This window comes from Triplophysa dalaica, chromosome 21, assembly GCF_015846415.1.
Source record: "Triplophysa dalaica isolate WHDGS20190420 chromosome 21, ASM1584641v1, whole genome shotgun sequence".
NCBI classification, from domain to species: Eukaryota; Metazoa; Chordata; class Actinopteri; order Cypriniformes; family Nemacheilidae; genus Triplophysa; species Triplophysa dalaica.
This window is the reverse complement of record NC_079562.1, coordinates 2,540,990-3,116,913: the sequence shown is the minus strand read 5'-3', so window position 1 is coordinate 3,116,913 and position 575,924 is coordinate 2,540,990. Positions and strand designations below refer to the sequence as shown.

At 39.1% G+C, this 575,924-nt stretch overlaps 27 protein-coding genes across 58 annotated transcripts; 16 read left to right on the top strand and 11 right to left on the bottom strand.

The window, feature by feature from the left end:
• Positions 1 to 19,144: 19,144 nt before the first annotated feature.
• On the top strand, positions 19,145 to 23,083 carry LOC130410470 (mucin-12). 3 transcript variants are annotated; one of them, XM_056735161.1, is made up of 8 exons: positions 19,145 to 19,274; positions 21,213 to 21,277; positions 21,415 to 21,617; positions 21,758 to 21,923; positions 22,028 to 22,186; positions 22,275 to 22,339; positions 22,438 to 22,528; positions 22,722 to 23,083. In XM_056735161.1, the coding sequence occupies exons 1-8, from the start codon at positions 19,200 to 19,202 to the stop codon at positions 22,756 to 22,758; spliced, it is 861 nt and encodes a 286-aa protein (XP_056591139.1). In that variant the 5' UTR covers positions 19,145 to 19,199; the 3' UTR covers positions 22,759 to 23,083. The 3 variants fall into 3 exon arrangements, with proteins under 3 accessions (XP_056591139.1, XP_056591138.1, XP_056591140.1); XM_056735160.1 differs by having other exon boundaries at positions 19,147 to 19,274; positions 22,272 to 22,339; XM_056735162.1 differs by lacking the exon at positions 19,145 to 19,274 and adding an exon at positions 20,867 to 21,085 and having other exon boundaries at positions 22,272 to 22,339.
• Positions 23,084 to 31,241: 8,158 nt separating this feature from the next.
• On the bottom strand, positions 31,242 to 38,716 carry errfi1a (ERBB receptor feedback inhibitor 1a). Its single transcript, XM_056735189.1, has 4 exons — positions 38,558 to 38,716; positions 34,990 to 35,187; positions 34,716 to 34,789; positions 31,242 to 34,072 (listed from the first exon to the last, which is right to left on the bottom strand). Exons 2-4 carry the CDS (start codon positions 35,136 to 35,138, stop codon positions 32,934 to 32,936), a joined length of 1,362 nt encoding a protein of 453 aa, XP_056591167.1. The 5' UTR covers positions 35,139 to 35,187; positions 38,558 to 38,716; the 3' UTR covers positions 31,242 to 32,933.
• Positions 38,717 to 76,679: 37,963 nt separating this feature from the next.
• On the top strand, positions 76,680 to 83,267 carry LOC130409915 (taste receptor type 1 member 3). Of its 2 annotated transcripts, none has more exons than XM_056734126.1 (9): positions 76,680 to 77,539; positions 77,626 to 77,826; positions 78,088 to 78,388; positions 78,564 to 78,920; positions 79,962 to 80,372; positions 80,453 to 80,656; positions 81,089 to 81,209; positions 81,582 to 81,952; positions 82,068 to 83,267. In XM_056734126.1, exons 1-9 carry the CDS (start codon positions 77,535 to 77,537, stop codon positions 82,707 to 82,709), a joined length of 2,613 nt encoding a protein of 870 aa, XP_056590104.1. In that variant the 5' UTR covers positions 76,680 to 77,534; the 3' UTR covers positions 82,710 to 83,267. The 2 variants fall into 2 exon arrangements, with proteins under 2 accessions (XP_056590104.1, XP_056590103.1); XM_056734125.1 differs by having other exon boundaries at positions 77,623 to 77,826.
• A 273-nt stretch (positions 83,268 to 83,540) lies between these two features.
• On the top strand, positions 83,541 to 90,264 carry odad1 (outer dynein arm docking complex subunit 1). Of its 4 annotated transcripts, none has more exons than XM_056734131.1 (16): positions 83,545 to 83,583; positions 84,687 to 84,829; positions 85,386 to 85,466; positions 85,545 to 85,644; positions 85,783 to 85,972; positions 86,242 to 86,364; positions 86,718 to 86,831; positions 86,913 to 86,959; positions 87,087 to 87,262; positions 87,520 to 87,648; positions 88,242 to 88,324; positions 88,462 to 88,630; positions 88,840 to 89,003; positions 89,154 to 89,257; positions 89,656 to 89,746; positions 89,827 to 90,264. In XM_056734131.1, the coding sequence occupies exons 3-16, from the start codon at positions 85,403 to 85,405 to the stop codon at positions 89,920 to 89,922; spliced, it is 1,650 nt and encodes a 549-aa protein (XP_056590109.1). In that variant the 5' UTR covers positions 83,545 to 83,583; positions 84,687 to 84,829; positions 85,386 to 85,402; the 3' UTR covers positions 89,923 to 90,264. The 4 variants fall into 4 exon arrangements, with proteins under 4 accessions (XP_056590105.1, XP_056590107.1, XP_056590109.1 ...); XM_056734130.1 differs by having other exon boundaries at positions 85,374 to 85,466; XM_056734127.1 differs by lacking the exon at positions 84,687 to 84,829 and having other exon boundaries at positions 83,541 to 83,583.
• Positions 90,265 to 98,944: 8,680 nt separating this feature from the next.
• On the top strand, positions 98,945 to 102,068 carry si:ch211-222l21.1 (prothymosin alpha). 2 transcript variants are annotated; one of them, XM_056734885.1, is made up of 5 exons: positions 98,945 to 99,137; positions 100,378 to 100,470; positions 100,810 to 100,873; positions 100,970 to 101,058; positions 101,173 to 102,068. In XM_056734885.1, the coding sequence occupies exons 1-5, from the start codon at positions 99,087 to 99,089 to the stop codon at positions 101,242 to 101,244; spliced, it is 369 nt and encodes a 122-aa protein (XP_056590863.1). In that variant the 5' UTR covers positions 98,945 to 99,086; the 3' UTR covers positions 101,245 to 102,068. The 2 variants fall into 2 exon arrangements, with proteins under 2 accessions (XP_056590863.1, XP_056590864.1); XM_056734886.1 differs by having other exon boundaries at positions 98,949 to 99,137; positions 100,973 to 101,058.
• Positions 102,069 to 102,472: 404 nt separating this feature from the next.
• Positions 102,473 to 111,451, bottom strand: slc45a1 (solute carrier family 45 member 1). 2 transcript variants are annotated; one of them, XM_056734191.1, is made up of 10 exons: positions 111,211 to 111,451; positions 110,144 to 110,595; positions 109,882 to 109,974; positions 108,388 to 108,612; positions 107,339 to 108,231; positions 105,955 to 106,108; positions 105,258 to 105,434; positions 104,963 to 105,168; positions 103,978 to 104,203; positions 102,473 to 102,772 (listed from the first exon to the last, which is right to left on the bottom strand). In XM_056734191.1, exons 2-10 carry the CDS (start codon positions 110,565 to 110,567, stop codon positions 102,744 to 102,746), a joined length of 2,427 nt encoding a protein of 808 aa, XP_056590169.1. In that variant the 5' UTR covers positions 110,568 to 110,595; positions 111,211 to 111,451; the 3' UTR covers positions 102,473 to 102,743. The 2 variants fall into 2 exon arrangements, with proteins under 2 accessions (XP_056590169.1, XP_056590168.1); XM_056734190.1 differs by lacking the exon at positions 102,473 to 102,772 and having other exon boundaries at positions 103,162 to 104,203.
• Positions 111,452 to 113,585: 2,134 nt separating this feature from the next.
• On the top strand, positions 113,586 to 119,320 carry prxl2b (peroxiredoxin like 2B). Its single transcript, XM_056734090.1, has 7 exons — positions 113,586 to 113,704; positions 114,116 to 114,320; positions 114,635 to 114,686; positions 114,892 to 114,955; positions 115,106 to 115,181; positions 115,618 to 115,736; positions 118,768 to 119,320. Exons 1-7 carry the CDS (start codon positions 113,642 to 113,644, stop codon positions 118,792 to 118,794), a joined length of 606 nt encoding a protein of 201 aa, XP_056590068.1. The 5' UTR covers positions 113,586 to 113,641; the 3' UTR covers positions 118,795 to 119,320.
• A 2,771-nt stretch (positions 119,321 to 122,091) lies between these two features.
• Positions 122,092 to 136,938, bottom strand: mmel1 (membrane metallo-endopeptidase-like 1). The gene is made up of 24 exons (XM_056735056.1): positions 136,663 to 136,938; positions 134,270 to 134,434; positions 134,083 to 134,112; positions 133,760 to 133,822; positions 133,485 to 133,646; positions 132,760 to 132,840; positions 132,457 to 132,552; positions 130,734 to 130,852; positions 130,528 to 130,593; positions 130,308 to 130,442; positions 129,551 to 129,640; positions 129,050 to 129,186; positions 128,713 to 128,806; positions 128,310 to 128,438; positions 127,736 to 127,834; positions 127,413 to 127,496; positions 127,191 to 127,294; positions 127,051 to 127,109; positions 125,503 to 125,622; positions 125,171 to 125,304; positions 124,390 to 124,455; positions 124,063 to 124,158; positions 123,549 to 123,625; positions 122,092 to 123,160 (listed from the first exon to the last, which is right to left on the bottom strand). Exons 2-24 carry the CDS (start codon positions 134,424 to 134,426, stop codon positions 123,061 to 123,063), a joined length of 2,298 nt encoding a protein of 765 aa, XP_056591034.1. The 5' UTR covers positions 134,427 to 134,434; positions 136,663 to 136,938; the 3' UTR covers positions 122,092 to 123,060.
• A 5,953-nt stretch (positions 136,939 to 142,891) lies between these two features.
• Positions 142,892 to 147,575, top strand: miip (migration and invasion inhibitory protein). Its single transcript, XM_056735149.1, has 9 exons — positions 142,892 to 143,814; positions 144,731 to 144,915; positions 145,187 to 145,289; positions 145,414 to 145,525; positions 145,697 to 145,773; positions 146,110 to 146,236; positions 146,446 to 146,542; positions 146,762 to 146,887; positions 147,242 to 147,575. Exons 1-9 carry the CDS (start codon positions 143,535 to 143,537, stop codon positions 147,383 to 147,385), a joined length of 1,251 nt encoding a protein of 416 aa, XP_056591127.1. The 5' UTR covers positions 142,892 to 143,534; the 3' UTR covers positions 147,386 to 147,575.
• A 190-nt stretch (positions 147,576 to 147,765) lies between these two features.
• si:dkeyp-61b2.1 (tumor necrosis factor receptor superfamily member 21) lies at positions 147,766 to 155,607 on the top strand. The gene is made up of 9 exons (XM_056735234.1): positions 147,766 to 147,869; positions 149,536 to 149,572; positions 150,567 to 150,653; positions 150,995 to 151,181; positions 151,550 to 152,040; positions 152,309 to 152,455; positions 152,836 to 152,855; positions 153,277 to 153,430; positions 154,757 to 155,607. Exons 1-9 carry the CDS (start codon positions 147,819 to 147,821, stop codon positions 154,966 to 154,968), a joined length of 1,386 nt encoding a protein of 461 aa, XP_056591212.1. The 5' UTR covers positions 147,766 to 147,818; the 3' UTR covers positions 154,969 to 155,607.
• Positions 155,608 to 156,133: 526 nt separating this feature from the next.
• On the top strand, positions 156,134 to 162,454 carry tnfrsf1b (tumor necrosis factor receptor superfamily, member 1B). Its single transcript, XM_056735235.1, has 9 exons — positions 156,134 to 156,325; positions 158,353 to 158,443; positions 158,600 to 158,725; positions 158,950 to 159,114; positions 159,203 to 159,293; positions 159,382 to 159,659; positions 159,848 to 159,925; positions 160,071 to 160,105; positions 160,721 to 162,454. The coding sequence occupies exons 1-9, from the start codon at positions 156,266 to 156,268 to the stop codon at positions 161,129 to 161,131; spliced, it is 1,335 nt and encodes a 444-aa protein (XP_056591213.1). The 5' UTR covers positions 156,134 to 156,265; the 3' UTR covers positions 161,132 to 162,454.
• Positions 162,455 to 165,628: 3,174 nt separating this feature from the next.
• On the top strand, positions 165,629 to 190,875 carry trim62.1 (tripartite motif containing 62, tandem duplicate 1). 3 transcript variants are annotated; one of them, XM_056734841.1, is made up of 7 exons: positions 165,629 to 165,776; positions 166,608 to 167,044; positions 182,155 to 182,250; positions 184,926 to 185,182; positions 185,307 to 185,351; positions 185,879 to 185,994; positions 188,633 to 190,875. In XM_056734841.1, exons 2-7 carry the CDS (start codon positions 166,637 to 166,639, stop codon positions 189,181 to 189,183), a joined length of 1,473 nt encoding a protein of 490 aa, XP_056590819.1. In that variant the 5' UTR covers positions 165,629 to 165,776; positions 166,608 to 166,636; the 3' UTR covers positions 189,184 to 190,875. The 3 variants fall into 3 exon arrangements, with proteins under 3 accessions (XP_056590819.1, XP_056590822.1, XP_056590821.1); XM_056734843.1 differs by having other exon boundaries at positions 165,636 to 165,683; XM_056734844.1 differs by lacking the exon at positions 185,307 to 185,351.
• Positions 190,874 to 195,731, bottom strand: LOC130410260 (uncharacterized). Its single transcript, XM_056734845.1, has 3 exons — positions 195,593 to 195,731; positions 194,056 to 194,213; positions 190,874 to 193,961 (listed from the first exon to the last, which is right to left on the bottom strand). The coding sequence occupies exons 2-3, from the start codon at positions 194,204 to 194,206 to the stop codon at positions 192,904 to 192,906; spliced, it is 1,209 nt and encodes a 402-aa protein (XP_056590823.1). The 5' UTR covers positions 194,207 to 194,213; positions 195,593 to 195,731; the 3' UTR covers positions 190,874 to 192,903.
• Positions 195,732 to 196,914: 1,183 nt separating this feature from the next.
• On the top strand, positions 196,915 to 204,591 carry znf362a (zinc finger protein 362a). 2 transcript variants are annotated; one of them, XM_056735620.1, is made up of 9 exons: positions 196,915 to 197,035; positions 199,531 to 199,594; positions 199,678 to 199,924; positions 200,003 to 200,128; positions 200,512 to 200,851; positions 201,117 to 201,341; positions 202,289 to 202,367; positions 202,473 to 202,631; positions 202,788 to 204,591. In XM_056735620.1, exons 2-9 carry the CDS (start codon positions 199,532 to 199,534, stop codon positions 202,902 to 202,904), a joined length of 1,356 nt encoding a protein of 451 aa, XP_056591598.1. In that variant the 5' UTR covers positions 196,915 to 197,035; position 199,531; the 3' UTR covers positions 202,905 to 204,591. The 2 variants fall into 2 exon arrangements, with proteins under 2 accessions (XP_056591598.1, XP_056591600.1); XM_056735622.1 differs by lacking the exon at positions 196,915 to 197,035 and adding an exon at positions 197,208 to 197,731.
• Positions 204,592 to 205,024: 433 nt separating this feature from the next.
• Positions 205,025 to 210,261, bottom strand: si:dkey-264d12.5 (coiled-coil domain-containing protein 30). Its single transcript, XM_056735155.1, has 18 exons — positions 210,031 to 210,261; positions 209,573 to 209,737; positions 209,304 to 209,424; positions 209,009 to 209,226; positions 208,822 to 208,890; positions 208,374 to 208,533; positions 208,228 to 208,299; positions 208,026 to 208,135; positions 207,807 to 207,877; positions 207,358 to 207,592; positions 207,204 to 207,281; positions 207,012 to 207,116; positions 206,781 to 206,921; positions 206,525 to 206,637; positions 206,297 to 206,438; positions 206,077 to 206,213; positions 205,861 to 205,963; positions 205,025 to 205,780 (listed from the first exon to the last, which is right to left on the bottom strand). Exons 1-18 carry the CDS (start codon positions 210,043 to 210,045, stop codon positions 205,721 to 205,723), a joined length of 2,115 nt encoding a protein of 704 aa, XP_056591133.1. The 5' UTR covers positions 210,046 to 210,261; the 3' UTR covers positions 205,025 to 205,720.
• Positions 210,262 to 210,877: 616 nt separating this feature from the next.
• Positions 210,878 to 214,639, top strand: emp3a (epithelial membrane protein 3a). Its single transcript, XM_056735079.1, has 5 exons — positions 210,878 to 211,019; positions 212,378 to 212,466; positions 212,798 to 212,900; positions 213,007 to 213,147; positions 214,045 to 214,639. The coding sequence occupies exons 2-5, from the start codon at positions 212,389 to 212,391 to the stop codon at positions 214,218 to 214,220; spliced, it is 498 nt and encodes a 165-aa protein (XP_056591057.1). The 5' UTR covers positions 210,878 to 211,019; positions 212,378 to 212,388; the 3' UTR covers positions 214,221 to 214,639.
• A 708-nt stretch (positions 214,640 to 215,347) lies between these two features.
• fam83e (family with sequence similarity 83 member E) lies at positions 215,348 to 221,801 on the top strand. The gene is made up of 9 exons (XM_056734194.1): positions 215,348 to 216,528; positions 216,844 to 216,990; positions 218,724 to 218,848; positions 219,168 to 219,602; positions 220,186 to 220,239; positions 220,329 to 220,385; positions 220,498 to 220,720; positions 221,196 to 221,372; positions 221,605 to 221,801. The coding sequence occupies exons 1-9, from the start codon at positions 216,061 to 216,063 to the stop codon at positions 221,791 to 221,793; spliced, it is 1,875 nt and encodes a 624-aa protein (XP_056590172.1). The 5' UTR covers positions 215,348 to 216,060; the 3' UTR covers positions 221,794 to 221,801.
• A 686-nt stretch (positions 221,802 to 222,487) lies between these two features.
• On the top strand, positions 222,488 to 225,457 carry tnfrsf9b (tumor necrosis factor receptor superfamily, member 9b). 2 transcript variants are annotated; one of them, XM_056734197.1, is made up of 7 exons: positions 222,488 to 222,623; positions 222,986 to 223,105; positions 223,801 to 223,935; positions 224,017 to 224,086; positions 224,176 to 224,354; positions 224,566 to 224,691; positions 224,781 to 225,457. In XM_056734197.1, the coding sequence occupies exons 1-7, from the start codon at positions 222,488 to 222,490 to the stop codon at positions 224,906 to 224,908; spliced, it is 894 nt and encodes a 297-aa protein (XP_056590175.1). In that variant the 3' UTR covers positions 224,909 to 225,457. The 2 variants fall into 2 exon arrangements, with proteins under 2 accessions (XP_056590175.1, XP_056590174.1); XM_056734196.1 differs by having other exon boundaries at positions 224,778 to 225,455.
• An 868-nt stretch (positions 225,458 to 226,325) lies between these two features.
• ccdc50b (coiled-coil domain containing 50b) lies at positions 226,326 to 238,245 on the bottom strand. 3 transcript variants are annotated; one of them, XM_056734907.1, is made up of 12 exons: positions 238,162 to 238,245; positions 237,168 to 237,278; positions 234,151 to 234,213; positions 233,940 to 234,063; positions 231,612 to 231,702; positions 227,869 to 227,971; positions 227,707 to 227,792; positions 227,489 to 227,548; positions 227,183 to 227,299; positions 226,991 to 227,097; positions 226,820 to 226,914; positions 226,326 to 226,745 (listed from the first exon to the last, which is right to left on the bottom strand). In XM_056734907.1, exons 2-12 carry the CDS (start codon positions 237,214 to 237,216, stop codon positions 226,597 to 226,599), a joined length of 1,044 nt encoding a protein of 347 aa, XP_056590885.1. In that variant the 5' UTR covers positions 237,217 to 237,278; positions 238,162 to 238,245; the 3' UTR covers positions 226,326 to 226,596. The 3 variants fall into 3 exon arrangements, with proteins under 3 accessions (XP_056590885.1, XP_056590886.1, XP_056590887.1); XM_056734908.1 differs by having other exon boundaries at positions 226,326 to 226,742; XM_056734909.1 differs by having other exon boundaries at positions 227,183 to 227,296.
• A 1,890-nt stretch (positions 238,246 to 240,135) lies between these two features.
• On the top strand, positions 240,136 to 241,966 carry uts2b (urotensin 2, beta). The gene is made up of 4 exons (XM_056735603.1): positions 240,136 to 240,241; positions 240,559 to 240,684; positions 241,718 to 241,761; positions 241,856 to 241,966. The coding sequence occupies exons 1-4, from the start codon at positions 240,136 to 240,138 to the stop codon at positions 241,964 to 241,966; spliced, it is 387 nt and encodes a 128-aa protein (XP_056591581.1).
• Positions 241,967 to 242,777: 811 nt separating this feature from the next.
• Positions 242,778 to 259,275, bottom strand: per3 (period circadian clock 3). 3 transcript variants are annotated; one of them, XM_056734260.1, is made up of 23 exons: positions 259,035 to 259,275; positions 255,783 to 256,282; positions 255,579 to 255,641; positions 255,001 to 255,158; positions 253,895 to 254,013; positions 253,524 to 253,725; positions 253,372 to 253,426; positions 253,068 to 253,207; positions 252,710 to 252,788; positions 252,486 to 252,592; positions 252,004 to 252,160; positions 251,798 to 251,906; positions 251,584 to 251,712; positions 251,396 to 251,504; positions 250,688 to 250,829; positions 249,565 to 249,701; positions 249,271 to 249,456; positions 248,899 to 249,159; positions 248,106 to 248,821; positions 247,597 to 247,771; positions 247,050 to 247,239; positions 244,365 to 244,515; positions 242,778 to 244,280 (listed from the first exon to the last, which is right to left on the bottom strand). In XM_056734260.1, exons 2-23 carry the CDS (start codon positions 256,088 to 256,090, stop codon positions 244,152 to 244,154), a joined length of 3,822 nt encoding a protein of 1,273 aa, XP_056590238.1. In that variant the 5' UTR covers positions 256,091 to 256,282; positions 259,035 to 259,275; the 3' UTR covers positions 242,778 to 244,151. The 3 variants fall into 3 exon arrangements, with proteins under 3 accessions (XP_056590238.1, XP_056590239.1, XP_056590240.1); XM_056734261.1 differs by having other exon boundaries at positions 250,688 to 250,826; XM_056734262.1 differs by lacking the exons at positions 255,001 to 255,158; positions 259,035 to 259,275 and having other exon boundaries at positions 255,783 to 256,006.
• A 1,269-nt stretch (positions 259,276 to 260,544) lies between these two features.
• Positions 260,545 to 265,930, bottom strand: vamp3 (vesicle-associated membrane protein 3 (cellubrevin)). Its single transcript, XM_056734263.1, has 5 exons — positions 265,823 to 265,930; positions 263,816 to 263,897; positions 261,704 to 261,862; positions 261,550 to 261,601; positions 260,545 to 261,355 (listed from the first exon to the last, which is right to left on the bottom strand). Coding segments are annotated over exons 1-5 (318 nt in total). The 5' UTR covers positions 265,825 to 265,930; the 3' UTR covers positions 260,545 to 261,332.
• A 468-nt stretch (positions 265,931 to 266,398) lies between these two features.
• Positions 266,399 to 508,274, bottom strand: camta1b (calmodulin binding transcription activator 1b). Of its 12 annotated transcripts, none has more exons than XM_056734472.1 (24): positions 508,209 to 508,274; positions 505,059 to 505,160; positions 490,815 to 490,918; positions 384,135 to 384,202; positions 345,512 to 345,647; positions 305,982 to 306,053; positions 295,505 to 295,658; positions 291,548 to 291,688; positions 288,034 to 290,270; positions 286,009 to 286,135; positions 285,536 to 285,670; positions 279,136 to 279,299; positions 278,817 to 279,031; positions 278,647 to 278,725; positions 278,232 to 278,559; positions 277,731 to 278,140; positions 277,098 to 277,243; positions 276,771 to 277,011; positions 276,165 to 276,236; positions 276,044 to 276,064; positions 275,625 to 275,824; positions 273,631 to 273,705; positions 273,320 to 273,350; positions 266,399 to 270,866 (listed from the first exon to the last, which is right to left on the bottom strand). In XM_056734472.1, exons 1-24 carry the CDS (start codon positions 508,231 to 508,233, stop codon positions 270,834 to 270,836), a joined length of 5,316 nt encoding a protein of 1,771 aa, XP_056590450.1. In that variant the 5' UTR covers positions 508,234 to 508,274; the 3' UTR covers positions 266,399 to 270,833. The 12 variants fall into 12 exon arrangements, with proteins under 12 accessions (XP_056590450.1, XP_056590453.1, XP_056590455.1 ...); XM_056734475.1 differs by having other exon boundaries at positions 273,631 to 273,702; XM_056734477.1 differs by lacking the exon at positions 508,209 to 508,274 and adding an exon at positions 507,401 to 507,443.
• Positions 508,275 to 510,044: 1,770 nt separating this feature from the next.
• On the top strand, positions 510,045 to 517,823 carry LOC130409894 (dnaJ homolog subfamily C member 11). Of its 3 annotated transcripts, none has more exons than XR_008904941.1 (17): positions 510,046 to 510,129; positions 510,863 to 510,992; positions 512,145 to 512,218; positions 512,323 to 512,424; positions 512,675 to 512,803; positions 512,889 to 513,011; positions 513,108 to 513,181; positions 513,301 to 513,490; positions 513,578 to 513,663; positions 514,415 to 514,531; positions 514,631 to 514,786; positions 514,888 to 514,957; positions 515,067 to 515,124; positions 515,385 to 515,527; positions 515,797 to 515,926; positions 516,015 to 516,197; positions 517,066 to 517,823. XR_008904941.1 is itself a non-coding variant. In XM_056734092.1 (16 exons), the coding sequence occupies exons 1-16, from the start codon at positions 510,055 to 510,057 to the stop codon at positions 516,038 to 516,040; spliced, it is 1,683 nt and encodes a 560-aa protein (XP_056590070.1). In that variant the 5' UTR covers positions 510,045 to 510,054; the 3' UTR covers positions 516,041 to 517,823. The 3 variants fall into 3 exon arrangements, 1 of the variants encoding a protein (XP_056590070.1); XR_008904940.1 differs by having other exon boundaries at positions 516,015 to 517,175; positions 517,406 to 517,823; XM_056734092.1 differs by having other exon boundaries at positions 510,045 to 510,129; positions 516,015 to 517,823.
• Positions 517,824 to 518,178: 355 nt separating this feature from the next.
• Positions 518,179 to 524,773, bottom strand: phf13 (PHD finger protein 13). Its single transcript, XM_056735383.1, has 5 exons — positions 524,614 to 524,773; positions 523,951 to 523,991; positions 522,963 to 523,064; positions 520,659 to 521,322; positions 518,179 to 520,567 (listed from the first exon to the last, which is right to left on the bottom strand). Exons 2-5 carry the CDS (start codon positions 523,987 to 523,989, stop codon positions 520,341 to 520,343), a joined length of 1,032 nt encoding a protein of 343 aa, XP_056591361.1. The 5' UTR covers positions 523,990 to 523,991; positions 524,614 to 524,773; the 3' UTR covers positions 518,179 to 520,340.
• A 986-nt stretch (positions 524,774 to 525,759) lies between these two features.
• fbxo2 (F-box protein 2) lies at positions 525,760 to 529,424 on the top strand. Its single transcript, XM_056735628.1, has 6 exons — positions 525,760 to 525,870; positions 527,025 to 527,087; positions 527,981 to 528,107; positions 528,258 to 528,353; positions 528,466 to 528,604; positions 528,920 to 529,424. The coding sequence occupies exons 2-6, from the start codon at positions 527,051 to 527,053 to the stop codon at positions 529,052 to 529,054; spliced, it is 534 nt and encodes a 177-aa protein (XP_056591606.1). The 5' UTR covers positions 525,760 to 525,870; positions 527,025 to 527,050; the 3' UTR covers positions 529,055 to 529,424.
• A 173-nt stretch (positions 529,425 to 529,597) lies between these two features.
• On the bottom strand, positions 529,598 to 531,202 carry svbp (small vasohibin binding protein). Of its 3 annotated transcripts, none has more exons than XM_056735629.1 (4): positions 531,127 to 531,202; positions 530,856 to 530,996; positions 530,234 to 530,316; positions 529,598 to 530,130 (listed from the first exon to the last, which is right to left on the bottom strand). In XM_056735629.1, the coding sequence occupies exons 1-4, from the start codon at positions 531,151 to 531,153 to the stop codon at positions 530,103 to 530,105; spliced, it is 279 nt and encodes a 92-aa protein (XP_056591607.1). In that variant the 5' UTR covers positions 531,154 to 531,202; the 3' UTR covers positions 529,598 to 530,102. The 3 variants fall into 3 exon arrangements, with proteins under 3 accessions (XP_056591607.1, XP_056591608.1, XP_056591609.1); XM_056735630.1 differs by having other exon boundaries at positions 531,111 to 531,181; XM_056735631.1 differs by having other exon boundaries at positions 529,598 to 530,316.
• Between the last annotated feature and the right edge of the window lie 44,722 nt (positions 531,203 to 575,924).

The following is a 575,924-nucleotide window of genomic DNA, read 5'->3' as shown; positions in this document are numbered from 1 at the left end:
CAGAGTTCATATCAACTACAACACAAATATCATTTAGTACAGTGGGAGAATCAACAAGTGAGCAAACCCAAACCATAGCTTCCTCTGAATCTTCACCCTCCTCTGAAACAACATTAATGACAACTTCAGGGTTAAACTCAACCACAGAAGAGTTGTATTCAACCGCAGCAGAAGAATCAACAAGCCAGGAGACACAAAACACAATGCCCCCTGCATCATCACCATCTTCTACTACATCAGAAAGTAGTACATCAGAGTTCATATCAACTACAACACAAATATCACCAAGTACATTGGGAGAGTCAACAATTGGGCAAACCCAAACCACAGCTTCCTCTGAACCTTCACCCTCCTCTGAAACAACATTAAGGACAACTTCAGGGTTAAACTCAACCACAGAAGAGTTGTATTCAACTGAAGCAGGAGAATCAACAAGCCAGGAGACACAACACACAATGCCCCCTGCATCATCAACATTGTCTACTACAACAGAAAACAGTACATCAGAGTTCATATCAACTACAACACAAATATCATTTAGTACAGTGGGAGAATCAACAAGTGAGCAAACCCAAACCATAGCTTCCTCTGAATCTTCACCCTCCTCTGAAACAACATTAATGACTACTTCAGGGATAAACTCAACCACAGAAGAGTTGTCTTCAACTGCAGCAGAAGTATCAACAAGCCAGGATACACAACACACAATGCCCCATGCATCATCACCATCTTCTACTACATCAGAAAGTAGTACAGAGTTCATATCAACTACAACACAAATATCACCAAGTACATTGGGAGAGTCAACAAGTGGGCAAACCCAAACCACAGCTTCCTCTGAACCTTCACCCTCCTCTGAAACAACATTAAGGACAACTTCAGGGTTAAACTCAACCACAGAAGAGTTGTGCTCAACTACAGCAGAAGTATCAACAAGACAGGAGACACAACACACAATGCCCCCTGCATCATCACCATCTACTACCGCAGCAGAAAGAAGTACATCAGAATTAATTGCATCTACTAGAGAAGTGTCTTCGACTGCAGCAGAAGAATCAACAAGCCAGGAGACACAAAACACAATGCCGCCTGCATCATCACCATCTTCTACTACTTCAGAAAGTAGTACATCAGACTTCATATCAACTACAACACAAATATCACCAAGTACATTGGTAGAGTCAACAAGTGGGCAAACCCAAACCATAGCTTCATCTGAACCTTCACCCTCCTCTGAAACAACATTAAGGACAACTTCAGAGTTAAACTCAACCACAGAAGAGTTGTCCTCAACTACAGCAGATGTATCAACAAGACAGGAGACACAACACACAATGCCCCCTGCATCATCACCATCTACTACCGCAGCAGAAAGAAGTACATCAGAATTAATTGCATCTACTAGAGCAGTGTCTTCGACTGCAGCAGAAGAATCAACAAGCCAGGAGACACAACACACAATGCCCCCTGCATCATCAACATTGTCTACTACAACAGAAAACAGTACATCAGAGTTCAAATCAACTACAACACAAATATCATTTAGTACAGTGGGAGAATCAACCAGTCAGCAAACCAAAACCATAGCTTCCTCTGAACCTTCACCCTCCTCTGAAACAACATTAAGGACAACTTCAGGGTTAAACTCAACCACAGAAGAGTTGTATTCAACTGCAGCAGGAGAATCAACAAGCCAGGAGACACAACACACAATGCCCCCTGCATCATCAACATTGTCTACTACAACAGAAAACAGTACATCAGAGTTCATATCAACTACAACACAAATATCATTTAGTACAGTGGGAGAATCAACAAGTGAGCAAACCCAAACCATAGCTTCCTCTGAATCTTCACCCTCCTCTGAAACAACATTAATGACTACTTCAGGGATAAACTCAACCACAGAAGAGTTGTCTTCAACTGCAGCAGGAGAATCAACAAGCCAGGAGACACAACACACAATGCCCCCTGCATCATCACCATCTTCTACTACATCAGAAAGTAGTACAGAGTTCATATCAACTACAACACAAATATCACCAAGTACATTGGGAGAGTCAACAAGTGGGCAAACCCAAACCACAGCTTCCTCTGAACCTTCACCCTCCTCTGAAACAACATTAAGGACAACTTCAGGGTTAAACTCAACCACAGAAGAGTTGTCCTCAACTACAGCAGAAGTATCAACAAGACAGGATACACAACACACAATGCCCCATGCATCATCACCATCTTCTACTACATCAGAAAGAAGTACATCAGAATTAATTGCATCTACTAGAGAAGTGTCTTCGACTGCAGCAGAAGAATCAACAAGCCAGGAGACACAACACACAATGCCCCCTGCATCATCAACATTGTCTACTACAACAGAAAACAGTACATCAGAGTTCAAATCAACTACAACACAAATATCATTTAGTACAGTGGGAGAGTCAACCAGTCAGCAAACCCAAACCATAGCTTCCTCTGAACCTTCACCCTCCTCTGAAACAACATTTAGGACTACTTCAGGGTTAAACTCAACCACAGAAGAGTTGTCTTCAACCGCAGCAGGAGAATCAACAAGCCAGGAGACACAACACACAATGGCCCCTGCTTCATCACCATTGTCTACTACATCAGAAAATAGTACATCAGAGTTCATATCAACTACAACACAAATATCATTTAGTACAGTGGGAGAATCAACAAGTGAGCAAACCCAAACCATAGCTTCCTCTGAACCTTCACCCTCCTCTGAAACAACATTAATGACAACTTCAGGGTTAAACTCAACCACAGAAGAGTTGTATTCAACTGCAGCAGAAGTATCAACAAGCCAGGATACACAACACACAATGCCCCATGCATCATCACCATCTTCTACTACATCAGAAAGTAGTACAGAGTTCATATCAACTACAACACAAATATCACCAAGTACATTGGGAGAGTCAACAAGTGGGCAAACCCAAACCACAGCTTCCTCTGAACCTTCACCCTCCTCTGAAACAACATTAAGGACAACTTCAGGGTTAAACTCAACCACAGAAGAGTTGTCCTCAACTACAGCAGAAGTATCAACAAGACAGGATACACAACACACAATGCCCCATGCATCATCACCATCTTCTACTACATCAGAAAGAAGTACATCAGAATTAATTGCATCTACTAGAGAAGTGTCTTCGACTGCAGCAGAAGAATCAACAAGCCAGGAGACACAAAACACAATGCCCCCTGCATCATCACCATCTTCTACTACATCAGAAAGTAGTACATCAGAGTTCATATCAACTACAACACAAATATCACCAAGTACATTGGGAGAGTCAACAATTGGGCAAACCCAAACCACAGCTTCCTCTGAACCTTCACCCTCCTCTGAAACAACATTAAGGACAACTTCAGGGTTAAACTCAACCACAGAAGAGTTGTATTCAACTGCAGCAGGAGAATCAACAAGCCAGGAGACACAACACACAATGCCCCCTGCATCGTCAACATTGTCTACTACAACAGAAAACAGTACATCAGAGTTCATATCAACTACAACACAAATATCATTTAGTACAGTGGGAGAATCAACAAGTGAGCAAACCCAAACCATAGCTTCCTCTGAATCTTCACCCTCCTCTGAAACAACATTAATGACTACTTCAGGGATAAACTCAACCACAGAAGAGTTGTCTTCAACTGCAGCAGGAGAATCAACAAGCCAGGAGACACAACACACAATGCCCCCTGCATCATCAACATTGTCTACTACAACAGAAAACATTACATCAGAGTTCATATCAACTACAACACAGATATCATTAAGTACAGAGGGAAAATCAACAAGTGAGGAAACCCAAACCATAGCTTCCTCTGAACCTTCACCCTCCTTTGAAACAACATTAAGGACAACTTCAGGGTTAAACTCAACCACAGAAGAGTTGTCCTCAACTACAGCAGAAGAATCAACAAGACAGGATACACAACACACAATGCCCCCTGCATCATCACCATCTACTACCGCAGCAGAAAGAAGTACATCAGAATTAATTGCATCTACTAGAGAAGTGTCTTCGACTGCAGCAGAAGAATCAACAAGCCAGGAGACACAACACACAATGCCCCCTGCATCATCACCATCTTCTACTACATCAGAAAGTAGTACATCAGAGTTCATATCAACTACAACACAAATATCACCAAGTACATTGGGAGAGTCAACAAGTGGGCAAACCCAAACCACAGCTTCCTCTGAACCTTCACCCTCCTCTGAAACAACATTAAGGACAACTTCAGGGTTAAACTCAACCACAGAAGAGTTGTCCTCAACTACAGCAGAAGTATCAACAAGACAGGATACACAACACACAATGCCCCATGCATCATCACCATCTTCTACTACATCAGAAAGTAGTACAGAGTTCATATCAACTAGAACACAAATATCACCAAGTACATTGGGAGAGTCAACAAGTGGGCAAACCCAAACCACAGCTTCTTCTGAACCTTCACCCTCCTCTGAAACAACATTAAGGACAACTTCAGGGTTAAACTCAACCACAGAAGAGTTGTCCTCAACTACAGCAGAAGTATCAACAAGACAGGAGACACAACACACAATGCCCCCTGCATCATCATCATCTACTACCGCAGCAGAAAGAAGTACATCAGAATTAATTGCATCTACTAGAGAAGTGTCTTCGACTGCAGCAGAAGAATCAACAAGCCAGGAGACACAACACACAATGCCCCCTGCACCATCAACATTGTCTACTACAACAGAAAACAGTACATCAGAGTTCATATCAACTACAACACAAATATCACCAAGTACATTGGGAGAGTCAACAAGTGGGCAAACCCAAACCATAGCTTCCTCTGAATCTTCACCCTCCTCTGAAACAACATTAATGACTACTTCAGGTATAAACTCAACCACAGAAGAGTTGTCTTCAACTGCAGCAGGAGAATCAACAAGCCAGGAGACACAACACACAATGCCCCCTGCATCATCACCATCTTCTACTACATCAGAAAGTGGTACAGAGTTCATATCAACTACAACACAAATATCACCAAGTACATTGGGAGAGTCAACAAGTGGGCAAACCCAAACCACAGCTTCCTCTGAACCTTCACCCTCCTCTGAAACAACATTAAGGACAACTTCAGGGTTAAACTCAACCACAGAAGAGTTGTCTTCGACTGCAGCAGAAGAATCAACAAGCCAGGAGACACAAAACACAATGCCCCCTGCATCATCACCATCTTCTACTACATCAGAAAGTAGTACATCAGAGTTCATATCAACTACAACACAAATATCACCAAGTACATTGGGAGAGTCAACAATTGGGCAAACCCAAACCACAGCTTCCTCTGAACCTTCACCCTCCTCTGAAACAACATTAAGGACAACTTCAGGGTTAAACTCAACCACAGAAGAGTTGTATTCAACTGCAGCAGGAGAATCAACAAGCCAGGAGACACAACACACAATGCCCCCTGCATCGTCAACATTGTCTACTACAACAGAAAACAGTACATCAGAGTTCATATCAACTACAACACAAATATCATTTAGTACAGTGGGAGAATCAACAAGTGAGCAAACCCAAACCATAGCTTCCTCTGAATCTTCACCCTCCTCTGAAACAACATTAATGACTACTTCAGGGATAAACTCAACCACAGAAGAGTTGTCTTCAACTGCAGCAGGAGAATCAACAAGCCAGGAGACACAACACACAATGCCCCCTGCATCATCAACATTGTCTACTACAACAGAAAACATTACATCAGAGTTCATATCAACTACAACACAGATATCATTAAGTACAGAGGGAAAATCAACAAGTGAGGAAACCCAAACCATAGCTTCCTCTGAACCTTCACCCTCCTTTGAAACAACATTAAGGACAACTTCAGGGTTAAACTCAACCACAGAAGAGTTGTCCTCAACTACAGCAGAAGAATCAACAAGACAGGATACACAACACACAATGCCCCCTGCATCATCACCATCTACTACCGCAGCAGAAAGAAGTACATCAGAATTAATTGCATCTACTAGAGAAGTGTCTTCGACTGCAGCAGAAGAATCAACAAGCCAGGAGACACAACACACAATGCCCCCTGCATCATCACCATCTTCTACTACATCAGAAAGTAGTACATCAGAGTTCATATCAACTACAACACAAATATCACCAAGTACATTGGGAGAGTCAACAAGTGGGCAAACCCAAACCACAGCTTCCTCTGAACCTTCACCCTCCTCTGAAACAACATTAAGGACAACTTCAGGGTTAAACTCAACCACAGAAGAGTTGTCCTCAACTACAGCAGAAGTATCAACAAGACAGGATACACAACACACAATGCCCCATGCATCATCACCATCTTCTACTACATCAGAAAGTAGTACAGAGTTCATATCAACTAGAACACAAATATCACCAAGTACATTGGGAGAGTCAACAAGTGGGCAAACCCAAACCACAGCTTCTTCTGAACCTTCACCCTCCTCTGAAACAACATTAAGGACAACTTCAGGGTTAAACTCAACCACAGAAGAGTTGTCCTCAACTACAGCAGAAGTATCAACAAGACAGGAGACACAACACACAATGCCCCCTGCATCATCATCATCTACTACCGCAGCAGAAAGAAGTACATCAGAATTAATTGCATCTACTAGAGAAGTGTCTTCGACTGCAGCAGAAGAATCAACAAGCCAGGAGACACAACACACAATGCCCCCTGCACCATCAACATTGTCTACTACAACAGAAAACAGTACATCAGAGTTCATATCAACTACAACACAAATATCACCAAGTACATTGGGAGAGTCAACAAGTGGGCAAACCCAAACCATAGCTTCCTCTGAATCTTCACCCTCCTCTGAAACAACATTAATGACTACTTCAGGTATAAACTCAACCACAGAAGAGTTGTCTTCAACTGCAGCAGAGAATCAACAAGCCAGGAGACACAACACACAATGCCCCCTGCATCATCACCATCTTCTACTACATCAGAAAGTGGTACAGAGTTCATATCAACTACAACACAAATATCACCAAGTACATTGGGAGAGTCAACAAGTGGGCAAACCCAAACCATAGCTTCCTCTGAACCTTCACCCTCCTCTGAAACAACATTAAGGACTACTTCAGGGATAAACTCAACCACAGAAGAGTTGTCTTCAACTGCAGCAGGAGAATCAACAAGCCAGGAGACACAACACACAATGCCCCCTGCTTCATCACCATTGTCTACTACATCAGAAAATAGTACATCAGAGTTCATATCAACTACAACACAAATATCATTTAGTACAGTGGGAGAATCAACAAGTGAGCAAACCCAAACCATAGCTTCCTCTGAATCTTCACCCTCCTCTGAAACAACATTAATGACTACTTCAGGGATAAACTCAACCACAGAAGAGTTGTCTTCAACTGCAGCAGGAGAATCAACAAGCCAGGAGACACAACACACAATGCTCCCTGCATCATCAACATTGTCTACTACAACAGAAAACTGTACATCAGAGTTCATATCAACTACAACACAGATATCATTAAGTACAGAGGGAGAATCAACAAGTGAGGAAACCCAAACCATAGCTTCCTCTGAACCTTCACCCTCCTCTGAAACAACATTAAGGACAACTTCAGGGTTAAACTCAACCACAGAAGAGTTGTATTCAACTGCAACAGAAGATTCAACAAGCCAGGATACACAACACACAATGCCTCCTGCATCATCACCATCTTCTACTACATCAGAAAGTAGTACATCAGAGTTCATATCAACTACAACACAAATATCACCAAGTACATTGGGAAGGTCAACAAGTGGGCAAACACCAACTATAGCTTCCTCTGAACCTTCACCCTCCTCTGAAACAACATTAAGGACTACTTCAGAGTTAAACTCAACCACAGAAGAGTTGTCCTCAACTACAGCAGAAGTATCAACAAGACAGGATACACAACACACAATGCCCCCTGCATCATCACCATCTACTACCGCAGCAGAAAGAAGTACATCAGAATTAATTGCATCTACTAGAGAAGTGTCTTCAACTGCAGCAGAAGAATCAACAAGCCAGGAGACACAACACACAATGCCCCCTGCATCATCAACATTGTCTACTACAACACAAAACAGTACATCAGAGTTCATATCAACTACAACACAAATATCATTTAGTACAGTGGGAGAATCAACAAGTGAGCAAACCCAAACCATAGCTTCCTCTGAATCTTCACCCTCCTCTGAAACAACATTAATGACTACTTCAGGGATAAACTCAACAACAGAAGAGTTGTCTTCAACTGCAGCAGGAGAATCAACAAGCCAGGAGACACAACACACAATGCCCCCTGCATCATCAACATTGTCTACTACAACAGAAAACAGTACATCAGAGTTCATATCAACTACAACAAAGATATCATTAAGTACAGAGGGAGAATCAACAAGTCAGCAAACCCAAACCATAGCTTCCTCTGAGCCTTCACCCTCCTCTGAAACAACATTAAGGACAACTTCAGGGTTAAACTCAACCACAGAAGAGTTGTATTCAACTGCAGCAGAAGTATCAACAAGCCAGGAGACACAACACACAATGCCCCCTGCATCATCACCATCTTCTACTACATCAGAAAGTAGTACATCAGAGTTCATATCAACTACAACACAAATATCACCAAGTACATCGGGAGAGTCAACAAGTGGGCAAACCCAAACCATAGCTTCCTCTGAACCTTCACCCTCCTCTGAAACAACATTAAGGACAACTTCAGAGTTAAACTCAACCACAGAAGAGTTGTCCTCAACTACAGCAGAAGTATCAACAAGACAGGAGACACAACACACAATGCCCCCTGCATCATCACCATCTACTACCGCAGCAGAAAGAAGTACATCAGAATTAATTGCATCTACTAGAGAAGTGTCTTCGACTGCAGCAGAAGAATCAACAAGCCAGGAGACACAACACACAATGCCCCCTGTATCATCAACATTGTCTACTACAACAGAAAACAGTACATCAGAGTTCAAATCAACTACAACACAAATATCATTTAGTACAGTGGGAGAATCAACAAGTCAGCAAACCCAAACCATAGCTTCCTCTGAACCTTCACCCTCCTCTGAAACAACATTTAGGACTACTTCAGGGTTAAACTCAACCACAGAAGAGTTGTCTTCAACCGCAGCAGGAGAATCAACAAGCCAGGAGACACAACACACACTGGCCCCTGCTTCATCACCATTGTCTACTACATCAGAAAATAGTACATCAGAGTTCATATCAACTACAACACAAATATCATTTAGTACAGTGGGAGAATCAACAAGTGAGCAAACCCAAACCATAGCTTCCTCTGAATCTTCACTCTCCTCTGAAACAACATTAAGGACAACTTCAGGGTTAAACTCAACCACAGAAGAGTTGTCCTCAACTACAGCAGAAGTATCAACAAGACAGGATACACAACACACAATGCCCCATGCATCATCACCATCTTCTACTACATCAGAAAGTAGTACAGAGTTCATATCAACTACAACACAAATATCACCAAGTACATTGGGAGAGTCAACAAGTGGGCAGACCCAAACCACAGCTTCCTCTGAACCTTCACCCTCCTCTGAAACAACATTAAGGACAACTTCAGGGTTAAACTCAACCACAGAAGAGTTGTATTCAACTGCAGCAGGAGAATCAACAAGCCAGGAGACACAACACACAATGCCCCCTGCATCATCAACAGTGTCTACTACAACAGAAAATAGTACATCAGAGTTCATATCAACTACAACACAGATATCATTAAGTACAGTGGTAGAATCAACAAGTCAGCAAACCCAAACCATAGCTTCCTCTGAATCTTCACCCTCCTCTGAAACAACATTAATGACTACTTCAGGGATAAACTCAACCACAGAAGAGTTGTCTTCAACTGCAGCGGAGAATCAACAAGCCAGGAGACACAACACACAATGCCCCCTGCATCATCAACATTGTCTACTACAACAGAAAACAGTACATCAGAGTTCATATCAACTACAACAAAGATATCATTAAGTACAGAGGGAGAATCAACAAGTCAGCAAACCCAAACCATAGCTTCCTCTGAGCCTTCACCCTCCTCTGAAACAACATTAAAGACAACTTCAGGGTTAAACTCAACCACAGAAGAGTTGTATTCAACTGCAGCAGAAGTATCAACAAGCCAGGATACACAACACACAATGCCCCCTGCATCATCACCATCTTCTACTACATCAGAAAGTAGTACATCAGAGTTCATATCAACTACAACACAAATATCACCAAGTACATCGGGAGAGTCAACAAGTGGGCAAACCCAAACCATAGCTTCCTCTGAACCTTCACCCTTCTCTGAAACAACATTAAGGACTACTTCAGAGTTAAACTCAACCACAGAAGAGTTGTCCTCAACTACAGCAGAAGTATCAACAAGACAGGAGACACAACACACAATGCCCCCTGCATCATCATCATCTACTACCGCAGCAGAAAGAAGTACATCAGAATTAATTGCATCTACTAGAGAAGTGTCTTCGACTGCAGCAGAAGAATCAACAAGCCAGGAGACACAACACACAATGCCCCCTGCACCATCAACATTGTCTACTACAACAGAAAACAGTACATCAGAGTTCATATCAACTACAACACAAATATCACCAAGTACATTGGGAGAGTCAACAAGTGGGCAAACCCAAACCATAGCTTCCTCTGAACCTTCACCCTCCTCTGAAACAACATTTAGGACTACTTTAGGGTTAAACTCAACCACAGAAGAGTTGTATTCAACTGCAGCAGAAGTATCAACAAGCCAGGATACACAACACACAATGCCCCATGCATCATCACCATCTTCTACTACATCAGAAAGTAGTACAGAGTTCATATCAACTACAACACAAATATCACCAAGTACATTGGGAGAGTCAACAAGTGGGCAAACCCAAACCATAGCTTCCTCTGAACCTTCACCCTTCTCTGAAACAACATTAAGGACTACTTCAGAGTTAAACTCAACCACAGAAGAGTTGTCCTCAACTACAGCAGAAGTATCAACAAGACAGGAGACACAACACACAATGCCCCCGGCATCATCACCATCTACTACCGCAGCAGAAAAAAGTACATCAGAATTAATTGCATCTACTAGAGAAGTGTCTTCGACTGCAGCAGAAGAATCAACAAGCCAGGAGACACAACACACAATGCCCCCTGCACCATCAACATTGTCTACTACAACAGAAAACAGTACATCAGAGTTCATATCAACTACAACACAAATATCACCAAGTACATTGGTAGAGTCAACAAGTGGGCAAACCCAAACCATAGCTTCCTCTGAACCTTCACCCTCCTCTGAAACAACATTTAGGACTACTTTAGGGTTAAACTCAACCACAGAAGAGTTGTATTCAACTGCAGCAGAAGTATCAACAAGCCAGGATACACAACACACAATGCCCCATGCATCATCACCATCTTCTACTACATCAGAAAGTAGTACAGAGTTCATATCAACTACAACACAAATATCACCAAGTACATCGGGAGAGTCAACAAGTGGGCAAACCCAAACCATAGCTTCCTCTGAGCCTTCACCCTTCTCTGAAACAACATTAAGGACTACTTCAGAGTTAAACTCAACCACAGAAGAGTTGTCCTCAACTACAGCAGAAGTATCAACAAGACAGGAGACACAACACACAATGCCCCCTGCATCATCATCATCTACTACCGCAGCAGAAAGAAGTACATCAGAATTAATTGCATCTACTAGAGAAGTGTCTTCGACTGCAGCAGAAGAATCAACAAGCCAGGAGACACAACACACAATGCCCCCTGCACCATCAACATTGTCTACTACAACAGAAAACAGTACATCAGAGTTCATATCAACTACAACACAAAAATCACCAAGTACATTGGGAGAGACAACAAGTGGGCAAACCCAAACCATAGCTTCCTCTGAACCTTCACCCTCCTCTGAAACAACATTTAGGACTACTTTAGTGTTAAACTCAACCACAGAAGAGTTGTATTCAACTGCAGCAGAAGTATCAACAAGCCAGGATACACAACACACAATGCCCCATGCATCATCACCATCTTCTACTACATCAGAAAGTAGTACAGAGTTCATATCAACTACAACACAAATATCACCAAGTACATTGGGAGAGTCAACAAGTGGGCAAACCCAAACCATAGCTTCCTCTGAACCTTCACCCTCCTCTGAAACAACATTAAGGACTACTTCAGGGATAAACTCAACCACAGAAGAGTTGTCTTCAACTGCAGCAGGAGAATCAACAAGCCAGGAGACACAACACACAATGCCCCCTGCTTCATCACCATTGTCTACTACATCAGAAAATAGTACATCAGAGTTCATATCAACTACAACACAAATATCATTTAGTACAGAGGGAGAATCAACAAGTCAGCAAACCCAAACCATAGCTTCCTCTGAGCCTTCACCCTCCTCTGAAACAACATTAAAGACAACTTCAGGGTTAAACTCAACCACAGAAGAGTTGTATTCAACTGCAGCAGAAGTATCAACAAGACAGGAGACACAACACACAATGCCCCCTGCATCATCATCATCTACTACCGCAGCAGAAAGAAGTACATCAGAATTAATTGCATCTACTAGAGAAGTGTCTTCGACTGCAGCAGAAGAATCAACAAGCCAGGAGACACAACACACAATGCCCCCTGCACCATCAACATTGTCTACTACAACAGAAAACAGTACATCAGAGTTCATATCAACTACAACACAAATATCACCAAGTACAGTGGTAGAGTCAACAAGTGGGCAAACCCAAACCATAGCTTCCTCTGAACCTTCACCCTCCTCTGAAACAACATTTAGGACTACTTTAGGGTTAAACTCAACCACAGAAGAGTTGTATTCAACTGCAGCAGAAGTATCAACAAGCCAGGATACACAACACACAATGCCCCATGCATCATCACCATCTTCTACTACATCAGAAAGTAGTACATCAGAGTTCATATCAACTACAACACAAATATCACCAAGTACATTGGGAGAGTCAACAAGTGGGCAGACCCAAACCACAGCTTCCTCTGAACCTTCACCCTCCTCTGAAACAACATTAAGGACAACTTCAGGGTTAAACTCAACCACAGAAGAGTTGTATTCAACTGCAGCAGGAGAATCAACAAGCCAGGAGACACAACACACAATGCCCCCTGCATCATCAACAGTGTCTACTACAACAGAAAATAGTACATCAGAGTTCATATCAACTACAACACAGATATCATTAAGTACAGTGGTAGAATCAACAAGTCAGCAAACCCAAACCATAGCTTCCTCTGAATCTTCACCCTCCTCTGAAACAACATTAATGACTACTTCAGGGATAAACTCAACCACAGAAGAGTTGTCTTCAACTGCAGCGGAGAATCAACAAGCCAGGAGACACAACACACAATGCCCCCTGCATCATCAACATTGTCTACTACAACAGAAAACAGTACATCAGAGTTCATATCAACTACAACAAAGATATCATTAAGTACAGAGGGAGAATCAACAAGTCAGCAAACCCAAACCATAGCTTCCTCTGAGCCTTCACCCTCCTCTGAAACAACATTAAAGACAACTTCAGGGTTAAACTCAACCACAGAAGAGTTGTATTCAACTGCAGCAGAAGTATCAACAAGCCAGGATACACAACACACAATGCCCCCTGCATCATCACCATCTTCTACTACATCAGAAAGTAGTACATCAGAGTTCATATCAACTACAACACAAATATCACCAAGTACATCGGGAGAGTCAACAAGTGGGCAAACCCAAACCATAGCTTCCTCTGAACCTTCACCCTTCTCTGAAACAACATTAAGGACTACTTCAGAGTTAAACTCAACCACAGAAGAGTTGTCCTCAACTACAGCAGAAGTATCAACAAGACAGGAGACACAACACACAATGCCCCCTGCATCATCATCATCTACTACCGCAGCAGAAAGAAGTACATCAGAATTAATTGCATCTACTAGAGAAGTGTCTTCGACTGCAGCAGAAGAATCAACAAGCCAGGAGACACAACACACAATGCCCCCTGCACCATCAACATTGTCTACTACAACAGAAAACAGTACATCAGAGTTCATATCAACTACAACACAAATATCACCAAGTACATTGGGAGAGTCAACAAGTGGGCAAACCCAAACCATAGCTTCCTCTGAACCTTCACCCTCCTCTGAAACAACATTTAGGACTACTTTAGGGTTAAACTCAACCACAGAAGAGTTGTATTCAACTGCAGCAGAAGTATCAACAAGCCAGGATACACAACACACAATGCCCCATGCATCATCACCATCTTCTACTACATCAGAAAGTAGTACAGAGTTCATATCAACTACAACACAAATATCACCAAGTACATTGGGAGAGTCAACAAGTGGGCAAACCCAAACCATAGCTTCCTCTGAACCTTCACCCTTCTCTGAAACAACATTAAGGACTACTTCAGAGTTAAACTCAACCACAGAAGAGTTGTCCTCAACTACAGCAGAAGTATCAACAAGACAGGAGACACAACACACAATGCCCCCGGCATCATCACCATCTACTACCGCAGCAGAAAAAAGTACATCAGAATTAATTGCATCTACTAGAGAAGTGTCTTCGACTGCAGCAGAAGAATCAACAAGCCAGGAGACACAACACACAATGCCCCCTGCACCATCAACATTGTCTACTACAACAGAAAACAGTACATCAGAGTTCATATCAACTACAACACAAATATCACCAAGTACATTGGTAGAGTCAACAAGTGGGCAAACCCAAACCATAGCTTCCTCTGAACCTTCACCCTCCTCTGAAACAACATTTAGGACTACTTTAGGGTTAAACTCAACCACAGAAGAGTTGTATTCAACTGCAGCAGAAGTATCAACAAGCCAGGATACACAACACACAATGCCCCATGCATCATCACCATCTTCTACTACATCAGAAAGTAGTACAGAGTTCATATCAACTACAACACAAATATCACCAAGTACATCGGGAGAGTCAACAAGTGGGCAAACCCAAACCATAGCTTCCTCTGAGCCTTCACCCTTCTCTGAAACAACATTAAGGACTACTTCAGAGTTAAACTCAACCACAGAAGAGTTGTCCTCAACTACAGCAGAAGTATCAACAAGACAGGAGACACAACACACAATGCCCCCTGCATCATCATCATCTACTACCGCAGCAGAAAGAAGTACATCAGAATTAATTGCATCTACTAGAGAAGTGTCTTCGACTGCAGCAGAAGAATCAACAAGCCAGGAGACACAACACACAATGCCCCCTGCACCATCAACATTGTCTACTACAACAGAAAACAGTACATCAGAGTTCATATCAACTACAACACAAAAATCACCAAGTACATTGGGAGAGACAACAAGTGGGCAAACCCAAACCATAGCTTCCTCTGAACCTTCACCCTCCTCTGAAACAACATTTAGGACTACTTTAGTGTTAAACTCAACCACAGAAGAGTTGTATTCAACTGCAGCAGAAGTATCAACAAGCCAGGATACACAACACACAATGCCCCATGCATCATCACCATCTTCTACTACATCAGAAAGTAGTACAGAGTTCATATCAACTACAACACAAATATCACCAAGTACATTGGGAGAGTCAACAAGTGGGCAAACCCAAACCATAGCTTCCTCTGAACCTTCACCCTCCTCTGAAACAACATTAAGGACTACTTCAGGGATAAACTCAACCACAGAAGAGTTGTCTTCAACTGCAGCAGGAGAATCAACAAGCCAGGAGACACAACACACAATGCCCCCTGCTTCATCACCATTGTCTACTACATCAGAAAATAGTACATCAGAGTTCATATCAACTACAACACAAATATCATTTAGTACAGAGGGAGAATCAACAAGTCAGCAAACCCAAACCATAGCTTCCTCTGAGCCTTCACCCTCCTCTGAAACAACATTAAAGACAACTTCAGGGTTAAACTCAACCACAGAAGAGTTGTATTCAACTGCAGCAGAAGTATCAACAAGACAGGAGACACAACACACAATGCCCCCTGCATCATCATCATCTACTACCGCAGCAGAAAGAAGTACATCAGAATTAATTGCATCTACTAGAGAAGTGTCTTCGACTGCAGCAGAAGAATCAACAAGCCAGGAGACACAACACACAATGCCCCCTGCACCATCAACATTGTCTACTACAACAGAAAACAGTACATCAGAGTTCATATCAACTACAACACAAATATCACCAAGTACATTGGTAGAGTCAACAAGTGGGCAAACCCAAACCATAGCTTCCTCTGAACCTTCACCCTCCTCTGAAACAACATTTAGGACTACTTTAGGGTTAAACTCAACCACAGAAGAGTTGTATTCAACTGCAGCAGAAGTATCAACAAGCCAGGATACACAACACACAATGCCCCATGCATCATCACCATCTTCTACTACATCAGAAAGTAGTACATCAGAGTTCATATCAACTACAACACAAATATCACCAAGTACATTGGTAGGGTCAACAAGTGGGCAAACCCAAACCATAGCTTCCTCTGAACCTTCACCCTCCTCTGAAACAACATTTAGGACTACTTTAGGGTTAAACTCAACCACAGAAGAGTTGTCTTCAACTGCAGCAGGAGAATCAACAAGCCAGGAGACACAACACACAATGCCCCCTGCATCATCAACATTGTCTACTACAACAGAAAACAGTACATCAGAGTTCATATCAACTACAACACAGATATCATTAAGTACAGAGGTAGAATCAACAAGTCAGCAAACCCAAACCATAGCTTCCTCTGAACCTTCACCCTCCTCTGAAACAACATTAAGGACAACTTCAGGGTTAAACTCCACCACAGAAGAGTTGTATTCAACTGCAGCAGAAGTATCAACAAGCCAGGATACACAACACACAATGCCCCCTGCATCATCACCATCTTCTACTACATCAGAAAGTAGTACATCAGAGTTCATATCAACTACAACACAAATATCACCAAGTACATTGGGAGGGTCAACAAGTGGGCAAACCCAAACCATAGCTTCCTCTGAGCCTTCACCCTTCTCTGAAACAACATTAAGGACTACTTCAGAGTTAAACTCAACCACGGAAGAGTTGTCCTCAACTGCAGCAGAAGTATCAACGAGACAGGAGACACAACACACAATGCCCCCTGCATCATCACCATCTACTACCGCAGTAGAAAGAAGTACATCAGAATTAATTGCATCTACTAGAGAAGTATCTTCAACTGCAGCAGAAGATTTAACAAGCCAGGAGACACAACACACAATGCCCCCTACATCATCAACATTGTCTACTACAACAGAAAACAGTACACCAGAGTTCATATCAACTAAAACACCAATATCATTAAGTACAGTGGGAGAATCAACAAGTCAGCAAACCCAAACCATAGCTTCCTCCGAACCTTCACCCTCCTCTGAAACAACATTTAGGACTACTTCAGAGTTAAACTCAACCACAGAAGAGTTGTCCTCAACTATAGCAGAAGTAACAACAAGACAGGAGACACAACACACAATGCCCCCTTCATCATCACCATCTACTACCGCAGCAGAAAGAAGTACATCAGAATTAATTGCATCTACTAGAGAAGTGTCTTCAACTGCAGCAGAAGAATCAACAAGCCAGGAGACACAACACACAATGGCCCCTGCTTCATCACCATTGTCTACTACATCAGAAAATAGTACATCAGAGTTCATATCAACTACAACACAAATATCATTTAGTACAGTGGGAGAATCAACAAGTGAGCAAACCCAAACCATAGCTTCCTCTGAATCTTCACCCTCCTCTGAAACAACATTAAGGACTACTTCAGGGTTAAACTCAACCACAGAAGAGTTGTCTTCAACTGCAGCAGGAGAATCAACAAGCCAGGAGACACAACATACAATGGCCCCTGCTTCATCACCATTATCTACTACATCAGAAAATAGTACATCAGAGTTCATATCAACTACAACACAAATATCACCAAGTACATTTCGAGAGTCAACAAGTGGGCAAACCCAAACCATAGGTTCCTCTGAACCTTCACCCTCCTCTGAAACAACATTAATGACTACTTCAGGGTTAAACTCAACCACAGAAGAGTTGTCCTCAACTGCAGCAGAAGTATCAACAAGCCAGGAGACACAACACACAATGCCCCCTGCATCATCACCATATACTACTGCAGCAGAAAGAAGTACATCAGAATTAATTGGATCTACTAGAGAAGTGTCTTCAACTACAGCAGGTGAATCAACAAGTCAACCATCACAAACCATAGCTATCTCTAGACCTTCACCCTCATTTACCACAGCAGAAAGAAGAACATCAGAACTCACGTCATCCACAGTTGAAATATCATCAACTGTAACAGGAGAATCAACAAGCCAGCAGACGCAAACCACAGCTACCTCTGTTTCTTCATCCCAATCTACAACAACAGAAATAAGTATATCAGCATTCACTCCACTCACAGCAGAAATGTCTTCAACTACAGTAGGAGAATCAACAAGTCAGCAGACACAAACCACAGCTACTTCTTCACCTTTGCCTTCATCTACCACAGCAGAAAAGAGTACATCAGAATTAATTTTACCAACAACAGTAATACCCTTAACTACAGTAAAGGAATCAACAAATCACCAGACAAACACCACTCTTTTGAAGTCAACCACAGCAATACAATCCCCATCAACTCAATTAACATTAACAACATCCATGTTAAGTTCATCCGGCACAGAAATGTCTTCAATTCTCACTTCAATTTCAACAACTCAAAACTGTGTGCAATGTAACTGTAACGGGTCCCCATGCATCTTCAATCCGATATCTGAAAAATGTCAATGTCAATGCAAAGCATTCACTTTTGGGGAATTCTGCAATTTTGTAAATGGTTCTTCTGTTAACTTCTGTGAGTGTTCCCCTCAATTTAAAATAATACATTTCATTCAATACAAATTTGTTGAAATATTTATACATGTATAACATCTATATTTATATTGCAGCCGAGAAATACCCACAAGGAGGGCAAATATCTCTTTAAGAATTATAATGGAATATCTTCAAGACTACGAAGATTTAAACTCTCAAAAATCAAAAAATCTAATTGCAATTTTAAAACGTGAGGTATGTCATATCACTTTTCTTAAAAAGCTTTACCCGCATGCTTTAGCTCTGATGTCTTTCACACTGTGGATTGATATTTTTTTTAATGACATTGCATTTGAATTTATTACTGTCTACAATAGGGGTGTCAAACTCAGTTCTTGGAGGGCCGCAGCTCTGCACAGTTTAGCACCATCCAAACACACCTGATTCAGCTAATCAAGATCTTCAGGATTAAGGGCCGGTCACACCAGTCTTTTTGATCAATTGACTTCTGTTCATACGCATGCGAATGTGATAGACCGGAAACGCAAGCATCTGCTGCAAAGTTGCGCATGCTCCTGCATACCGAAGTTCAACTTTGGTGATTTCTGATCTGCGAATTCGCATCACGTGAAGAGATGCGACCAGATGGATTCGTCGTGGCGTGACCTGTCTCCCTCTTTCATTCTTGCACTATCCTGCTCTCCGTCCATATTCACAGCTGCATACAACAAATATTTGCGTGCTCAAACTTCAATCTGACCGAGCTTTACTAGAACGTTTCATGCAGGTGTGGTTTGGAGCTGGTTGGAGCTAAACTGAGCCGAGCTGCGCCCCTCCAGGAAGTGAGTTTGACACCCCCGAGGGCTGTTTCATAAAAGTCGCTGTGAAACCCGGGAATGAAGGTCTAAAACCTGACTTTAAGGAATTGAACTAATCAGTCAGGCTTAAATGGGTTTCATAGAGCTTCATGAAATGTCTGGGACATATTTTGCTTAAAAACACTCAATGGCTGTGTAAACAAAACCCTTCTTGCCTCGTCAAAAACAGGTCTGCTCACAGCAACCCGTTTTGGTGCATGTCTCTTTAAATGATAATGAGTTACAGCGCACCCATACGCAGTGATTCGCGCAAACCAGCAGGTTTTTACTTATGGTTTCTGACGGATTTCCACTAAAAATTAAATAAATCCACTCCTCTCTCTTCCTAGTCTGGACTCTGTGCAGCGACTTTATTGCATGTTGTCCACGAACTTTAGCCATGGCGTCACTCACGTATCAAAATACATATTTTGTTCCGACACTTAAACTTTTGCAATTTCACGTGTCTAATACATGTATGGGCAACTCATAACACCCAGAAAAACACGTAGGCATACTTCCGGCAAATGACTCCTTTAAGGGCTCTCTCATTCGCAATACCCTCCAGTGTACTGAAACATTCGTTCCCCTAAAAAAATCCCACAATTCACCGCAAAAACTACGGAGCGTCGATGCTCCCTATGTTCCCTTACCGTAAATCACGTGACAAGATTTGAAGACGTTTAACCAAAATTGCAGGAGCTCAATGAACTTCATGAAAACGCTTAATTTGATGTTATGTATAAACACTCGTTGTTATACAGGCAGGCAACACAACCTACTTAACAGTTAGATTTAATAATCAACCAAATGTGTGCACTGATATGTACTCACTGATATGTAGGCCTACTCATTTGTACAAGTATTTAGATGTCGGTTTTGCCCGTTGTTGATAATGTGTACTGAACCAGGGTCCTCACCAGTGCCCGAAACCGTGTACACTGTACACGATACCGATTCACTACCTCAGGAACAAGGGAGCTGATCGAGACACCTTGTGAGAGGTTCTGACCACACGATCGCTGAGTTTATTAGAGTATGTGAAAACAATTACGCTAAATGAGAATTGGGGAATATCGGAATCGTTAGCATTTTAAAAATAAATCTCAGATTGCTTGCCGATTTTACCGATTTTTTTATTGCTTTGAATGTGAATGCGAATTTACATGCCACTACGTCACGGAATCCGTGGAGCAGCCAAAAAAACATGTAATATTTTATTTTTATCTTCGAAAAGCTTTGACTGAGAAACCTTTAATCTAGTAATGTATGAGTCTTTTTCAAACGTGTAGCTTTGTTCTTATTTGCTTGTTTGGTTTGTTTATTATTTTGACAGATTTCAGATCTCTGCAGGCGAGCAGACTCACAAAACTTCAAAGGTGTAAACATTTTAAAGCTAAAGTAAGCTAGTCTATAAAATAACATGTTATTACATATTTACTTAAACCAGTATTTGTAAGTTTTAAGACCTGTATGTGTAACTTTTAAGACTCTCTCTCTCTCTCTCTCTCTCTCTCTCTCTCTCTCTCTTTCTCTAGGAAAGGAAGTGTCATGGCTGAAAGCATTGCAGAATATAGCTATCCCAACAATAACTCGCAAATGATCTTCCTAAATCAAGAACTGGGACCCGCACTGGAAAGAATCTTTAATGACTCAAATTCTTTGGGAAACCTCAGTGTAGCTCTTGGCAATGTTTCCATTCAGAACACAGAAATTATTATGCAGGCGGTGGAAATATCAAGTAAGTTATCTTTTATTTCTGGGAATATGGATCCCTTATTTCAAAAGGTAATATCTTTATATAAAAATCGTATAAAATTTTGGATTATTGACATGTTTTCCGTTTGAATTGTTGAATTGTTCCCTTTTGTCTGCGAGTAGATATTTCAGATCTCCAATCATTTGTGAGATGCTCTGTGGATTTTGCAAACTTCACAAAGGTGATTGTGAACGGAAAATGGGTTTGTGTGGGACCGTGTCAAACAAATGTCAACTTCTGCAGTGAACATGGCAAATGCTTTAATGAGATAAATGGACCAAACTGCCAGTAAGTTCTGCAATGCAAATCGTTATCATGTCCAATATAAGTTAATCAATTCTCACCTTTGTATTGATGATTTATTTTCTCCTGATCTTTCTTTCGCTGACCAGATGTGATCGTTCTAACTTTGAGGAGTTCTATGGATCACAGTGTGAGCTCTACCGCAGAAGAGCCGGTTTCTATGGCGTTCTGTTTGGAAGTTTGGCAGCTTTTGTTCTGCTTCTCATTGTTGTGATTGTAATATTCGTGGTCCTGTATCGAGGCAGGAGGTGAGTATAACTGCTTTCTTTATCTGAACGTTCAAAGACAAAAAAAAATCATAGAATTATTTCATTTCTGTCGTGTCACTTGCAGCAGGACGTCATCCAAAAGAAAGTTATCATCGATTTTTGGCGATGTCTTCTTTGATTTTACAGCAAGAGGTATGTTTGGTTTTTATTACAGTGAGGATGATTGTGATTATTCCTCAGGTTTAGAAATTGTTTGACAACAAGATCAAATCATGACCATTTATTTGCAGGAGACAACTATAATCTGCATAAGAATGTTTCTCTCTCCGAAGAGACAGTCAGTGGTATTTATAGACCTTATCAGGAAAATGCACCTGTAAGGTGAGTTGTGCAGTTGTGCATTAATAGTGTGTTTAAATATTTTGACAATGCCTGAATAAATTGTGAAAATTGAATTTGATATGAAGACCTTAGTATCATAATGTAGAGTAAGATATGAACTCTTGCTCCTGTTAAGTTTACGTGTTTTATTTGGTTATTTAATCACAATGTTTTTGTGTCCCCACATGTATAGACCAGAGCCACAGGATGTACGGATGTCCAATGAATAGAGATGAAGAATGTTTATTTCATATTTTGGAGATAATTAAAGCTCAGGAATACATAATGAGTCCTTTAATTGATTCTGGTTTTGATTTGATAATAATTTAGTTTGGAAAATAAATGTTTTAATAAAGTGATTTTGATTGCATTAGTGTTGAAATGTGCTTTACGATGACATATTTATGGTTAGATAAACAAATGACTGTTATATTGGGTAAAACCGGGTGGTATGTCGGCGTTTGCCATTAAGTTTTCTGTTTAGTTTCTGATCTATTTATATTCATCTGTAATCCTGCATTATAATTTATGAATTATGCAATGTTTGTATTTAACCTCATAAAAGTTGATAAAAAGATTTACATAAATATATATGCAAGGAGAATGGTGTTGTCATCGAATTTAGGTGACCAATGTTCTGCCTTTTTGCTACTGAAAGATCTCTTTGTCTCATTATAAAAAATCTTGTGTTTGGTTTAAAGGGATAGGTCATCCCAAAATGTAAATACTCTCATAATTTACTCACCTTTGAGTTTTTCCCAAATCTGTATACATTTCTTTGTTCTGATGAACACAGAGAAAGATAGTTTGAAGAGTGCTTATAGATTTTGCCCCTCATCAGTGGTTAAAGTTAATGTTTTCTTCATCTTCATTATTAGTGGATCTCAACCTTTTGACTTCAAGGACACCCATTGTCCACAACAATATTTAAAGGCCCGCCTCACTCCTCAATCCTCACTCATTTCTCACCCACTCATTGAAAGTCTTGCAGCTCCCTTTGAGTTTCTCTGAAGGTCCGATCCCTCATTTAGAAACCCTTTAAGGGTGAGCAGCGCCCTCTTCTGGTTATATCAAGCCATTGTAATCTTCACATTCAGGTGATGTATTTTTGTTCAGTGTTGTTGTGTTTTGTGTCAATGTGGGCCTCATGGCACAGTAATACAGAGCAGAGTCTGATAGAGAAACAGAGGAGATCTCCAGATACACATGTTGTTTTTCTTTTAGTTTAGTAGTGAATCTGGGATCTATTTCAGATGTCCTGTTCACTTTCACTCCTTCAGAAATGAGCACAAGAAATGCAGGAGCTCTTCTGGGATACTGACGGTACCATTGAAGATAATCTGCAGAGTGCAGTTTGTACATATACGGTAAAATAAAACAAATGTCTTACAACGGATGTGGATTCACTGTAGATTGAGAGATGAGGTGTGTAGTGTTTTATTGAGGTGAGTAAAGATATGTAGGTGGGTGTGGTTAATGAAATGTTCACTCAACACTTTAAACTGATGTCATTAACATGTTTTGTATAATATACAACTTCATAAGACGTAAACAACTCAGATCCAGAAGAACACAAGATTTGTGAAAATTAAAAAAATAGAAAACCTCAAATACGTTTTGAGGAGATTCAAGAGTAAAAATTTAAAAAATAATTTCAGACATGCTGACATGATTCTGGATCATTTATATTTGGGCTGCATTAACGTTTTCATTTCATGCAATTTTTCCAACTCAATTTAGATAGGAATTTAACCTTCCCTTATACATTGCACGGTCGCCCACTATTAGCAGAACCTTTGCAATGAGTTCAAATGAACAGCAGAAGCCTTTAATCACATGAATATGTGACTTATATTGTGATTATTAACATAGCAGGTTTGTTTTTATGTTCTTTGTATTTCATGCATGCTGTTTACGGTAAACTTGTAACATTACAATGTTTTATCTCAGCAAGCCTTCTAGGATTATAATGTGTTGAGGTGATTATTTAAACGAAGAAGAAAAGCTCAGTTTACAAAAAATCAGATACATTTTGCCAGCAGGCGTGAGGAGAGAAAAGTTATTACTTTTGTGTATTTGCAGAATGTGAAACAAACTTTCTTGCACATTTTCTCTGTTTTACTCTTGATTTTCATTCATTTTTTCACTGCTGAGTTTATATCTGTAATTTCTCTAAAATGCACTTTATCTGTCTTTGAATGTAGTTTGAAGTGTATTTTGAAATGTCATAATATCAGAGCATATTTAAGAAACAATCGTTGAGATTGTTTTTTGTTAAAAAACAGGGAAGTTGCAAGTTAGATATGTGTTTTTCTCAAATCTGTGTGCTTATCAATTATATATCAAGGTATGAAGTTGTGTGCATTATATGCAGTCTTACAATACAGCAAAAAATAAACAGACGTTTCCCCCTAGTGGTAGATATGTGTAATGTGTTGTTTTTTCTTGAGAGAGTTTAATTATTTGCAATATTTAAATATTAAGAAACAAAGTACATTTTATTTTAAAGAGGATGATTAAAAATCTAACTAAGCTTAAACATAATCAGCTTGCTCAATATAATTTAAAATAGTTGAGAAAACGGATGAGTTGACGGGGTGAGAAAATGTTGGGACTGGATTTTAATAGCAGTTTTAATTCAGTAAAAACAGAAAATACAGGTTGACATGTACTTTTGATTAATTCAGGGCATTATGTGTTAAATGTTTTAAGAATACATTACTTTTAGATCAAGTTAGTTCACAAGGTTTTTGTATGAGTGTTGAGTGTGTTTCAGTGACTGTGAGCCTCAGAGCGCAGTAATACACAGCAGAGTCACTCACATCTACATCCTGAATTATCAGAGGAAATGATTTTGAAATTGTGTTGAGGTCTGCGTTAAATCTCTCCTTGAACTCTTTGTCTGTGTCATATCTGTTCAGCATGTATTTTGGGAATTCATTCACTCTTTGTTGATACCAGAAGAGAGTCGGGGATGTATCAGTGCTTTAATATGTACAAGTGATTGTTGTAGTTTGTCCTTCAAAAGCAGTTTGAACTGTTTCACTTTGATCAACACTGTCCTGAGAGTTACAACCTGAGATAAAACATGAAACAACATTCAAAAGGATCTTTGTTCATAGAGTTAAAGCAGAAGTTTATTAACCGCAGAAATATTTGTGCATGTTTAAGAGATACTTAAATGTAAATGATGAATGTTCATACCAAAGTCATGAGACGTGAAGAAAAGAGCAATAATCATCCACTTTGTCATTGTGGATGTGAGTTAAAGAGAGAGAATATCTGATGTGATGTGTGTCTTTAATCATTTGTCTTGATATTCTCATGTCTCAGTCTCAAAATGTGTCTCAAAATTGAAGAGATGTTTCCCTCTAGTGGTGGAGATGTGTAATGTAACATTTGAAATCATTTGTGATATTTGGTGATTTAAAGCACAGAGGACCATTCCTTTGACAGATCATCCATGACATTACTGTGTAACATAGTTACTGTATATTCATCTACATCCTCAATGTAACAAAACGTATTTAATTTATTTGAATATAAATGAGATGACAGATGAGTTTACATGTGATCTTTAGTTAAAGTTAAAACTTTAACTTTAAAATGATTGTATAGTAAAAGTTTAAGTGAGTAAACTAACATAAAAAACTTTAGGTTCTTTCTGTTTGGTATATAAGATGCTTTACATGTTTCCAGACTTGTAATATTCACACAGTGTTTTTGTATGAGTGTTGATGTGTTTCAGTGACTGTAGGCCTCAGAGCGCAGTAATACACAGCAGAGTCACTCACATCTACATCCTGAATTATCAATGGAACAGTTTCTGAGTTTATTGTTGCATTAAATCTCTTCTGATATTCAGGCTCAGTTGTTTCTTTACCAACTGTAAATTCACTCAGAATGAATGTTGGTGATGTGTTCGGCAGCTGTTTGTACCAGAAAAGATATGCGTTTGTTGCAGTTGTAGAATAACTGCAGTTTAGAGTAACCTGATGTCCTTCATTTGCAGTCATTTCTCCTGGAGTCTGTTCAACACTGTCCTTTCCCTCACATGCTGAAAAAAAACATTTATACATTAATCAATTAAATATATCGAAAATCTCAAACAGATCCTGTATATTGTCAATAATAAAATAATATCCTTACCAAAATAATGTGCTGTGAAGATAAGAGTTATAATCACTAGTTTTACCATCATCACTGACACTTCACTGATCAACATTAAAACTGTTTTCTTCTAGTGAGACTCTGTGTGTTTAATAATTATTCTCTTTGTGTTGTCAGATGCACACATCTATATATGAGGAATGATGCCCCCTCCTGGTCAAAACCTTTAAACAGTTTTTGCTGAATATGAACAGTCTACATTAGTCTTCATCAAGGGCGTAGATTTGGTTTGAACATTGAGGGGGTTGAACGTCCCAGATAGCCCACAAACATCACGGAGACGTCTATTTGATGTGTGTGTTTACATCTGGAAGACATATTTTTTAGAGTGTTTGCTCATCTGCAATATGTCTATAGTACGTTTCCTTTTAGAAGATGTCTTTAAGATGTAATGATTTAGAATGTATGTGTAGTGCAGTAGGCAGGGCGAGACCGTGGTTCGAGACCGGTGAGTAATTGTGAATGAGCAGCAGACCGGGCTTGAATCACATGGAGATTGGGAGTATATAAGAGAACGAGGACCGGGCCGGAACATGTTTTACGTTTGTAGTTATGTTCTTGTGTTTTGTATTTATGTTTTAAATATGTTAAACTGACATAAATTCTTAATGAGTGAGCCACTTAAATTATTCATTCATCCACTTCGTTCAAAAGTCAGATTATTTTAGAAAGAAAACAAACATCAATGTGAATGCTTTGGTCATGGATAATTACAGACAATATTGAAAAATGAACTAGCAAAACAGATGGCTGCTTTGGTAACTTGTTATACTAGTTATAGCTAAATACATTGCAATGGATTAGCTAGCTAACATATATGGTGTGTACTTAGCTATTATTACACAATATTCTCATACCTCACTTCAGTACATGCTTTATTTTTTTTGCATCCTTCGCTGACCAACAGTTAAATATAGTCCGCTGTGCAGCACTTCTCTTCATTTTTGGCGTACGTTAAGTTACCCGTGTGCTCTCCCATTCAAACACCGCGTTGTTTTGGTGAAAGTGCGACTCATTGGTTGTGCGTTACCAATCGGTTCAATGGAGGGGGAGTATTTTTGTCTAATTTATTATTTGATTAGGAACAAAGTTATTGTCACAAAATAAAGTAATTCTACATATTTTTCATTTGATCTACTGTGATTTTCATGTTGAAATATTGGAGGGGTTGTAACTGATGGCTTTGAATATTGGGGGGGTTACCACCCCCACCCCCCACCCCCCCATAAACTATGCCCCTGGTCTTCATCATCAACATGCATTAAGAAAATCCTGTGAAAAGGGTAATTTTGTGGCAGTTGGGGTGCCAGAAAATTTCTGTAAAGATACTGAAGAAATCTGGAAACAACTCTGTAGCTTAAACCTTCATGGCAAAGTGATTTTCCACAATTCTTAGCTGTGTGTGAAATCACTTCATTCCACTTATATAAATATTTCTGTAAATTTAAGTTTTGAACTGTAAACCGTTTTTTTTCCGTATTTTTACAGAATTTCAGCTAATTTCACAGTTGCCGGTTGTTCTTTTTTCCATACTTCAGAATTTCACAGTTTTTTACAGTCTGAAATCAGAATCGTATACTTTATTCATCTTAAATTTTTTGCCTGTTTATTTGATTTATGTAAAGATTTTTTTATATTGTATGATTAATTTGTTTGTCTTATATGTTCACATGTGTCTCTCTGTGTCAGTGTGTAGCTACAGGTCATGAACCGTATGAATCTCATAAATCAGGTGATCTGTCATTACACGTCAATATATATATATAAAGGAGTGAATGTATTATTACTGATGTCTACTGTACTTGATTGAGTTGAATTTCATACACAACCACACAGAGATGTTATTTATCATTATTATGTGTTATAGATTGTGGGTTTGATGTGGTTTGAGATCAAAGTGGAAAACGAATTTTAGTTTTTGTACAGCGTCACATAGACTTTGTATCACTGGGCTCCAACTCTCAGAGCACAGTAATATAGAGCTGAATCTGACAGAGTCACAGTGTTAATAGTGAGTTCAGTAGTTGTGTATGTTGTAGTCGAACTAAACCGACGATCAGAAGGGTTCCCACCACCACCAGCCGATCGAGCAGGTTTATATAATAAATACTGAAGTTCTCTGTTTGGATATTGTCTGAACCAGTAAAGTGCCCTCATTGACTACCATAGTAGGAAAAAACACAATGGTAATCAAAAGTGCCCCAGAACTATGTCCTCTCCTACATTCTTCATAATGTCTTCTTTTGTGTTCAACAGAACAAACATAACAAAACAAACATTAGAACGAAGACATTTTTACAGATTTGGGACAACTCGAAGTTGAGTAATATAAAGCAATCTTTTTTATTCCTAATTTCTTTTTGCTATTTTAGTATTATTATTAAGAATATAGCAGGATGGAAGATGACGTTTACAATTCCTAAAATAAATTACATACACACAAAACTTACTCATCGAAGTTTAAGAAGACATGCAGTAACAGTTTATTTTCACTAGAGGGCACCAATGACGTATTTATTTACACGTTAGTCCTCACCATTCCCTTCTCAGAGGTTTACCAATGCTTCGGTCACTTTTGTCATGCACACAGACTTTATTTGTATTCACATATTTAACTAGAAATGCCAACAGTATTGTACTGATCGAGTTTCCAAATAATGAATAGAAAATGTCTTTATATGTATTTATGTATATTAACTCTCTTCATTTCCATCTAAAAACACATCACATAAATACATGTACTACAGACCGAGACTACTAGAGCTTACCTGAAGAAACCTGAGGTTAAGGGTCTTGCTCAATGTGTGCTGACCATTTATCGATCAACCATTGCAGGATTTGAGCCTACAACCTTCCGGTTATCAGCCTAGATCTTTAGATCTTTAACTGCCCCATTTCAGGATTGCTGTGTGCAAATGTGTAATTTACTCTCAGGGCCACACCTGTTGTGTGTCTGTGTGTGTAGTCGCAGAAGAAAAAGCACACAGACTAATAGATGCTTGTTTGCTGTGGATGTTTATACGGACCAAAGCGATTAGAGCAATTTGTATGTATTGTAAACACACATCGAACCAGCTTTACCATACCAAAGCTTTGGGTAAAGATAAATAAATCATAAAGCGCCCCAACACAACATGGAGAGTATGATGTAATTCAAACCATGTAGTAGGACTAAATAAGAATTTACAAGAAAAGGACATTAATCACTTTTAAAACAATTTTAGCATTTAATGATTATGATAATCAATATGGTATACAAAAGTTACACTATTTAGGCCGTTATGTAATGTGCTTAACTGTTTTGTCGACAGTGTCATTATTTAAACAGAAATATTTAGGAGAACAAATGGTTTGACTGGCCATTTCATGTCGATAAAATAATGCAAAGAAACATCCTTAACTGATGATTCACATATTAAAAAAGGTTCTTTTCAAATTGGAAAAATGCTAGGTTATCTTTCAGAGGTAGGGTTAGGGTGTGGGTTAGGGCTAGTCTTCAGTAATTATAAGTGGTTTTATATAGAACAATAGATGTCATGGTATGTCCTAATTTAAAGTAACACGTGTGTTTTTCCATAAGGCTGACAGATAATGAGTCCTTATTTGCACCAGATTTAAGTTTCATGTAAACTAGTTTGGACCTGGATGTATGCGGTTCAACCTTCGTCATTTCCTCCCTTTTGTCTATCGATTGGCCCGTGATTAATCAGGAAGTTTATCTTTAAGAGTTGCATTACTGGTTTGCAAAGAGTCATTTCCATTTCACAGAATCAGGCGAGAAAATATCTCTGACATAACTATTCTGTGTCACTGCTATTATTTCACAAATGCCTCCAGACCAAGAATAACTTGGAAAGAGGAAAAAAAAAACGTATTGAAGAATTGGATTTCGGGAACAAAGTAAAGATTGCCCTGTTTATCTTTTCAGATTATAGTGTCTACCAAATGAATTTCTCTTACAAATCGAGCTTTATTTCATTTTATAAAGTTTTGATTTCACATAGCAATGTTTGTCCCTGATACAGACAAAGCATTACTGTGGTCGGAAATTGTTAATGAATAGTTATTAGGTGGACCATATATTTATGTAAACATACAATTTAGGATAACTTTCATACGTTTCTGTCATTTAAATGACAGTACGGGTTTTTTAAGACATGCTCATTTCCATCGCTTATTGTTTCACCCAAGCCAAACTTGTAATAGAGACCAGAGAAACAGCATTTTCTCAAATCAGCGGGGCAGAAAATACCCGACTGTGTAATTCTCACGTTCAGTAGACGTGTCTGTAACCCTGTTCTGAGACAAGCGTCCCTCACTCACAAACTCATCAATCACATGCGTAGTGACGACCGCAGAACTGATCATAGATCAGTTTTAGCGAGTTAAACTACGGTTCACCTTCCTCCTGTCTGGAGCCAGGCCAAAAGTAATGAGGCAGAGCACAGGGGCGTGGATGTGATAAAACAGGCAAAACAGCTATATCTCTGTGTTCCGGAGAGATAGGACACACAATACAACAGAACATCAGATAAAGACCAACTTGATTCATAAATAAGTATATTTATTTTTTATTACTGTAGAGGATACAATACACTAAGCATTATCAGTTTTGGGTAGGAGGACAAATGTTAAATACTTTTACACATCACAACATACTGTTTTCTCAGTGCACTTTGCTTTATAGATTTATATAGTCATATGTATAGCACATCAGCAGAGATGTCTATTTCTTCCTTCATTTTCTTCCAGGTAAGACATGGTGATGGATTAAATTAAACGTACAATGTAAACATTTCCTGATACACAAACCAGTCGAGTAAAAGAACAAAACGCGGCATGGGTTGCATTCAAATCCCTTCGTGAGGTGGAGAGTTAAACTTGACCTCAAGGCTGCCAAACAGCATATCTTTTTTTTCTCCTCGGTTAGAATTTCACAGCACTTGCTACATTAACAGAGTTATCACGATGGTTCGGGAAACAATACAGAATAATAAAACCCATCTCATTCAGCAGCTGCCAGCAGCCAAAGTCTCTGGTGCCCACACCCACTGTAATCACGTCTGACAGGAATGCACGTACAGTAACAAGGAGATCAGCGTGCGTGAGCTCGGCCGACACATGGACTTTAACTCTACGCTGCGCCGCGCTTCAAATCGGTCAAAGATCTGCTTTCGAGGAAGTGTTTTGAAAAACGTTATTCAAGAAACATGAATCTGGATAGTTGCTTCCTCGTACGGTTGAATACAGTGTCGAAGTAGATTGTATTTGGCGAGTCTTTGTAATCCACAGACGGGTATTTAAAGAGAACTAGTAGGGAGGTAGTACTTGAGAAAATCCTATTCCAGACAATGGCTCACAGCTTCACGTGGAGACAGCAGTAAAAAGGAGGACAGAAACACATTCACAGGTTTTTAAAGTATTGCCTTTTTGTGCAACAAAAGAACTCTACACCTCGGATTGGAAATACACCGCTCATTCAGAGGGGAAACTTTCAGCTGCCGTCTTAAGCAGCTTACAAAAGCTTAGTAGTGCCAAAAATTGGCCAATGTAACACATTCAGCTCTCTCGTATCAATCGCACACCATTCAGAACAGAAAAGCAATACTCGGCCCATGTAACACGCGCTCGACAAGATGTACAGACAGGACACAAAACAAACAACAAAGCACACATACACGAATCGGTCTGACAAAAGCTGAAAGCATGAGTCCATCAGAAGAACAGCTAAAAAGTGTGCACGTGTCAAATTCCATGCTTGCATGCAATGCATATGCGACACGTCAAGATGGAAAACCCTTCACTTAAAATGTTGGCCTCGAAAGGCCATTTTATACTTCATATATGGGAGACAACAGAAACGCATAGATGCATTACTGACCCGAAGTCCCTGTGATCAGACAAACATACTCAGACACAGAACTAATATTCAATGCAATATAAAACGAAAACTGCATTTACAACACTGAAGTATAACGGTATCAGACCAGCTAATACCGAACAACTGCACCACATTATTTCAACACTTGCGTTTCACATAACAACGAAATCAAACATAAAAATAGATTCCAAGCTCGGTCTATGTAGCTCGAACTGTCAGAACGGTTTCCGTTTTGAGAGCAAAAAAGAAATCCCAGTAACTGCAATTTGTAACTCTAATGACTGCAAAAAAGCAGCAAAAGTCCTCGGGGTCATCAGACGACACGTCCCAAGTAACGGCTCGCTCATCAAGCCTTCATACCAAGTCTATCTGGTGTGTCGTTTTCTTTCTGCTGTGACAGTCCCAGTCTGAATTTGTATCCGAGGGATCGGTGCCTCGGCCCGTCGAGCTGTCCGTGAAATACTTCTCGTGTTTGTCCAGATACGCAGGGCGTTGTGGCAAAAGGAAGTAATGTGTGGAGCTGGCTTGCCGACCGTTCTCCATCACGGGCAGAATGCACGGGGAACCTTCGCTATTCTGACGCTGCAGCCCGCGACTGACGTATTTGGGATCCGGGGCAAAACTTTGGGTAGGGGGCATGATCCCATTGAGATACATGGGGAGGCTCTTTGGGCTGGGGGTACGGGAATTACCTCCCGATAGAGGTTCTCTGGGGGGGACTTTGGGAGGTCTGTCCTCGTCGCTGTTAGCCCCTGACGAAACTTCAGCTGACCAGCGGCGATAGTCTCCCATTTTAAACGGTCGTGGGGGAATTGGGACCCTGGGAGGAACTTCTGGTTTGTCTAGGATGTGAGTGTTCCGATGGTGAGCGGACAAACGGAGGGATGCAGATTTGTTAAAGCAGCCAGCGGGGCCGGAATGTGACCGCCGCAGCTTTCGTTGCGTACGTTCCTGCTGTCGAAAGCAGTTTTGCTGTTGCTGGAGCTCATTTTCCCTCGGTTGGGTTTCCCGCTCCGATCTCGGCTTTTGCGGTTGTACCTGTGGCTGAGGCTGATGCACCTGCGGCTGAGTCTGCTGTGTCTGCTGGGGTACTGGACCTTCATAGTAGGCATAATTAATCTGTCCACAGCCCCTTAAACTCTGCCGGCTGGGTATTCCGTAGCGGAACGGCGAAGGTTTGGAGCAAGATTCGGAAACTAGGCAGCGATGGTCATCTCCGTTGAAGAACTCGACCTCACTGTCCATAGTGTGATCTGGGGAAAGCTTGGCAGAGCCGGGAATTGGGGGAAGGGGCTTGGTGACTCGGCTGGGCGTCTGAGGTGGGCTGTTGCGGTCAGATACCGTAAGACGTTGAAAGGAGGGAACCACTTGGTCATCCTCGACAGGGATGGATGTGATAGGCGCTTTAGACAATGGGAGCTGGGTTGGTCTGGTCTTTTTGGGCAGCAAAGGTTGACCTCCTGGGTTGTTTGATGATTTAAGTCGAGCTTGTTCTGTTTAAAAAGAAGAAAGCAAAACATCTTTAGTGGAACAAATTCTATTTTGAATTAAAGCAAACAACCCCAGTCATCAGTAATAGCAGTTGATGAGTGTCTTTTTCTATGCCAGTTTATAAGTAACCCAGTCACAGGTTGACTGCTGAGGAACGCAAACAATATTTCTTTCAATATTTCTTCTGTTTGATCAGCCTGACATGGCAGCATTGACTCAACCAATGGCGTGAGAGTCTGGAGCAGAACTACTCCTTTGTCCAACCAATGGGCAAGATGCTCAAGATGACGGACTCATTCTTTGCTATTCTGCTGGGTGAGACTAGTTTAACATTTCACCTTTAAATGTATGATTCCAACAGTATTTCTTTACAGTGCATACATATTAAACTTTTCATCTCTCCTAATACATCCAATGTTTTCCATTCCTGCCTCTTCCCATTAATCAGCTAAATCTAAATTTGATTATAATAATAACTATTAACTATTAATAATAAAAAACTATTTTCTGTAGTGACTTTAAAAGTTGCATCTTAAAGTACTTTACAAAAATAGAAATATAAAATATGATGCATCAAAATACAATAATCAGAAAAAAAACAAAATCTACCCTAAAAAGGGAATAAGGTGCTGTTCCTGTTCCCACCTGAGAAAGATGCCAGTGCTTGTTTCTGAGACTGAAGGTTGTAATCCACAGAGGAGTCGAGAGTGAAGTACAACCTGAAGGTTAAAAAACAAAACGCCACTGAGTTTCTTCAACAAGACTGACACAATCCAAATCATGTTTCTTATCATCATCTAAATACGAAACATGTTGCATACAGATCACTTCTTGTTTTCTCATTCAGTCATGCAACGGATGTTCTGGGTCTTATAAAACTAATTAATTTTCAGCATTTGTGTTACGTTGCTGCACTCACTTGTGTAGGTCATGGTATTTCCAAGAGGGCTTAGATCCGGCCATGCTATGCCAGTGGCTGCCCCGCAGGAAAAAGCTTTGTGCGGGTAAACAGATCTCCTGGGCAGTCAAGCCTGCAGTGGACATGCTCCAGCTGCAGTCGGTTCGCATCCAGGCCAGGAAATTCTCCTCCCACCAAGCTGGCAGCTGCTGGCCGTACCTGAAACACAGCCACAGGAAGAAAAGCGTAAATCTCACGCGAATAAAAACCACAAGGACGGCTCATTGACATATCATGCGTTTCTTCTAAACAGCAATGGGACGAGAGAGCAGACCCAACACATGTATGTTTTAGAAGCTATCTCCGTTATGCAAATGTATTTTTAACATCAAGTTCTTAAATTCTAACCTAAATTTCTTTCCAAAACCAAAACACCGGTGCGATGCTGCACACATTCATTTAACTCCACAACTATGCACCCATTTCGTCAACTTCTTAAACTTTTTTACACAGATCTGAGACACAACCAAGAACTCCTCAAAGCATTCTAGAAGAGCAACCTCAGAGAAATGCATGTTTTTGTACATGCAAACGCTATGGAGAAACACTGAAAGCATCTTAAGAGTATCTCACCGAGCATCTCAGTGTTGTAGTATAAAACTGACATTTTGACAAGTTGATGATCAACCCGTGTGCCCCGGGCTATCACCACACCGCCAACACACCCCTTTCCACTTCTGCTCATTTACAATGCAGTCAGTCAACCCTGCAGTTACTGCGACCAAGTGCATTAGACTCCAGTCGAGCTCTTGCAGTGAGAACATTGAGCAACGTTCTGCTCAACTTGACTGCCGGTGGTAGGACAAGCGCTCAGTTTGACTGCAATAAACTACACTTATGCCCCAAAGCCTGAGGACAAATAGATTGTTCTCGTAGCGGTCACACACATTCACAAAATTACAAACTTCATTTCTTCAGACACATGTTATTTCGTTGATCGAAAACAATCCATCTTGTGTAGGATGTATACACACCACATGTTTATTAGAGGAGATGTTTCACTGTAATTTTGTTTGCAAGCACAAAGATCCTGGTGTAAACACTACCCATTCAGAAGAAGTAATATAATATCAAATGATAGCCTAAGCAAACAAATCTTGAATTTCCTGCCTCAGGAACACAGGATTGAAACATTGTGTTTGAAGGAAATTGCTGGAGCGTTTGGTGTAACACAAGAGATCGTCAAACGCGGAGTAGACGTTTGTAAACCGCTCTGAAAAACCAGATTTACACCCCTGGGAACCTAAAGAGTGATGGAGCTGGAGGCAAGGTTCAACATGGTGTTTGCTTACAAACACATATCACGCGCTATCAAATTGCAACATTATGACAGTCTGCCAGCGATACAAACAGCACACGTACCCTACACCAGCAATTAACATCTTTATAGATCAATTTATTGCAGGGCTGTAAGTTACGTGCACGCTGCAAGATATTTCTGCAGGAATTAGGGTGATGCATAGATGCGTTAACAGGTTAGTTGAATTCGATCAATGTCATACTACATGACAATCATTATCAGTATAAAATATACATAACTTAATGTCTAGTCAAAGTGCCCAAACATTGCCTGCGACAATGGACCGGCAAGACAGTTTGCCGTGCTGGCTCAACAGGGGCGTGCATTTCCGCTGACCATCCTGATCCGGTTAAATGCAACCAGTCATGCATCCTGAAGGCTTTGGACCTTGGAAACAGTCACTATGAGCACACAATGCAACCTGATCTGTATTAAAGAACCTCACGGGACAAGAGCTTCCTCTCACAACAGGTGCAAGATGGACAGACCTCCTAGTGTCCGGCTCAGACATTTCTCGGAGCGTTTGGAAGACAATGCATGTGTTGCACAGACACTGGGTAAACAAAGCACGGCAAATGTGTTCAGTCCGGTGTAAACTGAATTAGACATGCTTTCAAACACAGTTAAACTGATTTTTTCAACAAAGGCAATATGTGATTGTGTACCACAACAACAAATAAACAAATCTGGCATGATATCTAACACATTTTACACAAAAGTCAAGCATTCATATAGTGATATTGCCTATCTGTATTGTTGCAAAGCAGCATTAAAGCAAACATACCTACACACACACAAAGAAAAACTAATTTAATAAAAGATTTTTGCACTCTGACATTTGCATTACACATTCTACCTCAAAATTATTATATTAGTTAAAGGGACAGTTCACCCAAAAATGAAAAATGTGTAGCCTTCGGGTTTTTTCAAACCTGCATACATTTTATAATGTATATATATATATATATAGGAAGATATTTGGAATATGTTAGCAACTTTCAGATCTGGAACATCATTGACCACCATAGTAGGAAAAAAAGAAATGGTAGTTAAAGGTGTCCCCGAACTGTTTGTTTTCCTAAATTCTGCTGAACAGAACAAAATATATGTAATGCGTTTTCTTATATGGTAGTGCAGCATGTCTCAGTATGTTTTTAACAGAACAAAGTAAATTTTACAGGTTTGAAACAACCCCAGGTCGAGTAAATAATGCCACATTTTTCATTTTTGGGTGAACTATCCCTTTAATTCCCGTTAGTTAAAGTAATAGCTCGAATCATTAACAATGAACAGATATACCAATACAGTATTTTTTAAGAGTTCTGGGCAAAATCTGCCTCAGCGAAAACACTTGAGTGGATCTGAGCTGATCATTTTCTTGACAGCGGAGATTTACCCGCATGCAACAATCTGAAATACTGCAAACGAGCTCGTGGACACTGACAACTGCACATTATCGCTCCAATTCCAAGTCCGTAAAGTCACTGTACAGGGCCACGAAATTACGAAATACCTGCGTCTTGACAATGTACTGACAAGCACTGATATGACATTGTTAGAAGGTATGAAGGAGAGACAGTCGCGCGTTCACGCCCCGCTCGTGACACCTCTGCCGCGGTTTCCCAGCAACCAGACCCGATCTACCTGTCCGCTTCCGCAACCTGGTGGGATGAGTCACTAAACTCTATCGCACCTGACGAAATGAACCTCCTGCGTATAATGTTTCCCTAATGTTTCCCTTGATGAAGCAATATATATGCCACCGTCATATATTATGAAATTGCATGCGTGCTTATTAACATGGACTCAAAAGATCCAAAATGATCATTATTCCGGAGAAAATTTACACGCAAAGAAAAACAGAGCGCAAAAGAACGAATTGATTTGTTTAAACGTACCCATGATGCATTTACACATTTGAAAAGTTACAAATGTTACACATTATGTTACAAATCTCACAAGACAGAATGTAACTGCTACATTGTTACATTCTTAACGGAGGCTGCGATTCCCTCCTAATTGAACTGACTGACACAGACACACACACGCGCGCGCGCACGCACACACAATCCTAATCAGATGTCCTGTCACAGAATGTGATATTATCGTCACACACGTCAATGTCTCATCACACACACACTCAATCACACACACACACACACTCAATCACACACACACACACTCAATCACACACACACACGCACAATATGAAGAACATATTAAACTCACCCTAATCTCCTGGTGATAGGCGCACAGTCTCGGGTCCGGGATTAAAAGTACATACTGCTGTAATGCTCCGTCTTCCCCGTTTAAAAGCTTTTGTTTAAATCTTGTTCTGCTCTATCTCTGAGCGACATTCATCACAGCGCTGAAAGACTCTCGTTAACAAACGAGCTCTGTGTGTGCGCTTTGCTTTAAATGCGTTCACTGCGGTCAGAGGACACGCAAGCTCCGCCCCTTCGGAAGCGTTTTAAAGCGGCAGTGCGCACATTTCTGCTTGTTTGTGGCTGCGCACGTTTTGAGTTTGCGAACCCAAAATATAGTAAAACCAAGTTTTAAATGTGACCATGTGCAATTGCAAATGTGTAATTAATGAGACGTCTCTGTAAGGGCAGACAAATATATTGTATCAAAATTATAAATATAATCAGTAAAAGTCAAATTAATTCACTAAAGGTAGTCATACATGTTTTCGGCATTGAGATCTTTTTAATCCACTTTTTAACCTACAGCAAACAAATGAACCGGGTGTTATAAAAACAACATGTAGGCTCCTTTATTTGTTTTGTCCCAAATAAATATTTTTTCTCTTGATTCCTAAATCATTATAATTAAGATAGAAATACTGGTTATTTTGGACTAATTCATCTGATGGGGTATGAATTGTGCACCTTGTGCATTATGATCATAAATATATTATATTGACATATATTGACATTCATTTTTTGCAGATCTTCCATGTGCTCCAGTGCATTAACAGAAAGAACGTGCACGTTGAGGGACTCAAGGCACAGCAACAGCCAAAAACAACATAAGTTACCTGAAGCTAGAAAGGTTAAGAAAACATTAGTCCCGTGCACCCGGAGTGAGGAAGGACTCGAACAGACAGACAAGACCATACAAGGATAAAGAACTTTAGTGAGAACCACAGAGACAGAGGGCCTTGCACTGAATAACCAGCATAAGGGTCTAGGGCCCCTGTGAATCCACATAGACAGTGAGACAGACAGCTGGTGGCTCCAGGGCTGATAAGAAAGCATACACAGCAAACACTGTGATGTTTTATTATTACTTTATTTTTACAAGCCTGCCATGCTGGAGCCCATATTATCTGCTAGATGGATGTGGGTGATGTCGCTTTATTATGGCCTGAAGGGGATGATAATGGCTGTCGTATATCATATACCATATAATCCCTCTGATTTGATTTTATCCAGATAAATGGATGTCATCCTCATTTTCACACGTTTAACAGCTTGCCTTTTCATGTAAAAGTCTTTCAAGCAGTCTATTATGAGAATGCTAGAAAAGTGTTTTTCAACGGGACGTGATCTAGAAATGGGTCACAGATGTTTCTGATTTTGGAGAGCAGGGGAAGAAACCAATTCTTCATGCATAAATGTGTATGGTGAAAATGGCAACTATTTGCATTAAATCAAGCTCTTGTATTTTGTTGACAAGTTATCAACAGTTTGGTAAAAGGAAAATATGTTTTGAATAAAAGAAACATGGACACGGGCACTCTGTAAATCATGTAAATTTCAGATTAAGTCAGATTTATATTCATTGATAGAAGCTATTTCAATTCAAGTTTAAATTCAAGTTTATTTATATTGCGCTTTTCACAATGTGTATTGTTTCAAAGCAGCTTTACAGGGGCAAACAGGAAAAACAGAAAAGGTAAAACACAGCACAGTGCATGGTATTTATACAACGAGTAAGATCATTCTAATAAATAATATCTAATTTCTAAATAAATAATATTTAAAACATGCTTACAATTATTTAAACAATAGTGTAACAATGTAGTACATCAAACTTTTGAGTCATATACAGGTTCATGGCTTGTGCCAGAATGTGTTTTGTGTGGTAAATTATTGGCTAGATTAACATCATAATGTACATTTTATTGGTCTTTAAAGCTTTATTGGTCTTGATTTAAGGTGAGCTACATTGATCATTTAAAATGCTTCAAGTCAACCAACAATAAGCCAGCATGTGTGCACCGTGTTGTGTACAGCCTCAGCCCTAAAGCAAAAGCAGAACATTGCGCTCTTTTGTCCAATTGTTAGACGTTCTGTAGAACTACCTGCATTGTGTACATGAATGAACCAACAAACCGCTATATGAAAGACTCAGATTGAAAATGTTACATAAACGCGGCAGCACACTCCATGCCATAATACTATTGTAAGTTTCTTACTGTGGCTGAAGCTCTGTATAAGGTCAAGCACAATGCCCAATGAGCAAACTCCAAGTGCTAAACAAACACAGCAGGAATTCAGCGGGAACAAAATGTGCCTGTGTTACAATGTTGCAAATCTCTGTCTGGCCGTGGCCCCCGAACCCAACAGGCTTATCACCTGATATCTGGCCGTTGATGAGCCCACTCGCTCTAATCCTCTTTAATAATTTCAAAAACATTCCACACATTCCAGCGGACCAGTAGGAGAACACACAAACTGTTGATCTTTGATGTGTAGCTAAGAGAAAGGTAAACCTGCATGCGTGAACTGATAAGTGTGCACTCTGTTTATGAGCGCAGACGAGAAGTACTGTAGGGTGGTTTGTGCAGGCATGTGTTTCATGCAACTGTGCACATTTGTTTTTGCATTTGTTTATACATTGCGACCAGGTAAGAAGACCGAACTAAACTGATCTGTGCACAGATTGCTTTGTGTTGATAGAAACACGGCCATGAACTTTCCTCCATTGGCAGATCCCTCCCCACTCCCGCCTCTCTTACACACACAAACATACACATGCACACAAACACACACACAATCACACACACACACACACACACACACACACACACGCACACACACACACACACACACATAGAGGTTAAAGCTCTCTTCTGTTGGTATGATGTCATTGTATGCACACATATAGGAAGTGCCTTATAAAGTCAGCCCAACAGGCACCTTTTGAGCAGAAAGGGTCACTTAACCAACACAGATGTAACACTGGAATATTCAAAGAGTTTGTTGAAAAAACAGCATATGCTGGCTAGGTAGGGTTTGAAGCACCAGGTAGCTGGTTTAAACTGGTCATGTGCTGGTTTAAGATGGTCATGTGCTGGTTTAAGATGGTCATGAGCTGGTTTAAACTGGTCATGAGCTGGTTTAAGATGGTCATGTGCTGGTTTAAGATGGTCATGTGCTGGTTTAAGATGGTCATGAGCTGGTTTTAGATGGTCATATGCTGGTTTAAGATGGTCATGTGCTGGTTTAAACTGGTCATGAGCTGGTTTAAGATGGTGATGTGCTGGTTTAAGATGGTCATGTGCTGGTTTAAGATGGTCATGTGCTGGTTTAAACTGGTCATGAGCTGATTTAAGATGGTGATGTGCTCGTGTAAGATGGTCATGTGCTGGTTTAAGATGGTCATGTGCTAGTTTAAGCTGGTCATGAGCTGGTTTAAGACGGTCATGTTCTGGTTTAACATGGTCATGTGCTGGTTTAAACTGGTCAGGAGCTGGTTTAAGCTGGTCAGGAGCTGGTTTTAGATGGTCATGTGCTGGTTTAAGATGGTCATATGCTGGTTTAAGATGGTCATATGCTGGTTTAAGCTGGTCATGTGCTGTTTTAGCTGGTCGTGTGCTGGTTTAAGATGGTCATGTGCTGGTTTGGCTGGTAATGTGCTGGTTTAGGTTGGTCATGTGCTTGTTTAAAATGGTCATGTGCTGGTTTATGCTGGTCATGAGCTGGTTTAAGATACTCATTTGCTGGTTTAAAATGGCCCTTAAATCAGCACATGACCGGGTTAGGACCAGCCCATGACCAGTTTAAAGCAGTAAATTACCGTCTTAAACCAGCACAAACCAGCTACCATGCTTCAAAACCTCCCTAACCAACATATGCTGTTTTTTCAACAGAGATAACATTCACACATATGAAGAAAAGGCTGGTTTTTATTTAAAGTGAATTTATGACTCAACAATGTCATCTTAAATCATGGTTTTGAAATATTTTTAGTTAGATTATAATTAGAGATTTTTTCACTTTTCTTCTGTAAACTATAGTTTTCTATAAACTTTTAATGTGGACTATATCTGATTCAGTATATTCACCAATAAAGGCTCTTTAATCCCTCAGTATTTTCTCCCAAAGAGCTGTGAGATTTAATGAGGATGAAACAGTTTCCAGAGCCTCCACCTCGAGTTACCTGACGTCTTCACAACTAATAAGTAACCAGTGAGAATATTGTTGACATTTTCATTTGTTTCTATTTTTCCCCTAAAGAATTTTAAGAGAAAAGTATATGACATATGTATCAAAGTGATTTAAAAATATAATCCTCACAGCGACCACCCTCACACACATACAAGATTTTACACCTGGTGGGCATTTTCTGTCCCATTGTCTCTCTTTACAAAGCCACATGTGTGTGACATGCTGATGTACCGTCATGGAGCTCCAGTGGGAAAGGGTGTGCCGGTAATGATGGAAAGGGTTGAATCATCATTCACGGAGGTCACCAGGTTACAGACCTGCACCTGTTGATGTAATCTCACTCTGCACATTCCCAACTATATGATCAAAGTTCAACCTGGTGATAAGAAGAAAAGTCAATGACTGCATCTCCTCATGTGAGGCGAAAGAAAACGGTAAAAGCTCTTTTAGAAGGGTTTCGTAAAAGATAAATATGAGCTCAGGTCAGTGACCCGCTTGCAGTTCTAGTCATCAGTAGTAATTTTGAAATGACTTTTGCTTAAGATGAATAGACTCATATTGAGACAAATGAAAGTGTAATTGTTGAAACACATGAAGAGTTTGGAGGTGTGAAATGAATTAAGATTGAATAGAGGTAAAATAATCTGGATTTGGGTCAATTTGATGAGAAATTTTGAGTTCATAATGAGATCTTCAATAATATTGAGTTTTGATTACAGACTTTGAAACATTGCTGACATCTCTTCTGAAACACTAATGGAGACATATGTGAGATTTCTAACACTTTTTCTCAGGAGAAACATCTGAGACAGTAATAAGATGCAGACATTTACACTCCATTTAAGCTCATTGATGTCAGGGACAAATCATAGTGATATGAGGTCTCATCTGTGATTTTTATTAAGAGTCTGAAGGAATCAACCATGTTTTGTTTTATTTGAACCAATGCAAATATCTCTTTGATTATGGATGAATGAATGTGTAAACCAAATGTGTTGAAGAAGTTGTAACATGTGGGATGGTTTACAGTGTCCAGCTTTAACAAATGATCAGTTATCATCTTTTGGCTTTATAATGGTAAATATGCTTACCAGCCGGACTATTTCATAATAATTTAGTCTATATAATCCGTGAGCCAGACATATGCTCTTGCACAATATGCAAAATCTTTGGAGCCAGTCTAGATCAGCAAGCTTGTCATTGCTCATAAAAATGTAAACATGTCCATCTTACAACACCAGGGGATGATTATAGACACAAGCTTTTCTTCCACCCACGACAAATATTAATCACGCTTCCATTTAATAGCATCATCTCAAGGAAATTATCTGTCAGGACGCGCATTTCTAGCCTGAGGATGTGGCGTGGGTTTATTTTCTTTTTTATTTGCCATGATGCGTTTGTTCACAGTACATTTACAATTACTCTTTACAAGAGACATTTTACAAGAGACACTTTAATGTTAAAGCAGGAAAATGACACGTTTGGAAAATGCACTATATCGTGTATGGTTGCTCAAGCATTTTAATGCTTTTGCTATGGTATTCTGAATTGTTGGCTAGGTAGTTACTATGGTGTTGTGGATGGTTGATTAAAGTGAGTAGCATGGTGTCAAGCCGTTGGTGGGATGTATGAGCAATATTCCCAGTAATGGTAGCCTTAAGGGAAAAACGGGAGCAAAGGCAGAAATGCAACTCATGGTAACTAAATATTTGAATAGTACAATTCTATCATCTTTAATGAGTGTGACATCATCACTTTATGATAATGACACATATGTAGTGAGATTATGTGAACCAGTTTCCTCTTTTCTGGACAGTCTAAAGGAAGGATGGAAATGCCTGACGGTTGACAGAAAACTTCCATATCACACTGGGAAAACCTATAAAACCCGATCCATGTGGTCTGATCAGGAATGTCTTTACACATCAACCTGGAGTTTACAGCCAAATAAAAAACAAACAGCAGATGCTATTAAAGTGTTTGTTAAAAAGTATCATAGTTACTATCAATCATAAATAGGTTTATCTTCATATACAGTATATACAAAATAACCTTATTTTGGATTATTTGACTTTGAAGTTCTTCAAGAAAATGTTATGATCTAAAGACACGCATCTGTATGTTTGTCAGAGAGAAGATCATAAGAACCGACAAAAATGTCTTTCATTTCGAAAAAAGTGTTTTTTAATCATGACACGTGCCAATAAATAGTGCAAAAATCAAAAAATAATGCAATCTTGCTCGGTAGTGTTTGAAAAGAGTGAGACCTCAAAAATCTGCCTGATAAAAAGAGAACATTTTGGCTACACTGAAAAGGATAAAATATAACAGTTTATTTAAATTTTTATCATAACATAATTCCCATAGTTACATTCGTTTTGATGATTTCTATAGAGGTATATATATATATATATACAGTAAATATACTGTAGAGAGGGAGATACATGTATATATGGACAATGTTTTTATGGAAAAATCCATGCACCAGACATTTGAAAGTCTATCAAACGATGAGAAACTCCCGTTAGGAGAACACAATGACAGCCTGTGTGTAAGCGGCACAATATGTGTCTGCCTGCCACAACAAAAGAGAAAACAATTAATCTGCCATGATGTTTCCAATATATGTACATAACATTATAATACTGTATATTTCATTATTCTTTTATTCTGCTACCTAAATGTATATTTTGCTTCTGTTTTCTGTTTTTAAATATTTTCATATATTACAAACCACAAAATACGAATGTACATTTTGTCATACCTATAAAGCACATTTAAATTGGAAAAAAAAGTGAGAACCTGCCATCGTATTTTAAATATACTAAATAATGCTGAAAATGTACATTTTACATTTACGCATTTGGCAGACACTTTTATCCAAAGCAATTTACATTGCATTATCCTATACATTTATACTTAGGTATCTGCAATCCCCCGGGCTTGAACCCACAACCTTGCGTCGTTAACGCAATGCCCTTACCACTGAGCTACAGGAAATGTAGAAATGTGTTTTTGTTAGAGTTTGGTTTAGGGATAAGATGAGGGTCATGGGATGGATAATACAGTTCATACATTATAAGAGTCCTCATTTCTTTGGAAAGTCCCCACAGAACACACACCCTAACATTTGTCTACATTTATTTGTAATGTTCACCAACCGGCATTAAAGCGTTTTAACTGCAGCATCCTGGCACACGGGCAATGAAGGTTCCAGGTTTATAACTGCATTTCCTGCAGCGTTGTACAGAAGCCAAGGTCACGACTTCATTAACATAGCGATCAATTTGAGTAACGTGAGAGTTGACAGATGAGGGAGTCACTTCTGCTCTCTTACTTTCCTCTTCCACGGGGCTTTAGGGACACACTACTGCCCCATACATACCGCTAATAAAGATTTCAGATGTGCTGCCTGGAGGGAAAAAAGAGCGGCGATGGTTTAGCTGTAGTCTCATGTAGCCAGACCTTTGACTGCAGAACCGCCTACTTACACAGGAAGAGTCTTTCGAGTGACATGTAAGGAAATCAATCATAAGCGTTTTTGTGTTTATATGTTTATATAATTATAGAAAGCAAAACATTTGTGGTGACATGAGGGTGAATGCACAAAAAAGTAAACTAGTGGAAAATTTCACAGATATTGATAAGAATACACACAGCACAATATGAACCTGTGTGCTCTTTCTTGTGCAAGTTGCATTTAGTCATCATATTGAATAGAGAATGTCTTTTACGGTTTTCCTTTGAATATGCATCAGGTGGACAGTCAATGGCCGTTCTGTCTGAAGATGACACCAGATGCAAGACAATAGGAAACCAGAGTCCTTAAGCCTTGATTCACTGGGAGTAAACACTGTTTAACCCCTAGACATCTTTTGGAAATGTGTCACTTGAAATGTAGCCTTATAAGGAATTCGCCCAATAAGGAATTCACAACACAATATACACAGTAGAGGTGTGACTCAGCGGTGATGCAATAGACTTTTAACCAAGTGCAACACACTAATATGGTATTGTTCCAAACATACAGTACTGTGCAAACTGTATATGAATGAGCGAAGAAATGTATCGACCGGTAAAATGGTTGACTTCTTCAACTTAACAGAGCACGCATAAAACCCAGGAGGTTGTTAGCTGCATCCCTTAAAAAACAATTATCCAGAACAGAAGATTATTACCCACACTGTGATCCGAGAAATGAGGCTCGGTGCCATGCCCGGGGCAGAAAATCATCACTTTTTCCATCTTCTAACACGAGGTGTCCATGCGAACGCATTTAAAGCGGTCTTAATGCATGCGAATTTAAATGCACGGCCTTGAATGCAGTCCTATCATCGGGACAGGTTGAACTAAAAGCTACTGAACTACTGAACGAACACCCACAATGGCCTTTGTGTTTCTTTACCAAACCGCCTTTAAACTGAGAACTATGCTACAGAAGTATGTCAGCGGCGTCACACCCACCTTCAAAATGAGTTTTTTAAAACAGCTATGTTTAACATCGTCTGCAATATGCAGACATGACCAAATGTTACCAAATAAACCCACTTTTGAATAATTTTAGATTGTGTGTTTGAATACGAAACTTTTAAAGGCTACAGAAAGTAAAACTTGCGCGTACCGTGTGGTAACACTGCTTTCTCATTCAGAGTTAATGGCGTGAGACAATGGTCTTACTCAAACACGATTCGGTTCTGCACATTCTCAAAAGAGAATCTGAGGTAATGCGGTTACTGTTTTACTAACTCCATTAAAAAAACCCGAAGCATGAAATGTGTTCTGGGTTAGAGGGGAAAACAGCCTATAGTCCGAATTCTGTCATGTTCTTCTATTATGTAACACTGACCTTAATGAGGCCTGTTATAAAACCCGCTGTGCAATGCAGCCATCAGCTCAGATGCAGCAGCGCATGCAGCGCATTTCAGAAATGTGATTTAGTCTGTTTATGATCTAGCACTCTCAACAAACAAACTTTAACCACTTATTCATTTGACCAGCTAAGCAACCCTGTTTGCAAGAACATATGTTTTGCTGCCAAGCACTGATAATGGAGTTATAAAAGTGCACTAGTGAGGGTGGATGTTTTACTGAGCAAGCCTTCGCTGTCGCATGCAAACCAGGGAGACAAAAGCAAACACATTTAAACTCAAAAACTGTTTACAGTTGCTAGTTACTAATAACGTGCTTTTGTTTTGTATTTATTACATCTTCACTGAAGCCATTCAGACCTAAAGCAAACTATATTTGAACCTTTTCTGAAGAAAATGAGTTTTGTGGTGTTCTAAATGGTTGCCAAGGCGGTTGCAAGGTCCAGAATCCTGTAGCTTATGCCTCATTCATCCAGTAAACAAGAGGGGGTCGATGTGACCTCACACTTTTCTCTTTCTGGCAGAGCGAACAAAAGAGTGCAGCTGTGATTTCATGTGATGACAGCATTAGTGCATGTACACACAGCACACACATCTCATACATCTCACACGCACACACACACACCATGTCTGGATTATTATCTTCGTGGGGACAGTCCATAATGACTTTTATACTGTACAAACTGTACACTTTATCCCCTACGCCTAAACCTTAAGATCATAGAAAATGTTTAGCATTTTAATGAATATTTTTCTGCAAGAATTATACGATTTTTTGCCCACGGGGACCTCAATTTTGTTCCCCCCCGTGACACAAGTCCTTGTGTGTTGGTGTGCACTCAGGTTTAGGTCCCCACCGGGATATAAAAACAAGGCTACCTATACAAACACAGCTAACTCTCTCGCACACCAAGATATTTAGCTATCACATGAGGACATATAGACTTACATATTAGTTAGAAAGCAAAATATAACTACAACATATTTAAGGTTTGCAAAATATGCATTTTCAGAGTTATTTAGAAATATCTTATTTCTGGGACTATTATGCACCAAATTATACAGCTAAACCCAAATAGACTATCAAACTCTTAAAATGATTAAGGTGCTCTGTCCAAACATTACACCGAGGATCATTTACCTATAGTTTCAGTGGTAACAACATAAACAAACCTTATGTTGCCCAAACTTTACATCATATAATAAATACAATGAATTAGACATAAGATAAAATGGCACTAAGCCTTTATAAATAAAGATATGCAGCTGATTACAAGAAATCCCCTTAGAAGACTTTCTGCAGAACACAATGATATTTTGAAGAACGTTGATAACCAAACAACACTGAACTCCATTGACTTTCATTGTTTGGACACAAAACCACTGAGACATTTCTCAAAATATCTTCTTTTGTGTTTTACAGAAGAAAGAGTCACATACAGGTTTTGAATGACATTAGGGTAAATCAATTATTTTTATTAAGAAAATTAAGTAAACTCTCAATGGAAATGGCAACTCTTATGATTACAATCGGTTTCGTTGCAACTGAGCTGTGAATCTTGTACATCCTTGTATCTCCTGCTTTTCTCATCTGGTGTATTTTTTAAGATAACACAGTCTCTCTCTCGGAATGCTGTTTGTTTCAAACTCTGTCTGTACTTTCAGACGTTGATTGCTCATGAACTCTAAACCTTCTAATTATTAAAAGGAGAAAATACTACCTTTAATGCACTACTCGGGTACATGCTAAAACATCTGGATATCTGAGGATGTGTGCTGATCATGGATGTGTTCTTGTCATTATAACCGGGTATGTGTGTAAATGTGTAAACGCATACACAAACCAACACATAAATGCCTTTGACACATGGAGTGGGTGGGTTGTGGAAGACGTGAGTCCCGGTGCTGGAGTTAAACCTGCCATGTGTGCCTCCAGCGTTCTGACATTCCAACAAAAACACTGTGACACCTCATCATTCCAAACAACACAGACCCGGAGGTGAGCATCAGCTCTCCCCCTCAGGAGCGCACGGTTCACAGACCCACCGACCCCTACAACCCACTCACATGAACATCAAACCTGTGTTTAACACGAACAGATGTTTGTGGAAGCTTGTCATCTTACATAAACTGGACTGGGGCTGGTCTGTATTTTGATTTTGAAAAAAATGTGATGACTTATGTCTACTTCATCATGACATTCACTTAAACATCTGTCCTATTTAACACACACACAGGACAGTCGAAGCGGCAAAAAAAGTGGCCGACGCCATTTACATTATTCCAGTCTAAACAGAGTTTTCTTTGTTTCAGAAACAACTATTTCCAATTATTTTATTTGTCCCGTGAGCTCTGCAATCACAGCCGTTAAACAAAGTCTGCTGTTGGGACAGAATCGAACATTTCCCCTCAATAAACGGACAGGGCGCTCCTCTGTTTTCATTATATTTTATACTACAGTGAGCCAAAGAATTGATGTGACGGCCAAGAACAACATATGTGGGAAGCCATGTATAAAAGTATAAAAGAGGGATGATTTCAGCGAAAGCGTCTAGACATTTCAAGGGAGGAGAATAGAGACGATGCTAAAAGAAGACCTGCACATACAGATGATGGTTAGAGAAGAGTAATAATTAAAATGTTCTCGCTCCTTCAAAGCCCTCTGCGCTCATTCTCTTTTCATTATTTGCTCTCTATTCATTTCCGTGTGAATATTAAGTGGTGCAGTGTAAGTTCTTCCACTTTACATTTGCTTTATTGTCTGCAGGTACAGACTGTCCTACTGTTAAAGAATAAGGCACAAAGAGAGTCGAGAGAGTACACAGTGTACAAATAATTCTGAATTATGCAGAACTTTAGCACATACTGTAATTGAAGGGATAGTTAAAAACTGGATGCTGGATGAAAAATAACCCCAGAAGTATATTGGACCCATAACAAATCTTATATCAAGTTCTTGACATCAAATCAGAAAATTGATCATCACATCGGTGCCGATAGCCTTGTAGTAAGTGCGCCAACCTATAGCTCAAGGCGACCCAAGCTCGAATCCCGTCTCGACGGTACTTTACCAGTCCTGCTCCCCAATCTCCACCCCCGACCATTCTGTCACCTCTCCACTGTACCAATAAAGACTCAAAAAATAAAACTTGCTCATCGCAGCTCAAAGAGATCTTTTCTGAATCTTCAAAGGAAACACATTTGAGACATCTTTACAAAATATTTTATTCCGTCCTCATTTACTCGTCTTTTCAAAACTATTGACAAAAGTGAAATTCTGAAGATTGCTGGAGTGACCACACAAATAAAACAAATTCTGGTCTGTTCCTCACAAATATCGCATGATTTTAAAAGAGCAGGAAAAAAGCAACTGAGTCGCATTTTTATGGCACTGTTGTGTTCTTTTAAGAGCAAGACAACATGTGGCCACCATATGCTTTTAATTGTATGAAGAAGAACATTGTTGCTGTGAACATGTACTTTACATTTATGCGTTTGGCTTTTATACAAAGCGACTAACATTGCATTATGCTATACATTTATACTTAGGTATAATCCCCTGGGATCAAACCAACAAGCCTGCTTTGTTAATGCAATGCTCTTACCACTGAGCTAAAGGAAAGCTTTTAAACATATGGCAGACACTTTTACAGAGCGCTGACAGCGTTGCCGAGTTATACTCTATGAGTATACGATACTGGTTGCTCTTTTATCGCTCAGAAGATTTAATGAAGTTCTCAGTCGTGTTTCATCGTTCAAGTATAAACTTAGTCTCAGATGTTTGTCTTAAAATTACTTGGAAGAAATGAAATGTAAACAAATGAACCAGTTGTTCAAATCCATGGAGAGTAGGGAGGTTCCAAACTTAATGTAGATTGTAAAGGTAAAATAATCTGGATTCGAGTAAATGTGATGAGAAATGTTTGAGATCGCCGATAATATTGACTTTTGATTGCAGACTTGACAAATCAGTGCTCAGCTTAAAACACTCCAATAGACTTTTTTTGAGATTTCCTACTCTTTTTCTCAGAAGAAACAACTTTAACACAGATGAGACTTGTCTGGAACAAATAAAATACCCATGACCTTTTTCAAAACTACTGCTTTAAACAGAAGTCATCATTTGCACATTGGATCCCATGGCCGTCTAAGAGACACAGCTGGGACACTAAAAAGATGGAAGCACATGGGGTTTCAAGTTCCGTTTCACACATTCTGCTGTGTCCTGGTGGACACATTCCAAACAGTGGCCTGATTAGATTGGAAGAACAGCCCACTACTTACACCATCCCACCCAGTGGAGAGTTGTCCATACAGGGCTATCTGTCCAGTTCCTGAATCAGTTCGGGAAGACCCCTGCCCTGTCTACAGGCCTCACCGTCCTGCCCCAACCCTTCCCTTGATGCACGGAAAACTGGTTACACCTATTGCATCGATGGGAAAAGAGGGGACCTCTGCTTAGACCGATGTGTGGGAAAAGAGAGGGTGGTGAGAACGGGAGAAAAGTAGATGTCATGAGTGTTGACAGAGTGGTCAATCTTACGCCATTGTTTATGCAGTGACTTATAAAAACTCAGTTGGCATCTGACGATGAACAGCTACACGCCTGCTGGGTTCATGTGAAATCGTTTCCTCAGACATGGAGCTCAACATCACCGCTTGACAGTATTACGCTTGGCATGACCGTTAATGCAGAACGGTGGGGTTCTGGAAATAAAAGTCACTTTCATTTCGTATGTAAAACATGAACAGAAAATGTAATGTTTTATACCAATCGATATCATTAATGAATACGAAGCCCAGTGGGATATGGTATTGCTTAGATGTTGTTCTTTTGGAGATTGAATGGAGTTTCAGTCTCAGATGTTTCTCCTAATGTTGCTTAGGAAATGACAGAAAAAAATATGTTGCAATTGTTGAAATTCGGGATGACTGTGGAGGTGGAACGTAATCTGGATTTGGTACAATTTGATGAGAAATATTGAGATTGATTTTGATTGCAGAGTTGACAAATCTGAGTTTAGTTTGAGACATTGCTTCTGAAAGACATTTGAGATTTACGACTCTTTCACTCTCAGTAAAAAAAGTACTTTTAAATCTCAAAAAGCATATGAAAAACGTTTCCATTTTTTCTCCGATGAATCTCATTGATATCTAGTAGAAATAAATAAGATATTAATAAGATCTTATCTGTGATTGTTCATTCTTAGGGGAGCTCAATTGTACACATTGGCATCACGATGTTAAGGTTCTTGTCATATTTTTGCTTCAAAACAAGATTTATAATATTTTGATTTATTAGAGCTGGTTGGTTTATTTGATGGTTATGATTCAATCCCAAAAGAGAATTAGGTCATTTTTGGGGGTGCTAAAAACGTCATCATCAAAAGGAGTTAAAACGCCCAACTGTCAGAACTGCGTGAGTTGCATTTGGAACATTCTAGTTGGCATTGCATCAACACATGCGTTACAGCAAACTGACCAAACAAAAACATGTCTATCTCTCTATAATGTCCCACCTGGTGCCAACATGTCTAATGGTGCCGACTTCATTTATGTTGACCCAGTGTGCTCACCCACAGGACTTGTGTGGGATGTATTTTCCTGTCAACCAGCTTCGTTCTCATGACTCACATGTTGTACCGTGGTCAGTGTAGGTGTCTCTTTACCCTCCGTCGCTACGACAACCGTGAGTTCAGTTAACGCCAGACTGTCCCACGTGAATCACAAAAGATGATGGTGCCACAAAGAATAAACATCAGTTGAATGTTGCTTTTACAAAGGGTTACGCTAAGCCTCATAAGAACTGATAACACCCGTGTTTTAGTTATTGTGTCCAAAGGGTGTTTGAAGACGTGAGATGTCAAGCAAGCGCAACAATGACCATCGCACTGTGTAAATATCCCTATATTTTATTTCCAATTTGTCTATTTATGCGATATCTATCTCATACAGTATCAAACTTTAAATACACCACTTTATTCTCTAATATTTGTAACATTTTAGAAAAATGATATCAGTATGGGACTTATACAAATGTAACATTACAAGCGTGTTGTATTTCTACTTATTATTGTATTTTACTTTCTTTAAAGTTGTTTAAATAAAACCAACAAAGAAAAAAGGGCTGAGGGATCTCTTCTTATAATTATTCCTCCTAGACCTCAGTGAGATTAAATGAGAAGGAGAATTTGAATCTCTGTATTGCAGACATTTCTCCAGAGAAAAAGTTAGAAATCTGACAACGGTCTTTGTCTTTTAATGTGATCTCTTTTGAGATCTCATGAGATCAAGTTTTGAGTTTCAGAAGACATCTCAACAATGTCTCAAACTGATCTCAGATCTGTCAAACAGGCAATCAAATGTCAATATGATAGAAATCCATAACCCAAAGCCAAATCCAGATTTTTTCCCTCTACAAAATACATTCGTTTTACACCTACATCCTCCTCAATGGTTTTAATATTACTTGTTTGATGTCCTAAGAAATTTTTGGAGAAACATCCGAGACTGAGATAATTCTTAAATGAAACACAACTGAGAACTCCATCAAATCTCTGGACCCATGAAGTAGCCACATCTGACCAATAATATTTTTCTCTTGTAAGGTTTTCGACTATATCTGAAAGCAATAATATCATAAGAAATGTTTTGTTATTAACTTCTCTCATGTTTTCACCGTGTTGCAGCAGTAACTCTGTTAAAAACTGACCGCTGAACTGTACTGTCGTTCACTGAACCGCACGAGTGGAAACTGAACAATGAAAGTATTATTGCCAGTGTTCTGGGATGTACGCTGACAGCCTCACTGAATCTGGTACAATGTGCGTTTGTTGCCAAGGTTTGGTCTTTGAGGCTCATCCACACCATTCATATTATACAACACAGTCTGTTCCGTTCTCAGAAATCTGCAAACCCATTCAGTTACTTGAATCCAAAGTGACAGTACTGTATATTTAACACAACAGCATACAGTACATTCCCTGAACAGAGAAAGAACTTCATCCTCACGAAATCTGTCGCTTGAATAATTATATAGCAGGTACATTTGAGGTCTTAATGGTCTTATTCAGTGTTTAGAAAGCGCACAGCTCCTGTTCACCATGCATTTGTTACATCCATCATGCGTTTGAGTCTCTCTGGTTCATGTGTTATCTCTGAAGCAGTGGGAACCGTAATACTGCACAATATCATGTTTCTCACATCTGTCTTATTAATGTTTACATTAATGCTGAGCCTCTGTTTTTCCTTGCTATCCTGGTTACTGTATGTTTACTTTTTCTCCTGTCGCTGAATATTCCCAGGACATCCATGTCAGATTCCTTCTACTTAGAGTTCTGATAAATCCCAGCGCCGGCTGAACACACACCAGACCCTTAGCATCAAGATGATCTCAGACACCACAATGAATGTCTCATCGTCATTTTCTAAAGAAATACTACATAACAAATAAACTGTAAACAGTATAGAATATGATGAAATATCATCTACTTTAGCTTTGCCGTTTGGGTTCTCTGATTCAACCAAGAGGAATATGTGTTTTTTTAAAGTCGTTTTCCTACAAAACTGAACTTAGTATATGTGTTTCTCTTAGTAAACATTGAGATAAAATAGAAATAGAGTGTGTTTGCCCCCAAAAACTGTTTTAAAAGCCAATCTCAGCAGTGTTTTAAACTGCCTTTAGACTCCCAAATATACCAAAATCAAAAAAATCTTGAATGGAAATTTCACAGTTATTTCTTATCAATATTTACTTCTTTCAAAAACAAAATAGAAAAGTTTTACTGTCAACATCCATGTTGTAGTTCTCTACTTGTATTGCCTTTACATTTTACATTTATGCATTTGGCAGACGCTTTTATCCAAAGGAACTTACATTGCACTGTAGTATACATTTTGTTTCTGACTATGTGCAATCCCTCATTGTTAATGCCACGCTCTGACCACTGAGCCACAGGAAAAGTATTATTGTGCTTACAATGTTGCTTTTTTCAAGAATTTTTCAAGAAACGTCCAAAGTTGAAAATAAATAATAGAACATAACAGCGATGGATCTTTTTCACGTTTCCGGGTTTCTCAGCAGCGGAAGCCGTCATAGTTGGCTAAACTTCAATAGGGGTGAATGGGAGACTACAACAACATTTTTTTTTGCATTCTCATCTGCTCAAACAGCAAAAGAAAAACTCTAAAGTATTGGTATAGTGTTATACTACTTTCAACAGAATATTTTTTTTACAAAGTGTGATGCGGCAGTCAAAAGAGAGTATGATGTCAAATTTACTGTGACTTCCATAGACGCTTTAAGAAACACCCTTGCATTAGCGTTAACAATTTTTTTGTAATTGGATGCAAAGTATAGTATCATAAATGTATTTATTAAATATGAAAATATAAAAACTTTTGAGGATTTACAATGCTGATGACCATTGAACGTGTCAGCAAGCTTGTGAAAAAGGTCCATAAAAGCACAAAAATATACGTATAAACATAAACATTATTTTTTAAATAATACATTTATAGAGAGATGTTTTCTCTGAATTAAAGCTCAAGATTATTATTTTTTTAAATCTCAGAAAATCTAACTCATGACTTTTGCACTTTTTCGCTGTACTCCACCAACTGACCTACAAGACCTTAAGGAGGATCATGTTTTTATCGCTTACACAGATAAATTGAATTAAAATGCACGGACTAAAAATGTAACCTACATCAACACATGCACAAAACAAAAACACATGCGTGTCTGTTTTCTTATTTGCCTGAGGGTGGGTCAGCTGCGGGCTGTCTGACAGCGCTAACAGACAAATAACAGGCCTGCTTATACTGTATGAATGAAAGTAAACTGAGAACGGGGGGCGGGGGGGGATTCACTGCTAATATGTCGAGCAGCGAGATGTGGAATCTGTCAAACGTGGTGGTTGGTCTAGCCTGCAGCCAAGAAGTGACCGTGTCCTTCTAGTGAAACCAAACATTTGATTTAATTGAAAAGAATGGCTTGCCAAATGAAAAATTATGACTCATGTTAGAAAATCCGGCATTCATGAAGTCAGTTATAGTTCACCATGTTCGCTATTGTATACACAGCAGATTCTACAGATAACTTTTTCTCTTTCAAGTCTTTTACTAACCAGAAATCTTTAAGTCCCGCAACATACTACTGAATATATTCTTCAAACCTTCACTTTGTTAATCTCTGTATCATCATATCTGTTTGAAACATAAAATGGCAGGTTATATGACATTATTTTCTTTATGTGGGTTTAAGTAGTTAAGTGACGTTAAACTAACATCTCCAGAGAAATCGTGCCCTTATTTTAATATCCATTTGCTCAACAACACATTTTACTTCATTTTATCTGAATAAAGTTACATATGACAGCTTCAAGGAAGCTGCTATACTTCGGGCAACACAACTGTGAATGGCAATTGTGCGTCTAATGTTTCATCGCTGTGCAAAACCCACGCACTGTTTGTTTTACCTGTTGCCATAGCGATGTTGTCATCCATTCGCGGCTGAACTCAATAGCATAGGCTGAGCTGAGATAATAGTCTTGGAAGCGTTTGTGTCTGCTGGATTCTTGAAATGGTTTGAATTGTTCAACAACCGCGATGAGACCAGCCTTACTCACTGACCCCTTTTCCTGTGTATCAGAGGAAACGGCATGACTCAGATGGTTCGCTTTATCCCCGTCTCGGTCAGGCCACCGCGCTCATTTACTTTGCAGATGTTAACGTGACTCCCGACAGCTTTCAAGGAAAAGCCTCTTGAAATGTGATCTCCCAGTCGGGCCGGTCGAACACAGTCTATATTGGGAGAAAAGTCCCAATTTAGACTTCATTCTGCGTTTAGAACGTCCAAGCCTGACCTTGAGGCTTTTTATATTAAACTGCTGGAATAGGAGTTTTCTTAAAGGGACAGTTCCCTAAAAAATGACACTTTCAACATTTACTCACCCTCATGTCAAACCTGATATTTTGAAGAACGTTGGTAACCAAACTGACTTCCATTATATGGACACAAAAACGCTGAGACATTTCTCACAATATCTTCTTTTGTGTTCCACAGAATTAAATGAGGATGAATCGGTGACAAAAAGTTAATATTTGGGTGAACTATCCCTTTAATGCATCATGTCAAACGGGGACATGTATGACACATACAACACTGTGTTATCCAATCAAAAAGGAATGACTACTTCTTCCTGATTGGTTTATGGCCCACTGGCACCAGTCTGTCTGTCCCACATACGATTAAGACCTATAGTTAAAGAGACCGTCATAAAACACCCAAGTCTCACCGCAGGAGATAATCCTGGCCCCCGGATCGAGCACATCTTCATTCCCTGCAAGATATGATTACGACATTAGCCAAAACACAAATTCGTGGGCCGCTTCTCAATTAAGATGTATTGTGACAACATTCAAAAATAAGGGCTTTGGGCGTCTGTGTCAAATGGCACGCTAACAAGACACACAAACCTGAAGACTCGGAAGCTAAGGGCAATTCTAGAGGCTCGTCCTTATGGCACTTGCAGAACCAGCTTTGTCGGATGTGTCTGCGTCTTTTCCCCTGTCGCTGTGGGTGAGGTTTGAGTCGTTTGACTGAATCTTGGCTGCTGTTGCAAGAATGGTTTTCGCTGCAGGAAACATGCCCAACGCAATGCACCTGCATTATGTCTCGCTTTACATAATCGTTGCATTTGAGCCGCGTTCATTCACTATAAATCATCCAGCACTGATCGGCGGATAATTTATGACCGAGTTGATTAGCGTAAAAACTTAATGTTCCCCAATAAGTATGTGCTTGGATGGGTTTTTCGTCCTTTAATATTTGCGGAGCTGTTAATATTTAGCTCTTGCACCCGGTTACACTTTGCAAGCGTTTATTCTGCAAATGTGTGTGTGTTAGTGTACATGCACGTCTCTCTGGGTGGGTGTGTTTGCATGTGCCTTCTGAGCATATGTGTGCGTGCTCTGTTACCCAGTCCTGTCAAAACAGATTAAAACTTTCAAATCCAGATAAGTTCTCTACATATGTCAGATTCAAGAGATCGTGAGCTCAACATGAATGTGAACGGATATGAGAGTGTGTGTGTGTGTGAGTGAGTGAGTGAGTGAGTGAGTGAGTGAGTGAGTGAGTGAGTGAGTGAGAGAGAGAGAGAGAGAGAGAGAGAGAAGAAAGAGAAATGGTCAAACTGGAAAGTCAGGACTTATGAAAGCAAAAATGTATGACTGCAAGGATCTGATGAGAAATGAACAGGACGTACCCTTCCTGCAATCTAAAACTAGAGATGGTGTCGCTTCTCAGTGTATCGAAGACTATTCTTCAAAAGTCTCCTGTTACTGTGTTATTGATCTATCACCCGTCATGACTGTCCAGTCTCATTGTGGACCTATCCGGACAGACTTCAATTGTCAACAGGTCACATTCCTGGAAACTCGTAGCATTCTTCCACGGGGATGTGTTGTGTGTGTACGGCAGGGCTGTATGTGCAATCGATGCGTGGCCGTGTGCGTTGCGTGCATATGCGCTAATGTCAACACGTGGTAAAAGTGCTGTTTTTGGGGAACAACATTCCTGCAGAGAGGCAAAAGAAAGCAGCGCATGTAGTCACAGAGCATGCAGCACGGTTCAGACGCTTCATGAATCATTCCAGTTTTCTTTGCACGTTAAACAGACTAATCCTAGCTATACTTGCTTATGTGGCGGACTGGGAAATTCGGTCTTTAGTACAATGCAGCAGTGTAAAGTGTCTTAACTAGGGCTTTCACACCAACTGAACAATGAATTTCGATGACTTTTTCTGTCATTCGAGATTTATAGATTTTGAAACAGACTGTCCACTTGAAATCCACTCAGAGGCAAGCAAAAAAAAACTAGATTCACTAGTTGGATCTCAACCCCTCCAATGTTCAAATAATATTTTAAGGCCCCCAACTCACAATTTCTACCCAATAAGATATTCTGGAGCTAGAAAGGTGTATCTTTATTATATAAAAAGAGAAAAAAAATTGGAGTTGTTTTACTTTATTTGTGCTTGTTTTGTCTTAACTTGGGAGATTGATAATGCCACCGGTTGAGACTATTCATTTCTGGAAATGAGGTCAGGGTTCCAGGGTTTCTATGACAACAGGAACCCAACCTTACACATCAAGTGTTTGAATAGGTTGCATACTGTACATACTGTAACAAAACATGCAACATCGGTCAGTAAAAGACCAATCCAATCGAATTAAAGTGACATCACTGAAACACCTTGGCCTGTTTCACAGACAAGGTATAAGGCTAGTCCCAGTCTAAAATGAATGTTTGACCTGTCTTATCTGAATTGAACTTGCCCGGAAATATCTTAAAATATATCAAGGCCTTTTTTTATCTCGAATATGCACATCAGTAATGTATTCCTCTAGGCATTTGTATAAAAACAACATAAATAGCTTTATTTAAGGCATAGTCCTGGCTTAACCTGCCGTGTCTGTAAAACCGAGCCTTTAAGTACCCATTTAAAACATCTCCTCTGTCATTCTGACATCTCCCCAAATCAAAACATACAATGAGATATCCTTTAGTCATTTCTTGTGCGTTTGTCACACAGGTGTAGCCATCACGCTGGGGCGGCGCTGTCATAGTTTTCAGCGGTGCAATCTTGAATTACAATGTGACAAGGAGGAGCTCTCTAATGGGCTCGATCCTTAGAGATAAAGGGTTTCCCCGGCAAGTAGCAGACGAGCCGGTTCTGAGATTTTTAAGGTGGAGCGCAGAGCCGGCGAAGCCCCGGCCGGGCCAGGGAGGAGAAGGTTGACGGCCGGTGCTTTTGTTTAGACAACAGAGCAGGCGAGCCCAGGTAATCCAGACTTGAGCACGCGAACACATGGAAGCACAGAGAGAGAGCCGGTTTGGAAACTGTGTGCGGCTGTGGCCGACGTTTCAGACATGCGAGGGTGTGGCGTTGTACAGCTTGTCTCTTTCAATGGGCCACTTGGGCAACGCTTATGTCATTTCCAGTCTTTGCCACCCTCAAAAAAATAAACAATGACAAAACAGAAAGGTTGATTTTAAGATAAACATAATGGGGAGGGTGCTTGACCGAACACGCCACGTGATGACTCATGTTTAGACTGATGCTCAAATTCAGCACGGGGTTAAAGAGCCCTTTCCAGAAAACAGCGGACAGTTACGGGAAATCTAACACACGGTATTAAAAGTCCTCCATTAGAGGAAGGAGTTTATGTGTGTGGATCTACATATGGTGACAGACAAACTGAATCAGCAGCGGTCACATTCCATAAGAGTCCAGCTGATATTTTGACCACCGTGATACAGTTGATAGTCACACGCTGCTGTAAACACAAGCTTCGCCAAGATTATTTCTCACAGTCCTGTGTACAACTTAATACAATGTTTGTGCGTTAGACTTTTGATAACCAAGAAAAAAAATCTCTTTTCTTGGACCACCTTACACGTATCAGTACACACCTTAGCAATGCATAGCAACACTGCACATAAGAAATATTATATTTAATATAAAATAATATACTGTATATCCTCATAATTGTTATTTTCTAAAGAAAACATGAAAACCTAGTTTGTTCATTTTTAGGTCCTAGGTCCTGTAAAAACATATCAAATAGCAAATACACATCCATGCCATTCTGAAACTATATTAAATCATAAACAACATCAACATAATGCTTTTGTACAAGACCAAAATACAAAAAAAAAATGTTAGTAAGTTTTAAGAGTTTCTCCTGATCTGTCACCATCTTGTGACTTCATTATTCCTGTTAATCCTCTAAGTGGAGTGAAAGAGGAATTCATAGAGAAACACTAGAAGAAGTGTCCATCACCACCACTGCTGGGAATGCCCTTCCTCCATGTTTTAAAGCCCCCATTCAAACACCTTCAAGTCTGGATTAGAGGGAACCGATTGTGACACACTAAGGCAAATGGAATCCACTTGAGTCACATCCATACATGCAAGTGTCAGGATGTGCGGGAAGTGACGCAGAAAATTGTGGTACTCAAATCTGAAACGCTTGATCTACGTGAGTGCATCTCAGGACAAGAGGCTTCTGGTAAGGTTTCCAAACTGATCATCAACAGACCAGAGAGGAAAGTGGCCCAGTCCCAGGGGCTGTAATACCAAACATATGCACCCAAGAATGTGCTTGTTTGCCCCTCAACTCCAAATTTCTATCTTTTACTGGTGAGGTTTCTTCAATGTTTTTTTAAAGGCTTCGCTCCGTCTCATTCGTTTCCCCTAAAGATTTTCAAAAGAAGCTCTATAAAATGACTGCGGATAGTATAGCTCAGATCGTTTGGTTTTACTTTATATTGCAGACTTTGGTAGCTTTTCTTTCAGAATCGAAGCAGTTTTACATTGTTAACTTCTGTAACTCTAGAGGACACATGATACTTCAACATCTCAATAGTTTCTCCTAGACAGCAATAAATGGAGGGCGAAAGGTAACTTTTCCTTCTCTGAGCCTGAGAAAGACTCAGAAGACATAAATAAAAGACATTTCCACTAGAGTTTCAGAAAAGATCTCAACAATTTCACAAAAATGAGGTCTGGAAAGTCTGAGATATCACTGAAGATTTTAACATGAACTATAAATATGAACATTTCTCCACAGATTCAGATTTCCAGATTATTTTAGATAAACTTTCAATAGACAGTTTAATCAGACGCACAAGACTTAAAATTTACTTCTGGTCTGGATTTGTTTCAACAATCTATTTAACACTAATTTATGTTCATATTCATTTATATTTATAATTTGTTGCATATTAATTGAAACCTCTCATGTGCTATTGATTCTTTGCAGAGAATCACGACTCAACCCAAAGTTAAGTTTGGGCCGCATAACATTTGTTGTTCCGTTGAAACGGTCTACATTTTATATCTCTTAATATTGATAAAAAATTGCTTAATTTATGTCTATTTCTATTTTTCCTACACTCTAAAAATGGTGCTAAATAACATTAAAAGTGGTTCTTTGCTCCTAATCATGGGGAACCGCTTTTAGTGCTACAGTGTATATCACTATATCTTGGTGGTTCAGTGGTTCTTTAGAGGTTCTTTGGGGTGGCCGAGGTGTTATACAGCCCCGTTTCCGTATAAAGAACCTGTTAAACCCCTGTATGGTTCTTCAGCGGTTCTATATAGTATCCCAGTCTTCCCAAAGAACCGATGATGATCCCCTGAAGCACCCAAAAAATATGGTTCTAAATAGCATTAAAAGTGCTTCCCCAAGAGTGGAGTCAAGAACTACTTTTTGTGATAAAGCAATATTTTTTTTATGTATAGGAAAAACACATGCTAATACTTAAATGAAAGTACAAATGAGATCTCCATCAAACCAAGAGCTAAAAAGAGTAATCTGAAGTAAATCACATCACTCCGTCATCTGTTTGAAACCCAAAAAATGATTCAGACAATGCCTTTCCAAAATTTCGAACCAACAGAGCTTAGAAAAACAGATTCCCTTGGCCGGATCAGCCTATATCATCATTGATCATTCATAAATGACAAGCTTTCCTGGCATGCGATGAATCAAGCTTTCCCTCGCAACATATTTCAAAGACACAGACTGTTTACTCATTGACTCTCAGCTGTAGTATTTACTAAAACACTTTCTGTGCTTTCAGGCGGTTGAGCTCAATCTGAAAGTTTACAAATCTGGCCAATTCATCGCAATTGCATGCACATGTGCCAGCACATACACAACTAACACTGAGTCAACCTCGTGACAAACTCCCATGCGATTTTAATACGATCGAACTGTGCTGAACTGCAAATGACAACATCGTGATTTTTATTAACTCCTTAATGCCCACAATTACATAGGCTACTTTTTGTCCCCTATATGTAACTTTTCTTCTATCTGCTGATCTTGAGCGTGTGTGTGTGTGTGTACGTTGTTTTGTGAAGTGTGTGTGTGTGTGTGCGGTTTGTGAGTGTGTGTGCTTAAAGTCTGTCTGTCTCCTTGACATTGCTCCGGGCAGTGGGCGTGGCTTTGGCAGAGGTGTGATTAGCTCTGACTGACTCAGGTACAGGTGTTTTGAAAGTAGAGGGACGCACCTGTAACATCTTCCTGCTTATTTTAGCTTCAGAGTGCCAGTCAGCTTAATCCTTCACACGCAAACCTCTAACGTGACCTAAACACACACACGCACACATGTACAAACACATACGTACAATAGTGAATGGAGTGGACAATAAGACCAAAATATCGTATACTGATACAATACATTTTGGTCACACATTTTTTTATAGTACGTTTACCTATACCTAAGAATGTACTTGCTAGTGAAAGGTAACTATGGTATAAGTTCATGTTTAGGGATAGGTTCAGAGTTAGTACTTAGTTATTACCCAGTTATTATATTTACTGTAATAAGTACACCCCATGTACAAAGGATGGACATGTAATTTTAAATTATGGTTATGATTTGGTTATGATAAAAAATCATATACATAAACGATTACCATTTATATTATAAAATCTATATAATCTCTAAATTCAGATTGTATTAGCCAAAATAATACTATCAGTTGAATTCTACATTAAAGGTGATGGGTTTTAATGCTATTACTTGTTTAGGCAAACACAAATGTTTACGTCTATTTTTTTTTAAGTTCTCATTTTGGTTTATCTGGGGCACGTTCTGCTCTGTAAGTTTATTTATCATTTACACACATAAAAAATTATAGATGCACGGATATATCTGCTGTCATATAAAAATTGGCTCTGGTACTGTTCATCAACACAAACACATCTGTGCTGAGATATCTTAGCTTAACGACAGCTCATTTCAATGTTTAAGCTGCGGTTAAAGCCGTCGACTCGCTGGCAGAATGACACTTGTATCATTTTGGCACAGACAACCTGTGAAGTGACATTGAGTGCTATTGTGATCGGCACACAAGTCATGCGGAATTTCCTGTAAGATGGCCATTGTGACGTAAAATGCCTGGAGAGTCAAAAGAACCTGATTGAGTCATCTGGAACTACAAAGTGAAGGGAGGTAAACCGGAGGAGAGACTATTGTTTGAGAAGCGTGCCCGGCTAGTTTGTTTGAAATGGTTGCTGATATTTATCTGAAGTCAGACTAATCATTCATTCACGTTCAGACGTGCATACACATTCATATTCTTAACACTTGTTTCATGTTAAATAGGAGAATTTGAAGGTCTTTAATGATATTTGTTGGCATGAAAACAGAAGTGTTTATGTTCCTATAGGATTAAAATAATAAAGGTTTAAATTACCTTTTTTGTGAAATGACTCATTTAAAGTTCCTGGATTTCTCTAAACAGTTTTTGTTTCTAATTAAAAAGACAATCTTTGAATTATCTTTTCAAAGCAACCCAAGTAGTCCTTCATCTCTGTCTGCTTTCCTCAATCCTCTCATCCGACTTCAGCTCTACGCGGCTAAAAATAATACAAGCGGATGAAGATGTGATCACTGCTGCAGTCGATGGCCTCTTAATTACAGGGTTTTGTGTGCAATAAAGTGAACTAGATTTTCATAAATCTGAAAACAGTCCAATTTACAACATTCAGCCTTGACCAAGAAGCTGCTCTCAGTAATCGTAAAGGGACAGTTCCTACGATTTTTTGGAATTATACTTACTTTAAAATGAATTTTTTATTAAATTAAAACTTTTTTTCTTCAGAACACAAAATATTTTGATGAACATTGATAATAAACAACAATCAACCCCATTGAGTTACATTCTATGAACACAAAACCACAGAGACATTTCTCAAAATATCTTCTTTTGTCTTCCACATAGGAACGAGTCACATAAAGGTTTTGAACAACATGCGGGTGATTTTTTGGGGCATGAACTATCACTTTAAAATGATACTTCAAGTGTTTAATAATAAAATTTGCCTCAGAGGTTCTTCTGAAGAACCTTAGGAGAAACAAAACAGACATACATGAGACAGAAATAAAGTTATAAAATAAGTAAAGCTTTAACAATCTGGTTTATGTTGTATTTTAAATTAAGGATTACTCAAGGAAAACAAAAGAAGATATTTTGAAGAAAGCGGGTACCCGTACAGCACCGGCACCCATTCACTGTATTGACACAAAACCAATGCAAGTGAATGGGGGTCATACAGGTTTGAAATGACAAGAGAGTGAATAAATGATGACAGAATTTTCATTTTTGGGTGAACCTTTAAGCTTATAAGAAATCCACAAATTCAATGAATGTGTCATTTCTAAACGACCTAAAAGCGGGATTTCGTGTCATCAGTTTTTGAGTCAAATAAAATCAGACAGAAGCAAGAAATCACGCCCACTCTTATGCTACAATTATTCTTTCCAGTAAAATGAGAATATTATTTCACCATCCATCATGAAGGATGCGCCCACACATATGACATGTGAGTAATCGCTCACCTGGAGACGGTTTTATTAAAATCTATTGAATGCATCTGAGTGGGTATGAGCCATAGAGGGTCTCGTGAGTCAGGACCGGTCACAAATTATCCGGAATGAATGGAAGAGTGGAGGAATCAAATCCAGACATGTTCTGTTCCGGAATGATTGTTGCTAAAAAAAGCAACACATTACATATCCTGTCTCAACGGTGCAGGTGAGAACCTGGAGAAAGAGATGTTGTGAGTCACAGAGGGTGAGAATGTCTTTCTTCAGGTGGAAATTGGACTTTAAAAATCAACTTAATAAAAGCAGAATATTTAGGAAGTGAAGGCCCACTTTTTCAGGTCCAGAGTGGTTAAGCATGTTTTATTTTTCGTTTATTTTCTGAATTTATTTGACATGAACCAAACTAACCAGCGAGTAAAATTAATCACACAATATCAAGGCAGAACAATATTGAAGAAAAATGCAATACACAAAACTTCCTAAAAATGCAATACGTGATATGATAAAGCCTAAAGGTTGATCATAATCCTACGTACATTTACATTATTTCTGGAGCATACACATATTCTTCACATTTGCAGTGTTTTCATATATTTTGGAACCCTGTAGTTACATGTATGAAAACATAAATTTCATTTATAAGAATGTGTGTCATATTTTTGTATATATTTGTACCACCTATAATTTTAAATGACAAATAATCTGATTATATTTTTATTTCTTCACCAAAAACTAAACACTAAATCACTCTGTCTTAACTCCATCTTTCCACTAAAAGGAAACTTTTGACTATTGCTATTCTTTCTCTTCTTTTACTCTGTATGCTGGCTTATATGATCTTAATATTTCGGCCAAAACTTTATATTACTGACACATCTTGTGTATATTGCCTTACGTTGACAAATAGTTCGATTTTTTTCTCAAATGTAAGTCGCTTTGGATAAAAGCGTCTGCCAAATGAATAAATGTAAATGTCTTCACTTCATCTCACAGCTTACTGTAGATCTGTCCTAAAAGCTCTTTATTTTACTGCTAAAAATCGACTTTTCTATGGAGAAAAATGTACTTTGGGACCCTGACCGTCACACTTAATATGCCACTAAAGAAAATGAAAGAGAAAGTAATGCTTTAATATCCTAGGTAGATAGATAACTAATGTAGAAAAAAGTATAAAACCTGAACGCTTCCGATTCCCTTAAATTCTTACATAACCCCTAATTACCCTCATACACACACACACAAACGCGCATTTCATATATCCTTTGGCTTCACTTGTGGTTAGTACAGTTCTGAATATAATTTCTTCTTCCATCATAAAAGATGCGCCCACTCATATGACAAATTGCTCATCTGGAGACGGTATAATTAAAATCTATTGAATGCATCTGAGTGGGTATGAGCCATAGAGGGTCTCATGACTCACTACCGGTCACAAATTATACAGAATGAATGGAAGAGTGGAGGAATCAATTCCAGACCTGTGCTGGCAAGCTCACACAGCCCGGGGTGAACGATGTTCCGGAATGATTGTTGCTAAAAAAAGCAACACATTAGATATCCAGTCTCAACGGTGCAGGTGAGAACCTGGAGGAAGAGATGTTGTGAGTCACAGAGGGTGAGAAGCATTTCATATATCCCTTGGCTTCACTTGTGGTTAGTACAGTTGTGAATTCACCTAGAATGTTTTTAACCGGTTTACCCAAAGGCTGCTCCAGTTTACTTCCGCTGAATGAAGTGGTGTTGTCAGCATTACACATTTTCTAGAATAACTATGTGGGTCCATGCAATATCTTTCTTATCTCCTGTTTTTTATCCTTGGTTCGAGAATCAGTACTTATATAATATAGTAGATGATAGGCAGATTACTCATTGTGTCTTCTTAGGGAAAATATTACTAAAAAGATAGCATATACTTACAATCAGAGATTTTTACTCCCTAAAAATTAAACTTGATTTGTACAGTTAAGGTAAATGCAGTCCGAGTCTGAAAATTGCGTCCGAAATTTTAGTGTGTACTGATTTTCTAGCCAAGTCCCAAAAGCAAGAAGACTCCATCATTTGAAATTTAGGCGACCCTCGGGGTTCCCAGGGCCGTTCGCGGTTTCCGGTTGAAAAAGGGAGTGTAGACAGGTAACGTTAACATTATGCAAGAAAGTGCAGGCAGAGAGAGAGGACATCCTACCTAGGGGGGTACTGTCAATGAGAAGCAAGGGATGAAAGAGTTAAGGAGAGAGGCAGAGCGACAGCATCGTCAGGTTGTATTGGCGAACAGAAATATACTGCAAAATATGTTTTCTTGTAAAATTATAGTATATAAAGATATATATCAAATAGTTTTCCCAGTTTTCTTGTAAAATTGTTGTCTTTTTCTGTAATTTTATAGTTTATTTCAAAAATAAACTGTAAAAGAAAGAAATCTTGTTAAAAAAAACGGCGTGCCAGTAATAAACTGTAAATTAACGGCTCTTCCCCGTAAAAACATCCCTCTCTTTAACTTGTAAATTCTCTGTAATTTTACCTTTAAGATTTTTTTTTAAAAAACATAATTCTTTTTTTTTTCACAAAATTTTGTTGTGTTTTACAAACACCCTAGCAACAATATAGCAACCTCAAAGAACACCCTAGCAAGTGGCAACATGCTCAAAACAACATGAAAACCACCCCATCACCTGAGCATCATGGTTTCAGCTTTTCATGAAACTGTAAATAACATTTTTCTCAATAGAATTTAAAGGTATCCTCATCGAAACACCAAACATCAGAGTTTACAATTCTATCTACTGTAACTTAAAATAATGCATTAGAAACAATCACAGCATTAAAATCTATATGTGGTCGATTCCCACATGGTAATCTGTAACTATAACCGAGCCTGCTGGAGGTCTCTAATGGTCAGCTAAGACACGAAGGAAACTAATGATTTACTATTTTACATTAGGAAGCGGATGAATTATGTTACAGCCGCTTATCATTTATGCTTCATTACGTCTGAAAACAATATCAAATGAACAATGCAGAATTCATTCATGTGTGAGGGCACAATTGTAAGCTCAGTGCAGTTTCTATGTATACTGTATGTGCTCGGGTGTTTTTGATCGTGTGACTGGCATCAGCACAGATTCTTGTTGCAGGCTTAAAATGAGCATCTCCATTTCTATTTTTGTAGGCGACAATTGGGTGTTTAACTCTGAGCTCTACTGGAAACGCTGTATAATTATAACAGGGTGAACCTGGTTCAAACCTCCAGAAAAATAACACACGCTTCACATGTTCCCTATTTCTTTCTCTCTGACACAAAGTCTCTTTTTTTAAAACACTTTTAGGCTGAATGTACAGATCGCCCCTGCTGGCTTCTGTCTGGTGTTGCATTACTAAATTTTGCCGTGTTGCAGCTGTATGTTGATTTATACTTTGCACAACTGCAATAGTCCAACAATAATGTTTTTTTCCATTTTTAAAATCAATATGACTCATGTTCTTGCACTAATCTGTCAAAAAACAACAACATCTACAAATCACAACAGAGCTGAAATGAAGTTACACGGTTGGCATGGTCCAAGAGGGGGACCGACTCGCAGGTTATTCACTTTACATTGTAAACAAAATTTGTTCCTGCACTTTGGGTTTAATGACGTGCCACAGGCTCGCTGTTTCTAGGTATCTGTTAATTTTTTATTTCATTTACGTTGTTCCTCTTGTGGGTTTTCATCTGTGTGTGTAGGAGGACTTATACAAAAGATGTCTGATATTGGTAGACAAAACATGATATATATTGTTAAACTTTAATATGTCTTATCATAAGTAAATGTATTGTTTGTATGTTTCTTTTATGTATTTATTGTATCAGGTCGGTGTCAAAACACATGTTTTAGCTACTGAAGTCCACTGCAAATTCCCTTACTAAGGACAATAAAGTATATTTCATTTCAAATATGTGGTGTGTGTCACGAATGAGCATGTTAATGTTTAATTATGTTTGTGCCAATGATTATCCATGTGTGCATATGAGCACATTCACAATGTGCATACAGTTACATACAGCTCATGTGAACCAGAAGAACAGGTCGGACAGCTGTAGATAAAGGGGGAGAACAGGAAGAGAGGATGAGTTGTGTGTGTTTAACCACAGCCCGCAAAAAGTCATCATTAACACACACTGTCATGACGTCCCCTGCAATAACAAACACACACAAAATCATAATTGACACACATCTTTAGGAGTTCTGCAACGCGCACACACACACACATAGGAGTTATCTTGCAATAACACGCATAAATTCAAAAACAAAATTAACATACACCGTCATTAATTCTCCTGCAACACAGACACAAACTCAACCATCATGAGCACATTGTTATTTACATTTTCATTTATTATCTTAAAATAACACAGACACACACACAAACAAACACTATTAACACACTCGTATGGGTTCTTTTAACACACACGCACGCCAACACAAGCATCGTTAACACCCAATTTCTTGGGTTTTCTTGCAATATCACACGCACACACACAGTCATGGGCTCTAACACACACAAGCATCATTAACACACACCTTTATGGATTCTTTGACAATCTCTCACACACACACACAAGTTACACAACCCTCGTGAACAGGCTCTGTCATGGCCTCTTTCACAATCACGTGCACACACACACACCTTTAATTACAGATTAAATGCAACGTGGACTAATGCAGGTGTCAAATAATCACTGCAAAGTTCCTGACACATAACAAATGAATGTCATGAACTACTTGAGTTTGAACAGACACATATCCTGAAACCCCCCTTTATCAAATAGAACCCACTCATTTCGCATGCATTCATATTTGCAATCTCAAACCTCGCAGGTGATGCAGCAGGGGAACTTGCTCCTCAAAGGAACGTCTCACCCAAAAACTCGTGACTTACTTTCATGTTACAACCCCACAGGACTTTCATTCAACGTTGGAACAAAAAAGTGAACCACCGTAGCATGGTAATGAAGTCATGGTGGATACTTTCATATAACGAAAGTGAAAGAGAACCGGGGCTGTCAAACTCTAGAAGAAGATAAAAGAAACAATAGCAGTACCATACTGTCACGGTATCATAGAAGAGGTCTTGTGTTCTGAAGCCATACAATAGCTTTGTGTTCGGCGGCGGGAATGATTGTCAATGAAAATTGAGGACAATTTCACTCAAAGCTTACGTGTTGCTCGGAACGGATATGCAATGAGAGTGATGGAAGAAAAGGGGAGTGTTCAGGGAAACCTGTTTGTAAAGTCTCAAAAGACACGCCCACAAGCTGCCCACAGACTGGCCACCTGACCCATTCAAAAACCTCTCATCTGATTGGCTGACAACATGATGTACGCATTTTTGTTTTAAAAACCCGTTGTGGAAACTTTCAGTCAAAAATCGTGATTTTCAGTCAAAAATCTTCTGACCGGTTCACATATAAAACATACCCTTGCTTCACTTCAGTGACAAAAACTTATTTATATACAAATACTGCCGAGTCCAGTTGTTCTTATGTAGCCTAAAGGAGGAGCAGATTTAGGGAGAGAAAAGCTTTCAGCAAAGCATGAAGTTAAGTGGCGAGCGAAAGAGTCTAGTTAATCATTTGTCACTGGCTGTGGTGGATCTAGCCAGCGTGTTGACAACGGGCCCAGTGTTCTCTGAGTATACTGATGGAGATTAGAGCCGGACCAATCCAACCATTCACGGGGGGAGACAGAGAGAGTGAGCCAGCGAGAATGAGAGGGAGAGCACAAAATATTAACGATTTGGTGAAAGGGGGGTTACCTATAACAAATGAAGGCTTAACAAAACAAGACATCAAGATGTAAGATCTTTCGTCAGGAGACACATCAGGATTCCCCAAAAGTTCACATACAGTTTCCGATATTGCATCCGTGCACCTTATCTAACATCTTAAAATGATGCTGTCGCGATGCTTTTTGTGATCTACAAACACAAAACAAGCTGCAGACCCAAGCAGGACATTCTTACACAAGCAGTGAAATCTCAGTCACAGTGGAACAAACCCAACGCGCATGTTGACAGAGTAATGGTCTGCTGATAGCACAAGCAGTCTCGTAACCGCTTACATCTCTGTTCTCTGAAAACAGGTACATTTATACATGACATCAGCTGTCCAAACACGCTTTGGCTACAGTGTGTACCCATCCACGGAGTCGAGGTCATCCGTGTCCACCCACACACATCCTCTCGGTGAGTGTCGCTGTACATGTGTGGATCTGTCCCAAATGCCCGGAATCGGGTTACAACAATGAACTTACAATGACCTCATTAAACTTTGTTACTTTGTGTGTTTTGTTGTCTGGAGCTGAATGTATCAGTATGCTGTTAACCGGTTGTTTCATTATGCAAACAGGGCACATCAGGACACACCTGCATTGAAGCATCCTCTGCCCACATTCTCTGCATGCTGATTTGTAGGCACATTCCTGACACCTAGTGGCCCTCTCTAGGAAAATAAAGTAAAACGTGTTACTGATGTGACATGTTGTGGATAATAAAAAAACATGATCAAATATTATTAATAAACAACTTGGAGAAACAAAGAATGTGCAAAAATGTGTGGATATCAATTCTGTGTGAATACGACAAATCTTCCTAAATAAGGTTTTATTCTTTAAAGGGATAATTCCCAAAAAATGACATTTCTGTGATCTTTTCCTTACCCTAAACCTGTATGACTTACTTTCATCTGCAGTACACAAAAGAAGATATTTTAAAGAAAGCTGGTCACCAAACATTTCACCAATCACTTATATTGTATGGACAACTTTCTTCAAAATATCTTCTTTTGTGTTCTGTTGGAGAAAGAAAGTTGCAGGTTTGAAATGACAAAAGGGTGAGTGAATGAAAAACTATTCCTTTTACATAAGTAGTTGCTTTAGCTTATATAAACAAGTTTTTAGCATTTTATATTAATTGTTAATAGAAGTCAATGCCATTACAATTGTTCGCGTTTGATCACAACATTAACAGATAGAACTTGTATTTCTAAAAACGCAATGCTGAAATCGACATGATTTAAGATTAATAAATGCTGTAAAAGTATTGTTTGTTTTTAGCTAATGCATTAATTAATAATAAATTAGTTTATGTGTATTTAATATCATGTTTACACCAACGAAGATCTCTGTTGATAAAATATATAAAGTGTAATAAATGCAGAAGTGTTTTGTATGCGGTGGCGCTGTGATGCATAATGATGAAACATCTGGGCTGGTAAGTGGTAACTAAAAGGCTGTGGACAAATGGGAAAAGCATGACCTGGTTTCGCAGACCCAATGAAATGATTAAATAAACATTCTTTCCTGTCCTTTGTTTATGGTTTTCCATAAAGGAAGGCAAGCGGGATTAAAAAGTCACTTTTATTTATATAAACCAGGCAAAATAGCAATAAATCGGTGGTAAGCGGGATAAAAGGGAAGGAAATTCTCATGCAATAATTTTTTGTGGTTATTTTTTATTGTATGTGTTTTGTCTTATATATAAAGCACTTTGGTCAACGCCTGGTGTTTTTAATTGTGCTATATAAATAAATGAAGTGAAATATGAAATGAATAAACACTAAAAAACCTACGTGCTTGCGCATACACTGTTTTAATCGAAAGCGCTTTTAATACATGGCGTGTATGTGTGTTTATGGTAGTGTGTATATAAATACAATTGCTGTGTCTCGTTTTCAAAGGCTGCGTCCTTGTGTCCTCCAGAGGTATCATCCTCTCTAAATGATGAAGTAACGAGACATCCTTCGTAGGACACACTGGCAGAAAAGGAAACAGGAAACATGTTACTATGACAACACGTTGCACTGTAACCTGTCAAATAAATTAAAATGATTTCTACATGATTTATGAGGTAAAAGTTGGTTACTTTCTACCCTAAACAATACCCCAAAAATGTGCCTTTGCCGTTTTAAAACGTATAAAAATCACTAAACACTTGTAAACAGCCTCGACCTAACAGGCTTCAAATGAGACCTCCGGAGGACGCAGCCTTCCGAAACCAGACACAGTCTCCGCTGGTTGTAGTAGTGTGTAACGGCCCGGACACACATGCTCCGTGTTTAGTACGTATGCGGTGCGTAGAGCAACACGTATGCAGAACAGATCCGGTTGAATCGGATAAATTGTTTTTACAACTCCTGGTAACTGTTTTGGGTTTATTGCTTAATTAAACAATTATCATAAATTACAAAGGCAGTAAATTTCAATTATATGCATTTATGGTGAATTAACTGCATTTATTTGTCAATTTCTGTTCGTATTGAGTATGATACGTGTGCTATCACGTCCGTGCTGTACAGCAAAAATAGACTCGATGCGTAAACGATCGCTGCACTGACGCAACGCATCTGCAACGCACGTGCCGCACAGCAGCATGGAGGCCGCCATTTTTGTTTGGGGATTACTCGTGCATGCCTACAGACTATTATAGTTTTTGGAAAACGCTGCTTTCAGAGTTTACACGGAAACGATACTGCCATCGTTTACAACTTGCACTTTGACAACCATTTTCAAAAGAAAATGCAATTTTCGTGTACATGAACAGCCAAAACGCCAAAAAGTTGGAAACGTCAAGATACCGTCCTCACTGAGCGAACAGAAACCGTTCAGTCCAAAGTGCCGTTCACATTATATAACCATAACAATAAAAAAAGTGTTTTGAAAGTCACACCATAACTATAACGGCGAGGATACAGAGAATGATATCGTTGGGATCACTTTCAGAACGATTTTTTTCCAGCTGATGAACGACTAAACATACTGTCAGACAGTTTCTGGCAGATAACGTTTGACTTTTGGTCATCGCAATGCAGGTTTTATGTCAGAATTAAAGACTGTTGTGGTCCGAAAGCGATGTGTTTACAGCGGTATATTAAATGTAACGCTTGAGTCAACAAGCGAAATATATGCTTTACATCCCGGACACGAGCACATCTTCAAGCATCCTGCCTTTGCTGTCATATTTTGGAGAAAAGACGTTCGGTAATGGAAATGAAAGCATCAGTAGCATGTCATCTAAATTACTTTTAGTGGCTGGGACCACAGAGCCGAGGGTTAAAATAAACAAAACATTATTTTTATAGTCCGCTGGTGTGGACGCAAATGTAGTTATTTACAGTGAACGGGCCTTTACTACTTTGCCATTTCATAAAAAACGTTCAATACACAGAACAAAGCAGACTGTAAACATGCAGAACTGTCATATCATGGATGTCCTCACTTTCACATACCCACACCTACGCACACCTGCACGTCCACTCCTACGCATGCAGGCAGAATGATCCACCTACATGCTCAAAACACACACACACTTCAAAGGAAGACATGCTGCTTCCTCTCCAAGCGTGCGGCGTAAATCCCCATACAGACAATGAACCTCTATGTTGACATTCACATCTGAACATCACAGCCAAAGCAATGATGTGTGTTAAATATATGCTCTTGTGAGTATAGTCCAACAAAAGCAACAAGTCGATTAAAATATTCCCAATTTAGGCAGCTAATAAATGTTTATTGTGATTGGAACAAATAATATTTATTTATGATATTTTACTGAAGTCTGGATGGTGGGTCATTCAATCCTTACACTTTGGGAACCTTGACTGCTTCTACCAACCATGTTGAAAAAACAGCATACGCTATGTTGCTTTGATTCTGATTTGACCAATTTAAACCAGCACATGACCAGCTTAAACCGGCACAAACCAGCAAACCAGCAAACCAGCATCAAAACATACCAAACCAGCTTATGCTGTTTTTTTCAACAGGGAAGTTCAGTCTTTGACGTAATCGACAAAAAACACAGGGAGTGCCGCCGCCTCCCCTTTAAAACTTTTCTTTGCCATCCAGACCATGCATGATTACATGGTAAGTTGCTTATTATTATTTACATATAACTATATTTTTTTTCACGAGCCCCACAAGACCCTCAGACCTGCGACACATTTCTACGTTAATAACTGCTGCTGTAGTCACACTCCTTTCTCTTTAGAAAACAAATGATAAAGTGAGCAAAAAGCAAACAGAAGACAAGAAAAAAGTTCTTTACCATTTGACATCAATATCTCCAGGCAGATATAAGAACTTGTTCTTTTTTTCCAGTCCATTGTGGAAGACGATGTTCTTCATTTAAAACGTTGTTTTGACCTGCTGGTTACAGATATAGTTATTACAATCAAGCAGTTGAATGTAATATTTCTAAAACAGATGGAAATCATAATTGCTAACGCCTTCTAAAACCGAGCTTTGCTTTATTTTATTTATTCACATAAGTACATTTTTATATCCAGCAGAACCCTCAAATGTTTCTGAATTTACAGTGAAATAACAACAAATGCATTTTGATTTGATTGGTTTTAGTCATTCTATTAAATGACAACAATCCTGAGAAAACAACGACACGAAACAAAACGACAGATCAACAAAAATGAAATATGTTTCTCTGGGTGTCACTCCCAATGTATGCAAAGCACTTGTAAACATGCGGTAAGGACTGAAGTTCATCTTACGTTCAAATTAAAGACAGTCAAAATTCAATGCAAATATTTGACCAACAGTTTTGACATTTTACATCTGATGTTACACTTATGCAAAGTAAACTTAACCCCATATTATAGGCTATGTAGATGACTCCAAGTGTCAACCTGCAACACAAACACATACAGTAAAACATTTGATCAAAATACAAGTATTAAATAAGTATATACAGTAATATAAATTAAATAATACAAATATAAAAGGTGTAAAGAAAAAAAAACGTTTTATTAATTTATTCATTTATTTATTAATGTGGGTTGGTCACATATAACTAATTGAAATCAGGTAATCATAGCATAACTTTATGCTGTGTATATTTGGGCCCTGATGGTTTTCTTTTGCAATTCTCTATCTCCCAAAGCTAGACCAAAGTTCATCATGGGACACTTGGATTTGAAGCCATAAACAAATCCTATGAAAATTAAACATGGTCTTTATAAATGCATTACGCAATCTGCCAAATATCCATTGCACATCTTGTTCAACTTATAATTCTTGAGCATACACCATGTGTTCAATTCATGTGTTTAAATGGGAAAATAACATTCTGATGGAGGCCAACTAAAAATAAAACACTTGGACGCTGGTTGATTGCACAAATAATACATTTCTAATTAATGCATCCATCAAACTGTTCAAAGATTCCACAAGAATTACGTACGGTACTACTTTTTAAAAGTTTTACGCTGTGAATTATCAAACTACACAATTCAAGACGTGCATGAGCATTGAGGTGAAGCCAGAACATTTTCATGAGTAGCCTGAATGGAACTTACTGAACACCCATAATTTACATGGCTGGTACATGAAAGTTAATCTCACAAGGGTAGGGTTGGGTTTTGATTCACGTACATGTGGCGAATGGTGACCGTCGAACCATTCTTCTCACTATCGGCTTCGAGAATCACACTGAAAAACGACACGTCAAAACAGACACGCTAATATTTCAACTGGAATTACATGAGGTGAGTCTAACTCTTTCACTTTCGTTTGTTAAATATCAAACATTAAATATAAATGACTTATCTATCATTTGATGGTCGTTCAGCAGGATGGCTATAGAGGGGACGCTCATGGTGCTCTGTGTAATTCTGGGATCTGGCATCAGTGTAAATCCACCATGGTTCGAGAACATCACAACAGGTCTTTTCAGATCTCCTGGGGATATTCTCATCGGAGGAATTTTCCCAATTAATGAACTCACCAGCAACTTGAGCGAACGGGTGAAGCCAGATGATATTCACTGCAACAGGTAAAATGCCTAAAGAATCAAATGATGCATTCATGCCATGTCGTCGTCACAGTAACTACAACCCCTGATGTTCCACTTGGACTAGGAATGATCCTTTTCGATGACAACACAAATAACATTACATATGCATTAAGATTTATAATGTAATTATAAAATGCAGCGGTCAGGTGGAACAAGTCGGAGCTTTTAGAAAATTCTGAGTTTACAAGTTTTCTCCACTTGCCTTTCGTTGTAAATCAGCATGTATCTCCCCTTTTGCAGGATCAACTCTTACGGTCTTTCAATTTCATTGGTGATGAAGTACTGCGTGGACGAGATCAATGCTAACCAGCATCTTCTCCCCGGAATCAAACTTGGCTTTGAGAGCTTCGACTCCTGTCAGCAACCATCTGTCGTCATATGGCCCGTGCTACAGTTTCTCACAAAGGAAGCAACAGAGGAAATGGATATCACCTGTAACTACACTGACTACAAGCCTCGAGTTACAGCTATCATAGGCCCCAACAACTCGGAGCTGGTGCCAGTCATTGGCAAGCTGATTGGATTTTTCTTAATGCCACTAGTAAGTCGCCAAGGTTTAATTTGGAGTTTGACATGGTAATTTTAATAGCAAAAAGTGTCAAACAATGCTAGCGGAATTTATAAACTAGAAAGTAGTTCAATTCGATATAAATAAATACAAAGAAAGTATCTTCCCAACAGAGCAATTCTTGAAGTAATATTATGTCCCATGGCAGGTTAGTTATGGAGCCACCAGCGACGTGTTCAGCGACAAAGAGACGTTTCCATCCTTCATGCGCACGGTGCCCAGCGATCGCTGGCAGGCTCTGGCCATGGTGAAGCTTCTCAAAGAGTTCGGGTGGAACTGGGTGTCGGTGGTAGGCAGTGATGATGAGTATGGTCAGAAGGGTCAGCGGCAGTTCTCCAGCATGGCCAATGAGGAATCCATCTGTGTGGCCTATCAAGGTTTGATTCCTGTCTACAGCAACCCAGAGGAAACGATAAAGGAGATACTTGATCGCATTGTGGAGGCCAAAGTAGGAGTAGTGGTGGTCTTCTCCCTTCCCAAACCAGCCAGAGACTTCTTCACAGAGGTGAAAAGCTTTTTTGATTCAACATACAGTGAAAATATAACCTTGATATCTATTGACTGAGTAAAGCCATGTCAAAGATTGGAATTATAGTGAAATTTATTCTGAAAACGAAGGTTTTTAAAGACTGGGCACATACTGAAATGGATTAAGGGCTGTCAAACGATTAATTGGGATTAATTGCATACAGAATAAAAGTTTATGTGTCTGTGTACTATGCATATTAATTTTATATTTATAAAAATGCAAATACATGCATATCCTTAAGGAAAATATGAAACATAAAATGAATAAATGTTCATTTATAATTTCAATTGGTCAATTATATTATATAATATCTAATATTTCCTAAATATATCTACATGTATGTGTATGTTATTGTGTTAATAAATACAAAATTAACAAGCACAAATATTATGTAAACACAAACCTTTATTATGGATCCGATTAACCGCGATTCATCGTTTAATAGCCCCATAATAGATGAACAAGTATATGGCAATACCTGCTGGTCAGAGGTTATCAACTATAAAAAAAGTATAATTCTAAAGGTGATCGCTTGAGGATTAAAAGATCATTTGGTCCATATTTGCCATATTTAAGTCTTTTTTTGGAAACACTTTCTAACATCATCAATAACAAAATAGGTGGACAGTTGCAAAGTATTCTTACTCTCTTCAGTACATTTTTAAGTATCTGTTCTCTATTTTACTTTGCTATTATTAAGCATATTTAGCTGATGTCCTTCTGGAACCCGTAGTGATTATTATTTTTTGCCACAAAATCCTTATTATTACTCACCCTTTATTTCTTTATGTTTTGCAAATATCTAACCATTGAGTCTTAAAAGGTGCTTGTCAACTTTCTGTCATCATTTACTCACCTTCGAGTTGTTCCAAACTGTATAAATGTTTTTGCTCTGATGAACACTGAAAAATGCTTATAACCAGACAGATCTTGACTCTCATAGTACGAAAATGTACATTACTCTATACAGTATATGACATTTCTACAAAGTGATTCTTGTGATCTTCACCTTTCCAGGTTATCAAACGTAACATGACAGGAGTCTGGGTGGCGAGCACAGCGTGGGCTCTGAACGATGGTGTATCCAGCCTGCCCGGAATCAACACTATAGGCACAGTCTTGGCATTCGCAGACATCACTAGACCTCTCGACCTCTTCACGCCTTACGTCCGTGAGCTCTTCACAAAAATCGAGAAGGAGGAAACAAGCCTTCCACTTTCCGTCTCCCCTTTGGACAACCCTTGCCCCGCGTGCAGCCAAGTCACCCAAGCCAACGTGAGCATGGTGGAGATAAATCTAGTCCAACGATCAGCGTTCAGCGTCTACACTGCTGTCTACTGTGTGGCACATGCGCTGCATGACCTGCTTGGATGCAATTCCAGCAATTGTGCGGTGGACCCCAAAACAAAAAAAATCTATCCATGGCAGGTAATCTCGCTGTAAACCTGTTCATTTGAGCGTTGTCAAGTGCTGACAGGAAAGTATATTAATTCGTATCTTTCCTACAGTTGTTACAGAAGCTCCGAAATGTTTCCATGAATATTTCAGGGATCCCGTTTAAGTTTGATAGTGAAGGTAATCCAAACTTTGGCTACGATATACTGCAATGGAACTTTAATGGCAGCACTGTCGACTTTAAGGTGCTTGGATACTTTTATCAGACCCTCACGATTCAGACACAGCTCATAAAATGGCACACTGCAAATTCCAAGGTACGAACCGCACATTAAATACAACATACATTACAAACTGTAACAACCAAAATATTTCTATATTAAAAATGCTGTAAACAATGCAAGTTGTTTTACAATTTCTGACATTAGAATTCAAAAGAGGTGCACACTGAAAGATGCTATGCTATGCTATACGGTTGAAATCAGCAATGAAACTGGAAAAAGGCCTACAAGACAAAAAAAAAAACGCACACGCTGTCCCAGAAACGCAAACAATAAGACAGATGGAAAGTCACCAAAGAAACAGCAAACAGACATATATGATAATTTGGGACATTTTAGTAATTTTTGTCCGGTAAAAGACATTTATTGCATGCTTACAGCACCTTCATGCTTCACATTTCCTGTTAAATGCCACAGAACCAGCATATCATATAACTGTCATTTACTGATGGACGGTTTCTGGAACAGGTGCCAGCATCCACTTGCTCCTCAAACTGTGAGGTAGGACAGGTGCGCAGGGTCAAAGGTTTTCACTCCTGCTGTTTTGACTGCATTGACTGCAAAGAAGGAACTTATCTCAACAGAACAGGTGCGTGAACACAGCGCACTAACTCTAAAACACACATGAGTAAACTATGACTCTTGTTTTTCAATCCAAAAAAATCGGCACGTCTTTAAGATAAGTAGCAAAGGACAAAAGATGATCCAACTCTTAAAGTGATAGTTCAACCAAAAATGAAAATTCTTGAAAAGAGTGTGTTCTTTTGTGGAACAAAAAAGAAGATATTTTGAAGGATGTTGATAACCATAACACTGAACCCCTGTTGACTTCCATTGCATTATCACAAAATCTATTTCACGGCAGCAACACAAATGAAATATGTGTATATGTGTATGTATTTAAGTGTTCCCTGCGGTATGATGCCGACTGACCTTATCTGGCTCTTCTTCTCACTGGCAGATGACATCCAGTGTACTTTATGTCCGGTTGGCAAGTGGTCCACCTTCCGAAGCACATATTGCGTCTTTCCCGTTTATACATACCTGGACTGGGCCCACTTTGAGTCGATAGGAATCATGTTTGGAGGAATTTTGTTACTCGCATCACACGCATGGGTAGGGTTTCATTTTTTCAGGAACAGAGGAACTTCAATGGTGAAAATCGCTGGTGGACCGCTAAGCGGCATTACATTGTTGTGCCTAACAGCACAATGTGCCAGTCTGGTGCTGTTCCTGGGTCAGCCGAACGATATTGCGTGCCGCCTACAGCAGCCCCTGAACACCTTCTTTCCCTCAGTGGCCCTCTCTGTCATCCTCAGCAGTTCCATTCAGGTAATCTGAGAAGAACAGTCAAGCCTCAATACATGTTAATTACTCGCTCCTGAAAACACTTAATGAGAGATTTATGTTTCATAAAGTCTATCCATTGTCTTCTTTTACTTGCCAGATTGTCTGCGTCACAGAATTCCCAGAAAAATGTCCAGATCACCTGTCAAACCTGCGTGAGCGAGTTAGCTGGTTTGTAGTTCTGGGTTGCAGCGGGGTCCAAGCGGGGCTGTGCGGTTGGTACGTCCAGGATGGTCCGACCTTAACCCAATATGTCGCCAGTTTGGAGGTGAACTACGTGACAAGATTTCTGCGATGTCCAGTGGAGCCCTTGTTGAACTTTGGCTTGATGATTGGTTTCAACGTGGTGCTGGCACTGCTATCATTCATGTCCACCTTCATGGCTCTTAAGCCACCTGGTCAATACAACCTGGCCAGAGACATCACCATCTCCTCCTTGATTTATTGTGTAACGTGGGTGATGTTCATCCCCACATACACAAGTCTTAATGATAAGTATAAATCCGTAGCTCAAGCTGTAGTCAGTTTAGGGAGTAATTTTGGCTTGATAGCAACCTATTTTTTCCCTAAATGCCAACTGTTAGTCAAACAGCCTGAACTCAACATAGATGATCATTTTCGTACATTTTTAGAAGGGCCCCCTCCACCTGAAAATTCACCTGAAAATCCACCTGAAAATCCACCTGAAACGCCATCTGAAACGCCATCTGAAACAACAACAGAACAAACAACAACAGAGTGAATAAAGCACAAAAAGATTGCTTATTTTATATTACTATCATACAGCTTTGCTTTGTGTTCCATATAACAAAGCCCCCTCATACTTTATTGCTGAAAAAAACGTATATATATAATATATTTAATATATATTTCAAAAAAGGGAAATAAACATGCTGTGACAAAAAAAGGATGCCTTTTTTTGGGAGACGATAAACTTTGTAGGATTTCTTTAAAATAAAATGCACAATCCTGAAGTAATAACACCCAATGAATGGAGAAGGGATGCCTCTTTATAGAACACAAAATAGTTACTTTATATTCATTTTCATGTGTCCATTTATAAGAAATATGTAGCGTTATGGATGTGACGATCCTGAAAATGGCCCTTACCTGACTATGAAAAATCATGCACTAAAAATAAAACAAATGTTTAACAAATTTGAAGAGAGATCTCACATGGGTATTTGAACCACCAAATGTTAAAATGTGTGTGTTACCATAGTAAAAACCTTTTTTTTTACTTTTTTTGGGTATGGTTGACATTTTCAGAGAATTGCCCAGTAGTACTAATATTTGTATATTAATTAAGAAGAATCTTTACTATACAGTAAAGATCTATAGTGGTACAAAATGTGAATGAGAATTAATGCAAATAATTAAATGATTGCAAGACATTCAATAATCTTGATAGTTATAAATGTCTAATGTTTCGTTATAAAACTGTTAAGTGTTTCATTTTATATCCAAATAATGAAATAAAGGTGAATTAAAAAGTCAATCTCTTGCATTCTTGTTTTGTGAAATGGCGCCCTCTATAGATTGTTCAGCAGTATTTGCTTAGAAACCGTTGCTAACAACACACAGCCACCTGGAGAGTGAAAAAAGCAGCGTTAAGGGTAAGATAACACAAGTGAAAATGATTTATTTATCTAACAATATCTAACTTTTAACAAAAATAAAGTGCATGAAAGTTTATTATCTATATCCAGGTCTTAACTAAAATTTGTTCATAGTGTTGACTAGTGATATGTTATTGATGTGTCATTTATACATATAACGTATTCATAATTTTTATACCATTAGATTGTACTAACATTGTGTTTTGACGTATTACATATTTAGCATTGCATTAACATAGTTCTCCAAAATACTCGAAAGAATGCCCATGTACCAGGTATTACCGTGGTAAGCTCAAGTAGTTAACGTTACTTGTCAAAACGACCACTGACAAGTGAGCGAACGCCACGGCCCCAGGTGGATTGTGGGATAGATTAAATTGAAAATATGTTGCATTGGTTTTATAGAAATACAACCAGGAGTTACGTGGGAAAAATATGAATAAATAAATAAATACTTAATAAAATAAATAATAACCGGCGCCAGGTGGAGCGTACGTAATCACGTGACAGAAGACAGTGCGCATGTGCCAAAGCGCTTTTGCAAGCTTTGAAACGCTTCCGGGAGGGTCATAAAGGAATGCATATTAAAGTTAATATACAGCAGGCATTTATATACATAAATGACATGAATTTGCCATTTGGATTACTTTATATAATGTATAAAAAATAGTATTATTGTCTTCGGAACTTTACACACGTGGAATGGTCAAACAATAACTTAGGCCCCTATTTTTGCTGTAGCTCTTGGGCAAACCAGTAACATCTACACGAGCCATACTGTTTAAATTGGATATAGATGCCATTTTCATTCAATATGCTGTTACACATTTTTATTCAAATATGTATAAATGACAGTTTTGATGTATAGAGTATGATATAAAGGGGCGCTTTCCCGGACTGGGCTTAAAGTCACCATGAAACGGGAGTAACGATTGACTTCTTTTCCATATCGTGACGTGTTCCCGAGTGAAGCGGCTTCTGAAATTAGAAAAAATGTAGGGCGGGACTTTATTTGCCCTTCCCTTTTTGATTAGGTTGTTGTAAATTGGGCCTGTTGTAAGTTGGGCCCCTGTGTTTTTTTGGCCTTTTGCATCTTTTAGAGTGAGACAGCAAATTATTGGATGAGAGAGAGGGAATCGGAAGCCAGGAAAGAACCACGAGCCGGGATTCAAATTCGGGTCGCCGGAAGTGCTGCTGCACAACATTTAGGCGCACAGTCCACTGGACCACTTGGCGCCGACAAGTTGGGCCTTTTGTTGCAGTATCGAAGAGTTGCTGTTGAGATTGGGAGAGGAGTTTAACGTTTTTGATTAAAGATTACACATGCAAATTAATTTAAAAGAAATATTGGTGTGCACGGATAAATCATTTATAAAAATCACTGCAACACTGTTTAAAACACTTAGAATTGTCCTGTTTGATTGTATGGTGACTTTAAGACTAGTCCCAGACTTACTTAAATGTTGGAGGTGTCTTGATCGAAAACATCTTTAAAATTATTAGTGCAGTTGTTTAGTCTCGAGATGCACACCCGTAATGTTTTTTGTAAGGTATGTTTTTTTAAATTACTTAAATATGCTAATTTAACTAAACCCTTGTCCTAAAATAATCCCTGTCCGGGAAACCGCCCCTTAGAGTTTAAAGGAAAAAACAAGTTCACTGAAAATCTCTAAAACATTTTGTCCGCATTTAATAAATGTATATGCTAATTCATACATCTAATTGAAATATTGTTTTTTAACTACATATATCATTTTCTGATTTTAAAAGCTTGTATGATATGTTAGGTTTGTTTTCAGTTACTGCATAAATCATCATGCCTCGAGGCAGAGCCAACAGTGCACTCTCTGACAGCAATGACATGGACTTTGATCGGATTGGTAGGCAAACGATAACAGCATCAATATCAACTTTAGAGGAATGAGCAGCGTATCTGACCTCTGTTTGTTTTCATTCAGCTGAGACAGAGTTGGCAAAGCTGCAGAGACAGTATCGTATGATGGAGTCTGATCATCAGGCCCACAAAATGCAGTCGGAACATATTATCCGCAAGCAGAGGTCAGACCCAAATACACCCATGGCCCACACTGCCCTTTTTGTTTATCACTAAAGTCTACTGCTTTAAAAAAGTATAGTGTATATGTATTTTAGAAAATGGGTGTTTGGGTGTAATTTTGTTTCCTCTTGTGTGCACAGGGAGGAGATTTCGAAGCTGCGTGAGGAACAGGAGGAGCTGCTGCGCAGTCTGCGTGTGTCCGAGTGTCAGGCACGCAGACAGAGCGACAGTCAAGACACTCAGAGTCTGAGGACATTGCTGGAGCGGAGTGACGTGCTGGACGAGCAACTGGAGAGCGAGAGACAGACTCAATCACAGCTGAAGCAGGAGGTGCAGATTAAAGGGACACTATGCTATATGTTGTGTTTTGGTTGCTTGTGTTCAGTAAGCCGGTGTTCTAGTATACCAATAAAGATTCTTTACTAATTTAACCAGGAATAAAGTTTTGATCAATCCATTCGTCTGGATCTGCCTAAATATGTCTAGTTTCAAACCCGCACTAACAAGCATAAACCTGCCTGAACCAGCATGAGAATTCTTGAAGGTCTGAGCTGACTTTTTTTAGCATCGTTGCCTTAATTTGTGTGGATTTTGTTCAGATCATGAATATGGAGAAAAGGCTGCAAGAACTGAGGAGAGGAGAGGTCTCGGAGCCACGTCTCACGTCTCAGAGCCGTCACGCTCAGAAAGCCTCTCGCACCCTCGAGAACAAACTGAACCTGGTAAACACAGAATCATACATTTACAGCATGCCGCTTTAGATGCAAGTTTCTCTCAGACTCTGTGCCAATATCACCATAAGGGAGTTCTGGTTTAAGTCTGTGACCCAAACGTTATGCAGTATAAATGCAAACACATCTATATAAAGACTATATAAAGAAAAGTTCAACAAAACAAAAAAAGCTAAACAAAAGTGCTTTGAGAACGCAGAGCAGCTTCTGAAACCTTAACCTGAACAAACAAAGTTATTCCTGAAATAACAATTGCCTGTGAGAAAACTATGTTAGTATGCTGGTGTGTTTGTTTATGATCTAGATGCACACAGGAAGTAAACTGCGTGATTCTGTTTCTGCAGGCTCTTGTGCGCTTTAATGAGCTGATGACCAAGAACAGCCAGCTCAGAGAAGATATCGAAACCCTTCGCATGGAACGTGTCCGATTTCAGCAGCTGCATCGCAAACTGGAGAAGGTTTGAGAATTCTGATCATCTTAGGTTTAATGCATGACTTTGGTTAAAACGATCTGAACACAAATCTTGTTGTTCCATCAGAAACTGCAGGATATTCGTAAGGAGATAAGAACAGCTTATGATGTAAGGTGAGTGATACACTGAGAGCTGAAGATGCTTTACTAATACTGAAGATCAGGTGTGTCCCATCAGCCGTGTATTCGGATGAAATGTTATTGCATTTATTCATTAATTCATGATTGTGTGTGTGTCCAGAGCGGAGGCTCAGGCTGAAATGAGCATGATGAAGGAGATGTCCGGGAAGGATCTCGTACAGTACTTGTCTGAGACGAAGGAGCTGGAAAGAGTCATCGCTCACGAAAGGCGACTCAAAGAGTTCATGAATGTCAAATGTCATGAGCGAACCACATTAGAAGATGATCGCAGAACTGGTGAGAAGAAAGAATCAGAGATGTTCTTGTTGCTCAGTCTGTAAAGTATTGTGTTAGCAGCGCAGAGGTCATGGGTTAGATTCCTTGAAAAAACACATATTGCTAAAAAGTTGTGTAGCTTTGGATAAAATTATCTGCAAAATGCATAAATATAAGTATTAAAATGGATTTTCAATGACGTGACTATAAGATTTACGCTTCAAATCAAAGCAAAACAATAAACAGCTTGACTAAACATCTGACTGTGATGCTGGCAGAGATGAAGGAGCAGAGGAAAACTGATACAGGTGAAGAGACACCGGATACTCTGGAGGAGGTTTTCCAGAAGATTCAGGAAATGACTGGAGAGAACGATCTGGAGATGTTGGTTACAAACTTCATTCAAGGTGAGTTTGTTTGGAGTTTTGTGCAGATTTAATCTCAGTTAGTTTGCTCGTCTACCAAGACAGAACAAACATTTTCATTGGCTGGTCAGTGTGTTATCATTGTCACTCATTCAGTTTCTGTAGCTCTCATGTGTGACCGTGGACCTCAAAATCAGTCTTATGTAGCACAAGGACATTTTTAGTAAAAGCAAAATTACATTGTATGGGTCAAAATTATAGATTTTCCTTTTATCCCCAAAATATTTAGAAAAAATAAAAGTAAAGATCATGTTCCATCAAGATATTTTGTGAATGTACAACCGTACATATATCAGAACTTTATTTTTGTGAGTAATATGCAATGCTAAGGACTTCATTAGGACAACTTTAAAGACGATTTTGCTAAATTTTTTGACACACTCAGATTCCAGATTTTCTGTAATTGTATCACGGCCAAATCGTCATGTCCTAACAAGTCATACATAAATGGAAAGCTTATTTATTAAGATGATGTTGAAATCAAAATTTTGAAAAGTTGACACGTAAGATTCATAAGCGTCAGATCAGTTATGGTATGTTATAGTGATACAGCTGATAATGTGTTTTTTTAACAGTTGAGGACAGAAAATTTGCTCTCTTCAACTATGTGAATGATCAAAACACGAAGGCTGAGATACTTAGAGAACAAATATACAAGGTCAGTTTACACCCAAAAGTATTATCCTACTTCATGGTCATGGTCCCTCCTCCAAAGTACGACCGTAGAGGTTTTTAAACCCATTTATTTTCTTTTACCTGAATAACTTCAAAAATGAAAGTTACAATATATTTCAGATTCGGGAAGAGATGGAGCAGTTCCGCTTAGAGGGTGTCAAGCGGGAACAGGAATATAAATTGGCTTTAGAGCAGGTGAAGGATCAACAGATTGAGTGCGAGACACAAGCTCAACAGTATGAAGCCCAGGCGGATGATATAAGCAAGACCCTCGGTCAGATTAAAGCAGGTACAAACTTATGTTACATTGTTGGTAGTACTATTGAACGCAAAGCCTTGACACCCACAGTCTTCCCAAAACTGAAAGCTCCAGTCTGGTGGATTTATAAAATTTCATGGATTTAGCATATAACAGTAATGTTTATCATATTTAATCCATGCAAAAAGATGCCAGAAGTGAGCCAAACCTGAGGTTTGAATGTGTTGGTGTAATTCTAGGGGTGGAGTGTGTGTTTAGTAAAACTGACTGTGACCGAACTCTGGTGGAAGATACGGTGGGTTCCTCCACTGGGATCAGAGACAGTAACATCATGAGTTACCTCGCTCTGCTGGAGCAGAAAGCCACCGAACTGCTCGCTATGCAAGCTTTCATAAACTCTAAGGTACAGAAAGACTCTCGGCACTATCACGATTTTTTTCTGGGACACAATATATGAACAGGGAATTTATAAAGTGTCTAGATTTGTTTAGGGTCAAAAGTGTCAAGATATAGGTGCAGGTTAGACCAACAGATAAATCATATGCCTGAACAGGACCTGGAAAAGAATTACGACCCGGAGATGACGGCTCAGTTCCTTCTGGGTCAGAACCCAGGGATAGAGAGACAGGTGGCTGTCGTTCAGCCTTCCATTAACAGGTAAAATTAATCAATTAAAAAAGAGTAGTTCACCTTCAAAATGAAAATTCTGTCATCTTTACACGCCCACTTTGCATTTCAAATCTGTATGGCATTCCTTGTTCTGCAGAACACAAAAGAAGATATTTTGAAAAATGTTGGTAACAGAACAGCACAGCCCCTCGTTCCCATCTATTGTAACCAATGCAAGTGAATGGGAGGCAACATTCTTCAAAATATCTTCGTTTGTGTTCTTCGCAAGAAAGAAAGTCATACAAGTTTGAAATGACAAGCGGGTGATTAAATCATCCCAGAATTTTCTGAAGGTGAACTTACTCCTTTAAAGAAGCCCAAACAGCACTGTTGATTATTATTGTTAAGCCGATCGTAATCGTTTCTCATATTTATTTGACGTACAGGGACAATAGTGAGGTTGAGGATTCTTCACTCACAGATGAGGAGGATCGACCTTTGAGTCAGGGAGAGCTCCTCCAGCACATCAGGAGACATGTAAGCTAAACACTTTCCTGTTGTGATTTACTCATTGTGACGGCAATTGCTCACCAATATTTTCCTGCGGTCTGTTTCAGGTCTCGCACAAAAAGGATTCAGTGCTTATAGGACGTGGAGATGCTAAAACCCCCAAAATCAGCACAATGTCTAGCAGCAGACAGCGCTCCCTCTAATATTAAAAAACATCCAGCTTTTTTTAAGTTAAACATATTTTTTTAGTTCTCATACATGTCTGTATATGAGTTAAATTTGGGATTGAGTGAAGGTCAAACGCATTCAGATGTTTAGCCTCACAGTAACAGAAGGGGGCAGCATGAAGCCATGCTAGATGATGCTAGATTTCCCACAAGACTTTTGGATGTTAAATATGTCTGGCCATATAAACAAAACGTATTTCCTTGTCTTTTAGTTCTTCATTTGGTTTAATACTCAGTCAAGTCGTCACTAGCTATTATTTCATGTTCCTATTTAAGGTAGATCTGCATTCAAGTGACAGAAATAAAAGTTTGACATGACGCACAGTTTCCATGTAATGTTTTCCAGAGGTCCGATTGTTTTAGTCCATATTTAGACACAGCATGTACACACAGATTATTGCTTTTGAACATTCTTGCACATTATAATTATTTGCTACATTTTATATAGCGTTTTTATTAACATTAATGTTTATTTTATTATCCGTTTGTTTTTCTGTGCAAAAATTCTAAATATTCTGTTTTTGTAGCCCCTTGAGGATCAGTGTCTTTTTATGTCAGTCATGCTTAAAATATTCCCATCTCAATTTCATGCTGCGAACACAAACTCACACAGATAATGCATTTGACGCAACTCAAGATGGAAGTTAAGATGCTTTGAAATATGACCCCTTTATAACCCCCTCCATTTGCGGCTAAAGGTTTTTTGCACACGGCCCGCCTTGTTACCGTAGCAACGCTCTCCTTTTTTTCATTTCCTCATACTGAAAACGGCTTCATCTCACCCACTCAAAAGGACCGCCCACACTGCAGAGCAAGTGGCCAATCAGAGCTCATGCTGACACAAAGAAAAACAGGCAGACTACTAGAACTCATATTTACTATCATTGTCTTATCTCATCCATACGTGGGGTTTCTTCCCACAATGCCTTGGGAGTTCCTTCCGTTTTGTCTTTCAGTTCCTGTGTGTATTTTGGTTTATTACAAAAATACATTTCATTAGTGGAGCATCATTTTTGTTTCCTCACACATGTAGTTAGAGAGCTAAAGTTATAGAGATGTGCTATTCGTTTTTTAAAGGATCAGATCAGAAAACGTTTATTGGTTCCTCTTATACTTTTTCTCCAGACGTGTGTTTGTCCAATGTAACTGAAGTAGTAATCAATCAGATGTTACCAACAAGAAACGGCTGTGACTGACCCAACAGGAAGTGTTTACCAGGCCTGGTGAGCGTGCTGTTAAGATAGGCCGAGAAAAAATGAACAGGATATGGGGTTAGTTTGGGTGGATGAGATAAGGTGTGGAACATATGTGATGTTTGTGTGCCTTCTGTTCGTCTGTGAAAGTTATTTTATTGTTCTGAAACAAAACTGAAAAGTCAAATAACCAAACAAATTAAAAGCAATTTTTATTTTGTGTGGAAAATGAAATTGAGGGGGTTGCTTAATGGTTTTTAAAGGCATAGTTTATCTTAAAATAAAAATCTTTCATCATGCACCCTCTTAACATTCAAACCTATGGCTTTCTGTCTTCTGCAGAACGCAAAATAAGATGTTTTGAAGAACGTTGGGAGCCAAACAACACTGACACTCGTTGACTTGTTTGAACACAAAACCACTGCAGTTCACAAATCCTTTCGCAGAATAGAGGAAAAGTTGTGTACGGGTTTTAAATGACATAAGGGTGAATAAAGGATGACCGAATTTTCATTGGTGGTTAAACTTTTCCTTTAATGTGTTATAATGCATTTCCACCATAAGACTGGGTGGTTACTTGGGAGCTGCTAGGTTAGTGAAAAAAAGAGTGCAAGTATGATATTCTGAATCCTATAAGTCTATCTGTAGATTTGGACACCATTAATGTATGTAACACAAGTTTTCCAGTTGCTTTTATACCATATTTTATTCCCATGTATTTTGTTCATAACTAATGCAATTTTGCTAATAAATATTGCTTTGACTACATTAAAGTTGTTGAGTAAGGTTGTATTACAAGGGTGTATTTGTAGGGTTGTTCCTTAAGGCAAAGGCACTTTTCTCCTGTCAGATCTTATGATTGATAATGCTCTGTGCTCTATTTACACCTTTATAAGGTCTTCTCTCTCTCTCTCTCTCTCTCTCTCTCTCTCTCTCGCTCTATGTGTGTAATCTCTTCCTCTCTTTGTTTATTTTCTTTGGCAAAATTCCAGGTATTTTCTTCTCTCCATCCATAAACTGCCTCCCAAAAGCCCTCCCCCGATTCTGATTGCGTTGTTAGGCAACCTGAGACCCTGTGCTGGCCTGACCAATCAGAGCCTGTGTTTGTGTTTGAATGTGAGTTTTTTCATTCAACCTGTAGCTTAGATTCATTGTCATGCATTCCCTAGATGTTGCCGCGGACAAATCCACAGTTGTTCTCTTTATTTGCATGTGCTTGTATGAGATAATAACTATGAATGCATAGGTTTAAATGTCAGTGTAGCTACCAGTTTAGCCTTCGTTTATGAGCAAGTAACATCTGTAAGATCATCTACACAAGCCACTATGAAGCTACTGGTGGATAATCCATTCATCCACACCTGTTTGTTCATCATTAACTCACGTATACACTACGGTAATAACCGGTAATAAATATATATTCATAAATGATTTCAACTGGGATTATTGTGTGGTGGGTTATTGCAATGTTTGCGTATTGAAACGTGCATGTACAAAATATATCTTGTGTTCAAAAGCATCTCAGATGCTCAAAAGCTAGAAGAATTCCCACGAAATTCTCATCACCATAAAGTAAAAAAATATTATCCTATCGGCTTGCTATATTCTCTCTCCAGTCTGCGTCTTTGTTTATTTTGTCTTTTCTCTTTTTTTTGGCCAATGAAAATACAAGTGTAGCAGAGAGAGTTTGTGTCTCAAAAGCAAGGTAATGAATTATTTACTACATTATCATGCCTGCAGAATAATTGCGATATTGGTAGCCGTGGCAATTTTATATTGCAGTTATTGACAATACCGATGAAGTGTGACACCCCTTCTCCCAACACGATTGCATCAATTCGACCTTCTTGATTTTCTCTTTAAAGCAAATAAAAGTGCCCAGATCTAGTTCTCTGTCATCACTTTGCATTGCAAATTTACTTTCAGGAGCGGTTGATAAATGTTTTATGAGCACAGTTATTGCATAAAGCAGAATGTTTCTCAGATTTTTCCTTTAGTTTGCCTGCCACGTCTGATCCCAAATGTTATTAAAACCAGTCACGAAAGGGTTAACTAAGTCTGAGAGCTCTAATTACCTTCATCCAGTCGTGTTCAGGAAGTGTGCTTGTGAAAGATTACAGCAGCCCTCCATTTTCTTGACCGTGTGCAGGCTTTCGTTCTCTACCCTCCTTCGAGAAAGCCAAAGTTGGTTTACCCTTAACCACAAAATTACCTCAACATACATATTTAGAGACTTAAAGGCGTAGTTCACGCCAAAATGAAAACTCTTTCATAATTTACTCATCCTCATGAGTCTTTCCAAACCTGACTATCTGCTGAACACAAAAGAAGATATTCTAAAGGACATCCTTTCCAAAACCATTTGACATTTTTCTAAATATCTTCTTTTGTGCATTGCAGACCAAATAGTCATATTTAGGTTTTGAATGACGTTAAAGTGAATAAACTATGACAGAATTGCTATTTTAGGTTGAATTATGCCACCAATCCTCTTCCTGTCTCTCGTCTGTCTTTGTTCTGTTTCTAACTCTTTCCAGAACTGCTGTCCCTCCCCCGAGCAGTCGTCCATGTTTCTCGTCTCCGCTGCGTGTCGTGCAGATGGCTCTTTGTTGGCGCTTCACAAAGAAGCTGAGGTCAGTGTGGCCTAACACATAAACTCAATCACATCAGCTTTCTGGTGGCAAAGTTCAACAGAACTCGCTCCGTTAGACGTGTTTGATGAGATGAGCATCACTGTTGCCTTATGAGGGTTAGAGATTAAAATAAATCTCAGAAAACAGAAACAGACAGAAAAGTTTAAAAGACCGTCTTGGCAGATGGTAACTTGACACAAAAACTATATCAGAAACCAAATCAGATAGAGACCAGCCTTGGGATGCATGGGCTTGTTTGTCTTGGGCATGTTTTCCACTCCTTTCTATTTTAACCGTTAACCTTGCAGCATTTTTCTCATGGTATGTAACACGGAGTGGTATTTTAAATAATTCCACTGGTTAAAAAATAAGTCTCAAATCAAATCCAGCTGGAAAACCATCATTTGCAACTTGAAAAGAAAAATGCTAATTCACCATCTGGATTATTAGGCATTCGTTTAATTCCCTCGTGCCGCCGTCTGCTGCAAAGTGCAAACCAACACTATACGGGTCTAGTAAGACAAAACCTCATTCGTCACTTTTCAGACTTTGACATCCAATAGCGTTGCGGCATGCGGCACGTAATGAGTTTGAGAGAGTTTGTGACATTTAAACATTTGGCGACCGCATGTAGAAACATGAGGAGTTTTATTTGGACTACGCTCATTTTGGTTACAACCTGCTAAGACCTGCAGACTTCTGAAAAAACTGTCCTCTGAGGAATTGCTTTGATGGTGAGATCATTCTCCTTCTGCGTATAGGTGAAGCACAGCTGCATCTCAGCGTTCACAGGTACGCAGGGATCAGGTGGGAGGGGACTGCTTAGAAGACCCTCCTTGTGGTGAAAGGATGGAAATTTCCACCAGAAAGCAATTAGAGATGCAAGCACATAATCAAGTCTCTTACTGTATGACAGAACAGCAGTAATAAAACCAGACGGGAGAGAGAGAGAGAAAGTTAACTCATGTCACCAACTCCTCACTTCTTTCATACTGGCCAAAACTGATGTGCAACTTTGGAAAGTTGACGTAGTTGCGAATGTATTCTTGAAGAAGTATTAAAACGTTTTTTCATGTGTTTGGGGTGTATGCTGGAGTTCGTTTTTGAGAAGAATTTAAGGAGGTTGGGGCAAAAAGTTACATGATACAGTGCACAAAGTTTATTAAGTCAAGACCCAGAAGAATTAGAAGTATTACTAAAAGAGAGGATCAACAAATTTTAATGACTTAATAAAACAGTCAATGTTTGCTTGCAATATGTTTCTTGCTTTCTACTGTGCAAAAAACAACTAGTAAGATTTACTTAATTGTTTGTGTTATTTGTGCAAGTTTTTGCATACAGCTTTTTCTAATATTTTATGTTTTATATGTGGATTTTATGATGTACAATTCACTACAGATTGTGGAGGACGAATGTTAATTTTGTTAAAAAATAGTTTAAATAGGTAAAAGAAATTTAAGTGAATCATATACAGGTAGTTGTTTTTTACAGTGTGTGCATGCCTCATATAATTTTAGAAAACCCCATAAATAGACATGCAGGTTGCATTATTTCCGAAGAATTTTGTCCAACAAAATTAAACGTTTAATGTTTTTATCCCTACACCACATATTTTCTCATTAGAATCAAATAACGCAGAAATATGCCGGCTGGACATCACTTTTGGCCACTTCTGTATTTCACACACAGAGTTACTAATCTTATGGTAATTGCAAAATGAAAATCTTACATATGCTCATATGGAAGCGTGTGTGTTTGTATTAAAGTTTACATGAGTTTACTTTAACTGCCATTCCTCTGTTTTCATTCATCTACACCTTGTTGTCAGTTTTGGTTACCCATCATGCCTCAGTGAGCACGATTAATCATTGGCTACATTCCAAAGCATCACACTCAATAAAAAGTGTGTGCTTGGATTGAGGACACAAAGGATCGATCCTGGAGTCTGACAGTGTGCACACACGCTGAATGAGAGACACAAATAAAGGTTCTTAGGGCACGGGTGTAGGTTAAATGGGACCGGGTCTGATTACAAGTGATTTGTAGATTGATTTGATTGAACACATTTTGTGTTACAAAAATGAAAATTTGTTTAGCTTTTTGCTGACATCAATATCCACCAGCAAGTGACTTTGAAAAGCTGATTATAATTTCTGATAAACAAAATTGTGTTTTTGTAAGAAAACCCATCTGATGCATCTGATGCGTCCCATCTTTTTTGGCAGGTATGTATAAATCCATGAGAAAGCAGTGATGGGAGTAAAGTTTACTGCTGTTCTGAGACAAAAGCACACAGTTGGACCACTGAGCCCTCCCTCTGATTTTCCCAATTACTGTGACCTATTCCCTCCCTGATCCTGACCCGTGATCTTTTGGCAAACTTGCCTAAAGCACTAAAATTCCGGGGGTCAGGTTGCAGCTTTTTTGTCTTGAAATTGAGGTGCAACTGCAAATTACTTCCCAACTACGAAATGTATAGACTGGCCAAAGGGAAAGTCACAAACTCAACTTTTAAATAAGCTGACTCGATGTACAGTATGAGGTTATGTAAAGTTACTAAAGAAGCATGGAGTTCATTTGGTTTTAAATGATTGAAAGATTTGACCTGATAGTCCTGTCCTAATCAGAAAAGCAGCACTACACCAATAAATGAATAACAAACTGTCTTGTTTGTCTGTTGTTAGAAAGTTACTTTGTGATTACTAAAAATAAAGCAACCACACTTTGCATCACCTGCATGAAAGAGAGAGAGAGAGAGAGAGAGAGAGAGAGAGAGAGAGAACATTGTAACCGAATGCAGCACATGAAAGAAATTTTGAGGATTAGAGGAACATGTTGGCCCATTCTCTTCCTCACATCTCTGGTTATTCTGAGGCTTTCCATCATCAAAGAGTAAACGAAAAACCAGCAGGCAATCGTTGGAATTGTTCCAGTATCCATGGAGACAAATCTAGCTTTGGGCAGGCTGAGAGGAAAAAAACAACAGGAAATGACCTAACAAAGACTCCCTCCTCTCCGATTGCTCCCATTTTCCAGTGGCAGGGAATGAGTAATGCTTGGACAAGAAACCCGAAAAACGGAAAAAAAACGTCTGCTACTTGTCTGGATTTGTACGGCAGAAACATTTTGGGCGGCTGTTTCTGTGCGCTGCATATGGTCTTCGTTTCCCCAATGAAAGAGCCTCTATGTGCCGTGTTCCACTGATTTGACGTCCAAGCACTTTATGAAGATGAATTAATTTGGTAGCACAGCTCTTCACGTCTCCACCTTTTCTGACAACCTGCCAATCTCCAGACAAAAAAGTTATTGAGCCGGTACAATAAAGGCAGTCCAACACTTACATATAATAATGATTTATAATTTGAGCTGTCGGATCAGATTTTGTGGGAAATGTTGGTTTGACATCATTTGACTTAAAAACAAGTATCTAAAGAGAGCCACAATCTGTGTTTTAAAGTGTGTGCGTACGTACATGCGTGTGAAGCATTGGTGTGATGTCATTTAATGTGCTGCTTCTGGTGAGATTCGAAAGGTCATGTCCTCTTAATGTGAACTTTTTTTTCATTAAAATAAATACTATGCTAATACAATATTATTTTCGTTGTTAGTGTAATTCTGTTAAAATATTTTCTCACCTTACAAGTCCTCGAGTTTTTCAAAATATAAGTTCATTTGTTACTGAGATTGTTTAAAAACTCAATGCAAAATTGACTCAAATAGGCCTAAACGACATGTTTTAGTCCCATCCAAATAGGGCTTTATTCAACTTCTCATTGACATTTAAATCAAACTGGAGGGTTTAAATCAGTGGTCTAGTCCTGCATGCACTCCATCTGATAAAACAAAGACTGCATGCTGACCCCTCACAACGCACACCGTATAGGTCCTCACCATCTGTGACCACCAAGTGGGCTTTGTTACCACAGTATGACAGATCTGATGAGGTTCAGATGGGGGGGGTCTTTATCTCAAAGCACAAAGAGAACAAACCTGATAAACCCTGATGTATGGACATTTCAAAGTAAAACATGAATCCTTAATCCATTTTGATGAAAATTAGTCCTAGACTTGTTTATGTTCTACATAAAGGGTACATAAGTGCACGTATTACGTAAGTTTTGACTCATTTCAGCCCCTGAAAAGGGGAACTAGGGTTAAATGTTAACTGCATTTCCTAGTGCAACAGGTAGGCTACTTTCCCTGTGACAGATAGGGGAACGGCTGGGTGGCTTATCTTTTAAACCATAAATCTGTTGGTTATCTGTGCTTATATGTTTGATGGTACGGAATAGACATGTTAGCATCTAAGTGTGACTTCTCATTGTGAATGAAACAGCTGCCTGGTGCGTCTCCATCTGGGACACAATGGCCTCAGAATACAACATGCTAATTAAAACCGGGCTGTAAACAAAGCCTCCTAAGAAGATTGAATTCATCTATGCAGGCAGGCTTGGAGGAAGGTACATAGCAGATACTTGGAGAAATGAGGTCAAAAGAAAGTTTAAGGCAAACGGTTAAAAATGTTATAACTCTGCTCTACAGCTTCTCTACAATATTATTTTTCAAAACCTTGATGTTTGCCATTGTAACAATACCGGTGGAAGTTGTTTTTTTATTCATGGATAAAATACAAAAGACAAGTTTGAACAAAAGCATGTAATACATTATTCAATGTAAATGAATGAGTCGAACAATTTCCAAACAAAACAAACATGCGCACTGTTAATCAATTATTCTGAGTGAAAACAAGACCAAAGGTGGTGAGAATAAAAGGGAAGATACATATAGAAACATAATATTCGCATTTTCATTATCGTATTGTATTGATGTGCAGATTAGTTTACTCGTAACAAATATAATATAGATTTCTTTATTAATTTACATTCATCTTCCAACGACGAAAAGCCCTAAAACAAGTCTCCAACACAAGACTAGCGTAAAGAAATTAAATCGGGGTCACCAGATCCTCCATATAACATTATTTTAAAAGGCCGGGTGAAAGGTAAACGAACGACCCCGCCAATCAGACAGCAAGAGCGCATTATAGGTGGGACGGGCGAAAGGCGGAACTTCGGAAACAATTGGCATTCTCTCCTCCAATCAAATCAAAGGACGGGTTTACGTTCTTGCGCGCACGTCCAATCAGATGTCAGTAAGGTTGCTGCTGCGGTCGACGCGCCTTTCAGTTCTCAGGTTCAGTCGGATTTGATTCACTCTTCCTCCTCACGTCCGACCGTCTCCTACCTCACCTTTGCCCGTACACTTACCACACTTTATTTGGACATTTTTCTTTAAAGTCCCTCTATAAATTACCATGGCTGATACCGCTGTCGACACAACCACCGTCCCCGAAGTCACCGCAAAGGTAAGTTTAATTGACGTTTTACATTTGAGTAGCGTTAAATTGCTTTGTCTGAAAACGCGAAATGCGTCCAGTCAATGAGACACTTTTTGAACTGAAAACGTTATATTTTCCTCACGAATGTATATATGAAGTGCTCAAGAAACCGTTAAATCGCTTTTGTCCTAATGTGGTGATATTCGTCTAAATACCATACCGCTATTGTCTGTTGGTGGCTCGCGCCGTGTCTCGTGCAAAATTACGGATAATTATACAGTAATTAACTTGTTCAAAATAAATGAAATGCAATGATTTGAACGTATTGTGATGTTTGAATGTGACTTGTGTATTCAGCATCGTTCCTCTCAGGGTGACGGGGTGAGTAAAATCGTGAACAGTGTCCCTTTCTTTCTCGTTTTCAATTCTTCTTGGCTCGAGTCGAGGCTCTTGATCTTCGCCGCGCGAATAGGCGGGAACATCTTCCGCCGCGTGCTTAACGGTGTTCGCGCCACCCGCCCCCAGTCTCCTCCGAGCACGTTACACCGGCGCGCGCTCCCGCTTCCTCCCTCCTTTTGTTTCCAGCTCGTCTTGTGAGCGCGCATGCGCGTGTACGATCTCCTCGGGAGAAGAAAGGGGGGCGGACGAGGAGGCGCGAAATAACCCGAAGTGACCCCGACATGTGCGCGCGTACAATAGGTTAAATTGAGAAAGCGTGGAAATGATGGGGGTTGTGGGAAATTTTTACGCGGATTAAGACAGCATGTGTGGTGTCGTGGAAAATAATCGGCCGTTTTATTATAATTAAAGTGAATTAATCGTGATTTGGCGATTAAAAAAAAAACTGAATTACCCTGCTACAAAAATCACTGTTAAAATAGGGCAGCTGTAATGGGGCAGTGGTACATTTGCGGTTACTATGGTTTTACTATAAATACCATAGTTGCACTAAGGTTGCTGTAGTGATACTACGGTAATTTTCACAAAACACAATCTTTTCAAAACTAAGTTATTTAAAACCTGACCTATATATGCTCTTTTTTTACACATCTGCCCTTGGTGTTCCTTTGCCATTTAATGTATTTTAATAGGCATCAAGCCAGCTGGTGTGTGTGGTCTGTGGTTCATCTGTATGTGTGGGTGTAGAAGACGCTCTAGAAAGCAAACTTTCCCCTATAACATGAAAATTCTCCAACGGTGTGCAGTCAACTGCGTCACGATGTCATGAGGTTTATTTATTAACCGACAAACCTTCGCTTCGTTTCAGGAACTGAAAGAAAAGAAGGAGGTGGTTGAAGAGACCAAGGAGGCTGCAAAGGAAAATGGCAGCGAAGAGGCACCTGCCAATGGAAATGGAACAGTGAGTAAGCGTTGAGTATTTCCCAGCAGGCCTTGTGGCTTTTGTCCTGCAGCACTCGCTCGTTGCGCAGGTGTTGGAGGGCCCCTTCCCCCTGCTGCTCTTTGTTTGGGGTTCGAGAACTGACACAGATGCATCTTGCGTGGAGACAGCTTTGGGGCTGCGCATTTTGATGTGTTTTCTCACGAGCTGAGCTGCACGTGGCTTCAATAGTCATTAACATAACTGTCTGGGAAATTATCTGTGATTATGATGACTCTACAGATTATCACAAATCTCCACCTCATCCGGTGAACTTACAGACTTTGTATCGGTTTCACTCATGTTGTTTTCTTTCTGTAGACTAATGGCGCTTCACATGAGAAAGAAGCTCAGGAAGACGAAGAGGGCGGCGAGGATGAGGAAGGTTAGTTTTTATTTAATTTTTTTGCTTTTATCTTCTAATATTTGTGCAAATCCTCCTTAAGAATCTCTAATAAATAATATTTGTGTTTTTGTTAAGCAGCACCAGAAGGAGAGGTAGAGGAGGAGGAGAACGATGCTAAGGAAGAGGCAGACGCACCACCCGTGAAGCGTCCGGCAGAAGAGGAGGTAGGTTTGGGTTAAACTTTCCATACTTAATGTTTTCATACTATTCAGCATCACGGAAGCAGACATGGCCGTTTCCAGCATTCTGACACTCTTATGTTTGCTTGCTTTTTGAAGGAGGTAGTCGAAACAAAGAAACAGAAGACAGAGGAGAACGGAGACTCCAAAAAGGCCGAAGTCAAAGCTTAAGAGTTCCGCCTGCCCTTCAGTAGCTCTGTCTGTATGGTCAATCCGACCTAGTAGAGTTTGTGCTTTCTGTATATTTCACAGACATTCTTTTGCCGCTACAAGACCTTTTTATTGCACTGAGGCCCATAACATCGCAACCTTGTCCCTTTTTGTACGACCTTATTTATTGGTGTAGGACCAACATGTTAGAACCCTGTATCAAAAGAAACGTTTAAGGTTAAGAGTTTACGTTGGCATGAGTTTAACAAGCACACATTCTACTCTGTTATTTGACCAGCGGACACACACACACACAAGCAACTGAAAGCCGAAGGTTCTGTCATTTCCATGAGTAATGTTTCAGATTCATTAAAGACCAAAGATAAGTTTTAAGCTGGGGCTAATATACAATGTTTAACCTGGTTGTGCTGCTAGAAAGTAATCCCACGATTTGGCAGATCAGTTAACATAACAGATGGCTCGTTTATATGAGAAGGTTTCATCGGACAACACCGATCGCCCGTCCCCTTTTCTGACTGGCCTCTAACATGTTAATTAACCCCTTTTTAAATCTTAAACAATTTTGGTCTTTTGTTCCATATGCATTTAAAAGGATTGTATCTTTTCTATCCTTATGTACAGTTTTAGGATTTTTGTTTTATCATTGTGTTTTATATGGGAAGTGCAGAATGCATCTATAACAGAAAACAGTATGGTGGTACTGGTGTTCCTTCAGTCCTTCAAGCAAATCTTTTTTTATGATTGTGTTTTTGGTTGCTTTTTGACCACTGCTTTGTATAGTTTGGTTCAGGATTATAAATAAAATCAGTCTCGTCTTTTTCAAACGACTGCCTCCTGTGTTTTCTTGGTTCTTGAATCTTCTTGAGTTGAAATGAGACTGAACAAGTGCTCGTCTATGGCTTCTTTGCAAATGCATTTGTAGGATTGACCTTGTAACTGGTGTTCAAATGTTTCACGTTGAATGTAAAACCACAATAGCTTTTTGTTATTTTGACTTCCAACAGTTTATATTGCCACTACGCCCTCTGGTGGTCGGGACCGTGTCATTACATTCTAACAAAGTAGTGTACTACTACCCATAGAATACAATCTCGGCCCTTGAACAAATATTAAACGTTTAAAATTCAATGCAACTTTATATTTTCTCACTTTTTTAAGCAAATACCCTCGTTCACTATCTGTTTATGTAGACACGACGGAGGAAGAGAAAGTGATGATTGTTGATTCAGTTCTTTATTAGCTTGAGGTTCCTACCTGGTGAACACGAGTTATTATAAGTTTGATGTTTTCTGCGGCGTGTATTGCACAGCTTCAACGTCACCCCTGACAGGTGTACAGACAGAACAAACAAACAAAAATGATGCATGGCAATACAAGCGCACAGTTAAAAGTGCTCTGATGAAGGGTCCGCATTTGTTGTCCAGAAATGTTGCTCGTCACCAAACAACACGTTTGGCTTGTTCGTCCACATGCGGCCTCTGTTTCCATATTGCAGTCACTCATACAGCAGCCTCAACGTCCGTTCTGCCTGATGATGACAAGAACGACTGTCATTACAACCATTCTGCCAGACCACAGGGAAGCAGGCATGACAGCGTGCGGTCCATGACATGGCTCAGTAAGGCATAAATGTGGCATTTATGGTTTTCTTATATGTCATTGCAGCATCCAACGGTGTCAAGCTACGAGCCATGTTGCGTTATGGCAAACATGCGGAGATCTTCGTATTCATAGTGTGGCTGGGTTTGTGCGTGTATGTAGTATTCTGTAAGAAGAATAAATACAAACCGAGGAACCAATAGACACACACATGTTCTCTGTTTTACTGTCATCCAGTTTGAAACAGAGGCCTGCATAAGGCTTTCCATGCAAACAAACATCGTAAACATTTGGACAAGAACAGAGCGTAGATTTGGGTTGGATATGTGAGAGGGGTTCACTTTTATTAAAAGCATTGAAATTTAACAAGTAGCTGACCAAAAAGACATGTTGAGTGCTAAAAACTGTTTTAGATTCCTCCGTTACGAGGAAGTGACAGTAAAAAACATATCACATATGTACAAGCCGGATGAAATTATTCAGGTGTCACGCGTCTCTGTCGGTACGCCACAAGCTCGCAGTCATGCAGTCGTTGTTGCAGCATGCTAACATTGAGACTGGGATGCATCGTCGCAGATTGCAGCTGTTTTAGCCTCTCTCACATCTCCAGTACTGCATACGTGTGTCGAGTAAGAAGGGGAAATTTGAAGCAAGCGCGAAATCTCTGAACTGTTTGTTTGTGCACAGGGTCCAAAATTGACTTTGAAACACCAGCAAACGGGTGGTTATGAGAGAAAGGCTTTGACAGGTTTCTTTTCAAATATGCCTGTCGGGGAAAACGACAAAATGTCATTGTTTTGCTGTCTTATATTTGTGTCAAAACACATCATGTCTCATTTGAGTGAGTCTGGCCTAACGTCATCCAAAAATGTGATTTAACCTATAAAGACATTTCCTACTGAAGTCCAAGTTGTTTAAAGATGCATGATAGTGGTTGATCTTTAATTTAGACTACCAAAGTCTCGATTTTAATTATTTATTTATTGAACCCTTGCCATGTTTAACTCCTAAAAAAGTTGTGTTTAATTTAATTTTACTTGCCGTGTGTTCATTTTGGACCCTACGTGTACAGTGTGAGAAAACCAATCTAAATGTGCACCAGTAGCGGTTGGGTCTCGCTCAGGGGAGGCTCACCCTCGGGCGGCGGCAAGTGGTACACCACACACAGTGAGGAATACAGGCAGCCCACAAACGACATCAGACTCGAAAAGTACATCACGCCCTGGGCCCCTCCCACCAGCGATGTCAACGGGCCCATCGCCACGGAAACCAAGATCTGTGCCAGGAAGTACTGGCAGCTGAGCAGGGAGATGTCCACCCCCATGCCGCGACGGGTCCCATTCTCGGATGAACCACAGAACTGCAGAGAAGCACACGTGGAGGTCAATGGTACATAAAGCCACATTTAAGAAAGGCCAGAAATGAATCGCATTAGTTTCAATGAAGACGTTAGTGATAATTTGACCCAACCTTGGGTTGAACACAATCCAGAATTATTTTTAATGTGCGTAAAGCACCTCCGCATCAAGTTTTGCTATTGGGACAGGCCCTAACAGGATAAAATGACTAACCATTATAAGAACTTTATCAGTTAACGAGTTTTGTGAAATCTTTATGGGAGTTTCATAAACTGCAAAATATGAATTTCTTAGTATTTTGTTTTTTCAAGTACAAATATCTAAACATTCTTATATAAGATAAGTGTTGTTTCCTGAAAAAATCTCAAAATTACATGAGTTTATGTTTAAAAAAAGTTTTCCTTTCAATCAAGTTTGTTTTTTACTACCCCATTGGTAGACATTTCTCTTCATTTAAGCCCAAACTAACTTAATTTTGAACAATTATTCAAAAAACAAGACTTATGTTGTGATCAGTTGATCAATTGAAACAAGAATGACTTGGGCCCTGTGGCTTCTCAAGAAAGTACATCTCGATTTACGAATGTTTCAATATTTTTACTGGAATTTTTTTTTTGCTGTGTAGCTATTAGTCATCATCTGTTGTTTGTAAGAAAATCAAACTAGTCATTTTATTAACATTTTGTGTTCAACACCATTTTTTAAATGACATCCAAGCTGGTTCATAATGACAGATTTTTTGAGGCTGTTCTTGTTCTCACCTGAGGGCTCTGGTAGTATTCACAGAGCAGAGAGTAAGGCAGCGTGCACAGAGAAGAGAAGAGGACTCCGTACGTCACACACAGAGACAGCACCACGTAAAGGTTGGTGGAGAGCGTGGCCAGTCCTGTGCCCAATCCAAACGCCAGGTAGGCGAAAAAGTACAAAGAACGCAGAGAGAACCTCTCCTCCAGCTTCTCAAGAATGGCTGCAAGATGAAGAAAAGCGTATAAATAAATACTGATGGCAACATTTCTCAATAGATCTCGCAGGTTTCATGTTCACACGTGTGCAGACCTGAATAAAACGCAGCACTGAATGCATAGATGCACATGCCCCAGCAGCCCATACTGACGCCTGCATTGTAGCGCTCGTACGCCTCAGAATCGTGGGGGGCCTTCGGATCGCCACCAAATACCACTTCACCCATGAAGTCAGTGTAGAAGAGCAACATCCCCTCGAATGATAACCAACCTAAAACACACATGGAGCAGATCAAACTAGTGTATTTGTGTGAGGTATAGTTAGCTATTACAGCCTTTTCAGTCTTGTAGCATTTAACTATAAACTAACAAAATACTCATTCCTTTTTATATTCTTTTTCACATTTGAGAAATGACAGTAAACACATCCAAACTACTGAATACAATAAATGTAATCTCTCCTCCAGCTTCTCAAATGTTCATGTCTAAAATTTGCAGAAATGTTTTATAGTCATTTTCTCAAGCACTTGAGGTCTGCGGTTTCCCTCATCGGTACAAAAATACTTTTGAAGAATACAACTTTAGTTTCATAATGAAACAAACCTAAAATGTCGCGCAATTATTATATATTTTACTACAGAACTCATTTCTAACAGGTGATTTTCAGTGAAACACTTCACTGACCCTAAACTTAGTATAGAAAAAACATGCACAAAAGAAAAAAAGGACACTGACATTAGCTTCAGACATTTTGTGTACCAGAAGCTAATGAAATTTCAAACATGTATTACCCAGAAAATGGTTGGTGCACAGGCTTCGTAAACACGGAGGCATCCTGTAGATGGCAGTACAGAGCAGCTTTATTGACATCTGATTGTCTGCTCTCTCTGTAATGCCACTGAGATCACTGTCATATCTCAACCCATTCAGCAATATATTTGCCACCTAAAAATATATACAAACACATGATATGTATTTAAAAAGACTATAACATTAATTTGAATATGTTTCAGAAGATTTATATAGCAATGCACTTTCAAAAAAATGAACCTTTTCTTTCAAAGAATTGCTTGAATATCAATGCCTCATCATGCACTCAATGAATGCATTCTCCAATACATCCTGCTTTTGACCACCATTAGCTAACAGCAGATAATGGAAAGCTAAAGGCTTTTCTGAATATTAAAACCATCCGTTTCAAAAGGAAGTATGTCAGCACTGGAAAGACAACTGCATTCATTTTAAGGTAATAATGATATTGTGAAACAAAAATGCTGATATGTTTTGTAAAGCTATGTTGATTTGTATTTTCAATTCTATACGTTGAGCGGCCAACACGTGATCTCCATCAACATTTATGTCTTAAAGTCCCTGTGAACCGGATGTTGCGATCATCTTAACTTCCGTTTTCAGACACATTTCCGAGTAAAAAAAGTGATTTTAAAGGAGAAAATTAGCGGGCGTGGCTTGCGTGTTTCACTGCGAATTGATTGGATGAGTAAAAACAGCTTTTGTATTGATTTTGAAACGAAACCAGCAGCAGACTGACAGTTGAAGGGGAGGAGTTAACGGATGCTCCTCCAAGCCGTCTCATTTACGTCAGATGGATGATCATTTCAGGGCAGAATTGCATTTTCAGATTTTAACTGAAGATTATGAGGGTACATGAATTTTAATAAGAAAATGGCCGACATTGATTTTACTATAAACGCTGCAATATTTTCATGAAATGATAAGAACCTGTATGACTTTCTTCTACAGAGCACAAAAGAAGATCCCACTAACATCTGTTGTATGAACCCAAAATCACTGATATTTTTCTAAATATCTTTTGTGTTAAAAAAGAGTCATACAAGTTCTTAAATGTAAACTGTTCCTTTAACCACATTATGGTGAATACTTGATGAAGGAATTTTTATTTTTGGGTGAACTGTCTCTTTAAGAAGCTCTCTCTTACTGTTTAGCTAGATTTTTGTTCAAATTAATTTGGATTTTTCTCCCCTTTTTCATTATTAATATACATACAGATTAATTTAAACAAACACTTTTAGTTATTAATTTAAAACTGTTTTTAAAAATAAACATATTATTGAATTTATGCATTATAAGTATCAAGTATTGTGCCAAATTGTGCACACAACTTAAATATGTTTTTTTTTACATGATAAGACAAACCTGTTGACTGAAGGTGACAGTGCGTCTTCGACCGTTCTCCAGCTCATCGCTCGGGTCGATAAGCGGGTCTTCCACTAAGGCCAGACTCTGGGGGCGTTTCAGTATCCCTGAAGTACTTCCTCGATGTGACCCCGAGGCACCCTGCAGGGCTTCATTACACTGCTCTGCAGGTTCAATGGCTTGTTTCTGCTCATTAACTTGCAACTCCTCTATTGCAAACAACTCTCCATTAGCCTGTGAGAGTTTGTTTTGCTGAACTGGTTCATTCGTGCCAAGCCATTGGCTTGATTGGGGGCCTTGAGGTGGAGGCGTTTCCCCTGGCGGCAGAGGCAGAGCCATTACGTCCGATTCTAAAGGCAGCGGAGTCTGCTGTCCAGTGTAGCATTCAATCAATACTCTGTCTATATAAGAGGTGCCAAAGCTGGAAGCGAACTCATTGATCCCCGTAAGCGAGTTGTCTCGGCTGATGAAACTGCCGTATTTGGGGGTGAGAGGACTCAGGGGGGAGATGGGGCTGGTGAGGCCGGCATAGAGCCGTGCGTTGGCGCTGCTTGAATGGCCTAATGGATCCTGGTAGCGGCGACTGGAGAACCGGCTGCTGTATACTGCATCTTCTTCTTCATTGTCCATGTTTGTAGCTGCTCCGGGAGGCGGGGGCGGAGACGGTGGCAGGTGAAGGTTGGGGCTCTTGAGGTTTCGATTGATTCTCGTTTGAGGCTGAAATTGCGGTAGAGGTCGCTCAGGAATACTTGAGAGGGTCATAGCCGTGGCGGCGACGAGGGTGACGCTGGTGAACAGGTATATGACGCGGAGCTGACCGCCCATTGACTTTCCGAACTGGGTTTGGTCCCAGTTAATGCCGCCCACGATGTAGCCGAACCCGCCTCCGAGACCTGCATTACAGAGGCGACAGTCATTTTATTATCTAGACGTATATAGACGTTGAGGTATCACACAGCATGAGAAAAAAAACATTCAAAGTCAGAAGCAACATGGTTCAAAACTTAAATCCGTTGTTGGTAAGTAATAGGCATCTGTTTTACTCGAACCTGCCAGAAGGGCGTGTATGTTCAGTCCTCTGTCCTGGTCCTCCGGGCTACACACATCCATCATGTACGCATGACTGGGGTTATCAGCCGAGTCGGCACTGAAGTCCATCAAAACCACACCACACACCGTCAGCACGATGCCCCACTTATGATCAATGGCGGTGTCCGCCACAGCTGATCCGATATCCCGACCGTTCAGTACCAGTGTGAGACCCATAAGAGCTCCTGGAGACACAACAGATGTAATACAGGTTACATGGAAACACCCCTACAAAAAATAAGCATACTTTAAGATAATTTTATTGAGTTTACCTAAGTACAGTTCAAGAATGTTTTTAAGAATACTTTATGTACTAAGCCAATAGCAGTATACTAGCAATGTACTTGTAAGTGTATTATTTCAACACTATTTGCAACTAAACAGTGGCCTCTTGGTTACTGTTATAAACATAAACTTTTAAGTAAACTTTAAGTTCACAACTAAATTTTATTTTAAACTGAAAGTGAACTTAAGTTTACTGGTACTGAAGTTCACTAGTTTAATACTTTTTAGTTAACAAAAGTCCACTTTGAAGTATATGCTAAATAAACTATCAGTTTAGTAGTTTCTATACTTATTTTCTCTTTGAAATACACTTATAATTGATATATTATTTCTGCATGTAAGTATACTATATACTGTATATTCCCATTTATGTATTAATTTTCATACATGAAATATACATTAAGTGTACTTCAAGTAAATTTAAAGTAAACTTCTATTTTCACTCTATACAAAGAAGATCAGCTTCAGTTTCACGCATAATTTATTTACTATAAGCTATTTCACCCCAAAATGGACTTGCTACTATAAACTGTACATTCATAAGACAGTATGTAAAACTATGTGAAATCTATGTGAATCTAAAAAGTAAACACAACTACAAGCCAAGTATACTTATAATACTTCACTATACTGTACATGCCCATCAAAAGAGTGAAGTAGACTGAAAAAAGTATACTTATTTTTTTTCTTACAGCAGTTCGGACAGAGTTCAGACGGCCATCGACAGTCAAGCAAAACAAATTCATTTTAATGGAGAGCCAAAGCCTTCCGACGATAGTGACCATTGGCGACAGGAAGTGGGCCTGTCTAGCGACATGACAAAGTTGAGATTTGCTCAACTTTATGCAAATGATGAGCGACTTTCGGGAGCGCCTACCAACGGAGCTCACGTTATCCGTCTCTCGTCAGTTAATGCAGGGTTTGTTAATAAACGTTACTAGAGCAACCAAAGCTAGAAACGCCTTTTAACAACCTCGTAGCGGAGACTAGCGAGAGACAAATCTCAACATTGCCGCGTCTCTAGACACGCCCACTTCCTGTCACTCATATCGCCTGCACTCCATTGAAATTAATGGCCTGGCCTAACTGGGTGTTGCTGGCGGTCAAAATGGGGCGATAAAACTTGGAACAGTAGTTGCAACTTTCTCACTTTGTTTGAAATTGCTCACCTATCGCCAAAGCGAAAATAAAAGGTCTCCTGCGACCAAAACGAGATGTACATCGATCGCTCCAGGCTCCAAGGAAAGGCTGCACCAAAAATCCTGAGAAATACGAAAGAAAACAGAACAAAAAACACATTTCGGATCATACGGTACCTTCTACTGTAGGATGAGGAAAGCAGAGTGATTTAATAATGGGGTTCTTTTTTCACCTCAATCTAACTGGTTAACTGCTGGCTTAACAAATGTAAAAAAATATATAGTCGCTTACCTAAAATTGGACTGATAAACCATACAAGACTGTAGAACTGATCGGGCAGCCCCATCTGTAGAAGTACAGGTGTGACGTACGCCGTCTCCATAGCGTAACTGAACTCAATACCAAACAGAACGCATCCATTGAAGAGAAGCTCATTGAACGTGCGTCTCGGAGGCAGCTCGCTCAAGTCCAGCTGTTCCAGAGGGCACGGGGTGTTCGGAGGTGGAGGCGGAGACGGTCCAATCAGTTTCCTTCGTTTGGGGTGCCTCTGGAAGTTGTTTGCTCTGTGACTGAGGTGCCGCGTTGTGGATGATGGGAAACTAGACGTCTTGGACAGCGTTGGTCTCCATGTGCCGTCCTGGGCGGTCCCAAACTTCCCCCCTGGAGGACTGGACAACAAGGGGTCGCTCGGGGTGCCCATTCCGGGAGATGACATTGCACTAAGCCCTTAGTTCCAACTCACACTGAGAAATCCAGAGGGGGGAAAGAGTCAATGAAAAATTCAAGGAAAGCAATCGATCACCTCTTAAGCACACGGGCAGCCCAGAGAACACTTGGGTCGTGATGACATTGCCTTTTTGTTGGGCAAATAAACAAGACAATCATGTGTGGAGCCATGCAAAGTGTCAGAAAGGAGGTTTCAAAATTAAATTAGCAAAGCAGTTACAAAAACGGCATTGAGGTCAGTTATATGACACTTCCCCTCGTGCACACGATGTACTGCAACCCATGCGCAGCTCTCCTGTCATGATGCGCATTGCACATGTGGTCTGCCCATAGCTGAGAAGGCAAAACGAACAACTGCTGTTTTTTCTTCACACTTCTGAGAAATATACCATGTTTCTGGTGACCTCTATCGCTTTTTTAACGCATGCATGAACAAAATCCTTTATTCATAACAGTGTTTAATAATAGATGAAATGCTTGGAGAGGTAAACGTGTTTACGTTTTTTTCTCGGACCAAACTGTGCAGTTCGGTGGAAACATAATTTTAAAATAATTTGCATACAGGGTGAAGATTATACGACGGATACTCATTGTTCTTTGTGAAGGCATGCAAAGGCAAACACAAATAGTACCTTTGTCGGGAATGCTTTTCATGTGTTACTGCACGAGGTAGGGTCGACGTGAAAACGGCACACTGAACGACACATCATGTGGACGCTGCTTGTTAAGGTTTCATATTTTTGTGCCTTTTTTGGCGCAGTCATCTCTCAGTTGTTATCACTCGTCTCTGGTCTTCCCCGGTTCTTGAATCTTTCCACCTCCCGTCCGTCGGCTATCCCTTGTGACGTCACGGTATGGCCCCGCCCGTGCATCGATCTGCAGCATCAGCAACACTCGGACTTATGAATACATGTCTTTAAAACTCATATAGTATCTTGTATATTAAATGTTAAACATTTTTAAAAAGTGTATTATGTTTATTTATTTGATTGATTCACAATAACCACATGATACAAATCGATTCAATATTATAGGAAAAGGTACACAGATATACATATATATACAAATTTTATTTCAATTTTAGAGATTTTATATTAGTATAGGGTAGCTGAAATGAAAGCCCATTTTATTGTTTAATTAAATTATTTTTACCTTTTTACTTTCTACAAAAGAATATTCAAAAGAAGTAAAGAACAATAATACTATTTTCTAAACAAAAATACTATATTGATAATTTTGTGTACATTTTTGGATGGAAATTAATACCGAGTCTGAAATGATTAACCTTTAAAGATAAACCACACCCTAATCGATGGATTGTGTGTGGACCTTGAGTCTAAATCAAAGCCAAAAGGAAAGCCTGCAACCTTCAGTCAAAAACGCGTAACGTCCAATGCTAACCCCGTTACGCAAAAGGAGACCAGAGACAGTTTATTTTAATGGATGTCAATGGAAGAGAAGCCTCACTACACTGAATAAATCGCTTTTGGAGAAAACAGCTGTTCATTTAAGGAATCGAGTGTCTGTCCGTTAATATTCAACATGCTTTGGTTGGTTGGTAACGATATGTAGATGTTGAATGTTGCGACAGGCAGGACTCACTTACGCCATTATTATCATAGATTGAACGATGGATTTCAGGTGTCAGCTGTTATGAGAAAACTTGACCTGCAATAACTAAAACTGCAAATTGTATGAAAAAAAGACACGAGGAATGTAAAATATTATATTTTTTGTTAAATGAAAATTAAACGTTTCAACAAATACATTTGACATGTGATGGCTTGACTGTTGCGTTGATCATAACAATGCAATTTAATGTAAAATTAACAAAATGAACAAATATATAAATATAAAGGTATGGTTTCTCTGACTTCTAGATTTAAACAAATAAATTACATCTACAGTTACGGGCCTGTGATCTATTTTAAACGATATCAGTATAACAAACAAAATCTATTTTCTTTTATCATTTGTTGACAATGGCTGCGTCCGAAATCGCCTACTTCCATACTATACACACTACACACACACACACACACACACATATATATATATATATATATATATATATATATATAATGTCTATGATGAATAGTATGTCCGAAACCTCAGCGTGCAAAAAACAGTAGGCGGAGAATACCCGGATCGTATACTACTTCCGCCGAGAGCCGTGAGTGTGGATCGAAAGGACACTTATCTATCCCATGATGCCACGGCAGCTGAGCAACATTCAAAATGTTATCAAATCATTGATTCAAATAAACATATGTATTGTTTATGTATATCTGACATCCACGACACTCCTCCCATCCTCGCTGTATTAGGTTGCTCGCAAGGATTTCTGGGTAGGTAACTTCAGCTGAGCCTCCTGAGGCTACGGCGTACGGTACGCGGCTTTGCGTAGGTCACGCTAGGTCCTACGCACAAGTATAACTTGGCCTGAAGACCGCACTGAGGGCACATAGGAGGCACTCACGAGAACCCCTATGAGTACTAAAAGGACTAATAAGACACCATACGGACTCGTAGACTTGTCGAGCACGCGCAATTTAAATCCACGAGACCGGAAATCCACATGAAGTGCGTAATTTGGGACAGGGCCTAACATAGATTACAGGAAGGAAGTGAATTTTTGACTAAAGATGATGAGAGAACACTATTTAAAAGAGAATGACCCACAATGATAAACTATTTACAATAAACGGTGCGATTTGTCATGAAGAAATATTGTAATTTTTAATTTTACTGGGATTTAAGGCTCGAGAAAAACTCACAATGCATATGTGCACCTATAACATTAACAAATATTTTTTGGTAAATTGTTCAAAACATTCAGGATGTTCATTCAATAAATTACGAATAAAGCGTATTGGTGTATATGTCACCACACAGAACTGCCATTGTCACATTTATATAATACGTCCCGCCTCCCGACCGCATGGTTTGGATTCCCGAGTCCGTGATTGGCCGTAACGCGTGTTACTCACACCAAGTCTTACACAAGTGGGCGTGTCGTGTGCACATAACTTCATCGTGTGTGTAAACGAGAAACACAGAAACATGTCGTCCGTCGATTTGACCAAGTTAGGAGCCAACCAGCTAAAAAACGCCACGTCTGGAGAGGTAATTTACCATGTTTATGCAGGTGATGGTTAACAAAGTAAATGCTGAAATGTATATTGTGAAATGTATAGTGTGCTTTCATTTTATGACTTCCTGTCGGCACATATGTTGGCAGGTGTCTGTACTGTATTATCAGATCTGTATTAGGAATACCATCACAAATAATCTGAGTTTATTTTGTGTTTACTGTGTTCAATATAAGATATCTGCATTAAAATGTGTTTTCAACATACCTTAAGTTGGTTGGTCACATGCACATGTGTATCTGTTTATATGAAAACAAGCAAAGTTATTCACCCAAATAATAAATGAATGAATTCCACATTATCTGTGTTGGTCTTTAAATTAATATTTTTTGACAAAGCACATTATAAGATGATGTTTGATGTTTTGTTTCTGTGTTCTCTTCAGATGGTGGAGGTGGGCTCTCTTTGGCGGGAACAGACGGTGGTCCTCTTCTTCCTCCGGAGGTTTGGATGTCAGGTGTGCCGGTGGATGGCCGCTGAGGTCAGTAAACTAGAGAAGGACCTGAAAGCGAACGGTGTTGCTCTGATTGGTATTGGACCCGAAGACTTGGGATTGAAGGAGTTTACGGATGGAGGATTTTTGAAGGGTGGTGAGTATTAACAAGAGCGTACCGTTATTATAGACATAGAGGGACATAACACTTGCGTGAATAAAAAATTCAAATAATTTAAAAGGTTTATGGTCAATTTGGACTTTCTTACATTTGGATTTAGGCTTTAAACCCTAGTAGAATTGAATTTGCATTCATCTCTTATATACGTTTAGTATGGATGTGTGCCTTTTGCTGTCAGTTAATCTGTTACTTTGTTACCCATGCTTGTGTTTACTTCGGGTTTGCCACTGATAACAAGGTGTCACAGGTTTCTTCCTGCTGCTGTGAATCTTTAACTTTCTTTGTTTCAGAAATTTACATCGATGAGAAGAAACAATGCTACAAAGATTTAGGCTTTAAAAGGTATGGGAGCCACTGTACAGTGTCATAACAGAAGTGTTTATAGTTTATTTATTCATTTATTTATTTATATATTATTATTATTATTACAACTAAGAAAACAATCTAAACACATCAGTCAATCAATATTTGAGTAAAGTTTTAAAATGAATTGCATGTAATTAAGATGTCAAGAATAACATATTAATTAATACTTCTGCTAATTCAGGTACAATGCCATTAATATAGTTCCCGCTGCAATGGGAAAGAAAGTACGAGAAATTGCCTCAAAGGTATTTACAATACGGATCTTATTTTTGGTCTCATCTATTATAAATGGGTGATTTGTTTGTATTGTTTTGATGGCTCACTTGCCTACAACAACCACAAAAGACTTATTTTAGAAAAATCATGTGATCCCAGTTTCTCCTTCTTTTTTGAAGGCAAGTGCAGAAGGAATTCAAGGAAACTTTAGCGGGGATCTTTTGCAGAGCGGGGGCATGCTTGTAGTCGCTAAAGGTAACTTTAAACATTCCTTATCGCCTGTGTAGTAAGATTCATAAAGTTTCACAACTTGTTTTCATAACTCTGAATGGGCCTCCTGTTGTAGTTATGCAAGTCACATGATTATGGGTTTTTATGGGTTTCCCAGCCCTCTGTGTGCTTGTAAAACTGCCATAGCAGGAAATCAAGTTTATCACTAGAGGGCAGCATAACTTCACATTTCAAAAATCAATCCCATGCAAACCTGCTGCTGAGAAAAACTTTCCGAAAACAAATGTGATGATGAAATGTGACTGTTGCAAAGATGACCTCTTGTGATACCTGTTTTTGGGTTGATACACGTTTTCAAAACATCTCATTTGAATTAATTTAACTACTGTAGATTATATTTCATTTCCATGAGTTTGATCCCTATCTTACTGAGAATAAATGACCTCTTTTGTCTGTTCAGGTGGAGAGAAGGTTCTGATGCATTTTGTCCAGAATACGCCAGGAGACAATGCATCACTTGAAGACATCGCCAAAGCTCTCGGGATTTCGGTCAGTGTTCAGGCTGGTGAGAGACCACAGGTAAGAGAGCACAACAAGACGTCATATTCTGTGAGGGCTTCCTATACTTTGTTTCCGTGGTTATAGGAAAATAATTGCGCCATATTGTCATATGTTTTGGCTGTAGGAATTATTCTCCTGATCCATTTTGAATGGATCTATTTAAGCAAACTTATACTTTGCTTTATAAATCTCATGCTCATGCTTTTTCTTTTGTTCACAAATAATAAATCGTCTAAGAAATCCAGTATCACGCTTTTACAACAAATAAAACAAAAAAACATGTATACTATAAACCAGGGTTTCTCAAATCTTACCCTGGAGGTCCGGAGCACTGCAGAGTTTAGCTCCAACCCTGATCAAACACACCTGAGCAAGCTAATCAAGTTGTTCAGTATCACTAGAAAATCACAGGTATGCAAGTTTGATCAGGGTTGGAGCTAAACTCTGCAGTGCTTCGGACCTCCAGGGTAAGATTTGAGAAACCCTGCTATAAACCATGGCCTTGCTACAGTAACCATAATTCAATCATAGTATTTGAAGTAAAACTGTGGTCATACCAATGGTGATCAATCTACAAAAACACAGTTTCTACACTTACTATAATAAAACCATGGTTCTTTCTGTAAGGGAGCTTATAGACGGTTTCAAAGTAACAACGTAAACAAACGTTACTGTGCTTTTGCACGTTCGTGGACAGCCCTTAACTTCCGGTACACATTCACAAACAAAAGTGCCTGTAAATTATTTCTGATAACAAGCAACTTTACTTTGCTAAACTTGTCTCTCCAATATTTAGAATTCAGACTGCGATACCATTCACAACCGCTAGATGTCAATGAACCATACAATTTCTTTAAATTCGACCAAACTACATGACACATAGAAATTGTTCATTTGAAACATGCAACAAAATTCAGCAAATCGTTTATTTAATATTTTTTATACAATATAATAATAACGTAAATAAATATGAACTTAAATTAAATATAAATAGTTAAATTTTATTAGACACTAGCCAAACGCAGACTGGAAGTTAACTGCAGTCCTGACGCGCACGTCCGATGAAAAATGTCTATGCTTGCATACTATCTATGTCATTTTAAATAAATGTAATAAAAATGTAAACACAGTAATATCTTCGGACAAAATGATTTTGTGTTGCAATTATCAGCGCAAAAAACTAGAACATTTAATCGCATCTATCTTGATCAATGGGACTCCAGAAAAGTGTATCATTATATGAAGTTCTGTTGAAACGATATGTAATAATCCGAAATAAGTTAAAGAGATCATAATAAAATGTTAAAAAGGGAGAAATGTAACATCAAGACTTAAGCCTTGCTTTCTGTTGACCTAGTTGTAATATAAAGTTGTGTGACGCTGTGCTGACCAGTGTCACACAACGCTGTGTTGTTGTTGTGTTTGTTGTTGAATGAATTCAACTATATACAGCACGTGTAGATGCTGAACAAGTGAAGTGATTGTGTGGGGTAGAACAGGAGTCAGTTTCCTCCAGTGAGGATAACATCTCCTGGTTTAGTGTAATGAGGCTCCATGATGCACTTGCCGGTGAGTTTTCTGCCGACCAAACCGACCACTGTGCCTCCCCCAGGCTGCTATTTTTGTTACTGGGGATTTTACGCAGACGTTTGGTTCTTAATGTCACGGGCGGTCTGATGTAAGGGTATTACGCCGATGTCCTGCAGGAAATGGCACTGTTTTCTTTCTCTTGTGAAGTTCAAGACAGAATGACCATGTTATTGTGGGCACATGTGTCTTCAATTTAAAGAAGAAAGCATATTGAACTTTCTCTAAAAATCCCCTGAGAAGAAATGACATTCAAGTAGGAGTTTAAATGTATTGCTGGTTAACAGTTTTAGCCCCCGTACAGGCTTTAGCCAATACTTCCTCAGATGCTTTTTATCTATTGTAGCTTTATTGATGTTAAAAAACTTTCTCATAAACCAACTTATTCCACAACAGTTGGAGACTTAAAGTGCCATAAATTGCAAGGTTAATACATAGCCTGTGTATAAAAATGAAGAGATTTCATTTTCATTCTTGCGTGCCCTTTCCCATCAAAGTAAATGGCTTCGTGAATATTTTTTGTTAGTACCTGGCTCAAGCATACGCTCATGTGGAGTTTAGTTCGCCGATTCATTTCTGGTCAAGTTTCTAACTCATTTATTTTTAGATCTTGAAAATATTTTCGTGCTGCGAGTAGAGATTTGGTTTGCAGAAAGACATATTTGTCAAAAACTTAAAATGTTTCTTCAAACGATGTGGCAGGTCTTCGTGAAAGAGTGTGTTTTATCATACGTTTAGTTTCATCAGTGCTGCAGTAAAACCTTGTTCAGAAACATTCATTGTGTGGCACCACACCCCGACAACTTCCATCAGATCCAGAGAATAAACATGGTGTCAGTCAACATGAAATCTCAAAGCAGATCGGCCCCAAGAGTCCTCTTATGTGGGTCATTGTTGTACCACCTCAGGAAGGAAAGAGCCCAACAGACATGACGACGTCACTCAAGTCAAAAAGTTTCTCGGATGAAAAGCTCATGAACTTTGATATTTACAGAAATTATCGAATTGTAAATAATCAATTCTATATGCGAGCAGGATGCTGAGCGGGTTTGTATTCATGTTGTGAATAATTCGAAACAAGAAGCTCGAAATTCTTGATGTACTTTTAGAGAAGACCTTAATAGCTTTGAAGTTGAATAACAGGACATGTCGCAGGTCTGTAGATCTTCATCTTTGATGCCACCTCCCGACTGCTGGTTTTAGACTGGGCGGGAGTGCAAAGGTCATACAGACATAAATGTATTAACACACCCACCCATGAACGCTTTTCCGGTTCAGAATCCAGGACCTGATGGACAGTAGATAGCATGAACTTCTCATTAGTTTCATAAATGAGACTGAACAAACCCTTTTTTATTTTGAGAAGAAAATCTTCTGGTTGTAATTTTGTGTGATGTATACAATGTTAGTGGACACGCCATCAGCTACTTTTGTTTTTTAACAGTTTTTATGTCATTTTCAGTGTAATGAAGATGTTTGCACAAGATAAAAGAATCCGTGATCTTCAGGTGATGACAGAAGAACTCGACATTATGATGGATCAAGATGAAGATTAATGCATTCTTTTAAATCTGATACTTATCTACTTTAAATTTTTGAATGTATTGATTATGAATTAATGTTTGTTAGAAATGAATCTCTCACGCTCGCTGTGTTATGTTGTGATTTAACACTGATCTGTCTTGAACTTCAAACTCCTGACAAATGTACTGAAACTGCTTTAATATGTCAATAATCACTGAAACAGGTTTACATGTGTGTGTTTTGTCATAAACTGTGTATGTACCGGAGTTTATAAAACTCTGTTTTAATACCATCTTTTTTCATTATGACTTTCTAATCCTTTCTAAACTAAAGATGTGACATTTTGACGTATTTGTGATTTTAAAAAAAAACATATCTCTATGGTTTGTTTTTCTGCATGAATGTCTTAACATTTAATATAACACATAACAGACTTCCCTCATCAGGGAAAATGATAAAGTGGATGTTGATCACTAGAGAATGTGTGAAGTGTCATCTGCTGTCTGAAGTGTGGCATACACGTCTCGCCTAATTCAACATCTAATAGGGATTGTATCCTTGACACAAAATGTTTTATTATATTTAAACATCATTGACGTAAAATGTATTATTATATGCAAACATTTACAATGTCGCGAAAGGGACCAATTCCTTCCCACAAAAAAAGAACAAACGCTTAAAATAGCTTTGTTGCTTTACATAAGTTTATTTATTTAGCGTACATAGTTTCTCTTAAATATGACAACTATAGTTTCATGAGGTTAAAGAAGCCTATAGCTAAATATTATTATAAAGCCTGAACAATATGTATTGGCAGACAATATAATTACAAAGCATTCACTTAGAAAGTATTTAATATAACATATATATCAATAGCATATTTAATCTTTCAACAGTCAACAAGTCTATGTACAGAATGAGCAGCATCTGTGAGCATGTGACATCTTAACAAGAATCTGTTTTTCTTTCAAATGAAGCCAATTTTCATTATAATTCAGCACATCTTTACCTCCAATTCTCATTACTGTAATGCAAAATAAATCGTATAAGATCATAAACTAAGAATTTAAACTATTCATGCAGTATTTGTTACTGTCTTTATGCAGATTTTCATAAATCATTGTATTACAGTAATGAGATTCTAATGTGTATCGCCTTAGAGAACATTTAAACAACAAACTTTAAACTGCATAATGATATAGAGAATTTGAAGGGGCAAATGTGCTTAATGGTCATGAAAGTAACGCAACAAATCTCGTTGTCACATAAATAGGCTTCATTATTCACACCGAATATATTTTCTTGATTTTTCCTTCAATTGTGTGACATGTTAAACAGGGAAATCACAGAATCTGTCAAACTCAGTTGTGGATTATTCATGTTTCTGGTACAGTTGATAAGTATTTCATAAAGTCCTGTAAGTCCTGCACTGAAGAAAGAAACATTAAAACATCAACGAAGAATCACTAAATGCACACAAATGTTATTTTACAATTCACACGTGGCAAAAGTGTTTCACAGGCTCCTTTTTCTTGGCAGTTGTAGAAATCACAGACGAGGATTTCATTAAATTCACAATATACAAAATATCAATTTTTCTCAAAAGCACATTTTCAATCCTTGGCACAGATATATAGATATATATATCTCATTGAAGTCAACATGAAATTAGCAAATGAAACGTTTTTGATTCCTCTTATTTATGTTTGATCTAATGGTTAAAGTGATGAAAGCTTTTATTATGTAGATAAATTAGTTTGGATTTCATGTTGACTTAAATTTTGTATAAAGAGCAGGTAGTTCATATATTATTTGTTCTAAAAAGTCAAACTATTTACAGCCTTGATAACGTTTATGCAAGCAAACATGGACTTGTTTTGCCAAAGCTGAGCCTTCCCTTCCAATTAAAATCTAGATAAAGAAAAAACAACATTTTTCATTTTCAAGCCACTAACAATACTGCAATGCTTGTTTGATCAACTTTCAAATGAACAACTATAGAGAATAACAGGTGTTCAGTATAGGTTCATCGTTTTAAAGCAATTGATATTAAATGGAAAAAGGATTTTGCAAGTGCCAGTATCTGCTTAAAGCATAAATCCACCAAATAGATTTTTCTGAGGCATGGCTGCAGTTCTCGTCTTAAAAATATTGGCATTTCATTTCTGTAAAACCTATAATGCTGTTATATAAGTATCTAGTATATAATGTGTATGTTGCCTACATCAATACATCACTCCTTGTCCCGTGCATGAAACAGTACGTGCCATTACAGAGGTGTCGAGGTTTAGATTGGCGAGCAATGAGGCTTCAAAGGCAAATATGAAAATTCTCATGATCAAAGTCTCTGCTGTTAGAGATAACAGTCATAATCAATATCCCAACCCAACCCATACTCTTCCTTATTGACTCCGCTAAGCTTTCAGAGAACTTCGCAATCCATTTCTCTCTCTGCGGTGGCAATCTGACGTTTGTTTGATCTTGATCATATGTTCCTCCCTCCTTCACTTCTGCTGTCATTACGGCTTAATCAAGATGGAAAATAACAGTCAGCAGCCTTGACCACATCTCAAATGAGAAGACCGCTTCCACAACAACTGTCCCCCGCCGCCCCGTCAGTCCCCGTGATCTCAGCGCCCGACCGATCAATTTACCAAATCAGGAGATACGACTTCACTTAACACTTAAATCCTTTCACCTAACAAATCCTTCTGTTGGTTAATGGTACAGTGAAGTACAAAAATACAAAGTCCTTCCTGGAATCAAAGCTGAAAACCATAAACCAGTCTTGGTTGCACGACAAATCAGCTCCCATGTTTCACGAACCAACTCGAACTTTGCGCAACTGCAGTTGTAAAATTTATAGTACAATTTTTTTTAAAAAATATATGTATATGAAGAGTTTTTTTTCCAAAATGAGTTTGGCCGAAGTCAAAAAAAAAAATCATGCTTTTAACATGTTTTTATTGTGTTAGTTGGCTGTATTTTTATGGGTTATGGCTTAAATCATAACAAACCAGCTGCAGTTTGATTGATAATCGGAATGCACAATAAAAAACATGATTTTTGCAAAGAAAGAATTCTCATTTTGTACATAAACTCTTCATATAGGCCTAAACAGTATATATATATATATATATATATATATATATATATATATATATATTCTTTCTTTGCAAAAATCATGTTTTTTATTGTGCATTCCGATTATCAATCAAACTGCAGCTGGTTTGTTATGATTTAAGCCATAACCCATAAAAATACAGCCAACTAACACAATAAAAACAGGCCTATGCAAACAATTTCAAAGCGCACACTGCAGTGACATCTTTGAAACGGAAAACAAGTGACCAGGCGCATCTGTTTCAAGATCTTTAACCCGCTTGTTAAAGCACAAAAAGTCTTGTCAAACAATAAGACAATAGACTGCAACCTGTTATTTTGTTTCTGAATTGCGGCGTCTTCCTGCCATTATCTGCTGGCGTACAAGAGTCTGTGTCACAAAGCCAGGCATCGATAATCTAATCTATTTAAGGACAAAAACATGAAGCTCGAAGCCTTTTTTTAACAGTCTTAAAGTTGTCAGGTAATAGTTACAGATGCACGTGACGTTAAGGCCTCATACTTAACCAAATAAAAATAGAGGGTCAGCACATGCATTAGCAAAAGTAGGAAAACTGCAATCAATAAGACTCTGTTTCTCACCGCTCCATGCTTTAAACCAAATATATACATATATAACATCTCAAGGATGTCTATTGAGAAAGGAAAGATGCCAAGACACAATGTACGTGGGCTTCCGAGCCTCATCTTGAAATCTCTGCGGAGAGGCGACAAACGAATGCCAGCCGAGGGATTTATCTGTTAACATAATCTGAAAAAGGTTTTTGCTCCATGTCAGTAAACCTCGGCACAATAAAACCGTTTGGCATCATTTAATGTCATTATTAATAATGCGTGAGAAGCCTGCAAACAGGCACACAAGATGAAATCTAAAAGTCAAGCGTCTCGTCAACGTTTGGTGAGAAAGCATGCCTAAAAACAACACCCTTCACTACATCTGCACATCTGTTGGTTATGCGTGTGCTTTTGAAAGTTCACAGTAAACATCTATGTAGTCACGTATGTTGGCGTCTAACACACATCAGACCGACAGGCAGGTGCCACTGTGGAATAACACCACAACAGCTGCCGTGTTGGTGGAATATACACAGACTCGGGATATTAACGGTTACCACACTCGACATTTCTCTTTTGGGTTCATGGGGGTTCCTTGTTCACAATGGAAGGCCTCGGAGAACGCTTCAAAGTTCTGGAGGGATCCGAGGACCCTGTTAAAAGAAGCACAGCTCTCAGTATTTCATTAAGAAGCTTATATACATTCGGTGGCCCTGGAGAGTAACTCATTAGACAGATGAAAAGCAGAACGAATCATTTGAGAGTCCGTCAAGAAGTAAGGTAAGAATAACTGCCTATTATTATGAAATAAAAGTGTTTTTACACCCATGTACACAAACTTGTTGCTGGACACTCCATAAACCAAAGTAGGACCTTAAAAATCTCTAGTTATGTACTCTTTAAGCAATTACAGTCTCACTTGTTTCTTTTTTATTTCTCCTAACCAATTTTAGGAGAAACATCTGAGACTAAGTTGATGCTTAAATCAAAGTAACCATTAATATTGAATTCACAAATACTGTACTGTGGAAAGGGTCTTGCCTGTACTCCAAAGGGCTGTGTGGATCTGTCTTTATAGACTGTATGGCGTATTCAGGACGGCAAGCGCCACACCAGACCTATTGAAAACAAGAAATTTAAACATAATAATAATAATATGTATCTGTCAGATATAAAGACAAATGGTTATTTTATTATGGACAGACTACCACATTTACATGAGCATTTAATGAGTTGTACAACTTACTATCAAAAGCACAATATCTGCCGACATGGAAATATTTTTGTACCTCAACCTCCAGAAATACTTTTAAAGTTAGTAATTTGCCATCAATACTCAACTCATTGGACAGCCTGTGATTCGATTATCAATTTCACGCTTGGAGGATTATATTAGAGGGCTTATAGTCATTTATTTTCAGAAGGTTAAGCATCATCTGCACCTTTAATAAAATGTCAGTTTAATTTGATTCGGCCGTTGAGAGACTGACCAGAATCACCTTGCACAGGCATCAGGGTGAACACATTAAACCCAAAGTGATTCACGATCACATACCTGGGCAAAGTTTAGAAAGAAGAGCTGTTTATGATCCATGTCCAATCCGGGAAGACGGGGCTCCTCGCCCTCCCTCTCCATCCACTTTATATATGCCTAACATCACACACAAGATTAATACATTATCTGAAGTGAATGTGTCATGTTTGCTCATAAAAAAATTGATGGTTCACTTAAACAACCCACCGCCGTCTCTATATGATGCTTTGCTTTAAATATATGGCTTAGGTTTTTCTGTCCGTCGTCATAATTCAGGAGGAGTTACGTGTCAAAAATTCAAACTAAGGCTGAATCTACCTTTAATAAAGTAAAGGAATCACTTTAAACCTTATAGGCTTGGCGAACTCCACCGTTGTCTGCAATATTCTCTCCTAATGTTGTGATGCCACTGACCTGCGACAAAGTTCATGAAACAAATGTCAACAATATTTGAATATTGACGATGTAATGAATGAAAATCAGATGTTGTTCTCAATTCCCAATTGTGCAATTCTCCAGAAACTCTTTAGGAGAAAATACAACAGACGTAAATCAGGCAATTTCGTGGTCAATGATTAATGTGGAAGGCAAAAAGCACATCATTTGTTTGAGAGAAAACTTTGTGGGAAAAATATGTGATCTCTCGGGTCCAGCAAGCAGCGTTCACTTACAAGTGTGCTTTTAGTATACTTATTTTAAACTAACATATTGCAAGTATACTAGTCTTTTTCTGCGAAATATCCAACCTACAAGGACACGAGTACTAAAATAAGTATACTTTTGTCTTTATTTCAGTAAATTTTTATTGTAAAATAAAAATTCTAAAAGTAAATGTTATTTTGTAAATTTTGCGTACATTATATTGTAGATGGCTTTAGATCACCTGGGGCTAAATGCAAGCATTTATAAGGTACATTTTGGCACTGACATCTGCACAGATAAGAAATAAACGTATTTATTCACTATACTAAATAAATTGACAAAGTACTTCTTTTTCTAGGAGTTGTCGACTGCTGCCTTTGTAGGGAGCGACTTGGAAGCAACCAGACTGAATATGATCTTATAGATCTCAGATTTGGAACATTCCCCATAGAAATACATTCCATCATACTAAACCCAGTAAACTTACATTCTGGCCTCCTGCGAGTTTCCAGTTGAATTTTCCATACTGTTCCACCATGCATTTAGATTGATCTTCAAAGTGTTCGGCAGAATAGTTACTCCACCAGTTATTCATATTCCCGTCTTTATCAAAGTTCCGGCCTGCAAATATAAATGATGAATTTTACGGTCGGAGCTATATTTTAAAATACAATGAGAATTAATTTATCAGTGATATTTACAAGCTCTACTTTAACTTTGCTTTTAATACATCACAGAGAAATTAAATTATTAAAGATTACAAAAGTTTTTGGAAACTGAATATAATTGGTACGATCAATCGGATGGGATGTACATTACCGTGGTCATCAAATCCGTGAGTTATTTCGTGCCCTATAACCATCCCAATTCCTCCAAAGTTCAGAGCCTGAAGTTGTTTCTCGCTGAAGAACGGCGGCTGTAAGATGCCAGCGGGAAAGACTGAAACAGAGGAGAAAACATCTTATTCAATAATAATAAGAGTTACTTTTACAAGCCAGTTTTTGTTATAAAAAATTTAATTATATAAATATAATATTTATAGAATATTTTTTATATATGGATGTCAGACTAAAAATTTCCCAATGAAAAATGTACAATATAAAATGTCATACTTTTTTCAAATGTCCCTTGTATAGAAATTTGTTTTACTTTAAATATAAAAATCCATCAGAAAATATAAATTATTTTTACACAGTTAATGAAAATTCAGAACTATTTTATAGGGTGGCTAATTTGCCATCACTACAGTGGCTGTTAGGTTTAGGGGCAGAGTAAGGGGTGGGGCACCATTATCGATCATATGTTTTTCATTCAAATTCATATGAAATTTATACAACAAAAAAATGTATATGAAATATACAGGTGTTGATGTTTGATCTCATTTTTTTTTTACACAACCTGCTTTTGCGTTAGGTTAAGGGCTTCATTATTGCCTTGTCAAATAATGCTTTTCATGCAGTCCATTGTGTATGAATTCATACAAAATAGCCTTTGACATTGTAAAACGAATTCACACACAACCAGTAAAAGAATAAAAAAAGTGTTTTAAAGGAGTTTATCGTCTTAAAGTCCACAGGGTCAGTATCACCCAGTAATATGATGATAATATTACTGGACAGTTAAACCCATATTAAAACTGGAACACAAACATCACAGCCACGCACGCTCTGTCCTCCAGCTATAGTTCACAATCCCGTACAGCTGCCTCTCGTCTCGCAAATAGCAATTGAGAGTGAAGTGTTTCCCAGATTGTCCGAGAGCATTAAAATGTGCAATCTAAGAGTAATTATGTGGAAATTTCTCCCACAGAAAATCTGCATAATCACCCGGCTTTTGTAATCTCTGTATTAACCCGAGCTGAATAACAACGTTCTGTGCCTGAAGCTCTGTTATATCTGAAGCGCAAGCTTTGTGGCCAACGGAGCCTGAAACTAGCTTTGTTTTATCTATAGAAAAATGCACAATGGGCATAAGAGGCATTATGGCAATGGACTGAGAAAACATTTCTACCAGGAGCCGAGTATTCAAGCATAGCTGCTGAAATGACCAGAACAAAATGAAGAGTTTGCATCCAAAATGAGATAATTTCCCCCCCCCAAAATCATTTTTGTTTTGTGCATTCCAATTAATATTAATCAAACTGCAGTTGGTTTGTTTGGATTTAAGCAATAACTCAAATACAGCTAACTAACACAAAAACATGATGATTTAATAAAAAGCATGACTTTTTTGGAACCAAACTCTTCAAATATACTTCAACATAGGACCGGTGTGAAATCATTTTTTAGACTATCGTCTATAGATCATTTGAGGTTTATCAATGACAAGAAAGCAGTTTGGTATTAATAAATGGTAGTTTGAAATTACCAATCTGGTTTCTGTTGTGCGAATAGAAAGCGTTGACCACCGCAGCACCAATAATCCACCTAAAAACATTCAGAGAAAAAGAAAAACTTCAGGGTTGACGGAGGAAACAGTCTTCATTTGTTTATTTGGTGGTTTCGTACATGTGGGGATCCATTGCCTCTCTCAGCTTCTTGTGACCTTTCTGAGCGGATGCTGCCAAGTTCTCCAGAATATTCTCAAAGTAGTTCTCCTGACTGAAATTCAACTGTGTGGAGAGAGAGGGAGATTTTCAGTTAAACATATGTTCTTATAAATCACATTTCTGTGAATGAGACATTATACTGGTTTGAATGATGTTGAAGGTCACAGTGAGCGGTTCATACGTGTGTATATTCCTCGTCCAGCTTCTCGTTTTCCTCCTCCAGGATGTGGTCCGGATAACCGATCTGTTCTGATACAGCCATTGCCTGAAATATTAACACCGTAGGAGTGGAAGGTGAACTTTTGTGGGGTATTACATTGCCTACCGAAGTAGATCTAGTCTCTTCACTCAAAACAAAGTTTAGATCTCACATAATAGACAATGCAGCTAAACAAAACATCTGTTATTCGCTCATTTCCAAAGTTTTATTTTATAAGCCTACAGCTATAAAAGCTCTTCCTGTGCAAAGCATCTGCTAAAGAAAAGACGTAAATGTAACGTTACCTTCTGTCTGGCCTTTTCTTTGGACTGCTCATCCATCCAGCTCAACTCTTCCAGGGTCTCCACATAAGCTTCTTGGATCTTTTTGATCAGATCTCCCACCTGGTCAACACATTTCAAACATGTGAGATCAAACTACGGCCACGGAAAAATAATGAAGAGACCCCTTTTCAGTTAGTTTCAGTTTATAGGTATGTGTTTAGTTAAAATGATCTTTTTTGTTTAATTTTGTGAACTATTAACAACATTGCTCCCGAATTTCAAACGCATTTATTTGCAGACAATGAAAACTGGAGATTTTTTCCAGAACTCAAATACTGCAAAGAATACAAGTGTATGCTCACTTTTAGGCAATACAACTGTTATATTTGTACATGTATTTAGGAAAAGTTTATGTGATTTTCATCGCAATTTCATGCGTCTTGTCAAATTGATGTTGGATGACTTTATATCCATCCTGTGGTTTGATTTAATTGAAATTCAACAGACACTGGACTGAAATGACCACGACATCTAGAAACGATGATTAAATGAACATTTGGAATCTGGTGTGTTTTGGCTAATGTTTTGGTCTTACCATACGTTTACTGTTTCCAGAGAAGGTTTCCCGGACATAAAGGGCGCCCACGGCGTTCTCCATGTTACCCTGAACATATCGGACACAATCTCTCCACCTCGCCTCTTCTACCGTCGTGCCATGCAAAGCCTGTTATAAAGTGACTGTTTTGTTAATAAATGCATGCTTAAACTACAACAATGTACAAGGCATATAATAAGAAACATTGTTCAACTCAGGATTAATGAGGGAACAAACTCATATAGTTTGACCACTCATTTATATAGTGTACTAATGTGCATTAGTAGAATATAATAGATTAAAAGAGTCTGTATCTGATGCACTCTTTTAACAGGTGATAGGAACGGGCAAAGCTAAATGTCACGCGGGCTCTCCTATGTTCTTCTCTCTCAGCGTAACTGACCTTTCTGTAATGCGCCCTGACATCTTTGAAGCGTCGACTGAGGCTGCTGACTCGGTCCATTAGGAGCGTCCAGCCCAGATAGTTCTGTAGAGTCCTGCAGTCATCACCAGATACAATGTTAAACCAATTATATTGTGTGGTTTCGGGTGATAATATTAATTCTTCATTATTACACATCAAACGGAGTTCACTGCGCCTTGCATATCTGTGCAGTGCCCTTCAGAAGAATTCAACAGCTTTGTACCTTCTAACTGCTTCATTGGTGTCGTTCTCTTTTTTCCTGACAAATCTCTCAAAACCAGTTGGCATGCGTCCGACATGTCCTTTAGAAACTCACCTGTGGCTGTATTTAGACAGAACATCGGTGAGTTTCTCCAGGTAAGGTGAGCAGTACACAACAATGGCTTCCTCTGGGTGCACCGTGATGGAAACGCTGGACATGATGCCTTGAATGTAGCGCGTCCAGTTAAACCCCTGCAAGACCAAAAAGAAGCAAATGGAACAAAAACGAACACATCACTGGTCCTGGTGACGTCTTGCTGGTCATGAAACCCAATCGGAGATAGAAATTAGTTTTTGGGGTTAATGGGAAAATTCACCCAAATAGGTCTTCAAAACTATATGGAACACAAATGAAGATATTTTGAGAAACGTCTCAGTGGTTCTGTGTTTATACAATAAAAGTCAATGGAGTTCAGTGTTGTTTGCTTACCAACATTCTTCAAAATATCTTCCTATGTGTTCTTTGTAAACGGTATGAAGAGTTTATACCGCTTTGTAATGCCATGAGGGTGAGTAAATGTAGAAAGATGACAGACCTTTACTCTCCTGCACTTACATTGAGATTGAAGGTTTGCTGCAGCTCTACAAGCGTCATTTTGTTGTATAGCACAGTGATGTCATTGCGTTCTTCTGCCGGTGAGGAAGCCTGTCGAGACATAACAATATCACATATCAATCATGTTAACATCATGTTGTTTTTGCCTCGATTTGTACAGAACAGTGAGAGGAAGTGACAGGGAGCGAAGTGGGAGGGATCGGAAAAGGACCACGAGATGGGAATCGAACCCAAGTCGCCCAAAGTTGTTTGTAAACTTTAAAGTCTTGCACATTGATGTTGGACAAATTGATGGGAACAATGAATTCTGTGACACGTCAGAGGGGACCTGGTGCTCCCGACTGAGACTGGTTTCTCCAGAGGGTTTTTTTCTCCATTTATTTATCATTGGAGTTAAGGGTTGCTCGCCACAGGGCCGATGCTCACATGGAGACTGCTTTTATTAGATATTATCAATTAGAATGATCTTGCTTGTTCTATAAGCACCATGCACTGTGTTTGACCTTTTCTGTGTTTTTCTGCTTTTCTTACTTTCTCCTGTAAAGCTGCTTTGGAACAATGCGCATTGTGAAAACAAAATTGAATTAAAATTGAATAAATTAAAACGTGCAATTTCTTCTCCAGCACCAAAAAGAAATACGACGTGATTGTTGGTCTGGGTTGAACAGAACAATTTTAGCTGAACCAATGGAATGAATTTGGCGCATTGTATGTGTATTTTCGTGCATGCTTTCTGTGTTTCTCTGGTTTAATTCACATTAGCAATGTCTGTCTCAAGCTCCAACACTTGAGTCATGTCCTCCCACACATGCTCTTCATCCTGGGTCAGGTTCCGGTCTTCTCGTGCTATCCTCGCCATGGAAACCATGAACTCCAGGTAGGCCTTGCGCACCTGCCCACAAACAACGGGGGAGTCGTTGATTCATGTAATTACAACCCGAGCAATAGAATGTCTCTCACAAAAACTCACAAAGTACCTTCTTATAATTCCCATCGCTGAGGTAATAATCTCTTGATGGCATTCCTAAAACCGGCTGGTCAACCTGTGATAGCAGAACAATGCATTTGATGACTGGATCATTCAGTAGGATTTTTTTTGACATACAAACATTATATTATAGCAGATGTCCTTTTACAACTTATTTTTGTTTGTGATGCATAATACAGTGCATTTGCATCTTACATGAATAATATGTTGACTGGAGTCACGATCGTCCGGCCAGACGAACATCTCCAGCACTGCTTTCTTGTTGTACCGTGCATTCAGGACAGCCAATGTGTCCTCTAAACTCCAGGATTCCTCTGTTAATACATACAGATGTAAACAGGAGAGGAAATCTTTTTATTAATTTAAAACTAAATAACTTTCAGACTTCACGCACGCCTTACTCTAAATAAGCAAGCCTCATATAATTTTTTTTATTATTTTGTAAAAGCCCCTGTTTTTGAAACAGTGTTACTTTTGTACAAAGTTTTGTAAAAAAAAGTGTGTTGTATGATTTTTCTTTTATTGAATAATTATTAATATAAAATAGGAGTGGGTGGTTCTGAATGAATGTACCACAACAGATTCTTCTATTCTGTCCATTCATTGATATGTAATTACATGACTAACAGTCACCCCTACTATGAATGATATAAATAATAATGTACGTCACCCCTACTATGAATGATATAAATAATAATGTACATTGTATCATGTATTAATATCATAAAACAGAAATGAACTTTGATTTTTTTAATGTTGACTATAATATTGAAGCAGATGTTAATGCATTCATATACCATAGTATTTGTTGTGCTGAATTTTGTGAAAATAAATTGTGTAAACTTTGTCAAAAATGACCCAGTTATAAAAAAAAAATCCCAATCTTTACATTAATTATGTTTAATTGCACAATGCATATTCAAGGCAGATTCAGTGATTCAAATGTTTTCACTTAAAGGAGTAGTTCACTATCAAAATAAATTCTCATGATAATTCACTCACCCCCATGTTATCCATGATGTTTATGTATTTGTTTCGTTAGTCGAAAAGAAATTAAGGTTTTTGATGAAAACATTCCAGGATTTTTCTCCATATAGTGGACTTGAAGGTCAAAATTACTGTTTCAGTGCAGCTTCAAAGGGCTTTAAACAGTACTAGACGATGAATAAAGGCCTTATCTAGTGAAATGAATGATCATAAAAAAGAAGTATATACTTTATATACACAAATGCTCGCCTTGCTCTTTTCTGAGATGTCATGAATGCGCATCGCAGAACAGAGCAAGGAGAGGATTTGTGTTTATAAAGCATATACATTTATATATATATATATTTTAGAAAATGACAGTTGTTTCGACCTTTATTCATAGGTATCTTTTAAAGTCCTTTGAAGCTGCACTGAAACTGTAATTTTGACCTTCAACCGTTTGGAGTCCTCTATATGGAGAAAAATCCTGGAATGTTTTCATCAAAAACCTTAATTTCTTTTCGACTAAAGAAAAAAAAAGATCTTGAATGACATGGTGGTGAGTAAATGATCATGAAAATATATTTTTTCATATTTTGAAAGTGAACTACTCCTTTAAATTAAAACCTACATTAATAAATCAATATTATTTAAATATATATAAATTATCAATCAATAATCAATGTTTTTTTTGTTCTAGATGATGTAGCATCTTAAAGTGGCAGTGGTAGTCATCTCATCCTCCTCTTCATGGCTCTATCTCTGTCCACACAAAACAGATGAGAGTGGTGGCCGTGGCTCCTTCTATCAGTCTAGCGCACAGGTCTAGCACCTTATCAAGCTCCAGTAACAGCACGGCTGGTGCGATTGTATTTATCCCATTTAGATAAGCTCAAGATGCTGCTATTCTCTGTGAGAGTGAATTAGAGAGGACTGCCGCTATCTGCAGTACCTGATGTGCCGTTCCAGACCTCAGAGGCCACGGGCCAGTCGCCGATGCTGTCGATGAGCCCGAGGAGAGGCTGAGAGTCCCGCTGCTCGATCAAAACTACAGAGGGCGGCAGAGAGACAGGAGAGGCTCCACAAACACATAAAGTAGCCTGGGCTTCTTTTCTCATTTGAAAGACAATGTTCAGTAGGCCATAGTTTTAATCCATAAATGGAAAATTCTCTTCCTATTGATTCATTGTATGGACACACAATGTAGAGTATATCAGCAAGGAAGGTAAAGATTGTTGTGTACCGTGGTACTTACTTTCATTCATGCAGGAGTTGTAAAGGGTTTTAGCTTTCTTAAAGGCTTCTCGGTCTTTCTCATTCTCCATCTCAAGAACTCCTACAAGATAAAGCAAAATATCTCAACACGAACAAACAGACGAGACAAAAAAAGAATAATAAAAAAGGGATGTCTTGGCAAAACAGAAAAAATCATGAAACCCTGAAATCGCAATTATTTTAGATTAGAATAAATAGAGAACAAATGGAAACTTGCTTGAGTTTTAGATGTTACTCCTGAAGAACAGACCCATAAATCTCATAGGCCTACACTCTTAAAAATAAAGTTGCTAAAAAGGCAGCAATGCCATAGAAGAACCATTTAGACAAAGGTTCTTTGAAGAACCATCTCTTTTCTACTTTTTTATAATCAGATAATTCAGATGTTAAAGGTTCTTTATAGAACAAAAAGGTTCTTCTATGGCATCGAAGAACCTATTGAAGCACTTTTTTTAAGAGTTTATTTGTCTTAACTAGTTTTTCAGAAGAGATCTCAACAATGTCATAAACCAAGATCAGATTTGTTGAGACTAAGATTATCTTTTGATAAATCGGGGCTTCAATATACACTCATGAAGTCATTCAAAACCAAGTTTTAGGATAAACATCTGATGCTTAAATCATATTTGAGAGCTCCATTTAGTCTCCCGCAAACTCCGAGCAATACCATGTTGCTTGAAGCAGCATTATTCTGACGAAACAAACCCTTGAGTACAATCTCCAGCTCGTCTCTCAGGATATTAAAGACGCTGTGAAGTGAGCTCGTCTCGGGAATGACGTGACGCTCGATCCAGCCTCCACAGGCGTACTGATAGAAGTTCTGGCATGGTTCCACACTGGGGTCCATGTTCTGGAGCAGTCGGGCCGCTGTATCAGAGCAAAACAAGGACGTGAGCCAAGAAATCACTTCAGCTCTAGAAAAACATTGGCATCTCAAATTCAAGGCATAAATGCAGAAGTCTGAGTTAATGTGCTCGTACCAGCAGTGACGCACTCTGGCGTTGTACAAACGTTACTGTCAGTGTTTGATCGATATTCAAGCCCTGTGGAGAGATAAACGACACAAATGGGAGGTTCATTTCTGTCTAAAATATATATGGGATGACACACGTGACATTCCCTTTAAAATTAGCCAGTAGACATGATGTCTGACGATCTCTAGCCAAAACTCAAGATGCACAGTTCTAAAAAATTAACAAAATCTTTCTCTCATTAGCATCAGGAATAAGAAAACTATACCCTAAAAGATGACAAAACTTGGTCTAACTAATCTTACTTTAATATTGTACATCATATACTGTACCTTTTGAAGATCCATTTCTGATAAAACGGTCTAAAACAAAGACAAATATGTTAGATCTCAAAGAATCAGACAGATTGATAAACTCAATAGTTAAACTAAGAGATAATAAATAAATCGATATGTCTAGAAGTAAATAATATTTCAATATTCATTATTTTGCATCACTACGGCCATGATCATAGGTCACCTCTCAGTGCTGAAGTGTAGAGCACTATAAGTCCAGCCAGCGCGCAGCTCATCAGAAGCACAATGATGGACAATCCAATCTCCATGACGGTCCACCGGTGCTTTCTGGGTTTGGTGGTTTTCTCCATGATGTCCATTTGGCTCTCTGATTTTCCCATTCTTGGAGCTGTTGAATAAAGTACTGAAGTGTTGGTGGAGAGCGTGTATGTCTGAGCACAGGTTAGGCATCTAAAGCAGTGGTCACCAACCCTGCTCCTTGAGATTGACCGTCCTGAAGATTTCAGATCTTGCCCCAATCAAACACACCTGAACTATGTAATCAAGGTGTTCAGGTTTGCTTGATAATTACAGAGACAGGTGTACTGAAGCAGGGTTGGAGCTACAGTCTGCAGGACGGTCGATCTCCAGGAGCAGGGTTGGTGACCAATGATCTAAAGCATTCTGTGTTTTTTGTTTGTTCCTTTTCTTAAGTCAGAGTGGTTTTAAATGAATGAATGAATGAATGAATGAATTGATGATGCGACGGCAGCTCACCACACACCAGCTATAGGTAGAGAGGAGAGAGACATAGAGCCAATTCAGCGGGTGAGAATTTTTTTATGGAGGCCGTGATTGACAAGGGCCAGTGGAGGGAATCTGGCCAGGATACCAGGGTTACATCCCTACTCTTTACGAGAAGTGCCATGGGATCTTTAATGACCGCAGGGAGTCAGGACCTCCGTTTAATGTCTTAACCGAAGGACGGTGCTTTTTTACACTTCTTAAGTGTCCGCATCACTATACTGGGGAATTAGAACCCATACAGACCACAGGGTGAGCGCCTCCTGCTGGTCTCACTAACACCTCTTCCAAATGTGGACACATCTGAGTCATGTGTTTATAACATGAGGTTCGTTAGGACTTTGGGATTAAGAGCGAGACCTTGAAATGTTCAACTGAGTAATGAATAAATATTCCAGTCATGCATAATATTTTTTTTTTGTGAGACTTTTTAATTCCCATGTCTTACAGGAACTGACAGGATTGGGACAGCCATGGTCATCATTGACATTCATTGCATGGAAAAGAGTATAGAGCCTGAATTTTCTTCTTGGAATCTATATTCGGTCTCCATACAAGAATAAAATGCACACAGGTTTAGAACGACAGGGGATGAGAATTTCATGACATAATATATTTTTGGGTGAGCTTTCCCTTCAATAGCAGTGGTTGCATATTGCAAGTTGAATGCAAATTTAAAATTCACAATCTTATTATGTCTCCTACCTCACCATGACATTCATTTAGCTTATAAAATCCCAAAGTGATCTTTTGAAATTGCTTGTTTACAGCATCATCATTTTCTCTCTCTTGCAAGCTGGAAACTGCTGATAAATGTCTTAAGTTTTTAATTTCCTGACTCACTTGATTTATGAAAATCTTGAACGGCATTTTCATCAAGAAATGACTTGATAGAAATGAGGATATTTTGTAACATTAGTATTAAGACTTAGCTAGCGCAAGAAAGGATGTTTGTGTGCTGTTGCCTTCCAATAATGCATATTAACAAATACACATAGACACATGTCAGCGGAAAATCTTATTAATGTGTTTACATATTCAAAACTGCTTGGTTAACAACATCTCATCGGACCCAAACTGCTTATTACAATCCAGATTTTAGATAATACTACATATGTTTTGATGAAAACCACATAGTAAAACAAATTAAATCCAAATGTCATTACTTAGAATAAAAAGTAAATTTTTGTCCCAAACCGTATGTATCTGTACATCTCCTATATTGAAACTTGTAACTGACCATTCATACACACTAAGCAATGCAATACAAAAAAAATTTGATAAGTTAATAAGACTCACAGCTTCTGAACAGTCATCCATGAAACATGCACATAAAGCTATATATGCCATCACGTGCCACTGACAACTACATCTCTTCCTTTAAATTCTCAGCTTGAATAACTATTTCAACTAAATCCAAAGCTGAGTCTTAATAAAATAGTCAGCTTGATTCAGTCACATTAAATAATATGGTTGATTGAAGAAAAAGCAGGCAGCAGATGACAAAATATTGTTTTACAGTGTAAAAAAGGGACAGAATTAAATGTTCAATTCATGTGCAATCATACTTCAATGGTTTTGCAAGGGAAATCATGAATCACATGCGACGGCTCCATCGATCAGCACATTTACAGCCAATCAAAAATCTAAAAGAAGCTATTTTGGTTTAAAAGAAGAATAAATCACTTCTATGAAGAATAAAATTCCTTTAACCGATCACAAACAGCAGGGTCCATTTTTAAAAGAGACTGTGCATAACTCTATACAGATAAACTATAACATGACTTTTCAACACGAACACTCTCATATTCCAGAATATATAATCGTTCCTACCTCTGTTTGATGATGGAATCCTTTTTGGCCCTTTTAGGACGCCTTTCAATTTCCCAAACACCCCTTCTGAGTTTGCACCCAGAGCTGATGTGTGGTGAAATGAATCAGCGTCCGGAGAGCTGGATGTCAGAGGGACTGTCTGTTCAGATGTCACTCTCAGTAAGTGAGTGTGGAGCAGAAAAGAGAAAGAGTGAGAGAGCGAGAGAGAAAGAGAGAGAGATAGAGAGAGATGGAGGGATGTCGGAGAGGAGGAGCAATGAAGAGCAGCTTAATGCGGATGGTTAGAGGGTTCAGATAGACACTATCTTCTGAGATTCAACAATTAATATTATTATTTTATAAATTAAAAATAACAATTATACATCATGCAAACATATATTTGATGAAACAATTATAAAATCAACAAACAGCCACCAAATGGGTTAAATGAATGAACAAATCAGAAAAAAAGAACTAAATTTGCACGGGCGAATGATGCATGTCAGTGCAAAATGATGCAAGGGTGGTAACCAGGGTGATGCTAGGTGGTTGCTAAGGTGATGCTTTCTTGCCCAAGAGTACCATTCACTTTACCGTAGTAATTTTATTCCTACAATTTTTGGGGTGAACTATTCCTTTAAGTAATGACGTTTGTTTAAACCCATATCCCTCAATACAAGAAATAGTTTTAAAACAAATAGAAGGGCTTAATTGGTTTATCAGATGGCTTCATCTCACCTCACAAACGGAGGCAGTCATGCACAAGGACACAGGTTAATGTCTGCCGGCCTCTCATCATTCACAGACCAGGTGGACTGAAGATTGCACAACAGTCGGAGAGCTGGCAGGAACTGACATCAGCTTGGCGGGGAAGTGAGCTTCCCTCCCACCAGTGTCAGATTGAAATGGCACAATGCCCATACTCATTACCAAGCTGATTAACCACTGTAATTAACTGATATTAGAGAGAGCGAGAGGCACGGGTGCAAGCCATCAGCGCTGGTGCAGAACTGCCCAGCTGTCCATATCAGTTAGCCCATCATAACACAAGTCCAGGGATAAATGCTAGAGACCAGAATAGAAGCAGAGCAACCTTTCTCTCACAATGGGGAACACGGATGACGACTGATAATCACCGGCGTCTATAAAAGATTTGCAGACTGATGTCTGTTCACGTTCAGAAACGAGATGAGAGATTGGACTGGGAACGAGATGAGGTTTGACAAGAAGTAGAAAATGTAAAAAACATACATTTAAGCTGATATTTTAATAACTTGAGTGTAAATAGTCAGCATCCACCTAGCAATGCCCTAGCAACCATCCAAGCATCTCAATGCCTGCATTTACTAACAGATCTGTAATTGCTGCCAGATTTGTATTGTATTTTCTCATTCAAATAAAACCTTTTGCTCATAGGTTGTGCATATACGTTTTCAAGGATACACGTCGGTCTCAGATGTCTGGTTAGGCTTATTATGGGCTTCATGGCTCGTCATTTGAATGCTGAGGCACCTGGGCACAGTCTAAAGACTTAGCTCTTCACAGCAAAACGTGTCTAATTGTGTACCAGCGCACGGAGAACAAAACTAGTCATTATAAATGTATTTGTCGTGACCAGGGACCGGGTACGCAAGTAAATGCTGCACTCATTGATTACAAACAAGCTTTAAAAGCTTTTTAATTACAGCTGTTAAGAGGAAACTCGTACGGTTAAATAAAACCGTATGCTTATAAAGGAGGCTGGTAGACATTTGCTAAAAGCTCATTCTGTTCTAATAGTTAATCAAATATAGTTTTTAATGAACCAGTCTTTACTTCAGTGATATTGTGTTCCTTTAGAATAGGATTTGTTATAGGCTTATTATTATAAGGCAACTGTTGTTTACCTGTGACATTCTTAAAGTTAAATCAATTTCTCCAATCTAAATAGTAGCCATTTTATGAGCAATTCAGTTCATTACTATCATATCGCACATAGTATAAGCTTATTTTAATATACTTCAAAACTTGGTAAGTGATAATGAAGCGCATAGCAGCATCTTAACAGAAAATGTAAAAACTTGTGATTTAAAATGTTTGAGATAAATATTTATTGCAAAATCTGAATAAATAAATATATACATATATTTCGCAATTTATTAAAAGATTAACATTAACAGGAAATGTCCAAATGGACAGATCAATGCGAGCCGTTGTATCACAGCTTGAGTAAAAGCTGAGGAGCCGGTGTTGTGGGTGTGGAAGATGCATGCTGGACGTGTCCATCTTTCTTTCCAACAGCTCATGGCAGATTCATGGGCCGTGGTCACGGTGCGGTGACCTGCCCTTCATCACCCAATCATTGCATTCCTGATTGACTGCTATGGTCCCTTCGGGAGATTTACAGCTTGAATCAGATAAGGAACAAAAGGTACAAAACCGAGACACAAGAGGTCATCAATCACGGCCCCCCCTGCAATCCAAGCACAACTTTTTGTTCCCCCCTTTAGCTCATGAATAACCCAGAACTACTAGAACCGGTTTAAAATGTAATCTTTTGGTTAAGCTCTTTAATATGCTTAGTGGTCAACCAAAGGAATCCACTATATTTGAGGAATACATATGTATATACAGACACTAACATCAACCAGAGGAGCATCAGTAATGATCACTCTAACATCTTGTCAATGTAAACCTTGCATGTAAATAAATTATAATAAGGTTCTAGACATATTATCGTCGTCCAGACTTAAAATAAACCCACAACTCTTGGGTTATTAGCCAAATTCTTCAAGCACTAAGCAGCATTAGCCCAAAGTGTCTTGCGGTAGGACTGTTAATCACATGCGCAACAAAATAATGATGCCGTACTTCAGGCGCTAACCCATTATTACTGTCTATGTTGCCAAGGAGATGCGGGGAAGTGCATTAATCCTCTTGTTTAGGGGTCGACCTCTTCGACAAAATGTATCTTTCATTACAGTCTTTGGTGTTGTTTTTTCATAGTTTGAAACGATGGCGGTCGAGGCCCTGAGCTGCTCGTGCGGTGTGGTCTTGCTACATTCTGTGCCGTTCCTCTCTGGACTTTACATCCAACTAACTAATCTGTCTTATCTTAATAACATCTGCTGCATAGCTGAAACAATCGACCCAAAAGTCTTCTTATATCTGTCTTTCTGTCCACAGAGTGTTCAATATCGGGCTACCTGTTCTCGAGCCACGGTACCTCTCCGGATCTTATCAGTGTTTACTGACATATATTCTTGATGTATTTTAGGATAAAGCCTATGTGGATATTTCTCTCTGTCATGCTAAACTCAAGTTTAACATTTGTCAATAATAAATAGAATTTTATGACGTCACTTATTCTTAAAGAGACTGTACGCACAAAAATAAAAATTCTGTCATCATTAACCTACCCTCGTGTCATTCAAAATTTCTTCTGTGGAACACAAAGGGCGATATTTTAAGAAATGTCTTAATGTTTTTTTTCCCATACAATGAAAGCGTAAATATATGTGACCCTGGACAACAAAACCAGTCTTATGGGTCAATTTTTCGAAATTGAGTTTTTTACATAATCTGAAAGCTGAATAAATAAGATTTCTGTTGATGTATGAGTTGTTAGAATAGGACTATAATTAACTGATCCACAACCGTTTAAAACTCTGGAATCTGAGAGTGAAAAAAATATAAATAGTTTATATATTTAAGGTAGGAAATGTACAAAATATCTTCATGGAACATGATCTTTCCTTCAAATAGTAATGATTTTTAGCATTAAAAAAATTGATAATTTTGACTTATACAATGTATTTTTGTCTTTTACAAAAAAGTTCCCGTGCTACTTAAGATTGGTGTTATGATCCAGGGTCACATATCTTCTTTGTTTTCTGCAGATGAGTCAAACAGGTTAACATGGGGGTAAGTAAATGATGAAAGAATGATGAATTTTAAAAACCCTCTGCTTAAGGCTGACATGTTTATTGAGTCAGGTGTTAAATGCTGCTATGTGTCCCACTATATTAAATCCAACAACTATAAAATGTTTGACATGTTGTCATTTGATAAGGCAACATACATCCTCCTCAACAAATTTGCCAAACACTGCCCTCTATTGTACACTAAACAACAAGCAACTCCAGTAGACACATGGATGTGAATCATACATGGTCAAATACAAATCCTCCGAAAATTACTGTAAAACAACCCCTGTTCCTAACACACAACTCATAGACCCTCAGTTCTCGACTCATATTTCAGAACCTGTTTGGGTACCATTCCAGTATTTACATTTCATCCACCTGTTTTTCTTCCTGAAGCCAGAGGGACTGATCCCTCATTAATGTGCTATAAAGTATTCAAGCAGCAGGCTTTAATCGTCCACGGCACAACTGGTGAGAGAGAAATTATAGGGTCGTTATAGGGGGCTTGATTTTATGACTAGCAATGGGATGCGACGCAACAGTGCAGTGGTCAGTCTAATGACATCGCATTTGCTGGAACATCACAGAATGCATTAGATACGTGCTCTGAATACGGACAGATAATGCGCCTGCATGGGCCTCATCTGAGCTGCAGGGGAGCGTCCATATTATTACTGACCACCCAAGCTGTCACATGCTGTGCTTTGATTACAGCCATTATGTCTGGACAGCACTAAGTGAGAGTGAAGCACAACACTTGCGGATCAAAACAGAGCGTGAATGAATCCATGTACAAGTAAATATGAGATCACAGCCAATATGAGAGATTTGTTTTGAGTTAAAGCGAGGATGAAATACCATAATAAGTAGAACATTGGTAATACTGTAGGTGGAGACTTTATCATTTTTTTATTGTGGTCAACAAATTGTATAATTTAGCAGAATTTAAATATATATGGGTAGTTGACTAATAAAACCTATTCTATGATGTGACAGCAATTGTTACAGTATTTCTCAGTCGCTTTTGTGCATTTCTCACATCACTATTAACATTTGCACAACATTTAGTTTAACCTCCACAACATTAAGTCATGTGTGCACATCATAGTAGCAGTTTCTCATTCCTTCAAACAAATTGCAAATGCTTTTGGACATGCATCAATTGCTTTCATACAACTCTCTGCTGTTTTATAACATTATCATTTGCTTATGTCATGTCAGTCAAAATTAACTAAACTTTTGAATGCTGAATAGTCATTCCATATAAAACTAATAGTCCTCATTTCATTGCTTGAGTCATTACATACAAAAATGTTGAACTAGTTGTCAAAATATGTCAAGCAAATTTTATTAAAAAAAAATATATTTTTTCTGAAAATGTCCCCTAAATTGAACAATTTCTCTCAGGTTCTCAGGTTCTCATTGCAAGAGATGATATTCGCTGTGATGGCCAGACAGAGAGGAACGCCTGGATGTGCATGAATGATTTACAGTACTATGTATGTTGTATGTTCAGTTCCAATATGTACTGCAATATTGTTTACAGTTGTGCACAGCTCTACCCAAAGGGAGTTTATGTTTGTTGTAAATAAGGGTGTATTTATTCTTTTGCACAATGCTGTGAACAAATTATAATTGCAAAGAGCATATGCAGTAAAAATGTGAAACATACATATTCAGTGTCAACTGGTGTCAGGACTTTTCATCTTGATGACACTGACACTTTCATTGACATGAATACTTGCTTTTGTGGAATGAGCTATCCATTTTGAGCAAGTGACACGCTTTTGCAGGTTATCAACTAGGTATTGCAGTTTGTACTAATTGTTTTGAGAAATGCATTAACTGTTGTGCAAATGTAAATAGTGATGTGAGAAATGCACCAAAGCGACTGAGAAAAACTGTAACAATGAAGATAAATCTCTATTGTAAGTATAAATATTACGTAATAATATAAAACGATAGTATTAACCGTTTGATATGCCACACGGTAGGACACATGTACACTATATTTGTCAACCAAACATATTTGTCCACCATAGTCACACTAGGAGATAAAATACACAGATGGATGGATGGATGGATGGATGGATGGATGGATGGATGGATGGATGGATGGATGGATGGATAGATAGATAGATAGATAGATAGATAGATAGATAGATAGATAGATAGATAGATAGATAGATAGATAGATAGATAGATAGATAGATAGATAGATAGATAGATAGATAGATAGATAGATAGATAGATAGATAGATAGATAGATAGATAGATAGATAGATAGATAGATAGATAGATAGATAGATAGATAGATTTAGACAGACAGACAGACAGACAGACAGATAGACAGATATAGACAGACAGACAGATATAGACATACAGACAGACAGATATAGATAGACATACAGACAGACAGACAGACATACAGATATAGACAGACAGACAGACAGACATACAGATATAGACAGATAGATATAGACAGACAGACTGACAGACAGATATAGACAGACAGACAGACAGACAGATATAGACAGACAGATATAGACAGACAGACAGACAGACAGATATAGACAGACAGATATAGACAGACAGATATAGACAGACAGACTGACAGACAGATATAGACAGACAGATATAGACAGACAGACAGACAGACAGACAGATATAGACAGACAGATACAGACAGACAGACAGACAGACAGATGTGCATGTCCCTTTAAATGAGCGCAACAGCAGCACAGAGGCATTGTGGGGGAACTCTTGAGCCAATCATATTTCTCCGTGGACGGTTTAACTTTGCCTATAGAAGTTGAAAGATACCTATTGTTTGTTTGTTTTGTTGTTGTTATCAATAACATTAAATGAAAGAATCTTTAGTTACCTAAAATGCGAACATAGCAGGTTTTATACGAGACTGTGCGGTGCGTTTACTGTAGTTTATTCTCGTTTGAAGAGCTCTTGGGAACGCGTTGCTATGACGACGCCATGGCCGATCTCAAGCAGCTAGAAGATCTGCGGAGACAGAACAAACGTTTACTGGAAAAACTCACGAAACAAGCCGCAAAGCTTCATGAATCGAAGCTGTCGCGCCCGGATGAGGGGATCGCGGGTCAAAGCTCCGTGTGTGAAGCGTTTACCGGATGCAGCGGCCAATGCCGAGCGCCTTTAGCGGAGAGAAATCGAGATCCGACGGTGACGGGACGCGCGAGCGAGGCGCGAGCTTCATATAAACCAAAAACAAAGCTAGAAACCTTTAAAACACCCGGTAAGAAAGTTTATAAACTGACCTTATAAAGCTATAGTGCTGTAAGAAATATCTGTGTAACATGTGAACATGCTAAGAGGATCTGCTGGAATTGATAATATTAAGGAAAGGCCCTTTCAGAGCAAACGAATGTTGAATAAAAAACAAAATTGTACAATAAAATAACGTCGAAAACAGCTTGAAACCTCAACAATTCCACAATTACAGCTTGTACGGTTAAATAATATCAGATAAAACTGATTTAGGATATACTTCTATTTATTGTAGTAAACTGTATACAAATTCCTAAATAAGATATATTATTTTTGAACCTTTGTGTAGTATAACAAATCAAGTATACCACAGTATTTAATATTTACTACTGTTTATGAATTCATATATATGTAATATATATCTTCTTTTAAAGTGGTCATTACTATGTATAATATACTAATGATTATTACAGATTTTGTTAATGCAGAAATCACATAACAAATAAAAGTCTGCGATTAAGACGTAATGGTTGTTTAGAAGACCTGTCTGTCTTTTTTGTAAATGCTGTATATTGCTATATAATAAAGGTTCCTAAAAGGCTCTGTGTTTGGCTGTATGGCTCTATGAAGATCATTTAAAGGCGGGGTGTCCGATTTCCGAATTACGCTTGTTTATACCTAAACAACCTTGTAGCCAATCAGCAGTAAGGTCCACAGTAGACAGAACGGACATTAGTCGAGCCAAGTGCTGACCAAAGCAAAGATGGGGATAGGGGTGTGTCCATTTTGGTGATTTGAATATCAACAATAGGCAAGAGAAATCGGACACTCCGCCTTTAATATCCACATAATCTTTTGCTGAAAAAAAGACAGAAACACCGTGTATGTTATGCTGGGTCTATAATAAGGACGGTTAAAATGATCCCGAGTCCTTGTTTTCTCAGGTGAGCGGTTTGATGGAGATGGTAAAGTCCCCATGTCAGATCAACATAAACACAACCACACTTCAGCCCTGACCGCCTACAGCAAACTGCTACAGGACACGGGGAACAGCCGCTTGCAGGGCCACAGGAGAACCATGAGACCGATACTGCCCAAAACAGCACCTCTTACACAGGATAAAATGCAGGTCTATAGATCTTCCTGCAATAAAATTTCACATCACAGTCAACTAACTGAGAGACTGGCTATATGGCACCACGTTGACAGCAGGGAGTAAAAAGGAACCAGTTTCTAATCTTATGGAAATCAAATAGTGTTTGCTGATTTTTTTTCTGTGTAATTACCCATGTGACTTGCCTTGTGTTCAGTTGCATACGAAGAAATCCCCAGCTTGTACAGTTTAACCAGAGAGTTTCATTTTAAATGAGTGTTTTTTTTATCTTTTATGTGGACTACAGAGAGATCTGGAAAGTACAACGTCTTTGTCCCCTGAGCAGGAGAATCACACTTCATCAGATAGACAACGCATACAGCCTTTACTGGGCTATGATTGGATAGCAGGTATGTCATTTTGAATAATATGTAGTTAAATAAACTCATTTACGTTTCATTTGCATAGTTGGAACACACCATGATTTCCATGCTAGGTATGCATCGATGAAGCTAATGGTAGGATTCTTTATAGGCTTGGTTGATATAGAGAGTTCCCTTTCTGAACGCCCTGAGCACTTCTTCAGTGAACTGCAAAGCTTCCGACAGGTCAACCGAGACGAGTGTGTCCACAGCTTACTGTCAGGGTCAGTCTTTTACTGTAATGTAACACTGCAGATTGTGTAAGCTGTTTCACATATATTTACGCCTGTTAGATTGAAACTTATTTTTTTGGGCTGATGTTTCATATTTAAAACATGTTTCATTTTATTAAGGTCTTTTCTAATTGTGGTCATATAAATGTTCTCTTTCCACAGACCTCCACTTGCTGCTGATCTTGCGTCTTCTACAGTTAAAGGCGAAGAGCATCAAGAGCCTGCAGATATGCATCAGTGTAGGAGATCTGCTGATTTTTCACTTAATCTGCTGATTTACACAACATTGGTTTAGCACACTTTTTTTAAATCATGAAGATAACAGCAATTTGACATGTTCAGTATTTTTTTTTCTCACCCTCATGTCATTGCAAACCTGTACAACTTTCTTCTGCAGAAGATATTTTAGTTAACGTTGGTAACCAAACAATGTTGTCCCTGTTAATTTCATAGTGCATGGATACAAAACCTCTAAATAATTTCTCGGGAAGCTTCAGGGTGACACGAGGGTGAATAAATGATGACGGAATTTTTACTTTTGGGTGAAAGTTCTTTAATTTATCTCTGATCTTTAGGTACATTTTGCTACAGAATTAACAGTCGCTTATTTGCAACCCCACTAAACCCACAAGCTGCATGTCCAGTGTGCAAGATGCCCAAATCAAATCACCCCTGTACTGATGCAGAGCCAGCTATCATCAGGTGAACACAACACCTGTAAAATCTAATCTCTTGTTCACTTTTTGGAATTATGTCACCATATTTCATCATATTTCAAATCAGTGCAATTTTGAATATATTGTGAATACAGTTTCTTTAGACCTACTTGATTTCCTGGTGCTGTTTATTTTAGTAATTTAATTATGTTTGAGGCACATTATACAGTAAATATCTGTCTTTGTTTGCAACAGGGTCAGTATTCCTCGCTCCACTCTGTTGCCGTCATACAAATACAATGCCCATCGTCGCAGCAGTTTTGACCCCTCTGACAGTCTGGGTTTACCCTCAGTAAGTTTCTGCACTCTTACTCAAGTCACGAGTTTTCATAAACACGTGAACATATATAAATCTGATCGACGTAGCTTTCTTCAAAAAGCCTTTTATGAGAATGCTGCTTTTGTATGATACTTGGAAAATGCTAGTGCTCTAGGGAAATACTTGTTTTATTGCATCATTCATTGATTATTAAATAGATGAAAAGCTAATAAACACTCAATGTTTTGGCAGCACTGTTTGTCTGGGTGGTCTAATTCAACCCTGAACTCTGGCTCTCTGATGAGCAGTCTAGATCTACGGGGTTCCCTGGCAAAACCAGCAGCCGGGTCAACCCAGTCCTTTTCAAACAATAAACTGGTGAGATGCAGTTATAACAAAGCAATTGTTAACTCATTTCCCCTTCGACATCGTCAACTTGTGGATTATTACTCTTAGCATATAAGAGCTGGAGTCTTCGTAAAGTTTGATTTGGTAACATTCATTTAAAAGAGTAGATGTTGTCATTTTTTCCCCCTTGGTGTTGTTCAAAACGTTTTATTCTGTGTAACTTGGAATATATTTCATGTCACTTGTGACAGATGTGGTCACCATCAACAGATTCGGTCACATACCTTGTGTGTATCTGTTTGTCAATAAGGGCATTTTTTATATATATATGACTAATATAAGACCAGTACATTTAGTAACAAAAAAATCACCTTCACATTTTAGGACTCATCTTTGTTCATGCAGTCAAGACACCAGCGTTCAAATCAGCACTTTAAGGTGTCACGTTTACCACTGTATCACTTTCAGCATTTGGACACAGAGATGCAAGAGAGCCACTGCAGTCCTGATACATCAACAAATCATTAAATGCGTTAAAAAAGTCAAAACTGTGCCACACATGAATTGTTGAAATGAGTGTGAATATTAAATATGTATATGTAATAATGAACAGGCATATGAACCATTTTGTAACACATGATATTCAGCTTGTTTTGTTATATTTAACACGACCCTTAAAACAGAACATTGTTTATAAAAATAAACTAATAAAACATCATACATGAAGTTGTTTTTCTCTCCATCCGTCAATATATGAAATATGTTACAATTTGCGTTTTTCCACTGATATATTAATGCAAAGTTACATGGAATTATAACTCCACCTTTTTAGTGTTATTTTCTTGATGTAAAAGCAAACTATATGCGTAATCAATAGGCGTGATCTTGTCACCCACGCGCTAAAATATAAATGCGCTAAACTCGAACTGAGAGTCACTCAGAAGTGCACAACGCATGCATCATGAAAACATCTACCTCATCCAGCAAGACTGCCATCCTGCTCTTCTATCTGGTGAGTTTAAATCACCTTTTAAAGATTTGTTTTGTATGAAAGTGATTAGGCCAATGTTATCGTTAAAATATTTAATATTAAGCTGGAAAGCATGAGCGCGTTTTCTAAATGCGCGTAGCCGACATTTCATTCACTTACATTAGTAGCCATTTATATGAATACAAGCAGTGAAAGCGTATTAATATTTTGAGTACATTAACACCAATATATATATACATTAATGAAACACAATTTGAAGTGACCCTTGTAACGATTTGATTCCGTCTAGTTATCATAGTTCGTCCGTGTCTATTAACTGATCCGATGTATGGTCGGGTCTAAAATACTAGTTAATTCATTCATAAATATAAATACATTTTGGAGCGATGCAATTTTTCTTTTTCAAAGAACATTTAAGTCAAACGTTCTTTAAGGAACGTGTTTCTTTTATTTTAATAGTCTGAAAGGTTCTGTGAAAGTTAAAGGTTCCTAATAGAACCACACAGCTTGAGAAGGACCGTTCCATATAAAATCCTCCACTCAAGTTAAATGACCTCAGTGTACTTCAAAGTTTAGTCACAAAAAAGTTTCTAGTCATTTTTGTAGAAGGACAACAAAGCCGGTTTTGTACCAGTAGTCACTCATTTCACTCCTCAGACACGGGACAGCTCATTCTTCTTTAGTTAAACCTCAATATGAGCCCACCCATTTAAGATAACAGTCTATAAATAGCTGAGCTTTCAAAACAGATCAATGAAGTTAGACTTAGCTGCGAGGAATGGACATGAAATCGAATGTTTTTTATAAGGAGGGTTCCCTGAAGCTTGTTCAAGAAGATCCCACCTGCCCACTCACAACGCGGATCTCTCGAGTTGTCATTGTGACATTACTCTCTGTACATTTTCTGTGGTTCATCTGTTGACCAGGCCACAGAAACGTAATTGATAAGTTTCTTCACTGTGGGTGTTGTTGAAGAAATGGCCTTGAGATCTGTTTGTTTTGTGGAGACACACCATGGACAACCTCAAATGTGTCAATCTTGTGGTTAATCAAGTGACACGAAAACATTAGTTTCTCAATCCAGTGGTTCTTTTTCCAGGAGATGGACGTGAGTTTTAAATGATTAAATGAGATGATAAGCACTGATGCAATGTTATTGCTTTCATCTAACTTACAAGGCACTCAAGTAAAATCTATTTGTTTTAAAGCATTAAAGATCATCCAACAGGTTCACTGACCTTAAAACCCCATGATTTACTCGTCTTCTAATTACAGTGGTTAGACAGATTTAAAAGCTGTCCACACCCTTTCTAAAAAAATTACAGTTAATTATAGTGAAAGATTATAACTAGGCCGTTTTTGGGCACTCCAATAGTACGACAGAAAATTGTTTTGGGAGTCAATGGTGACCCAAAACCGGTCAGTTACAAACTTTCAACGAAATATCTTTATTTGTGTTCAGCAAAGCAAAGAAATGTTGACAGGTTTGTAACATCTGGAGGGTGAGCAAATTATTAAATTCATCTCTTTGTCACAAGCCATGTAACTGTTTTGTAGTTTGTTGAAGGTCAAAACAATACAAGTGGGCATTTAGGCGTTTTGAGTCAATCCATTTCCAAAATAAGAGTTTTGATTCATGTCAAAACCTGATTTCTTTGTATGTTCACTGTTCTGCTTCCCTTCACAGCTTTTACAAGGCAGCTGCCCCAGTAACTGTGCCAATAGTAAGTTCACCCCACTTCCTCCATAGAGTCGTATTAGGCTATACAGGTCAGCGCTTGACTTTTTCTATATCAGTTATTGTATCTGTGTCTGCTTTAGAGATATCATCTCATTTCTGACTCACTTGGGGTTTTTTTGCCTTGATATTATCTCGATTTCACATTAAGTCGGACTTGTGTGTCATAACTGATCATGTGTTTATTAAGATTACCCAGGTTTGAGAAAAGTTCCCAAGAAATCTATTAGATGAACGTGCAAACTTTGACTAATTGTCTGATTCTCAGACATAATTTACACATAGATTTATACTATATTGCGGTACTTGTGGCCACTGACCTGTTTGCAAACTCTGTGGTTTAGGTTTGTGATGTGGACATTTCACCAGAAAATGAACTAAGCACTGTGTAACCGTTTACAGACTATTTCCGTACATTAACGTTAATCTCTAAAGGAAATTACTAATTTCAGACACGTCCTTATAAGGTACACATGACCTAATGTCCTTGTATACATCAAAACAGTGTTACACTTATGTGCGATATTTGGGTTCACGGTTACCTCATGCGTTTAGTGTTGTATTATAATTAGTGACATTTGCACCTGGTGATGTATTTTTAACATCCTAAACATTTCTTAGAGGATCTTAGATTAGCAAATCCTGCGACCGCCTCAATTAATAGCACTGCGTTTTGCATGTAGGCCTGAAGTGAGAGATGATCCAAACGTGTCTGTCCCTTTTAGTACTTAACTGACACATCCAGCACATATCAGCACATCGCAAACTTACACCGTCAGAGAGATTTTACTCAGCTGTTAACTGAACTTTTTCCCGTGAGTTTCAGAATGTCTGTGTATCTTGGTTTTGTTTGAAAGCGTTTGGCTAGTCAAATCAAAACCTATTTGAAAGATGCTGCAAAATCTACTTTTACATTTGCACCGGCAGTCTAGCTGTCGAGATGTGAGGTTTCTTCTAATATCTGATGTTTGGGTTTGTAGGTGGTGCCGAAGGATGCTCCGACGAGAGGTACATGTACTTTCGACAGGGACGCAGGGTCTGTGAACGCTGCACACAAAGATGCTCCGGTCAGTTTCCCAGCATTCACAGCTTTTTCACTTTGGAAATTGATAAGACAAGGTAGTCTTCAATCCCAGGTTGATATAATCCTTGCTAGTCAATTTTCGAGATTTCAGACTACCTACATTTGTAAATTATGGCTTAAAAAGGATGAAAGCCTTTATGTAAGAAAAAGCAGAGGGCTAAAAGTGGCCGTAGTACCATGCAAGTTATGAAAAACAAACTCAAGATTAAGACTCAAGAAGTTTGCTTATATAAAGACATTTTTGTGCACATAATGAATATATTTTTCCGTGTATTTTTTCATTGACGGTTCTGTATGTTTTTTTTTTTTGGTGTGAAAACAAAGAGGTAGAAGAGGTAGAAGTAACTTCATGCACTTCGGCACAGAATCGTGTGTGCCACTGCAAACCAGGTTTCTTCTGTAAAAACGGGAACAATTATGGCACGTTTTGCCATAAAAAATGTGTACCATGTGTGCCCGGCACGTTCTCCAATGTGGCCTCTTTGAACTCATCCTGCACACCTTATACAGAGTGAGTATTTTGATGCCATGCCGATGGAAAGCTTACAGTATACATTTACAGTACATACTTTAACATACAGATCAACATAGAGGAAAAGAAACATGCAGGGACATACACTGAGCAGTCATCTAGTTTCACTGTGCTTCATTTCAAACTCTCTCCTTCTGATTTTCCATCTCTCAACATGTATTTTTAAGAGCTACTTTTACCATTCTGTCTGGCATAATACACTCCAGGCCTCAATTAAATGTAATGCAAATTGGACAAAAAAGTCATCTTTGCAAGCATTGTAAATATACCCAATAGTAATGTTTTCTAAACCTGCTTATGTCTCTTATGTCTCTAAACCTGTGCTTATGTTATCTTCTCTGCCTCAGTTGTGCCAAATCTGGAAAGATAGTGCTGAAAGAGGGTACAAAGACACAGGACAGAGAGTGCGGGCTTACCCTAACCACACGCACAATACTACCCACCCCATCCAAAATTATGATGTATCATGAAGTTTCCCGAACTACAGCCACAACCCCCAGCCCTACCAATACAGAATTCACAACCATCAATGCCATAACGATCCCCTTCATCCAAACCAGCAAACAGGACAGAGAGTCCGGGCATGCCATGACCACGCCCACAACGACGACTACACCCACAATACCAGAAACCCCATCCAAAATCATCATAGCCCTTTCTCTCACTACAGCCACAACCCCCAGCCCCAGGAATACAGACTTCACAACCATCGACGCCATGAAGGTCCCCTTCATCCAAACTAGCAACTCCCTCCCACTGTCACATCCCAGTCAAGAGGCATCACCAACACATCGAATGCGTTCACGGTCTGCGACTGGGACTACTTCTGCAAGTAGAGGTAGAACCACTTACAATGTTGAATTTGTTGCATTTTTAATGTGGAATACACACAGTTGCTGTGCTCACGGTATATCTAGAATTATGAAGGAATTTATCAGATTTAGCCCTGGAGAAGTTAAATTAAATTTGAAACATTAGAGAAAATCTAGCGAACGCTCATTTACATGGTTAAGTTTTGTTCTAAAATATATAATTGAAGAATGAATAAAAACGGAGAACAGAGAATTCTGTTTTAAACATATTGTATTACCTTTTTTCAACACCAGGGGGCAAACACCAAATCAAGGATTCAGACACAATGTCAAAAGACGGTCAGATACTATTGATGTTAACGATGATACTGATTCTGCTGGTGGCTGCATTCTGCATACTGAGAAAAAGCACTGCTCTCAAATCCTTTTACAAATGGACAGGTATGATATCAAGACTGAAAGGCTTTGCAAAGAATTATCCACTTTTTGAAACGGTTAAAGACGAAAGATAACTCTGGGAAACTTTGAAGTGCATGTCTGAAGTGCATTGCAACCACCTATAAATGAGGCTGGAATCCACCCAGGTCACTTTTTACAGTAAAACAAATCATCTCACGTGCTCCGATTCCCATAAGGCCGTGCTCAACATAAACATTTAATGTGTTTCAGTATGACATTCCTTTAACACTTGCAGCCCGAGAAACCACAAAACGCCCAAGCATGCGACATGCAGCTCACAGTCAGCATGCGCTTATTTGAGCTGTCTGTCACACAAATGAGGTTACACAAGCAATAAATTAATTTCATTTTTTGTATTTTAGGTTTCATTTCTGGAAAGCATGTGAGTACTTTTCTGTGATTGTTCATCACTAAAAGTGAAATTTCCTGTGTCTGCATATTAAATTTATAATATTGTTCATGTTGTAGATTAACCAAAAATGAAAGTTTTGTCAACCCGTGCACATCTTTGAGATATTATTATATTTTGACCGAGTCCTCAACCCCCACAATGTTAGCTATCCAAAAAAGTATCCACATTACTTGTACACTAAATACCAAGTCTTAGTATCACAGTAAAGCCATACAATAGCGCTGGACCAACATTTAAGTCATTAGTCTTGAGTTGATGGAGAAAACGGCAAAGTTTTATTTTTAGGTTTGCTGTCCCTTAAACGTGTAGCATTTAACGCTCATTGCAGGAGGATCCAGATTGGAGCAAATGTCAAGATGCTCACCATATTTCATCTTATTCCCAATTCCAGACCATAGCACAAATAAGTCGTAGCGTGGAGACTGAGTTACCTCACTGCAAAGAGGTCATAGGGCAGAACACAGGGGTGACATCCAATTCTGGGGGTGGACAGAGGGTCAGCATGGAGCAAAATGTGAAAGGAGAGAATGTCAGCAATACTGTAGGTGAGTACTGTACACCCCTTTTTCAGTATATAGATATAGAGCTTATGATGATGAATGCCTTCCGCAAAGAACTGGTGATTCACTCTAGCAGCTTTAAACATGTGCTGTTAACATTGTGACTAGATATATAAACGTCTGAGTTTTGTCATTTGAGCCTTGACTCCACTAATGTCTTAATTCCCATTTTCACTTCCTGTTCTTCAGGGGGTTCTGTCCATTGCAACATTAATTTCCTTTTAAAGGTCGTTGCCAACACTAACGCCCCAAACAGGAAGTCAGGCACATAACAGAATGAAGACAGATAAAAGCACAAATCAGCATAAAATCTAGCGAAGAAACAAAGCTTTCACAAAGCTGACACTGCTGGAGTTGGCAGGGAACTAAATGAAAGGCAGTAAAATTTGAACTTTCTGTGCATCTGCAATGCATTCTGGGATTGCTATATCTGCAAAGGATATAGTTTAGTTCACCACAACATGTCATTCCAAACCCGTATGACATTCGTTTTACTCTAGACGGCTTCCATTGTATTAACACAAAACCACTGAGACAATTCTCAAAATATCTTCTTTTGTGTTCCACACTAGAAGTGTCATAAACAGGTTTGGAAAAATAAATAGTGAATAAATGAAATTTTGGTGAAGGTATTAAGAAAGCAGTTTAAAGGGGTCATGTGACACGACTAAAACGAATATTAATGTTTGCTTTAGATGTTATTTAATGTGTAAACATGATTTATGGTTATAAAAACGCTGTATTTTCCACATACCGTGCATGTTTGTATCTCCTCTTTGCTCCGCCTCTCAGAAACGTGATGATATTTTACAAAGCTCATCGCTCTGAAAAGCGAGGTGTGCTACGATTGGCCAGGTCACTAGTGCGTAGTGATTGGTTGAATACTCCACGGAAATGTAACGCCTCTTACAATATTCAGAACATCAGGCTGCGACGGTACACTGAGATTTACAAGACCGCCCACCTTACTTGCATATACATTTGTGCGGTCCTAGTCAAATCATACCACAAAGTGATGTAGATTTGTGGGGGTGTGGTTACACGAGGCATTTCAGGCAGGTCTAGGTTTGCATTTGCTTTTAGATAGAATGCATATTTTGTTCCGACACTTACATTTTTGCAATTTTACATATCTAATACATGCATGGGCAACTTATAACACACCAAAGACACAGAAAAACACGTATTTCCGCCATATGACACTTTAAGCATTCTTTCTGGCATTTGGAAAAGTCTTTGAATTGTCATGAGTGAAAACTATTCTTATACAGAACAATAATCTGTTTGTCTCTGATCCAATGTTCATTATAGGGTCCATTTACATCTACTCTCCTGGCACGGTGATTGTGGGCTCCAACACCGGTGATAAAAAGGAAGATGCAGGAGACACCAAGGAAAGTGATCCTCTCATCACTCGACCTCAGCAGGAGTCGACTCCTCCGTCGCAGGAGGTTAAGATACGAATGAGCACACAGGAAGAGGAAGCGACTTTGAGTTTTCCTGTGCCTGCTACTGAAAAGTGAAAACTCAATTTATCTAGAAGGTCTTGAGTCAGTTTTTAAATGGACCACAATGCTGTGAACTCTTGGGCACTCTAGTCAGCGACCATGAACTTACAAGCTGAAGGATGAAAGATACTCGTAGGCTAGCCCAACTACGATTGTGTTGTTAACAGCGTAAAGGGTCGGTTAAGGGTTGTGGGTCAATTTCCACTGTAAGCCAAATGTACAAAGTGTGTTAATGCACAAGATTGAAAGCGTGAAGTAGGCCTAATGGATTGTAAAGCAACCATTTTACACATTGATAAGGATATTAATACTTACAGTTTTTAAACGTTTGTTGAAAATGTAATGTGTCCCTGAAATTGCTGCTGTGGAAAAGTACAATATGTTCAGTATTCATACACTGTTTGCATCTCAAAACCAGTTTGTCCTCTTTGCAAAGTTTTTCGTCTGCACGCCCTCTACAATAAGGGCGAGAAAAACAAGCACAATAGTGATTTGCAATTTAACGTAAATGGTAGAAAACATCTGTTGTAAATATATTGTTTAAAGTGTAAATAAACTGAGATGTTACTGTATGAGTTTGTGTTATATTGTGAGTGTGTGGGTGATTAATATGCATGTCTAAAAATATCTCACCCTTGGAAAGGTCTGATTTTGCTTGTGTGGGAGGTCAAGGCAACTTTTACCACACATCTTGAATAAAACTTTTTCTTTAATCGTTGGTAAAAGTGAATATCTTCTTAACAGAAATGCATCCATTTCAAATGTATTTATTTGAGTTGTTTTCGCAAGGCAGTATAAAGTTTTTTTTTTAAATATTAACTTAATGTGTGTTTATTGTTTTTTTCTTAAAGTAAACAATGTCTATTCATATAACTCGTAAAAATACCTGTTAAGTCTGACGTATTCTGAGTTGTTCCATATCATAGGTTTGCTTACATTTATTGCCTAAATAGTTCATATTCATACCTCGAAGTTAATTTCAAGGTATAAATTCGGTTTTAAATCCATTAGCATGCCTGACCCAGATAAAACCAAACACTGAACCATCAGATACATTTTCATTCTTGTCTACATGTAATGTTTTTGTAACCAGTTAATGATTCATACTGATATTTATAAAGGTCATGAATCACGTGTGCACAGGGGCATCGCTTTTTTTCTGCGGAGGTCTCTGTTCAAGCGCACAAACACGTACACACACTTCCTGATCATGCACGCGGACTTCTGCTCGTGCCGAAACATTTCCTGCGCACGAGCGCTTCTGTGATGGTCATCGCAACTTGGCTCGCGCCTGCTCTCGAAGCACCGAAACATGCTTTTATACTTACGGCTCTTATTTCTCGCGGCTGTGTGTCGCGTGACGGTCATGAAGGTAAGGAACGTCTTTGATACGCAACGCAATGATTCATTCTTAAAGTTTTGTGACTTTCATAAGTTGGCTTCGGTTGATAGAATACAAATCTTAAGGCAAACAACGAAATTGTGGGTTTCAAATGAATTAGATCGCTATTTACGTTTATGTTCGTCTCTTTTGTATACTGGGAATTTCTAACGTAGGTTGTGTGCGTATTGACTGTGTCGTCACAAACCCTGGCCATCCATACGTTTCTGTGCATCATTGGTGAAACAAATCTGTTGGGTTTGTTGGGCATAGGCAAAGTCACAATTTTCTATACAACTTTGGGCGTCTTACGCATCATTGAACTCGAAAAGCTGCAAGCCGGCATTCCAAAGCTAAATGTCATGCTTTTCTATAAGGAGAAAACTAGGAAGCTGTCAATCTTGACTTTTGGGGGGCATTGCGGGCGCCTTATGTGTATTGCCCAAAGGTGGTGTCTGTTACACAATTTTGAGATGCGTTCTTCCACTCTACTGTCTCAGCAGTACATATGGATGTTGTGGTTTAGATTGAGAAGGTGGGGGAGTTCACAGATATCACAGTTATACCATAACTCTTATGAGGGCAGCGTACTTTACCAGATACCAGGGAACCAATGCAATATGGTAATTTTGTTACTGTCAGCCTGTGGCTGTTTTTCTAGCAGAGGAAAGTCCTAAATAATGAGGTAACGTTGCAGGTTACACTTGCTGTACTTGTTGAACATCAAGAGCTAAACAGAAGTGGGAAGGAAAACACAAAGATAAGATTAACTTGAGCATTAGATCCACTGACAGACAGCCAGACATTTTACTGTAAATGGTTGTTACTTTGGCTGATATGCAAGGACGATGAAAGATCAAGTCAAATTCTTAGTCATTGTTCTCAAGTGAAATGTACTGCTGTATAGAGGAAGTCTGCTGGTCTGTACATGTGGGTCGTTTCCCAGTAACACACCTCAGCAATTTCCTCTCAACAACATCTTCAAGGTTCGCCGTCTGTCTAAGAACGTCAGCGGTTGAAGCGATGATGCAGTCATTGTCATCTCATTGATTATCTGATATCGTTTGCTGCAGACCACATTTGCTAACGTTTTTTTTGTTCGATTTACACTTTTGTAGAGGAGGCATGTTTTGGATACAAATGACTAATGTGTCAGGACCGTCGCATGAATCATAAAAGTGTGACACAAGATTTCAACATCTTTTGTCGTTATGTCAGTCTGGTGGAAAACGTAGACCAATAGCTTCCTTGTTTAAGATGCACGGAACAGTCTCGGCACATTTTATTGGCTGAATCTCACTTAACTTGTCCGAAGAAAATATCCGTATTCAAGCCTTGAGAAGTGATTATTTGCCATGTCATTTATGGTCATGTAAATAAAAAAGAACCACGAAAAGTTCCAGATGTAAAGTCCCTTTTTATTTACTCTAAAAATAAAGTCTAGATTCCCGATCTGAGTTTTCCCGGTCACACAGCTATTTCTCTATTTCATTTTGCACTATGGTATTGCACAAGTTATTAAAAGGTCCTTTCCCTCTTAATTCACTTCTGCTTTTTTAACCTCATCTCCTCCACATTCCTCATCTTGGTTAATGTGTCACGTTTACTGTACTTAATAAATTTCAGAGTGAGTAGACAAACAGCTTGCAAGTAGCAACAGCTTCATCTTCATTTATGAAATCATCAGTCAAGTCATCTCTTTCTATATAACCAAACTTTTAAATGCCCAGTGTATACTCCATGCCTGGCCCTCACTAGTAATTTTGACTTACTTTGAGCTTTTGCATCAGCTCATAGCAGTTACCACCACTGGTTTTCGGTTTTCTCTGCATGCGTATAGAAAACCAAGTCCACTTCTCTCTACATTAGAATTTTTACATGTCAATGTGAACATTTGTGTTTGTGACAAGACAAGAACTAAAACATGATAATTTGGCACGTTGAGAAGTCACATGCGCTCATGTCACAGTTTCAGTTCCAGATGTTCCATAATGATGTGTTTTTGTCAACGTTCACAGATTGCTCCTACATCATCAGATGTACAATGTAACAAGTTTTCTGAGTTTTACAACAAAGATGCACGCATATGCTGCAATAGATGCAAACCGGGTAAGATTCTGAATACAAACATGATTACAAAATATATATAATGTCTAATTTTGCTATAATATAAAATATAAGTGCATTCTTTTTCATCGCTCATTTTTGCCGGACAGAATGAGCACAACTTACCTTGTCGTCATTTTTTTTGTGGATTTTTTTCAGGGACCCGCTTGGAGAGACCGTGCACGAGTGTTCAAGACACAGTCTGTTTGCCTTGCCCTGATGGACAGTACTCTCAAAACGTGAACCATTTTCACAACTGTCATTCGTGTCAAAAATGTTCAAGCTGTAAGTTGATACATTAAGGTTAAAATGTAGTGGCTTGAAAGAAACAATAGGTTAAACCTGTAAATAAAACTTCTGCACTTCATTTAAACAATTATTGTTGTTTTTGTCTATATTTTTTTATTTTTTGTATGCACTATGCACTATGCATTATTGTTATTATTTAATTCTCATTTCTCAAGCTCCTTATGGTTCTGAAATCTTATTTTTTTACATTTCTTTTTTAGCAAAACAACTGATGTATGCACAAAACTGCTCCGCTATTAAAAATGCAGTTTGTAGTTGCAAACCTGGACACTTCTGTCCTAATAGTGTATCTACAACTACAACTGCATGTATGGAATGTAAACGGCATAAATCCTGCAAACCTGGTGAAGGAGTCATTATAAAGGGTAAGGAGCATCTATTGAAACGCACATCATTTTTTTTTTCAGTGCAAGAGATATTTTTCATCATTGTATTCTGTATTCATGAATGCAGGAACACCTACAGCTAATTCCCAGTGTGGCCCCTGCCGCGAAGGAACATTTTCAAGCCAGTCTGACACCGAGCCCTGCAAACCACACACACAGTAAGTCACAAATTTAAGCGAGCACGTGACGCGCTGTATTCTTGCACATACTAACACAAAGATGTATAATTTGTCTTTGTCATGTTAGATGTGATGGAGGTTTGGTTCTGCTTCCTGGCAACTCCACAGCCGACACACGGTGTGGGATGAAGCCATCAACGACAATGTCTCCGCACCGGGCAACAACTTCAGAAATGCTAAAGAATCGACCTCCGAACCAAATCCGGGGCGTGACACAGACAGCAGTGTACATCACAACATATCTGCCTACATTCGCAGGTGTGAAGTCCAGCACAGCTGAAATTCGAAAGGTCATTGAAGAAAAGTCCACCTCTGACCTGTTTCCTGTGCCTTTCATTTACACCGGTAAATATGAGCTCATTTTGTTAAAACATTAAGCACTTGCAGTTTTTTGTTAGTAAAGTAGCTCAAGAAATGGTGTTCATGTGCAGTAGGTAAAAGTTAGACAATTGTTTAGGAATTCATTCTGCATCCCTTTACCCTATTAACCTTCATTCTTCTTGTCTGTGTCTCTTCTCTCCTTGTCATGCTAGGCATTGTTGTTGGTTTTTTGCTGGTTGTCCTGACACTGATAGTAATAGCGATAATCTGCAAATTGCGAAACAGAAGAGGTATTGTGGGTAATCGTACTTTTATCATAACAGACCATACTTAGATTTAGTTCCGATTTTTTTCTTTTCTTTAACACCATGTTCTTTGGTGTCAACATAAATCAGAAAGTTGTTGGTGACGTGTTTCTGTAACATCTGCTTGCAGGTTTAGTAAAGGATGCAATGACAGACAGCAAGGAGGTAAGAGTGTGTACATCATCACATCCAGACTGATAAATCAGCAACACTTGAACTTAGACTTTATGTTAAACTAATGCATTTTGGCATGGAGTAAGTTTGAAAAAAAGCTTGTTGTTGTATTTACTCTTTTGATTGAGTATCATATTAAATGCTTTACAATACTTTTATGAACTAAAAAATGTGCTCAAGTATAGAAGAAGTATACTATAATTTAAGTTCACCTGCAATATAGTTGCAGGAAAAATGGAAAACGCAGTTATTTACTCTTGAAAGTTTTCTTTTATAAATGAAAGAATTGGCCGATTTGGTTCCAAATTAGTTTAGTTACTACTAACACATCGATATTAGTATACTGTATATTTTACATAAAGAATACTTGAAATACACTTGAACTTGTTGTTTGTAGAATTATTAATAAAGTTAACATAAAGTATGCTTATTTTTTAAGGCTAGCAGTGCTGTTAAATAATATCCAAAGAAAATCATGCTTGATATTGCTTTCGGTCCTTTTTTCACATAGAAGGTCAAGTCAGTTGCATTGCATCATGGGATGTTGTAGATCTCTGAATCAATAAGGCCCAGACATGACTGTTCCTTTATTTGTGTCCTCTTCAGACGGTTCCGAGTCCCCCAGCAAGCGTTGAACCTGAACAACAGTTTCTGTTACCCAGCGACAGTTGTCAAAAAGAGCCCTCCATGACATCATCGGACAGCCTGAGTCAGCCAGACTCAAGCCAGAGTCACAGCAGTGGTGACTGGTTGGAACGCAACAGCCAGGAGGAGTCTCTACATGAGCAGCTTTCTGTCTCCAGCCCTTTGGTCAACCTTAGCATCACGGCCACGATAAACTGCCACTTGAACCCAGCAATGGCTTCCTGTTCCATCCCGGTCAGCCCATCTATGCTAGCGCCTCAAGCTGATATTTCAGTGCCACTGTCTCAGGAGGAGGTCTCTATCTTCTGCCAGCAAGAGGATGGTAAAGAAGCCCTTCAGTCAGTTCAGGAGAGCGGTTTTCGTCTGTTCTGATTGGTAGATTTGTCATTTTGCTTCAAGTCTCAGTAAGTGACCATGTAAACATTTATTGTGATATTGTTATTTAAACTGACAGTAATGCTCATATGGTGTTAGTGGTCAACCTATATGGGTTTCTCTGTGGATGATGATGATGGTGACCAATGTAAACATGCTATATTCGATCGTACATAGTTTGTGTTAACATTAACAATAGTAAATTACATTCATGTATACAAAAAATGCTTAAAAAAAAAACATTTGTTTATTATATGCCATACTCAAAAATAAAAGTTTAGTGTGTTGGTCACATTATGTTAACATGTATTACGGGGAACTTGGCTAAAAATATAGACTCAGTCCAGACTGCATGCATTCTGGTTTGCAACACTAGTTGGCCCTATGGAAAATAAAGTAAGAAAATTTAGTACTGAAAGTAATTAAAATATTGGCAAATTTTGCCAACCTTATCGACATATCGACTGACCACAATCGCTGAACTTTGCTGACAGTGATTCTTTACTCAAAAGTGATCATGTACTCTTCCTCGTTCACAGAACACAAAATAAGATATTTTGAAGATAGTTGGAAACTGAACGATACTGGACCGGTGGACCCCATTCACTTCTATTGTATGGCCACAAAACCAATGTAAGGGAATGGGGTCCAGTTAACAACATCTTCCTAAATATCTTCTTTTGTGTTCTGCGGAAAGAAGAAAGTCATACAGGTTTGAAATGACAAGAGGACCGTAAATGATTACAGATTTTTTTTTGCATGAACAACGCTTTAATGATTCCTTGCATCTTCTAACTGTTTATGTTTTATAGATTTTATATTTTATTATATATTGTTGACATATTTGTTGCCAATAGCAGCTGGTGAGGTTATGAGGAATGGAACAGATATGAAGCTAGTGCCACCGAGTGGTTGGTTTGGTATTCAAACACTTTTAGTCACAAGTTAGTATTCTTGAGCTATAAAGGAGACAAGTGAATGTGGTCAAGATTTGTCATTTGATAAAGAGATAAAGGCAGACTAACAATAAGCTGGGACTGATTTCAGGGTTATCCTAAACTTTCAGAAAAGAAGTAACATGTTCATGTAAGTTTAACGTGATTCTGATTGTCAAAAATATTGTATATAGTGGATTATATTGTATTCCATTGATTATAACAGACATACTTTTTTACATTTGTATATTACTCAGTTGTATAGGAATCTTATTATTGTAATATTTTGTACATATAGATATTAATTCAAAAGTGATTTGCATATTATTTTTGTAGTCACCCATGATATTTTTTTATTTTTAAATAAACTCTGTGTAAGAAAGTTTGATGTGCTCGTCATTCCGTACTATTTTCACAATGGAAATGAATAATACCTGAACTCATGCAGCTTGTCTTTTTTAAGTAGACAGTTATTTTAAGTTTTTAACACATACAGAAATGTCCCATACACTTACAATAACTGAGGGAATGAAGCCTTGCAGGGAACAGTATAAAGACCTTTCACAGAAGTCATTAAACAACCTTCCGCAAAGCAATACCTTGGAAAAGTTCCAGCAAGTTACACATGTCCAGTCACTCACAAACCAAAAGCCTTATTATATTTTATAAGCTCTCTCCTTGACTCCACTTAATATATTTCCATTACATGAGTCTCTGTGGATTGAGGCCAAACTGCGGCCTCTCGTACAAGCACATCCATTATAAACAGTAACTGCTTTTGGTAGACCACCAGCACAAGAAGCACTGTCAGATGAAAGTATCTTTAATGTGAGGCTGAGACAGGACTGGAGTTCACCCTCCAGCGATGGATCAATACAGGTGTTAACAGACTTCAAGGAATCACAGAGACTCATCTCCTTAGGAGCTGATTAAATATTGATCAGACCCTCCACGAGTGTTTTTATGCTTCTGTTCTCCCACATCGATACTGTGCTGCTCATTTCAACTGTGGGGCGTGCGGCTTTCTTTTCTGAGCATTGAACAAAGTGAAAGAAACCCAGGCTGATTGTTGTGGGATCCGTTCAGGAAACCTGTATGACTAATCACATTTATTCAGGTTTAGAGTATGCATGTATGAGAATACTCAAGCAATTTCTGAAAAATGACACTATGAAAAAAAATAAAAAAAATAGGACTTTCTATTTTGTATGCAAAACATACTTTAGATTTGAGAGTGAAAAATATGAGTAGAAAAATGTATAAAATATGTTATTTCCTATGTTTTATTCCTATTTATTTTCTTATGTTTCTTATGTTTCATGTTTTATTTCTATTTATTTTTTTCACAATTCTGCTTTTTCAAACGCATCTTTTTATTTCCAAGTTTAAATTTGACTCCAAAACACAGATCTTGAATGTGCACATTGCATGAAAAGTGTGTGTTCTAAAGCCGAAGGTGTGACTCATTTTAGTACAACATCCTTGCAATTTTCAGTCTGGTTCATCTCTGTTGTGAAACCACAGCTATGTGTAAGAAGCATTACAGGTGTTGATTATGATTATGATTAAGCAAAAAACCGGAGATGGAGTTCGGTTTGTGGGAAAGAACTTGTTTGCTCTTTTAATCACACACCCTGTGACAGGAAATCCAGAGATCAATGGTATTGTTATTAAGGAATGGAAGTTACAAACAAACTTTACACACTAACCTAAAAGCATTCCCACTTCACTGGTGCAATGTTTGCAAGTGATGAATGAATTGTGAGTGTGTTTTGCTGAACTATTTCATAATGAACGCATTGTGCCGGAAACATAGATTGCATTGCAACTGAGAGATGCAGATAAGAATCTTTAACCAAAATATCCAAGCACGGACGTTGCTGAATGTATCTAAGAGACCAAAACCATTTATGAATCAGCACTTTTCTCTGTGCTTTTCCTGTAAAGTGTGCACAGGTGCACAAGTATCCTTTTCTTCCCTTTGGGTGTACTAATATGACATTGGTGCCAGTAAGTTGTGAATTTCATATAGGCCTACTGTTGAATGTGTCTTGACTAACCGTAAGAATCAGAATAACTCAGTGTGAGACTGAAGGTCAAACGTCAGTTTCAGAGATGAAGTATGAGGTCAGTGTCAGGAAATGTGGGTGCATGTGAGTGAAAATGCTGTGCCAAGTAGATTGTGCCAAAAAACTCTTGTTATGCAGTTGACACTTTATGCTGCAGGTATGGATGTAAGCAACATTTCCACATGGGTCACTTGCTAACCTGCTCAATGTAACAATGTGATACAAGCAGTCAGAATGGAAATGAACTTGTGACTTGATCATCAAACGCCAACTGCTGCAGACATATTGTAAATATGACTCAAGTGTTACAGTTCTCTATTTCAGAACATCTGTAAATGTATTTTCCTGCACTGAAATAAAATATTTTCTTAACCAGTAGCTTTGACTACTGTTCAGTAAAATAAGGAACATCCTTAAATTAAGATAAATGAATTTGACACAAGATTTTAGTGTGTATTTTAAGTGCCTATTCCACCTCAATTTTGAAAGAAAAAAGAAAAAGTCATGTTTTGCATAAGAGCATATTTCGCATGATGAAACAGACCATCCTTAACTGACCAATCGTTAATATGTTTATTACATCAATCTTATTATATGTTTTTTACTTGTGGCTGCAAATATGATCAGTCTTTATAAATTATTGTTCCTTCATCAATTACTTTATGTCCCCATAAAACCAGGAAGATGAACAGATCTCAGTTTAATACCTCAATTATTTCTGAGATTAAATGGGGAGCAAGTAGCCTACAGGTATATTTCTCCTAAGAAAAAGAAAGAATATCACAAAAGAAGAGATCTCAACAATATCACAAACAGAGTTCAGATGTTTCAAGTTTGCATAAAAAAATCATTATAGAAGACATGATCTCAATCATTTCTCTTTAAATTTTCACCAAATCCAGATTACTCTAAAATCTTCATTCATTTTACACCTCCATACATGTATGTTTAAATGATAACAGGCCTAACGTTACAAAAGATAATAAATTCACTAAAACTGTGGATTATTTATTTTCTGTATTATTTTGAAATATGACAACCATGTTCTTGACAACCCTTTGTGAGAGGCAGATCAAAAATGCCCCAATAATTTTCAAATATACTTGGATTATAATCATTTTGGTGCCTGTGATGCTTTTTTGAAGACTTCATAAATATGCCAAATACTTAAAAATCCAAACTCGACATACAATCCTCCGCCAGCAGAGTGCGGGCCATCATTCTAATATGATAACGCTCGTTTCTGCCTACTGAGGAAACCAGGACTGTACCAACAAAACAGTGGGGGGATCGTCCTTGATCCTGATTAAAAATTATTAATCCATTCCAATTAACAAACAGAAATAAACATTATACACTTAAATAATATATATGGCGTGTGTAGAGTCCAGATAGACTTGCTGTGTTTCGTCATATACATTGTCGCCCCTGTTCCTTGCGTGGTGATGGATCGCTCCGTTGCTGTGCTGCTGGATTGAGTCGCGCGCATTGGGATTGTGAGGATCCGAGCGCGAGGACGGTCACCTCAGCTTTGAAGAATCTGAGGTGATTAAAATGTCTAATTAAACCATCTTCCTCGGTTCTAAATTAGGTGACAAGTCGCTCGTTCTGGTCTTAAACGCGCCGTGAACGTTTGAGGTAAGCGAATGGAGTGAAAATGTCATTTTTGATGCGATTAAATTAGATGGAATATCTGTTTACACGTTCAGCTAACGTTAGCTGGCTAATTATTTAGCAGCCGGCTTTGATAAACAGCATAACCAAAGTAGTATAAAAAAGGCAGGGAACATGGTTAAAAGATGCTTTTTAGAACAAAGCAGTGATGGGCATAACTTTTGTGGGATTGTCAAAGTGCAAATGTTACATCCGCTTTGTATTTTAATATCACGGATTTAAACTGGCTTCATTAGATCTCTCTGAATTGTGTCAGGCTATGAATGTCTATGACTGTCTGTGTAATAACTTGGTTTACATCGTAAACGCAATAAATAACCAGGGAATTAAAACATGAAAGGTCTTTAAAACCCTATTTAAATTGAAGATTTGTTAAGGTCCTATTGAATTAAGTGGTAGTCAATGATGAATGTAGTCTTTAGTCCGTCTGTGTGCATAACAATCCGAGATAGCCCTTTATTTAATTTTCTTTGGAACACAATTTTGGAAATTTTAATACAAATCTAAAGTCAATTTTCTATCTCTGAACCTTTATGCATTTATATTGTTTGACATGCTTGAATACTTTTACTATTGTTTTGATGCGGTGAATAAATATTCTGCATCAATACTTGGTGTTCAGGTTGCAGTGTTCCACAATCATCTGATGTTATTTTTGTTGCTCCTTTTTCCAGAACATGTATTGAAGTACATTGAAAAGAGATTTTCAAACCTGACTGTCAAATAATCAGCCTGACTGTGTAAATAATCTAGAAATTCATCATACGTTGTTTGTGTTTTCTACCACCTGCACAGTGCATGATCTGAGTCCTCCGGAGATTCAAATGGCTTGCTGTCTGAAGGACGAGCTCGTGTGTTCCATTTGTTTGAGCATTTATCAAGACCCGGTGAGTTTTGGCTGCGAGCACTACTTCTGTCGTAAGTGCATCACTGAGCACTGGAGCAGGCAGGAACATCACGTGGCGCGGGACTGTCCTGAGTGCAGAAGGACCTTCGCGGATCCCCTGCTGTCCCCGAGTCTGAAGCTCTCCAACATTGTGGAGAGGTACGCAGCGTTCCCGCTGGATGCCATCCTGAACGCACAGAGAAACTCGTACCCGTGCAAGGATCATGAAAAGGTCAAGCTCTTCTGTCTGAGCGACAAGAGCCTGGTGTGTTTCTTCTGCGATGAGCCTGCTTTGCACGAACAGCACCAAGTGACGACCGTTGACGATGCCTATGAGGAAATACAGGTCTGTTTTCTTCGGGTTGTTAAATGTTCCCTTGCCATCCTTGTTGTAATATTTGACAAACAAGCTCTTTCTGTTTGCATTGATTGCCATTGTTTCATAAGGTTCCACAAAGGTCTGTAACAGGTAATGAAAAGCAATTATTACAGACACAAGGTGTCAGCCCTTAAGGAATGTCAGACCTTTGCATTCATATAAGTGATAAAGATACAGGGAAATAATAAAATGATGCCACTGATTCACATAGAAAAATGTCCCGAATCTCAAAATTCTAGTAACGTCTATTTTAATAAGATGTTTGATTATTCAAGAGCTCTCAAAGCTTTGTGATGCTCTTTGTTAGGTTCTCTTTATTTAAAATACTTCCTGGTCAGTAGAGCTAGTCATAGCTTGTATGTAAACAGTGCTGTAAAAGTGGAAAGCCTGTCAAAACCTGATATAGACTATAGGTTTGCTTGTATGATCTGTTGCAGTGTGCACACAGGCCTTCAAGACATTTGTCTTAAAGGTTTTTGAGATCTTATTTCAAAATGTGCTCCTAAAGTAAATGTGCTTTCTAATGTTGGCTGCAGCGTGTGCAAAGCTGACTATTCCTTATACTCAATGAATTTTGTGGTTACACATATGCAGCATTACACAAAAGTAAACTTCACAGAAGTTCTGCTTATTGTGTACCCGTTTTCACCTTGAATTTCTGTAATTTTAGTATGCACTCAAAATTGCCCATCCGGGTTTTATTACTGACCTCAAGATTATAGTCAGCTTCTAAAAAAGCTATGCAACCAGTCTTCCAAATAAAATATTTTCATGTTTCTATTTATGAATCGGTGTAGTAGTAGACCTGCTCTTTATCTTAACAGATACTAAAGTTTGACATATTGGTCATTCAGCACCTTCATCGAAGTCTTGATAACACGCATCAGAGGCGCTTAACGAGGATGCTTGTGTCTAGTGCAATATCATAGCCTTATCTGTACAACTCCTGTTGATGGAAAGTGAGAAGGTACTTGAGGCAGATAGAAAACAGTGGTGATAGGATGCTATTAAGACAAGCAAATGCAGGGGAATGTTTGAATTAAAAGATGTTTAATTTAGGTCGACGAGTTTGACCTTGAAACACAGACACAGTGATGCAATGTGTTATATATGTGTTTTATGATCATTTACTTGGCTTGTAATTATAACAGCACCACTTTCTTTAGCTTTTTTAAATTACAGAAACTCTGCTAAATGTGTGTAATACTGTTGGCGAATTAACTGGAGCAAGTTGCTGCGGTTGTCGGACAATTAGCAGCCGTATTCAGAGACGCTCTCCAGTGACAGATTTATAGAGCTCTTAATTCCTTTCCATGTCTTTAGAGACACACGGAACGGGGGACGTGTATCCTCCACAATACTTCCAAAGTTTTAAAGGTGCACAGCACACTGAAAGCCTCTATCAAGAGCAAATGCTCCCCATGAGAAACTGTGGTCTCTTATGCCAAGTGTGTACTTGATAAACACACTTTGTCGCAATTTGGTTTCACACAACAAAGAGCAAATTGCAAGGGAGTTCCTTAGCAGCTCTTGGGTGCTAATGAAACTGTTTATCCTCGACAAAGCCCTTTTGGCTAAATGAGGTAATGTGTTTGAGTCTGGATCTGAGCGTTGATGTGGTTTTATAAGATTTGGAATAGCATGGGAATTGATGAAGCACTCCATAAGGTTTATTCAATAAGCAGGAGAGAACCTTGCTTTGGTTTCTTTTTAACTTTGAAAGTTGTTAGTTATTAAACCTCTTTTCTAATCCAACTGTACATTTTTATGTACATTAATGCTTTTTATTTATTTTATAATTTAAAGGTTAGTTGTAAATCAATACATTATAGTAATGTTTTTAACTCTTCCTCCTTGTTTGTTCTCTTTAGCTCTCACAACCATGTTGTGTTATAATTTATTTTACTCACTTGATTCTTCAATTTCATCTGAGCTCCTCCGTCTATTGCTCTCCCTCTCTTTTTCTTATTTCTCTTCTCATTTATTCCCATCACTCTAGTTGTAATGACACCTATAGAGGCCAGACACCTTTGTTTCAGCGGAGATTGAGTAGAGACTGAGAGGATCGTGCTGCTGGGAGGGAAAATAAAAATTCTGTGCGGGTGTTCCATCACCTCCACAGAAGCAGGGAGCCTTGATTTAGTAGGAATGACAGCGGCACTTGACTGGTTCTCATTTCATGTGACGCAGGTCTGCTTCTTATGGCACTTTTAAAAAGAAGTGTTTTGTTTTATAAAGCCAGAGGGACTGAAATGTTGCTGTTATTGAAACATGTGTTAGTTAGTTAAGACCAATTAGCTCAAGTACTAAAAGAATCTTTAGTGAATTCAGTAAGGCATCATATAAATCATTTTGATTCGCATCTCATGGGTTCTCTCATTTGTAGTCTGTGCAGTGTGGTCTCAGTGGGCTTATACGTTTGTTTTGTACGTGATATTTACGTTCCACTGAGGTTTGTACAATGTATGCATGCTGGAATTCTGATGCAGGCAGATCACAGCAGAGTTGTGTTCTAGCTGCCCAGCTTGCTCTTGTTGAGCGATAAACATATGTTGTCTCTGTTTGCCATGTCCCACAACGCTGTGAGATTTGGATTCCGCCTGTTGCTGTATACGCTCGCAGTTGGCTCTTTGCGTAAGCTCCTTTACATGGCATGTCTCACCCCTATGACCTATCAGACTTGCGGGATGCGGCAACAGCATCTGCTGACCGGCATTTGCTCATATTTGCTTTCTGTCTGGTTCTCTTTCCCAGGTGCTTATGTTACGTTTCTAATGCATCTGAACATTATCCATCCCGATAGCATGTAACGGTGCTCTCAGTGTGTTTAATGTAGATGCTAAAGAGGATAGGAATGGATTTGTATGGTGCTATGATGTTTGCTTCAGGGGAGAGTGGGTTTTGACTTCAAACTAATGGACTTTTAGTCCTAAGGGGGCAGGGCTTTTGGTCCTTGGTGCAAGCCTTCGACAAATGCCAGCACTTACATGCTTGTGTGCGCTATGATGAAGTCTGTTTTAGTCCTGTTTTACGTGGCAGGCAGGGCTTTTGGTCCTTGGTACAAGCCCTCGACAAATGCCAGCACTTACCTACTTGTGTGCGCTATGATAAAGTCTGTTTTAGTCCTGGTTTACATTGCAGGCAGGGCCTTTGGTCCTTGGTGAAAGCCCTCAACAAATGTCAGCACTAGCATACTTGTCTGCGCGATGATGATGTTTTAGTCCTGTTTTACATTGCAAACAGTTTATAATAAATGGGGTCTAAAAGGAGGATCTAAAAACATATGAAGCTTGTGTTCTTGTTAATGTATTGTTTGTTGTACTTCAATAAAAATGATGTGTAGTTAGTAATATTTTTATAATGTTTGCCATGCTGCATTCTCAGCTGTTAGGTTGTTAGCTGAGGGACATTGGCGAAACAAAATCTAAGCTGTGAATATGTGTGGCATGAAAATGTTTGATCCGAGGGAGCTTAATGGTTTTGGTGGAGGCCTCAAGTGTACCCCAGAGAGTCTTTTTGCGGTGGGTTTAGCTGTGGTACTGCTGGCAGATAGTTCTGCTTTTAACCCAAAGGCCCATTCTGCTTCATACAGTGTGTGTTTGTGGTGTTGGAGGAGGACTGATTCTAAAAGAAGATTTTGTGAGTCATCTTATGGAAATCATGTCCATGTCTCAACTAACTGAGCAGTTGCTTCATGATCAGAAATCTTTGCTTTCAGCAGACACTAAATTCAGGAATTTAAGATAAGAGACATTAACTGTCTTGACTGGTGGTGTTTGCCGTGTCTTCAGATTTCAAAACTAAGAATTTTCTTCTGTAGTTTATGCTTTGTCTGTGAGCGTCTTTTTACTTCTGTCTATATCCTTGGTCCTGAAGTGTGGTACTGAAGAGCTGCCAGATTTAAGATCCCTTATGACCAATTCTACACCTCTACTTCCCTTTTACCCTACCTGTTTTATCTTTTTTTCTTTCCCAGACAACTTGCTTTAAAGGAACCTCATCTCTTCAAGTCACTTAGAGTTTTTAGGACTCCGAGAGATTGTTACTAAGGGATGTGATTTCCCTCAGGTAGGCTAACAAAAGAAAAATTAGCGGGTGGTCCGGCAAGTTGTCACGTTCATGCAGAATCATAGCCGCGGGGAAAGGCAGAACGGTCATGTTGCATTAGACGGATTACAGCCTGTACATGCTTGGCGGAATGACAAAGCATGCAGCTAACATTTTCTGTTGCAGGATGCTTTTTACTCCGACGGAGTGGAACCTGTGCAGCCTTGAATGAGCTGGGGGTTGTTTTGATTCCTTTATAGGGGTAACACAGATGACTGAATTCCTTCTTATAGATGTGGAAATAGTAAGATTTGTCAAAAAAAACATAATTTTTTCATAATTTGTTCTGTATGCTGTATAAACTGAAGATGTGCTTGGGGATAGTTTACCCTAAATGGGCTGACATTATTATTGTGCTTTTTTAACGTTCATTCAATGTTTAACGACATGATACAGTCTAATCCTAGTTGACTGTATAGTTTATACTTTATGAACAACATTTCCCATATATTTTCTTACACAAATACATAATTAAGATAGCATACTTGCCCATTTTATTTTTTAAAGAATTCCCAATATGGCTGTTGCATTAAACATTTAATCATTTCATCGCCTTAAGCGATTCACATGTTTATGTTTTCACTCGGATGCATGTTTTTGAGTTTGTAGTTCATTGGAAGTGTCTAAGGGTTTAGCGGCTGAGAACATTTCTTTGTTTACAGCGGCATTGGATTGTCAGGTCAGTTCCTCCACAAGACTGCATTTGGGAAAAACGGATTTTCATGTCATCTCGGGGAAGTGAGTGTGAAAGTGGTCCGCTAAACCGAAGTCTTGAAAAGCTGCCTTGTACTGATCTTTAAATGAGATTGTGAGGGTAGTTGGACAGTCTAGAGTTCAGAGCAGATAAGGCTTATACATTGTCATACATTTGACATTTTTTTCTGATTTATCAGATTTTATCTCTTTATAAAATGAGGATTTAAGGCACATGCTCTAATAACAGTAGGTTCAGAAGTTTACCCTTGATCAATATTGTGAAAAGCTGCAGTTGTGAATAACATAAAATACCATTTAGCTAGAATACAGTTGATCCTCGTGCAAAAATGTAGTTTTCTTAATAAATGGAGTGAGTATTGATATGAAAGCCCAGTCTTGGTCTATACAAGATGTAAGTCTTTTTCATATACAAGATTTTTCATTGAGCTGTGTTTTTGTTCAAACTAGGCATCGCATCATGCTTTCAGGCTCTCGTTGATGACAGCAGGCGTAGATCTCTTCTTCGTAACAGCCCCATTAGGTTTGGGAATTAGCACAGATTACTTGACCATTGTTCTGTGGCCAGCACTGGACTAGGATGTAATCTCCTCTAATTCCTTTCTGTGATTAGCTCCAGATGACTCAATTAGACAGTGTTTGATGGGTAGGATAGTGCCTCACATTAAACCATTTTGTACGTTTGCTAATCATCCCTTACCGAGATTTTGTCAAGCAGATGGGTGGCAGAATAAAGTGACATCTTTTGCCCTCAGTACCGTACCTTTACTCTGCCGTTTTGTTGTGTTGATGTGTTCCGGGCCGTAGGGAAATCACGCTTAAACTAGCCAGACCGCCTGCGGCAAGCTACAGGGTCTGGATGCATCTCTGTGTTTTATCTGTGCCCCAGCTGCCCCTTTACCGTTCCACACTGTACTTTGCCGGCAATCCGTCTGGCGCCCAAAGCAAATGTTTTACCCTAGATCAGTGCAGTTTGTTCAATATAAATGTCCCACCTGGTAAACAAACCCGATATTGTTCTTTGGAAATGTCCTATCTGATATCACACCATTTGCTTTTTAGGAATGTTTTAAGAGGCGGGAACCAGCAGGGATTTGGTGATATGATGCACAATATTGTGATTATTTGTTTAGTATTCAAAGTATAGCATTAGTGTTTGTTTACCTAACATTATAGTATTTTCAACTTTTCAACATTATAGTATTTTCAACTTTTCACAATCTTGCTCTGAAGAGAACTTTACCTAAAAATATTGTGGAGAATGGTGGCAATATTGTCAAAAAAAGATGTGTATTAAATCTGAAATCACCAAAAGTCTTCATCCTTAACTTCAGATCCAAATGTTAAATGATTTGCATATTTATACTTGCGATAAATGTATAAAAATTGGTTTGATGAAGTAAGGATGTATTGTCTTTTAGTTCAGATATTAGAATGAGCTCACTGTCATTTCCGCTTCATTACTTCTTTATTCCCCTCTTGCCCGGCACTCGAGTGTTGAATGTGGTTTATTGACCTCTGTCCTTCATGGCATGCTGATACAAGGACACTCTTTTTAGCACGTTCTCTACATAACACTTGATGTGGAGCAGATTAAATCTGCAGCACTCTCCGTCTGCTGGACACAAGATTTGTTTAGAGGTTTGTTTTTGTGGTTTAGCTCTTAAATTCAGTTCCAGATTTACCTTTCCAAAAGCAATGTTTTGGATTTCAACACTACATGATTCTTACATTACCATCCAGCTTGTATTTTTCTTTATATTCTAAAGTGTTTTCTCATATCCCTGGTTACTGTGAACACACAATCGGAGTAAGGGCATTTAAAACTAGGTCACCAACTCTTGTAACATGCATTTCGTGACCTTATAATTCCTGGCTAACAGTTTGTTTTTTTAGGAAAACCAATTCTTGGAAATGTTTTTGCAATTTTCTTTGTCGCTGCTTAAAGGTCCAATATGTAATTTTTTGGAGGATCTATTGACAGAAATGAAATATACTATACATAACTATATCTTAAGAGGTATATAAAGAGCTTACACAATGGAACGTTATGTTTTATGACCTTAGAATGAGCTATTTGTATCTACAAACACCCTTGCGTGTTTTTCGCCAAGAATGGATTTAAGGCATTGTTGGAAGATTCAGCTTGAATGTGTATCCAGTCTCTCAGATGGAGCTGTTAGTGACCACTGCAAGGGTCACTGGACAGATTACACTCTTCAGCGAGTCGGGAAATGGAGGCTGCCTGTCTGGTTTGATGTCTCCATTTCAGCTGCTGTTTGGTTCTGTTCAAACATCTTTGTTGTCCAATGACTAACACCATATATTGTGAAACAGCTGTTGAAACCAGCACTTTATCCCCTGCAGGGCAGGAAAAAGAGTACTTTGTAACAGAGGTTGCTTAAAAAAAAAGATGTTGGTCACTAGAACACGCTGAGTGTGAAAAAACGTAGAGCGTCGCCCCTAAGCCTCGGGAAAAGAACGGATACCAGATGATAATTGATAATAATGGAAAATATACGTTATAACATTATCATGCGATTAGTTCACTATAAAAATAAAATTTTCTTGATAATTCACCCACATGTCATACAAGCCTTTCGTGGGTTTATTTCTTCCGTCGAAATCAAATTGAAGCTTAACTGTTTCATAAAAGTTTAATTTAACTGGGGTGAAAAATAAGCTTGTATTGTGGTACAGAGTCCCAATGAATGGAGGTAACGGAGCTCTCTTCAATCTCAGTTAGTCATGAAATGGTTTTGAGATTCCATAATTTACCTCCTCCGCGATGTCTGTTTCTCAATCTGAATCTTCTCATTGCCACTGTAAATGATTTTCACGCCATCTCCGGTCTGTAGGATGGCGTGGATATCTCTTCCCGATCACAATGAGTGTCAGGATATACGTGTTACAGTAAAAGCTAATTACGCTGGATGATCCAATAAAGATTATATTCGGCTTGGAATGTTAAGTTGAATTTGACAGCATGTCAAGCGTTGATGATGTGCGCTGAAGCGTTTGAGCAGCCTGGACCCTTAGGATCCTGTTTGTTTATATTTTCCTGAGTTTCAGTAACGCTTGATAGCTACTGTATCAGGGTCTTTCTCTGTTTGTTCAAAAATGATCTCTCATCCAAGACTAGTAAACTTCACTTGTATTACGAGTTTAATAGTTTGTCATAAAAGGAAAGTTGCATCCTATAGTTAATCATCCTTATTTTCAATTTAGTTTTGCTTTGTTTCATAGCTCTTCTTACAACCCCATATAAAAAACGTCATTGTGCAGACAATCTGCATTTCTTTAGAAATTGGCTTGCTGCTTTGTTCCTTAGAAACAATAACAAATAATTCATACAGGTTTAAAATGGTCAACTGATATGTCAGTTCTGCTTAATTTTCTGTTTTATTCCTTGTGTAGCAAGTTTAAGCTGTTTGCAGCTCTTTGTTATTTTCTGGTTCATAAAGAGCCATTCGCGACTCCAACAAGTCCTCTTGGCAGCTTTCAGCAGAAGCAGCAGGCGACACATGCGCTGCCTGCCAAAACCGTGGGTTCTCTAATGTGACAAATCAACAAAACACCCCTCATACCCTCCATGTTTAGTACCTTTTTGTTAATCGACAAATCTGTGTCTATGGTCTATATTCTGGGAGCCTTTCCAACCACAAATTTCTGAAAAGCTCCCATTATTAGGTTGCTGTTATGTATTTACTTAGTCATATTAGTAGAAGTCATGAGTTTGCTGGAGACTGTTTGCAGGAAGATTCTTTGTCCTGAACTGCATACATTATAACCTCTAGAGGAAACACTTTTCTCTTTCGAATTTACCTTGCATCATATATTTCAGTAATGGCTTCCACAGCGTCATCCACTGTCAGCTATAGTGACAAGAAAATGGGGAATAACGTGTAATTTCTGTCAAGAGACGAGTCACTCTTAACCACAAGGGAAATGAGGTAGATATGAAATGGCAGAATAGGGTGAGACAAGAATGACAGCTTTCTCTGACATCCCTTATGATTATATTTCATGAAATCTTCAATTTGTTTTGAAATTCAACCCTTATTATAGTGTGTATAATGTAATGGCATTTCTGATCCATATTAGAGTGCGGAAGCCATTTTCACTCCATTACCTTGTTTAAATCTTGTTACAGGAACGATCATCTGTACCACAACCTTTCCCGGTGGTCACTTCTTTGATGCGTCCAATCACAGTTCTCTGTCAGTTAGAAACCTGCAGGCATCCATCTTCCTCTGTGAGAGGAAGGGCTAGAACAGAAACAATAAAGGCCGGATTTGTCCGTTTGCGAGCTGAAGGTTTATTTATCATTGGCATGTAACATTCAGCCTGGACTTTCAGGCTGTCAGACACGACAGTGATTGACATCATCTGTAAGTCTGGGTTTGTAGAACTGCCGCTTGTCTCCAAACAAGGTCACTTCATATTTATAGTTCTGGCAGTTATTTTATTTTTCCCCCTCAGACTTTTGTGCATGCCAGAGCGGTAACGTGAACGCAATTGAGATGAATCCTTTCATGGCAGCCCCATCTGCGACCAAACAGCACACACTTGCCAATGGTGCATTGAACTCTGTTTTGATATGGCAGTTGACTGCATGCAAATCACGGAGACACATTCAACGGTGTCCGGGCAATCCAATCAGTGTTTGGTGTATGAAATCTACGAAGTACAGGCTTTAGATTGTGTCGCAACTGTATGCCGTGTCAGTTTGTTCTGAAATGATGACGTGCATGGACTGCAGGAAGCAGCTCTCTCTCTCTCTCTCTCTCTCTCTCTCTCTCTCTCTACCAACACGCTGCAGGCTCTGCTGATAGCATTAGGCATGAGAAAAGCAGCCATAAGCTTTTGTGGTGCTGCTTGAGCACATTTTCATATGTGGAAAAGGAGACTGGAGCTGTGAGGTTTCTAGCCAGACTTGGCTGTTGTGGTTTTTGTCTCGCATTTCCTCGTCCTCATTTTTTATTCGGGTTGTGTTTAATAAATAATAAAGAAGGGTGCTGCTCATTATAGGAGTCAGAAGATTTTTTTCCCTTGTGCATCTCCAGGTGAACACAGCAGGGCGTCCTTTGCTGACATCTCACAGTTAGCACACTAATGGACTGTGTAGATTGCAGATACAGCAGAATCATCCAACTCATTTTAAGTTTGTTATACAGTGAGGTACAACACGTTTGTTAACTGCCAAGCGGATGAAGACAAAAGTTTATCTGATTGTCCATGTGTAAAGTGTTGACTATTGAATTGAAATTAAACGTTTTATTTATATTCAAAGCAGCCAATTTGCATTGTTTATAGAATGATAGTTTGGCAGCCTAAGGGGACGATCACAAAGACACGCTTTTCATGTTGAAGGCACGCTGCGCTTCTCTGTTGATTGATTCTTTTTTAAAGTTGATATTATTGTCAGAGCGCTCCGCCAAAAAGCAGGGTGCAGGAGGTGTCAAAAATGCGACGCGCACATTAGCAGCCAACAAAACGTTTTTAATGATTTCATATTCAAATAAATGATTTGTTTATTGTTATTTTTAAAAAGTTAGTCAGAGTTAACAACAACCGTTTAACTTAGTTAATTTATTGAGATAGCCTACCTTGTTGATCATGGGAATTTGTAACTATTTTACGAGGTTGTTAATTCGTAAGAATTTGTATGATGTAAATCGTGCAAAAACGTATTTATTAGAATATTAGGAAAACGCAATACTGAATACCTTCCCCTAATCCTTACTGTCACTGGCACTAAATTTTCCAAAAACGTACTTAGAAAATCATACGAATAAGCTACTTTGTAAAATAGTTACCAATTCCCTTGGGATTGTGTTGAAAAGATCTCAATGTTCTCAAGTTACGATGTTTTAGATGGTTAGTGATTATCAGTGCACAATTTGATATAGTTTGGCATGTGTTGTATACAAGGACAAATCTCAGATTTGATAGAAATACAGTATAAATCTAAAATGTGTTTTATTAAAGTATTCAGGAATCTTTGTCTTGTAAGGGATTTCCAAGTCTAGAGTTGTTTATGATAAGATATTAAGATATTTTCAGAAATAGCTTTAAGGGATGTCTAGCCAAAAGACATGCTGTGTCTTGTCAAGTCATTCACGGCGATGCCTAAATGATTCACACGTGGCTACTGCCCTTATGATTCACGTTTGTTCTATGTGCTTGAGTTGGTTTGATTGGGCCGTATTCTGGAAGGAGCGCAGATGACACATTTGCTGTCTGCTTCAGATGTGAATTACATGCTAGTCATAAAGGGGTACAGCTGAACCGGCCTTGCGTACCCAGGCTGTTTATTGCTTTGAATCTTGCTGCCTTGCAGAATTATGACATGGACGCGCACAAGGTTATGCCAAAATGTCCTTGATCGTCCTCCCTTCAGGCTTTGCGCTGATGAGAATCATGTTGGATGACTTTAAAAAAAAAAGATTTTCGTTATGGCAACAACAAACTGTTAGACAATAGTTTGCAAGTAAGCGTTCTGTATTTGACGTTGTCTAGAAAGTGTTTTTCAGGAATAGAATTGAGCAAAATGATGTTCATCATCACAGCGAGCAACATCTGATGGTTTTATGGACGATCTGTAATTCACACTCCAGATTCATCAATAATGACAGAACACAACTCTCCACGCAGTGTACTTGATCTCTGGGGTTGAAGTAGCGTGCACAGATCTTTGAGCGTGCCTGGTGCTTTTCATTATTTATGCACCCTTGATTATCTCCTTCACTCTCATCATCTCCAGCAGTTGGAACGCATCTTTAGCTCCCAGGCAAGTGCTTGTTTAATGAACCTTTCAGAAGGTTTATGGAAAGTAGCGGAGTTCAGCAGTAGGGTTCTTGAAGTTAAAAGGCTATTTAAACTCTCCATTGTGAAATTGAATTTTAGCATCTCTGTATAAACCTTTCAAGACAGACCTCCCTAGAGCCTCAGGGTTGTTATGTGATGGTATATCCTCCCGTAAAAGATTGTGTAAAAGTGATTTCAACTACTTCATTTATAAACATTATATTTTTAAGTGCCAAATTCTCAGTGAATCAATGCACATAATCCTGAATCCAAATCCACCAATCATAGAAGATTCTAGGAAACAGGTTTGCACGCATGTTTGTGGGGAGTTTTTGCTAGCTAGACGGATAAAGTTTGCCGAACAATCTATTATGTGGCTGGTTATTATGGGATGTATTGCATCAGAGCGTAAAAAAGACAGAAGTTGTGCCTTAAAAAGGGAAAATCAGATCGATTAATTTAGAACATGCAGAATCTTTGATGTGATGAGTATTTTTTATAAAATGTTCAAATGATTAGTTTTAGAGCTGTTGGTTTGGTTCAAGGCTTAAGAAGAGCTTTTTGAAGTGCTTGGGTAGAAAATAAATCGTAAAAATGCTTTAGAAACCCAGCTCAGTTTGACAATATAGAAAGATTTTTTTGGAAAACTCAGCGTTCTTTCTCAAAGCCAAGTTAAGTAAAGCAATGAATACAACGAAGAAAGAACTTTTAGTCTTACGATTGGCCTTCAATGACCCTCTTCCCCTGCCCTGTGAGATCCCGTCGAAATAGTCACGTAAGACTTCCCCTAGATTGTTCATAATGATAGAAACGTTGGCTCTTTCTGACCTCCAGTGCTCTCCATGCATCTAAATCCAGCACACACTCTGTCCTTTGTTCGGACATTTTGAGCATTTTGAAATGTGAATAACTGTAGGAATGATTCATTTCACAAAGGTGTGCTGTAAAATAAATCGCACATAAATTATAGGTTTAGGAAAATGTGAGTTCTCTGGATACACTTTGAACGGTTGAGGGACAGCTTCTGTGTAAATGGCACATTAAAAATGTATGCGGTTATGCGGTATAGTAATCTAATAACTGTTTGTGTTCACAGTGAAGTGCACTGGCTGGTTCTATTGCTTTTTTGCTCGTGATGCATTTAAGAAAAGTTCTCATCTGTCAGGTATACACACAGAAACCAGGAGGTTTTGATGCAGTGAATGGTTATTTAGGTATGTTTAAAGCGACAAAGAAACACATTTATGAAAGTAATTGTTTTCTCTGGTTCTCATCCTTGAGAGAGATACAATTTGAATTAGAGATGCACCGATTACAGATTTGTTTGCTGATTCCAATTTCTGATTTTATCATAAGTGAAACCTGCCGATTAAATTACAGAATCTTCTCTTGTCCAAACAACTCTTAAATTGAAGAAATCTGTGACTGAAAGTAAGCATAAATAATAAAATATAACTAAACATGAAACTTAATCGCGGGAAACATAAGATCGGCTTGGAATCGGCAAGACGTGAGACTGACTGGCCACCGGTCATGGCCGATCATGCAAAAACCTGCCCATTCCGGTCTCTGGCTGGTCAATCAGTGCACCGCTAATTTGAATGATAGTCTTGCATTAGAGTGCTAACAGTTCTGTGGGTCAGATAATGACTATTGTGCTTCGTAATTTTAAGTGTTTATGAACGGACGGGTATAAGTACAGCGCTCTCTTCCTGAGAAATGGGCAGAACCCCGCAGGTATTTTATTGCCTCATTCATTTTCTATGAATCTCTAGATGCCTCTTGATGCTGGAATGTTGAATGGATTTGTTATACAGGCACATCTTGTTTATAAAATATGTCACTGGCTTCCTTGGAGTTTCACTCTATCTGGAGCAATAAGGCAGACGTCATCATTACTTTTGTTTTGTGTGTAGGGCATGATGCTAGGTTAAGGTGCTAGCAGTGCCATGGTCTTAGGTTTGATATCTAGGAAATGCATTTACAAAAAATGTATCTGAAATGTACTTAAAGTGGCACATTGGGCCTTTTTGAGTTGGACTATTTAGAAGTCACCATAGAACCCCATAGCAACCAGCTAGCAATGCCTTAGTAATCACCCAAAATACTTAAGCAACCACCCACAACAAGTGGGACTAGTTGTTTAGCAAGGGCAGGCACCAGATAAAAAATATAACATAAAGAGAAATCTAGTTATTATTAATAAACTTGTCATTGTAATGCTAACATGTGTTCATGTTCAGTATAAAGATTAATGTTTGCATGTAAATTATACAAATAGGCTTAGGCTTGGGTTGGGAACCGATTCCGATTCTGCGAATTGATTTAGATTCTTATCGATTCCACAGTTGAAGTAAATCATTTAGATATCAACCTGGATGGTCATTTAACCTGCTTCTGGACTTGTTGCAAACAATATATATATATATGTATGAGCACCGTTTTGTGTATATATACAACCGTGAATTTTCAGATTTCTTACAATTTGTATTACCATAGCTCAACTGGTTTAACTGCAGTAAGTAAAATAAAACTATGGTCAATTTGTGGTTCCTGTGTTTTTTAATGCAAATACTATAGTTAAACGATGCGTACTATAGTAAAAATATAGTTCATTTTCATAAGGGCTTTTATTGAGATATCAGCAGATCACGCAACGCTGTAGTTTTCTGAAAATATGCACACAGGAATTGATAAGAGGAATTAAAATTTTAATCTCAAGTATCTGATTCCTATTCCTTTGTTTCCGATTCCAATTCCAAATTGATTTGATTTTCCCAACCTTAGCTCTAGTATGTGCTAAAGTGACCAGTACTGTTTGCCAGTTCTTATTCTGCCTCTGGGCATGGAAACATGGTCCTGTCGTCCTGATTCTGCCACGTCCACTGCTGCAGAGACCCACTTTACCAACACCAACCTCTCTTGAGACCTGCGTTATTTTTTTCATTTCTGCCTTTTTGCTTGCAAAAGTACAAAACTACCTTGCAACGTTTTCTCTTTCGGTCTGGATTAAAGCCATACATAATGGAATTGAATTATCATACAGCCTGTTCCAATCCTAAAAGGGATCTCTTGGGATATTATTATCATCTGGGGAAGGTAAAAACAGTTGCTCTGTGACATTGAATCAAACTTCAGAAGAAATGAAATGGAAATGATTGCAATGGTTCTTAAAACTCTTGCATTATTAGGGAACTATTTCTGAAATCATTTATGTCGTAAACACAGAAGATAACAATCCTGTTTTAGGCAATCAGACAATGTTTTCTATTGTGTTGTTGTTGTATTGCACAAAAGGATTATTGCTTCACAGTTTTGGTGCGTCTGTAAGAAGAGAGATTGCTGAATGGCTTGGCAAACTTGCAGACCAATTACATTGAGTTCAGAGGTTGCCAGATGAATGGCTAATGAATGACGTTTTGTGTTGTGCTGTGGTTTTCTTACAGAGAGAGATGAAGGAGCAGCTGGCAACGCTTCAGGACAGCGAGAAGGGTCACACGGAAGCTCTTCAGCTACTGCAGAGACAGCTCACAGAAACCAAGGTGATGTTAAAACCTACAACATTTACCCCTTATATCATTGGCCACGCAGCAGACGTGATTTTTTTTTTTTATTCCTTTTTGGTCATTCTTTGTCTCTTAAATGAGTGTGGTTTTGTAATGATGTCACCAGGGCCGCATGAATGGGGAAATTTCAACTTGTTTTCATTCTTGGTACATGTGTGAATTCTACCACAAATCTTGTGGCTTGTTATGGATAGCTGAGCTGTTTCTTTTCCAAGCAATTGGACGTATGAAAGAAATTGGTCTTTAAATAATGTCTCGCTCCCTTGTAATCAGCTTCACGCTATTAGTTATAGCAGCGTTTAGTGGGGTTTTCGTTTTATTGGGAGCAGAGGATCAATTCTAGATTGATTGGCCAGCAGTGATTTATTAAGCAGACATCTAAACAGTTTGCGGACTGATCTGAATCACTGCAACTTAATATTGAAACCGCATGCACGCTTCACCTCTGATGGGACTCTATTAAAGCAGACCTGGAATCAGGCCTTGTGGATATTGAAATGCAGCTGACAAACGGCTCAAACTGCCCAATGGGGCCATTAGAGATTCATGGCACCTTTCTCGCTCTGTCCCCAGCTTATTTTCTCACTCTATATCTCTCGTGCACTCTCTTTTCAGATGACATTGAATTTCCAACAAGCAAATTGGTTTATTGAGCAGCTCTTTAATCTTGACACCTTGTTTTAGTCATGGGAGCGGGACGCCACAGTCAACGCCACAACTTTATCTCCCAACACCCCACAAAATTCCAACCTTGGACTTCTGTGGTGGAAGCTTTTTCAGATGCTCTGAGCTATTGCTGCTCATCTCATTTGTTATTTGCTAGCGGTACTAATTTAATGTGTATACATTCAGGGTCTCAATTTAACTTGAAAATAAATGAATGCATCATCATTGTCAAATATAAAAAGTAAATTGACTTGAATTTTTCAGGCCAGTCTGATCTCACAGGACGTCACTCATACGTCAGTATTGTACAAGGTGGATTTTTTTTGTATAAATTAGTATGAAACGAATTTAAAAAAGCAAAAACTTTGACCAGGCAATCGTATCCTGTCTGACGTTATTGATGCAGTGCTGCTAGATGCTTACCGAGAGGCAGACGCTTGACATTGACATTCAGAACCATCGATGCGAAATGCCTTCTACAGCCCAGAGCCTCCAGCAGAGATAAGGGGACTGACAGTTATTTTAGTTTCGCTGTCTCAAGAGAGCTGTCACAGCCCGACCTTTCGTGAGGCGGATTTAAGGAGTAAACTGAATACAGCCGATTCACCTTTAACTCTGCAACGACAATAAGTGAACTTGTTTTAACTTCTGCGTTTCAATTTTAAAGTAGTTTTATCATAGAATCATTATTCCCGTCGTTATTAAGATTAAATATTGCTCATGAGTGTTGTGCCGTCTTGTTTGTCAAGTGATCTGATTTCATTTTTACGTGGCCTGTGATTTGCTTGAAAGACTTTTGACCGGGGGGAGCATAGTTTGTCTATCATGTTTGATTACATTTGTTGCATCCTTCCTGTTAAAATGCTCTAGATTTACCTGAGTGGTGGGCCTGTTGACAGACCCTCTCATACGAAGTGGGAGACCCTTAGGAGAGATGTGTATGATTATCAGATGTTGTAGTGAGCAGGCTGCTGCTGGGATGCAAGCCTCATGGGATGTGTTTACAGACTTAAAATAGACCCATCCTAGATGGCACAGCCAACGGGGAGAGCACTTTCAAGAGACCAACATAATTTCAGCGTCACTAAGTCGTGAAAATCCATCAGTCGCCACCAGGTGGGCTGACTCAGCCTATGTAAATGATGCCAGTCGTCCTACTGCAAAGACATGATCTTAATACGATTTTATTCTCCCAGTGGCAAGAAAATCACATTTCCCTTAGGAACGACAGAAGTAGAACAAGATCTTATTTGATTTGTTAATAAGATCACTCTTACACCGATTGTTCTACCGGGTTTTGAATTTCTGCTCTGAATTCATTGTTTGTATGGATGGCCATCGGAGAAGCAACTTCCCTTCTCTGTCAGTTTGACCTTGATGTTTCACATCTTTGATGTGTCTACTATACACTTTATATGTAGACGATCGGCTCCTTATACAACATCTACTTTCATCTCTTTGAATTCTCTTTTCTGGTCATTTCAGTTTTTTTTGATAGGAAACGCAAAACATTAAGAAACATTAAAAAACTAAGAATCTAGCTTTTATCTTTGTGCTCATCTCCCGGTCTGAATGTTCTATCATGTCCTTATGAAGGCTGTCCTACACTCACTCCAAAATGTGTGGGAGGGGCGACCTAATGCCTTACTGATGACTCTTACACAGCGTTCGTGTCCACAGCGCTGCCTCTCTAATGATGTGTTATTTTCAGTTTGTTTCAACTGGAAATTAGTTTGTCACAAATGCTTTAACACCAATTTGTCTTTTAAAATGATGTTGCAATAAACAGACATAAATATGGATATAAAAATACAGCCAAATATAGTTTTAGTGTAAAATTAACCGTAATGATGATTGTTTTTTATTGGACATATTTCAATAGTTATAAAGAAAAAGCTTTTTAGATTTTAATGTCTACTCTAGCAAACATCTGTTTTAGCCAAGTTTCCCTTCATAAATAAAGTTTCTACTTTTCTCATTTATAGTCATCAGCAAAGAGCCTCCGCGCCACAATCAGTGACGCCTTCGAGCGGCTGCATCGCTTCCTGCGGGAGCGACAGAAGAGCATGCTGGAAGAACTGGAGGCAGACACGGCTCGCACGCTTTCCGACATCGAGCACAAGATCCAACGGTACAGCCAGCAGCTCCATGACGTCAAGGAAGGAATACAGATCCTCCAGGAGCGACTGAGCGAGACCAGCCGCCATGAGTTCCTGGAAGGAATCGCTCTCACCTCTGACAGGTACTAAGGAGGGCGTGTGGTCTTTAGGGGGATGGATGAGCGTATGATTAGGGTGATTTTTAATGGCAGATTGAGATTCTGTGGTCTAAACCGTTTTGTCTTTTCTTCTGTAAATGCTGGTCAGGGAGCAAGTCATTCGTGGAGGGTATTGCTGGTGGAAGCTAACAAGGCAAGTCAGGTCACTTGACTTACAAAGCATTGTGTCAGTATGTGACGTGCGCTCGGTCATGATGTGATGTTTCGCAGACCGTAGACGTAGGTTAGTCAGAGGCTAGAAAGATTAACAGGGATAAATCTGTGTAAATATTTGACGTTTGGCTTAAGCCATCAGTCTGAGAAACACGAGATCTGAACGCAATAGATGTGAAGCAATGAAATAGCATTTGCTAACCCCTTTGCCCTTTTTCATTTGGGAATTTCGGAGAGATGAGAGAGGAATGAGTTAGCGTCGTACAAAGACCATATGGGATGTGAACGGAGTGATTAATGTCAGTACTGAACCAATGAAAGTGATCCACGGTGGTGCCCAGATTGACCTCGCAAATTTGAGCTCTTTGACTTTGCAGGGGCAAACGCTTTCTGTATAAAAACAGTAGGATCTAAAGAGGAATCTGCTCTGTGGGGAAGACAAGGATAGCTGGGGTTTGGTGGCATGTTGAATTGAAATAATGCTGTGCTTGTCTTGTGTCTCTGCAGGATCAAAGGGAAAATCCATGAAACGAATCTGACGTATGAAGACTTTCCCACATCCAAATATATGGGGCCGCTGCAGTACACTATTTGGAAATCTCTTTTTCAGGATATCTCACCAGGTAATGCTGTAGAAGATGAACCACACCGCATGACATTTCTAAGAAAACAATACAACAAAATAAAAATAACCCTTTTTTCAACCAGATTTTTCTGCAGTTTCTGAATCCAGTGTGTTACATTTAGCTCTGTTCAGCAAAACACAGTGTGCTGTTATTGACATAGATATGTATACATAGATGCCACACATAGATACAGCTTTGACTGTTCCAATGTGGCGGACTCCTAAAGTATATCTCATATAGCATCTATGTATAGACATCTATAAGATAAGCCCACGGGTGCATTGTCCTTAGCCGACTAGTGGCATGTCTTGCACAGGCACTACCCGCATTGTTTGAAGGCGGTGCAAAAAGTGGTTCTCATTGATCTGAAGTAATTATCGGTTTTCAAAGATCCAGTGCTAATCGGTTTGCATCTACTATTGAATCCATCTAAAAAGGATCCAATCAACATAAACACACCCTGCATGTTTGCAGTCCTGTGAATGAGATAATACGCGTTTGATTGAGTCGCGCACAAGGTGCCCATATTAATGTCAGCGCAGCAGCGAGGGACAGCGACGGCGGTCTCCATCTGTATTCCCCCCCCGTAACCACCTGAGGCAGAGCATTATTTAAACTAAGGCAGCAGGGAATATCACGCTCTTTCAGTCAACTCTCCAATTTACCAGCGTCCTGTACACAGACAGAAATAAGCAAGAGGAGTCTCTCTCTCCCTGACTGAGTGTCAAATGAAACAACAATATTCCGCCCTGACTCCACGCTCGCTTTTATTATGACACTGAGATTTGAATTATTTTCGAAAGCCGTAATTTTTCGAATATTTCGCATCTTTTATATCCAGAATGTATTATTGATGCTTGTTTTTGTGTGATTCTGTGCAAAATAGAGAGCAAGAGACGGATCGAAATAAAGGCGACTGAGGTTAAATTATTTATAGGTTACCTGAAGCAAAGAGTGGAAATGTCGACATCCTATCCTGCCGGCTTCTTACTCTGCCATTCGTGGCAGAGGTTTTAAATAGAAAAGATGAAAATATTTCGCCAATTTCACCTGCCCGGTCCCCTGACAAGCATATGGAGCACGGGAAGACAAGCCAGCATTGTTTCACTCTTAATGTTCCATCAAAACTCCGAACAGGGAGGAAAATAGACACATAGAGACTCTGATTTCATAAGACACCCTGCAAATTGAGTGCAGTCCATTATAGACAAACTTCTTTAGACAAACAAAAAGTTTTTAATGGTATATTATGTGTTGTGCTGTTCTTCCTATATGTAATCTGTGTCTTTGCGCTGTATAAAACACAGGTTTTACGGAAAAATTGTCCTCTGTCCAGGGTTTGCCTCTGCTCTGGGTCCGTTCCATTGGCATGGTTGCACACCGCTGAACCCACAGCATGCTGGCACCATAATGGGCACTGCGGATTGTGCTGTAGGCATTGCCGGCCAGGCAGCGGTTGATGGATGTTGTTTTATTTATCCTTTTTTGGCTAAGTGCTCAATACTGGTCTGCAGCACTAAAACACAATGATCAGGACTCCACAGACATCAGATCATTCCAACTGTTTGCCTGATAGGCTTAGTCTTGTTCTTAGATTCTCTTAAAGGGCCAATGTACTCAAAAATGAAATTCACACTTACTGTGTGACGGTCCACACCCATATTGAAACAGAATAGGAGAGCTTAAGAACAGTGTTGAAGCTATTTGCATAGAGTGAAAGTAAGCAGGACAAATGGAGGTATAAAAGTAGTCTATGCAACTTTGTTCTAATGAGTCGTGTTTTGTATCTGTTGGCACAAACAATTAAAGCAAAGTAGCACAATACCTCTTTTGTCTGCACAAATCATCTCACACACAGTATGTCACTGCATGATGAAGGGAGTATGTTTGTTCATGTAGGATGAGTTGCCATAAAGCTGCAGCACTAAATTATATGCTACAGAGGAGTGTTAAAGCAGCAGGTCTGGTAGAAACTGTGTCAGCACCTGCGATTGACGTCACCTTACCCGCCCTTCTGCTGCTCGTGTGTTCACTCTTTCTGACAATTTTCTTATTGGTGGAGATTGTAGAAAAAGAATAGGAAATAATGGAGAAGAGGAACAAATGACACATGATGGATTTAAGGGTCTCCTTTTGACATGGTTGAGGAAGGAATGTGGTCATGATGTAAAAAAACCTTCACAAAGTTTAGAATGAAAAGAAGTGGCTCGCCAAATTGGCTTATAACTTGTGTCTCTATGAAAAACCAAATTGTCAAATTTTGTCAAACAAGTTAAAGGACGTCAAATGATAAATTCTTGTAAAATCCAACCTGTACACTCACGTTATATTTTGATCAAATGTCTGTGTAGTGAAACAGGTCATTCTTCTGGACCTGCTTTTAAAACAGCATTGATCACGCCATCCGAAGTGGTCTATATTATTATTTATTTGTAATTTTTATTTAATTTCCATGACCATTGTCTCTCTCTTGCTTTAGTTTGTGTGCATTGTGTCTCTTTGAAGTTAATTAGAAATTTGCTTTGTCTCCCTTTGAAGTTAATTTGAAATGTAACCGGATGTAAACATTCACCTGCAGTATAGAATATTAACCAATTCAATAATAATTGTAATTCATCTGCTGTTATGTTTCCAGTGCCTGCTGCATTAACCATGGACCCCATCACAGCTCATCAAAGGCTCATACTATCAGATGACTGCACCATAGTTGCGTACGGAAACCTGCATCCACAGCCGCTACAGGATTCGCCGCGTCGTTTCGATGTTGAGGTGTCCGTCCTGGGGGCTGAGGGCTTCTCCGGAGGCGTCCACTATTGGGAAGTCATGGTGTCTGAGAAAACCCAGTGGATGATCGGCGTGGCCAACGAGACTGTAAATCGCAAGGGAAGCATTCAGATCCAACCCAGCCGAGGCTTCTACTGCATTGTAATGCACGACGGTAATCAGTACAGCGCTTGCACCGAGCCCTGGACACGCCTCAATGTAAAGAGCAAGCTGGAGAAAGTGGGGGTCTACTTGGACTACCCTAAAGGTTTGCTGGTTTTCTACAACGCTGACGACATGTCCTGGCTCTACACGTACCGCGAGAAGTTTCAAGCGAAACTTTTTCCATACTTCAGCCCCGGTCAAAGTCACGCCAATGGAAAGAATGTGCAGCCCTTGCGAATCAACACCGTTCGTTTATAGGAACCGAGTCAGCACAAGTTTTGTGGGGGAAAATAAAATGGAAAAACTGTAATAAACTTTATTCTCCCAGCTTACTTAAAGGCATTTGCGAGAACGTGGGAAGTTATCAGGCTGATGGATGTGCCGTGAGGCTCTGTGAATGCCTGGAGTGGGAACTTGAAGAGTAAATAAAATCGAGGGCCTTGCACTTTTCTGAGAGAGCTGCCTATGGGTGTTTTGTACATTTTAGTGTTGCCGGTCATTTGTAATCTTGCCATAGCCTTCTTGCTTGACCAAGATTTCCCAGCTGCTTGCACACAATACCCCGGCTTATATCCCCCCCGAGCTCCTGCCGGGTTCAAACGCTCCTATTTTCATTGCTCTGGTCTGGGAAAGAGCTTATCTGTTGTGCAGACAGAAATATAAAATGTGTCACCCCTTTCACTTTGCTCAAATGGCTTTGCCGTTTTTGTGGATCGTGTCCAGCGTTGTACTGACACAGGTTAACTCCTTAAACCAGCGAGGTGGTACAGTACGATCACTTACGATTCCTGTTAGCTGCATGAACGGTAATGGGGATATTTTGTTCCTCATGTCACGTTTATCCACAGCGTGATGTGTTTGACTTTGCAGATGTCCTGCAGTATGTTAAGAGTGAGTTGCGTGTTTTTGTGTGCTTGTGTGCTGTTAGGTTTGTCGACATTGATGACACTGTGGTTTTATTTGTTTCCCTCCTTGATTCAGAGCTGTGCTAAAGGGCCTCGTATGCCACTAATGTATCCGCTGCTATGATAAAGGGTCATGACTTTGCGCATTTGTACATATGGCACTATATTGGTAATAAGTGCATCCTCTCCGTTTTTCTCAAGCATGATATTTCTTTTATTTATTCAATCTGATCTTACTTTCTAGAACATTCCAGTATTCAGGGTCTTCTGCCACTACTGGGACGTCTCGAATCTGGGTTGAGGTGATAGCCCATCCATCAACTTTAACACATCTGGTGATAATTGTGTTAGATGGCGACATTTCCTTCGGAAGAGACCGCATTTTTCTTTGGCAATCAATTAAATATCCCTTGTAAATAATGAGCGCAGTAAATATCAGGAAGAATTTAAAAAAATAAATGATATATTACATTTTTACAGTGCACATATATATAGTTTTAAATGGAGATGCTTTATTAATGTCTCAGAATGCAATTGGTTCTCAATTGCAGGGATGGCGACACTATGAACTTTGGGTTGGTTGTATATCCTGGCCCAACTGTGGTAACACCCAACACGCTTTTACTAAATACACGCTTTTACTTTATCACTTTGTTCCCGGTTTCTGACTGAGCAATACATCCTGATGGGAAAAACCTTTTGAAATAGGCTTTAAATCCATCCATATTTTAGTCTGTACATGAACTTTTCCACTTCTGTTGGGTTATGATGCACTTGTCGTTCGTGGTGTTAAAGGGTAAAGGCAGATTTTTTGGTTGGGACATTTATTATTAATATTATTGTGAGGTGGTGGGTTCTTTAAGGTATATAGTTACACATAACTGAAGATTGTTGATGTTGTTCATGGTGAAAATGATGATTTGTGTGTTTGGATGAAAGCTGCTTTGTCTCATCGTTGTGTAAATGCGCTCTGGTAAGCTCTTGCCACTAGAGCTTCATGGACAAAATGTTTAAATGTTCAATTAAAAAATTGTTCAACCGAAAACATTTCCGAGTCTTTATTTTATTTAATACAGTGTCCAAAATCAACACATTTTTGTTTTCATAAAGCTTAAAAAAACAAATCAAAGAGCTCCTTAAGGAAGCATTTCAGCAAGTTATACCTGCTTTGTAGAAATTGTACATTCAATGATTTAACAAGAAGCCCAAGTTGTTTTCTTCCAGAACTCTGAAGGCACATCCCTGCCATTAAACAACAGTAAGTGTACATTTTGTCCATTCGCAAGTTATTCTTGTTCAATATGAACAGTTTGTCAATTAAATTACATGATGGCTATTACGTATATGCTTGGATTTCAGATGTTTTTCTCTTTGCAATCTTTAGCTCAGTTTTCTCCTTTTGAAACGGCTTCTAAAGATGACGCGTCAGGAGACACAGTTGGTGACAAATCGTTCTCTCTGTCTGAAAACAATGTGTTGCAATTTGTCATTGGCACCCGGTCCTCCAGACTGCAGAAAAATGACTTGCTTGCCAGGGGAAGAATTGATTTTTCTTGCATTTTTAATGAAATCATTGCATCAACCTGTGTTGAACATAGCTCAATGAACCACCAGGGAGCTGTACATTTATACTTTTGTATAGAGTAATTTTGTTTATCAATGACACTGTAATGCTGCCAACATCTTTGGATTCTGTCATTAAAGATCTCATATTCTTCCTTAAAGCACTTTATCATGTAATGTAGACCTGTAGTGCCCTATACATTTTGTACCTTGATATCTGTGGAAAAGCGATGCTGTCGTGTCCCCCTCCCTGACCGAGCTGGTGTGGAGTTTCAGCTCAGAGAATAGTTTTTGTAAAGGAGACAAAAGATTGAAAGAATGCTGTTTCACTGTCTTGGAGACGTTGTTGTTATATGTTCATCACTGTCACACACTTTCATATGATCTACTGTAGCTTGACAGCATTTTTGGTTTTAATTTGAAAAAGCACCAGGTGATGCTGAAAAATGTTTCTGATTCATGGCACTATATATAGTTTAATCTTCGGGAAGGTTTGTGTAACGATCAAACTATGTAAGTGTTTTCCCCTCTCCTTTGTTATTTGTTGTACAAATCATAGATAGGAAATTGTGTGACTTGCCCATGCAAGTCATAATTCTTTCGAAGTTGATGCTGTCAATTCAGCATTTGCCCTCTGGTATTCTTTGAAAGACCTGAACTGCTTCTTCAGAAGAGCTGAAACGAAACGACTGAAATAAAGATCCTGTTTCAGATCACCTCAAGACACAGCGCAGGGAGACCTCTGGTGTCGAAAGGCTATACTTTCAAAAGTCGAAACCTCACCCGACCGGTTACATTCCCTTACACTGAGATCAGCCATCATCGTGATCGATCTCATTTCAGCTTGTTTGGTCATGAACGCATCTCCTTACAAATCCTGTGCATTCCATTGTACTGATTCCAACTCCATGACAGGTCGGAGAAGATGGTTGATGAAGCTCCATTGCCTTGAAGCTTCTCTGCAGGCGATTTTTTTTTTTTGCATATTATTGTTTTTCAGTGCCACTTCTTGTGTGTCACTGTTGTTTCGGTGCCCCAAGCCTTAAACCGATTTTGGGTTTAAAAATAACAATCTGACATGAAACCAGCTGGCACTCTCAAAACGGACAGTTTTTTGTTTCCTTGTTGAAACCAAGACTAAACGCACCTTATGAATTTTTAACATCTCTTCTTAATATATCAGATTTTCCTCGTGTCCCTCCTGCAGTGCCTCGAATGTGTTTGTATTATATTACAGGTACATTGATGGATCGACCGTTTACTTTTTCGTAGTTTTCAATTGACCTCCTTACACCTTTTAGCACAAGCACAAGAGCTTAAACTAGTGATAGACACAAACTAGTTTGTAGGTAATGCGGTTTTAGTATTTGCATGCCATTTTTTTTTTTCTTTTACCCTGTAATTTCTGGACTAGTCAGCTTGTAAAATTCTGTGTTTGTACGAGCACCAATTCATACATTTACATCACATTTTGGCGTTTCGCTTAAAGAACGGGGACTCCATGGGTTTACTAAGATAACAGTTTCATAGTGTGCACCACCAGGGTCTCCAAATTTAAAATAAGGAGAACGTTACCACTTAAAATTGTGGGAAATGCACAAACCAGAACGGCACACACAAGTCCTCTGAACATTTCTTCCCCCAGGCAAGGATTTTCCCTCTCCGACTGTTTTCTTTGACACTCCAGTGTTTCGTTCACAACCGGTTCTGTCATTTTTCTATCACAATGCTCCATTTCACAGTCCTCTGGTGATGTAATCTCCACTAAAGGTTTAGTTTTGGACGGCAAAAGGGGTGCACGGCTGGTTGAGAACTCTTGTTGCCACACAAAACTGTCCGCCAAACCTGTTTGGTAAGAACACAGGGCGACATTCCCCAGACAGAAGCATCGTTCCTCATTGTAAACAAACCCAGCCCTGTAAACTGCAATGCTGTCGGGTGTTTTTTTTGACTGTGTTCCACAACCTGCTAACACATACAGATTGGCAGTTTTGTCATGCACGGGCCACCGTATTGGCATGAGTTTGAGGCCAACCGGGTTCTTTCTCCCGCTCCTCTGTGTCTGTGTGTTTTCAGGTGAATGAGTGAATCTACGAGCTGATTTTGTCTTGAGGAGACCCAGTCCTCCGGTCAGACTCAACAGAACCACCGAACCGGGAAGAATCCAGCTAAGTTCCTCCATACCGGGAGTGGGGGTCATGAAAAAGCCTGGAAGACAGTTTACAAGGCAGGAGCCTCTATCCAGACAGGTTTCTGTCGAAATCTGTCCCAACTTCCAATTGTAACTGCTATAAATCCCGCTCACGATCCACACAAGAAGACAACCGAGGAAGCCCATCGTTCTTGAGAGTGTATTTTCATCCTTCTTATCGAGCTCTGTGTCCTCCGTGTTCTCCTGAGAGCGCAGCAGATGAACCATCAGTTCAACAGCGATCAGAGGTGGGGTCAACAACAGCACCACGCCATAGACCTGAGACAGAAAGAGGAGGAATCGAAGTGCGATCACGTCCGAGGACACTTGGAAAAGGATTAACCAGGACTCGGTGATCCAGACGAACAACAGGAACACTGAAGGGACAGAACGTTTTTAATGGATGAATAAGGGTGCCGTTAATGAGGACAGAAGTATGATTAGAGTCTCAGAGATATTAGCTCAGCTTACGGGTGACAGCGAGGTCGGTGAATAACAGCAGGCACATGCAGCAGAGACTGACGGCGGAGACGGAGCGTATGAGGGCAGGCAGGAACACAAGAGAGCTACACAACACTTTAAACCCACACAGAAAGAGTGCAGCCTCCAGAACACCCTCCATCTTCACACTTCAAAGAGGAACAAACACAGTGCATGTTAATGTATATCTTGAGTTAACGCACACTCTCTAAATGGACGTTTAAATGCAACTGACAGAAAAAAGAAATGAACTTAAAATTTGCAACAAGTAGCAAGTTCCAAACACAAATGTGATAGTTTATCTAAAAATAAAAAAATGTTTTGACTCTCCTGTCATTTCAAATCTTAATGACTTTCTTGTGGTAACCAACAACACTGACCTTCATTCACTTCCATTGTATGAACACAAAACCACTGAGATATTCCTCAAAATATTTCCTGTGTCATGACATGAGGGTGTACGCAATTCATCAGCGCACAAAAAGGAAAAAGACAAACAACTTTGTCTGCTTTCATCAAGGTACAATAACACCTTCCTATGAAATAGCTTTGTTTTGTCCGGCTCTCTTACTTGTGATTCGCACTACATTTAAATTCCATTGATTTCAGATCTGGCTTTATTTGTGTATCCAATGGGCAGTAAACAAAGCATATTTGGACACGTGTACAGTTGTGCCCGCTACTGATGTGCGGAGAGGATAGTTGTACACTATTTGCTTTTTAATTTTCCCTCAGGTTAAACCATTGTGACGTGTATGGTACAAAATAAACAAAACACTCCCCTCAAAGGTTTTTATTTGATCTAAATGATTGGCTTAGAAATTAGGGAATTAGGGAATATGGGTTTATTTTAATACAAAACTGCACAGGGAAACAAAAAGCTTTCAGGAAATAAAGTATATTAAATACAATTTTATTAATTATTGACACTTTGTTCATCCTCTCTTGTTGTCATATTTTGTAAATATTATCTCGGGCATTGAATTCCAATCAGATTATGTATATTTGAAGAAAAAGCCAAGATGTCAGTTTTGGCCACAACTGTATACATTCTGAAAATGAATAAATATATGCAAATAGCTTTGGTCAAATTGTTCCTGTAAGATATCGCAATCTGACATACTGAACCAATACTAGTCCATCAGCACTCCTGGTGCTCCACACCATTGTTGTCAATCAAGTTCTCCATATTGGTTATGGACTGAGTGACTCTCGCCCTGGCATTGCACTGAAACATTTGCATTTCTCTGTAGTTCAATATGATGTAATTTTAGCTTCAACTGTCAGCTCAGACACTTTAAACACAACATCCACACCGACATATGAAAAGCAGAACAGCATTTGGTTACTATCAGAGCAAAGCTTTTTATAACAGGGACCGATACAGAATACAAAGATGCAAATGCCTTTACAAGTTACTTAAAAAGAAAGAAACTGCAAATGCCTCCACAAGTTGCCTAAATGATGGAAAGCAGAAAGCTACAGGTTGTCCAGCTGAGGCGCTGGCAGAGATGATCCGGTTCCTTACCTTCTCACACCACTGCAGTTTGTAGGTCAGAGTGACTTGACAGTTGTTGTTATTGTCAAAGAATGTGTGCTTTTCTCTTCTCCCTCCCGCAGCGAGACGTGTCTAAACATTTGTGCTCTACCTGGACTCTATAAAGGCACAAGCACTTGTCAGTGTAGAGGGAGTGTCAGAGCTTGACTGCATCTAACACACACAAACCAGTCCAACTGCTCCCTCAGGGTGAAAAGCACACGTGTATTCACTTGTGTGCAGTGCTGCTGTTCAATGCCTTTAGACTGACCTGGTGTAAAGTTTTGACTGACACAGCGGAAAACCATAAGACGCTTATCAAAGAAGGATTTGAAGGATGTTATGGATCTATGCACTGATCCTGGAATTGGCTAGTGCTGCCATCTATTGTCCATTTTGGAGAAAATATAAAACCGAGAGGCCTGAAAAGAAAAACCATATTGAAGCAATAAGCCCCAAGCGACGTGCGTAAAACCTCCTTAGCTGTTATAAAATGCCCTGTAACCCACTGCTCCGCGGGGCTTATTGCTTTTATTAAACGGCTATTCCATATGCTTAGCAAGGTTTCATAAAATAAAGTAAATAAAATGATATTTAGGCTATGTTATAGCCGTTATAAATCGTCTCAGCCAATCAGACCTAAGGACCAGATCTAAACGCTCTATAAAATTCTTTGAATCACCCCAATTACCAAGTGCAATATTGTACAATAACTTATATTAATATGATTTTATGAACTGACGTGTTGTTTTGTCAATTAGATGTCACATTTTTCATCCCGAAACAAATTTCAAGGCTTAAAGTAGCACAAAATACACACATTAACTACTGACAATAGAGATTGCGAATATAAAGAATATAGCCTTCGTATATCTGAAATACTTTAATATAAATGAACCAAAAGTTCTAGATTGTTATAAAATATAATAAAATAGAAAGTGGTAAGTATTTGCGTTTAGTTCACATTTCTATTGTATTTTCTATATTATATTAAATCTTGTCGTGTAATGTTTATGCATAGTATATAGATTTGAACATTACACAGAATATTCACAGAGAATTTGCTTTTTCACACACTTTTGTATTAGGTTCCATAATGTACGATTTTAATACCAGTGTGTACGTGTGTATGTTTCATTAGATATAAAGAATTGTAGCTGTTCTTCGTTGCTGTTTACTTCTTGCTATTACAGTTTCTGCTGTTTTGAAATGTCGACTCTATAAAAAGACGAAGAGAAGTGTTAAGACTTTTTCACGAGGAGGCTGTATTTTGTGGTTTGGGTGGTATGGTTTCTCTATTAAAACATTCAGCCTGCAGCACCCAGAAGTGAACGGCAGGCGACCCGGAAGGTCTGCACTCCCCCTGCATGCAAAGCCGAAAGATCATCTGAACCTTTCATAAAATCTAATAACTGTACAGTCGAGGTGTGTGAGGTATGTATATCACTCTATTGTCATCTTTATCATTGCAAATACATTTTCGGGGACGTTTAAACGATGTGTGTAAATGATGCGAGCAGTTAACGCAGCCCATCGATCGAGTGGGCAAAAAAGTTCAAATAAAAGAAAAAATCCAAAGCAGACTTAATGTAACAATGTTGCATCCGGACGCTCGCGCATCAGTGCGTCATGGTGGAAATGTTACATTTTCGCGGGAGGAATGCGCGTGATGTTCGCATCGCTGTAACGTTGCACGACATCTATTGTAGGAAGTGTCGTTTTTTCCTCTCTTTTTTTCTCCTGCAGCCGGGCTATTCAAACCTGCCGATCTAAGTAAACAATCATTCGCTCCCTTAATGCAAATAATGCGGCATTTTTCACGTCGCGCAATTGGTGCGCATCAAAGCGCTTATTTTTGTCGCTACAATTCTGGGTTCTGCAGAATATGGCGCCCTGTCCTTATAAAAATAAGACAGGCTGCCATTTTTGTTTTCCTTTTGTCTGAAATTTTTAATAAAACTGTCTGAGAATGTGGGAGAGGCAGACGCAGGGGAACTGGACATCTACACGCCACGACAGGCGTCTAAGCGCGTTATTTTTAAAGACTTTTCATTTGATTTGCCATCAAAGACGACGTGCTTTTGTTTGGGAATCATTTCAATGATGCCAATAGATTAGAAGAAAAGTTAAGTAAGTTTGATTTCGGTTTATATCAAAGATTTAGAAACGTGTCAGTCTTTGCCAGCCTGATAATTTGATGTTGTTTAAACGTGCTTGTCGTTTAATTTGTCGATAAATTGGTTGGATCGCTGTCTGTTATATAAACATGAATAATTGTGATCATAAAATACAAATAAACGAATGCGTAACCTTGATAAGTAACATCCTATGTTTTTCCCCCTGTTAGCGTAGTAATAATAAACAATAATTAAGTCATTATTGTCAATATTTGTATAAATGTTGTGAAAAATTCTGATACAGTTGCAATTTGATGGAGAGCTCATATTAATCTTTGTATGTTTAACCAAACACTAATTAAAAAGGAATGCATTACATATTTTAATACTGTATATGTGTCAAAAGAATCTCACTCTCACTCAACATTTTTGTGCTGCCTTCTTCGTCATCTTATAACGTTGCGTAGTTAGTTCACACAGTTGTGTTGTACTTGGGTAAATATTTATCAAGAATGCAGCAGATCAATATAAGATGATGAGATTCCTCTTCTACTGTTCACCTCCTAGATTTTGCCTTTAAAAATCTTAGCACACTATATAATTACTTTAGGTATCATTTTCATATATTATGTCTGTGACACTGCTCTAGGAATATTTTGGGAGTGCTGGTGGGTCTTGACTGAGTTTGACTGAGGGGCCTTGTGGAGAAATTCATTTACTGCAGCCAAAAATAACAAAAGTGATATGTCCAAATATATGAGGCCCGAATATTTCCTTAATGATGCGGAGGGAGTGACTGTTTCACGTCCTGCTCCAACTCGGGCCTTGAGTTTTGCCATACGACCTACCTATTCATTTATAAATACATTTTAGGGCCATATTAAGTTTTATTTTGGTCATTAAAACTTGTCATTTCACTTTTTCTTTTTGAATGCATTTGTTGCTTGTAAATAACTCTTCACAGCAGTCACATCTTTCTTTCAGGAGTACTTTGGGTAGAAATGTGCTCGAGAATCGCCAAACGCGATTTGACGTCCTCCAACTGGATTGAATCATAGTCCGAAAACAAAAATTTGAAGGGTATACGGTTATAAGCAATTTTATCTACAATTCTCAAGGCCAACTACCCAAATTCTGCAAACTGCCACAAACTGAGACACCTGTCTAGACTGCAAATTGGGTCCCGTAGTTTATTCTGAGATTCCTGAGAAAATCTATTTACCTTAATAGTATACACAATAAAAAGGTTCCTTCATTCATGTTGAATATCTTGTTTCACCAGGGGATGTCACATTTCGGACCTAAAATTTGTTGTAAACGCCTTTTGGGGTTGTTTTTAAGTAGCGTCTCATTGCAGTATAAGGGTTGATTCAGGTAATCTATTTACACCCGAATCTGCATTTCCAATCAATAAATAATCAAGGTAGATTAAATCCAATCCATACCGTCTGCGTCTGCCGTTTATCTCAGCGGCCTCCCTCCATTCAAATAAAATGAGCAGAGAGTCTCCAGTGAGAAAACTCCTATTTCTGTGAGCTACCCAGTGCTCATAATGTGATTTCAGAGGCTGTTACTGTAGATCTGGCTGTGACTGTCTCTGCCGTAGCCAAACACTGTGACCTACAAATTTCTCTTTGATAGCATCCTGCATCATTTCCCTCCCGAATACAAAATCTCATTTTTGTGCTGTCTGCAGCATTGACCCTCTCAACGGTGTTCAAATAAAAAAAGGACAAAATGGATCCATTGAAAAGACAAATAACTGTGTATTGCAATTATAGTCAATCAAGCATTTGACTTTGTGTGTTGCAGAATGGCAGAACCTCGATTTAATAATCCGTATTTCTGGCCACCCCCGCCGTCTATTCCTGGTCAGGTAAAAACGAGCAACACAGCACTTTTCCCGTCATCCCAACAAATCCTACTGTATGTACATGGATTGTTTTGCACTCTTTTCAGTTGGATAACCTCGTCCTGATCAACAAGATCAAGGAACAGCTTATGGCGGAGAAAATCAGACCCCCACACCTGCCACCCACTTCTATCCCTTCCCAGCAGCCTTTGCTGGTGCAGCCCACGGCCACAGAAAGCGGGCAACACAATATGTCCACGCCCAAACTTCAGCAGATGTCCGGACTCCACGTTCACAGCAGCTCGCAGCCAGACATCGCTCTGCACGCCAGACCCGCCTCCAGCACGGTAGCAGGTATCTTCTTCTCCTGGATACGTAGTCGGAAATATTTGACTTCACAGCGTAATGTTAAGTGTTGGCCTATCTGTGCAGGTCGTATCCTCGGCGACGTAAACTTGAATTTGGATGACAAGACTGCTATTAAAGCAAGGGGGTTGTGGGAAGACTGGCATTTGCGCCAAATCATCGACCAGCCATCCAGAGCCAATCATCTGTCAGGTATATACTGTACACTATTATATATGTGATTTACAAGTGATATTTCACCCCAAAATAAAACTTCCGTCATCATTTATTCATCCTCATGTGGTTCAAAACCTGTATTTGACTCTTCTATGGAACACAAAAAAAGATATTTTGAAAAATGTCTCAAATGTGTGTTTGTACAATGGAAGTCAATGGGGTTCAATTTAGTTTGTTCACCAACGTTTTTTCAAAATATCTTCTTTTGTGTTCTGCAGAAAAAAGCAATTCATACGGGTTTATAAAACGACCTACAATTTTCACTTTAGGATAGACTTCTACAGTCTAATATCAACACAGAACTTTCCTGCATGACATCAAGCTCGCCATTTTTGGGATTTATTTATTTTATTCATCAGGGCTGTCACTGACTTCTCGAACTGCCAATCACAACACATCCGAATCCACGACGCCGACCACACCGACCACCCCGACCAGCAGCAGTCAAACCCGGCAGGCGGCTCCTTCCCCGAACCTCATCTCATGTCTGTCCGGCGGGATGGGGATGGACATCCTCAAAAACAGCAGCGGGCTGGCGGGACTTCTGGGTCCTCCCCCGAAAAGCATAGGAAGGGGTCGCAAAAAGATCAAAGCCGAGAGTCCATCCGGTCCCTTGTTAGTCGTTCCGTATCCGATCCTGGCCTCTGGAGCCGACCAATCACCTGTCAGCATCACTGCCAAAGAGGGGAAAACCTACAGGTACAAGTGCATTGCATTTTCGGTTCTTCTATCAAATTCTGTCTTGCCCTGATGTTATTCTTAACATCATATTATGTACATGTAAAATGTACATTTTGACAAAGCTCTTAATAAAAACATTTTTGAATGTGAAAAAATAACATTATTATGAAGTGATTACCACATTTCAATGTCAATGACAGAGTTTGATTTTCACATACTGATCTAAAGCTTGAATCCACTTAAAGCCAAATGCATTAATGATGACTTGCGTTTCCTCCTGCAGATGTAAAGTTTGCCCGCTGACGTTCTTCTCAAAGTCAGACATGCAGATCCACTCCAAGTCCCACACGGAAGCAAAGCCACACAAGTGTCCTCACTGCACCAAGTCCTTCGCCAACGCATCTTACCTGTCGCAGCACCTGCGCATTCACCTGGGAGTGAAGCCGTATCACTGCTCCTACTGCGAGAAATCCTTCCGCCAGCTCTCTCACTTACAACAACACACCAGGTACTTCCGCATCCACCTCTTAAAACTGCGGTCTGCAATATCGTCATCTGTTTTTAAAAATACAAAACCGTACCTGAAAGCTCCAATTATGCATTTTTTATTTGATTGAAAATTTGATTTAATTTGATTTTAATTATAAACTTGGAAAGTGTTTTGGAGGATGTATTTTTTATTTACTACAGATATTTAGTTTTGTAACGAAAAAAAGCAGCTTCATGGAATGTATTTACATGTGTTACACACGGTTGGGTGACTTTCTGTCATTCCTGAGGTTTGATTCGGTTGAAATTTTAACAGAAAAACTGAGGTGGTCTCTTCATTTTTTTACAGCGTATACTTTTATTGATTTGCCAGATGTTTTTTATGCAAAGAAACAAAACGATATATTTAATGACTTTGTGCATTTTATGGGAATCAAACACAAGAGCTTGCAGTCAAGCAGACCAAAATCACGCACTTTTGCACTTTTCCCATTTTGTAGACTAGTGTGTTCACGTTCAAATTAAAAAAAAAATGAAGTGCACTTTAAGTACCCGGATGATGCACTCCTGCAACCCAAAACATAAAGTGTGGAACTCTGGACACTTCACGCACTCAACAGTCGCAGTTTCGCTTGCGTAGCAGAAGGGAGGCGGAGCTTTCAGACGCAAAGTTCAATGCTTCAATTTAATGAAGCGTCATGCTGAACAAAATGGATTAAAATGACATTAAATGTACAAATAGATTTAATTGACATGCACGGTGTCGTGAGGTTGACGTCATTTGCCCTCGTCTGCAAAACTGCACACACTTCCGGTTAGTATAAAACCGTTTTGTGTTCCATTTGTTGCGATACTACTCTTCTTAAATTCATACACAAGATGGTTGAGTGCGAAGTCTTTGGTGCATGGTATGTAATTTGGGCCACAACTTTATAAATCAATCGTATAATCTTTTCCATAATGTAGAATCCACACTGGTGATCGACCCTATAAATGTCTTCATCCAGGCTGTGAAAAAGCTTTCACGCAACTCTCTAATCTGCAAGTAAGACCAAAAGACTCTTCCTATAGATCAAGTTTAAAGAATCAAGTCTGTGTTTCTGTGTGAGCGTGTTGGTGTATAACAGAGATCTGTGTTTCCTCACCGCAGTCTCACCAGAGGTCGCACAATAAAGACAAGCCTTACAAGTGCTCCAACTGTTACCGTGCGTACTCGGACTCCGCCTCCCTCCAAATCCACCTGTCCGCTCATGCCATCAAGAACGCCAAGGCGTACTGCTGTAGTATGTGTGGGAGAGCGTATACTTCAGTAAGTACATTCACATTCTATCTGATATCTATCTCCTTGTCATACCCGTAAAGTTTATTTGACTTCAATTCAGCTTTACTTTTGGAGAATCTTCCATAGGACTTTTCTTTATTTGATTCATGAATACACAACCCAAAATGTTTTATCATCTCTCAGGAGACGTACCTTATGAAACACATGGCCAAGCACACCACGGTAGAACACATGGTGAGTCAACACTCTCCTCAACAGACCGAATCGACCAACGTTCCCATCCGCATCTCTCTCATTTGATCACGCCGATCCCGCGTCCGTCTGCGGTCAGTCGTCCCCCAACTTTGGCATAAGCAAAACCGCCTGTTCTTGGCGGTTTGACCTTTTGTGTGTGTGCGTGTTTATTTTTCTTTTAAGAACATTCCTAATGGTATGGGACTGTGTGGATGAAGCAGTGTTATTTTGGGAAGGGTTTTATTCCTCTCGTTGAGTTGAGGGGGAATCATTGGGTATCCAAAGATGGTTTAGCAGCACTTTCAGGCCACACAGTTTTGGCTTTAAACATTTCCGGTCGGTTATGACAATAAAGGCATTGCTCTTGGCAGCTAAACGTTGGGACTGTAGGTATTATGCGTTTTAAAATCAAAAGCTTGGACCAAGTCCAGTACCTCCTGTCATATTTTTCTATGCTGTCTGGGAATATTCCCCTTCTTTCGGGCAACTCAAAGTTGGATTGGAGACCAGTGGTCTCGTGTTTTGATAATGTCAATCATAACATGTTTTCATTCGTATTAAATTCCCCGGCTTCCTGGGGAAATTGTAATGAAAATAGCTTTAGCATTAATGTTCAGTTTTTATCAAGAGGACTGTAATGAAACTGCAGTGGACTTGATAGACAACTCAGCACATTTGGATGTTTTGCAATAACAATTCCTTATTGCTTCTGAGATCTTTTTTTCATGTGCAAAATGGCATACGATTCTGACGTTCCTAGCACTGAACAGAATGGGCAGATACATAATATAGATCTGAAACTTTTCAGTCTTCGAGCTTAACCTGCAACGCCTCGAAGCATCTGCTTTGTGTTACGAGTGTCTGCATTTGATATGGAAGATGTGTGAATCCCACAAACAAAACTAAACCAGTCCAGTTGTTATTTTACCCCAAAAGAAATGCATTGTGACATATTAAAGCACCTCCTCCCACATTGTATTTACTGTAATGAAAAAAAATACTGGTGATACTTTATTGTAAAGTAAATTGTAAAGTACATTTGTAAAGAGTACTTCCAACTGCACAAAACTTTGAACATAATAAATATTTATGTTAAAAAAAGAAATAATCGTCGCCAGACTGGGGAGGCATGAAAATAATGTCACAATACAAGAAGTCTGAATTAAACGGGCTTAATTTTATATGCAAAAGAATTCTGGCTCTTTTTGTGGCGAAATATTTTCAAGTCTTTGTGAGATTCACACAGATAAAGTAGCACAAACACCCGTCTGAATATCACACACATGAGAAATAAAGCTGGATTACAGAGATGCCCTTGAGGTTTGTGTAGCTGTATCTATGTCTAGAATACCTCTGCGGCTTATTATACACATTTATACTTATTATCATGTTTAAATATAACGACTAACATGTTAATTTTACACATTTTAAGCCTTAACCGTTTTATCACTAGTTGTTTACCATCACATTTTATATATTTTATACCATATTGGTGTTTACTTGTGTACTCTTGTACTTTTATGTAATTTTATTTCCTAGCATGGACATGCTGTAAATAAACGATACAGTACTTAAGTGTTAACCAGTTTATATAAAAATGACTACATGTCTAGTTATATAAAAATATACCTTTTTATTTGTCTTAAATTGTGGTACTATAAGGTTTGACTTGGCTGCTACATGCAAAGTCAAGAGTTTGAGAGGGGTGGACTTTGTAAAAGTACTCGAATAAATACATGAGAAAATCCTCGAACGGTGTGTGTGTGTGCTTAATCGTACATGATCGTCTCAGCTTTTCCTGATGGTAAAGTTACAATTCACTTTTTTGATAAGATTTGGTTTTTAACAGATTGATGTTATTGAGGTGCACTGTATGTCCTTGAAAGTAAAAAAACGTGGCTTCATGGATGATAACTTTTTATGGCTGACAGCAGGTTTCTATCTGAATGTACCAGTATGCTCCTGAACAAACAAACCAGAAGTCCATGTTGGAAATTGGCCTTCATGTCACGTTGGATGAAACCGTCGATAATGATAACAAGGAAAGGCGAGAATTGCTGCACAAAGTTTAGGTAAATCTATCATCTTGTTTTTTCCAGAGTGTTGTGTTGAACTCACAGTTTTAGTACTAAACTAAAAGGAAATACAGTTAGTTTTTGTATTTCAAAAGACAAGATGCATGCAGATTTACCTTTTTATTGTCTTGTTCTCTGGTTGTAAAATCGTGTTCTTGCATGAGAAAAAGGTTGTGTTTATTTGGATGGGGAAGACAAGCTTGCATTTTTTTCACATTAGTATACGCAGTAAATATCAGGACAAACAATAAACTATACAATTGTACAGCATTTAATCATCTTTGTGAATGTCAAGCACAGCTTTTGATTTAAAAAAAATATTTTTAGATGAATAAATACTGTAGAAGGATTTTTTTGGTTTGTTAAAGGGATAGTTCACCGAAAATGAAATTTCTGTCACCATTACTCGCCTTCAGATTGTTCCAACCCGTATGGATTTTTTTGTTCTGCTGAGAACAAAGGAAAATTACATTTACTTCCATAATAGGGAACATATAACCTATGGGAGTTAATGGGAATGAGATCTGTTTAGTTACTGACATTCTTCTAAATATCTTCCTTGGTATTTAGCATAACAAAAAATGTATGCAGGTTCGGAACAATCTGAGGGTGAGTAAATGACAGAATTTTCATTTTTGGGTGAACTGTCCCTTTAATGAATTTACTAATGCAAGTACAACCTTATTGTTACTCTTAGGTACTGTAAAATATGTTAAGGGAATTTGTCTATTTAAAAAATAAATAATATTTAATCAAACAATTTTACAAAAGAAACAAATGTAAAAAACAAAAAATAAATGTATGTTTTCATATTGGGAGCGTGGTTTGGTCTTGGCCCTCTATCACACGAATCTCAGCGGTGACTTCCTGTGTGATGATGTGAACAGATCATTGCCATGTACTTTGCAATCCAGAAGAAGTTTGAGAAGTTTAAGTCTTATACTTACGCTGCAGTCCGTCTCCGACAGTGTTGTCAAGCTTTCAATGTGATCACACATTTGTGCTGCTGTTTCCTGTAGTCGAGTATTTTCTTCCTCAAGCAAATTCATTCTGTGTACGTTATAAGAACGAACTGTCGTTTATAGATAATCATGGATAAACAGACTACACGTGATATTTTTCAGTTTCATACAGTAAATGAGTTTAGTTGAGCATATAAGTACCTCATCTGCATGCTAGAAACTACATCCAAAGCGTTCTTCCGTGTTTCTGCCAAATCATGCAGCTGAGACAGAAGATCTGTTTTGTTCTGAAGCAAAGCCTCATTTTCAGATGAAACAATATTCATCCTGTGTGTCGTCTGAGGGACACGCATCAAAGGGCAGGCATTTCAAAATCACACAATTTTTCAGCTCTCTTTACATTGTTGTGTTATAATGTCACCTTTTCTTCCCGCTTCTTCACGATGCAAATGTCTTTCTCCAGATCTTTTATTTTCTCACTGCGCCACGCAGTTTCTCTCAGGTACAGCCCTTTAGCTCGGCTCAGCTTATTTTTGTAGTGAATTTGTTTGTTGTTGTATTTACTGAAAAATAAAGCGAAGGGACAACGTTGGTCTAACAGCACCGCACAGTTCTCTTCAAGAACACGCTTTGAATTCGTCTGTTTTACCTTCTCTGGCTGTCTATGGTAATAAGAGCGAGCTGAAGTTCTGTCTTGAGAGATTCTGTCTTCTTTTCACCTGTAGTCCGTCTGTTTTCTAGATCTTCTATGTTTTCTTGAAGCTTCTCATTTGGGAAACAGAAATAAGGTTGTAATTACATTGTTACTTTCCGTTTTAGTAAAACATCACAAAACACTGCGTTGTCATAATCTTAAGCAATAGCTAAAATAATAGCTGATGAAATATCAGATCTGTATGAAGTGCCTTGAGTTGTTCCTGCTCCAGGTCTGAGATGTTCTTCTGAAGCTGTGTGACTGTGTTCATCTTCAAGAGCAGTTCACGTTTGGTGCTCTTGAGTTCTTCGGTCAGTCTCATCTGTCCTTCAGCATCCTGGACATCCCGGGACTGTCGTCACAGCAGGGGGAGCTCAGTCAGGTGTGTTTTAAATGTCTTACCAGAGAATGAAGATTTTCTAACCTGGATCAAAGCTCTGACCTGGTTCGTTTCTACCTGCATGGTTGTGGACTGCTGTCTGGTCTTCTCCTGCTCGTCCCGGAGGGCAGACTTCAGCTGGAAGACTTCATCTTCCAGAGATGTGATCTGAAACAGCCGGTGAAACACTCTTTTAGTATGCACGCCGAGCAACTCTACTTTAAAATCAAAGGAAACTTTGAAGGTCCGCTTGACCTGCTGCAGATGTTCCTCACAGTGTCTTTCCTCTTCATGTGTCTCTAACTTTTTTAACTTCATCACCAGATTTCTGATCTGTAAATGAAGAAGTAAAATGAACAACTAGAAGTCGTTAAAAACGACTTTGTATTCGTAAGTTTTCAGTTCTGACCTCCACCTGCATGCTGCCGACGGTGCTCCTGTAATCTTCTGCTTGTTTCTCACAGAGGTTCTGGAAGTTTTGAGCCAGCCGCTCTGCCTCCGTCCTCTTCTTCTTGTGTTCTTCACACTCCTCCTCCGTCCTCCTCCTCAGGTCCGCTTCCATCTCAAACTCCAGCCGGAGCTTCAGCGTGACCTGCGTCAGATCTCTGAGCATGTTCAAACGCTCCTGCATCTCTTCAACACACCTGTCAGGACAACTGAAGTTTGTTCATTTTGTCTTTGAACACTCGATTCTTGAAAATCTATTCTGTTTTGGTTACAGTGTTATAGACGTTTGAGTTAGAAATATTTGATTTTTCAAAAACGATTTTGATTTCGTGGAATTTAATATCTGAATATGTGTTTTTAAGCCTGTGTTTGTTGGTTTGATGCAGTGAATGACATAACAGAAAACTCAACTGTTCATGGATGACCTCTTCACTTGGATTTTTGTGTTTTTGTGTAATGGCAGCACAGTCAGATGTGTCTCGCTGTCAAAGTAAAATAAGATCAATTATGATTATGTTGCGTCTTTAAACATATTCGGTCTAAATATCCCTGCGTAAGTCTGTCACTTTTAAATATAACATTCATGATCCATCAGTATGAAAGTGAATTGAATGCGATTATTTTGATCACCTCCAGGAATCGTAGACGCTCCGCCTGTAACCTTTTTGTCTCCCCCAAAAGGCACAACTCTTCCTCCAGTTTCTCATTTCTTTCTTTAGTCTTTCGCAGTTCAGCCAATTCTAAAATCAATAAAAACACGCAAAAAACTGTGTAGTTCTTAAGTCCGATCCATTTAAGCAAAATCACCAGAATGAGAAAGCCGGAATGATACCACATCGCTTCAGTTTCTCCACTTCCCGCCGGAGATGTTCCACCTCCAGCTGAGCTTCCTGCAGCTCTGGTTCTAATACATAAACATGATTGTGATGTTGATGTCTTCACGTGTCACTTTTATCCAGCAAGTGACCTATGATTTACCGTAAGCCTTTTGGGTCAGTTGAGCAGACTCGAGCTCATCCGTCAGTCTGCGGATCTCCTTGTGGGCCATGGAAAGCCGGACGGATGCTTCCTCCACGTCTCTTTCGAGTTCTTGTACTGTCCGACCCTTGATGTCATCAGTGTACCGTAGCTCAATTGCCTGAAGTGAAGAAAACATCTAGGGCCATCCAACACGTGACTTCTTTTCATTTTATGAGCACATGCATTGCAGGCAACGATCATGACATATTGCGTGTTTGGAAAAAGTTGTGATTACAGGGAAAGAAAACTTGAAGGTTAGTGGGGCCTAGGGGGTCAAAAAGGGTATAGAATCCAGTTTTAAGTCCATCAAAAGCAATTCATACTTAAAATCTCACCTCATGCGTTTTATCACATGCAAGTGGGTGTTGTATAGACAAACTGTATATAACAGCACATGTCGACATACGGGCATCAGTTTATGTTTACACTGAGATGCTTTTCTGAATCCCAGAAGCTTCTTCCAGGGGCTTTGAAGCTGTAGGGGCGCCACCATGTGGAAAGATGTGAAATAACATTTTTATTTTCATAAACAAACATCAGATAAGAGGAATGATGTGAGGAACACAATGCAAGTAAGAGACAGATTTTCTGACCTTGAGCACATCTTCTCCAAACCCCTGTGCCACTGACTCCTCGCAGCCATCAGGATGCCCGTTGAACTTTGTATCGCCATCAGTCCGGTTCTGTATTCTCTCCAGCAGGGAGCCTCGGTCTGCGAGGAGATAGGCCACTTGTTCGCTGGGGCTGATGGGAATTATATCAGCTAGACCTTCCTGAAGCAACATCTCGGTGATCTCGCTCCTCTGTGTCTCTGTAAAAACAGACTCATCCGTGTGAAGTGAAGGCTCAGTGTGACGTAACAGATGACAGACAGTAGTGATGGTGCACCTTGCTGCAGGTGGGCGTCATTCAGAGTCACACGGAGTGTTTGGTTCTCCTGCTCAAGATCTAAAGCCACAGAATCTCGTGTCTTTGTGAGACTCTTAATGTCTTTAACGTATTGTTGAACCTGAAAAATAAACAAGGTGACAACAAAAATATATTTCTATATATCTATTCCTTGATCCACCCTATCCATTATTTCTTTCACTCATGTATTCCTATATAGATCATGTCTGTCTATCCATCTCTCTGTCTTGTTTTATTCGTCCTCTTACCTTTTCAATCTCAGTGTTGTGTTGTTTGTGCAGATCTCGGATCTGTTGTTTGAGAGCTCTCACAGTCTCTTCGCTGCTCATGAGAAGTTTCCACAGCAGACACATTTTCTCATCACTGGATGCTTTATGGTTCACACCTTCCTCCATCAAACGCATCTCCATGTCCTTAAACACACGGATGAAGGTGAACATACAGATTTTGAGTAATGTGTCTTGTTTAAAGTTAAGCACGTGTGCAGATCGTTTAAACATCTGACAGCTGTTGTTTCGCATGCGCACTCGAACTTTTTCCTTTAAAAACTTTTTCCCCATTTAATTTGGTTCAAACGGTGCTAAGAGATGCCAAATCAAAGAGTAAGAGGGATAAAACTAAACCTTGACACAGTATTTACCACAAGACATGTTATCCCCCGTAAAATAATAATGTGTCAAAAGAGAAACGAAGAAAACGAACTTACCCTTGTGGTGCACATCTTCTCCAGCGACACAAAAACCTTCAAACTATTTCATTGTTTAAAAGTGAAAATTACGCGTTTCTTTGATGGCGTTTAAAGCTCCTTTTAAACGGAAGCGCGAGATACATTGTGCCTTAAACAATCTTTCGGATACAAAGTATCGCATTCGTCTTGATATTTACTGGTTATGCACGAGCATAGGCGAGAAACTGTGTGTGGGAGCGCGCGCGCACACGTGTTCTCCTATGGGACGTCCTGCTGGTAGAAGTCCTATAATGTAAACAAACGCATTTGTTCTTTAACAAGAAATGTACATTTTATAACATACCGAAATGAAAAAAGTGAGTGAACGGTTGTATATTCTCAAACTCAAATGCACGTACTTGCAAGAACTGGTCAAAGTGGGTCACTTTGGTGTGTTTTTAAAAGGTTTTATGTTGTGATTGTTCATATTTGTTGAAGCAGAAAGATCGTAAGACTTGAAGTGTTCTTTGGGTGGTCTGTGCTTCCTCCAGAAGGAAATCATTTTCCAGATATGGTAGTCCTGTAATTGTCTAAATTAAAGCACGTTATGTTGAATTAAACATGGGAACATATAAGTTCAAAGTTAAGTCACGTGGACCAAGAACACTATGCAAACAACATTTAGGCCTATTCTGTTTGTATTTACATATAGCAAATGGTTTGATTGCCAAATTCACTGAAAGCATCAAAGTTCTGTAATCATGTTAGGGTAAATATAGAGTTTTCTCTCAGGGTTTGGGTGGATACAGACTTGATCTCATTTTTAGTTTATGAGCTCGAAACCCCCTTTTTTGTGGAGCTGTGAAGGAAACTCCTCCTACAACCGAGCCCACATTCCTCCCTGGACCGCTTTTCCCAACCAGACAGAGTGAGTGTGTGGAGGAGAGGAGAGGGAGGAGTCCGGCTAAAGAAAAGCAGAAATAACACAAGATCTCACAGAGAAGTTCTTGTTGGCACAACCACACAAGGTAAGCAGCATTTTTACATTTTCAAATGCATTTTGGAAACTTTAAGATGCTTTGTGACGACTGTGTTACATTACAAAACCAATAATAACTTTCTATATACACTATATACAAACTTTTGTTGTTTTGATGGGAGGACGTGCTATGATAGCATTAAAAAAACTCCTCATTGATTCGGTTAAAAAAATATATATAAAAAAGAGAATAAAGAGATATGTATGCATGTATAAGGGCTGTCTTTAAGTTGTGTGTATGTTTGTGTGAGTACTGTTTGTACACACACCCATGAAAGAACAACATACATTTACAATAAAGACTATAAGCAAAGTGTTACCAATCAGACCTATCATGGAGGATTACGTAATCGTTATTCATATAAAAATAAATAAAAAAACTGAACTGAAACTACTTGTTTTCATGTGACAGTTCTTAATGTAATGTCCTCTTTTTTATAGGCGTTGCTTTAAGAATTTTGTAAACGTTTTGTAGACATAAAGTACTCTAGTTTAAAGAGCAATAACAGTGTGAATCCATGGCATACGATGCAACCAGCTTCTTCATGTAAACACAAGGATTTAGGGGCAATGTAATGAAAAACAGAGCTAAAGAATGTTTATGAGATTCTGTAAAGCCAGCTCTTGATTTCTCCTCTGGAAATAGATGCTCACAGTTTTCACTAAGTAGCAACACACAGTTGTGATGCAGAGGGCATGTAATATTGGGGTTTGGCGGCTCTACAAGTTGTGTAATTCCCAAATTTCCATCAGCGCGTCGGTCAAAACAAGACACACAGTGCTCAGTCATGAATGGACGTTTTGTTGCAGGAGAAATTTGAGCAGAAGTCGTTTCTGATTTGTTTGAATTTCTTCTCATTCATCTCATGTCAATGGAAAAGGAACGTTTGTGGTATAGCCGTGTTTTCTGTCTTGGAAAGAGGATCATGGAAAAGCTTCTCGCGATGAGATGAAAATTCATTTTTAGACATGATGGCAGTGAAGTAACACTGCAGCGCATGAATAAAAGTTTGCACGTCAGTCCTAAATGTTTCCCTGGAAATGATGCTGTTTGCCCATGGCGTCATTTAAAGCAGAAAAAATAAATTGGAAATCTTTCCTTGAGGCTGAGGGCAGAGACCCTCATTTGACATATCATGGATGGATGAGATGGCCTGTGATATGACTTTCTCTATCAGATAGAACTGCGGAAAACAGTTTCTTGCTCAGGGACAGAGAACTGAGATGTTTACCCAGCGCTCCTTAGTGTCAAGCAGATCAAAGGCCTTTTTACATCCTAAACCAGTCCTCGTTTTCCCATGTGAGAGAATGAGATGTTATTTTAAACTGAAAACTTTTCTTCTGCAGGATCTACCGAAATGGCGTTCCTGCTGATGTCAGTCACCGTTCTGCATTTGGTCACTCTGGCGATGCTGTTTATTGCCACCATGGAGAAGGTCCGTCAAATCTCACTCTACTCTGATGTCACACGATGTCATTTCTTTTAAAAACAACTTACAATGCTGAATCATTGCTACACATAGTTTATCATCATGTCCAACTGACAAGATATGTGACATTTTGTTGTCAGAGATGTTTTTGTGCAGATGTTTGGAATATTGTAAATTGATGCAAAGATCAGCTATCATGCAAATTAAATGAAATTGGACAAGCTTCACATTTTTTTAAATGTTCCATTAGTTTGGCTAGATTAGTCACGTAGCATGTGATATGTGTACCATGAAAACTGTCCAATAAAGGTGCTACTGTAATGTCTTTATGTTTCAGTCCTGGTGGTCTTGGGGAGATGTTGAGAACACAGATCTCTGGTATAAATGCATGTTTGACAACAGCAGTGAGACCTGGCTGTGTGCGTCGGCCAGTGAGAGCGGTAAGAAACAAACAAACTCATGTAATACACTCTAGGCAATTTATTTGAGTGTGGTTCAATTGTAAAGATTAAAAGTTTTAAAGACGTGATGAACTCTCTCTCTCAGAATGGCTGCAGTCAGTCCAGGCTCTCATGATCTTGTCTGTGGTCTTGTCCTCGATCTCATTCATGGTGTTTCTCGGGCAGCTCTTCACTATGTCTAAGGGAGGTCTTTTCTACTTCACCGGGTTATGTCAGCTGTTTGCAGGTAATACACTTCTATAAACATGCGATCCCGTCTGTGAAGTCAAGACTAAAGTTGCATAATCTAATTATGAAATCAGGAGCATTAAAGTAGTCATAGCAATTAAAAAAGCTATTAAAGAAAATAAAAACAGGTTATGCATGTTTATTAATGTATATGATAGATACAGTACTTACGTTTTCATTTATATCGTTGCTTTATAACTTAAACCTGAAAAACAAGTTTTTAAGTGAGTAAATATTGTGTCGTCAAGCTAATTATTATTTATGAAAAAAGAAACATGGAAATATAAGGTTTTGGTTCGACAGCAGAAATATGATTATTACTCAAATTAATTATTTTATTGACAATCCTTTTATTATTTTACAGACACGCAAAAACCTTCTGAAAACATTTTCAATTGTTAACATGTCCAGTCAATATGAAAGATATCAAGTTTATATTCTTAAAGAATGTTCTTTACATTCTGTGTATGATTTTGTTGTATAAAAAGCTGTAGCTGGGCTTTAGTCTTTGTTTTCTTTTTGTCTTATTTATTTACTAATAAGACTCAATATTCCTATCATATCATATCATATCATATCATATTTTGTCATAGAGTACATATCTTATCATATACCACAGGGCTGTTGAATGCTTCAATCTGATTGGTTGACAAATGTTCTATGGGTTTTAACTTTCCGTTAAATGAACACCTATGCAGGTGTTCCAGGTCTGCATTACAGTTCCATATCACTTCAAATATCACATATCATATATCACATATCATATCAGTTTAATCTAATCCGTGAAACATTTTCAGCCTGATTTGTGATGTTAAAGTAAAAACGTGCTGTGCCGCCACCTTGTGGCCACTCTTAAGTTTCACTCAGTAATGTCATGTTCTCTTGTTTCATGCAGGTTTTGCAGCATTTGCAGCTGTGCTTATCTACACATTTCAGAGGAAAGAGATTCTTCAGGATATTCGTGAGCTTGAGATGGGTCGATTTGGTTTCTGTTACATACTGGCCTGGGTCTGTGTGCCTCTCTTACTTGTCAGTGGAGCCCTTTATGTCCACCTGCGCAAACGGGCCTGATTCTCTAAAATCACTCATGCACATGTAGTTTAGTCTTTGCTTTAGAAATGAAATGAAGGTGTAGCATTATTTTAGAACTCTGTGTGGCTTGCTATTTTTATAATTTATTATCCAATTCTTAGTTTGTAGGACCAAATTCCTGACACCTGCTTTGCTGCTTTTTGAAAAACGGACATGCTGTATTTTCCCATAGTGGGAAACTTTTCCTGCTGAACTTTATGATAATCAAATGGGATTCATATAACTTAAAAGTAAAAAACAACTAGTCCAACAACCAAACTAGTCTCTTTTCTGTAGCGGATGGATGGTTTTATTCAGATCGTTCACTCAAAACTTGAAACCTGTCATTTTATCTTATGTACGGTTTTACATTATAACTTAAATGCACTCTCTATTCCTAATAAAACAAATTGTTCAAAGCAGAACGCTAGTTTTATGTGTATTTCATGTTCTAACGTGTGCTCATCTAAGCAAAATATTTCCACTAATGTCCCGAGTCATCGTTTCATGTCGAATACAAAAGAAATCCACAAAATGCTGTGGCTCAGGTGGATGAGCAGGTGTCCACAAGTAACCTGTTTGGTATCAACTGTGTCACGGTGTACTCTGTGTATTTGCACAATAATTAATACTAGACATAAATTTGTCATTTAATAACAACCTGCACTCACAATTTATGTAACCAGGCACCACTCCACTTTGCGTTGAATAAATGTGTATGTTTGCGTTTATATGATTGAACCTTTCATCATGTCAACATTCCAAACATTTTCTGCCTTTGAATACACAGATCCTATCTAGACACAGTTTGTTTAACACTTGTGGACTGGAAAGGTGATGCACAGATAGGCACGTGCACACTAAAATGTGAATTCTTCACTCATTTAAGGGATTAAAAAACGCGGCCACGTGACAAACAGATTGCAACACACTTGTCTGCACATGGCCGAGCATTAAACAAACTTTGATTCAATTATTATCTGAAATGCAATGAAACAACCAAACAGAGCCCTCTGGGTGGGTGGGTGTAGCCTCACCCCCCTTTTACTGTAGCTTAGTGGAAAGAAAAGGTCTCGATCCCTGTTCCCTAGAGTAGACTCACTCGTCTGGTAGAACCAGTCATGAGAGAGAGAGAGAGAGAGACATTCAGCGTGTTTACTAAAGCCTGAAATCTGCAGTCAATGAGACACGACGGGAAAGTGAAGGGCCAAGGCAGGCGGAGAGTTTCTTGTTTTGGGAACAGATGTTTGAAGCCCATTATTTGATGACTCAAGACAAGAGCAGTTCAGGATTTTGTGGTTTGTGACGGAGAGTAACTCAACACCGGATCGAGAATGGGAGGAGACCTGGAGACAGCGATCTGTCAGAACTTGACAGGAACGATCAATGACCAGTGAGGGTGTGTGAGTGAGACAGGGAGGAGGTGAGTTGTTTGTTCGAAGCTCAAACTTCTCTTACACAATCTGTGATCTGTTTGTGCAGCATTATCGCGACATACGTGTGCTTTTGGACTTGTTTTCGTTCATCAAATATGGATATACAAATGATTGAGAAAGGTTCTTGAAGGACTACACTTTGGAAGGATCTCTTAAATGGCGATCTCTTTTCAAAGCTCAGTGAGGCCTACGACGATGATTCTTTCAGTGGCCGTTGTGCTTCTCTGTTAACGGTACAGTCAGGGGTTAAACGGCTTCACCACGTGAAGAAGAACCTAAACTATTTCAATCATTTGCCTACTTCCTCGTCCAAGCACGTCGGAGCAGCTGCCAGTTTTTTTCCTGCAGGATTTATAATGTAATTTTGCTACTCTAGAATCATCATCAGGTTGAAGCTGCTAAACATGTCAAACTCTCAAGAGCAAAGTCTCAATGAGAACGTCATCTTTTCTCCGTTGGTGCCATCCAATCCAGACTACCAGCACTCCGAGGTTGAAAGGTACTGTCTGGAGAGTCTTGTCAGTTCAGGGCCCGAAGCCTTTTACAGCCAGCTCATCACTGAGCAGATCGGACCTTTCCTCACACCCGGGGAGGTGACTGAGATCTCCAGGTGGACAGAGAACTATCAAGAGGGGGATGCGGCACTGGAAGATGGCGATGGCGAGGAGCAGGTCGGTTCTGAGGTTGATGACCTTTCCGGAAACTATTTTCCTGAACAGTCGGACACCTCGGCACCGTGCTTGGAGCTGGGATGGCCGGAGAGGAACAGCTGGATGGATATGGGCCGGGTTAATGTTTACACCAACCCTCCCACAGAAGGAAGGCCGTCCATACGAGAAGTTCTTAGAAGACTTCTACAAGGAGCCAAGAAGGTAGGGCCGGATCCTGACCTCAATTCTTTATTACTCTCTTAAAAAAGGTGCTTCAAAAGGTTCTTCGATGCCACAGAAGAACGTTTTGGTTCCATAAAGAACCTTTAACATCTAAAGAACCTTATAAAAAAGTAAGAATGAGATGCTTCTTTAAAAAACCTTCAACAGAACGGTTCTTTATGGAACCAAAAATGGTTCTTCTATGACATCGCTGTGAAGAACCTTGTAATCACCTTTATTTTAAAGAGTGTATATTTAGTTTATTCTGGAAGTCTGGAAGGTTATTTATTATAATTTGATGTTTGTGTCGAGCAGCTGATCGCCGTGGTGACGGAGAGATTGTCAGACTGCGCTGTGATTGTTGACCTCCAGTATGCAGCATCCCGTGGCGTTCCGGTGTACATCATCCTCAACCGAAGATCTGTGGAGGAAAACTGCTTTCCACAGCAACTTCAACATGCAGTGAGTTGAGAAATACTCATAAATGACTCAACACAACATCAAAAGAAGATAATCATCCCTCTATTGGTTGTCTTTTTTCGCAAAAATATGCAACCTTCGATCCACAAACATTACACCTCGTTATACAAAATATGTATGCACAGATGCACACCTTAAAATACTAACTTGCACTTACATTACTTAGACTTACCGGGCTGCTCCTCGAAACAAAAGACAGGACACACCTAACCAGATCACTCGCTGTCTGTAGCCATATATTACTCTTCATCCTCTCTCTCACTCTCTCTCTCTCTCTCTCTCTCTCACTCACTCTCTCTGTCTCTCTCTCTCTCTCTCTCCCCCTCTCTCTCTCTCACTCTCTCTCTCACTCTCTCTCTCTCTCTCTCTCTCCCTCTCTATCTCTCTCTCTCTCTCTCTCTCTCTCTCTCTCCCTCTCCCTCTCTCTCTCTCTCTCTCTCTCTCTCTCTCTCTCTCCCTCTCCCCACCTCTCTTCCTCTCTCTCTCTCTCTCTCTCTCTCCCCCCTCTCTCTCTATCTCTTCCTCTCTCTCTCTCTCTCTCTCTCTTTTAGTGTGATTGAGGAGCTGTTGAGGCAGCTCACAAAACCGACGTGAACAGGTTTCTCTACATTCATCCAGTACAGATGACTAGCATGTGCTGGGGGAATAGATACAAACAAACGGCCACTGTCCGTGAAACAGCAACTCAGATTTTTTGATTAAAATCGGGTAACACACTCAGTCTCTGCCAATCTCATATTAATCTCGAGTGCCATACAGTAGTATTGCATACGTCGTATCTTGGAAAGAGTATTTAGTTTGTTCAAATTAATAAAAGAGAGATACAGCTGTACGATTATTTCTGGAAAAACACGAGCTGCCGGAGGCAGGCAGTGGGATGGAACTATAACATCATCACATTATTCCCTTTGTGTTTTTTACAATATGCAAATACTACAAATACAAATACATTTTTACAAATACTACATCATACGGCTAACTCGAAGTTGACGATGTTAAGCATGAGAAGCCAGCACTTTCAACATTGTAAAGATGTCAGAATGCATGACATAGCATGTTACCTCAACCTTAATAACTTGAGTTCTTGGGCACTTGAATGAAAAAACACCTGAGTTACTGCATTTGCAGAAATGACAAAAAATGTGAAATCCTTTGATTGTGAGATTTTAGCTGCTTGCTTGCGTTCCCTTAAAAAGTTCGTTTTAACATGTATACTAAAGTAAAGTTTAATATATTTAATCTATATAAGTTTACTTGTACTTGTACTTGTATTTCAATACTACTTGGGACTGTTCAGTTTTTTTGTTTATAAAGTAAGTCTACCTTTAAGAAGTAAACTTTGAGTTTTAAGTGAACTTGCAGCTATACTGACACTAGAGTTAACTTTTTATATTATTTATGTATTGTATTATATTGACACTACATAAACTTGAAAACTATGAAAAGTATTCATATGGCTACAGTATCAAATCACAACTACAGGCCGAATATTAAATGGATATATATACAGTATTTTAGTATATAGCCATGATCAAAAGATAGAAGAGAAGGACTTTTTTGTTAAAAAGATGTATAGCACACTTTTAAAGGGTTTGCCTACTTGTAAACATGGTTTTGTAGACTATTATTGTAAGCTCAATGAATGCTCTTTCATTTGTACATTGCTCTGGATGAAGACGTTTGCTAAAAAATGTTAATACATAAATGTGTTTCAGAACATCAGGATGCGTGTCCTTGGAGGTAAAAGATTCCTGTCGCGTGACACAAAGATGGTGGTCGGGGAGATGAAGGACAACTTTGTGTTGGTGGATCTGGAGACGGTGATGTTGGGGAGTTACAGGTAAAACGCGGTTTTGGTCAAAGTAACAGTACATCTAGCAGATGATGTACAAAATTGTGGCACATGTTCTCTGGAGTTGTGCGCCTTGCTTATGAACACAAAGATGTGAACTTTCAGTAATTTGAACAACCTTTTGGTTCCCATCCCAGATTTGTAACCACTAGGCTAAACTTTTCTTTTATTACACAATTAACACATTTCTGGCCAGAGAATCAATCTTCTGTCTCTAAGTGTGATTCTATTTAATCAAGTATGATTTACATTAAATAAAGATCATTTAAAGAGCCGATTTGTCACAAAATCTTTCCAATCACTTCAGTCTCACCTGGACTGATGCTCACCTGCACCGTCAGATCGTCACCGTTATGAGCGGCCCAGTCGTGGAATCTTTCGACCAGGAGTTTCGGATTCTCTACGCCGCCTCGCTCCCGATCCCAGACACGTGTAAAACTGAAAAACCAGCTGATGAACCTCAAAGCAACTGTAAACCAGAGCCTCTGAATCTAAGCAGCGCAAAGATCGAACTGACAGAGTTTGTGGCGAGTCCTCCGCCTCCACCGACCGACTTCTTCTTGGACTGGGAGGATATGGGGGTCATCCATAGATTCACAGAAAGTCCAGGTTATCTGCCTGATGTTGGAGAGACGCAGTTCTTTCATCGACCTCTGATCATGGACAGACATCCGGGAATATGGGAGGTTCCATACAATGAGTTTACTCCAAAAGTTCTGCCTGGACATCACGAGGAGGGCAAGTACGTGATGAAAAGTTATCTGGAAAATGTTGTGTCATGTTAAAGAAAAATATGTTTTCCTTTCAAACTAAAGAAAACATAAATTAGTTCATACAAATTCTGCTCTATTTTTGTACGCTTTTGTCTTTAAAGTTTACTGCAAACATAAAGAAATAAAAAAAGTTTTGAATGTGTAGGAATGATATTTGAATTTGGATCTGTCCTGACACCATCATCATTCTTTCTTGTCTGTCATCATTTTTGCCCTTGTGCACTGTTAAAAACTAGTAAGATTAACTGATTTTTTTGTGTTATTTGTGCACGTTTTGCACTCAGTTTATTAAGTAAAATTTACTTTTAAAAAACTGTGTGAAAAAAACTTTACAATAGAATTAGGTAAAATAAAATAAAAAATTTAAATGTGTTTTCAAAACTTGAACAAATAAACACACAAAAAAAAATCCTACTACTTTGCCAAGTATAAGAAATAAAAACACAACTTATAAAGTTATATTGACCGAAATTGATATATCTCATAAAATTTCTTGTGACAACATCAGTACATACAATTTTGAGCACCAATTTACTCTCGTCTTTCTTCCAGATTAGGTTCAATGTTTCTGTCTGACTTCAGGCAACCAGAATATCAAAGGTCAAGGTTGGTATCACTTAACAAGATTTATTAACTAATCGTGTTTTCTTATGTGTATGTTTTATCCTGAGACACGACTGTGTTTGTATTTTCAGGCGACTGTTTTCACCTGGAGACTACCAGGTCCCTCATGGCATTGATCCAGTAAATAGGTAAAAATTAACAGACCTCAAAAGACCTATAGAGAGATAAAAAACCAAGACAGCCAGACAAATATTTGCATGGACGTGAGCTCACAATGACATGCTTCTCTTTCATTCACAGATCGATGCAAATACCTGATAGAATCACATACAATCGGACGTCTCCTTCGATGAGGATCGAAAGTGATGAGAGGTTTCCTTTATACAAACCGCGTATCCACAGATCAGATTTAGGCTCAGAGGAAGACATCGGACCCTCTGTCAGACGAGAGCCTTTCCTTAGGAGGGATAGAGTATGTGAAGATTCTATGAACCCAGATGGAACCAAACAACCTAACCTAAAGGTAAATAAAAAACAAAAATATACAAAATCTGAAAGTTATATGTTTATGGCTAACAAATGAATCTCATGACTTTTATACAGAAAATGACAGAACAATGTAAAAATTGCTGCCTTAAAATTGTATGTATTGTCAAATTGCTACAATGGAAAAAAATACCTTATTTTAAATATTGACTTGTGACTTCTCAAAATAAGTTGAAATTGACTTATTTTGATGAGTAAAAGTCATGTAAAAGCATGTATCAATTCAAAATATGACTTGCTAAAACAATGCTAACTATCCTATAGTACAACCATATGCCTGACTTATTTAAGTGAAATGTTAAGGGAGGCAAATATTCCAACAAAACTTTAAGAAAACATCTCAGAAATAGTCACAGTATTTATATTATTTACAGGATCTGCCTGCCAGTTTATTTCTTCGAAAATTGTATTTCAATATTTCTGCTCCCATTTGTTGGTTGATTCTCTCACAGAAGTCATCAGAGGTGTCACGAAGCAAGACTTTCAACACTTTGAATGATATATTTAAGTGGAGGAACACACTCGGCACCACTGGACAGCAGAAAACCGACGGCGACCCCGCATCCGGTTTCAGCAAGTCCACCCTGGACCTCCAGCGCACAGACAACACAGCAAATCCTCGAACCGCTGTAAGAGAAATACACATGATGACACCAGCGGCCTATTTAAGAGATATGTTTAAAACAAAGTATAGAAACGTCAAAAGTTCTTACATTTAAAACAATTCAAAATTTTCTATTGACTGGTTACTGTACATCTAAATATTTTTACTGGCAATTGTGGCAACAGATTGTTTCACTAAATCAATATAAATATAATCAAATAAAAACTTAAATTACCAATTTTACTTTGTTTTTTTAGAACTGTGATAATCTTCCTCTGACGCCGGCGCTGGCACTGATGAAAAAGCGAAACGATGAGGTGAAATCGGGGTTATTGAGGAGTATGCCCAACGTGTTCACGCCCCATTTAAGAAGCTCCGCCTTCGGCCTGCAGAGGGAGTCTTGGAGGTCAAGCTATAAAAGCCACAGAAATGAGGAGGAGCACTGATGTCACATACAGACAATGACATCACCAGTGTTAAAATAATTCCCACCTATTTAAATACATGTAAATGTCACTGTTATAAACTGGTGCTGCTGGTAAAATGGGGATTTACTGCTTTCTGAGAATAAATATTCATCAGAAATACAACAAGAGACTTGACCGACAATTTTTTTATTTAGCTACATGTTGAAAAATAAGATGGTCTTTTCATAGGCTATATGAAAGTATATATGATATTACTGTTATATTTTATTAACGAAATAAGATTTTTTTTCATATGGTTATATACATATAACCTAATGTTGTTTCATCACAATTGATGAAACTTATATGACAGGTGTCTTGAGTTGAGGTACTGAAAAATAAAAGGACTTGGTGACGTCAACAAAGTTGTTCGAAAGCAGACAATGGCAAAAATGTTTCACAATTTGAGAATAACAGTGATATTCCCCTTTGAAATTGAGAAATGAAATTAAAGGCTTCAGCTTTTATGAAAAAATCCGACACCCAACACCGAATGCAGATGAGTCACTGCGTGTGTGTGTTGTGGGTGTAAACGTGACATTTACAAATGTCGGAACTTACAAATGTGGTTTCACTTCTGTCCAAAAATAAGTTTCATTGCTAGACAAGATCTCACCGTGAGCACTTCTCTTCAGAGACGTATGTGAGTTATCAACTGGATGTTTACTGTAAAATGAGGCTGCTCCATGGATTGTTTTTTTTCCTAGCGCTCTCCGTTCTGACTGTAACACAAGGATTGGAATCGAAATGTGAGGATTTGAAATTACAAAAGGATTCCGAAAATGTGTGCTGCAAGAAATGCATTCCAGGTGAGTGAATAAAATCACAATACAGGGACTGGTGCTGATGGGAAAATAAATACAAAAGGGGTAAAAGAGTCGGGCTAAAAAGTTACTTAAGAAACAACCTGGAAACAAGAAACACATACAAAGTGTACATGTGTGAGTAAACAGATTTTAGAAAACGTATCAAGGCAAGAGCATCGTATTCTTTGCATTGCCTTTGAGTGCTATGTAGGTCTACTATAAATATCATAGTGTGTAAACAGTCAAACAGTTAAAATTCCACAGAACTACTGTGTCAAGAGTCATTTATATTAAAGGTCTGTTCAGTATTCAGTTTCATCTTAGAGAATAGCTTCATACTCATTATTACTGTGTGTTTGTTGAAGGAAACCATATCATCGATAACTGTGGTAAAGACCCGAATGCTTTGTGTGCTCCATGTGGAAATGACACCTACATCTCAGATACAAGCCAGAAGAACTGTCTCCGGTGTACTCAATGCATAGGTAAGTGTGCTAAAGGTATTTTTTGACTAATGATGTTGACAGTTTTCCAAAAATAGTATACTTCAAGTTATACTTTATGTAGTAAGTACACCAACATCAATGTACTTATAGATTCCTTGTAAGTGTACTATACTTTTAAGTAAGTGTATATCTTACAAGTTCAATACTTGTGGCACATTTTTTGAGACCCCTGGGAAAAGTGTTTTTAATAGACTACTCTCAATAAAAAATGTGAAAACAACCCTACAAACCAAGTATTGTCATCATCCTTCATCACACTGTATCTCTAAATATAGATCGACTACAAGGTCAAAATAATTTTGGGTTTATTTCTGAGAAGTGCATGCAAAGTAGACTGAAAGTATAGCCCTACTTTATTCTTTTTAAAGATTAAAAGAAGAATACTAATAGCACACTTGCATAACATTATCTTTTTAAAGTGTTTTTAAGAGTTTAGACTTTTAAGTGCTTTCTTCAAATGTACAGAATCTAGAGAATAAAGACATTTCATCAAAATGTGTTTGTAGATTGAGGAGAACTTCAAACTGAAAGTGATAAATATCTGGAATAACCTGTATGTTGTACACGAAAGGACAAAGCTTTGGAAACAAAGCACCTGTTTACATTGACCCATCCGTAATGTGATCATATATAGTTTATGGTGGTAATGATGATCTTTGTTTTTCTCACCACAGGTGTGATGCGTGTGAAGGTCAGATGTTCAGCCAGCAGAGATACGATATGTGAATGCTCTCAGGGTTTTCGCTGCGGGAATGAAGAGTGTTCGTTCTGTGTGCAGGAATGTACCAAAGGACAACAGCCTAAAGACAGTGAGTCTGACATACGAATACCTAACATATATCTTTTCATGTTTATAACACATCTGACCGCGAGATCTTCTGTGATAACAGGGATGTGTGAACCATGTCCTCCAGGAACATACAATGACCGACTTCATCAATCCTGTATTAAATGGAGAAAGTATGACATATTCTTCTTTTGTCTAATGTTATCTGATTGTTTTCCTTTTTTATAAAAGCCATGCTTATGAGTTATCATTCAACCCACAGATGCACACAGCCAGACCACCAAATTATTGTTCCTGGAACGGCCGAGTCAAATGTAGACTGCGGACCTAAAAGACAACCAGACCAAACCACTTCACCAGATAACACACCAACAGAAACACCATCAGTTGGAAAACCACTAATGTCTCCACCTTACAACAGCAGCATCCTCGAAGAGAGCAGTACGTATGATAGAAAGTCATATTCTTACTCTTGACTTGAACACTTTTACTTGTTTAAATCTACTTATCAGAAAATCAGACAAACACAGATTCTATGTGGGTCGCCTCACAATTTGGTTTTCCAGATTGACTTTGTAGATGCCAAGAGTCAAACAATGTCAATAGATTTCAATAAGAACATGTGATTGACTTTATTTTAAATTTTCCACAGGGGTCATAGCTATTTTAGTCACTTTCGGGCTCCTCTGTATAATGATACCTTTTTTCACAATCCTGTACCTGGAGTGGAAAAGAAAGACCCTTGACAAACCCCTGGGTACAAAGAAAGCTCAAACTGGTAAATTGACGTTTTACTCTATTATTTGTATATACATGTAATCTTCATGCACATTGTTTCTAACGTCTATGATTGATGTTCTGCAGCAGAAGAGACTCGGACAGCTCAACCTGAAGAATGCAGTTTCTGTTTTCCACAGCAGGAACACGGTGCAAGCAGTCAGACGTCCATGTCCTCGCTGGTCTCAGAAGACAAGGCAATGCCTTTAGTTGGATGAAAGTCCTTCATTCCGTCATCACTATTGTGTAGCTGATCATTCTTTAACAGGAACATGAAATGACATTTGTAGCTTTTTCATTGTGACGCTTCAGTAAGTATTCAATGAGAAATAATTAAAGGGGAAGATTATGAAGATAAGCTTTTATGTAGAATAAAATGAACTAAAGCACAACGAAGTTCAAAACGTGTACAAGTGTAAAGTCTTAACGTTAGCAACTGTTTAGTTATCTGTGACTACTGTATGTAAGATGTGTTGACTATTTATTTTAGCGAATCTTTTTGGATGAATGCAGCATGATTTATGTTTATGACTAGAACTATGTCGGTTTATTATTTGTTTTGTGATTTGCACAAATTTTGATTCAAGACCAACAAATGAAAAGAGAAAATGTTTCTTTGTACATGAAGCAATGCATATTTACTCATTGGGCGAACATTCACAACAAAGACGTTGTGCTCTTGAAAAGTCAAGCCTGACTATTATGTACAAATATTTGATTCATTTCTAGTGTACTTTAGAGACAATGTAAACCAAATAAAAAGTCTTAAAAAAAATAGATCCATATCTGTGGATACTTTTATTATTTATTATGTTAACTGCATACCTGTAGATTGAAAACAACAGACATAAAACTTGAATACAACATTTAGAAGTATTCATTACAGCATTACAGATGAGCTGTAATGTTTCAGCGTAGTGATGTGTCGTCACTGTGCACACGCACGGAGGGTTGCAGTATGTGTGGGGGATGCAGAGATCTGTGCACTGAGATACTGTAGGCTGTCAGGATGTGACATCATCATGTACGACATATTAAATTAAACACCATCAGAATTCCCCTGAAGAGCATCTTCTCAAATCCACTGAATTTCAAACTGTAAAAAAACTGGCTGTGCAAATTCTTGTAAATGATTTCAGAGGGCTTTTCTTGACCACGCATTAGTGTTTCCCAATACTAACAGAATTCCCTTTTTACAATTTGGAGATGAAAAAACGTGACACACAAATGCGTAATAAAACTCTTTGAAAGTAAAAATCCTAATATAATCCAAACAATATACAATCATATTCAAGAAAGTATGTCTATTAACAAACTGAAAATAAGAGTTTGCCATCTTTTATTTGTTAAGTCAAGCCTGTTAACCGAGAACATTTAAGGAAGAGAGTTTGCTTTATGATGGAATCTACTGTGTCGATTAAAATAAAAGTTAGTACAGGTGTACTGTTAGTATACATTTTTAAACAAAATAGTATGCATAATTTCAGTCAAATTTTATGTATTCAGAAAAACAGGGTTGGCACACTTGAAAGTTGCGTCAATTTAATCATATGTAGTACTGAAATAGTAAACTAAGAAGTACAAGTGTTACCTAAATAAAACATCAAAAAAAATATATTCTTGAACTTCACTTACTTAAAAAAATCTTATCATATACTTATTTTATTGTAATGCTTCCATCAAGTCACAACATTTCGTTACCCAATGTCGATAAGATGACACACACAAAAAGAGCACCAGATGCATGATCAGCAGATTTTTGAATGAAATAAAACACAGACTTATCGACTATGAACCCTTAAACATGAATCACTCTTTATATTGTTATTCAGTCTAACAGCTTTGTCTGTTTATACAATACACGTTACACTCAAAAGACGAACGTCTGGGTTTATTATTTACACCATCACTGCTGTTTGCAGTTTTCTCTCTTGTCTTTGGCTTTGTGTCGTGCCGCTTTATCATTCTGCCGTTTAGTCGGCGGCACGAAGTTGGGCTCTGGCAGGTAATCGTAAAAGATGCTGTGCGGGTTACGAGGGGCCAGACACACATCTGCTGAGAAAACAGAACAAAATTGACTTCTGATGTCACAGTTAATGAGTTTTTTTTGACAAAATCTGCGCTTTTACCCGACGGAGGATTAGTGGAGATCTGACTCTCACACTTTCTCGCCTTAAACGTTGGGTCGAGCTCTTCAGCGATGTTGTGTATGTGCTGCGATCGGCTGCAGGGAGATAAACGAGGTGTCAAGATATGTGTTGAGAAACAGAAGTGTGTGTGTGAAAGAATGTGTGGCGTACAGTGCAGTGCATGATGGGCTTGGTAGATGGGTTTCAATTGTAAAGTCTTCTTCCACAGGTGAGTGCAGTCCATCGGAGTTTAATCTCTCTCTTAACATCTGAAGGGCCTGAAATTTATATGAACACAGTTCTCGTGACCATCTGTATAGTCTTGTGTGAAAGCAAGTGTTGATTAAAGACATTCATTCAGACCTTCCTGGTTGTAGTGTTGTCTTCATCTCTTGGTTCACTCTGCCTCTCTAGGATTTCTAGATCTTTTGGTCTGTTGTTGAGTCTCCTATGATGGCGCTGCATGTAGTGGGCGATCTCCTTGTAAAGAAGAGATCACATCTACAGTAGTTGCCAAAAGTGATGTCCAAAGTTTACATTTAACAATATTTGCCTTTTATTCTTCCTCGGGTTAGATTCAACCGTTAAAATAGGCGTGTGGTCCAAAACTGACAAAACACTGAACATTTAATGTATTAGTTGGATAAAGTGTATTTATTTGTTTCCAACCTCATCCTGGGCTACTTGTGCTGCAATGAAGTCCACTTCTGAACCAGAGCTCTGAGGTAACTATGCAACCAAAAACACACACATAAATAACAATGTTGTAGGTTTACAAAAATATCATATTTTTCATTAATACAAACCCACATTTATACAAAGAAAATCTCAGGTTAAGGGAATCAAGTATTCAAGAGATACAGTTTATATATAATATCATCTTGAACCTCTCTGTGAGGCAGCAAATCCTCTTCTTCCTGAAGTCTACGGGCCAGTTCAGCATCCTGAAGCACCTGCTCCCAAACTCCTAACCCTGAGAGAAAGAAACAATTCCTGTCCTTATTCGATTGTACCATGTAAATAGTACAAAATATAGCATCATAACGTGCCTTCACACAGAGGAGAGGCACAGCTGTCGTCATGGCGACCGGCTGCAGCCCTCTGCCGTTTCATCTCCATTTCTTCTTCATCCTGTAGCTGCTTAGCTATTGCCTGTTTAGAAGAGCACAACATTTTTTCAAAATATTTTTTTTTAATGCTTTTGACATACAACTGTTAAAATTGGTCTATTACACAGGGGTGGAAGAAAAGTGTAATATAAATCCTCCACAAACACGTTTACTACAGTATATAGGAACATCGTGGACCATTCCCACAACCTAACAAAGTTTGCACTTTAAAAATACATTTACTAGGACATTACTAGTGTATAAGATTTCACACAATAGAAACATACTTGGAAGATAAGTACACACAAGTTTGTTTCACTATATTTTTAGGTTGTTTCAAAAACTATTGATTTTACATGATTTTATAACAGATCATTTTTTTTCCTACTCCATAACCCTCAAAGAAAAATGTGCACCGCATTAAATATTTCATTTGGCTGATTAATAAACTTTTGTATCTACTGAAGAAGTCGGACTTTTATTCACTTTGAGGACACTTGGCCCTATAAGTAAATCTAAAACTGTACCACACAGTCACACACAATGGATTTAAGATCTCATAGAGGTGTCAATGTGGGCAGTGAATGTTCCATCACGTTGTCACACGGTGTCACTTCACAGCGCTCAAAACCAGACGTACAACACCAAGATCGCAGGCAGAGTGCAGACCCGCGGAAAGTACAGCTCACGCAAACACACACACGCCTCCACTCGCTCTATATGTGACGCCCTTAGAAACTGCTGAATGCATCGAACCTCATGCACGATGACATCACGGAGCATCTCTGTGTTGAGTGGTGAAACATTCTGAGCACTTAATAGTGCCCAATGAGATTATTATCTGTATTGAGTCTGATCATGGTTTGTTTCATTTCCAAATATTAACTAAGATAACCACAGAATCCACCAAAACAAGATAATACAGATCATGCTCATAAATCTTGTTGTGTTGTTATGTATTTTATTGGCAATGAACATAAAATAACCCTTTTGGGAACAATATCTGTCTATGAAATGTTTTTTAAATGCAAATGTTTTGGATAAAAGGCTAGGATAATACTTTTCTAACCCTGTTGAAAAATACAGCATATGCTGGGTTAGGTATGTTTTGATGCTGGTTTGCATGTTTGTGCCGGTTCAAGATGGTCATGTGCTGTCCCTTAGCTGGTTTAAACTGGTCATGTGCTAGTCCCAAACTGGCCATGTGCTGCTTTAAGCTAGTCATGTTCTGGTCCTTAGCTGGTTAAAGGTGGTCATTTGCTGGTTCCTCGTCACTTTAAACCAGCTAAGAACCAGCACATGACCATCTTAAACCAGCATATGACCATTTTTAATCGGCACAAACCAGCATCAAAACATATACCTAACCCAGCATATGCTGTTTTTTTAACAGGGAAATGAGAAAATCTAAACGTAAAATGGAGAAGCCTTTCTTTTTGGCTGATGTTGCTTCCTCCTTTACAACCTTACTGTGTTATTTCCGAACAATTCCTGCTTGATTCTGTCACATTTTTCCAGGTTTAATGTGTTTAATGAAGAATGGTGCTATGGTACATTTTCTCACTGGTTTCATACAGGCCTGGCACTTGAAAGACGACAATCTAGGCCATTTCATGACCCTTTATGAATTAAAAAGCAAGAAGAGGAAACAAAAGAAAAAAAGGGTCTTTTATCGTAAATGTCAGAAACGGCTTCATCGGCAGGAAATGGGTCGACTGAATACAGGAAATAATGACAGGAAGGATATTAAACTTGGATTAAATACATAACAAAATCTAGGAGTTTATGTTTATGTGCAACACTCCACCCCACTAAATTACTTACTACAAAACAACCCTAAAAACACAACACAGCAGTATATACCACATTTGTTCAATAGGGGGCAGTGTTGTAAACATCTTTTTCACACTATTAAAGGGAGGGTTCACGCAATAGATAAATCTTCTTTCATAATACACTCAAATCACATGTAACTTCAAAAACAACACTACCAAAAAGGCAGATCACATAATTTACATAACCAATATAATATTATATGCAATATATACGCCTTCTGAACCCAGTATGAGAAATGTTATCTGCAGTCACCTACACAGACAGCTTTCAGTAAGTTGTGTCTTATCATCAGATCGTTGTTTGAGAAAATTGTACCAATTTGCTTTTAGGAAGTCTTGACCTTCATTAAGGACAGATGAAGCTGTTTCTCTATAAAGTTCATACTTTAACTTCTTGTAAATAAACAGAAAATTACCCTCGGAAAGTCAATCATACACTTAAGCAAATAAACAGACAACATCATAAGAGTGTGTGGCCGATGGGTATTCCGGTATTAGCACGTTACTGCTGAAGTAGACTGAAAGATTGTAATAAATAAGAGATTTAAAGTATGCTTAGTTAAGCTCCAGCAATCAACATGCCCTCTTATGTGAATCAGCACCATGGTGAGGTATTTGTCATTGTGCGGCACTCGGTGAAAGAGTTTCCATCCTTGTGCCGAGCCCGACCGGCCCACCCTTACTGACTGAGAGCCTAACAACACACATGGACAAACTCATTATGTACAAAACTGCTAGAATTGACCCTTCTAAACCTCATTTTCTTGTCTACAAGGTATTGAAGTTGTTCACGCAAAAATGAAAATTATTTCATCGTTTATTCACTCTCTTGTCATTCCGACCCTACATGACTCTCTTTCTTCTGCAAAACACACAAAAAAATTGTTGTCAACCAAACAACAGTGGATCTCATTGACTTCCATTGTATGAAGACACAACCACTGAGACTTTTCAAAATATCTTTTTTGTTCCTCAGAAGAAAAAGTCGTACATAGGTTTTGAACCCCATGAGGATGGATAAATGATGACAGGATTTGCATTACAGTTTGACAGGGTGTTCATGGCTTTGCTCTGCACATCAACACATACAAATAGCCAACAGCAAGTCTATCAACACTAGACAGGACGGTCAACACCACAGTCCATAACAAGGGCCCTTATTAGACAACAACACCCTGAGTAAACAAAAGACAGAAGCCCTCTTCAAATATAAAGCACACAGATTCCAAACTGTTGTCAGAAAAGCAAAGCCAAACATCTCACACTGTTGACTGAAAATTTGAAAGAAAAAAGTCCTTTAGGTTTCGAAATTTGTAAGCATTTGTAATTATATCGAACACTACATTAGTCTTGTTTTATTATTTAATATCTTCGTGCAACGTTTCATACATTTTTACTGTGGCTCCACACAGAGCGCTTCGGAAAGCCTCTTGTAAACCCCAAAAACAGAACCTCAGTGTTTCACAACATCTACCGAAAGCGTCCAACGAGACGAGTGGTCCACCTCCACCCTAACAACCCGGAAACCCTGAAGACGTCCCCATGGGAACACTTTCAAAACCCCTCTCGATAAGAGACCACAAAGCTTGCACTTCAGACACTAGAGATGTCAGGCCAACAACTAAATAAAGGACGTGTTCAGGGAATGAAAGAATACTTGAGGCAAATGGATATGAGTGTGAGTTCCTTCACTTACAAGAAAGGTCACATTCTTGTTTCTTTTCTTGCGTCTTTTGTGCTAATTCTGTCCTTTATCTCTCCATCAGACTCCCACAGGCAGTTTAATCCGCTCAACATGGGAGAATACAGATCAACACGTAATTTTTGTCATGTTATGTTAAATGATACCTCATCTTCTTTCTCTCGTCTTCTGGCCTCCTCGGCACATCTCTGAAGCTCTTCTTGAATGGTCCGAGCGTATCTGCAATCCTCTTCCTCACTGACAATCAGAAATAGAAGGAAAATATTGAGTCATGTCCAGTCCAGACAAATGTTTGATAGTGCAAAGGAAAAAATGCATCGAAACTTGATGGCTTTGATTTCATTGTACTCTTTATACTAGTCTTTCAGGTTTTACGATGGAGTAAGGGGAGTTAAAGTTTACAGTTGTGTTAACGTGTGTTAACCTTGATGGGTAACCATGAGGCACCATGTTTCTTAAACATCTTATAAAAACAATTGGTTGTACTCCTTTATCATCATCTGTCTGGGGTCACCGTGTACTCTTTCTTTTAGACTGTGTTGTTTGTTAAAGATGAATGTTACCAATAAGAGTTAATCTTCAGAGCTGATAGAGATATCAACTTTGTGTGGAAGATTATGATTACTTTTCCCAACCGAGAATCAACTTTCTTAAAGGCAAAAACTTTCTTGGGATATATTTCTTGAGAGACAGTTCACCCAAACATGAAAGTTTTGTCATCATTTACTCATCCTCATGCCATTTCAAACCTGTACACATTTTTCCTCATCAGAGAACAAAAGAAGATGTTTTGAAAAATGTTGTTAACCGGGAACCGTTCACACTTGCATTTGGCCAGTTCCAGCATTAAGGACATGACATTTTGCATTATGGACGTGACATAAAAATGCTCAGAGATGAAATTTGTTACTATATATTGAAGCATCTGCTTATATTTTACTGAACCCTTGGTGATAGAGTCTAAACATAAAAAATGTCAATCTATGAAAAAAACAAAAATATAAAAAAAGGGAAATAAACATGCATGTTTGCATGTTGGATGTGACAAAAAAAGGATGCATTTTTGGAAACGATAAACTTTGTAATTTGTCACCAAATGTTAAAATCTGTGCTGTTACCTTAGTAAAACTAGCTGGTAAAAACATTTTTTGTGTGGAAAGGTTTACATTTTCACGAAAATGCCCAATTGCGTTTGCGGCAATACAATAGAATGATAGGGTGCGGGCAATGATCTTTTAACAACTCTCTTCAATTACCTTCTTCTGTGTACTGCAGAAGGAAGAAAGTCATAAAGGTTTGAAATAAAAAGAGAGAGAGAGTAAATGATTTGTATTTTGGGGTGAACTATCCCTTTAAAAGGCTAAGTACTATTTCTCAGAATCCCTCAGTTACGGTGAGGTCCAAAAGGATTTTCATATACATTCAGATATTCTCACTAAAGATGTAAAATTAAAAGAATGTTTGGGGAAAAAAAAACGTTATAACAAAAGAAGTTACACTCTTAAAAAAGGTGCAACAAAAGGTTCTTCACAGCGATGGCCATTTTGACCGCAATGACCATATACTCAAATGTTCTAATAAGAACCATTTCTTTCTTCTTTCTTTCTCATAATCTCTAAAGAATTTTCTTTTGACTGCAGAGAAATTTTGTCAAAGATTAAGGTTCTTTAAATGTTACAGGAACCATTCAACCAAAAACAGCATTGTGATGTGGAGTAAAACCGTGTCTAAACTGGATGCGGCGCGACGCGTCCGATGTAGACACGGTGTTAGATTTACTTTTATACAAACTTGTAGAGTTCATGCCAGCTTAAAAACATGCAGTCATTCAAATAAAGAATAGACAAAAACTAAGAAAGTCCAACAATGTTAAAAAGGAACCTGGATTGAAAGTAATTACGGGTTTCACATTCCTGAAAATATGGTGTAAAAAGTCTTTGGAAATCCCATCATGTTATCATCAAGTATCCTGACATATCACGGTATATGACAGCATCAATTTAAATTAGACCGCTTTGAGTTGATTTCAGTCATTTTGAATGCCCGTTGTCAGACAGTACATGAGAATCAAAGTGTCAGCTTGTTGTGTATGTGTAATAACACTATTTTACTTTTTTGTTTTTGACAGCACCAAGATTGTCGCGTGTAATGAGTCCCCCACTCATGTTTAATTTCTTTTTAACGTGTGACATTAAGACACTCTACTCCATTTTGAATAGTGTTTTTGGAAAGAGAGTGAATTCTGGAAAAAGTTACCAAAATGACTAACATGGCCTACATCCCCTTTAATAACCCACCAACTATGTGGCACAAGCCTTGGAAACAAATTCTTTAGTGTCACACTGGGCTGAAAAAGTTCTGGTTTAGGCCTGGCCTCCAGCGTTTGCCAATACATCTCACACTACACCAACTAAACAAGTCACACAACACGAATGAGTGATTCAGCACACGTGTCAAACCCTGACGATTCTTACAGCTCCCGAAGATCTTGATGGAGATCCGCTCTATGTTCCTCCTCCTCCTGCAGCCTCCGGGCCAGACGGACATCGGTCTGCACTGCCTGATTCTTCTGCATATTGGTGCTGTAGAACTGCTCGACTAAGATGATATGACACAGATGAATAAGACTCGGGTTCTGTTAAACGCACTAAAATAAATAAGGATGGGAGAGATGCTGACACTTACTTTCCTGCTCCTGCAGACTTTGTGCCAAAGCCCCGTCTTCCAACACAGAGAAACACTGGCACACTGTGGCAAAACATCAAAAATAACAACAAGATTTAAAAAGACATTACTCGAAGATTCAGCAGTGATTTTTGAGTCATTAATGTGAAAAAGAAGATATTTAGAAAAAATTATTATCATGACATTTTGCGTTATGGACGTGACATAAAAATGCTCAGAGAATGAATTTGATACTATATATTGAAGCATCTGTTTATATTTTACTGAACCCTTGGTCTATGATCTTTGAAAAACATATATATTTAAAAAAAGGGAAATAAACATGCATAAAAAACACAGGGAAACACTGGCACACTGTAACAACACATCAAAATTATACAAAAAAATTTTGTTCCCAAACACAAAACCAAACCAAGTAAATAGTACCCATAGTAACCCATAGTACAGTTAAAATTATGCATATTACTTGTAAATAAACTTAAAATAAACAAATGGGCGTCAAGGGTCAAGTCACATCATGTCACATACTTAGAAAGCGTCTGCCAAATGCATAAATGTGAATGCGACAAAATTAAACAACAATGACCTTAAGACACTACACATACTGTCAAACACGCAAAACTGTGTACATTAAACACAAACACATAATTATTATTAGCTCACTATTAACAGCTCATGACTTTCAACACAAGCTTGTCAAACATCAAACTAATAAAACATGTCACTCCATAATAAAAGACCTCTACTTACAGCTTGTGTATCAAGACATGATTTAAAGACATTCACAATGATACATCAGATAACACATGTACAACATTTTCTGAATTTTTTTACAAAAAACTTAAATACTCCTCTATTACTCTGTTACCATTTTTAAAGATCCGCCTGCGTCTGTTCGTCACGCTGTGTCTACTGTCATGCAGCACATACACATGCGTGTGTGGGTTCATCATGTTTAAAGAAGGTAGTAAACAGTCCTGCTGCTCTGCCACATGCATTTGGCAAAAAAAAAAAAACAAGGAGGAAAGAAACATGCCGGTCGTCTCCACCCTGAGTCCAGATGGAAAACCTGACATGGGCGCTCTCAGGACAAACGCTTGTTTCATAAGAAGCAGGAACACTCACAGTTAAACTAAAGGCCATGAAGAAGGGCTTTTTGTGTGAGTCCATTACCAATATGCAATGATTTTTTGAGACTTTAAGTAGAAGGAAATGTGTAGGAGAGACATGGTTTTCAATCAAGAGACACGCCTAACTCCTCATACCAATGAAAGTTCATATGTAAGGGTTAGTTGCCTTTGAGGATTTGATATCTTTGAATTCAAACTCATATTCATTTTAACTCTTGATTGTTAAAGAAGCTACCATACTAAAGTGACCTTGTCTTTTAAGTATACTTCCTATACTTTCAGTGTACTTTGCAAGATTTTCTCTGAAATATACTTAAAAGCACACTTGACTTTCACTTGACAGAAAAGTCTGAGCATATTTTTTCCAAGACTTGAAAGTAGTACCTAAACAGGAACCATTGTGTACTTAGAAAGAATACTTAAGTGCTAAAATAATATATAAATAGTAAAGCATAAGTATGCTTCAAAGTGTTCCTTTATAAACTAAACATGTGCTACAAGTATGTACACTACGTACACTTACGGGTGTACTATTTCGGACTGCTTAAAGAATCTGCATGACCTGAATTAAAAAACAAAGACATAAGACAACATGTTTGAGGTGTAAGAATAAATATTTCTACTGAAGGTCACAGAGGAAAAGGTGTGGGGCAGTTAAGGGTGTGTTTGTTTGAGTAAAATGAGCGTGGTCTACCCAAGTCTTTTGACCCCCCCGAGAGGAGGCCCCCAGGCCAAACAGATGGTGCTATTCAGAGAGAGAGAACGCAGCAAAACAAGAGAGAGTAATCGGGACCCCTGCATGAAACTATCAAGTATTTCATGTTCGTCTTCTCCTCCCGCTCTGTTCTTCTCTCAGTCGCTCTCTCTTCCCAGCGGTTCTTTGTCTATATTTGGCACGGGAAGCCAGTTCAGAAGCAGAAGCTATAAATATACGCGTTGAATTAAAGGGGGTGGGTCATGTGTGAACTCAGAAAACCAGGTCAGAGGCTCTGTTGCAATTCATCCTTAGTTAATTGGCCGCTAACCGGCTTTCTAACTCGTAATCTTATATTATTTGGATTGTATATCAGCGATCAAGAGACTCGCAACAAATATCTGAATAGATGACAGCTCGGCGCAATGCATTTTGGGACTGCCTTCTCTGCAAAAGATGCTATCAAACGTTTGCAGCAATCTTCAACATGGGAGCCCACCGATGTTGTCCGGTCCAAAGTCTCGAAATCGTCATTTGATCTATATCATCGACAAGAGATACCAATCCACAGAAATGATTCCCAGTTTCTCCTTTTCTCGCCCCCCCTCCCGACTACTTTTAAGTGTAAAGTAGTCGAACAAATGGTTAGAATGGTCTAAAAGACAGCATCTTTGCATGTGTCCATCAAAATCTCCTGCACTTGTTCTCCTCGCGCCGTCTTCCTGCCCTTCTGGCCAAAACGGGAGAAGATTGGAATCTCAACCCAAATCCTGTTTAAGAAAGAGGAACGCTGGGAAGCTGATGGGCTCATCCAGGCCAGATAAGAGCACGAGTGGACAGAATCCAGCTCTTATCTGCTCTACACAGCACTCGTCTCATCTGATCTAGTCTCACATCACATTCCAGAATGTTTATCTCATCTCTTATACGCGACAGCAAGCACCGCTAGACAACATCCGACATATCACAAATTCATCATGCACATGCATGTTTAATTGAGGGTTCTGCTTATTTAGCGTTCAAAAAGGTTTGCTACTGCAACGTTTATTTATTTTGTATTATCGCTTGAACTTGATTTCAATGTTTTTCCTTTCACATAAACACAAGTTTGCACACAGTTCGCCACACGTTTTTAAAGATGCTGAATGTACAGTATACAGACACTTTGAGAGAACAAACATATAAAAGCGTACCGTCATGTACACCTGGCAGGTGAGATTTGTCAATGTCAGTTTCTGCCATGACTGATTCCACACCGAGCTCACAGTCTCATGATGTGATGAAGAAATCTGCACGACCAAACTCTGGAGAGAGACACATCGTATGACAACTATCATCTTTATGTGTGTAACCAATATATATGAATTTTATCACTGTTGGATATTGGACGTGTACAGTATGACTTCAATGGCATGTGCCAGTCGTAATTTAATCTCTCCAAATCCCTGGAACAATAACACACATTGTGCTGAAAACGAAGACGTTGGCAAACTTTCTTATTTCTCCAAGTTTCTTTCCTGCGGTTGTGTCACTTATTTTGGTAAGCTTAGGAAAGTAGTTTTGTGTATCATTAACAATAAAAAAGACAATACATTTAACTTAACCCTTACAAAAATAAGTTAACTTTCTTATTAAGTATTCCTATGAAAGTTTTAAGTATATTTTTAAGTATCCTTTATGTAGTAAGTATATCAATATTCATATCTTAGTATGCTTGCAGGGTTATTATTTCAATGCAACAGTGGGCCTATATGAGTTTATTACTTTAAAAAAAATATTATTAGAAAAATTCTTGTTAAGTTTTCAATAAGATTGTTGCAATGCTGTTTAATAGTCGATTTTTCAATTTGATCCAAACAAGTTGAGCAAGTCCTTCTAAAACTTTAAGAGCATAACTTACATGATCTTTAAAGTGTAATACAAACAATACACTCACCCCAATAACGCACAGAGAACTAGGTCATGTTACATTACATTGTTCATGTTATGTACTTCTCGTACTTAATAACACTAAATACATAACGTAACATATTTAGTTCATGATAATATTTTCACCATATCGTTAACAGCTGTCATAATAACTTTCACGTGCATTATCAGTTAAAGGATGTATCCTAAACAAACACCGCAGTTTAAATGTTAGAGAAAATAAAACAAACGTGTTGTTAAAGTGTTAAACACACTTACATAGAGTCGATCTGTCATGCACGATGTGCGCGTCCTCAGTTCTTCATCTCTCATGAACTCTTCCAGCTCGCCTTTGTGTCTCTGATACTTTGTTCTCAATCAAAACAAGTTCATGTGAGTTCGCGTGGGCAACTTGCGCCACCTGCTGGTCTACTAAAGAACTGCTCACGGTCACATGCTTGGAATAGAATTACTGGGTTGAAATTATTTATTAAAATTCAAATATAAATATACAGTGACCTAAAAGATATTAGGACACTTAAGTTTATATTTACACATGCTTGAATGTTTTTGTATTAGACATAAAATTGAATTGAATTTAAAGCCCTTTCTGATATTCTTTGGAATATCAAACCATGGGAAATTTATTTTAAATAAAGACATTTTGCAAGCGTTAAGAGGTTTTTTCACATAAAGAGGTTTGTTGGGTGTTTAAGATTCAAGATAAAAAAACTTTAAGGGATTGAAATTTGTCCACGGCTGCATACACATCAAAATGTGTTTTTACACGTTATTAAACCTACTTTTAAGAAACAAAAATTCAAAATGTATTTTATAACGTAATGTTCAATAATGAAGAGAATTTTTGATAAGAGAAGATGCTGATAGTTTGTGTGCTAAATTAATAAATCCACCAATAAAATCATCTTCATACCAGAAATTTAAAAAAAGTGAAGTTACTTCTAAGAAAATCTCTAGCATGCATTTGATACATATTTGTTATCTATAATGCAATAACATTAAGATATATTAAACGTGTCTATTGTACATTAAAAACTGCCATGCATTTAAAGTTACAAAATGTACAGTCAAAAGATTCTGTACCATCACGGGTCACTAATCAAATGATAAAATGATCTGTTCATTCCTTTGTATAAAAGGTCAGATGTCATCAAATTGAACCGCATTGTTATTTCAATTTCTCATTCTTGAAGCATGCTGGAAAATTGCTAGGTTTATATTTCAAGTTGACATAGACCTCATGTGGCCAGAATGAGTCTGATAGCATCAAACGGTCTCGACATAAATACAGAGTTTATGGCTTTGACAAGAGGAAATAAAATTGCCTCTTCCATGTCACCAGGACTGGTCAGTAAATTGCTCTTATTTATTAGAAATAGATTTCCTGAGTTAAACTCTGTTATTACTGGTAATGCCATTTACACACTTCTAATTCCATTTAAAAATATAATACATTTACATACTCAAGAAAATGTTAACTGATATCAAATAATCAAAAACAAAATGCCGCCTTGATGTCGGGATGCTGTGGGTCGTGCTGGATATATTCTGGGCCCAAGAGATTTCTTAGGTCACACTTTATACATCTAAAGTACACACACATCGAGGCCTATGTTTTTGCAACAATTTGTCAGAGACTAATAAATGAATTTGACAAGCAGGTCCGAGGCCAAAGTAACTCTCACCTTATTTTCTTCACACCATTAAGAATATTGGTCCAACTTCCGGCTGCCAATATTGCCAATGTGTCCCCTCTCCAAGTCTCTTAAAATAGAAGCCAGAGGGGTCATTGGGATGATACAGCTGAGTAACGGCCGCAGGCATCATGGGGAATAAATCTCAGCAGCCTCTTAAATAAATGAATTAAACGGGCAATTTGCCTGCCCCGACTCCATCCCGCGAGTGCTGCTTTCCCACCTGCGTTCGCTGGATTTATGAACTTGGCTGGATTAGATTCTGGCCTGGTAAAAGACTGCGGCCCGTCACTGACGCACAAAGTCTGTGACTGTCTCTCACTTTTATTGATCCATTCATCCGTCCTCTGTGAATTTACAAGCACGGAATATGCACAAGCGCATCCGTGATGGAGATTGGGAGACGTAACGTGGAGGTGCTTTTGAGAAGTATATAAGATAGGGGTAGTAACAGGACGGGTGCGTTGAGACCAGACCTCCCGGCTGAAGTCACAAGGGAAGGACTTTGTGTGCATTTGTGTGTAGCCTACGTGTCATCATGATCTGTAAACTGCATCTGTGTATTGCTGTACTTCTCACCGTCCTGGAGGTGATGCTCGGACATCCGGTCGTGCAGACAGGGGACATGACCTACGGCAGGCCAGGTGAGAGCTCTCTTCTGCTCGACACACACGTCAAGAGGTAAAATAATCAGGGTTTGGGTGAATTTGATGAGAAATGTTTGAGTTCATATTGAGATCTTTAATAACATTGACTTTTGCATCTTGGGAAATCTGGGCTTAGTTTGTCATTGTTGAGATCTCTTCTAAACCTCAAATGGAGACATTTGTGAGATTTCAGACTCTTTTTCTAAGGAGAAATGTCAGAGATGCAGACTTAATCAAAAATGTATATTTGCTCTCCATTGAAACTCATTAATGAGAAATGTTTGAGATTTCATCTGTGATCCTCTCTCTGGTAGTTCTTGTAGAAGACGATCAGCTGGTCAGTCCAGAAGATCTGAGTTACTCAGAGCAAGCGTTTTTGTCCCAGGGCTCTGCAGGATTCGGCTACCCGTCCATCATCACAGGAGACCTCAGCCGCGACAGTGAGATGCTGCTTTCTGTTCTGTAGCATTAACAAAACTTGTTCAGGGAAAAACATTTTTTTACCCTCATGTCATTCAAAACCTTTATTTGACTCTTCATTTGACACAGAAGACGGTATTTTGAGAAATGTCTCTGGCCCCCATTGACTTCTATTGTATAAACCCAAAACCACAAAGTTGTTTGGTTATCAACATTCTTCAAAATATCTTCTTTTGTGTTCTGCAGAAGAAAGAAAGTCAAACTGGTTTGGAATGACAAGAGGGTGAAAAATTACTTTTATTTGAGATATCACATATGAAATGTTGACAAAACGTAGTGACTTTCTCCAAGTTTCTCTAGTTGGTATATGAGCACTCTATTTTCTATTTTTCTCATTTTAAGACGTTTAATTTGTATGGTTCATCTGTGACATCTGATGGGAATATCAGCTGGTTATTCACCCTGCTGAGGCATTAAAGGAATAGTTCACCCGAAAATAACAATTCTCATCATTTACTCACCTTTGAGTTGTTCTAAATCCGTATAAATTTGATATATCTGATGAACACAAAGAAAGATATTTGGAAGAATGCTTTTAACCAGACACTTCTTGGACCCTATTGACCACCATAGTATGATTATAATTTTTATAAAATTACATTTTATATTTTGTTGTTCTGATGAACACAAAAGAAGATATTTGGAAGAATGCTTTTAACCAGACATTTCTTGGACCCTATTGACTACCATAGTAGGATTATAATTTTTATAAAATTATTTTATAATTTATTTCTGATCCGATGAACACAAAAGAAGATATTTTCTGAAGAATGTGGGCAAGCAAACAGTTCTGGGGCACTTTTGACTATACAATTGTCATTTTTCCTACTATGGTAGACAATGGGGTCAAAGAACTGTTTGTCCAAACATCCTTCTGTGTTCATCCAAACAAAGACATTTATGAAGCTTTGGAACAACTAGAGAGTGAGTAATTCATGACAGAAATTTCATTTTTAAGTGAACTATCCCTTTAACATTCATCTTTTCTCACAGGTATCAGAACAGCTGGATTTGTTCCCGGCCAAGCTCTGAAAGAAGTAAGTTAATGAAGAAAACAGATTAAACAAAACACACGGTTACTCAGTTAAGTGAATGTTTTACGTCGAGCAATTCTGACTGCGTGTCGTTCAGGTTCTGCTGGAGAAGCCGCTGATGAATCCTCTCAGTCGTTTCCTGGGCGGCAGGAAGCAATACCACAAGAGAGGAAGCAATACAGAGTGTTTCTGGAAATACTGCGTGTGAAAATATCAAGACGGGACAAACACACAAGCACTGACACACATATACATGTACCTGCGGGTGTTCTCACACACTTCTCATGTGTTTTCATGCAAACATGATGTGGACCTGATGCACTAAATTTAACAAAACCGTTTGGTGAAAATGTGTCTTTTAATGACTGTGCTTAAGCTCAGATGTAAATAAAGTAAATATGTTTAAAAAAGCTTATTTGGTCAGTGTTTGTATAGTTAGAACATCACTAATACAAATACTAATACAAACATGAACTCTATAAGAGTATTTTAGTCTGTTGAAGTGCATGTGGATTGACGTTTAACAAAACAGTTCAACTCACTGTGGTCTTTTATTTATAATTATCACGTAGTGTCACAAACTATTTCCCTGAATTAGACACAAAATGGCTTTTTTTAGAACAGATACCTGTATTTTTAATTTTTTGTAAAACACATTGTACTGTTACTTACATGTTTTTTTTTACTATAAACTGTACAAAAACGTATCTTTAATCAAAAACTGTACATGTACATTTAATGTTATGGGAGAGACGGTTCAGCCATCATCTACTTCAACACAATCTATAAAAACGTAAGAACAAATTCTAGTTGTGACAGGTGAACACCACATGAGCAAGCTCACGAAACACAACAGTTCAATAAATTAAAATTTTGAGAGATATTGGAGCTTTGGTGAGAGGTGTAAATGAGAAAATATTACAAGCGGTTTTGAATTCGTCCGGTTTGAGTGAATCGTCACATTTCACCATGTGTATTTTTGTCATTTGAATAATTCTCCAACACACAAATCACTCATATAAGTCCCAAGGTTTGAATGCAAAATATGCATCGCATTTGCATTTTTTAATTCAATTTTTTTCTCTTTCTCTTTTGGATTTTTAAGGTAAAATTTGACCTAAGCAAAGTTTCGTAAGCTTCAAAGGAGAAGACATGAGAAAATTGTCCATACCCACAAGCATTATTTGAGTTTTATATCATTAATACACCTTTCAGTAACATATGAAGTAGAAAAAAATGTTTTGCAATTAAACAAAGAAAAAATAATACTGACATATTTAAAGTTGCAGTGAGTTAAAGAATCACAATGCCTATTTTTTCATGAAATGCTGCAGTGTTTATTGTAAATAGTTTATCAATGTTGGACATTCTCTTTTTGAAATTCGTGTGCCCTCAAAATCTTCAGTTAAAATCGGAAAATCCACTTCTGTCCTACAGTGACTATCCATGACATATGTTAGACAGCATGGGCGGAGCATCCGTTAACTCCTCCCCTTGAACTGTCAAGTCCGCAGCCAGATCCATTTCCATTTCAAAATGCAACGGCTGTTTATACATCCAATCAAATCGAAGAAAAGTCAAAGGCCACGCACTGTATTTTCTCATTCGAAATTCCATTTCACTCGGAAATACGGAAGTAAAAACGATCGCAACGTCTGATTCACAGGGACTTAAAGGTCGCATTTAAACGAACAGTTGGGAGAAACAATACTCAAATGAAAGATTGTCATCACGGTTTCAAGATAACTTTGCATGAACATCTTTGCTTAAATTTAATTAAACGGGGAGAAAAATACATTAAGATAAAGACAAACCAACATGACAGAAGACCAACACAGGACTGAGATGAAATGACAAAATAAATTGGAGTAAATATCTTCACGCTGTAGAAACTGTGTAAAAAACATCTGTAGATCCTCTCAGATTTGGTGGCAAGTGTTTGCCCCACGGGGCATTTTTGAACATACTGTACATCTGCGCAAGAGTTCATCTCTTTTGGTGAGATTTAACATGTCGTAACGAATGCAAGCCGTGTCTAGAAATGCTGGCTGGAGTGGTAGCTTCCACATTCATAACACACTTATGTGATTTCTTAAAAAAAAAGTGGGCTTTTCAAATACACATGACATCACTACCAATCACAGTCAGACGTTCACAGTTGTTTGGGTCTACGATCTGCAAACGGACGACAGAAGAGATGGCGAAGGCTCACATGGGGAGCTGGGCACCTCCTGTGATGGTACTGTTACATCCATGTGCAGAGGACTCGCCCCGCTTGTGTCTTTGGGTAGAGTATGACAGTGACACACGGATGTGGGCGTCGGTTTGTCCTGCGGGGTCTGCAGATCGGGAGATGCCGGTATGTGTTAGTACAGAGCGTTTTGGGACTGCTATCAGGTGTCTGTGCTGGAGTCCCACGACTGTGGAGAGGTGCTGTCGGGCGTGGTAAGGTCCGGAGTGTCACTGTATAGAGCAAGTTCCTCTCCCGGTTCCATTGGAGAATTGGTACAACTTACACATCCCTAAAAAAAAGATTATTTCAACTCATGACTATAGTTTTACGCTATAGGTAATATCATTTTTGTCAGTACCGAAGTGTTTCAGACCTGTGTGTCTATCTCCTGCGGGACCGTGTGGTGTTTGATCCACGGATGAACCTCAACAAGCTCTTTTTTCTGTTCCTGCGTGAACCAAGGTTGCATGGGCTGCATCAGAAGGAGTTTCTCCCGGTCGGCCTGCAAAACCTGCGCCTGATCCCTGGAAGAACATGCATACACATAATAAAAACACACGGCCACTTCAAATGGCCCGTTTTGACAACTAAGCAGTGTTTTACAAAACAGCTCATCTACTCAGACTCGCCCTGACCTCCGTTCATAACCATGTGGTTTACTATCATCCGCTTAACACCGGTCTCATTGTGGACCGTCGCCTGAAATCACCTACCTCAGGGTAACAGGGTGGACAGTGCAATGAGACATTTAGCTTTGTCGGAACTACCTCAGCGAGAGCCGGCCAGCACTCTCTTTCTCCTGTGGAAAGAGATGCTCAAAACCTCACGTTTCCCCTCGGGATTCGCAGGTGGAACCCCGGTTTTAGAGACAGACCTGCAAACTCGGAAGAGGTGAAAAGGTGACAGCCATACGAGGGGGGGGGGGTTTATCGTCATTTTCTTCAGGCTTTTGGACTGCACAAGTTTTTTAAGTGCACCACATGACACCTACGGAGCAGCAGTATATATAAAAATATGGATTTTGGTCGAATTTGAGAAATAGATTGCCCTCGTCTTGCGATCACAATGCTCCAAGCCGTAATTAAACATCTAAAATGATCTTCATTTGTCTACATTTTCTGAGAGGTGTTGGGTAACCTTAAAGAGATAGTTCAGCCAAAAACTCCAATTTGCCGTTTATTTACTCACCCCCAGGTCATCCGAGATGTAGGAGACATTTTTTCTTGAGTAGAACCATAAAGAAGATTGTTTGGTAAATCTGCAGCCCTCTCTGCTTCATGTAATGGGAGTATATGGGGTCCGCCGTTCTAAGTCCTTAAACACATAATTACAAAAAGTGGCTCCTGGTGACATGTCGACGTTTCGTGAAGTGACTCGCTTGATATTTTCATAAAACTGAACGTCATTTTTTATTATTTTAGCAATACTGTACAGCCTCAACACTCCCTTTCTGCAGGTGGTGCTAAACGTACCAGACGCTGGTATGCCTCCGCCACCACATACTTCAAGAAGAAGATTGCGATTGTGTGCAGAGGCTGCACATTATGGCTAATATTGTTAAAAATGACGTTCAGTTTTATGAAAATATCAAACGATTCGCTTCACGAAACGTTAACATGTCGCCAGGAGCCGCTTTTTGGAATTTTGTGCTTTAGCAACTCTTAAGACAGGTGGACCCCATAGACTGCCATTATATTGAGCAGATAGGGCTTTACCAAACAATCTTCTTTATGGTTCTACTCAAGAAAATATTTCACCTATATCTCGGATGGCCTGAGGGAGAGTAAATAAACGGCAAATTGGAGTTTTTGGCTGACCTATCCCATTAGGTCTTTCTAAACACAAACTGGATGCATGTCCCTTGGAAGCAAAGTGCTTGCTAGTGTTTTAGTACTTGAGACCGATCTTGGTCTGTGACTTTGCAACTGTGACACTTCAAAGGGGACCTGTTCCTCCTGACTGAGACTGGTTTCTACCAAGAATTTTTTCTCCATTTAGTCATCATTGGAATCTGGGTTCCTCGCCAAAGGGCCGTGTTGGCTTCCCCACCGGGAAACTGCATTTATTTGATATTATTTACTAGAATGATCTTGCTTGTTCTATAAACGCCATGCACAGTGCTGTTTTTTTACCTTTTCTGAGTTTTTCTGTTTTTCTAATGTTTTTTGTTGCTTTGGAACAATGCACATTGTGAAAATTGCTATAAAAATAAAACTTGAAAAACAGTTTTCAAATAAAACTGAATTGAAAACATTACAAACAAAAATACAAACTATCAAATTATTAATTCTGTGCATCAAGCAATGTGATGTCAGTAATGTGGATAATGTCCTTACAGTGATGGGATGAGCATCTGAAACTGTCGTCTTCACTCCAGCGCACGGACAGAGACTGCCTGTGAGTGATACTGGGAAGCGAGCGGGAAAACACGGAGCGGATAAGCGGAATCAGAGGAGGTTTATCGGAGTGTTAACAGACATATTTTAGCCGAGATCTTGAAAGGATAGCTGCCCGGAGGTTGGGTTAAGAGGGGCACTTTAGAGGATGAGTGCAAAGGGGAAGTGGCTCTAGCCACCGGGCCGCCCCCTGTGCACTGCCCTGTCTCAAAACATAGCCGTTTGAACACACGGGTGTACTGAATAATAAATATCAACACCATTTTCTCTTTGACAGACACTTTGCGTTCGTACCTTTTAGCAATTCTTTTCACGGGCACAAACATGACGTATGGAACACGTGATTCTGGTTGGCCCAAGGACCAAAGACGATGCTGTTATCTTGATTCTGGTTGGCCCAAAGGCCAAAAAAGACGAGGCTGTTAGCTGTTATCTTGTTTCTGGTTGGCCAAACGAATCCAGGTGCTGGACCAAAGACAATTCAGACGCTCGAGAGAAGATGTCAGAGACCCCCCATGAAAAAATACCCTCTTCGGATTTACACGATTCACATAAATTACCTATTTTTTATTCAAAACAGTGAATCTTTATGAAAAGACTTTTGCAGGTATGTAGAGACAGAGAGAGAGAGGGGTTCTTCGGGTGTGGGTGAGGTTTGATACCTGGGGCTGATCTGATAGGTCATCATGATTGGTTCTGGGGTCTGTTTGATCATGGTCCACAGCGGACTGTCCTCTTGAAGGAGCGGGTGCTTCTTGAAGGCCGCACTCTCCCTGTCGTGGGTTTCCGCGGACTTGCGTGCCTTCCGCGACGTATCTGACGAATCGTTGCTGGCGAAGTACTTGCTGCTGCCTATGATCGGGAAAAACACTGATGGTCAGTGTGATGACATCACAAGGACATTTTTTGATTTAAAGGGAGAGTTTGTGGATGTCTCTATTGTAAGGAAGAGATGAAATAACATCAATTTTTTCTTGCTTCAAACACTATTAAAACATATAAAAAAAATTGACTTTATAGATATTATAACTATAATGATCAAGTGTATTATATACTGTATGTTATACTGTCTTTTTATCATTTATAGTTTGGAACAACAAGACGGTGAGTAAATACTACTGTTTGTTTAAAAAAAAAAACATCTGACCAACCAAAAGCTTTATCCTACACACTGGTAAACATTTATAATTCCGTGATTTTGAACAGCACCGGTATGACTGGTGGACGTTCCATTAGAACCGAGTCCAGACCCGGAACCCAGAGACCCGCCGGACTCTCCAGAGCCGCTGCAAGAAGCGTTGGAGCCGGTTCCCGAGCGAGCGTCCTCTTGGAGAAGCTGATCGAGCATTTCGCTGGAGCTGGAATGAGCGTCCTGGTTACCGTCCTGTGACCACACAAAAAGACCTTCGTACTAAAGCCAAAACCTTATTCATTCCTATTTATTACTAAAACACACTGATGTCTCAAAATAATTATCTGATTATCTTTAATTATCAGATGAAAATTTGAATGAATTGAATTTGATTAGATGTTATTTTTGTAGTGCATTTATAAAATTCTACATAATGGTTTTCTTACTATTGCCACCTCTGTTTATAGAATAACATTTTTGTTATACTGAATCAAATTGACTCAAATCGTCATGACTTTGTACTTATATTCATTTAATGGCAATGGTAACCATGGAAACAAGATGTGACCCAGCATTCCAGTCTCACCGCATTGGCGTTATGCTCATGCAGACTCTCTGGTCCAGAGCTGTTCAGGGACTCTGATGGTTTGGTCAGCTCTTCCTGAAGCAGGTTCAGCTGGATGGGTGAGCTGGAGCGTGAGCTGGAGAACAGAGCAGTGGGCTGTGCCGCATCTAGGTCGTCTCCCAACCAAGGTGTGGATATCGAGTTGGCCACGGGGGCGGCATCCTGAGGCGTACCAACTCCTGTGGCGGAGGACCATGCGAAATTCCCTTGCATCGGAGACCCAAGCGGCATGTAAGCGCCGGGGGGGACGTACCCACCCATATTGTAATGAGGCTGGGGAGCGAACCCCGTTGGCGTGACAGGAATCGCCTGGGGGTACATGCCAAAGTTGGGAGGGTAGCCAGGGAGGCCGGGGAGTAGGACGAACATAACGGGGCTCACGGGCTGTTGGAGGTTCTGGAGGCCTTGGTCAGGTTGAACCATCAAGGGCACCCCAGACTGCTGCTCCGGGCCAACAACGGTCAAGTATGGGCCCGTCTGCACCGGCACAGCCATGGGCGGCACAAAGCCAATGTTGGATGGCAGAGGTTGAGATGATTCTGAGGAAGGCCTCGAGGAATGCGGAGCTCCTGGGTACCTAGGAAGAGACCAGTAGTTGCCCGGCTGTGAACCATAGCTGTCAGATGAGTCCTCTGGTTTCTGTCGTTTGTGTTTGTTAGGAGGTCGGACAACATCACCTGGACACAAAGAGATGTATTAATTGTATTAAGTCCATTTTTAAGTCAATTTGGATGAGGAACACAATAAACAACACCTCTGTGATGGGAGTGGGTCATGCTACTGTTGTCCTGTTGGAGGTACGAGCTGTAGGGACTCTGCAGGACACGATGACGGAAACGATTGACAAACTGCTGCTCCTCTTTCTGAGTGTGGGCCGATAGCACCTTTTTAGTGAGACCCACCACCAACAACTCCTCCTGAGAGGCTGAGGAGGTCCTGGGGGTGGGGCATGCAGGGGTGGGGGCGGAGCCTGCCGGCTCGCTCCACATTGGAGCATCTTCTAAGGCAGTGACCTCTGGGAAAAGAAAGTATGAAATAATGCTCATTTTGCAGTTGAACTATTCACAGCGTGATTGTGCTGTTTCCTTCAAATAAACGTAAGAAGTGCCATTGGTTAAACTGGTACCTGACTCGGGTTGTGGCACGTGTACTATGGTGCTGCTGTAACTGCATTGACTGGTGATGGACACCACGCTCATGGCCTCCGTGGACAACGTGATGTCAGTGAGCGGAGCTCTAACCACCGCAGCCGCAGTGGCCGAACGCGCCGACACCTGACTGTCCAGCCTATTGCCACCCTCGAGCGCAGCTTCTGCAATGGTAAGAAATCAGTGGAATATGGATTTTACATTTATTGGATATTATTTGCACGACTGATGATTTCATAATGCAGGCTGGAAAGGATAGGTAAGGTTCTAACCATCTGTGTTGGCAGCATCTCCGTGTGCGGTCGCCGGAGGTTTATCTTCCTCAGACATGGATGAAGATGAAGAGGTAGCTATGGAACGAGATTCATTCTTCCGTTTGAGAGCAGATGTCGTACAGCTCTCCAGATATCTACAGAAAGACAGACGGAAATCAGCAACTTCCATAAAATAAATGTGAACGCCATTCAAAGATAAACTGTATAATATGCAGTGTTGGGCAAGTTACTCTGAAAAAGTAATGAATTACTAGTTACTAATTACATATTCAATAGTGTAATTAGATTACTGTACAAATTACTCTCTCCAAAAAGTATTTAGTTACTTATTACTGATTTCTTTCTATATTCCATATCAACCTTGATTAGTTTGATTCAAGGTGATTCAAGGATGGACAAGAAACAGCATATCTAATAAATAATATTAAACTAAATAAAGTACTCTTATTTACTTACCAAAGTATTACAAATGTGAGAATTATAAGTTAGACTTTAAATTTTGATGTCAATTCCACTATTGCCTCCCACATTACACAAAGTATTTAGTTAAATTACATCAAAAGTAACAAGAGTAATCCCGTAATTTACTTTTTCATGAGAAATGTTATTAAATTACAGTAACTAATTGCTTAGTAACTAGTTACACACAACACTGAAAATATGTAAGGATAGTGGAGTCAACGTTTTAAATTATTTTCAACAATAATACTCAAACACCAACAGTTTGACTAAAAACTGAACATTTTGGGAGGGATAAATAAAATTTTTGATCAGAAATTCACAAAAAAAATGTTTTCTTACCACAATGGTAAGCTTATGATTTTTTAGATCATTTAGAAGTTGAGCTGTCGGGTACGATTTTGTGGTAAATGCCAGATTGACACAAAGACTTCAACTCATGTAAAGTAACCTGCAACTTTGTTTCAAACAGAAATGACAAAACAGTGGCTACAGTTATCTATTACAGTTTTCAGAATGTCTAGTTTTGTCATTGATGATATTAGCAGGTGCGGTAGACATCACACGCTGCTGCGCAGACCGATCAACGTTTGACATTATAGCTTTCAAATCGCTGTACTTTGATGTCACGCGACGATCGACTTGCACTAGCGTCTCTCACCTGATGATACTGTCCACACAGTTGATCTGTTGGTAAGAGGGAATGTGTGACTGTTTTCTGGCCTCCTGTAGAGACTGCTTCAGATGAGCTCTGATTCCCAAACCCCGAGTGCCCTCGGGCAGAACGCTGGCTCCCGACACTGCTGGAAACAAACACAGATCCTCTTTACAGACTTTTGCCAGTATGGGTTTTGGTGACTTCGCAGAATAGCAGGTTATAATTTATGCTCTTAAATATGCTCAATTTGTATTTATTTATAAATCATAAGATATCATAAAGGTGTCTTATGGCGCAAATACGTGTTTTCTAGCATGTTGCCTAGCATCTAGTTGCCTAGCATGTATAAGAAGCATTACATTTCCATCATACTCTTGCAGTGATTGACCAATCACCACGCACTGGTTAACTGGCCAATCATGGCACACCTTGCTTTTCAGAGCGATGAGCTTTGTAAAAAATCTGCACGTTTCAGAGAGGCGGTACAAGGAGATACAAACATGCACAGTATTTGGAAAATACAGTGTTTTTAACCGGAAATCGTGTATACACATTGCTTTACATCTAAAACAAACCCTTATCTTCGTTTTAGCCATGTCATATGACCACTTTAAGTTTGGACTGTGCTGTGTTGGCTTTTTTATGTGTTTACATTTACCTGTAAATAATCAAAATAGAGTTGTATGTATTCACATGTATCCATGTCAGTACCTGCAGTGGCCGGATGTTGTGGTGTGGGTTTTCTCCTGGAGTCAAGAAACGCTTGCTGACCCCAATTCTTAACTTTATTGACGTAGGCACATATCTGATGTAACGTCATCTGACGAAACACAAAAACCCTTTGAGAAAAAAGACACACTTTTTATCACCTTGCAGTAAAATGTACAGGTCTGACAAACCGGTTCTCTGTGCGAATCCTCCCAGAGGTTGCCGTTACTGTCGCTGGATGAGGCCACGCTGATGTAGTGCTCATGAGAGCCGTTACTACCCAGACTTCCATAACCACTGGAACCGTTGTTATGAACGGGCTGAACATGAGACAGACACCATCACATGAGCTCAGAATGCATTTTACTTCATCATACAGCGGTTCAGGTTTGTGTGATCTCTCACCTGCAGGAAAAGTTTGTAGATCAAAGCCTGAATCTCTTTGACATCCTCACACATGACGGGCAGCTCGGCTATTCTGCTCGCAGCGAAAACATCCTCGTTCAGAGGACCACTTCAATCCAAATGCATAAAAAACAGGTTTAGATTATTTGGAAGAGTGCAATCGTGTGTAAACCTATTATCGAGAACGGTCTTAACCTTCTACTTACGTGTGAACTTTGTGCCGGCCGATGATGAAGGCCACCTTACGGCTCCAGGGGTTGATGAAACTGGACCAGCTGGAGTCAAGAGTGACGTAGTCTCCGTTCTGACAGCGGAAGCGGATGGGCGAATGCTCAAACGGAGGCTGGCCCGCGTACTTCAGAACTGAGGAGATAAAACAGCATTATGATTAATATAAAGGTTAATGAGAAAATTATGACTCACAGTTCACTAAATTAAATCAACTTATGCAAATCAGGCACACAAGCATCTTAAACGGATTTCTGTAATGAGTGTTCATTACCTCAGTGTATTTATAAAAAAAATGCTGACTTATAAATATGCAGAGCATCAACGGGTATTTTGTGACTAAGAGCATGCGGTGCATTTTCCTTTGATATCTGATTTTGGATAGATCTTAAATACTGCTCTGGACAGATACTCTCATCCAAGACTTTGAAGACAGAAGCATACAGTATAGTGTACGTACTCTTGCGGTGCATGGCCAGCATGAGCAGACGATCGTCTGGATGCAAACAGGTAAGAATTGAGGTACCGATCAGATCTTGAGGGAGGTAACCGAGCAACGGCACCACTCTGCACACAGATCACAAATATGATTATTTTGACAAAGTAACAAGTTTTGCAACAGAAATCAAATTTAAGTTTTTAATATCATGCCCATATTATCAATTTAGTATTAAAACCGCTCACCGGTCATCCACTTCTAAAAACACACAGCCTGGAGAATGTGTTGTGCTAAATATGCGCTTGTCCATAGGAATGCGTGGGGCTGGGGACAAACATAGAAAATAAACAAACATAAATAAACAGGTGTCAACTCAAAGGAAATTAATGTTTTATGAATTACACAACAGCATACTCTTTTGTCCAATATGCACACCCCCTTTTAAAGTGTATTTCTATTTTATAAACATTTATATAAACTTATCAATACTACTGAATAACAAATCAAATGTGACTTCGGAAATTAAACAAATTAAACCAAAAATATGTTATACAGTACACGTTACACACAGTTGAAGTATGGGGGATTCTGAGAAGCACTAACCCTCATATCCTGAGATGATGCGTTCGGCCAGGGCCAGACAGCACGGGTCTGGTTCTCCACCCGCCCCCTGAACCTTCAGCAGATACGGCGTGATGCGGAACGGACTATAGCGCATCTCACCATCTCTATCCTTCCCTCCTCTAAACACACACATTAATAAGACATTTCAGATGAGAATGAAGTATTAACGATATATAATCTCCAAAAAAACTCATGCATTTCAGAATGGAACTGATTGCTGTACATTCATTAAGTTGAGATAAATGTCTGCACGTGTGCAGGTAATATGAAGAAATGCACCGACCTGATCCGACAGAAGAAGGATTTGGGGACCTGGGAGCATTCAAATAAAAGTGCCACTAGAAAGAAAGATGACAATCATAAACACAAGATTGTATTACTTGATAAGATTTATTGTGATCTGGAATGACCAGTGACAACCGTCGATCGACTCACCGCTGTCCGTGCCCACATTCCAGGGCGGCAGACATGGTTGTGCCGTGCACGAATAAAACACATTGACATCCTGATGGTACAGCAGCTCCACAAACTTTGCAGATTCCAGAAATCTGCGCTTGCAGTGAAGCACGCCGGACGCTTGTTCAGACGCATAAACCACCTTCCCGGTGGCCAGAGAGAAAACCACCGCAAATGTGTCCTAAAAAAAGCATAGAAACCAGTGAACCAGTGAACTGCATGTGGAAGATGCTTTTTTCCGAAGTCACACACATTCAAGCTACACATTTTGTGGTATGAATATGCGTTCTCTGGGATTAGAACCCATGAACTTGCTCATTTTCAGAGAACGAAAGGTAGAAGGAACGTACTGTGTTTTTCAGGGTGTGTTCTGACGTGATCCCCTCCAGCTCCTCGAGCGTGCACACGGTCGCATCTCGCCTCTCCTCCACACCGCTGCTCATCAGTAAGTTGTAGTACTCGCTGTTTGCTACAGGGGGCAGAAAAGACAACAGAACCGGAGTGAGCATGTGACCAAACCATAAGCCAGAATACAGTGAATCACAGTTGGAGCAAAAGACATTAAATCAAAGACACACTACACCTCTTCTTATGTCCAAAGTTAGTCATTCTTACAACTAAATATAATTTTAGAAATGATTTAACATTTTCTTAAGGCATTACAAACATGCATACAAACTAAATACAATGAATAAAACCAAATGCATCAATAAAATGTATGACATCACTGAACATCGTGCCACAACCGTCAAAAACAAATATTTACATGTGAAAATCTGAAGCCCAGAGTTATTTCAGCTTTTATGGTTATCATTTGAGCATTCATGGAATTTTTGTTTAATTTTCAGCAATTTTGTTATGTGCTTTTGTCATTTTTAACAATATTGCTAAATAGGTTTAATTCACTATTGTGGTTTTAGTTTGGTTTTAGCAGAATTTTTTATCGTTACTCATTTTAGTGCCTCAACTTGAACTTATTCCATTTATAGCCAAATTTTCTCATTTTCGTCAGGTGTAAGTTTTTGATTTCAATTAACATAAATATTTGAATAGTTTAAGTTTGTAGTTAATATATCTGACACACATGATGAGATCGTACAGAAAACATTAGCACATATCACCTTACTACAAACTTCTCATTATAAACCTTTAATACAGTACACACTAAGCAAGGGTGACATACATGTACAGATTTGTATCACAGAAGATAAATGAACATTGTGAACAGATTTGGCAGTTGTTAATAGTGGATCAGACCCACCCTTCCTGCAGACAGAGCCAACTGACTCTTACATAACCAGAGACTTTCTACTGTACATCTCAGTCTGGTGTACTGCCTCCAGGCCATTTTTATTTCAGGGACGTGCTAAACTATCTTCATAAATGAGCTGTAGAAAGTATATAAATACTAAGAATACTAAATGACAAGGTTTCTCATTACTGTGTGAGTGTTTACCTTGGACTTGTTTGACACAGTTTAATGCATAGTTCAGAGCTTCTACAGTACTGGCTTTACTTCGCATCCTCTTCTCAGACGGCAGACGCTTCTTCATCTCATGGACCGTCTGCATCATCTCACAGCGCGTCTGCTTGCGGTCGTGCTCCGTCTGCTCACTTCACACACATACACATGTCTGACCTTATATATTCTTTACATTAACATTCAAAGTTGTCATTCTCAGACTAGAACTGTCAAAATATAAAGACACGATTACCGTGCCTATAAGAGTTCCTGATAATATTATTATCGCAATATCCACTGAATTGTAATAAATGGTCTCAACCAAATACTGGCACTGGAATTTCTTACAATATTATCATGTATGTAATTTTATCACAATATTAATAATCAGTTTTTAGGGGTGTCAGGGTGTGGTTTGTTTTTGCCGCTGCAAATTGATTTGATCTAGAAAAGTGGGAGTTTCAGCTCATACTGTCCAGATGACATCAGCAGAGAAGGTTTGCCACTTCAGCACGACTTTAAGAGAATGAGGAAATAAAAAATTGCAATGATTTTGGATCGTGTTAGTTTACCTGCACTGTGTATGACGGCCGCTGTGATAACTGGAGGATGAGGAACAAGCGTCAGATTTGGAGCTGAAGATAAAAAACGAAAAGAAATTCACTCGAGCAGGAGTCAAATGTTACATACCAAACTGTGCTATTCCGCTGATAGATAGTTTAGTCCCTATTCTTCTCCAAAAATAGGTTTTCGTTGAGATTCTTTTTTCATTGTACCTCTTAGTGCTTCCTGATCCCGTGGTGCTTCCCGGGCTGCAATTTGCAGAGGACGAGCAATGATGTCGTGACCTGCCGACGCTGTCATTACAACTGCTGGAGTCGTGGCTGCTGTTCATATCCACATCATCCTGTGCCTGTTCCTGCGAGCGATCCCCTCCGCTCTCCTCGCATCCTGCCAATCCTCGCCGCTCCTCGGTTCTTGGGTCCTGTCTGCCCTCCGTTTGCTCCGCTTGCCCTGCCCGCTCGCTGGAGCTTGGAGAAGAGATCTCCTCTTCTCCATCGTGAAAGCCGTCTCCTCCTGGCATTCCCTTATCAGAGTCCTTCACCGACCCCTGGCCTCCTCTATTGATCCTGCGCTCCTGAATCTAGCTGCTTCTCTGCTTTGGACCACATTAACAATCCTCATCTGATGTATAATCCACATTCACCATGTTTTACTAGGGTGAATGTAATTGTTGCTTTACACAGCCTTGCATGGTGATGGAGTTTGCGGAGAACTGCGAGAAAAATAAATTATAATAAACCTTTACAAATGTCAAATCATTCAATGTTTGCATATCAGAGCAAAGAAAATTTTTGAACAAAGCAACCTACACATAATTTATCGCTCTTTTTTATCATGTCTGATAACATTTGAATAGAAAAAATACATTTTGGCACTCATGCAGTATAACATGGCAGAGTGTGAACATCGTCATATCACTTTTCGTATTTCAAAACAAAACAACAGGCTGACGGTGTCATCCAATGACGACAGCGTATTACATAACAGACTGGCTTTATTCAGGGAGCTAAACGTATACGAGACTTCTTCCTGAACATCTTACATAATCGGTTCAATCAGTTCACAGTAAGTCCCACCAGTTTCACATGTCAGAAACACATGTTTATACGTTATTGTTCTGCAAGCAGGTGCTACCTTAAGCCGAAAACCTTAAGAGTAGATTTCTACATGTAAACGTGCGGACAGAATTTTGGGGGATCTGGGTGGGCTCCAGGGTCCCTTATATGAAAATTGACTATAGTTTTATTAAAAATAAACCAAACATGGGTTTAAATCATGTTGGAAATAAATCTATGTTTACAAGAACTACACTTTTCCTATATTAAAACTGTGATTGATTTTCATATGGAACTACTAGTTGCGTAAGAGTTTTTTTTTATTTAATACATGTTTATGGTTACGTGGGCTTTCTATGTGAATGTGGTTGCTAGGAGTTCTGGGTGATTACTAGAGTGTTATAGATGGTTACTGGAGCATTGCTTATTGGTTGCTAGGGTGTTCATCTTCATCTATATGGGTTTTTTTTGTCGGCCCATCCCATGTAAAAAAAATCCCACCCCTAAATCACTATACACTCTTAAAAATGTATATGCTGCTGCAAAAGGTTCTTCACAGTAATGCCATTTTTGATCCACCCAAAAAACATTATTAAATCTAATTTTTTGACGGAGCGCTCTGAAGTTGTAAAAACCCCTCAAGTCTGAGCAGAAAAGCGCTTGATGTCATGCGCCTTTTTTCCTATTGTCCAATCGAATGAAAGGCTGACTTTTCCGATGTGGTGACGGAACCTTACAATTGTTTGAAACGTCCAATGATGAAGGAGAAACTTGTGTTGTCAGTTCTGGTCCTTGATTCTGATTGGTTGAGCCTAGTTCTAAGCCGTTATAAAATACCCCATTTATAACCGCTGACCGCATTACATGGCCTAAATATTGCTTTATTTACTTTTTTAAGAAACCTTGCGACGCAAATCGATTAACCGTTGTATGAAAGCAATAAGCCTTGCGAAGCAGTGTGTTACAAGTAAATTTAAACAGCTAAGAGGGTTTAAAACACTCTGTTTAACGTCAGGCCACAACGACCTTTCTGGTTATAAAATGCACTGCAACCCACTGCTTCCCGGGGCTTATTGCTTTATTCTGCTCTCTGTGCCTATTTATTACACCAGATCTGGTCATTATGGGGTCGTGACCCGTCTGCACCACGCCTGCTGCAGTTGTTTTTAAGTTACTTTAGAACACAAGACTTTAGACGGAATCACACTATAAGCAAGCAAGGTTTCATACTTGCACTATTCAATCCTCTCTCTTTATTACCACACATACAAGCTTAGCTCTGTAAACAGTGTTGAGACCTACTGATATTGACTTTTACCCTCAGCAAATACACCTGAAGCAGCTAAACAATGTGAAATATTCAGGGTCATGGGTTTGATGGGGGCTGGACGTAAACTCCAGACCAGAGCCTCCAGGAGCACTGCTATACATGTTAGCGAACTACTGGGGTAAACATGTACACTGCCTATAAATTTGAGGTAAAAACATTTTAATAGATTAAAACACATTATGCACGAATATTTGCGATCCTATACTGCAAAGTAGGCCTAAGTCGAAATTTCAAGGGTTCAATGCATTTTCTCGCAGGTAAAATTTGGCATATTGATTAACATTTGTTTAAGCACAGTTTTACAGCACATTTGGTTTAATTGCAGGACTTACTGCAGCAAAACCATGGTTTACCATTGTTACCACAGTTAAACATTGATTTAACCATGTTTTTGTTTGCGTGTGTGTGAGGTCTGTGATAAGATTTACAGATAAAAGAAAGACTGCACTTCAAAAACAATAACAGAAATGACATGCTGCAATAGTTGAAGTGCAAATACAGGTGGTTAATTAAAAAAACAAGTAGACCATAAACATCAACATACTGCCACACAAAACTTCAAAGCTCTTCGTCCGTAAAAATGACACAAAACTGACCCACAAGGCGGTATATTTTGCAACAAATACTTAAGTATAAAACAACCAATCTGTCAGAAATCACCCATGACCAACCAAAACACGCATGAACTACATTATCTCAACAACAGGATTCATAACTCGTGTAATAACACACATGAGCAAATGTTACAGTGTGTCACTAATGCACATGCACGGACACGAGTCTGCGGAAACAAAGATGTGTCCTGAAATCAACCCAACGACCCCATGTGTTTAACATACAGCCTCCAACATCGCGCATTATACTTATTTAATTCTGTCAAAAACACAATAATACAGAAACGTTTAACGTCAATGTATATAACAAACACGCGTAAGTAGAGCAGCACGCACGCACGCACGCACGCGCAAAACACCATAATACAACGCCATGTTTATAACACAGACAAACCATTACATGTTTACTAAACGAGAGGTTAATGTGATACACAATAATAATGACGTAATGCAAATGTTATATACCTTAAATCACAAGAGTGAGTTAGATTTGAAGTTCATAAACTCTTCGTGCGTTCTCAAACTTCTTCCTGTGCTTCTTGCTTTTTTTAATACTCCATTTATGATCAAATCCGTATAAAATCCCTAATTCTAGACATTATAGTTTTATGAAATAATGTTTATTTCTGTTCTCCATCACTTGCTCTCGTTCTCGTGCGTCCCTCCATTACTCCAGCGGAGCGCAACACATCAATCCAACGTGAGCTCGGACGGGCGGCGCCACGCCCACTCAACATCCATTGGTGGGTTTAACGCCACGGGCGAGTTCTGATCGGTCGATACGTGGCCAATGGGCTGGTCTCGCCGAGGCTGCTGCTGGACTCACGTGTATCCCCATGTTATGCAATCGATGAAAACAATGTCGAAGGGGTTGAGGCTGCAGGATTTAAGGTCTCAGTGAAATAAAAAATCACAAATTCTATTTTTTTCATGAAATATTTCCGCAAATAAAATAAATAGTTTATCAAGGTTGGTTATTTTCTTTAAAAAAAATCCTTTTGACATATTTAAAAAATGTGTCAGAATACGGAAGTAAAAACGATCGCAACTTCCGGTTCACTGGGACTTTAAATTACATAGGGCATGGAAAGTGGGGGTGACGTCATTATGTGGGTGCTGCGAAAGTAGACCAGGAATTTTTTGGCCGATCTCTATTGGCTGTTTTAAGGGGAAATTATGTCTGGGTTATTGAGCGTCATTTCATTGAATCGCTGCAGGCATGTCTGGAGTTCGCCCCCCATATGTGCAGATGAGATAAACGCAAATGTCCAAAACAGTTTTATTGTTACAGATAAATTACGCCATTTTTATGTGATCCAATTATTTATAAAATAATGAATACTTATTTTAGCTTTACTTGACTGAAATGAATTCGTCATAATCCCACTGTTTATAAATAAGACTAGAGAATGTGAAGGGACGTCACGCCTTATGTTAAACGTTGCGGTGGCACCGCCATCTTGGCAGGATACTACTCCACTGCTATTATTGTTTTGACATGTATCGTTACTTGTTTTGTTTGATATATGGATAATTTGAAAGTGAATTACAATGGGCATTTCCTGAACGACTCTCCATAGTGCTATTGCAGGTTTTTAACACAGCAAGACCGACCTACCATAGTTACATTTCCTAATCAAACAAGAAAAACAAAAACACTGCATTAAATGCACTAGCGGTCATCCTCCCAAGATGGTGCAACATTCAACGTGGCGTGACATCGATTAATAAGGTATATAGCTGGAAATCGAGGCTATATTTTTAGCAGGCATTACTGCTGTCTACTCAGAATACTGTGTTACTGAAAGCTTGGGCCATCATTCTTGTACTCTTTTTTGGGACAATTTGTTTGTGGTGTTGGAATAGTTTACTTTTAAACCCATGAGAAATGTCATACCAACAAATTCACTTTGAAATCTTTGTGAGTATAGTAATGCATTTACACTTATTAGAGAACTTCACAAGATAACAGATGTTGAATTTATATTTTATTAAGCCAAATTTGGCAATCAAAAGGCTTTACAGTTTTGCAAGTCCACAGTATATATTTGCACTTGTTTACAATGTACACACATGTGAGATAAATACAAGAAAGCTCAGATAAACATGTTTTGGCACTGTGAGAAAAGTACTGCAAAGATTTGTATTTCTACATAAATTATTAGTAAATTTTGTCAAAACATTTAATTACATATGGTCACAAATCAGATTTTTGTACAAATGCTAGCAGTTAAATCAGAATAAAGTCAGGTTACTCTGGCAGTGTTGTCTTAAGGCACTGCTGGTATCTCTGGCACTTCTATGGTTGTTCAGAAAGGCTTTGTCTTGTTGGAACTTAGCGTTTCATTTTTACGGCTGTCTCCGCACACAGCCAAAAGAGCTGAAATGCAATTTGGCCTTAAAATATGAGCACAATGTTCCATATATTAACATGAACTATGAGTGTTGAGATTTGACTAAGTTTTGGATTTCATTTACTTTCATACTGTAATCATTAATCTGTGTGAACAACAGTGAAGTGTGTGTTAAAACATTAAATGTATATAGAAAACAGTTAGGCATTATGTAACACATTCAAATCATACTCATTAAAAACAAAAGAGAAAAAAATCCATTGAATACAGTTTACAAAATATGCTTCTGAAAATCAGCAGGTAAGAACACCTTGGAAGAACATTCATCTCTCTCTCTTTCTAATGTTGGTACTCCTTCACATTCTCATTGTCCTTCCAGTCACAAGCAGTTTTCTGTATTCCTGCAGGTTTATGATGACTGTGTACTCCAGACTAAAAGAGAAAAAGGCATTCAAGTTTAAAAACCCTGTAGAATTAAAACCAAATAGGTCTCTAATGCCTTTCAATCGGTGTACATCTTTATTGTTACAACAAAATGAATGCTTAAATAAGTGGATTAAAATCAAAGTTTCATTCAAGAGAACAGACGTTCTCTTTATGCCAACACGCACTGGAAATATACTCACCGATAATGATGACAATTATGATCAAGATCACTGCTATCAAAATGGCCCACATCTACAAGAAACAAACTTTATCATCAGACTTTATCACTGACTTTATCACGTGGTGCCAGTGTTTGTTGTGTGATGAGTTTCTTGCGCACACGCTTTTTCATACCTTGAAGTTCTTCCACCAGTATTTTCTCTTTAGTTTGGCAGCGCTGGTCTCAAACTGAGAAGCACCAGCCTGCAGGGCATCGGCACGGTCGTCTAGGTCTGAGAGCTTCTGGTCGCGTTCCAGGACCTTATCAACATTCACCCGCATGATGTCCACCACCTGGAAGAACAGAAAAAGTAAAGCATTATGAATTAAATGTGTTTACAGGTATGCGTTTAGGTAAAATGATCAATTTGGTTTCATTCGGTTAACTACTAACAAGATTTCTCCCAATTTTTTTTTTTTTTTTTTTTCTATTTGCAGAAAATGAGAACTGGAGAAACAGATCAAAATAACAGAAAAGATGCTCTGGATTTTTTAAGACATCAAATACTGTGAATAAAACAAGTTAATATTCACTTCCAAGCAGTAAACACTACACAGGCGGGTTCTACATGGAAATGACAGCAAAGATCTGAATGTTCAGAACACGCATTTAAACACTTCACACCCTATGACTGTGTCTGAAGTGTCAATATTTAAACATCACACAAAAACATGTTTGCTAGATTTTAAACACTAAAACAATAAAGTTTTCAATTGATGGCATAAAGTATTGAGATGGTAAAAGTCAGTAAAATGAGGTCACAGTTAATGTGATATCTGAGGGGAACCAACTATTTGGATCGTTTTGCCCAAGAATCCTTGCTAGTTTACATTAAAACAAGCAAGAGTTTATTTCACTGGAAAAATCTCTTACATTTTCAATCCCTGCTTATTCAGCAGATGATTTAAGACACGTCAAGGAGAGGGAAAAAAGAGGCCCATGGCAGAATTACATAAGTGCCACTTTGACAACACAACGCAAACTCCTCGACCCCCAGACACACGCTCCAGTGCTCCAAAAACCCTGTTGCCGTGTTGATCGCACTGCCCCTTTAAGAGGGATAAGAGTGGGCAGGAGCTCGGCGTGTGCACATCCATGTTTCACTTACATAACCGTAGTGACTATGCGTTACATAAGCATGTGACAGCCAATTAAATTGCCCCAAAACTGAATGAAAAGGTCAGGTGTTGTTCAGAGCACAGAGACCTGCCCATGTCATGATGTTCAATTTACAGAAAACAAAGCGAAAATGAGAGCTGGAGAAAAGATGAACCGCACATTAACACATCTCACAAAACGACTATTCTATCTCTTTAATACCTCTCTTCACACCTGCAGACATAAGATACATTAGTGTAACATATGGGAAAACATATTAATCATATTAATTGGTGGTGCACAAACAAAAAAAACTCAGTGAGTTGGCTATTAAACATTTGACGAGTTTATTTGCAAAAACTGATAAATCCGTTTTTTCTGAAGTCATTTTTTTGTTGTGTATTCCAAGTAATGTCAATCAAACCACAGTTGGATAATAAAACACAACATAATAAGCACATGATTTTTGAACATTTTTAAAAACGAAGTTAATCTGTTTTTGCAAATAAAACACTTTCTTCATAATACGAAAAATAAAAAGTCATGTTACACAAACGTATAGTGTCAAATTAATAAAACGCCACTGTAAATGGATTTTGGTATTTACAGTGACTGGTATGATTCTAGCGTGCATGAAGCTCTGTTTGGTGTCACGTGAATTATAGTTATTTCTGCTTTGGAAGGAGTCTGGTAGTCCGTCATTCAAATTATTCAATGTGTATGTAGTGAATTACTAATACTGACATGATCCATCCTGAAAATATTTAAATGGTTAGGTAACACAATGGATACGGTTGATCACAATGTTCCAGACTGTAAATGAAACCTCCCTGAAAACATTGACCTGAACCGCACTGTTGGCACCTGCCCATTAAGATGTAAGATGTTTTTTTAAGTAGTAGAAACAATTATGAGCAACATAAACTAAACAAGATCAGATGTCAGAACCTGACCACCTTTCTTTACTGCACCAATATAATACAAATAACCTGTTTGGTTACAACAAATCAAGCTGTAAATGTCATAATAAAAACATTAGGCGTTACATTGTTATTGACAGGTCACAATAGTACATCATGGAAATCAACACCTAAGTGCATCATGACAGCTTTGTAAACTCTTAATACAAAGCGACTGATGTGTCTCACCTCATCCACCTGCGCCTGCGTCTGCTGAATTCTGCGGTTACCCCCCGACATTCCTGCTGAACCCTCTGCACCCGGGGTGGACCTAGAAATGAAAAAGAAACGTCTTATTCATCATGTCTTATTTTACATTCATTCAATACATTTTTATTTTAAATGTAAGCAATGACATACAAATGCATCACAAATTATAAACATTAATTAGTTCAGTAATCGTGTGAGACTTTTGCTATGCTTAAATAAAACCTATAACAAGATTACGCTATAATAAAACAAACTTTAAAGGTCTGGCTAAACTAGGTCAAGCAAAATGAATAGAGCATACTGCCAAAACATAATGGACAACATTAACTTCATCATTTACTCACCCTCATGCTATTACAAACCTGTATGACTTTCTTCTGCATAGAACAAAAGAAGATATTTTGAAGAATGTTGGTAACCTAACAACTTTGAACTCCATTGACTTCCACTGCACCACCGACACATTTCTCAAAATATCTTCTTTGATGTTCACAGAAGAATGAGTCAGATACAGGTCTGGAACAACATGAGGACGAATAAATGATAACCATTTTCTTCTTTTTTGTGTGAACAATCCCTTTAAGAACAAACAGGATACGGTTCTCTGCTGCTCTCTAGTGGCTCAATACTAATATTTCATTTAAAAAACGTATAAAAAAAACATCAAAACTAAACAGAACTAAAAATATAAATTGCATGTGGAAATTGTAAAACAATATAACTTGCAAAATTCACAAGTGGAAGTAAACGGGTTCTAAGACTGAAAGTGGTTTGAAACCATTAAAAGAGAAATGACCCTATAACTCCTACTCATACAAAACAAAGAAAACAAGTTAACAGTTTTTTTTTTAGCTGCAGTCACAGTGTAGTAGTTTACCTACCTGGTGAACACATCAATGTACAAATCTATCAATCTTATCATCAAGGAAGGCGATGGCTCTACCCTTGTAAAATCTTGATACAGATACCACAGTACAACAATGTCATGTAGTCTACACATCACTGTATGAGCGGTATTGCAACAAGCAGTTTCTTTCAGAAAGATCCGAGCAGACTTCTGTAGAAACGCTTGTGATCATGTGAAAGACCCCTGAGAACCAGAGGCCAAACACACACATCCGTGTAAAAAGTGAAGAAGCCTCAACTCATGTAATTGTGGCAAATTTTTGTCTTACATCTGGAATTCCAGCAACATTATCTTAACATGAAAATTAATAAACACCCCAGGTATTAATAATCCAGATTTTTGGATTAAGGGTCTCCGTTTAAAAAAACTTCTTGATACTTCAGAACCGTCTTTATTGGCTTTTAAGTGCTGATGGTTACATATACATATATTGGTGCACTGGTGTTTAATACTGACATTGAAATACAAAAAGCAATTATTCAAGACAATTATTCTTTAAAGTTTGTCTAAACTGCCAATAACTTCTTCGTTATAAGGTGTTATCAATAAGTTCTTTTTAACCATTGGTTATTTTTTAATCAATTATATAATTTTAAAAAGTATGCATTAATTAAGCATTACACAAACAATTACAAAAGTTAAAGTTACATGGTAAACATAGTAAGATAAACAAGTAAAAAGTTGGAGAAAGTTTCCATGAACTTTATTTGGTCAGTCTCTCAGAGAAAAACTATTAGCCGTTAGCACGTAGCCGGTGCGACACAAACGACAACTATTAACAACCCCTAAAATTATCCACGCATATACGGCATAAACCTCCTTAACTACACATTTACACGAATTCCAAACAAGAGATATTAAAAAATAAACATTAAATACGACAAAAATGAAACTAAAGTAAGTGAGGAAGTGCGCGCTACGCTAACCTGTTGATCCTGCCTTTGCACACCCATAAATACAACAAACGTTCAACTGACACAAACCGATTCAAAGATAATCGTGTTGTGACTCATATACTCCCGAAAACACAAATCACATGTTGTCAAACTCCAGAGTAAAATTTGTTATGTTTTACTTACATGATTTTTGAGTTAATACGTGTTGGTGATGGTGCGTAAAGGCCCCAGTAATAATGTCTGTATGTTTGTGCGCGCGTGTGCGTGAGAGAGAGAGAGAGAGAGAGAGAGAACGTCTGCAAGTGATGACGTAATAATTGTAGACATAAAGAATTCACGTTTTTATCACAAGTGTAATATACAATTCTAGTAGTTAAAATTGAGTTGAGATATCAAAAATGAATATCACAAGAATGAAAATATATAAATTCGCCTGCTGCTGAAAGAAAGCAAAAGAATGCATCAAAAGATTGTGGTTATAATAGTAATTGATTAGGATTAGTTGGATTAATAGTGTCTGTGGTATTTACTGGTAACATGTTAGGTATTATTGGTGGAGTGTTATCTGGAGGATGGGAACCAACTGAACACCACTCAATCCTCCTGAAGTAAGTTGTTATTTGTAGACCGTAGGAATTGGTATTTTTCAGCAGGCCAATGTGAAATGTATCATGTTAAAGCCGTGTGAATCTTGAGTGAAACTGAGAATGTGCGAGCGAGCATCTCATAGCACCGTGAAAAAAGGACCAGTGAGCAGCATTTCTCTTTTAAGATTTTATTTTACAGCAGAAATTATATAAAGCATTCAGAAAACATTTTCCATATTTTAAGGGCAATTCAAAACGTTTTGCATGGCTTCAGCAGCTGAATATTTATTTTTTTAAAACATATCCAACAATTCAGTGATGCTCTCACATGCACAGTTACAAAACATAAAAAGAAACCCAAATAAATCAATAAAACACACAAGAAGGACAGAAGGAGGCAGACGGCCAAGAACAGAACATGAGGAAAAACTCATCAGAGGAGGAAGAGGAGGGTACGGGGGCACAAAGCAGTAATGAAGGAAAAAGAGAGCTAGAGGAGGGTAAACGGAGGTCTAATACTAGCTTCACATGCAGAGTGTCAAAAGCCCACTGCCCCGTAAGAAACATGGGCTCATATTTTATCTATATTTTTTCTTATCTTCATTTTAAAATGATGAAAACGTGCATTTAGGGCTGGGAAATATGAACTTAATGTCCACAGACCACTGACCACCTCTCTCTGTGTACCTGTAATTGCATAAGAGGAAGAAACCTAAGCATGTCCCAATGTTTTTTTTGTACTTTTTTTGTTCGACTTACTCCGTATTCGTTCAACCTAAAGAGCTCAGCTAAAAACATAAAGTGTTTATTGCTCTGTGTTTGTAAGTGAAAAGCTTATATTCGAGTGGTTATCGGTTCACTTTAAAGCCTAACCTGCATTTCCGGAGTTCCAATGAGGATTTAGGAGATCGTACAAACTTCCAACTGCACCAATAGTGTTTTCCCTCATTTTCAACAATGTTTTGATGTGTGCTCATGTGATCGTCCATATTTCAGAGCAACAATGTTGAGTACACGTACACACACACACATACACACACGTTTCAAATCTACCGGGGTTTGGAGAGGGATTTTATCTTGGATGTTGAGCTGTGCAAAGTGCATATTTCTCTTCTCTCACACAAACATACTAGCGAGCATGATTTAGTCAACACGGGATGCACGTATACTGAGCTGTTTCATATAATGAGTTTAATCTGAGGGTATTTAACACTGAGGTATACGTGTCATGCATTCCCAATCCCGCAGGGATGTGGCAATACCCAACAAGTGTCACGTGAATGACAACACCTGCTTAGTTTTTCAGAAAAATGGCCTACAGACTCTAGAAGTGTACGCTACCTATCCTGAACGACAGTCTTGTTCTCATAGTAGTGAATGTTGTAGTAATGTACAAATGGAAGTTCATAATCCCAGTGGTAACTCCTGGAGACATCATCCGACCATTGTTTAGTCTCCACGCTAAACACCCTCTCCCCGTTTTAGCACCCTGAGTAAAACTACAGAAGGGAGGCGGACATTTCTGTTCCCTAAGATGAAACCGTCACTGATCATCTAAGATACATAAACCTGGTGATCCTTAAACCGCTTGATGCAGTGAGCTTTGTGGCTTTGTGTATGAGTCCTGGTTATGGGTTCCTGAAGTTTAAGGTTGGAAGATAATCGTCGATGAATATGGATGCAAAGGGCCAAACGCACAAAATCTGGCAGTTGTGCTCTAAACTTGTTCAAAGTTGCCCGTCTACAATGTGCCAGCATTACAGAGCATGTCCGACTTTCCTGGCCCAGATTGGATGCGACATGGAGAAAAAAAAACATGCATAGTGTTTTACTGGGTCAGCCAAAATCTTATACCATTTTAAGATCACGAAATATGAAGGAGTAAACCAAATAAAACCATGAGATGACAGGTGCCTTCACTTCATTACATTAAAGAGGAAAACAACCCTGGGCTTTGAAGTGACAAACTTTCTGTTTGGACAGTAAAACCAGCCTTTAGTTTTGCATACCGTTAAAAGAGGAATCAGTTAATATTGACCAACACTCCTGACAACGCTTTAATGTTTTAGGCACTTTCTATTATACTGATATTGAGTCTCTGAGATGAGTAAAATGTAAACTGAAAACGTTGTTTGAACTTTGAAAAGAATGGATGTGAAATGTGGGGACAGAATTCTAGAATATGTATCTGATTCAGCCGATAAGCACCACATTCTTTCCTTTTAATCAGATAAAATGAGCTGGTGTACGTTAAAACGATGCTTCCCGTCAGCTGAATTTGCTCAGTCTCACATTTCTCTCAGAGACGAAAGTGTTTGCGAACATTAGGAGGACTTGATCCATGAATGTATGACCGGGGAGTTTTGAGCCCTCTAGAACAAAATGTTTGGATTTACGCCATTAAAAAAAAGTCAAATGGCAGTATTAGATTCTGATGACGGCTGATATGTTTGTGGTCTTGAGCTACATTCACAATATTTTGTCAATGACCTGCTTTTACGGCCTCTCACTTTTATTTCTGTTCAATTTTGTGTAAGCAAGTTCTGCCTAAAAAACTCCTCTCCTGGCAAAGATGAAAGTACCTGTTCAAGGTTTACATCATTTTTAATAATGTCATCCAAATGGATCTCAAGTCATGTCGAGTAGAGAGATGATAAAACACTTTCTAGTCACGTTGAACAGGACAAAGCGGTGGTGATAATGCAACATCTGTATCAGAGACCTCGGCTTAATGTGTCTGTTGAGTGCGAGAGTGAATTCTGGTCATTCAATACTAGATTTCCCAACAATGATAATCTACTTCTCAGAAAGTATTAGCTTATTTATCTTGCACGACCGATCACCGTCACCAAAACACCATTTCATTCTGGCTAACCCTGAAGGAGAGAAAACTCCAGTCGTGTCCGATGAATTTGTTTGGCTCTCCCCTAAATCTACACGTTCTTCGAGAATTTCCGCAACGTCCTGCGAAAGAACATTTCCAACAAAGTATTCGTACAGTGAAGCCGTTCACATCATTTTACAGACCATCGCCACTACATGTTTTCTTTACATTATGTTCAGTGGTTTAAAGTTCATGCACATGGCTCCTTCTTCGCAGTCGTATTTACAGTATTTACAAACAATACAACCGTACATCTTGGGCGTTGAAAGAAAACTATACAATATATTTTTGTGTTCGTCTTAATGTGTTATAATCCAATTTAGGAATAAAATACTATATATTCTTAAATACAATCCTTTTCGGAAAAAAGTTTCTGGCTATTAACGTTCCTTCACCCGGCTTGGATATGTACAGGGACCACTCAATAGTCAAAAATAAGATTTTTTTTCTTTTTCTTTTTTTGAAGCTTCTGTATAGGGACCCTTCAAAAGTCAAGAAGTCAAGGCAATGTTTTGTGAAACTCTGGAAAAGCCTGTGGCAGCGATCCGGAGCTCTTCAAATCAACAAACAGCAACAATGGAAATCACAACACGCATACAAACACATAAATGGAAAGTAACCTTTGCAAATACGTTTGGCGCTGTGGCACAATTGATAGCACGGTAACCCAAACTTAAGTCTTTGAAAGGAGAAATCCTTCACACGTTTAAGAAAAATCAAAGGCAAAATAGGCAAAAAGCAGAGCTCTACTAAAATAAACAAACCAAACAATATAAAAATAACGGTCTTTTATATCAATACTCTGAAACAAACAGGCAACATAGGGTTCGATTTATACGGCTAGTTTGACAGTGCCACAACATCACCAATATGAATGAATGAAAATAAACCGACAAAACACAAAACATTTACGTCAGCATGCAGGAGCGATTCGCTCAAACACATGCACTGTATCCAGATCAGTTCAACAAACACGGGACACACAAAGTCAGGCCAGCAAAAGATGACATTAAGAAAGGACCCATAAGAAAACAGTGCACAGAAAACGGGTAACCCGTCATCGGAGGTACCCAAACCTTCACAAAGACAAAAAAAAGTAAGACACTGATATTTCAAACCCAGCTTTTTTGCCCTGACCCCATCTACATTCATAAGAAGGCTTTCCCTTTGAATGATCGGACAGCATTTGTCAAAAACAAAGATTAGTGGAGATGATAGACTGATATCCAATACTCTCTGCATGCATATGTTCAATGAAATGACGCCTTTTTTTTTGGTTTACATTTTCTAGGTTTTGTTCTTTTTTTCCCAAACTGATTGTTGTATTTTTTCCGGTTCAAAATATAAAAATGTAAAGCGGCTTCCAGCATGATGCGTTTCTGATTTCATGATATTTTACAAGCACTGTCAGAATAAAAAGCATTTGCTCCTTGGTCTTCGTTCCTTTTTTGTCATCTAAAGAAAAAAATCTATGAAGAGTGCAAAAATGCCATGAAGATAATGTTCAGTTCTCCCCAATAGTCTTGATTTGAGTTCCCCGTAGCGAGAAAAACACAATGCAGTAGCAGAAGCAGTCCGACCCGCTGGCAGAGTTCAACCGTCGCATTTCCCTTGATCCGTTTCGTGAATACTTTTTGCTTTTTTTGGAAATCGTCTCTTGTAAAAACAGAAAGGAGAGTCTGGCTGGAGATGTTACATCGCGACGGGACTCGGTGAGGAGCTCTCATGTTCCTTGGCCTTTCTCAATTCTTTCACCCTGAAAACAGAACAAACAAACAAACAAGAGGATTGTAACGTTAGCCTGACGGATCAAACTGATCTTATAAGCATTTTGGGCCCTCTGGGGTGTCAGGGTCTGTTAGCTGATACATCTGTCTGTTTCATTGCTGTCTCCTCACTGTGACAAGTCACAACACGGCAGGAAAACGAGAATTTCACCTTACCATAACAGTTAAAACCGCAACAAAGATCTTAGTAGGAAAAAGTTGGACACAGGAGACAGATGCACCACAAAGTATTTGGACACTTAAACGCTTGTTTTAAATGTAAATGTGTCACATGACAACATAATCACTTTTAAGGATTTTTTATTTTATTAAAATGATATGTTGGTTAATGAAAAAAGTATCTGGAGAAATTCTAGCCGTCTGTTAGAGTACATTCATACGGTTAGACCCATTTTTTGTGCACATCCAAATAGAAATGATATTATGTGTGAATGCAAAAAAAGAAAAGCTTCAGCAAAAAAGTTTCAAGCTGCATTCAATATGAGGCCCTGGACCACAAAACAAGTCATAATTTTTTGAAACCGAGATATATGCATCGTCTGAAAGCTGAATAAATCAGCTTTCCTTTGATGTATGGTTTGTTATGATAGGAACAATTAGGCTGAGATACAACTACTTAAAACTCTGGAATCTGAGGGTGCTAAAAAATCGAAATGTTAAGAAAATGGTCTTTAATGTTGTCTATCAAAGGTGCTGTAGCAGGCCATTGCCAGGAAGAATAAGGTTTGTTGTAACGCTCTTGGCTTACCGCTGTAATGATGTTGTGGAGAGTCCATGAACCCAAAAGCTGAAATTCTAAGCTTTACGTAGATACCAAACTTGAGTGGGTAATTCCCAAAGAGCGGGCAGCAGCGAGCGATGTTTGTAGGCGTGTATCTGGCCTTTTCTGTAAGCGATTTTGCTGCATCCACTCACAAAAATAAAAATTGTATATATATACGAAGGAAATTCACCAAATACTTTCATGGAACGTGATCATAACTTGATATCCCAATGATTTTGGGCATAAAGAAATATAATTTAAAAGATAATTTTGACCTCAATCGTTTGGTTGGCTATTGCTTCAAATATACCCGTGCAACTTATGGCTGGTTTTGTGGTCCAGGGTCAAATATGGGGTTTGAAATCCTATTTCTGGAAAAAATTGTCTGACTTCTCTTGTTGAATTTTGCTACTGTTCTTACACCACATACAAAGCAAAAGCATCAATTAGTTCTGAAACACTTCTGTGGAACACAAAAGAAGGTATTTTGAGAAATGCCTCAGTGGTTTGTGTAAATACAATGGAAGTCAATGGGAGGTGATGTTGTTTGGTTACAAACATTCTTCAAAATATCTTCTTTTGATTTCTGCAGAAAAAAGAAAGTCACAAAGGTTTGAAACGACACAAGGATGATATATTAATTTTAATTTAAACCATCCGTTTAAGTGTCCAAATACTGTTCAGAGCCACCGTATAAAACAAGCATTTTTTAATATTTTTGATTATGTAAAATTGACGTTTGTTTATGTCTGTCTATATTAATATATACTGTACATTTTAATATAAAGGAGTCTACAGTCACATTACAAAACAAAACAAAATAACAATTTAGGAATAAGAAGAATCAAAAGCAATGTAGAAAAACAACCAATCTTGATTATATTAAACACTAGTTATATTATTATTGGATCATAATCTTGAAAATTTGATTGACAAAACATATCTCTACAATTCATGCACAGTTTGATACAAGAAATCCAATGAAATGTTTGTTAGCATGTTATACTTCATCTCCATAATCTTTAAAAATTTCATCTTCATCACCATCACAAGTAAAACATTTTGCGTCCCACTTAACCCCCCGCATTTAAAACACCCACAGTTTTACCCCGATCCCACCCTCAGCCCCCAAATCAAGCTTATACAAGCTGAAAGAGAAGGGAAAAAACAGGCAGCCAGGCATTCAAGACATGTCGTCTTCCCAAGATAAAGGGAGGTAATTTCAAGCATGCCCTGAAAGAAGCAAGGCCTTCAGATCTTAAGCCATCATGCAATGCCAAATGCACTACCTAGCAGTCTTTATAGTGTTGTCATAAGCATCCTCATAACAAGAGAGATGGAGGAGACATCAGAAAAGACAGAGAGAGATACAGACAGAAAGACATAGCTTTGTTAGTTTTGCCATAAATGCTGTCTGTATTTGGAGGTTAGTTGGATCTACAGTCTTCTATCTCTCATTTAATGCTCAGTCATTTTGGCCTCCAGTCGGCCGCCATGCATGCAAGCATAAAGCAATAGAGAGACTGTAAAGAGAAAGACAGATAGACAGATAGACGTATAGGGGAAAGCTGAGTCTGAAATCAAGTGCATAGACGAAGGAAAAGTAAAAAGAGAGAGAAATCAAGGGGGTACGAACTGGTTGGCTGAGGCTGCACTCACCCGTTTGAATAGTCTATGGTCCATCAAGGGGCTTTGCGTAAACATCAAAACAACACCAGACAGCTATTAGTACACACTGAGGTTCGGCTGGGTTCGGGAAATGGGACCAAGCACAAAAGGGGTTTCTAACAGAGAACAGGGTTTGTCCTATGATATTATGAAATGTAACACTAATGTTGGCCTTTGTAAACAGCACCGTATTATAGACCAGGTTAAGGCAAGCTCTTCTAATCTGTGCAAGCACAAAAGTACGAGTGTGTGTATTAGAAGAGAGTGTTAGTGGTACGGGCACATCCTCATAAGTGGCCTACCTGTGACGGCACCGCAGCAGAAAGCGCATGATCTTCCTGGCAGCCTGATCCTGTCTCTTAGTCAGTAAACTGCTTCTGAAACAGAATAAACAGCATGAACGATGCCATACGTATGCAAGGTATACATTTTTCATGTGTGTGTTCCCCGGGGATCGAACACATAACCTTTGCGCTGCTGATGCAATCAGCTCCAGGAACACATATATACATACAGGACTCGAAGCTTTGTAAAGTATATTATTCAGTAAGTATGTGATTGGCGACTTGTCAATACCAGATAGTCTCAGGAGGCTTTGAAGACACTAAAACCGGCAGCGTTTTTTACGTTTATAGATTCTAGAGTAACCTCGGGTGAAGAGTTTAAGGGTTAAGAGGTTAAGGTCTCAAGGGTGCATGATCACCACCAGGTCGAATACATTTTATTTACATTCATTATAAAAATATACACACATACATTGGCGAAAAAATCTCTAATAGGATCTTCTTCGAGAATCAAAAATCCTGGAATAAGCAATCCTCATATTACAAAGCACACGAGAATTCCATGTTAAAGTTTTGGAAAAACAACAGCATGTCCATGTTTATTTTCTCTTTATATCCAACTGCTTCCTATTATTCTTACGTAACTAGCTGGAAAAGTTAATAAGTCTGAATGAGCCATGAATGAGTGCTCAACATCACACACAAGGGTGCATTTTATTTTAAATGGGATGTATTATTGAAAAACTGATTTTCAGTGTAGTTTATAAATTGACCACCGGGGGCGCTAAATCGCTCACACCAATACAAATGTAGATATCAATACTCATTTCAGCAAACTATTTGATTTGGGACACACTACTACTAATTTCAAGAACTATTTAGGACAGATAGTATCTGATTTGGGCCGCAGCATGTGTTTATACAGTGTGTTTGGTGCACGTTCCTTACACCAAATGAATTTCAGCAGCCACGTTTACATGCAACCAAATAATCTACTTGTAATCGGATTGATGGCTCAATCGGACTAAAAGCCTTCATGTAAACATTTTAATTAATCCCATCGAGGTCGATACGATTGAAATTACGATTGCATTGAAAGGGGTGGTGTAGACCAAAGCAATACGATCAGGAGGAAAAATATTACCTAAATGCATATCTTATTCATCCTAAATTTACGTCAAATATTAAAAATACATATTTAATATTTAATATTTATAACAAATATTATATCCATAGAGAGTCACGCGCATAATTAAGGGAAGAACATAGTATGATTCGACAAGTTCAATTTCATTCCAAATGTGAAAATATTGACATCATACATCTATAAAAAACACAGTTTCATGTGAGATGTTAAACGCTTGTGCAGTGTTGCCAGGTCCCACTACGTTTAAAGTAAATGGACTATCGGGAAGTTTTTAAACAGTTCTCGCGATTGTTTCTTTCCCACTGATTAAAAGATGAACAATGTTGTTCATCAGATGTTGATATTTGGGCTATGCGTGCTCATTTGAGCTAGTTTTTGGATCGTTTTGAATAGCCATTGTACTGAATTGTTACTCAAATCTGGCAACCCTAGCTGTGTGCTTCCGCACAAGTTTTGGTCAGAATACATTTCATGTACATGTAGTTTAAGTTTTTTGGTAACACTTTAGTATAGGGACCAATTCTCACTATTAACTAGTTGCTTATTAGATGACTAGTTACAGCATATTGTCTGTTTATTAGTACTTATAAAGCACATATTCAACATGACCATATTATACTTTCCTAATCCTACCTAATACCTAAACCTAACAACTACCTTACTAACTATTAATAAGAAACAAATTAGTAGATTACAGAGGCAAAAGTCATAGTTAAGACCTTAAAATAAAGTGTGACCAATTATTGCAACATTTAGGGGACTTGTAAACAGCACTGTACTGATCTGAATTCATTCGGATTGAAAAAAATGGGAGCATGTTAAAATGTGTGTAAAATGGCTTGCAGACTTCTGTATGTTACTGCACCTGAGTTTGTGCTGCACTAGTGCAGCTGCTGCGGCCCGTCTACTCGGGTTCGGCCGTCCGAGTTCTTTGTAGCTGCGGTAATATTGCTGGATCAGCATGGCTGCCCTGCGACTTTGCTGAAACTTTTTCTGTTCGTGGTAGCTGCGGAATTTACTCTGGATAAGGATGGCGGCCAGCGTCATCTTCTTATAAAGTGCATACTGCCAAGAGACCAGAGAACAGGAGTGAAGTCACAGAAGACCGGTACCATAGGCTATCTATGAGATACCGCCTAAACATCACCAGCGTGATGCAGAGTGTGATATTACTATTATACAACAGCTCAATGGCCAACCGAAATTATGTAAATAAGAACCGAATTTCCATAAAAACTGCTGTATATGGAAAAACTTTAGCTGAACATGAAACCGATGTATTACCTTCAAGGCTATCCATGTCAGCTTGAGAAAGAGAGAGGAAGGAAATTGAAGTAATCTAAAAGTCATCTATGAATGACCACTCAAAAGTGTGTACACACAGTTTGTGAGAATCATGGCCTACCTGTTTGTACCTCTTATAACACCGCTGAATGACAGCGGCTGCCAGTTCCTGCTGCTCACGGAGTGGGCGACCCTGCAGGAGAGGGGAGAGGGGGCAAGGTAGGGTGGGAGAGGACAGGAGAGAGATTAGTGTTCACAGGGAGGCCAGCATGGCCATGGAGATGATGCCATCTGATTCCTTTTGTGGCTGGCCAGGGTGTCCCTCTTAGACTGGCCAAGCCGCGTAGATATGCTCTGAGGAGAAATCTGCTCTGAACAACCAATGTGGTGTGGGCTCGGGGATATCTGCACATCCCATTTAGACAGATAGATAGAGGTAACATAGCAATCGTACTTTACAGCAAGGCCATGCTAAGCTCAAGCAAAATTCCCCATGCTTAACAACACTGACCCTGTATCTGCCTTCAGAGCGCACACCACAACAACCGTACCACCTATGATGTCCTTGGACTTCCAAGAGCTGGATTCTTTTACCTCATACGATACAACACAACACAATACAGCACAACCTTTTAAATCGGACCATCACGAACACTGGCAACACACCATAGCCTGCGAAGACGGCGATACAGCGGTGACCCGCCACCTGGATGAAGCCTGGCCCTACCTTGTATTTACGGAAGGTGTTCTGGACCTGGCGGGCTGCCTCGTACAGCTCTCTCTGTTCAGGGTCAGACAGGGCTAGCTGGGTCAGGTCGCGCTCTTCCTTGCTGTGGGAAGCGTTGAGGAGGGCCGTCCATTCGGCAGGAGACTGAAGGCCAAGTTTGCCAATGGGACCCTCGAGGTCCGGCTGTCCGTGCACGGCACCCAGACCGGGTGTGGAAGTTAGGGGCTTGTTAAACAGGAACCTGAGGAACCAAACGATTGGGAACGCCAGTTAAAATTAAACTGTAAATTGTAGACAGAAAAAAGGGTTTTTCTTATAAACCCTCACCTCTCGGCATCTCCGAGGTAACTGGTCAACCAGTTGCTGACTCCAACACTGTCTAGTGCGGTTTCTGATGTGCCAAAGTTTTCCCTCTTGATGCGATCAGATGACGCCTCAATCACCTCCTCTGCTAAAGCCATCATAGTCATGTTCTGAAACAAGTAAATGGACATTTTCAAAGGAATTGATTTTGCACCTAATGTGGATCTTTATTATTTATGACATCCTTTCAGGCAAAGCAAATAAAATCAACTAGGAACAATAAAGTCCTGGGTGAGGGATGAATAGCTAACCATTATGCAGTGCTAGACGAGCAGCCAATAAAAAACTTTTTACGGTATCGATTGGCTGCGACAGTAAACTGTAGACCAATAGATTAGCATGGGCACACTTCGGCATGAATTGATAACTTCAAGTAACTTAAAATTATTGTACTCTATGGACCACTAGATCACATTTTCTTGGCAGTATTTATCAGTATGGCATAGCTACAGTATGCAAAGCGCCGTGCTGAACGTCATTAATATTATATTGGTGCAGCACTCAGAGATCTTTCGCTTTTGTTATAGTACCATTAGCACTACAAAAGAAGCGATTTTCACAGTCTACCTGCTTCAAAGCGCCTCCTCTAAGCCTCACCTGCATGTCTCCTGTGTTCTCCAGATTCTCCTGGCCCGTCCGCAGATCAGAGATAGCTCCCGCGCTTGCTGTTTCTTTTAATCTCAGTCTGTTCGCCAGTCTTTCTTTGCCGAGGCTTCCAGTCGGCACTCTGCGTCCCGCAGCTTGTCTAGAAGACCACCGTCCTCCTCCACAGGTTGAGCCCTCCCCTCTGTTTCCAGGCTCCTTGTCTTGGTTAGCTTCTCTAGGTTTAGAGGGGCATGATTTTGATTTGTGGGCTTGATCATCCAGTCTGAGAGGGGCAGAGCAGGGTTTGTTGGGCCGAGCTTGGTGGGTCTCGGGATTGGGTTTGTGTTTCTTGCTCAAGGGTGCGTCCCCGTGACTAACGCTGCTGTAGAAACTGGACGGTTCAGACCTGGGTCTCCTCAAATCTGGAGGAACAACAGCTGATTTTTAAGCAACTCAGGTCTTGCTAGGCTTTCCTAGTTTTTTCTAAACCAAACAGAAGATTGCAGTTCTTACCTGAGCTGGAACTGGAAGCAGAACTATTGATGCTGCTTTCTTTTAGTCCAGCTGAAGTGGTCTCGCTACCCCAAACGTTCATCCATCCCTCTGCGGCCGAGGCTTCGGCGGACGGAGAGAATGGTATGCTGGGAGTTGTCGTCATTGCTCCTGACTGCTGTTCTTCCCTCTGAAGACTCTCCAGACACTCCGCCAGCTTGGTGTGGCCGCGGGACCGGGCGATGGCCAGCGGTAAGCGACCCAAAGAATCGGGGATGGCCAAAGCTCGCCGATCCCATTTGTACAGAACCACAGCTGCTTCCATGTGACCCAAAGCACAGGCCCACATCTGAAAAGATTATCAAATGAGTTGAGTAGTGTGATCATTATAAATTTGCAAATTTCGACGTTGTCCCATTTGCCACGCCATACTCACCAGTGGTGTGCATGAGAAGTGATCCACATTCAGAGGATCAACCTCAAGCTCCAGGTCAATACTGTCCGCATGTTTAGTGCTGTGGAAACAACCGGCACAGTACAGAACAGGTGAATGAATTCCACGTGCCATCTACCTGCATTAAATTCTGGTAAATTCAGCATACATACCGCCATTTGATAAGTGTTTGGATAAGGGTGGTGTAGCCCTGGGCAGCTGCCAGGTGTAGTAGAGTCATGCCCCGGAATGTTTTGGAGTGGATCAAGTGCTTGGACTTTGCCCAGCAGGCCCGGTTCATCATCTTCTCGCAAACTACCACCACACGGCTCTCAAAAGAGCTGCCTGCCGGACATGGACCCTGGTTCTGACTCTGACCCACTGAGAACTGAGCAGACGAACAAGAATTCAATAACACAGTACGAGTTGTAACGGTATCATGCTGACTGTCAAAAAATGTATTTTTAGGTCAGATCAAGACAATGTAGATACCTGTGCCTGCTCAGAGCTGCTTCTTCCACAGTCTCCTCCACCTGCTGAAGATCCCCCGCTCTCCGTCATTTCTCCGGTGCCCTGCTGCTGCTGTCCGGCCATCTCTGCCATTCTTCGCTCCATTTGCTCCAAGCGTTCCAGGATAGACATTCTGAACTGGTTATCTGCGCACAACATCAGACGGTCGAGGGTAACTATTAAATGCATCATCAATCCAGTCATAAAATCAAAGTTACTCTGTAGTTGCAACTTGCATCTTTGCTTGAACCACAATTCCAAGTTATTATATATATCTGAAGTCAAATGATGTCAAACGTTTGCCAGAAAACCGTCCCCAATGACTCAAATCGCAAATCACTATTATGAACTTTCTCCTGAGAATTGGTGTAAGGTAAGGAGACTGAATGTCTAATGTTCAAGCTCAAAATTGTATTTTTATTATATCAAACCAAAAAAAGTTATGAATTACAGCTTTAAAACACGCTCCGGGGAGAATAGTTCTCCACGACTGACTGCAAACTCTTGAATGGATTCCGACAGATGAAAACAAGCCCTGCCCTACATTTTACATGTCACATCTATAGGTTGCATTTTATACATCTTTGACCTGTAGGCATTGTTTTGTTTCCAAAACAACAGTCCTCTTGACACTAATTCAGCTCCTCACACGGTGAATGAAAGCACCCCTATTTCTGATGAACGGACGTAAACATGTGCATTAAGTTTAATGCTTCTCATTCACACACATCCACCCTTGCAAACAAATAGAGCATCTCTGAGTGGAGACAACCGTGCAGCTTTGTTCAAACACTACTGCAGTGTTGGTGCAGTGCAGATGATGTCATTTCCACCTGCTGCTGACTCTCCCTCCCTCTCTCTCTCTCTGTCTCTCTCTCGCATCCCCTCCACTCAGAATGCGGCACACGTCGGCTCATATAGGCTGGGGGGAGGGGAAAGGGGAGGAGGGAGCGAACTGCTCTACAACGGGGCTGTGACATAATCGACGCTATACTACACCTCCAGCAGCCAAGACGACCAATCAGACGCCACCATAGGCTGGCGGACCAGCCAAGCAACAGAGCGCTTGAGAGCTTTGTGTCAAACCCCAAACTGTTGAGAGGCAGCGTTTCAAAACACAAAGACCTCACTGTAAGTTTATCAACGCTGCGACGGCATACAATCCGATTATGTGCATTTTAACTGTTCGGAGAGACTATTCGCTGTGAATTAGAATACACATAAAAAACACGACAAACAAACACGGAAAGCTCTTAAGTTACAACGGACAAATGCATGCAACACCAAACACACTACTTTAGAAACATTCTGTTGCTGATGTCAACCTTTCAAATAATTATTTTCCTATATATATATATTGAGTATAAGTATGAAACTTTCGATGAGATGAGCTGCAAATGAACAACACATGCACATAAAGTCTTACATTAAGCTGAAAGATGTCTTGAAAGAAGTCTTGATTTGCCAAGCACCCACCAACATCAATAACCTTCACCAACACAGACCAATGACAGAGCGTATCCATAAACTAGCCCAAAGGTGTCCAAAAAAATCCCAACTGTACTGAACAGCCCAATCTGTATTACCGTTTTCCAGGAGATGTTACATCACCTAAGGTTGCGCTCCCGTGGCCTTGGTCGGGTTCCTAGTCATTCAGACCTCATGTGGCTGGTGTTGCTAAGCTGTGAGTGTGAGGACTAAACACTATTCGCTGGATCTTTGGGTATCTCATGGTAATATCCCAATGCAGAGAGCCCAAGCCGGTTTCTGTGTTTCATCAGGGTTGCATCATGCTGTTGGGAGTGGGGGCTTCTGCACCACTTTACAGCTAGAAGCGCAACAGGGGCTCAAAATCACTCACTTGTTGAGGATCTGTGCGGTTTATGGTGCCTGAGATGGGCAATAAAGAAGCGAAGGACTTTGCTGTTGAAGTCATCAGAAATTAAACAAGCATTCAACAATGAATCCTTATGGCTGAGAAGGATTATGGCACATTAAGGGAGAATTTGTTATGAATGAATGGCAATGTTTGATTGCACAACAAGATTTAGCGCCTACTTCACCGAATTAGGAATTATGCGAATTTGGGAAAGGCACACGAATTGAGAGGTAAATGCAGTTTGGGGGACGCAATTGCCCATCTTGCGGGCCGGGTTTTTAAGTTGCAGGTTAGGGAGGATGCGGCCGAACGCAATTCCAGGATAGTACAGCATCACTAGGCACATGTTGGCGCTTTAAAATTAATGATAAAAAAGTAAACCAACATCTCCATTCAATAAAAGTCCACTTCCACAGGCAGAATAACACAACGTTCGTTGTGTGCGAGGTACATTTATTAACTTTCGCTGTTGTTTCAACATATTTGATGTCTGTTTAACTGACTTCAGGCTGCTCAGTAAATAACATTAAGTCTTTCGAGCTGATATATAGAGCGCGAGACGTTTAATAAATATCAAACATGCTATAATGCACAAAGAAAATAGACTTTTTGTAGCAAGTTTGAAGCAGGTTTTGATGATTTATTGATATACTGGGTATCATTTCCCACCAAAAAATCCATCTGGGTTCAGCACACGATAACACTGTCATTTTTACTTGTAGGGCTTAAAACAGAGCTCACAAGGATTTTCTTAAAATCTATAACAGACTAATACTCTATTTAAGCCCATCACTTAAACTGCATCAAAAATTCATGCTAAAGTCCCTTTCGACAGGATTTATCTGATCAAGCGCGATGATTTTCTCTTAAGGGGATTTAGCTTACCATGGATTTAAATCTGGGATAACAGGTTCTGAAGCTGTGCACACTGGTAGATCCGAGAGATCATGGAGACTAAAACAGGTGCTTCTTCGGGGAGAGAATTGGGCAGAGGCGAAACAACTATAACAATGCTATTGTTTATCTGTCAGATAGAATTCCAGCATTGATTATTTGTGTGTAAAGTCTCCTTGTGTGACACATAACACCCCTGAACACTAAAAAACATTCATTGAAACATCACATTCATTTGCTTTAAACTACAACTTTGTTTCTCTTAAAAACACGTTTCTTGGGGTTTTGTGACAAGCTGAAACTTTGTCATAACAACCGGGTCGCTTCAAAAGTGTTCAAAAAAAGTAGTGGGTACATTTGTGCAGACTTTTACCAAGCAAAAAAGGAACTTTAACCGTGAATCTCTGTGAATGAACCTCTGGAGCTCTTCTTTACTAATAGAGCAAGACATTTCTTATTTGACTGTGAACGTTGTAAAAACAGACACAACATAAAGAGAAAAACATTGTATTTGCGAGATCTGATCATAATATATCAACATGAAAAACAAAGAATGAATCAATTGCGGAAACTTATGTTGAATGTAACAGCCATATTCCTCAAATTCTGATCGTCCCGAATTTTTCAAACGGCATGGGATGGAAATAAATAATCTTGTTGAAGAGCATGGATGAGACAGTTCAGTGTGAGGATTCAAGCCCTGAACACAATTCATAGAATTCCACGGGAAATCTCATCAAAAGAGAAAAAGGAACTTTGAACTTTAGATTTGGTGTTGACCTACTTCCACGTTCCCTTATAAGGGGAGAAAAGAGGATGTAGACAAGACAGAGAAATGAGAACAATAACAAAATATTGATTCGGAAATGAAATGATTAATCCTTTTAAGACTTTGATAGAACAATAAAATTAAGAAGTAAGCAAGATTTGCACACTGCAATGAAAGCTAAGAAAAGCTTTGCTTTTCAAAATAATATGAATGGAGGCAGCACAGACAAAGCAGTGTCAACAGGTTGGCAGAACGATTCTAATGGGTTTGGACAAATCAACACCAGGTCTGTATGAAAGCACTCCAGAAAACAAGGTAGACATCCAGAATTTCTGCACTCCTTCCAGCTGACCGTTCATAAAAATAAATGTGCCGGTCTAGCTCTCAATGTTCACCGCATGTGGTGCTGAAAACAGAGCACTACACCTGACTGACTTACTATAACCACATGCTTCACATAGGAGCTCTTTGGAAACATCCAGCTTGCTTACGTTTACAATCACCGACAGACAACTATCATAATATAAATGCATCAATGTTCTATAAGATTACAGGAACTTGTTTAAAACTAACATATAAAGACTTTAATGCTGGACTGTGAATGAAATTACCTATGCAATACAAAAGACACGAGTTTACTACAAGCATAAGGAGGACGACGAAATATCTCCAGTCACAAACAATATGGCATAACAGACACGCACGCATCGTTAAACCAAAAACACAGACCTGCGCGCTACACCGCGCATAACCAAATTCATCTCCAAAATGCCTGCACGTTCTATCAAGTTCACGATAACATCAAGCATACTAACCCAAAACAGCCAACGTGGTGTCTGTCAATCACACATGTTCCTCATCCAGCCCGAAACTAACCGCAGGAGCCGTTTGGAAACAGAGCCAACAACAATAGAACTAAGTGTAAGTGAGGAGAGTGTATGGACAGATAAAGACCCCCTCTCCCCCCTCCTCTACAAACCCTCCTGTTTCCTCCCCATCCCTACTGCCGATCCTTTATCTCCTCCGCTCTCGTATGGAGACGCTGGAGGTTCATCCACAGCGGGAACGCGCTTTACGCACTGTTTTGCGCGCGGTCGTGCGACGACGGCTGGCTCCACAAACTCTCGCAGACATGACAGTCCTCCTTTACCGACGAAAACACGGTAAATAGCACAGAGAATAGAGAAACAAATCCATTTTCTGTTGTGTATTTTGCGATCGCGTGACGCGCTCCCGTCTCCAAAGCGTCTCTAAACCGCGCTCGGTCGTGTTTTTAAATACTTGTTTTTGGAAATATTTAAGGAAGCGTGTGCAGCGGCTAGCTTCGACTCGTTTTGTAAAACTGTGCTTTTGAAGCGAATCTGAGGTTATTTCGTGGCTGGAAGTGGAACCGCATTGTGTTTTGGGGAGTGGCCGCGCGCAAACACAATAGAGCCGCGGCGATCTGTGTTATAGGCGGTTGAAATAGTGCGATGGTCTGATCACACGGCGGTTTTGCGACTGGTCTGTGTCTTTGGATTCATGTTAACAGCCCTTGTGTTTCTCTGTCTCAGTACTGTGATTCAGTACCTGCAGTGCTGCAGATGAATTGTTTTTCTCCTCTCTGCATTATGACAAATCAGGCCACGCACACGACGCGCGCTGGATACAAGCGAAGCGAACAGCACGCTGGGAGATCTGACATCTCCCATCTACACTTTATTTTTGTTTTCTCAAGATTGCCATAAATATGCTTAAAATAATATTAGCAATCAAGAATGTGTCACCTCTGACCCAAAAATGTATATATTATATATCCAGACAAACAAAGAATTGATCAAATTAATCTACTTAGCATTGCATTTTGATAAGCTTAACACCAAACATAATTTTTTATGACATTTCCACATGAAATCTCATCTGTATGAAATACATGTGTTTCTATTTTCTCAAGATTCGTATCAATTTGCTTAGTGGGTTCACATGGGAACTATATCACTTTCGGTTTCAGGGATGAAAAACCTGATACATTATTTTTGCATATAATGTAAAAGTCAGTGTCATTTTCTGTCCTCTACCAGAACTACCTCAGAACTGACACAAGAGAGACATGAATGGTCAGTTTGGGACCTTTGCATGGCATAGTTTCATTCAAACACGATTATTATTATGCCAGTTGAGTAATGAAGCATGATCTAAGAAAATACGTTAAACACTTTCTTAGTCACAAGTAGACATGACCTAGAAACTAAATTGTCAGTGAGGACACAACTACCACTGTCTTTGCAAACAGGTCAACAAGTTGCTGTGGTTGAAATGATTCATGCAAATGAATAATAAATGGTTAGCTCAGTGTGGTAATACCTGGATCATTGGTTCATTATGGTCACTTAAAAAGTACATTCAGTTCAGACGGACACACTGCATGGCTAAGGGTTCTCTTCTGTCCAAACAGATTTCTAATACAATTCATTCTGTAATATAAACCTCAATACAAAACCAAACTGTCTGGCAGCTGTTTTTATTCCCCACTATATCATTTTCTTAAGGACAAGCACAACTTATGCCCTTTGTGTAAAACACAGGCAAAACGAATAGTCGAACAACAGCCAAATATTCAATTACACCATATTTCACTCAAATATCTGTCTCTGAATAAACGCATCAGAAATCAGGAGACATATCAGCCAAACAAAGAATCATAAAATGACACTGAATCAATGAAAGTGACTATAAAAAAAAACAATGCAACAACAGGTCAGAGCTAAAAACAGCACCGCGGATGTTCCATCATCACAGAAAGCGATGCACAATAATGAAGAACTAAGCACAAACAACAGATATGAAAGTGAGAGATTTACCGTCCAGAGAGAGCCAGTCGTGTTGTGAGGAGGGCAGAGCAGGCAGAGCGCGGGCTTTATACTCAAACACAACAGAGTTAGAGATAATCTGACTGCTGGCCGCCACCTGAAGGGTCACCAGACCTGTATCATGAGCTGTGAAGAGAAAGAAATAAACAATAATTGGGTTTCATATTTACCGGCATCTATTTACAGTATTTAAATGTTTACTCTAAATGTTCTCCATTTTTGTTTTATTAAGTCAGTTATGTAACACTGTTAAACGTCCTCTGCTCACAAAGATCACGTTATATTTCTAGACAACAGTTTAACCCACAGAGGTCAGAATCTCACCGATTTATTTTGTGTGTTGGCATTGAAAAAACATTCTGACTGAATTGATTTGACACACTCACTGTAGTTGTATCACCCCTCCACAAGAAAAGCACAACTGTAAATGTAAACATTCAGCTTGTTGAGCGTGAAAGACACACCTGGGCAGTAACAGCGCAGCACGCCGGGCTGAATGAGAGACGCTGGGACTGTGATCTGATCAAACAGACAGGTGTATTCGCTGCTGGCCTCCTGCCACGGCCCGGTTATGAGCACTTTCACCCCACCCTGACACACCAAACATGCACACAAGCATTAGTTAGAGACAACATCACCAGTTATGTAACAATGTAATGTAATTTCATCTTTGACACATTCCCAAATCAACAGACAGAGCCACCACAAAACGTTTTACGACTCAAGATGTTATGAGATAGAAACAACTGCTTTAAAATAAATTTCAATGTAATATATACAACCGCGGAGACCATTTCAAACTATTTTCTGTTTATCTGAATTTCCTATTTGTAGGTATGCATTTAGGTAAAATTATCATTTTTTTTCATTTGCATATATTTGCAGAGAATGAAAACTGAGTTCAGATTCAATTTTAAGCAATAAAATGGAAATATTGTTATAATATAGTCCAAAAACATTTTCTTTATGTGATAACCTGGATTTTTATGACAGTTTTTATGTGTCTGGTCTTGTTGTCAGTCTTTCACATTGCTGTCGGATGACTTAATGTCACTTGAATTTGTTGAAAATGACCAAAATACATCTAGAAATGCTGATTAAATGATCATTTGAAATGGTCTCTTAATTTTCACACGGCTCTTCACATATATACACTTCAATTCAAAAGTTTAATTGAAAGTTATATTTGGTTATAAAGTTATATTCAGTCAACAAGGAAGATCCAATAAAAGCAAAGAGAAAAGTCTGTGTCATTATTGGAGAGTTTGTGTGAGTTGAAGTTCATGTGGCGATGTCTTATAACCCCTCCGTCTATATCTGTCCTATACTGCTTCCTTGCCAACAGGCATGTCAATGACAGACTGAGCATGTGTCTCATGTGGCCCAAGGGATTCTGGGACAAATAAATATGTCCCTTGTTGTGGAAAGACCTTGAGCTTTACATTGGGAACTCTCCGGATGGTTCAGACTATAACAACATTTTCTGATTTAAAACAAATCTAAATTAAAGATCTAAATTAAACAGCCTAATAATGATCACTACAAAATAAACAAACTGATGTTGTATTCACGCGAGACATTTTATAAAATCTACATGAACATGTGCCAGCAGACAATTCTTAACAACAGCAACATATGTCATTTACAAAGCTCTACATAACCTTTTTTCACTATTTCTATTTCATCTACTATTCGGTTTGTTTAAAATAATCATTCTATATATCTTCAGTCACCTTCCCATGTAGAAACTGATGATGATCGATCTTACGCAAAATCATTTATGCAGTTATTGCTACTTATTGACACTAAACACATAGCACTTAATATCACTACGAACAGCAGAGTCCGATTCAAACGTCCAATTTTAGTTTTGTCATGAGTAAATTGCAATAATACCTCATATACTGAGTTTTACATTTTATATTGACTTTATATTTCTATATTATTTTATCTCTCTACTTCTGCTACCACTATGTACAAAATTAAAGGTGCTTAAAAGGTTTTTCACAGCGATGCCAGAGAAGAACCATTTTTGGTTCCACAAAGGGTGTGTTTACATTTGGCATTAACATGCGATCTGTATCTGGATGTTGTCCACATACACATTGAAAAGACAAGTGTCACTTTGTGTCCTGATTGTTTGAAGATCCGATCTGCTTGTTCAGATCATAATGATCGCATGTTAATGCCAAATATAAACGCACCCAAAGAACCATCTCTTCTTACCTTTTTACAAACTGAAGAACCCTTTTGAACAAAAGAAAATACTTTTTTCAGTAACAGAGGTTCTTTATGGAAACATTTAGATAAAAAACATTCTTCTATGGCATCGTGAAGCACCTTTATTTTTAAGAGTGTCTGTAAAGCTGCTTTGCAACGATGCAACATTTTGAAAAGCACTATAGAAACTAATTTTAATTACTAAATATAAATACCAAAAAAATATAAATACTAAAACTAAATATACAGTATACAATATCCAAACTCGCCTCAGGATAGGACCACTCTGGAGAATAGTCCGTCACCACAAACAGTCTTCCGGTAGCCTGCAGCATTCCCATGTTCCCATGCGCCACAGCTGCCGACACGGCCTCGGCCACCTGCATGTACGCAAGCTGCCCCGCCTCGCCCGTCACCGCCCCGGCCTGAGAAGACTGAGGGCTACAGCAGGGTTGCAAGCAGAGCTCTGCAGAATTATACCCCCTTGCCCCATGACCTCCTTGGTCTGCACCTTGTTGTGTGGCAGTTCCAGAGGAGACCTGCCCCTCTGTCCCCGTATGGGTCATCAGCTGGTGACCGTATAGAGCATTGGCCCCCGCAACCACGGCCGCACCGTTTCCACCCTCCACCGATATGAAGTCATTGATGAGGTCTGAGAACTGGTTACCAAAGGAAACATCAAAATGGTCTAGGTTGATCTCCATGGAGCCCCCTGCATTGGTTCCGTTGCCCCCCAGGCTCTGGTGGGCCCCCACGGTGCTGAAGAGACCCTGCACCAAACCGGCTCCTTGCAGAAGGGGCTGGAGCTGTTGATGGGGGCTGTTGGCATTTCCTTCACCGCCATTGCACTGAGTTCCGCTTTCTACCCTCGCACCTGTTGCCCCGGCCCCCACGCTGCCCTCCGCTGGCTGTTGGAGGTATTGCTCTGTGCCCCCTCCACCTTCTGCTTCTCCTCCCCCTCCTGTCTGCAAGTGGTCCCCAGGCTTCAGCACACCATCAGACTCTTTCTCCTGACCGCCTCCCTCCCCCGGTTCTGCTCGTGTTGGCTGTTCCAAGCCAACGACGTCCTCGTGCTCATGGCCTGCGTTAGAGAAGCGACTCTGGTACTGCAAAAGCTGGAGCGATCCCGCCTGCCCATTTCTTTCAGTCGGAGAGCCGCCGTTGCAGTTGGAGGCAGCATGCGTGTGGTGATGGTGGTGGAGGTGTCCGTTGGTTCCCGTGGAGTCTTGGGTCTTGACAACAGAAAGGCCCATGTAAGCGTTGGAGTCGTGGGAGTTCTGGGTCGACGCAGAGTTATTCTGGTGGGCCTGGGTTTGAGTGGACTGGGGTGAGCCTTGCAGGAAGAAGCTGGGCGAGTGGCTCTGGTGGGCAAGGTGAGCGCTGTGGCCGTATCCTGCAGCTGACATCACGCTGGTTGGATATTCTTGCTTGGCGTCAATGGCGCTGAAGTCCATCTGCTCGAGTGTGGTGCTAGGACTCAGCCCGCCCCCGGAAGGCAGCAGGGAACCTGTGGGAGTCAGAGCCAGGGAGTTTTGGGAACCGCTGCTTGTGGATCCGCTCACCACCTCCCCGACTTGATATCCGCTCTCGTTAGCAAGCTGCTGTTCAAAAGAGGTGTCCTCCGTCTTGATGTTCTTCACTAGAGAGGGGTTAAACGTGTATCCGTTGTCGTTGAGGGGCGGAGAACATCGCAAACCTCCATTACGGCAGCTGCTACTGTTGCTCTCTTCTGTTTTTAACCCATTTCCCCCGTAAGTCTGACCTTGCTTGGGGTTGTTGAGAAAGCAGTCTGGGTCAAAGTTCATATTGGTCTCGGGCAGCTTGATACTCCCTGACTCCAGGTTGCTGGAGAGCAGCAGTTCTTCAGACACGTCGCTCGTTGACATCATGGCGAGTCCCTCCGCGGACCCGGCGTCAGCTAACCCTACTCCAACTGCCCCAGCGAATGCAAACTTATGGCTGTCGGCCGTCACCGCCAACACCAGACTGCTAGAAGCCGTGTCCGGAACCAGGAGATGAGCGTTGGGGTCAACACTCGGGGACATGCTGTAGACAGGATCTCCGGAAACCTCAGACATGAAAACCGTGGAGGATTGAGACAGGCTGCTCATGACTGAGGCCACGTGACCAATTCCGGCCACCACAGGGCTGTCGGCCATGTCGGGGTCTGAGTTCAGGCCACTGCTGATGGAGACGGGTGAGCTCTGGGTGGTATCCGGAACCTCCACCTGGTTGGTGGAGGACACCTCCATGCTGTTCTGATGGAGCAGCGCCGGCTTGGGCACCTTGCCGTTCCTCTTCTCTCGACCACCTGTTCCGCCGTCGCCCCCCGTTCTGCCGTTTTTGCCGCCGACGTGGGTGTGTTCCGTCTTGCCCTCGGACACATCGTTGTTCTGAACCTCGGAGTGGCTGCTGCCGTAGGCGCCTCCAGCGCGCGTGTCCACTTTGGGGGAGATGATACGATGTTTGGCACTGTTGCATTTGTGGTGGAGGCTGCTTCCAGCACCTGCAGCGAGAAGACGCATGTTAAAATAAACTCAATGTAGCTATGAAACGTTAGGGTTGCACTAATAAAGAATAAAAGTTTTTGTTTACAAAATATATTTGTGTGTACTGTGTATATTAATTGCATGTGTGTGTATTTATATATACATAATTATTAAACACAGTGCACACACTTATATTATGTAAACAAAAACTTTTATTCTGCAAATGATTAGTCATTATGCAGCTCAATAAACAACACATATCTTATGACAGATACAATTCTATACAAGAACAATGGCTGAACTACTTAGTTATCTGTTATCAAATATCGATTCTGTGTGGACAAAAAAGGGATTAAACTATAGACTAATGTTTTCAAAACAAGTGTTGCCAAAACAGATACAATCAGATGTGCATTAGCGTTTTATTCAAAAACACACTAAAATTACAAATGAATGAAATAAGATGTTACAAAACTATAATTGCAATCGATTTTAATAATCTATACTGTTTTTGTGTAAAATAAGCAATTCAGGCTGTTTATATGATATTCAATGTAATCAATTGTCAAACAGTGCCATCTATTGGTCAACATATAAATAGCACTGAACCTAAAATTATATAAATGAACTGAATATTATCTCTAAAACTACAACTAATAGAAATGTAAAAGTAAAGCTCTAATATATTTTTATGTTTATTTTTAATTAAAAGAGGATGGATTTCATTATTTTTACTGATATTCAATTGATGGATCATTCTCCAATGGTTTCAAATAAAACACGAATTCTAAATATGCTATTTATTTTATTTTTAAACTTTTGTGATATTAAACTATTTTGCCTTTCTAGTACACATTTGAAATGTAAATATACAAATAATGCAAAATATCGAAATATATAAAAACATTACGCTTACAGAAATTTGTTAAACGTTATGTTTCAAAAAAGTACTAACTTGGACATCTCTAAAATTCTCTAAAAGTGACAATTCATCCAAAAATAAAAATTATTTTGTTTACTCATCCCCATGTCATTTCAAACCTGTATGACTTTCTTTTGAAAAACAAGAAGATATTTTGAAGAATGTTGGTGACCAAACAACATCGGCGGCCAATGACTTCCATTGTATGAACACAAAACTGAGACATTTCACAAAATATCTTTCTCTGTGTACCACAGAAGCTAGAGTCATATACAGGTTTTGAACTACATGAGGCTCCAAGAAAAACGATTTTGATATAAAGATATCTTTCTTAAATCTAAGCCCAGCTGAAGCTCTGAACCGTGTTCTTACCCAGGTTGCCCGTGCAGAGGCAGTTGTGAGTCCGGGGAGGTGGTTTGGTCTGGTGGCTGTCCAGAATCTGCTGAACCAGCTGCTCTGCTGAGAACCCTGTGCTGCTATTCCCATTGCTGCAAGTCCACTTGATGCCATGAACTGCCGGGAGAGAGGAGGGACACACAGACGTCAGCCAGTCAGCCACACAGACCAACACCTCGCCAGCACCCCCTACTGACACTGCAGAGGAGACACAGTCTAACCGGCCCTGAATCGTTCACCTGTCCATCACCTCAACACTTGTGTCACCGAACCAAGGCAAGTATCAGCTATATGAAGCCATGGAGGGTTTATATATGTGTGCCACGGCGCAGACATCCGTTCACCCCTTGAAGGAATGTTATGGGTTCAAGAAGTTCAACTCTAAAAAGTTCAACTCATTCAAAAGTTTAGTGTCACCAATCTGCTACTATAATATTTCTTTTGCATTGCAAATTCTAATTTAGATAGACATTGCAGACATAGAATAGGAGAATATTTCCTTAAATTCACGTCAAAAAAGCATTGAGCACAGAATTTGTAATAAATCCCGATTTTTTGTATAAGGGTCAATGACGTGACATGTATTTTTTGTGTCCAAATTCATTATTTTCCTAAAAAGAATTTGAATAAATACATGTCATATATCAAAAGGATCTACAATATGTCCTTTATAAGAAACCCTTTTCATTTTATTGAAATTCAATAGATTTTTTGAGTTTTGGTGTTTGAAAGACCAAAAATGTCAGGTGGTGCGACCGTCCGAACAAACAAACAGAGAACAAAACTGAGAAATAAATGTTAATTTTCTCAATAAAATTCTTAATAAAATATTTTGGCATGATTTTATGTTAAATTTCTTATATATGAGGGGAAAAATACTCAGTGCTAAATACATTAAATGTATATTATTTTAAATTAATATATGGTCGCACCACCTGACATTTTCTTATTTGTCATTGACCCATAAAGTGAAACAGACAACGTCTTGACATCACTATTATAAGGCGAAAAGTATGACAGGTAACCGTGTCGACTAAACAAAGCAATACAGACATCTGCTGGACATTTTGAGGTACTACAGCATCTAAGTGATAACGCCTCAAACAGTCAGTCACGTTGTCGGTTTGTATATTAATGTGAGTTTTAATCCCACATTGTGCAGTATTTCAAAATCTAACAACAAAACTTCGCAGGATTAGTGGAATCTTTAAGCAAGGGGTCGTAAGCGCCTGAACACCGCGCATGCGCACTAGCTCGAAGGTATCTGAACAAAAACTTTGTCCCAAATCGCCTTAAATCCGTCCTTCATAACTGAATTAGAGTGAGTATGCACAAGTGCTCGCATACTCTTTCGCTAAACTGTCGAATATACTCCACCACAGTTTAGTTTTTATCAGTGGAAATATGGAGTTTTGTTGAGAAAATGTAGTTTCGAGAGAAGTTTATGTGAGTGTTTGTGTCTCGGTGCTTTGAGTAATAGCGACATCTAGTGTTCCGAATATGTCAGCGCCACAAAAGTACTACTCGATTAATGGTTATAATGGGAACTGCATGGGCTTGAATTAAAACTATAACAGTCTCTTTTAGTCTCTACATGTAATGTGTTGTGTTTATTGGTGGGATGTTTATCTGGCAAATCCTACTGGAATAAGGTCTAAAACACACAACAGAAAGGATCTTTTGCAGATGATTCATAATGGTATTTGATAGAAACCATTAGATATTGTTTTGTTTTTTTCAGCAGCAGGGCACTATGATGTATGGCTGTGCGGATGGATATTATTGGGCTCATCCAGTCCTGAATGATATGTTTAGTAAACACGTAAACCGCAAACAGTAGTAAACACGTTTTCTTCAATGTCTTTGAAGAAGGAGCTCAAAAGTATAATCAGTACGGACACTCTTGTGTTAAATATTTCACAGACCACGATCACAACAGTGTGGAAGTGTCTGCTGAACCACAAGCATATCCTGAACATACATGAACATACAAACATGTTTACAGACAGTATCTGTAACTACAAGTAAACTAATAAGGACAGACTTATACGAATGAGTGTTACTATGTACTTTAAACGATACATGAATAAGGATGCATGCATGCATGAATTAATATGTCATTTTAGAAATAGAATAAATATATTTATATTTATATTTGATTTCTATTGAATAAAGCTAATTATTATAAAGCGATACAAACCCACAACACATTTCTCCTCGTTGTGATTAGATTCCGCTTCATTCAATTCTTTCATTCATTACTTGATTGTTTCGCTGCCCATTTCTGAAAATCACACTTTCAATCAAAAAATGTAATATCGACTCCAATTGTTTCTATAGTGAACTAATGTTCTTTTTTATCCCTCACCACTGAACATAAACCAGCACTTAAAGTGGTTTTGCATTTTTACAGTTAAACATTATTTACTGAGTTTATTATGCCCTTTTCCTCGTGTCGACCATTAGCTTTTTCTCTCAATGTACAGCTGGTGATTTTAGGTTTATTATCCCATGGAGATCCAACCCACACGCACACACAAGCACGCTGCTCTTTTAATGACCATGTACATATATAGGTCACTCCAGGAACCGTATTTATTTCCAACATCTTGCTTGGAACACATTCATTTAATATACAAGACGTCTTTGGTAGGTGTGAGATCCATCAGCCCACATTTATTCCGCCTCTCAGGCGACTTTATTCTCTCACCAGCAGGTGGCAGTATCGCACCGTCACTGCGATTGAGTACTGGAAGGTCATTCAAAGAGATGATGATGATGTGAGAAGTGTTCAGCTGGCCTATCACTACAGCACTAGCACATCATGAAGTTAATGACTCATTGATGTGCGTTCAGATATTGAGAGAGTGAAGGCCGCTGTGAATGTATAGAGAGAGTGTCTATATACGCTGAAGCTGAACTCTGTGATCTTTATATCATCAGGATTGAGTTTGATGCTGTATTTTATCACAAAATGTATTCGTCCTACGCAGATTCAGTTGAGTTTGAAGCACAGCGGAGCAGAGGACAGGTGTCAGAATGATTTGGGTCTTATTCTGACAGCCACCTTCAGTGCGGACGCCCCCCTCTGGGATCTGAAACTGATCTGAGGTCTCTTCTGTTCACGCTTCAGGTCATTTGTGATTATTAATGAATAAAGATAGGCCTATTTAAAGATCATTTTATAAATGTTCTGTTTGTGTGTAAGGTCACGATAATTAGAATTTATATATTTAGGGAATTTAATGGGTTTTTTTTGGTGTACAAACGTCTCCAGTAAAAAAAAAACATCTTGCAAATTCAACGCAGCCAGTGGAGGAAATTTCTTCAAAAGTAGTAAAATCCTTGAGAGCAGAGTATAACTAGACACTTTATATTCATTACAGAAAGTTCAATGACTTTTTTAAGATTGTCATAATTCCCGAGACCTTTGCAGGCCTGAAAATAGCAATTTTACAACTCCCTTATGTCTTCAGGTTCTGGAGGCTGGAAAAACCAGGCGCGAAGCAAAAAATTACCTTTTTGTCCTAATGCACAAAATCACAGCTAGGAACTAATTCGTTATTTATTTGACTATACGAATATATGGATCCAGATTTGGAGACCTTAACCATGAAGTTATTTTGCGATAAAGTGAATATGTATTTAGATTTTCAGATCTTAAAATGTTCTTTTTTACTTTGTATAGTTTATACAGCCAAAAGGTTTTGTGGATGTTACATAAACAGTCTTTTAAAGCAACATTATTATTAAAAGTGTAGCCAAAATAGCATGTGATCATGACAAACGCGTGGTCCAGTCATTGTGCTCTACATTTGCACAAAGAGCTTCTTATAAAATGGAAACGTCTGTTAAATAAAGTCAGACACATTGTAGTGTATCATTAAACACAGTCTGGATCAGTGATATGATCCGATGCGGTTTAATACTCACACATGGGCTTGAGCTGTCCGATGAGCTCTTCCTTGGTCCATTTGGCCCACTCTTTCTTATCTGTGTTGATGGAGCATAGGATGGGTCCGCACGGTTTCCCACAATCCTCTATGGCGGGCACGTTCAGGTAGTGAACCAGCACAATGTCAGGATTCTAAAGGGAGCGAGAAACAGAAATCAAGATGAAAGATTTCACAAAACGAGAAAGGAAAGTGCGAAACAAATGCGAGTGGAAATTGACACAAAAGGTGAGTGATGATGGAACCGAAAATTCACGTCTGTGAACGTTTATTCATTGTTCTATGCAAGAATCTACAAACATGTGTTAAATGAAATACTGTAACATGATGCACTGCTTCTGCGGTGGTCTTACAGCATCCAAAGGAGAATTGACATCTACACATGCAATTAAAACTTTAACTTAACGCACTTACACACACACACACCAGAGCTTCTCGCCAGCCACGGCGGAGGAGCTAACGCGTTAAACGTCGGGTCTGCGAGTTGTTTTGCGTTCGGTGGCAGAAGGTGGGAGTCGTTAATTGGCGAGCACGCTCGGAAACACAAGCGTCTCCCATTCTTCGCCCGAGCTCCCTGGAGCAGATGCCCCCAATTAACTTCTAAGTATTTACCAACATCAAAACACCGCAATTCATCCCGGCTCAGAATTACGGCCATAAATTATCCTAATTGACAGCCTAAGAGTAATAGGTGTTGCTTAAAGCTCAGCTGCTGTGGGCAGGAATCGAGGTGAAGGGGACACTTAGAGGCAAAATGAAACAAACTGTTGCTCACGGATACACGGAGAGGACACGACATTAAAAACAACACATTGTGCGTTTCGTTTTCCTGTGATGCCAATTTGGTATTGCTCAGATGTTGATGGAGTTCTTATTTAAGTATCAATTTAGTCTCAGATGTTTTTCCTAAAATGCACAAGGGAAATAAAAAAGAATGAAGAGTATGGAGGTGTAAAATGAATGTAGATTGTATAGAAGTAAAATAAAAAATGGATCGATTTGATGAGTAATGTTTGAGTTCACATTGAGATCTTTTTGAGATCACATTGAGACTTGACAGAAACTCCAATGAAGACATTTATAAGACTTCTGTGTGCTCTCCAATCTCACGTATGTTCTGGAGAAATCATTGAGATCTGATCTGTGATTTTTCTTCTGGACACCCTCATTCACCTCGGCCGTGATAAGTGAGCAGACAGGCTGAGGGGTTACATTGGGGGTCTTGACAGAGAGAAATGGAGCCCGAGACAACGTCGAAGGTTTGTCAATGTTAGGCTGTCAATAAATTTCCACGGCTGCCAATAATTCACATTCTCCATCAATCTGCCTCCCCTCTCTCCCAAAAGTGATGCCCCTCCCATTTTCACATTCACCGATCAATGAGTTACAGACCAAAACTTCCATCAGTGGCTTTTGTCTCATCTCCTTTGGTTCTTAAATACAGACGATCGGTTTTCTTTCCTACCCACAGGAGTTAGCGCGGCTCTCCGTGAAAGACAGAATAAACTTCTCGTTGCTCAGCGTCTGTCCAACGGACCCATTAGCATTTTAATATCGCAGCGTTAGCGGCCAGATGGGAGACGGGAAGAAGTGAACACATTCGACGATGCATTTCAAGGTGTTCGCACAGCACCTTTGGTAGATGTAAGAAACCTGTCTGATTTTGTGGATATTCTTAAACAAGAGAGAAATTGGATTACTGTACATTATTATTATTTTTCTACTTTTGTCTGGGCGGAATAGTTAACCCTGTCAAAAGATCAAATTGTTCCTCTCAAGTTGACTTACTGCGTTGACTGAGCCTGAAATGTCTGTCAGGCATACTGCCATTTTGTAAGAACTGAATTTCAAAAAATCTATCTCACACTGTTTCTTTCGTCTCTACCCTATGGTGCAATTTTCACTGTTTCTCATGAAAACTTCAACACATGGCTGTAACCTGGCAACAAGCCTTAACACACAAACATGCGCCTAAAACTGCTATCAATCTCATCACAGATAATAAAGATAATACTTTAAGTGTCCACATTCTCGCTTTTTTCATTCCTTTGTTCATCTATTCTGTATTCTCTGAGTTTGCAATCTTGTATTACAGGCACGTGCGTGTAGATTTATAAACAGCTGGAGCCGTCGCACACCTGTTCACGGTTTAGTTTACTTCACTGTGTCAAATGCATATGTGCCAACACACGCAAGATTAATATGGTACGGTACAGAAGATAAGCTTTGTCTGCATTTACCCGATGCAATAAAACATTCTCCTCCTTATTCTAAAGCATCACAAGACTCATGTAAAAACTGATGTGTCTTGAATTATGTGCGAGGAAATGATGAGACTTCAATGGTTCTCAAGGCCAGCCAAATTGCATTTTTAAGGAACAGTTCGTCCAGAAAGGGAACAATTTTATAAAACTCACGTACCTTGTTACAAACCTGTGTGAATTTCTTTTTTCACATATAAAAGTACCGAAAGATGTCCATCGGGCTCAAGCGGTATATTAAACGGATAGTTCATCCGAAAATGTACGTTCTTTCTTTATTTATTCACCCTCACGGCATTCCAAACCTGTATGACTTTCTGTCTTCTGCAGAACACAAAAAAAGATAGTTTGAAGAATGTCGATAACCATTGACTGAATACCAAAGAGACATTTTTCAAAATATCTTCGACAGACTAAACAGTCCAGGTTTGGAACAACACGAGGGTCAACAATTAATGGCATTTTTTTATTTCTGGGTGAACTATCTTTTTAAAGTGCCCTGAAAATCTCTATGTGTCTGATGGAGGTGACAGCTCAGGTCCATTCACTTTCATTGTAAACATGCTAAACGTCAACATTTGTGTTTCGCAGATGAAATAAAAACAATACAGGTTTGAAATAACATAAATAAGAGTAAATCATTTTAATATGTGATAAAATGACCCACGAAGCATGAAGAGAAGCAAGCGCTTGACATTCCGCAGGCATGTAGCTGTTCATGTGTGACATCTAAGCATCATGGAGTCTGTGCGCTCCTTGAATGCTGAAACACTGTGTGTGTGTTTTACTTGTAAAAGTTGCTCTGGACATAGTGTGTGTAATGATAAATGTGCCGTGTGTCCATCATTAGGCAGCTCTCTGCCCACGGCACACACACAATTCATTTCAAGGGTAATTTCCTCTCACATACGTCGCGGGCTATATGTGTGGACACAGAAGTCTGTTGTAATTGATGAGGTGTTTTTATGCATTTAAACACTGTACGGCCCACCTTCTTTACCACAGCCTTGATATCTTCACCTCAGACTCTGTCCAATGAGTCTGTGTGATTTAAATGACACTACATACACAAGTGAGCATTGTGTAAAGGTAAATCTATATGCAGTACCGCTGTTGGCCTGAGGGGCAGCATTGATCACACTACAAAAGCAAAACAAAAGCCAAGGGATGAATAAATTGAAGGATAATAACATTTAATACGTTAATGAATATTTGTCATGTTTCTTTTCACTTCAAAACTGAAATGTAATAGTTTTTGGCTTTAAGTTATATTAAATATTCCAGTTCTAAGCCAATTGGTGTAGTCATGAACAAACAAACACAATGAATAAGACGACTGTGCTATTGAATTATGGTTAATGGTCAAGGGTTAAGGCAAGACGTCCAACAGTGTGTTTGATAGATCACACCCTGAACGGTTAAAATAGCTTTTAAAGACCTGTTTACTGCTGCGGAGATAATGCATCAGAGGGTTCATTACTTTTTGTCACTTTTATTTATTCGCACACGAACACAACTGACCACACACACACGCATGAGTACTGACAGGCATCTGCCAAAGGGAATACAAACGTCTCTCGAGCAAATGGAGACATGCAAGAGTTTAGATCTACTGTAGCATCATAATAATGAATTGAGGACATGAAGAGAGTATTAATCCTTAATGCACGGACGCTGAAATAGCACTTTAGTGAACACACACACACACACAGCAAGATGACTCAAAACACATTGGAAAAGTGTGTGTGTGTGTGAGAGAGAGAGAGAGAGAGGGAGAGGGAGAGATTTTTTTGAAGACAAAGATTGTGATATAACACACACACACTAATGGATTCTACTGGCTGACTACACAAAATAAAATAAATTATAAAAATGATATTGGCACAAGACAATACATGCTTTTTAGCGTAAAACAAAAGGTATATATTGATATAGTACAAGCATAATTCTTTACAAAACGTATTCAGATTTTCATAAAAAAAGATGACAGGCTCCTTCTTTAGTCTGGCAGGTTTCATATGGAGTGCTTTATTGGCATGTGTGTTGTTTTCAGACAAAACTGCCAAAGCATTGAATCAATACAAAGCAATATTGATAGAAAGGACAATAACAAAATATAAATATAAAATGTTCTCTGTTCTTCCTGGGTTTATTCTTGTTTCTTTAGGCCACATAAAAGAACCGACAGAAGTCTTTGAAGCCATCTACTTTTCATGACATCAGTGCCAAAGTTGTGTCATCTCTGGACAGCGCAGAAAAACACTGACACGCACGTACACACACACACACACACACACACACACACAGGCACATCTTAATATGAAGGAATAGTCTTAAAGAGAAATAATGAAGAGGCCGAACACATCAATCGTCCTTGTGTGTTTGTGTGCAGGGAGGGAAATAAATGTCCATTTGTAACTTTCTACAATACACAATCTAATTTGTGTACATCAATGACATCCACCGAGAGTCATCTTTTAATCTTTATGCAAACCCAGATGGATGCAGGTCTCCTAAACAGATGAATTATTACGTCTTTTCAATCCATTAACACTTTTATTGCTCTTAGCATTCATTGCAAAAATCTGAGTATTTTACAGCATTTTCATAAGCTTAAAATAAATTCTGGAAGATTACTATTTACCAAAATATGACCTTCATCTGGCCTTCTATTGGGGTGTACCTGTATATTTGCACCACATTTCAGTTTCATTCCTGCCGTGTGTGTGTGTTTGAGAGATGAAATGAAGGAGAAATAAGGAGGTAAAAAGAAGAAGTTGCTCTCTGCTCCTCGTGCACACAGACATCGGGGAACGCTTGAGAAACAAAATGCTTAGCAGCCTAAAAGAGAGACTGGGTTGTGTGACAGCCCTTTAATTGCTTCATTACTGTAATTAATTTGCTCTCTTTTCAATTAGCAGCGGGGCCTTTGTGATGTTATTCAGATGCTGTTTTCTCTCATTCACTCTCTGGGGAAAGACCTGACTGTGCCGCCCGACAAAATAAAAGCCTCCAGATCAGTTACATTCAGGCCGTTTAGTGATGTGCCACTCATCCTTTAACAAAGTTTTTGACGATTATTGCTTTCAATAATTTTTAAATCCGCATATAGAAAAACGAACCGGAAAAAGTAAATGTGGGCCAACAAATACATGTACTACCATGTTTAAAAAGTTTATGCAAATTTTTTTAAAGAATGTCATTCAAAAACATAATATAAGAAATACTGTAAAATAAGTAATTTAAACATGTAAAGTAATTGAAAAAAAACACTTAGAAAAAGAGAATTCAAACAATATAATAAAATATAAATTGATAAATATAATAAAATATAATAAGAAACAGTACATGCAAATTAATTCAAACATGCAAAGTACTATTATAATCCAAAAATATATTTAAAAAAGATATTAATATAATAATTAATATAATAAATATTTATTCAATAAAATGTAATAATAAATAAAATGTAATGAAAAACAATATGCAACATAGGTAATTTAAACATGTAAAAATAGTAAAAAAATCTAAATTTAAATGATGTATTAAAAATGCAACATGATGACAATGAAATCAAAAGAATTGAAATGGTCTACCTCATTTAAGTATTAAAACCCAATGAGACAAAGTCACTTTATGACAAAGTGTTCAGGTTTTTACTGACTTGTCTTTTATTTTTGATTGCACAACCTTTATGTTGCCCTGTCTTCCTGTTTCTTGAGTTGGATTGTGTTAGCTAAAGGTCAGAGACTGACAGCTGCAGACTGCTGTAAGAGCCTTTAAGCGGCCCGTAATCTCCTCCACACCTGTAAGGCCTTTCAGAAAGGATGTATTATTTAATGGACCGTCATCCCTTGCTCCCTGACTTCTTCTGTTCTTTCTCTGTCTATTTGTCTCTCAAGCGCACTGCACTAAAAACAACCTCTCCAGCATTACCTCCGGACAAAACCTGCTGGGTTACCGAACACTGAACCCGCCTTGAGGTTTCGTTCGAGCAACACGGTAATGGCCGTTCCTGTTTGAGAGGTCAAGGGGAAAACTGTCCTAATGGCTCACTGGCTTCACAACACGCCGTATTTGTCTCAGGACCTTCTTTGAGTGGGGCCACGGGCATCTCTGGAGGATCTATAAATGTGTGCGTGTGTTCCACCTCCATCCAGTCGGCAGGCACAGGAAGTCTCTGTTCTTCTCAAGGATTTCTCTGGGAGAAGAAAGCTTCCTTGCGCGACAGCGTCCAAACTGGGTTTAAGGTTGAGGAAGTAATGGCTTTTACTTTTGAAGGTGTCCTTTTGAAAAAGAAAGAACAGTCCGGAACTTCAAAAGGAAACGAGTAGCGTTCAAAGTTTTAAAGGGTTTAAGAGTCATTGCCCACTGAGAGCTTTAGTCCTGAAATACTTATTTTAAATCACGTTTGACTGGTGAAAGGCTCGTTCCTTTTTCTGCCGAACAGCCCTTGAAATAGTTAGACATATCAAAGGGCTTGTGCTTTTTTAATAAAAACCAATAGCCTTTAGTTTGCACAGCCAGCTTGATAGTCAGTTGTATTAGGAGTAAGAAAAGTTTCATAGATGTATTATAAAAAAATACAAAAATAAGCATATGCACATGCAAGTCTTTATTATTCTTGGTTCAATTTCTTGAAAGAAGTGTACAGATTTGATGAACTAACAGAAAAATCCACAATACTCCAATTTTGATTCGACTGTGACCTTTAAGCCTGGTTGGTTTCAGGTATATTAAAAAACAAAATTTTCAATTTTAGATTCATCTTTTCAAAGAAAGGTTCAGTAACTCAATAGAGACGCGCTGTCACCGCACACACATCACGATTGATCCGAATTAAACCGCGAATGCGCTTGTGTTCGCCGCTGAGCTGAAGGTGAACGTCTGCGTCGTATTAAGTTGTTGTGAGGTGTGTTGACCGGAGACCAGCAGAACCTCCAAAGCCCAGCGGATGGAGCAAATAGCTGCGTTTTACACAGCATGAAATGGAAGTGAATGGAGGGGTCGACTGCAATACAAGACTGCGCTCACAATTTCAACAGGCTGTCAAAAGAGATGAAATCAAAACAGAAGGCAGTGAGGGAGAAAGAGAGAGAGAACATTTCCTTCCTATGTGTGATGTGCATTTAATGCCTTCGAAACAATCTCATTCCAAAACATTCAAAACACAACCATTCAACAGAAATCATGTCATCCAGCCTTCGGGTTTGGAGACGCTGAAGGAATGTAAAGTTTCTGTAGGTCACGAGTCATGTATAGCCAGACTTGAAAATAGCCGTCTGGTCCATGTTGAGATGATTCCAGCCATTATCTGCCCATTACATGCACATTATGACCAACGTGTGAAGCTATCGATCCCAGTTCGCATTTCTTGCATGACTTTAGGGATGAGAAAATATGAAATTAGGTGGAATATAGTATATACTTAAGGATATCATTTACTTGTTAATAGGTGTTCAAACAACAAGTTTTAACCCTTGCATGGTGTTCATGTTTTTGTTACTCAGTGTTTGGATTATTCGTTTTTTATAGTAAATACAGTCATAAAAATATAATGTTAAACTGCTTTATTTAAACTTTATCGAAATAACACGCAATATTTAACAGCAATGTATGGTTTATATAGAAAATAACATCTACTTTATTGTAAAATATATACAATACAAAAAAATCTATGATTTGTGAGGAAAAACAAAATCATGTTTGTCTTTAATAGATATAAATGTCTGTGGTTGAACAATAATCACATCTGAACATTTACTTCATCATTCTCTTGATATCTTAATCATCGTAATATTTTGATGTATCACCTTTGAGTTTCTGAAACTTTCAGTGACTAATGTGACGGAGTTAAAAAGACTGATCTCGAAGGGTGTGATTGACGGTCCCAAATGAAGCTTGTGTGAGTGTGTTCGGGCTTTCAGAAAGCTCAGGTGGTCTATCGTTCGCGGTGACAGGCACCGATCGCAGCGGTGTAACTTTGCGAGTGAGCTCGGTGTGCTGGAGCATAAATCAATGAGCATCTCTCAGAACTAACAGACTGCCCGTGTCTGTTTCTCTGATCACACTCTCATCCTATCAGAAGGCTGAGGGTTATGACATCACAACACAAATATGATATGATCAGGCATGTATGCACATCAACACCTATTCAACACGCACTTATATAACTTTGTGATGAAGACAGGAATAAGATGTCGTTACAGTTCCCCTGCATCACTGAAAGAGATATATTAACGAAACACAGTTTGTCCGTTTAGGGCTTCTGTAGAAACAACATGGCGAATTTCATACAAGGGGACCCGCACCGTATGTAGATAGAATAGCTAATTCTAAGATGATAAAAACATAACGCTTCATAATGTAAGGCCTTTATACACCACTGAACTCATAGTAATGTATATTATATTGTATTTTTGTCAATACATCCTTGGAAAAATTCACATTGGACCTTTAAAAGCTACAGCAACAAAACCCTTTTGGTCAAAATGTGTCTAGATATGATGCAACTTAAACATTAAAAGGAGATATGGTGGCATGAGAACGACACTTTCATAAATGCTTGTGCATTTCCCCATCTATCTCCATTCAGATGAATCAAAACAAATTCAGACTATGATCTGACTCTTAAAGACTGTTCAGCTGCTTTTAAAATTCTGATTGTAATTTTAGTATTGTGAAGTTCAGTTCATCTCCCCTTTCTTCACAGGCACTTTAGAAAAGCACATCTGAAGACGTCACTGCCCAATGTTCAACAGTAATGTGAATCTGTATGCCGTCCTGTCACGAGACATTTATATCTAACAAACGATATTTCATAAATCAAACGACGTGCATGATAATCTGTTTGTGACTTGGCAGGTGTGCAATAGTCAAGATGAAAACTTGTGTTTCTTATGTTTACTGTGTAGGCCTATGTGTAGCGTGGGTGCACTCTCTCTCTCTCTCTCTCGCTCGCTCTACCCCCTCTCTTTCTCTCTCCGTGTGTGTAATCAATCATTCTTACCTGCCCAGCTGGACTCAAGCCTCCATAACTGTGAAAAATTCAACAGTTCAGATTCTCTTTATCACCTCTGAATTCTCTCCTCACAATTTTGTTTACTTTTCTGTTTTTGTTTTAGTGTTTCATTTTCTTCTACTCTAGTGTACGTCAATTCAGATCAGCAAACACACACATACAGGTACACACACCTACAAAAACACATACAGACACAGACAGAAACACACACACACTTTTGTATTCCCGCTACAGATGAAATGCACCACATGAACACACTGCTGGCAGGTCACTGCGCTTAAATGAGACTCTTTAATATGTTGAACATTAGTGACTCTTTAATATTAGTGATGCTAGCTTCATCTTCTTCAGTGTGCACGTCTGCATTTTAAAAACAGATTCTCACTGCACTTCTGTCTGTGCGCGTGCTTCTCGTGGAGTGAGTTATTGCCTGTCGACTCTGATTGATGCCGTTTGTTTCCAGTGTTAATTTTGCCAGACTGTGGAGAAACAGACAAATCTGCACAGAGAGACTATTTTACACACACACGTGCACACAAACACCAGGCTGCGACTTCTGTAGACTACACATAATGGAACGTCACTACTCGTAGGTTCTGGACTAGTTTGCGAGATGACTAGAAACTAATATGACTCGCAAGAACACACAGCTTTTGGTTAACTTCGGGGGTCTCAAGCCATTTGCAAGAGCTCTGACTTGTATGGAAACATCCCAAAATTAGAAATGCACAAAGTGGTTTGCTTATAATGATCGTGAGGTCTTTGATCTGCAACCTTTTAGCTTTATTTTCACGTATTTCTCTCTCTGATTCTCTCTCAATTCTCATAACTGTATGGTGCTGATGTTTGAAGCTGCCTTCAAGCTAAACACATCTCTCTCTGAATCTCTGATGAGATATCTCAGATGTTTGCTCCACAATAGCGAGATTTCATCTCTCACAGCTCAAATGAGCATCTCTGGCTGGTAATATAATCTGACAGATGTGTTTATACCCTCAGTTACAGCTCATGCCCCCTGACTGTTCTCGCATTTAATATGCGGGAAGAAGAGAGAGAGGGGGGAAGAAAGAAAGAGAGAGAGAGAGAGACATAGTGATACTGAGGATAGAAATAGGAGTGTATGTTTGTTTGTGTGGCTTTAAACAAAACATCGAGAGGAAGATCTGAACGCTTACCTGGAGCAGCCAATAACAGCGGCGGTGGAAGGTGGGAATGATGGAGGAGTGGACATAGCAGCCGTACAGACACTGAAAGAAAACACAAAACAAACCGTCAGCTAAACACTAAAACATCAGACAAGCACGGAGACAAATAAACCATTTGTTAAATACTGAAACATTAACCAACAGTTAAACACTTAAACCAATTGATCAATTAAAGAGAAAATGAAACACATAATAACAACTGTTACACAACAAGGAAAACACAAATCAAACCATTTGTTTTGTTTTGATAAAACCATATTAATGGAAATCACAGCAGTCCACATAACAGTTAAATAGTAAAATAATACAGGAAATATTAATAAAACATATTTATAATATCATATATTTATTTATGAATATGTGTGTGTGTGTGTGTGTGTGTGTGTGTGTGAAGGAGGGAGTGATATGTTGAGATTAAATTCACAGTAAAAATCATCCAGCTGAATAAGAGCCTGTAAATAGACTCACAGTTCTCAAGTTATCGATCAGCTATGACAGGACACCAGTTCAACACACACACAGAGTAAATGTGTGTAAAGATAACATTCCTGGAAATATTTATCTGCTTAATAGTTTCACATTTGTTCACAGTAACACAAAACAAACATTTGTTAAACACTTGTGATGAAAGAGAATATACCTTTATAGATCTAGCTAAACGTTTGCATTGAATATTATGATTAAGAGACCTGATTTACCTCATTCAGTTTTGAGAAGCCTTGTTCACATGATGAAAGTGTTTTCTATTGGGTGAAGTTAAAATATCAATATTTAACAAAAACAAGAGCCATTGAGATAGAGAGTCGCGTCTTCTACTTTGACTCCAATGGATCAGTTTTTTCACACTTTCGATAGTTCTCGGAAGTTACCAGTAACGCATGGAGCTGCGACAAAACAGACCAACTGAGATAAACTTCTAAACTATCTATTCCATCACCGTTGTTCTCACTAAAAATGTTATTAAACAAATAATTTGAGATCTGGTGTTGAAAATGTTCATGACTTTGACAAAAATAGTAGAATAGTAATAAATAACAATTCACCTGTGATGCATATTTAGTTTGAACGTATAAGATAACTACTAAGAATGTGATATATGTTTCTAAGACCATGTAAGTCCACTGAGGCCTATTTGTATAAACACTGCATTCTTCACAATGCAAATCACATTTCGTCGTCCCCCGTCAGCCATGTGTGTCGTGTGGGTGTTTTGTATCAGAGGAAGTTTGGTAACAGTGAGATTAGTAGATAACAACGTCAGAGGGCATTATTTAGCGTCTGGTGCCCAGACAGATGCCAGGGGCCTCACACGCTGAGCAATTAAAGCCTAATTACATTCACACGATTAGATCAGAAACACAGTCATGTCTATGAGACGCTCCTACGCACAGTAACATGCCCACAAACACACACATACACACACCAAGGTGCCTTTCGGTTGGGTATATCAGTGTTGATTTGGATGCTAATATCTAAATATCTCCTACAGGGGAAATACAAGTCTGCTTCCGATTCGGGTTCTTCAGTAACATGTCACAGGACACTGATATGTTGTCTTCATAAGATAAGACAATGAGCCCCAAAGAAACGTCTGCGGTTCGGCTTTTGGGTTATTCAGATGGTGGAGGTCATTCTGTCCTGTGACATGAGTCTATCTTATTGCATGAACTTTTAATAATTATGAATTTCATAAAACATTAAAATATCATACAATGACATTTTCAATGATTCTGTATGTCAAAGGAAACAAAAAATGTATTAATGTAAAATATGTGTAATTTCACTTTATTATAATCTTAGTACAGAGTTTATATACAAATTTTGAAAAAAAAGTCTTTTAAATGTAAAATATGTATAATTGTAACCTTTTTATCATTTTATTACAGAATTTTTTATACAAACATTGGATAAACATCTTTTAAATGTAAAATAATAATAATTTTAACTTTTTTATAATTTCAGTAAAGTTTTTTTATACAAAATTGGCATAAAACTTCTTTTAAATGTAAAATATGTATTATTGTAACCTTCTTATCATTTTATTACAGGATTTTTTATACAAACATTAGATAAGACATCTTTTAAATGTAAAATATTAATCATTTTAACTTTTTTATAGTTTTAGTAAAGTTTTTTTATACAAATTTGGGATTAAAAAGTCTTTTAAATGTAAAATATGTAAAATTGTTAACTTTTTTTTTAAATCTTAGTACAGTATTTTTATACAAATTTTGCATAAAAAGTCTTTTAAATATAAAATATTTATATTTTTCTTTTTTATCATTTAAGTACAGAATTTTTATACAAACTTTGGATAAAACTCTGTACTAAGATTATTAAAAAAAGGTACAGCATGCATAATATTGTGAATCATTTGAATGAAATTGAGTTCTACAGACAAATCCACGCATTTGAGCAATCGCGTGCTTATCTAACATCTGCTTTATCAATCAAAACCTTAACCAACATTTTCACTTAAAAAAACCTTCAAACTCTGAAATCAGAACCAAATGACCATGAACAGATTCAGAGTCTGCTGCATCTGCAGAAACAGGAGGAGAGAACTGCGCTCAGATCAGTCCCGGCGGGCAGTTTGCAGGAAACACAAACGCTGATCAACAGAGACACATCATAGAGAACATGATGGGCACACGTGTGTGTAAGTGTGTGTGCCGCTCACGTCTCTGGCTGAGTGAAGACATGCTGTCCGTGGATGTTAATGGCGAGCCGTCGTCAGGGCCGGGCGGACGGCCAAAGGCATTAAGCGGAATCGAATTCCTCCAAACTAGCTTTAATCAGCAGGTTTTTAAGGTTAGAATTACTCTCTCTCTCTCTTTCTCAATATCAAGGTTGAAGCACACACACGATTCAGTCCCTGAGAAAAGCGATGACATCATTGCCGTGCGTGTGTGTGCTCAGAATAAAAACCTGTAGAGAAATCAATCGCCCATCATTTACTAAATCCTGCATATTTCTCTGTCCTCTTTCTGATCATGAATTAAATCATTTGTATAATTTAATTGTTTTAAATATCAGTAAGTGTTAAGTTTGTTCTACTCTTCATTTCTCATCATTTATTAACCTTCATGTCATTACAAACCTTATTTTTACGTTGATAACCAATCCAAGTTGGCATTGACTTCCAAGGATAAAAAACCCCTGAGATATTTCTCAAAATATCTTCTCTTGTGTTTTTCATGAAAAAGAAAGAGTCAGGTACAGGTTTTAACTTGCATGTCAGGATTAATAAATCAGATACATTTTTGTTATTTTTGTGTGAACTGTCCCTTTTACGGATACGACCTGTTCTTGCATTGTTTTGCATATTTCCTTTACTCCTGTTTCATGCATTTTAAATATTTATATATATAAATATGAGACCCTGTTTTTAACATTTTTCAAAATCATGTTTTATCGGGTTAGTTAGCTGTATTTTTTAGTTATTGTGGTTTAAGTCAAAATAAACCAACTGCAGCTTGATTAATATTAATTGGAATGCACAATAAAAAACATGTTTTTTTAAAACGGGGTTATCTCATTTTGCATCCAAACTCTTCATATTTCACTGCATGAATACATTAATGTGTAAACAACTTGCGGCAACAAAAAATTGGAAAAATACTAAATGTTTTCAAGGTAATTCAAAATACAGATTTGTCCTCCAAAACCAGCACAGAAAATGCCAAAGAGTTTGTGGATTCTGCCCGGCCCTCGACACGAGTCAGGAATACTGATGCATATTGACTTTTGTGTTTCTGTATTGCTGGACCTTTAATGCATCCTGGGCAGAGACCTAACACCATCTTCCTTAAAAAGTGCCGCCTGGAGAAAGACAGCAACAGAGGGAGCGTTGAAAAAGAAGAAAGCCAGAGGCAATGTACTCATGTAAACACTTCTCTGATTAGAAAGAGAACCGGACGTTTCTTAAGGACGTCAGTCAGAAAAAGCTCAACCGTCAACAATCGCCGTGTCCTCGGGAAATTGCCTTTCAGCCTCAAGCTCTGAATGCTCGCATTCAAAACATCCTCTGGCTAAAAAACCTTCAGTCTGTCAAGAGCGCTTCCCTTTTATCTAATCGTACAGATGCGCCGCGCTCTTCTTCAACCTCCCTCTCTCTCTTATCGGCCCGCTGAGGGTGGATTTTTATCGGCCGGTGATAAGGGTCATCCTGAGGCGGGTGTGATTTGAGGCAGAGGATGGGCGAGGCAGGGCCATTGACAGTCTGAAGAGGCACCAAACCAAATCCCTGCTGATGGTGCAGACATGTAGTGAGCATCAGAGGAGGTCGAGACTCAGAGGAGACTGCTGATGAAGGACAGATACACTCTTTATTCTCCCCTCCGACCCTTGAAGAAATGTCTTTCAGGTCAGTCCACAGGACGGCTGAAACAACGAGTCGGCATAAGGTGGCGTACAAATGAGGTCTCGATTATCTTTTGTGCGAATGCCATAATCTCTTTGATATCTCAATTATTTCTTCTAGACATCAATGAGATTAAATGGAAATCTTTTGATAAAGTTTCCGGCATTCCAGGTATTTCTGATGATAAGAAGATGCTTTTAAGAAGACCTTATTGTGAACTCAAACATTTCTCATCAAATTTAACCAAATCCAGATTAATTCAATCTACATTCATTTTACAACTCAATACCCTTTGTGCTTCTATTTTTATTTCTCCAATTCAAGAGGACTAAGTTGACACTTAAATGAAACAACCGAGAACTCCATCAAATCCCCTGAGCTGCAAAAGAGCAACCTGTGAGCAAAAATCACTAATGTCCTCTGTACGGTGTCTTTATAAATCCATCAGCTTCACTCGTGACCCCTCACGTCTCACCGGTCATTAATAATGCAGACACACCTACATGAGGGCATTTTCACTTATGTAGGATCATTACTTATAGATGGACATTAGTAAAAAAAAACTAAGGATCATCACTGATACGCTGAATCTTGCTCGCCAGCTCTAAAGCCATTTATACAAAAATTATGTGAGTATCTGGAGCTGAGAGAAACCCCAAGAGTGTACGCAACATGCGCAGTTAAGAAAAACGAAATGGTACCGAGTCTTTTTCCCAGGGCTTCAGCTTCAGGTGGTCAATAAGGAAAAGCTCTTCTTAAATTCAGTTCAGCTATAAATCACAATTAACACATTCACAGGTCTGACCCCTAAATGATCTGTCTGCTGGCTAATATTCCCAGCGCTGCGTCTGAAGGAAGGGATGGGACGAGAGTGCAGCATGGAACAAGAACAGAGCGGGAAAAGTAGGACGAGGAAATGATGGAGAGAGGAATATGGGAAAAGGGCAATAAAGACAAGAGGAGAAGTTCAATAAAAAAGAAAGTAAGTGAAACAAAAGAGAGCAAGTTCATATGAGAGAAACATGTCAATGGAGGGATTTAAGATATCTTTGCTATTGTGCACAAACATTATTAAAAGGTAATGAGAAGGTAAAATTAATAATGAGAGGGAAAAACTGAATAAAAGTACAAAAAGTAAAAAATCTTAAAGTAAAATAAATTATATTGTCAGAAAAAGAGAATGCAAAACTGCTTATTTATTACTAATGTATAAGAATAGTTATATAATATAACAATAACAATGGTATAACAATGATAATTATTAATATTATGAATGACTATAATCATAATAATAATAATAACTATTGTTTATGATTATCATTGTTAATTATTCTTATTTTATCATTATTATAAAACAATATTAATAATCATATTTATTATTACAAATATAAAAAATAGAAATATAATGAAATTATATACTTTTGTCTGTGAAATACTTTCATTAGACTTACTCAAATACGACGTCTATATATTAGACCATTTTCATATTAATTTACTTTATAAAACAATATTGTAAAGTAATGAGAATAATCAAGACTAATGAGAATTAGGGGGAAAAACTGATTAAAATGTAAAAATGGTCTAAAAGTAATGCATATTTATCATAAAAATAATAAAATAACACACAAAAAAAATCTTAATAGTGTGTAAATGAAGCTTGATTTCCTTCATGTGAAAACATTTCTCTTTTTTTTTGTTGTTATTGGGGTGGGGTGAAATGTAAGCCAGGCATATTTCCATGAGATTTACACCAACATGCTGTTTGTAAGTGTGTGTGTTTGTGTATAAAGTGTGTGTAGCGCAAACACGTCTGCTAACATTGGGGAGAGTGAGAGTGAGCGGGAGACAGATGGAGGAAAAGAACGCTTCATATTTCATACAGTAAGAGGAAAGGATGGAAAACACAATTTCTTTGGGCAGGAGCTCAGCGCTGATAAAAAACCTATTTGTATTCCGCAGTCATACGGAAGCTTTGGCCTGTTTGCCAGCTGCATATTTGTAAACACAGGCCCTTCGGAGCTACTTAATCTTTCGGTACACAAATGCCGAACGCCCCGTGAAAGAGAGAGTAACATGGTGGATGAACTTTTTTACATGTTGCACAGTAAAACTGTTTATATTTTGGGTTTTGATGTATGACGGTGGAGGAGCGTGCTGTGATGACCAGACGAATGCAAACACGCTGTAGTAAAGGGAGATGGCTGTATTAAGAGAGGACAGTAATAATTTGTGCGATTGAAATGTGTCAAGGATCAGTGAGTCTGAGCAGACACACACACTAGATAGGTCAGGGTGTGTGTGGGTAACGGGTGCATGCTCATTTATGCATGATCAAGCCCATCATAACTCCACCTGTCAGCAACCACCTCTCCGGCCCACAAGTACAGACCCAGATGCTCACGTATGCACAGGTTAAACCAGCTGCACACACACAATAAAATAATTAACTTGGACCATTATGCAACATGATCAATGAACACATTGTGATTTTTGTTTCTTGTCTTTGTGGAAAAGCGTATAAGAAAAGGTGTTTGTCCATTTGATGTGTATGAAGATGCTTGTGATATCGGCACACAACGGTAACGTTACTTTTCTGAAATGTTGCATGTTCAGTCAAATCTCATTTCTGTTAAAAAGTTTTAATATTCCTGTCTTCAACACACACTGACATTGACACCAAAAGTTTCAGAGTTTATGCTGTTACGTTTAAGAACAACAGTGATGAAAGTTACATTACAAAAGATTCCTTCGGGATTTCCACTTGAAAGCATCAACACATCAAAAACACAAGATAAAGTGAAAGCGACGAACACTCCTGCATTGTTATCTCGAATGAAACAGGACGAGAGTGTAATTAAAAACAAACATGACACAAAAGTGTGAATGGAGCCTCATCCATCTACCTTGATGGCAATTGGAAAACAGAAACCAGGAAGTGCAAAGATGACGGTAAGAGAAAAGGAAAAATCAAACAGTCTGAGAAAAAGCCTACGCTTCCCCCTCCACGACACAAGGGATTATATCCAAGCCCTTTCAGATGAGCGGCAGAGGAAATTCTCTTGTATTCTCGGCTTCCTCTCGCTTTGCATGACAATGTGGCGACTATCTAATCAAAACCAAACAGAAAGAAAGAGAGAGAGAGAGAGAGAGAGAGAGTGCAGGAGAACTGCTTAAAAAAGAAAGGATGATTTGAGGTAGCAAAACTGAGAGGAGAAAAATAACAGGTACGAGATGAACAGAACAGAAGAGGCATCACCGAGGTCCCTATAGGATGGTACAGCATGCGCACACATGCACACACAGACTGTTAGTAGATGTTGTTGGCAGCAGATTGAGCTCAGTTTTCAGCAGAAAACCAGAGTTAGTGCTTCGCTGCTGTAGTTTTCTCCTGAGAAACTCTGCGATTATGTTTCTACTTCTAAAGGCAAAACATTGAAACTGCATGTAGTTTACCCATAATGCATTGGGGGAGTAAAATGTTCACTAAACAGGTTAAGCGTACTTAAAATAAATAAGTACACTCTTAAAAAAAGGTGCCATAGAAAAAACGTTTGGTTCCATAAAGAACCTTTAACATCTGAAGACAATTTCTGTTTCAAAAAAGGTTCTTTATGGCGCAAAAAGGGTCTTTAGATAATAAAAAAGAAAGAAAGAGATGGTTCTTTAAAGAACCTTTGACTGAATGGTTCTTTGTGGCGCTGTTGAGAACCTTTTAAGCACCTTTATTTTTAAGAGTGTATGTAAACTAAATTGAGTAGTTCAAATGTATTTTGAACTAAATGTATTTTACTAATATATCTGTACTACTAGTATACTTGTGCGTGTGCTTTTTCAGCTGTTTGAGACAAAATTGGCCCACTTTACAGCTCATGAAAGTAGACTTTTTAAAGGACCTAATGAGTGCACCTTAATGAGTGTATACTGAAAGCATACTTTAAAATTTTCATTACATTATCCTTATAATTTAAATATTATTTTTATGATATAGAGTATGAGACATAGACATATAAGTTGAGAAAAAGTGTAGGCTACTTAATCAAAAGAGTAAACACAACTGCAAACCAAGTATACCTGGAATACGTCATTATCATTTTAAGTATACTTTCAAGCGAATTTTCAGTATACCTGTATTTCAAAACATTGAGTAGAATTATAGGCCAAATAGTATATATCATTTTTTGTCAATGTGAATATAGTATACATAGAGCAATTTAACAATAAGTACATTCTGAGAAGTACATTAAAATGTAGGTTGAAGATGTGTTTCCTTTTTTTTTGTTGAAGAGAAGTATACGAATAGCACACTCGAATTACCTTCTTGAAACAAAATGCGATAAATAGCATATGTGCTCAATAGCACCATCGGATGAACACATGTCGGTTTTATTGGACGCAAACACATGGCCTGAAGTTAACTTCCGGTCTGTGTTTGGCTGTAATATAACAATTGATTTTATATTTAATTTATATGAATATAAATGCATATAAATATATTGCAAATTCATTGAATTAAATGAAATCAAAACTACTCAACAGTTATTGATTCTTTGTGGATGTCTACCACAAGTTTTGGCCACATAATGTTTGTTTGTGTTGTTATCGCTTAAACAGTCTATACACTTCACCCACATAAAGTTAAGAAGGGGAAGTAACCTGCAGTTTTATGGTTCAAACAGAGATGGTGATAGAGAGGTAAAAGTTACAGATTGCGTGAGTTATAATTTCACCCATAACAGTAAACTTGCTGCGAGCTGAATTAGCCTCACTGCTAACTGTATCATCATTTTAATAATTCAACATAATGACTTTAAGATTCTGTTAATGTTTCACGTCACATCGACATCTGGATTTGGCTTTCGGCTGCACCTTATTCTGATGTTAAAGATAAAATCCAATGATGTGCAACGACCTCAGGGCAAAGGCAAAGTCATTGTGTTTGAGAGAGATAATAACTGGAGCACTAATACATCTGTCTTACAGGCCGAGGGGCAGACGTGAGGTGTGTGTGAGTTTGTGTAATTACACACGATGTGTTCATTAAGAGTGCCAGAGAAATTTATAAAAGAACAAAAGCAGATTTTGACCATTTACCTTAAACAGACACACTCATACACACACACACACATGCACACACTCCTGACGGCACTTCAAATCAGTGTATATATCTGATTTAGCCACGACTCTGCCAGAACAAACAGATGGAGAACGGAGGACAGCCAGAGGTGGAGGACGAAAGGAGGAGGATGTACACACAGGTGTAAGCTGGAGAGGAGGTTGATGTTGTTCAGGTGAGATATAACATTAAGTGAAGAACTTCTCGGCCTGTTGAGCAAAAAACTGTGACGTATTAAGTTCTGAGTGTGTAAAAAGGAACATATGCGTTCACAAGTGTGTGTGTGCAAACAGTGCATGTCCCAGTCACTAAATCTACAGTTTGGTGTCTGACCTTGAACAAAAACACTCAGCATTCTCTCTCTCTTTGTGCCAGTCTCTCCCGTCGGGTAACAAATGGGCTCATTCCCACAGGATTCAGCCGTCCGTCTAATGTCACCAAACGCCCGTCTATAGTTTGGCCCCCTGCCACTCGGCTCTTTTATTACCCCCGGAGGGAACAGAAAAGAGTCGCTGAGAGTCGGTCTGCTCTCGGGCCAAAGCGGAACGACAGCCAGAGGCCAGTCAACCACACTCGGAGACACCTGTCAGAAGTGCCCGAATCCCAAATCCCCAGAGATCCAGGACAGATATGTTTTGTCTTTATTGCAGTTAGTATATTGACCTTGCTTGCATTTTATGTAAAAAAAATGCCATTCCAGATTGATTTCATCTAGAACACATCTAGTTTGTTTTGAAAATATAAAGATTAAAAAATAAAAGCTGCAACCTGTAACCCTTGCTTTCGTATGAACCTAAAAACCAAAAATGCCTTTGTTTTATGAACGGGCTTAATAAAAGGTTGTTGTTTGTATTTTTTACAAAGAAGTCATAGAGTGCAGCTTTAAAGTAAATATAAACACAACAGTACTTTTTTATTGTATTATGTAATCTAAAATTCAAGATATTTATTATGTATGATATAATAAAATGAATATATACATACTGTATGATATATATATATATATATATATATATATAATAAATACATATCATATGAATCAATAAATATAAATTATGTTTGAATTTTGTATGGCTGTTCAAGGATGAATCCCAATTAATCACATCCAGAATTGAAGTTTGTGTTTACATAATATAAGTCTGTGTATAAATTAATTTAATTTTTATAAAAACATACACATATTTAAGAAAATATAAAAAATAATAAACATTTCTATATAATTTCAATAAATGCTCAAAATTAATAAATACATCTAAAAAAATCCTAAATAGGTATACATGTACAGTATGTTTTCATGACATTTATTCTGGATTCTGACTAATCGTGAATTTTGATTGGTCAATTTTCGAGAGTCCCAAAACTGTTACAAAGCCATATGTTTTTGTCACCAGCATTTAAAAAAAACTACTTTTCTATTCACCTTTCACTCACGTGCTGCCGTCGGCTATATTGATGTGTTTGATAAATGCTCGAGGTGATGGACGATTATTTGGGGGCCTGTCAAGCGCACGCCCTCCATCCCTACCGTGTATGAGGTCTTATACGTGACATTTACGACCTGCTCTCTCACCTCTGGATTATTCGCTTACCTACATTGTAAAGTCCGAGAGGACAAACAAGGACATATTTAGAAATACACAAACGTATGATTGTATGTGAAAAACACTGCATATACAGCTGATATTATACAAAAATTAACTGTACACAAGTTAATATACTATACCACACACACCACACACTATTTTAAGATAAGAGAAATGTTGTTACACACACACAGAGCGAGTGTCAGTAACAGGGGACGAGGACATTAATTGGACTGGGTCTGGTGGGTCCTCAGGCTGCCGCCGAGGGTCTCGGCCCGTCTTAGCGCTGATCCGTAATGAGCCAATTATCCGGCTCTGGCCCGGCCCGGCCCCTTTTATAAACTGTTGTTTACTCCAATTAATTATTAACACACCTGCAGTTGTGGTGTGAATCCGATCAGAAGAGACTCCAGGTTAAGGGGTCCCTCAGGTGGGGCTCTTATTAAAATGTTGTGCACTTGTTTTCTTGTCAGGTGAAACTCGTTCTTCACAGGAGATAAAGAGGCCGGGCCTGATGTTTCTCTTCTAAATGCTTTTTCCTCTCTCACTTTCTCTATAGGCAGCATAGAATACACAAATATTCTGTCGTGGGAAGTTTGTTCCTCATGTTGGTTATATAATCAGTATTCAGTAAAAGTGAGGAGTTGCCTGATATTATAAAGAAAGAATTTACAGCAAAAATAAACGCTCTGTCATTTCAAAATGCATGTGCTCCATTCAAATTCTTGTGAAGATAGGAGGTGGGTTTTGCTGAAAATCATCTCTCTGCCATAAAGTAGATCAAATCTCAACGTGTGCTTAAATGTGCCATCTTTAACGTTAAGAAAAATGATCTCTGACTTGAAAAACAAACTCAGTCTGTCATATGGATGTGAAGTTATATGGAAGAGTTTTATAAAACATTGAAGGAGATGTTTTTACGTATACAGCATTATGTTGTATGAAAAACTGCAGCTCGGACATTCTGCTAAATAAAAAAAAGATTGAACTTGAGCAAATTACAAACGCTAATTTTTGTATGTGCGTTTCAAGAAAAACTAAAGGGTCTGGGGAGACAAAAGAAAATTAACGTGAAATGGTAAACATCTACATCAAGCTCTATCTACCTGCGTTATGCGGCGGAAAAAAAAGATGATGCTGAAAATTCAGCGGTCTGAGAGATTATTGACGTTTGGGCGAGAAAGTGCAGGAGTTTTGAGAGCTGTGAAAGAGTTTGTGTGCGAGATAACTTCTCTTCCTAAAGATCTACTTCTCTGTTTTCACTCTCTATTTACCATCTGCTTTCAGCTCCGCAAACACACGTCTCGCTCTTTATCTGCCTATCTGTTGACCTCAGGCTCTTGTTGCTTTAATGGCAAACTGAGACTCTGAATCTGGCGTAATTACTCTCAGAACAGAGGAAAGGTGTGAGAGAGACAGAGAGAGAGAGAGTTGCTGTAGAATGCTGATATGACACACAATGTCACCTTGCCACTCTTCAGCTGAACACTAAGCCAGCAAGATGGAGAGCGGGAGAGAGAGAGCGAGAGAGCACGATAGAGAGCGCGATAGAGAGAGAGAAAGAGATAGAGACAGAGAAGAGAGAGAGAGAGAAATGATGAGGAGAAAGTGGAAGGTAATGGGTTTTCAGAGCACAGGGGGACAGTGTGTGTTGTGTGTGTGCCTGCGTGTGTGTGGGTTAGACTGAAGGAGTGTTTGTTGAGTGTTACTGTTTAAAGAATATGATATTACTGCTGAATCAGAGAGAGAAAGAGAGAGAGAGAGAGAGACTGAAGGATGTGAATCTGTGTTTTGTAGTGTCTATTCAAAACCAAAACACCACCAATATATACTGACGTGAAAAGATCCGAAAGACCGCTCCAAACTATTCAGTTTTTCTACACACATTTCATTCAATTTATAATGTTTATTTCATACTGTGAATTTGTCACAACATTCCTCTCAAATTCCAAATAAAAATATGCTTTTACAGGTCAAAATGAAAACAAAATTCAACTTTGCAGATCTTTAATACTGTAAAGAAACAACTTGCATCATTCATCTTTGCATTCTCTCAGTCTTTCACATTACTGTTGGGTGACTTTATGTCACTCCTGAGGTTTGATTTCAAACACTGAACTGGAATTGCCTCAATACATGCAGAAATGTGGAATAAAGTCAAAAGTGGAGTGATCTCTTTTTTTCTGCGGCTGTTCTCATACATATATTGTATAGCTTGAGCACCTCTGAATAAAAGTATCCGCCAAAAACAATTAAAACCAAGAAATAAAACAAAGATAATGAACAGAGAAAACACATTTCATTCCTTTGTTGTTGCCATTCGTACAATATGCAAGAACATACACGATGCAAACATACTGCATAGTCCGATTGAAAAACAAATGACTCTTCAAAAAACAGCTTCATGCATGTTGTTGTGTTCATACAGTAAAACTAATGCTGTGTATTATTGTGAGCTGACTCCAGGCCAGTGTCACATGACTGAAAGATGACATGCATGAAATGAGCTGTGTGTGTGTTAGTGACCCGGTCAGGGCGTTTTATCAGTTGCCGCGGGTGATCTGTGACACATCTGAGATGCTTTCAATTTTCTGCTTTCTGCCCTTCTGTTTTATGAGGCTCTGTAACCCCCCCGCACACACATCAAACATACATCCACGAGTGCACACACATAGACACGCATACATATGTAAGATTACACACAAACTATAGATTGCGCCTTACTTAGAAAAAAAACTACAACATATTAAAACAGAGCATGTTGCACCTCAACCTACAAACCTTCAAAACAACAATTGCAATGGTATTAAGCACACTTTTGCAAGAACATCAGTGTTGTTTTTTTAATTTATTGACAAACAACGCAGACAGCGTGTGCAAATAAATGCCGGTGCATTGAATTCCTCGGTGTGTGTATGTGTGAGCCGGTCTTCATCTTATCGTTTATGTCCTCACATAAATGTCAAGAGGAGTAACAGGACACAGCTTGTTTTTGATCTATCCCATCATTTACCGAAACAGATTCATCTCTGCTTTTACTCTTCTTTGTGTGTGAATGGATCCTGAGATCAGATGTTCATAATCTCATAAATGTTAGGAGATGATCTCCGCACTGGATGTGATGGGCTTTGTGTGAACGATACTTTCAGTCCTCTTATGTTTGGCTCTTTTTCTGTTTGACATACTAAGCACTGAAAGCCTATTGGGTCTGTCCTTAAATGACTAGAACATAGAACCTCTACCAGACATAGCGTGACAACTTTTAAGCGACAATTTTAAGAAAAATGCGCAAGTGCAGATCATCAAACTCAAAATGACAGAAATGACAGCAGCTTTTGCCTCTTTAGCGCCATCTCAGATTGAAACGTAAATTGCAGGTTGCGAGGGTTGAATTCAAATGACGTCAAACGTGACATGCGAGAGTTTAAATTAAATATAAATTGTAAATAATTCCATGTTTATTAGGAAAATGGATTGATATAAAAAATGTAAAGGAGCTGTGATGTACCTTGTCTTCCTACTTTTTTTAGACAATCAGAAATGCTTTCGGTGTCGGCGAATCATATTTGCGCATTCTGTTTGCTGGATTTTTCTTTGTAAGGGCGGGGTTTTGAAAAAACAAAAAATATCTTATCAGATATAACGGTCGTGTCTATTTAGAACGGAAACTCAGAGGAACACAGAGGAGATAAGATCACGACACGCCAGGTTAGGGCATTGTGTTAGCACCACATCTAGAAATTTCCTTCAAACTTCATTTTGTGGCTTTGTAAGCCCCGCTCTCATCGAAAGACACCCTCAACCAAAAGAGCATAAATCCTGCACTCTGACAGATATAAAGGAGGACGTGACAGAAAGACGCTGAGTGAAAGAGGGAGATATATAAAAAGTGAAGGGAATAAAAGAGAATTAGAGAGCCATAAATCCTGCAGATGAAATAATAACTTGCGAACAAAAAGGCTCAACTGCTCTCCGGGGAGCGTGTGAGAGGAAGAGAGGCCAATCTTGTACCTCCAACCATGTCTTTCCTCCACATCACCCAACCGTCTCTCTCTCTCCTGGGGCTATAGAGATCTGTAGTCTAAAAGCGAGGGCAGATCTCTTGGCTGTGGCTGACTTTGGGTGGTTTATTAGCCCCTGAAGCTGCACAGGGCCTGTCTTCCGAAAGATAAGCCTCCTAAACTAGTCATTGTTCCTCTCAGGGGTGTCTTCCACCACCTCGCCCCGTCGAACCCAAACCTAGGCTCCTCCTGCAGGTCCATCATTATCGAACTTAATGGCCCCCTTATCTGTGTTTGATTAATCACGCCTGGCAGCGTGCTGGGGAGGGAAACGCTTTGGTGGTCCACAACAAAGAAATGGAAGGGGTGGAGCCCCGTGGGCCCACGGCAGGTGGTGCGAGCATAGCGAAGATAAATGCCGTGGAGAGGGAAGGCAGGCTTGGTCATCGGGATCGGGAGCTGCGATTGATGCTTGGACCGGAAAAGCACCAATGGTTTAATGATGCTTGGAGAGGTCCGGGCTCCAGAGAAAGCTGGCTGAGATGCACGGGCTTGGCGAGCTCAGGGGCGTAAACAGAGCTAGGGCGCTGGTCGCTAAATCTAAGCAAAGCGTCGCATCGGAGGGCCAGGTAACACCTGTTTGGAGCTGCTTGGATCATTTGGTGGCCATGCTGCATGTAAATTGCGGAGGCTTGAGCCAAACAGCCTTCGTTGTAATTCTGTGTCCAACTGGACTCGTCGTCGGAGAGCAGAGGTGTCGCTCTTGTGACCTCTCAGAAGCTCCCTTGAATACACATGAATTCATTTATAAAATGACCATGTTTCTATCACATCATGGCAGTATCTGTCTTTCGGTCTCGCTTTTTATGAGACCCCGGTGATTTGGAAATTCAGGTCCAGATTTTTTATGTTCATTTATCTAAATTCATTACAAAATATGAATTATGTTCAGCACTGTGCAAAAGTGTCATAACTCATTTCTAATTCGATTGCAGTGACTTCAGGACAGATTTCAAGACAAGAGTTCAAGACAAATCTGAAAAAAAACATTATCTTCTGATTTCTTTTGGAACATTTGATGTATTTTCTTAATAAAGAGAACGAAAAAATATGGATGGTCATTAAAACATGCTCAAACAACACCTGATGCTGACATAATTTGCTGATGTATAATTGACATTAATGTTATGGAGATCTATTATAAAAGTTAAAAAAATAAGTTAAAACTATGATAATCAAGACAAAAAGTAAGTTTCGTGTAAATTACATTTTTTAACTAGACCCATACATTTAGTTAATATTCAATACATCCTGTTAAAATCGTCTGTTGGCTCAGTCTGAACATGATAAACAATGATTGTTAAATGAAACAACATTATTGTCAATTTTTTTTTTCAAAACGCTACAAATCCATCCTCAATTGTTTTTGGTTTATTCTTTTTAAAAACAAACAAACAAGAGAACATGAAACATATGACATTAGGGACTCCTGCTTTAAATTAATATAAATCAAATAAATGCAAATGCATGAAATAAATAACAGCCAAATGAAATAAATAGCAGCAAACTAAATAGTAAAATAAAATAAATATTTTCAATTTCACGTTTCAAAATTTTCCACCACATACAACAAATAATTTAGAAATAACACACGCAAATACCACTAACGAGTGAATTCTGATTAGTCGAGATGACATCGCATTAAGGCTAGAAACAGGTGTGGGATTTATAGCGTTTTTGAAAGAAACTGCATCTTGTAGTACAATTTAAACAAGTAAATATAGCGATTTGGCATGAAACATTGATGGAGCAGTGAATAGGTGTAGTACAAAGCAAAATGGCATGAAAAACTCATTTTGTTTTTATTTGGTACTTAATGCGTTTTGGAAAAGAGCTCTTCATATGCAAATCTATAAAACTGTGCACATATTTATTATGCAAATTCAATAATTATAAATGAAAATAAAAAAATTATATAAACTCAATTTTCTAATAATATTTAACATTATTTTTGATATTAGTATTTAATTGTGCATATTACAAACACACGAATTGCAAGCTATAAAATAAACTGTTGCCAGGCAAATTACTTTTATTTTATTCCAAAAATCTAATTTTTTAGAATAACATTATTTTAGAAGTAGTGAAAATTCCATACTTAAAAAAATGGACATTTGTTCATTACAAAATAAATAAACGAATGGAAGACTTATTCATTTTTAAGTCTACCAAATCGAAACTGCCAACAAACTAGAAACATCCATATCACAAAACTAGAAAAATTAAAAACATACAGGTCGCCAGAAGATGTGTTGTTTACTAGTGCACTGTAAGTGTTTCAAACAAAGTTCTCAACACTTTTGTCAGAGTTTTTCCTCTGCTTATATCTGTAGTAACATATTTCTTATAAACATGAGTCTGAATTTGGCAAAACTGATGTGTGTAAACTATACAGTATCTCTTCATAACTGCACAGATCAGACATCTCTATCAGCTCTTGTCTTTTCTGCGTGTTACACACGTCAGACAGTCATGAACGCTGCCTGCCTATCGTTTCATCTCTGCCTCTTTGTCTATGTCTCTTTCATTCATCATTTCATAAGGATTGCATGGCTCAGCTTATCCTTGAGATCCGTCCGTCCTCTTAGATGTGCACGTGTGCCGTTTTGCCAAACTGTGATTAATTTAAACCAGATCACAACACAATTCGGACCCAAAAGAAACCTACTGTCCCTGTAATATCATCTGTCATTGTTCTGTGACCAAACACACACAGGCTTCATTCGTTCCCCGTGTTTATATTCAAAGGCAGCTTATTCACAGGAATGTGACTGACACGGTGGGTTTGCTTATGTGTGTGAAGGTTATAAACAAGGTGATGTTTTTGCTTTCTGCGACCTTGTGTAATTAGCGTGATTACACGCTTTACTGGCCCGGCGCATACACGCTTCTGCATGCTAGAGGTCAGGAGAAGAGATTTCACTAAGTAAAATAACTCCATATTCATCATTTAACCTCGACAAACATTAGATCACACCGTCATCAGTTTCAAACCTCTGATATGATGGCTGTAAAAGTGTAGCATTTGCTATAAATATCTTAAAGGGAAAGTCCAACCACAAATCGGTCCTCATCTATTCACCCTCATGTAATTCAAAAACTGTGTGAGACTTTATTCTGGGGATCACAAAAAAAGATATTTTGAGAAATGTCTCAGTGATTTTGTGTTCATACAATGGAAGTCAATGATGTATGGTTACCAAAATATCTTCTTTTCTGCAAAAGAAAGACACTCCTACAGGTTTGGAATGGCATGCTGAGGAATGTGTCATTTTAAAGCTTGTACAGACATAATATATAGTCTTTTCATTTAGCGTAAACGTCTGAGGGAAGTGTTGTGTACTGTGAATGTTCATACTGTATAAAACAAGACAAATGTCTTTCCAAAACACGTTACTTGAAAAATAAAAGCTACACAAACCAATGCAACAAACTTTCATCCAATCCTACATTATACTGCCTCCATCAAAATAAAAAATGAGTCTAATCTGATTTGCGTTACTATACTTCCCTTTGCAATAAGCCGCTGTGATGTCAGACTTTTATGTGCATCTATGTACCACTACACACGATATGTAAAAAATCATGATTTATAGAGTTGAAGTGGTTTTAAGAGATCAATTAAATAATGCTTATTGTTTGAGCGAGTGTTCGAGAGAGCGATAGAAAGAGAGAGCGATCAAGGCTGAAAGCATCATAGGATCGTTTGAGTGATAATAACATCTGATAAAGTAGCAAAGCTTTCCAGAAACACTCACCCTTCAGGGAAGCTAAATATATTCTCTTTCACGCTCTCTCTCTCTCTCTCTCTCTCCCTCTCTCTCCTCTCTGATCTAATACAAACAGAGACGCACACACAGGCAGTGTCACACATAATAATAGGTGTTTCTAAAGCAACCATCACCATTACACATTCTTGAGGTCTGACATTCGAACAAACCCATGACCAGTCTTAAACTAAGCATACCAGCGTTCCAACACCATACAGAAGCAACCACATAGCAACACACTGAAACCACATCTTAGCATCATGCCGGAGTGTTTTGCATGGAGGAGCAGCACTCAGAGTTCCCTCAGAAGCGCTGCTCTGAGATACCAGAACACATTCATGTTCTCCCATTAAAGACTTTGGCCTAAATCCTTTGTGAACTTCTAATGCCACTTCAAAGAGGAGCGTGGGGAGAGAACAGCCTCTGTCAAAAGATACTGATGCAGGATGAGAGGAACCGGAAGAGAGGCGGTCCTTGTTTGATCTTTGTCCTCTTCTTCTCTATTTCGGTCTCTTCTTTTTTGTTCCCAAACGCTCCTGTGCCAAAGTACTCAAGCAGTCCCAGAGAGAGAAGAAAACAGACACACACATGCCGTTCCCTTACAAAATTAATCACTCGATCCTCATCTGAACTTCTCCTCTTGAAAGAAACGCTGAGTGAAGGTCAGGAGATCCTCACTTCAGATGTTTGTCTGAGCTGATCTGATGCGCTCATGTGGAAAACTGAACTGAAGCGTCTTTAGCAGTTGACTTGAAAGAAGGACGCAACAAAAAAACGGAATTTTAAACGTTGATCCTTTCAGACCTTTCAGAAGTCATTATGTAAACTAAGTTTCCATTCGACACAAAATCTGATTGTTACTTCAAAAAGAGTGAGAAAGACGCTTATTAACATGTAAAATGAACACCCAAGTTAGCGCCGCACTGGTTCCCTTGACTGAAAGACTATACATTTGTCCCATAGTCGTTTGGAAGATCGCCCAAAATGCGAACTGTGACTAACTAAGGTTTATGATACATATGGCCGGTTTCACATACACGGTTTAGTTTAAGACAGGACTAAGCCTTAGTTGAATTAAGATATTTATGTGGCTTTTATAAAAATCCTTTAAAAAAATACATTACTGGGGGGCATCTCGAGACAAAACAATGGCACTGATTTATTTTAAGATATTTCTGGCCATGTTATATTCAGTTAAGATCGCTCAAACATTCATTTTAGGCTGAGACTAGCCTTATGCATTGTCTGTGAAACCAGGCCTTAGATGTTTTGACTATACAGATAATCTTTACATATTTACACAATATTTGATATTTTTAAAGCCTAAATGGAATCACCAGAAGTGAAAAGCTAACATGAGGCTGTAAACAGACTCCACTGCGGACGCTCCATATCAACGTCACCATCACCAAGCCTCCGACAACTTCTTCAAACTTTATTAAAAACATGTTCATGTTCCATCCACTCTTTTAGAAATTTGTGTCCATTAATATGCACGATGAGGTCTAACGTCTCCGTCAAAGGATGAAGTCGCTTTAAGCAACTTGTTAGCGACCGCCATTTTTAGGGTATAAAAAGAATTAAAAATCACAAACAAGTTATACGTTATGTGTATTAGGTCATAGACTAAAACTTAAAATATTTAGATGCTTTGTCAACCACAAACCTTATTTTAGGAATATAACTAAAACTCATTCGAAAAACCAAATGAAGTGATGGAAGTGAAAACTGAACATATAGCTTCCGTGTAAACGCACCCTCAGCATCATAGCACGTCAGCAAGCGTAGAAAGAGTTCAATGTTTTCCAATCACATTTGCATTTTCTTTATTCTTATTCAAACTCTGCCAAGAGGAGTTCACATAAAATGCCATCACTGCCCAAATGTGATCATTTCCCAAAAACCTGAGTTATTCACACATATATTATAACCACACCCCCTCGGGAAAATTTCACTGGTATTGCTCTGTATTTTGATTCTATTTCCACCTCGAGTTAATTTAATCTGTTGCTTCAAAAAGGAAGGCTCTGTGTCCCGTAGGGATAATGTGCTGGTAGGTGTCGAGACACTTATGGAGGAAAATCCTGGTGAATCAACCGACTATCTATACAGCAGCCTGCAGACAGACGCAGCCGAGGGTTCTGTGAAAAGCATGTTTATATATAGCGTGACCCGAGGAAGCAGAATGACGGGTAATTACCGACACATCAAATAAACACATCCAGGAGCGTTGAGAACCTGTGAGTGAGTTTGAGTGACTCAGTTAAACTTGCAGCCGGTCTTGCCGTATGACGCAGTTTGGCTAATGTAACCGAGCCCTGGCGCCTCTCAGTTGCTATTGAAAGTGGTTTTGGGAAACGATGTCTTCACACATCTGAGGTGTAATATGCCCCAGCTACACACCCGTCTCTCTCATGACCCCTTTTTCTATTTTCTGTGGTCGTTTCCATCGGAACGAACTGAGAAAATGCAGAAGTGAGCTTTGCTGAGGGACGTGGGTTATGTTGTGCGGCTGAATCTGTTCACGGATAAATAGTTGCAGAATCACAGAGAATGACAGCGTTTTATTTTGATCTTGAGGCAAGACTGTGACGGATGACGGATGTATACTGTTTTTAACAATAACTGGGTATATTAAAAAATCTTTATGTGTTATAAATAGAATTTCTTTCACACACAATGTGGAGCCTGAAGGAATCACAAATGAGAGCTCATTACAATCTAAACCATTTGTCTTACACAGCAATAAAATTAAACGAAAATAATAAAAAACAGACATTTTGGTTTACTAAAAGTAAAACTATTGAAACATTTCTGTTTACTAAAAACAAATATTGGCAGAAAGACCGAAATTTGCGTCCAAAATTCTGCACTTTTGAAAATAATGTTGTGTCTATCACATTTACACACCGCCTCCGATATTGTCGTCTGTCTTCAAAAAATTCGGACTGGGTTCAGATATATGGGCTTTTCGCATCCATAACAAGCATTTTGACATTTTGTACAAATGAGTGCTTAATATGAAAAATACTTAAAATATTTACAATTGTCTCATTTTAATTGACAAATTTTAGAAGAAGAAAGTTCTCCCTTACGTCTCTTGACATGAAAAAGCAATCTCTGAGTAACACTGTTTTCTTCTAGCCAATCTTGTTTTGTGTACACAGCAATTGTTCTCGGGCTCTTACAGAAACATCAGTACATCACGCTCTGGACGGTCACGGCTCCTGTCCCGTGGTAATGATGAGGTCCGGTCCGATGAGAATGAACGTTACCATGTGACCGTGCAGCCTGTTTAACGCTCGTGGCGTCGGGCCAAAGCAGAGCAGCCCGTCTCCTGCCCGACACAGAGATGACAGCCGACCGGACAACATGTGTCTTCATTAATTTAATTAAACTGCAGCTGTGTCTGCTTCTAGCTGTCCTGCTCTTACAGATACCTGCTGTCCTCTCATCATTCCCTCCCACCGCCTACATAACACATACTATGAACGTCTAAAATCAATGAATTGTCTTTACAAACCCAACATAAAGAAATACAGCATCAACACACACACATAGCGCTCTGAGAGGGATTAACGTTAAGCATCCACGTTCTTTCCATCGGCTGCACCTGTGGGTTTGCAGGCTTGTTCTGTGACCTGTTAGAGGACCGCAAAATCCCAAACATCACGTAAGCTTATCAGAAAATAAGATCTGCACGCTCGCCTAAAGCCCAACACAGATCCTCACAGCTGGGGAAAAGTTTTTAAAGGACTTTAACAGAGCGCACACACAAACAAACTCTTTTTGGTAACAATTTGTCCCCAAATCCAAAAGACCTTTGCTGTGACATTCCCCCATCCGTCACTCACACTGCGATATCAAAGACACGAGAGGGAACAAGATGTTTTCTGAAGCTCAACAGCGTTGGATGCTGGTGAATGTGGTGCTGGAGGAAAATCGTTTTGCTCAGGAGATTTGATGGAGTTCTCAGTTAGTCTTATATGTTTCTCTTAAAATTGCTTTGGAGAGATTAAAACTGAAATAAGACATTTGTTCAAATCCATGAAGAGTTTGGAGGTGCAAAGTGATTATCGATTGGATACATACAATATTCTGTATTTGATCAGAAATATCTGAGATCACACTTTAAAGGGTCCTAAATATTGAGTGGGTTTATAAGAGAAGTACAGACGACACAGATGAAAACTGAGCAAACAGCGTGGGCAGCCCATCAAGAAACTTCCAAGGGTCTTTACGGCTGACCAACCATCTATCCGTGAGTTTTCTGTCACTCTGACAGCACAGGTCATCCAGTGGACAGCTATTAGTCTGTCTGTGTACGACCCGCTCACATCTCCGTTTGTATTCGAAGGCCAGAACCTCCGTCTATAATTAGTTTCTCGTTCTTTCTCCAGTTCTCCGGATGTCAGTCTGTCTCTCCCACCTGTCTGTCTATCAGCGGTGAGAGAGATGCGCAAAAATATATCACTGAAGAGCTTTAGCGACCTTCATGAATATTCAGAGAGAACATCGTCCAACACACACTTGGGGAAAGTTTTCCCTGAAGTCCGCTTCTAACTTTAGACGATGTTTCACGCACCAGAAAACAGAAGTAATTTAGCTTTACATGAACATTATCCAAGTTCCGACCCTTAGAATTAATCTGACTGTTTTTGACTTCTGTATGAAAATGAACTTTTCCTGCTTCCCGGATATTTCTACTTAGAAAAAGCGTCAGAAATCTCACAAATGTCTCAAAACTGATCTCAACAATGGCTCAGATTTGTCAAGTCTGCAGTCAGAAGTCAAGGTTATTGGGCATCTCAATATGAACTCAAACATCTCTCATCAAATTAATACTAAATCCAGATTATTTTACCATTCATTTCACACCTCCACTCTTCATTTAAACAATTGTCTCAATGGTTTCTGTTTTCATTTATCCAAAGGAATCTTATGAGAAACATCTGAGACAAAACTCCTCTCAAAAAAACTGTAAAGCTTTAAAACAACTAAATTGATGAGAGATTTTCATTTCCAAAAATGTAATTGGGGGCCGCTGCGTGTTATAAATCTCAGATAGGACTGTCGCAGCACAGTAATTAACATGCATTTATGGCCAAACCAGAGAAGTTTAGTTTAACGAGAAACGAGGACGATCGCGGTGTCTGGTATGAGAGAGAGAGAATTACAGCCTTTCCCTAACAGAACAACACAACACGGATGTTTCAGTTTAACAGGACGTGTCTGATAGTATTCTATAATAATACATCTACAATGACCAGAGGCCGACGTCCATAAGGACAATCTATCCCATGAGCCTTTGCAACGAGTCCCAGCACTCCAGAAGTTGGCAGAGACACACATCATCACAGCAAAATGGGACAGAACTAAACTCCTGCACGCAGCCTTTCTGGGCCAGACGGCTAAGATTCAATTACATCCGAGCCAACTGGATCGCTTTCAAGCGCGCGCGAGACAGAAAGGGGGGAGAGTGAGAAAAACTACACGCATTACATATTCCGCCCTTTATGAGCTTTCCAAATGCCTTTTCAACTGCCGTTTCTTCCGAAGGCGATAGAAACCACTTTGCATCGAAATGCAAAACTAGCTTTTGCTAAAACGGGGCCGACGCAAAACAAATGCCATCGTCGGAGCTAAAATAGACTCTGACAAGTGCATTAGCATAAAATGGGACGGCGTAACATGACACGCTAAATGAATCACAGTGGAAATACAAACAGTGAGACGCTCGCTCTTGTTTGGCGACCAGAGATACATCAAGCGCGGCTCCAATCGAAGCATGTTCAAAATGAGATTGAATTTCGGTGGGGGGCGGGTGTGATGTTAGCGGAATGAGAGAGAGAGACAGAGATAGAACGAGACTGTGAAAACGGAGAGAACAGGGAAACAGGTATCGTCTTTCCGAAAGGTCAGGCACTCTCTCTTTCCTAACACAAATTTGCTGGCCTTTTCAGAATTTCGACCGACACTGCTGAAGTTTGCAGACGGGCGACAAGCGGCAGGAAGTTGTGGCGATGACTGTAAGCGCTGTGAGGAAGAGGACCCTGAGGGATTCTGGGTAAATACTGTCCTTAAATCAATGACAGCGTTTGTCAAACAACTCTTTCCACACTTGAATGGACTTCACTTTGAAACCTAAAAACTATTTGGCGTCCTGTCATTCAAAACCTGCATATCTCTTCAGTGGAACACAAAAGATATTTCGAGAAACGTCTCTGTGGTTTTGTGTCCATACAATTGAAGTCAATGCGGGTCAACGTTATCTGGTTACCATTAAATGCTGAGAATGTCAGCAGGGGGCGCAAGACTTCACTTGGGCCAAATCCCAACATGCATCTTCGTTCTTGAAAGAAAGATGTTCTCGGTTAACATACGTCCTTAATATGTTCTTGACAAGCTTCAGCCTTGAAGACAAAATCTTCACAGGAAAACTTAAAAATGTACCATAATATAGTTGATTATTTTTGCACGGTATATTTGTTCTGGGTATTTGATAGAAGAATAACAAATAAACACCCCCAAATTATCTTGCATACACCTTACACATTAATATTTTGATATATAAATAAGATCCAGTGACTATGCAATTGCAAATGAACTTTATATGACTTAAATATAGAGCACAATGTTTTGGATGTACGGTAAACAAAAATGTAACCACTATTTCTTTCTGTTTTGATGGCACTAGCAAGAAAGTTTCCCTACACAGCCAAACTACAAATAACGTTCGTCCGCTGAACTCAAATAAGCGCAAACGTTTACCCCAAACCGTATAAAATCCTCACCTTCCCGTTCCGCATGACAGTGTGCTGCCCGTGGCAGTTTTTCCGTCAGAGTTTAGGAATCAATTCAGTAAGAACGTTTTTTTCTTTCTCATGACCCCCCGGAGGGCTATGACGGGCACATCCACCATCCGCACAAACCTGGCCACACAAAACCAAAAGCTTGAAAATCAGTAGACTAGCTGATGTGCAGATACGCGTGTATAAGAGGACCAGATCTGTGTTTCTGTTGCTGTTTGTAAAAACAGCACCTGACCCTCCGACCACAGAGGATTTCATCTCTGTGCATGTGTCTCACCAGCAGATGCTGCTGTGCCACAACCAGACAGCACAAATCCTCCAGACCTGCTGAGCGTGTGTGTGTGTGTGTGTGTGTCGGTCGTCTCTTGTGTGTATCCACGAGATGTAACGAGCAGCTGGGGAGATGTGGGCTGTCTCACATTACACCTCACTCTATAATTCTGTCGGATGTTGCAAAGGAATCAGCAGCAGTTAATAGGAGTAACGACCTTGACTGAGATTTTCTGCGTCCTTCCTCGCATCTGCGTGTTGCGTCCTATTAGCTCGGCCATAAACCACATGTTTCGCGTAAAACCACCAAAGCGAAAGTCATGAATAAGCGAAAATTCATGCAGCCGGCAATGCTGTGTATAGATTCTGCTAGTGAATGTAACGGGATGATTGTGAGCATGCACTAGCAGTCAAATGCTTGGGATCATGATCATAAAAACCTGAAAGCATTCGCCAAATGTTTGCAATAGGTTTTTTATAGACAAGTTATACACATGTTTTGGTGGTTCAAGCTTAAAATTAAAGGTGCTACAAAAAACCTTGCTTTTTGATGACATAGACTAGAGGAACCGTTTTTGGTTCCCCACAGAACCATTCATTCTTAAAATAACTATTTATTAATTTATAGTCTAAATAACATATTTTTCAAGTACCAACAGAAATAAATATATGCTGTAAATATAACATATATAATATTAAAAATTCTTTATGGGACTGTACAGCGAAAAAAGGTCCTTCAATGGCATCATGTAGCACCTTTAGATTAATTTTTTGTTTTTTTATACAATAAAAAAAGAATGTATAAAAAATCCAAATTTTTGTTAAGCAAGGCATCCCTTTCAAAGATACAATAAACTCTATTTTTAACAGAATACTACCCCTAAAATTCAATTTAGAGCTCTTCCCAATAAGCATCGTTGCAAAGCACCGTCACAGAAAAAATCTGAGGGAGATTATATTTCATAAGAGTGATGTACAGCCTTAAATTTAAACCTGACCCCACTTTAAAATCTAATCGGCTAATATATGAATGCTGGGATAGATGTTTATTAAGGGACTACTTGGTCACTATGTACTGTAGGTAACTGCAGGAATTGCTTTGCATTTTGTAATGAAGGTTTGTTGAAACTTCATGTTGATGCAGGAGTGTCAAGGCCGCTGTGTAGGAGGTGTTTTCATTTAAATGTGAAAACGCAAGGACATCAAGAGCCCCGACGAGTCCATGCCACCAAAGCTCAAGGTGTTATTCCATCTGGACTGTTAGGAACTCCAAGAACCTTCAAGATCTCTCCATCATATTCTCTAATAATCTGACAATTTGTTCTTTTAAACTTCTTAAAAGCAAAAATACATATAATAAATCAAATGAAAATAAAATAAAATAAAACAAAAAAGATTTCAATAAATGTTACAATTAAATAGGGTTTAAATGTTTAGGAATTCTTATATTTTACTTTCTTAACAATTGTAAAATAAAATAAAGAAATATTACACATAAAAATGTTATGTGTAACATTGAACATGTTATTCAATGTAAATATTACTTTCTTAATAATGATAAATTAATAAATAAAAGAAAATAAATGTTTTTATTAAATACGGGGTTAAACATTAACTGTAAACATTACTTTCTTAATAATGATAAAATTAAGAAACACAAAGATGAAAATAAATATTTATATTAAATAGGGTTTAACAATTTAAAAATGCTAATATTACTCACTATTAATTCTATAATCTTAATTCTATCAATTTTCCTGGTCATATTGCACTCAAGTCACCGATGTGAGTTATTCCAAAATAAAAAAGTGCTGAATACTCTTTCATCAAAAATGGATATATCAAAAGTAATCTGCACAATTTGTGTGCTATATTCCTTAACCATGTAGGCCCGGTTTCACAGACCGTGTTTAAAGTCCTAGACTAAAACGAATATTTGAGCTGTCATAACAGAAAATAACTTTCCTTAAAATTGATCAGTGCCTTTGTTTTGTCTCAGTATGCACGCTGGTAATGTGTTTTCTAAAGCATTTTTATTAAATTGATTTAAATACCCTAATCCGACTAAGGCCTAGTCCTGGCTTAATCTAAGCCTTCACTATAAAACCGGGCCTCAAAGCTATATGATATCTCTATGTCAGGAAAAAAACTACATTTACTCTATTATCCAATCAAATCTTCCTCCTCCAGCATTCCGCTCATATCTCATTCGAATACGGCACGTCAAGATGTACTGCGTATGCTCGACATCAATGATGTCAGATGTCAGCGGCTCTCGCACGTCTCATCTTTTTTGTTCCACGGAAGAAAGCACATCGACATGCGGGTGAGTAAATGCTGACAGAATATTCATTCTTGGCTGAACTACACCTTAAACAAGAACAGGGTTTCTCTCCTAGCCCGCATTTATAAAAGAAGCCCAGTCTATTAAACAGAATGAATAATACACAGAGCTTTAAGCAAACACTCTCCTCTCCTCGACAGCCATAGATAGTGAGAGAGAAACAAAGGCTGACACCTCGCTTTCTCCCCTCGAGACAGACATTATCTCTCTTCTCCTCTCACCCACTGTGTCTCAGTCAGTCTCTGTGCACTTCTTTCTGTCTCGCGTTTATTTACTTCCCCCTCGTTTCTTTCACCGTCACAAACTTTCATCCTCCATCCCCGACTTCTCTTTCCTGTCGTTCCTCAGCTCCAGGCAGGACGCATTTTCATACATTTCCATTCATAACAAGAGGGTGATCGTCCCCCGGGCGGGCCAATCTTCAGCCTCTTTCTTTATGAAGCTCTTCTCTCTCCGTTTCTCTCACGCAGGTTTAACTCCAGCTGTTGGTAAAACAATGCCAGTGCGTCTCGGGAGCAGGTGAGGCCGCCAATTACTCCGCAATTACCTGGGTAATTATGCAAACTCTGAGCTGGGAGGAGGTAAACCTGCGCCGTCTGCGAACGCTGAGAGGGCGACGCACGCGACTACGCCGGCGTTCTCCGGTGCTCGCCATGCTAAAACGTGTATAATTAGAGCAGAGAGAGAGAGAGAGAAAGAGAGGTCTGTAATGTTCAGACTCTCACTTCATCAGCTGCCAAACAGATGCTGAACTGGAGCACGAGGAGGTGTTACGCTGCACTCATCGAGTCTGCCGTTGTTTTTGGGTCGGGGTTTTGTTTGGCATCACATCCAAACTCTGGAGCTCTTAAAGAGCATAAGGTCTAAACTATAAACACAAACAGACCACTGACGACCAGAAATGGATGAAACGAAGAACAGGAGGTGACGTGTAAGTGGCAGTGAATCACTTGTCCCTGCTTATCTCCGGACGAGCGTCTCTCACGACCGAGCACATCAACAATTCAACCTGACCCTGAACTGCCTGACTCATCAATGGTTACCGTGACAACAGAGATCGATGGGAGGTCACCCGTGGGCTGGGGTCAGTTGATCAGATGACCCCTGAATGTGAGCAATGACCCTACGCTTACCGAAGCGGACGGATCTGCGCTGCGGGTTTGAGCCGTTACTCCTAAAGGCAATCGCAGAAAAACACATTTAAACCCCAGAAACCATCTCTGACAACCAGAGAGGGGAACCAGGGAGGCGTGTATGCAAATGCCTGTGTGTCAACTTCTGTTGTGTGTGGATTGGAACGGATGCAAATGAAGGTTTATGTGGGAGGAGCGATAGGCCACGGAATGAAAGGGAAACGTAGGAAAGCGGATAGATTTGCTATTTTGTGTGCGCTTGTGGCTCTATTCTGTGCGTCTGAAAGGTTTCCTAAGATATATTATGTGTTTTCAATGCGTTAAATCCAGAAATACAGAGTCTTCGTAATGAACTGAAAACACAGGGAGAGGGAGAAATAGTGGTGTGTAAACAAACTAGAGTGAAAAGTGAAGACAAGAAAAAGACTTTCCTGCACTCCAAAGGCAATGTACAGAAATTAATTGAGTGAAAGAGATCGGCAGTTTAAAGGTGAAACAGGTTACAGATGAAAGTGGAGCGATTGTTTTCTGTTTGCCTGGAGCTGTGTATCTCGCTCTCTCTCTCTCTCTCTCTCTCTCTCTCTCTGGCTCTCACATGATGCTTAAACACATAACGGACAGTTCCAGTCCTAGATGACCAATAAATTCATTGCTCCTAAAACAGATGCGCCATAGACAAACATAGGAGACTACCAAAACGTTTGCTGCCAAAACTACTGCCACCATATTGAGCAGGGAAACACTATGCAATATACATTTCTCAACCAATTTCAGGAATTGTACAAAAACAATCCGTTTCAACTTACTGACAGAAAATGAGTAATCAGAAATTGTGAAAACTCACGTGCCTTGCACGGAAATGGTTTTAAGTTCTTTTTATCGAGAGAAAAATGAAGCTCCTCCATTCACTTGTATGTATTTATGCAGCAATCTTGCCCTTCCCAATATGGCTGCATCATTGACCCATCGCAGCAATGAAACTAAACACTGAATGTCCATGTCTCTTTACAGGTATCTTAACCATGTTTTAACCATGTTATGCATTTTGCGCTTTATAGAGTATTGCATGGATAACTTAAATATTAAGCTATTCAAAAACGTAATAAAAATAATAATTTCTACGTCTTTTTATTCAATTTAAGTATGCTTTATTCGCTTTATTTTAAGCTAAACTGCATACAGTCAAAGTAGTGCAAACACTTAGGGCCAGATTTACTAAACAGGGCAGAATAGCGCAAGAGCCCAATTTAAAAAAGCGCAGAAGGGAGTGGAAATTTCAGCCGGTGATTTAAAAACAGGGCACACATTAAAAACACATGCAATTAATCATTTCCATAATGACCAATGCAATCTACCAAGAGCAGCGCAATTTTACGCAGGCACTAAAACATATATTTTAGGAGCAAATACCAGTTCAATGACGAGTGCAAACCTTAGTAAATCGAGGTGTGTGATTCATGTAAATGCTGTCCTCCCATAAAGTTTGTGTCTGAAGAGGAAACTCCTACAAATGCATATGCAATAACGCTAGTCTTGCTAATTTTTACTGCGTTTCTTAGGTAAATACAGACAGTAGTTTTGTTTACGCATTTGTGCTGTACACTCAATACACTCAATATTTATAACAGAAACGATCATTCAGTCGTGCAAAATTAAATCAAGTAAAACATAAAACCCTCTCTTTCTCCATCTTTCGTTCAGTCTTTTGATGACTTTAATTGCACTCTGGCACGATCAGCACACCTGCCATTTGACTGAAAGACACCTGGTTTTTGTTTGTCACGTCAGACAGCTGGCTGAATGTTTATGAGCATTTGTTCGGACGTCTCGATGAATCAACTGCACATGTTTGGGAGGGTATTAGCGACCGCATGCAAGCGTGACCTGCTGAGTTCAACTGTCTTGCAACAAAAATACAACAATGAAAAGATGGTGAAGCTTCCTAATTTGCCTCTCTGTAGGAAAGGCTTGTTAGATGGTCCGAGTCGCATGTTTGTCCAGGAGAAAATTGCGCTTTCCATCAAAAACAAACCATGGGCACGACATCAAAAATGCGATGACTGTTTTAGTCTGAGGCTCAGAAATATGTATCTCGTATCGGCCAAATAAAAAATATTGGTTATCGATATCGTAAAATGTCAATATATTTAAACCATCGTGCCATTTGTATGTGTTTTTATTGCCCTCAAGCAACGTTAAGACAAAATGTAAGACAAAGATGATCCCCAAACGAAACACAATGAAAAACATTTCTTTCCTCGGTGATACAGAATAAACAAAAGTACCACTCATACTATATTCTAAAAACTTGGCATCGCAGGTAGTAATGGCTGTAATATGATGAATTGCTCTTAATGTACTGTAAGTCGCTTTGGATAAAAGCCTCTGTAAAATAGGAAACCAAAATGTAAATACATAATACACAACACATTAATTCAGAAGGCGTATCAGTTGCTCTTCTAGACAACACTCGCAACACAATATATGGGCTCTCTCTCAATTTCATACATTGAATCACAGACACACACGACATTCATAACACACAAGCTCAATAAAATACAGACATGACATACCACACCACAACATCAATACTGGAAGGCCACACACACGCGCACACATATGCACGCAAACACACACACTTCAGAGGATAAAAGAGCATGTGGCTGAAAGCCAACAATGATCTCAATGGCTCCTTCTCCTTGCAGGAAAGAGAGGCGTATCGATCGAGTCTCAAGGCATCTCCTGTGTGTGCGTGCGTGTGTGTGCGCACGAGTGTGTTTGAATACACACACTTATATATGTAGGTGAGTGCGTGCACACTGTTTAGCATTCATGTTATATAACCCCAGCCTCCACCTGGCCCCAAAATGGATTATTCAGCAAGAATATTACACGTGGTCCAACATAAAAAATGGACATCAGACCAGAAGAGTCAAAGGGTCCATCACAAAAGAGCAACTCTGATTGATCGAATCAAATATTCTTTCCCCACCCTCGGTTATCTCCGTCGTGATTGCATCTCTCTGCTCGGGAAACCACACCGGCCGTCGTCTGTCTTATCGGACTCACGGGCTGAGATACAAACAGAATGCACACGAGGCAACTTTATATGTCTCTGACTTTCCCCGCTGCCCGAACCGGATCCCAGAGTCACGGCTGGGATTGATGCTGTGCTTATTGAACATAACGCCCTACCAAATTGCCTCTCTTGCTTTTACACTGTGAATAATGCAAAAGCCACGTAGTCTCTCGAGCACAGATAAATAATCTATGGACGCTTCTCGATGGATTGAGGTCGGGGCCTTCTACAGCTGGCTGGCTGACTGACTTTGGATCAGTTGTTGAGGATACAACATTGAGCTTTAAATTGTGATATGAGGAAATAGTTAGGACGGAGATGAAGCATTCACAGTTGCAAAGTTTGCCTCTTTATCGCCATCTCTGTTTGAAACGTCAAAGTGCAAATCACTTTACAAAATGTTATGTTGAGAAGATTTTTTTAATCAAATTTGTGAACCTGGATCACAAAACCAGTCTTCAGTAGAACGGGAACATTTTTAGTAAAAGACAAAAAAATTATTTTATGCCAAAAATCATTAGGATATGAAGTGAAGATCATGTTCCATGAAGATATTTTGCTATACATAAAATTTCCTAACTGAAATACATAAAACCTTTATTTTTGTGAGTGGATGGCCTGCTAAAGTGCCCCTGATTCACAAGTTCAAACGCAATTTTCTCAATATTTAGATTTTTTGCACTCTCAGATTCCTGAGTTTTAAACAGTTGTATCTCAGCCATATATTATCCTATTCTACCAACTCATACATCCATAGAAATCTTATTTATTCAGCTTTCACATTATGTAAAAGTCTCAATACCCATAAGATTGATTTTTTTGTTCATGATCACATATTATCAAAACATGGTTAAAGTAAAATGCTGAGTAAGATAATGTGCCTGGAATTTGACTTTTGAGAGCAATTGACAGCTGTCTGGAACATAGATTTCTGTCTCTCCATCTCTGTCTCTCTCTCACACACACACACACACACACAAACACACCGAGCATATCAATGTTTACAAATGATCCATTCCTATTCAATCACTGACACCCATTTCACAATTATACAATTTACATTTTAAGCAGCACTAAATCATTCGTCTAAATTAGCTTCTGCTTTTATCCCTATCGAACAGAACGTACAGATTTTAATAGGCGTTATTTAAGTGCTTCACTAACACTGGAAAAACAAGACACGCAGAAGCACATCAGCCCGAGCCGATACCGCCTGGGATCGTTTGAAGGAAGCGGTTCCTCTTTTCAAGAAACATCGACTCCCTCAAGTAGCTGAGATTATCTTTGACAAATGTACAATATGCCGTTTCATGTCCACAAAAAGCACATAAAAGTCAGAGAGAAGAGTTAGAGAGAGACAGGGCTGGATGACAAACACAAGTTGACATCTTCCAAGCCCCATTGGCAGCCATCTTGTCTCCAACCGCTCTGGGATTTCCCAGCAGCTCCAGCAATAATCCATACGCGTTTATTTTGCCGCTCTGTACCTCACAAGGCTCACTTGGTGTTCTCCTCAGAGGCCGCTCTACGATCGTCTTGCTCATTCACAAAGTTTCTTTCTGGATTCCTGACTCTGTTTCTTCTTCAGCCCTCGCACCGGGGATTCGGGGTTCGATACACATGCCTGCTGTGAGATCCAAATTCATTTGAGCAGAGAGCGAGGAGGAGGAGGGGTGTGAGAAGAGAATCATTGAGAGGAGAGAGCGCTACTATCACCGACACACCTGCTGAGTCACTCGTCTCAAACTCGTCTCAAAACAGGAGCCCTGAAGAGACCAGGTACCTGTAGCTATAGTTTAACCTGGTACCTACGCCACATTTAGGTCATGTTTAATTGCTTCTAATGTCCAATCCCATCACAGACAAAATCATACACCCAAAAAACATTATTTGCTCTGTATTTAGCATTAGAACAAACAAACTTTGTCAAGAAATTAAATATTGAAAAATAACTTAAATCATTATTTCGCATCTAGGTTTGCTTTACGTCTTGTGAATGTCCTAAGAAGATCTAATAACTCTCAAGGGTTTCAGTGCATGAACCCACATTTAAAAATTGTAGTATTTACTAATATCAATATATATGTTATTTAATATTTACTATAGTAATTTACTTTATTTACTATAGTAAAATATTAGTATACTATACTAATACTAAGTTAACTATATTATTCTCCACACTTTATCAATTTACCATACTTTATACAACAGAATACTATCGTTTTGGTACTTTACTATAGTACAATTACTAAAATGTACAATTACCTTTAGTCATTTAGCAGACGCTTTTATCCAAAGCGATTTACAGGGAGTTCAGGGAGCAATAAGCGATATGTCATACAGGATAAAATACCACAGCGTGCTGTAATTTACTATAGTTTGCTATAGTAAATACTAAAGTGTACTACAATATTTACTTCAGTTTAACTACAGCTATTATTGTTACCAAATACTATAGTATATACTGTATTTATGCTATACTTTAGTGCAAGTGCTATAATTTACTATAGAAGCTACAATTTACAAAAGTAAATACGAAAGTATACTACATTATTGTTTAACTATAGTTATTATTGCTATATACTATAGTGTACTACAGCATTTATGCGATACTTAAGGACATTTATAATTTACTACAGTAAACTACAATTTACTCTAGTAAATAATAAAGTATACTACAGTATTTTTTCATATGGGAAAGTAATGTATTTAGCAAATTTCGACATGAACCCGTGGAAGTGATGAAATCTGCTTCGATCACTTGCTTTGGGCTCACACCTCCTGTTTAGATGTGTTAGAGTATATATCAAAAGACAAAACAGCCTAGCATCCATCTACTAAAATTTGTCTCTGAACAATTCATAAGAGACAACAATCAAGATCTCCACCGCCAGACTTGGTTGAGTTACAGTAACACATCACACATCAAAGACACATGCATGCAGATGTTTGTGTATTATATATGTATGTTTTCATCTGGAAGCCGGGTTATTTTTAGACTGTTTCGTTTGCAATACTTTGCTAAATCTAAACCCTCAAAACTTCCAGACAGTTGTTCCAAAATCTCCTAACCAGGGGTGACGCAATGAAGTTTCCAGCATTACTTTTTACATCTTGCTAGGGTGTGAAACCGCTGCACAAAATGATGAAATCACAGATGTCAAAACACATCAGACCAATCATATTTCACTGTGGGCGGGGCTAAACAACGCAACAGAAATACAAACCAACCATCCCTAACGAATACAGATAAGAAATAGGATTTACACGATTGTTTTCAATATCTTTATCCAGCGTTTAATGTTTTGATGGTAAGAAGTTTGATCCTTTATCTTTGCATTACAGTCTCCTCGGCCTGACTCTCTTTCTCCCCTTCTGGCAATGAGTTCAATAAACAAAAAGATTGAGTTGAATTGACAGGGTTTGTCTGGCCCTTCCACAAGAAATGTAAGTCTGTATGTTTCTGTGCTTCTCTCCAGGCATTGGAAGCCATGCTAATAGCTCTGATTTATTCCTGTTGGTTTAATCTGTGAGTCTCCAGGCGAAGAGAGCATCGCACACCAATGAGTCACATCTGTTCTTTCCTCACACTTACGCTTTCGGCTGTGTGTTTGTATGTGTGCATGCACAACAGATGTGTAGATGTGCCTTCAATTCAAGCCGTCTTGGTTTCGGAAGTTCCCTTCCTATTCATTTTTGTTCTAAAGGGATATATATAAAAACACATAATTATAGAGTTTTAAGACATGAAGCAGGCCAATGAGGTACAAGGTAAATCACTGTATTGTAGCGTAGTTCTGTACATCTTTGTACAGACTGATGGCTTCAAATGAAGCATAGCATCTCTAAAGCTTTATAAGTCATAATTGAAAATCGTGACGAATGAACTTGCTTGTGGAATAAAGGAATAGGATGTTTTAACAACTGCACACACGCGATGCCACGTGAGTCTTACTTTCAAAAAAGTCACATGTCAAAATAAGACAAAGTGTGCAAAATAGAAAACTAGGCGTAATAAAGACAAAGTGAATGGGACTATACAAAGCTGTGGGTAGCATTTGAGTTACTGTGATACTAAAAGATCTTTCTCTCTAACAACGCCTGTCTCTTCGGATGTATATGTCCCAAAATATGATTTTTTACATAAAGACAATACAACTTTTTTCAGACCATTAAGATTTTTTAACTATTATAAGGTGTCATTACTGTAATGAGAACAGATGTTTTAAAGTTTCTTGCTTTTCTATAATTTATTTTCTGACGTGATGCATCACTTTTATTCTGTATTACAGTAATAATTTGTACAATGAGTTGTATTACTGCATTACATAAACAATATCTCTTGAATTACAGTAATAACACACAAACACACTTCATCACTTCTTCAATCCCAGCTCAATCATCTTAGTTTCCCGTATTAGTGAAACTACCAAACAACTGCAATTATCCTCTCTGTCGCCGTGACTACTGCTCCCATGACTACTGCTGCCATCACTAGGTAACCAGCGGCTCTGGTGGATGCTGGTAACACAGCTTAGATCTTTATCACAGCAATCAGAGATGGCAAAGGTATATAGATCATGTGTTTTGTGTCTGGAGGGCAAGAGGTGCAATCTGGTATACGTCAGACGTTCATTTTTGGCCATCTACATGTATACTTGTGGTTTGAAAACCGAAGCAACCTAAACATCAATTAAAGGAGAAGTTCACTTAAAAATAAGCCAAGTTAAATTTTAACTTTTCCGAAATGTATACGTTTTGTAAACAGCATCAACATTTTTTTAGTTGTAATTAATGTTAAGTGTCGAATTTGTTGAGCATTGTGTTTGTTTCTGAAGAAACACACATACTGCTAAAAAAGTCATCGAATGCACTATAAGTCACTTGGGATAATGATTTATAATGATTCCAGAGGAAATGATTTATGAAATATCAACTATATTATATCATCCTAAATTTTATTGTAAAAATGGCAAATGCATAAAGATAAATTAGGGATGCACCATAAATCACCATATCGGTATCGGCCGATAACGATAACATATAAAATGACCATTTTTTTTTGCCAATACCGATATGGCTGATAATTCCTTGTTCATAAATTATTTATCAGTCAATGTTTTAAAATAAAACCAGTTGTCCACTTTTACCTTTTCAGTCTTACAGAATTTTATATTAATATTTAAATATAGTATATCGGCCAAAAATATCGGTTATCGGTTTCCAATATTAACAAATTATCGGTTATCGACCAAAATTTACATATCGGTGAAGAAGACACTCAGTTATAATACAAACAAAAGGGAACTTATGTACTACTGTTTAAAAAGCATCCCAGAATGCACCTCACACACCAACCTAAATATTGATTTATTTTTGTGCAAGAGACATTACAAGTTGAATTAAAATTTTAAATGTATAGAATACCCCCCTTTGAAAACTGAAGAGATTGTGTTAGGATTTGTATACCCTTATAAACTTTCATTTGAACTGTCTAGCTTTCTGAAGCCAGCAGGCATTTCTGTCATTACTTCAGAAAGAAACCAAAAGCCTCCTCAGTGGATGAGAGGATCACTGATGCGGAGACCAAATAAAACTCATTTAAACCTGATTCAAGTCTAATGTACTTTAACGTCTCTTATTTGACTTGATTGGAATGAGAAATGTGTTTATTGGTTCAACACATTCAAATAGCCTCGGTCCATCGTACAAATTATATATATTAGATACAAATTTCCAGATACTTGTGGAACTGTTTGAGCTGAGAGATGATTCAGGATTCTGTTCTTGCCATTTACATCGCAATATATCTAATGATGTGGACAGCAAAGTACAACACAAACAAGAAATAAACCCAAAGACGTATCGCTCCTGCCCTTTTAGGCCTTTAGTGCATGCGAAACCATCATCAGTCAGACGGGAGACATTCCTTTAGACCCGCCGTCCCTCCAGACAGAAACATCTTGTATGATTATCGATTCAACATCAGCTGTCCACCCATTTTCTATCGGGTTTTCAGTGTCAAACAAATTTGGAGGAATGACCAGCATTGAAGAAAAGGCCCGGAGAGAGGCACTAAACACAAGACATACAAACCGACTTCTCACGCCTGGCATCCTTTAACTTTTCACATCAGTACGTCTTAAAGACACAGTTCACCAAAAATTAACATTCTGTCAGCATTAACTCACTCTCATCTTAAGTTCAAAACACGCATTACTTTCCATTTCTCAACTCTAGACGTATCATAAAAGTAGTCCACATGACCAATTGTTATGAGTAGTTATGAAAATTATAGCTCCAGTCCCCATCCACTTTCATTGTATGGAAAGCAGAATTGATACTCTTCTGTGGAACACAAAAGAAATGAGGTCATACTGAAATCATACACCAAAATGGTCATTTTTTGGACACACTGTTCCTTTAAAGCCTAAACATACAACATACAAAGGAAACAAGTGCACAGAGTTCATGAGATCGACCGGTTTCCACGGGCAGGTAGAGAAGCGTTAGAGGAGACGCTCATCCGTGCGTCCACTTCTTTTGTTTCTCTTCATTAGAGTCAGTGAGCGGGAACGAGAGGGCCGGAGACATGCTTCATTACGGTTCTTCATTTAAAGGGGCCACGCCTGAGCTGACACATTAGAGACATCCGCACGGGGACGACCAGCACTACGATGAGAGGTGGAGGGGGCCGTTTTTGGAAAGGTCGTGTGGCAAGCATTATCTATTTTATGATCTCTTGCCCACACCAGATAATCGTGAAATACATTCACCCGGACCATTCAGAGGTTGAAGCACCAACGTAGCAACATTCGCTCAACCAATAGTGTGAACATGTGGTATTTAATTAAAAAAATGATGACACTTGCAATCCAGTTTAAAATGGTGATGCTGGCTCTGTAACAACAGGTTTCATTCACATCACAAACATACGGATTATCTTACAGCTAATAGCGAGCGGTCTCTCACCTCCACTCCCTGCACTTTCAGCTTCATGTGATCCTCTCGCGTGGTTTTGCCGTCTTTTCTCTTTTTCCAGCAGTAGCCATCTTTCCTGTATTTCACCTTCTTCCTGTTGTAGAGTATCATAGACCCATTCTGCGGCCTGAGAGAGAGAGATTTAAAAAAACATTTAATTCATGAAACTTCAACTAACAGAATCTATCAACAGTGTTTTAAAATGGATAGAAAAATGTATAAATAATGAAAAAAATAACTGTTTGCGTGGGATTTAGTTACATCGAAGGAAAATGATGCCAGATCATATGACGAAACTATGACAATGTTCCCTAAAACAAATTAAAGCTGCATCTTTAAAATAAAAGAACAAAACCATGGCTGAAACCATTCACTAAAATGTAAATCGGTTAAAATAAATGATTCATATTTTCTTTGGAATAAACTCATTAAGGTCTCTTTTAGCATATTGTATCATAACAATGGCACTTTAAGATACAACGACACCATAAAAAAAGTTCTTAATGGCCGTTTCTCAATTCCAAGAACGCAACGAACGGACTTGTGTTCTCCGGTTTTGCGAGGTAGCCTTGGAAGAACGAACTTGGATGGACGCGCCGTGGGTTCCGTTCGTGTGCAAGACTGCATTCGATGCATCCATTATATTGAGAACACATCCGGGTACTCTGATGCGTTCTCTGTTCTTGTGTTCTTGAGTAATGAAAAACGCACTTTGACGGTTATGGATGACATATTGAGGAACGGCTAACCTCTCAAACTCTGTGTGATCTTTTCCCCTCTGAAGTAAACAAACAAACCTTTTTCTTCAACATCCATGTCTGGACACAAACATGCTTTACAATCTGAAATAACACACTTCATCATCATGACTTTGTCTCAACACATATTCATGACGGGGAGTCGTCCACAATTTCATTTAATATTGAGGCCTTTAATATGACACATCACTTCCATTCGTACAGGCAGCTTATAGCCAGCTTTTAGTTTTTCTTCTTCAAAGGGAATTTCTCTCTGCCCACTTCTTAGCTTGACACAGAAACAATCGGACTTGAGGCTTGCTCTGAATGTAATGGGAATCGGTGCTAAGGTCCTTCACAGGATCCGTCCTGCACTATTTCATTTCTCACCATTGGCGAGTGTTTCCTGGGTGCGCTTTGCCAATAACAAGTGAGCAAAACCACTGTGCCCTGCCAAAATATGCCATGCCAACTTCACGAGAAAAGTGTGAGAAAAAGATTTGTGCCTTTTATCTTTTGAAGCTTTTTCACTTTGTATTCCTAAAACGGAGCAAAAACTGAGATACAAGCCAGAATGTAATACCATCATTCTTATATCCGCATAAGATATGCCATTCTGGGTTTGAATCGTCTATTATTTACATGTCATGATTGCATTTCAATACATTTAAATTAAAACAAGATTTTAATTGTTGTATTACAGTAATCATTAACAAGACACTCACCAGCAGATAAAAAATGATCTCCGCGCATTTCACGGGGAGTAACTTCACTTAATTCAACGTATTTGTATAGTTTTATACATACATATTGCTTTCAAGCAGTTTATCAAAGAACAGTGTGTTACAAACCCTCCGGCAAACTAGCCATATGTGAGACTATACATTATGATGTAGGATCATCTTGGCTACGTTAGAGAAAAAGAGAAAATTAAAAAGTGGAAATGCTTCATGAAAGTTAAGAATGTCCCTGTTGAAAAAAACAGAATATGCTGGTTAGGTAGGTTTTAAAACATATTTTTTTGCTGGTCATATGCTGGTTTAAGATGGTCATGTGCTGGTTTAAGATGGTCCCGTGCTGGTTTAAGCTGGTCCTAAACCAGCTCAGGACCATCTTAAAACAGCTCAGGACCAGTTTAGGACAATCTTGAACCAGCAAATGACCAGCTTAAACCAGCACAAACTATGTTTTAGACCAGCACTTGGCCATTTTAAACCAGCATATGACTATCTTAAACCAGCACATGGCCTGCCTAAACCAGCACAAACCAAGTACCGTGCTTCAAAACCTACCTTTCAACAGGGTTGGTATTAAAATGTGTATGGTTTTTTAATAATCATGCCCCTAAATAAGACTTGATTTTGTTCTTCACATTCAAAGAGATTCGTCCATACAGTGAGTGGCTACGCTTAGAATTAATGCTTCTGTCCATGTAGCACGGAGGTGAGCGTTTTGTATCGAACGCTTCGGTGTAATGCTTAATATTTTAACAGGACTATTTATCTGGTGTGCGTCTAAGCCGCGCGCTCAGCTTCCTTTCCTCGGGACCTTTTGCTAAGCCATTTTCTTTTTTAATTGAAGGCAGTTTGCAGCAGGGAAAAAACGAAGCACTTTAGCAGGGGAGTGTGAGGTGAGCCCGGAGCACATTTCCCAAAAGCAGCCGGAACGAGAGCTCTTCCTCTTTCTCTCTCTGTGTGTACTTAGTAGATCCAATTAATCTTATCAGAATTATACATATTTATACACAGAGAAAAAGGGCGAAAGGAACGTTAACCGTTCTGTTATCAGACTCGGATGACGGGACGCCTCTTCTGTTTCAGCAACTTAATGTACCAGAAGAAAATGAAAATATGAGCAGGACGAGAAATGTTCTTAAAGCGATTGTCAGAACACAACACTGTCTTATTCAAAGTACGGGGTGTATTTGATTAAACGTAGGCCGTCGATACGACCGTGCGCTACGTGGACTTCGGCGGCACTTTAGATATGTGTATAATGAATAATAAATGGATTTGCAATGCTTCATAATACATCAAATCTAGCAGTCGCACTTGAGCGCAGACATGTTTTAAAAGGACATTATAATGCAATCATGAAATAACTTGACGTGCCACCCTGATTCACAGCAGGTGCCTTTTTTTAAATGCACAAATTACAATATGATATCATAGGGATTCACATCTGCATGTGCTCTGGGTTATGGCAATGTGTTTGAATTTCCTCATAACAACTTGGGGAAAGTTTGAGCTTTGATATTCTCTCCTCACCATGGGTTTCTAAATGATTCATTTTTACTCATTCGTGTGAAACACAGATTTCTATCTGAGCTTGAAGTGGAGGACACACCCCACAAAACACAGAGGAACCATGAGCGGAACCTAATGCTTAAAGGGACAGTTCCCACAAAAATCCTCCATTTTATGGACATTTCTCAAAATATCTTCTTATACAGGTTGAATGACATAGGGGAGAATAAATGATGATGTGTTTTATACCTGTCTGATACCTCCCAGCTAATATTAGACCATGCACTCAGTCCTCAGGAAACAATAACCATGGTTTTACCATAGTAAAAATACATTTATAGTAAAAAATAACAACTTATTTCAGATTAATTGTCATTTGATTTACAATAGCTTTACAACAGATAGGTCGACTACGGTTTTCAAAAACATGCACAAAGTTTGCTTTGTAGCCTGTTAACTGTCACCCGTTCCGTATACGGGACACCTAAGTTTGCGTCAATATTGTTCATGTAATTTCTAATCGAATCATGACAAACTATGGTCACTGGAAAGGTCTAAGACTTTAGAATACAGATTTCTTTGGTGTTTTTTAAAATAATTTATGTAGGGAGAGCTGCTTAGATCTGTGCTTAGATCTTTTGTTATCCTTTTGCGACCCATATTTTTTAATGTATTTTTTAATCAAAGAAAAACATAAACTTTTTTTATTTATTTTTTAATGAACCTAATAACATACCTTTCATTTTTTTGTGTGTGTGATTGAGACCAACCGTAAGTCCGTATTCCAAAGAATTCATGAGTTCCCCTCATTTTAGTTCCAACATGCATTTGCATGTGTAGGCTCAAAAAGGGCTCCGACAGGTTGTCATGTAAATGAACTGCGAAAATGCATAAATGTAGTTTTTAATCAAGAGCAGTGTCTTGTAAACACCCCATAATTGACATAATTGTACAGAAGCGTGTATAAAAGCATCTGCCAAATGCATACATGTAAAAAGTGAATATGTAACGTACAAAACTATGACTACACGAACTGCTTCGAAAATTCAACTCATCATTTACTCAAGAAACTGAAGAAAGTTGGTAACCAAACAGTGTCGGCACCCATTTACGCCTACTGTATGGACACAAAACCAATGCAAGTGAATGGGTGCCAGTTAACAACATCCTTCAAAATATCTTCTTTTGTGTTCTGCGGGCGGAAGAAAGTCATACAGGCTTGAAATGACAAGAAGGTGAGTAAATGATGACAAAAAAAATATATATATTTTAACTATCCCGTTAACTTTTACCCTTCACAAAAGTGTCTCAATGAACATTCAGTTTCACTCACGAATGGAACAACAGTTTGTGAATCGCTTTATATGTTGGCTGCACTGTCGTTAAGAGTATCGATTAGCAAAGCATCTCAATAAGTCTCCTGATCGTTGATGAAATCTAGCCTCGGCCCAAATCACGACCCTCCAGACCTCAGAAATCAAATCCCGCTCAATCAAACCTTTAATTACATTAGACAACATCCAATAACAGCGCAGCCGCACCACACGTGTACATCCACATCCGTTGTCACGACATCGGCCGCGGCGCTGTCACCATGGTAATGAGTTGATTGATTGATGAGCGTGATCGCTGACATTGAGGGCCGGGCAGGTGGGAGAAAACATGGGGGGTGATTTGTAACCGCCTGCCACCTCTGTTATCGTTTATTAAATCAACAGGCAAGGTGAGGAGATATGAAACAGGAGGAGAGGCAGGACTCCAGCAAGGATAAACAGATCAGATCCTGTGCCATATGGAATAGCCGTCCTTTGGGTGGCTTATTGCCAGCGGGACCGTACAAGCTCACGAGGAAATGGTTGTGTGTTAAACAGGCGTCAGATACCCAGAGATCAAGATGCGGTGTTCGGATGAGGCACATTTAATGGCACTTTTAGTTTGATGGGCCTTTACATTTTTTTTTGACATAACATACATTAAAACACAAATTTTTGAAAACTGTGTTCAGTCTTTCGGTCAGCATGCCTCCTGTTTTTCGGCCCGAATGAAGCTGATGGGGGTCTGGACAGTGATGGGTGGAGGGCTTCGTCTACGTCTGATTGCTTCCAAACAAGAAAACCCTAAAACATGCCTACACGGCTTATCGGAACAGCGGACCCTGAGGACGGCATGAAAGGGTATAAATAAAGGCCCGACTGTCTTCTCTAGCCCACAAGTGGATTAGAAATTGGGTGTTTGTGTTTGTACATCTAGCAGGGCCGGTGGGATAAGGAGGGGGTCGAGTCTGTAGCCTTATCTCTAAAAAGCAGAGAGCACCAGGCTACCCGGGATCAATAAGGCAACCACAGGCGACAAGCACTAACCTTAAAATGCACAACGCCCCCAGACCGCGCCACCCCAGCGAGCATTTGGTCAGGGTGAGTTTTCCAAAGGGCATGGAAAGGCCACAGCATTCATGGCTGAATAATTGCATCCGGGAGCCGATGCATGGGAAGGGCTTCCCGATCGGCTCATATTCAGGCTTTCCTCTGGGAGCCGGAGGTTATCAATGGTGGTGGCATTTGGAGCCGCCGCGCCAACTGTAATGGAAAGACTGAGCCGAGTTTCCGCCCTCGGGGAATATCGCATCGAGGCTTCTGCATTGTGTTAAGCGGATGAGCGTGAAAAGAGTAAGGCCACGGAAGCCATTAAGCAAAATTAATTCATTACTGCTAACGTTACGGTGTTGGCTAGTTGGTTTAGAAAGAGGATGGTTTACTTCGCCCTTGTGTTCCAAGATACCTCACCAAAGAAGATAAAAATCACAGATGAGATCGCTTTAATATCTCGACGATTTCTCCCGGACATTGAGATTAAATGAGATTAAATGAATGGGAATTGGAACGTTTGGCATTTTAGATAGTTCTTCTAAAAAAAATCTCGTCTCATTAGAGTTTCAGAAGAGATCTCAACAATGTCTCAAACTGAGCTCAGATTTGTCAAGTCTGCAAAAGGATGAAATATGAAGAATTTCTCATCAAATTTACCCAAATCCAGATTATTTTACCCCTACAATCTACATTCATTTCCCACCTCCATACTCTTCATGTGTTTCACCAAAACCACGCTCTTATTTGTTACTGTTTTTATTTCTCCCGAGCCCAAAGTTCATGCTTAAATCAACACAACGGAGAATGTCATCAAATCTCCTGAGCTATGAAAGAGAAACATCTGATCAATAAAATTTTCCTCTGGGTTATTTATGACAAAAAACCTTCAATTTACAACATCCGCCAACAGGGTGAATAAACCATTGAGTCTATGTAGTTTAAAAATGTAGCCGAACACATCTAGCAGAGTCTACAATGTTTAAAGATGAGAGAAACAGAATGTTACGTTCCAGAACCTCGTAAACACGGCACATTCTCAACACACATTCCTGCGCAGAAACATGAGACACACACACATGCGAGGTCACCTCTGTGTTATCTGCTGTGAAAGAGACGGTGTGCGGTGAGCTCCTACAGCAGGTTAATGAAGTTATTTGCGGTACAGGACTTCTTGTGAATACATCAGCATGGAGGCTGTGTGCTATCTGTGTTTGTCAGGGGTCAGAGCTCGTACCTGTCCATGACTCCATACACACCATCTCCTACCTCCCCTCCTCACAACACACCCACAGGGAGTCAAATTAATTTTCGCCAGACTGCTGTGTGGTACAAAAAGCCGGCGTGGGATGCATGGCATCTTTGAAAAAGCAGATTTCAGACCGACCTTTAAGTTTCCCCACTGTGACCTTGTGTGGTACGAGTGAAACGAAAAGGGACGCTGTCATCAAAAATCAATTACAATCAGTGCATTTATCTGAGGAACATGTTTTAAAACTCCATCAAATACTTTTGGAACTAACATGCACGCACAGAACCGCACAGAAACATAGTAAGTTTAGAAGATTTTATAGATGGATTAAGCGGCGACAACATAAACAAACGTTATGTGGCCCAAATTTAAGGGGACAGTTCACCCCAAAATTTTTTTTTTTTCATAAATTACATACTCTCAAGTCGTGCTAAACCCGTATACATTCCTTTCATTCTCCTAAAGACAAAGGAAGATATTTGGAAGAATGTCAGTCATCAAACAGATCTCAGACCATAATTAGACCAGAAATGCTCAAAATGCTAAACAGTATGAAAAACTTGCACTAAAAATGCACGAATTAACATTAATAAATACATTTAATTTTGTATTTGTTTACATTTTAAAAGAACCAGACAAAAATGAATAAAACTGTTAAAAAAATTACAATATGAAAAATGGACATTACTGAATATTTCATACATGCAGTCTTTTCTATAAATTTTTGACAGTCATGTCTTCAACAATTAAGTGTCTTAAAAAGTATATATATATATATATATGTATTTAATTCAATAGTGACTGTATGTGCACTTTTCCTATTTTTGCCTGTTTGATATTAAATGAGAAAACAGTCCAAACGCCCTTTGACCTCTGATCCTTTTGAAACCCTTGCGACTCATTCCAACACCATGTCACATCTATTCTCATTCCCGTCTCATCTCTGTCTCACACCTCTGTAATTTCATATCCATCATTAAAAGGCTGTGGGAGCGCGAGGCTCCGCCGGTGCGCCCGGCTATAAAAAGCATTCCACAGACGAGTGCCTTGCCTTCCATTTCCATCTCTGTTGTAAATTGCCAATTTCTGGAGGCTTGACAACATTGTTCTCCCCACAAAGAGTGAGGTGAAGACAGCAGCTTATTAACCTAGACTCAGATGCACCCACTGTTCAGGTTAATAACCGCAAAGCGAAGCGTCCGGGGCCCGTGGGGAGGGGACGGGAGCGTGCCGGGAGACCGCCGCTGAGGATCATGCGAGAGACAGCAGATACAGAGAGCTTGCTGATTGCAGTAAGATTAGATTCGTCTTTTGAAATAATATGTGAGACGTTGGCTGTTTTTTGTTTCATGCCTCCGAGACGCTCGTTCTGTTTTCATGGCTGTATCTTATCTTAACATTTCTGTGCTGTGACATGGAGTTTGTAGCATTCGCACCCTGAGCCTGTCGTGACATAACCGGCCCGAGGCACACGTGTGAAAAAAACCTGCATCAAATAAGATGTTTGCACTTCATGAACCCTTAATAATACCGGTGACTGGTTTCATGGAGTCAGAACTGAGCTGAAATTGTTTTTTAATTGTCCGTTTCTAATACCACATGTCATGTTTTTATTTCACCGGAGACTCAAAGCACAAATTAAATTCACACTTAAAATGAATGTCATTGCATTAGGTGTCCACAGATGAAGTCCAGGACGTAGACATGATCCACTAATGTACGACAAACAAACGCTTTGTATAAAAACAGCACTGTTTAACCATTTAAAACCTCACCTTTTCCAATGTGGGATAGCGCCACCTTTCTTTAAAAGGTACCTTACTTAAACTTAGATAAACTTAGCTCTGTAGACTGTAGTAGGCTTTGTGAGAGATTTTTATATTGCACTTATGCTTTTTGTTGTCCTAATGTTGACCCAATTATCTTCCATTGTTTACCCAACTTGTAAGGCGCTGTGGATAAAAACATCTGCTAAATGTAATGTATATGTAAATGCCATTTCACTTTGATACTTCATCTAATGCAATAAATTGTGAAGGTGTTCAAATGCGTCCTAAGAGTAGACTGTACTCTTTTTGTACTTTACACTCTTCTGCATGCTTCTCTTATATTGTTCTGTATGTCCTTTCTCCTGACACTAAGAGAGAGGAAGGGCTGTGACAGAGAGGTGACTGACTTTAGCCTTTCTGCTGGTTCATATTGTTCCTGTCAATAAATCTGAAAGGATCAGCTCTCATTCAGCCACGAGGAGTCATGGTGAGCAGCACTGTTCTGTCACTGTAGCCTATTGACCCATAGACCACACACACACATACATACACACACTACAGACTTTAAATGTATGAGTACATCTCTTATATTATAGTTCAGTTGTGTTAGGATAACAGGAGTCACGCACAAAAATTCCATTAAAGGACTGAGTGATAAAAACAGCATCAGTATAGTGTCTCGTGACCGCAAACAAGAAACATTCATGTACATGATTATCGTGCCCAAAAAAAGAACTATATTCTGGTAATATTTGTTGCCGTTCAAAGTTTTTAATAAACAAACATTAGACATTGTTCTTTATTTTTGGTTATTTTGCCTTGTTTATCACACTGAACAAATAAATATATAGAGGCAGAAAGAGAGTCATTGTGGGAAAGTGGAAATCCCTAATGGGTGCAAAACTGCCACCAGATACCGGTGCTTAAAGGGGTCATATGACACGTCTAAAACAAATATTATCGTTTGCTTAAGATGTAATTTAATGTGTATACATGATTGAAGGTTCAAAACCGCTGTATTTTTCACATACCGTGCATGTTTGTATCTCCTCTTTGACCCGACTGTATGTGTCCTATGATTGGCCAGTTAACCAGTGCGTAGTGGTTGGTCGAATACTGCAAGCTTGTGACGGAAATGTATGCCTCTTAGCATATTTGGAACATCAGGTTCCAAAGCAATTGTAATGATAGGTACTCCCACCTTACTTGCGTATACATTTTGGCGGTCTTAGTCAAATCATACCACGATCTGATGTAGATTTATGGGGGTGTGGTTACACGAGGCGCTTTAGGCAGGTCTGGGTGAGCATTCGCTTTTAGATAGAATGCGTTTTTTGTTCCGACACTTTAATTTTTGCAATTTTACGTGTCTACTACATGCATGGGCAACTTATAACACACCAAAGACACAGAACAACACAAATTAGCGCCATACTGTTTTTAATGCTGATGTGTTTTGAAAGTGAATTCAGTATTAAAAGTCATTGTGAATTCTGAATAAAAAAAGACAACTGTGTTTAGCTGCAAAGTGTGTACTGTACATGACTAGATAGAACTGACAGGAAACAGATGATATAGCTCACAAACTGACTGGGCGAAATCTCTGAGCATCTGCAGAACACGGCCACCAGATGAACATCTGACAGAGATAAACATGAGATTTAAAGGGTGATGTGGCTCTCAAAACCAAATGCCTCCGAAACAACAGTGAAACATATTCTCACAAAAACCAGCTGCCACAAAGGGCACCAAACCTTACTGGCTTTATAGTGATATTTGCCAAAGCAAACGTTTCTTGCTAATATTTGTGACATATCTCATGGAGCCCACGTTTAGTTAAGAAAAGTGAAATGTCCATTAACATTTTTTTTTAAAAAACAAAGCTGAACCACAGATACATAATAAACATTTAAAAATTAAAATGTATATTAAACTTAAAGGACAGCTCCGGTGAAAAATGAACCTAGGGGTAATTCACATCATTACCGAGTAGATCGTTCTCTGGGATGCGTTTTCATGAAAATGTAAAGAGTTTTATCTCTAAAAACAGATTAGCTTATAGCGCTAGTATATGGGGCACAGAGTAAGTCAAATTAAATCACTAGTTAATACCTCCATCTTGAAAAACACTCTCGACAAGTCGATCCACGAACGCAGTGCTAAGTGATGAACTGTGACTTGGAATCTCATGTAATCTCATCGTTCGTGGATCGACTTGTCGAGACTGTTTTTCAAGATGGTGGATGTCTGTATACACGTAATATATTGTCTTTATAAAATATCTTCTTATTAAACTGTTTGTACACTTACAGAGTTCTCAACGGTTCGGTTTGCATGTAGGGACCCTCATTATGCTACAGTGTTAGTGTGAGGCTATTTTGAGCCTAGTTAGTGGTATTAACTAGCGATTTAATTTGACTTACTCTGTGCCCCATATACTAACGCTATAAGCTAATCTGTTTTTAGAGATTAAACTCTTTACATTCGATTTTCATGAAAACGCATCCCAGAGAACGATCTACTCGGTAATGATGTGTTAATTACCCCTAGGTTCATTTTTCACCGGAGTTGTCCTTTAAGAAAAAGAGAAACAAGAATTATTAAAGAAACAATAGAAGCAATAGATGAATTTAATAAATACACACATTGACATTTGTGTGTCCTTTTGTCAACACTGTCAGCTCTTTCAATAGATGGCCTGAACCCATTCTGTAATCCATTCTTTCGTTGAAGCGAATAGCAGATTTGTCAATATTTATAATAAATATTTGATTTTTTTAAGCATCCGACAGTGACAACCTCATATTGTGTTAATGGAAATACCAAATCATACATTTTTCATATTTTTTGCTTATAGGCGGTTTCATCTTAACAACATAAACAAAATTCAACAAATCTTTTATTTAATACAATTATAAAACAGTAAAATAATAATATAAATTGATATTAACATAAATTAAATATTTATATTATTAGACACTAGTGTAACTGGGGGTCAGGCATGCGAAACGGTCAATACGGAAGAAAGGACCCGAGTATCTAGGAACAAGAGTATCACAGAAATCCCAGAGAGCGGGGTATGTGACTAGAGCCACCAAAGATCAATAGAAACAAAAACAAGAGCAATCTTACAACCACACAGACACACTTTGAAAGCACCTTAGAAACCACATAGCAACGTCCTGGCAACCACCCACAATCCGGTTTTGTAACATTTTCAGTACATTTAAACATACAGATTTCAAATTTAAGGGTTAGATTATTCAAAATGAGCCGGGATTTTATGCAGTTGCCGGCACACAAACATTTTCCTTTGGGGTTTATCTAGATTTAACAATGTTTGATGAGCACTTCATGGATACTTTAGAGATCTCTATGGTAGAGCCGAGTAGAAAAGCTGACGCAGTGAGAAAACCAGAACTACACCAATGAAAGAGCTACGGAGAAATCCTCCATTTATCAGAGACCAGCAAGATAAATAGCATTCGTGTCAGTAGCAGAGAGAGAGAGAGAGAGAGACCGAGAGACCGAGAGAGACCGAGAAGCGAGATAGAGAGACAGAGAGAGACAGAGAGATAGAGAGACAGAAAGAGAGAGAGATTCTCTGTCCACTTGCTCATTTAGGAGGGGGGCGATGACTTATAAATACTTCATCACTCGTGGGCTGGATCATCTACTCTTGCCTCATTCCAAAACCTTACCACAAATACCAGTGGAGACATGAATATCAATGACCACAGCATCATCCCTGCAGACACTTCTGGTTCACACGCTTTTGACCCCCATTTCCTGGTTCAATCACCGTGCCCTGCAGGATGCCACTTTAAGAGAGCTTTTCCCTCCAAACCCCCCTAAAACTCATCTAAACATCTCTCGTCCGCTTTAGATGAAAAGAACCGAATTACAATTTTACCGAACACACCCGACAGGAGAAGGTCCGTCTTGAAGTCAGACCGGGTATAAAGTATAGACACTGTTATTTGCATGACCTTTGGATGACCGATATACAACACAAACTTCACAGTTCATTTTGGTTTTTAACTCTGTTTGATGGTGGATTAAGGCCCGTTCACACTAGAATGTTAATTCTATATTGCACGCTGCAGTTTTTTTAAATGCGTGAGCATTAAAATGGGTTTGATTGGCTGTTCAACAGCAATTGAGTTTCCTCTGTATCTATAACAAGTACATTAAATAAGTATAATTCAAGTTGAATTTATTAAGTATACTAAAGCTCAAGTATAGTTTTCTTTATATAGTAAGTATACTTATACTAATTTAGTTGTAAGTGTACAGTTTCAGTTCTATAGTTGGGAGTGAATTGGTCCACTATTTAGTTTATAGAAGTATACTACGGTAATAAACTTTGAGTACACTTGACATTTTTTGTCTGTGCTGTAACTTATACTACAAGTGAACTTACACTTAATAGTTTAGCTTACTAGTTCAATACGTATAGCATTCATGATAGTTCACTTTGAAGAATACACTCATTTCACTATTTGTGTTTACCGAGTCTTTTTATAAAGCAAGTATACAATTTAAGGGGCAGTTTCCCAGACAGGGATTGGCCTAAACCAGGACTAGGTTTTAGCTTATTTAGAATATTTAAGGCGTTTTTAAAAACATACATTACAAACAAACATTACTGTGTGTATTTTGAGACAAACGATCGCACTGATGTATTTTTAGATATGCAAGTGCACTTTAAGTACACTACTATGTAATACACTACATGTACGATTACAAGACAGTATGTATAACAATGTATAAGCCTCCTTAATCAAAGGAGTACACACAAGCCAAGTATACTTGGAATACTACATTATACACATTCACAGTAAAATCAAGTATACTTCATTTGTACCATATTTCTAGGAAGTACATACAAGTAGAGTCAAAGTATGCTTGTTATGCAGTTTGAAAGAAGTATGCTAATAGCACATTTTATCTTTTATTTGTAAGGGGTGAACCGTAATCTATCAAATTTAGATTGTTTTCCTTACAGTTATCATCCTTGGTGTGAACGTATCTTCAGCTTGAAATATTCGCTACTACAATAATAGGTCGGTTTGGGAAAACAACCATCTACTGACGATTTAACAAACAACATTAAAATGTGTGTACACTCACAATATTTGGCAAATCCAGCAGCCAGTTCTTCCTCACAAAGCCCATTGCAGAAAACAAGTACATTACAGACAAAACAGCCGTGAATCACCTGCATGGTCCAGGATTTACCATGCAGCTATCCCTGATACCGGGAATATAAAGATCTGCAGACTTACAGTGTTTTGAGATGTGGTAAATCAAGCACAAGAGCATGTGCAGGTGGGCACTGCAGGTGGGAGAGCCGCGTGGGGTCTCTCTGGCGGACGGTGAAGCCAAATCCGCTGAATGTCTCATTGCGTTTACAGCTGTCACTGCCATGCAGCTGTGTGAAACACAACTCTGAAGACAAGAGCCTCATTCACTTGAAGACACTAAAGTGAAACTTTCTCTTTTTGTCTGTCTGCTCCTGTTTTATGAATGACTGTGTGTTTGTTACCGCCGGCCCATAAAGCACCTTTTTTGTCCCGCGGCGTCAGATTTACGCCCGTCGTTAAGCCCGTGACACCTTCCGCCCGTGTCGGCCCGTCGCGATGGCACGCCGCCCGTCTCATAGGGGGTGACACGCTATCACCATTACGCCTCATTAAAGAAGACGAGGCGGCTGTTGATGAAAGCCTCGGCACATCTCGCTCTACAGAATCAGCTGGCTTTGTCCAAACAAACAGTGTGTGTTACAGAACTCTGCTTATTGGTAGGAATAATTTGTTTGTGAGTTCGGGACACCTGTTACCCGCAATTCAAAGGCTATTTGTGTCTCCGGCGATAATAGGGAATCCCGTGGAGACATAACCGGATTCTGGAGTGTTTTTCTAGTGTCGGAAACGTGTCTGTGTATCACACCTGCTGTAGTCTCACACACACACACACACACGCGCGCACACGTTCTCATAGATTCCTACTGCTGGCATACCAGACTAAAGAGATCCTGTTGACATTTTTACATTTAAAACATGCAGACGTGACTATACGCACATCTCTGGATGAAAGAAACTGATGTAATTGTCTGAATTGTCATACTGTATGTAACCTAAATAACATGCAAAGGACAATGCAAAGTATGCATAAGCATTCGGTACGCCACAATTTCCTGTTTAACTTTCCTCGTGGGCTATCGAGTCCCCACAACATAGGAGAAACCTGACGGACACACACATGCTGTTCAATATGGAGTCTGTTGCTGTCTAGCTTCTGCATTTGCCCTTGAGAAAAAGTTGTTTGTGTCAGTTGGGTCCCATGGGTGTGTGTGTGTGTTTGTGTGCCGGAGGGGTGTGTATGAATACTGGAGGAGTGAGAGTGTTTCAAATAAACTCATTAGCATGACTTGATGAGGCTGAAGACGAGCTGAATAAAGAAGTGACCAGTGTTTGTGTACACTGCAAAAGTGCATTAGTTTGGTTTATTAGATGGAGTCAATGTCCTCAACACTGGCTGTGTTAAAAAAAAGCACACAACCACTACTACTACTGTTTATGGAGTGTATACTTTGCATTGTCTACACTTTTCCGTTTGTATAGATACAACAACTCTGGGGGAAATAAATAGTAGATTACATCCAGTAAGGTATACTTCAAACATGTGCTGAACCAGTAAGCTTTTAGTATCCCACACTGTAAATTCACTTGTATTAAAGTTGCAGTTTATAGATTACAACTATATCACTATTTATAAGTATAAATTACACTTAGAAGTGCACTTCTATAAACTAAACATGGACCAATTTAATCCCAAACCTTGAAAACATACTTATGATGTTCTTCTGAAGCCTCGTACCTCCATACTTCGTGATTTTTATTCTTTCCATAATTCAGCCTTTATGTTTGTCTCTGTGTTTTGCAAACATCTAAGCTACTTTTCTAGAAAGTATTAAATACTTAAAAATTTTCTTCATTACAATGAGTAAATATGAACCCCTCTGTCCTTAAAATCACGTTTCCTGCAGTGTGTAATGTTGCTGTGTGTGATTGTAAGCATTCTGTCAAGTTGTAAAGCTGAAAGTGAACGAATAACAAAGTTATCGGCTTGGGAAAAAACGAGTCGACTCTGAATCACGCGAACGAGTCTGTCGTTCTTATTTCAGTTCCAGTTCAGATTTGCATCACGTTGCATTTGCGACACTGCACACAATAGACCAATCACAGCAGACTAGACCATCTGACCAATCAGATCAGAGTAGGCTGACAAAAATGAGGGGATTAGATAGGTGAATCGCTGAACGAATCATTTGAGAGTCAGTCAAGAAGTAATGTAAGAATAACGGCCTATTATTAGACGTATACTGTATGTACGTAGACTTGTTTGTTGAAGACTCCATAAACCAAAGTAGGACCTTAAAAACCACAAAATATTTACTCTTTAACTCATCATGTGAAATGACTGCCATCATTCAACATTTCAAACAAAATCGAATAATGCATGCAAAATATTATTTGATAACCTGACATTATTGTGCCACATGAGAAATCTGACATTGATTTCAAACCTTCTCTCTCTCTGATGTTACAGCGTCATGTGTGATTGGTTATTCTCAGTATGTGCTCACGCTCTCTGCATGTGTGGCTTTGCACATGTCTGTTGCCGGTGGAACATGTTTGCGCTGTATGATTGAGTATTATAAAGCCGAGCAGCGGGGGTGTCACATAGGCACTGGCGAGTTCAGAGAAGCACCCCGGGTGTCTCTGCGTTCAGCTCCGGTGAGAATACATGAAGATGTGTGTAATGCAGGTGTATCTTTATCTGAGGATGGTGAGAGGAACCGGCTGTGCCCTTTAACTTCTGTTTTCATTTAGAGTGGCTTGAATACACGAGTGAAAAATTCATCATACGATAAACAATATGTTATCATGTAAGAATCCTTACAGTTGCGGTTTAAAGAACTGTCGGGGGATACACGAGTGTCTAATAATGGACTTTAGCCGTGACTTTTCACAATGGGACAGCCTCTCGAAGCGTATTCCCTAAATACACAATTAAATCTTATCAAGAATCCAATTTATGGGCCTCATGCACTGCAAAAAATGACTTTCTTGCTTAGACTTTTTGTCTTGTTTTCAAGTAAAAATGTCTAAAAATTCTTGAATCAAGAAGCATTTTCTTGATGAGCATACGGAACTAAGAAAATAAATCTTGTTTTTAGTAAAAATATATGAAATTTCATAGAATTTTTGTTGAAAACAAGCAAAAAAATCTGCCAATGGGGTAAGAAAAATAACCTTGAATTGAGCGACTAAGTGGGTTGGCACTCCATCCAGGGTGTATCCTGCCTTGATGCCCAAAGACTCCTGAGATAGGCGCAGGCTCCCCGTGACCCGAGGTAGTTCGGATAAGCGGTAGAAAATGGATGGATGGATGAGCGACTAAGAAAAAGGTCAACCTTAATTCAAGATTATTTTTCTTACCCCATTGGCAGATTTTTTTGCTTGTTTAAAGCACTAATTCACTGAAATTTCATATTTTTCCCCAAAAACGAGACTTATTTTCTTAGGCCATTTTACTCATCGAGAAAATGTATCTTGATTTAAGAATTTGTAGACATTTTAACTCCAAAACAAGAAAAAAAGACTAAGTTAGAAAGTCATTTTTTGCAGTGTGTATGCAAAAATAAGCAAACAAATCCAAATCCAAACTTCTCCAGCTTTCCAGAACACATCTAGCATCAGCACTAAAAGACACCCGGAAATCCATCTTCCTCACCTCAGGATCTAAAGAGTTCAGGAGAGATGGAGTGAAGAACTTTCCTGCAAACTTTCTCTTCTGACGTCCACAGAAGCTGGAGGCAAAGGCGCTTCAAAAACACCTCTCTCTCTCTCTCTCTCTCTGAACACATTTCTATTCCACCTGTGTGAGGTCTTGCAGATAGAGTCACAGAAGCAGAAATCATTGTAATTACTCTTTAATTTATTGACTAATGGCCGCAGCCTCCCCTGACAGCAGCAATTGTTCTAATGTCCTGGCCACCTAGACACAGCTCAGGTCCTCTTCGGGCAGCGTAACTAAAATAATTTATCATTACAAGCACATTAAATTGAAACATATAGACCATAACTGCAGTAATTTATATTATTTTGACTGTGCGTTTTTGTTCTCTGACTTTTTTAGCTTGGAACAAAGTGGACCATTTTCCTCATGGTTAAAGCCCAATGCATGCTGATGCTTCTGGGGTCACCGTGAATGACACGGATGGATGCAGGAGAACACATTACAGAACTGGGACACCACTAACCACATCTTAGAACTTTTAACTGTAATATTAAAATGTGATGTTTATAAGGAAAGGTTATTGATACCACATAAACTTCAAAATGTACATTACATTTGTACAATTGGCTACTATCCACATGTTGTTATAGTTTATGAATCATAAAGGGACAAATTGATGAATAAAAGGTGTTGATATGTACATTTTAAATGATGCATATGCAAAAGTATGTACACAATGATTTTGCTGTGAATTTGAATCTAATTTAAATTCATGGCATCACATGTGAAAGTGGTCGTGCAACTACAAATGATAATACAAATTTTCTGACACAGCGTTGGAGTGATTATTATAAATTATTTATTCATGCACATCATTATTTTGCTCAACTTAATTTGCAGTTGTAATCTTTAATTGAAAACATAAAGCTCCACTCCCCCTCTAAACAACAACTCTTCATGACTATCACAACTACCATTTCATGGTGACTTTAAGCTCAAACTGGTTAACGTACAGCCTCCGTTCTTGTAACACTGAATTTCATATGTCTGTAGATGAATAGAATAAATTTGACTTGCTTTACTATGTGCAACAGGCTATTTTATGAGAAATAAGTGAAATTCTCTCAACTGGTTACAGAACATACACGTAACACTTCACCACACCTCAATATCCATTCATCAGAGACATCATCTATAGGTTAACCGTTCAGAACAGATGCATATGACGTGTCTTATCGCACTGTGAGTTTATGGAAATTAAAAGCTGCCGTGGCGATAACGGCCCGCTGTGTTTGAAGACATGCGTTCTGTTCACATTGTAGATCAAGGACAGACGACAGCGGAGTTCATTCAGGCACAAGACAAACACTTCCCACCCTCCCTGCTCATCTCACTTTTTAAAGGCAGTCAGCTTCTGTCTTTTCTCCTCTTTTTCTATCTTCTCTGCCCTCCGATTTGTGAAGCGGATCGATAGAGTGATGCAGACGTTGGCGCTGAGGACAACAGAAGTGGCTGGTCCCCAGAGAGGAACAATAAGGACGGGCTCATCCCCCACCTCGACGACACTACCGGCTCCGAGCAACGAATGCATCTCGGAAGGCAGCCAAATGCTTTTCTACGTGCTTCGATCCGAGCGTGTACGTGAGTGGGCGTGCATTGAGCTTGGAAACACGGAGAGCCATCGATACCAAAGACACGGCGAGATGCTTTGTATGCAATAAATCGATGAATGTGGACACACGCCGCTGTCCTAAAAACATATTGTGACATTATACAGTTAGGAGGTGCTTTGAAAAGCTTTTTCAAGCTACATAAAGTTTAACACGGTCTGTACAGCCGCCAAGCCTCAAGGTTTCTCGGTAGAGCAAAACTTCGATTGAGAAAGAACCGGACAGAAGAGAACGAGAAAGGAAAGGGAGTAAGGGAGATAGATAGATAGATAGATAGATAGATAGATAGATAGATAGAGAAGTGGAGAAAGAGAAATGACTGAGGTTTAGACAAGAAAAAAGAACAGATCAGATGAAGAGAAATGGAGAAAGTTGGCAAGATACTCTGCTGCAGAGTAATCCAGGTCTGAGGAAGCCAAACAGAACTTTTCGGCCTCAGGAACAGAAGAGGAATGATCACTATTTATTTCCTAAAGCTCAGGACAAACAGATCTTGCTCAGTAATGCTACGTGCTCACTGCAGGGGGCGCCCAAACACTGAATGTCTGTAACAACATTCACATCATGCCTACCACAACTGTAAAATACATCTCAAGCCTTCAAATAGTGTTTGTACAATTAAAAATGCATCACCTATAAAACAAACAAAAAAGGAATAAAAAATTATGCAGCAATTACTTTAGGTTTTCACATCGGTGCACTCAGGAAGAAAGCTAAACAAACAGTTTTTACAGAGTGATTTATTACAGAAATCCAAATTGTTCCTTTTCCCACATTTTGCCACATTTTCTTATTAAGAACGGGAGTACCAGATGAGCCACATCACAGCAAAGCTCCTCAGCACTGGACCGCATTTAAAAACTATACTCATATCACAACATAATAACACACAACGCCTGTTCAATAGACCTTTTCACCCACACAGCCGTATCTTTGTGAAGATTTACTGTCAGCATGACGTCTGCTCTACTTTTCAGCTTATTTTACCCAAGAACAGCTAAACATCTACATCATGTAAAGCAAGAAACCAGAGTTTGTTTTGAGCTTTTGATGCGATGTTGAGGTCTGGTGAATCTGAAATAAGACAGTAATAGAGTCGTACAGCAGCGTCAGACAGCGAACAGCTGTACAGAACACAGACTTTCTGTCTTATAATGATTTCACAGAGAAAACAAAGCGTAATAAACAGTTCCGCTCATATATCCAGATTAGATGCAACTGTAAGTACTCGTACACAACAAAAAAAGATGCACTGCCATGAATCAAATCGAGAACCTTAGACAGCCAGGGTGCAATGTTTTTTGCATACTTCCATTAATTCAGCCAATCAGATTTCAATCTATTGACATTTTTGAGGATCAATATGTCAATCATAAACATTTTTAAAATGTAGTAGATACACATTATACAATCTTGAATACATTCTTAAATATAAAGTTCAGTAAAGTATTTTTACACTTCAAGGATCTGTATCTGCATGTTTTTACTCTGAACAAACGTAACTAAATTATAAAGCACAATGTCATACTTTCACTCCACTACATTTCATAAATACATTCTCTTTTGTTTTTACCTTACCATACATACAAATCTAGCACGTTCTTCTTTATTTGAGTAAAAAAAGTACTTTATTTGTATATATGAAACTTAGCGGCGTAAAAATGAATATGATGTGATTAAAAATTTAAGTAAAGTTAAAAAAATCCACAGAAAAAAAAGAAAAAAATAATAATAACGTATAGATCAATGTACTTAAGCACAGTAAAAATAGTAGCCTACTATTCAATATTCAGGTCAAAAATGAATATTCCCAAGATTAATTTAAACCGACAGTTGGGTTTTGTCCACATTTTACCCAACAAAACATTGAAACAGCTCAGCGTTTGTTAGTGTTGGTTGTGTTACTCCCTAAAGATTATAAAATACAATAGACTAAAGCGAATTTCCGTAAAAACACTGTCCTAGGTAATTCAGTATAATCTTATTCTCAAAACCAAAAATATTTTCGTGCTTCTTATAACAAAAGTGTAGAATAGGACCTCTTCTAGCAGTTTCTACAGTCTCTGTATCCTCAAACTCCATTCTTCTTTCTCTTTTACCTCTCTCTCTGGTGGCTTCACCATCTCTTTTCTCCTTCTAGCCGCTGGTTGTGTCAGTCATGATATCTGCTCCAGAGAGAGCTGTGTGTGACTGCAGAAGCAGCAGGTGAAGGAGACGCGTTGTGCGTGTGTGAGCGCACAGCTGCGCACACGTGGAACACTATCTGCTTGTCAAACATCACTAACACTTCCTGACTACAGCGCTCTTCTCTTTTGCTCATTTCCTCTGGTATCTGAAGGAGAACGCCGGGCTTATGTCTCTGGAGTGACGAGGGAAGCCAAAAACGACAAGTCTGGAGCTCCTTGGCTGCAATGCATCGTGGGAGCTGTAGGGCTGCAGCTGCGAGCGTGTCACGGTCGCTGTTGTGCGGAGAGACCTGGGGTCCCAGCATGTGTGCTGAGACAGCAGACGGCGAGAGAAGCCATATGATCCTGTCTAACCCTTCTAGAAAAAGCTCTTCCTTCACAACATTCTATGAGCCCTGTCCAGTTAACATAGGAGTGCCAGAGAATAAGTATGCAAGTATGCAAACAAAGATTCAAATTTTACAAGTGCGCTGTCCCTTTCTACATACATTAGATGTGTTAAAGGAATATAGTTCACCTAAAAATGAAAATTCTTTTCTCGTTTACTTACAGTCATGTGATTTCAAACCTGTATGAGACACATTTCTCGAAATATCTTCTTTTCTGTTACACAGAATAAAGAGTCACATGCAGGTTTTAATTGACATGGTAAATAAATATGACAGAATCTTTATTATTGGGAGAATTACCCATTTAAAGGCACGAACGATTTTAAGTTCACACTAACGGCCACTAGGGTAACAGTGAATCGTTGGCATGTTTCACAACGTGAGATTTTTCGCCTGAACCGTCTCTTTAAATCCTGAGATTTTCCTCCACAATGCCCTTCTCCCCTCAATGTGAGCAGCAGTCTAATCGTTCTCTCTCTCCACACTCTAGCCGAGAGCAGTTTGTGCTGTCGGAGCGGTCAGCACCTTTAAAACACACCAGAGCCGATATGATTCATCTCTCTCCCCAGGGTGTCACGGAGCGGCGCTTCGCTTTTCCGTGATCACGGAGGCGGGGGATGCTCGGTGACCGATCGTCGCCTCCACCAATAGGACATGAGCGGGGCCTCCTTCAGACACTACCCGAGAGTCTGACTAACGTTGCAATCAAAGCCGGGTGGAGAAGAGAGATTATGAGGAAGATGTGATCAAAGCACGCAGGGAGCTCTCAGTGGCAGACTGGGTAAAAGCCGATTTACCTGTTTATTTGTTTACTCTGATCCCTGCTTGAGATTTAATGTGCTCCGGAGTTTAAATCTGAGGAGGAAGGATAATGGGGCGTCGGCCGGGACGGGCAGATACGTGCACGGGTTTATTGAGAGGAGAAGGAAAGAGATGCAGACTAGAGTAGAAGCTTAGTGGAGATAACCGAAACCACAGTGGGTTCGAAACACGGCCGAGTCGCAGCTTTAAGCATTACACCACAGCGTGGATGTGAAGCTCGGTATGCTGAGAGGATATTGGACACAAATTCAGTGCACGCTTCAAGTGCAACAAAAATCTCTGAAATACCATGAAGTCAACTGGAAACCGCTTTCTCAACCCATTCTGCTATAATGTCATATAGTTGCAAAAAAACAAGATGTACAACAAGAAAAAATCATAAACATGGGATTTTATCCTGGAGGAAACTCACCGGTTAAAACTCAAGATGACTATTGAAGGTTAAACTCAAATTGAATCTCAATAATTAAAACTCAAATTGCCTCTCATTGGTTGACACTCAAGTTAACTCGCATAGATTGACATTCAAGTTGACTCTCAATGGTTGAAGCTCAAGTTGACTCTCATAGCTTGACACTCTAGTTGACTCTCATAGCTTGACACTCAAGTTTACTCTCATTGGTTGAAGCTCAAGTTGACACTCATTGGTTGAAACTCTAGTTGACCCTCATAGCTTGACACTCAAGTTAACTCTCATTGGTTTGAACTCAAGTTGACTCTCATAGCTTGACAATCTAGTTGACTCTCATAGCTTGACACTCAAGTTGACTCTCATAGCTTGACAATCTAGTTGACTCTCATAGCTTGACACTCAAGTTTACTCTCATTGGTTAAAGCTCAAGTTGACTCTCATTGGTTGAAACTCAAGTTGACTCTCATAGCTTGACACTCAAGTTAACTCTCATTGGTTTGAACTCAAGTTGACTCTCATTGGTTCAAACTCAAGTTGACTCTCATAAGTTGACACTCTAGTTGACTCTCATAGCTTGACACTCAAGTTTACTCTCATTGGTTAAAGCTCAAGTTGACACTCATTGGTTGAAACTCAAGTTGACTTTCATAGCTTGACATTCAAGTTGACTCTCAATGGTTGAAGCTCAAGTTGACTCTCATTGGTTGAAACTCAAGTTGACTCTCATAGCTTGACACTCTAGTTGACTCTCATAGCTTGACACTCTAGTTGACTCTCATAGCTTGACACTCAAGTTTACTCTCATTGGTTGAAACTTAAGTTGACTCTTATTGGTTGACGCTAAAGTTGACTCACATTGGTTGAAACTCAAGTTGACTCTCATTGGTTGAAACACAAGTTGACTCTCATAAGTTGACACTCTAGTTGACTCTCATAGCTTGACACTCAAGTTTACTCTCATTGGTTGAAACTTAAGTTGACTCTTATTGGTTGACGCTCAAGTTGACTCGCATAGGTTGAATCTCAAGTTGACTCACATTGGTTGAAACACAAGTTGACTCTCATTGGTTTCCAGCCTGTGCGCATATGCATTACCTGAAGGAACTTGACTTTGCAGTCTAATTTAAGTTTAGCAACCCAAACATTCCATTTCAGGTTTAACAATTGATAGGAATTATTCTATTTAGTTGTGATTTTTGCCAGTGATTTTGAAATATCTGAATAATACCTTCTACCATTCAAGGAGATAGGACTGTTCTCTTGCTATGACGTAAGAGGCACGATGTCCGTAGACAGAATTTGATTAAATCCAAGTTGACTCTCAAATCAACTCAACTCAACTCAATTCAACTGGTAAAGGCACAGCAGACATTATTTGTGTCTCTGGAAAAAATGCACCAGGAACATGTATTAGGAAAGTAAATACGGTGAATTGTGATTTCATGTTGATTTAACTAAACAGATATCTTGCTGTGGTTCTGTTTCATTTTAAAATCCCTCAACGATGGTTTTAACTGTCAACCACACACACACACGGATGAATGAACACACACATTCAGTAAATGAGCAGTCAGCTCCGCTCCTCTCTGCATGAAACATGTGGAACTTCATGATATGAAGTGGATGAAATCAGAGACAGTAAATCATGTCCAATGATGCCTGCGGGCGGTAGCCTTAGAGGGAGGCATAACACACACACGCAATCAAAACACACTCTCAAAAACACACACAGCCTCTCTGTCACACACACATGTCTGTGAGGTCATTCAATAGGCTTCCATTGATTTTATTTCAGACTAATCATATTTTCTATCCTCTAACTCCAACAGAAACATGTGCATGCCATTAGATTAAAAGAAAAACAAGATTTGACCGATTTATGAACCGTTACACCTAGTAAGGAGCTGTAAAATGTCCTCACATGCTGTTTGACATCATATTTCATCTGTCTTTCACAAAAAAAGCTAAACCTGCTATCTAAAAAATGTTGGGTTGTTTGAACCCATGGCTGGGTCACCTTTTGTAGGTTTACACAACGACTGAGTTTGTTTAAATTTAACTCAGCTATGGTATGGGATAAACACATTCTCAAATTCCAACACACACATACACACAGTCATTTGACATTTGTGAGGACATTTAAACCTGTAGCAACACTCTAGCACACAAAGATAGTGACAGACAACATTTATCAAGTGCACACATGTGAAACGCCATCTTCCACCACCTCTCAACCCCAAACAAGCAAGGCCACAAATTCACATCTGGAGTGATTTGAAGCAGTCTTTCTTTAACGTGTAATACATCATCTTTCTGACAGCTTCCCTTTAAACTGGCATTTCATTAGTTAATCCCATCAATTACTCCTCATTTGCAACACAGGCAGAAATAAAGCGTCCGTCCAGCGACTTCAGTCGGGTTTAGGAGAAGAGGGGAAATGCTGCAAAGGTTCGGCTCTTATCAGAGAGTCACACAGAGGAAAAATGAGAAAAAATCTGCTGATTCTTCCATAAGCTTCATCTCAGGGAGAGAGACGGGCTCCAGGGGGATCACGGAAAGCATGATATCAAGATCAAGGCAGAGGAACCCTGCAGTCTTTAAAGGGAACAGAACGGACGTGTGCGAATGCACCTTTAGAGACAAGAAGCCCTGTCCATTTCTACAAACCATCAAGCTCATTTTCTATCCATTTATTTTCAGTTGTTTGTACTGTGTGTTGTTTATTTGTTACTGAAGGAGCAGAATTGGGAAGCCAAGCTGTTAACTTTTTACTGGGCCAATCAGAGAAAAGCCAGATTTCTCCTCCCCATCACTTGATTTGTGTTGATTTTTGCCTCCTGAAATTTTATCAACTGTAGGAAAGGCTTCACTGTAAATTAATTTTGCTGTTTTAACATAGTGTTTGCTATATTTTCAGTGATGTGTTACTGTAAAAACAATTTACATTTTTGTAGCTTTTACTGTATTATTGATGTATTTCCAGCGTAGCCATACTGTCAAAACTATTTACAGTTTATAGGTGTTAATTTATGCTGAGCGGGAAAATAATTACTATAATATTTTTGTTTTCTGTTCTTTGAGGCTGACAGGCAAATATAATTTTTCATGTGTTTCCATACACGTAATTCTCAATAACACTTACTGACTTTTAACATGCTTATGCATATAAAACCAGACATTCTACTTAAAAGTTCACTTAAAACGGAAAATTATTTCATTATTTACTCATCTTATGTCTTTTCAAACTCTTCTCACTGTTTTTCTTTTGGGAAAGTAGAAAGAATAAGTTTGAGATATTTGTTAATAGTGAACAGAGGTTGTTATCCTAAAAAAAAAATCATAAACGCAATCTATACATATTGCATATTTTAAATCACACCTTGGAAGACATAGATCATATTCTATGTATTTCATAATTACGTTTTTCTATTTTTTCTACTATTTCTTTGCCTTCACCTTTTCCTTATGGCTTTCTGAACAAAAAAAATATTTTCTGTGAAGCTTCTTTTCAACAATGCAAAACTGTACAAATCAATAAATTTGAAAAGAATGTTTTAAAGGAACCACCGTCAGCCTTATGTGTGAACTGTTCCTTTAAAATCTGCCTGACAGGGAAAAAATGGAAAGACTGGAGAGATAAAAAGAGAGTGGAAAAAAAGGAAGTGCTTTTCTAATGGGCTGGCCGACCTCGTCTCTTATGAGTGTGTGAGTTTGATTTACTTTGTCAGCAGACACTGTGGCACTAGATGGTTTACTGATCCACAATGTTCTCTCTCCATCTCCTCCTCTCTCTCTCTCTCTCTCTCTCTCTGGAATGTGGAGGCGAATGTAATCACAAAAATGTGTTTGATTAAATGGAGCGGATGCCCATGACAGTCGAGTCTGGAGACGGGCGGAGGCAGACGATGGGATGTAACCTCCACCAGAGCAGGAAGAACTGCAGACTTGGGAAATCACTCGTCTCTTTTAGAAAGCACCAGATTCTCTCTGTGGTTTTTCCCACTGGAACCCATCACAACAAGCCCCTCCCATCCCGCTTGCCTCTTCTTCTGCTCTCGCTCGATCGCGCCGCTCTCAAGTGTTGTCATCGCAGGAATTCTCGCAAGCAGCAGGAAGTACAGAAATCGCAGGCGGTCGCCAAAGACTCATAAAGTGCCTCGTCAAACGAGGTCAGCAATTAATTACCTTAAATTAAAAAGCCCCTCAGCATAGGGATGGAAAAGACCCCTGCGCCGCCGACAGCTCCATCTGAGGCCGGGGAAGGCCTCACCGAGCCCGTGTTGGGGTGAGGAGCGAGGCTGATTGGGAGAGATGGCAAAAACTGATTAATGAAACATGGTCGCTGCCTACTGAGAGAAGGCTCTGATCATGTCGACTAAACGCAGAGAACCGAAGTGCTAACGGCAACGCTGACACTCGACACACTCAAAAGATTCACAAGATCTCTCTGAATACTATGCGAGCATGAATAGACACTTGCAGCACAAAATATTGCCAGTTATAGATGTTCAGTATATCTCATATGTGATGTGCACACGACCACACAGTTGTTTTTTTATTATTTGTGACCCTGCCTGTAAAAAAAACTTGATTCAAAATGCTCTACACCAGCACAACACCAGCCGATGAATAAAGATGTTGTCGAGCGAAACAATTAGTCATTTTGCAAGTTATTTACATATATAAAATAACGAGCAAGGCGGGACGAGTGGCGTGAAGGAACGTCATGAGCCAGGTGACTCAAGTGATAATTAGTGTAAGCTGTGCGTTGCACCGATCTCGCATCTCTCACGAAGGAGATCGGAAGACAGGAGTGTACGACGAGAGAGGTCTAGGCCTGGATGTTACGTTAGGTTTTATTATGTTTGTGTGGCCAGCAGTCGACGGTAAAGGAGCTGCCGAAATGTTTGTTTATTTCATTAAAAGTTGTTTATATGTTCGTAAGTTCCCGCCTCATTCCTTGCTGTGAAAATTTTTACACTCTCCCTTTGAGTTCCTCCAGCATGCACGTCCATGACTTCCGCATTATGCTATCACATTGGAAAGGTTACGCGTGACGTAGATTTCAAAAGGTTTAAACATCCCTGACGAAATGACCATTTTAAACAATAGTCTTGCACAAAGACATAACGTGGAGCCGGGAGGCGGGGCCGGTGCTTGAGTGATATTTGATATCTCACGGAGGAAATCGGGAGCATAAGAGGATGAACGATGGGGCTGCTGACGAGAGAAGACCGGGCCCGGACATATGTTTACGTTTGTATTTATGTTTTTGTGGCCGGCAGTCGACCGTGAGGTGGCTGCCGGCATTTTACTTCTGTGTAATTGTTTGCTTATTTTGATTAAAGTTTGTTTAAATGTTGGCCGGTTCCCGCCTCCTTCCTTCCCGACTTTGAACAGTATTACACTGTCATTCAACATCCAAGACATTTCGAACCGTCTTCTTTCTCCACTCTCGTAAACAATGGGTTGGAACTTCTGCTTCCAAAATGATAACGTGAACTCATGGACGCCCTACATGGATGCACACCGAGGCAGAGCAAGCAATCTATTTATGTTTAAAAAGTATATAATTATTCTAGGACAATTACTATTCGTTTCACTACCACACCTTTATTCATCGGCCGGTGTCGTTTAGAGCCTTTTGAAGCTGCGATGAAACTGAACGGCTTGTATGACATGTGGGTGAGTAAATGATTCTTTGATTTTAATGAAATTTTGATTTTAAAGTGAACTACTCCTTTAATGTCTCTCTGATTTCAATCTTTCACACAGCTTAACTTAGTCAATATTAAAGATTTCAAAGTTCTATTTTCAGAGAATTTTATTTTCATTATGTAACATGATTTTTTGAAAAAAACAATCCATCAAAAAAATTGACTTTTGCTAGGTATTCACAGGGTTTCTCACATTTTTGCTATAGAAACTTGGTTGCTTTACCTCACGGTTGGGTAAAATGTGGACAAATATATCTGTTGGATTAAACAAATCTCATTAAAATAAACCTAATCCTGTACTTAAACAACCCAGCATTTTTAATCGTTTGCCTGCATCATACGGACGTCTCTAGACTTTCAGCTACAGAATAAACTTTTGCTCAACCCTTTCCACCATCTGTTTAATAGCGCATGAATGCTTGTTAAAAATATAACCTATCAAAAACCGCAAAACAGCATACTGCATTTATATCCTCAGCACTAGCTGTGTTTTGAACATAAGGTCACGTGTTGTGTTTCTAACCCTCAATTTTGCCCTGTTTTGAAATCTGTGCTCTATCTGAAGGTCAGCATGTGAACTGACTGAAATACAGTGAGATCAAGTGGAGTTCCCACACATAAGCGCTGATGTTTGATAGTATCTAATTGAATCAGTCTGTCTGAGTAGTGTGTTGATGTTCAGGACCACGGACAGCAACACACGAGTACACACTGGAGTCCAGGGGCACAGGCTCTACACTAAATTAAGTGCAAAACAAATAATATAAAGACATATGAACTAAAATATTTATTTCCGGATTCTCATACGAACATTTATATGTCTTCTCTGCACTGGTCACACCTTCAGATGACACGTCCACAGACAGCCAGCGGTCCAATCATTGACCGCCTCAAACACAAAGTTGAGGAGATCTAACACAAAATCAGTCGCTTTAAACTGGCTTTACACACTTCCAAGAGTCCCTACATCCGTCATGTGTACAAGGCAGCAGGTTGATTCAATGGTTGTTTAAAAAAAATAACTGATCATCAGATTATCAAACGCTTTTGAGGTCAGAAGCGTAACTGTCTCTTTGTTGGTTGTTTATTAGCATTTCTGCCAGTTTTGCTGTACAAGTATTTGCAGCGGCTGCCACGTCTTCATACAAAATGTTTAAAAATGTAATCTTGTGTTAAAATCTATTTCAGGCAACAAATCTCAAAACACAAAAATCAACGGTAGCTTTATGATTTTAGGTGGTCTCTTACTGTCAAGCGGACGGTTTGTCTGCAAAACATTTAAAAGAATGACTACTTCCCCTTAGACTGACAAAAAAGTTAAAGTAAATGTTACTCAGACCGGAGGAGCACAGAGGCCAAAAAACATCTTTCATCAAGCAAAATAAATAAAAACATCAGTGATAAATCTCTCACAAGTCCATAATAATAGGATTAATTTAGCAGCGGGTCGATACCTGGCATCAATATCAAGGTTTGAGGGTTAAACTTTTATGACAGGACGGCAATTATTGAAAATTCTACGGGGTCTATAAATGTTGCTGCAAATTTCCCTCTGACCTTGAATCAGATGCCCGAGTCCTAATATATTCATTACTGCTCAGTCTAGCATGACATTATTTTCACACTTAAGCAGTTTTACTCCTAATGTTTGCCAGCATAATTTGTGAACGGCACATTATGAGATGTCTGTGTCTTTGAGGATCTTAAGAGCTCAGCATTGGCCCGATATTAATGTTTGTATGTTTTATCGTGTTAAAACAATAAGTCAGTCCAGGCGGCTCGATTATGCCAAGCGTTCTGTCAAAGGTGTCGGCTGCCAAGATTGTTAATTAAATCTTGGTTAAGCTTCGGATCGAGGGTCATTCTAGAAACTTCATTAGGAGTTATGAATATTAATTTTCCAATTTAAAACGTCATTCAACAATCCTTTCACTCTTTAAACCCGAAGCATGGGGGAAAAAATACACTGCATAATAAATCAATTAACTATTGATTTAGATTAATAATGCAATGATGAAGAATTAACACAAGTCAAAACTCTCCGTCATTTCTTATCGAAAACGTCAGCTGTACATGTACAACAGGAGAAACACGTATTTGTTAAGGCCACACACGCACTTTGTAAAGCTTTAAGTTCGCCGGGACGACGGCGGTGGGGTTGCTGAGACATCTTTGGTTGTTCCAAAGGTTTATTAACTTTCAATTCTTCATCTCTTTTAGCGCACCGTGGTCTTATTTAAGACCGAACAAACTCTGAAGTTATAAACCATAAAGCTCACCTCCGGAAGAACACTATACACTCTCTCAAGCTCATTACCTTCAAGTGGCGTCTTTGTGTCTGTTTACTATTACTTGATAATTACTTTGGAGCTTCAATGTTTCTTTTAAACCAAACTTTTTATTCTAGAAGAAAGAAGACGTTCAGACTTCAGACGGCAGTATTGCAGGCACAAACGTCTGTCCCGTAGATTAATTTAATGAAGTAAATAACATCAGGAGATGCTTATCAGATCTCTTGCAAATAAATAAACACTTGATAACTACAATGTTTTTATTTCAAGAAACTGAATTTTGAAATATTAAAATCTTAAATACTCCAACAAACATTAATTAAGCCTATCATGCACACGGGTCACTACAGTATCTCTTCAAACAAGAGACTCTGTCTCACCAAATCTCCTAAAATCTTAAGGCCAAATAACAATATACAAGAATGAGTTGACATACAATAAGTTAATACAACAAATGATTAAAATGAACGCTGATAGCATAACTCAAACAATTTGGTTTTAAAAAAATTAGTTTGAAATCTCTTTGGTTTGTAGACTTTGTTATCCTTACAGGTCTGATTAGAAATAAATATAAGAAGTAAACGAGTAAAGCAAACACAAGAGGACACAGCAGTTCACCCAAAGGCTCAGTTTGCTCTACATTTAACCTCAATGTTGTCTGTAAAATCGTGAAATTCTCTTGAGATGGCGTGTTCGATATTGGTACACATCAGCAGGCTGAAGACTGCATGAAGGACACATTCTGTGTGCCGCTTGCTCGTGTTTGTATATGTTGATTTGCTTTTGTTTATTCATAAGCTCAAATCAGACAGAATCAGGTCACCCTGCAGTCAATTCACGGCCAACACTGTTAAATATAAATGCCATCAATGTAACGGCCAAACCAACGACTTAAAAGCGGTTACACGCTGCTCTGTGGGTCACACAGCGGTGGAAATCTCCGGCTCTTCCACTGTACGGACGGTCACATCTTCTCAGACCACACAAGCACACGGCCGCATCATCCATCACATCATATCTTTTCCTCGCCGGGTTTTTTCTTTTCTAATTCTGTCAGATTTCTTCCTCGGCTCTTCTCTTACGGTCGAGTGCGTCCTACATGCCATCTCTGTCATTCATCATCGCCTGCTGCTCTCCTCCGGCTTCTGTCGGTTTCTCTCTCTCTATTTCATATTGACATGTTGCCACTTTTCAGACCCCTCCTGCTTCATCTTGCTCAACTACCGCTTTGCTCAGGCCCACCGCCCTACACACACACATTTTGGTCCTCACATCCAGACACACAAACAAGCATTTTGTGTATAAACGCATACATGCAAAAAAACACACAAAATGCACACTTACAAAAATACGAAATTGCAATCGCATCCTCACAGACTTCTGTTATTCATAAAACATTTGTGTGTATATTTATTACACTGTTTTGTTCATGGGGGCCGTTGGCAGATCCTCACAATCTATCCCCGTTGAAAAAACAGCATGCTGGTCAGGTTTTGAAGGATGGTGCTGGTCATGTTAGGAAACTTTTGAAGCATGGCAGATGATTTTGTGCTGGTCATGTGCTGTTTCAAGCTTGTCCTAAGCTGGTCCTAAACCAGCTCAAGACCAGTTTAAGACCAGCTGATGACCATCTTAAACCAGCACAAACCAGATGCCATGCTTCAAAACCTACTTAACCACCATGTGCTGTTTTTTTCAACAGCGATGTGAAAGCCCAGTCTGGAGACGTTTAGAGAACCCCCTGCCCGCCCCACACACAAACACACGCACACTGTCTTTCTTCTAGCACTAATAAGCTCACAGTGTCTTGCCAGAGTGCATTAGTCCAGAGCAGAGAGTCTGTCTGCCGCTACAGCGCGCCAACACACGCAACAGTGATGGGAAAAGCCAGAGAAGCTGATGTACCGTCTGAGAGACGAGCCATCGCTCAATTCATTACGCCACACCACCACCCCCATCTACAACAGCCACTTCCTACACCTCTGACTGCCCCTCTCTCTCTCTCTCTCTCTCTCTCACACACACACACAAGCACGCACAGACGTTTGCTGTGTGAAGCTCTTGTTTATTTCCTGGAGGAATAGACCACTATGTTCGATGAAACCTTAAAACCTCTCTGTTGTTATTTTGGTGTTTTAATAAAAGGCGCGTCTGACCAACTGCTCATTCGGGATTATGGCAGCGCTTTCAAACAAGAGGTGGGCATCAAAGAGAAACTGATATGTGCGAGAGAGAGCGTGCGCTGACAGTCTGTCTTTGTTCAGCCGTGAGAAAAACAGGACAATATCAATATTATTTCATTACACAGCACGTCAAAACATATCTCGAGACTTCTAACATTTGTTTTTGTACATCAAACGTGTCTCTGTGTCTATCGCCAACAATTCCTGTCAATCACTGCCTATTGTTTCTAGCACTTTTGTTTAAACAAATAGCAGCGTGAGGATTAGAAATGATTAGCGGTGGAAAACATTCACGACCAGATTTAAACTAGTCCAAACCACATGAGACCAAACATATTTGTTTATATGTATATATATATATATATATATATATATATATAAAACTATAAAGGCTATTATACATATACTGTTTTACATTCCATTAAACTGTTTACAATTTTGAAAAATGTACACAAAATTGATGAAATTGTAAAACTGATATTTGATCATTGTAAATAATTTATCAAAAACGTACATTTGAATTGCATTCGACATTTTGCACACACCCTGTTATCGAAACGGAACATAAATAAACAATACACAATATTTAACAGCAAGTAAATAATATTATTTTCATTTCGTTTCCCATTATTCGCTTTAAGCAATTATTCAGTATCCAATTTTACAAAAATTGTAGTGTCGACTACATTATCAAGCTCAACTAGTCAACCCTGTTATCGAAGTTAAAAAAATTATTTGATGGATTATGTTTTTATTAAAAAAACTTTGATAACAGGGTTGACTAGTTGGATATTAACAAAACCACATTTAATCCTAGAATAGCATATAATGTTCATGCGTACATTAGAGATTAAATACCGATCAATCCAAGAGCATATATTATCTCTCTCTCTCTCACCCTGACTGAAAGTCAGATAATACCACATGCTGACTCACAACAACAACAACAGTGTGTGTGTTGAGTTTGTGTAGGCCTCGGTCAAACGAAACATGTTACGGATCAATTAACTTGACTTTCATGTTTGTCAACCCTGATGATAGATGGCCATGGATGATTAATCCCTTTAATTGGTCAATAATGTGCCTTTAAAAACATCCAGAGACAATATCTGAAAGGCAGCTCCATCCAGAATAAAATTTCTATTCTGCTTCTGTTTAAAATTACAGCAGTACCGACAGGTCTTCTCGGTTCACTGGCCTACAAAGTCTTGAGCGGGAATCATGGACGCCAGAAGCGTCTGGACACCTTCTCCTTCTCGTCCTCCCCGTTTCCTTCTATTTATTATCTATTTTCTCCTCGCTCCACCCTCCCTGGTTTAGTTTCAAAGAGCCCTGGGTGCATTTGCACATGAATGAGCGTGCAGTGTTTAATTACGACCTGAGACTCTCTCCCCTTGTGGAAAAGACGAGAGACACATGACACAAAGCAGATCGGGCAAATTAAACTTCGACAAAACGGTCGGGGCGTGCATTGGTATTCCTCGGCCGTCATTGTTTTGATGGAAAAAGGCCTTTATGTTCTTTGCTTCAGAAGAGTCAAAGACTGGAGGCGTCTGAGAGCGCTGAAGGGCCGACCAGAGAGGAGATGAAGTCACGGCGAGACAGAGAGATGTGGATGGCAAGCCGTGTTTCAGCACCGTATAACTTCTAAATCTACAGCTCGAGAAACACTATTTGACAGTATATTGTGCCATTTCTACATGTTGTGAACAACAGACGTGACTTTAGTCATAAAATGATCAGAGAATTAATTTGTTACGATTATATTGAACCATCTGTTTATATTTCACTGAACCCTTGTTGAAAGAGTCTAAACATTAAAAAATGTCCTTCTATGAACAAATTTCTATTTACAAAAAGGTAAATAAACATGCATTATGGATGTGACATAAAAAGGATGCGGTTTTGGTTTAGACGATAAACTTTGTAGGATTTTTATCAAATAAAATGCACAACCCTGAAGCAATAATACCCAATGAATGGAGAAGGGATACCTCTTTATAGAACATAAAATATTTACTTTATATTAATTTTCAGGTGTCTATTTATGAGGAATATGTAGCGTTATGGATGTGACAATCCTGAAAATGGCCATTTCCTGACTATGAAAAATCATGCACTAAAAACAAAACAAATGCTTTACAAATTTGAGGAAAGATCTCACATGGGTATTTGAACTACCAAATGTTAAAATCTGCCCTTTTACCATAGTAAAAACCGCTGGTAAAAACAAAAATTTTCCATGGTATATGTTTTCACGGAATTGACCATCTGTTTTTTTTTTCAGTTAATCTGATATATATATATATATATATATATATATATATAGTCTATATCTAAAAAATTAAAAGGATACCTAAAAAACAAAACCCCATTTTTAAGTATAAACACAAACACAGAAGGGTGCAACCTTGTATCAGCAGATAAACATCATCAGGTCTAAAGGCCGGTGTTTACATCACAAAAATAATAAATCATGAAAAAAAAAACATTATTGACCATTCTAGCTTTTTGTAATCAGATGCACATTAGCTTCTGTATCACAGATAAATTTGAATAAAAAAAAGCTGTAGTCTGATCTCGCTTAAGAAAATTCTGCTTAATAAACAGATTTTGCGAATGTTCCGACTAGCATTTAGCGTTCATTTTAAATTCCTTGAGCACAGCTATATTAATGTCTCTGAAGTATTTAGTAATTAATACCAAATCTATATGGAGGGTAACTCTCACCACAACACCACAGAACACAACGTTGCACTATAATTCAAATGAGCTCATATGCAGAATAAAGGGCTAAATGCGTCACGCTTTAAGCCAAAAGTCAAATGTGAGACTACATCTGAATATCAAAGCAGAAGCTTTTAAAGCTCTCAGTGATTTTAATAAGTGATAAACATTACAAGGCATAAAAATGTAGTGGACAGCGTGATAAAGAACATTCAGTAATGAAAACATTTAGTGTTAAAGTCAACGATGAGGCTGCAATATAATAAATGAACAACATGATTTCCTATGACAGGTCACACAACCACTCATAAAATGAACCTTGGATCAGTCAGAAAGATCACACAAATACTGACTAAAACTGTCTAACTACTGTACAGACTGGTCATCTAAATGTGATATAAAAGATAGATCAGACACAGTACATACTGATAGATAAATATTTCAAATAATTTATATAAAATACAAAAACATTTACAATTTAGCTGGTTGTTGTTGAAGATGCACATGCGCAGACACAGGCACACATCTACACGCGCACACATATGCGCACATGCACGCACGCACAGAGACAGCAGCTGTGCCAAGACTTGCCAGGCACGCAAAGGTTTATGTGCACACGCACCCGACAGAAGCACATGCCAGCACAGATTTGTGAATAAAAATAAACAAAGCCATAATGCTGCATAATAAAGTCGCACAATACAGTGAAGAGCAGCATATGTGACTGAGATTATCAGAGCTACTGAATATTAACACAATCCAGCAAATACCAACGGACATTCGCATCAGAACAACCCATCGCATGAAAACAATTCCACCATCCAAAGATGACAAAGATATCATGAGTTAACCGCCAAATTGACTTTTTATAAAGACAGTCACTATTTAGATGTGAAGACTATTTTAACCTCATATAATTACAATGACAAAATCAACTCAGCGGTTTCATTGCTCTAATTATGTTACTATAGTCAAACGAATGTGTGTGTGTGTGTGTGTGTGTGTGAGAGAGACCCCTGAAGACAGCCTGGAGACACACAAGCTTCATTAGAAGCAGAAAGCCACTCGCTGCACTAAACAGCCATGGCAAATTGCAGACTAAAATCAGAGCCATTATGTAAAGGCAGGCCGGAGGCGGTGAGGGGCTATGGTGTTTACAAGTTTACTAGTGTGTGTCTGTGTGCAAACTCTGTGTACCTAGTAATGTGTCTGTGTTTGTGTAGTTGGGCCTTGAGTGTTTATGCAGGATTGTGTATCAATATTTGTGTAATTTGTACGTTTATGTGATGTTTGGTCTAGTGTCTATATGTGTGTGTGTGTGTGTGTGTCTCTCTCTTTGTGTGTGTCTCACTGTGTGTGTGTGTGTTTCACTGTGTGCGCATGTCTCACTGTAGATGTCTCTCTCATTGTGTGTGTCCGTGTGCTTGTGTAGTTGGGTCAAGAGTATGTATGTGCACATGGTCAGAAGTGTGTATGTGTTTGTGTAGTTGGGTCTTGAGTGTTTATGCAGGACTGTGTATGAATGTATGTGTAATTCGTAAGTATATGTGATGTTTGGTCCAGTGTCTGTGTCGCACTGTGGGTGTGTGTGTCTCTCATTTTGTGTGTGTCTCACTGTGTGTGTGTCTCCCTCGTTTTGTGTGTTTTTGTGTAGTTGGGTCTTGAGTGTTTATGCTGGACTATGTATGAATGTATGTGTAATTTGTACATGTATGGGTTGTTTGGTCCAGTGTGTGTGTGTGTGTGTCTCACTGTGTGTGTGTGTGTCTCTCATTTTGTGTGTGTCTCACTGTGTGTGTGTGTGTGTGTGTGGGTCAGGAGTGTGTATCGGTGTATGTTATTGGGTCTCTACAGGTATGTCTATGTGTTTGAATGGATATGTGCAGTTGTGAGTTTGCTTTTTGTAGTTGGGACAGTAGACGTTAAGTTTGTGAACGTTTGTTTGTATTAAATTGTGCACACATACTTAACATGTGTGTATGTTTTTGTGTAGTTGTCTCAGTAGTCAGTTTTTTGTGTCAATGTGTGCAGTTGTGTAGTCGGGTCAGTTATGTGTATGTGTAGTGTATGTATATGCGTGTTGAGTGTGTTGTGACGGCAGTAGTAGCGTGTGTTAATAGAATGCAGACTGCAAATAAAATAAACGCTGCTTTCAGAGGCCAAATTAATCTTTGGGAATCTAACAAATAAAAACCCCGCTGTGTTCACAGCAAAGCTCTTATTTGCCTCCCACACTTGCTGTACTTACAAATGTGTGTTTGTGTGTGTATTCGTTGTGTGAGTGACAGGTCCAGATGCAGGCCAGGTAACCTCTGTTCAATGGCTCATGTAAACAGCTCTTACGCTCAAAACCCCGGGGTGATTTGTCTGCACGTATTTTTCATTGCCTTGATTTGCCTCCTGTACCAACCCCTGCCCTTTCCACAGTTTTCTGTTTATGAATAAATTCAACCTTATCTTTCCGGACTGCCTAGGATAAGCGTGCAAAATTGCTTTCTTTGATACCGTCGGTATAACAGCATTCGGCTTTGCTCACAAGTTCCTTACGTTACAATTCAATTTAATTGCATGCCCCTCTGTAGAACTTCACTAAATATTTACACACAACACGCTTGCAACCTCAAGTCTAGAAGTCATTAAACAGACAGATAAAGGCGACGAAACACCAGAAATCGGCCACAGCAGTGCTTCACATAAAACCGCGGCGTATTATCTTAATAGTTGTTATCTCTCAGGATAGATAGAGAGACCGACATTAAAACTAAAAAGCTTTTTCATTATAGCTCCTGCGTAAATCAAGTAAAACTGTAAATTTCGTGCTAAGCCCTTATCACCGAAGGGCGATATTCTAGGATCTCACCACATTACCACCCACGTTAATGGCATTGGTGAGCAAAGACAGCATTAAGCTAATAGACCTGGCCACATCTTGCATTCGAAATAGTCATTAATATTCCATTATCTGTCTGAACATACAAGCCAAAGTGCACGAGCTGGCAGCTTCGCTCCGGGGTTTTCACATCCATGCACTTCGTGTCTCACCTGGTTTTGGGGGACGTTGTCAGCCACTCTTCATGTTTCTCAAATGTTATCAAGTAGGCCGCGATCTCCTGCAATGGAGGAAAGAGAAACATTTAAATCGTACCGCAAACATACTTTACAAACAACAAGCAAAACACATATTTCAAAGAGGTCATGTTCAAATTGGGTCTTGTGGAGGACATGCCTTACCCCCGCACCGAGATCTTGCTCACTTTATAAAACCTTACGTGCTCAGTTCTAAACTACAAATCGCAATCATACAAAGTGAGTTTTTGATCCCAGCGAACTAAGTCATGACCGAGTTGGTCCGCCTGGGTTTGAGCGGAGAGCTCTGAGCATCGGTATGAGCAGCCCGTCCATCTTCAAACCCAGACACAAGCGCTGTGGATGTTTCTAGATGACCCGATGATGACCATCGTTCATCCATCGCTCTTGGGTGTTCTGAAACTCTTCAGACTGCCGGTCGAGCTGCCGTCTGAAGCCAGATTACACAGCCCCGAGGGGGAATCACATCCGAGCCTTGCAGCCAATCGGCACGCAGTATCGACTTCATCTTTTCCTCTGACAAGCAGCAGATCGCTGTGCCAGAGCACTTGAGACAACGTGCACAAGGCCGAATACGAAAATCAGATCTCATTTTATGCACCGGTGGTCTCATTCGAGCAAAGCGTGAGAAGAATCTGTGTGAATGCTGCTACCTAGACGTTCTACGTCACATATCTGTTAACAGCTCAATCGCTGGAAGTGAAAACCAGGAGTGCAGCATGTCTACAGGATGGACGCATCAGGCGGATCTTTGCAACAGAGCGGAGGCGGAACGTGGGCCTGACAGTCACGCGAAAGATTCGCCGTGTATCTACACGCAGCCATATGCTGTCTTGGCTCGGCTGCGGGAAGCGGCCGAAGGCCCAGGGAAGTGCATGGGAACACAACTGGCAATGTTCTCTGTTGGTTTCGATTTAGAGATGCCAACGTGTGCCGTGCCAATTTAACCCTGCTGCCCTCATTACCGAAGCCACAACAGAGACGAGTCGTGCATTAAAAGGCCAAAAACAAAAGGCTCTATATAAACACACACCATCGAGTTTTTTCTCTCGTAAGTTAGCAAATAGAGCTGGAGAGGTCTGGAGATGTGGGCCACCTTCACAATTTGCTGTGATATTTTTATAAAAAGCTTCCCCATTGTGGGACTCCTCGGTGGCTGCAACTCAAACGTCTTTGTTATCCTGTTTACAAGGCGGCCAGGTTTTCATTATCACCGTCTGATTGTTTGTTAAGAGGAGACCCTGGAGTGTCCTGGCACCGACATTGATGAAACGAACAAAAAAAACAATGACCCGCTCTAATTTACCAAACAAGCGTTTAGACATATACACATCATTCGGGGAACCAGGCCTTTGTCGAATTCTGCTTATTCAGGGGTCGATTCTCAATGGTCTTTACAGATCTTTTTCTTATTTGTGCCAGCTTTACTTTCCCTGTGCTTCCTATTTCTCTGGCTGCCTTATAATTCCTCTGTTCTGTCTGAGCTCAAGTCACCACAGAGATTATATGACAAAGTCATTTTGCATTGAAATGAAGATGAAGGCCTCGGGGCTTCAGTGTTCCGCCAGAGAACATCCCTTCCCGTTCCCTCTGTTCCACCCCTCCCTCCGACTTCCCGCGCACCCTTGGGGCCAAGCGTTCGGCTTCTAGCAAACCTGCTCCAGGCGGCTCCTTCCCTCACCCACAGTTAACCTGAAGGGCGGTGCCGGCGCCTCGCTCTGACTGCCAATGAGAGGCTCCAAGTTTGCCGCCGAATGAGAAACTCCTCAAAGCGCTCTTTAAACTATAGCAGGGGGTAAACGGGAGTCAAGAGAGGAGCGAGAGAGAGAGTTCCAGACAAACTGAAGTGTCGTCTAGGTTCCATCCAGACGATGCCTCTCTCTCTTTCTCCCTCTCTCTCTCTCTCTCTCTCTCTCTCAGGGTCTCATCTTGAACGCTTGTTGCTAAACTTTATGAAATGCAAATCGGCCTCCTGTGAAAATGATCTTTGAAACACTTCTAACAATTCGACGCCGAAGGAAGACATGAGCAAATCCTGCTACCTGTTTCAAAAGGCCAAGCCTGTCATCCGTCTCCCTCTGTTGATTCTGATATGAAAGAGAAGTCGTGAACAATATGACTCCCTGACAGGTTTATTTAAGGGACCGTTCATGCTGCAAAACAGACGCGCGGGTTTTCGCGTCGCTGTCAAGCTTGTGAGAAAGGCGGAACGACTATCACGTTCAATTACTCCAGCTATTAATTCAAAGCGTAAGTGACTTTTTGATGAAGCACCTTGTTTAAGCGATCGAAGAGCCACGGCCCAGTCGAGCTTTTGTTGTTTAACAGATTGACCGCAGTTAGCGCTGTCAAAATGAGTCAAAATAGCAATTACATCAAAAATTAACAACCACTGCATTTTGGAAGACGAGTGCCCTAGTTAAACGTCGCATTGATGTACTCTCAAAAATTGCTGTGTCATTTCCAACCCAGTGTTCACACAAAAGGAGACAAACACAACCGTTCAGTTGAAAAATTCATCTATTCTGGGTTATTTTAACCCTAAGTGATGGGTCCTTTTAATTCATCGTTAGGTCAAATATAAACAGTTGGGTTGTACCCTTTGACCCAACGCTGGGTTGAAAATAACCCACCATTTTGTAGTGTGTGACTCCAACAATAACTCATCAATTCATAAATACCATCAATCTTGCAACAAACCATTTTTCCTTAAATAAATAGTTAACATTAAACTATTTAAATTGATTGGTTATTTATAACTATGGGCTGAAATAACCCAACATTCTTTAGAGTGTATTCATTATGCAACGTGTGTACACAAATGTTGCATCATGGGTACACATGGGCATAAACACATAAAATAACACAACCAGGGTTAGAAAAAAACGAGATATAATTTCACAATTTTCATCATTTTTATATCAGTTAGGTTCTACATCTTTTTTTTTAACTAAACTTGCTGGTTACTTGATGTACTTACTGTATCTTTACATGGGGTTGAAGTTAAATTACATACCCAAGAGCTCAAACTATAAAATATTATATTAAAAACTATAAATTTATGTACTTGCGCATTTTTTTTTAACAAAAAATTGCAGGATTAAGACATATTTCTAAAAGATTACTAATTTAGGCTGATATATAGGCCTTGCGGCTCTGCTGGGGGTCATCCTAAAACCAAATCTCATTTGACCAAGCCTGAACGCGCTTTAAAGCCGAACGGCTCCCGGAGGCACAGTGAAGGAAAGCCAGAGAAAGTCGTCATTCTGTGGAAAATGTTCTCCTCCCCGTTTCTCTGCCGGGTGAGAAAAATTTGCACGACAGATCTTTTTTGAATACATGTCCTAATTCATTAGCGAAGACCTCCATCACACTCGGTTACTGCCATGGTCCCCACAGGTGCCCTTAAATCCTGCGCTACACCCGTGGCTTGCAGTTTCAGAAATGAATATTAGTCGGAGTGTACCCCGCTGAACTGCGCTGAAAGTGCTTAAACCAACACTCAGACGTTATCAAGTACGAGACGTTATAAAGCAGTACGGTCAGGTCCATTCCTCCGCTCTGTACACACCATCACTTCCAATCTGTGTAACCCCAGGGTTCCTTAAGGGCAGCCTGCTCCACCAGTTAAAAAAAACTGAGGTGAGAACAGCTATGAGAAAAGGTGAGAATAGAGTTAGACTGTTATTTTTTGGGTTTAAACATTATTTTAATGTACATTATTTTATAATCCTGTTTCAGCAGGGTTGGGTAAAATACGCAAACCCAATCGTTGGTTGAAAAAAAATCATAATTGACCAGCAACCCTGTATTTTTTGAAGTGTGTTTCTCCTCCCCGCCCAAGGTCATCTTCAAAAAGAAGTCAGAAATCAAAATGAAGTCCCTCCCACAGTCCCGCTGCCGTCTCAATTATCATAATCAAACTCTTCATCTGCAATCTTTTACATAGTCTCCCCACCCACACGCTGGATGAGACGTCACCAAATCACAGAGAGCAAATTGACAATCCACTTTAAAAAGTGGGAGAGGAAATTGAGCCATTAATCACAGCGCTCACGTCCGGCCCTCGTACCGTCCACTCGCGCGCACCGGCCCAGCCCGCCGCCATACTCGGGAGTCTATGTATTGCAGAGGAAAGATAAATGCTCTCTTTAACTGTCATTTGCCAATGTCTCGCGTACACTAAAGCCACTGTGTGTAGATGTCACTCCAGAGCCCTGTTTGATGAGTGGATGTCTGCGGCTGGGTCGGCCAGACTACGGCTCAAGGTGAAAGACTCCAGCGGAGGTGAAGAGGACATCGTAGTGGTCGGAGATTGATGTTCTCTCAGGTTGGCGAAGGAATGGAGAAATGTACTATGGCATACTTTGAAAAAGTCTCGTTTGGAAATTTTGCCAAAGGGTGTGAGGATCATTAATGAAGATCCATGTCACAAATCTGCTCCTTTGGGAAGCTATGTTAGTAAGTTTTGGGGGGACTAAACGAAGAGGATAAATGAACCAAGTGCAGGTATGCAGTCACTTTGCCAAAAAAGAAAATTCCATCACCCTTTATTCCATTTAAAACCTCTATATGAGTCTTTTCTGTAGAACAAAAAGATTTCGAAAAGATATTTCGAGAAATGGTATTGCTTTCATACGATGGAAGTCAATGGAGGCAAATGGAGGTTGTTTGGTTACCAACGTTCTTCTAATACATTTTGTGTGTGTTCTGCAGAAGAAAGAAAGTCATACATGTTTGTAATGCCATGATGGTTAATAAATGATTTAAAAAAATCATTTTTGGGTGAACTTTCCCTTTAAAGTATTAATGTCATTGCGTTAGATAACAGAATATCAAATGGAGTGGCATCTGCAAACAAATGATGCTTGACCTTTTCACGAAATGAACTTCCATTTTCTCAGATTGCTTTCACTCAACCGGTGTCAAGGTGATTTTCAGTGGATGTCAAACTAATCAAGTTCAAACAGGTGTTTATGCAGATATATTCAGTGCAGTAATATAACTGTTTACATATTTCACCAAGTATACAAATGCTAAACTCAAACTGTTTTTGCATTTAAAACAAATAAAACGAAACGATTATCTTGAAAGATGATCTTTTCTCTTTTACACAAATGCCACTTTGACATTTTGCAATCTAATTCGGTGACATTCATACATTTAAGCTTGCCTTAATTTCCCAAATGAGCAACTTGTTGGAGCCGCTACAGTATATTGTATATTCATTCCTCAATCCCGTCTGTCTATTAAACCAAAGATATAAAACAACAAAGATTCACAAACCTCCCCTCATGGTTTCAGCATTATAAGCACACATAGATCTCCAGCTGTTTTATACAGACAGCTTGCGGGCAAACCTGTCACCTCAGCACAGGCGCTTCAAGAATCTTAAAAACTTGTGCTGCTGTTGTTTCATATCCCAGAAGACCTCACACCAGCACAGATGTTTAAGATTAACCTGCGTCACTCGTCTTCAGTTCCAGCTGTTGTAAGACATGTAAACAGTGTGATCAGTCATGCTGGGTGATGATGTTTGTTTTGAGTTATTAATATTAATACATAGTGACAGATTCCAGGACGCAAGGCTTTTATGAGTGAATTATAAACAAACAGAGAGATGAAGGGATGGACTGGATGTTTATGCTCAACCCTGTCTGCAGCTTTGACCGTCATTACACACGCTTGGCCTGTGTGTTAAAGTGTCATTTGCTGAGTTGGTGATACATCATGCGGTGGTCCATCCGTGATCAGTGGAGAATTGAGAAGTTATTATTGTGACGCTGGACTTCTGTGTTATATGTGAAGTGTAAATGAGTGAAACTTAACAAAAGCATCAACACTACACTGTAAAAATAGTTTGCTACCGTACATTTTTAAGAACAATCAAATTAGCTTTTAAGTCCTTTTTACTTACTATTTTTCTCTTCAAAGTTAAAGATGGGGTAACGCACGCTGTTTCTGCAAATTAGAGTATTTCGTTTGTTCAAATTTATAAAGGCCAGATACAGCTGTGCGGTAATTTCCTGAAAAAAGATGAGCTGTTGGAGGCAGGCAGGGGGGACGGAACAACAAGACACGAGCACACAACACATCATCGCATTATCCCTTCGTGTTGTTTACATTATGCACGTACGCGGCGATTGCCAAAAAAACATAGACATGTGACTTAGTTTACCGTGTATGGTTCATGTCTGGCATCTTTTAGTGCCGGGAATGTGGCATCTATCAGTTTCCAGCGTTATATCCACCGTTTATATAACATTCATCACCGAAGTGCAGTAAGCAAACAAACACAGTTATATTTGTGTCAGCCGAGTGAAGCGGCATTGATGGGCTGGGCGTGGCCTTTTGCTCAGTGGATGACGCGTGGGCATGCTTTTCCAGGAGAATGACCAATAAAAGGAATAGGATCCATGTTACGAAACAGGGATCCAGACTTATAAAAAACTAAAAAAAAGTCAGAGAGGTAGGCAGAAACCTGGCACTTTGGACAATTGTTTTTACCCTGTCCAGATGCCAAGGTGACTGCCCTCCACCATAAACCTGAAACTATCATTGGCTAGGTTGTTATCAGATAGACAAGAGTGGGAGAGGTAGAGCGAGAGAAGTTTAAAAGACTAGAGAGAGAGAGATGCAAAGGCAGAGAAGAGGGAAATCCATTAATGAAAACTGTGACTGTATTATTACAGGTTATGTACTGTCATTTTCTCATTACAGTGTTATGTTTTTGCACCGTAATTTATCAAATATAGGTGTAGTAAAATAACACAATAATACGAACGGCGGAGACACAAGTCACAGAATTTGACATGACATATTCATAATTACAATACAAATTTTAAAGCTGCCATCTGTAACTTTTCACAGGAAATGTCAGTTTGATATCATTTCAACTCACTTAAAGATAATGTTGATTTTGATTGAGATAAATTATTTAAACAAATACGGCGACAGAGAGAAAGGTGACAGCATGCAGCTTTAATACTTAAAGATTCAGCGGCAGTAAAAATAATTATTTTAATTGATAAAAAGCTAATTTATCTAATTAGACCTGCAGTATTCACTGAAAGAAGGATGTTTACAAATGGAAAAACTCAAATTGCATTTCTTCATCCCAACTATTTTCCCCATTATTGCACATGCCTGAAAGTTTTAATTTGTTTGGAACTCCTCCACTAGTTTAACTCTCCACGTGCACAGCGAAGCAGCAAATAATTCACTTCGATCGTTCACGTTACAGCTAGCGCGCTCGACGGACAGCGACAGCAATTAATCGCTGCCTCTACAGATTAATTAAAACCACAAAAGCAAAACAAGTCAAATACAGTAAACCCGGCAAAAAAACTACCGGGCCTAAAATTACACAGTGCTCCCAAACAAGATGTTTCCTTAACGTTCATTATCTCCGCCCCGTACGTGCCGACGGCCACAGATTTGGATGGAGAACAATGGAGCGCTCTTCTTCATTACCACGAGAGAGAGTACAGCCGGGGAGAAAAGCGCGCCATCCGAACACGCGCCCCACCTTTTGCTACTATGAGAGGGAGTGAAGGTCATATCCCCGGCAGAGGCTTCCAAGAGCAGCTCTGACTGTGCCAGCGTGGGCCCGGTGGGGAAGGAATGATGGAACGTTTCTCGCTTCCTCCGCGACACGCGGGCCCCATCCGGAATACATGATCCGACGGAGACAGGAAGGAGGAGAGACGCGTCCTCCGCTCGGCTCACCCGGGATCTACTCCAGAAACGCAGTGGCACTCGTCTTCGCCAGGGATTGAGGCTGCTGCTTGTGCACGACTGGGGACACAATGAAATATTGAATTTCCTCCGCTGGCTGTGATCGGAGATGTGCTTCCAAGGCCTGCCGATGCCAGATCGTCGTCGCCTCAGGGTTGATGCGGGCAAAATGCACACGAAAGCTCGATGTTGTAACAGGTGTACATCCAAGACTGACACAGTTTCCAAAACAGTGTGAGCAGTGTGTAAAGTTGTACCGCACGAAGCTTCGCCGAAATATACATTGGATTTGATAAATAAAAGAGATTTTTTTTAAAAAATGTAATCAAATACATTTACTTGAGAAACACAATGTGACCCTGGACAACAAAACCAGTCTTACGTAGCAAGGGAACATTTTTAGTAATCGGCAAAAAAAATTACACTTAAGACCCTTAAAGACCCTGAAATTTTGTCATCCAGGGTCACAAATGATGAATTGAATGAAGATATTGAGTCAGGTTTACTGTAAAAATTGAGTTTAAAACAAATGAAAATGAAGTGAGTTTATTAAAAACAAAAGTAAGTTTATGGGTTTATTAACAAGAAATCATTTATTAAAGATATCTTAAGAAAAATAAACTTGATTGAAAGGGAATAAGGTCATTTTTTCTAACTAAGATGGCATTCATTTTTTACTTGTTTTAACCATAAATTCACTTTGAGAATCATAAAGTAATATTAAGATTTAATAATGTATAAATGTTTGTCCTAAAAAAGATAAAAATAAACTTCTCAAAGAAGTTTAGGTAAGTGGCTAAGTTGTAAAAAAATATATACAATGTGATTAACAGATAACAATCTGATTATTAGTAATAAACAGAAAATGTATCCCCCTTATGTAACTGATGCCAAAGCTGGTCATACAGTACTTAACATACAAGTCAGATTGTAAAACTCAGAAGACACACTTTTTTTTTGGAAATTTTGTTTGGTTTCTTCAGAAAAAATATTGAAATAAGTGTCATGCATTTTAAAGAAAAACAGCATTTAACAAAAGACCTGCAGGAACACCTGTGTGAACTTGAGAGGAAACGTCGGCAACACTCACTTAAAACTGAGACCAGTTAAAAGTAATTGCTTGTAACTTCTGAAAAATAGTGTTCAAGAAGGAGCTACTTGATTTAATATATTGTTTTCCAATGTAGGGACATTCAAATAACTTAAATGGCTTACTTGTCTACATACTCATTGGGGCCACTGTGTATGCAAAAAATGCATGAGAATAATGAATTATTTCTGCAAAGATTCAGATCATTCAATGCTAGGAAGCGACTCTGTTATTTTTGTAATGTGTAGACTTGCTTTACAGGTCACAGTATGGTACATCTGTATCTCAGCACAGCTTAAAAAATACAGCTGAAATAGACTCCTTAATGGGTGCTTTAAACTACTATGGGTTCCAGTCACAAAGTTGTTTCAAAATAAACACCAGCATAAGTGCCGAGATGAGTGCAAGACATCACTAATGATACCCTGCATGTGATGCACTTTGAGTACCAACTATAATCAAGAAAGAAGCTCGAGAAGCTGTGACACAGGTGTGACACAACAAGAAGGTGAAGATGATGTGATTCAAACAAATGTTCCACAAGCGAGTTATGACAGCAATGTTATACAGGGACCACAAACAAAGCTAAACTTTAAAAAGAAAAAAGAGAATGTTGTCTTTTTGCTGCCGATGTGGAATGGTTGTGCAATCACACACACAGAAAAGCAAAATACTTGCAAAAAACATGGTTTGTGCTGACCTCAATGTCAAAGGGTGAAAAGGATTTTCATATCCAATGTTAAATCAGAGTCCTGAAACTCTTCATCTCTCCAATAAAACAGATTTGCTCTTGCAAATGTGTAAAAATATAAACTTGAATACGGCATTTTTAACCTAGCTAGGAATAACATGCACATACCAAAAATTGATGCTTCCAAAGTCATTAACATGAATCATTACTGCTTTACGGAGTCGTACAGATTTACAAAAGGAAGCGTCTGAACTTGAGTGCTGAACTTTTACTTCCTCAGCTTTAAATTAATATTGTTTTGTGTTCAACACACATTTCTTCATTTTTCACAAGAATGAGTTGGAGATCAAACAGACCCCCTGCCACGCTGCCGTGGACCCCTCTGGGCCTGCGGGTCCCGAGGGAGATATATTCTTTCTATTTTTTGCATTTCCCTGCATCTCATTATGAAATCGAACATGCTCTCGGATCAGAGTTTGCATGCTGAGTATTTTGCACGTTTTGTTTACGCAACACAAATACACGAGCGGCAGCTTTAAACGCATGCAGCGTCCCGGTTTATAGTCTAAAGAACACAATAATAGCTTAACACTGCGGATAATTAACCCCGCTAACAGTTTCCCACTTCCCTGACTGTGATAAATGGGGAAAGTTGATGGACAATGTGAACTTTCTTTTCTCGTACGTTTGGGTTTCAGGAAGCGCCTCACGTACAGAAACCCTGCGGCTTTCTCTTGGTTCAGTCTCAAACCATTTGAGTCATATCAAAACCTACTGGCCCCATCGGCCCCTCAGTGAAATACACACACGCGAATCTGCAGGAGCCGTCCATCTGCCACAGGTATGATTCACATAAGATAGAGATACGTTTCCACCGGTCAAACGCTCAGACATCAAAAACTGAAGGGTTGAGAATCGTGCAGGTCTAGTTCATGATGTATATAGATAGACCACTGTAAAATACGCAATATGAGCATCGTGTTTTACACACGTATAGAAAAAACACATGAACTTCACGTGAGCAAAAACACACGATTATGAAATTTGGTTTTGGAACATTTTTTTAGGTGAATACTATTAATTTGAAACCCATGGGACTCCGTGTGAAGTTCCAACACGATCTTACAGGATTTCTTAACCAGTTTATGAGGTGGCTAATTTGTATAAGTTCGTACGATCTTCTATGTAGGTTTCAGTACATAAGGTTTAAGGGTGGGATTAGGGGCGGGGCTTCAGTATTGCATTTCTCTAATAATGGTATGTTTTTGTATGATGCACATTGTATGATATCATATTCGTTATCCACCTCGTAAAATACGTACAATTATCATGAGATCAGGTTGGAAATTCATGTGCTTTGTCTGTAGGGATATAATCACAGTGCATTTTATATAACTCGGGTGTTACCCACTAGCGAAATGAGAAAGTTGAATGATCGCTAAATATGAATCAAACTTAAGACCAGGGGCGTCATGCACCCATTTTTTTTAAGGGGGCACAGTGTGAAGAACACACTGTACGTACAAATACCTACATTTAAAGAGAATATTAAAGAGAATATAAATATATAATATAAATATTATAGAGAATATCTATTAAGCGTATTCAAAACATCGCACAAATCATTGCGAGAATTAAATTACAACACTATCTGATTGAAATATGGTAAATGCATAAGTGTGGTGTATTTTGAGAACAAATATCTACAATTTTGTGCTATAGTAGTAAAATAGTCATTGTTTGCATTCAAATTAACAGGCACAAAAGTAAAAGCAAAAAAAAATGAGGCAAAGTGGTTACGCTTTGTTAAACTGCCTTTAATGTAGATTTATTATACATTACAAAATTTCCTTCCATTATGAAACAAAAATATATAAAGCAATTTGATACATAGTATAATAATTTAAGTGCATCTATTTCTTAATATATGAAAAGTGTCAATTATGTATCATTTAATATGTTCCAAATGTCACACTCTATGTATTACCATATCTAAATTAAATGATTTGATATATTATTGAAAGTGAATTTAGAGTATTGTCAGTCTTTGCACCCTGAAATTAAACTGTAACATAAAGTTAACATAAATGTCCACACTAATGTCCATCTTTTTCTCTCTCCGTTTTGGCTTTTCGTCCACACTGAGATGGCGTGTTTGTCAACGGAAACTGAGCTTTTTGAATGTCCGTACATAAAAAACATCTGTGTCTTTGCTACATATTGCCATGACATTATAATGCAAAAAGAATCTAATTAAACGCCTGACAGAAATGACACAGGCTGACGTGTTTTAGGTTTTACACATGCGCAGTACCTAGATGTAACCGTTTTCAGACGTTTCAGTGTGGATGGGTAGCCCTTGGAAAACAATTGAAAACGATATTGTGGACGAAGAGCGTTTTTAAAAGTTTTTAAATGAAAACACTTGTGTAGACAGTCTAAATACCTACACTTCCCATCCCTCTTGAGCGGATACATTAACGTCTCGACTTCACAACTTAATGAATTGCATTCTCACTGGGCTTTTATGAGAAAACTGAACGCTTATATGTCAACATTAGAAACTCCCACAATCCCTCACATTTCTCCAGTCGGTACAGCTGCTCCCTGGATTAATATCATCTAGACTCATGACATTTTGTTTGCAAATCTAAAATTTTCCAGCGCCTGTGTGTCTTTCTCCGTCCCGTCCAATGAATGCCGGCGTAGATTCATCATTCTCACAATCAGAGGAGCGTGACAGGCGTTAATGAAGGTGTGTGTTTGCCCTGTCAGGAACGCCAGCGCTGGGCTGCTTTTGTTTGGCAAGCCGGTTCGGTTATCAGGCTGTGGGGCAGGAGTGGAACACGGTGGTGATGTGGCACAGAATGAAAAACGGTAAAGGTCACCAGACGCAGACAACTTCTTCCTGGATGTCTGAAAACTTGCCCAGAAATTTTCAATAATGTGCAAGCAAATGTTCAATTTAATTTGTCCAATATTATTGAATGCATTGGATAAAACTGTTCACTAAATGAGTAAATTTGATATTTGGATTCCATTCCTTTTCATTTTGATCATTCATATATTTTCTACTGATCTTTTTATACATACTCCTGGATGGTTTTGATGCAGCTATCTCCATCTTACTTCAATGAAAACATATTTTCTGTCTTGCGGGCGTGTTCTTTGCTCTACTTTTGGGAATTTAAAACAGGCTAAATGTAAGGTTGCCAGATCTTAAAGCTTTTGACATTAACCACACAGTTCTAGTATGACAACATTTTAACAGCATCGCTGGTTTTGTGGTGTCTCAAATTCTGCCAAATATCCTTTTACACTAGTTACTGCCAAAAAACACAATCTCTCTCTCTTAAAAAACAGACATTAAGTGATTATACATATTCTCGTTCAGTTAAATTAAAGAGAAGTGTAGGGAAAACCAGTGATGGATTCACTTTTATGAGCGCTCTGCCTCTCTGATATAACCATTTCATCATTCTCATTTCACATCCTCAACTATTTATTAATTATTCTTATTAATACATAACAGACAAAGAGTGATACTATGCAATGCCCTACTTAAAGAATGGTAACAAGAACGTTGGCAAATAAATAACTTGTTGAGTAAAAAGATGAATTTGAGAGTGAACCGCAGCCAAGGAGTAATATAATTCCATATCATGCATCACGCTTACTGACTGCTGCTACAACACTCGGAAGAAAACACAAGAGCGCTGAGAAGAGCCACATCAATCTACCCTGAAACACGGTGTACAGAAAAGCTTTCAAAGCTTGGCCAAGAAAGAAGGTAGAGAGAGATCACACTGTACGGACCAGACTGCCCTGAGCCGACTATCTTTGTGATCTGAAATGCAATATGGTCGGAAACCGGTTTAATCTGGGTTTCAGCTCTTTGTCTGTATCTGTGCAAATAAATGAGCTGAAACGAGGATTCACAATCTTCATAAACAAATAAATAAACTTCATGACTCCAGAGCCAAAAGACAACAGAAGACTGATGTAGAATGTAGTAAGAGTTGCAAGTCTTTTGAAAACCTGCTGTTGTGTACATCACATATACACTCTCTTCTAAAGCCTAGTGATCCGCCTCAATGTCTGCACAGACAAGCATCCTAAATAAAACAGAACTTTTTAAAGAGTTCCTTTAAAGCATTTCTGAAGTAAAGTATATTTTAAGTATACTTTAAGTATATATATCGTCGTAGCAGTCTTATTACTTTGAAGAACTCACTCAATAATCTACTAGTAAAAAAAAACATTTTAAAAGAAGCATACAACACACTTGAATACATTTCCTTTTTTGTAAGGGAGTGCCGTTATTTTAAGATCTATACCTGGCCAGCAACAGATTACAAGTTTTAGATTTTAAAGATGCACTGATACTAAATTTGTCCACAGATACCGATACCCGTTTATTCAGACTGATTCAGCGTGACCTATATCAGAGATTAAAATAACGTTTCTGAATGTTATTCATTCATATAATGACTAATATTATAGAACACCAAACTGGTGAAGTTTCTTAACATTTTATATATAAGAGCACAAATTCATTGCATTTTCTGTCCATTTTTGATTGACAGGATTTATCGGCCCTGAGCATCGGCCGTTTTTAAACTATCGGCTTTTATCATCCGATACCGATTATTTGCCGATATGATAGTTCAGAAGAGTTAGGTTTACATATTGAATACCCAAAAACACAAAAACGATTCTGTCTGGAGCGATCCTGATGTGAGACAGCTCAATAGGTTTGCTCACACAGATGCAGACAGATACTCAACAGAACTATATAGTTCATATGTCACACAGATCCATCATCATAATGAAAGTGTCAGTCATAGGGTACTCGCCTATTGCTCCTGGTGTTCAAAAATGATGATCGTCTTCCGTTATACAACCTAATCCAGTCTATTAACCAAGAGGGCTTCAAGATGACTTTAAAGAATTGAAAATAAGACAAAGCAAGTATTAAAAGCCAAAACAACGAAAGATCCGTTGGCCTTGAAGTCAAAAAGGTTGAGGTTCACAGTCCCAAACTGTTCTGTGATGTCAGCAAATGACCCTGGGAACTTCAGTGTATCTGATGGGAGCTAAACAATATTGAATGGAGCCTCTGAAACGCTCTGTTCTTCATAATCAGGTTAAGTTCTCACCGGGCACACACGGAGAAAGAAAGAGACAGAATTTACTTTTCTCAGTTTCAGGCAGGCTCGCGTGCCTCTTCAGCACTTTCGAGGCTTTTGCTGGTGGCGAGAACTTTGCGAGCGTTTGGGAATGACTTATTTAACAGATCGCATTTCCCTCTCAGTCAGCAAAACAGAAGTCCCTCTCCGAGAAACAAAGCACAGGCGATGTAGTGTGAAATCTAGGGTCATCCGGAGACGAATAACTCCTGAGCGCAGGGCAACAAAGGACATTGAAATAAAGAGACTGGACGCTTTCCAATATTTAATTAAAGACGCTTTCAGCGATGCAGGCCGAGCTAATGTCGAGCACATTGTGCGGGTGGGCTCGTAACAAAGCCCACCTCGGTGCATCTGTCGTCATGCTGTCAATCGATCTCATATATCAACACTTGGCTGTAACATGTAGTCACTCTGAATTTGGTCCAGGCTTGGGGTGTTATTGATTTAAAAGCCTTCTGTTCTCTTTCTAGACGTCTTGCCGAGAGCAACAGGAGCTATCTTCATGAGTCTGTTTGGAAGACTGTCAAAGCAAAGACTCAAGTGAACATGCAACTTCTTTCTATGACTAATAAACCCGTTAATAGACCGCAAGAGAGGGAAAGCGCTTTAATAATCACATTTGAGGACAAATTGCAAGATAACATTGTAAGCACAGATTGAAAGGTGTCAAATTAAATCTTAAATGAATCCAAAGAGTTGTGGAAATGGGAGAGACGGCAGATCTGCATAGAGCGGCAGCATTCTGAAACCTGCTGCTGTGAATCCTGTCATTAATGTTCATTAAAGAACAAAAAAAAGAGAAATTCAAGGTGTTTTGTATCAAAATTCTGTATTTAATTTAGAATGTAGCATTAATGACTGTGAAGTGTTTGAGAACTTTAATCAATTTCTGTATAGTTTCTACCTGTTAGACATGATAGCTCTCAGTTATTCTGTACTTCAATGTCAAATGACTATAATTAATGTTAAAAGAAAGAAAAGTTGCAGTGATAATATCAGAATGTTGCCTTTCATTCATAAAATGAAATCTGTCATTTCTTCATTCTTTTGGAGATTAAATGTTAAAATTATTAGAATGTAAAGATCTTTAAAAACATTAATGTTACGTTCCATTAATTGTGATTACGAATTTATAATAATAAGATATTTTTTTATCGATTAACAGAATTACACAAAATCTGAACATAATATGGCAGGTTATTTTACATACTTATCTTAACACTGGGTTAAAGTCAAATAATGTCAAAGGGACATTTCTAGCAAAAATCTTAACTTAAACATTGTTATTACATTTTGTGAAAAAGAACCGTTGCTGTAAAGAGACTTATGCATTTGCTCAATAAATTATTTTTGTTTATTCTGAACCAACAAAAAAGTAGTGGATTGCAGCTTTAAAATATGGATAAAAGTGATACGATTCTCAAAAAATGTAATGCAAACAAGGAAGAAATTCTAGTATTTCTAACTCGCCAATTAAAAAGTTTTATGATACTGAACATGTAAATTCCTCGAACCGGATTTCAGAAGACTTTTTTGCTTCCATTGAAGCACATAAGTTTTTTCTCTAAAGAACTGTATTAAATTAGAAATGCAAAATAGAAGCGTTTTCATAAGTGGCCTCAGACTTTTGGACCTTGTACATTTCCTTAGACTGTTCCAGGAGACATTTTTGGCAGCCCGGTCTGAAATTGTTCTTGCAAGGCAAAATCTATAATCTCACCCTCATCAGTATGAATGGAAAGCCAGCATTGGTAAGGCGTGTGTGTTTTGGGAATAAGAAGAGATGCATTAGTGAAGGAGTTGACATCTGACTGTCTTGCTGTGCTTACAGGCAGTGCCTGAGGCGCTTCAGTCTTCACTACTCAGTGTGAACTAGAAAGGCGGTGTGTCCTAACCCGTCTGCCAAACACATGCAGTCTTTTTTTCAGGTCTATCTCTCATACTGACTGAAATATAACTTCACAGATGTGAACATACATACAGATACTATAAGCACATGACTCCCAGCTCAGCATCACATGATCATCACTTTCTGATTCACATCTGAGAAGACAAAGAACCGCAATCAAATACTGAGATACTATTGGTGAATAAACAACAATTCAAGTAAAGCAACCGGAGGTGAGCGATATGACCCAGTAAGGCTCTGCCAAGAACCAAAAGAACTAGAGGAAGATAAGTGGATGTTCTCAGTGAAAGGAAACACCAAAAGTCAACTATAAGACAGTTTTACTAGATATAAAAGAAGCTTCGAGAAGTTACAAAGCTCCTCACGCTGATGTTAAATTCAAATCATCTTCATATATCTATATCACGCTGCTTGGCGATGACTCAAACCTTCAAAGGTGGAGCGTGTAATTTCTGCACCAAACAGAGCTGAAAAATGATGATTGTTTGACAAGTTAAACCACTCAAAGTAATAAAGCAATGTTTTAAAAGTACCACAGAGACAGTGTTTACACTCTTTCAATTCAAGAATTGATTTATTATAGTCGTCTCTGCACATTACACTGAGACAGGAGAAAGTATTTTAACAGAGAAAAGATTACACGCTTCACCATTAAGAGACGTGCTGCTGGACAAGCACTTTACCCATAATCCTCTATGTCACAGTCAGTGGACCTTTGAAGCCTGTTTCTGCACGATGACTGAAAGCATATAAATAAATAGTTTTGAAAGTAAAATGTTTGTTTATAAAAATCGTTTTGTGTGAGTAACCTTTGAAGCTTTGCAAGAGCACTACTACAAATTGACAACATTAAAGTTCCCATGAAATCAAAATGGAGTTTGGTGGGTTTCTATAAATGTTTGTATAAAACATAAACAAAATTCACATTTAGTAGATTAAATTCGCATTTGAATCTACATTCAAAATGTACAGTCTCTCAACTCTCAAACCGGATCAACAAGTTTTAACAACATTTTGCAGTTTGCAACGAGTTTATCAGGTAACCTTAATGCTATTGGTTATTTCAAAACTATATATTCTTGTTTCCGTTTCAATTACGTCAACACATCAAAAGATGTTGCACATTTTAAGTCACTTAAGTAGATCTTTAATACAATCCCTAAAATACATCCTTGTGTAGAAAATGAAGCGTCTCTTCCATTACAACTCAAAAGAAATATTGATGACTCATCATGCACTAGACAGATGTTCGTCCAATCAAATGCTCTCTAGCACTAGGAAAATCTACTTGTGTATCTTGACTTGAGTATTGACTCTCCAACCTTTACAAATCTCATGGATGAAATTTAAATTGTGATAAACGTGCAAACATTAAAACCTTCATTTTCCTACTTTCCACATACAGCACTAGCCGAAACCTGAGCTGGAAGACAAATCGTCTTTCCCAATCTCAGCGACAATAGACAGAGCCCTAATGTACTTTCTGATCTTCAGACTCAGCCGCGCCATTAACCGTTGATGAAATTTGCTCCAATTCAAGTAAGACGGGAATGACCAAGGGCTGCGTGTGCCCTTGTGTGCCAGCGACAGCATTGCCATCACTGAGTGAAACATGAAATATTCATGTATTGATGCGCGATATTAGGTTTCAATGAAAGGAGGAGGCAAATAAGATACATCTCACCGTGTCTGCCCATTCCAATAAACCCTCCAAATATCATTCCTGTGTGCTGCCCGTCCTCATTTCCAGCACTCCCCGAGTCTAAGACAACCGGGCCTCTCGGAGAGCCATCAGCCTCCCGGAGAACGTCTGCGCGGAGGAAACCATGCAGAACTTGTCTCTTCGGGGGCGGATCTCCTCTGGGAGATCTCTGTCATATAAAAGCCATAGCGGACTCGTGCCCACGGTCGATCCTCAACATTACCTGCGCAAGCACGGGGTTAGCCATGACAGTTCCTGTAGGAGATTATCAATAAATCTCAGTCGTAAGATATATATTTGCTTATGGCTCGCTGGGAGACAAAAAGATACGAAGGGAGAGCAAATACCAGCGCCCGATACCTGGCAGTGAGAAGCCAACGCATCCATTTTAATTCTCTCTTTCATCTGGATGAGAAAGACGACTGTGGAATCCCGCAGGGAAGCCACATCACTTCTTTGTCAAAACCAAAGTCAGTAAGATCTATGCGACGTGCGCCCGGTGCCCCGGGAGCGTTTCGCACAGCTAATATTATTCCAAATGGAAATGGCTTTGAAATGCAAACGCACACTAATGCCTTTTCCATGCCAACTGTTGCAAAGCCTCTTAATTGCATTCTTGCTCTGGTCTCTTGTTTACACGCGATCTGCAACATCCCGTTTTTGGCAGCGAACGGCGGTGGAGCCCTCAGAAGACAAGCCTCACAGCCCACACACAGAGAGAAGCAGCTAGACCAAACGCCGGCAACACAAAACAAGCTGATTTGGGGCTCTATTGATATCTGAGCCTCATTTAGACAAACACGACGGGCTTTTAAAACTTACGCCAGCCGTTCTCAACCGGTGGGTCACGACGTGTAAACGTGCAAGGCAGCAAAATAAGGAGAGCTTAAGAAACAGGGAGCTGGTTAGTGTTTAAAAGAAGTGAAAGCAAAATCATGTGTAGCACATGTGGGGCTGTCACAATATCAGAATATCTGACTGAATATCTGAGGGAATTAACGACAATGATTTTGCGAACTTCGTATCTTAGCCACGTTCATCCAGCTGCAGAAAACATTTAGAGACCATTAAAAATTTTTGTTATATCAGCATTTCTAGATGCATCAAGTGTCTGTTGAATTCCTAAATCAAACCTCAAAAAAATGTCATCCAGCAGCAATTCCATAAAAATCTATGTTAAAGCAATTTATGAATTTACTAGTTTTCAATTTAAAAGTGAATTTTGGCTTAAAAGTGAAAATGAACTTGTTTTCTTTGAAGTATATTTTCTGTTATTTTGACCTGTTTCTCCAGTTTCCATTTACTGCAATAAATGCAAATAGAAACAACATTTTTATTTGAAGCTCGGTAGAAATATTGTTAGTAGTTCACAGAATAAAACATGATCATTTTACCTAAACACACACCAATAAATAGTCAATTTTAAAATAAAAAAGGACTTTGAAATGGTCTCTTAATTTTTTTCTGCGGCCATATATTGAAATAAATCAATATTTTTAGACATTTAAGGAAATACTTAATGCTAAGCTAATTTATATATTAGGCAGTGTATGATTTGTTTCTTGAGAGATTCTCATAATTTAAAGATGACACTCGTGTTGAAAAATAATCAAAGAAAATGACATCAAATCATGTTTAAATGAAGAATTACATTTACATTTCTGCATTTGGTAGACACTTATCCAAATCGACAGTGAAGTCATTCTTTACGTTCTATCAATTATAACCTATCAACTTCTTCAACTATTTATAAAAAGGTCCTTATATCCTTCCTCACCCTCATGTCAAAGTCAAATCTAAATAATTGAAATAAAAACAAAAGTGACTTTTTGTGAAGTTAAGTCTTTGTAAAGTCAGAGTCCTTCTGTACAATGTCTCTCGCAGGATTTTAACTATGCGAATTCTGTCCAAAGTACAGAAATGACCCGAAGTTCAGCGATTCAGAGCAGTTTTCCATCCCCAGATGACTTTTATCAATACACTACATTACCCTGTCAGGGGTGACTCTTCACTGAAATGCTATTAAATCTAGAAATGCGCTTAATCTGTCTTGGAAAGCCGCCCATGGAGTTTTAATTAAATTTCACGGCGAACATAATACCATGAATACCTCTATTCACAAAAGCCAAGAGAGAGGTTTTATAAAAGCCATCTCACCCCGTAAGCTCTCTTTGCTTTCACCAGTAAATGCATTTATTTGTTTGTTTGTTTAAAAGCAGTAGACGTCGGGTAACACGGCGGCTGTTTAAAGCTGACACAAGCATATGTCGAGGCAGCCCGCACAGTCTGCAGCCGAGGCTTTGAGTGGGAGAGAGAGAACCAGTGCATGACATCATGGCATGACATCATCGATAACGCAGCAAAACCGGACGCATGTGCAAAATCACCATTCACAACTCTCCAATGGGAGTGTTCCTGGGCTGTGATTGGACGCTGCTTGACCTTCTGCGTGGTCAGCTGGGACCGAGACGAGGTCGTGTGGTCACATCTGTCTTTGTCAGCCAATGGCACGCGAGCTATTCGTCAGCGAATACCTGACAGCAGCATGAGAGCGCACCGTAAGCACATATACATCCCGAACACCTAAACTCCTCCCACGATAAACGCTCTCCCGCTGGAATACCTTCTAATCTTGTCTTCATTTAAACCAACATCAATTTTAAAGCCACCACACTCAAAGCCTCTTGTGTCCGGCCAAATCGTTATAGCCGTGCTGGTGTCGCAAATCTCTTCCAATGAACACCAAACAAATACATCAGCAAGCATTACATGTATATTCATGAAATTTGCGAATCCTGGGATCGCTCCAATCGATAGGATTAACTAACAGACTAATGCAAACAAAGCACTTTGTAATCCCGTCCAAACAGGGCACATTACATCAGCTTTCTGTGCACAGCACATAAACAGCCATCAAACATTTAACGACAAATTATATTGACATAAATGACTTTTACTTGTTCTCGTTTGGTTTTAAACCCAGAGGAACAAATCTGGCAAGCTCTCTGCTCCAATAGGGATTCTTGATCTCATGACAACAAGTTAAACCTAATTAAGGGCGTTTTCTTAAAAAAAAAAGGAAAACTAATTTTAAATTTAAAAAATTTAAAAAATTTAATTTGAAATGAATTTATTACTTTTGAGTTTTGCACTACATCTTTGAAACATAAAATTGAAGGTTACCTTATAAACTGTATGTACTAACCTATAATCATTACTATAAACGTACTGTCAATCAATAGTTATGTTATTCTTTTTTCGAAAGGGGTGTAACAATATCTCACGATACAGGGTTTACGGTTACGATTGCATCACGATAGTTGGCAAAAATTAAAAACGCAAAACTGACACTCAAATGACATATTTTCCACGAATATATTCATATTTATAGTTTGTTAAAGAATTGACAACATTTAAGGTTAAATTCAAACACTTTTATGTAAACTAATTAACAGAATTTTAACATAAAAAAATATATATTTCATTAAAAAATATATTGCCATAGCTCTACAATACATATCTTAATAACTCTACAACACATCTTAATGATTTTGTATTGCGATATGCCATACTTCAATATATGCCATACTACACCCCTATTTTTAACCAAAGAAAGTTACGAGTTGCAGATTTAAGTACTTTTCGTTAGAAACCTGCAATGCAAAGAATGTTTTTTTTAGCTTGCCAACTTGAAACTGTATAGCGTCAATCCAAGCTCCAGATTCCAAACAGCTTCCACAACACTGCTGTGAAACCAGACGCTGAAAATATCACTGTGATCAGTTGAAATATTCATATTTACATACGCATGCATGTGTACGCACTCGCACTGAAATGACAAAGGCAGCTCATTATAAAAGAAGGCTGAATTCTCCGGTGAAATGCACGCTGAAGCTTGTGTTTATTCAATATTTAATGCTTTGAGATTTTCTTTCCCAGTGTCATTGCTGCTGTTTTCCCCCCATAAATCAAATCAGATTGTAAAAAGCAGCGTGAGATTACATCATCAAGCGTTTTTGCTTATTCAAAGAGGAGAAAGTGTGTCTACTGTTCTTAGCCGAAACACACATATCTCAGAGACTCCACGATCTTTGCTTGTGTTTATGAGTTGTGTTCATTACAAGATGTTGTTCAAGATTGAATGTTTACCTTATTTTAATGCCTCTCTCTCACTTTTACCTCGTGCAGGCCAATATTGCCGATTCCTAAAAGACTCGAACTCATTTGAGCACTGAATGTGAATGACTAGAGCGATAATCCAGAACGCACGTTACTTTGACAAAGTGTTCAATAAAAGCGCCGCACAGGTGGGAGCAACAGGTTTGCGAGGAGCCGACCGCGAGTCATATTTATTTTTAATTGCTACGTGTCTGTTGCTTAATTCGAGTCCAATAACGCATATTATTTAATGAATAGAGACAAAAAGACCAAACAGAATCGCATTAAGGTCCGAGTGGGTGGCGTACGGATGTGCAGAGGGGATTTTGCAGACCAACAAAGGAATGGAAGCACTTGTAATCCCCTACATTAAACGCACCTTCGAGCCACTAATAAAAGAAAGCCAGAGATAGATCAAGTGCACCTGATTTATGACATTTTAAAGCCGACTTTGTCTGCTCTTTCTGTTCTCGACGTAAGACAAAAACAGTCTGAACAAGACACAAATCCTTTCTCTGCACAATGGAAGAAAATCGCAAATCCTTAGAATAGATTTGACTTTAATTGTGGAAAAATATTTTGAACCAGTGAGAACCAGCGGGCGGAGAACACCGAAAGAAACCGAATCGATCAACCTTTTGCAGCAGCACCCGACAAAAACTCTGGATTAGAACCAACGTGGAATTTAATGCTTGACGCTTGATCCTGTTGCATCTGGTCAGAACACAGTGTAAGGGTCCAAAAAGGCCCAAAATCAAAAGATTGGAGTTATAAAACAGGGCTGAAAAAGCATCCAGATGAGGTGAAAGAGCCAGGTTTAAGATGTCTGGCACAAATGGGCTGTTGTGAATTAGGAGCACGTCTCCTCTTGACCTAACCACAATGTATGGCCGTTGGTTTAATAGCTTCAAAACAGTAAACAGCAATTCTGGGTCCATCTGTGAATGTGTATTATTACTCTTGCAATTTCAGGCCTTGAGATGTGTTTAAAGCACCTGAAAGTGAAACTTTAAAATGTTTGCCAAACCCGTGTCTGGAGGACAACAAGTGTGTAATAAGGAAAATAAACAGATCTATCCAAAATCAGTTTATAAAATAAATCTGTTTTCACGTGTTTACATAATCTGGCTATGCAGAAAACTGTGTTTAAATAGAAGTTTGAGACTTGCCAGGTTTCTCGCAGGCATTGACATCGACATTGAAACTCTGTCCAGCAATTAAAAACTACTGGGGAATTACGTGGGAAAACGGTCAAAAGCTGTTTTTATACTGTATCTCTTCTCATGTCCGGAGTACCTGAAAATGCAACAATAGCTTTTATTTTGCCGTTTCTACATTAACTGAATGATTCGGGAGAGGACTTTTATGCAGTATTTTACTGTTACTTCCATTTAGGACTTTTACTATTGCGCTGTCATGCGCACATAAACAAAACTGAGGGAAAAAGGGGTTTATATGCACTGAGAAATGGGAGTAATGGGTTTAGGACCTTTCCCTGATTAAAGAAAACCGTTTTATGCTTTTACATGACCTTGTTATCAGCTTATCAAGAATAAATGGAGTAAGACTTTGCATGTAAATGCACTAGCAAAGGAAAACAGTTTTCTTTTAAAAGCTGATTTTTGATAGATATCTGTTTATTTTGTGCATGTAAACGCACTCTGTGTCTGATTATCCAAGATGCACGACAACGCACAGCCTTTAAATATGAGAAAAAATAGGGTGTGTTTATGATATGATAGTATAAGAGGTTATTATGGTCACTTTTTAAAATCATTCAAAAAGACAGTTCACTCACAAATATTTTTTTATCATTGACTCACCACCATGTCATTCTACGATAGAATGTTGGTAACCAAACAACACTAGCCTTTATTGACATCCATTTTATGGACACCAAACAACTGAGACATTTCTAGAAATATCTTCTTTTGTGTTCAACAGTCCTATTCAGGCTTTGAATGGCATGAAGGTGAATAAATGAAACAAAATATAATTTTGGGGTAAACAATCACTTTAACTGAATTATATCGTGTAAAAACAAAAAATGATAGACAATTCTTCCAATTTAATCCTGTATGTTAAATATGAAACAACTTTTGTGAAATATAGTTTTTCACTTTTTATCGACCAGAGACCAGAAACATCTGGCTATGATGCAAGTTAGAAGCCACTTAGACATCTTAAAATGGTTCTTCTATGGCATCGCTTTGAAGAAACTTTAAAGTACCTTTATTAGAGATTCAGGGCATTCAGTAACTAAAACAGCAATGTTTGGCACTTTTAAAATGATCAGGATTATAATGGGAGCGATGTAATTTAATTGTTTTATCAGTGTGGATGTGGTTGTGTACAGTATCTCAGCTGTGGGATGTTGGCAACGTGCGGCTCATTACCTAGAGATCGTTCAGCCTTTAAACCCGCAGGGTAGCGATCGAGACACAGAGCCTCCAGTCTTGCTCTGATAAGGACCCTCTCTCGCTTCATCGCCCCATTGAGGACGAGAGCCTCCGAGGGTCCTTTTATCAGCGGTGTGAGGCAGCGGTGTAAGTGAGGTGAAGACTGAGGGGTTGACAAGCGTTGACCCTCATTGACAGGTGGCCAGATTGAGGGGTGAGATTAGCTGCACCGTCTGAAGGGAGAGCCGGTGAGACACATCAGCCAGGATGAAAGAGCACGCTGTGCCACCGTCATGCCTGGTGCACCAACAAACCCAGCGGGGAAATACATCACACGGTTGGATCTTCCACATGTGATCAAAACGAATGAAACATGAATGTTACAGCTTGAGTCAAATTTCTTGGCGAGTAATTAAAACGCGCTATAACTGTATGTGGAATTACAGCAATGTAGTTTTGCTACCTGCTGTAAAATCTTCCATAGTCATTTTCACGGCCAACTACCATCGAACCGCATCACCTTAACTCGACCATACAGCAAACCTCTTTCACATTTGGCGGTATGACTTTCGTCTGGAGCCAATGTTGTTTGAGATGGCCCCGCCTCTTCGAGAGAAACAGATGAATCGGACGTCAAGGTGCGCAGACAAGTGCAGACCGTTTTGTGCTCTGAAGCCCCCCCCCCGCCGTGCCTGGGTGTCTTTGATGATGTCTATGGCGAACATCTCCAGCCTGACATAAAAGAGCTCATTTCATACTGCAGCCCCAATCCTGCTCAAAAAGTATGAGATCCTTTTAGTTCTTCGGCAGTTGAAAGTCTGAAGTAAAACAACCGATAACATCGGTTAAGTGCGGTGAACAAAACAACAACAAAAAATGAACGGCAGAGAGAGGACGTCAAAGCCAGGAGCCGATCCTAACAACTCTATTCATCATTCTTATTGTCATCGCAGGTGACGCTTCGCTGAGAAACGCAGTTAACACGAGAGTTAAGCTGTCGGTCCGCCGGAACCGTGCATCACATTTGTGAGCGCTCACGGCTCGGGACGTGTGAGTCATTACGCTCAGCGCAATCTCGAATTAATTTAACTTTGCGCTTAAATACGTAAGACTTTCCGTCTACCTCGCGGCGTCGGTTAAATAATGGCTTTAGACTTTACTACACAATCATTTCTCTCTGTGATTTGCAGTAAAATGAGCAGCGGAGAATTAAAATCGGGAAGCTCCGGTCTGGCCGTCGTTGATGAGCTGGTGACTATGCATCACTGACATCAGCCCACCCCAACAACTTCTAGTTCTCTGAATCACAAGCTCGGCTTATCTGTTTCTAATCCCCCTTAGCTTTCTGTTTCATCCATCCTCCTCTCTAACATGTTTGGTTATGCAAACCCATCTGTCTTACTTTTTTTGTCATTCAACCGGTTTTATCAAACTGGATTCTCTGGGCTCCACCTGGGCTAGACATGTGTTTCCATATTCATAGGTTTTGTAGAGTGAGACTTGTTTAATGATGCCTGTAAATATTTGTGTATGTTGTGTTTGGGATGGATAACAAAAATACATTGAAAAATGATGGGTATTTTTCAACCCAACGTTGGGTCAAAAAAGGGATGAACCCAACCAGTTGGGTTGTAAATGAACACGTTTGGTTATTTCAATCAATTTGGGGGTCAAATTTAAACATGTTCTGAGTAAATTTCCAAACGATTGGGTTTAATCAATTAATTTAGTCTAATTGGAACTAAATTTTAAACAAATGTTGTTTCTATTCCATATAGGTGACTATGTTCTGTGAAACACAATTGGAGATGTTAGGCTGATAGTTGATGCTGCTCTTATCGCACCTTTAAAAATAAACAGTGATGATGTCATCAAGATCCCTCTACACAATGCTGTGTTATTTTTTAGCCATCGACTGCTCGAAAAGAGAAAAACCCCAATCGTTGGGTTAAATTAACCAAGAACATGTTTATATTTGGCTCAACAATGGGTTAAAACAACCCAGCATAAGTTCATTACGACCCAGATGGGTTGTTCATCATATTTTTCCTGAACGCTGGGTTGTACATAAGAGTGTTCCAAAACGACAAAAAGAAGAAAAAACTTAAACCAGAAATAATAAAAAAATGGTCATATGGGATTGTAATGAAATGAGGTTACAGTAAATGGTGTCCAAATTCCTGTTGGCTGAACTATGCCTTTACTTGTGGAAAGTTGAGAAGGGTTTAAAAAAGGCAACAAAAATAAATAAATAGCAAACTGTGAATGTGTCGCATTTAAGCAGCAAATAAATCTGGATTTGGCTCATTTGGAGCACAACTTTCAATCTGACGGGTTTCTCCAGGTATCGACAGCACTTCTGTAGTCTGCTCAGAAAAGCAGATGTGAGATAACCCTGACACAAGACAGGCACCGCAGACGCTCTGTACATTACAGCACATTTAAAGCGTAATATCTATGCACGGATCGATAGGTGTCAGGAAGAATGTGATTTACTAATGAACCGCTGGGGCTGCTGTGAGAACTGTATCCTCTGGGTCTACAGAGCTGACGTTCCATCAGCCGAAAGGATAAGAGTAGATGAAGTCCTTCACTCTCACATACTGTGCCTTTAATCATTTATTAACGCATGCCCGCTTCTGATTAGAACATGTCTGTTTGTGATGAAGCCGGGGAGACGCTCAAGTTTGCAGAGACGCAAGCGCTCTCAATCAATGTTTATTCCAGACTGCAAAACATATTACATATGTATCTACCTGAAGGTAATATGAAAACATTATAGGACTTTTGGCAAGATGTAGACAACGTGTTGCAGAAACTTTTACTAGAAACTTCTCGTTTTTATAATATGATGTCTCTTATTTGTCTCTTAGCCCCGTTTCACACCGCAGGCGTAAGCAGCGCATATTTTTTCGATGCACATGTTAACAGCGCAGAAGCGGTGCTTGAGCAGCAGTGAAGCGATACTTTCGGTACCAAGTCTATTTTCCCAACACGCTGCTCCTGCTCCGCCTACACACTGCTTATACGAGCGCGGTGTGAAACGGGAGTTAGGCCTTCATTTTCTTATTTTTCAGTGACATAGCTATTGCATTTTTATTCATTTTATTTTTCTCAACCTTCCTGCTACGGTTAAGATAAATTATAGCAACGATTTATTGTGTGGGATTATATTGAACCCACAAAAATTATATAATCATAAAATACCCATGTTTAAATTGTTACTTGCTTTATGACTCTTGACTTTACCTATCTAATATTTAACTTCTCGTGTTTGTATTTTCACTGTATGGCTGTTTTCGCCTGTGAAGACACTATGTCATGAAAAAGTTTAATGAATAAGAACGCATTCGATTTTTGCTGTACTGTAACTGTCGAGAAAAACTGTTTGTGAAGTCACTCAATGGCTAATGTGATCATTGTTGGGTGTAACTAGTTGATAAGTAATTAGTTACTGTAATTTATTACTTTTCATTTGAACAAGTAAAGTAAGGGATTACTCTTATTTTTTCTGTGATTTAATTGCAGTTACTTCTGATGTGATTGAACTAAATACCGTTTGTAATGTATGTGTGCAGTAGTGGAATTGACATCAAAATTCAAAGTCTAACTTTAAAAACCGTGCTTTAATGTATATTTCTCACATTTGGTCAGTAAATAAGAGTTATTTATGTAGTTTAATATTATTTATTTGAATGAATTAAATAAGCCGTTTCATGTCCTTCCTAATCAAGGTTGATATGGGATATAGAAAGAAATTAGTAATAAGTAACTAAATACTTTTTGGAGACAGTCATTTGTACAGTAATCTAATTACACTATTGAATATGTAATTAGTAACAAGTAATTCATTACTTTTTCAGAGTAACTTACCCAGCACTCAAAACAGCCATTTTAAACTTTTACTTGCACAAACCTCTTGATCATAAAACCCCCAAAATTAAGTTTTGTCAGATTAACCATCTCAAACATTTTGATTTTATTGGTACATTTGATTGCTGGAAGGCTGCAGAAAAAAAGCTGCTGATTCTCAGAGATGCTTTCAGTTCTTAAAAAAACCTAAACAAAACAAACTCGCACAATTCAAGCTCTAGTTCCAGAAGGCATGAGAAAATCATTTTCAATTTCATATATTTATGTTATTATATAAATGTGGTAGTCTTGACTATTTTTAAAAGGTTTAAAAATACAATCAGGATACTTTTCAGAAGATGTCAAAGTTGCTTTAGGGTCAATTTGCCAAAGAGAGCAGGAGGGTTAATTAAAGTCTGTGAATTTCAGTCTAATTTCTTCCAATTGTGTTCCAACTATCCTGATACAATTACCGTATCGTGAACCCATCGTGTTATCAAATCTGTAATCAAATATCTGTACGGGAATGGTGTGGTTTTCATTTGTAAAATCCCCAGATTGTAGAGTTCATAACAGCTGGAGTTTGTGCAGACAGGGTGCGGCGGCTCTTGTTCCTGTTCTTTGAAGTTTGTTACAGCAGCTCTGCTCATTAAAACACCTGCAAATCATTTTTAACGCTGACCAGGGAACCACTATTTAAACCTGTATGCACCCATACCTTACTTAATATGGAATGCTGAGTCAATGTGGATTGACTTACCAACTTCATCTCCCAGAATGCCCTTCTGTGGGTCCCATGGGGGCGCGTTAATGCAAGGCCTCATTAACCTTGGGGAGTTGCTTTAAATGCCAATAGTTTGAGCTGACACTACAAAAGAGCTGCAAAAAAAAGGGTCTCTCCTTCCTCCGCCGCATGCAAATCACTTTCTCAAAAGGAAATTACTTCCCGGGGGCTGAGCGCTATTAATCTAAATTCTGTGGTCGTCAAATTGTTGCACATAATAATATATAAGAAACGGCTCATGATGTTTATCTCCTCTGACATTCCATTCTCGGATGAAAACATGTTTTTTTCGCCCTCGCGGAGCACATCAAATGACTGCTTTCTCGAGCGGTAATGCATTTCCTGTTTACCGCATCAAGAGCAGGGAGACTCGGACTTAAAGTCTCGTTTTCAGCCTCTTCACAATCACCCTCGCTTAAAAGCGGCACTTATTTAAAGCGCTCGCCGTCCGTTCAATCAGACGCACATGCATTACTTTAATGTAAATTATACATCACACGCACGCCCTAATAGAATGGAGATTCCTGACACGGAGATAATTTGTCTGGAATTCCACCGAGACCCAAGTCAGCCCCTTCTCTCCATGTAGACTCGCACGACCATCGGCGCTGTTTAAATGAAAGTGCCATCGAGACATGGATGGTTAAATTATATATTACATGCCACTGCTGTGTGCTCTGCCGGAGTAATGAGAATCTCTGCTCGGAGCTTTAGGGTGCGGCGGACGAGATACTACGTCATATAAACGTTAAATGAATAAGAACGCATGAGGTTTTCACTGCAACTGTCACATAAAACAGTGTGATGACAGCCAACGTTGCAGTGTAAATGTTTATTTGCACAAACCTGTTGATCATTAAAACCCCCAAATGAAAGTAACAATCAAAAATTTTATCGTGTAACCCAAAATGAAAATCACCTATCGAGAGTTTATTTGAGTTATTAACTGAACATCAAATGTTTCTGCAAACCACAGGAAACCCACAGCGGCAATCTTGGCAAATATTTAAAAGGGTTTTTCTTTTCATTACGCATCGGGTTGTTATCACATTAGGCCTGAGTTTCTCAGATGCTATCGGTGGACAATTAGTGGCTAAACTCAAGCATTCTGCTGTGTCGGCACATGGCGGAGGCTTGGAGGTTCGGAGGGTGGACAATCTCAATGCCCTATCAGGGCTTAAATTAAAACAGAGGAGGGGAAATTGGATTCGCAGCTGCTCAAATAAGCAGGAATATCCCACCTTTTGACTTAATTACATTCGCTGACAAACCCCCTCCTCTGTGAGCCGCTCACTGAATCATCCATTAATCCCACGGGTGAATGGACTGGCGACGGGCCAGGCCCACCAACCCAACGCTGGAAGGAGCAAAAAGAAGCCAGACAACCTAAGAAACACCAAGCATCCACCCTTCCCATGCCTCGCTTTATAAGACATCTATAATCCGTCGCGTGATGACCGGTGCGGACAGCTGAATCTCTTCCCTGAGGCTTGATGATGGATGTGTGGCTGCGGACAGGCTATGGAAAATGATAGAATATCTTGCGAATAACAGATAAATATTCTTTCTGAGCAAACCGCAGTCAGTGTTTCTCTTTCCTCTGTTCGCGGAGCCCCCAGGTGATGTCAGTCAGCTCCTTTTCCCCTTCCTCATCGGCACTAATTTTGGGTGACGGTGATGTTTCGCGCACGGCTCGGAGCGCGGTTCGTCACTCTAATGAAGTGCTTGGTGGGAAAAGCGCCTCTGGTCTGATTCCTCAAGGTGACAGGGATGCGGGGAAACGCTCGGCAAACCGCATCTCCTCAGAGAGACGCGCGAGGAGCGGGTTTGCCGTGTTTGTGCGTGCATGCGTGAATATGGGAAATGCATTTGTTTGCAACTTTGCCGAAGAAACCCCAAAACACTCCATCAAAGTGGGATGAATTATGTCCTGCCAACGCAGTTTTACTGCCTCCACGACAACCAACAACACTTCAACATCACAATGCGCTAAAAACTAATTAACATCACGCCGGAAAGTGGCACATGGGCGTAGCTCGCTCTTAAAGGGATAGTTCAACGGAACATTCTGTCATTATTTACTGTCATTCCTGTAGGACTTTCTGCAGAACACACAAACAAGACGTTTTGAAGACTCCACTGTGTGGACACAAAACCACATGGACATTTCTCAAAATATCTTCTTTAATCTTTCACAGCGTCATATACAGGTTTGGTATATGACAAAACGGTGAATACATCCTTTTTAGGTGTACATTCCCTTTAAACACAAGGGACGTGCTACGAAAGGGGCATAATTCTAACTCTCCAGGGGTTGATCTCCATGTGCGTTTGTCGGCCAGCCATGTGTGAAAATGTTAATGAGGGTTGTTATAATGCGAAAGACGCCCGCGTTTTGCAAGCTCCTCTGCTTTTCTGCTTACACACAGCTATTGGGCGGCATCAATCCTCAACCACTGTTGAGCTAATATTAGATCTAATCGCTGAAGTGGGTCTGGTCAAGTCCCTCTCTCTCTCTCTCTTCCATTTTTAAACGGACAGCCAGAGGTGTGTGCTAGGGAACAGCCTAGTAAAACCCAGTATATAAAATAGTTGTTGGCCTCAGAAAACACACAGCATAAATAAGCTTCTACTGCTTTCCGCTGTCAGACTAAAACAAAACACGTCACCAAGACCACGTAATGCCAAGACTGATACTTAAAAGAAACCCTTAATAGGTTTGTGCAAGTGCTGCTCTTTGTTTTTTCCCATCACTTCTTTCTTGGTCTTTGTAGATAACGATTTTCAGAATCGTACTTTGATCTCCGTCTAGGCTTAGCTCTCCGCTGGATATATTCACACTGGGAAATATTACCACGCGGGCGCACCTTTTTCTCACCGCCGAACAGAAGAAACGTCGTCTTTCTCAGCGCTGATGTTATCAGCCGTGCCTTAAAAAACTGCACGGACAAGCAACACTTAGCTTCCTCCACTCTACCTTAAACTAAACAGGAGAATAATTACTGGCGTTGAATAATACATGGCGCATTGCAAAGCCATCAACGTGTCAGAAACGCGCCCGGGTTTAGTGCCGTGTTGCAACTAATACTGGGTGATATGAAGGTTTCAGTCGATACAGTAATAAGAGTTGGGGTGTGAAGGCTTTTGACCTGTTTCCTCTGTGTCTTTCATCCCTAAATTATATTTCTCTGCCATGACCGCACTTTCTGTTTCCTCTTTACCGAGCGATAAATTTAATTATATTTTACAATTCGCCGTCTAGATGTCCACCATATTTCTATTATATCCGGTAACCGTGTTCCTTTCCAGCCGAACCTTACGGAGCGCGCTCCCTCTCTCTTTTGATAACAAGAGATGCGTTAACCCGAGGATCCACATTCTTTCCAATTACGCTTCCCCAGGCAGCCCAGCACGGCCTTCAATTCTGTGCCACTTACCCCTTGCCAGACTTCAAAGGAACACCGGCATGCAAAATGATCACCGCTGTGGAAAATGTGCACTGGCACAAACGGCCACCTGCCCCGCGCACCTTGCCTGAAGCACAGCCGCGTCCGCTATTCTCATCCTTGGGCAAAATGTACTTTAGGAAATAATTGAAATCCTTTCGGTTTGACAGACGTGATCACGTTGCATTATGTTAAAATACACTGCCAACATAATCCTTAGCCAGGGATTACCTCGGAAATTCGTCACGATTCCGCAAACTTTCTGTGATAGCTATTTACCCTTCCCCGACTTATGAAGATTGCACTGTTGAATGGCGAGATAGATTTGGGGGCGGGATCAGGCTGTTTAAAGAGATATTAGTTGAACAATGTAATTTTTTTCTTCCAACCATAGTTAACTTTATATATGTACCTTCATGAACCTTTCAGAAATGGGTCACGGTTTACGGAGTGTCAGGAGTTGGACTGATTTAAGACTTTTTCAAAGAGAAGGTCATTCGAAAGCATAGAAAGTTACCTAGTACTGTTCTGCTGCAGAACACAAGAAAATATTTTAAAGAATACTGGTAACCAATCAATATTGAACCCCATTGACTTTAATTGTACGATAACAAAACATTTTTCTTCACATACAGTTTTAGATCATGATAGAAGGACTTTACTTTACCATTAAACAATATTTTACTGCATAATCATCATTGCTGTTCTATGAAAAACTGATATCAGGATGTGTTAAATTTGGCGGGTATTAACGTTGACATATTTTCTACGGTACTTCTTCAGTTTGCGCCCGCTCGCTGTGAAGGCTGGAATGACTTAAAGGAAACTTTGAGTGAACCCATTTGCCATCTTTATTTTTGTGACAGAAGGATAAAAAAGCAAGACACTTTTTTGACGGATGTTGAAATAAAGGAGGTTGAGAAGAGCTTTGGGATGCTGTAACCTCATAGCAGGGCTGATTGTTTGCAGAGTCACTGAGCTACAGTGATTCCGACTCATCTTTGTTTTGTTTTTGCCTTCGCTCTTCTCGGTGTTTGTGACGGCATGCATTTTTTCTCCCGTGTGCTAATGAGTTTTCCCTCTCTCACTGTGTGTGTGTGTTTATATATAAGTGTGTTTCTATCCGTATGCGTCGAACCGCGTGTTATGTTTGCAGCATGAAATGATTTGGCATTCTCACAATGCGCTCCATCTATCTCTCTCTCAGTTTTTTCTCTATCAGTGTTTGCCAAGGTTTTGTGACGGCTCGGAGAAGCCTAGTCAAACACAATTTTCTCATTCATCTTCCTGTCATTACCATATTTTAATTACTTTTTTTTAAAAGACGGCCCAGGAGTAAATAAATCAACAGGAAAAAGCCAAGATGTTACACTTGGGGTTATCACCAGGTTTGTTGTCTCTTAGGTATAATTGTTGGACAATGAAAGCCAGCGGAGAACGTTGTAAGCGAGCGGAGCAGACACACTTGGCTGGAAAACGTTAGCTTCTGGATATTATGGCTCGGAAATGCTGGCGTGATTTCATGGAATGGAGAGAATTCTCTTCCTGTGATCCTCTAAGGGGTCAATTGGATTTTATTATCCATAACACTCCTTGCACCTCATTTGACAATCCACTCATGGGGTCAAAGCCACTCTTGCTGCCTAATGGAAACAGTCATCAGTAATGAGTAAAGCGGTTTAATAACAAGCTTTGTATTAATGCTGGGCCTAATGAACGACCGCTCAAGCTTTTCCCTGCTGATTACTAACTGATTACCGGGTTAGTACTGCCCCAACACCGCTCAAGTCTTCAACTTGCAAATGACAATTATACAAGCTTGATGCTCTGGGTGCTGGAAAAAAGGTTCAATAGCTAAAACTGGGAGATGAGTTGTAAGATGAGTTTGAAATGAGCCAATTTATAAAATTGAAACTTTATCAAAATGGTTGTATAGGGTGTTATTGACTTCTAACAATAATAATAGATCATGAACGACAACAATTTGACTATTATTATTATTAATAATGAATAATGAGCATAATAAAATATTAATAAATAATAAGTAGTTAAATACAGTACTGATATTAATAATAATAATGATAAATAACAATAAACATTATCGTAATTTTATTTTTGTTATTACTATTATTATTATTATATTAAACCAATAATTTGATTATTGTTGTTATTATGATCAATAATTACAAAAATAACAACTGAATATTATTATTAATTCATTATTGTAGCAATAATAGAATATTAATAATACTTATTAATTTGATATCATATCAACATTGATAATAATACTAATTAATAACAATAATCATCATTAATAGTATTATTATTCCTAATAACAAAAACAACAGTTGAGTAGATATTTATTGCAAGGCCATATATCATTTGGATATTGTTATAATGATCAAAGTCCATAATTGATGCACCAAATAATCGTTATTAGATAAACGCATTACACATGAAAACAGTTGTGGTATTGTCTTTCATTTAGGTCGGTCTAATAAACCTTTCTAGTGTTTCTAGTGTCACGTACAACACAATGTCATGCCAATTTGTCACTATTTTGTATGATTCACTTCTTGCAAATTGATATGAACTAGCCACCTAATAAAGTAGTTTGGAAATCCCAGTAGGCCGGTCTGGTCATGTCCTATTGTCTGCTTGCCTTAAACTTCTTGACTGGGCCTTTTCCCAGCACAGGTAGAAACAGGCTCCGTGAGTGAATCATAGATCTATACCTGGTCAGGCTCCATTGTCTGGCCATCATATTAAGAGCGAAGATGGCGAAAGGTCACCGATCGGGATGAAGAGAGTTATAATACAAGAGCTGATTCACACATGTCTCAACATTCTGCTGCAGACTCGAGTGACACATGCACAGAGAAAAAAAGTGGGTCATTTGCTGTAAATCACCAGATACCGTTACGCAAAAATGACCATTACCTGTTGTGCATGTTACATCTGATTAGTAAAACAAGAGAAAAAGAGAAAAAAACAATTAGCTGACAAACCCCAGTACGTTTCGCCAAAGCGTCATCCGTGCGTATGTGACTATTAGAGTCACACTTAAGCAAAAGTGTGGAGAGAGCTAATGCACACATTCAGCGAGCCGTTCGAGGTGAGAAATCGCTCGCATCACATTTTCGCAACGGGGGATTCCTTTTAAAGTTTGTTTCTTTTTTCCTCCTATCAATCAGTAAGCATTGCATTGCTGTTTCCCTGAGTCTGACACACTACAGGAGGGAGAGAGAGAGAGAGATGACTAACAGATACTCAGCGAGAGAAAAACCCAGAACCGGAACCTTCCAGAGACAGTTTAAGCCTTAAAAACAACACCATAAAAATAAAATGTACTTCCAAAAAAATATTGTCTTCTTGTATACGACTCATCAGTGCACTTTCTTCTAAAGGGAAGATATTCTTCGTTTGCTAAATATTCTTTGTTTCATCAAAAGTAGCGTCTTTCTCTGCCTCTTAAAGGAACAGTTCACACAAAACTAAAAATTCTGTCATCGTTTACTCACCTACCTTAGAAAATTGCTTTATTAAGTTCTTCGTTCTATTGAACACAAAAGAAGATATTTTGAAGAATGTGGGAAAACCAACAGTTCTTTGACACTTTTCACTATTACAGTCACTTTTCCTAGTTAGTTAATGGTGGCAAAACAGTTTGGTTACAAGCATTCCTCCAAATATCTGTCTCCGTGTTCATCAAAACAAAGAATTTCACTTTTCTGCTAAGAGCACAATGACGGTCTGATGTACTGACTACATGTGATGTCAATTGATGTCAAAAGTAAAATGATACAGTCAAATGCACATGCTTCTACAGTACATGCAACCAAATCTAGATAACATCTATTCCGTTGTCGTGACAAATATTGCCCCGTGTCTAATCTAGTAGGTAGTTGTAATGCCTGATCACAAAGTTGTTATCTCGATATGCTTTTGTACGGCTAACTGAAGCTGCGTTAGCTTCTAGCGAGCTAAAAATGTTGTAAAAAAAAAAAGCATTAAAATGAAACGCTAAATTTAATTATTTTTTGTCAAAGCTTGATGTTACTCGCACGCCAGTATTTCTGGGTCAACATCTGCTTAACAAACAAAAAACATTACTTTTGATATTTTAAAATGACCATGGTTTTATTATAGTAAATAACTTAAACAGTAAGAACGAGATTTGTTTGATTTCACTACCTTTTGCATCATCTACGTATTAGTATATGAAGCATTAAGTGAAAAAGACAATAATGGTCATTTTAACAAAGTACTAGCCACAAAAATCTTAATATAATTTTGCAAGATATGCAATCAGGTTGCAATCAAGTTTTTATAGCCAATAGGATCATGCGGGGTCCTAAGCGGACACAATTCACACGGGGGCAAAATTGATCATGGCACCGTCTCTAAAGCATATTTACCAAAATCCAAAGAAACGTTTGTTAATGATCGTCAGCACAGTAAAATAAAGTGAAAGCTGTTTTTGTGTTTATTTTAAGCATCCAAACAGAGAAGCCGCTGGAGCTCTATTGCTTCTGGTGCGGGTTATTAAGAATTCCAGCGTAAACCGGATTCCTATTGCTTTTCCTCCGGCTCATCATGATGTTTCACTTTAAACAGCTATAACTTTGTATTGCTCTGGAGAGAGCCTGCCAAACTTTGCATTTTACAGTATCTGTAAAACATTTATATTATATTTTATACACACATTTTATTTCCATGGTCAGGCTGAATACAAAAGACTCTTTTCTATTCTGCAAAGGACTTTCAGAAAAACCTTACAAAGGGTTCCATTAAATTTCTAAATATGTGATATTTTTGTCATTAAAATCTTCATTCTCGTGCGTATCTGTACATTTAATTTCTCACATCTTTCTGTTCAGTCCGGTCTTGGCAAACTGCTGCTTACAGCCGAGTTTAGTATTGATCTCTGTCTCAGAATATGACAAAATAGCAAACACAGCGGTTTATGTACTTTTCTAATAAATATAGTTTTCAAAGCACAATCCTACAAACTAAACTTTTCATACACACACTGAAACATCAAGCTCTTATGAAAAGTGTGAGGAGTTTGAAATTCTAAACATTTCAAAAAATGTTCTGCAGACGCTATTAAAATTCCTGTCAAAAGCTTATTTTACCATTTTCCCAGCATCCCCGGCTCGAGGTAAAAACCTGCCTTCTTAGCTTCATTTTTCCGCATCACTGTACAAAAACAAAACAAAAACCACTTTACCTCTGCGCACACCGCTGTTGTTACCCAATGTATCTTTTCCCCCTCAAAACAGATCTCATTTCTTTATATTAAATCTGTCTGGTTGTGCTCTGATGTTTCCAGCGGGCCATTATTTAGTTGCTTACTCAGGGATTCTCTCTACGCATTCCTAATCGGAGACACTCGCGGGCCCTCCGAGTCGCTTCGCAGCCCAAACACGGCTATATTTCCTCGGGATTCTAACAATGCTGTGCCTCGACTCTGATTAAAGTGAGAGATTTGTCCTTTTAAGGAATAAAATAAGGAGTACGATGTGAAGTGGAAATGTCAAGCCAGCAGCTCTGGTTTTGAATAAAAGCGTCTGGCCTGACGCCGTATTTCATCAAGCTGGAAGATTTGGAAAGAGTCTGATTGGAATGCATCAATTCTGCATCGTATTTTGTCTTAGTCCGCTTTGAAATTGCATGCTTGTTATTGTACTGTGCTCGGAAGGACGGAGGTAAAAACCTATAGATGCACAACAGAAGACAGTGAAGCGAGTCAAGGTGAGACAGAATAAAAGTAAAGGAAAAGAGCCGTGCCACAGCGGGTGACATCAGAGGATGTCAATCAGAAGGCATTTTTAGGTCCCATGGGGCAACAGTGAAGTGTAGCTGAAAGTGAAGGGAAGGACACTGACGCTTTGCCAAAGAGTGATCAAACTGGGAAAAAAATCACTGGGACACATCTCAATACACTTACAGCTGCAAAAGCGAGGTATCAATAATCCCCACAGGCATGTTGAGTAAAGGACAAAACACTTTAAAACACTACAATGTTACTCTATTTATACATTTCAATTCTATGTTTTATAGAAAATACCAACAAAACAGTATGACTTGATGTGTATTGTGAAGGTGCTATACGAATAAACTTGATGAAAAAACTTCAAAAGCATTGAAAACACACTTGTTCCACAAAGAAACATTTAACCCCGCAACTGTCAGCTTTTACTAATGAACTTTTATCTATTATTATACTAAATATATTAGTTAAAACAAGGCTTTGTGAACTGAACTTTTATTTGCTCATTGACAAAATGTTAAATGCTCTCATTTGTACAACACTCTGAATAACAGTGATTGGGTGATATATCGTGTTTCTCTTAGTTTCTCAATGAATTACGGTTAAATGCCACATCCGAAAGCCAGAGGGCGCACTTGCGCAGAAACTCTGACTATGAGAAACAGAAGAAGAACGATTATTTCCAGGAAATGCCAATGGTCATATTCTATCGCTGATTTTTCAGGTATTTTCATGAAAATAAAGTATATTCATCGTGCTGATGTTCAACGAGTGTTGCTTTTTCAAATGCATGTTATAAACGACTCAATCTCGTAGTTATTTTAGATCGAGCAGTACTTCCTACTGATCAAAGAGCATTAGTTCACGGAAGAGCTTTGTATAAAACTCAGATTTAGACATGTATAATTAACGTGACTCGCGTATATATACGCGTATATAATGGCTATTATATAAATAACCGGTAGGTTAAGAGAGAATCATGATTGTGCCCTTAAGTGAAGCTGCCTTAGGTTAAGTCAGACATGCGAAAAAACTTCCCCCCCAATAATAACTCCCAAGAAAATAGCAAGATTTCCAGTTTAAAATCAGTCGGAAATAACCATCAACATTGAACAGCATAGAACACCAATGTGCTGTTTTATTATTCTGTTCACTTTATTCTAACTATAATCAATCACTCACTATAAACGCTGCCTGTAACCCGTCCTCACATCATAATTTCAGAAAAAGCTTGAATTTCTGTGAACTATTCAAAGATGTTGAAAAAGGTCAACCAATAATATTCAAATCATAATGCTTTGAGATTAATCTCCTAATATTACATTGCATTTATAGTAATATTTCGAGAATTAGTCGAAATTGAGAATGCATTCTTGTAATTGGGAAATTGTTTATGACTATAAACATCAAAACCTTTTCAACTGATACCGCTTCACTACAGCTACACTTTTAAAAATGAAGATGCTCAAAAGGTTCTTCACAGCGATGCCATAGAAGAACCAATTTTGGTTCCAGAAAAATCCATTCAGTCAAAGGTTCTTTAAAGAACCATCTCTTTCTTACTTTTTTCTAATCCGCTATGGATTCTATATAATTCTATGGCATCAAAAAACCTTTTGAAGCACCTTTTTATTCAAGAGTGTACAGAACTGCTAAACCAGAGAAATAAATCCAGGTCAATGTATCATCAGCCAACACCACCGACCCACTACAACATCAGACCCACATCAAACTTTGGCTTACAGATAACCGTCGACACTGGCCATTGAAAGAATGTGCAACTGCACATTAATGTAAAGCACTGATCTTTTGCGAGTGCGTTCCTAGTATACGAGTGGATTTCACAAGGGGTTCAGCCGGCACGACCGGAACTGAACCGCCACGTGAACGAAGTTCCTTGGAGTCTCCTCTAAAAGACGTCTCATGTCAATCTATCCCACTTTGAAGAGTCTCATTATCGAGTCTGGCGGTATATGAAGCTGAGAGGAAAATCGTAATGTCTTACCTTGGGTTAGAAGGGAAAGGTTGAAGATTGCGGAAAAGGTTATTGCCATCATCAGAGCATCCCAAGAAACAGCGGGGAAGAAAGAGAAGGAAAAGAGAAGGATAGCAATTAGCAAACGGCAATAAATATGCCAAATAGGAGCAAAAAACAAGTTCTAATGAATGCAGGGCCCACGGCGTCTGGATTACACATGTAAATGAGCCATCAGTGAGTTTGTCGGGAAACAACCTTGCTTAGTCACCCTAGGATAGAACAGTATGTTGCATACTTGCATAGCTTCATACAAAACAAGATATTTTGAGAAAGTGAAATGCACATATTGAAAAATAAATAGGAAGCAGCTGGACGGGAACATTTTTCACAGAATGGTGTTTGCAAAATCTCTGGAAAATAAAAACGTTAATGTTTCATTAAAGGTTCTTCATGACAGCATTTTTTTCAGGTTTCTGGATACTATAAAAGCAGTTCATAGATCATTTAAAAAATTACACACAGATTATAAACATAAGCTCTCTGTCATTAAGCTCTAATAGGAACTTTTACTAGAAGTGTAAAAAAAACAGTCAACGCAATTTAAGCTAAAAATCTTTGTGGCTTTTCCTTTGGGACTCTTCGAGTGTATCGTGCGCTGAGCACCTCAACACCCACAAACCAAAAATAGACACAGGTCCTAAAACTAAAGAACATAAAACTCAGACTCATCTTCAGTGTTGTGACTGCATGAGAAGGTTTATGTTTTATTACTGGCATGGTCAGCTTTAAGATTCCCTCTCTCTCTGACACACACACACACACACACCTGTTTCCATGTTCTATGGGGACATTCTATAGACTTCCATTGATTTTATATCGGGCTTATGTCCTAACCCAACACCTTAATGATAATGATATAAAAACACAATGATAATCACATAAACCTTTCTGCATTTTTTATTTTCAATAAATATCATTCTGTATGATTTACAAGCGTTTTTGCCTCATTGGCACCTAAAAAATGCCACAAGGTCAAAATCTACTGATACTGCAATATTATGCGAGTTTAACACTGACGAAACATAGAAAATATATAGAAAAATATATAGAAAATAACAGTTAATTTAGAAAATCTTTAAATTCATATTGCTTATGAAGTTATATCTATCATCCTGTTTCTCAAAATATGTTACCGTGTAATGCTTGACGCTTTGCTTTATGCATTGATAAAGAAACATCTACTGTACAAGAGGAAGGATAGGTTAAAAGAAATTCAGTGTGTGTTGTTGTACGTCATTGAAGAAGTCCAATGTCAAACTGGCACAGATCCACGTGCGTAATTTTACAAAGACATTGCAAATATAGACATTACAGAAACAAGCTGGTTGTGCTTCAATAACTCTACCAACATCAGGTTCAAGTGTTCTCCATCATACACTAGACATGTAGAGGTGGTCAGGCAACTTTTAATCCCCCCGTTCTCTAAAGGCACCAAACTGCCCTCGTGCACTCCATCTCCATAAAACGAATCCATTACTAACAAAGCGGAGATCAGAGCTCCCCATCCACATGCCCCGTGCCTTCCATTCCTCTTCCCATCTGTGCTTCATTTCACACTTTTCACACCATTTTCATTGTCATCCTTTCTTGAGGGAAAGCGAAGGGTTGCGTTCGGGAAGGGGATAGCTTATTGGTTCTTTTACAAATGACATGCAAAATGAAAAAAGGGACTTGAGATAACACTAGTGAGTGCTTTTGGTGTACCTATCTCTCTCTCTCTCTCTCTCTCTCTCTCTCTCTCTTCAAGGCAGGGGCCTAATGAATAAATGAATGAATTAACATGAAGTTCAAGCCTCGGGGTCTTTTTGCAACTCCTTAAAGTGGAAAGCCCCGCCTCTGTTCCTCTAAAGTCACCAGCGATGCAAACACACATACACAAACACATGCAGACCTCTGATTCAGAGTTATTATGACACGCACACACACACTTAGAAAAGATTTATGACCCACATCACAGTATTTGCAATTCAAGAGTTCAGAACTCTATTTATTATAGAAAGAAAGTAACGCTCTGTATGGAAAAGATGGATAGAGAGAAGAGAGAGAAGGACATTAGGAGAAAAATAAAGAGGAAGTTATTGTGAAGGCACATCCTTGAGGGGAATGAGGGACAGCTCTATATTTAAAGCACATTCTTACTCCGAAAACCCTTTCAGTGAGAAAGACAATGGCAGAGAGAGAAGTCTGATTTCATATCTCCTGTGTGCTACTCGGTCACCTCAGCAGTACACAAAGAGAGAGAGAGAGAGAGCGAGAGAGAGAGAGAGAGGACGCTTGGCGGTGGGTGTTGAGTATTCAGTATTCCTCACAATATTCATAACCACACATTTACAAATGTCCAAGAAACATACAATTGGGCTATCAATAAACATGTTTTTCTTCTCCTTATTCTATCATGTTTATTCAATCATAAATTCTTCAGATTATATATTGATTCTTTTAATTTTAATTTCCTTAATATTACAGTTTAAATAGTTTTCTTTCCATTTTTAAGGACATCAATTTTAAAGTTTATTGCAGACTGAAAGTGCTTCACTGCATCATAATATACGTTGTTGGGTGTGTATGATTATAAAAAAAGAAAAAGGTCCTAAAAGGTTCTTTTTGGCATATATAGGTTCCATAAAGACCATATAAGTTATTCAGACTATAAAAAGGCTTAAGGAGTGGGTATACTTGACTTTCCGCATCAATGTCCGTCTCGAGCACAAACACGTCCACCCCTAGTGGACTAGTGCACTTTTGCTCGCATGCGCTGCTGTATGCTTCACATCCGCGGGGTTTAAAAAAATGGGCTGCACGTGGATGGGGTGTGCGGACTGGCATCATGTGGACGGCGAGCAAACGTGGACCATACTTCGGTCTTAAGTAAGCAATCAATATTTCAAGACTAACAAACGTTACGTTACGTTCCATCATTACATTTTCCGAAATGTGTCTTCATTTGGTTCCTCATTCCCAACACTTAGCCATGCTCCTTCATCACCTCAAGACTTTTAAAATAAATGTGCTGAAACAAATGCCACAGAAAAACCTTTCAAAGGTTCCAACAAGGACCTTCTTATGCTTCTTACAGTACATTTCTCTGCAGCAAAGAACCTTTTGTGCAGCATACAGCTTCCGTATTTGTCAGAGGTTCCTTGTGGATAAGAACATTTTAGGAACCTTTATTTATAGGAGTGTTACCCCCACCCATCCCATTTACGCAACTGTGCCAAAAAAATCTACAGAAACTCCTCCGGATTAACAACACAGCTTTCCACGTCATCAGAAAGAGGGATTTTAATTTCACACTGTTATCAGGCCAGACGCAGTGTCACCGTTCAATCCCTTCACGGTGAACTCTGCGAGAGGCTCAGAGAAGTAGTCACTGACAGCTTTCAAGTGCTCACTATAAAGGCAGTCAGAAACCCAGAGGGGAATCAAAGCCGAAGGACATGTCTGCTCTTCCTGGCTCTCTTAGGAGAGAAAGATGGCGTGTTTTGCATAGGGCGGGTATTTACGACTCGCAGGTGTAATGCGCTTGAGACGGCGGCAATGTTTACGGCTGCAGTAATTGAAGTAACTGATGTAATCTTTCATAGGCGAACGCGTGGGACTGAAAATGTGAGGCGAGCAGACGGCAGGCATGGCGACACCATAATCCTCTCTAGGTCAAAGAACACAGGCAATGGAAACAAGGACTTCTCCATAATGGAATCCCAAACAATTCAAGGCTGAGAATCAGCGAGCAGAAACATGCCATATGGGCTAACATAAGCAAAGCTTCTTTAAACGTCTCTCTCTTTCTCTCTCTCTCTGCCTCTCTACCATCAAACACAGCTTTGGACCAAGAGGAGAGACCACCAGAGGGAGTTTTGAAGTTTGTTTGAAGGATTTCCGTCGCGTATTGAAGGGCCGGTGATCACGCGGTTAATTTCACCTGTGAAGTCGTTCGCTGAGAGCCTTCTGAAAAACATTCCCATTTTCTTGCGTTTGTTGCGAGGGTTTTGGCCGACCTTAAAGCCATTACTCAGGTGTCTCCTGCAGCTGTGAAGTCGACAAAAAATCATTTCTTTCTGTCTCTCTTAGAAAACGGAAAAAGGACTTTAACCAGTCTGGCGTGGAGAGATACAAAGTTTGTGTAGTTATTTATCTGGCTGGTATGGGTTTTGGTTTTGTGCTCAAAAGCAAGCATTCATAATATAAATATTCTAATCTAAAACTTGAAATGCTTAAATCATGCAGTAGTGTAGTAACTGAAAAACTGAGAAAGAAACAGAATATAGTTATGGCTGCATAAAGTTGAAGACAAATGCGATATATGATATATGAACTTGCTAAATAATGCAATCTAGGATTTGGTACGATAAAGCTTTGTGGAATTTATTTAAACCTAAAAATAAAATTGATTTGAATCAAAATCAATGTAAAATAAATATAAACTATAAAAAATGACAGCGAGAGCACACAGATTGCCAGACTCAAACACTCATCCCCCACGTAAGCACACTGGCTCAATATGATGCTGTAGCTCCAACACAAATCTGAATTCTAAAAGAACCCCTTCAACAACATTTCAAATTTGGCCGCTCGGCTTCAGCGCATTATCATTTCAGTCCTGGAGTCCCACAGTTTGGCATTCAGGCTGAGAACTCCGGGGTCTTGAGAGGGCTACTTTTAATCAGCCAGTTTGTGTGGTGCTCCAGCTGGTAGCACATGCGCCGCGTGGCTAAACGAAAATTGGGCACGGAGACCATCCGTCCGCCAGGCGATCGCTGATGAGCAAAGCAACCTGGTCATTAGCTCTGATTGGCTGCCACGCCTTCGTGCAAAAACGCTGGAAAAACTGCTTTTCAAATCCCAAAACACAGGTGCACTATTTCTCTCACTGCCCATCTGCCCTCTCGCCGAGCATTTTCAAAATGTGAAATAGATGAGGAGACGCTTACTGAATAGTTGATCAGAGGCACGGCTTTCCAACCATTGCAATGTGTGCAAAAATCAGCAGTTCCTACTAGCAGAACATTGTCATGACTCTAACGCCGTGTCCTCTTCGGGTAGACGTGACGAGTATATTTTCTGTCCTTGCTGAAAGGTATGTACTTGAGAAGCAAATACTTGGGTTGTTATGCCAAATGGTTGGAAAAAAAGAGCAACACCAACCGTTGGTTAAAATGAACCTAGTCTGCCCAACGATGGGTTGAAACAGCCCAACATTTTTCTTACTGTACATACTGTATTGTTGGCATCCAATAAGTAAATCAGGCATTCACCGCATTTATATTATATTCTAATTATAGAATGTTAAAAAATTAAATAGCAAAATTAAGTGATTAATACAAAATTCGTCAGCATTAACATAACCATAGTTTGGATGCAGCCACAGTCCGTGTTATTGAAACGCCATGTGATGAGCGTGTTATTTATAGCCCATTTCTGTATTAAACATCGTCCGTAATTCCTACTTCCAATAGGAAAAGGAGAATAACATCAACAGGGTTTGTAGCCACGGACACGTCCAGTGATTCATGTTGGCTCAAGTGCACAATGCATTAACAAAATTAATATCTGGATTTAAACTAAAAACGTGACGTTTGATTGTGAACTAGACTGTACTAGTTGGCTCGTCGCAATCAATAATCTCCATAAAGAGAAATAAATCGGACGCTTCTTTAGATAATGGGAAAGCCTTCCTGTTTCCCAACCATTCTAATTAAAACCTCTCCAGAGGATGAAAATGATCCATTATTAATGCACCAAAACAACGACGGAAGACGCTAGACAGACGTATACACATACGGCGGACATGCAAACCCTTGCACGCACCCGGTCTCCATTAGCAAAGATGCATTCCAAGCTTTACCGTCCCCCGCTTTAATTGGCTTATTAGTTTTGCCCATCCATCCTTTTAGCCTGATTGGCCCTCTTTTTAAAAGCAGGCGAGAGAAACAAATGCACACGGGTCCATAACTTCAGTGTCATGCATAGCACAATGTTAATCAGTCCTCTGGGCTAAAATAAGGTTCCAGGTGGTGTGGAACACAGTAACCTCTACAAAGTTCAGCTTTCTAATGAGGGCGTTTTAATCTCTTAACCATGGCGTTGAATATTTTAACACGCTCCCTCCGCTCTCTCTCTCTCAATCCGTTCATTCTGCGTGAGGTGAAACAGATATGCATTTTTGATTAAGCTGTTTGTAATATTTATCGAGTTATGGCGAGTATGAATCATTTTAATTGTGCTTGTACTCTGCAGGGCGCGTCTAAATAAGGGATACTCTGAGAATGGCTCCCTCTCTGAACTATTCCTCCTTAATCTCTCTCACGGAGCATCTCGCCCTCGCCCTCATCCCTTCCACATCCTCTCCATCTCTCAACAGGCTAGAGAGAGGAATGAAGAAAGAGAAATATATTGTGGTTTTAATGGGTTTATTAGGAAAAGCAAGCACAAAATAAAAGCTCATTATGGTCAGTGATGTGCTTTAGGGGCGGCCCATCACAGGGTTGGCCGTGGCTTTACCCTTGCCATGGGCGGCATTACCACCTACATACTACCCGGTCTGAACTGCCCTTTGTTTGTTCATTAATGTCATAAACAAATGAAGGTTGAGAAAGAGATCGAGATTAGGAAGCCTGTGAGAGTGATGTTAAAAAGAATAAAAGCTGCATTAGAACTAAACTAATAGAATATTATTGTAATTCAATTCACTCTATTCTATTTTATAAAAAATAATACCAATAAAATAATAATACAAAATGAGGTGAACACATCCCACAAACCAGAAGGCTCAGGTGAAGGACAAAAATAAGATAATTCCAAACAACACAATCAAATTGTCGACACACTGAACTGCTCCACATATGTGGCCCTGGATCACAAAACCAGTCTTGAGTAGCACAGGAACATTTTTTGTAAAACCAAAACTACACTGTATGGGTCAAAATTATAGATTTTTCTTTTAAGCCCAAAATCAGTAGAATATTAAGTAAAGATCGTGTTCCGTGAAGGTATTTTGTAAATTTCATACCTTAAATATATCAAAACCTTTGAGTGGATGGTCTGCTACAGCTCCTCTGATGGACAACTTTAAAGGCGATTTTCTCAATGTTTAGATTTTTTTGCACCCTCAGATTCCAGAGTTATAAACTTCTGTATCTCTGCAATATATTGTCCATTCCTTAAAAACTCATACATCAATAGAAAGCTAAATTATTCAGCTTTCACATGATGTAAAAATCTTTTGGTTTTGTAGTCCAGGGTCACAAATGAATCATAAGATATTATTATTTTACAAACGTTGTACTTAAACTAATAAATAAATAATAATATCTTATGATTCATATGTAAATAAAAAAAAAAAAAAAAAAAACTAACCTTCTCTCTTTCTCTCAACAGGTAGAGGTCTAGCTTTTGTTGAAACATCAACTTTGTTTTAGCACCTATAGCATTATTGCTCCCGTATGACATATCACTTATTGCTCACAAAACTCTTTATAAGTCGCTTTGGATAAAAGCGTCTCCTAAATGACTAAATGTAAATGTGTTGAAGAAGGCTCTTTTTTACAGATAAACCTACTAACAGGAAACTAAATAAATGTACAAGTGAAGTATCTGTTTCTGTAAAGTAAAAAAAGAATAAAACAAGCTAATGGCTCTAAATCCAGAACCCCACAATTCACCAATTCTACACGGCGACTATTTTTTGCCCCATTAACAAATTAGGCATCGCGTCTACGTTCTGATACTTCATCATCCCCATCAGCGTTGATTGAATATGTCACTGCAAGACTCACTCTCCGCTCATGGTTAATAATGTCATTAAGAGCCTCCGCCGAGATCAAATAACGGCAGAAAGCCAGAGCGCATCTTAATCAGCAATATTAAACATATTCACAAATATGCAAATATTCAAAATCAAACCGTGCCATTATTTGTATACATAATTGCCACTTCCAAATGACGACAAACTCTGGATGTGGCATTTTCTCGCAAGACAAATTATTTTGATAAGTTATTATTTTGTGCTGAAATGAGAAAACGCCAGCTTATTGCTGCTTGCTTGTTTGTTGATTTATGAAAATCCCGCAACAAAAGTCATGTTTTTTTCATGAAGCGCCGGAGAACCGGGTTGAGTGCAGGTCGAGAGCGATACCAAATGGACTGGGAAGCAATTGATGCTAATTTGGAATATCGCTAATTTGAAAATACGGCACGAAGCTAATCGAAATTCTATCTTGGGAGGGGAGAAAGGGGGCTGGAGATAAATACGCAACTGTCTTGTTTGATCCAGTTTAAGCAAAATGCAACACAGCAGTTAGAGGGAGAAAAAGGGCCAAATCATTACCGCCTAAGTTGAAAATAAACTTTTTACTGCCTCAGCGGCGTCGAGCTTTATGGAGATTTTATAGATGTTTCCGGCATACTAATGAGCGCCAGCTGATGATTCGATGGTCATCGCAGAAATTCTGAAAGATTTATTGGTAAACACTACAGTGCAATAAAATAAATCCATACGGAACGCAAGTCCTGTGACATGTCTGTCCTCTCGCTGAAACCCAACATTTTGCAGACCGGTGAGGAAAGATGTTCTGGCGGTTTATATCAGAACGTTTAATCACAAGTTATTCAATTGCTTTCCGTGAGGGATAAAACAAAAAGACAAGCTGGTAATGACTATAAAATGATGGTCGATGCAAAGAAAAGAGTGGAAGATTGGTTACTCCGTGCTTTGTCTCTAAGCAAATGACAGGAGAGTGCAGTCAAGGTCAGGCCAGCTGGAGGAAGGTTAGAAGAGAATTGTGGGGGATGGCCTCGGCCAATCAGCTGACAGGAAAAATAGCTGAAAAGAAATCAACCCATGAGCCGATAAAACACCAATCTGACCCAAAGGCTGCTAAACAGAGACGAGGCATTCTGGAGGGAATTCTTGATAGACATCTTGTTTATAATAAGTAATTATTATAATTATAAGTTTTAAAAAAATCTATGTTTATCCGTTCGGTAAATAAGCATGGGAATAAATAATAATTAAAACAATGACGGATAAACGGAATATTAATAAATAAATGAAAATAAATTAAATGCAAACCATTGTCCCGATCTTAATTTGCTCAAAGCGATCATTTAAGACCTTTATTACTTTGCTTCTAATTTTGAGCTGTGGTTACGACGTGCCGGAATACAACATGCCGGCTATTAATCAGCAATGATTTAATTATAAATAAAAACTATGTGACTGCAGAATTCAAATATTACATTTATAGAAAACGAATGGATAACACGACTGGTTGACTGTTCTCTCCACCTCCACACGCTGAAAGATCCAGCGCAGGTAACAGTGGGGAAAGATGGGAGATGAAAGCGTGCACGACACGGTCAAGGGCATGTCAAACACAGAAATAAAAGCAAGCGAACAAATAACATCCACTGCCCTTTGTAGAAACATCCACGAACGTGAAGTCAGCCGGAGCAACATATTGTTGCTTCTCAGCAACTTGCTTCTTTTTTTCCTCGCTGTACAATACACTGCGGGACAGCTTGGCGTTTTTATGCGAAACGTGTCAAATTGATCGTGCTGATATTTGTCAGCAAAGCATGGAATAAGAATACTTATTGGACGCTGAGGGGCCACCGAGTCTCAACCCGTGCTGACTCGGCATTATCCGGCAAATATTTATGTATAAAGAAGCGAATCTAACGACGGCGTCCGGATGCTTTGAAGGGGAACTGTCAAGCTCAAATACGCCCTCGGTTTTTCCAGTGCAAGTTTAAAATACAAAACAAACCTCGGGGCTTGCTGATGTTCGCGAGGGATTACGGGGGTATTTACCTTGGTAAATTGCACGAACTCCGGATGCAAAACTAAACAGACTTGGAATCAGCCTTCCTCATTCTCCTGTCAGATTTGTGATGCTTAAGCACTTTTTATAATGTAAGCGGGACCTGAAAACAGCCAAAAGGTGCGTTAAGGTGCAAACAAACAAAAAGTGATGGCATAGCGCTGCATTAATGTTAAAATGTGCGCTGGCAGAAGTCAATCTGAATTTGAAGTTCCAGACCAAGTTTCTCTTTCTTCACATTTGTCCCCGAGGAAGCAGGAGAGATTTTTGACCCGTTGACCTCGACCAATTAAGATTTTCCGTTTGAATGGCTTTGAGAATAGCAGAACTCCTACGAGTCTGAAGAGGATCCAACGATCCAACTGACATTTTCACCGTCCCTAAGACATCCGTGTTTGTATCCAACCTCTCACTGTTACTAATCGGACCGCTGCAACACGTCTGGTTCCACCTCTAAACGATGTTGTGACACAGCGAATGACATATTTGTGACAAAAACAAAACCCACAGCGTTCTCCTTGCAAGGATGTCACGACACAGTTACATAAAAGTTTCCCTCGTTTTCCGGGACAGCCTCCTCCTAGCCCTCTGCACCCCATTGTGTCTGCCGGCGTTCCAGTAATCACTCTCTCACCAGCTTGTGCTGAATCATCCAGTCCCACACACACAGACCGTCATGAGAAGCTCTACAACCCCCATATCCGAAGCAGCCATCCTACTGATGCTGTCAAGAGGTCGTACATTTCGATCTGTTCTCTTAGGTATGTACGCTAGGTAAAAATATCTCACGGGGTGCCGTGAGGACGAAAGCAAAACACTCAAAACGAGTTCTTCAAGTGAATCATTTCTTGAATTAGCTTTCGGGTACAAAACGGAATGAGAAAGGGAAATTTGTCATTTTTTCTGTTGAAGTATTTTACCTTAACCCTTTCTGGTCAAAAGTATAAAGAGATGCAACCAGGTGAACATACCAGCACCGACTAAATCTGTAAAATCTGTGATTTTTATGTAAAAATCATGTAGGGGATAAATATTCAAAGGCTGTGCTCTATTTTAACGAACAAGATCAGAATTGTTATATTTACCAAAAACCAAACTACACTAATAATGCAGGCTTAAATTAAAAACCTTAACTTATTTCAGTTTATTGCTGAGGGAATATTACTCATTTATATTTAGTTTGAGGCATTAAGTAAATGAAGTGTTAAAAAATGAACCAAAACTAAAACTTGGATAAAAAATTATAAATATTAAAATGAGAAAAGAAATAGGTGAAAAATAAAATCTAAACAACAAAAACTTAAAAACAACAAGGTAACAAAAAAACTTTTCATTCTACTCCGTTCATTTATTTCATACCTTTTGTTAATCATTCCTGCTCTCCCGACTCATCCCGCATCCCTCGGTCTCTCAGGGGATGCTGGGATTGAATAGCGTGATCAGGTTAACTGCGTTCTCATTCTTTAACACCCAATCGCCTTTTCCTCCCTCTTCCTAAAGTTCAGTAATGGGAAGCCGCTAACCCAGTTACCCACGATGCACTGCTGTACAGCTAAAGGCTAAAGCAAGAGCAGCGGACACATTAATAGCAAAAAATTGCTCTCCGGGGACGCAGCTGGTGAGAATCCCTCTCCTACGCCAAACTCTGCTGGAGTTTTCAAAAAGCCTTTTTTAGTGTCCCTGCCTTCTTCATCTGGATGTCCTGGCCGGGAGAATGCCACCTCCCTTATAACTCTTAGCAGATTACAGTTGACCGAGGGGTCGGAGGGGAGGGGTAGACCCTGCACACTTCCCCTTGAAAAACAAATTAGATGACACAATCTGAGAAAGGTGGATGGGATGGATATCTTGACATATAACCTTTTAGATGGATAGAGCCGGATATCTTTTTAAGACCTCTCATGGCACGTGAGATTATTTTCTCTCATAACGTTAAGTGTCATTTTTGGCATAACCAATCTCACTGCCTTTAAAACCTCAATTTCCACCGTAACCCTTCATAGACTAATAGACTTTTTCATGAATGCAAACCACTCTCAAAAATCATTATTCACAACGTGACTGATTCATATTGCCTGCGATATGAATAACAGTTCACCAGGTTGACAAGGACGTCAGGTTAGTTTTGGTTTTTGGTGCGATCCAGAACGACTACAGCGAGGAGAGACAGCAGGGAAGCCATAAGCGCTGTTAATTATCCGCTCGGATCTCTGATGAAGAAACGCGGAGAGAAGACAAGTGTGTGATGACTGCGGCCGGCCTCCAGATCACCTCTCACTTCCACCCCATATCTGCTGTCACAATCGCTCGCATCACTCTGTCCTCTGGGACATGCATCTTTACCTGCTTGATCGCAAGGTTGAATGAAAGCAAACATCAAACTTGGATCAAAACGATTTCCCAAATCTATTCCTTTTTAAAGGAACACTGTTGTTGTTTTGTAAAACGGCACTAAACTGAAGACATTTGCGGGGACGTCATATGATAAATGACTTTACCCTTACGTTTCACAAAATGAGGGCAGGATGAATCACACACACGTGGGCCTATACATTTAATACAATACATCACCTCAACATCCTCCACAAAATACTTTTTACATTCTGTATCACTCCTACGCTCTCCTATACTGTACTTCAGCTAAACTTCAACACTATACCGTCACAATATTCTCCCTGTTGGCTTTAAACATATCTCTGTCAAAGGGGAAACAACGGGGAGGGTTCAGAATCAACCAATGAGGCTCGCCAGCATCGCTGACATGACGAGAGATATGCCCGGGCATCCTGTCAAGAGACCGCAGTTTTTAGAAAAGATAGGTGGAGAGGTGATGAGGAGATGTATCCAGAGTTCCTCTCCTCTCACCTTCTCCATCTCCATCTCCTCTCCTGTCATTGCTGGTCTGTGAACTCATGCCTACATCAGATATTTGACAATGTAGATGAAAGGCTCGCTCTCGATCGCAAAGATGACTCGGCAAAGTCTGAAGTTTTCTTTCTAGCACACTGTGGTGTTAGATATATAGCCTGAAACACCTCTGGAATGTCAAGCAGGTTCTCTGGGCTTTGGGTTCACGTTGTGTTTTAACTCGCTGGATAACTAAACATAAAATCAAATACAGCTACATCTTATTATTTAGGGACACTTTGCAACACAAGAACTGAAAATATTTTGTTAAAAAATTGACATGCAAACTACCACCACCTACATATGTGTGTACAATCTCACAAGAAGGAAAAGTATTAGACATCAATGAGATTAAAGAGCAACTTTTTCTCCTGAGAAACAGAGGCAGTAATCTCAAAATTGTCTCCATTTGAGTTTCAGAAGAGATCTCAACGATGTGTCAAACTGAGCTCCGATTTGTCAAGTCCGCAATCAAAAGTCAATATCATTGAAGACCTCAATACGAACTCAAACATTTCTCATCAATTTTCCCATATCCACATCTGAGACTAAATTGATATTTAAATGAACACAACTGAGAACTCCATCAAATCTGCTGAGCTACGAATTAACAACCTCTGAGCAAAAACATTGGGTGTGTGAAACTTTGGCATGAAACTTTTTTAGAGAAACATCATATATTTGAGGATGCCACATTGAAATTGTGTTATCTAACGCAATATCATTCATGCATTCTTAAGTGTCCAAGTACTTTTTGGGGGCCATTGTAGATAGTTTCTATTCTATAGACAATAGTGCAAAAACAGTAAAAGCAGTTTTCATTGGCCATTCAGCCGATCTCTTCCTGGCAGCATTTCAGCCCTGAGTGCTCCATTTACCTTTCCATCAACTCTAAACTCAGAGCTGCTGTTTGTGCCAAATGTGCCAGCAGAGCCTGAACACACACACACACACACACACACAAACAAACACACACATGCACACACAATACTTTAGGGATACAGTGATGGAAGCAAAATTCTGCCTGTGTGTGTGTGTCTGCATGGCGTGTCCTCAAATTCCCTGCGCATCACGATTCCTCTGGCTCCACATTGACTCGGGTTATTTAAGGAACAGAGAGTGCAGAGAGAGATGGAGAAAGGGGGATTTTTCGTGCGATCTGAGCAGAGGGGATTGGGGAGACGAGGCCAAAAGCTTGTGCGTGTCCCGTGCGTCACAGTCAAATCTCTGGACTCGCTGAAAAACATGGCACGCCCGACAGATGCACAAGGACATGCTCGTGTTACCAAATATCCCCGCCGCTCAAAAATGGAATGTGACAAAGACGCGAGATTCAATCTGTTTATCTATGAATGTCTAAAAAGAAGTTACCAGATAGGAATTTCACATTCTATGCTATTGCTAATTCTTTAAGGTTCATTTCCATTACAGATATGAATGATAATAAAGTCATGCTTATTAGGGACGGTATTTTGCCAAAAATTAAAATTCTGTCATCATTTATGTCATTCAAATCCTGTATGACTTTCTTTCTTCTGCAAAAGATATAATCATATAAGAAGATATTTTAAAGTTGCTAACCAAAAAATATTGGCCCAATTGATTTCCATTGTATGGATACGCTGAGACATTTATCGAAATATCTTCTTGTCATGAGGGTGAATAAATGATCGAAGAACTATCTTAAAAGTGTTGAGGCTTCTGCATGGTGGACTAAAACATAAGGTAAAACTAGAACTGATGGGAAAAATGAATCATCTGTGGACAACTACCCAGAACACTTTAGCAATACCCTAGCAGCCACCTAAAAACACCTTAGCAACGACACAGCAAAACACCTCGGCGACAGTAAGTTCATGGCAACCACCTCAGCAATATGCCGGCGAGTTTTCCACAGGCAAGAATCATTCGTTCTTCATAAAATGTAACATGTAGCTGAATGAATAAAATATATAGTAAATAAAAACTCATCTCTCTGTCATTAATAAAAAGGGTGGCACGCTGTCAGCAAACACAGAAAGATTTCCTCATTTCCGGACGCATTTACGATATGAATATTTATGGTGAAAAACATGAGGCGAATGTTTATCATTAGAAAATACTAGAAGTCCTTGTCACTCTCTGCTGTGAGTGGGTGTGTGTTTTCTGTGCGACGAGCGCGCACAGAATAAATGCATAATAAAGTCAATTCAAACGGGCACCCAGACGAGACGCAGGCTTTCATTTCTCAAGCCCACCGCTGGCAGCAACAAGTCACGCTTTGCCATTCTAATGCATCGAACCTAAAGTGGCCATTGCGTCATGTGCAGACGCTGGAAAAACCGAACAAGCCATAAAACTTACAAGATTAAATGCTATAACATGAAACAATTCCTTCATTTAATTCTTATTCTGAATGATTAGTCATATACACACGCATGTACATATCCCCATGAATGCTGTGTCTCCGACTGCAAGATGAAAATCCACATAAATGAAGAAGGACTTAAGATGTTTATGTTTATTCGCAGCGGCATGCCATCAATCCCAGCGCATTCCCCAAACCCTCTGCACTCCCTTCCAATTCAGGTCTGACAGGAATAAACACAGTAAGCATATCTTTTTATAGTCCTGACACCCAAATGCCCGAGTCCGTAATGCACTTTTAATGTTTATATCCTCAGCAATTAACCAAGCACCCCCCTCGTCTGAAAATCACAGGGCTAATGAATAAAGCAGTTTCCTCACAGAATCACAGATTGCTGTTTGCCGGCTGAGGACAACACGTACAGTAATTGCTGTCAAGCACTTCCTACACTCCGTGATACTTCTGAAATTTTGTAACACTGCAGTAAAATGAGGAGAAAAATCTAAATATATAGATATAAACTGTACAAAAGGGACAAAGTTTACATTTGCCTGCCAATGTCTGGTGAACTTGGTAAGCGTAGCAGGCATCAATATTTCCTTCCTGTCATAAATGTTGCATTAATGAATTTTATATTTTGTGCCGGTATCAATTGCTTCCATCTGCCCTTTCACTTAAAATAAAACGGCACCTTCATAAAAAACTTACATGATAATACAAATGTCTTCAAGTAAATGTAAATTAATTTAAAAAGAATGGATGACATTCACTGTTTTACTTAGACCACCTGCATCTTCTATCAATAATATAAAAATAATATAAAAAAAGATTAATAAAAAATATAGCTGCAAGCAACTATTACAGGGGCAAGCCCTACATGCTCAAAGGAAAGCGTGTGGAGATTTCTGATGTGTTTTTGAAAAACAACTTAAAAGCTATTTAATACTATAGCTTAAAGCCCTTAAAACACCATAAAATTGCATAAAACGTTTGATTAATAGGTGGTGCAGTCACCGAATTTCTATGAGGCAGAATATGGGGCTTGACCCCTAATGAAATACAAGTCTATCTTAGATCAGGATTTAATGCCTCTTTTATTTTGCTACATATTAATAAAATGTAAGGACAAAACTGTATCAGTCAACCATGTTTTATTAAAAATGCAACCTCTGTAGTATCTGCTATTGCTTTTTGCAAGTAAACCATCATCATTAAAACAAGCTGCAGCACGTCTTTAATAGTCATTCATAAATTCCCTTCACTGGTGTCTCATCTAATGAAAACTGGGCAAAATGCCCCTCTCTCTGTTCTCCCCGGTCTCTCAGCACATCCGTGGGCAAAAAAAGGGGTTCTTCTGAAGATGCTGAGACTGCACTCCACTCGAGAGAGGCCTGAGATATTAGAGCGAGGAAACACAAGAGTGAGCGAGCTTTGGTCAGCAGTGTAAGTCATATGCTAAAGAAAATGCAGCGCTAATAAAACGAGGCGTCAAACAGATGTACTTTGTTGTAATGTAATAAAACCGGCACTTATAAGTACTTTACAAATTATTATTTCTTGAGAAAAGCATCAAGCTATAATTAAAACTTTGAACATTTGGAACATTAGCGGCATTATGTCTTTGCAAATTAGCTTTAAAGTACATTACAATGAGTTCTTTTCTGGGATTAGCATACCATGAGAACAGTTTGGGGGCTTCAAGACTTTTTATCTGCTCTAAGTCCAAGAGGCTTGGAAACTATGTGTCTGCGGATTTTGACCATACAGTATGTTCTATACAGTTTGAATGACTTCAGTATGCATACATTGCCATTTGGGTGACCCCGAACAGTCAAAGATTCGATGCTTCTATATGAGGAACCCCGATTCGATTACCAATCCCAAAGTGAATCTTCGCAGCGGTGTTATGGCTATGGGGATCATGCCATTTTGGTTATAAGGGCAGTGGCATATCAGAGGGGCACAAAATGAGCCGCCAAATGTTTATTTATGATGTAAAGAACAGGGACATTTTTAGGGTTGGGTACCGAAATCCCCGGTGCGTATAAGCGCGAAATCTGACTAAAATAAATAATTATTATCTAGCAGATCTGGTCTAGTAAGTGGTGCAGCATTCTTACGTGATGTTTAAGGAAAATGTCCATTCATTTTACTATTTGTGGCTTGTGTTTTGAACCCATTTCTAACATTTTGCCTATACACATTTATTTGGCACATTTTGACTTGATTCTGTCTTATTTCATTTTAAAAATTATTATGAAGGTATATTCTGTTCTAACACAAATTCTGTAAATTAATGTTTGATTGTTTTTTTGAGCATCAATGTTGCGCTGAACCCCTTGTGTCTACCCTTGCGCTGTCATACCCACATCCAAATCCACGCACACACATACACACACACACGTGTGATTCAACTATAGGATCCTTAGGTAGGGACATCCCTGCAATGCGGAAATACTACATCCGCCATGTTTTCACTGTCATGTGAGCTGTATGTTTGTGCACCTATGAAGTACTAAATGCAAAAATTGTGTACTCAGGTCTTCCGATTTTTTTATTTTATTTTATCTTTCCTTAACTTCTTTTTAATTAACAAACACTCTAAATTTGGTGACTCAGCGCCTGTGGCCTCATGGGCAAGAAAAGTATCCATTCGACACCTACTGAGAAATCCTGGCAATAGACCATTTATGTTTTTGCATACTGGGATTTCAGACATACTACTCATTTTCGCATATTACATAGTTTGAAAGTAGACGATTCGACGCAGGGTGTTTCCATCCCAAAGTACAACCTTTCCTGGAATAGGAGTTTCCCTCCTCCAGTGATTAATTATTGGAAATGGAGGACAGCTGTTTCTAATTAATCCAGTCAGCCGGAGTGGTGCGAGATTCAGCATGGAGAAACCCATCCTGCCGTTTCTGACTATTCATAAGAGAACCTCATGTATAATGGAGACGCGTGGAGATGGGAGAGAAAAAAGATGGAGTGAGAGAGAGAGCTGGTTAGTAGGTCAGTTTCACTGGTTTGACCATGATGTCACTGACAGACCCGCATTAACATTTCATGCTCTGATCTATGTTTCTGTGTTTTATCCATTTGTCCGGGTAGTTGTGTATACATAAGGCTATTCGATTTTTTTACAGTTTCTACTTAGCGAATTGAATGCAAACAAGTCCAGGTCATGTTTAACTGTAAATAAATGAATAACATTTGCCTACAAGGACCATTAAAGGGATTTTATTGTATTTTGACATTATTTTGATAACAACTGAGCACAGTTAACCCAGGAAGACGCATTACCATAATGCACATTTACTTGTGTTGCTTTGTAATCCCTGTTATTCTCAACGGTGATTCTCATTAGATGCTCATTGTTAAAATTACTGGAATACAAAGATTTATCTATAGAAATCTGCATAAATGAATAGAACGACAGAAAATATTATCATGAGGAAGAAATACTTAAATTAAAAAATAATAGTCTATTTAAAACGGAGTAAAACGAATTAAGGTTTTTTCGTTATGCAAATAGACAATTTAGGGGATGAATCTGTCAATTGTGAAACACTGTCTCAACGCAAAACAAATATCACTGGTACTAAAACACGCTGCAGTAAATCCCAAGCAAATCGTATATTTTTGCTTTCGAAGATTTACGATCAGATACAAAAAGCACATGTTCACAACATCCACCAAGCTTTGAAAAAACACATTAACATACAGTAAACACACATGCCCACACACATGCATCAGGTATCCGTGTGGATGAGGTAATGCCCTCCTGCACAAGGCAAGGGTCAGTTTGTTCCCTGGAAACAGTGTTTCCATAACAACGCTATGTTGCCATGAACACCTTGTGAGCAAGTAATTAGGTGCACTTGTTTAGCTCCATAATCGTTTCATTCAGGCCTATTTTTGAAACCCAGTGTTTTCTTAATTACTCGTCTCTAAATGTGGACATCATTTTTTTCCCTCACTGGTGACTCATTTTTAACGACCCCCACACACACACTTACGCTAATTAAGCTAAACACTGTGTTAATGTGACATGATGAGAGAACGCAGCGAAGCCTAACGAAGGAGCGAAACAACGAGACCATCACATCCTTTTCCTTACAAAAAGGTGAGCGAGCTGCAAATCGTGAAACTTGCCGTGTATACTTCCACTGACGCACCGTGGTATCTAACATCTCACGCGTGTGTCAATGGCGTCAAAACGAGGGCTTTATATCGCTCAACTGTAGGTTTTTGACCACGTCTTACAATATGACAGTGAACGGAGGAAGGACCTTGGGGGAAGAATGGATGTCCTCTAACTGGCATCGGGGGAAATCTGCTTCACAGGTAAAATGGAAAAATGCATAGCGGTTGAATTTGTGGAAGGGGGCTATGATCTCATGGAGTGGCACGGCGTGTTGTATTTTCCAGGAGGACTGGGATTGGGAGAGAGACATCATGGGACGCGCAGCAGAATGAGGGCTGTTGTGACACAGGCAGTCTGAAATGTTTTATAAGAGACTGGAAGTACAGCAAACCATTAATACATAAAGACGTCTCACAACGTTGTGTGACCCAAACTTCCGGTTGACCTCCACAATAACTGCTGAGTTGAGTACAATTCATGTTGGATAGAATATTAATATACATGAATATTAATAGAATTATATTATATTATAACCAAATACAGACCAGAAGTTAAGTTCGTGTACGGCTGATGAAACAGTCTATACAAATAGAACTAACACTAAATATGTTCAAAGGACATTTTGCGAACATTAACATAAGGTTATAAAAACATAACTTCTGTATATTTTTATAGTTTCTGCCAACAGTGTAAAAATGTTTTTATAATAGAGGTGTCACAATATACCAGTATTGATAATAACGTTATATTAAAAAGAAATAATTATTAATATCGTGTTAACACTACTCATATATTATTGTGTGTCATTCAGAACAAAAAATTTGCTTTTTGGTAACAAACCAAAAAACTCTCTCTCTCTCTCCGCATCCATGCAGTAATATTGTGAGTTGTTTATTGACCAAAAAAGAGAAAACAAAATAAACAAAACAAACAATGTATTTGACGGATAGCGTGGTTTATCTATTTAAAAAAGAGAAATCGCAGTAATATCCTTATCAGGAATGATTTTGTCCACGATAATTGTGACAGAACTATTTATACCAACATTTTTATATTGTTTGGCAAAGACATCAAAAATTCATAACAATATTAAAGATATCTTAGAAGGTTTAGGGACCGTAAGCAAAACGTTCCGAGAATGTTCCCTGTTAGCTGGTCACGCTCACTCTGCAACTAAACCAATTCTCTTAATATTGTCTTTATACGTACAGTTTGGTTATTGATTGAAACTTCATTTGATTTCCATTGAATTCGCTCTTTAAAATATATCAATAAATCCCCAAAATGTATATACATATGCAGTGTATATACGTACACTATAGCAAATACACTTACAGTATAATAATCTTGCAGTGATTATTATTGAGACTTAAATGCTGTTGTCGGTTAAAAAAAATGTGTTAAGGAACTCGCAAGCCAAAACCCAGCTAAGCTTGTTTGAGGTATGTGAATCCGCACCAGGAGGAAACTTATGTCGGGTGAAGAAAGAAGACTCTGCCTCCTGTCAAACTCGGTGTAGCTAGAGGGAAAAGTGACAATTCAGAGGCAGGTCAGGGAATTCGATGAAAAACCATCACCGTCTTGGAACTAAATGGGTTTGGGGCACACAGCTGGTGAAGTCCTTTTCTCTTTCTCTCCTCATCTATTTTCTCCATCTTTCACCCTGGCAGGACCTTTCCAAGAGCGTGCAAAAAGCCCAGAGTGAGCTAATAAGCATTCTCAGTGGTCCTGGTTCTGACGCGCCGAGAAAGGTCATTCCAGATATATTTACTTATAACAGCACAATGTATTATGGGGACGGTGGTCATAAAATGCAAGGAGCATATGATATTATTCGCAGTGTGAGGGACGCTCAGTATCTCGAACAGCTTTCGAATATGTGATTGCAATAAGTCTCACAGTCATGTCCAATCAAAATCCTTTAATTGAGAACAGACATTAGTAGAAAACGCAGCCGTGTCCCTGCGGTCAGCGCGGAGCCCGAGACGGGCTTTCATATTAAAGTGTAAATATTCCAAAGTTGCCATCGCTCAAACAGCTTGTCTAAATCGGTTTTGGGGTTTAATGTTTTAAGATGCAGACAGACCACAAGGGAAATTGTCTGGTGACAGCCACTATTGCTCTTAAAGTGCTATACGCTGCCAAGAATCTTAAAATCATCACCTGCTATGAAAGCCTCCTCAGAGGAGCGTGCCGAGAATGTCTACCAGATGGATATCCGGCGCCAACCGGAGCACTTCGAATACAGGTCGAGTCAAGCGTTCCTCAAATGTTTTGTCAATGTCGACTACTTTGCCAAGTGAAACAGCAGCGCGGCCGATTGCCTGGCGAATCATGAATAAGTTATTGAGAGGTTTCCTTGGCGATAAGGTTCACTGACATCTTCTGGACTGTGCGATAACTCATGCTAAACTGGAGGGGATGACGGATGTTGCTACCCTTAGATAGCTTTGTCAGTGTCACAGCGTCCGTTCCCCGCTGGGTCCCGAGCAGCCCGGACCGGGCGAGGAGAAGCGCTAGCCTCAAATGTCTAGAGAAACGCCAAAAAACAAGCTTTCGATCTCCAAACTCAAATAACTACTCGCCCGCGTGCCATATTTCTCCATGACCTTAAAGGAAATGACAGCTCTCATCTGGGAGCTGGTGTCAGATCGAAATACAATCGCTAGAGGAGAAGGGTAGCGCGCAAAAAACAATGACAGAAAATGATGTTTTGACCGTGGAAATTCTCCAAACATAATGACCATTACAGCGCGCTCTTTCATAAAGAGTCGAAATGAAGTGAACTTTTCGACTTTTTCTGCACGTTCGTGGTTGAATTGCGCACGCATTTCGCGAATGCAAAAACCTGTCAAGGATGCAGGAACGTGCCCTAACCTACAGTAGCACGGATCTTCAGCACACAGGGAATATCGCTTGAGAGGATGCACAGATGTTTGGGCTCTGTTGCACGCACATGAGTCTCGACCTTCATCCCAATACACAGAGGCGTGCTGGCCCACATGTTCTCTTGAAAGCCTTGTGTCACAACAATTCTGTCTATGCACTCGACTTCATCTAACCTAAAAGGAATCAGCTATACAGTCAACATGGAATCAAAGACGTACCCTTGTTATTTCGCATGATTCTTCTATGCATGTCATTCCAAAAGGTAAACATGTGTGTCGTCTTGCATCCAAATGTTCACTAAAAACCAAATCGTTTAGACATCAAAAGGGTCTCTAACAGTAGCATAAAGAGTTACTTTAGTAATTAAGTAAGTAGTTCTCTGTAATTGACTGCAAACTCAGTTAGTTGTGCTGAGACAACAAAATTCAATAATGAAATATAACTGAAGGCTACACAAGATCCCAGATTACAATTAAAGGCCCCTTCAACTGGTAACTTCTGGGTGTCAGCCAAACGGAGATTTGACACGCACAGCTACACTAGAACCCCACGAGGAACTTGGGAAAACCTGTCGTGACAATTCTTCGATCATGACTGACCAGTTGAACGAAAAAACCTCACAGCCGTCTCGAAGCTTTAAGTGGTAGACCAATCATTAAAATCCTATCCGCTTCACTATTCCAACATGCATCTCTAAACGCCACTCAACACAGGTTGCCCACGTTTGGTTTCGCCCCCGAGTGTAATTTTAAAATACAACTACTATTATTGACAAGCCAGACGTGAGACTGTATAGACATCCATTTAGATTTAATTAAACTATATCTGGCAGTCGGATCAAAGTGGAGAAAATTCAATACGCAACATAATCGAGGGGTCTTTCTCGTTCTCTCCATCTCGTCTCCTCTTCCAATACTTATTTTCATATCAGGCTCCTGGTTTTCTTTCCAACCACTATGAACCTCGGCCTTAAAGCGTTTCTTTATTCTTTACCAATTTTCTCGCACTTAAGAACCTTGACAGACACTTGGCAGGCTGAATGCCCCTCGCATCGAGGGTCTCTCTTTCATCTCCTCCAAAACTACAGACTCTGTTTATTTATTTCCCTCTCTGCTCTGAATCTTCCAGAACTTGTGAGCCGGTGTGGGCAGGCATGAATCAGTTACAGCGCGCTGTGGCTTCAGTTAATCATGAATAATTGGCCAAGGCCAGTTGTGAGGCATATGTTAAGAATGAGTGACTAATGATGCCTTTGGCTAGACGCTGCTGACCCTCAGACTGTTTGAGGAGTCGCGGCACGTTACTAATATGGGGGAGAGGTAAAAACAAACAAAAATCCGGCGGTTTAGCTCCATCGGCCAATTACGAGGATCCAATTAGGGAACAACATCCCAGAGCCAGTAATACAATTTACTACAGAGGCGGGATTTTATCTGCAAAACCTATTCCTATTCTCAACAGCCACGCCATCTTTAATTTGCCGTACGCACTATTCTAGGCCTTTTGCGCACCGTGAAGTAATTTAGTTATATTGTGAAGAAAAGAAAACCTAATTTATGATTCTGTCAGCTGTCAATGTGCCTTCATTGGTTATTCAGTTTTAGGCGAGAAAGTAACACTAATCTCAAAGTGAAGCACTTATTAAACCGCTAGCGATTTTTTTCTAGCTAACTGAATTAGACAAAAAACAATCATGGATTTTTATAAGAAATGATTAGTTATAGTGTATATTATAGCATTATACTATAACATGTAGCATGTGTCAGTTCACCCCAAAATTCTCTCATAATTGATTCACTCCTTTGTAATCCCGGATGTATGACTTCCTTTTTTTAGTGGTTGTGTTATCTTACATAATACTCCGAAAGTGAAACTCCAAAAAGCACACAACTCCAGCAGGTTAATAAAATGTCAAACGTATGTTTGTGAGAGCTTGCTAAGCTAAGCTGATGTTAAGATAAATTCAGGATCTCACGTGACGCAAGCACGCGTACATGACGGTTTCTAGTTACTGACGCTCTGCCATGTTTGAGTCAAATCTGCTGATCCAAAAACTGTAGTTTATGGAACAAGAAGATTTTCTAAACAGCCTCACACCGTGTACACACCGGAGGCGGCATGGCGTGACTAGACACGCTGCTTGTTCTAATGAGATATAAAATAAGTGTATCTTAAAGCATCACTACCTGATGTCTAAACCAGCGAGGTAAGTAACATCGATGGTAAAGTGCACATTGTTTGATAAAGACCGTTTCCTTTCCCCCTGATCCAGAATGTTACTTCCAATATCCAATGTGAAAAACCAAGCGAAGAGAAACTCCATCATAAATTGGAGCGATGCTGAGTGCCAGTTGCCAAACGCAGCAGGAAGCTTTTGAGGCCCGAGGCTGGCACGATGATCTCAATTTTTTATTATTTTTATTTATTTATATTTTTCGACTCTTGTCTGGACGACTGTGAAGCCGTCTGCCGGTTTGTGTGTACACAGACGAAACCAGAAGCATTTCAGCTAGAAAGTGGAGCACAGGGCAGCCGTGTTTAAATCCAGACTCAAGAGAGACTGGGTGTTGGTTTAATTAGCGGAGACTATTTCCCAGCCGGTATTGTCATCACCGCAGCCGCTTTATTCCACTGACCTTTTTTCTGCTTTATTTTCTGCATCTGCAGTTTTTATTGGTGCAAATTTTATGCAAGGGCATGTTTTTTAATGTCTTGCTTGGTAATGTTGTTTGTGCTTTTGCGTATGCGCGCTGCCTACCAGACGGGCATTTGCAATTCACGACTGCTGATTTTCTCAGTTTTGTATTTTCCTTGGAGTCGGCCTTTCAAGACGTGATGATAATTTCTGCACCGCGGCGACCGTGCCTCCGCTTTCCCATTGAGGCTTTACAGAAAGATGAGCGTTGACGTAGCACTTGCTCTTAAAAAAACAATACAATGAAAAGTACAAAATTGGACATTTACATTTCTAATCTCATTAAAAAGTCAAATCTCCCCTAATGTCTTTTAATCAAAATTAGCCTGTATCCCCCCCAATGTTGCAATATTTGGCGATTTTATTAACCAATATACCCTCCGAATTAACTTGACATCACCGGGTTGTGATCAGAACAATAATCTTATAAAAGGAAGCAGAGTACCAAGGTTGTTTGTGGTGTCTGTGAGCAAAGTCACAAATAAACGCAGCGCCCAAAGAAGTATTTTGCATACATAATGAGTTCCCTCCAAACATCTCATGGAGACTAACTGAAACCTAATAAACAATCTGTGACGGGCGCTGTGCTCTTGGACACGTGCATTAGAAAAGTGGAGGTGTGAGGGCAGCAGGTGTGTTAAAAGGATGGCGCTGAGAACTTTCCTTAATTAAACGGGCCTTAAAAACGCCCAAACCAGAACGGTGCTTATGCAGCAAAAGCGCTGCTAGATGGAGCGTAAAGTGCACACATTTTCCATGACGCCACAGTAATGAGGCTTTATATTGCTCTGGCCCCTAACTCCCTCTCCTACGGGCCATCCCACCAGCCTCTCTTCACCTATATCTACTACTCCATCTCTGTTCTCGCTCGTCTTCATCTCCGCTGCCAAAACGGACCTGCTGAACACAGAAACACCTTCACGTTCAATCGTAATCCGATTTCACATCAAAGAACAAATGTTTGAAAGTTAATGCACGACACCGCTCGCCCGTTCAGCATTCCTCGCTGGATTCAAATTAGCATTTTAATTCTGAAGACGTGTGAGCCGAACAAAGACGTGCGCAATTTGTTCGGGATGATCGCTTTTTGAACATTTGAAAGCATTGGCGTGTTTTAATAAGTTGAAGGACTGCCTTTTACATTTCCAAAAGAAAGGGTCTCCTAAAGACCTGTTGACAGCAAGTATGATAACTCAAAAGTTTGACTATAGAGCCCTTTCCTGTTAGTAAACATTGTGACGTGTTTTTGTGGGCGGAGTTTAGCTGGAGGCAGAAAGATCCCTCCGACCACATTGCTAATGCTAGGGGGAGCACGTCTTGTTTGCTTGCTTTTCTTAAGAGTGACTCGAAAAAAAACGGATTAAACTTTAACATGTAATCTCACTCACTGTCACAATTGTTTTTTTTAAAGTTGACTTTAACGCAAGGCCGATTTAATCTGGCCGATCTGTACGAACTGACATGACTACCTCCAGTTAAGTGGGCTGACATCTACACCTACCACACAGAGAAACCAAGTGTTTATAGTACAAGTTTGAACTGAGAGCGTATACATCTATAGATGCCTGCACGTGCTAACAGGGGCAAACGTTAGCAAATGCATTTACTTGAACACAATCTGAAACATAACATGAGCCTTCTCGCCCTTTCCCTTTATACTAAAAATAGATAACAAACAGTTTCTTTAATGTTTAGCTTCTGGCCGATAGTTAACTGCTAGTTGTTTAAATAACAAAGTTAGCGAGAATACCCAATGCATTCAAAAGTTAACGCTATGTGAAAACTAACATGAAATAGGCATACGTGAGATATTCGTGTTTTTGTTTGACAATGGCAGGGGAATGTGTTAAAATATCAAATTGGAGACTGTATTCTGTCGATTGTGGCACTAAACAACAAGACAAGATGATATTTTAAACTCATTTTGTGGCGAATCTGTGCTGGTTTGGCCGCCTCCAGTTTTCCCTTTGTTTTGACTCCAGCTAGTGCCTTGACGTAAAAGTGACGTCGGCGAGAAAGGGGTCCATACTTGTGTCCTTGTGTTATGTTTATAATGTGCGTTTTGCATTTTACATACGCAAGCCTTTTACATTTGAATTCATTATTATTTGCTGTCGATGTTTTATCGTCCATTAGCCAAAAAAGAGAGATATTGCTTCCAATTGTAGTTATAATTTAAAGTCTTCCTATAAAAAAAGTTTAAAAAATCGATCTAAATGTTATTGTTGTCGTCCTTCGTGCAAATGTATCTTAATACTTCTCTAAAAACCAGCAATAAATCACCATAAGTAAAAACTGAATTATTTCATTATGTGGATTAAAACAATGCCTGGCTCCTCTCTTCTGTTTGTTTTTCGCAGTCAATGCTCATTTAAAGTTTTATAATCCACCTACAGATTTATCATAAAGTTCACGTTATATAAGGTGTACGAAACATTTCATCCCGCTTAATAACATGACCTCATTACTAGATGACATTATTCCCAGCTTTTTGTAAATCGGGAGTCAAATCTGGAATCGATAGAGCGGCACCAGAGAGATTAAATTAAGCACGGCACAAACTGATTAGCTCATTTCATTCCGCTCAGTGTTTCAGAAAGCGTGCCAGCGCGCCGTACAGGCAGATGCTCCATCCATTCAGCCCGGGAAACTCGCTCAGCATTCCTCCCCTCTTGACCAAATCACGGACTCGCGTGCGTTGGGGCTCACAGCTGTTCTTTCGCATGTAGCTGCGGGGGAAAAAAGTGCTAATCGTGGCAAGCGAGCTAATTTTCGCTGAAACGTGATGAAGTGTTGCCTTAAGTATTAATAAAGTGTAGGTAAGTTGTGCACATTAATCATTGTCTTTGTGCCACGGTGCACCTCCAGGGGTCTGTCCTATGAATATTTGAATTGATCTGAAGTCTCGATGAAACACACCGTGTTAGACGCGCATTCAGATGAATAAATAAAATAACACAAAATGAAAGCTAGGGACACTGAACCCCTCCTATAGTGTATCATGGTCATAGTGGCCATCAGACGAAGGCCTCTCTGGGAGTCCATCTCACCGCCGGCCAATAAAGAATGGCGACATGGTAAAGATTATCAAATGATGCTACAGAATACATAATAGAGATCATGGAAGATTTCAAACTCACAGCTTCTCTCAGTACACTAATTAAATCAATGGAGAGACGGGCTTGAGAAATAGAGAGAGAGATTGGTTGGGTAAAATAATGAAGCGCTTTAAAAATGATCTGCGCTACCGTGGGGCCTGCCAGCCCAGACAGTCTTGAGCCGAACAGGGATATGCAATATGCAACCAAATAGGCGAGGTATATTAATCTTGGCATGCCTCTGAGCTCCGGCTAAATGAGATGGTCCCTGAGCAACTGCCTCAAATTTTGATTTTTCTCCCCCATCCTCTTTTTCCATGGATTGGTGTCCGCAGCCCTCATTGATTTAATGTTTAAAGCTCCCTTCCTCCGTGTACCTGGTTCGGAATTACAATGGAGTTTAAAAAAACAAACCCATGAAACGGCCTCTTCACGAGAAGCATCAAATCTATACAGCGAGCTTCAAGTGCCCACTTGAGATAAAGCTTCTGTTTTGAAAAGTTATCGTTTCTCTGCGCATCAGTTTAAGGGTTTAAATAAAATGCAGAAAATGTTAAATTTATTCAAAGTATTCTCACACTAACTGTCTGTCTGGGAAAAAAAAACGATGGATTCTTGGTTTCACAAGCTGTCATCGAAAATGTGTTCGGTCATTCCTAGCCTGTGTGACTTCAGAAAGCCAAAAAGAAATGTTGAAGAATGTCGGTACCCAAATGACACTGGACCCAGTTGACTTCCATTGTATGAACCCCACTGAGACATTTCTCAAAATATCTTCTTTTGTGTTCGACAGAAGAAAGAGTCATATTCGGCATGACAGTGAATGAGTGATGACAGAATTTTTGGTTTTTGATGTACTATCCCCTTCAAGGATTACATCTACTCTTCATTTGTGACGCCTTTATTTGGTCGGAAAGACGGGTGTAAGACTCAAACTTCTCAATAAAGCTGCCAGAGTTTGTGAAGATTTCTTTGACAGTATTTCTGCCGGTTCATCTCATGAGCACAAAACCAGCATCCAGGCCCTTTATTTGGGAAAGAGAAAATAAATATTTCATATTGGGTAAGGCTCAGCCGCCGTGGCCTCAAAACACGCTTTTATTGGTGGAGGATAAAGTCGAATGATTGGGGCTTGGCGCTTCATCTAAGGTGCTCTCACACTAATTTTCGATTTCTCTTTATGACTATGCAAACGCATACATCACCTTGCGCCTCGACTCGATAAATAATCATACTACGCAGCTATAAACTACAACGCGCTCCCCTGTACGACACCAGACGATCATTACAGCTCATGATTTCGTTCTCCAGCATCCTACAGGTACAGCTCGCACTAAGTGGTTATTTTTCAAATCTCTCCGAGCAGGGTCAGCAAGAACAGAACCCCCCTCGTTGTCTTGGAGACAAACACGCGTGACGCGCTGTTATTGACTGCGGCTTACCTGGAACTTATTTGTTTTTCCTTTTCGCGCTGAAAGGTTGAACAAGGTACCGATGATAAGAGAAGCGCCGCAAAGATTTATTTAATTTATCTTCCCCGGAGAACAAACACAACGTGTGCGATTTACCAGAGCGACTCAAAAGCCAAGACGAACGATGGCAAAACAAGCTTCAGCTTCGTCTCAGGTAAAAGCGGATATCATCAGGGCATTGTAATCGAAACTATCTGACCTCTATCTGTAGTGCCATAGACCAAAGGGCCCGGTGGGATGTATACTGTATGTTGAAAAGAGGACATCAGTCATATAGTAGGTCATTCTGAACCAAAGACTTCGCTATACAGCAAGGTTATATGAATACGGCCTCAAAGGAGCGAACGTCCGGGAGGAAAAAATTAGCGGTCGAGGTGGATTACGCCAACCTACGCGTCCTATCCCAATCTCTCTGATCTATTGTTCAAAAGCCTGGTATTCCCTTTGTGACAGCATCTATTTGAAACCTATCTGCACCGTCGCTGCGACATGAAACAATGGGGCAATTTGTTTTACCTTATCTTGCAAATGAGCGGTGCACCTTCAAGTGACAGCATCTTTACGCTGCGTCGTGGCAAAGCGGAACGTTAATACACAAAACTAATTAATGGCAATTGTGAGCAGGAGCACGACACGGTGATATTGGAGAGGCTTTGAGAATTGTCACCGGAGAGGGTTTGTATGGCGCTGATGATTGTGTGGGAAATAATAGCCGGTTCGAGTGCTGGGCTGTTTCTAGGTGTTGTCGGAAATTGAAAACTGCTGAGGCATTTCAGCATCAACTCTTTGTATTACAGAGCGGCTTTCTGCGTTGTTTTCTGAAAGCAGCATTATTCTACAACGCCGGGCCTTTGTTAGCGAGGCTCGTTCTGCGCATACGAGACTTCTGAGATTTACATGAAGTCAAGCCGACAAGATACAAAAGATAATTGAACAGGAGTCACACAACTCTGTGGGATGAATCTTGTGAAAACGCGTCTGGATCCTACATCATCCTATGAAAAAAAATCAGAAGAAATTGAATTTTGCATAAAGAAGACCATTTGTTGTTTTAAGTGACATCTGTGAAATTATTCGTATAACTCTCATTGTCACATAAATGTTTATCGTTTTATGCGTTCACACTATGTTTTGATGGTCCCTTTTCAACAGTCAGTTGACTAGAAGGATGTTGATCTGCATGTAAAGAGAATATTAAAAAATGACCTTGAAAATAAGTTGACATGTCATTCTTGCAATTCAAAATTTTCTAGTCAATTACTGTAATGGAAACACATGTTTGCTAAAATCATTAAAATGCAAATACTACCATGATGTCTAAATAAAGAGCTTATTTGAAAAACAGATAAATAAAATAAAAAAATCTCCCATCGATCTGCCTTATTTGTAAGTCGCTTTGGATAAAGGCATTATGTTTTGTTTTTATTGTGTTTTATTGTGTTGGCTGTATTTTTTTAGTTTTTACAGTTTGATTTGTATCAACTGGAATGTTCAGTACAATAAAAAATATGATTTATGATTTTTTTTAAACTGAGGTCTCTGTTTTTTTTTTTTTAAACCCTCAAATATTTATCTGTTGAAATAAGATATTTTATTGGTATTTTGCATTACAGCGAGTAAAGAAAAGTCATTAAATGCTTAATGTGATAAAAGGGTGCTTCATTTTCTTTAGAAAAACACAGCATAATAACATAATTCCTAATTTCTCCATGATTTTTGGATGAAAGAGAACAAAGAAAATGTCTTTGACAGTTTTGTGAGATTCACCCATGAGTGTACAATAATAAAGTAACTTACTGAAATGCTTTAAATTGGTGAGTGTCAACTGCATTTTCAGCGCTAGAAAATATGATAAACTGTGAACGGAGTTAGCAATAATTAGCAATGTCAGAAACCATAATTTAGCACTGAAAAGTACTTGAGCGATTAGGTCTTGCTATTATCTCTACTTTTATTAACTGTTCTTAATTAAAAACGGCTTATTAAATACAGATGCTCTTGGCTTAATAAAGCAAAACTGTACCTGATTTAATTTAGCTTTTTAAAACTGCTTATGAAGACAAAGTCAGTGCTTGGTTTTGGCATCACAACATGCAGTGAGGGTACGAAAGCGTCCTGAACTCTCACACGGTGAGGACGTCACACATCACTGTCACCTCGGCCTTACGCACCAGGTCAGAGCAGATAAACAGCTGTCTGGATCACGGTCTCAACTGTGTTCAAAAGGACAGGGCTGAATCCGGAGGTCAAACCCGACGAGGGCTTATTAAGGGCGACTGTCAAGCCCCGCGTGTGTTTACCCGTACGCTTCAGTGAGAGGCGAATGTCCGTTTGTTATCTGGACGCTTGAGGACCATGAGATGGTCAGGAGTGAATGAACTATAAGAGAAGCAGCTGTCTACTCTGTCATCTGTAAGCCAGGGTCTGTGAGTCTTGATGATAAGGGTCGTCAAACAAGTTTTGTCTTCGATCGTTGGACGTTTAGTTCAGTGCATCTCAATTCTGTAAACATTACTGTCGTCATTTACACGGGTATCAGTTTGTGGATGATTGATATTTTGTTATATGATTATGCATGTTTTTTTGGTAATCCTCAAATCTTTAAACTCAAAAACCACTAATGAAATTAATAAAAGGAAGAACATAATATTTATGTAAAAATGACGAAAATGATGAAATTAACCCAAAGTGTCTATTATCCATACTAAAAAAAACGAAAAAGTCGGATTTCCTAGCAATGCACCGATCCATTATGGAGAACATGTCTAAAAATAAAGACAGACAGAGATTATTAAATAAAAATTATATAAATACAAATAAAAATTATAGACAGAATTGTAACTTTTAGATGCGATTTAGGGGAAGAAACAAAACAACAAAGACGTACATAACTATCAACATAACAGGGAAAATGATAATAACAGAATCAATGATGGGAGAAACAAAAGATGAAATGGTTACCAAGGTTACGATGGAGGTCTAGGTTCAGATGGCGAGTTCAAAAAAACGTGGAAACCGCAACGGCAGAAGCTCTGTCGTCTCTGAAGGAAACAAAAGTACAGGGGAACAGGAATGAAAACAGCCATCAAACTGATGAAACACAGCTTTATGAAAGCGTTCCGTCCAGAAGGAATTATCTTATAACTGAGATTAGATGTCATTAGCACAGTAAGATAACAAACAAAAGTGGTCAACAATAGGTCAGTGAGGGAGTGAAGTACTCGGAGAAGTCTCATTAGCTAAATACTACGTTTACATTGTGTGGCGTACAAACATAAGCACCCCGGTCAATGTATGCGCGTTCCTGCTTTTGTCCTGCTACGTGTGCTCCGCTAAGCCATTATAAATTACCTCCGAGATTTACTGTAAGAAAAGACTCTTTGTTTTACATCTTTAACCCACCGAGAACATTAAAAGTTACTTATCGCACGGATAAGCCAGAATTTGTTCCCCTTTTTTGGTACAATGTTCAAACATAATGAAATTACCATAAACTACGTTCAAGTCTAATCAGGAATGGCTCCTCCAACAGGGAATACGCTGCTTGATGTAATTATTGAACTCGCCTGGAATGTTTCGGGCTCGCGATTATTTTTGCTTTTAATGCGTTTTTAATTGTAGCCGTGTTCCCGTGTTCCCATGTAGATTAGCATCAAGACGTTCGTTTACCGGCACGATGGAAACAACAAACCGAGCGTGTGTTCAGGCGCAGCTAGCCCACCTCCTGGACACGGTCAGGCCTTTGATTCAAGGCCCGGCGTGGAGCTGCATGCTAATGAACGCTCGCAGCAGCTAAAATATGATTAGCCCTCCATTTCCCCATCCTGAAATGCATGCCAACTGCAAAGGAACAAAACCAACCCAAGACCTGCTAGCTGGCATGTTCCAACCTTGTTTTTTAAGAACGTTTTGTCACCGACGTAGCAATGGTGAAAAGCCATCAGCACAATGAGATAGTGTTTACAGGGTGAGCTGAATGAAGAACAGCCCCTGTAATGTCTCCCGTTCAGCGGACTATAAGTGTTCCTCGCCGATACGAGGGGAGGCTTTAATGGAAAGAAAAAAAGACGAATGCTCTTGCCATAATTACAACTGTTTCGGCGTGCGTAGCGTAATTGTGATGGTTTCTTACACCCGGGCAGAAGTGCTAACAAAAGCAGTCTATTGTTCCTGCCCCCTCCGAAAAAAATCCCCCCCGCATCTAATGATTCAAGAATCTCATTTTCCCGCACCTAATGATTGTGAACGGAGAAGGTTTCGCACGGTAATGGCTTGCTTGTAGTAAATAAGCGCGAAAACCGCCGTGACGAGGAAATTATTCCGCGCGCTCGGATCCGGGGCCTAAAACATAAGCAGAAGCGAGATTAGCAGGTGTCCTTACGACAGCATTTCACCTCGGCGAGGAAATGAAAAGATCAGCAAAGAACATACAAATTTCAATGTGTCTTCATTTCCATTTTATGAGAACTGCTGAATCATACACTCTGTCTTGCCTACTAGCGTTTATTTCATTACGGTAACACCGTTCATTAGAATCAAATATGTGCGTACGGTAATTTGAGGAGTGATTTGGGCCATAAAGGTGGTTAGTAGAACAAACCCGTCCTTTACAAAAACCGAGAACGCTGTGAGATTAAGCGATTCCATAACAGTAGTTGGATGTTCTAAATGATAAACAAAAGTGCTCATGGTCCACTGATGGGACTCGTTTCTCTCCAGCGAGCTGCGCTTGAATGGTGTTATATGTTCAAATTACTCACCCACTTACCCTCCGACCAATCTCCGAGATTGTATTAGGATGACTTTTACAAACATGGACTCCGGATCATGAGAGACACGAACATCCATCAGCACCGGCCTCTCGCGTGACGTCACGTGAGGAGCTCATTCCAGTTTATGCAGTTTCTCAAGTACAAGAGCGCACGGGACGCAATTACCCGTCCTTTGGGAAATACATTCTGAATAGCTCATCAATACTTGTTACTTCTGTACGACACCGGGGCTAGATTTATTCGTTCCCTCCCTATACTCCCCCGGATGTGCACTTTGAATATCCGTTGTGAGGAAGCGCTGGATAATGAAACATGTTTGCTAGGTTTATCTTTGCGGTATGACGCCATCGGCCTCTCGTCCTTTCAAGTATTTTAACGAAGTGTGTTTAAACAGAGGGGATCAAATAAAAAAGATCGTCCCAGTGCATTCTAGCAAAACTTTCCAACGCGTGACCTGAACGACCAATTGGCGAATGCAAATCACCTCGGGGAACTTGTATCGGGAGGTCACAAAAGAGACGGCGCGTCTGCACTGAACACGTGTCTGCCTCTGAGATCTCAGAGATGGTTCCAGGGTCGTGGTCGGGCTCTAGATACAAGCTCAACGCAGACGTCAGGAGTTGAGTGACCTTTTTAGTTCCTCCGAATCGAGATTTATGTGTCAAAATGGGTCAGCGACTTCTGGAAAAAATGCTCCACGATTCTAACTTCAAGACTTTTTTGGTTGGCCGGATGACACCATGGCTACGATGATCCACCAGTTACACCAGCACATGATCCACACTAATTGAAAATTTACACACTGGTCTTCACTGAACATTGCAAGAGGGAATTCATCGAAATCCATCCATCAAAGTAAATCTATATTACTGCCTGCATGGGCCAAATAACACGTACGCGTTGGTCCCATGATGACCATAGATGTTAAAATACGACTTGTGTACCAAGTAAACTAGCTTAGCAGTCTATCCAGAGGTACAGTAGCATTGTTAGAGTACCATATCACAAAAGACAGATTTCAAAACTCGTCCTCCCATTCCTGAAAGGAACATCTCACTTTTATAGATTGATATAAAAGAAACCTAAATCCTCGAGCCATGTGAGTGGGGATTTGAAGCGATGTGACTTCACATTTTTCCGCTGAAGGTGTTGAGGGGTGTGGGGGGTGAAGCGACCTGTCACTTATGACTGCCACTTTAGGTCATGCTCTTACTCCGTGATGTTCTTAAGAGGACAAACGCTTTGCCTAAAAGCCATTTTGTGTTTTTTTGCACTCCTCCTCGAGCCTTTTCGCACGAACATGACCGTGCTTATCACTGAAGATATCGTCAAGAATAGACTGCAAATGCATCACCTCCATTTGTCTAGGAGACAAGCGTCATATGGAGTCAAGTACCATACGCACCATACGCCTGTGTCGGCATCTCCAACGTCTGGAAAAGATGAGAATTCAAATGATTTTGCCATCAAGTTATTAATCATTACAACATTTACAACGAGAGTGGTTTACATTTACAATATTTTGGTTCCAAGATAAAGCTCAGATACCTCCATCAATGCCTAAAGTCTAAAGGACTTTGCACCCACCGTTCAGAAAAATAACAGCACAACTTTCTTCGATAACCCACCTTATCTAAAGTATCATCAAGGAACACCTAAAACTGCGCCCCAAAAACAATCTAAGGGACTTTCTTTGTGAAACCGAGGCCACAAACTCACAGATGTTCTCTTCGCTAACTAGACCCAAAAGATGCCAACTACATTTAAAAAAGTATGCATCAGCAAAGTCCTCTGACCCCGCTAGAATGTTTTCGAACGGCTGCGGTTTTGGGGCTGGATCAAAGCTCGACGTGTCACACCTGGTTACAGCAGAGGTTGGATGGAAGAGGACCGGTGGGTTATGAATTTGAGATCGAGGTGGCATGATTTGTGCTCTCCGCACTGTTAAGAGTCCCATCAACCTCCCGTACATTATTAATGGAGCGCCAAGGTAATGCAAGGTTGTCTTTGGGTTTTTTTAATCATGCAAAAATTGCCCTGACAGCATGGCATCCATTTTCTAAATGAGAACTGGTTAGCTTAAGAGCCTATGTCATTGCTCGAGGATTGCGTAAAAGTCGGAGCTGAAATTTGTTTTTTCAAGGAAAGGACAAGAATGGAGCCTTGTCTGACAAATGAACTCTTTTCCTAACAGCTCGCTATAAAGTAGACGTCATAACATTTTCGCGAAAAAACGTGATTGGATGATGTCAAGCATTATATAAATCAACATCTAACACGTTGTTTTTGAAGTTATATTACATGTCCTTTAAAGTCATACGTTTTGCATGACGAACAGACCCAAAGCCATTATTCACTGTCATTTCAGTCATTAATTCAAAACATTATGCAGCTCAAATATTGGATCCGGTTAGATGTCAACCATACCATCAAACATCATTGGTTCCTGCATGACTCGTGACCAAACATCACGACATCAAACCAGCCCCATAGGCACCAAATCTGATTTGAGAGATGGATAATGATTTGCACAAATTATTCGATTTGAGAGTGAATAATGACTTAAATTGTATTTGAAAAAATAGTTAATTGCTTTTTAATGACTTGAAAAAGTTTACAGCCTGTGCTAAAAGAAGGTTCTTTGAAGTTCTCCTTTTGGGTGTAACACACATACACAAAACCGATACAGATTCGGAGCAACACAAGGGTGAATAAGTAATAAAAGAACGTTCATTTCTTGGTGAACTATTTCTTTAACGCTGAATTGCATTTCTCCCATGTACTGCGTTTTGTTTCAACACGGCTATCACCGACAGCGTTCTCATGTTATAGAGGATGCCTCACGTTCTCCGTGTGCCTGGAGGCCTGGAGGCAGGCAATTTTAGCACAGCGCTGAGAATCAATACTCTATCTCACTGTCAGAGTGCAGCGCACCAATCCTTCAAGGCCCCTGTTATTTATATTGTTTTAGCCCCACAGTCGCAAAAAGGCACTGATGATGAACGCTGTTCCTCTCTCTCTCCACATAAGTGAAAGAGTGCACAGGAGGAGAGTTAAGGGTTGGGGGTGGCCTTATTGTGTAATGCCCCTCAAAGTGCCGTTTCCCTCCATGCCCAGCGTGTGCGAATTCATTTCACCACTGATTTCTCTTTTGTTTTTCTCTAAACAGCAGGTCACAGGTTTCTTGTGTCTTGACAGCACGCTTTTAAAATGTACATTCAGCCTGGCTGTGGGTGCTACAGGCCTTTTAAAATTCTCGTTTAATGGTTTTCCGCCATTAGCATCCATTCCTGTTAGCAAACCTCTTGCATGTTTTGATTGGACGATTACGGTTGTCACACGAGAAGTTAGATGAACAGTACTTGACCTTTTCTGGGTTTCTGCAGTTGGCCTTCTGAAATCTTAACCTCTAAAAGGGCAACAAATAGCCTTTGGTTGAGGAGACAAAGACGAGTGGACATGTGAATGAGAGTCTTTTGAATAAGAATAAGTGATTCTTGAGCGTGTGGTAAAGAAACATAGAACATTTTTGCTTAGCTGAAGAGCAAGCAGCACTACAAAAAACTGCAGACTCTAAAAGCGTTAATCCAGCATTGGGTCAAAAAAAGGCCGAACCCGATGGGTTCTGGGTTCAATTAACCAAGAAGATGTTTATATTTGACCCAACAATGGGTTAAAACAACAAAGCATAGGTTTATTTATGTTGGGTTTGTCTTTTTTACCCAAAAATAACCCAGCAATTTTAAAAGTGTATAAAAATATAATCACATAGTTGAGAATGAAATCATAATATTAAAATGTTACACTTGATGTCATTCATTTATAGTGTTTCCTACTTGCTATCAAAGCTTAATGTATTTATTAAGATGTTTATCATTTATTTCTATAAATGTACAAACTCTATTTAAACCTTATGTACACAATATCAGCTTCGTGCGTGCAAAGAAACATTCAAATTCAAAATGCAACCATAAACCTTGGCAAAATTCTTGAAATTCAAAACCTAAATTGCATTAAAGACATCATTCTTGCATAACATTTTGTATCTCTTTAACCATCTAAATGTGCCTCCACGTGGCAAACACATCCACAGGGTGTTCAATAAGTGTCAAAACAAATTTCATATACACCAAACAAAAGCGTAAGACCCAAGTATATCTAAAACTTTAACACCATCCTTTTGCTGCCTGGAACATACTGGTATATAAAGAAATTGTTGTCACAGACATACAGTAAAAAGGATTCCAAAATATTCCTTTCAATAACTAAAAAATGACAACTACATAACACCTTCAGCAGGGGTTTAGGCTTGCTTTCAGTAATAACATCTACGTTCCAAAGCCAGAAGGACAGTAAGACCAGATCCCAGAGGGACTCCGGCAGATGCCCCACCCCAGCTTCAAAACAACCCCATCCAGTTCCAGCACATCATCTTGGCTCGCATGTCTGCGAGAGGCTGAAGAAGGAACAAATGAATAATGAATCGAGAAAAGAAGGAATAAATAAATAAAAAGAAAGCACCTCTGTTCAGCTTTGAAGTAAGGTACAGCTCAAGGCAGTGGCCAAAAATATCTAGGGAAAGAACGAAATGGGGATATGCACGTCAAGACTGATCATACAGAGCTCTGATCGCTGAGGGTGGAAAATCCACACGCCTCCACGTCGACCCTCAACAGTGCACAGCATCAGATAGAAACCAATAATGAGACCTTGCACCAAAACAACTTTATCTGGCGACACTCATGACATCTAAATGTCTTCAAACCAACAAATACTTAGACTAGAGGATGAATAATTGGTGCAGTCCTCTGGTAGACTGACCTAACGTGTTTGCCATTCTCTACAGTATATGCAAGCTTAAAAGATGAAAAAACATACGGAGTCAAGCACGCAGGAAAAAAACACACTACTACAGGCCTTCTGTAAACAGGGCTTACACCGCAGTCATAAGGGTTGCATGCTTCATTCAACGATGCAAAATCGATCCTTAAATCGGCCAAAAATCTATTAATTCTTATAGACGTCAATGAGATTGAATATAGTGCAAATGGAAACTTTTGCTTAAGTCATCTGCACCTCCAAGAAAAACAACCAGAAATCTCAGAAGTTTCAGAAGAGATCTCAAGAATCTCAGATTGTCAAGTCTGCAGTCAAAATTCTTGGGGATCTCAATATGAACTCAAACATTTCTCATCAAATTGAACCAAATCCAGATTATTTAACCTCTACGTTCTACATTCATTTGAAACCTCCACACTCTACATGAAGTTCAACAAAAACACTCTCATTTGTTTCTGTTTTAGGAAAAACATCTGAGACCAAATGGACACTTAAATGAAACACAACTGACTGAAATCTCCAGAGCTCTGAACGACCATCTTCCGATCAATACAATTTATCTGAAAGGCATGATTTATGCAAAACATGTTTTTAAATGCATTTATGACATTCACCAAGGTCTCCAAGTAATCGCAGATCGCCTTTACTGAACCACTGCTGAATGGAAATCCCCACGATCTGAGCTTTAATATTTCACGTTTGCAACGTCTCTAGGTTTAACATTGTTTTGTGTCAAATTACGAACCGCAAGATAAATAGTTTGCTTCTGTGCAGAAGACAAAAATAGGCATTATAATGTCTGCATTTTAGAATCAAGAGTGACAGCAGCTGAAAGACGAATCTGCATCTTATGACTCTTGACTTCGGCATTTGAAAAGAAACGCTGTCTTTTTCCCCCATAAGATAATTGGGCAAGAAAAAGGAAAGGGAAGATGATACTCATGAGTTCACTTGTCCTTTGACGCTATTTCAGGCAAGCACACACCCTCACTAATGATGTCTTGCCAACCATGATAGCTCTTGTTAGACGCAGAGAAACATCACACGCTAGACCTTTTCTGTGACAACAGCCGTTCCGACCGAAGACCGATTCACACTCTCTGAGATGTATAAAACCATCTCGAATCAGCTTTCTGATGTCTCTTGATGAGATATCCATGTTCCTGCTAAAGAACAAAGGAAACATAACAAACCCAATTTTAGTTAATTGAACGGACCTGGCAACGTTATGATCCACACATGAGAACTCTATGATATGTGTAAACATTGTCATCTTTCATCATCATCTGCTATAAAAGTATTGTCAACACCCTGCCCCCACACAACAGACCTGTCCATCAATTCAAAAGGCAAGAATATGCTTCCATTCAACGTCTGCTGTCACATAGCAACAAGACAGCCTTTGTGCGTTCTCAGACGCAATTATTGAGGCTGTCGTGCTGCGATTTGTTTCACACATGTGGACGCCCACGTTCGCAACGTTAGGACAAGATGAAAATGTCTGTTGTATTTATGATTATGTATTGATTTTTACAACAAACCACCCAGAAGTAAATATCCACCCCTAGACTGTAGAAGAAATAAAATGTACATAAATCTGTTTATGCTACACGTACATAAGCAGACATTGTTGTCTACAGCAGTGGTTCTCAAACCTTTTTCATTGTAAGGCCCCCTTTGTGTAAAGTGCATCGCTTTGCGGCCCCCGAAATAAAAAACTTATTATTTTAATCAAAGCAAAAACATATTCAGTTATACAATGATGGAACATCAACACTTTTGGTTGGTAGTCTTATTTTTTTTTACTTAGTTTGCATGAGTCTAAAATCAATTTCTGTATTCTCAGATTGATCTCATGTGCTCGTCCTACAATTGCACAAATTAGAATATATAAAGATAAAAAATTATAAAATGCATTAAACGTATTGAGATAAATTAATGTAGATTGTACTTTAGATAAAAGATTCTGGTTTTGGATTAATTTCATAAGAAACGGTTGAGATCTTCGACTTGGCAAATGTGAGCTTTTTTGTGATAAATGTTGTGAAACTCTAGTGGAGTTACTTTAGATACTTCAGATTTATGGATACCTGACTGAAATGTTTCTTGTGATTTTAAAATCTTTTAATCTGAAGCCGTATGTTTTAATGTTTGAAACTACTTATGTAGACAAAGATATACTTGTGCCAACATAGTACTTTCTTTCATTAGAAAACTAAAATGACATATTAAAAGAAAAAAAGAAAAGTCAATGAATTGGACCAAATGATGATGAAAAAGACACAAAAAATACAGTGGAGCAACATTATTTTACTTTAATAAATTTAAAACGCTGCTGTTTATTGAAAAATATATATATATTGACCTACACAATAAAGTAAGTTTAAGTGACTAAAATGATAATGATAAACAAAAACTAATATAAATATAAATTAATATCAAATTTAAAAATAAAGAAATAATAATAGAACGAAAAAGCATGGAACAATAATGCAAAGAAATTAACAAAAATTTACATAAAAGCTAAAAATCTAAAAATAAAAGCTAATTGAAAATATTAATAAAACTAAATAAAACTAAAAACAAAACTAAGAACTCTGGAGTCCAGAAATGATGGTATCAAAAAGCACTGTGAAAAATATTTTTTTACAAATTCTAGGCAAAGGGTGGCTACTTTGAAGATGGTAAAACAGTTGAAAAAAATTCTAGATACTTTGTCACAACATAATTCCTACCATCACAATCGTGTTATTCCATAGTTTGAAGAGTTCAGTATGTTTCAGAAAATGTGTAAAAACTCTGTACCTTTTAAATGATTGAATTATGTTTTGACGAAGTTGACAAGCACTTTCTAATACTTTTTATTGGTTATATATTTGCAAAGCTCAGTGAAAAACATAAAGGGTGACTAAAAATAATGATTTAAAAAAAATTTAATCCCGAAATATGGAGATACGAGGTCTCAGAAAGACAACAGCGTTATATAAATAGAGAATGAGTGTCAATGGGACAAAAAGCCTTTGTATATAAATATGTAGTTTGGACAGCTGAACTGATTATATGTCCCCGCTTAGAAATTCTATAAGGAACTCCAGTTTTGACCTGTTATGTTTATCAAGGCTTAAGGTTACAGGCTTGAAACACCTTAAATGCAGCAGACTTTGAGGTTCATCAGGGTTCATAAATATGTATGGAGGAGGTCAATTTACAGAATCTATGCATTTACATGCATTCAGCATCTAAAAGCACTCATCACGTAAAGGTCATTTCACATTTATTTCTTTGAAGTCAGAGGGTGTTTGTGTCTTTTTAAACGCGTCTCAGCTAACACGAGAAAAACATCCATTCAGGGAGCAAAGGAGAACCTTTTTCAGCCTAATGCAAGGGGTTTAGACCATTTACATGACAGAGGTTGTCCTCTGAGTAGAGGTGGTAATTGTGTCCTGCGGGGAGAGCGGGACGGGGAGGGCTGGTCATTATGGGTACAACACCTGCCAGAGAAAAAACTTTCATTGCTGTTTGATTGATGGTCTACACTGAGATAAGCCTCCAATTCATTCCTGCCTGGTAAAGGTGGGCTTCACCACTTTTTGATACTTTATACAATTCCCTGAAAATTACACCAATACCAGCTCGGAGTGCTTTTGTGGACTTTGGTGATTCATTTCTAATACTAAACTACTAAAGATGCTTCAAAATGTTCTTCGGTGCCTAGGAGGAACCTTTTGGTTTCTAAGAGAAACTTTAACATCTGAAAAACCTTTCTCTTTCCCAAAAGCTTATTTGTGCCGAAAAATGGTTCTGTAGTTATAAAAAAGTAAGACAGAGATGGTTCTTTAAAGAACCATTAGCTGAATGTTTCTTTTCGGAACCAAAGGGGCTCTTCTATGGCATCGCTGTAAAGAACCTTCTAATCGGGTGTTGGGTGAACGCCTACAGATGTCTTCAGAACATTTCTGTGGCTTCTGTTTGGAGAAGAATGAAAACAAACTTGTTACTTGTATTGATGTGTATTATAGATTTGTGGTGGCAAACAAAAACAAAGAGTAAAACCAAAAAACTGGCATCAGTAGAGATTTATCACAACACTTTTTCACCCTCCTCGGGTCTGATTTGTAAAATCCAAGAAGAACAAAACCGTTCTGTGGCACTGAATGTGACTATTTACGTTAGAATGGATTTGGTCTACCCAAAATTGTGTTCTGCTCATGCCCCTTGTATTTAAATCCAAGCTCACACCGTTTGATGGCCTGGGATGATATTCAATTTCAAACATAAATAATAGCCTTTGAGATTCAGCCGTCCGGCCTGCTCAAGAGAACAGAGCTAATCCACTCCAAGCTTTTGACCTCTCCTCCAGAGGCCTCGCTCTCCGCTGGCAGACTCGAAAGACAAAGTGCCAAAGTTAACTTATCAAAGTTAGCCCGGGTCAAATCCCCTTCCATCTATTTCACTTAAAGATACTAATCTCTACACCCTGGCACTGATTAACGCTCGCCATCGCGCCGTTTGCATTACAATCGAATGAGATACGTCTGTATGCATCAGCATGCGAAAAACGGAAGGAAAGCCATTCATTCTGCTCTCCCCAACAAATCCCTGCCACATTCATTACTACCTCTTCAGATGAGACTTCATTAAAATACTGCTTATCCACATCCAGACGAGATTGATGCATGTGCAGGGCGTCGGGGGGGGGAAACGTATGTGTGATTTGTATCGATGTGCATTATTAATATTAGACGCTTTACCTCTTGCCGTTCTTCCAATTCGGAGAACGTTATTGACAGAGGAAGTCATCAGCAAGACACTAAAACAAATTTGCATTTATGATAAAATAATGGCCTGTAGGGACCGACACAACAGCATGGGATTAAAATTGGAAATAGGGGCAGAATAATGAAATCAAACGGAGGAAGAAGCATGTGTGATGGACAAGCAATAACACAAACTTTCACAACAACGCTCTTCTTCTGCAAACATTAAAACAAATGCTTGTTTAACCCTCGTATGGTGTTCCTGTTTTTGTTAATCAGCCGACGTTTGCAGGTCTAGTGCGTTATTTGATTATTAAATCAAAATAGAAATAAAAATAAAAACAAAGAATAAATATAGATACATTTATATGTATTTAAATAAATAAATCTACATGCCTGAGGTTGAAAAAAAATAACACTTTGCAAATGATTACTTTGATATTTATTTATGTATCTATATTTTATTTACAATGTATAAATGAAGAGTTAAATAAAAAAATCATGTTTTTATTATGTTGCAATGTCTTCATTGTGTTGTATTTTTTTAGTTATTATGGCATAAATCAAAACAAATCAATTACAATTTGATTGATTTTAATTGGAATGCAGAACAAAAAGAAACATGATTTAGATTTTTTGGAACCAAACTCTTCATATATGTATATATTTATAAATAAATATACATGTCTGAGGTTGAAAAAATAACAATTAATCACAGTTAAAATGTATGTTTTTAAATATGTAAAGATCATAATTCATTTTAAGATAATATGAATAATATTCATTTGAACACTCTGGTCTCATAGGTCAAGCGGTACAAGTGTACTAAAAAATAAAATAAAAAATAAAATAAAGAAACACGAGAGCATTGATTTTTCAATCAGGAGTAAATTGTGATTGAGGCTGATAAGCACCTTATCTCTTGGTGTGAGAAATCTAGGTTTCTGGGATTCGATTTTGACTGCCGGCTGAAGGGGACGGCAAAGATAAAGCGGCTAGCGTCAACTAGCGCTTGTGACGTGATGGCACCCTATCATTCACCAGGATAAACCAGACTGCCATGTTAACATGCTGCTCTGATAGGTGACTGCGTGACAAAAAACAAGCAGGTTTTTCTCTCTAGTGGAGCAAGTTCTGAATGCCAATGAGCTGCCAACGCCAGACGGTGCCCAAACATGCCGAGAGGATGTTTGTTTCTTTGAACAGACCAACTTAGAGGTCATCTGATATATTTATCAGACGTTGTCTTGTCCTTTAGCGCTCTATTTTACAGAGAGGTTAGTGTTTAATGTTTGCCGTTACCTGCCTCTTCAGAACATCTGTCTCTATCTGCGGACACCATCTGCCTGTCTGCCCGTCTCTCAGCTAGTAGATTCAAACTCCTGCTGGATCGGTCTCTTTACGAGTCTTTAAGACGACATCATTCTCAACGACCGCAGAATAATGCCTGATTAAAATCGTTTTCAACCTCCTTCCCGGAGTTTTTATAATTACCTTTCCTTGTCTAAATCTTACACGTCTGACCTCAAAGTTAGTCTCCGGTCACCCTTCCATGTGCGCGTTGACATAACAGGTCTTTAGTTCTACATGGAGAGCTCATTGTCTTGGTTGCCTGGAATAAAAACAAAATCGAAAAAACACCTAATAAGTGCTCCCTCCAGGCGAAGGGTTCGCTTCAAATCGTACCTAGAAGTAAATGGCTTTGATGAATAGGGGTCATTGTGTTACAGCTGCTTGTGCTAATTACTCGATTTTCTGAGTTATTACTCGCAGATTTCTTTCAGTATTGCAGCTCCGCGCAATCTCTCTAGAAAGAAGAAACCCTTTGCAGACGCACCGTGCTTCATTTTATTCAGTTTCGCTTCGGTGGAACAGTGGACTGCCGTTTTCAAAGTACAGTGGCCGCTGAACTGTGAGGCCTGTCAAACGACTTTAAGTAAGTATATATATTATACATTGTCTAATTACAAAAAACCTACAGAACTCCCTTAGCAAAACACAGATCCAATCACAAAAGTGTGCTAAGAAAAGCCGAGATTATGACGTTTAGAACGCATGTGTGTTAATCCACCGAAACGCGTCTCCTCTGTCGAAGATAATACTATCACTGTATTATTGTCAAAAGTCGCTCAGTTATAAAACGAAAAAGTCAAATTATTCACTGGGATGAATTTAAGGAAAATATTAATCTCACAGCTCCTGACACCGCTGAACATGGGCGTGCAGCCCAATGGCTGAATAATAAGATCCAACTGCAGGCGCAAACACACATTTTCACATGCAGATCCCCAAATTACACGCTCCTCGTATTATTCATGACACCGTGCAAGAGGAGAAGATATTGAGTTATCCTCTTATAAAAGCTTAGATGGAGTAATCAGACCCCGTCCATCCTTATCGCTCCACTATGGTCTAGGCGACTTTTCCTATTTTGTCTTTTCACTACATGTATGCCATGCCCGGAATTTTCCCTTCCGTCTTATTTCCTGAGGTGGATTCACTGATCCACAGCTGTACTGAAGGTTATTTGAGTTTGGACCTAGGGATATCCAATATTCACATTTCTGTTCCCTGCTGCTCCTGTTGACTCTCTCTCTCTCTCTCTCTCGTGGGAAGTGAGAATGTGATTTCTGCCTCATGGCGTGCCTACGGCTATCAGATTTGACTCGGAGCAGCGAAGATTTCTGCGGCCCATCACCTTTGCCCACGGGTCTATGAAGCCTCTATTTGTTTTCACATCGAGGGGTTTTCCAGTCACTGGGAGTCAGATATGCTCCAGGGACCGAAACGTCTGTGGTGGTGGACGCAGACTGCCCTATGAAGTCAAAACACAGCCAGAGAGAGCATGAGAGATACTGGAAAAGAGAGATAAATAGAGAGAGCGTAGGGAAGAAACAGAAATATAGAGGTGAAGAGAGAGGGAAGTGTTGGAGAGAGAGAGATAAGCAGGAAAAGGTCACGATAGCGGAAAGATATTGGAGAAAAGAGAAATAGAGGAGAAAGAGAGAGAGAGAGATAGAGAGATATAGGAATTAAATAAAGAGGAAATAAATACATTTCTTGAGTTACATAATAATAATAAACATTTAAAGAATATTTAATAATAATAATATACATACGTTTACAATATTATTATTATTATTATTGGTTGCTAATATAATAATGATATAATATTTAAGAAAATAAAATAAAATTATTATACAATAATAAAAAGTTATTATATTTATCTTTCTTCCTCCAATGTTAGTCTTGTTTTTCAATATATTTTGATTGTTCAAATGCCATTTTAAAAGTTAAGATGTTAACTTTTGTCATGTCATTTTAATGCTTTGGCAATGCAAAACCTCCTTCTGTCATGCCAATAGAGTTATTTGAATATTAATTTATAAAGAGAGCAGGTGAGCTTGGAAGAGGGAAAGAGAGATGGTTCAGAGAAATAGAGCAAAAAAAAGAGAGGTGGGGAGAGCTTAAGGAAAAGAGAGAAAGAGGAGAGAGAGGAGGGATGTGATATTCAAAAGTGAGGTGTAGATAGAGAAAAAAGGTGATAGAGAGACATCGACGGAGCACAAAGGTATAAAGGTAGCTGGGGGAGAGAGACAGAAGAGAGTAGCAATCTTGTTGGGGCAAAGGGGAGGACAAAGAAAACATCAGGCTATTTTTACAGCTAGATCGTGTAAATAGTGGTCATGAAATGAATTTGTTTGAAGTCAAAGCGGGACTCGCCGCATATATATTGCTTTGTGTTCAGGATACGTGCTGCATGGTGCCTCCTCACCCTCACCAATGCAGCTTATAAAAGTTATCATCAAGGGGTCGATAAACAGCGCGGGAAAGATATGAGACCTCCGATGTGACATTCACAGGGGATGCGACGGTCGGCGGTGCATTTTAGCACTACACTGGAAGGGGGTAATGTCCTTCAGGTGCTGACTTCTCCTTTTTTCTTCTTCGCTTTAATGTCATCTTCCGAGTTGTTGTAAAACTGTCTTGGAGTGGAGCAGTTAGAACGGGCTGTTCGGAGACAGGTGCTCTCTCGTGCCTCTGGGTAATATTCCCTCCAAATGCATTTAGCGGCGGGTTCCAGATGGAATCCTGCTTAAAATGGAAGCAATACAACCACCAACCTGCTTCTCTTGCAATAGAAGGGAGAATCTTAATGAAAACACCTCAAGAAATGTAGACAATGCACGGCGCTTATTTTACCTTAATGAAAAATTCTCAGCAGCTCGGAAACCTTAAGCACTCTAGTCAATCCACGCGGAGTTATTCGGAGGCCCGTGCAACTGTCCGAGATGTTCTAAGGGTCAGTGCTTGACCTGACATATAAAACTTGCCTGCGTTATTACACCCCGACACACCAACTGTATATCAGATCAACGGTGGATGACACTCCTGTGCGATATCAGTCCACACACACAGTGTGTGTTTGTGCACGCGTGTGTGTGAATGGCTAGAGTGAGATTTATCTACTGCCTCTTTCGTGGAAGTGACAGAGGCAGGGGTCTTTATTACCGCCTCTGATGGAAGTCCAAACTGCGCTCGTAGGCACCATCACACATACCTGTGACTAATAACCCGACTTTGTGACTCGGAAATGACATATTAAGCACATGCGCTTAATGTATGTGCTCGATATGTGATGTGTACGGGAAGATATTGCCCGAAATAGCCGAGCGGGTGCCATCTGCTCCCCTAATGAACGATGATGACAATGATCTCTGGCAGAGGAGGTTAAGCAATGACGGTTTGGCCACCGCCCGAACGCCCACGACTGCAGATGAGAACGTTGCACGCTCACCTATAGGAAGAGGAGCGAGTAGCTTGGATGACTTTTAGCAGATACCACCCTAGAGGCTCTACTGCTTCCCATTAATACATATGACGGAGGCGCTCGCCAATAGTCACACTTTTCTAATGCGCTTTAATTAGCCAGATTACTCTGCGTGAAAACGCGGCACTAAAGGAGACAAGCGGTTCGCGTTGTTCCCGGATGAATCAACCGTGGACACTCGGGGCGACTGTTTACACGGGTGAAGCTCAAACTTCCCCTTCATGAATCAAAATATTGGTGTTTCTCCATTGAAATTCCAGGTGCCTCTTTGGTGTCCTGTGCCGGACGGCTTTGATCAGCATATCAGAGTCGGGTTCGTGCTTTCATCTGTGGATGAGCACTTTGGCCAAGGGGGAAATTTGGATGGAGGTTGATCCGGAGCCGGCTACATCCTGCCTCCCGTCAACTCTGCGTTAATTCCCCCGGCACTAATCCTTCACGTGCGACCTCAGCAAAGTGTGTTGACAAACCTAAGCCACAGCACGAGCGTTACGGGCTAATGCAAGATTGGTGGAGTGCGACAACAAAAGTCGGCACGCAACGAAGCCACGTGTGTTCGCCTCTCCAAAACTGGAGATTAGCATTGCAAAGCTCTCTACTTTGTTTGTTTGATACCTGCTGATAGAGTGATTACGTATTTATCTCGGCGCAAGTCTCCGCTTTGTTCTGTTTTCACTGCACATCGGGCGCCTTCCAATCACAGAGTGAGGGATTCTTCTTATGCTCCAAAGCCTGAAGGACTAATTAGCAATTATTACTTGGCACTCGCAAAACACATGAAATATTTCTCAAACTAGAAAGAGAGGATAATTAAAAAATAAAGTGACAATAAATTATACATCGAAGAAAGTGTTAGGAAGAAGCCCTCTGGTGTCGTAACTGCTACCCGTGCCCTGTGCAAAGCTAAAGTTTACCCTAGCAAGCGAGAGCGACAAATATTTTTTGGACACCGCCATAAGGCCTTTGTTTTTTGTCGGCGTGGTTATTGCCACAGGCGGCCCTCCAGCCACTTGAGACCCCTGCCGTCGTGGATTAAAAATAACTGCGCAAGAAAACACACAGACGAGTCGTCGACCGTAGCCCTTCTCTGTAATTAGGTGGGGGAATTCAGCTTTCTCATTGGCAGCTTGTAGAGAAGATATTGATCGACTGTGGCCACAAACCAAACAGACATGGGGAAAGAAAAAGCACCATGGGCCTCTCTTTAAAATGATAATTATAAAAGAGAGAAGAAAGTTTTATATTGTTGGAAGAAAAATAAAAGCTGAATAATTCAGGGACGGGGACACTGATAAATGGTGTAAGTAAAAGACAGCCTATGATTAGGTCTTTGGATCTAAGCCCCGGGGTTTGTCTAAGCGTGGAGGGGAAGATGCGGACCATAAATTTCCTGAAGGCCCTTATCCCAAAGATACTTCCACCATCACCACGGTAACAGCTGCGGAGGGCTCCTGGGCAAGTTCGCCGTGTTGTTTAGCACGCACTCAAAGCAATGGAACGTATGAGAGGGGCTGGCATGTTTACCAATTTCGTCCGGGATTACTTGATAATAGAAACATTTAAACAGAGGGTTTGGGGGTTGTTCTCTGCGTGGAGCGTTTATATTCCCTCCTGTCCACGAGCGCACAAACAGCCACTTTGTCACACCTAACGTGATTACCAGAATTTGTGGGTGTACAATGATGAATGCGACCGAATACAGATGCGCAAACACGCGGATTAATGCACGATCGGCCCACCTCTCCCAGATTTTGCCGTGTGGCCTGCCTTTGTTCTAGAGCAAGACCCATTATTGGGGTAAGGGGATTTTAGGAGTCCTCTGTCGAAAGAGATTTACAGTTTAAACAGTCCTTATACAATGACACGAACCATTTGAAAGTGACACAGCCGAGTGCATCGATGAACTGTTTAGAAGCCAGTAAAACATTTTAAATTTTTACATTTTACATTTTAGTCATTTGGCAGACGCTTTTATCCAAAGCGACTTACAGTGCACTTATTACAGGGACAATCCCACTGGAGCAACATGGAGTAAAGTGTCTTGCTAAAGGACACACTGGTGGGGGCTGCTGGGATCGAACCAGCAACCTTTTGATTTACCAGTTCAGTAGTTTAACCCACTAGACCAACATCTCCAATGGGATCTGCATTCGTCTGCATTCGTAAAATAAATAAAGCTTTGGTGTTACACAGAAAAAGACTTTAAAAACAGTGTTCAGGTAGCTCAACGTGTATCACAACGCAAAAAAGTCGTAAGATTGAATACCCAGGGAACACACAAAATGATCAAATGTATAGCATGATGTACTGAAAGTCGCCTTGGATAAAGGTGACCACCAACATGCACAATCTAATTTGAATGTTTTTGTTGCGTTACGTTTTGGCGACAACCTTTCTAGGCCCCGATCCCCTTGCGACCCTGAGAGGACAAAAGGATTTGGGGAATGCACGGATACGCATTCTGTCCTTGTAGAATGTGCTCAAAAAGGAGTACCTTTAACAAAACAGGCATTTATTTTATCAGTATGAGTGCTTTTGAGATTTAAACCCACAACCTTTGCTTTGCTGATGCGATGCTCTACTATGTGAGCAACATCAAAGTAAATTGCTTTCAGGTTTATCATCATGTTTCAAAAAAGACTTTGTCAATCATAATAGCATGTCCAGAAATGTATTTCCACCCGTGTACCAACAGAGCATGCTTCGAGGGAAAAAAGTATGTTCTACGCTAAAACTAGTACAGGCAGAAATTCAGACGCGGTGCCAGTCTCTTAAAACTAAAATAGAAACAGTATTTGGTCATTATTTCAACAAATTCAATGAGTCGCAATTGAAAGGAGGTCATGATTGAATACACTTTTAGTCTCGGAGCAGAAAAAATTCAATTACACAGCCGGCCGTTTTCCTCAAGAGGTTCCTTTCTGTGTTTATGTTGTCGTGCCACGGCCCGAGTTCACGCCAGACGTCGGCGGCTGACGGGTGGGAAACCTGACAGCTTTATGTAAAGCGACCCACGCTATCTGTCACCCACACCGTCTTTAGTTCAGTTAAAATAACAATGTTAACCCCCCTTCATGTCTCTGAAATGGCATTGTCCCAACGACCCAACGTCAGCGACCGTACATAGATTACGGGCAAAAACCACAGACCTCTCGCCCGGAGAGACGTACCACAGCAATGAATCACACGCTGCACCCACTTGATAAGTCAAGTCAATTTGTGGTAATTAACATCGGAGGGCACAGTAGGCGCTCTTTCTGAAGGGAAATATCATCTCTTTCTCCTGCACCAAGCTCGCTTCCACAAGCCGAAGAACAAACGCGAGCTGAGGGAGGGCTATATTTCTCAGGTGACCTCGGGGGGCTCAGCAAATTTGTTCACCACCTACAGCATAACAGATTGAGGGACGTGCCATTTCCCCCGATCGCGTTAATGGATTTACCTTCTCTCCTAATTGCTACGAGCCAACATCAGTTTTGACATACACGCAAAGTCAAACACACCTCGTCCTGCGGCGTTTGATCCTCAAATCACATATTTAGCCGTCGCGGATCAATGGTTTCGGTCCACGCGGGCAGCCCCGGGCATCACGGCGTGGAAACAGAACCGGTTCGGCAGATGAAAAGGTTATTCGAGTCCTACTGGTCCCGGGCAACGCTGCAATGAGAGAACTACTCTTTTCATTTAAATGGAAGCTGCAGGCGAGCAGGTTTGTTAACAGTGGCGGCCATCTTTTTATCCAAACAAACTAACCTTTTCATCGTTCAAAATCGCTGAGGCACCCAAAACACGCGATAATTATGTAAACATGACTTTGAGAAATGCAGACCCGCGTTAGCTGTGAATTTCCACCTAAATGTATACGTAACAAAGGGCAATTGTGTGCCGGGGTGTGTGTGGTGTGGAGATTGAAATAGTGTGTTGCACATTGGGGGGTATTCAGCAGAATTTTAATGAAGCCTCAAGGTTCTGCTAAAGGACAGCGGGAAGGGAAGATGGAGAGGGGAGCAGGGGTTCAGAAAGCTATTACAGCACAGCGTAAGCACAAACCATATATAATAATCCACTCCTAAAACACCGGCTTGGTAATTTAAGTCAATTGACATTGTTCAAAACATTCAAATCTGGACGTGCTTCACCGTTATTATAATACTATTAATAATATTAAACTCACAAGCTGTTGAGATTGAAAGACATGTTGACATTTCTTGAACCAATGGAGTCCGAGAGTCTAAGACCACATCTGTCCCATTTTAACATCTGGGAAAGAAGCTCTTTCCAAAAATACATAGATGTGACCCTGGACAACAAAACCATTCTTGTGGGTACATTTTTCGAAATTGAGATGTTTATGTGATCTGAAAAATGAATAATTAAGCTTTCTATTTTTTTTTCTAGTTGTTCGAATAGGACGATATCTGTCTGAGATACAACCGTTGAAACTCTGGAATCTGAGAGTGCAAAAAAATCCAAATATTGAGAAAACTGCATTCGAAGTTGTCAATCAGGGGCACTGTCGCAGGCCATCCACTCAGAAAAATAACGTTTTTATATATTTAAGGTAGGAAATTTACAAAATATATTCATGTAATATGATCTTTACTTAACATCCTAATGATTTTTGGCATAAAAGAAAAATCGATAAATTTGACCCATACAATGTATTTTTGTCTTTAACTAAAAATGTTCCCGTGCTACTTAAGAAGGTTTTGTGATCCAGGGTCACATATGTTTGAATGTTTGAAAGATGCAAAGCAGACAAAGCTTTGAGAGAGAAACAAGATTCATAAATCATTTTAGGTCATTAATCAAATATAAGCTGATTCGTAACACATTTGCTCTCTTTCATCAGAGCACACCATGTTCTTTTAGACATTTACACACGGATCAAAAGATAATAGTTACGAAACAAATAATAAACATCTTGTCGATATTATAATGCATACTTTACCGAGCACTTGGGTCTCAGACTTCTGTCCCGCTGTATGTGACAGTGGCTTTCACTAGGGGCTAAAGATTATCTCATTGAATCGCTCATTTAAAAGGATTTGATTAGAGGTCAAAGGTGCTGGATAAAGTCTTTCACTCTAGTCTACTATAATCCCATCTAATAAACCCCTTTAATGCCTCATAATTACATTACACTTGTGCAGCGGAGAATTCACGAAAGACTGGTCATTTCCTCTGGGATGGACGACCGACACAATATCAACTTTCAATATAACAGCAGGTTAGAAAATGTTTTATCATTGTAGCAGAAAATATATAATATACACATTCGGTGGTCACTTGGCTACAGTTCCAGACAAAAGTTACTTCGTTCTTTGCAATTTCCAAAACCTTTTTTTTGTTAACATTAGTAGTTTACACAAACTAACAATGAACAAAACTTCGACACCATTTAATAATCTTTATTTAACACGAAGTACTTATTAATTAATACATTTTACAAAACAGAAGTTGTAACTGTTAACATTAGTTATAATATGACCAACTTTGTTATTGGCATTAACTTTAACAAAGATTAATAATGCTGAAAAACAATATTCCTCATTAGTTGATGTCAGCTATGTGAACAAAAACAACCTTATTTTAAAGTGTAACCAAAACAACAACGAATTTATCAAAACGTTGGAAGAACACAAAGGGAATTGTGGGAATATTTAGTGATCAGTCAAAACTCATTTTTAATTCTCCTTTTCTTTGATAATCTTGAATACTTGCACATTCTTGGCATTTTCATCAGTCTTTTCCCAGGATGCACCTGGGCTATTTCTTAGCATTATTGGAGGAGTTCCCATACATGCTTTGCACTTTTGGGCTGTTTTCCTTCAATATCCGGTCCAACTTCTTTTGAAAAAAATATGAATCAACATTTAAGTGAAGAAAATAAGACATCATTTACGTTCACGTTTAAAATGTAAGCAAAAGCCTTTGTAAGACCATTGGAAACATCCAGTCCGGTTTGTCCAAAACAATGACTGGTGCTGTATTCACCAACAACTATAAGTAAGGGGTGAGTCACTCTCGCGTTTAACTTTGAGTCGGCGCTGCATTCGGCAAGTGTGTTATGAAATTTGATAAACACAGTTCTGTGAGACGCTGTATGGAAATGCCGGCCATTTTCAAAACTCTCAAAATGAGGGACGCAGTAAACAACACACCCTGTCATCTCACAGACAATGTTGTGTGTCGTAAAGAGTGTTCTCCTGTCTCACTGCACAACTAAGTTGTCGCATGGCTGCGGTTGTAAAAGCATGAATACTAAAGGCCCAGACATCTACCAAAGCACCTCTTCTTCAAAAGAGCCGCAAACCTCCAATTCCAAGTTTCTTCATGCTTTATGCATTAGTCGTTTGCTGCAGAGCGTCCGTGACAAAAGCAGTTGTTTATTTCGCGCTGTATCTGTTTGCATGTTTACTTGCATTTATTCAAAAAAGAACTGAGCAATGTTAAACTGAAGGTTAACACGCTGTTAGAATAAAAGTTCACACATGACAACTCGTCGCTCTCTAGTCTAGCTTCCTTAACTTTCCATTAATTTGTTGGAGATGCAGTTGCCATCTATTCTCCTCCAGGCCAGATATCTCACTCAAAAGCACAACGCAAATAAAGAAATTCTTAAGTTTGTTCCGTGTCTTGTTAACTGTAAGCAGCAGACCTCACCCGTTCTGACAAGGCTTTGTTGGGCCGAACCAGCGCCGAGTGACAGGCCCGTTAGCTTCCAGTCTGGAGAATCTTGTCAGGCTGCCAAAGGCTGAGCTGCTACATGATTTGCAGAACTCATAAATGCTAAGCAGGGATAAGGCTGTTGCCACTGTTGCGCCTGGACAGGGTACCTGCTCTCTGCTAAAAGAGATCTCTTTATGGAGAGCCGACCCGGGCCTGTCAACTCAACACATTCTCAAAGGCAGGGAAAAATGATGACTTTTATAAAAGTCATAAAAACTAGGAACCGGCACAGTGAATACAGCATAAATTGAACCTAGCGAGAGACTTAGCTGTGGACGTTATGAGGCACCACTTTTTATTTCCCAACAAGCAAGACCTTAGTTTTTCTGTATCTCTTTTCGAGACTATGCAAAATACGATGACTTCTTTCAAGCTCAAAAAAAAGCTTTGCATTTATTCAAAGCATTTATCCAAACCAAAGCAAAGCAACCTCACAGGTCTACGCGTTTAAAGGAGTAGTTCTCCTACAAAATGAAAATTCAATCAACACGCCTTCTTGTCATTTCTAACCTTCATGTCTTTGTGCAGAATGGCAAAGAAGATATTTTGAAAAATGTTGGTAACAGAACAGCACAGCCCCCCATTCACTTGTGTTGTAACTAATGCAAGTAAATGGGGGGCTGTTGACAACATTCTTCAAAATATCTTCTTTTGTGTCCTGCGAAATGACAAGAGGGTGAGTAAATGATGACAGAATTTTCGTTTTGAAGGGGAACTACTCTGTTAAGGCAACGCTATTATCACCCAGTATTTTGGTTAAAGGGCATTCTCCCACCAAAAATGAAAATTCTGTCATTAATTAACCCCCCCAAATTCTTCCAACCCTGTGTACATTTCTTTGTTCTGTTGAACACAAAAAAAGATATTTGGAAGATTGTCAAATTGAAATGTTTGTCAAAGGTGCACTAGAACGTTTTTTTGAAACATTTTGAATGTCCCTGCTATGGTAGTCAGTGATGTGTCAGAAATGCCGGTTGCAAACATTCTTCCAAAAAAAAATATTTTTGTTCATCAGAACGAAGACATTTATACAGGTTTGGAACAACTTGAGGGTGAGTAAATCATGACAGGATTTTAATTTTTGGGTATCACTTTAAGAAATCATCATAAATTCAGATAATTTCTGTCACTGATCAATGTACCCATTCATTGACCCCTGCCCAAAAACAATCTAGTGTTTACATAGATTATTAGCCCTTCTTTGTAAGATTTTTGTATCCTATATATAACATTTAATTTTCTATTTAAGTCGACATATGACCATTAATCTCTACTAGCATTGTGAATGAAAACATGCTATAACAAGAAACTTTCCTTTCCTCTGTTTACATTTACGCATTTGGCAGACGCATTTCTCCAAAGCGACCCACCGTACATTCAAGGTGTACATTTGATAAGTATGCATCCTCCCTGGGGACCGAAGCGATGACCTTTCTGCTGTTCACCCAATGCTCTACCAACGCTGAGCTAAAGGAACTCTAGACGTACGATAACAACTAAAAGCAGTATTATCACATTAAAGGGCCTGAAACCAAAAATCAAGTCAGTCAGACAAAACTTTCATTTGCAATTGTCTCTCCCACCTGTAAAAAATCGTGACCAACCTCTCTACAAACACCCGAGGGGTATCAGAGGAAAAGTGGATGAGAGCTCTGTTAAGAAAAAACCCATTCATCATTCCCTTATTCCTTATAAGCTCTCCATTGCGGTTTACAGGAACCCCAGTAAATGACCCTTCTCCCTCTCATGCACTCAAAGCATTAAGTTTGTGTTTCCTCCCCAGCGTTAAACTACGATCCATCAATACAGCGCGTCGAGAGGCACGCGAATAGTAAAGTCTTCATCGGGGAAGATGGGCGATGCTTGTTGACTGGCAGTATTCAGCATAATGAGATTTGACAGCTTTCCCCCCAGCAGCTGTAGTGTATCAGAGCACATGACGGAGCGGATGCTCTCAATCAATCTACGGAGGTAGCGGAGTGTGAATGGATCATATGTCCGACGCTCGGGCCTCATGCAGCCGACGTCAAAGCATTACCTGAGCCTTCTGCTTGCATAACGTTTAGACCCATTCCAGTGCATCAGCCGTCTTCGTAAACATCCATGAGGAGCGGCGAGCGGGCCAACGCAATCAAGGGTGGAAAATTGAGAAGTATGAAAAACTATTAACTTCTCTGACTCCACACCGCCGTACATTTTAACAACTTGACACCACGCCAGTCCACAGCCATTTGTCAACAACCGGAGGGGGAAAGGCCCCTTTCCAAGAGAACAGCGGTCTCGAGATTTGCTGTTAAATCCCTCCAAAGGGCAACAGCAGTGTTTGTGCGTCGTCCAAGAGGCTACTGGGAAGAGTGACGGGGGGAATAATTAATTGCATCCGGCTAGTGCCAATCACTACAGCCTGGAGAATGTGATGGGGAAACACGCCCTATTCCTGTGCATTAGGGAACGTTTCGTAAAAGAGAAGAGGAAAGGGTTTCATGTAATTAAATAACTTGAAGGTCCGGCAGGCGTGCTTTAAGAACGAGCCATTTCCGTGATTGCATGTGACGTCGATACGGAGAGAGACCAGTCACGTAGCAAACTGCATGTATGGAAAAGAAAATTAACAGCAAAGCACTATAGGGTAACCCACTCGCGTACACCCAAATGCACTCCGTAAATAAAGCGACAGTCAATTACAATGGCAGCACAAAAGCCTTACCCAGTGGTTCAATTCTAGGGGGAGAAATCTATCCCTCTATCCCTGAATAATTTTCCAGCTCGGCGCACACAAGGCATGGGGAAAGGGAGGGGTGATGGAGTGAATCAGAGGTGGGAGACACGGGGAGAAGAATGCGAGGTGGCACACAGCACCGGTTCCTTTAAAGGATCTCGGGGCAAGTGATACTTTCAATCTGGTGAATAAAGAGATCATATTATCACAATGGTTATGTAATAACAATCACACCACCTCATCTCATGGGAATTCATAACCGTTTTACATTGTGGCTAATTCGTATGAATTCGTTCGATGTGAATCACACAAAAATGTAGTGATTTAAAAAAAACTGTATCACTGGCATGAAAGGAAATCGTACTAAAATGTACAAATGAGATACAAGAATATGGTCACGAACTGCCGTGAGATTGTGTTGGATCATATAATCCCCAAAGTAAATGACGGGTTAAAAGTCATAAGGAATGAGGGGTGGAAAACAAACATTACTACTTAGCCCCCCTTGAGTATAGATTTAACAAAAAAGAAAAGGACAAAAAGGACACGAATGAGATTTTATCCACCAATTGATTGGATTGTGAACATTGGGCATACTGTACCAGAAAATATGCAGATATTTTGATGGCTAAAAAGAACGAGGACTCAGATTAAATATTGAATGAATTGAATTGTGTGCCAAATGAGCAGGTATAAACAGTGCATTTGAACTTCCCTTGGGTTAAAGTCAAATGCACAAAACTTAAAGATGCCTCTCTTTTTTGCATCAAACTGCAGTGTTCAACGTTGACTGTCCAACATCTTTCTCCATTCCTTCAAAGGACCAGGAAACCCACCTTCACCGTAGACTGACAGCGGCCTCTCCACAAATTATTATTCTGATCATGACTCAGCCACCTTCACAAATCAGCCCCTTACAGCCCAAAGCCTCCCGTTTGCAAAAACAAAGCAGCGTGACCTTTCATCTCGCCCCATCTTCTCCTCAGCAGCTCAGTCTCCATCTCCTCAAACATTTGCCTGCACGGAGTCATCTTTAATTACCACGATAGGGGCGACGTGTTCCCCGTCCCAGAAGCAAAGAGGAAATAAATGTTGTTGTTTTTTTGCCTCTTCATTTCTACTAATCAGGAGCTTTGCTCTTCGCTGAAATATTCTCAAAACGAGACGGAGAGAGAGAGAACACAAGCTTCTCCCTGAACTGATGGTAAAAAGGTCTGCATAATTTGTTTCCACAAGAGGAAACGTATTAAAATAAATCTCATAAACATCAAGAGGACTGGCTTTTCTGGCTTGAAGAATGAAATCAAACTCATCAGCATTGTGCTAATCCTTTCAAGGAACCTGTAATCCCCAGGATAGCGGGACATGGCTAAACCCGCTCCAGAGGGGATCCGGTGGATTCTTTAAACAAGCCTGATTATGCCAACAGAGCGACCTTATGTCACACTAACGTTTGGATTGGGATAGAAATAAGGCAATGTGTGCGGTCTCTGTTTGTGCAGATGTGTCATAACATCATTCAAATTTATGCAGTGGAAAACAAATGGAAACAAAAACACGATGGGGGACAGCGAGCCTCAGCGACAACACCGATGGAATTTATTTATTTTTTCAGTGACAGCCACGGAGACCATCACGCAACAAAGTTGAGACGAGTCTAAGTTTATGCAAATGCACAATGATGTGGCGACGATTAACAGGGACGATCCGCCACCTCATAACATTGGATACATGACAAGACAACCTACAGTACAACCATTTAAAAACCTCTGTTTTTCCAAGAGGGGAACAAGTGTATTTATAGAAAAAAAAAGAAAGTGGTATAGAATATAACGTTGGACCAATACAAATAAGCAGTGTCACTAATAGCTTGAAGTAGTGCCATGGATCACAAAACTCACTGTTCGGATCTTTTACGAATTTGGGGTCACGGCTCATCATAGTTTTATTATGATATATTATTATAATAATTATAAAAAAATAAATGAAACAGTACAAATAATGGTTTCTGCTAGGGATCCACCGGAATGTAAATTTTGGCTGATAACGATAACCGATATTTCTTATACATTGGAAGACGATATCCGATACATAGGCCGATATACATTATCTAAATATTCATATAACATTTTTACTTGTCACTAATGAAAGATTCTTTAACTTTTAAACTTTTCTGGTATAATGTTTATTTAATAAACAATTAGAGATGTTCTTCCAGAGCAACCCAGAAAGGTGTTCTCAATAGCCACAAGTCTGACAGCAGACGGCTTCAAACAATATGCTTTTGTTCCTATAATTTACACATTTATAAATATCTACATACAGCAGTGTATGATCACGACATAAAGATAGTACTGTACTGTACTGGATTTTAACTGTGAGCAGCGTGCAGCTGAAGTGTTTCCGATTAATAATTTTATTTTCTGCCGATACCGGTATGGCCGATAATTTATCGTGATTCCCTAGTTCTTGCAAAAAAATGTCTCCCATCAAAAAAATTATTCGCTTGATCTGTCCTTGAAAACAATGAATCAATCCAAAAGTTACCCTCAGCTAGTATTTTTCCTCGCCAAACAACTACAAAAAAGGTCAAAACCCAACAGATGTACCACTCGCTAAAACTACATTACTTGATGTAATGGAAATAGAAGCAACAAGGCCGGCTTAGGTGACAGGAGACCCTTCCACTCCACAAAAGCCAAAGGTCTTCTTATACAAACACTGGCTAAATTTCCCAGCATTCCCTTCAGGGTACGAGTTGACTAGCAGCATCTGTTTCCTTTGATTATGTGAGAAGAAAGTCAGCCAGACCCTTAAAGAAAAGGACCCAGAGGAGAGGGGCAGAGCCAGCTAAGATTAAGGCAGGGTAACCACTTCCCTGGCACTAATCGCAAGGGTAATAGTGCAACAGCGGTGCCAATATCTAGATTTCAAGAGCAAAAAAAAAAGAAATAGAGAGAAAATTGGCGTATTGGATTGAGGGATTTCAAATAAAAGAAGCGAGCCAACATCTGACAGGGGAACTCAACAGGGCAAGGACATGCATGGACCAGCACTTTTCTTGACACTTAAAACTTTCAGATGCACACTGCGGAGGGCTGATTATTGGGGAATGGCCCAGACACAGCAACTCTCTGTAACTATAAACATATAAAGGGACACTTGCTAATGCTAACGGCGTGCAGCAAACCCTCTCTTCTCAAAGAGACACTATTGTCCACCTTTACACTGTTTTTATTTCTGCTTCTGGGGAGGAGACTTTGCATCTCTCTCCATATCAGAGTCCGTGGGACGGCCCGGAGATCTATATTAGAAAAAGCACACCCACAGGCTCATGCATTTGCAAAGCCTATAAAACATGGGTTTTTTGTCATTGAGTCAAGGTAATACAATTCAATCTTCAGCTTACGAGCTCCGCACGTAAGCTCTCTATGCATCCTGGCTGTTTGCTAAGAGATGGCCCTACATTCAGAACACACATTTTCCTTCATCCTGGTGAACGGCCTCCCCGAAGGCGGGAAATGAATACACAGCCTCTTCTTAAACGTGAAGCTTAGATAGGTCAAACAATGACAACTCCATGCACCAGCGTCTGAAACCCAAACAAGCTTGAGGCCGATAGCTGGAACGTTCACTCCTCTACTCCAGTCACGTCTCTTATTCTATCTTTTTCTTCGGAGCAATTGCGATAGGCAAGCTTGACGGGAAAAAAATCGTCCATGCTGAAGGACACTTCGTCAATAAGTAATACCCACGCTATATTAGCTGCATATTTAGCCATGAGAATCCTTCTAAATTGCTTTTAGACAAAATCATTTAGCGGAGCGCACATCAGAATGCAACAGTGCGTCTTCGCTTAAATTCAGTTTGGTGCGGCGGATGAACTCCAGGCTTTTTAAGAGCAAGGACAGTCGAAACATGTGCTGTGCCACACTGTGGAGGCGTTCGCCTCAGAACAATGTCTATTCAGCATTAAAACCATGTCTCCCATCCAAATCGCCATTTGTCTACTAAATCAAAACGAGATCACACCCGGACCTGTTTGAGAGCGTTCCGACTTCGCTTTCCACCACGACGATTGTTTTGAAATTTCCCTCAGATGGTTTCTAGACGTAATATTCTTTTGTTCAGGGGTAATAATAATGTTTCTCTTTCAAGTCCCGGCAGTGTGCGTTAAAGTATAGGAGAGCTATCGAACGCGCACACACTTCTCTAGGTATTTAAAATGAACAGCAGGGGGTGTAAAGCGACCGACGGTGAGAGACAGAGCGAGAGAAAAAGAGATAAAGACAGGAATTGACTTTTCTGCCATCCCCCAGCGTTCACCCTCCTCGTGTTCATTACGGCACCATTATGGTTTTGATGTTTTTTCCGCCTCCTTTCTGCCACTTTCGTTCTTTAATGTGGTCATTCCGGTGCGGGAATTTTTCAAGTGAACACATGGCCGTGTCAATACCTTCACAAGGTAATTTCCTGTAAGAAAAAGGAAGACCAATCTCACGTAGAGTGACGGGACTGACTGCATTGATATAAAAATATAGACCCTCCACTCTTCCAATCCGAGAAATAATGCCTTGTGCCTGATATATCCAATGTATGTCAAAAAACACGGCCTCGGACATGAGCTGTGCTTGTTTGCATGACCTGGTGTCTCGCCCGGCCCTGCTAGAGGTCTCATTATACCTCACCGCTGGTCATTGTGAGCATGGCATTCAGCCTGACACCGGAGCTGAAGCAGGACGACGGCGGTGCTGTTTAGGATCTCGTTCTCATTAAGAGCCGTCCGTGTCACCCGGGAGAGTTTCTGCTCCTTACAGCATCCAAAACTAGCTCTGCTTTAACAACGGCCACGGTGGAGATCAGCGAATGTCTCCATCTGCAGGGTGAGCTACACCTCTTCCAGATTTCTTTGCATATCTACATCATCTGTCGCTCTCGGTTCCTCGGCCGAACGGTTTGGTTTGCCTCCCTCACTTTATCTTTCATCTGTGTTCTTTCTAGGCCGTGTTCATTTTAACAGTCAGAACTGTTTATCCTGAACGGAAACACTGACAATAATATCAGGAGCGCTAGTGACTGTATTGAGTCGCTATTCCTGTGAGGATGCAAAACTGGGAGCGAGTCGCGACAGTCACGAGCGTGTCAGATTTGGTTAACGTTTTGGGTAGTTCCCCAGGCCTTTTCTGAATGCATGCTCACTGCAAACAGCAGCTCAAAGTTATCACAGTTGAGAAAGGCTGGGTCTTCTTCACCATCTCTCCTTAAAGTTTGAAGGTTAAAGTCAACAGAGTTTGCAACCCATTTGATGGCACATGGTGGAGAGAATGGGTTGTGGGAAAGAATACTATGAGACAACCTAAAATTGATATTTTAATGACAGAGCCAATTGTTCAGTTCTATAGATTATTAAGGTTTTTTAAATGTGCAATGTTGAATAGGTTTAGAAATGTGTATTGAAAAGGTAAAAAGGTTGACTGTGATTTGCTTTAAAGGGACAGTTCACCCGAAAAGGAAAATTCTGCTACCATTTACTCACCCTCTTGTCATTTTAAACCTTTATGATTTTCTTTCTTCTGTAGAACACAAAAGAATGTAATTTGAAGAATGGCGGCACCCAATCACTTCTATTGTATGGACACAAAGCAATGCAGGTCAATGGGCACCGCTGTTATTCGGTTGAGTAAATGATGTCATTTTTGGGTGAACTTAATGATATGAAACATTGGAAGTGTCACAAACATGACATAGCGGTTTACATGCATGCTGTGGCGTTCATTTCAGCTTTTTGATTCCATTTCAAAAGTAGCTTTTGGTTCAACCTGCATTTTGAGTGTCGGGTGTTTTTTAACCATTCAGCCAAAAATGGTTCTTATGTGAATCGTGAAGCACCTTTGCGTATTAAGGTGGGAAATGAGGGAGATAACCACACTTCACCTTTAAAACTAAGTGTTTTGTTGGAAATGTGTCTTGATACCAAACACAAACTCATCTCTCAAGTTAGGGAAGCGAACTTCTCATGACTTTTCTTGAAGGGGGCTAAGTTTGCATCAGCGTGGGGTCAGGCTGTCTTCCCATTTTGCATTGGCACAATTCTAAAATAAGAACTATAAACCAGAGTTGAGGAAGGTGAAATGATCTCTAAAAACCGTCAGGAAACTTTGACGCTTTGGAAGTTGAGAGAAAGGGAGCGCGGAGGCTTTGACAGAAAGCACAGAGGGACAGCAACAATGTTGGCTTCCCAACGCGAAGGACTCGCTCTCGAATAAAGAAGGGAGAGAGAAATATCAACCTCTCTGCACCACCATTTCTTCATCTGCAACACAAAGCCAAGCACTGCAGAAAGGAAATAGACTTGCATTCCCCAGATCAAACCATCCTTTCAACTGTTACCGTAGATAAACTTCTACGTACGAGATGACAAGACATCAGGCTTTTCATTCTTATAAGTTATGGCTGTATTGAAATGGAAATTGAAATATTGTAAGAGGCCATGCCATGTCATCACAGGGTATGTTGTTTTTTGTTACCCAGAATCCTTAGCTTCATGAAGCATCTTCATCATGCTATCTAAAGAATTTTTAGGGAGAGCCTAAAATATACAAAACACTGGTTGTTTTAATCCACCGAAAACCTGAAGAGAAAGCTTTAGTGTGAAAAAACACAATGCATTAATCATCGTCTCATTTGTATCGATGAAACAGTTAAAGACTTGAAAGTTTGAACAACAAAAACAAGGATTTTGACGATTTTCTGACAATCTGACTCCAAAACATAACATGAAACATAACTTTCATAACATTATGATATTTATTTCAATAAGATATTATTTTCTTTACAACTAAGCACATATAACCCCACATTCTCAAGAATACCAAAGAAATGTATTTGCTATGTTTTTACTATATATACTACCACTATTATACATGTATAAGTACAATTATAAAACATCTTATGACAGTAATAAGAATTGTGGGAAAAAAAACCTTTATATGCATTCTCTTGAATGTTTGGAAAATAGAAATGTAATTGTAGGCTACCCAGAAAGACAAATAATAAACTAGAAACGCAAATCAACCATTTTCTAACCTTTGCTTTTCAAAACTATTGTCCATTGTGTTATCCTGTTCAATGTGCAATAAGATAGTGAATTGTTGTTCTGTAAAGCTAAAATCTAATAATAGAATTTGTTTCCTTTAAGCAAAAGTGGCATAACTGTAATGCAAAAATAAATTACTCTTGAAAATCAAGTTTATACGTTGGTACAAACATAAAACTGCAGATGAATAGTTTTAGAAAACATTCAGAAGGTTGTTGACATTTCTCTGTTTACATTTGCTTCCTTTCTGTTGAATGTAAATTAAATGTTACTGTGTATCCAGTAATTAAATTTCCCATTTCAAAACACTTGAGGGAATGCGTCTTTATTTCACATGGCGTGCTTTGTTGTACCGTGTTTGTCAGTTAAATACCATGCTGGTTAATCCAGAATAAATGTAATGTAATCAGTCAAAAAGCCACTGGGCTCTTACTGATTAATCTCTCTGGTTAATGTTAATTATCGACAGCAGAAAAGTAAAGAAGCGCTTTTTGAGTTCGGTGGGTCGATCCCACTTTGGCTGGTTAGCTAAATCTAATTCACAAGAACTTGCTTCTCCGCATAGTAAGAAGAAGTGGAAGTTCGCAGTGAAACAAAACAAATGAAGGATTCAATGGTGTCTGCACATAAAAAAATAACATGGCTGTAAGGAAAACAGAAATATCCCTTAAAGCCAAACTGGTCGTCACATTGAAATAAGGTCCTGGAAAAAAAAGAGGTTTCGTAAAAGGTTTCTAACCTCGTTGGTGTTCCAGCGATGTCTCTCCTTGGGCAGGGAGGAGCATTTGGGAAGGCATTCCAGAAGCTTCTTGGGCAAGTAGATCTTCAAATGTCCATGTTCATCTGTGAACAACATTAAAAGGTTACACTTAGGATGGACTGTGATCAGGATAAATGAAACATTCAAATTTTCAATCAGAAAGATTAAAATTACGGCCCGTCATGATGAAGGAAAAAGGGATATGCAATAACTTTCTTAATGAAAAATACATAATAATAATGTTTTGTTTGTGGTTTGTTAAATCAATTCATATAAAACAACATATGTTGCTCATTTATTTTTTAAGGGAAAATAAATCATAACAACAAATCGTATTGTTTTTCATAATTGATATATGCAGACCTATTTATTCGAAAATGTCTTTTAAAATCTTTCTTCAAGAATCAACCCGTGAACATGTCATTGGTAGCGCCAGCTAAATGAAAGCTCTCTCCATAAAGATCGAATCATTTCTTTGTAAATTACAATGTTGTTTTAGTCAATGTCGCTGTTGATCAAGGGGCTCCGTTAAGAAAAATGCCCAGTGTCACGTTTGCTTTGACATGTTTTTCAAAAAAGTAAAGCTATAAAACAAGCACGAGACCTCAAAGAGGGAGCGCTCGAAACGCAATGAACAAAATAAAACAAAATAAAAAACTTAAGATGTTACAGTGAAATGAAAAAGAACATATTTGGAGCACAAGGCGTGCGAAACGCTTTCATCCAGAAATGTTGTGATTTTGTTTTCATTGAGTTTTTCTTTTAAACGCTCTCGTTCTCATTCTCTCTCTCTCTTATCATGCCAGAGTGCCTGCTCAAATACATAACAACAAAATTGGGCGACGGAGCAAAAGCATTTCAAGGTTATTGATAACCGTTTGCATCAAGGGCTCAGGCTTCTTAAGGAACTCAATGTTTAGCCCTGTGGGAGAAGGTAGTTCCACATTGCGTGCCGAGCCTGCTTATGGATTTAAAAAGCAAGAGCGACTGAAAGAAACAAAAGGAATAAGAGAATGTAAAAGCGAGTGAGATGTGTGGGAGCGTGTCTTCGGTAAAAGACGAGAGACAGAAGTTCTTTCTGAGCAGGATGAAGATCGTGTGTCCATAGAGACACTGCTTAGCAACCCCTCCCACTCCGCCTTTAAGGACAAACAGATTGCCAGAGGGAGAAAGACCCATAGAAGGGGTCAGATCACTTCTGTCTTCATAGTCTTACAATGGAATCTAATGCATATTGTTTGTGTTTTACCTGTGAATGAACTTAAAGCCAAATAAATAATTCAGATCCCTGAAGGAAATGCCATCAAGACAGAGGAACTGCAAACACAGTTCTCTTTCAATCTTCGATCACAACTCGTGGCAAATATGCTGATCATATAAACGCATTTAGTCTGTAACCTTGCGTCATGCCAGAGAACAATTATGTGCCTCTTTTATATCTCAAAGCTTAATGGACTTCTCAGTTGTTTTTCAAGATTTAAATACCTTATCAGGGCTGTACGTTAACTTTTATTGCCCATGGCACTGGTGCTACACAGGTTTAATAGTAGCACTGTCCAAAGAGTTCAAGCACAATGTCTGTTGAAATCTTTAAAAAAAAACACACGTGCAGTTTATCACACAAATAGGCAGGTAACTGACAAATGACATTAAAGTCCCCGTGAACTGGAAGTTGCGAGCGTTTTTAACTCCGTATTATGACGCATGTCCGAGTGAAATGTTATCTCTAATGAGAAAATTAGTGGGCATGGCTTTCCACTTTCTCTGCAATTTGATTGGATGTATACAAACATATATTTTGCACCCTGCAGCTCTGCTTCTCAGAAATAAATCTGAAACAAATGCGATCATTGGCATACATTTAATGGCAAGTATATTAGAAAATCTGAACACATTCTGTGAAGCTCTTAGGGAGAAAAATGCACACCTACATTGTGAATAATGAAACATATTTCTATAAGAAAATTTAAGGCAGCTTTTGAACTAAAGCTTTAAGTTAAATCAAATTGACTTTATAAGTAATTTGAACTCATTCTTTTAAGTCAGTTTAATATAATATGAGTTGTACAATAAAACATTTGTGGCAAGTTTTTCCACAGTCAATTAAACAAAAAACTGTGTGCCAAAAATAGGGATGGGCTCGTGTACTCGGAAGCGACAGCGACGATAGATGATGAAAACGGTGATCGTTTGGGTATATAAATACATTGTATATATATATATTTCTAAATGGTTGTGCTGGCATTTCGGGTTGCACCCAGAGATTTTGATTTTTTTTGATTGGTTGCGTTGCGAGAGTTTGTGTTCCGGAGTCAAGTCAGGAGCACAGAAGGGCATATTGTAAGCGCACAGCACTGCCTGGTTTCACTTTGATAAATTTGACGAAAATATAGTCAAGTGCAAAACTGTGAAGCCTCAAGCTGCATACAAAACATACAAATCTACTTCAAGTTTGATTCATTTTCATCTTACACTCTGTCTACACCGCATGCAAGGCGCAATGCAACGTGGCAAAAGCCAAAAGAAATGTATTTTCAACAACATTACCAGTGTATTTGTGATAATCTAACAGTGTTCATTTGATTATTTACTAAGTGTTGTCATAGTTTCATCAACATAAATTTTCGTATCAGTATTATAATTAAAATCTTTTCATTGTCACCATGAGGGACACGCTAATGCCCCACCCCCAATTAATTGACTTCTCATTTTTCAAACATGTCCAGTGCTCAAAAAGAAATATGATAAAAAAATGCCCATCCCTACCAAAAAATTGCCACAGAAAATTGTATTAAATTACTAAAACTGTGTGAAAATTAAGCAAATTACACAAAAAATAAGTACATTTACTTAAGAAACTTTGTGCAAAGCATAGCCCCAGAAAATGTTATTCAATTTACCAAAAACCAGTATGCAACAAATTAAGCAAATTAAAAAAAAGTAAATTAGGTAAATCCTACTAGTAGTGTACTTCACATAACTTATAAAATGAAGTTAATATTATTAAATTTTATATAATTTAAGTTCAAAAGACTTAAGAAGCCAATTTGATTCAACAAATTTTAAGTTGAATTTTTTTACAGTGGGGGACTATTTTTAAGAGAAACATCTGAGAATCTCATGACAAATGCCTGAGACATTAAAGAGATTTCATGTCATATTTCTTTCCTCCGAGTCTCTCGCTCACGGCATCAGTCACATTAGAATCTAATGACCCTCTACTAGTACCCCTCACACTATAAGTTGGTAGATCATTTGCTTTATGCTTCAGCTAAACACACAGCACACGTGCATGACGAGACAATAATTCAGGATAAATGAGCAAGACCTCTTGAGAAAATGTTCTCTCTTTCATTCGTAGCAACTCAACCAGGATGAATAATAAAGGAACAAGACACCGAGGAACGTATTTACGGGGTAATTAAGGGTAGTTTTGATTTCCCTTCCTATTCTTTATTTCTGTCTGTCTCTCAGTGCAAGCTCTGGCAGAACAAGCGAGTGATTCTGAAGACTGCTGTTCAGTCTCATTGTTCTGCATCAAAGTAAGGGGCTTTTAAATTATGCTGACTCCGGCGACTGTGGCTTTACAGGCAAATTTTAATCACAGAGTCAGTCGCCGTCTGCCAAGCGCTGCCTTAAGCGTTTGCCTTTCTCCCTATCATGACTGTCTCCCAAGAGTAGCCAATACGATGAAGGGGTGAGGGGGGAAAAGGCTTCACAACAAAGAAAATGAAAGAGAGAAGAAAGGGATTGCAAACGCCACTCATACTCGTGCACATGTGTGAATGTAGGTGGTGAAGTGAGATTGGAATAGAGTAAAACAGAGAGTAACACACTGTCACAGAGTTTCTCAAATGCTGACAAAGCATTGACGTAATTCAACCACGATCAACTTTGCAACGTGTAAAGAAAATCTTTTCTAAGTACTTAAGCATCATATTAAAGAATATTTATATTATTAAATGAAAATATTTACATATATATTTGTAAGGCATTCAGGCACTAATACTGTAGGGTAAAGGACCTCCTCCTTCTGCTCTTTATTAAGTTTTTAAATGCGACGTCATGCGTAAGCATGAGTTTTGTAGCTACAAATTAAAAAGGAAATAATTACCTTAAATACATTTAAATGCTTCAGAAATGCTAGGCTTGCAAATGAATAATATGTTCTGAAACATGTTAAATCATAATTATAAAGCACTAAACACATTTACAGGAGTGAAAATTAGAAACCAACATTTGCAATTTACATGTAAATGATATCAAACAATACTTTATCAAGTTTACCAAAGCATAATAAACATATAGCCATGCGCAACAATGCACTTAGTAATGCATAGCACAAAGTATAGCATCATATGTGTTTTATCAACAAAAAATGATTTAATGGCACACATACACATAAAATGGCAGTGCTGTTTCAGCTCGTAGTTAGATCAAATATGGACAATCCCAACTGTTGGTTTAAATTAACCTTTATAGAGTACATAACATGGGATCATGAAAATTACATTTCATGCAGTCTGTCATGTTGTGGTGTTTGGAAGTAAGCAGTCTCCCAAGTTATAAATCGAAAGTGAATGAATAACAAAGTGATTGGCTCGGAAAATAGGGAGTCGATTCTGAAAGACGCAAACGAGTCGTCCCCAGTCCGATCGCGAACCGCCGCAGATTTACGTCACCACATATAGTCCCTGCCTACGTTTTGCTAGGACTGCCCGCGAAGCTCGTGAGCCTCAATCGCGGTAGACCAATCACGGCAAACTAAACCATCTGACCAATCACATCAGACTAGGCTAGCGGAAAGGAGGGGATTAGACAGATGAATAGCGGAACGAATCATTTGAGAGTCAGTCAAGAAGTAAGGTAAGAGTAACTGCCTATTATTACGAAATAAGTGTTTTTACACCTTCATGTACATAAACTTGTTGTTGGACACTCCATAAACCAAAGTAGGACCTTAAAAATCCCTAGTTATATACTATTTAAAATGTCCATATTTGACCCAAACACAGGTTGCAACAACCCAGCATTTTTTTGAGTGTACATAAACCATAAACATGAATTTGACTCGACCGTATTTAACAAGCTGGATCACTTAAAGATTTGTCAGCTTTCATATTTAAATATCTACTGTATATTCAATGCATGAAGACTCGCTGACATTAGATTCACCAAAGAATAAGGTTTTCATTCTTTTAAATTTCCACAGACTTCCAGCCTGCTTCAGAGAGAACCCAGTCTGTGAAACGCTGTTGTAGACCAAACTATTTACTCCAAGTGAACAATTACAGATGTTTGCACACAGGCATATACGCTCTACATAATCAATTATGTATGTATTAAGATGAATCGTTCCCATTTCAAACACTTCAAACTGGCAGTTGTAAACGCATTCACATTCCACATGAACACCAATCATCATTAAACACAGACGGCGAGACGCTGCGCCTGCACGTGGCCCTTGTCTAACCGATGTCCGACTCTTGATCTGAGGGGATTTTTGTTTCTTTGAAAAACAGAGCAGAAACACACATCAAACCAGCCCTTCAAAGTTAAGTCGACGATCAGAGAATCCCATCTAAGCTGGGGATACAAAGGTATATCATCACTTAACTCTTTATCAACTCGGTGCAAAGTGCTCTTCTCAAGAAACTCAAGACGTGAGACCAACTTCGTGAGCGACGTCTACACTAAAGAAAGCGATGAACGCGTTTTTTACCGAGTGCCGAAGAGCCACTGTGAGATCCCACACTGTCAATAAGCAGCATGTTTGTACAGATCCCAAATGTGACTTTAAGCGACCCCAATAAGAACAACAACAATGTTAGCGACAGAAGAGCCCCCAAGGCACAGTCTTAAAAACGGCTTTATTTTCCCCGACACTGTTTACATGACAAATCAGCTGAAACTTTATATAGATTACTATGTCCTTTTTCAAAATGTTATAAACCTGAACACAATCTCAAAGAGGTAAACCGATAAGCAAAGGATTAATAAACAACAATCATCCGCAAAGGTGTCAGCCAGTCCTGACATTTCTCACACACTTTGCTAATTCATTATTCATGCGTTTTAATCGACTGGCTGGATTTAAATGGCAAAACAGGCTAACTGCGCAAAATGGGATCTTGTACTTTCAAATCTGCTGGGCCGCATTTCTGTTCTCCCCAAGCAGGCAGAAAGAAAGTCAGTCTTCGTGTATGTTCCCTCTGAGGATTACCGCATATCCCCGTCTTTAATGACTCCACACACATACAGTACATCTCATGCGTGCACACGGGGGCTCCGGAAACAGATGTTTTTTACCAGAGCAAAGTATAGAAAGACAAGAACGGACAAACTTTCCACACTTCATCGGCCCAATGTCAGTTTTAAAAGGAAGTCTCTATTCTCCATTAAATTGTCAGTTCTGATGGACATTTTCTGTTTGCATTTGTTTATTCCACTGAACGTGCATTCACCTGCCGTAAGCGTGTTTGTCTGCATTTGAAGCTCGGTGTACACGTCCAACGCTCCTTTCCAAATTCTTCAAAATAAGAATGTTTCGACGACCGAGACAACGAAATATGCTTTAGATGGCAAATTTGGTCCCTGTCTGAATAAGGAGGGGTGACTTTAACAGATTGGATTCTCTCTACCTCATCATATGGTAGACATGAGTCTGCACAAGGGTGGAGTTTTGGCCATGACTCTTTGATCCCATTTTGGAGAGTGTAGGCTACGTAGGAAATATATTAAACTTGCTTGATGTAATCACAGATTTGGAAAACCGTATGCTCTTCTTCGCTCACGCTGACTTAAATGGAGGTCAACTAAATCTAGGGCTATTCTCGCACGACAGATAAGACCAAATAGGTAGAGGGCATCCGCAAAGGCAACACAGAGTAAATGTTATAGAGATGAGTTACGTCACTTTGTTTTTGCCTGTGCTAATGGATCGATTTTTTGGCCCATCTGTTATTTTACGGAAATGTCTCACCAAGGAGCCTGGTTTGTCTCATGAGAAACGTTCCAGAAAACGTAGCCATTCGTAACTCAAATTAAACTTTTCGATTTTAGTCCAAACCAGCGCACTACAGATTCCACTCATCAATTGATTTTTTTACCTTGCAAAAATGTCTAATATAGAACAAAACAGAAAAAAAGTCATATCCTCTAGCGAGATGAGCTGTCAGTTAATTATAAAACTTTGTATAATAAAGACTGAAAAATGCTGGGAAAAGCAACATTTACTGCTCCCAGTACAGATATTAGAGGGACGTCTAGGGAAATTTAAGCTTTTTTCCTCCATTTTTTTTTTTAAACAAAATTAATGTGACAGAAATAAGGGCTCATTGCGCAGTAGTTCCAAGCGGACAGGGAGAAGGATGGGACTGCATGTTAATTCATCAACGGCTTCGATAAACTTTTCTTCAAGTAATCCTCCGTCAACTGCTTTATTACTCGTATGCGCTTGGAAATGCTTGTTGAAGGCAAGCTGGCAAAGAGGGAGGTCTTTTGCTTTTACATTCTGACTTTCAAGTGGAAGTGGAGAAACCTTTGATATCAAGAAGAGGAGCATAAAGAGAAACGCAGGGGGTGACATGCTATTTTACAGAGCTGGTTTTTCCAACTTTTATACTACAAGCCTTCTCCATTCGTCTCTCCAGAGACCTGCGCATGGCATGAAAATCAGTGGTATAGTTATCTATATGCAAATTTTTTTATGGGATGAAAGGTGAATATTCAGATGCCAGTTGAGTCACTACTACAACGCGTCTCTCCTCTTAAAGAACAACACGCATATACAAAAAACAAAACGATTATACAAAAATACACAAAATAAGCCAATATGTTTGGATGAATGCATGCACACGTCTTGAGACATCAAATTTATTGCATCGCCTTTACACCAGTTAGTTTGTTGAAGCACTCAAAAAGACGATACTTTAACTAGCTTTATTCAATTATGGACAGTGGTTCCACATAACAGAAATATGTTATTCTACTTAAATACTTAAAGTCAACCATCCATATAATGTCCAAATAACTTGAATTGAATTAAATTCATCCTACTAAAGGCTATTTAAGTAGAGATACAGGTTTACATTTTGTGGATTTATTATAAGATATTTTCTGATATAGCTGTTCTTTTAAAAATAACTAACTATAGCTCTTATTGTTAGGTGTTACCCAGAAGTTGGTTTAGTTGCACTCATGGCATGCGCCAAGTACCTGTGGTTACTTTTTTCATTTAACCTACTAAAAAAATTGGTTAGCCGCTCCTCAACCCAAGCCACAATGGTAACCCCCTAAAACATTAACATACCAGAAATTCTTAAAATACAAACATAAAAGAGTATTAAACATGAACAAATATCCGTGTTTCATAATTTTGATAAAAGATGCATAAAATAACATTTTATTGCAACTTTTACTCTCCTTTTTCAGCCCGGTGCAAAGCATGATGGGAGGTGTAAATTTATGTTTTCTCACCTCAAACGGATTAAGTAAAGTGGTTAAAACTATTTTGTTGTGTTAACTTGATGAAGAATATTTTATCTACTGGATTGAAACATGTTATTTTAAAATGTAAACATTTAGCTAAGCCAAAGCACAACTGTTTTAAGTCTGTTTAATACAATGTAATTGTGTTTGAACACAAAACCGAATAAAATGGTGAATAATAAAAAAAAAAAAAAATGTTTAAGTGAACAGTATCGTAAAATCGTTTTTTAAGGCATTGAAAGGCACATGGGGCTGGGGTCCCGAGAATGGCCAGGCCAATTTACCAGCGGCCTTTGATAACCTACTACACACAGCCAAAAAGAATGAGAAAATCTCTTCATCTCTCTTTCAATGAAGCAAAGCATCCCTTTCTGACCCTTTGTGCCACTTATAACAGGGGTTTGAACCCCACCATAATAACCTTCGACTCCTTTGGGTATATCAAACTCAGCCCAACAGCAGTTAATAAATCCACCAGCAGATAAAACGCCACATCTCCACCGTGTGCACGGGGCGGGGGGACTTTTTTCTGCAAGCAATAAAATTTCTATTGAATTAGCAATGACTTAAAGGGTTGTGCGATGTCAGTCAAATTGATTTAGTATCTACTGAAGTGCCTCAAGGTCACAGAGCTCGGAGTCGGTCCCCGTCCGGGGAGAGTCTGTGGCGTGATCGTTCTGGAGAAGAAGATGTGGGCAGACCTCAGTGGAGCTCTTTGAGACTCGAGAAGAGAAGGAAAAGAGGGCTCCCGTGACCTCCAGCGCTGGTCCTTCTTCTCTGTGAATCTCAGTGCTAATCTGGGGTTTAGCAGACGTCTTTTAAAGGCTTGACGGTGAAGGGCTGTTTTACTGTATCTGTCATGGCAGCTTGAGCAAGCTTCGCTTTAGAGAAAAGAGCAACGCTTGTTTTAGGAGGGGATAAAGAGGGCTGACAAAAACAGATCTCAAATCGATACTGTCCTGTTGCTTTTGTGCCATGATGATGGGATACCTTTTCTTTACACACTGTTCCTTTTTTAGTCCACCTATCTCTGTGACTTGTGTTTCACCAGCACCATCTGAAAAAAGCTTTGAGGACATGTTTACTGAATTCAGAACGAAGACGGACAGCACGATTGCACCCGATGCTTCATCATAACTAATTACGCCTATATAAAGCACTTTGATGGGATGGCTCTGAGATTATTATCCTCGTATTAAAAACCTATAGTGACAGAGAGGACGTAAAAAACCAAAGATGAGGACGAAAGAATGAAAGGGAAGATGATAAATCTATTACCCCCACAGGGAAACGGCCTGACTGTGCTTCACTTTTTCTCATAACGGAGAATAATGTGCTGTCCTAAAGGCATTAAAGGAAACTCGCGTCCAGCCAGAAGCATGACATCATTTGGCGTACCGTTTAACCACCTTTTCTGATTCAAATGGGATCGGGGTTCAGGCGGTCAGTTTCAATTTCGGTTGTCCCTCCTGCTCCAAGATCAATACCAATCACAGCGATGATTGCTCTATTGTTCTGTGTAATACTACAGCTCCTTCACCGGCTCCAGACCTTCATCAGCATCAGCGGCCACATCTGCGCCTTTCAATAGATCATTCGCCAGATAGCTATCTGGTATTTGGCTAATGAAGACTGTTAACAGAATGCGGATTATAAATGCAAAGCTTCCCTGTTCCTTTTGCACATTAAAAGGCTAAATTAATGTCACTGTCATCGCTGTGTGTGAGAAGCCGCATTCTGAAAAGTTGCATCTTCTCAAACCTTTCTCTTTATTTGCTTGTTTATCAGAATGTAAGGTAGGAGCTGCATTCATAAGAAAGGCGTTCTCTGGTGATTCAGAAGAATGCTGCGACTTAATGTTTATTTATGTCTCATTGAATATATTAACGATAAACGTTTCTATGATATAAAAAAATGTATTGTCCAAAGGATGGAAATGTATTTTAAATATTCATTAGATAGCAAAGATTCACATTCACTGCAATACTTATACACATGGACATTTCGAGGTATAACTAAAGCAATAATTAAACACATAGAAGCATGCTTTTGACAATGCTTTGAATTATAGAACGCTATGAATGAGTGTTTTTCATTCATGGGGCCAGGACTCACTACACTGACAGAAAAAATGGTCGATAAATATATCCAAGCATATATCCAAGCAGTCACTGGGACGGTACCCTTTAAAGAAGTCCTAATATGTACCATTTGTACCAACATGCGCACTTTGGTATCAATATGCACCCCTGAGGTAGAAATATGCACTCTTTAGGTGCACTTTTTGAAAGGGCACAGCCCCAGTGGTAGCTTGCGTACATTTTTGACAATTCAATATAACTTATTTAAAATATTTAAAATAAAACAAAACAAGCATTAAAAGGCCAAAATTTCTAAACATGAAGATATTTTCTGTGCTTAGAAATATGAATATCTTGTTTAGTTATGCTAAACTCTAGAATAGAAGACATTTTGAAATTAAATAGATTAATTTTGCATTAATGCAAAAAATCTTCACATGAAACAATAGTTTATATAGACCAAGGTAAAAACAGGAAAATAGGAAATAGGAAATTTACACGTTGCGTAAAACGCGGACGGAAACACAGAATCCAGGCATTAAAATTAACGGCGCAAAATCTTGTAAAATTTGCCAACTTTCTAATCAGAAAATAGAATAAACTCAAAACTACTATGACACACCCACATGAATAAACTTTAGTATTGTCTATTTTTTTCCATTTTTAAAGTAAATGTACTTGTAAGGTAAAAAATCTTACATTCAAGTAGGTGTAAAAGACTGAAAATAAAAATGCACTAGTCCCACCTCTAGCAGCTTGTGTTTTTCCGGAAATAATCGAACAGCTGTATCTCTCTTTTATAAATTTGATCAAACCAAATACTCTTTGAAGATATGTTGTATGCAATACTACTGTATGGCACTCGAGATGAATATTAGATTGTCAGAAACTTCCTGTGATACACAATAATTAATGCGTAAATGCTATACTGAAGCGTTTTTCATGTGGGCGAAAATATTATGCTACTATTTTATCGTATAAAATACACAGAAAAAATACAAAAAACACAGAATCGCGAAAAATTTTAACATAATTTTTTGGGAAAAAAATACAGATTTCATAGGGCCCTAAAACATGGTACTATGGAATTTTTTTTATTGAAAATGGTTAGGTTTTAAAGTAAAAAAGCCTAAGATCCAGCAAACAAACAGGCAAATACTGGCTCGAACAATCGTCTTACACCTGGACACACAAAAGCAACATGCAAATCCAAGCAACAATGACTACCAAAGGCATTTCAAAGATACGAACAGAACAGTGGATATGAGAATGCTCAAATACACATGGACTCAATCATGCAAATGAGTGTATGAATACAAATGGCTAAAGAGTTGAGCTATGCATACAAAATGCACTTTAGAGATCTGCCAAACAATTTGGTCCTGTTTGCTGTCCTGCCCAAGTACCCGCTCTCGTATTCTCCATCACGGCGGTAAAAAATTGCATATTATCATTGCTATGCTCAATGGCTCCTAGTTAGAATCGTGTAGTGGAAGTCTGAGTCCTTAGACAACTCATAATAAACTCATTTCTGCGTAATAACTGCACAGCACACAAAAGCCATTTATACCGCGAGTAACAAAGCCACCTAACATATTGGAATTGAATAATCCCTAAGGGACGGGATTGCTAAACAGCCTCCTTTTATCTAGGAATCATATTGTCACATGTCTTCAAAAACACAGAGAGCTGCCCTTCAAATGGAAGGTTATAGCTCCATTTAAACCAGCTATAGAGGAACAAACGGGTAGTCATGCTGTACTGCCTTGATCACGCCCGAAACTGAGTTAAGTGAACGTGTGCTGACATGCACAGTTGAAGCGTGATGGTTATAAAAAGTGACATAAGCCATCGCCAAGTGAAGTGTCACCGGATGCCCGACACGCTTGGCACAATTACCGCCAAACATTTTGATAGCCTGTGATGTTCCGCTATCAAAAAGAAGCCTCACAGAGTTGAAACTTCTCGAAGACAGCAGGCCACCTCTGTGATAACCTCTCTGTTCATGACCGGGTCTCCGCGGAGACCAGCGTCTTTCCGCTCTCTCCTTTGGCAGAGCGGTTCAGCCAACTGTTTGCTTCTCTCCAACATGAACAAAACCTCTCATTACTTGCTGGATCTCAATTAAATTTTATCTTGCCCAATTTAAAAGATCTGTACGGTAGCAACTTCTCTCTTAATTGCGAGGGCATTTTCGAAAAAGAAAGCCCTGCCTGATAAAATGCTGAAGATACGGGATACTGGCTTTGCCGCGAGAAAGCAAATTAATACAATGTCAACCTTCCAGTGAAATACGACAGAGGATGATTCTCTCTTTGGTCCCCTGGGGCTAACAGCTTCTTGTCTAGTGACTCTTGTCCACATGTTAACGCATTTAAAAAAAACGCTACAGCAAATTACTTGTGTCAGAAAGAGTCTGCCGAGATCTGAACTGAAACAGACCTCAAGAAAAAACGAAACAGATATAAACATATTCTAAAGAGACTTGATGAAGTGCAGCATGGCTGCTTTAATAAGTGGGTGTAGTTCATCTGGGGAATGCACTGGTTGGGTAAAAAAGGCTACGCTGGACGCTAGGGAAGAGGAGAAGAACGGCAGACCAGGATTCCTCCCAATTAGCTCACTTCGACATTCTGGTTCTGTCCCAGTTGGCTCCCAAAGCTTTTCTTGGCTCAACAAAGCAAAAGAACCAGGCTGAAATAGGGTCCCTTGTAGACGCCCGCATGAACTGGTTCTCCTTTCATCCTCCCGTTCCAACATGCAAGATATTCAAGACTCAAAGACGCTTTAGAAGAACTGGGAATTTGATTATACTCATCGTAACATCCACTCGTCTATAATAACATTTAAACCCGGACGTTAAACAACTAGAGGTAAACCCTGGTCACTAGACGGACGAGACGTGGAGCCGTCCAGCTGCTAATTACACTTCAACCAGCAACGAATGGGCAGCGGAGCTCCTGCCTCTTAGTGACCATCTTAGAGTGTCTTTATTAAGCGAGTGACTTTTGCAAAATCCTCATTCATTCAGCAAAAAAACATGAAGACGGCTGGACAGAGAGAGATGGAAACAGAGGCAGATATAAAGAGGCGAACACACCCACATCCACACCCACGCAAGCAGACGCCCGGGCTGTGCTCAAAGAGCGCCGTGCGTTGATTAGCCATGACAACAAGCTTCTGCTTCCAAAAATATGCTGCTCGTTCCGAAGCAGCGTGGCCATGCATGAATAAACATCATCTGTAATGGGGCTGAATGAAAATGAGACGCTGGCCTTTTTTTAAGCTGATCTACCAAGAACAGCCTCTCCACTTCACTTCTTCCCCTCCTGTCTGCCTCCGCTAAAGTCACCTAGTAACAGAACATTTTACAAATTGCTTTGATAGAATTCTCGACACTCTTGAACCTCAGGAAAACCCTCACTGTTGTGCCGTAAAAAAGGCTTTGTGATCCTCTAAACTGTGAAGTTTTACAATAATTGGATCTTTCTTTGGTTTGGGCTGCGGTTATACTGCAAACAAACACCCTCGATGAACTACAGGTGCGGGAATAATGAGGTTAAATGTAAACGAATGGGCGAGAGAATGAAAAGCATATCATAGGTTGTCATGTTTTGAGGGATGCAGTGGAAAAGGAAGCCGGCTGTCTTACTGTTGTTGTCTGTGTCATCGCTGACACTCTTAGGAGGAACGTGGCCGGTGTAACCGACGGCGGTTCTGTACATTCGATCCGGATTACGTACTTTCTTCAGTCCTACAGGGGACACAGTGGGGGAGGGAAGAGTGAGGGGAAAAGATTGGTGGGTACAAAAATACAATGCCCTTCAATTCATGCAGATGTCTTTAACTCTTGCTTTCTGAATGTCTGTTATAGAACCTTGTGAATCTGCATGACCCCACTGCCCCACTTTTCATTGATGATAGTTTTGTTGCCATGGGCCAGCAAAGACAAGCCACAACTAACTGGTTCAACGACCAGAGGTCGAAAAGGCATTTCAAATCACATGCATGTTTCTTTGCTTGATGTGACTTGTTTAGTTCAAGCGTAAGGACATCAAAAATGACAGTAAACCATTCTTGCCTAGAGCCACGAAAAGCTTTGCCAGCCTCCGTGTGTTCCATATGACGCGTATGTGAGCTAATTCAATTTCTGGTTAGCTTTTTGAAATCTAAACTAACTATGATGACAAAACGATTGCTTGTTAACACCTGCATTAAGTGAAATAATGTCTTATGCTATAATACTGGAGGACAAACAGCACCACATCCTTAGACCTTAGCTAATCTAGCTATCACACCATCAACTCTTTTTTGATCTTGTTGCTACCTAAACATGGTAGAACTTCACTAATCATTTACATTCACCCTTGAATAGTGATTTAATACGGGGTAGACTAGACAACTGGCATGGACCCTCTCCCTCGTATCAATCCATAAAATCAATTCAGTAGGGTCTCTGTCTTCAGAGTTCAAAAACATGCTTTCCTTTATTGTGTGATATCTAACCATGTTCATTTAGCAAGGCAAAACATCAGACGGTCTAGATAGTTCTGCGCAACCCAATTTGTCTGGCAGAGCCAGTAGTATCAGTTGTATTTTCCTACAAGAGTGCTGCTGTTAGTATTGCCAAACACGGATCAGAAACACCCGGGAGCTTAAATTTATGTAATACCACACCGTGAGATTTCACTTCTCTGATAAATTTGAGAAACCGAGATTTGATGAGCAACCAAATATATACAGGTTAGCCTACACAGCCTGCCGTTCTCAACAAAGTACAGGCAGGTGAGAGCATACAGTGTATGTGATGTGAAAGAACAAAATACAACACAGATGCAACTGACTTCTAGACAAGAGAGACTCGCTCGTGCACTTTCTATGCCACATTACAGAATAACATCACAAATCTGAAGCCTTGTATTGAGAGAAACATATTCTCCAGTGGTTCTTGCCAACATGAACAGCTTACATAGAAGGATGTGTCCTGTGTAGAGGAAGAGAACACAACTGATACCGGAAGCTTGCAGGAGCCGAAAACTGTCAGATGCAAATGCATGACACAGTTTTAGGCCGTTCAGGTCAAAAGAGGCAATGTTTTCTCCTGTTCCGTAACAGCTCAAACGGGTAAAATAGCATGAGATCTTTCTCTTCCCAAATCTACTGTCCGTTACAACACATTTTTTTTCTAAAAAGTAGCACATTCGTTTTACCTGACTGGACTTAAATAAGCACAATATGGAAAAAGAATGGTTTCATAATACCTTTTTCTGGCCAGGTCATCTTTCCCAGTAACAGCAAAAATGAAGATATCCACCAAAAAATTGTAAAATAACTATATATATCCAAATTTGTGGGTAAGTAATATTTTTCTACGTGATCTTCCTGTAGGTCCCGGTGTTCACAAGAGGAAAAGCATGCATGCACACTGACCGTCCCACACAGACACTCTTCCAGCTCACCCTCATCACAAAGGGCAACTTTGTCACTTTGATGGAATTCTTTAATAGCCAGGCTTAGTTATCATTCTTAGTTTCAAAGTGTGTGTGTTGGGGGTTGGGGGGTAATTGAGTTGGACAGCTCAATACCGCCACCCTGTGGCCCTTGTGGCCCAGACTGTCTTGACTGAAAAAATAGTTGAATAAATAATTCAATGTTGACAAACTCGTGGCTGATATTTTGAGCTAATCCGGGCCAAATTTTCCTACATAACTCAACAATCAGCATGTTTTCAGATATGCAAACTAACGCCATCATTCAAGAACAAGACACTAAATTAAAACAAATTCAGTATAATTAAATCCTAAAGAATATAATTGATGTCTCCACTTTAAATAAAACAAGATCAACGAGCGACGTACAAAACGCAAGTTTAAAAAAAGAACTTTTGTTTTGTGCTTTTATAAGCATGCTAGACAAAATACAAATCGAATAGAGCCTAAATTGAAACACAGTTTTAGTTAGCGATAATCTTTTTAGAAGAGAGGAAAGACGTACCTTTCATTTTGCCTCCACATTAAAATTCCGCTTCAATTTGTATCGCGTCCGTTCCCAATTCTAAATACTGTTGATATCTTTTGAGCGCCGACAGCTTCGAAACAGGAGCGGCGAAACCTTCGTAATTCTAAGGAAAATATTCCTCACAAGACTGAAGCATCGAGCAGCTGTCGGTGGGTTCAGTCACTATAAGGGGGGTTCTGGTGGGGGTGGAAAGAAATCAATCACGTTTTAGAGCATCACCATAAATCTGCATTTATCGCTTTTGGAGTTAAAAGCGTCGCCTTGTTCAATGCCAAAGAAAAACGAAGTAGTTGACCGCATTTGACTTCACGGAGATCGTTTCCCTGCGTGTTTGTCTGCCCACGGGGAACGTGGATGCGGTGTGGAGGAATCCCACTCTGAACCATATGCGAGTCATTTCACGCGTTCATTTCGTCTGATGCGCTCATGTGCGCGGCTCAGTTATAAAACATGTTCCCTCGTCTAACGAAGGCTGTACCTTTGCTTGACTTGAATGCGTGTCACTTTCAAAAACCTCCATGCGTGATTTGAGATGAAAGGAGTCACCTTACAAACGTAGCCCGTGATTACCTAACTCCGTTCCCATTATTTTAATAGCTGTCTCAGAGATGGCTAATCCCATCAGCGCTCCAGCTTTTCGTGACAAACATAAGGCAAGCGAAAATGTCACTGACTTTCCCCGGCGCGCCCACCCGCGCCTCCCTATCCTCATCCTCATCATCTGGACCTTAATGCTGCCAAAATTGCGAAATGAAAAATAATAATCTTGTTATTTCTCTCTTACCTTCCGGCTTGTTTTCGGCAGCCATTTCCCCTCCGCGCGCCACATCCTCCTCCTCCTCCTCGCGACCGGGGGGGTACCACGCGCGTTCACGGTGAGGACGCGGCTCGAGGAGGGGGCGAGAGGCAAGAGGCGCGTCCGTGAATACGCATTTGCTATTGGCCACGGGGTGATATAAATGACAAAGGTATTTTCGGTGATGCTTCATGAATTTGCGAAATCCACATTCCCCCTTTTATCCATCCCCTCCATCCTATTGGCGAATTCGTTTTATTCAGTAGACACCTTTAAAATCAAGCCACCAATAAGCATTTGGTTGAATGCGACGCTGGGATTCAGGGGGAAACCGTGGATCTGTGTTATGAAAACCAAAACTGATTTGTAAGACAAACAAAAAACGCGTGTAGAGTTTTCGAATATTATGGATTTAGATTTGATACCTACAGTCATTCTGCCCAACGAGCCTCATTATAATAAAAAGCTACGTGCCCAGCAGTCTAAGTGCTAATAACATGGCCCATTGTGTCATATAATTAGATGTTAACAGCCATGTTAAAGTCGTTAATCTTCTACTCGATATAAAGATGATGTTTACACATTCTGATAGGTCACAGGACGGCGTGGATGAGGGCGTAGTGAATATATATATATATAAGTTTACTCTAAAAGGGTTTTTCTATGAGGTCATCAGTGACACCAAACAGAAAAAAAACATCTGTATAAGATGTTTCAGAGCGCGTGTAGAGGATCAACGCTCGTTCATGAGTTCTTGAGCGCTGTCCAGCCGTGGGTGCTGAAGTGGTGCTGAAAGAACAGCTCCACTCACTGGCCGCAAACAGAGGGAGCATTTTCACCACATTAAGTGTTTATGCACTACAGCTTGTAGCAGTAATGACAAATAATGTTACTTCTAGCGCAAGTCCAAAAATGGAATCACGTAATGAAGAATTGAAATCTAAATTTTGCAAGGAATTTTAAGTGACAGCGAAAAAGCTGATTAAATCGTGTGTGTGTGTGTAATGTAAAATATAAACATGGGAAACATAACACGGCATAAACGTTCAGTGCTATGTAATGCAGCTAAATAACAGTGAAGATTATATTTGCATAATTTAATCAAGGGCTTCTGTAGACTAGGGCTTCAAAATAACTCGCGTTTAGACGTGCCGTATAAAATATAAATATTTATCGCGTTTAAATGTATTTAATTAAAAAAAGAAAATGATAGTTAATGGTCTAACCGAATTAAATGAACACACAAATCTATCTGGATTTGCAACGACTCCCCTCCGGAACACACGGTGGCAGGTTATTTTATATATCCTGTAATTCGACCGTGCGATTTTATATTGTAATTTTACTATGGTAAAGGCTAAGTTTATTTATATTAATAAGGTCACGCTGATACCTCTACTTTATAATACAAGTCATTGGCCGTTTTTCAATATAGGTTCTTCAGCAGTCTTTTGTCCTTGTGTTCTCGCTCTACTTCATCAATAAAGTCCGGTTCCAATACTCAAGAACAGAGAACGCATGAAAGTACCCGGATTTGTTCTCCATATCAAGGATCCAACGTATGCAGCCTTGTGCGCCTACGGGATACCCTTGAAGTCCCAGAAGTCACTGCGGCGCGTCAATCCAAGTTTATTTTCCGAGGCTGCCTTGCAAAACCGGTCTCTAAGACCACAAGTCTTTGCGCTCTTGGATTTGAGACACGGCCATGAATTACCGGGGGACTACAAACGTCTGCCTCTCAGCAAATCAGATAGGCTCACTAGCCCGACGTCACATGACTTAATTAATATTCATGACAAGACCCTGAGCCATAGTAGGCTGGGACTCGGGGAACATGGCGACTACCTTGGAAAATGAAATGGAAGTAGACAACGAAGATTATTATTCTTTGCTCAATGTCAGGAGGGAGGTAAGAAAGCGGAGGTGTTTTAAAAGACACACGACGCGTCTGCACACGTAAACCCTTCATAGCAAAGAGACGTGCTATTTTTCATATTACGTTAGATGTCAGAACACCGGCTGCACTGGATTCATCCATCCTTACTGATCTGACGTTTAATGCTCGGACAACCTGACAGATTGGAAATGTCAACCGACAGTCTGTCAACATCCGTCTTGTAGGAAGAACTTGTTTCTTCTTGTCACTTTTTATATTGCAATTATACGAGCACCTTGATTATTGATATTTGATCATTAAATGTATGGCACACATATCAATGTAAACATCCAAAGGCACTTCATAGCTACTCTTGATTGCAAGGAACCGTTAATAAGGCAAATAAACATAAACTGACAACAATCATTTAATCCAGCGTTATGTTTTTCTGAAATTAATCATGTACCTTGTCAAATGCGCTTTTTTGGGGGTTACCAAGAGTTCCTTCATCCTCAAAAGTTATACTTGTGTTGATTCATCTGCCTCTAAAGTAACCGAAGCGGAAACTCACGAAACGTATTGGCGACCGAAGCGCGCCGCCGTTTGAGGACAGCCAATAGGCGGTCTGCTAGTGCTGCGTTTTATTTTCTTCCGAACTTACTTTCTTCACCTATTTATCAGAGTGAAAGTGTAAAAACATTTGTATTATGACTTGCTGCTCTGTGTTTCTGTCTGTATGTTTATTTGTCTGAATGATGTTCTGCAGGCCACTTTAGAAGAGTTAAAATCATCTTACAGGCGGCTCTGTATGCTCTACCACCCTGACAAACACAGAGACCCTGAACTGAAGAGACAGGCAGAGCATCTCTTCAACTCTGTCCACCAAGCATATGAAGGTAATTATTTTAACCCTCCCCTTACGGATATGTACGTTTTATGCTAAAGATTTAACATGAAACAAAAGTTCGGTGGATATTTACCATAATGGCCATATTACCCATTGCTTGGGATCTTGTGAACTTAGCACACAGAGAATTTGAAGTCTGCTCAAAGCCACAGCTGTAAACTTCATAAAAGATCTCCAGATGTGTTATAATTCATGTCTTATGAGACCATACTATAGCATTTTTTGATGAACAGACTGAAATATCAATAATTTACAATCATAGCTGATTATTGTGCTGTTTTAAATTTTTGAGTTTGAAATAACTACAGAATATGGCTGTTAAACGATTGATCGCATCCAGAATAAAAGTTTGTGTTTACATAAAATGTCTCTGCACTGTGCATATACATTTTTCATTTATAAACAACGTACACATACATGTAATATTATGAAGATATGTGCATGTATATAATTTATTTATATATGTATTTATATTTATGATTTAAATTTTATATATATATATGTATGCTTTTATAAATAAAAAATAAATATGCACAGTACACAGACAAATATTATGTAAACATAAACTTTTCTTCTGGTGACGATCATTCATTTAAGAATCAACAATTGTTGACCAACGATCAACAAAAGGTTTTTATTTTTTGATGCTGAATTTTCCTTTCTATTAAAAAGAGACTCAAACCTGCACTCAGGGAAGTATACTTCGGGGACCGTCTTGATAAATTCAAATGTGTATCAGAGCATAAACATTAAAGCTCTCTTTGCTCTGTGAATATACACTTGTAAGGGACCAAAAGGGCAACGGGTTTGAAAAGAATATTGACCTCCTGTTTGATATTAATATCATGCACTGCACTTAAACCCAACAATGAACTTTGCCATCACCTGTTCAATAATCTGTTGTACATCTGTAACTGTATTATGTGTATAATCTGTGTCTTTTACATGTTTTGTGCACATCTACTGTTTATGCTGTGTATAAGCGATATGTTGTCTATTGTTGTTTGGATTCTGCAGTGTCAAGCTTTTTACTCACCACTGCACACATGCCAGTATATAACTATTAAAACAATCACCCAGTATAAACAATGTGACCTATTCTCTCAAGCATGCTGATATATTTGTTTTGACCTCTGTTAAGTTCTCAGCGACCCGCAGTCTCGAGCCATTTATGACATATTTGGAAAAAGAGGCTTGGAGGTGGAAGGCTGGGAGGTACGTTTTTGATGTTCACCGTTGAAAACGTTCAGTTATACTCAAATTTCTGCGTGTTGAGGTGCATGGCACACTAATGACACATCTGTGTCTGATCTTTTGAGGTGGTGGAGAGGAAGAGAACCCCTGCAGAGATCCGGGAGGAATATGAGCGCCTGCAGAGGGAGAAAGACGAAAGAAGACTCCAGCAAAGAACAAACCCCAAGGTGACTAATTCTCACTGCTCGTCCAGACCAAAATGAAAGAAAGATTGTCCTGATTATTTCCCAGAATGCAATTCAGCATTGTTGCGCTCTGACTGAAATCAAAGACACATTATGTCAATTTCAGGGACTGATGTTTACCTCCTCGCTTGGTTTTCTGTCTCCTTGCATGCAGTGTGGTCCCAGATCTCATTTTATGTAATGCCTCTCTTTATTTCTTTATTCTTCTGATGCTGATCCTTTTTTAATCCAGGGGACGATAAGTGTGGGTATAGATGCGACAGAGCTCTTCGACCACTACGATGAGGATTTCGAGGATGCTCCGGGAGGAGGTTTTCCCCACATTGAGATCAACAGGATGCACATTTCCCAATCCATTGAGGTTAATGGACAGTGATGTCACCATGATAGTCTGACATCAATACTTTGCTTTTTCCTTTATGGTCTTGCACTTACATATTTGGCAGGCACCCCTAACCAATACAGATACCGCTGTCCTTTCTGGCTCTTTATCGACACATAATGGCACCGGGGGAGGAACTATAAATCTGTGTGTCCGCCGTGTGACCTCAGCCAGGGGCTGGGGAGAGGTGGGACACTTTTTCTAAACCACCTCCAGTTTTCATATTCCCTTCAATGGGGATTGGTTTTGACGCTCTTTGTGTGTTTATTTTATGTGTTTAAAGCTGGAGTTTGGCGCAGGGGACATTAGAGGACCTCTGTTTGGGATGAAAGTCTTCCGCAATGTTACTGCACGCTGGTAAGTGTCCCTCTGCATGCATTTTAAGTGAGGTCTTAAATGTTCTCACCGTGCACTTAAAAAGTTAGAAAACTAATGTTTAGGATGCATGCTTCGGTAATGCGCTCTGTGGCTTTCAGTTTTGTGACTGGGCAGTGTGGACTGCAGTTCTCCTCACGTGGCGTGAGACCAAATGCCTCAACAATGATGGCCCGGCACTTGGACCAGAAAACTATGGGCTACTTGCAGTGGCGCTGGGGAAGCCAGTCTGCAATGACGACGAGCATTGTCAGGGACACCCAAACCGGCCATTTCACCCTGGCTTTGCAGGTAAAACCTACTCAAGAATTCCGTATTGGAAGTTCATGTCAGTTATATATGTATGAGATTAACTATTGTCTATTCCGGTTTCTTTAGCTTGGAATTCCTCATTCTTACCTGATGATGAGTTATCAGTACAAATTCCAGGACGAAGATCAAACCAAGCTTAAAGGTTCCATCAAGTAAGTATTTTACCAGTGGTTTTGAATACTTGATATTCTCCACCAGTATGTTCTTTCGGTCCAAATCCTATATCTCTGGGGCATGTTTTATCAGATTGTACAAGGTTAGGCCCGATTCACATTCCATGTCTATGTGAATCGGGCCTTAAACACAGAAACTTTTGGAAGAAAATTTTAATGAACCAAATATGGTTTTAAGCAAATATCGATGTAATAAATGTAATGATATGAATTTTCTGGCCACAGAAGCCGGCATGGCATAATAAACCAAACTTCAGAACTTGGCTTAAGAATGAGATCTTCATGATCTTTTTATCAGAAGATAAAAAGTATGTTGAAATTGTTGCATTTTGATGTAGAGGTGGGCAGAATGACCAAAAAATTTGTTCCACGGAATGAGTATTTTATTTATATTGGTGGTCTAGTGGGTTAAACCACTGAACTGGTAAATCAAAGGTTGCTGGTTCGATCCCAGCAGCCACCACCAGTGTGTCCTTGAGCAAGACACTTTACTACATGTTGCTCCAGTGGGATTGTCCCTGTAATAAGTGCACTGTAAGTCGCTTTGGATAAAAGCGTCTGCCAAATGACTAAATTATATTATTTCATGGTGACAATATATATCACAGTACCAATATCCCGTTACATAAATTTAGTTAAATGGTGATATTGTCACAACTATCATGAAAACATTGAATGAGATGTCAAAAATGCAAAATCTTCACCGAATGTTTGATTTTGTTCATGACAGGACCGGGTTCTTCGGCACTGTGGTTGAATACGGAGCTGAACGAAAGATCAGTCGCCACAGCGTTCTTGCTGCAACCGTCAGCATTGGCGTACCCCAAGGAGTCTCTCTCAAAATCAGGTTATGGAGCTGACTGGAATCTACCTGAAATTAGAATTCAGCAAAGCTACATTATAATATCTTTTTGCCGCTTGCGGCGCGATCGTTTTCTCCCTCCAGGTTGAACCGAGCCAATCAAACCTACCTCTACCCCATTCACCTGACCGACCAGATATTACCCAGCGCTGTGTTTTATGCCACTGTGGGCCCACTGGCCTTCTACTTAGCAGTCCAGAAGCTTATTATTATGCCTTATGTACGAGCCCAGAAGGAACAGTGAGTTATTATCTGTAATTACTGCTCCAAAACCGCCCGTTTCCCTAAACCCCTCGTTCTTCCTCGTTCCTCTGATGGAGGGCCTGCTCTGTTGTTTACAGGGATCTGGAGAAACAGAAGGAGGATTCTGCTTCAGAAACTGCCCGCAGGAAGCAAGAGGCTGAAGCCGCTGTAAGTCAAATGAATCCATAGACAGCAACATCTCCGTTCTGCCAGCACAAACACGCGTTTGTTACGATAGAGATGCCATTTTCCAGAATCGTTGTGTCTGTATTTTTAGGTTCTGCTGATGCAAGAGTCAGTGAAGAGAATCATTGACGCAGAGGAATCTAAAATGGGTAAACAAAATGCACAATTTAAAATTTGCTTAAATCATTTTTTGCTTTTTTTATCTACAAGAGATGAGTCCACTGTTGCGTTTAAAGACGACATGAAATGCCAGTTCGAGTCCCGCCTCGTGGTTCTTTCCCGATCTCACCCACTTTATTTCCTGTCCAATTACTGCACTGTAAATAAAGGCAAAAACAAAATGCCATTTGCAACAGGTGACTATTAATTTTTGTTTAAAAATAAACAAGTGCATATTTTGTGGTTCTAGGTCTCATCATACTAAATGCCTGGTACGGCAAATTTGTGTCGGACAATAGTCAGAAGCATGAGAGGGCAAAGGTCATTGATGTGACTGTCCCGCTGCAGTGTTTAGTGAAAGACTCTAAACTCATTCTTACAGAGGCTTCCAAGGTTAGACGCTTACACATCAAGTAACACTTTTCATTAATGAATCTAACTTAAAATATGAACTTCTGCAAATTGTGTTACTGTCACCATAAGAGATGTTTGCTCAACATAAATATTCTCTTTCTGACGTGTTTGCACTTATCGAAGTATTACATACTCATGACTTTGAAGTTGAAAGAACTTTCTGCAGACAAGCATTTCTACCCCTCAACCTTTAAATGCTGTCATCAGCAGGTGTTTCCTATTAATGACTTGAGTCTTTTGTAAATCAGAGCGGTTTGCCGGGGTTTTATGACCCGTGTTTCGGAGAGGACAAGAGCCTCAAGCTGCTGTATCAGTTCAGAGGAGCGATGCACCAAGTCCTGTCTGGAGATACAGATCCTCTTAACATACCTAAACAATGTGAGCATTGCAAAAATGTAGAATAATTCTAAGCCGATGGGAACGAAGTGAAATGACGCTGCTTCATTTTGTGTGTTCATGTCATCAGCTCATAAAATACAACAAGAGACGTAGGAATCTCCAGCACATCCTGAGGGGAACTGACAGATGAGATCTGTGGATATACGGAGATGTGAAGAACGTACCGGAGGACAGTCAGTCATCGAGGGATGCGAAGGGCTGCTCTTCTTCATTTCATGACGTCACCCATCTATCATCTTTATGTTGTTTGGTAACTTAAATTCCCTTTACAAAGCTAACAACAATGGTCAAGCACAGGAGCAATGAACAAGTCTCTAGTTTGAATCCACATCAGTTTTACAAAAGGTCAAATGGCATATTACATCCATCAGTATCAATCAGTGTTAATCCTACGTGTATTATCTGAAAGTTTACCATAAATAAACTCTTAAGAAAAGCACATTCCCAGACATGTGGTTCTGGTTCATTGAACAGCCTGTGACTTTATAACTGTAGCTTCTGATCTCTATATGTTTTGATTGATAATTATATACAGAGATTTCTGAATGTTTGGATTCTGGGCCTAAATACAGTGAATCTCAAACAGAAATCCGTTCTGTGGCAGATGTTCAACGTTGCTGAATGATTTGTTTTAGAAGAACAATCTTTTCTGACCGGGGCGTCATGATCTCATTTTATCCCAGATTAGTGAGACAAAACGAGAAATGTTATTTATGGCCATTGTGATAATATTGGATTTTCAGGTGAATCTGATTATGCACGTTCGGTTCATTCTACATTCCCAATAATGCAAGATATTTGTGCAAAATGTGTTTAAAGGAATTTGTACACTTTTGACATAATGATTGATTTCTGATGACTGACATTGGAAAATAAAATCTTTGTGATCGTTATTATAACTATACAGGTATGTTAGTCAGCAAGCTACATATCCAAATAGATTTTTTTAATGATTGTCAAAATTATTTTGTGTGATGGGTTGTAAAATATGACACAGACATTTCTTGACCGTTGATTGAACCATCAACATGATTCTTCCCTATATAGTCAAGCCATATCAAGGGCAGCTGGACAGTTTTGACTCATTTGTAATTGAAAATGCATTATTTATTTTGCAGAATACTACATTGTGGTTTTCTCTGTATTTGCCCGAGAGCAGCTTGCTCTTGCCCACTTCTCTATAACTGAGCAGCAAAGAGTCTAAAGTATTACACAAATTGATTTCGAGGTAAGTAAAATGGCTATTATTGATTTTTTTTGGTTCACGGGGCATTTATTGACAACTGAATGAGAGGTTTTAACAGAGTATGTTTTTGTTTTATATTTAAAACAAACCTGCTCCCTCTTTAATGTGTCATTTATGTGTCATGATGTCTCCTGGTGTCCTTGGTTTCTTTATTTATCATTGTGCAATTGATGCATTTGTATTTATTTGCATGATGTATTTATTTGTGACAGTCAAAGTTTGTTCAATGGCAAGATCCATTTTGCTGTTGGAGTACTGGAGTCATACCATGAACCTTCTGCTTTGAAAGAGTTAGAGAGAAATCCTGCCAGGGATCTATTCAGTACATTAACTCTTGAGTAATAGTCCGTGTCATCATTTGGTGTGATTTAAACATGAATGCCTGTTAACATTCTCTGGTTTGTTATGCAGTACATTTACCTTGCACGTCTCCTGAAGTTTTTAGTGTGACTTATGTATATGTAAATGGCTAATACAAGCCATGTTTCACAACTTTGTAAGAAAATAGAATTACATTCTTATCTGATGCAAAACCTTACAAATGTATTGTTGTTGTCAACCTGAAGAATAATTTAAACATTAAAAAGTGAAGCAGCCTACAAGCTGTCTGAACTTATTGTCTTTAAGATATTTTTCAAGCTATTAGTGTCAACATGACATATACTTTCTTATACTCATTCCTCCTGATCATATTATGCATGACTCATAGGTGCAATGTTATGTTAAGCAAAAAAATATTTATTAAGAGAACTTTTTAATGTTAACCTACAGTCAAATAGCTATTTAAGTTAAGCAAACACATTCTGGTTTGGTTTTATACACAATTTTGTCTGATTGAATATCCTTTTGGACTTTAAAATACGTAACAATATAAAGGTTGAATTGCTTCGAAATGTAATTTACATGTATTTTATAATATTGTGGTCAAGCCCACCACAAAGCCTTAGAAGTTCTTAGAAGAGAATGCGACTGCTGACAGGAAATCTCATTAAAATCCTCATTCTCTTTATTTACAACAGTTTACAACACAAAGTTTCACAGAAACATCTCTTTTTTTATTGGACAATGGCATTACAGTGTGAGAAACTTTAGCAGTCCTTCTGTCTCCTGCGCACAAACAGCCCTGAAATCACATCTCGTAAACACATTGTGATCGTACAAAACAAACGTACAGCAACATTTTCCCATGAAACCCTTGATTAATGGTTAATAAAAATATAACTGCGCAAATAAATGTACAATTTAAAGTTTTCAACAAAATGTAGAAAAAAGGTTTGATCTAGGCCTGCCGATAAATCCCAAAACCTGCGACAAATTCTTTCTTATAAAGTTTTAAGGATTTCCGGTTTCAATCTGCTTTAAACTGTGCCTAGAAACATTGTGGAAACTGTCCACTGACTCAATAGAAAACATGACCAGGCCACTACCAGAATTTTAATAACTTATTACAAAAAAGATATCATACACAACAGGTCAAAAGCTATTTGTCTTTTAACATACGAACAAGAAAAAAGATGATATAGTTGAGGATAGCTGCTTGGAAATATGAAGCAAACTTTTATAGCTTTCAAACTAGGCAGAAATTTTGGGCATAATGCAGAAAACATGCAAAATTCCAGTGAAGCCGAAAGTCTGAAACAAATATCAAATACTACCACAGAGATTCTGCAAGTACCAGATCTGAACTAAAGGTGCAAAATAACTTCCCTCCTTTGCAATGTTTATATCTCTGAACAGTCATTTAAAGTAAAAGTAATAAAAAACATGTCCCACTGTAGTAATGTCATTAAAAAGGAAACAAACAAACATAAAAATCAACATTTTTGAGTTGATTAGTGAAAGGAAAATAAAACCAAACTGTTGAATCCGAGCATGCCCATGAAAATATTTCACAGATTCTACGGTTTATAGCTGTAAGCATGAACTACAAATCTATGAATGATTTTTAAAGGAATACAAGCAGACAACAACATCCAATCTCAAACATTGCAGATGTTTTGACCTTTAAATGAATCTGAAGAAATCTGTAATGCAAGACACATGCAAAATGGAATTAAGAAAATAAGCTTAATTGTAGTGTGATTATGTTTTTGTGCATTGTGCCTTTTCATAAATTACACAATTTCCCCTCAATTATTACGACTGTTAGGTAAAATATGTATAGTTTCGTGTTGTACATTTTGTACTGCTGTTAAATGATTTTAAATTGGGAAAAACACTGTATTACAAGTATGCTTACCAACCACTGAAAATGGAAAATACAAAAAACAAACCATCTGGACAATAAAACGTTGGCAAAACAAAGAGTACAGTTTGATTTTAGATGAAATGTGACATGGACATGTTGCTAAACCCACCTCTTCCCAAAGCTTACAGCTGTAAAAGCATCTAACTCAGAACTCGCAATTACACAATTAACGTATTTTAACATATAATTTAACAAAAATGCATGAGACATAGCATGACGAAACAAAGTGAAAAATAGCATCCTTTGAATCCAATTGAAAACAAACAAACATGTTATCTTGTTCATAAAAGAGCAGAAAATGCAGACATTAACCAGACTATGACACGTACAGTACATTTGTGTGATCCTCAAGTTCTGTTCTTTACAATGAATCCAGGAATACCCAAATATAACAGAAACCATTTCTGATGTTTCACTGCAAAAACAACATCGATCAACATTATCCAGTGAGTCCAACTCTCTCTCGTACACATTTGGGGGTCTCAGAAAAGACTCTAAACTCCTCTAATATCTTACGGTTCATTTTATATAATATACCTACTCTGACAAATAAACATACTCGTGAAAGCTATCAGTACAAAGTGGCTTCTCTAGGTCCTCCTTTGTTCTTAAAAAAGTGCAATCAACGGTCTAATCCCTTTATTCCACATCACCTTCTATTGTGTAATACCTTCAGTCGTAGCCTTCGACCGTCTATAGTCTGTATGGCTGAAGTCTGTAAAGTCTTTAATTCATCATCAGTGTATTGATTGCCTGACGCAAACATTTAGGAAGGCGAGAACTTGTAAAAACAGAAACGGAAAAACTTGACATTTTAGTGACAAAAGGGCATCACAGAGCCACTCGTTGAGTACAACCTTGAAGCAGCAAGGTTCCGTACACGAGGAGCGGCACGAGTCTCAGTCAAGGAGGTGTTTTCGAGAGCCCACTCGCGAGCGACTGGAGCGTCGAATGTCAAACTTTGTGTCTTTGCACATCTGGCAGATGTACGTCTCGGGAACATTGGACTTGCGAATTTTGGCACATGAGAGGTGGATCCAGGTGTTGCAATGGTTGCACTCGATCATCGCCCTTCCTGCGAACGGCTTCATGCAGAAACATGTCACGAGGTCCCAGGAGTCATCATCTACACATAACACAGATATACAGTGAATTAGATCACTCACTTTTTCACGTTAAAACTAAGTGAGGAGATCCTTTTGATCACATGTAGTTACCTGAATCAACCATGATGTCCTCATCATCCCCGGATCCATCTTCATCTCGAAACACCACCTGTTTTCCCTGACGGAGGACCGTTCTTTTGCCAGGAAGACCTTCCACCTTTAACACCATGGCTTCTCCCTCCGGTTCCTCCGATTTAGAATATGGACCAGAGCGTTTATAACCATCCCAACATGGACGCCCCGCATCAGGCTCTTCTTTACACTCTGCAGTGCTTGAAGAGCCTAAAGCTGGGGTTGAACGTATTCCAGCATGTGCTGGAAGGTCTGCGCCCGTGCCTGCGGTTGGCAGTGGAATGCTGAGATAATCTTCCGGTTCTTCCTTGATGGTACAGCCAAAATTGACAGAACTGGTAGGAGACGAGGCGAACGATCCCAGTTCCTCACCTTTACTCTTCCTCAGCTTCTTCTTCTTCTTTTTAACCTTGTCGGCCTTCTTTTGACACTCGAGGAGAAGACCGGCTGACTTAGGACGCTTCTGGAACTCAGTGTTCTCGCTTGAAGGTCTCTTGAATCCTGTAAAGCTCTTGCGGTTCTTGTGTTGGGACTCGTCTGGAGATGACAGACCGCAGCCGAGTCTCTGATTCTCCCAGCCATCACTGTCTGCAGTGCTGCCGGTGCTGTTTGGAGGACTGGAACTGTTTCTCAAGTGCGCCTCCTGTGGACAGATGTAAAAACACATCTTAAGATGTCATCACGGCCTAAATGTGAAATGTCAGAGTTCACTTCAATTATAAAATTGTTCAAAAGCCTACACAGCAAATATTAAGATGAAGTAAAAAACAGAAACACACCCACAAATCCTTCAGGTTATGTTTCCATATTTATAAAGACAAGAAATGCAGACCACAGCAGTGCATGATGGTAATGCTTAACATCCAAGACTTAAAAGGTTTTTGGGATGTTCGACTTCACAACTGATAAAAGGAATCATTTTAAACGATTTTTTCAAACACAAAATCGAATGTTTCACTTGGTCTAAAAATGCTTTTTAGATCATGCATGTAAAAACTATAGTCATATTAAACCGCACAATCGTCTCTCGTCGCTTCTGTACTCGTCGGTCTGGCATAACGCCACAGCAATTTCAGTAAATCTTTATTAGGTCATGCGTCACGTTATACAAACACAATTAAGCTGATGGGGACAAGAAGAACTAACAAAACAACAATAAAAATAGCAAAAGCCAGTAGTAAACATTACAACAACATTCTAGAAATATATATATATATGTCCAAGCATAAACAGAAGCGGTCCGGTAGAGGCACACCTAATCTAAAAAGCTATCCCATGAAATTATAGGTCAGTTCTGAATAACAGCACCCACACAAAAAAACCCAAGAGTGACCGCACGCTGTAAACATAAATCACACAAATAACAGGTTTACTTTAAATTCAGAGAATGTCTTAAAATAGTTTTTCTGTCAAAACATAATCGCCTATATGGCTGCAGTAAAATAAGAATTGTAAACAAACTCAATAGTAAACATGCTGATGCATTACAATAACAAGAGATGAAGTTGAAAACTCCAAACACGGCTTCATTCTCTGCAAACAATATCATTCATCTTTTTACGGTGAAATATAAACCAGCTGTGGTTTTGTGATATAATTCTTAAGTCATATTTGTCATGAGTGACCTGTAAAAACAAAATAAATTGAAAACAGGACCTAAATGGCGCATGTAGATCTTTTCATACGACACAATGTTCCTGTAACGATTGGTAGAGCTCTGCGTTATCAACGTGAATGTAAACACTGACTCAACAGAACTGACTGCGAATAAAATGAGTGAGTGTTGCACATATGAATACTGACAGCATGTCACAAATGACACATTCTTTGTCCTGGATGAGTTCTCCCGAGTTTGCCTCCATCCGTTTGGGTCCTTTAACTAGGAACAGGGGACCAGAAACTGAAAGTGTTTCTGTATGCACACACACTGGTGTTGTGAAAAATGGCACTTAAGAGACAAAGATCTGAGATGAGAATGGAGGAGACTGGAGTGGCCCTCTTACCCGGGGCGAGAGGGCTGGGGATTTATTGGAGGGGGGTCTCTCTCAGCGGCTGCCATAAGAGACACCAACATTTCTGTGAATTAAACAAAAGTGTCAGCAGCACGTGCAGACCCAAAGCAAACTCCCATGAGCCCCAGTGTAGCACCACCAATGACAAGGGAAGGGAAGATCCTTAACGTGTCAGATGTGAGTCCCTGGTGAGCCGTGGTGACATCTTTTTGTTACAACATTTTTAACATATTACCTCAAAAAATTGGCAGATGCGCGAGGTCACACTCACCTCTTGTGGATATGGAATATAGCCTGCATATGCCAGCACAAACGTACAGAACTTGTTGAAATCTTCCACCGTCCGTTTACGCTTGAAAGTTGAACTGTAGCCCTTCAAAAACAACAAAAAAACAAGAACAACAATACTGAGGTCAGGAAGTCATAACAGATAGCAGTCTTTTGTAACATTTTGTAAATTACTTCAACTCATAAGATTAGGGGAAATCAACATACAAATGACTTACAACATAAGTATTTTGTTGCAAAAAATAAATGCAATTTAAATTTAAAACATAGGAAGCAAATAGTAATTTTTAAAATTTGAGCAGCACTGAGACTTAATCCAGGTAATGTAGCAATTGCTTTTCTCATGGCGTTAGGGCAGTTCGCGCATGCGCAGTATCGCAATGGCTCTGTATACAGTGCAAATATTCGACATATTGACAACTACGAGTCCTTTAAAATGACAATAACACGATCAACACAAATGCAAACATATACTTTACAACAAAGATTGCTTTGTTAAAAAAGGTTTGATGTTCATTTAATAGTGACTGAAAGGCATTAACTCGATACAATTTATGACACAAACAGACAAAACACGTATTAAGCTTTTAAACTTTTAAACAAACAAAATTGATGACTTTCAGATGACAGATCTCATCAACTTAAACTAACATTACATAAAATTAATCGAAGAATTAGTCAGCCAATGCTCAAAAGACCGCTTGATAAGAAAACCAAACAAACTCTACATTTTTATGAACTATTGCAATTTTAATAGCTGAAACTAGTAACTAAATATAGTAACAACACTTAAATGTGAGATTTATAACAGGATGACACGTTGCTGGTTTAATCGAAACGAATTTATTCAGCAGCGACGTATGTAACGTTATATAGCGAAATGTATAAATACACAAACAATAGGAAATAAAAGGATGACAATAAATCACACCATCTGACTGATAAGTCACAGAAAACTTAAAGATATTTACCTGTGTGTCAAATGAACAAGTTGTCGAGTTGTTGTCCATTTCTATAAAGAAAGAAGTTTTAGTATTGTTTCGATATGTCGGACATTCACGGATATTGGTGTTGTTGGCAGAACAAACGTCCATAAAACTAACAAATACCCTATAATAAATATGCATTGGATAAAATACACGTCAGGAATTAATCATAATGTTGTCATATTTTCAGGAAGGAACGTGCTTTTAAAGAGATTATATAAGACATTTGACGTTAGTCACGTCAATTCTCTTAACAACAACAAGCTGATAAAACACGTACAAATATTTTCAGAAAACTACACATCTGTGGTTTGACTTAAACAAAATATATATCTTGTGTTTGAGAAACATTGTATTAAATACATGTTTTTATTTTTGATGGACAGTACTCGAGCTCCGCTAGCTAAGTTACATTAACATTAGCCAGCTGACACTTCAGTCTGATCTGGTACGTTTATAACATTACCATCTGTGACATGTTGTTTGTGACCTCTATTCATAATTAACATGTAAATACTTATCTAATTTAAAATTTAAGACCTTAAAATAAAATGTAATCCACTTTTTTCTCCCTTACACTAACTTGCTAATTTTCATGCTAACATTGTCGCGGTTGATGTTTGTATTTGATGTTTTATTCAAATTTACCTGCTGCTGAAAGAAAAACAGTGGTTCACACGAATGTTAAGATGTTGATTTGTCTCCTGGATCAAAAGACAGACGATGACAGTGACAGGGTTGATGGAAAACAGTGACGATAAGTTACATATCCGAGCGTGAAAATGTGATGGTGAGACCTAGACAGACCGATCTGCTCAGGCGCCAAAATAAAAGTCCCAAGCCAACACGCTAATGTTCTGCTCTATTCTTTACATTATTCATTATGAGTGTGATGTAATATTATATATTTAATATAATATTATTATTGTATATATTTAATATTAAAATATTATATTAAATATTTAATATTAAAATATTATATTGTATATTTAACATTAAAATGTTATATTATATGTTTCATATTAAAATATTATGTTATATAGTTGATATTCAAGTATTATATTAAAAGTGGATGAAATGCAGTAATACACCACATAGGTTACTTTAATACCCAGGGAACACGCATAGTGATGAAACGTGTTAATGCATTTAAAGTTAGTTTGAATAACAGCATCTGGTAAAGGCATACATGTAAAAATGGAGAAAATGGCGCACAACTATAGCACTTCTTGTCAAATGCTCAAAAGTGCTTTAAGATTAAATTGATATATTTTAAAGAGCAGAAAACTATAGTATAATAGTACACAATGTTTCTTGAGCGTTTAAACCAGTCGTTTTTAATTCAACTTGTTTTTGTTCATTGTTCAAACATGGAAAATCCCAAAAAGGGAAAAATCATGTACGCACCTTCTCTGGATCTGTTCCACGTTTGTGGAATGATCTGTCCGATGCTACAAGATCAGCAGATTCTGTATCCATCTTTAAGAATCGACTGAACATTTTTTATCCTTAAAATACATCTTCGTATACTGTGGTGGGATATATGAGACTTTTTGTTGTCCTTATGTTGTGCCATTGCTTCCATTGTTACCTCTTTTTCAAGCTTTGGATGAAAGCGTCTGGGTAATCAATAAATGTAAATGCATGAAATATGGTGTAATATTACTTCTGTATTTCAATACATGACGTTTTGATAAAATGGTGAGAAAAGCATCCCACTCCAAGTGAGTGACATTTGTGCTGATACAGTATCTGCTGTGCTTTAATAAGGCAACTCGAACACTGCTGATACAGGACTGCCCATTTGTGTTTGTGTCCGCAGTGCTATTAGATATCAGGAAGTTCCCACCCACCACATTCTGTAACGTTACGAGTCTGAGTGACAGCAGAAAAGATCATCTAACGGTAAGTATTGCACAAATAATACACGCCATTGTTTTCATGTGTGTGCTGTGATGCATTTGCTTAAGCTGTGTGCAGTCCCATCATTAAACAGGTCTGCAGGAGAGGACATGAGTCAGATTCCAGTGAACTGAGCTAAGCTAAAGCTAGAGGGGAGAAAAACAATAGAACAAAACTCATTTCTAACCTAACCTCTAAAGGTTGTGCCTCTTATGTTAATGAAAAAAAGAAACACTATTGCTTTTTTTCAGTGTGAATAGTTCTATTGAAAGATGTTTAGTTTTGCAAACTGAGGAGATAACATGGAAATATGTTGTGTGCTTGTAATGATTATGTTGGGATTACATTTACTTTGTTTTCATATAGAGAGAGTCATTTCTGGGTGACACTATGGCGCAGTTTCACAGACCAGGCTTAAGGCTTGTCCCATGCTAAAATGGAGGTGTGACCTGTCTTAACTGAAAATAACTTGCCCGGAAATATATAAAAAATATATGTGCCATTGTTTTGTCTCGAGATACACACCAGTTATGAATTCTTCTAGGTTTTTTTTAATAAAAGCATTATACAAATCTTAATTCAGATAAGGCATATTCCTGGTTTAAGAAAGCCGTGTCTGTGAAACCAGGCGTGGATGTTTTGCCAAATGTCCAGATCGGATGAAATTATTTATACATTTTAATACATAACCCCATTTCAAAAAAAGCATTTTAAACCCAAAAATGATTTGAAAAGATCAGATATGCTATGTGAGGATTACTCGTAGGGATCAAAAGTATCTCAGCTCAGCAGTAAAAGTCAATGGGAAAGTGAGCGCGTGTCGCTGTGTGTGCATGTTTTGAGCCCCACTGCAGTTTAATAATGACACTGTTTTCTCCACTAATGCCCGGGACAGCAAAATTAGATTCAAACATTCATGAAACAACCTGCTATTAGAGAGGTCTCCGGTAAACTCGTTCTGACCCGTTTGCTTTCATTTATACATGCTTTTACAATTGTTGCCTGGTGATGAAGGTCCTGGGGGGAAAACCAATGATCCCGCAGTACTCAGGATCAGCATATCAATGAATAAAGGACCGCTGGTTTGAAAAAAGTGAAGCAAAAAAGAATTTTACTTTAGCTAAAAATGTATAACATCTCACCAATTTCTCTCCCAGTTGTTACAGGAAAAGCAAAAGTTAAAATGTCTGGAAACCTCCTGAAAAATCCAAATGGAGATGGTAAATATGAAGCATTAATATGTGTGACAAATGGATTTTTAAAACTTCAGCTATTCTATGTGGCCCGTATCATAATAATCATCATAAAAAAACATGTTGTTTAATTAGTTTTAGAGAAGTAATTCAAGTTTTCAATATTTCTTTGTCTGTAACTATATTTTTTACAAAAAAGTACTGTGAATAACTCCGTATAATTACATTTTTCTGAAATCACAGTTGGAAGTATCATATTCAGTAGAATCATTATTTAATTACATTTAAAGGGACAGTTCACCCAAGAATGAAAATTCTAGTTGTTCCAAAACTGTAAACATTTCACTGTTTGGTTTAGACGGATGCTGTTCTTGGACGCCATTGACACAACCATAGTAGAAAAAATTGTAGTCAAATGTGCCCTGAACAGTTTTACTGTCTACATTCTTCAAAATATCTTCTTTTGTATTCAACAGAGCAAAAATAATTATGTAATTTGTCCTACTATGGTGGTCAATGGGGTCCAAGAACTGTTTGGTTATAAGCATTCTTCCAAATACTTTCTCTGTGTTCATCAGAACTAAGACATTTATACAGATTTGGAACAACTCGAAGGTTGACAGATTTTTTTTTCAGGTGAACTATCCCTTTAAATTATAATTTATTTGTGAAATAATTCAAATGTTTATTTAGTTATAAAAGTTTCAACACCTTTAATTTTTCATCATTTTAAAATATTAGCTAGTGTTAAAAAGTAACACATAATTGTGAACAACAATACAGTACATCGATAATACACCAAAATAAAAGCCTCATGCCTTTTAAGGACACTGCTTGGCAATGTGTCAAGTATATTTTTGTGACGCCCAATTGTAAAGATCTATTTTCTTATCTGCTGTAACATGTTTGTCTTTTTGAAGATGATTTTGAACACTGGGAGTTGACTGAGAATGGCGGAGATGAGTGGACGACTGAGGAGATGCCGGGAGATTGTGTGAACACCTTCTATGATGAATCTGTTAATAAATTCTTCTGCACCTCCTTTGAGTAAGAGAAGAGCACTCAGCTGTAAAATAATAGACGGGGTGGGGAATATGTTTACTTCATTATACGTGTTCATATTTTGTGGAGCGTGTTGATCATAATGTACATAATATGTCTTTGGGTGTCAGTATCTATTTCTTTACCATTTTCCAGGCTGTGCCTAAAAAGACAAATGATCGACCTGTTGGCCGAGGGTTTCGACCCTGAAAATCTAGACTTTGTACAGCCGGCGGTCACTGTGGAGGACTGGTGAGCCTCTAGTAGAGCGTGATTTATTTTAATATTATCATAAGCCTTTGAATGATCTTTCATGTCATGAAGTCAATGTGTAGCAGCTGATCTTTTATGTTTCGTTGCGTAGGTACACCAGCAGAACAGACTGTGGATGTATTTATAAGATTACTGTGACCCTGCTCGATGACAGCCAAGAAGTCATTGCTAATTTTCAGCCGACTGACGTGACTGTGGACCCTGATACAGATGATTGCTCTTGGAAAAAGGTAAAAAGTGCACTGTGGGTCAATTTACAATAGAACCAACCATCTGTATTAAGAAACTAAGGTTATTTTTTTGGATTTTGTGTTGAAATCAAATCATTGATTCAAAAACGAGTTAAATCAAAATATATTGAAAAGCACCAGAATTTCTACTGTTATCATTAAACAATTTTTTTTAGTGATTGTATCTGTATCATCAGCTCACATTTAAGCTCTCAGATAAAGAAACTCCTTGAAGTGTGTAAATGTTCTTGATTATCAAGTCTTTACCGCGTGTACACTGAGCATGTAATGACACTGTTATTACTTTTCTCACAGGTGACGCACACATTTACAGACTATGGTCCTGGTCTGCGGTTTATCTCTTTTGAACATGGCGGTCAAGACACCAAGTTTTGGAAAGGCTGGTATGGAGTTAGGTTGACGGGGAGTTCTGTTACCATAGACCTCTAGAGAAGTTGCCGATTGGTTTAAAGTGACCAATTCTCTCATAGCATGTGTGCATACTGCTTGAATAATAGTCAAAAGGGGTGTTATAAAAAGACCTGCACTTTAAATGAAACTTTAGAATATAAATGCAAAAAAATCGATATAGTCATTAAAGTCGATATATTAGAAATGATGAAAATATTATTGTATCAAGAGCTTAAATTGCATTTAAGCCAGAGCAAATCTATATATTACTACTATATTATGTTTACTAATGCTTTTCTATTGCAGATACTAATTTAAGTAAATGTGCACTAAAATTAACTTCATAGTCTCAACATTAGAATGATGTCAATTGTCAAATATGTCAAAAATAATAAAACGTTAGAAATAACCCTATTCTGTGATTGGTTTTTCTTTAGAAGACTGTAAATAAAATGAATACTCCATTTGCTGTTTTGCATTAACACTTGCTTTTGCTATACTCTCCTCTACACATCTATACTCTGCCTGCCAGGTGGTCTCATCTAGGAACAAGAAAGCCCAAATCATGTTAACACATCGAAAAATAATACTTCAAGATTTACTGTTTTAAATAAAGCTTACATTCTCAAACATTGTTAGTGGTCAAAGAAACATTGGTCATCTTTGAAGTACATGAATAAAAGTGTTTTGATACTTATTATCCTTCAAGCAACATTTTGTACATTTCTTCAAATAATGTCATATAACCATATCCTTACACATGTTAAAGAATGTCATATAAAAATGTTTTGTTCATCCACACTGGCGAGTCACAGAAAATTGATAATAAGAAAACGAAAATCCAACACGGATTCAAAATTCTGTAAAATAAATTAATTCTGCATCTACGCTTTTGCGACTAGTATGCAGTATGTCATTTTTTGGTGTCGTCATAGCTTTGTAACAGAAACATAAAACACTGATCAACATCTGATAGGCCTACAATTGCACACACACTTTAGATTCTTAGCACCAATGCATCTGCGTACGTTCTTCAATACATTGTGGTTCAGATCAGAGGTTTTCGATTCCCCTCCTGGACCGTAACTCAGTGTCCATGAGCAGGAATGAAAACCCTGTTGTAGGGGCATAAAAAATAAATATTTAGAATAACAAAAATAACAGTAACGTCTCAACATCTATGTGTGTATTACAGAGGCCACGCGTGAGTTTTCTCACTCAGCTTGCGACTGCATCTGCTTGCAGAAGGCTTCAAACTGCTGCTGTTCAAGTTCAGTCATCACCTTGTTCAGAGCGTAAATCTGTAAGAGATAAGAAACAAAAACCTTTCTCTGTAAAATAAAACCGCACATAACATTTTGACATGAACACTGCAAACACACAAACACGCTAAGGTGAATTATTTAGAGCGGGGTGTCCAATGTCGGTCCTGAATGGCCACAAACTACAAGGCTCAACACACCTGTTTGGAAGTTTCTTGTCTGCTTTGTGAGAGCTTGATAAGCTATTCAATTGTGTTTGATTAGTGTTGAAGCTAAACTTTGCAGGACACAGGACCGACTTTGGACACCCCTGATTTAGAGACAACATATATTAAAAGATTTTTGTAAAATAGCCCCCCACAAACCTTATTAAAATAAATGCTTTCAAGATCACTAGGAACAAAATATCATTTTAATACGAATACACTATTACTCTCATTTATGACACTGCGGTAGAATGAATAGAAGGAACAACAATATGGTAAACTTATAGTCAAGACTTCCCAAGAGTTACAAGACTATAAAAATAATCGTCTGTTTATATAATCAGATGTTGTGATGGTTGAGTTGTCAGTCACCTCGGCTCTCTGTCTTTGTTTCAGCTCCTGTTGGGCTGATTTCTGTTTGCTTCGGTCACCTCGGGTCGGTGTTTGTTGCTTCTGTTTGTCTTTCCGACAAGCCGGCTCCATTTTACAATCCAGAATCGGTTGATTTAAATTCTATAAAACATAAAACACAGACTGTTTTTAAGATACAATCCTTATATATAAATACTAAAATCTAATAATTGACTTATTTATAATGTCTTTTTGATTCCAAAATACGTTTAATACATTCATAAAGCCGTACGTTGTGCTTTTTAACGAAAAAAGTCATGTACGAGACTGCTACTGCTGCTTAGCAGGTTTGGTGTCACTGGTAAAACAATCCGGTCAGAGACGTGTGTCGCATCTACAAGGTTCCCACTAACATTAATATTAGCTCTTTTGTGTAAATGTTGTTTCAGTAAGCAATAAAATGTGATATATCAGTTAAATAAACATCTCTATAAGAATGGCAGTTTTTATTGTCCGTTGTCTTGCGCTGACAGATTTTACTAGGGCTAGGTTTTCCTTGCGTGCAGACATTAAAGTGACCACAAGAGGCCGCTCTTATATCTCTATTTAACTTGAAGACTCAACTAGATTTTACTGGGTGTGTTGGTGTCTTTCAAGTGTATTTTAATACTTAGTATGCTTACTTTATAAAACAACAACATTTTGAGGAAAAGAGAATTTATTGGTTGCTATGTATTAAAGTGAAGAATCTATTTGGCAGGGTGCACAACCATCATCTTTCTCACGTTCTCAGTAAATCTTAAACCATCCAGAAACGGTAATAAAAACAAAATCAAGCTGCTTTGTACCTCCTGCCACAGTGAAATATAAATATACTCAGGTGTGTCCTTTAAAATACTTGAGTGACATAATTCATGAACCCAGTTTGAGAAAATAAAAATGATGATCTATTTTAACAGTGGAGTTATTAATATCATTGCATATAAAATAGTAACACTCATATATATATCAAAAACAGTTTAAAAGATGTCATGTTGACTCAAATAGACCACCTAGGAAAAACTAAAAGGAAAAGGAAGGCAGATCATGATTTATGTTAATATCGGATAATCCGATACCTGGCAGAACCCAACGAGAAATAAAAATGTCGAATAGACTATAAACCTTCTCGTTTGGATTGTCATTAGAGTAATAGAGAGGTCATACAATTGTTAAAATGCTCCCAAGGAATGAGTTTACTTCATTTTGATCATATATAAAGCTGTATTTTTCTGAACCTTGACTACCATGTTTATGCCGTTTGGCACTACTGTGTCACATCAAGTTTATTATGGCACATTCTGAAGTTCTTTAATGGATTTCACCGCTCACACAGGAGAGGAATGGCTCTATATTATCCAATGAACTGACCCAAAAGACTACAGATCCCATCCAACAGATTTTCCACTCAGACAGTCTGAACCAAGAGCTCTATAAGAAAGGCTGGCATGTGTTTGGGAGCTTCCCATGAGCGGCTGTCTGTCTTGGAAGAGGTCTGTGGACAGCCGGCCTGAAGAAAAAACTCAATGTGGTGGGTAAACCTGTGATGCTACACTGTTGTCTTATGCGTGAGAGAGGCTGTGTGCCCACTGTGTCATCTTCCAAACCTTTCAACAAGCACAGTCAATTGACTGTATCATTGATTCAATGTGATGTCTGTTGTCCATTTAGTTACGGGAACACACACGTTATAGGTTTCTATACATTGTGGGAACTTTCTATATAGAAATAATGACTTTTATATGTACAGTTATGTTTTGTCCTGGATAGATTCCCTCCACTGGCCCTTGTCAAGCATGGCCTGCTAATAATCCCGCCCTCTGAATTGGCGCTTTGGGTGTACAGACATACACAATAAAGTGCTATTTAAATGCCTCATTCATTTATGTCTACAAACGGTATATTTTATCATTATTTTATATCTAACCCTCACAGAAACCTCTTTGTATTTTTACATTTTCAAATGAGCATCATTTAGTGTTTTTGAAATTCAGTCTACATAGTGAGGACTGGAAGAAAAGGAAGACTTAGGTATTATAAACTAAAAATGTAGAGACACATTCGTCTCTTTAAGGTTTATCAGAAACCCATCATCTAATTTTATAGACATTCGTTTTATAGACCAATATAAAGTGTTCATACCTGTGAATTTCTTTACAAAAGTATTTATGTGCGATTTATTGAGAAAAGAGACGAAGAAAGGAGCCATTACGTGTCAAAATCTATACGGAAAAGATTTCTACAACTAATTTACTGCAAATTCTAAAATATGAATTTTAAAAATAAATAATGTATTATTATAAGTTTTTCTCTTATAAAGGGACTGCATAATCAAAATGTTGAAATGCAAAAAAAAAAGAAATGGTGTCCAAAGTATATACCTTAGTATTTTTACAATATATAAATATACATAAAATACATCCCATTGAGGCTATAGAAGACAACAGAAAACACACCCTTGGAACACCCACCTCGCCTGTCAACTATCTGAACACAGACATCCCCCTGAAGTTAAAAATAAAGAGCTGGAGGAAACAGTGTCTAATAAACATTTCACACTGCTGTCACTGTACACATAAGACTTTAGCCACAGCACACAGACCAGTGCTGGCTCATGAACTTCTGCTCACTGCCAAAGAAACGCAGCATCACAGTGAACTCCACAGCACTTAAAATAACCTCCAGAATGAACGATGCCCAAACTCAATGAGGGCTCTTTTTTCACACCTGCAGTGAGTCTCCAGCTCCAGTAAAAACAGTGGTATGGATGCAGTATATGGGGTGGGGGTATGGGTGAGGTCCGGAGAGGAATGAGCGCACCAGTTTGTGGGATAGCCATGGGGTGGCAGCATTTTTCGTCTACGTGCGTACCGGGTGTCGTAATGGTGCGCAATAAACACCACAAACCACATTAAAACAGATCAGCAGTTTTCGGCTCACCTCAGGTGACATCATTAGAACCTTTCTGACCGATCCAAGGACACTGTGTGACATTACATTTTTTGACAGTCGAGTTCTTTACCTTAAAACAAAAGTGCTTTAACTGGATCATGACATCAGTTTGATGTTCATTAAAGGCTTTTAATAGGTGACATGAGAAACATTTATCTGAGATCCACAACCAAGTCAGTCTGTCTGAGCTCTCAAAACTCCACACACTGAGCTCCTTGCAAACTGATAATTCACTCTTATTGTCTTTGCTTTAGAAGTCAAAGGCACTCTTTGAACAGTTAAAAGTTTGAATTTACTATTTTCTTCATAAAGCGCACGAGAGACAGAGAGAGAGAGAGAGAGAGAGAGAGATTCTTGAGTTTCTTATTTAGTAGTCTTTAATGTTAAGTCTTTAGTGTCACTTTTTTGGCATATTTTATTTGAAGTTTTGAAATTATATTAACACACAAAAAAGGTAAACAACAAAAAAAACAAAATCCACAAAAAAACTGGACAGCCTCAGTTAGTTTATTCAACTTAATTCGACAAAATCAACCTAAAAGACAATATTTAGAATTGTTTTTAAATAAGAAAAATTCTCCAAAGGAATTTGTTTTTTAAATTGAAATATACATAAGAAAAAGATAGGTCAGGTTTACTGAATTTATCATAGAGTCTCAAGAAAGGTACCCATGTGGCTTAAAATCTCTCTTGAGAGCATAGCTCACCAAAACATAACTGTTCCATTTGGACAACGTAGAGCATCTCATTCAACCATCTTTGAAAATAAGGGGATTCTTAAATACTTCTTTAACATTTCATTGTGTGTAAATATGTATATTTAATGTTTCAATGCTTTGGCACATAAATGCTTACAGTATATTCTTTTTGCAATGCAAAGGCTCCTTAATCATGCCAATAAACCTGTTTAAATCTGAAAGACGGGCAGACATATAGACGGACAGATTTGTATGCAATAAAGGTTTGTTTCTTGAGTAGTTGCAGTAAACCTTTTTGAACAAAAAATAAATTGAAATATATAGAAAAATAACAAATCCTGTGTAATAAAAATAATATATTTACATATGTTGGAAACAACTGCTTATATTTTTCAATATATGAAGGTGGCAAGTAAAATAAAATATGCAATATAAATAGTTTCATTGGACACACGCGCTGGCCCGGAGTTAACTTCCCTTTTGTAAATTTCCTACCTTAAATATATCAAAACTTTATTTTGTGAGTGGATGACCTGCCACAGTGCCCCTGATTGACAACTTTAAAGTAGATTTTCTCAATATTTAGATTTTTTACACTCTCAGATTTCTGAGTTTTAAAAGATCAGCCAGTTATTAACTTATTCTGAAAACTCATACATCAGTAAAATTTTTGTTTATTCAGCTGACAGATAATGTAAAAATCTCCATTTCAAAACATTGTACCATTAGACTGGTTTTGTTGTCCAGGGTCACATATAACAAAATATTTTCCTTGTGTAAGGGAAAGCACTGCACACTAAACTTACAGACATGTAAGAGCTGACAATAAAAATAAATTATATTTGCGTTCTCTCGAAGAGAAACCACTTCATCAACTGCTGAATGACAGCAGTCACACCAGCGTGCACTTCATGCAACTTAAACCATACACTTCTGCATCAGGCCCTTAATGCACGATAATCGAGGACAACCGCACAACTTCTTTAAAAGCACACGGTTTCGCAGGTATGCGTGTGGCAAAGATGGATCTCATTTTATATGTATTATGCAAATACTGACTTGGCCGGCGCAAACGACTTCTTTACACGTAAACAAACTCTCTGGCAATAAATCCTCACTTGTTATTTCCTCGCGTTCGCTCCCCAGAGCCGATTCTCAAATACAAGATTTGCTTGTTGAATACGACGCCCTCCCCCCAACCCAGCATCTTCTGCAATGTTGCGTGGGGGGGAGCGGAGGGGTAGAAACAGTCAGTCTTTTAATTTGGCTTATGACAGCCCCTCAGTGTGTGCACACTGGCAAGACCTCGACTTTTAGACCGGCCTTTCAACCGCGAGCTAGTACTCATTACTACTGTTTGTTTTGGCAGTGGCCAGATGGTACTTAAGGAGCGTGCAATGGCACAAGTGTCCAGGCCAACACACGATATTTATGTTTAGGGGACGTGGACACCGGTGCAGTTTAGATAGAATCAATAATGCCCTTTAAAACACACAGGCCTGAGTCTGGAGTACTTTGTGTGAGAGAAAGGGGAAAAAGAAAAATACATGCTACGGGAAACAAATCAGCCATTTTTCTTTTCTCTCCGAGTGTAATTTGGACCCTGACCCTACTAATTTTCTGTCTGGAGCTGCTTGTGGATTGTCAAATTGCCTACGTGTGGAATAATAAATTATGCTACGGTGGCCACTGGCTGATATTTATCAAGAATGTGATAAACAACAGTGGCAGTCTTGGATGGAAACCACAACGCAACACAACACACTTTTCTCAAGATTTGGAGGAGCTATATGTGTAATAAGCCAAATGATTTATAATCCAGTATCAACACACTCCAAGGTGTTAAAAAAACAAGGAATTTTACTTTAGCATGACTCTGGAAATCCTTGAAACGTGTTTACATTTTTGTTGTTGTGCTGAACACAACTGAAGATATTTTAATGAAAGTAAGAGGTGTTGGGTCACCGTTGACTCCCAAAGAAGTCTTTTGTCCTCTACTTGTCATGTGTACCTGTACATAGGATTGAAACAACTGAAGGGTGAGCAAAAGTATCATTTTTGGGTGAACTGTTCTTTTAATTTTAATTATCAAATTCACATATGTGACTGTGGACAACAAAACCAGTCTTAGGAAGCACAGGAACATTTTTAGTAATCGTCAAACATACATTGTATGGGTAAAAATTACTGATTTTTTTTGCCTAAAATCATCAGGATATTAAGTAAATCTCATGTACCATGATATTTTATACATTTTCTACCGTAAATGTATAAAAACTTTATTTTGTGAGTGGATGGCCTGCCACAGTGCCTCAGATTAACAACTTCAAAGGTGATTTTCTCAATATTTTGTTATTTTGCACCTTCAGATTCCAGCTTTGTAAACAGTTGTTGTTCCCGCCAGATATTGTCCTATCCTAACAAATCATATATCAATAGAAAGCTTATCTCAATTTTGAAGAATTGACCCTAAAGACTGGCTTTGTCGTCATATTCCTGTTGCTCAGCATGTTGAGCATCACGGTAGAAATTCCAAGGTCAAGGTTTTGAACATTCGATACATGTATAACTTCAATGCACTTTAAATGTTAAATAATTCCCCATTGGCCCAGATGTTATACTGGACGTCATCAGCGCACACTACACATTGTGTTACAGCTCCGACTAGATGAAGCTGTCAGAAATGAACCGTGGGGTCATTGGTTCACATCTTAGAGGGACAATTGAAGACACTATTTAACCTGGAACGTTCCAGCTCAACCCAGCTGTGTAAACATAAATACAGAACCTCAGGTGTAATTCAGAAGAATGAATGACCACACTGTGGACAGAGCTGGCATCTGACCCAATCATGCCCAATCCACATTACCAAATCATTAAGTACCACCACACGGCCAAGACAGACTACTGATGTTTATACTGTAATATTCACTAGGCATAGTTCAAGTCACCAGAAAGCTATGCAGACTTTGAATGGTGTGTAGTGGGTAAAACGGATAACCTGTAACCATCATGTTGCGGACACGCATGTCATTCCAGGATGCTCCATAAGGATCTGTTGTAGCCCCCTTGTGGCAAATGGTGCAACTACACCATTATACAGACAAATGCATGTTTTTTATTGACCGTAATGCAAGAGTAGCCATATTATGACATGAACAAAAAATGCAATTAAAAGTATTTTGACAACAAAAAAGACTCCGTCACAGCTGCAATACCAGACATATCCAGCGGGGGCATCGCATCTATAAGCCACGCTGAAACTCTTCCCTGCCCTGAAGCCTTATTGACACAGTGAAAATATCACGGCTCTGTCCCTCAGGACTGGTGGGTTTGCCGACGCCAGGAGTCGTGTTAAAACCAAACAGCACTAATTGAAGTAGACGCTTACATTTTCTCCACCGCGTGGCTCAGGGGAAGATTTGGCCACAGATGTGGATGTCGCTGGCAGCAGAGTGCACACAGGCCTAAACCAAGAGATGCACCCCAGCACACAGATGCTCTGTGCGGCCTGTAAGAGATCATGACACAAGAACGTCTATGGAAGAAATCACATGAGGGCGAGAAATAACCTTCAGAGATGAATGAGCTATCATAAGAGCATCTGGCACGTTAACAGGTAAACTGGGTCTACGTGGAGTAAACAGTCACAGGTATTAAATGTCAAACTTGTCATAAATTTGAAGGAAATTAATAATTATAAAGAGAGAGAGAGAGACTGTAAATGAAATGCATTTATTTGAAAATGCTGCACTAATGCATGTAGCAATATTTGGTTTTGCTTATGTTTACATATCTGCTTATTAACAGAATTTTTTTGAGATGGAGGTTCTGACCTGTTAAAATAACTGCATACAAAATGCGTAACGAGTTCACACAAACAGGTGCGTTATTCCAATCGCTCACACTGAAATGCTGTGAATGACGGTAAGTGTTTGATTTGCGTTATTCTCTTGTCTTTTCTCAGGATTTTTACGTCTGTTTACGTAAGGAGAGATTGGTGTTCTGCTTTGCCTTTGGTTATGGTGGTGGCGAACGTTTTACGGGTCACACACCGACAAGTGTAACAAAAATGAGTTATTCTTTAACATTCCTGCACCTTATCGAAATCACCTGTGGCATGTGGGTTTGTTTTTTTCGCATTGCTGAAATAAAAACGCATCAAATAACTGTTGTCACCTCACACGTGAAATGTAAACAGTATGTCGAAAATCGCAATCGAGCGGTTGCAAATGGGAAGTTTTATGTGACGGTATAAATCACGTCTTATTTGTAATAAAAGTGTTTTTTATTCCCCGCCGCTGCTGTAATGACGGTTATATGGCAATATTTTTCTGTATCATATGAATTACAACCTTGGTTATGAAAATAGAGAGCTGCCAAGTAAAAGACCAACTTTTGGCCTACGTGTGAAGACACATAGCTTTCAAATGCCCTGTGAATCATAAAGCACGTATCAACTGAACTGTAGACGGTCCACTGGGCCAGAATGTGGAATGGGAACGTTTTGATGAACTTCTTTAATGTGCTCGCATGTATCGAGTCCAGCAGAACGCTGTAGAGCACATTATCTTGGAAGTGAATCGCAGCCCATTTGGTAAGAATGTTTCTTTATCTGCACAATATGTTCTTTTACAGTTTAACACCGTGATTTACTTGACCTAAACGCAGTCAGGGTATAATTTAGTATCTTTTGACTGCGATTATGATACAAAAGCTTTCATCTAAATACTTTCCGTTCCGCCACATTGGCAGGTCTGCAGTCCTCGTGGAACGGGTGATTTTGATGCTGTAGATTTGTTTGTCACAGTCTCTCGGTGGTTTGATGTTTTTCTGTAAAAAGAAGCAGAGGAAAACAGAATCTAGTTAAATAGTTATTAATCTAGTTTATGATATCAAGTCATGTTTTCACAGCAGCTACCTTGTTGTCACATCTCTGAGACCACAATTTTTTTTATTGAACACAAAACAATTAAATGCAAACCTTATAATAAAAAATCACATTATCAGCATTAACAACTTATTGAGTAAAAATGTAATTGAATTAAAATATTTTTTTTATCTTTTGCTGGCCAAAGGTCTGTGCAGAAACCGGTGTAATCCACTTTTTTTGGAAAATGTGAAAAATTGTTTTGAAGAGTAATGTGCAAATAGAAAGTGTGTTACTAAAATCTGACCTTAAAATGTGATTATACTTGACAAGTGACCCGAAAACAATGCAGATATGTTTTCTTTATTTGTAAGAACTTGTTGAAAATAAAATTCGACACGATTTGATTTAAATATGTGGGTTCCCAAATGGATTACATGTGGACAAAAGAGCAAAGTGCAAATAGAAGGTGTGTTTCATTGCGAGAATTAAAATCTCACATTAAAATGTAATTAAATGTATTTAAACTTGACAAGTGACCAAGAAACAGATCTGTGTACTACTTGGTCGTTTAAATGAAAATAAAATAAATACAATAAATATAATTATAAAAAAAAAATTGTTCAATCTATGGGTTCCTAAATGGATTACATGTGCATTTAAATAGATTTAAAATGTTTAAACAAAAGCGAGTTGTGCATGCTGATACAGTATAAATACAGGATCCAAAGAATGCAATTGAGAGAGAGGAAGAGAGAGATACTGCAGATATAGAGAGAGAGTAAATAGAGATTGATGAAGAGAAAGTGAGCAATAGAAAGAGCAAGAGTGATTAATAGAGATTAAAAAGAGAAAGATAGAAAGAGAGAGAGAGAGAGTGAGTGAGAGAGAGCAATGGAAAGATTGATAGACAGAGAAAGAGTGAGATACTGTAAGGAGATGTAGAGAGCAATATAGAGAAATGCAGAGGGAGAGAGAGGTTAGAGATGGCCCTAATCAACCCTTGGCTCTTCATTTAGCCGGCATTCATTCACAGAGGAATCATTCATGTCTGCATTTGTATGCTTCATGCAGTTCGCTCTGTTTGCTTATAAATGTGTGGCGCAGGTCTGGCTCGGCCCGATTATAACTTTATATTAGGATCCGAGGGGGAGTCAATTACAACCCGTCCTGTTTTATAAATCAGAGTGAAAGGCTGCTGGAGGGAGAGCAGGAGGCACAGACCTTCCTATTGCAGATCTGTGAAGCCAGACTTGTTTTATGGCTGCTTTAGCCAGTTTGCGGTTCATTTCCATCAGCCCTTTGCTTTATTAATCATCTCGTGGACATTCACATATAGCGTCTTGTGAAAGTTATGTCCCAACAGTTATGTCAAATTGTTGGGGACAGATAATAAACACACGGCAAACACTCCAAATTCGAAGCTCAATAGGCTTGTTTAATATGAGAGAAAGAGAGAGAGAGAGAGAGAGAGAGAGAGATGTGCGAAACTACAGCTGAATATTTTTTATCAAATCTGTTAACAGTAAAAATCTCTCATATCAGTCATTAAATTTAACCTGAGTGGTCATGAAAGCCCATAACTACCTCTGAACACTACCTGTCAATCACACAGACTGACAAGTCAGTGACCCAATAGACCACAGGCATTTTCATTTCCCACCGGAGATGAGGGGGTGGGACATTTAATTGCCCTCAAAGCGTTTACTGCACCAAGTAAACAGGCCCAGGCATTTACGGTGTGGTATCTTAACCGTGTTTATGCCAGGAGTGCTTTGCGTGTGCCCAAAGTAGTCAAAAACCTGTGTTGGACGGTGCCAACAGCACAGACCCCAAACGCTGCTCGCTGTGAATATAATTCTGCTTATAGGTGAATAATATTTTCAATTATTCATGCATTTAACCATCTTTCCATCCATCAGTCAAATATTGAAATGCCTGTGGTTTGGATGGAGAAGTGGAGGATTTGGGGTGGGTGTAAATTTGGGCCGCGGTCCATAGTTTCGCTTTCACAGGAGTTGTAATGGTGATCGAGGGAACACATTTCACATCAGCGCTGTGAGTGAGAATAGCAGATGAAATCTTTAAAGTCAACACGGACCGTATTTACTTTATTATTATACACGATACTAATGTGCACAATTCATCACCGCATGTTTTTACAAAGTCTTAAAAAGCATGAAATGTTTTGCTTTATTATTATCACTGTTAAAATATCATTTTATCTACCATACGTACTGATACATTATGTCAAATATGTCACTTATAGCATCACCTGTCAAAAACGATACACTGTGATTGTATTGCTCATATTTTTGTTTTGAAGGATTAATTCAAAGAATATTGCACATGTGTTCAGGGATACATTTCTGATGAGAACATTTCCACTGAGGACAGCCGTGACACACGACAGATGTTTCTTTTGTAGATGGTTTGTATGTCTTTGATTTGAATCATGTACATCATTAATATTAGTGAGAGAATGCAATGTCACAGGCAGTAACAAATTCCCTTGATTGTCTGTACTTAGATCTGGTACTTGACAGGCACACATTTTTGGTTAAAAACACCTATATATCTAATGTGTGTGTGTATGGAGTGAGGTCAGATATGTGTGTGTGTCTGGAGAGAGGCCTGATATGTGTGTGTGTGTGTGTGTTTATGTAGTGAGGTTTGATGTGTGTGTGTGTGTGTGTGTGTGTGTCTGAGTGTGGAGTGAGGTCTGATACATGTGTGTCTATCTAGAGTGATCTGTGTGTGTGTGTCTGGAGTGAGGTCTGATACATGTGTGTGTACCTAAAGTGAGGTCTGATATGTGTGTGTGTTTATGTAGTGAGGTTTGATGTGTGTGTGTGTGTGTGTGTGGAGTGAGGTCTGATACATGTGTGTCTATCTAGAGTGATCTGTGTGTGTGTGTTTGGAGTGAGGTCTGATACATGTGTGTGTACCTAAAGTGAGGTCTGATATGTGTGTGTGTTTATGTAGTGAGGTTTGATGTGTGTGTGTGTATGTGTGGAGTGAGATCTGATACAGGTGTTTGCGTGTGTGTGTATGGAGCGAGGTCTGATACATGTGTGTGTATCTGGAGTGAGGTCTGATGTGTGTGTGTTTGCGTGTATGTGTATGGAGTGAGGTCTGATACGTGTGTGTGTATCTAGAGTGATCTGTGTGTGTGTGTCTGGAGTGAGATCTGATACATGTGTGTGTACCTAAAGTGAGGTCTGATATGTGTGTATGTGTGTGTCTGGAGTGAGTTCTGATACATGTGTGTGTGTGTGTGTGTGAGAGAATGATACAGTGGTCTATCTAGAGTGATCTGTGTGTGTGTGTCTGGAGTGAGATCTGATACATGTGTGTGTACCTAAAGTGAGGTCTGATATGTGTGTATGTGTGTGTCTGGAGTGAGTTCTGATACATGTGTGTGTGTGTGTGGAGTGAGGTCTGATACATGTGTTTCTATCTAGAGTGATGTGTGTGTGTGTGTGTTTGTGTGTTTGTCTGGAGTGTGGTCTGACACATGTGTGTGTATCTAGAATGATGTGTGTGTGTGTGTATGGAGCGAGGTCTGATACATGTGTGTGTATCTGGAGTGAGGTCTGATGTGTGTGTGTGTTTGCGTGTGTGTGTATGGAGTGAGGTCTGATACGTGTGTGTGTATCTAGAGTGAGTTCTAAAATGTGTGTGTGTATCTGGAGTGAAGTCTGATACATGTGTGTGTGTGTTGCTGGAGTAAGGTCTGATACCTCTATGTGTGTGTGTGTGTGTGTGTGTGTGTTTGTCTGGAGTGTGGTCTAATACATGTTTGTCTATCTAGAATGATGTGTGTGTGTCTGGAGTGAGGTCTGATGAAGTCTGATACATCTGTGTGTATCTAGTGTGAGGTCTGATATGTTTGTGTGTATCTGGAGTGGGGACTGATGTGTGTGTGTACCTAGAGTGAGGTCTGATACTTCTGTGTGTGTGTGTGGAGTTTGGTCTGATACCTCTGTGTGTGTATGTATCCGGGTGAGGTCTGACACCTCTGTGCATGTGTGTGTCTGGGGGGCCCTGCTCTCCCTCACTGTGGTATAGAGTGGGGTGAATCATGAGGGCTCTTTTTCATTACCGTGAGTGGCAGAGGGCGAGCGGGCGTGAAGAGCAGAACATCAGGTGCTCTTCTGCACTTCTTTCAGCAGAGCTTGCCGTTGGCATGTTGATGCGGGCAAACATGACGGGCGTGACGGGCTTTTCATTTCACCCCCGTCATTCTCCTCTAAACACATTTTCCCTCAGTGTTTGGCGCAGCTCCAGGCTCCTGCACATGAACACACCCCAGAGAGAAATTAGCGGCCTGACGCTCTGAAGCATTCATTACTGTTTTATATAGATTGCACCGCACTGATAAAATCATTCTGGTATCGACTCAAACCTCACGATGAAAGAAAGCAATGTAGAAACACTTATCTGATTCTCTGGTTAGTGTTTTTAACTTGGCTCAGTGGGGAAAGTGGAACTTTGAAGCGGCTGCTGGTAAATTGGAGAGCATCTCACCTTCAAGCGCATTTAATCTGAGGCGTGGGGTCGAGCCAGAGGAATGCCTGACTGATCTCACCATGCCTGATCACACATCTGCTTCACATCGACCAGTCCTGCCAAATTCCCAAATGGGCACAATAGATGTTGTACAGAGAAATTTGTGCATGTCTTGGTATCATCTGGCAGAATGTGACGGGTGGCATGGGTTCGAATCCCAATGAAAACATTTCTGTTGAACACAGAGAAAGATATTTAGAAGAATGTTAGCAGCCGTCAGTTCTGAGGCACCATTGACTACAATAGTATGTTGGATACAAAATAAGATATTAAAAAGAATTAGGAAAGCACAAAGTTCATGGCGCACCTTTGACTACCACTTAAAAGTTTTCTGCTATGGTAGTCAATGATGTCCCTGAAATGTCAGTTGCTAACATTCCTTCAAATATCTTCCTTTGGGTTCAATAGAACAACTTGGAGTGGTGTAATTTATGACAGAATTTTTCATTTTTGGGTGGAGTGTCCCTTTAAGGTAAGCATGTGCACATTGTACAGTCACTCTTCACTTTGCCCCACGAACATTGCACAGATGAAATCTATGCAAAGTTTTACACATAAGGACCCTAAAGTATTAGAAGGCAGCTGATTGGCTGGCATATTTAAAATGATGTTGTGACAGCTGTGATTGGCTAAATGGCACCACACGAATGCTCCATCCCGAGCTCTGAAAATCAAGATAGCATACAGAAAAAAGGACATTTTACAGTTAGAAATCCCTCCAAAATGTAGGTTATTGTCAAAACAACCATACTTTTATGAAATACGTGTAATTAAAAAATACTTTTTAATTTTCTGAATAAGTTTCTGTTGACTTAACGTTGTAGTTATAGCTTCTGCCAGCAGGGGCTGACTGGCTCATGTTAACCAGCAGAACATTAACCCCTCCACTTTGATCCATCATCCACTTAACCCCAGATTGCTTCAAAACTCATTATCCTAATTATTTCAAGCAAAGTTTCCCCCAAACCCAACAAAATACGCTCTTAACAATGGATCTGATACATCGAGTTCATCGTATTCTGCCCTTTGCACCATTGCACCAAGTTTGCAGATGTGCGTCTATTCAAGGCCTGGCTTTGCTTTCCCTTTAACGCGGCCCATCTTTATCAGACCCAAGACCGGAGGGGAGTCCATATGGCGTGACACGTGAAGGCCTCGAGCCGAGGGCGAACGTATCGTTTCTAGCGCTGTATTACGGGACGTGCTATGTGTCACGGTATATTCGGAGAGGTCTGACCCCAGAAACCAGTAAAAATGAGCTAATAGATCAGGTCAGGTAAATGGAGCACGGGGTTTCCTCCTCCACCTCTGGTCGTCAGAGCGGCCGTTTGGCGCGGCACAGGCAACGCAGCTGGCTATTGTTAACGTCTCGGCATGCATGACCACCTGTTATCAATAAAATCCTGCTCTCTCTCTCTCTCCCTCTCTGTCTGAGAAGCTGGCTCATCCCAGAGAGCAAAAACACCCCCGATGCTCTCCAAGGGACCGCATTCCTCCCTGTACGTGAGAATTAATCATATGAAAAGTGGTATGACATACACATCAGTTTATGTTTGATGAGCTGGCAGACGGGTTAAGCATCACTATAAGGACCCGTGGAGGTGAACGCCCTCGGGATACAAGCTGGTGTGAAAGACAAACTTGCTCTTAAGACAAACGACACACAGATACACTGCTCTTGATGCGTTCCCAATGGACGTTCTTATCTTAGTTACAGCAGATACAAAAAAGTGCAGCAATGTGTCGGAGAGAACGAGCATCGTGAATTACTTCTGACATTAAGAAGCTCACAGAACAAGTGTTGCATTTTGTAAACGAAATAATCCGCTGTCAATGTTCGTTCGAGCAGTTCTGTGCGATTTCATTTTCAAAATGATTTTTTTGCAAACACGTTTCCGAGCAGTCCAATAATGATGGGTGAGATGTTTTGCGGTTCATTGCAATAAAGCGACATATGTTTCTACGCAATGCCGTGTGGCTCATCGGAGCAGATGGAAACACATCTGTATTTAATGGCACGGCCATTTCTGCAAACCCAGCGTTTAAATCTCGATTTGATTACACGGTTTTCATATGCTCAAATATTTAGTTTATTTGGTAATAAATGTGATGGGGCTTGTTTCATCAGGCTTCATTAATTTGCTTCTGTATAAATTCAGGCTTGTTTAGATGTCATTGAAAATCTGGCTGTTGAGATTGTAGCTCCAGCGGTGATGTGCAACAAGCAAAACCATTAGGAACGCTGATTTGTAAGCGATCCTCGGGGCGTTGTAATGAAATCACGGTGTTAATGAACGTCAGTTTGCATTCATTATGAAAGTGTTGTGTGTGGACATGAATGTAAAAATCCTGCCTTACTAAATTGGGGATAGCTCACCCAAAAATGAAAATGATGTCACCATTTATTATATATATATTATATAAATTTACTCATCCATTCAAAAGATATTTTGAAGAACGTTGGTATCCAAACAACATGGGACCCCATTGACTTCTATTGTATGAACACAAAACCGCTGAGACATTTCTCAAAATATATTATTTTGTGTTTCACAGAAGAAAGAATCACATGCAGGTTTTGTGAATAAATGATGACAGAATTATTCTTTTTGGGTGAACTGTCCCTCTAACTAGAACCTATCTTTGTTAGAGAATAACTTGTCCATCAACTAGCCCAACACCGACCGTGGCGATCTCCAGTGTGCTGATGTTTTCTTCAGGGCTTTTCCAAAAACAGCAACCATTCATTTCATATTTCAGTGGTTTATAAAGACTTCTCTTAGATTAATGTCCTTCTCTTCACCACTGATTATTTGCTGACTTTAAGGATTCAAGCTTTTATAGGATCAAGCATTAGCTTGTCAGTGAATGTCATGAGTTAATGAGGCCAGCGTTCATGGACTCCGGCTCACTGTAAACTCTCACTGTTAAATCGGCCTCGTGAGAATTCAGCCGTACAGTAATGACTTCAGCAGTCTGCGCCTTAAATTAGAGCTTGAAGAAAATGTAAGCAAACCAAAAATGAATGAATACAGTGAATGCATTATTAACCTTTCTAATACTATTAGGGGTAAACTCTGAGAAATTATTTTTTTTGCGTCGACTGAAAGAGTAACTCAATCTCTGCGCTGTTGGCGACACCATGACATACTCCCCAAAAATGTCTCCCAGCTGAATGGAGAAAGCGTGTCTGGTCTCTTTATTATATCAGCTTTTCTACAAGACACCACTGACATTAAAGAAGTGTATATAATATGCTTAAGTCTCCTTTCTTTAAATCTTAAACACTCGAATATTTGCATGTTTCTCTAATAGTTTCAGACCATATGTGACCCTGGAACACAAAACCAGTCATAAGTCGAACTATGACTAATATTTGTAATAGCCAACAATAAGTCGAATGGGTCAAAATAATAGATGCGCATCACGTCGCTGCCTGTTTGAGCGCGCTTGTTATGCGTCTACAAAAGACGCGAAATGTGAATGACCTCTAACAATACTTGAATGAAGAGCAAATTTTCCAAAGTTGGACATCACTTTTGACCACTACTACATAAATATATATAGCCGAGCTGTGAACATGTATGATTTCTCTTTCTTCTTAGTTTCTGCCTCAAACTCTCTATGTGACCTCTATGTTCTCAAGCACACACTGACAGAGCTTCATGCTCATCTTAGTCGCTTGAAAAGGAATCCCAGCTGAGATGAGGCAGATACCCATCCGCTATGGGTAAATTAACAGATAGCGGTAAACAATGTAGAGTACCTTTGGTTCTTCTGCAAACCCAGGTGAGGTTTCTTCTGCCCTGCAGGTGAGCCACTTACCATCTGATAAGAAGATCTGTTTATAAAACATCTCCACGACAGCTGTGCAAGTCTTTTGGCAGAAAAAATGCTGCACTTAAAGTCATCAGATGTGAGGGTATGATGATGAATTGGTCCTCACTTACTATGTAATTGACCGTGAGGAAGTATAAACACTGAATCTGGATTAAGAGACCACGTTGTTGAGATTATATAGAAGCAGATATTCACATTAAAAGCTGATCGCCTCTTTAGTTTGACTACAAAGTACTGTACAGTCTCTTTAAACACGTTCTTTGCACCCTGTTCATTTTCAGGTGTTTATTTAGCTATTTTACATTACAGCCATGATTGGACATTGTTTTTATTGTACTTGAAGAACTAAAGGCCGTGACATCTGAATGCTTCCTTACAGGGTGGGGATCTTCTCAACCGTGGCGCTCGAAGCTTTTCGTGACTTTCCTCAGCAAACAACATTCTATGTCTGCTTAAAGCCCTCTTGGGATTTTTAAACTTCACGACAACATCGGCAAACCGGCGAGGCTCGGCTAGCTCTTTCTCCGAGTCCCGCACGCCTTCGGAATAATTATGCTGACGAAGTGGCTAAAGCATTCCGCTGGTAATAAAGCACAGCTCGGGCGAGCGACGAAACCGTCTCGACGGCAAAATCCAATCATACTCACACACACATGGAACCACGCACAATTGAATCTTTAATCAGTACAGGATGTGCCATAAAGGCAGACAAATCGGGAGTAAGGGTCCAGCCCAACAGATGTGTCACAAAGGGGCCCGCGGATCTACTATGAGTTCCAGTTCAGATCAATGCAAAAATGCAGAACTCCAACTTTTCCTTTCTCTACCCCACAAATCAACTTACTGGAAGTGCTCAGAAACACAGTCGGCCTGTTGTAGATTAGTTCAAATGATTTGTTCTTGTGGAGTTTTATCAAAATCACAGCGACACCAAATGAAGTCCAAGTGTCCATAAAAATCCACATTCCAAAACAAGTGGAGGGATTTAAGGTTTCTGCCAATGTCGAGAAACTTTACATTGAAGTGTTAGTGTGAAACTCAACTCATGTTGGGCATAACTGGGCAAAAAAACTAAAACAATTATGGATTCAACCATGAATGACTTGGATCACTTTATTAATTCATCTAGGCTTGGCCAAATTTTGACGCCTGAGCAACTATTCAAGAACTTTGATGCATTGACATCAGAATTATTTGTGTTTCTTTATGTCCTTAACATTCATTGCCGCATCTGCTCCTCACAGCATTCAGCTCAAGCTGGTAGATTTCACGTTTTTGCCATTTCTTTGACATCAAACAGTTCACAATGGCAGTGACGTGACTTTACACGCCCGCTCTTAAGACTTGATTGACTCCACTTGTAGGCGTGTTCATGTCTTCTCGTGCATACGGGCGGTCGCATTTTTGATGTCGGTAGTTTTTGATGCATCTGATCGAATGGCCTTTAAAAGATGCATCAGACGGTTTTGACCTCAAGGCTCACGGAAATCCACAGAAACGTTGCATGAACGTACATCCAAACATGCTGCCAATCTTACTGATGAATTATACACAAGCCAAACACATTTTAGGATCGCTCAGTAAATAGAAAAACAAAAATCAATCCACGGCACAGTCGTGATTATTAACACTGGCACGCCACACACGGCAATGCAAAGCATACAGTAGACCAGTGTTCTCATCTATAGGTCTGCTTCAGAAACCAGATGGACAAGTGGAGACCCAACACAGCACAAAATGGGTTATCATCATGCCAAAGTAATACTGAGATGGGTCGCCAAAGACCAGACTTTCTGCTTGTCATTTTATAGATTTCATTTATGTGAAGAAATAAACATATTAAATGTTTGCAAAAGTACTTAATTCACTCTCCTCCTTGTATTTATCATGGGTTTACAAAAATGTCATAAAACTGGTAATACAAAAACGTTCTCAAAAATTAAACACAATATTGTAATATGTAATATTTTACAATATGTGAAAAGACGTAACTACTTCTTGCTCTTTACAGGAAGTCAATCATTCCTAACATAAGTCCGGGTAAATTTTTTCGCAAACCATTTCGTCTTTGTCCAAGCTTTGTGCTCTTACACAAACGCACGCATCCACACATACTCACATTTTCATTTGTAGTCTTTAAAAAAAAGTATAATGAAAGAATTACAGAAAAAATATGTATATTATATATCAATTAAAAGCTGCCATTCATAACTTTTGCCACCATATTACTCCCTAACCCTAAACTATAAGAGTGCTTACTTAAATATTTTTTTAATTTGTATTTTTTATTTTATAAGGGATGAAGACCAATGATGCATAAAAAACATTCCTGCTAAAACGGACCCGGCAGCACAACAATCCTATTAACTCACCATTGGGAATTGGTAAACAAACCTAAGACAATTACGAGTTAAAGCATTAAAAAGATGGGAATTCAAAATGTTGGTGTTAAAACCACCTTCCATTACAACTTCATGAATACCCTCATCCTTTGTTTTCAACCTGTGAGCATTAGCTGACTTCTAACGCCTTTTTTCTGGTGTGCAGTGATAATGGTTGATTTAGACGGTCATTCAAACATGAAGCTTCCTTTTGCAATTACATGTTTTAGTGCAACTCTTAAATGTTTGACATGTGAAAGCCAGCTGTCCAAATACTAAAAAAACAGCTGGCATTGAAACGCTAAAGTGAGAAAAATCTTTAGCTCGGTGATCCTAGATGATTCTAAAAAAACTTTTGCTCTAAAGATCTAAATATCATTTCAACCTCTGGCTTAACCGTTGAATGAGGGTTTTACGTAAAGGACACTATAGGGTTTGCTTAAAGCTTTCAGCGTGGAGTGAAACATACCAGTGTAATCAGCGGGCTTTGAACATCTTCATTTCTTTTTGAAAACTATGAGACAGTCATAACAGGGGATTACTGCAAACTAAGTGCAATGCGTTTACTGACAAGCCCAAATTTACACTAACATTCCCCACGATCCACAGTTTCTATCATTGCCAACAAGTGGGTGTTGAAATTGGCCGTTGTGATTCCACTTCTTTCTTTAAAGCGGACGTAACACACAGGGTTTCTGTCAATCTCATATTAATCTTGAGTAGTATTGCATACTTCGTATCTTTGAAGAGTATTTAGTTTGATCCCATTTATAAAAGATAGATACAGCTTTACGAATGTTTCCGAAAACATACGATTCGTGCTGAGGGGTAGGCTGAACCAAAGCACGTGTGCACCCATTGACAACAAAACACAGACATCAGTTTCACTCACCGCATGCGGTTCATGTCCGGCATCTTTTAGCACTGGGACGGCTTCATACATGAGTTTCAAACGATCTCCAAATCAAGCGTTATATCCACAGTTTATGTAACATTCACCACCCAAATGCTGTGAACAAACAAAAACCTGACCTTGTGAACGTATGCTCTTTTCACTGCTCTCATTGCTGCCGTGTGGCCGTGCCACATGCTTTTCCGGTAGAATTGTCTCATTAGGGACTAAGACAAGTTGTTACTAAACAGTTTTATATGTTCTAAAAAAACTTTCCGAAACCTCTACGACTGCTGGGTGAGTGTATCGAGCACAGAAATACTACGTACGCCCAAATCGTTTTATGACAAGTTGACCATGTTTAGCATGAGAAGACAGCACGTTTAACATTATAAAGAAGTCAGAATGCATGAAACACCATTGCAGGACCGCTTTAAACACTTGATCATAATCACGTTTGTATCGGAAACAATAGGGATAAGATGCCAGATACGTTTATTTCAACAAGACACATTAATTATATTTTATCATTATTAATATTGTACAAAGCTTTTTTCTTGATCTACTTTCTTTTATGAAAATACAAAGCAATATTTGTGATATCTCGTCCATGGGTCGTTGACATACGAGTGAATTATAGCATTTGTTTCCTGTGTAACTTAACACAACAGTTAAAGGGATACTTTGCCCAAACATTTAATTCTATTACAATTTTCTCACCTTCCAGTTGTTCCGAATCTGTAAACATTTCTTTGTTGTGATGAACACAGAGAAAGATATTTGGAAGAATGCTTATAACCAAACAGTTCTTGGACACCATTGACTAGCATAGTAGGAAAAATGCTCTCATTTTTTTTGTTCTGTTGAACACATAAAAGATGTTTTGAAGAAGTAATGTAGGACAGCAAACAGATCTGGGGCACTTTTGACTTCGATTGTCAATTATCGTACTATGGTAGTCAATGAGGTCCAAGAACTTGTCGGTTAAAAGCATTCATCCAAATATCTTTCTCTGTCCACAACCAAAAAAAGACATTTATACAGGTTTGGAACAACAAGAGAGTGAGTAATTCATGATAGAATTATTATTTTTGGGTGAACTATCCCTTTAAACAACAACCGGTTTAAAATCAAAGAAACATCGCAAAGAACCAAAAGAAAGCAAAAACATGGCTTCTTTTAAAGTTACTGAACTTGATGCCTGCAGGGAAGCTACGTCATTGGTTTATAAACCCAAGCAGATCTTTCTCTTTGCATTACCATTGCGTTTTTGAGGAAAGACAGACACATTTCAATGTTTTCTATAATAATTACAAAAATGACTTGTTTCCCCTAAAACGTTTTGAGGGCAAACATTTGTTCCCGTACAATGTCTGCTTTGAAATATTAATCGCAGATGCATTCACAATTCACATCAACTTATCTACCTGAAGCTGGACCCTGAAACATCTGAATGATTTTGCACACAATTTTAATTACACCAGATACTTGGAGTTTATATGTTAAAGCATCAACATCGTGTGAGATGTTTAATGAGGAGAAACAAAAAAGCCAAAATATAAAAATATAAATGAGAGGAGAGCTTCTATTTGAACAGGTATGGACAGTACAACTCAGATCATTCGGTATAAAAGTGTGAGATTTCATTATTGATACCGACTTTGATGGCTAAACACATCAAACTTCAGAAAAGAATCAAACTGTGTAGAAGAAACAATCGAGACAACACATTTCTCGTTGTTCCTAAGAGGATCTGTGTTTGGATTTCTCCCTATTACATTTTAGAGCCCATCCTAAGTGGAATGTGTAATCTGGAGTCGGTCTGTTTTACACAGGCTGTAATAAAAACACAGCTCGTTGTCTTCGGGAGGCAGGATTTTGTTGAGCTCTGGGTCTCTGGAACATCTCAACGTTCAGTTTATACGTGCTGGAGAGCCTGATGGCTGTCATGGTGCACATCATAAGAGCAGCTATACAATCTGAGATACTTGGTATTTATTGTTGTCTATAAAAGCAACTTGATGGCATTTTTAAAGGTTTTATTGACTCCTCCACGTACGGAGATGACCCTTGTGAAAATGTTCGTCTGCTGGGTGATGGAATGTTCTCTATGCTTGTTTTAGATGCCTGTGATATGCAGACCAGGGGGCATGCGCTGATCCCCGGACCCTGCGCACGGCTTCTATAAAGCCCATAAGAACTGCCACTGTGGGCTGGGAGAAGTTCAGTCGGCCCTGTGGAATTTATAGATTGAAGTACAAATAAAATTGAGCAGGAATGTTTGAATGAAACTTCTTTCTGGGTTTAAAATGGTACACAAATCCTGAAGATCAAACGTGACTTAAGAAGCATCTCACATGCTTACTGTTGCTGCCATATAAAGTTGGTTTGTCACAAAAATATTTTAAATTGGAGACAAAATGATTTTGCTTTTGAGAGACTGTGTAAATGCCGAAAGGTACTCCATAAAATAGAAAAATAACGGATTAGATCTCTTTAAATCAAATACTATCCCTAGAAATCAATCGGAGAGAGTAAATGGAAACCTGTCTTAGGCATCTCAGATATTTCTCAGAATATCTTATAAATGTCTCCATTGGTTTCAGAAGAAATCTCAATGAAGTCTCAAACTGAGCTCAGATTTGCCACGTCTGCAATCGAAGATCTCATTATGAACCCATAAAATGTTTATCAAATTGACCCAACTCCAGATTATTTTAACTCCACGATCTTCATTTTACATTTTCTTCCAAACTCTGCATGTATTTGAAAAACAATCTCTTTTAAATTGACACTTAAATGAAACACAACTGAGCATACCATTATATCTCCCGAGCTCTGAAAGAGCAACATCTGAGCAATAACATTGTCCTCTGGGACAGCAAAGATACAGAATATTACAGTCTGACATCTGATCCACACTGTGTTCTTTGTGAATATCAGTCATGCTGACCTGAGACAGATCAAGCGGTCAGATGGGACTGAACTCTTCACAGCCTAACTGGCAATGATACCAAGATTTACTCTCGCTACATCTGTTTCTAATTCTGCCAAAATAACAGAGGAGAGAAAAGCAAGTCCACAGGGTCATCTGCCTCCTAATATCCTGTACAAGACACAATTCATCCATCCTTTAAGTCAAGTCTCTGAAAACAAGGCTTGTTATCCAACTTTTTTTCTTCGTGTCACTTATTTCTGTTATGAATTCTGCCTGTGCTGTGGTCTCTCAAGCAGGCCACAACAATAACTCAATAAGAATCTAATTTTCGTCTCAACCACAACTCAAGGAAGAAGGAAGGCTGAAATGATATAAATGGTTTTACTACACGGAGGAAACATAGAGAAGAAAGAAAACACTCAACAACACTCAATGGGCTTTAAATTCTACGTCAGCAATATAGCAGCTATAGGGATGTGATTGGTGGCGAGTAGAGAAGGGGCGTTTATAAAAAAACAAGTAGTTACCTTTACCCAGATCCATTGAGAGAGGGAGTTGTGCCAACTGGAGTTCAAACTTTTCTTGTGTCACATGATTCATGGAGCCTCAGATAGTTCCAGGAAGTTATGTTTTCTCATTAAATGCTTCATTTCTTTAAATGAGTTTACCCAAGTTGGTCTGTTTTGCTGCAGCTCCATGAGTTCCGGGAACTATTGGGAGTCTCCATGAACCGCCATTGATGTGAAAAAACGGTTCCAAGGAGTTGACGCAGCTCTCTCAATGGCTCTGACTGTATCATTACTGAGGATGGAAGAGATGTGCAAGATGTTGTGCAGCAAAACTTTGACAAAAACAACAAAGATAATCCAAACCCAAACACTGAAGAAGTCACGAATAAACCAACAGCATCACATGCCAAAGTAAAGACAAAAACTGACCATCAACAACTGAAAAAAGTGATGATTTGAAACTAAACTAGAGAAAAAGAGGAGAACAAATGTATGTTGAACGTCTATAAAAGCTGTCAAAATAACAGTTCATTTTTACTTTTTTACGTCTTACATATCGTCGTTGTCCTCCTGAAATCTTGAACGTCCAAATTGGCCGTTTTACAGAAAATGGAAAAAGAATTGTGTTGTCAAAGTTGACAAGCCCTTTTTTATACTTTTTATTGGTTAGATATTTGCAAAACCCATTGATAAACATAAAGGGTGTCTAAAAATATTGTACATAATAAGAATCCTGAAATATGGAGATACGAGGACTCAGAAGGACAGCAGCGATATGTAATTGTTGAACATTTACTGTAGGGCCCTATTTCAACGATCTAATCGCATGGTCCTAAGCGCATGTCGGAATCCACCTTTGCTAGTTTAACGACCAGAAAACGGTGAGTGAGCACGGGCGCATGGTCACAACGGGTTGTCTTGATCCTCTTAATGAGTAATGGGTGTATTTAGGGCCTAATGTGCAGTATTTTTTAGACCAGCACACCCATGTGGGCACAAATGAGCGCAAATGCATTTGCTATTTAAACAACGTGCCGCAGGATGGGAAAATTAGACTTTAAAACTTTTTGTTTTAGTTCGAAACCGGACGTTCTTCTGGACCAGTGTTGGACGAGTCTTGTTTATGTTTTCCTAAGTGGTCTATAAGACACTTCTGTATAACTATAGATAATTTGAACTGATGATTAATTTGAATTATATTTGACTATTTCACTAATACTGTATATATAAATTTGAATATAAACTTCTTGAAAAGGAGATTCAAACAACATTGAATAAGGCAATATTTGACTATTAACTGATGGAGTCAGTCGATGAATGACCTTTCTGGTCCACTCCTCATCCTCGGGCTGTGCTTTCATTAAGAGCACAGCAAAAGCACATTTGTTTAAAAGAAGGAAAGCCCTGCTGTTCTACATTCAGTCCTGCTGATATTGATTAACTGCTGGTGAAACCAATTCAGAACAATACAAGTTCAGAGGAGTCACTCAAAGTGATGTGGGGAGGAACGTGTTTTTGCGACCATGTGGAGGAAACATTCCAGGACAATGAAGTCTGGTTTGGAAAAGCGGACTGAGGCGTGCGGAGCTCGCCGGGGCTGGTGTGATGGGCTGGGGCGACCGCATTCCATGGCACCTTGCGTGTCCTCGCAGCGGGACCGCTGGAAAGCAACGTCACTTTGAGGTCGCGATTCATTCATGACAGTCATCGCCTCAATGATTGGTCACATCATCGCTGATGGGAAATGATACGGATCCACACCTGATCGTGTGAGAAAGAAACGTTTCTCATGGTTGCAAGGAATTAAAATCCAATTCTCACACCCTAATAAAACTGTATTCTTCTGATGAAAAGACATTTAAAATCTACCAATGCAGACAAGTATAGCCGCAAGTTGCTTGTTCTTCGGAAGTGGTTATGAGTGTTTTTGGGTAACATGACACGGCACAACACTGCACAAGCCCGGCTGTACAAAACAACCAGCCTAAAGTGGTCTGCCGGTTTTAGCTCGTCTCCCACAACCCACCCTAAGCCATCAAAACAGATGAGCGTAACCAGCTCGGCCAGATTAGTAGACCAACGCACCACAACTGCCTGGTTTAAGATGTTTTGGTTTCAGCAAATCGATCTGGAACGAGGATCTTATCGACCACCAAACCATTATGGGTACATGTACCATGTCCCTCGATCTCCCTCTCTCTGCCTGTTCACCACACATGTATTTAATTTGATGGCAGGAGGACAGAGGAACAGCTCGATGAATGAGGCTGAGATCTCTGTCATCGCTCAACACAAAGCTGCTCTGGTCCTCACGATGGCCTCATTTTCCTAATAATTTCCAGTCTCTCATAAAGACATTGAGAAAAACACTCCAGATGGGGAAATAACCCACAACAGAAGATTAGACTTTCGCTGTGAAGAATCGACATGGGTCGAGACGGTTCAGGAGCAGTCATCATGTTGAGATGAACTTCAAGATGGTGTTAATGAAGAAAAGCACAATTAATAATTCTTCTTCCTATTGTAGCTTAAAAAAAATCTACACAACATAAAAATACAATCACAACTACATTGAATATGAAATTCATGATATATTTTATCAACAACATTGCATATTGTTTTTCCAGTGCGGCTCACGGTTATAAAGCTTTTAAGCAGAAAAAAGGATTTAAAAATCATCCCACATGAAAAAATACGCTAGCATGTTTTAGTATTAAAGATACACACTGTAAAAAATCCAACTTGCAAACTGTTCTCCCTACAAAGATGAATAAGTAACTTGAACATACAATTTTTAGTGAAATTATCGTTTTGCATATACTAAACAAAATAAGCCTACAAAGATTATTTTGTTGGCCTTGACTTAATCCTAGGTTTTTGGCCAAAATGAGTCAGATAGTTTGCCACACTTACAAAACAGTGCATTCTGAATACACATTATTGCAAGAGTTTGAAATTTCCCAAGATGCACTGCAGCATGATCCATTCTGTGTTTCTTATTTGCTTTTCTTTTAAATATTAGTGTTTTAGTTCTTGTTGGCTTAATTTATGCTTTAATATTGTTGTTACTGTTAGTTATCTGTTGTGTTTAGAGTTTTTTATGAATGATGGTTTTTGAATGTTGCAATGGTTGAGGTTTGAGTGTTCAATGTTGAGTTGCAAGTGCATGACACAGCTTTAATATCGAATTAAAAGCACTCAACACAAACTGTTTCAACAATTATTTGATCAAAGTTTTGGTCTGTATAAGGCAGAAAACATGTACATTTGTTGTAAAAGACAAATAAATTTGTTTAATTTTAAATAAACAATCTACTTTATATTCTTTATTTATGTTCAGCCAAAATGATTTTGTTCTGTTGTTCATTAGGTAAACTTGACTATGTTGTGACAACTAATGAAATGTGCTTATGATAGGTTTTCTTATTATTTTATGTTGACTCAAAAAAAATTACAGAACAGAAAACTGTAGTATTAACTATGGTTTAGTGATAATCTGTTGTAAATACCATAGCTAATATAATACTAACTATGCTCATACTGTTAAAATGATTTGTTGTTTTACCTTAAAAAATAAGTTTACCAGCTGGCTTAAAATGTTTAGTTAATTGAACTTAAAATATTTGTTAAAATGTGAATTTGATGAAAAATTGTCATATTTACCAATATTTTTATGTTGAATTAACTAAACATTTTAAGGCAGCCAGGTAACTTACTTTTTTAAGTTAAAACTACAAATAATTTTTTACAGTGAAGTTTAGTACAGTAAATACTTACTGTAAGTGTATTTTTCATGTGGAATGATAAGGTTGGTTAGCCACACATTTGTACCCTGAACACACACCTCACACAAAGTGTAATTTTGTACCGGCAAGAACCGTCTTTCTTAATAATTATACCTGCGTGTTTGCCAAAAGTTAAAGGAATCCTGTACTGGGTTACTTAATGGCCCGTGTCTTTGGTTTGATGTGCATTTGTAAGTGTTTCGTTGGCTTATGGGTATGACCCAAGGGCTGATCCTGTAAAACTCCTTTTATTTCTTCATCTAAATGAAGAGAAGATAAACTCCTATTGAAATTCAATCCTGTGAAAATCCTCAGGGCGTAAACAAGCCATTCCCGTTGGGGGCAATTTTCACCTCGCAAAATAAACCGAGACCCATTACAACAACGCAAGCGAGCGGAACATCAAAGCCGGCGGTGGCAACGCCAATGGAGTCGGATAATAAAATCAAAGTCGACCGTGCAAGACGCTTAATTCCCAAAAGGTGCAAATGATTAGCAAACAGGAGGCAATGTGTTCAGGAGGAGGTGAGGAAGACAGAAATAAGGCAAATAAGGTAAATAAGGAAATTAATGGGGCTGAAGACTCAGCGAGCAACTGTGACAATAGCTCTGTAACTGCTTGAACAAAAAGGCCGACTAAACTACACATCCTACAGAAACAGAGTCTGATGAAAGCACAACTGACATTTGTTGACGTAGCTTTGCAAACAACAGGTGTAGTGGTAACGGCATTATAATCACACACGCGCTGAATGACGCAGAGGCCGTTCAATGCGCTAAACTTTCACCCACTAATAAATGCGACGCTGTCACGCAATGCAGGATGCAGGGCAGAGCATGCAGGCATAACAGCGCTCATATCCTCGTGCAGCTCACGTCTCGCATCATTGGGAGTTGTCAGGTTTCAAAGCCGGTGATGAGGACCACTTGGTTGGTTTTGCAATCGTTTTACCCATCGCGGTTCTGAAGGTTTGGATATAGAACATTTCCAGGACGATGTGAGGACTTGCTCCTCAACTCTCACAAAATTTGAGACTTCATTCTCTCAAACCCCGTACATGAGCTTGAATGAAAATAAACATCTTTGCTTTGTTTACTTGCTGACATGATGGCGTGTTTATCTCGGTCTTGCAACACGAAACGCTGCAAAAAATGCCTTTTCTTTAGTATAAAAACCAAATGTCCCTACATAAGCTCTCTATTTTTGAAGAATTCCCCCTACAGAACACAATAGCATCTTATGAGCATTATAATATAATATTTTATGATGCAATCTTAAATTGATTCAATCGCTTCATAAAAGCCAAATGTTTGTGGAAAGCCTGATTCACGGATTTAATAAATCCACCCAGAAATATCAATTCTGTCATCATTTATTTTAACTGTAATGAAGAACTCTTGGAACACAAAATAAGATATTTTGAGAAAAGTGATTTTGTGTTCGAACAATGGAAGTCAATACGGGCCAATGTTGTTTGGTTACCGACATTTTTCAACTCAAAATCTGCTTTTGTTTTCTGCAGAAGAAAAAGTCATACAGGTTGGAAAGGACATGGGTTTTTGGGTGCATATCCTTTTAATTCTAGTTTATCTTTAGACATAAGTCAATGACTTATATTTCAAGGAAAGACTCTCAAAAATGAGGTTTTCCTAATTTTACTAAGCCAGATTTTTATGATTCAAAATTCAATGTGAAAGCCACGCAAAAGTCACTGCTGGGCCGTTGCTCGGCGGTTGCTAAGGGGATTGAGTGGCCTTGGTGTTCTGAGTTGTTGCTCACTGGCCTAGGTCAAAACTGGCATTGATTTAAGATATCATGAAGAATCATTCATGTCCTGGAGTTAATACTCTGGCACTGGTTCAAATCAATAATCTGACTGTACAAACAGTTGGAGACATAACAAAGACTAACACACGCAAACACCACTAATACAACAAAGTTGTTTACTGTAGGAGTGCTATCATGAAAAATACAAAACAAAGCTTTATTTTTCCTTCATAAGGGAATAAAACCAAAACCAAATGTCCAAAGCACCCGCTAAATGTTCATCATCATCATGTGAATTTCCCAGAGTGACAAAAGACACCATAACACGTATTTTTAAACTAACTTGAACAAAGATAGATTGAGCAAGCCAAAGAATATTACCTTTGTGCGATTCTCTGAAAGGGTAGCGGTTGAGCTATAGACTAATTCCAGGCCCCCGGAAATAAATCTTTTTCCTGGATCAAGTTTCTACTTCGAGTTACAGACCTGGATCGCTGCCATGTCTATAGGAAATTTGTAAAATGATAATGATGTACGTCTACAGCTGAGGGCTGGTGAGGAGAATCGGGTTTGCGGGTGAGAAAAACATTCACCCTAATGACGTTTAACATACAAATCACAGGTTTCCTGCTTTTGAGGCTGAAGATCCCCTGTGATTTGGAAGCTGCAGAGTTCTGTGCCTACAAAATAAGATCAAAATAAGATCAACCATATTTGTGTCATCATTACTTATTTACATTAAAAAACAACCAGAATTACTTTCATAATGGAATGTCATTCTAAGTTAAAGATGTAGATTCACTTTGAATTGGATCATGAAACTGAATTGCTAAAGTGTGGACCTTAATACATATAACATTAATACCTTAATGTTATTTAGTTTGTTTTCACGTTTTGTCAAGTAAAATAGATATCAATTCTTCCTTATGTTGACTTTAATGGAGATAAAGTGCTCAAACTGTCTCCCAAATAATAATCCAGTGTGTGTTTTTCTTTGATTTCTACAAATCACAGATGTCACAAAAAACCTATTATTTTCAAAACTACCAGAGCATGTCCACACGCAACACAGACACTACTGGACATGTTTGGGATGGAGGACAGCACGTTGTGCGGTTTCCAGGCCGACCGCGTGCACGGAACCGTCGGCGTGATTCGAGTTTGTTCGCATTCTTTCTCTCCCTCATCATTGGTTTAAAGATTGATTCTTCAAAACAACTTAGAAAGTTCTGACGGAGTTCTAACGCAAATCTGGAAATCCGTGGAAAGTCAAATACCGAATGACATCTGCTTGTGTGACCCCTTTGCCTTCGTCTGCCTCATCCGTGCCTGAGAACGGCAGGAAACGACAATCTCACGGTCAAAAAATGATGGGTCGTAAAATCCTGATTTAATATTCTCCTACACAGTTGTGACAAGGGTGTGCGGAGGACTTTGATGAGAGGCAATACTGCCGTGAAAGGGATGTTTGAGGCTGGATATTAGCATGAACTTCTCAATCTTTTCATTTTGAATTCACAGCCGCAAACCTTTAAAGGCAAGGCAATGCACGACATGAAGAAAAATACTAGCATGGGCCGGACATTACTGCAAAATGAATGCCAAGGATACATTTTTTTAAAACTGTGGTACTATTGATCAAACAAAAAATTATAACTGATGTATAACTTGTTTCCTAAACTGATGGGTTGTTTTCAACCAAGTGTTGGGTCAAAACTGGACAAACGCACGTGGGGTTGTGAAAATTAAATATAAAGTATACCGCAATATAAAAGTGTCTGCCAAATGCATACATGTAAATGTAATAAATGTGAAAAAATGGTTGTTTTAAACCCAAATGCTGCATTAATTTAACCCAACTGTTGCTTCAAACCATTTTTGACCCAATGCTGGGTTGAAATAACTCAATATTTTTTTAGTGCGTGTACTATGTACTATGTACAGAAAAGAATAGGGTCAAGACTTTACCTTGGGATATCTTGACTTAAGAGCTGTGAGCAGGCACCTACCAACACCCTAGCAACCAAACACAATATACTGTAACCCATAGCATGACATTAAAACCATTCAGAACGCCTCACCATTACACAGAAACATACATCAATCTGACACTTCTAAAAAGTAACATGGACACAAACACTGTTAAAATTACTTTAGAAATATAAAAACTTTATTTTGCTTTGTTTAGATCATAAGAAAACTAACGTAATGCTTATCTACGACAACCCATTTCCCAAGTGAAATGTTTGACGTGAATGTCTATCTCTTTACATCGCATGTAACTTTAACCATCACACAACAGCGCTGAAAGTAGACACAGGTCGTGTTTAACAGGGCTGTTGGCAGAAGTGCCACACGGCTTTCTTTGGCTGGTCTCAGGACAGCCTGGGTGGGCAGATAAGTGATCTAGAGAGAGATTTTAACCTGAGTGTTATTGCATTCTTCTGCCTAATAAAGCGTCCGCGCTCCCCCACACACGCTGGCTTAGATAAGCAGTGTTAAGGGTCTGTTTGTTTAACATCTGGATTTCGAACTGTACGTCTTTAGCACATCTCAGTTAAAAAGATTTCTGACAGAGATGTTATTATCTGTAGCTGAAACGCTCCGCATACGCTAAACGTTAACAACATGACAACACATGTAGAAAACTCTCATTATGTTGTATTGTCACGGAGAGATTTACACCGACGGTCGTGCAATGGGGCGTTCTTTCCAGACTACTGTCTCCAATTTTATCAAAACAGTTTTGGTTGCGTAGCGGAGCTCGCTCTCAGTGTAACTGTAAAAGGTGAAGCCAGTATGCGCACATGCGTTGCCAGGACATCTGCTGAAGAGCGCATCATCTGGACCGCATTGCCGTTTGATTATTGTGTACAAACATCGTAATAAGTGCAAATCCATATGCATTATTGATCCCAAATATTGTGGAAACAAATGATGAATGCTATGCTATAATACCTAGTGATGACGTTGGAGAAATTGCTAAACATTTTCTCAATACCCAAAAATGAGGAGGGCTCACTAAGGTCATGTATGACGTACGCATTAGACATGAGGACAGAGGGTAAGATGTGATAAAGATGTGTCCAGGGCAACAAGAATTAAATAAAAAGAAAGTAATAATGATAATGATTAAATATTAGTATGCATGGCAGTATGATAACTGTAGTGGAAATCCTTTTCATTTCCCAGGTAAAAAAGTGCACTAATACACTTAAACACACTTAAGGTGCTCTATTTTCACATAGTTATTTGTACTTAATATACAAAATAAATCAACTGTTCTAGTTCACGATACCGTGAATGTAAGTAAAAAAAGTCAAACTGTATCCCAAATAATAATAGTTAAATCATTTCTAATTAAATATATAAATCAAGATGACTTGATTTAAAACAAAACAAGACCAAAAAAACAAGCATCAGAATAGGCTAAAACTATTAAAAATCAAGATCATTCTTAGTGTTCGGTTATTTGACACATATCATAGTTGTGCCAGCTCAAGAATATTTATTGAGTTGATATTTGTGAGCGTGGGGGGCCTTCAAGTATTATTTCGGACAATGTGGGACTTTAAAGTGAAAAAGATTGAGATCCAGAGGATTATGTGACTCATCTATGCTGTGAGAATGAAGCTTATTGTCAGAAAAACACACATGATCAACTACAGCCCTTCACACGGGTCCTGGCAGGCCTCTCCTGTTCTGTTCTTGGGGAAAGTGTGTGTCGTCTGTTCACAGAATGGATATGTGCTGTGTGAAACCCAGAATACTGTAATGGGTTTTTGCGGTAAGAGGCCAACAGCCAAGGCCTTCCATCTCAAGTACAAGATAAGGATTTCTGCATGCAGTTACAGCTAATGCTGCGCTAAGAGGCCTGGAGGACCAGAGTTTAGCGCTACATACCTCCAGCGTGCTGGAAAACACAGACCACAGGCACACAAACACACGTATCGTTCAACGCACACACATATCCGCCCCGCGTACATTAACACAAACAGTTTTACAGCCTCATGTCAAGTAGAAACACTCGCACAAACAATAAGAGGTGTCACTTTTAAACTAACCACGCTGATTATTTATTTGGCATGTGAGACTTTTTCCTAATGGAGGTTTAGGGTGGGCTGCCAAACGGGGATCAGGAGAGACATTTATACTGCAGGCAAGCAAGCGATTCAAAACTAGAACGCAGGACTGATTCTGTTGAAAAGTGACTCAGAGAATTAATAAATACGATGGATTTTAAAGGCCTGAATAATAGACTGAAAGGTCTATGGCAACGCTTAAGCCAACAGAAAACCGTTGGAAACCATTCGCTTGGTTTTGTGTCCATGGGGACCGACGGTTTTGGTTACCAACATTTTTCAAAATTTGATCTGATTGATATGATGATATCTTTTGTGTTTTGGAGAAGAACGAAACTCACACAGGTATAAAATGACAATAGGACGAGTAAATTATGACAGAATTTTTTAAGTATTTCTTAATTTTGTCAAACTTAAGTTTGTCTTGCCATGTAAGTAGGGTTGTGGCGATTCACTCATCTCACGATTCAATACGATACACGATACCGGGTTTACGGTTACGATTGCATCATGATATTTGTAAAATAATATACTGTAATCACACATTTTCCCCAAAACATTAACAATTTTTAGCGACTTGTTGTTATGTTAAAGAATTGACAACATTCAAGGTTTAATTTAAACATTTTAGTTCTAAGATACATATCTTAATGTTTTTGTATTGCGATGTGCAATACTTCGGTATATTGTTACATGCCTACATGTAAGTTTACACAAGGAACATGGCATGAAAGAATTTCTCAAAAGAAACTAAAAATGGGCTCTTTCACTTAAAAAAAACAGATGGTGTCAGTTGGAGCATCATTCACATTAAAGACAACATTGGATTGGACAAAGAAAATAATACAACTTTACAAACCCATGAATGTCTATAGCTGCTTAATCTCAACTCAATTATTTGATCGACTTTACTGAGTTGTATGCAATAACATACAGACACAGACCTCAAAGCCATGAAACTTTGACTGCATTTTGCTGAATCGAAGGAAAAACGTGTGTAGTACATTATTTTACCAGTAGGGGGCAACGTGGAATGATAAACTCGGACTGCCTGACAGTGTGAGAAATTGTTGCCATTTACATTATGAACCTTGTTTGAAGGAATTTATGCATTTCATTACAAAAATTCAATGAAACTTCTGTAAATGTTATGGTCACATAAATTCATGAATCAAATACAGAAGACGCTTGAGAACACTTAATATCATAACTAATGGGCGAAAAAAGGAAATGCTCACAAAGCGATGGCATGTAAGGCTTGTTTACAACAATGAGCCCATGAGCGATTATACGAAGGGGAGAGCAGGAGGCTAACGTGTCTGTGGTTTGGCTGGAGCTGGTGCTCACAGCATCATTAAAACTAATGGAGAAGATGTGGTTTCCCTCTGGAGTCACCACAGGCAGAGACGTGATGGTCAGGTGGACATAATGTCTGTGATGATTCTATAGTGGATCCTGGAGCGTTTATGAACCGGGATGCATCCGATTGGTCAGTTTGATAGATTAAAGAAAGCAAACACGTTCATTTGTGACTACAGTTGCTCTTTTATAGCTCAGGATACAGCTGTGAAAGAACACGTGTTGAGTTCTATTCAATGATCATCTTGTCTCAGATGTTGTTCCTTAAACACATTAATTGTGAATTAATAAATGATGACAGTATGTTTAGAGATTGTAGTATATGATATATTATAGATTATATATATTTAGAGATAAATGCAGCCTGACATGAAACATGAGGTTGTCACGCTATAATAATTTCTTATCACTTCCAGAAACCAGTTTGGAGAACTTCGGGCAGCAGCAAAGATGCACATATCTTCACGAAACGCACAAACCACAAACATTACAAACGTCGACAAGAGCAGATTTACTTGCGCTTGCTCTAACGCGCTGCGCTGAGACCTCACTCGCTGGGACGAGGAAGTTTTGATCAGACGTCTGACAAATTGTACCCCATGTACCAGACCCCCCAGTCGCCCGTATGACTTACACCGTCTCTCTCTTTCAAAAATGAAGATGGAGTGTGTTGGGTCGAGGAGCAAGCACACACACACGCACACATGGGGAGGCAGAACAGGGCCGTAACAGGGCTGACGGCTGCTGGATTATTTTCATTTCTATGGAGCTCTGCAGTGTGTCCGCTCTCTCTCTCTCTATCTCTCTCTCTCTCTCTCTCTGTGTGTGAGCGCTATCAGAAGCCTTTCCTGGAACGTGGCCTATTCGCACAGTGATTCATGACAAAGGTAACTGTGGCCAGCCCCAAAAATGCTTTGCTCCCCGGCTCCCAGGCAACAGGCAGTTTCTCTCTCCCCATCTCTCTTAGCTGGGAAATACCTAATGAGTTTTTACGGCCAGAATTCTGGCAAAATTTACGGTTATTGTGATAACCCACGAGTCCAGCAACAATTTAGGCAGGCAGATATATAGCTGTTTTAATAAGGCCTGATTTAGTGATATTGCTGCTGAAGGATTCCTTTCACAGTAATAGTTACAAACCGCCCCCCGTGCAATTAAACCGGTCGACTTGATGGAGCACTTTCAACACCGAGTAGAATCTCTCCTTTCTCTAGCGCTCATCTTTAACCTTCACAGCTATCTTACAAACGATAACCAGAAGTTAAAATAATCAGACTTTGTGCTATTATCTGATATGAATTAATCTTCGTAATGCTTTATTTGTATATAAACTTTGTCGCTGATGTATTCTCTTCAACCTGTGTAGCTGTTTTTTTGTTAGTGTAAAATATCAGTTGAGAAAGTGCATAGAAGATCAGGGTTGAAAACTGTCTCTTTACCTTACTTCAGTACAGTAAGATTAAAATAATGATTTACATTTGAGTGCTCGGGTCAGTCATGTGTTATTCAAACAGAGGTGACAGAGAGACACATTTATGGGTTTCAGCTTTAAATAAAAAAACAAACAGAAATAAGACAAACTGTTGACAAATACTGTATTTACGTTTACGCATTTGGCTGATGCTTTTATTAAAAACGACGCATTTCGCAAAGGCTGTAACATTCATCAGTATGCCTGTTCCCTGGGAATCAAACCCACAACCTTTTGCACTAAGGGGCTGTGTCCACCATAGCATTTCTGCCAGCGTACAGCTTGTTTTCTTCAATTTATTCTGATGGAATCGCCGCTTTTCCAAAGGAATCGTGCTCTGCGTTTTTCCTTGAAAAATGCTCAACTTGGGGCGTCTTCAGCCGAGCTCCTGGCGTTTTCAGTTGTGTGAAACCGCCTCGGTGGACACAGCCCTTTAGGCAATGATTTAACCACTGAACTACAGGAACGCTACATACACACACTGAATATATAAAACTACAAAAGATAATTTGTATTTAATATGTAAAATATTTGAGGTTATACTTTTTTTTTATTGCCGACTTCCAAATCTTAGCACAGCTTGAAACTCTGTTGAGATCACTTCTCTAACTACACATGACACATGAGAGTTTTCTGTTTAATTGCATTACTTTCTTGAATAAACAATTGAGATATTAAAGAGAGTCATTTGAAATTTGTCTACGAGTCGAAAATTATTAAATCTCAAGGTTCATTCTCCAAATATTACACAGCATTAATGAAAAACAGACCGGAAATATATACAATAATAAACTAACCATAGATCTCATAAAAATACCAAACCAATCTTTTCCTGAAGTCGTATCCTATTCTATTCAGAAAAGGGAACACAAGCCAAAAGTTCTTGTTTAATGAATCTCTCCAAAATCTCATTTTAAAGCCAATTGAAAAAAGCAACAGTCACGTTTGTTCAAGCGTCCATTGCTAATTTCCTGACAATTCGGACAAAAAATTGTTCCCAAAATCATTTCTGGCATGCCTAATAATGTTTATTATATCATATCAAGATTTAAATATTGCTTAAAGAGTTTCCTTGTGTTTACAATAAACGTAAATTTGGCAACAAATCTGTGGGCCAAAAGAACAATAGTTTTAATCAAATAATTACACCAAGAGGATCACTGTCGTATTGAATCTGAAAAAATCTGAAATGTTTTGCTCTCTGTATATTTGCCAATCAAATGCGGTTTGTAACTGCACAGATTTTGTGGCCCTATTGATGTTACAAGAAATCAGCTGAGGTTGTAGATGTTTGTTATTGTACCATAAAAACGGTAAGGTTTACTTTTCTCAGACTGTGCAAAGCACAAACATCCAGTGAACTTGGCAGCGTGCTGAGTGGCAATTCAATATTATTAGCTGCTAATGGAGAAGACGAATGAGTCCTGATGTGCTGTTTATGGAGCAAGAGAAATTGCGAGGGCAATATGGCTGTCAGGTGAAGGCATGGATGCAGGCTTGACCCATCTTACTGCTAAAAATGTAATACATTGGAAGGAAACCGTTTGTAATTTACAATGGAAAGAAAAATCACAAAGAAGTATCTTTATGATGTCTTTATAGTTTTTCCAAGAATTTAATGAGAATAAACGGATTAAACAGATCTCCATAATATATTGGCAAATCCGATTAAAGAGTCTGCAATGTTCAACTACTTTATAACTTTTAAATAACTTAATAACTCTACAGTCTTACTGTACATCAGCAATTGTCAATATGTGTCTCATTTCTTTGTCTCCTAATCCATTTAAAAAAACCATGGGAGACAAAGTTGATACTCAAAAGTTACATAACTGAGAACGCCACTTAGTCTCCTCAGTTATGAAAGCCAAATACCTGTGAGATAAACTCTTTTGGTCAACCAGACTCGACTCACATAAACTCTCCCTGTTTATACCTCTTTTTGGTGACTTTTTTAATTGTGACCTCATGGATGCCATTAGGCTCCAGGTGGATCTCCTCTGAGATCAGCCCATCTGGCTGTGGTCGTAATTGCTTCAGGTTTACTGCGATTTGACTTTATTAAGACAAGCGAGGAATGCGCAGCCCTGATGTCAGCGAACAGAGGGAGAGAGAGATCGCGAGAGATAATAATCCAGACGTGGCCCGTCGATGAACTTCAAAAAGGTCTTTCCAGTTCTTCAGCCCACTCACATCTTCGGAAACACAAGGATGTAAATCAGCAGTCGTGTGCGTACGGCTTAAATCCAGAGGATTGGAGTCGAGAAGCCGTATCTGCACGTCTGAAGACAGTAGCCTGTTTTGACTTAATGAGTAAAGTTATGAGGTGACACATGCCTCAGACACACACGCTCAGTGCACTTACTCAAAGCCTCGACACAACCATCAATAAAACAAACCCTGCCGCGCACAACGACACACTTTTATAAACTCGGGTGAGCTTAATGACGGCTCAGGGTGATGGAAGAGCTGTTAAACTGTGAAGTGCAGAACCATCTCGGGCTCTGGGTGGCCGTCTGGCTCTGGAAGATGAGACAGAATTGTCTGACAGGCTAATTAAATAAGTGCGAATAGAAGTCACTATGGTAAAATTGCCTTCGTTGTTTCTATAAGAAAAAATCTACAAAACAGTAAAGCGTTCTCTGAAAGTATTACAGGTAACAGAGGTGCTAACTCACGCTCATATCAGTTACTGTAAAGAACTAGATGAGATCAAAGTTTGCGAATAACTTTATGTTGGCTTGAGAAAGCCTAAGTTTTAAGTAAATATAAGTCAGAAGAATTTAAGTTTTAAGTCTTAAAAGATGGGTAGGTAGATAGGTAGTTACTGAAAGTGATAGATAGATAGATAGATAGATAGATAGATAGATAGATAGATAGATAGATAGATAGATAGATCCCCAAAAATGTCAACTCTGTTATCATTTACTGTTCAGATCTGTTTAGATTTCTTCGTCCTGATACAAATGTGCGAAAACGGACAGCTCTGAGGCTCCATTGACTACTATATTTTTGTAGTTTATTTTCCTATTGTGGTTCCCCAAAACTGCATGGTTACATTATTATGAATCTCTGTATTAGGCATTTTTCACCGACTTAATTACAATTTGTAACCGATACGAAGAAACCCACAGACACAAGTTAGTCACAATACGTAAGAGCAGTATCAACATCAGCTGGAGAAAATGTAATATCTGTCATCTACTTATCGTACTTAAAGGTCATGTAAACACATGACGATTAAACTTAGAATAATTGAGAACAATAAAACGAGAGAGATTTATGAATATTAAAATTATGAACTCGGCGCGCTCGCTCTGTTCCTGCCAGATGTCCTCAGTGAGTGAGGTTTTTTATTTCTCATTACAGCTCACAGATGAATGACGTTGCATGTGGCTCGTGAAACTAAAGTATCACTCATTTCAACGATAGACTCAATCCCTCACTGCACCGTCTCATCATCTACCACCAAGATTCAACATGACACGGATCATAAACAGAAGAAATGAACCGGAGAGAAGCGCGTTACCCCAGCTGATTTAAAAAGAAGGTTAATCGCATTAGACTCTCATCTAAAGTCAAACTAAATCGCCTATAACACATACGATTACTATGAACAGTGAGTGTGGAAAACGACATCTGCAAGCATCTTTTAAAATATAAAACACAAAACATATATTTAAAGAGAGAATCTGAGAAACTCACGTTCCAGGTGCTTACGCTCAGCACCTCTATACGTCGTGTGACAGCTGGACATATGAAAAATGACGAATCAATAGCAGCCTTGAATAAGCGCCTCTATTTATTGAAGCAGGAGGCACAATAGACTTGTTGTTGAAACACAGCTCAAAAGTCGACCACAGGGCCCCAAATGAATGAGGACCTATTCACAATGTGTTTGTCCTGGCCTGAGACTCCATTTGAAACATCCATCAAGCCAGCTTTAGTTTGTCACATAGTTCTGTCCTTTTTCGAAATTAAACACAAATATCAACTCAAACGTTGTATAAAAAGGCTGCCTCAAGTTGCCTTAAGAGGGGCATTAGCACCGATTTTATAGAATGTGTGTTTGGAGATATAACACCAGCCACGCTTTCTATAAACATTATAAAACAGCTGTTTTACATTTCAGGGCAGGTTATCTGAAAATGTGAAAAACATAATAAGCTGTGCAAGGACAACATGTTTATTTGAATGCAAGCCATTCAATTTGAGCATGTAATTTTGAGATGCAACAATCAATACTATGCCGACTTGAAATGGGTAATACACGAACAAACCCAACCGTTTGATTTACATTTGACATGCTTGTTTGGCTTGTTTCAATCCATGGTTGGGTCAAATATGGAAATTTTCTATGCAAATTCAAATCTAACAGTTGGGTTTGTAGATCGTTACTGAATCATGGGTTGAAACTACTTCCCCCAAAATACCTTGAATTTCCACCGTGTTTGAGGTGCTTGAACCCACTGTATGAGTTGCACCTGAGTTTACCTATAAAGTCAAGTGAACCTGCTCCTTTCTAAAACCTGAGAAAACTATAATAAGTGATGAATTCATGGGAGTTGGCAACCACCCACCGCTGCTCATAACAATCCAACATTTCCAAATGAGAAATGAACCGCATGACGCCTAGCAAATATTAATATTATTATAACACAAAGTCCATAAAATAAATCTTTATTGAAGAATCAGACACAGATCCGGAAAGCCTATTTCCCACTCGTTTGACAGCAGCTTTCTCTCAGACTACCCGATAACTAAATAAAACAATAAATGAACACAACCAACGAGCACAATACATCAACCTGGAATCCGGCATGAGAAATAAAACTGAATAATAGTCAAATTGAAAAGCTTTCAGTTAGGCTATGACATCTGCAAACAGTTTCCAAGACGTTCCTCTGAGAACAATCAGCAAAAAAAGGTCTGCGGGTTACGAATGACAGAAGGGAACCGGTAGACTTCGCCGTTCAGTTTCAACCAGTGCATAAATTTCAAAGTCGTGTTTTTTCTGCCCAAGGTGCAGACAATTTATGCATCCTTGAACGTGGGCCAAGTCGTTTTAGCAGACTTATCCAATACAGCAATAAAACAAACTATTCAGATCCCACGCAACCTTAACTTATTCCTGTCAAAAAGTGAAATTGGACATTTCAGGTGCAGAGAGACATAAAACATCTTTGATGTACAGAAATGTTTCAGTCAAGCTAACTACCCGTTTATTAAATCATACAGAGATAGATACTAGAGCATCTGAATCGAAAATCTCCCCATCGGTTATGTTTCCTACAGTAATGCATTTCCACTATCAGTGTGAATGATCAACAGAATGGATTTATTCATTACATATCAACATAAACCATCTTCCAAAACCATCTTAACTGAATTGCTTGTCAAGTTCTGAAATGAAAGCCTTACTGATAAATTAAATCTTGGACTGAAACTGAATTTGTTTAATGTTATCCTGCGATGATTGGAAGATAGCCTTTAACCCATCAAAGAAATAATGAAATTAGAAAACAAACTCTGGAAAACTGAGACGTTGTATAATGGGAGCTAATACTGTAAGCTTGATGCTGTGGAGAAAAACACTGGAGTTCTTCGATTTAATTAAAAACAGTTTTCCTGGCATCTCTTGTGTTATTTTTGATGGATTTAGCAAACTGCAGATGATGATATTGGACGTGTAAACTTCTATCAAGAGCATTGTTCAATAGAGATGTTATCTTATTGAAACATGAAATTATGAATAAAACCTGAATTAAGATTCAATGCAATGATCAACGTGTTTTTAAAAGATGGCTTTTGGTCTCGTAATTTGCTGCTTAAATAAGCGTGATGTTTTTACAATTGGGACTCTGTCCAGTGAAACTCAGGTGGGAATAAAGACTGATATTTTGGGATCATAAATAACATAAAATTAAACATAAATAGTGAGAAAGTACAGACAGGTAGCAAGAGGGTATTAAGATGATGAAAGGCAAAACGTTCTTATCCAGACTGCGATGTAAATTTATAAGTGATTGATTTACAATAGATCAGGACTAATTGTAAAGACCCAAATCCGTCTTCTTATGAGCCGCGTTTCTGTTTTTAAAGGTCCAATGTGTGTTGGCACATGAAATCTGTTTTGCTTCGAATCTCTGACGTATCACATCATATTGTATTTTAACACACCTGAATCCTTTTTTCAAATATTGTCTGTTATGTTAAACGAGTATCAAATATTGACTGAAAACGACCCAAAAATACCTCATGTTTAATCCAACCAGGTGTTACTTTTACTGCTGCTAAAATCCTGATTTATAAACTTGACATGGTTAGACAAAAATCAACAAACATTTACACTGAAGAGCCCAGATGATGTGATTTTAGCTATATTACTTTTTATATAACAATAAAAAAACACATCGTACTAACACAATAAATCACAACACATACATAATACCACTATAAATGTGAATTTTCGACGGTTTAGAAAATACAGAGTTAAAAGTAAAATTTAGTAGACAAATATCTGTTACACAATCTATATCGTCTGTATCTGCGGTCTGTATTCTCAGGTGCACGACATAGCACATCTCAAGCTTAGCTCGGCATATAGCAATAAACATTATTCGTGTTAAATAAATGAATAAAATCTTTCACAAAATGTTCTTCGGTGAAGATGACGCATACTCTTTAAATGTAGCATCGGTCAGACGGCGCAATTATTTCAGCTGAATTATGTTCCTGGATGACCTGCTTTCCCCCGAAAGAAGTTGTAGAACTGTCTCATTGAGCCATTTTAAATTCCTCTCGTCACAGCCAAGTGGAGCAGCAAATTTACATTTTCCACAAGGAACCGAACATATCTAAGCTTGATGATTTTTGTCTCTAACCCCAGAGGTTAACTGGCCTTGGATGGAGAAACTTGCCGGTGCCATACGCTCGGGTTTGGCTGTAATCTATTAAACGCGGGTTATGGAGAATGGAGCTAATATGTTTCAAATGGGTGTCCTGCAACTTTTCATTCTTGTGATGTTTACACAGCTTTGCTGGTCGGAGTAATGAGGATGTGGCTCAATGAGATCTGGACGCAGTCTTGCTGAACGCCACCTTTGGGTAAACATGATATATGACGAGGAGACTGAAACTTCACTGCTTCCTTATGTCACGTCAAAACATTCCAGTCTGTTGCCTTACCTGTTATCTACAGGTGATATAAACTCATTTGTTGTCGTTCACCAAGCCCCGATGTTCACAATATGCTTATTTAAAAGTGTAGGCCTCAACGGTCTGCATGTTTTTACCTGTGGTTGACTTGGCATAGGCCTCCTGCCCTACGCTGGTTGTGCCGTGGACTTACGTGGGCCAACCTAAATATCCACACTCTGAAACGGCACCCTTGTTCTACGGTCTATCTCTGCTTAGTTTGCAACGTCCAAGGTTTCTTTAACATTGTTTTTACTTCCTCCGACTCGACGGGTGTTGGACGGTGTTGCGGTTTCACTAAGCAAAGCTCAGCTGTGTTGTCAAGTCGGTCTTTCAACGTTCCCTGCTAATGTGCTGTATTAAGAAAACTTACGTAAGCATCTGCTTGTCGTTGTACACACAAAATAAGTGTGGGCACAGGTTCAGTCCAAATTCAGAGGTTGGGCTGTTTGTCTCTATTCCGGTCTACTCTTGAAATTTGCAGTGTGGATCAGATAACCTGTTGGCTCTGTTAAGATCAACACCTAAAACATCTACAGTACCTGGTATTGGCAAAAATGACAACTAAACATGGGAGAAAAGGTTATTATTTGCTGACATCTGCTTCACAATTGAGAGTGACAGATGCTTTGGTTTCCTCCCTATTCGACAGTTAAGATTAGTGATGGGGTTCTGGAAAAATATATATATTGCTCATTCGGTTCACAACTCATCTGTACAAACCGTAAGACCTATATGTGTAACCACATAGCAGTGCCCTAGAAACCACTAAGAACCATTGCAACCCCAAAGTGATGCCTGACACCACCTAAAAAATGTGACAAGATTTAGGAAACATCTGCACAGTTAACCATCTCATTATTTTGGAAAATCTAGCACACTATATATACATTAGACCTGCATGTTATTGAAGGAATATGGAAAATGCATTAACTCACTCAATAATGAGAAGTACTATTGGTTTGCATAATAATATTGGTTTATAAAGAATTTATATTGCATAGTAATATCGATTTAAAACACAATAATGCTCGAAGTTTGTAAAAATCTAAATGAATATATGAATATTAATATGTTTATTATTACTATGCTTCAAAATCCAAGTTGTTTTTATATTGTTCCATAAAAAAAGAAAGCATCATTACAACCTCTAAAAGGGAACATCCATGTTTTACTGTTGCAGTACATAACAACAAACCAACAACGAAATTGCGAACCATATTGCGACCTCCACATTTGCAGTCATTTTCATATAGACGGTTTCATCGGACGCACACGCCTGGTCCAGTTAGTGTTTGGTTATACATCTGGCTAGTGGCTAGTATCCATTCCATTCCATTTTCTACCGCTTATCCGAACTACCTCGGGTCACGGGAGCCTGCGCCTATCTCAGGAGTCATCGGGCATCAAGGCAGGATACACCCTGGATGGAGTGCCAACCCATCGCAGGGCACACACACACTCATTCACTCACTCACTCACGCACTCACAACCTACGACAATTTTCCAGAGATGCCAATCAACCTAGCATGCATGTCTTTGGACCAGGGGAGGAAACCGAGTACCCGGAGGAAACCCCCGAGGCACGGGGAGAACATGCAAACTCCACACACACAAGTCAGAAGCGGGAATCGAACCCCCAACCCTGGAGGTGTGAGGCAAACGTGCTAACCACTAAGCCACCGTGCCCCCCTCGTGGCTAGTATCAATTTATTTAAATTTTTTTTATACTAATAT

Bases quoted from the DNA above. Each gene is read 5' to 3' on its own strand.
- prxl2b (XM_056734090.1), top strand. From the start codon at position 113,642: ATGTCGTCCGTCGATTTGACCAAGTTAGGAGCCAACCAGCTAAAAAAC. The intron at 114,321-114,634 runs GTGAGTATTAAC...TCTTTGTTTCAG, and splicing joins TGGAGGATTTTTGAAGGGTG to AAATTTACATCGATGAGAAG. The intron at 115,182-115,617 runs GTAACTTTAAAC...TTGTCTGTTCAG, and splicing joins CATGCTTGTAGTCGCTAAAG to GTGGAGAGAAGGTTCTGATG.
- si:dkey-264d12.5 (XM_056735155.1), bottom strand. The intron at 206,638-206,780 runs GCACTTCATACA...CCAAATGAGAAG, and splicing joins TGGAGCAGGAACAACTCAAG to CTTCAAGAAAACATAGAAGA. The intron at 206,439-206,524 runs GTAAAACAGACG...TTTATTTTTCAG, and splicing joins ACCATAGACAGCCAGAGAAG to TAAATACAACAACAAACAAA.
- vamp3 (XM_056734263.1), bottom strand. The intron at 261,602-261,703 runs GTATGAAAAAGC...TGTTTCTTGTAG, and splicing joins ACTGGTGGAAGAACTTCAAG to ATGTGGGCCATTTTGATAGC. The intron at 261,356-261,549 runs GTGAGTATATTT...TTTCTCTTTTAG, and splicing joins CATAATTGTCATCATTATCG to TCTGGAGTACACAGTCATCA.
- ccdc50b (XM_056734907.1), bottom strand. From the start codon at position 237,216: ATGGCAGAAACTGACATTGACAAATCTCACCTGCCAGGTGTACATGAC. The intron at 234,064-234,150 runs GTAAGTGTCAGC...ATATCATCTTAG, and splicing joins AAGTCTGCAGGAGCAGGAAA to TCGAGCAGTTCTACAGCACC. The intron at 227,098-227,182 runs GTCTGAATGAAT...TATAAATTTCAG, and splicing joins ACAACACTACAACCAGGAAG to GCCCTTCAGATGTTAAGAGA.
- svbp (XM_056735629.1), bottom strand. From the start codon at position 531,153: ATGACTTTTTTCGTTAAAAAGCACAAC. The intron at 530,317-530,855 runs GTGACTGACAAC...TATCTCTTACAG, and splicing joins AACAAAGACAGAGAGCCGAG to ATTTACGCTCTGAACAAGGT. The intron at 530,131-530,233 runs GTGAGAAAACTC...CCCCTACAACAG, and splicing joins CAGATGCAGTCGCAAGCTGA to GGTTTTCATTCCTGCTCATG.
- LOC130410260 (XM_056734845.1), bottom strand. From the start codon at position 194,206: ATGGAGGGTGTTCTGGAGGCTGCACTCTTTCTGTGTGGGTTTAAAGTG. The intron at 193,962-194,055 runs GTAAGCTGAGCT...CTGTCCCTTCAG, and splicing joins CACCGACCTCGCTGTCACCC to TGTTCCTGTTGTTCGTCTGG.
- emp3a (XM_056735079.1), top strand. From the start codon at position 212,389: ATGGCGTTCCTGCTGATGTCAGTCACCGTTCTGCATTTGGTCACTCTG. The intron at 212,467-212,797 runs GTCCGTCAAATC...TTTATGTTTCAG, and splicing joins TTATTGCCACCATGGAGAAG to TCCTGGTGGTCTTGGGGAGA. The intron at 212,901-213,006 runs GTAAGAAACAAA...TCTCTCTCTCAG, and splicing joins TGCGTCGGCCAGTGAGAGCG to AATGGCTGCAGTCAGTCCAG.
- si:ch211-222l21.1 (XM_056734885.1), top strand. From the start codon at position 99,087: ATGGCTGATACCGCTGTCGACACAACCACCGTCCCCGAAGTCACCGCA. The intron at 99,138-100,377 runs GTAAGTTTAATT...GCTTCGTTTCAG, and splicing joins TCCCCGAAGTCACCGCAAAG to GAACTGAAAGAAAAGAAGGA. The intron at 101,059-101,172 runs GTAGGTTTGGGT...TGCTTTTTGAAG, and splicing joins AGCGTCCGGCAGAAGAGGAG to GAGGTAGTCGAAACAAAGAA.
- si:dkeyp-61b2.1 (XM_056735234.1), top strand. From the start codon at position 147,819: ATGAAAACATCTACCTCATCCAGCAAGACTGCCATCCTGCTCTTCTAT. The intron at 149,573-150,566 runs GTAAGTTCACCC...TTGGGTTTGTAG, and splicing joins CCCCAGTAACTGTGCCAATA to GTGGTGCCGAAGGATGCTCC. The intron at 152,856-153,276 runs GTGAGTACTTTT...TCCCAATTCCAG, and splicing joins GTTTCATTTCTGGAAAGCAT to ACCATAGCACAAATAAGTCG.
- trim62.1 (XM_056734841.1), top strand. From the start codon at position 166,637: ATGGCTTGCTGTCTGAAGGACGAGCTCGTGTGTTCCATTTGTTTGAGC. The intron at 182,251-184,925 runs GTGATGTTAAAA...TCTCATTTATAG, and splicing joins GACAGCTCACAGAAACCAAG to TCATCAGCAAAGAGCCTCCG. The intron at 185,352-185,878 runs GCAAGTCAGGTC...GTGTCTCTGCAG, and splicing joins TGCTGGTGGAAGCTAACAAG to GATCAAAGGGAAAATCCATG.
- mmel1 (XM_056735056.1), bottom strand. From the start codon at position 134,426: ATGGGAAAATCAGAGAGCCAAATGGACATCATGGAGAAAACCACCAAA. The intron at 130,594-130,733 runs GTAAGATGCAAA...CTGCTATCACAG, and splicing joins CCAGTCAACATATTATTCAT to GTTGACCAGCCGGTTTTAGG. The intron at 124,159-124,389 runs GTTTAAAGTGAT...GTGTGATGTTAG, and splicing joins GAGTTCGCCAAGCCTATAAG to GCATATATAAAGTGGATGGA.
- miip (XM_056735149.1), top strand. From the start codon at position 143,535: ATGGCCGATCTCAAGCAGCTAGAAGATCTGCGGAGACAGAACAAACGT. The intron at 145,290-145,413 runs GTATGTCATTTT...GATTCTTTATAG, and splicing joins GGGCTATGATTGGATAGCAG to GCTTGGTTGATATAGAGAGT. The intron at 146,237-146,445 runs GTGAACACAACA...TGTTTGCAACAG, and splicing joins GCAGAGCCAGCTATCATCAG to GGTCAGTATTCCTCGCTCCA.
- odad1 (XM_056734127.1), top strand. From the start codon at position 85,403: ATGCCTCGAGGCAGAGCCAACAGTGCACTCTCTGACAGCAATGACATG. The intron at 87,649-88,241 runs GTGAGTTTGTTT...TTTTTTTAACAG, and splicing joins GGTTACAAACTTCATTCAAG to TTGAGGACAGAAAATTTGCT. The intron at 88,631-88,839 runs GTACAAACTTAT...GTGTAATTCTAG, and splicing joins CCTCGGTCAGATTAAAGCAG to GGGTGGAGTGTGTGTTTAGT.
- LOC130409894 (XM_056734092.1), top strand. From the start codon at position 510,055: ATGGCGACTACCTTGGAAAATGAAATGGAAGTAGACAACGAAGATTAT. The intron at 510,993-512,144 runs GTAATTATTTTA...ACCTCTGTTAAG, and splicing joins TGTCCACCAAGCATATGAAG to TTCTCAGCGACCCGCAGTCT. The intron at 514,787-514,887 runs GTGAGTTATTAT...TGTTGTTTACAG, and splicing joins GTACGAGCCCAGAAGGAACA to GGATCTGGAGAAACAGAAGG.
- slc45a1 (XM_056734190.1), bottom strand. From the start codon at position 110,567: ATGTCATCTCCCGGAATGGGCACCCCGAGCGACCCCTTGTTGTCCAGT. The intron at 109,975-110,143 runs GTAAGCGACTAT...CGTATTTCTCAG, and splicing joins GTTTATCAGTCCAATTTTAG to GATTTTTGGTGCAGCCTTTC. The intron at 105,169-105,257 runs GTCTGCACACGT...TTCATCTTGCAG, and splicing joins CAGTGCTGCGTTTTATTCAG to CCATTCTTGAGAAGCTGGAG.
- errfi1a (XM_056735189.1), bottom strand. From the start codon at position 35,138: ATGCGAACCGACTGCAGCTGGAGCATGTCCACTGCAGGCTTGACTGCC. The intron at 34,790-34,989 runs GTGAGTGCAGCA...TTTAACCTTCAG, and splicing joins AAATACCATGACCTACACAA to GTTGTACTTCACTCTCGACT. The intron at 34,073-34,715 runs GTGGGAACAGGA...CTTTTTAAACAG, and splicing joins AGCACTGGCATCTTTCTCAG to AACAAGCTCGACTTAAATCA.
- uts2b (XM_056735603.1), top strand. From the start codon at position 240,136: ATGATCTGTAAACTGCATCTGTGTATTGCTGTACTTCTCACCGTCCTG. The intron at 240,242-240,558 runs GTGAGAGCTCTC...TCTCTCTGGTAG, and splicing joins CATGACCTACGGCAGGCCAG to TTCTTGTAGAAGACGATCAG. The intron at 240,685-241,717 runs GTGAGATGCTGC...CTTTTCTCACAG, and splicing joins AGGAGACCTCAGCCGCGACA to GTATCAGAACAGCTGGATTT.
- per3 (XM_056734260.1), bottom strand. From the start codon at position 256,090: ATGCCAGGAGGAGACGGCTTTCACGATGGAGAAGAGGAGATCTCTTCT. The intron at 255,159-255,578 runs GTAAACTAACAC...ATGTGTGTGAAG, and splicing joins GGCCGTCATACACAGTGCAG to TGAGCAGACGGAGCACGACC. The intron at 249,457-249,564 runs GTTAGAACCTTA...TTACCATTGCAG, and splicing joins AGATGCTGCCAACACAGATG to AAGCTGCGCTCGAGGGTGGC.
- fbxo2 (XM_056735628.1), top strand. From the start codon at position 527,051: ATGTCTGGAAACCTCCTGAAAAATCCAAATGGAGATG. The intron at 527,088-527,980 runs GTAAATATGAAG...GTCTTTTTGAAG, and splicing joins GAAAAATCCAAATGGAGATG to ATGATTTTGAACACTGGGAG. The intron at 528,605-528,919 runs GTAAAAAGTGCA...CTTTTCTCACAG, and splicing joins ATGATTGCTCTTGGAAAAAG to GTGACGCACACATTTACAGA.
- tnfrsf1b (XM_056735235.1), top strand. From the start codon at position 156,266: ATGCTTTTATACTTACGGCTCTTATTTCTCGCGGCTGTGTGTCGCGTG. The intron at 158,444-158,599 runs GTAAGATTCTGA...GATTTTTTTCAG, and splicing joins CTGCAATAGATGCAAACCGG to GGACCCGCTTGGAGAGACCG. The intron at 159,660-159,847 runs GTAAATATGAGC...TTGTCATGCTAG, and splicing joins TGTGCCTTTCATTTACACCG to GCATTGTTGTTGGTTTTTTG.
- LOC130410470 (XM_056735160.1), top strand. From the start codon at position 19,200: ATGGAATATCTTCAAGACTACGAAGATTTAAACTCTCAAAAATCAAAA. The intron at 19,275-21,212 runs GTATGTCATATC...TTATTTTGACAG, and splicing joins TTGCAATTTTAAAACGTGAG to ATTTCAGATCTCTGCAGGCG. The intron at 21,618-21,757 runs GTAAGTTATCTT...GTCTGCGAGTAG, and splicing joins GCAGGCGGTGGAAATATCAA to ATATTTCAGATCTCCAATCA.
- phf13 (XM_056735383.1), bottom strand. From the start codon at position 523,989: ATGGACAACAACTCGACAACTTGTTCATTTGACACACAG. The intron at 521,323-522,962 runs GTGAGTGTGACC...ATCTGTCCACAG, and splicing joins ATATTCCATATCCACAAGAG to GAGGCGCACTTGAGAAACAG. The intron at 520,568-520,658 runs GTAACTACATGT...TGTTATGTGTAG, and splicing joins GGACATCATGGTTGATTCAG to ATGATGACTCCTGGGACCTC.
- LOC130409915 (XM_056734125.1), top strand. The intron at 78,921-79,961 runs GTGAAAAGCTTT...TCACCTTTCCAG, and splicing joins CCAGAGACTTCTTCACAGAG to GTTATCAAACGTAACATGAC. The intron at 80,373-80,452 runs GTAATCTCGCTG...TCTTTCCTACAG, and splicing joins AAAAAATCTATCCATGGCAG to TTGTTACAGAAGCTCCGAAA.
- fam83e (XM_056734194.1), top strand. From the start codon at position 216,061: ATGTCAAACTCTCAAGAGCAAAGTCTCAATGAGAACGTCATCTTTTCT. The intron at 216,529-216,843 runs GTAGGGCCGGAT...TGTGTCGAGCAG, and splicing joins TTCTACAAGGAGCCAAGAAG to CTGATCGCCGTGGTGACGGA. The intron at 220,240-220,328 runs GTTGGTATCACT...TTGTATTTTCAG, and splicing joins CCAGAATATCAAAGGTCAAG to GCGACTGTTTTCACCTGGAG.
- camta1b (XM_056734472.1), bottom strand. From the start codon at position 508,233: ATGGCTGCCGAAAACAAGCCGGAAG. The intron at 384,203-490,814 runs GTTAGAAACCTT...CCTCCATTGCAG, and splicing joins ATCGCTGGAACACCAACGAG to GAGATCGCGGCCTACTTGAT. The intron at 275,825-276,043 runs GTAATACATCGG...GTCTCTTGGCAG, and splicing joins TGACATGGATAGCCTTGAAG to TATGCACTTTATAAGAAGAT.
- znf362a (XM_056735620.1), top strand. From the start codon at position 199,532: ATGGCAGAACCTCGATTTAATAATCCGTATTTCTGGCCACCCCCGCCG. The intron at 200,129-200,511 runs GTATATACTGTA...TTTATTCATCAG, and splicing joins CAGAGCCAATCATCTGTCAG to GGCTGTCACTGACTTCTCGA. The intron at 200,852-201,116 runs GTACAAGTGCAT...TTCCTCCTGCAG, and splicing joins AAAGAGGGGAAAACCTACAG to ATGTAAAGTTTGCCCGCTGA.
- tnfrsf9b (XM_056734196.1), top strand. From the start codon at position 222,488: ATGAGGCTGCTCCATGGATTGTTTTTTTTCCTAGCGCTCTCCGTTCTG. The intron at 223,936-224,016 runs GTGAGTCTGACA...CTGTGATAACAG, and splicing joins AGGACAACAGCCTAAAGACA to GGATGTGTGAACCATGTCCT. The intron at 224,692-224,777 runs GTAAATTGACGT...GATGTTCTGCAG, and splicing joins TACAAAGAAAGCTCAAACTG to CAGAAGAGACTCGGACAGCT.